The 557542-nt window shown below is 47.8% G+C and overlaps 5 protein-coding genes, 1 long non-coding RNA gene, 4 other non-coding genes and 1 pseudogene across 33 annotated transcripts; 8 read left to right on the plus strand and 3 right to left on the minus strand.

The window, feature by feature from the left end:
* The first annotated feature begins 1346 nt into the window (after positions 1 to 1346).
* Positions 1347 to 1462, plus strand: LOC117200252 (U5 spliceosomal RNA). Its single transcript, XR_004481733.1, has one exon. It is a non-coding gene; the product is annotated as a U5 spliceosomal RNA (small nuclear RNA).
* Positions 1463 to 7652: 6190 nt separating this feature from the next.
* ARMH1 (armadillo like helical domain containing 1) lies at positions 7653 to 89183 on the minus strand. Its single transcript, XM_049697316.1, has 19 exons — positions 89021 to 89183; positions 74506 to 74618; positions 73254 to 73481; positions 65980 to 66048; positions 64736 to 64902; positions 63582 to 63778; positions 60244 to 60328; positions 41965 to 42087; positions 41791 to 41863; positions 41515 to 41644; positions 41345 to 41422; positions 40972 to 41053; positions 31186 to 31308; positions 31012 to 31084; positions 30735 to 30864; positions 18923 to 19000; positions 18550 to 18631; positions 7866 to 7988; positions 7653 to 7764 (listed from the first exon to the last, which is right to left on the minus strand). Exons 3-19 carry the CDS (start codon positions 73457 to 73459, stop codon positions 7688 to 7690), a joined length of 1896 nt encoding a protein of 631 aa, XP_049553273.1. The 5' UTR covers positions 73460 to 73481; positions 74506 to 74618; positions 89021 to 89183; the 3' UTR covers positions 7653 to 7687.
* LOC117199230 (U5 spliceosomal RNA) lies at positions 13124 to 13240 on the plus strand. Its single transcript, XR_004480436.2, has one exon. It is a non-coding gene; the product is annotated as a U5 spliceosomal RNA (small nuclear RNA).
* On the plus strand, positions 24765 to 24881 carry LOC125962831 (U5 spliceosomal RNA). The gene has a single exon (XR_007474627.1). It is a non-coding gene; the product is annotated as a U5 spliceosomal RNA (small nuclear RNA).
* LOC125962830 (U5 spliceosomal RNA) lies at positions 36454 to 36570 on the plus strand. Its single transcript, XR_007474593.1, has one exon. It is a non-coding gene; the product is annotated as a U5 spliceosomal RNA (small nuclear RNA).
* On the plus strand, positions 88579 to 106778 carry TMEM53 (transmembrane protein 53). 3 transcript variants are annotated; one of them, XM_033421868.2, is made up of 4 exons: positions 88584 to 88713; positions 98707 to 98935; positions 100570 to 100691; positions 105218 to 106778. In XM_033421868.2, the coding sequence occupies exon 4, from the start codon at positions 105254 to 105256 to the stop codon at positions 105869 to 105871; it is 618 nt and encodes a 205-aa protein (XP_033277759.1). In that variant the 5' UTR covers positions 88584 to 88713; positions 98707 to 98935; positions 100570 to 100691; positions 105218 to 105253; the 3' UTR covers positions 105872 to 106778. The 3 variants fall into 3 exon arrangements, with proteins under 3 accessions (XP_004266352.1, XP_033277759.1, XP_049553359.1); XM_004266304.4 differs by lacking the exon at positions 98707 to 98935 and having other exon boundaries at positions 88579 to 88713; XM_049697402.1 differs by lacking the exons at positions 98707 to 98935; positions 100570 to 100691 and having other exon boundaries at positions 88595 to 88713.
* A 1538-nt stretch (positions 106779 to 108316) lies between these two features.
* Positions 108317 to 325526, minus strand: RNF220 (ring finger protein 220). Of its 4 annotated transcripts, none has more exons than XM_033421866.2 (14): positions 324788 to 325524; positions 145191 to 145323; positions 136004 to 136049; positions 132382 to 132483; positions 127870 to 127912; positions 124142 to 124185; positions 123571 to 123703; positions 115263 to 115359; positions 114974 to 115060; positions 114780 to 114835; positions 114585 to 114663; positions 110307 to 110415; positions 110085 to 110159; positions 108317 to 109334 (listed from the first exon to the last, which is right to left on the minus strand). In XM_033421866.2, exons 1-14 carry the CDS (start codon positions 325410 to 325412, stop codon positions 109263 to 109265), a joined length of 1701 nt encoding a protein of 566 aa, XP_033277757.1. In that variant the 5' UTR covers positions 325413 to 325524; the 3' UTR covers positions 108317 to 109262. The 4 variants fall into 4 exon arrangements, with proteins under 4 accessions (XP_033277757.1, XP_033277756.1, XP_033277758.1 ...); XM_033421865.2 differs by having other exon boundaries at positions 124064 to 124185; XM_033421867.2 differs by lacking the exons at positions 132382 to 132483; positions 136004 to 136049; positions 145191 to 145323; positions 324788 to 325524 and adding an exon at positions 128045 to 128342 and having other exon boundaries at positions 124064 to 124185.
* LOC117200123 (uncharacterized) lies at positions 128522 to 140269 on the plus strand. The gene is made up of 4 exons (XR_007471467.1): positions 128522 to 128837; positions 132134 to 132531; positions 133740 to 136510; positions 138221 to 140269. It is a non-coding gene; the product is annotated as an uncharacterized LOC117200123 (long non-coding RNA).
* Positions 325527 to 384666: 59140 nt separating the features above from the next.
* On the plus strand, positions 384667 to 514636 carry ERI3 (ERI1 exoribonuclease family member 3). Of its 17 annotated transcripts, XR_007471442.1 has the most exons (11): positions 384817 to 385092; positions 387523 to 387598; positions 399528 to 399805; positions 417950 to 418066; positions 424498 to 424557; positions 425027 to 425116; positions 428836 to 428927; positions 452707 to 452779; positions 488546 to 488645; positions 513326 to 513554; positions 514358 to 514636. XR_007471442.1 is itself a non-coding variant. In XM_049697349.1 (10 exons), the coding sequence occupies exons 3-10, from the start codon at positions 399551 to 399553 to the stop codon at positions 513406 to 513408; spliced, it is 870 nt and encodes a 289-aa protein (XP_049553306.1). In that variant the 5' UTR covers positions 384667 to 384724; positions 387523 to 387598; positions 399528 to 399550; the 3' UTR covers positions 513409 to 513851. The 17 variants fall into 17 exon arrangements, 14 of the variants coding, with proteins under 14 accessions (XP_049553306.1, XP_012387290.1, XP_049553318.1 ...); XM_049697349.1 differs by lacking the exons at positions 384817 to 385092; positions 514358 to 514636 and adding an exon at positions 384667 to 384724 and having other exon boundaries at positions 513326 to 513851; XM_049697377.1 differs by lacking the exon at positions 514358 to 514636 and having other exon boundaries at positions 384731 to 385092; positions 513326 to 513851.
* DMAP1 (DNA methyltransferase 1 associated protein 1) lies at positions 514279 to 522826 on the minus strand. Of its 3 annotated transcripts, none has more exons than XM_012531823.3 (10): positions 522415 to 522826; positions 521776 to 521867; positions 521324 to 521519; positions 516393 to 516551; positions 516098 to 516265; positions 515623 to 515808; positions 515422 to 515493; positions 515065 to 515137; positions 514630 to 514925; positions 514279 to 514391 (listed from the first exon to the last, which is right to left on the minus strand). In XM_012531823.3, the coding sequence occupies exons 1-10, from the start codon at positions 522517 to 522519 to the stop codon at positions 514332 to 514334; spliced, it is 1407 nt and encodes a 468-aa protein (XP_012387277.1). In that variant the 5' UTR covers positions 522520 to 522826; the 3' UTR covers positions 514279 to 514331. The 3 variants fall into 3 exon arrangements, with proteins under 3 accessions (XP_012387277.1, XP_012387278.1, XP_049553291.1); XM_012531824.3 differs by lacking the exon at positions 522415 to 522826 and adding an exon at positions 522090 to 522406; XM_049697334.1 differs by lacking the exon at positions 521776 to 521867.
* Positions 522827 to 528439: 5613 nt separating this feature from the next.
* On the plus strand, positions 528440 to 531545 carry LOC101270512 (transcription initiation factor TFIID subunit 9-like; annotated as a pseudogene).
* The last annotated feature ends 25997 nt before the right edge of the window (positions 531546 to 557542 follow it).

Consider the following 557542-nt stretch of genomic DNA (forward strand, 5'->3'; position numbering starts at 1 on the left):
ATCCTGCACTGCCTTGTAGCAAATCACCCCCTGTAGCATTTGCATTTCAGAAAAAAGGTCGCGCAGGCCAACAGCCCCAGACACACCGACCCAGCTACTGGGCTGCCTGAGGCCAGCAGTGACTGTTTTGAAATAACGCAGGAAGAAGAAGAATGCAAGACCTTCACTATTTTGATCCTTATCATATATGCCAGACTGCGAGCCCCACATATAAAATCTTCTCCAATTCCCGAAGGAGATGGGGGCACAGTTCTTCAGGCGCTAGCCTGCTGTGTCTTCCTTTCTGCCTGGCAGAAAAATAAAGCCATCTCTCTCTTCCTCCAAAATCTGTCTCCGTATTTCTGTTCGGCATTGGTGCACAGGCAAGCTGATATTTCGGCAACACCATCATCCATCTGCTCTTGCTCTTAAGGCCAGTTGAAGATGGTCCCTTGCAGTTTCCCAAGTTAGGTTAGTGATGTGAAATTCTCCTGCCCCTGGCCCTACCTCCTTCCCTGTCCCCAGCCACGCAGAAGGCAGTTTGCTGGTTGTCTTCCCCAATTCTTCTCCAAGTAGGTTATGTTTACTCCCCAAATCCCTGAGCCAGAGGTGGGGGTGCCTACACTCCCAAACCCTGAGTGTCCACCTTCCCCTGCTGTTTGTAGTCTCTTGTGCTGTGCCTGCAGTGGCACCTGGGCGGGGGAGGACACTGCCCTTGTCTAGGTTTTTCTAAATGTCTTACTCAAGTTCCAACCTCCAGCTTGTGAATCAACTGTGTCTCTTTTTTGACTTGTAAGCAAGTATTAAGCTTTGGGGTTGTGGGGAGGCCTGTGATGTGAAACAACTTTTCTTCCCTCCCCCCACAGTGTTGTAAATAACTTTTAACAGCCAAACCCAGATTTGCACTTTTTTTTCCTCTAACTGCTAAAACCATTTTCTTGCCCCTGGTCTTACTGTAACATTTGGAAAAGGAATAAATGTCGTCCCTTAAACAAAACAAAACAAAATAAAACAGACTTTCTGGTTGGACTCGACCACTATATTCCTATCTGGCTTGTGCTCCGCCCCCTGGTGGTGGCTCTAGACCGAGCAGGAAAACTAATAAAGGAAGGCATTTGCCGAAGCACGAGGTTGGTGACTCAGCTTCATTTACATACCCACAATGCATTGCCATCGGGATCTTGCCTACTTTCAAAAGGCTCTAGCCTTCTATTTCTTTTGACTCCCGCCCCCACTCGAAATCAGGATATTTTCACAGAAGTGTGTGAAATAATTGCAGAACTCACTCGTTGTTTGCGGGTAAATAGTTACCGTTGGTGCCTTGGGACTTCCAGTTAGCCGAGGACTGTGTGAGACGCTGTGACGGCATACTCTGGTTTCTCTTCAGAACGCATAAATCTTTCGCCTTTTACTAAAGATTTCCGTGGAGAGAAACAATTCCGAGTTTCTACCCAATTTTTTGAGGCCTTGTTTTAACAAGGTTAATAAATTGGTGCAAAAGAGAGAATGTTTTGGTTTTTGGTGTGTTCTGGTTGGTAGCGTTCCGTACACTGAAAAGAATAATCAACGCTGTTTCACTTAGTTATAGGCCTTTTGAGAGAGCGAGTCAGCGTTCGTTTTTCTTCAGAATTTTGTTTTTCGGTTTGTTGTGTCTCCGCGTGGGTGGTTGCTGTACTGGTGTTCTCGCGGTGAGAAGCGTGAAGTCCGTGTGATTTCGGAGCCCGGGCGACCGCCCGGAGTTAAACTGGTTGGCGGAGCGGTGTAATAACAGTGGCGAGCCGTGTTTGCGGTTTCTGACTGCTGCTCGTAAACAGCTGCGTTTCTCAGTGGGAGCAAGGTGTTGTGTCATGTTTCTGTGAGGTTGTCTTCAGGAGGCGGGTTTAGGTGTGAACGGTGCAGCTGGTGCTCGCGGAGTCCGTGTGGTGTTCTGGCGAGGCGGTATCGATCCTGGCTTGAGAAAGGCGGCACCCAGGAGGGGAAAAAAAGAGGCGCGGGAGAAGTGACCCCCGCTTTCTTCGCGCGAGCGGCCGCACAGTTATAAGGAATTCAAATACTCACAGAGCTGGAGAACGCCCTTTGTTCCTCGCGCTTCGGGTTTATCTTCGCACGTTGGAGACCACCAGGCATAACACAGTTGAACTGCTTCTTGTGCACGGCACGCGGCCTGGCACAGAGCAGTCAGTCGTCCAGTAGACGGTTGCTCGTTGTAGACTATCCGCTTAACCTGGCTTTGGTTAGGTCTTGAATTCAAGTTCAGGCTTGGGCACATCTGTTTGCAAAGGTTTTTTCAAGGCAGTACGTGACACCTCCGGCGAGGCCCACCTCTCTGGGATTGTGGTTTTAACTGCTGCACTTGTGTAACTTGGCTTTTCTAAAAGCTTCCAAAAAATTGAAGTATAGTTGGTTGATTTTTGTATGATACATATTTAAATATAAAATTTCTGATGAGGTAGTTTAGCCTTGAAAGTAGAACTGTTAAGAATAAGAAATCCTAGGAATTCCCTGGCGGTCCAGTGGTTAGGGCTCCACGCTTCCACGGCAGAAGGCGCGGGTTCTATCCCTGGTTGGGGAACTGAAACCCAGCAGGCCGCGCGGCGCGGCCAAAAGAAAAAAAAAAAAAGAAAAAGAAAAGGAAATGCTCAAGATCAGCGGTTGTTTCCAGTTTCTAATGTGGATCAAGACCGCAAGTAATTGCTCTAAATTTTAATTTTAGAAGTAAGCTTAGGGCTTCCCTGGTGGTACAGGTGTTAAGAATCCGTCTCTCACTGCAGGGGACACGGGTTCGAGTCCTGGTCCCGGAAGATCCCCCATGCCGCGGAGCAACTAAGCCCGGGCCCCACAACTACTGAGCCCGAGTGCCACAAGCACTGAAGCCCGGGCACCTGGAGCCCGTGCTCGGCAACAAGAGAAGCCACCGCAGTGAGAAGCCCGCGCACCGCAACGGAGAGCAGCCCCCGCTCCACGCAACTAGAGAAAGTCCGCACGCAGCCACGAAGACCCAACACAGCCCAAAATAAATACAGTACATAAATTAAACAGACAAAGAAAAAGCTTATACTGCATGACAATCCAATGCAATATACAAACCTTAACTGGATCCTGAACAAAACCCAATAACACACCAAGGAAAGGAAGGCAGGAAGAAAGCAGAAGGTACACTTTTGGTGGCTTTGTGGAAATTTTAGTATGTACTCTATTTCACGTGACAGTATTCAATTAATAATTGTATTTTCTTGCTGCTGTAACAAATTATCACACGCTTAGTGACTTAAAACAACTTCTGGACGGCAGGAGTCTAGAATTAAGGTGTTGACAGGGCTGCATTCTTTCTAGAGGCTTCAAGGGAGAATCTGTTCCCTTACCTTTAAGAAAGCTGGCTTCATTCCTTGGCCTGTGACCCCTTCCTTGCAGTCCAAATCTCTTGCTTCTGTCGTGTCATCCCCTAACTCTGGATCCTCCTGCCGTATAAGGAGCCTCGTAATTACCTGGGGCCCACCTAGATAATCCAGGAGAATCTCCCCATCTCAAGATCCTTAATCACACCTGCACAATCCCTTTTACCGTGTGAAGTAACATATCTACAGGTTCCTGGGATTAGGATGTGGATATATTTGGAGGCTATAACTCACACTACCACAATACTGATATAGTAATTCTGTAGGAGAACGGCCTTATTCTTAGTAGACACGTAATGTGAAATATTTAGCAGTGAAATGTCATATCTGAAACTTTCAAAAAGCCCAGTAAACAGAGAGAGAGAGAAAGAAAATGTGTCATAGGTACTCATTCTTTCAACTTGTTGTAGTTCTGAACTTTTGGAAATAACAAGTTGGGGGAGAATAAATGTATAGTAATAAATTTCATGTAACGTATATTTGTTTTGGATATTTGTATTATACTTAAGTTTTCCTTTTTATTTATTTTGAAAAATATTTATTTATTTGGCTGAGCCAGGTCTGAACTGCGGCACGCATGATCTTTAGCTACGGCATGAGAACCCTTAGTTGCAGCATGTGGGATCTAGGTCCCTGACCAGGGATCGAACCTGGGCCCCTCTGCATTAGGAGTGTGGAGTCTTAGCCCCTGGACCACCAGGGAAGTCCCTTAAGATTTCATTTATTAAAGCTCCATTGTTATTAAAGAGTTATCGTCTTAGACCAGTGGTTTCCAGAGTTTTGGATTTTCCAATTATTAAAATTTCCAAAAAAATTTTGCGGTACTAATTTTTAAAATCATGATTCTACAGAAAGGCCATTCCAAGACTAAAAACAATAAGAGTGACTTGACACCAAAGAACAGGACACGTCTTTAAAACAGGATATCCATTTAGCTTTATGGAAAACATACCGATATTTCCTTAACTTTTCTCTCCTCCTTCCGCCCAAATAGAGGAAAACTGAGGCTCAAAATCCCAGTTTGGGGTAAGTTAGGCTGCCTCTGACCAACAAGATCAGGGCCGGTGATGCCCTCTTGTGGCACCCTGGAGAATTACTGCCTTCTGACTTCATGTCCTCTGACTTCATGTCCTCTGACTTTGAGGGACAATGCCCTCACAGTAACTCGGTCGTTCATTCATATGTGCCAGGCATTGTTCTCAGCATTTGGGACATATCAGTAATGAAAACAAATATCCCTGCCCTGCTGGAGCTTACATGCAGGTGGGGAGACACCCAATAAATAAATAACACATAAATAAGTGCTATGGAAAAAACAGCAGTGGTAGGGGTTGGGGGTCAGAATATAGGGGTTGGTAGTGTGGGACGCAACTTAAAATAGGGTAACCCCCCCCGAGAAGATAACTTTGTTTTTTTAAAAAATTATTTTTTTGGTTGCACCGGGTCTTAGTTGTGGCAGGCGGGCTCCTTAGTTGTGGCTCACCAGTGCCTTAGTTGTGGCATGCACATGGGATCTAGTTCCCTGACCAGGGATCGAACCCTGGCCCCCTGTATTGGGAGCACGGAGTCTGATACACTGCACCACCAGGTAAGTCCTGAGAAGATACCTTTTGTGTAAAGAGTTGAAAGGAGGTCATGGAGTTAGCCATGCAGACACCTGGGGTGAGGGTTCTAGGAAGAGGACCTCTCTCAAGTGTTCAGCAGAAAAGTCTGCACAGAAGCCCTAAAGCGGGAGCTTGTTTTGTCAGCTTCAAGAACCACACAGCCAATGTGTCTGGTGCCCAGTGAAGAAGAGAGAGAGAAGTAGGAGAGAGTTCAGAAGTCATGGGAGCCTAGATCACCCTGGAGGCCGTAAGAGTAAGGGCTTGGGCTTTACTGAGTGAAATGGAGAGCCCTGCAAGGTTCTGAGCAGAGTGACAGAATCTGAAGTTTACAAGGACCACTCTGGCTGCTGTGCTGACAAAGAGAATGGGGCAGAAAGCAGAGTCATCTAGAAGAGAGATGATGGTGGCTTGGACCCGAGTATTAGCAATGGAGGTAGTGAGACATAGTTGGATCCTGGATATATTTGGAAGGTAGAGTCAACAGACAGGATGGATCCAGAGGTTAAAGAGAGACATCAAGGAGAACACCACGATTTTGTTCTGAGTGGCAGGAAGGATGAGTTGCCATCAGTTGAGTTGGGGAAGATGGCACAGGACTGGGAGTTCAGCTTTGGACACTGATGAAATACAAATGCATATTCTAAAGCGAGTCAAGGAAAATTTGAACATAAATAATTTTCTCTGCCCTTTGGCCTCCTCTCTTCCCTCTACTGTGCATTGCATATCTGCACCATGCATCGACCAACCTCCCGGTGGGCAGAAATACCTGGTCAACTGTAAAGAGCAACCTTCTCCTAGTATCAACAAGATAACTCCTTAGGAGATAACCTTCCTCCTTGATCTTGTAAGGGGCCCTGATGACCCATGACCCATTACTTGCTTTGTAGGTGTCGATGTGGATTGTGTGAATGTCACTGTGTACGTCATTTAACGTACAAAGACCTGGATAACTGTGCTTTGACCTCTCACAGGCAGAACAGTACTTGGAGCTTTCCGAGAGGCTGTTCCCGGCTTATATACGCCGCAATTTGGCTCGAATAAAATTTTCCATTGCTTTCTTAGATCGACTGATTAAATTTTTCGTCGACAACGCCATGAGGTAGAAATGTTTAGCTGGAAATAGAAACGTGGGAGTCGTTGCACAGAAGTGGTATTTAAAGCAATGGAATCACCAGGGTGTAAAGGTAGGGAAGAGGCTCCAGGTCAGAGTCCTGCCTCGCTCCACCTTGAAGGAAGCTGGGTTGAAGAGGAGGAATCAGCAAAAGAGAATGAAAGGAAGCAACCGGAGAGGCAGGAGAAAAACCAGGTGGGTGTGGTGTCCTGGAGGGGAGAGCGCAGGGGCCAGCAGGGAGCTGAGGTAAGGCCCGCTCCTCAGGCTGTGCCCTTGAATCTTCTACGACGTTGGTGGTCCTTCCCCTCAGACCAGCGTTTTTCCTTGGTGAGCAGAGGCACCCCGACCCGTCATCATAACTCTCACTAGATCTCCCTCTGCCCTCCACACACGGACACCAGATAGATAGCAAGACCGTTTGTTTATTGAACCCTTCCCAGCCAGCTCTCCTTTTCCCCTTCTGGTGGGCAGATCCCCAGCCTCCCACCAAGGGCCAAGAAGAGTCAACCGGAGCTTGGCCCTGGCTCCTTCCTTCTGCCAGCCTTCCCTGCCACACAGCCTGGGCTTCCTGGCTTGCCTTGGAGGCTCTGTTGCTCCTTTTCTCCCACAGCCTCCCTCTGGAGGTGTGTGATGTAGGCCACCTGACCCTGATTACAATGGCCAAAGTAAGAGCTCATGGTGCTGTCGGAGAGGCCACTGAGATGCAGCTCTGGGCACAGGGAGATGAGCCTGAGTGTGGGTGCCGCCGCACCTCTGCTCCAGGCCCCCTCACACCCCACTCACCTTTGGTGACATTGACTTCGTTGGCCGCCAAGATGTCCGCCTGAATGCTATCTATTTTCCTGTATAAGTCCTCGGCGTTGCCCTGAGGACAGGAGCAATGGGAACTGGGCTGGATGCCAGGGCAGCCTGGACTTGGAGTTGGGCGTGGGCACATGGAGGTTGCAGGCTGCGGTCAGGCTCTTAGCCTGACTGGAAGGGAGGGAAGGGGGACGGAAGGATGCCAGGTGGAGAAGCCCAAGCCAGGGCAGTCCCTCCCGCTGCCGGCCCCGAGGCCGATCTGTGTGTGGGGTGTACAGGGGGAGGGGCTGTGCGCTGGGCCGTGCACAGGGGCACTGTTGTGTCCCGCGGGGCGCGGCGGGGCGGGAGCACTTAAACGGAAGAGCTTGTAGAGTTCCTCCCCCATGGACCTGCGCACGTGCTCCTCCACCACTGGGAATAACTGCACAAAGTACTGCGTGGGCGGGCGAGGGGGCGTGACTGCCGTGGCCACGCGCTGTGCCTGCCGCGCTGCCCTGCCGCCCGCCACCCGGCCGCCCAGCACACCTCTAGCGTGGGACTGGCCTGCCGCTGGCCGTTGCTGTGGTCCATGTTGCCCATGGCGGCCATGAGGCTGTGCACCACGCGCAGGTGCAGCATCTCCTCGGCCAGGCTCGTGTTGCCTCGCGCCAGGATCCTGGGCGTGGGTGGCGTGGGGTGCGGGTGGGATTCATGCTGTTGCGGCCCCGTGGGACCCTCCGGCGGCCGGAGCGCTCTTGGGGGCCCGCGGGCAGCGCCGGGGCCTGGCTTGCCGCATCTGCCGACTACCTGCTGCCCGCTTACCCGGTGGCCTTGGCGGCCGCGGCCTGCTGCAAGAACCACGGCCGGTGGGCGGTGAGCTGCAGAACCGAAGAGTCTGGAAAATGGAGGAGTGGCCGTGAGGCTGGAGGAGCCCTCGTCCTCGTCTTCCACCCTGCCCCGTCGAGGTCCACCACCCCGATCGCAGCGGATCCCTACCGCTGACGATCTGGGACTGCTGTTTGCTGGTCTCCTTGAAGGACGGTTTCAGCAGCGCCACGAGGCCCTTGAGCAGCGCCGGGCACACGTCGTAGTTGACCAGGTCCTTGATCAGCTCGATGGCTGGGGAAGGCAGGGGCGCTGGAGAGGCCCGCCGCTCCACTCCCCGCCCTCGCCCTCGCAAGGAAGCAGCACCCCCTCCCCTCCAACTCTTTATCGACCTTTCTTAGCACCTCTTACTGGCCAGCACTGTGCCAGGCGTGGGGGGAGCTGGGCCGGCGACCCCTCAGTCCTGCCCTTCTGGAGCTCTTGGTTAAAGGGGAGAGGGAGGAGGAGGCCGAGGCCCCCTGGGATTCACAGAACCAGCCAGAGCCGGAGGAAGAAGGTGGACGCTTAGAGGCTGAAAAGAGCTGGAGGCCCCACAGAGGTAGGGCCGTTAAAGGGCTTTGAGGAATCTAGAAGGTTTCCTGGAGGAGGGAAGGACGGCGGGTCTTCAAAGGGAGACAGGATGGGGAAAGACAAGGGGTGAGGGGAAGACAGAGCAAGTGGGTGGGGATGTGTAGCAGAAAATGAGAACGGAGGCAAGGTCGACAGCAGTTTAGAGAAACTTTCCTTTCTGACGGACCCTTATTGAGGCCTTGTTTGCCTAGGCTCTGTGCAGAGGGCTCTCCGTTCAGAGTCCCAGTGACGATCCCTGTGACCAAGGAGCTTCATTTTGCAACAGCATGATGACTTATCCCTATTGGACATTTGAGGGAATGAGGCACAGCGAGGTAAAGCACTTGCCATAAGGTACCACAGCTAGGAAGCGGTGGAAGCAAAAGGAGGGAAAGATTCGGTTAGGAAGGAGGAGGGGACTAGAATTTAAGGAGGGCATTTTCTGTGGCTGCTTCGCAGTCATTCATTCCATCCAGCATTGACTCAGCCTTTCGGCCAACCTGCATAGGACGCGTCTTGTGCCCGGCGAACAGTTTGGTGACAAGTGCTATAAAAGGGGTCGGTGGGCTGTGAGAGAGCCTGGGAAGATGGCAGAGGACTGAATATTTTGTAAAGAGAAAAGAACCCCAGACAGGCAGAGCTGGAAGCGGGCAGGTAATGTGGTGTGATAGGACAGCGGGTAAACACAAGTGCTTGCTGCATGGAAGACGGGGCTTAGAAATGAGCTGTCCCCCCAGCTGCAGAGTCAAGTGCCGCTGGCCTCACCACCTACTTCGAGGGCACAGTTGTTTCCCTGACTAGCTCATCTGCATACCAGAATGCAGTGTAGACTACGTGAGAAATATTAACAGTATTATCTGTTTGAAAAACAAAAAATTACTGTTTTATTTTCGTTTTAAAAAAATTAAAAAGAAATCTATTTATTTATTTATGGCAGCGTTGGGTCTTTGTTACTGTGCACGGGCCTTCTCGAGTTGTGGCAAGCAGAGGGGCTACTCTTTGTTGCAGTGCGCGGGCTTCTCCTTGAGGTGGTTTCTCTTGTTGTGGTGCACCGGCTCTAGGCGCGGGGGCTTCAGTAGTTGTGGCCCTCAGGCTCAGTAGTTGTGGCGCACGGGCTTAGTTGCTCGGCGACGTGTGGGATCTTCCCAGACCAGGGCTCGAGCCGGGTCCCCTACGTTGGCAGGTGGATTCTTAACCACTACGCCACCAGGGAAGTCCCACCTTTTATTTTCTTGTCAGGAGCTTTTACCCAGTAAGAACATGTTTAGGGGTCATTCTCTACAATGGAAGACAGGTTTTTGTTGGCAGGTACAAAGGCACCACAAACGTTGGGGGACCAACGAGTATATGGGAGGATGGGCATGCATGGTACACACATACATATTCCTCCCCAGTTTAAGGAAATCTTTTGTGTCTTGGCAAAGACTTTCGTGGAGAGAAACACTTGAGAATTGGTAGTGGAGTCTTTTGAGGTTTTACTTAAATAAGGGTAAGTATGTGGGTTTTCAAAGACAAATGGCTGATGTGTAGAACTATAAAGAGGTTCGTAGTTAAGAGATAGAAGATGCAGCCAACTTGTTGTTTTAGAAAGCCGTTCCAAGTTTAAGTTGTAGGTTGGGAACTGCGTTCTCTGATTCCCTGCCCCCAGTTGTAAGTGAGGCTCTAGAGAAGTTATATAGCAATCTTACTCATGAACACAGATGCAAAAATTCTACACAAAATATTAGCAAATTGAGTCTAGCAGTGTGTAAAAGGAATAATGTGCCATCTAGCAATGCACATATATCATCTTAATAGAAAGAAAGTTTGAGAAAATTGAATCTCAGTGTGGTAAGAGCTATCTACCAAAAACTATAGCAAAGGTCATACCTAATAGATGAAACCTTGGAAACTTCCCGTCTTAGATGAGAAGGCACCCTCCCACACATTCCTCTCCACAAAATCTTTAGTAAAAGGTAAAAGACAAGTGATCTGGGACTCCCCTGGTGGCACAGTGGTTAAGAATCCGCCTGCCAATGCAGGGGACACGGGTTCGAGCCCTGGCCTGGGAAGATCCCACACGCCGCGGAGCAACTAAGCCCGTGCGCCACAACTACTGAGCCTGCGTGCTAGAGCCCGCAAGCCACAACTACTGAGCCCACGTGCCTCAACTACTGAGCCCATGCTCCACAACAAGAGAAGCCACTGCAACTAGAAGCCCACGCACCACAACGAAGACCCAAAGGCAGCCGAAAAAACAAAAAAGGACAAGTGATGTGAAGAGAGGCCAGAGTACACTTAGCTACATTTGCCACTCTCACCTTAACTGATTGTAAGTCTCCAAGACTGGTGTCTATTCCTGTGCTATGGCCGCTCCTCCAGGAAAATCTGTGAAAGGGATTTTTGGAAAAGATGTACTCTCTTTTTCTAATCTCTGGAAGAGTTTAAGACTAGAATTTTTTCTTGAATGTTTGATCGAATTCTCTGAAGCTTCTGATCTTATGGAAAAAATTAATTACTGATTCCTTTTCTTTAATGCTTAGAGGACACTTTGGGTTTTCTACTTCTTGAGTACGTTTTGGTAAATTATATTTTCTCGCTGTTTTCGTCTAAAGTTTCAAACATATTGCAAGAAGTTTTCATTATGTCATTAAAAAAATCATTTTAATGAATGTATCATCTATAATGATGTGTCCTTTTATAGTCTTCATATTGATTATATGGGTTTTCTCTTTTTGAATCAGTTCCCTTTGCCCCCAAGTCCCATGGGAGTAACACAGATGAACGCCTGCTTATGCAATGGATTTTATTACAAAGAGGAACCCTGATTTCAGAGAACCTGAATGTTATATAGCAGTCAGTAAGCATGCCTGCCCTTTGCTCTAAAGTGGAAAGTGTCTTTCTTTTCTTTTGTTTTTAATTTATGGACATTATTATTTATTTATTTACTATGTATGGCTGCATTGGTTTTTCGTTGTTGCGCACGGGGTTTCTCTAGTTGCGGCGAGCGGGGGCTACTCTTCGTTGAAGTGCGTGGGGTTCTCATTGGGTGGCTTCTCTTTTTGCAGAGGACGGCCTCTAGGCATGCGGGCATCAGAAGTTGTGGCATTTGGGCTCAGTTGTTGTGGCACACCGGCTGAGTTGCACCTCGGCATGTGGGAACTTACCGGGCCAGGGTTCGAACCCGTGTCCCCTGCATTGGCAGGTGGATTCTTTTTTTTTTTTTTTTTCTTTTTCTGGTACGCGGGCCTCTCATTGTTGTGGCCTCTCCCGTTGCGGAGCACAGGCTCCGGACGCGCAGGCTCAACGGCCATGGCTCACGGGCCTAGCCGCTCCGCGGTATGTGGAATCTTCCTGGACTGGGGCACGAACCCGTGTCCGCTGCATCTGCAGGCGGACTCTCAACCACTGCGGGACCAGAGAAGCCCGGCAGGTGGATTCTTAACCACTGTGACACCAGGGACATCCCAAACCTATGACTCTTTAACACTATGTGAATTACATCCTGCACTGCCTTGTAGCAAATCACCCCCTGTAGCATTTGCATTTCAGAAAGAAGGTCACGCAGGCCAACAGCCCCGAGACGCACCTACGCAGTTACCGGGCTGCCTGATGCCAGCAGTGACTGTTTTGAAATAACGCAGGAAGAAGAAGAATGCAAGACCTTCACTATTTTGATCCTTATCATATATGCCAGACTGCGAGCCCCACATATAAAATTTTTTCCTATTCCCGAAGGAGATGGGGGCACAGTTCTTCAGGCGCTAGCCTGCTGTGTCTTCCTTTCTGCCTGGTAGAAAAATAAAGCCATCTCTCTCTTCCTCCAAAATCTGTCTCCGTATTTCTGTTCGGCATTGGTGCACAGGCAAGCTGATATTTCGGCAACACCATCATCCATCTGCTCTTGCTCTTAAGGCCAGTTGAAGATGGTCCCTTGCAGTTTCCCAAGTTAGGTTAGTGATGTGAAATTCTCCTGCCCCTGGCCCTGCCTCCTTCCCTTTCCCAGCCGCGCAGAAGGCAGTTTGCTGGTTGTCTTCCCCAATTCTTCTCCAAGTAGGTTGTGTTTACTTCCCAAATCCCTGAGCCAGAAGTGGGGGTGCCTACACTCCCAAACCCTGAGTGTCCACCTTCCCCTGCTGTTTGTAGTCTCTTGTGCTGTGCCTGCAGTGGCACCTGGGCGGGGGAGGACACTGCCCTTGTCTAGGTTTTTCTAAATGTCTTACTCAAGTTCCAACCTCCAGCTTGTGAATCAACTGTCTCTTTTTTGACTTGTAAGCAAGTATTAAGCTTTGGGGTTGTGGGGAGGCCTGTGATGTGAAACAACTTCTTTTCTTCCCTCCCCGCACATTGTTGTAAATGACTTTTAACGGCCAAACCCAGATTTGCACTTTTCTTTTCCCTAACTGCTAAAACCATTTCCTTCCCCCTGGTGTTACTGTAACATTTGGAAAAGGAATAAATGTCGTCTCTTAATAAAAACAAAACAAAATAAAACAGACTTTCTGTTTGGACTCGGCGACTATCTGGTTTCTGCTTCGTCCCCTGGTGGTGGCTCTAGACCGAGCAGGAAAACTAATAAAGGAAGGCATTTGCCGAAGCGCGAGGTTGGTGACTCAGCTTCATTTACATACCCACAATGCATTACCATCGGGATCTTGCCTACTTTCAAAAGGCTCTAGCCTTCTATTTCTTTTGACTCCCGCCCCCACTCGAAATCAGGATATTTTCACAGAAGTGTGTGAAATAATTGCAGAACTCACTCGTTGTTTGCGGGTAAATAGTTACCGTTGGTGCCTTGGGACTTCCAGTTAGCCGAGGACTGTGTGAGCGGCTAGAACGGCATACTCTGGTTTCTCTTCAGAACGCATAAATCTTTCGCCTTTTACTAAAGATTTCCGTGGAGAGAAACAATTCCGAGTTTCTACCCAATTTTTTGAGGCCTTGTTTTATACAAGGCTAATAAATTTGTACAAAGAAAAGAATGTTTTGTATTTCGGTGCATCTGTGCTGGTAGTGTTACACGCTGCGGAAAGTGGCAACACTGTTTTGACTTAGTTGTAGGCCATTTTTGTGATGGTTTGTTAGTGTGACGTACGTGTGATTTCGGAATCCCGGCAAGCGCCTGGAATTAACCTGGTTGGCGGAACGGTATAATACAATGTCGAGCTGTTTTTGCGGTTTTTGACCGTTCCTGTAAACAACTGCAGTTGTCGGTGAGAGCAAGGTGTTGTGTCATGTTTCTCTGAGGTTGTCTTCAGGAGGCGAGCTTCGTGTAGACGGGGCAACTGGTGCTCGTGGAGTGCGTATGGTGTTCTGAGGAGGAGGTATCGTTCCTGGTTTGAGGAAGGCAGCGCCGGGGAAGGAAGAGAAAGAGGCGCAAGAGAAGTGACCCCCCACTTTATAAGCGCGAGCGGCCTCACAAGTTACAAGGAATTCAAATACTCACAGAGCTTAAAAACGCGCTTTGTTCCTAGCGCTTCGGGTTTATCTTCTTGGAGACCACCAGGCATAATAAAGTTGAACTGCTTCTTGTGCACGGCACGCGGCCTGGCACAGAGCAGTCAGTCGTCCAGTAGACGGTTGCTCGCTGTAGATTATCCGCTTAACCTGGCTTTGGTTAGGTCGTGAATTCAAGTTCAGGCTTGGGCACATATGTTTGCAAAGGACTGTTCAAGAGCACCTCCGGGGAGACCCACCTCTCTGGGATTGTGGTTCTAACTGCTGCACTTGTGTAACTTGGCTTTTGTAAAAGCTTCAAAAAAATTGAAGTATAGTTGGTCGATGTTTGTATGATAAATTCAAATATATACTTTCTGATGAGGTAGTTTAGCCTTCAAACTAGAACTGTTAAAAATAAGAAATTCGAGGAATTCCCTGGCAATCCCTGGACCAGTGGTTAGGGCTCCATGCTTCCACGGTAGGGGGCGCGGGTTTGATCCCGGTTGGGGAACTGAAACCCAGCAGGCCACTCGGCGCGGCTGGGAAAAAAAAAAAGAATAAAGAAAAAAAAAAGGAAAGGCAATGCTCAAGATCTGCTGTAGTTTTTCAGTTTCTAATGTGGATCAAGACCGCAAGTAATTGCTCTAAATTTTAATTTTAGAAGTAAGCTTAGGGCTTCCCTGTTGGTACAGGGGTTAAGAATCCGCCTCTCACTGCAGGGGACACGGGTTCGAGTCCTGGTCCCGGAAGATCCCCCATGCCGCGGAGCAACTAAGCCCGGGTCCCACAGCTACTGAGCCCGAGTGCCACAAGCACTGAAGCCCGGGCACCTGGAGCCCGTGCTCGGCAACAAGAGAAGCCACCGCAGTGAGAAGCCCGCGCACCGCAACGGAGAGCAGCCCCCGCTCCACGCAACTAGAGAAAGTCCGCACGCAGCAACGAAGACCCAACACAGCCCAAAATAAATACAGTACATAAATTAAACAGACAAGAAAAAGCTTATACTGCATGACAATCCAATGCAATATACAAACCTTAACTGGATCCTGAACAAAACCCAATAACACACCAAGGAAAGGAAGGCAGGAAGAAAGCAGAAGGTACACTTTTGGTGGCTTTGTGGAAATTTTAGTATGTACTCTATTTCACGTGACAGTATTCAATTAATAATTGTATTTTCTTGCTGCTGTAACAAATTATCACACGCTTAGTGACTTAAAACAACTTCTGGACGGCAGGAGTCTAGAATTAAGGTGTTGACAGGGCTGCATTCTTTCTAGAGGCTTCAAGGGAGAATCTGTTCCCTTACCTTTAAGAAAGCTGGCTTCATTCCTTGGCCTGTGACCCCTTCCTTGCAGTCCAAATCTCTTGCTTCTGTCGTGTCATCCCCTAACTCTGGATCCTCCTGCCGTATAAAGAGCCTCGTAATTACCTGGGGCCCACCTAGATAATCCAGGAGAATCTCCCCATCTCAAGATCCTTAATCACACCTGCACAATCCCTTTTACCGTGTGAAGTAACATATCTACAGGTTCCTGGGATCAGGATGTGGATGTATTTGGAGGCTATAACTCACACTACCACAATAATGATATAGTAATTATGTAGGAGAACGGCCTTATTCTTAGTAGACACGTAATGTGAAATATTTAGCAGTGAAATGTCATGACATCTGAAACTTTCAAAAAGCCCAGTAAACAGAGAGAGAGAAAGAAAATGTGTCATAGGTACTCATTCTTTCAACTTGTTGTAGTTCTGAACTTTTGGAAATAACAAGTTGGGGGAGAATAAATGTATAGTAATAGATTTCATGTAACGTATATTTGTTTTGGATATTTGTATTATACTTAAGATTTCCTTTTTATTTATTTATTTTGAAAAATATTTATTTATTTGGCTGAGCCAGGTCTGAACTGCGGCACGCATGATCTTTAGCTACGGCATGAGAACCCTTAGTTGCAGCATGTGGGATCTAGGTCCCTGACCAGGGATCGAACCTGGGCCCCTCTGCATTGGGAGTATGGAGTCTTAGCCCCTGGACCACCAGGGAAGTCCCTTAAGATTTCATTTTTTAAAGCTCCATTGTTATTAAAGAGTTATCGTCTTAGACCAGTGGTTTCCAGAGTTTTGGATTTTCCAATTATTAAAATTTCCAAAAAATTTCTGGGGTACTAATTTTTAAAATCATGATTCTACAGAAAGGCCATTCCAAGACTAAAAACAATAAGAGTGACTTGACACCAAAGAACAGGACACGTCTTTAAAACAGGATATCCATTTAGCTTTATGGAAAACATACCGATATTTCCTTAACTTTTCTCTCCTCCTTCCGCCCAAATAGAGGAAAGCTGAGGCTCAAAATCCCAGTTTGGGGTAAGTTAGGCTGCCTCTGACCAACAAGATCAGGGCCGGTGATGCCCTCTTGTGGCACCCTGGAGAATTACTGCCTTCTGACTTCATGTCCTCTGACTTTGAGGGACAATGCCCTCACAGTAACTCGGTCGTTCATTCATATGTGCCAGGCATTGTTCTCAGCATTTGGGACATATCAGTAATGAAAACAAATATCCCTGCCCTGCTGGAGCTTACATTCAGGTGGGGAGACACCCAATAAATAAATAACACATAAATAAGTGCTATGGAAAAAACAGCAGTGGTAGGGGTTGGGGGTCAGAGTATAGGGGTTGGTAGTGTGGGACGCGACTTAATAAAAGGTAACCCTCCCTGAGAAGATTACTTTGTTTGTTTAAAAAATTATTGTTTTGGTTGTACCGGGTCTTAGTTGTGGCCGGCGGACTCCTTAGTTGTGGCTCACCAGTTCCTTAGTTGTGGCATGCACATGGGATCTAGTTCGCTGACCAGGGATCGAACCCTGGCCCCCTGTATTGGGAGCACGGAGTCTGATACACTGCACCACCAGGTAAGTCCTGAGAAGATACCTTTTGTGTAAAGAGTTGAAAGGAAGTCATGGAGTTAGCCATGCAGACACCTGGGGTGAGGGTTCTAGGAAGAGGACCTCTCTCAAGTGTTCAGCAGAAAAGTCTGCACAGAAGCCCTAAAGCGGGAGCTTGTTTTGTCAGCTTCAAGAACCACACAGCCAATGTGTCTGGTGCCCAGTGAAGAAGAGAGAGAGAAGTAGGAGAGAGTTCAGAAGTCATGGGAGCCTAGATCACCCTGGAGGCCGTAAGAGTAAGGGCTTGGGCTTTACTCAGTGAAACGGAGAGCCCTGCAAGGTTCTGAGCAGAGTGACAGAATCTGAAGTTTACAAGGACCACTCTGGCTGCTGTGCTGACAAAGAGAACGGGGCAGAAAGCAGAGTCATCTAGAGGAGAGATGATGGTGGCTTGGACCCGAGCATTAGCAATGGAGGTAGTGAGACATAGTTGGATCCTGGATATATTTGGAAGGTAGAGTCAACAGACAGGATGGATCCAGAGGTTAAAGAGAGACATCAAGGAGAACACCACGATTTTGTTCTGAGTGGCAGGAAGGATGAGTTGCCGTCAGGTGAGTTGGGGAAGATGGCACAGGACTGGGAGTTCAGCTTTGGACACTGATGAAATACAAATGCATATTCTAAAGCGAGTCAAGGAAAATTAGAACATAAATAATTTTCTCTGCCCTTTGGCCTCCTCTCTTCCCTCTACTGTGTATTGCGTATCTGCACCATGCATCGACCAACCTCCCGGTGGGCAGAAATACCTGGTCAACTGTAAAGAGCAACCTTCTCCTAGTATCAACAAGATAACTCCTTAGGAGATAACCTTCCTCCTTGATCTTGTAAGGGGCCCTGATGACCCCTGACCCATTACTTGCTTTGTAGGTGTCGATGTGGATTGTGTGAATGTCACTGTGTACGTCATTTAACGAACAAAGCCCTGGATAACTGTGCTTTGACATCTCACAGGCAGAACACTTCTTGAAGCTTTCCGAGAGGCTGTTCCCGGCTCATACGCCACAATTTGGCTCGAATAAAATTTTCCATTGCTTTCTTAGATCGACTGATTAAATTTTTCGTCGACAACGCCATGAGGTAGAAATGTTTAGCTGGAAATAGAAACGTGGGAGTCGTTGCACAGAAGTGGTATTTAAAGCAATGGAATCACCAGGGTGTAAAGGTAGGGAAGAGGCTCCAGGTCAGAGTCCTGCCTCACTCCACCTTGAAGGAAGCTGGGTTGAAGAGGAGGAATCAGCAAAAGAGAATGAAAGGAAGCAACCGGAGAGGCAGGAGAAAAACCAGGTGGGTGTGGTGTCCTGGAGGGGAGAGCGCAGGGGCCAGCAGGGAGCTGAGGTAAGGCCCGCTCCTCAGGCTGTGCCCTTGAACCTTCTACGACGTTGGTGGTCCTTCCCCTCAGACCAGCGTTTTTCCTTGGTGAGCAGAGGCACCCCGACCCGTCATCATAACTCTCACTAGATCTCCCTCTGCCCTCCACACACGGACACCAGATAGATAGCAAGACCGTTTGTTTATTGAACCCTTCCCAGCCAGCTCTCCTTTTCCCCTTCTGGTGGGCAGATCCCCAGCCTCCCACCAAGGGCCAAGAAGAGTCAACCGGAGCTTGGCCCTGGCTCCTTCCTTCTGCCAGCCTTCCCTGCCACACAGCCTGGGCTTCCTGGCTTGCCTTGGAGGCTCTGTTGCTCCTTTTCTCCCACAGCCTCCCTCTGGAAGTGTGTGATGTAGGCCACCTGACCCTGATTACAATGGCCAAAGTAAGAGCTCATGGTGCTGTCGGAGAGGCCACTGAGATGCAGCTCTGGGCACAGGGAGATGAGCCTGAGTGTGGGTGCCGCCGCACCTCTGCTCCAGGCCCCCTCACACCCCACTCACCTTTGGTGACATTGACTTCGTTGGCCGCCAAGATGTCCGCCTGATTGCAATCTATTCTCCTGTACAAGTCCTCGGCGTTGCCCTGAGGACAGGAGCAAGGGGAACTGGCCTGGATGCCAGGGCAGCCTGGACGTGCAGTTGGGCGTGGGCACATGGAGGTTGCAGGCTGCGGTCAGGCTCTTAGCCTGACTGGAAGGGCAGGAAAGGGGACGGAAGGGTGCCAGGTGGAGAAACCCAAGCCAGGGCAGTCCTTCCCGCCGCCGGCCCCGAGGCCGATCTGTGTGTGGGGTGTACAAGGGGAGGGGCTGTGCGCTGGGCTGTGTACAGGGGCACTGTTGTGTCCCGCGGGGCGCGGCGGGGCGGGATTACTTACACGGAAGAGTTTGTAGAGTTCCTCCCCCATGGACCTGCGCACGTGCTCCTCCACCACTGGGAATAACTGCACAAAGTACTGCGTGGGGGGGCAAGGGGGCGTGACTACCGCGCTGCCCTGCCGCCCGCCACACGGCCGCCCAGCGCACCTCTAGCGTGAGGCTGGCCTGCCGCTGGCCGTTGCTGTGGTCCGTGTTGCCCATGGCGGCCATGAGGCTGTGCACCACGCGCAGGTGCAGCATCTCCTCGGCCAGGCTCGTGTTGCCTCGCGCCAGGATCCTGGGCGTGGGTGGCGTCGGGTGGGGGTGGGATTCGTGCTGCGGCGGCCCCGTGGGACCCTCTGGCGGCCGGAGCGCTCTTGGGGGCCCGTGGGCAGCGCCGGGGCCTGGCTTGCCGCATCCGCCCACTACCTGTTGCCCGCTTATCCGGTGGCCCTGGCGGCTGCGGCCTGCTGCAAGAACCACGGCCGGTGGGCGGTGAGCTGCAGAACCGAAGAGTCTGGAAGAGGGAGGAGTGGCCGTGAGGCTGGAGGACCCCTCGCCCTCATCTTCCACCCTGCCCCGTCGGGGTCCACCACCCCGATCGCAGCGGATCCCTACCGCTGACGATCTGGGACTGCTGTTTGCTGGTCTCCTTGAAGGACGGTTTCAGCAGCGCCACGAGGCCCTTGAGCAGCGCCGGGCACACGTCGTAGTTGACCAGGTCCTTGATCAGCTCGATGGCTGGGGAAGGCAGGGGCGCTGGAGAGGCCCGCCGCTCCACTCCCCGCCCTCGCCCTCGCAAGGAAGCAGCACCCCCTCCCCTCCAACTCTTTATCGACCTTTCTTAGCACCTCTTACTGGCCAGCACTGTGCCAGGCGTGGGGGGAGCTGGGCCGGCGACCCCTCAGTCCTGCCCTTCTGGAGCTCTTGGTTAAAGGGGAGAGGGAGGAGGAGGCCGAGGCCCCCTGCGACTCACAGAACCAGCCGGAGCCGGAGGAAGAAGGTTGGAGGCTTAGAGGCTGAAAAGAGCTGGAGGCCCCACAGAGGTAGGGCCGCCAAAGGGCTTTGAGGAATCTAGAAGGTTTCCTGGAGGAGGGAAGGACGGCGGGTCTTCAAAGGGAGACAGGATGGGGAAAGACAAGGGGTGAGGGGGAGACAGAGCAAGTGGGTGGGGATGTGTAGCAGAAAATGAGAACGGAGGCAAGGTCGACAGCAGTTTAGAGAAACTTTCCTTTCTGATGGACCCTTACTGAGGCCTTGTTTGCCTAGGCTCTGTGCAGAGGGCTCTCCGTTCAGAGTCCCAGTGACGATCCCTGTGACCAAGGAGCTTCATTTTGCAACAGCATGATGACTTATCCCTATTGGACATTTGAAGGAATGAGGCACAGAGAGGTAAAGCACTTGCCATAAGGTACCACAGCTAGGAAGTGGTGGAAGCAAAAGGAGGGAATGATTCGGTTAGGAAGGAGGAGGGGACTAGAATTTAAGGAGGGCATTTTCTGTGGCTGCTTCGCAGTCATTCATTCCATCCAGCATTGACTCAGCCTTTCCGTCAACCTGCATAGGACGCGTCTTGTGCCCGGCGAACAGTTTGGTGACAAGTGCTATAAAAGGGGTCGGTGGGCTGTGAGAGACCCTGGGAAGACGGCAGAGGACTGAATATTTTTGTAAAGAGAAAAGAACCCCAGACAGGCAGAGCTGGAAGCGGGCAGTTAATGTGGTGTGATAGGACAGCGGGTAAACACAAGTGCTTGCTACATGGAAGACGGGGCTTAGAAATGAGCTGTCCCCCCAGCTGCAGAGTCAAGTGCCGCTGGCCTCTCCACCTACTTCGAGGGCACAGTTGTTTCCCTGACTAGCTCATCTGCATACCAGAATGCAATGTAGACTACGTGAGAAATATTAACAGTATTCTCTGTTTGAAAAACAAAAAATAATGTTTTATTTTCTTTTTAAAAAAATTTAAAAAATCTATTTATTTAAGGCTGCGTTGGGTCTTTGTTACTGTGCACGGGCCTTCTCGAGTTGCAGTAAGCAGAGGGGCTACTCTTTGTTGCAGTGCGCGGGCTTCTCCTTGAGGTGGCTTCTCTTGTTGTGGGGCACCGGCTCTAGGCGCGGGGCCTACAGTAGTTGTGGCCCTCGTGCTCAGTAGTTGTGGTGCACGGGCTTAGTTGCTCGGCGACATGTGGGATATTCCCGGACCAGGGCTCGAGCCCGTGTCCCCTACGTTGGCAGGTGGATTCTTAACCACTACGCCACCAGGGAAGTCCCACCTTTTATTTTCTTGTCAGGAGCTTTTACCCAGTAAGAACATGTTTAGGGGTCATTCTCTACAATGGAAGACAAGTTTTTGTTGGTAGGTACAAAGGCACCACAAACGTTGGGGGACCAACGAGTATATGGGAGGATGGGCATGCATGGTACACACATACACATTCCTCCCCAGTTTAAGGAAATCTTTTGTGTCTTGGCAAAGACTTTCGTGGAGAGAAACACTTGAGAATTGGTAGTGGAGTCTTTTGAGGTTTTACTTAAATAAGGGTAAGTATGTGGGATTTCAAAGACAAATGGCTGATGTGTAGAACTATAAAGAGGTTCGTAGTTAACTTGTTGTTTTAGAAAGTCGTTCCAAGTTTAAGTTGTAGGTTGGGAACTGCGTTCTCTGATTCCCTGCCCCCAGTTGTAAGTGAGGCTCTAGAGAAGTTATATAGCAATCTTACTCATGAACACAAATGCAAAAATTCTACACAAAATATTAGCAAATTGAGTCTAGCAGTGTGTAAAAGGAATAATGTGCCATCTAGCAATGCACATATATGATCTTAAATAGAAAGAAAGTTTGAGAAAATTGAATCTCAGTGTGGTAAGAGCTATCTACCAAAAACTATAGCAAAGGTCATACCTAATAGATGAAACCTTGGAAACTTTCCGTCTTAGATGAGAAGGCACCCTCCCACACATTCCTCTCCACAAAATCTTTAGTAAAAGGTAAAAGACAAGTGATCTGGGACTTCCCTGGTGGCACAGTGGTTAAGAATCCGCCTGCTAATGCAGGGGACACGGGTTCGAGCCCTGGCCTGGGAAGATCCCACACGCCGCGGAGCAACTAAGCCCGTGCGCCACAACAATTGAGCCTGCGTGCTAGAGCCCGCAAGCCACAACTACTGAGCCCACGTGCCTCAACTACTGAGCCAGCGCTCCACAACAAGAGAAGCCACTACAACGAGAAGCCCACGCACCACAACGAAGACCCAAAGGCAGCCGAAAAAACAAAAAAGGACAAGTGATGTGAAGAGAGGCCAGAGTACACTTAGCTACATTTGCCACTCTCTCCTTAACTGATTGTAAGTCTCCAAGACTGGTGTCTATTCCTGTGCTATGGCCGCTCCTCCAGGAAAATCTGTGAAAGGGATTTTTGGAAAAGATGTACTCTCTTTTTCTAATCTCTGGAAGAGTTTAAGACTAGAATTTTTTCTTGAATGTTTGATCGAATTCTCTGAAGCTTCTGATCTTATGGAAAAAATTAATTACTGATTCCTTTTCTTTAATGCTTAGAGGACACTTTGGGTTTTCTACTTCTCGAGTACGTTTTGGTAAATTATATTTTCTCGCTGTTTTCGTCTAAAGTTTCAAACATATTGCAAGAAGTTTTCATTATGTCATTTAAAAAATCATTTTAATGAATGTACCATCTATAATGATGTCTCCTTTTATAGTCTTCATATTGATTATATGGGTTTTCTCTTTTTGAATCAGTTCCCTTTGCCCCCAAGTCCCATGGGAGAACACAGATGAACGCCCGCTTATGCAATGGATTTTATTACAAAGAGGAACCCTGATTTCAGAGAACCTGAATGTTATATAGCAGTCAGTAAGCATGCCTGCCCTTTGCTCTAAAGTGGAAAGTGTCTTTCTTTTCTTTTCTTTTTTTTGAATTTATGGACATTATTATTTACTTATTTACTATGTATGGCTGCATTGGTTTTTCGTTGCTGCGCGCGGGGTTTCTCTAGTTGCGGCGAGCGGGGGCTCCTCTTCGTTGAAGTGCGCGGGCTTCTCATTGGGTGGCTTCTCTTGTTGCAGAGCACGGCCTCTAGGCACGCGGGCATCAGGAGTTGTGGCATTTGGGCTCAGTTGTTGTGGCACACCGGCTGAGTTGCTCCTCGGCATGTGGGAACTTACCGGGCCAGGGTTCGAACCCGTGTCCCCTGTTTTGGCAGGTGGATTCTTTTTTTTTTTTTTTTTTTGGTGGTACGCGGGGCTCTCACTGTTGTGGCCTCTCCCGTTGCGGAGCACAGGCTCCGGACGCGCAGGCTCAATGGCCATGGCTCACGGGCCTAGCCGCTCCGCGGCATGTGGGATCTTCCCGGACTGGGGCAGGAACCCGTGTCTGCTGCATCTGCAGGCGGACTCTCAACCACTGTGGGACCAGGGAAGCCCGGCAGGTGGATTCTTAACCACTGTGCCACCAGGGACATCCCAAACCTATGACTCGTTAACACTATGTGAATTACATCCTGCACTGCCTTGTAGCAAATCACCCCCTGTAGCATTTGTATTTCAGAAAGAAGGTCACGCAGGCCAACAGCCCCGAGACGCACCGGCCCAGTTACCGGGCTGCCTGATGCCAGCAGTGACTGTTTTGAAATAACGCAGGAAGAAGAAGAATGCAAGACCCTCAGTATTTTGATCCTTATCATATATGCCAGACTGCAAGCCCCACATATAAAATCTTTTCCGATTCCCGAAGGAGATGGGGGCACAGTTCTTCAGGCGCTAGCCTGCTGTGTCTTCCTTTCTGCCTGGCAGAAAAATAAAGCCATCTCTCTCTTCCTCCAAAATCTCTGTCTCCGTATTTCTGTTCGGCATTGGTGCACAGGCAAGCTGATATTTCGGCAACACCATCGTCCATCTGCTCTTGCTCTTAAGGCCAGTTGAAGATGGTCCCTTGCAGTTCCCCAAGTTAGGTTAGTGATGTGAAATTCTGCCCCTGGCCCTACCTCCTTCCCTGTCCCCAGCCGCGCAGAAGGCAGTTTGCTGGTTGTCTTCCCCAATTCTTCTCCAAGTAGGTTGTGTTTACTTCCCAAATCCCTGAGCCAGAAGTGGGGGTGCCTACACTCCCAAACCCTGAGTGTCCACCTTCCCCTGCTGTTTGTAGTCTCTTGTGCTGTGCCTGCAGTGGCACCTGGGCGGGGGAGGACACTGCCCTTGTCTAGGTTTTTCTAAATGTCTTACTCAAGTTTCAACCTCCAGCTTGTGAATCAACTGTCTCTTTTTTGACTTGTAAGCAAGTATTAAGCTTTGGGGTTGTGGGGAGGCCTGTGATGTGAAACAACTTCTTTTCTTCCCTCCCCGCACATTGTTGTAAATGACTTTTAACAGCCAAACCCCAGATTTGCACTTTTTTTTTTCCTAACTGCTAAAACCATTTTCTTCCCCCTGGTGTTACTGTAACATTTGGAAAAGGAATAAATGTCGTCCCTTAATAAAAACAAAACAAAATAAAACAGACTTTCTGGTTGGACTCGGCGACTATATTCCTATCTGGTTTCTGCTTCGCCCCCTGGTGGTGGCTCTAGACCGAGCAGGAAAACTAATAAAGGAAGGCATTTGCCGAAGCGCGAGGTTGGTGACTCAGCTTCATTTACATACCCACAATGCATTGCCATCGGGATCTTGCCTACTTTCAAAAGGCTCTAGCCTTCTATTTCTTTTGACTCCCGCCCCCACTGGAAATCAGGATATTTTCACAGAAGTGTGTGAAATAATTGCAGAACTCACTCGTTGTTTGCGGGTAAATAGTTACCGTTGGTGCCTTGGGACTTCCAGTTAGCCGAGGACTGTGTGAGCTGCTATGATGGCATACTGTGGTTTCTCTTCAGAACGCATAAATCTTTCGCCTTTTACTAAAGATTTCCGTGGAGAGAAACAATTCCGAGTTTCTACCCAATTTTTTGAGGCTTTGTCTTATACAAAGCTAATAAATTTGTGCAAAGAAAAGAATCTCTTGTATTTCGGTGGATGTGTGTTGGTAGTGATACACACTGCAAATAGTGGCAGCACTGATTTGACTTAGTTGTAGGCCGTTTTTGTGGTGGATTGTCAGTGTGACGTATGTGTGATTTCGGAATCCTGACCAGCGCCTGGAATTAACCTGGTTGGCGGAGCGATATAATACAGTGGCGAGTGGTTCTTGCGGTTTTTGACCGTTGCTGGTAAGCAACTGCAGTTGTCGGTGAGAGCAAGGTGTTGTGTCATGTTTCCCTGATGTTGTCTTCAGGAGGCGAGCTTCGTGTGGACGGGGCAACTGGTGCTCGTGGAGTGCGTATGGTGTTCTGAGGAGGAGGTATCGTTCCTGGTTGGAGGAAAGCAGCGCCTGGGAAAGAAGAGAAAGAGGCGCCAAGAGAAGTGACCCCCCACTTTCTAAGCGCGAGCGGCCCCACAAGTTATAAGAAATTCAAATACTCACAGAGCTTAAAAACGCGCTTTGTTCCTAGCGCTTCGGGTTTATCTTCTTGGAGACCACCAGGCATAATAAAGTTGAACTGCTTCTCGTGCACGGCGCGCGGCCTGGCACAGAGCAGTCAGTCGTCCAGTAGGCGGTTGCTCGCTGTAGATTATCCGCTTAACCTGGCTTTGGTTAGGTCGTGAATTCAAGTTCAGGCTTGGGCACATGTGTTTGCAAAGGATTGTTCAAGGCAGTACGTGAGCACCTCCGGGGAGACCCACCTCTCTGGGATTGTGGTTCTAACTGCTGCACTTGTGTAACTTGGCTTTTGTAAAAGCTTCAAAAAAATTGAAGTATAGTTGGTCGATGTTTGTATGATAAATTCAAATATACACTTTCTGATGAGGTAGTTTAGCCTTCAAACTAGAACTGTTAAAAATAAGAAATTCGAGGAATTCCCTAGCAATCCCTGGACCAGTGGTTAGGGCTGCACGCTTCCACGGCAGGGGGCGCGGGTTTGATCCCGGTTGGGGAACTGAAACCCAGCAGGCCACTCGGCGCCGCGGGGAAAAAAAAAAAAAAAAGAAAAAAGAAAAAAAAAAAAAGGAAAGGCAATGCTCAAGATCATCTGTAGTTTTCCAGTTTCTAATGTGGATCAAGACCGCAAGTAATTGCTCTAAATTTTAATTTTAGAAGTAAGCTTAGGGCTTCCCTGTTGGTACAGGGGTTAAGAATCCGCCTCTCACTGCGGCGGACACGGGTTCGAGTCCTGGTCCCGGAAGATCCCCCATGCCGCGGAGCAACTAAGCCCGGGCCCCACAGCTACTGAGCCCGAGTGCCACAAGCACTGAAGCCCGGGCACCTGGAGCCCGTGCTCGGCAACAAGAGAAGCCACCGCAGTGAGAAGCCCGCGCACCGCAACGGAGAGCAGCCCCCGCTCCACGCAACTAGAGAAAGTCCGCACGCAGCCACGAAGACCCAACACAGCCCAAACTAAATACAGTACATAAATTAAACAGACAAGAAAAAGCTTATACTGCATGACAATCCAATGCAATATACAAACCTTAACTGGATCCTGAACAAAACCCAATAACACACCAAGGAAAGGAAGGCAGGAAGAAAGCAGAAGGTACACTTTTGGTGGCTTTGTGGAAATTTTAGTATGTACTCTATTTCACGTGACAGTATTCAATTAATAATTGTGTTTGTTTTCTTGCTGCTGTAACAAATTATCACACGCTTAGTGACTTAAAACAACTTCTGGACGGCAGGAGTCTAGAATTAAGGTGTTGACAGGGCTGCATTCTTTCTAGAGGCTTCAAGGGAGAATATGTTCCCTTGCCTTTAGAAAGCTGGCTTCATTCCTTGGCCTGTGACCCCTTCCTTGCAGTCCAAATCTCTTGCTTCTGTCGTGTCATCCCCTAACTCTGGATCCTCCTGCCGTATAAAGAGCCTCGTAATTACCTGGGGCCCACCTAGATAATCCAGGAGAATCTCCCCATCTCAAGATCCTTAATCACACCTGCACAATCCCTTTTACCGTGTGAAGTAACATATCTACAGGTTCCTGGGATCAGGATGTGGATGTATTTGGAGGCTATAACTCACACTACCCCAATACTGATATAGTAATTATGTAGGAGAACGGCCTTATTCTTAGTAGACACGTAATGTGAAATATTTAGCAGTGAAATGTCATGACATCTGAAACTTTCAAAAAGCCCAGTAAACAGAGAGAGAGAAAGAAAATGTGTCATAGGTACTCATTCTTTCAACTTGTTGTAGTTCTGAACTTTTGGAAATAACAAGTTGGGGGAGAATAAATGTATAGTAATAGATTTCATGTAACGTATATTTGTTTTGGATATTTGTATTATACTTAAGATTTCCTTTTTATTTATTTATTTTGAAAAATATTTATTTATTTGGCTGAGCCAGGTCTGAACTGCGGCACGCATGATCTTTAGCTACGGCATGAGAACCCTTAGTTGCAGCATGTGGGATCTAGGTCCCTGACCAGGGATCGAACCTTGGCCCCTCTGCATTGGAAGCGTGGAGTCTTAGCCCCTGGACCACCAGGGAAGTCCCTTAAGATTTCATTTTTTAAAGCTCCATTGTTATTAAAGAGTTATCGTCTTAGACCAGCGGTTTCCAGAGTTTTGGATTTTCCAATTATTAAAATTTCCAAAAAATTTCTGGGGTACTAATTTTTAAAATCATAATTCTACAAAAAGGCCATTCCAAGACTAAAAACAGTAAGAGTGACTTCACAGGAAAGGACAGGACACGTCTTTAAAACAGGATATCCATTTAGCTTTATGGAAAACATACCGATATTTCCTGAGCTTTTCTCTCCTCCCTCCGCCCAAATAGAGGAAAGCTGAGGCTCAAAATCCCAGTTTGGGGTAAGTTAGGCTGCCTCTGACCAACAAGATCAGGGCCGGTGATGCCCTCTTGTGGCACCCTGGAGAATTACTGCCTTCTGACTTCATGTCCTCTGACTTTGAGGGACAATGCCCTCACAGTAACTCGGTCGTTCATTCATATGTGCCAGGCATTGTTCTCAGCATTTGGGACATATCAGTAATGAAAACAAATATCCCTGCCCTGCTGGAGCTTACATGCAGGTGGGGAGACACCCAATAAATAAATAACACATAAATAAGTGCTATGGAAAAACCAGCAGTGGTAGGGGTTGGGGGTCAGAATATAGGGGTTGGTAGTGTGGGACGCAACTTAAAATAGGGTAACCCCCCCCAAGAAGATAACTTTGTTTTTTTAAAAAATTATTTTTTTGGTTGCACCGGGTCTTAGTTGTGGCAGGCAGGCTCCTTAGTTGTGGCTCACCAGTGCCTTAGTTGTGGCATGCACATGGGATCTAGTTCCCTGACCAGGGATCGAACCCTGGCCCCCTGTATTGGGAGCACGGAGTCTGATACACTGCACCACCAGGTAAGTCCTGAGAAGATACCTTTTGTGTAAAGAGTTGAAAGGAAGTCATGGAGTTAGCCATGCAGACACCTGGGGTGAGGGTTCTAGGAAGAGGACCTCTCTCAAGTGTTCAGCAGAAAAGTCTGCACAGAAGCCCTAAAGCGGGAGCTTGTTTTGTCAGCTTCAAGAACCACACAGCCAATGTGTCTGGTGCCCAGTGAAGAAGAGAGAGAGAAGTAGGAGAGAGTTCAGAAGTCATGGGAGCCTAGATCACCCTGGAGGCCGTAAGAGTAAGGGCTTGGGCTTTACTCAGTGAAACGGAGAGCCCTGCAAGGTTCTGAGCAGAGTGACAGAATCTGAAGTTTACAAGGACCACTCTGGCTGCTGTGCTGACAAAGAGAATGGGGCAGAAAGCAGAGTCATCTAGAGGAGAGATGATGGTGGCTTGGACCCGAGTATTAGCAATGGAGGTAGTGAGACATAGTTGGATCCTGGATATATTTGGAAGGTAGAGTCAACAGACAGGATGGATCCAGAGGTTAAAGAGAGACATCAAGGAGAACACCACGATTTTGTTCTGAGTGGCAGGAAGGATGAGTTGTCATCAGTTGAGTTGGGGAAGATGGCACAGGACTGGGAGTTCAGCTTTGGACACTGATGAAATACAAATGCATATTCTAAAGTGAGTCAAGGAAAATTTGAACATAAATAATTTTCTCTGCCCTTTGGCCTCCTCTCTTCCCTCTACTGTGCATTGCGTATCTGCACCATGCATCGACCAACCTCCCGGTGGGCAGAAATACCTGGTCAACCGTAAAGAGCAACCTTCTCCTAGTATCAACAAGATAACTCCTTAGGAGATAACCTTCCTCCTTGATCTTATAAGGGGCCCTGATGACCCATGACCCATTACTTGCTTTGTAGGTGTCGATGTGGATTGTGTGAATGTCACTGTGTACGTCATTTAACGAACAAAGACCTGGATAACTGTGCTTTGACCTCTCATAGGCAGAACACTTCTTGAAGCTTTCCGAGAGGCTGTTCCCGGCTCATACGCCACAATTTGGCTCAAATAAAATTTACCATTGCTTTCTTAGATCGACTGATTAAATTTTTCGTCGACAACACCATGAGGTAGAAACGTGGGAGTCGTTGCACAGAAGTGGTATTTAAAGCAATGGAATCACCAGGGTGTAAAGGTAGGGAAGAGGCTCCTGGTCAGAGTCCTGCCTCACTCCACCTTGAAGGAAGCTGGGTTGAAGAGGAGGAATCAGCAAAAGAGAATGAAAGGAAGCAACCGGAGAGGCAGGAGAAAAACCAGGTGGGTGTGGTGTCCTGGAGGGGAGAGCGCAGGGGCCAGCAGGGAGCTGAGGTAAGGCCCGCTCCTCAGGCTGTGCCCTTGAACCTTCTGCGACATTGGTGGTCCTTCCCCTCAGACCAGCGTTTTACCTTGGTGAGCAGAGGCACCCTGACCCGTCATCATAACTCTCACTAGATCTCCCTCTGCCCTCCACACACGGACACCAGATAGATAGCAAGACCGTTTGTTTATTGAACCCTTCCCAGCCAGCTCTCCTTTTCCCCTTCTGGTGGGCAGATCCCCAGCCTCCCACCAAGGGCCAAGAAGAGTCAACCAGAGCTTGGCCCTGGCTCCTTCCTTCTGCCAGCCTTCCCTGCCACACAGCCTGGGCTTCCTGGCTTGCCTTGGAGGCTCTGTTGCTCCTTTTCTCCCACAGCCTCCCTCTGGAGGTGTGTGATGTAGGCCACCTGACCCTGATTACAATGGCCAAAGTAAGAGCTCATGGTGCTGTTGGAGAGGCCACTGAGATGCAGCTCTGGGCACAGGGAGATGAGCCTGAGTGTGGGTGCCGCCGCACCTCTGCTCCAGCCCCCTCGCACCCCACTCACCTTTGGTGACATTGACTTCGTTGGCCGCCAAGATGTCCGCCTGATTGCAATCTATTCTCCTGTACAAGTCCTCGGCGTTGCCCTGAGGACAGGAGCAAGGGGAACTGGGCTGGATGCCAGGGCAGCCTGGACTTGGAGTTGGGCGTGGGCACATGGAGGTTGCAGTCTGCGGTCAGGCTCTTAACTGACTGGAAGGGCAGGAAAGGGGACGGAAGGGTGCCAGGTGGAGAAACCCAAGCCAGGGCAGTCCCTCCCGCTGCCGGCCCCGAGGCCTATCTGTGTGTGGGGTGTACAGGGGGAGGGGCCGTGCGCTGGGCCGTGCACAGGGGCACTGTTGTGTCCCGCGGGGCGCGGCGGGGCGGGAGCACTTAAACGGAAGAGCTTGTAGAGTTCCTCCCCCATGGACCTGCGCACGTGCTCCTCCACCACTGGGAATAACTGCACAAAGTACTGCGTGGGCGGGCGAGGGGGCGTGACTGCCGTGCCCACGCGCTGTGCCTGCCGCGCCGCCCTGCCGCCCGCCACCCGGCCGCCCAGCGCACCTCTAGCGTGAGGCTGGCCTGCCGCTGGCCGTTGCTGTGGTCCGTGTTGCCCATGGCGGCCATGAGGCTGTGCACCACGCGCAGGTGCAGCATCTCCTCGGCCAGGCTCGTGTTGCCTCGCGCCAGGATCCTGGGCGGGGGGTGGCGTGGGGTGGGGGTGGGATTCATGCTGCTGCGGCCCCGTGGGACCCTCCGGCGGCCGGAGCGCTCTTGGGGGCCCGCGGGCAGCGCCGGGGCCTGGCTTGCCGCATCTGCCCACTACCTGCTGCCCGCTTACCTGATGGCGTTGGCGGCCGCGGCCTGCTGCAAGAACCACGGCAGCTGGGCGGTGAGCTGCAGAACCGAAGAGTCTGGAAGAGGGAGGAGTGGCCGTGAGGCTGGAGGAGCCCTCGTCCTCATCTTCCACCCTGCCCCGTCAAGGTCCATCACCCCGATCGCAGCGGATCCCTACCGCTGACGATCTGGGACTGCTGTTTGCTGGTCTCCTTGAAGGACGGTTTCAGCAGCGCCACGAGGCCCTTGAGCAGCGCCGGGCACACGTCGTAGTTGACCAGGTCCTTGATCAGCTCGATGGCTGGGGAAGGCAGGGGCGCTGGAGAGGCCCGCCGCTCCACTCCCCGCCCTCGCCCTCGCAAGGAAGCAGCACCCCCTCCCCTCCAACTCTTTATCGACCTTTCTTAGCACCTCTTACTGGCCAGCACTGTGCCAGGCGTGGGGGGAGCTGGGCCGGCGACCCCTCAGTCCTGCCCTTCTGGAGCTCGTAGTTAAAGGGGAGAGGGAGGAGGAGGCCGAGGCCCCCTGGGACTCACAGAACCAGCCAGAGCCGGAGGAAGAAGGTGGACGCTTAGAGGCTGAAAAGAGCTGGAGGCCCCACAGAGGTAGGGCCGCCAAAGGGCTTTGAGGAATCTAGAAGGTTTCCTGGAGGAGGGAAGGACGGCGGGTCTTCAAAGGGAGACAGGATGGGGAAAGACAAGGGGTGAGGGGGAGACAGAGCAAGTGGGTGGGGATGTGTAGCAGAAAATGAGAACGGAGGTGAGGTCGACAGCAGTTTAGAGAAACTTTCCTTTCTGACGGACCCTTATTGAGGCCTTGTTTGCCTAGGCTCTGTGCAGAGGGCTCTCCGTTCAGAGTCCCAGTGACGATCCCTGTGACCAAGGAGCTTCATTTTGCAACAGCATAATGACTTATCCCTATTGGACATTTGAAGGAATGAGGCACAGAGAGGTAAAGCAATTGCCATAAGGTACCACAGCTAGGAAGCGGTGGAAGCAAAAGGAGGGAAAGATTCGGTTAGGAAGGAGGAGGGGACTAGAATTTAAAGAGGGCATTTTCTGTGGCTGCTTCGCAGTCATTCATTCCATCCAGCATTGACTCAGCCTTTCGGCCAACCTGCATAGGATGCGTCTTGTGCCTGGCGAACAGTTTGGTGACAAGTGCTGTAAAAGGGGTCGGTGGGCTGTGGGAGAGCCTGGGAAGATGGCGGAGGACTGAATATTTTTGTAAAGAGAAAAGAACCCCAGACAGGCAGAGCTGGAAATGGGCAGGTAATGTGGTGTGATAGGACAGCGGGTAAACACAAGTGCTTGCTGCATGGAAGACGGGGCTTAGAAATGAGCTGTCCCCCCAGCTGCAGAGTCAAGTGCCGCTGGCCTCACCACCTACTTCGAGGGCACAGTTGTTTCCCTGACTAGCTCATCTGCATACCAGAATACAGTGTAGACTACGTGAGAAATATTAACAGTATTATCTGTTTGAAAAACAAAAAATAATGTTTCATTTTCTTTTTAAAAAAAATTAAAAAATCTATTTATTTAAGGCTGCGTTGGGTCTTTGTTACTGTGCACGGGCCTTCTCGAGTTGTGGTAAGCAGAGGGGCTACTCTTTGTGGCAGTGCACGGGCTTCTCCTTGAGGTGGCTTCTCTTGTTGTGGCGCACTGGCTCTAGGCGCGGGGGCTTCAGTAGTTGTGGCCCTCGGGCTCAGTAGTTGTGGCGCACGGGCTTAGTTGCTCGGCGACATGTGGGATCTTCCCGGACCAGGGCTCGAGCCCGTGTCCCCTACGTTGGCAGGTGGATTCTTAACCACTACGCCACCAGGGAAGTCCCACCTTTTATTTTCTTGTCAGGAGCTTTTACCCAGTAAGAACATGTTTAGGGGTCATTCTCTACAATGGAAGACAGGTTTTTGTTGGCAGGTACAAAGGCACCACAAACGTTGGGGGACCAACGAGTATATGGGAGGATGGGCATGCATGGTACTCACATACACATTCCTCCCCAGTTTAAGGAAATCTTTTGTGTCTTGGCAAAGACTTTCGTGGAGAGAAACACTTGAGAATTGGTAGTGGAATCTTTTGAGGTTTTACTTAAATAAGGGTAAGTATGTGGGTTTTCAAAGACAAATGGCTGATGTGTAGAACTATAAAGAGGTTCATAGTTAAGAGATAGAAGATGCAGCCAACTTGTTGTTTTAGAAAGCCGTTCCAAGTTTAAGTTGTAGGTTGGGAACTGCGTTCTCTGATTCCCTGCCCCCAGTTGTAAGTGAGGCTCTAGAGAAGTTATATAGCAATCTTACTCATGAACACAGATGCAAAAATTCTACACAAAATATTAGCAAATTGAGTCTAGCAGTGTGTAAAAGGAATAATGTGCCATCTAGCAATGCACATATATCATCTTAATAGAAAGAAAGTTTGAGAAAATTGAATCTCAGTGTGGTAAGAGCTATCTACCAAAAACTATAGCAAAGGTCATACCTAATAGATGAAACCTTGGAAACTTTCCGTCTTAGATGAGAAGGCACCCTCCCACACATTCCTCTCCACAAAATCTTTAGTAAAAAGTAAAAGACAAGTGATCTGGGACTTCCCTGGTGGCACAGTGGTTAAGAATTCGCCTGCCAATGCAGGGGACATGGGTTCGAGCCCTGGCCTGGGAAGATCCCACGCGCCGCAGAGCAACTAAGCCCGTGCGCCACAACTACTGAGCCTGCGTGCTAGAGCCCGCAAGCCACAACTACTGAGCCCACGTGCCTCAACTACTGAGCCAGCGCTCCACAACAAGAGAAGCCACTGCAACGAGAAGCCCACGCACCACAACGAAGACCCAAAGGCAGCCGAAAAAACAAAAAAGGACAAGTGATGTGAAGAGAGGCCAGAGTACACTTAGCTACATTTGCCACTCTCTCCTTAACTGATTGTAAGTCTCCAAGACTGGTGTCTATTCCTGTGCTATGGCCGCTCCTCCAGGAAAATCTGTGAAAGGGATTTTTGGAAAAGATGTACTCTCTTTTTCTAATCTCTGGAAGAGTTTAAGACTAGAATTTTTTCTTGAATGTTTGATCGAATTCTCTGAAGCTTCTGATCTTATGGAAAAAATTAATTACTGATTCCTTTTCTTTAATGCTTAGAGGACACTTTGGGTTTTCTACTTCTCGAGTACGTTTTGGTAAATTATATTTTCTCGCTGTTTTCGTCTAAAGTTTCAAACATATTGCAAGAAGTTTTCATTATGTCATTAAAAAAATCATTTTAATGAATGTACCATCTATAATGATGTCTCCTTTTATAGTCTTCATATTGATTATATGGGTTTTCTCTTTTTGAATCAGTTCCCTTTGCCCCCAAGTCCAATGGGAGTAACACAGATAAACGCCTGCTTATGCAATGGATTTTATTACAAAGAGGAACCCTGATTTCAGAGAACCTTAATGTTATATAGCAGTCAGTAAGCATGCCTGCCCTTTGCTCTAAAGTGGAAAGTGTCTTTCTTTTCTTTTCTGTTTTTTTAAATTTATGGACATTATTATTTATTTATTTACTATGTATGGCTGCATTGGTTTTTCGTTGCTGCGCGCGGGGTTTCTCTAGTTGCGGCGAGCGGGGGCTCCTCTTCGTTGAAGTGCGCGGGCTTCTCATTGGGTGGCTTCTCTTGTTGCAGAGCACGGCCTCTAGGCACGCGGGCATCAGGAGTTGTGGCATTTGGGCTCAGTTGTTGTGGCACACCGGCTGAGTTGCTCCTTGGCATGTGGGAACTTACCGGGCCAGGGTTCGAACCCGTGTCCCCTGCATTGGCAGATGGATTCTTTTTTTTTTTTTTTCTTTTTGTGGTACGCGGGCCTCTCACTGTTGTGGCCTCTCCGGTTGCGGAGCACAGGCTCCGGACGCGCAGGCTCAATGGCCATGGCTCACGGGCCTAGCCGCTCCGCGGCATGTGGAGTCTTCCCGGACCGGGGCACGAACCCGTGTCCCCTGCATCTGCAGGCGGACTCTCAACCATTGCGGGACCAGGGAAGCCCGGCAGGTGGATTCTTAACCACTGTGCCACCAGGGACATCCCAAACCTATGACTCGTTAACACTATGTGAATTACATCCTGCACTGCCTTGTAGCAAATCACCCCCTGTAGCATTTGCATTTCAGAAAGAAGGTCACGCAGGCCAACAGCCCCGAGACGCACCTACGCAGTTACCGGGCTGCCTGATGCCAGCAGTGACTGTTTTGAAATAACGCAGGAAGAAGAAGAATGCAAGACCTTCACTATTTTGATCCTTATCATATATGCCAGACTGCGAGCCCCACATATAAAATTTTTTCCTATTCCCGAAGGAGATGGGGGCACAGTTCTTCAGGCGCTAGCCTGCTGTGTCTTCCTTTCTGCCTGGCAGAAAAATAAAGCCATCTCCCTCTTCCTCCAAAATCTCTGTCTCCGTATTTCTGTTCGGCATTGGTGCACAGGCAAGCTGATATTTCGGCAACACCATCGTCCATCTGCTCTTGCTCTTAAGGCCAGTTGAAGATGGTCCCTTGCAGTTTCCCAAGTTAGGTTAGTGATGTGAAATTCTCCTGCCCCTGGCCCTACCTCCTTCCCTGTCCCCAGCCACGCAGAAGGCAGTTTGCTGGTTGTCTTCCCCAATTCTTCTCCAAGTAGGTTATGTTTACTCCCCAAATCCCTGAGCCAGAGGTGGGGGTGCCTACACTCCCAAACCCTGAGTGTCCACCTTCCCCTGCTGTTTGTAGTCTCTTGTGCTGTGCCTGCAGTGGCACCTGGGCGGGGGAGGACGCTGCCCTTGTCTAGGTTTTTCTAAATGTCTTACTCAAGTTTCAACCTCCAGCTTGTGAATCAACTGTCTCTTTTTTGACTTGTAAGCAAGTATTAAGCTTTGGGGTTGTGGGGAGGCCTGTGATGTGAAACAACTTCTTTTCTTCCCTCCCCGCACATTGTTGTAAATGACTTTTAACAGCCAAACCCCAGATTTGCAGTTTTCTTTTCCCTAACTGCTAAAACCATTTTCTTCCCCCTGGTGTTACTGTAACATTTGGAAAAGGAATAAATGTCGTCCCTTAATAAAAACAAAACAAAATAAAACAGACTTTCTGGTTGGACTCGGCGACTATATTCCTATCTGGTTTCTGCTTCGTCCCCTGGTGGTGGCTCTAGACCGAGCAGGAAAACTAATAAAGGAAGGCATTTGCGGAAGCGCGAGGTTGGTGACTCAGCTTCATTTACATACCCACAATGCATTGCCATCGGGATCTTGCCTACTTTCAAAAGGCTCTAGCCTTCTGTTTCTTTTGACTCGCGACCCCACTCGAAATCAGGATATTTTCACAGAAGTGTGTGAAATAATTGCAGAACTCACTCGTTGTTTGCGGGTAAATAGTTACCGTTGGTGCCTTGGGACTTCCAGTTAGCCGAGGACTGTGTGAGAGGCTATGACGACATGCTCTGGTTTCTCTTCAGAACGCATAAATCTTTCGCCTTTTACTAAAGATTTCCGTGGAGAGAAACAATTCCGAGTTTCTACCCAATTTTTTGAGGCCTTGTCTTATACAAGGCTAATAAATTTGTGCAGAAAAAAGAAACGTCTGGTATTTTGGTGGGTCTGTGCTGGTAGCGTTACACGCTGCAAAGAGTGGCAACACTGTTTTGACTTAGTTGTAGGCCGTTTTTGTGATGGTTTGTTAGTGTGACGTATGTGTGATTTCGGAATCCTGGCAAGCGCCTGGAATTAACCTGGTTGGCGGAGCAGTATATAGTGCAGTGGCGAGCTGTTCTTGCGGTTTTTGACCGTTGCTGGTAAGCAACTGCAGTTGTCCGTGAGAGCAAGGTGTTGTGTCATGTTTCTCTGAGGTTGTCTTCAGGAGGCAGGCGGGCTTCTTGTGGAGGCGGCAACTGGTGCTCGTGGAGTGCGCATGGTGTTCTGAGGAGGAGGTATCGTTCCGGGTTTGAGGAAGGCAGCGCCGGGGAAGGAAGAGAAAGAGGCGCAAGAGAAGTGACCCCCCACTTTCTAAGCGCGAGCGGCCTCACAAGTTACAAGGAATTCAAATACTTACAGAGCTTAAAAACGCGCTTTGTTCCTAGCGCTTCGGGTTTATCTTCTTGGAGACCACCAGGCATAATAAAGTTGAACTGCTTCTCGTGCACGGCGCGCGGCCTGGCACAGAGCAGTCAGTCGTCCAGTAGACGGTTGCTCGCTGTAGATTATCCGCTTAACCTGGCTTTGGTTAGGTCGTGAATTCAAGTTCAGGCTTGGGCACATGTGTTTGCAAAGGATTGTTCAAAGCAGTACGTGAGCACCTCCGGGAAGACCCACCTCTCTGGGATTGTGGTTCTAACTGCTGCACTTGTGTAACTTGGCTTTTGTAAAAGCTTCAAAAAAACTGAAGTATAGTTGGTCGATGTTTGTATGATAAATATTCAAATATACACTTTCTGATGAGGTAGTTTAGCCTTAAAACTACAACTGTTAAAAATAAGAAATTCGAGGAATTCCCTAGCAATCCCTGGACCAGTGGTTAGGGCTCCACGCTTCCACGGCAGGGGGCGCGGGTTTGATCCCGGTTGGGGAACTGAAACCCAGCAGGCCACTCGGCGCGGTGGAAAAAAAAAAACAAAAAACAAAGAAAAAAGAAAAAAAAAAACGGAAAGGCAATGCTCAAGATCTGCTGTAGTTTTCCAGTTTCTAATGTGGATGAAGACCGCAAGTAATTGCTCTAAATTTTAATTTTAGAAGTAAGCTTAGGGCTTCCCTGGTGGTACAGGGGTTAAGAATCCGCCTCTCACTGCAGGGGACACGGGTTCGAGCATTGGTCCCGGAAGATCCCCCATGCCGCGGAGCAACTAAGCCCGGGCAGCACAACTACTGAGCCCGAGTGCCACAAGCACTGAAGCCCGGGCACCTGGAGCCCGTGCTCGGCAACAAGAGAAGCCACTGCAGTGAGAAGCCTGCGCACCGCAAGGAAGACCCAACACAGCCCAAAATGAATACAATACATAAGTTAAACAGAGAAGAAAAAGCTTATACTGCATGATAATCAAATGCAATATACAAACCTTAACTGGATCCTGAGCAAAACCCAATAACACACCAAGGAAAGGAAGGCAGGAAGAAAGCAGAAGGTACACTTTTGGTGGCTTTGTGGAAATTTTAGTATGTACTCTATTTCACGTGACAGTATTCAATTAATAATTGTATTTGTTTTCTTGCTGCTGTAACAAATTATCACACGCTTAGTGACTTAAAACAACTTCTGGACGGCAGGAGTCTAGAATTAAGGTGTTGACATGGCTGCATTCTTTCTAGAAGCTTCAAGGGAGAATCTGTTCCCTTGCCTTTAAGAAAGCTGGCTTCATTCCTTGGCCTCTGACCCCCTCCTTGCAGTCCAAATCTCTTACTTCTGTCGTGTCGTCTCCTAACTCTGGATCCTCCTGCCGTATAAAGAGCCTCGTAATTACCTGGGGCCCACCTAGATAATCCAGGAGAATCTCCCCATCTCAAGATCCTTAATCACACCTGCACAATCCCTTTTACCGTGTGAAGTAACATATCTACAGGTTCCTGGGATCAGGATGTGGATGTATTTGGAGGCTACGACTCACACTACCCCAATACTGATATAGTAATTATGTAGGAGAACGGCCTTATTCTTAGTAGACACGTAATGTGAAATATTTAGCAGTGAAATGTCATGACATCTGAAACTTTCAAAAAGCCCAGTAAACAGAGAGAGAGAAAGAAAATGTGTCATAGGTACTCATTCTTTCAACTTGTTGTAGTTCTGAACTTTTGGAAATAACAAGTTGGGGGAGAATAAATGTATAGTAATAGATTTCATGTAACGTATATTTGTTTTGGATATTTGTATTATACTTAAGATTTCCTTTTTATTTATTTATTTTGAAAAATATTTATTTATTTGGCTGAGCCAGGTCTGAACTGCGGCACGCATGATCTTTAGCTACGGCATGAGAACCCTTAGTTGCAGCATGTGGGATCTAGGTCCCGGACCAGGGATCAAACCCTGGCCCCCTGTATTGGGAGCACGGAGTCTTATCCACTGCACCACCAGGTAAGTCCTGAGAAGATACCTTTTGTGTAAAGAGTTGAAAGGAGGTCATGGAGTTAGCCATGCAGACACCTGGGGTGAGGGTTCTAGGAAGAGGACCTCTCTCAAGTGTTCAGCAGAAAAGTCTGCACAGAAGCCCTAAAGCGGGAGCTTGTTTTGTCAACTTCAAGAACCACACAGCCAATGTGTCTGGTGCCCAGTGAAGAAGAGAGAGAGAAGTAGGAGAGAGTTCAGAAGTCATGGGAGCCTAGATCACCCTGGAGGCCGTAAGAGTAAGGGCTTGGGCTTTACTGAGTGAAATGGAGAGCCCTGCAAGGTTCTGAGCAGAGTGACAGAATCTGAAGTTTACAAGGACCACTCTGGCTGCTGTGCTGACAAAGAGAATGGGGCAGAAAGCAGAGTCATCTAGAGGAGAGATGATGGTGGCTTGGACCCGAGTATTAGCAATGGAGGTAGTGAGACATAGTTGGATTCTGGGTATATTTGGAAGGTAGAGTCAACAGACAGGATGGATCCAGAGGTTAAAGAGAGACATCAAGGAGAACACCACGATTTTGTTCTGAGTGGCAGGAAGGATGAGTTGCCATCAGTTGAGTTGGGGAAGATGGCACAGGACTGGGAGTTCAGCTTTGGACACTGATGAAATACAAATGCATATTCTAAAGCGAGTCAAGGAAAATTTGAACATAAATAATTTTCTCTGCCCTTTGGCCTCCTCTCTTCCCTCTACTGTGCATTGCGTATCTGCACCATGCATCGACCAACCTCCCGGTGGGCAGAAATACCTGGTCAACTGTAAAGAGCAACCTTCTCCTAGTATCAACAAGATAACTCCTTAGGAGATAACCTTCCTCCTTGATCTTGTAAGGGGCCCTGATGACCCATGACCCATTACTTGCTTTGTAGGTGTCGATGTGGATTGTGTGAATGTCACTGTGTACGTCATTTAACGAACAAAGCCCTGGATAACTGTGCTTTGACCTCTCACAGGCAGAACAGTACTTGGAGCTTTCTGAGAGGCTGTTCCCGGCTCATACGCCACAATTTGGCTCGAATAAAATTTTTCATTGCTTTCTTAGATCGACTAAGATTAAATTTTTCGTCGACAACACCATGAGGTAGAAACGTGGGAGTCGTTGCACAGAAGTGGTATTTAAAGCAATGGAATCACCAGGGTGTAAAGGTAGGGAAGAGGCTCCAGGTCAGAGTCCTGCCTCACTCCACCTTGAAGGAAGCTGGGTTGAAGAGGAGGAATCAGCAAAAGAGAATGAAAGGAAGCAACCGGAGAGGCAGGAGAAAAACCAGGTGGGTGTGGTGTCCTGGAGGGGAGAGCGCAGGGGCCAGCAGGGAGCTGAGGTAAGGCCCGCTCCTCAGGCTGTGCCCTTGAATCTTCTACGACGTTGGTGGTCCTTCCCCTCAGACCAGCGTTTTTCCTTGGTGAGCAGAGGCACCCCGACCCGTCATCATAACTCTCACTAGATCTCCCTCTGCCCTCCACACACGGACACCAGATAGATAGCAAGACCGTTTGTTTATTGAACCCTTCCCAGCCAGCTCTCCTTTTCCCCTTCTGGTGGGCAGATCCCCAGCCTCCCACCAAGGGCCAAGAAGAGTCAACCGGAGCTTGGCCCTGGCTCCTTCCTCCTGCCAGGCTTCCCTGCCACACAGCCTGGGCTTCCTGGCTTGCCTTGGAGGCTCTGTTGCTCCTTTTCTCCCACAGCCTCCCTCTGGAAGTGTGTGATGTAGGCCACCTGACCCTGATTACAATGGCCAAAGTAAGAGCTCATGGTGCTGTCGGAGAGGCCACTGAGATGCAGCTCTGGGGACAGGGAGATGAGCCTGAGTGTGGGTGCCGCCGCACCTCTGCTCCAGCCCCCTCACACCCCACTCACCTTTGGTGACATTGACTTCGTTGGCCGCCAAGATGTCCGCCTGATTGCTATCTATTCTCCTGTACAAGTCCTCGGCGTTGCCCTGAGGACAGGAGCAAGGGGAACTGGGCTGGATGCCAGGGCAGCCTGGACTTGGAGTTGGGCGTGGGCACATGGAGGTTGCAGGCTGCGGTCAGGCTCTTAACCTGACTGGAAGGGCAGGAAAGGGGACCGAAGGATGCCAGGTGGAGAAGCCCAAGCCAGGGCAGTCCCTCCCGCTGCCGGCCCCGAGGCCGATCTGTGTGTGGGGTGTACAGGGGGAGGGGCTGTGCGCTGGGCTGTGCACAGGGGCACTGTTGTGTCCCGCGGGGCGCGGCGGGGCGGGAGCACTTACACGGAAGAGCTTGTAGAGTTCCTCCCCCATGGACCTGCGCACGTGCTCCTCCACCACTGGGAATAACTGCACAAAGTACTGCGTGGGCGGGCGAGGGGGCGTGACTGCCGTGCCCACGCGCTGTGCCTGCTGCGCCGCCCTGCCGCCCGCCACCCGGCCGCCCAGCGCACCTCTAGCGTGAGGCTGGCCTCCCGCTGGCTGTTGCTGTGATCCATGTTGCCCATGGCGGCCATGAGGCTGTGCACCACGCGCAGGTGCAGCATCTCCTCGGCCAGGCTCGTGTTGCCTCGTGCCAGGATCCTGGGGTGGGATGGCGTGGGGTGGGGGTGGGATTCGTGCTGCGGCGGCCCCGTGGGACCCTCCGGCGGCCGGAGCGCTCTTGGGGGCCCGCGGGCAGCGCCGGAGCCTGGCTTGCCGCATCCGCCCACTACCTGCTGCCCCCTTACCTGATGGCCTTGGCGGCCGCGGCCTGCTGCAAGAACCACGGCAGCTGGGCGGTGAGCTGCAGAACCGAAGAGTCTGGAAGAGGGAGGAGTGGCCGTAAGACTGGAGGACCCCTCGTCCTCGTCTTCCACCCTGCCCCGTCGGGGTCCACCACCCCGTTCTCAGTGGATCCCTACCGCTGACGATCTGGGACTGCTGTTTGCTGGTCTCCTTGAAGGACGGTATCAGCAGCGCCACGAGGCCCTTGAGAAGCGACGGGCACACGTCGTATTTGACCAGGTCCTTGATCAGCTCGATGGCTGGGGAAGGCAGGGGCGCTGGAGAGGCCCGCCGCTCCACTCCCCGCCCTCGCCCTAGCAAGGAAGCAGCACCCCCTCCCCCCCAACTCTTTATCGACCTTTCTTAGCACCTCTTACTGGCCAGCAGTGTGCCAGGCGTGGGGGGAGCTGGGCCGGCGACCCCTCAGTCCTGCCCTTCTGGAGCTCGTGGTTAAAGGGGAGAGGGAGGAGGAGGCCGAGGCCCCCTGGGACTCAGAACCAGCCAGAGCCGGAGGAAGAAGGTGGACGCTTAGAGGCTGAAAAGAGCTGGAGGCCCCACAAAGGTAGGGCCGCCAAAGGGCTTTGAGGAATCTAGAAGGTTTCCTGGAGGAGGGAAGGACGGCGGGTCTTCAAAGGGAGACAGGATGGGGAAAGACAAGGGGTGAGGGGGAGACAGAGCAAGTGGGTGGGGATGTGTAGCAGAAAATGAGAAAGGAGGCGAGGTCGACAGCAGTTTAGAGAAACTTTCTTTTCTGACGGACCCTTATTGAGGCCTTGTTTGCCTAGGCTCTGTGCAGAGGGCTCTCCGTTCAGAGTCCCAGTGACGATCCCTGTGACCAAGGAGCTTCATTTTGCAACAGCATGATGACTTATCCCTATTGGACATTTGAAGGAATGAGGCACAGAGAGGTAAAGCACTTGCCAGAAGGTACCACAGCTAGGAAGTGGTGGAAGCAAAAGGAGGGAAAGATTCGGTTAGGAAGGAGGAGGGGACTAGAATTTAAAGAGGGCATTTTCTGTGGCTGCTTCGCAGTCATTCATTCCATCTAGCATTGACTCAGCCTTTCGGCCAACCTGCATAGGACACGTCTTGTGCCCGGCGAACAGTTTGGTGACAAGTGCTATAAAAGGGGTCGGTGGGCTGTGGGAGAGCCTGGGAAGATGGCAGAGGACTGAATATTTTTGTAAAGAGAAAAGAACCCCAGACAGGCAGAGCTGGTAGCGGGCAGTTAATGTGGTGTGATAGGACAGCGGGTAAACACAAGTGCTTGCTGCATGGAAGACGGGGCTTAGAAATGAGCTGTCCCCCCAGCTGCAGAGTCAAGTGCCGCTGGCCTCTCCACCTACTTCGAGGGCACAGTTGTTTCCCTGACTAGCTCATCTGCATACCAGAATGCAGTGTAGACTACGTGAGAAATATTAACAGTATTATCTGTTTGAAAAAAATAAATTAATGTTTTAGTTTCTTTTTAAAAAATTTTAAAAATCTATTTATTTATTTAAGGCTGCGTTGGGTCTTTGTTACTGTGCACGGGCCTTCTCGAGTTGTGGTAAGCAGAGGGGCTACTCTTTGTTGCAGTGCGCGGGCTTCTCCTTGAGGTGGCTTTTCTTGTTGTGGCGCACCGGCTCTAGGCGCGGGGGCTTCAGTAGTTGTGGCCTTCGGGCTCATTAGTTTTGGCGCACGGGCTTAGTTGCTCGGCGACATGTGGGAATGTCCCGGACCAGAGCTCGAGCCCATGTCCCCTACGTTGGCAGGTGGATTCTTAACCACTACGCCACCAGGGAAGTCCCACCTTTTATTTTCTTGTCAGGAGCTTTTACCCAGTAAGAACATGTTTAGGGGTCATTCTCTACAATGGAAGACAGGTTTTTGTTGGCAGGTACAAAGGCACCACAAACGTTGGGGGACCAACGAGTATATGGGAGGATGGGCATGCATGGTACACACATACACATTCCTCCCCAGTTTAAGGAAATCTTTTGTGTCTTGGCAAAGACTTTCGTGGAGAGAAATACTTGAGAATTGGTAGTGGAATCTTTTGAGGTTTTACTTAAATAAGGGTAAGTATGTGGGTTTTCAAAGACAAATGGCTGATGTGTAGAACTATAAAGAGGTTCGTAGTTAAGAGATAGAAGATGCAGCCAACTTGTTGTTTTAGAAAGCAGTTCCAAGTTTAAGTTGTAGGTTGGGAACTGCGTTCTCTGATTCCCTGCCCCCAGCTGTAAGTGAGGCTCTAGAGAAGTTATATAGCAATCTTACTCATGAACACAGTTGCAAAAATTCTACACAAAATATTAGCAAATTGAGTCTAGCAGTGTGTAAAAGGAATAATGTGCCATCTAGCAATGCACATATGTGACCTTAATAGAAAGAAAGTTTGAGAAAATTGAATCTCAGTGTGGTAAGAGCTATCTACCAAAAACTATAGCAAAGGTCATACCTAATAGAGGAAACCATGGAAACTTTCCGTCTTAGATGAGAAGGCAACCTCCCACACATTCCTCTCCACAAAATCTTTAGTAAAAGGTAAAAGACAAGTGATCTGTTACTTCCCTGGTGGCACAGTGGTTAAGAATTCGCCTGCCAATGCAGGGGACACGGGTTCGAGCCCTGGCCTGGGAAGATCCCACGCGCCGCAGAGCAACTAAGCCCGTGCGCCACAACTACTGAGCCTGCGTGCTAGAGCCCGCAAGCCACAACTACTGAGCCCACGTGCCTCAACTACTGAGCCAGCGCTCCACAACAAGAGAAGCCACTGCAACGAGAAGCCCACGCACCACAACGAAGACCCAAAGGCAGCCGAAAAAACAAAAAAGGACAAGTGATGTGAAGAGAGGCCAGAGTACACTTAGCTACATTTGCCACTCTCTCCTTAACTGATTGTAAGTCTCCAAGACTGGTGTCTATTCCTGTGCTATGGCCGCTCCTCCAGGAAAATCTGTGAAAGGGATTTTTGGAAAAGATGTACTCTCTTTTTCTAATCTCTGGAAGAGTTTAAGACTAGAAATTTTTCTTGAATGTTTGATAGAATTCTCTGAAGCTTCTGGTCTTACGGAAAAAATTAATTATTGATTCATTTTCTTTAATGGTTAGAGGACAGTTTGGGTTTTCTACTTCTCGAGTATGTTTTGGTAAATTATATTTTCTTGCTCTTTTCATCTAAATTTTCAAACATATTGCAAGAAGTTTTCATTATGTCATTAAAAAATCATTTTAATGAATGTACCATCTATAATGATGTCTCCTTTTATAGTCTTCATATTGATTATATGGGTTTTCCCTTTTTGCATCAGTTCCCTTTACCCCCAAGTCCCATGGGAGTAACACAGATGAACGCCTGCTTATGCAATGGATTTTATTACAAAGAGGAACCCTGATTTCAGAGAACCTGAATGTTATATAGCAGTCAGTAAGCATGCCTGCCCTTTGCTCTAAAGGGGAAATTATCTTTCTTTTCTTTTTTTTTTAATTTATGGACTTTATTATTATTTATTTGTCTATCTATCTATTTATTTATTTGTTTATTTATTTATTTATGGCTGCATTGGGTCTTCGTGGCTGCACGCGGGCTTTCTCTAGTTGCGGCAAGCGTGGGCTATTCTTCATTGCAGTGCACGGGCTTCTCATCGTGGTGGCTTCTCTTGTTGCGGAGCATGGGTTCTAGGTGCGCGGGCTTCAGTAGCTGTGTCACGCAGGCTCAACAGTTGTGTCACGCTGGCTCAACAGTTGTGGCACACAGTCTTAGTTGCTCCGTGGCATGTGGGATCTTCTCGAACCAGGGATCAAACCTGTGTCCCGTGCATTGGCAGGCAGATTCTTAACCACTGCGCCACCAGGGAAGTGTCGAAACTATCTTTATTTTCCAACACTCTTTGCTAAACAAACATCCTTGAAAAGATAGTCTGGAACAAAGAACTGTAATTATTTCATTTACAAGGTATGCAGAAACGTGAAAGACCTGTAGAGAATTGTCTCCTAGGATTATTTTTCTTTTGCTAGAAGTAATCCTTTAGCAGACACAGTGGCTCTGTTCCTGAATTTAGGGGGAAAGCATTAGTCTTTCATTATTAAGTATAATGTTAGTTGTAGATTTCTTTTTGTAGATGCTTTTTATCAACCTGAGGAAGTTCTTCTCTCACCCTTTCTTTTTTTCCTTCCTTTTATTTTTTTCCCCGGTGTGCCTCATGGCTTGTGGAATCATAGTTCCCCAACTAGGAATTGAACCTGGGCCCTTGGCAGTGAAAGTGTGGAGTCCTAACCACTGAAGCACCAGGGAATTCCCAGGGAAGCTCTTCTCTAGTCCTATTTTTCTGAGGATTTTAAATTACGAATGAGCTTTGAATTTTGTCACATGCATTTTCTGCAATGATTGATATACAATAATGTGATTTTCCTTCTTTAGTCTGTTAATTTGCTAGATAAAATTGGTTGACTTTAGGGTATTGAACCAGCCTTGCATTCCTGGAGTGAACCCAGTTGGTCTCAGCCTGTTCTTCCCAATCAAAGAATCAAAGAGTTATTCTCCCACGTGGAAGATCCTCAAGGATGTGTAGTGCCACCTCTTCCAGTGCTTGGTACTCTGGGGACAGGCCTCTGGGACAGCCCCTTTCCTCTGTGGGCCAACCTGATTCAGAAACAGCTGGCCACTGCTTCGGCACTTTCTCTTTCATCCAGGCCTCCTGGGATAGCCCTCATAATCCCAACTACACCCTACCCCAACCTCTTATTGCTCAGATATGTTTCTAATCTGGAATCACAGAGCCAGTAACCCTGTGGAGGGAAAGGGTCCAGGACACTGAGCCTCCCTGTCTTCACCCATATGCTCTCCCACCTGGATAAAAATGCAGCCTAGGATGCCTCTGGCCACTTGGCAGCTATAGCCTGGTGCTATAATCTTCCTCACTTGTTCTTTTATTGTTTGGTTGTGAAACCTTTTCTTCCTTTTTCTTGAATTAGTGCTGCTTGGTTTTGGGGTCTGAGTGGTTGGCTCCTCCTCATATCTGACTATAGGGGCCTGGTCAGCTGCAGCACAGCTCTCAGTAGTAGCTGGGCTCTTCCCAGGCACAAGCTGGTGGCACCGTAGTGCCAGGATGCCCTGGAAAAAATGCCAACCTGTGCCTCAGCTTTTCCTGCAGCAAGAAGTGGCTAGGTGAACCTTCAGGGTAAAAATGAATAGATGAGGATATTTTAATGAAATTTCCCTGACCACCAATGGCATTCTCCACCCACATGGGACCAAGCTCTCCAGGAGACAACGACCCTGTTCTGCGTCTTCACTTGGTACTAAATGCTTGAGGCTTCACTGATTATGTATCTGCTCCTTGATTATGAATGGGGATCCTTGGCAAAATGAAGATTTATTCACTGAATCATTGTTGTGTTTTTGGGTTTTTTTGGCTGTGCCACTCAGCTTATGGGATCTTAGTTCCCCGACCAGGGATCAAACCCGGGCCGCGGCAGTGAAAGCACCGAGTCCTAACTGCTGGACCGCTAGGGAATTCCCCAATGAATCACTTTTTTAAAAAAAATAAACTTATTCATTTACTTTTATTTTTGGATGTGTTGGCTCTTTGTTTCTGCGTGTGGGCTTTTCTCTAGTTGTGGTGAGCGGGGCCTACTCTTCGTTGCAGGCTTCTCATTGGGTGGCTTCTCTCGTTGCAGAGCACGGGCTCTAGGCGCGTGGGCTTCAGGAGTTGTGGCCCTCGGGCTCAGTAGTTGTGGCTCACGGGCTCTAGAGCACAGGCTCAGTAGCTGTAGCGCACGGGCTTAGTTGCTCTGTGGCATGTGGGATCTTCCCGGGCCAGAGATTGAACCTGTGTCCCCTTCATTGGCAGGCAGATTCTTAAACACTGTGCCACCAGGGAAGCCCCCACTGAATCACTTTTGATTGAGTTTTAAATTTCACAGGTGACACTTTTACACCCAAAGTGGAAGTGCTAGTCCCTGCCCAGATATCTCCACAAGAACCACAGCCAGTTACAACTCTATACACTGTGCAAATTACTCAGCATAGCTGACTCATTCAGAAAGCAAAGGGAACAGGAGACCGCTGCCATTGGCAGCTTTGCCTGAAGCCTGTGGTGTTGACAACACCCAACTGTCCTAAATTGAAGCACCCACTGATTTATTCATTGGCTGATTCATTCATCTAACAAAATGATTATTGAGCAACTTCTTTGTGCCAGATCCCTGGGCTATAAGGAGGACTAACATACAATCCCTGCCCTCAGGGAGCACACAGTCCATTGGAGGGTACCAGTAAAGAAATTGGCATTTATGATTTGGTGTGAAAAGAGCCATGGGAACACAAAGGAAGCCAGGCTGGTGTGAGGGCCTGTTGAGGTCACGGGGGATAGAGAATCAGGAGAAGACTTCCCTGGAGAAGGTGGCACGTGAACTGGCAAGGCCATGGGGAGGAGAGAAGGACTGGGAGGGAGAATGTGGCGAGTGCCATGTTGGATGGTGTGTGCCACTCTGGTAGCCAGGCAAACAGGGAGGTGTGGCTGGGACGCAGCATGGTGGGTCATGGAGTGAGAGCTAAGGCTGTGTAGGCAGGCCAGCCCCAGCTTCTGGAGGCTTTGCATGTGCCAACTACCCTGTAGAGGAGATGTTTTCTCATCTTTCATTTCAGGGAAGACTAAGACTCAGAAAGATTGACAAGCTTGCCCAAGTTCAAACAGCTAATGAGTAGTGAAATAACTCTGTTGGATTCCAAACCTCATATTCTTCACCGTTAAACTAAGCTCCACTGCAACCTCTCTGGTGGAGGACCAGGAAAATAGACTGTGTGGGTACCATGCTGGAGAGATGGAGATCAGTGTAGATGTGAGAAATACAAAGACCTGAATTATAGCAGTGGAGACAGAATGGAGAAGGCAGAACAGGTCTGAATGATATTAAGGAATTAGAGTTGACTGGTTTTGTTAGAAGTTGGTTTAAGGTGGGAAGCAGGAAGAGATGACAATTACCCACATGTCTAACCTGGGTGATTGGATGCTTTTTGCTGAGATTGGGACCTCGGAGAATGAAAGGTTTGGAGCAGGAATACCAGGAGTCTAATTTTTTTTTTAACACCTTTATTGGAGTATAATTGCTTTACAATGGTGTGTTAGTTTCTGCTGTATAACAAAGTGAATCAGCTGTACCTATACATATGTCCCCATATCCCCTCCCTCTTGTGTCTCCCTCCCACCCTCCCTATCCCACCCCTCTAGGTGGTCACAAAGCACCGAGCTGATCTCCCCGTGCTATGCAGCTGCTTCCCACTAGCTATTTTACATTTGGTAGTGTATATATGTCAATGCCACACTCTCACTTCGTCCCAGCTTACCCTTCCCCCACCCCGTGTCCTCAAGTCCATTATGTACATCTGTGTCTTTATTCCTGTCCTGCCCCTAGGTTCATCAGAACCATTTTTTTTTTAGATTCCATATATATGTGTTAGCATACGGTATTTGTCTTTCTCTTTCTGACTTACTTCACTCTGTGTGACAGCAGGAGTCTAATTCTGAACATGGTCTGTGACATCCAAGGGGAGATGTCCAGAAGGTAAGTGGGTATGAGGGTCAGGCTCTCGGGCTCAGGAGAGAGGTCTGAGCTGCACAGTGGTCACTCAGCCACTCTGCACTTCATCCATAAAATGGGAATAATAGTGATATCTGCCTCATCAGCTTGTTGTGAGGACTAAATGAGTAATGAGCTAGAGCAGTACTCAGTATATAGTCAATACTCTACAAAAGTGAGCTATTATTGTTTCTATCATTCTGGGTGGTAATTAAAACCATGGGAGTGGATGAGGTACCATAGAATCAAAAGGAAGAGAAGAGAAGAAGACCTGGCATTGATTCCTAGGAGAAAAAGAAACCAACACTTAAGGGACTGGTGGAGGAAAAGGGATGTATGAAGGGCTGAGAAATAGTTTCCAGAGAGATAGGAGGAAGACAGGAAAGTGTGGGGTCTGGGAAGGAAGGGATCAGAGTCCTCAGGGAGGAGGGTGGGATCAGGAGGGTTTGTAGTTTGAGAGTTCATGCCCAGTGAGGCTGAGAAGCAGCTCTGCAGGATCTATGCCCATTCATTGGACAAATAACAGATTGGGTATGTGTCAGCTACAGTCAGCACCAGCGCTGACTGAAACTGCAGTAAACAAACAGATGCAAGGAGCATGCCACCGACACTCGATGGAAACTGGAGTGCAAGGGGAAGGATTCCTCCAATCCAAAGAGGAACCACGGAACCCACAGCCTGTCAGCACCAGAAGAAAGCTCTGTGATCACCTGTCTGATAGATGCAGAAACCCAGAACAGAGACTTGCCCAGGGAATTGCAGTGAATGGGAGACAGAGCTGTAGCACCAGCCTTCGTATTCATGTGGCAGACATGCCTCAGAAATGGCATGGCACCTGGGAATTGTGGCTCTGTCAGGCAACCGTTGCCAAGGCACTCAGCACTGATGAGGTTGGTTTTACAATTCTTTGCTGCTAGAGCCTGGGAAAACCAGTGCCCCCGTTCTTTGTCCTCACATCCAGACAAGACTGCCACCTGCTGGCCACACTAAAGAAGTGCACCTCAGTGCCATCCATACACAGCTTTGCTTCCTTTTACAGCAGAGTTGAGGGCATGAATAAGTTGGGCAAATTGCACTGTTGTAAGGAAAAGACCAGCGCCAGGCATCTTCCTGACCAATTACATCCTGCCTTTGATCTCTGTACATTTCTCCACCTCTTTTACCAAATCCTGTTCAAAGCCCAAAGTTGAAACATTAAAAATATATTTTATGCAGTATTTTGTTTTAAAAAGCCAGGCAAGGGACTTCCCTGGTGGCGCAGTGGTTAAGACTCCGCCTGCCAATGCAGGAGACGCGGGTTCGAGCCCTGGTCCGGGAAGATCCCACATGCCGCGGAGCAACAAAGCCCGTGAGCCACAACTACTGAGCCTGTGCTCCAGAGCCAGCCAGTCACAACTACGGAGCCCGTGTGCCACAACTACTGAAGCCCACGCGCGTAGAGCCCATGCTCCACAACAAAAAGAAGCCACCGCAGTGAGAAGCCCGCGCACCGCATCGAAGAGTAGCCCCCGCTCGCCGCAACTAGAGAAAGCGCGGGTGCAGCAACGAAGACCCAACGCAGCCAAAATAAATAAATAAGTAAATAAATAAATTTATTAAAAAGAAAAAAAAGCCAAGCAACAAGGTAATTAGTGTTACGTGCTATGGTGGTATACCTGTTGCTGAATCAATAATTACCAAGGTGTGTCTCCCACTGGTATCTGCCCTTCTGGGCTGGTCTCGCCAAGCCCAACCAGCCTGTGTGCTGGTGCTTAGAAGCATCCCTGTCGAGCGGCACACCCCACACCAGGTGCAGGGTGGGGTGAGGGGAGACAGTATCAGGCCCTGGCGGACACAGTGTTTAGGGCCAGGCCAACTGGGCAATTAGAAACAAGTTTTTCCCAAGGACTTTCTATTTTTAAAAAACTCTGGAAGACGGTATAATAAAACTTATAAATGCTAAGTTAAGTGTCGCAGTTGAAGGGCTCATGTAATTTTGGAGAAATAATGTATCTTTTAAAAACATTCAGTAGGTTTTTATGTGAAACTGTCCTTTAGTGTCAGAGCCTTGTGACCGTTGTTCATTGAAGTTACACAAGACCTGTGCCTCTTACACAGCAGGAAAGGCTGACACTACTCCCCGTGTCAACTCAGAGGAGGAAACAAGGGCACAAGGTTCTACGGGGCAAAAGCTGTAGTTTAAAAAATGAAATCTTTTAGTATTTGCTTGACCTTGTGAAGGGCATGAAGCTGAGACACATAATTTTTAAAACTATGTTTTATTGTAATAATAATGATGTTGTCTATCCTCAGGTTTTGTGTGCTGCTCCAAACTGGTAAAAACAAAGAAGAAAGTCTTGTTCTCGTAACACTGGGGAGACAAGAGAGTGTGGTGGTGAGGAGATGGGTGCAGGAGTCAGACTGTCTGGGTGACCCACAACTTTCCCGCTTAACATCTTTGAGACTTTGGACAGGCTATTTAATTGCTCTGTGCCTCGGTTTCCTCACCTGTAAACCGGGGATGATAATACTACGTACTCCTCAGAATTATCCTGAGTGTCACTGGAGATGATGAAAGAGCTAGAACAGTGCCTGGCACATAGTCATCCTCAGTCACTGGTAGTGATCACCAGTTATTATTACTATGATTATTCCTTCTGTAACAAAGTTCTAGGACAGCAGGAACTTTGTTTCATTTGTCACTATATACACAGTGCCCAGCCCAGTGCCTGCTCTTGTTGAATAAGTAAATGAATGAATGAAAAACTTAAGTTATTTAAAAGTAAACCAACAAAGTACATTATCAAAAAAGTGAAAAGATAACAACAGAATGGAAGAAACCATTCTAGTATCCAGAATACATAAAGAACTCTTACAATTCAACAGCAAAAAGACAACCCAAGTTTTAAAATGGGCATAGGATTTGAATAGATAGTTCTTCAAGGAAGAAACATAAACATCAACAAGCACACGAAAAGACGCTCAACATCTTTAGTCATTAGGTAAATGCAAATCAAAAACTGCAATGAGGTACCACCACTCCACATCCACTAGGATAGCTATATATATATATTTGGACAATAACAAGTGTGGGCAAGGATATGGAGAAATTAGAACACTCAAACATTGCTGGTGGGAATGTAAAATGGTTCAGTTGCTGTGGAAAACAGTTTGACGGTTCCTCAAAAGATTAAATGGAATTACCATATGACCTGGCAAATCCACTCCTAGGTGTATACCCAAAAGAACTACAAACAGGCACTCAAACAAATACATGTGCATGTGTGTTCATAGAAGCTCTATTCACAATAGCCAAAAGGTGGAAACAGCTCAAATGTCCATCAGCAGATGAATGGAGAGACAAATTGTGGTATATCCATACAATGGAATATTATTCAGCCATAATAAAGAACAAAGTACTGGGATTCCCTGGTGGTCCAGTGGTTAGGACTCAGCGCTTTCACTGTGATGGCCTGGGTTCAATCCCTGGTCGGGGAACTAAGATTCTGCAAGCCGCGCAGCGCAACCGAAAAAGAAAAGAAAAGAAAAGAATAAAGTACTGATACATGCTACCACGTAGAAGAACCTCAAAAACAGTATGCTAAGCAAAAGAAGCCTGATACAAAGTTCATATATTGTATGATTCCACTTTTATGAAATATCTGGAATAGGTGGATCCATAGAGACAAGACTGATGGTCTCCAGCAGGTGAGGGGAGGGGTGGTGGTCAGGGTAGGTCCCTGACTAGGAATCAAAGCCCGGCCCCCTGCATTGGGAGTGCGGAGTCTTAGCACTGAAGTCTTAGTGCGGAGACTTCACTGGACCGCCAGGGAAGTCCCAATCACACTTCTTAGTATTAGGAATCTACATAACTTCACAGAACAAAGAACCTCAGGAAAATTAACAATGATGTTCTTGCCCATCGCCAGTCTCTCCAGGTCTCTGGAGGACAGGGGAAGAGATGTCACACATTTGAAGACTCGTCTGTGTCTGTCCTGTTTGGTCACTTAGGGCCACTCTTTCCCTGCACTAACATTTCTAGAGGAGTCCACTGTGTCAGTGAATGCAGTCTGCTTAGGCATGAGTCCTGCTGTTGTACTTTGTGGCTGATAAGCCACACTTCCAGCTTCACTATAGAAAACAGGATCATTTTATGAGCGTGTCAAGTTAATCATAGGTTGTAGGTCAATTAGAAAAAAAAAATTATTCTCCAAATGACCATTTTTCCAAATTCGCAAACATTTCCATTTTACCATAAACTTGTTTCTTATAGCTATCTGTTAAATTTTCAGCAATTTTTATCAGATGGTACAGTGGTTTTAAAACATGTCCACAAAGTTTTTAGTATGTTTCCTTTCAAGAGGTGGCGCCCAATTCTTCTCCCCTTGAGTGTGGGCTCAACTTAGTGACTGGCTTCCAATGAACAGAGTGAAACAGAAGTGACATGTGCAACTTCTGAGATTAGATAATGAAAGATATTGGGGCTTCCTCTTTGCTCTCTCTTGGATCACTCGCTCTGGGAGAAGCCAGCTGACGTGTCAGGACACTCAAGCAGCCCTAGAGCGAGGTCCACATGGTGAAGAACGGAGGCTTCCTGCCAACAACCAGCACTAACTTGCCAGGCGTGTAAGTGAGCCACCCTGGAAGCCTGTCCTCCAGACCAGATCATGCCTTCGGATGACTACAGCCCCAGCTGACCGCCTGACTGCAGTCTCATGACACACCCTGAGCCAGAATCATTCATTTAAGCTGCTCCCAGATTCCGGACCCACAAAAACTGTGGGAGATGATAAATGTTTATTTTTTTTTAGTCACTGGGTTTTAGGGTAATTTGTTATATAGCAATAGGTAATGAATATAGATGGACTGATTTAACAGCTTTTGCGGATTTCTGCAAAGTTTGAATATAATGCCTTTCATGTGGCCTTCATAGCAGCATTTTAAGGAATCTTCATTTGTCTCTGCCCAAGCTCTCTGTAGCTGCAGTGGCAGGGAGTAGGGGCAAGGAGGGGGGACCTGGTGAGGAAACTTGCTGGAGGTCACCATGCTACATGGCCTAGACTGCCCATCCTTGGGAGAAGAGGGGATGGGGAGGGGGTGGGGCAGAGAAAGGGAGGGCAAGGGTCAGAGAAGGGGACCAACCAAGGGCAGAAAGTGGTACTGAGGGGCCGAGAGAGGCTGAGACCCCTGAGAACTCAGAAGTTCCGGCTTCTCCCAGCTCTCCTAGGCCCTACCAATACAACCAAGAGGAACTGCTATGCACTTTAAATATTTTAAACATTTAAAGTAAACATTTTCAGTAAATTGGTAATTTGGTGAATTGGGTACTCAGCAAATTGGTCATCTGGCCAGTTGATTTTTGGGTAAGCATACACTTGGCAAATTAATTTACAATAATTTGTCTGTTTCTAATTAAGTCATACATAGTAATTTTTATGTTCCTAAGGTAATAATTTATTTGTAACAGATACTAATATATGTACACACACATATATTTCAAATTCCCAACAGAATTAATTTCTCCTTCCAAAAAATGTTGTGACTTTGACATTTCTCTTCTCCAGGGAGGGAGACCAGTGAGTGAATACTTCTGTGGCTTTAGACTGCTCGTCATGATTAAGTCCCTGCCTGCCACTAATTCCATTATAAATCGAGATAAATTCCAGGCAGGACCACTTTGGAGAAGTCCTCCCTTAATTTTAATTTTGACTCTTTTAGACTGAATGGAATCATCATTAAAAGAAATTCTGAAGTCTTAATTCCATGAAAAAAAAACCAAAAACAAACAATCCTCAGAAATTAGCAGATGTAAGTGTCAGAACCCTTTCCCTGGTTATTTCTACTTCAGAGTGAAGAACAGACAAGAATGGGCAATCAGAATCTGCTGCAGTGGGGACCAGAAAGCCATTACTTGGTCCCAGGTTTCCTCTTCCACTCTTTTGTAGGAACCTGGAAGGGCAGGGCTTTCCCCACGACCTTCAACGTGGGGCTCCCTGACCCACCCCTCCTCCAGGGGTCCCTGCATGGGTATGGAGGAGATGTAATGTTACAAAACCCAGCTTGGCCAGACAAACATATTTCAGGAAACTGCATGAAAATATGGAGAAAGGGGAGAAAAAGGAAGAAAGAGAAGCTTATCCCACCTAGACAGACACGGAGCCACCACAACATATGTGCCCCACATGGCCCACTGCAGTGGTTTTAAAACTTGGCCACAAAATCATTTGATCCCCCTCCCATCAAGATGTGGGATCTACTTGCTTCCTTTGAATCTGGCCAGGAAGTGATGCTATGTGACTTAAGAAGCTAGGTTGGGCTTCCTTGGTGGCACAGTGGTTAAGAATCTGCCTGACAATGCAGGGGACACAGGTTCGATCCCTGGTCCAGGAAGATCCCACATGCCGCGGACCAACTAAGCCCCTGCACCACAACTACTGAGCCTGTACTCTAGAGCCGCGAGCCACAACTACTGAGCCCGCGTGCCTAGAGCCTGTGCTCCGCAACAAGAGAAGCCACTGCAATGAGAAGCCCGTGCACCGCAACGAAGAGCAGCCCCCGGTCGCTGCAACTAGAGAAAGCCTGCACACAGCAACAAAGACATAACACAGACAAAAATAAAATAAATAAAATAAATAAATTTATTATAAAAAAAAACCTAGGTCAGGAAAGGCTATGCAGCTTCAGTCTGCAATGTCTTGGAAGCTCACTCAGGATTCCTCTTGGAATCTGGCCACCAAGCTGAGAGAAGCCTAAGCTACAGGGAGAGGCCACATGTAGGTGCTGCAGTGCACAGTCCCAGCTCTGAGTCCCACCTTCAAGACCCAGAAGATCCCGGCCTCTTTGTGCTGCTCAAGGCTTGGTCTTGGGTGAGGCAAGTGAAACATTTGCCTCTGATGCAAAATTTAAGGGAGAGATCAAAATCCAGTAATCAAGATAGATACTTTTTAATGCAATTTAAAAAATCAATGCAAAAAAAATGAATGAAGAACGACCTATCAAAATGTTAAATAAAAACAGTAAGAGTGCCATGTGGAGCCATATTGGAGCCCGAGACAAAAGGAAAAATCAGTAAGAGTGATCCTCACTCGGGTTCCTGCTGTGGTCCCAGCTGTCTTCCAGCTGAGGCCCCAGGAATCATGGAGCAGAGGTAATCCATCTCTGCTGTGTCGTGTTCAAATTTCTGACCTACATAACATGTGAGAATAAAATAGTGATAGTTTTACAACACTAAAACTGGGGTGGCTTGTTATAAGAAATAGGTAGCCAGAATACCTCCCCCCGCCCCCCCGCTCGAGAGCCTTATCATCTCCTACCTTCCTTCTCCTTTTCCTCCTCCGAACCTTGCGCCTTGGCCCTAAGAACTCTCAGAAAGTAAAGAGTCACTTAAGATACACAGCTTCCACTTAGCCATCTGGGCTGAAAAAACTAGGTATTTCAAATTTTATTCCCAATATGATGGAAGAAAATGGAAAAATGAGGAGCTAGAGGGGAACTTGGGGTCAAGGAGGTGGCCTGTGACGGGAGTAGGGACACTCTGTTGTAATGGGAAAGAGAGTAGAGGAGGTGGGTGACAGGCCAGGCAGGTTGGTAGGTTTGGAGGGGGGAAGGTCTCAATGGAAAAGGAGGTGAGGTCATCTCCTGGCTCCTCCGTCACAGACGCCCACTGCGAGGGAAAGTGTCACCAGGCCCACCGAACCTCTCCACCTCCTGTTTTCACGGGACTCCCCCTGAGAATCCACTTTCCCTGGAGCCTTCTCAGGGAAGGATGTCGTCCCCCGCCCCATGCAGCACGCAGGGTAGAGAGCACGGCCTCCGTAACTTCCTCCTTCCAAACCATTTCTTTTTCTCCTCAAATACAAAGAAACAAACACAGACAAAACCCTAGTACTTGGCATAGTACTTGGCACACCACAGATGTTCAATTAATACTTGTTTTTAAAAAACAAGCCCTTATAAAGCTTAGTCCCTTCAGCTGTATCACTGGCTCCCCCTGATGTTGCCACCATCCTGGGGGAGCTCCACCTTGGTCTTGCAATTTGGTGTCCTCAAACTCAGAGAAATGCATCTCTGATCCTCTCCGGTCATCAGTGTTAGGCCCCACCTAAGACCTGTCAGACTTTCCCTCCCCTGCCTTTGGAGGAGTCGCCGTGAAAACTGAGAACCATATTCTTGCCCTTAACTTCCACTCCACCAATCGTGTGAAATAGTTCTCCCTGGTGGACGATCAATGCACATGCATGCTCTATATTCCCAGGGACACGAAGACTATTTTACTTCTTTTTTTTTTTTGCGTGCGGAGCACAGGCTCCGGACGCGCAGGCTCAGCGGCCATGGCTCACGGGCCCAGCCGCTCTGCGGCATATGGGATCTTCCCAGACCGGGGCACGAACCCGTGTCCCCTGCATCGGCAGGCGGACTCTCAACCACTGCGCCACCAGGGAAGCCCACGAAGACTATTTTGAAGTGCCCGGTAAAAAAGAATAATTCTTTCATTCAACAGACATTTCTTGTACTCCTGTTACGAGTCTGGCTTATCCGAAATTATTTTGAAGTGCACAGTTTCACACCAGCAGACATCAAACCAAAAAGGCAGTGACAATTCATGCTCCTGCTGCCTCTGCCAGAGTCAGTTGTTACGTAATCAATGCAGCAGGACTCTAGATTGGGCCTGATATGGGAAGAAGCTGGGCCAGTTCAACTCTGGAGGACTTCATCAGCGAAACTGAAGCAAAGCCATTTTTGCATAAATTCATTCAACAAAATTCTACTGCACACCACACTTTATATGCCAGGCCCTGAGCCGGAAAAAGAGATGAATCAGACCCTGTCCCTGCCCTGAAGCTGCTCAGAGGGGAAGGCATTTAGGCAGGTAGTCACTAATACAGTGTGCATATGCAGGACTCCCTCCCTCCCTCACGCACTCAACAAACACCTACCAGGGAGCTAACATACGCTGGGGACTGTGCTGGGGGTATAAGGACAAAAACTATGAGAGCTGCACGGAAACTGTGCACAGTCTATGTAAAGGGAAGTTACCACTCTGGAGATAACTGCTCCAATGGAGGCAGGTGCTGGCGGGGAGGAGGGAGCAAGATGGTAAAAAGGAAGGAGGCTGACATTTGGGCAGGGGTGACGGCAGGTCAGGGAAGCCCTCAGAGAAGAAACGCTTAAGGCGGGAAGTGGCGGAATGGTCACTTTGCCACGTGGAAGTTGGGTGAGGGGAGGGAGGTCACAGCGCCACTCAATCTAGTCTCCTCGGGGCTGTTTGATTAAGCCTCCTGACATGATTCCACCGCCAGCTCACCCCCTTGCTCCAATGCCAGCAACAACTCTCTGCTGCTGGGCCTGACCTTGACTTAGGTGCCTCTACCACTCCACCTGGCAACTCCTCCCCAGCTAGGAGGCTCTGCTCCAGCTGGTAACCGATTCCAACATAGCATTACTTCCCAACACAGGAGTCCATGTACCCTCGCAGGGGTCAAACAAATACAAAGTTGACAGTGCTGCTGAAGGAAAGATAAGGTGGGCATTCAATCTCAACACTGCCTCCAAAAAACAATCTAGGCTGGGAGTGAGCGCCAGGCCTTTGCTGATCCCCAGGGTCTCACTTGTATACCTTAACCCTGGTACCGGCCTCCTCCCTCTGACCCTCCTAGGCTTCCTGGACCTGGGGCTCAGCCTGTCATCCTGGGCACAGAAATCCTGATATGTAGTGCCACCCAGACCCTTCCTGCCTTATGGGTCTCCCTGCCCTGGCCTCCTCGGCTGGGCCCATTCCCCCTTCATGTGCCATCTCACTCTCCACACCCAGGCGCTCCCCAGTCCTGTCCCTCCTCTCTCTTCCTGGGGCCTCTCTATCCTGCTAGATCAGCACATTCCATTTTGTTGTCTGGACAACTCCAGTCTAAAGTCTCCCTGTGGCTCTGGCCTGCTATTCCATCTGGCGTTCAAGGTGCTCCATGATCTGGTCCTGGCCTACCCTCCTAGGTCTTCCTAGACCGAGACCACTACCAAACCTCCACCAAATGATCTCCATGCCACTCCCCAGACACATCTTGTACTTCCCTGTGTCTGGGCCTTCCTTTACACCATTCCCCTTTCCAGAATGCCCTTCTCTGCTTTCTACCTTCCCATTTTTCAAGGCTCAGCTCAAATACCACCTTCCCAGAGAACCCTTCCTTGATCTCTCCTGTTGAAAACAGAATCTCCCTCCTCTGAACCATCGGAAGAGCAGGGAAGGAAATAACATCCTGGAAACACCTGCCATGTGCTGCATGTTAAAAGCACAGGCTTTGGAGTCAGACAGATCTGGTTTGAGTCCGGTCAGCTGTGTAACTTTGGGAAGCATACTTAATCTCTCCGTGCTTCAGTGCTGTAGCTCAAAAAACATAAAAATGCCAACCCCCACCATTCATTCATTTGAACATCTGAATACCTAATATGTACCAGAATCTATACTCTTGTGGTTATTTTGAGAATTAAATGGAGCAATGCATGGAAAGTGGCTGGCACATAGGCATACTCAATAAATGAAAACTTATTAATACTATCATTACCCAATCTGGTTTCTTAGAAGAAGAGTCCTCAGGGTGATTTCTGTTTGGAGGGGAAATGCCACATAAGTCTGGGAACGAGAGCCAGCTCTGGACCCAGGCACACTCTGACAACTGCTAGAGCATGTGGCTGATTCCAGGCCCAGAATGTGACTGTCGTTTTCTGAATAACTTGCCCATCAGCACAGAGCCAGCACTTTCCGTCTGCCGAGGACGCTCACTAAGGCTCTTTGTGAATGGGAGAAAACGTCTCAGAGCAAAGCTGCCTAGTTCTCATGGCCACCTTGTGCCGTCTGCAGCAGACCCGGCCGCCTCCCCTACCTTCATACTGGACTTCCGGGTGCACAGTGCGCAGCACCTTCAGCACGCAGTCCACAATGCTGGGGTGTGTTGTCCCGATGATCGACTGGCAAGAAAGACAGCAGGACAAGGTGGTTACTCTTTCCTTTCCGTCTAGTCCACCTGGGAGAAGTGAAAAGCTGACTTCCAAACAGCCGGGCAGCCTTAGCTGAATGGGGAGAGGGGGCCAGCAGTGAGTCACTGGGCCCTGGCCCCGCACCCGAGAGGTTAGTTTCTTTCTTTTTTTTTTTTTAACATTATAGTCAATTTTTTGCATACTAGTAAGGAGGGAGAGCTCTCTCTCTCTTTTTAAAAATTAATTATTTTGCCAGCGTTGGGTCTTCGTTGCTGTGCGTGGGCCCTCTCTAGTTGCGGCGAGCGGGGGCCACTCCTCGCCGCGGTGTGCAGGCCTCCCACCGTGGTGGCCTCCCCAGCTGCGGAGCACGGGCTCCAGGCGCACAGGCCCAGCAGTTGTGGCACGCGGGATCCTCCAGGACCAGGGATTGAACCCGTGTCCCCTGCATTTGGCAGGCGGATTCCCAACCACTGCGCCAGCAGGGAAGTCCGAAGTTAATTTCTTCTGGAGAGGAGGGGTGGAGACGGGCAGCCAGGAATCTCCAGAGACTCTGCCGAGGTTGCCACTGAACCCTCTGGCTCAGGAGGCACTCGGTGGAGGCTAGCTGGCCACTGCTAGAGGTGCAGGGACAAGTCGGCTATCTTGGCTGCAGGGAAGACAGGCACAGGCTGGAGAGAGTGGAACTCATCCAAAATCCTAAATCTTCTCTCTCTCAGGATCTCACCTAATCAGGCAACCCTCCTGTCTGTATCTTCTACCCGTGCACTGGTTCCTGTCTTTTGGTATTAAACATTCTCAAGATCACCCAGATTGAAAGCAACCGTCCTTCAACTCTGTCTCCTCTTGCTACTGCTCTTTCCCCCTTTACACCTAAGCTTCCCAGGGGAAGCTACTTCTTCATCCTCCATGCATCCTTTGACAGGTGGCTGTAATTTAATTTTTCCTGCCATCAGACAGTCCCCTAATTCACCAAAACTTTTCCTGCTGAGCTCAGCTTTCTGTTCTACCTGCACTGAATCTCTCTGCTGTATTTGAGCCAACTGATCATGTCCTCCTTCTTTGATTTTTTAAAAATTAATTAATTTTTGGCTGTGTTGGGTCTTCGTTGCTGTGCGTGGGCTTTCTCTAGTTGTGGACAGCAGGGCCTACTCATTGCGGTGGCTTCTCTTGTTGGGGAGCACAGGCTCTAGGTGCCAGGGCTTCAGTAGTTGTGGTACAAGGTCTTTGTTGCTCCTCGGCATGTGGGATCTTCCCGGACCAGGGATTGAACCCGTGTTCCCTGTGTTGGCAGGTGGATTCTTAACCACTGTGCCACCAGGGAAGTCCATGTCCTTCTTGAAACTCTTTTCCCTTACTTTTCACAGCCCTGTGTTTTCCTCTTCTCTTTTTATGGCTTATCATTCTTTTTCTTTTTTAATGTTTATTATTTATTTATTTTTTCTTATTAGTCATCCATTTTATACACATCAGTGTATACATGTCAATCCCAATCTCCCAATTCATCCCACCCCCACCCCCACCCCCACCCCCTGCCATCATTCTTTTTCAAGGAGGCAGAGTGGTATATGGAAAGAAGACTCTGGAGTTAGAGTTGGATTTTAATGTTCACTTGGTATATATCTTCTACTTAGTGTGTGGCCTTGAATAAGTCACTGAACACCCTCCTAAGGCTTGTTAGCATCACCTTTAAAATGGGGATGATAATACCTGTCTCCATCAGCCACTGTGAAGACTAAAGGAAACAGTGTAAGCAAGCCCTGAGCACAGTGCCTGGCATGTAGGAGGCACTTAATAAACGGAAACTGGAAACAATAATGATAATCAGATATTTTGCTGATCTTCTTCCTCAGCTCATCTCTTAAATGCTGGCAGTGCTCCTTCTCTTCGTACTTGGCGTATTCTACCTGGGTGATCTTACTGACTTCTACTCTTTCGGATATCACTTCTCTGTTCATGAACTCCAAACTGCCATCTTCATCTCGGATCTCTCTCTGGAGCCTCAGACTTTTATTTTCTACTGTCCTGTGGGCATCTCTACTACACGTCCCGAGCAGTGATTCCTCAACTGAGCTAGGAATCAGAATTGCCTGGGGGAAACTTAAAGGCCACCCGAAAGCTGTCAAATTCTACAGGAGGGGAGCTCAGGGTTCAGTATTTTTTGCACAAGTCATCCATCTACATCTTCTGCAACCAGCTTGGCCTTCTCCTGAGATGGGCACTTGGGAGCCACCAAGGCTCATCAAGTTTATTGGGTCAAAACCTAAATCAGATCCGTGTTTCCTGTTCTCTTGGTGGCACACAACTCACCCCGTGGTCTAAGTCCAAAGCTGGCGTCTTCTTGACTCCTTTTCTTTTTTTGTTTTTGCGGTACGCGGGCCTCTCACTGTTGTGGCCTCTCCTGTTGCCGAGCACAGGCTCCAGACACGCAGGCTCAGCGGCCATGGCTCACGGGCCCAGCCGCTCCGCGGCATGTGGGATCCTCCCGGACCGGGGCACAAACCCGCGTCCCCTGCATCGGCAGGCGGACTCTCAACCACTGCGCCACCAGGGAAGCCCTTGACTCCTTTTCTTTTACTGCCCCAAGTCCCATACACTCTGCCTCCGAAATGTCTGTCCAACCTGGTCACCTCGATTTCTCCTGCCATGGTTCAGGCCGTATCATCCCTTTGGTCTCTTAACTGCCTCCCGGCCTCCAGCCCTTCCTGGAGCTGTACTACTGAGAGCTTTCGATGGTTCATCTCAAAACCTCTCTTGGAGCCTCTATTCCTTCCTTACATGGTGTCTTCGTGTGGTCGCCATGCCCCAAAGCTGACTTTGCTGCATTCTAGGGCACCGAGAGGAAGGCAGAAGACAACGAGAGAAATGGAGGTTTCCCAAGCACCGGAGATCTGGCTTCTTTCTTCACTTACATGCTGCCTACAAATGCACCAGGATTCTTTCCCTACCAAACTGACTCCTTTAATCTTTTCTACGGTCCTTTCATCAACCTTGCTGCTTGTCTCCACCACTTTTAAGTCTGCCAACGTCTTTCTGATCCTTAAGCAAACAGGACAAATCACTCTGCTGGGAGACACGAACTCTCTGCCCTGCCCTGGCCTTCTGGAAGTAACGCTGATGGAGCAGCAGACACGCAGTGGGAGGCTGAGCTCTGTTTCTCATGCTTGCTTGGAGTGCAACTGTGGAAGGTAATTGTCAGATGACTGAGCTGGAATCAGAACCACCGGAGCATGCAGCCTGGGCTCACCTGGGCAGTCCTGAGGGTCTGCAGGGACAGCTGCTGAGCTTTCGGGGACGCACAGGGCAGCAAAGCTATTAGGCCTCTGTACACTTGATTCCGATACTTGGGATTACTGTGGATCAAAGACTCCAGCAGAACCTGCACTTCTTCCTGGGTCTCTTCTGACTTAGACTTTGCCAAGAACTCTGCTATGGATCGTACCCCTGAGCAAAGGAGAGAGGAAATGCTAAACTGGAAGGGGTTTATGAAAATAATCCTTACTCAAGGCTACATAATATGAGGGAATAGGATTAAGATGTATTTAACCAGGCCTGTCCAGTCAAAGCAAAATCGAGGCTCTGTTCTCATGTTGCATCGCTACTGTTTTCACCTCGTGCCTAGGTGGCTGGGGGATTTTGTTTCCACGTAGACATGTTGTCAAAATCTGTTTTAAAATTTAAAATGGCTCTGCAAAATGCACAAATAAAACTTGCACTTTTGATTGCTGTATGATAACTAACACATAGATAGCGCTCAGCACTAAATGTTTTTTGACAAATACTACCTTATTTAGCCCTGGAAACTACACTGAGAGGGAGGTGTTGGTCCCTTTTTAGGATAAATACACCGAGGCTCAGAGAGGCCATGGGGGAGAAATGACGGAAGAGCAGTGAGGGAAGTGCTTTAAAGAGGGATGCGTGGGGGATGGCATCTCCTGTGCACACCTCAAGCAGACCACTTGGTGGGACATACTGAAATTACCGGGTTATTTCCTTTTCTCACGGCACTGTAAGCTCTTTGAGGACAAGGACTGTATTTTATTCATCTTTGTGTTCCCAGCACCTTAGCGTATACCTAGCACACATATTCAACGCTTTTAGTTCAATCTTATTTCTAGAGTTATTCATAAATGGCTCAACAAATCTTTGTTGAATGGATGCACGAAACAGGATATACTTGAAGTATTTCCAAAACCACCATGGAAAGATTTGAGCAAAAGATAAATCGAGACAGTCGTAACTCTGGGTCTTCCGGTGGTGATCCAGACAGGAGCTAAGTGGGTCTACCCTACAGAACGCTTCCTGTGCAACCAGGTCCGTGATGCGTTTTCCTCTAGCAGTGCTGGGGGCAGCCCCCAGGGAGACAGGAGAAGTGACACTCTCGTTCTACGTGGTACCCACCATAGCTTTCACAGATGAGCTCCTTGTACTTTCTGCCAGAGTTTGAGATAACCTGAAGTAGCTTGATGGATTCCTTCTTGTCCTCCTCCTCGATCTCCTTCAGTGCAAGTATTTCCAAGAGTGTTAGGGCCCCACCAACCTCAAGAAATTCTATGAGATATCGATTACTGTCCAGAGGGATAGAAAAGTAGAAATAAGACATTGTCAAGTTCCTTGACACTAACCTTTCTAAGGGATCTCAAGGACCTTTCTTCATATACTCCTACCCAGGAAATGTTTGTGGGTAAAGTGACACAATAGTTTGGAAATTCTTCCTTCCAGAAGGAAATGCGGAAGTTAAATACAATGGCCATTTCCTGTGCTTGGATTTCCAGCATCTGTGTCTCTTCTTCTTGAAGGGCACCTCAACTGTCCCATGGGAGATCACCCTTCCACCACTCACGAGCCATGTGGTTTTGGGAGGGTAAGCAGGTGAAGGTGTGTCATCCTTCTGGCTGCAGTAATTGGTTTGGGGCCAGGCATGTGACCTAAGTTGGTCCAATGAGGCTCAAAACCTGGGACTTCCTTGGGAACGCTTGGGAAATACATGTTCTCTTTTTGGTGTGACTGAGCTAGAAGGATGCATATCTGGAGTACTGAGGACTACAACACATGGAGGCCTATGAAAGTAGAGGAAAACAGAGCTGAGAAATGGAGAAAAAGCGGGACAGACCAAATACTGAGAAATGGAGAAAAGCGGGACAGACCAAATACTGAGAAATGGTGGAAAAGCGGGAGAGACCAAGTACTGAGAAATGGTGGAAAAGCGGGAGAGACCAAGTACTGAGAAATGGTGGAAAAGCGGGACAGACCAAATACTGAGAAATGGTGGAAAAGCGGGAGAGAACAAGTACTGATGACATTTTTTGAGCCCCTGGATATAGTCAGGCCTGAAATATGGATTTCCACTCTCTGGACATTTCAGTTAAGTAGTCTAATAATTTCTACTTTTTCCTGGTCCAGTATGAGTCGGTTTTCTGTAATTCACAACCAAGAGGGTGCTGACTAGCAAAGTATCAATGGAGAACATGGGATGGAGGAGCAACTAGACCAGGACCACAGCTGCCACCACCTCTGGGTCCAACCTGAGGGCTTAGGTACCCACTGATAACTAGAAGCTAAGGTCCCATGTGGTGTGAATGTCAAGGATACCATGAGTCAGGTAGGCAACTGAGACCCCAGAATTTCGCTAGAACAGAACTCACCTGCTTACAGCTGATAAGAAGATGCCAATGGACCTGAGCAGCTTATCTAAACGTGAGCCAGTCATGTAGCTGTACGACAAGTTAAAGAGTGAATTTCAGGGTGGTTTTCCATCCTGTGTCTGATCCCTGATACCACCTATGGCCCAGGATGACCAACAGCTGAATTGTATCCTTTATCTGAGAGGGGCAACTAGGTTGAAGGGGTAGGGGCATGGGTGGTGGTGGCAGGCATGTTCATGGTTCTCCAGAAAGCTCTTCTGGGGTAGTTCAGCCACTTTGTCTCTAACATGCTCTCTAGAGAGTAAGAGGCGCTGATGAATGGAGGGTGCATGAAGAAAGCTGGGGGTCAATTTCTGAAGCTTCTCTGTGCCGTGACCATTGCACCCTTGGGCTCAGCCCAGTTCATTACTTTTTGCCTCATTCTTGGACTTCTCTAAAAATAATCAGCTTCATCATTAATTCTCAATTTTGTACTTGCTCAAAGCTTTATAATGGAGGTCACTATCTTTATGAAGAATTGTGTGTCTTCCTAATAAGAACAACAGGAGATGGTGGAAAAATTAAACTCTGATTTAGAACAACCCCAGTACTTAATGTTATTTTTTAATGCGAGCTTTTGCAAAAAGCTTCGTTGTAATAAAGCACCCAGAGCACGCTTCAGCTCGGATACAAGGTATGAAATCAAGCCACAACAGAAAAGGAACCAGTCAACAATTACTAGGCTCATAACACATCACAGGCTCTTAGAACACTTAAGAAATTAGCTGAAATTATTGCAGCTCATGGAGGATGACTGAAAGCTTCCAAGACTGATAAAGGCTAATGTAATGGGTTGGAGGTAATGGTGCTTTGTTGGGGAGGGAGGGTGCATGAGGCAAATTATCTCGGCTGCACCCTGGTTCCTAGGATGCCAATAGAAGTAGAGACAGATTGGCTCATTAGAAAAGGCTCTTTACTGCAAAAACAGTGTTTGCTCTGGAGCCAGGCTCCCCTGCTGTTGCCGTTTTAGCTGGGGGCCAGGCTATCAGCCCACCACCCAGCTCCTCTGAAACCCCAGCCCCCATTTCTGCCTCCATGCCTTCTCAGTGCCTCTTTTCTTCAGCTAACAGCGAGGCTGACCGACTTTCGTCACCTTCTTTTTCCTCTGTCCCAGGCTAGCCTTATTTTCATAACCACTTCATTATACATATTTCTGGCCCATTATTTCCAGCAATTAGTTCCAGAAGTTTGCCACGATATCAGCAGTAGCTAACAAGTACTAAGCATTTATTGTGTGCCAGGCACTGTGCTAACTGCTTCACTGGCATTGTCTCATTTAACCCTCAGCGCACCCTGCAGTGGGTGCTATCAGTATTTCCACTTCCTTCATGAGGAAACAATCTCAGACAGTTTAAGGACCTGATCATGGTCCCAAGGTTAACTGATGGAACTGGGATTTGAACCTAGGCAGCCTAACTCAGAGTCCTGCTTCTTACTGTCAGCACTTCCTGCCTACAGACAAACAGAGGGAGGGAGTGGGCTATTGACACAGATGGTGTTGGAGGTGGGACCGTGGCAGGGATTCACTGAAGTCGCCTGGATGGTGTATGGGCTTTGGAGCCAGACCACCCATTTTAATCCTTATCTCTGCCACCTGCTAGTAAATTATTCAACCTTTTCAAGGCTCATCTTTCTAATCTATAAAATGGGATGATACTGAATTCCCTGGTGGTCCGGTGGTTGGGACTCCATGCTTCCATTGCAGGGGCCGCAGGTTTGATCCTTGGTTGGGGAGCTAAGATCCCACATGCCTCGCGGTGAGGCCAAAAGAAAAAAAAAAAAATGGTGGTTGGGGGAATGATATCAATACCTATTAGGCCTGGTGTTAGGCTCAAATGAGATATTTGTGCTGTACACAGAGTTCAGTGCCTAGAGCATAAAAAGACTCAATACATGGTAACTAATAATTTTTGTTATTATAATATATAAATCTTTAGTTTTACTGATTGGTTCTAGAAGTTCAAGTTTAAAAAAGGGGTTTGAAGCTAATGTGGGATTAGGTGGCAGTCAATTTTACAAAACATAATGATACTATATCGATTTGTTTTCCTTCAAAATCCACCGTAACTGGAGGGGTGGGGAGGAGAAGTGGGGGTGGTCACTGATTCAAAATGCTATGTCTCTTCAGCCAGTCTCTTTTCTCTCCTGTATGACAAGGTCACAAAAAGTTAGGAAATTATGAATAATTCCAGGTGTAGAAACTGAATATACAACTGTATATTAAAAGTGTGGTTTGGGAGTTCCCTGGTGGCCTAATGGTTAGAATTCTGGGCTTTCACTGCTGTGGTCTGGGTTCAATCTCTGGTCGGGAACTGAGATCCCACGAGCCGCGCAGCGTGGCCAAAAAAAAAAAAAAAGCGTGGCTCATTTAATAAACATTGGCTGAGTGTCCACTAAATGTTGGGTGCTCTGATTAGCACTTAGGACATGGAGAAGAATGGTACGATGCCTCAGTTAACAAGTGCAATGATTGAGTAAGAAAAGAAGAGGGCTTGGGCTTCCCTGGTGGTGCAGCGGTTACGAATCCGCCTGCCAATGCAGGGGACACGGGTTCGAGCCCTGGTCCGGGAAGATCCCACATGCCGCGGAGCAACTAAACCCATGCACCACAACTACTGAGCCCTCGTGCCCTAGAGCCTGTGCTCCGCAACAAGCAAAGCCACCGCAATGAGAAGCCCTCACACTGCAATGAAGAGTAGCCCCAGCTCTCCACAACTAGAGAAAGCCCGCACGCAGCAACGAAGACCCAATGCAGCCAAAAATAAATAAATAAATTAATTAATTTAATTAAATTTAAAAAGAAGAGGGCTGAACACAGAAATCTTAGAAACACTAATATTTAAGGGGTGGTAGGAAAGACCCTGCAACAGTGACTGAGAAACGGTGATGGGAGAAGGGAGAGAAGAGAAGAGCTTTTTTTTTTTTTTACTTTTTATTTTTAAAAATATTTATTTATTTATTTTTTTGGCTGTGCCGGGTCTTAGTTGTGGCACATGGGATCTTCGTTGCGGCATGCGGGATCTTTAGTTGCTGCACGTGGGATCTTTTTAGTTGCAGCGTGTGGACTTCTTGGTTGTGGCAGGCGGACTCTTAGTTGCAGCATGGATACAGGATCTAGTTTCCAGACCAGGGATCAAACCTGGGACCCCTGCATTGGGAGTGTGGAGTCTCAACCAATGGACCACCAGGGAAGTCCAGAGAGGAGAGCTTTAGAAAGGGCAGTGGTCAAGCAGGGCTGGGACCAGGGTGTGAGGCGAGTGATTCACTTGCTTAAGGTATTAACTTTTTTTTTTTTGGCCGCGTGGCTTGTGGGATTTTAGTTCCCTGACCTGGGATTGAACCCGGGTCCTTGGCAGTGAAAGCGAGGAGTCCTAACCACTGGACTGTCAGGGAATGCCCTCAGGTATGAAATTTAAGGGGGCATCAAAATCTCAGTAACTAAATAATATTTCCTGCATTATTAAAAAAAGAAAAAATAATATAAAAATACACAATGAATAAAATATCAAAGTTTTAAATAAAGCTAGGATCTGACACTGCCTCACTCACGTCACCCTTTGGTCGAGTGGAAAATGTTGTCAAGTTAGTGACAACATTTTGGTGAGGTTAGTGTCATGAGTTACAGGGACAAAGCCAGATTGTAGATCCTGATGTTTTTCAAAGCACCACTTGTGGACCACTGGCATCAGAGTCAACCCAGGGCTCTTTTTTTTTTTTTTTTTTTTTTGCAGTACGCGGGCCTCTCACTGTTGTGGCCTCTCCCGTTGCGGAGCACAGGCTCCGGATGTGCAGGCTCAGTGGCCATGGCCCACGGGCCCAGCCGCTCCGCGGCATGTGGGATCTTCCCAGACCGGGGCACGAACCCGTGTCCCCTGCATCGGCAGGCGGACTCTCAACCACTGCGCCACCAGGGAAGCCCCCCAGGGCTCTTTTGAAAACTAAAGAGTCCTGCCATACAGATGGCCAAGAGGCATATGAAAAGATGCTCAACATCACTAATTATTAGAGAAATGCAAATCAAAACTACAATGGGGTATCACCTCACGCTGGTCAGAATGGCCATCATCAAAAATCTACAAACAATAAATGCTGGAGAGGGTGTGGAGAAAAGGGAACCCTTTTGCACTGTTGGTGGGAATCTAAATTGATACAGCCACTATGGAGAACAGTACGGAGGTTCCTTAAAAAACTACAAATAGAACTACCATATGACCCAGCAATCCCACTACTGGGCATATACCCTGAGAAAACCATAATTCAAAAGGACACATGTACTCCAATGTTCATTGCAGCACTATTTACAATAGTCAGGATATGGAAACAATCTAAATGTCCAATGATAGATGAATGGATAAAGAAGATGTGGTACATATATACAATGGAATATTACTCAGCCATAAAAGGAACAAGATTGGGTCATTTGTAGAGATGTGGATGGACCTAGAGTCTGTCATACAGAGTGAAGTAAGTCAGAAAGAGAAAAACAAATACCGTATATTAACGCATATATGTGGAATCTAGAAAAATGGTACAGATGAACCTATTTGTAGGGCAGGAAGAGAGACATAGATATAGAGAACAGATATGAGGACACAGAGCGGGGAGGGGAGGGTGGGATGAATTGGGAGATTAGGTTTGACATAAATACACTACCATGTGTAAAACAGATAGCTGGGCTTCCCTGGTGGCACAATGGTTAAGAATCCGCCTGCCAATGCATGGGACATGGGTTCGAGCCCTGGTCCGGGAAGATCCCACATGCTGCGGAGCAACTAAGCCAGTGTGCCACAATTACTGAGCCTGCGCTCTAGAGCCTACGAGCCACAACTACTGAGCCTGCGTGTCACAACTACTGAGCCCGCACACCTAGAGCCCATGCTCCGCAGCAGAAGCCACCGCAAAGAGAAGTCTGCACACCGCAATGAAGAGTAGCCCTGCTCGCCGCAACTAGAGAAAGCCCGTGCGCAGCAACGAAGACCCAATGCAGCCAAAACAAAACAAACAAAAAACCCAGATACCTAGTGGGAACCTGCTGTACAGCACAGAGAGCTCAGCTCAGTGCTCTGTGATGACCTAGATGGGTGGGATGGGGGGGCTTGGGAGGGAGGTCCAAGAGGGAGGGGATATAGCTATACATATAGCTGATTCATTTCATTGTACAGCAGAAACTAATACAACATTGTAAAGCAATTTTATTCCAATAAAAAAAACAATAAAATAAATAAATTAATTTTAAAAAAGAAAAGAAAAATAAAGAGTCCAGGGACCCACCCTTAATCTACTAAATGAAAACCTGGTGGTGGGGTGGGGAGGCAGACTGGTTACCTGCATTTTAAACCTCTTTTATGCACATTAATGTCTGAGAATATTGGGGTTAATCCAGAGATGTATTCAGTGGATTCCCGTCAGACTGTGTTCAAGGCCTGAGTCTAATTAATAATTTAATCAATGATTAACTATAAGAAGAGAGAGCTGTGTTTACCGAAGCCTTTAGTTGTGCTTAGCTTCAGAGTCTCTGGTTCATTCATTCCGTTGTTCAACAAACATGTATTAAGTACCCATTATGTGCCAGGCACGTGTTAGGTGTTAGAAATACAGAGAGGGGTAGAACAGATGTAATTCCTGTCCTTGTAGAGCTTACAATCCAGTGGGGGAAGAGAGATATTAAGCAGGTAATAACAAGATGTTATGACTATTAAAATAGAGGAAGTGCCCTGAGTATATTTAACAGGGGAACCTAAGCTAGTCTGGGGCTCTGAAAAGGGCTTCCTGAGAAAGTGATGCTTGGATTGAGACCTGAGTAATGGAGTAGAAATTAGTTAAATAAAGAGGAGGTTTAGGGAAGGGGAGAGGGTTCAGGCAACGAGAAAAATACATAAGAAAAGGGTCTGAGATGAATCCATGGACTGCTACGGGCATACGGAGCAGGAATATCCTGAAATCCACCCACGACTCAAATTATCACCATCATGGGGACCAAATCTGTCTTCAGCCTCAAGTCTGCTTCTGGGGCTCCAGAGCACAGGCACCTCAAACACAACATGTCCCAAATCAAACTTATCTACCCCCAGACTCACTCCTTTCCTTGTATTCTCTTCCCACGTAATGATGTCCCATTCGCCTAGTTTCCCAAGCCAGAAACGTGAGAGTCTGTGGGAGACAAGTGGAGGTGGCAGCTGGGTTAACAGGTATGGAGCTCAGATTCCAGAGAAATGTGGGCGGGGTACACATCTGAGAGTCCTCAAACTGGAGTGGTGTTGACATCCTGACAGTGGCCAGATCACTTAGGGAGAAGCTGAGAGCAAGCAGAAAAGAGGGCTGTGGCTGGAGGCCGGCAAACACCAACATTTAAGGCATGGCTGAAGAGAAGGATGGACAGAAAGAAAGGAGAAAACCAAGAGAACTGGTATCAGAAACCATAGGAAGTGTGTGTGAGTGTGTGTGTGTGACTCTGTGTGTGTGTGTGTGTGTGTGGTGATATGGTCTATATGTGCTTCTTTTTGCTTTCCTTCTCTCTCTCTCTCTCTCTTTTTATTGAGGTAAAATTGACATAAACATTACATTAGTTTCAGGGAAGAATGTTTTGAGAAGTGGGAATGGTTGGCTGACAAACACCACTGAGAGGTCCTGTATAAGGTCTGAGGATGTGGTCACTGGGTTTCACAATTAGAAAAGCACTGGTAACCTTGGCAAGACCTGCGTCAGTGGAGTGGAGGGGATGGAAGTCAGGCTGCAGTGGGTGCAGGAGAAAGGGAGGTGGGGAAGGTCAACAGCCTTTTCAACAGGCTGCAGCACGAAGGGCAGAAGCAAGGTGGAATATAGGTTCCAGACAAGGACTGAATTAAAATCTTAAGGTGGAAGAGATTTGAGCATACATAAATGCTGATGAAAAAGCTGGTAATGAGGCAGAAGTGAAGGCTATAGGAGAGAACGAATAAAGTCCTTGGGGAGATGGGAGGGGATTCAAGCAGAACACAGAGTATTAGTCCTAGACAAGGAACACCCACTTCAACTCTGATGGGAGCAAGAGAGGTTAGCAGTGAGAATGAGGATATCTTTATAGACTGGGAAGACAGGACGCTGAGGGAGTTCTTGACTTCAGGGATGGTAATTTGATCACTAGATGTCCTGCTCTAAAATCTGACTGAGAATCAGGAGAAGAGCTCCCTCGACTATCTTTGTTCCTTTTCTCTTTTGAAGATTGCCTGTTTGTTTTCCTGTTCAGCAAAGGATACGTGAGTCTAAGCCAGGTGGTCAAGCGGACCAGGAACAAGCTGGCTCCCTGGGAAAACTCCTGTTCCAGCTCAGGGGCAGTCTTGCCTTTGTTGGTTTCAATGAAATTGTTGAGGATGTGACTCCTTGCGACTTTGCCAGCATTGTCCCAATCCTGTAAAAAACTCAAGAGCCGGCTAATTGCTGCCTGCTCCTTGATAGAAGTCATGATCAGTGAGTCCTCAAGTTGGCTACAGAGGAGGGAAAACAGACAGGTTACCAAAGTATTCAGAACCATGCAAGGCCTGTAGTTACTCTGTGAGTTTTGCTTTTCCATCAATCATCTGGAGGCAGGGTGAGCCTCTGTCACCCTCATGGATGTAGTGACGTTCAAAATACACCTCTAGGACTGGTCACCTGCTACTTGAACAGGGAGGATCCAGCTGTGTTGTCATGGAATTAAGAATATACAATATAAATCTTTAGCTCTTTGGCTTCTCTGCTGGTGCCCGCAACTAAAAGGACCACAGGCTCCAGGTGAAATGCAGATGCTGCCTAAAACCATGGCCTCTCTCAGCCCTCACCCCACACAACATCAGAGACTGGGCCTTAAAGACCCAGGCCCCTCCTTCGCCAGTCAGCCAAAAAGGTAAAATGCTCCTTAATCTTGTACCTGTGGCCTTTAGACTAACTCTCTTAAAAACAACTTTTAAACAAAGTTAGTGGGAAGAAAACGTTCTCATTCCATAGTTAGATTAATGGGCTGTGGTTTGTAGGAATCTGTGTACTTGGGAGAGTGTTTTCAGTGGGGGAGGGAAGGTTTAAAATAAACCCGCTTTCCAAAAATAGTTGTGATTGAAAGTGTTATTATCCATAACAAATGTTAGTGCTGATGGGAGAGAGGCATGTGTGATTCTTCTGTCTAACAGACAAGTGAAAGTCATATTTCACATTATCATGGGGTTTTCTGTGCTTTATAGAATATTTGTGAAACATTACTTGCAGGGCCACGATTGACATGGAGAAAACAGCTTGTGTGTAGGGGAGATGTGTATTTCACGGAGACTATTCAACGTGAAATTTACAGTCCCATGAAGTGCTTCTACATCTTCGCCAGAGATATAGTTAAAAGGACTTTACAGTCTGAAACATCTTAAAACTGATTCTAAGTTAACGTTTCCTCACATGTATTTGAGATATTGATGGGGCCCAACTCTCAGAATTTTATCAGGAAGCAATTGAGGCATGCTAAGACAGACAGACGTACACACCAACCTCCACTGCTCCCCGGAGGACACGGGCTATGTGCTCCCAGGAAGGGCGTCCACGAAGCCTCAGGGATGGAGCCAGCTACAATGTCCTGTCAGCCTTAACAGCCAGGTGAATAACTGAGGATCAACCGAAACACAGAAATGACCAAAACCCCTCATGGGATCAGGCATCAATCATTGTGAATGACATTACAGCCCTAAGTCTGAGAATAACTTACAGAGGCCATGGCCACCTTTAACAGCCAAACTGGACTCAAGAAAATGGGGATGAGTGGCTGTTCTAGACCCCAGGAAGGAGGGGTTGATACACCACCAACAGCAGGAAAGCAGCCTGTGCCCCTCCCCTGCCGTGGATGGACTGTTTCTAGGATCAAAACTCAAAGTGCTATCAGAGATGCACCCAACGATTCTAGAACACCAAGGGTGGGAAACTTTCAGCTGGATGCTCCATATTATGGCCCCTCGAGGTTTCCTTGGATCTGTCTTCCCCATCAGCTTTTTTTTTTTTAAACAGGAAAAGAAAACTGACAAATGGCTGCTTTAAAGTCATAGTGATACAGCTGTAAGTCGTACATACATAGTAAAGCACTGTGCAAGGTGCTGAGGGAGGTGTGAAGAGGCGCACCGCACTGCCCTGGCCTGGAGGAGCTCCAAATCTCGTAGCAGTGGGGAAGAACATGAGATTTAGAGTCAGACTGGGTTCAAGGCCCCACTGCCCACCTGACAAAGTAAAAAAGTAATAGTACCTGCCTCCCCCTTTTCCATCCTCCGTCTCACTCCAGAGGCAACCACTTTCAACTCTTTTGGCTATTTCTTCTGGTGTTACTTCTATTTGTCCAAATAATGAGTTTATACTACTTGCTATGGGCTGAATTCAACAAATCTATATGTTCAAGCCCTAATCCCCAGTGCCTCAGAATGTGACTCTATTTAGAGATAGGGCCTTTAAAGAGGTCATTAAGTTAAAATGAAGTCATCGGGGTGGGCCCTAATCCAACATAACTGGTATCCTTATAAGTGGAGATTAGGACACAGACACATAAAGAGGGAAGGCCATCTGAAGACACCAGAAGGTGGCCATCTGCAAGCAAAGGAGAGAGGCCTCAGAAGAAACCAATCCTGTGACACCTTGATCTTGGACACCTTTATCAGAGGTACAGAACTGTGAGATAATAAATTTCTGTTGTTTAAGCCATCTGGTCTGTGCCACTTTGTCATGGCAGCCCTAGCAAACTAATACATTACTATTATTTGGTTCGTCAATTTTAGGCACTATTTATTTCTAATTCTGAGGAATTAGCTCTCTTGCACCCTCTAACCCCCATTTTTCTCCCCTCATTCTCACAATATAGTTTTCCACAATTTATAGTTAAATCAATAGTTAGTGTTTACATTATTGACCAAGTAAATAAACACTGTTCATTCAAGCTGTAAACTACTATTACGTTTTCCTTCTCTTACAAGTTGGTTTTACCTGGACTTAATAATTGTTTCTTTTTTCAATTGTTTAATTTTCTAAGTACTAGAGCTGTTTTTTTCCAAATATTCCAAACACATAGCAATGATCTTTCTGAATGTTCAACCCCTAACTGATCAGTCCCATCTTCTCCCTGGAGAACTCTGTCCCAAGGACCTCTGTCTTTCTGCTCCAGTTTGGACTGGCTGCTTGCTAAGCTTGGCGTACAAATGTTGTCCTGGGATTTCCTTTTGCCTGTCTTCGCTATTGCCCTATTTCCTGGATCCACCTCGTCCTCTTTGGTTTACTCTCATTTTGTTGAATCACATTCTCCAGTAGCTTCCTAAGAAATGAATTTTTTTCTGTGTCCTTGAAAATCTGAAAGTATTCTGACCTCATGTCAGATTGGTTGGGTGTGTAATTCCACGTTAAAACAAGCTTCCCTTGATTGAGCATCCCAGGGTTGCTTTTGAGAAATCTGACATCATTCTGATTTCTGTGCCTTTGTCTGTGGCTTGTTTTTTCACTCTTGATGCTTTGAAAACCTTTTCTGAAATTGTATGATGATATGCCTTGGTGCAGGTCTTTTTCAGTTATTATACTAAGCCTTCCATCCTGTGCCCTTCAGTTTTTGAAAATTTCTTTAACAGGCAACAACTAGACTTTTCATTGAGAAACTCACAAATGTCAGTCAGTGGAGGGTTTTTTTTTTTTCCTTTTTTCCCCACCTGGGGTTCTCAGGGCCTCTGGAGAAGAGTTTTCTACTTTCCCAGGGAGGATGAGAGGGTAGGGGTGCTAAGCGCCTGGCTGCTGGCATCCTGGGGGTGGGGTGGGGGAGGGACTAGGGCTGCCACCATGTAGTGTGTAAATCTTCCCTCCATCCCTCAGTTTTCCACCCTGTATCTCATCCCTGCCCTTCAAACCCTGCCTGAAGTCCCTGAGTATGGAGGCCTCCAGAGTTCCTCCTTATGCAGCCAGAGAGTTTAGAGTAGTCGTTTGGCTTTTGAGAGCAGAGCTCTGGGGCCGCAGCAAAGTGCTCTGCACACAGACTCCAGCCAAGCCCCCATGTTTATTAGCCCTGTACCTCATTGCTGACCTTCTGGAGTAACTCATGCTTCCAGGACATTAAGCGTCTTGGAGATTAAGCTGGGTTAACTGATTTGCTTCTTGCTGGTAATCTCCCCTGGCTGGCAGCTGGTCTGGAACTTCTTAGGATGTTTCAAGCCAGGTAACACTCCCCCACCTGCCTTCTACTTCCATATATCTGTTGACTTTCATCTGCTGTTGCTTCCTTCTCTGAGCTTTTGTAACTTAATACCTTTTATATTTCTTTAGTGTTAAGTCAGCAAGGTTTTGAGAGGTAGGGGGAAATACAGGGGGCAGCCATGTTTAATCAAGAGACTACAGCCACATATTTATTTTAATCTCAACTTTTCTTCAAAATAAGATTTGATGATGATTGAAAAAAAAAACCCTAAAACCTAATAAGTACAGTTTTAAAAAGAATTAAAGAAAGAAAACTGGGAAAAGGGGGGAAACGTACCACTTTCAAGAGTTCATGTTACAGTCGTAGGCTTTATGACTCCCAAATCCATATTTTCAGCCTGGGCCTCCCTCCCAGGCTGAGAATATGATTAAATGACCACAGACGTCTTCCTTGGTAGGTTTCACACTCTTCAAATCCATAAGTCCCAAACTGAATTCATCAAGCCCTCACCCCTGCTCCTTTCCCTATGTTGGTCCTATTTCAGTGACTGTTACCACTCTCCTAGTCACTCAAGAGCTATGTTGACGTATTCCCCTCCCTTGCCCTCCTCATCCAATCTGCTGCCAGGTTCTGCCAGTTATACCACCTAAATCTCCCTCAGATTAGTCTATTTAGCTTCATCTCCACTGCCACTGTTGTAGTTTACCCCCATCCCTCACGTGGATTGCTGCAGCAGCCTCCTAACTGATCTTCGGGTTTACCCCAACCTAATCTCCACAGTGATGCGACAGTCTTCTTTTTATATCATTAAAATAAAATGCGCTTTATTTTCTATACAATTTTTAAAGGATACACTCCATTTACAGTTATTACAAAATATTGGCTATATTCTCCAGGTAGTGATGTGAGATTCTTTAAAAAATGCAAATTGGGCATATTTCCCTGCTTAAAACTCTCCTGTTGCTCCCCATTACCCCTCTTCATTCAGGCCGAAGAACGTCTTCCATCTAAGTTTTGCTGCACCTTAACTATGAGTCTGTTCCCCCTACCCCGCCCCCGATGTCACTGCTTCCAGTAGGAACTAAGGGGAGGCTGCCAGCTTCCCCATGCTTCACACACCATTCTCTAACGTTCTCATACTGCTGGGACTTCCCTGGTGGCGCAGTGGTTAAGAATCTGCCTGCCAATGCCGGGGACATGGATTCGAGCCCAGGTCCAGGAAGATCCCACATGCCATGGAGCAACTAAGCCCGTGCGCCACAACTACTGAGCCTGCGCTCTAGAGCCCGCGAGCCACAACTACTGAAGCCCGCGCGCCTAGAGCCCGTGCTCCGCAACAAGAGAAGCCACCTCAATGAGAAGCCCGTGCACTGCAATGAAGAGTAGCCCCCGCTCGCCGCAACTAGAGAAAGCCCGCACACAGCAACAAAGGCTCAACACAGCCAAAAATAAATAAATTCATAAAAAAATAATAAAGTCCTCATACTGTTTCTCAATCATTTCTTTTCCTCTGAGGTCAGGCGTCCTGTCCTTCCCCGTCTCCCTTGCCCCAGTGCTGATTTACTTGCCATACCCACTTGCACCCAAGTCCTCCCGTTTACCCATGAGCTGCTAGGCAATTTCAGCATCAACCTGTTCCATCTTCGTAATTCTGGCTAGCATCGTCCCTGACACATCATGGATATTCAACAAGTGTTACTTAAATTGACATCCAACACACTGTGCACATAATGAGCATTTTAATTTCCTTAATCTCACACAGTAATTAATTAAACAGATGTCCTGGGTGCCACTCCTAGCCAAGCACTGGGACTGGCATTGGTCAACATAACAAATATATTTTTTGCCCTCAAGGTGCTTACAACCCTGAGAAAACCATAATTCAAAAAGAGTCATGTACCACAATGTTCATTGCAGCTCTATTTACGATAGCCAGGACATGGAAGCAACCTAAGTGTACATCGACAGACGACAGGATAAAGAAGATGTGGCACATATATACTCAGCTGTAAAAAGAAACGAGTTATTTGTAGTGAGGTGGATGGACCTAGAGACTGTCACACAGAGTGAAGTAAGTCAGAAAGAGAAAAACAAATACTGTATGCTAACACATATATATGTATGTAATCTAAAAAAAAATAGGTTCTGAACAACCTAGGGGCAGGACAGGAATAAAGACGCAGATGTAGAGAATGGACTTGCGGACATGGCGAAGGGGAAGGGTAAGCGGGACGAAGTGAGAGAGTGGCATGGAGTGGCCAAATGTAAAATAGATGGCTAGTGGGAAGCAGCCACATAGAACAGGGAGATCAGCTCAGTGCTTTGTGACTACCTAGAGGGGTGGGATAGGGAGGGTGGGAGGGAGACGCAAGAGGGAGGAGATATGGGGACATATGTATATGTATAGCTGATTCACTTTGTTATAAAGCAGAAACTAACACACCATTGTAAAGCAATTATACTCCAATAAAGATGTTTTTTTAAAAAAAAGGTGTTTACAAACTGGTGGGGTATAGAGAAAGGGAACCAGATGATTTTACTGAAAAGTGTAAAGTGCTCTCATGGGGGTAAACCCCAGGGTCTGCTGGGGCTTGTAGGAGAGGCACAAAATCTGGACTCTGGTGACCTCCATCCAATCCAGCATCCACACTCATGGTCCATAGCCTAAACTTTGTGAATAGCCTGGGAAGTCTACAGTTCTGAGCTCCTTACCCTCCCACCTCTTCCATCTGTTCTCAGGAGATCTACTCTTGGGCTTCACAAAAAAGTTATAGGCCATTAGGCAAAAACGTCCTCACAATCTCTTCATTCTTCCCATGTTATGGTATCCATACCCATCCTTCTCTTTTCCTTCTTTACTCCTTTACCAGAGCTCTACACCCACCCATCCTGCCTCCTTAGAGCCCTCACTCCATCCACTACTCCCTCTTCCCCTGGATCCTCAACTGCTCTCTTTAATTAGGCATTTTTTCTTGTTAACTTACTTAATTCTTGCCTATCCTAAAACAAAAATAAGCAAAAATGAAAACAAAAAACACTTACCTCACCCTCTTGTCCCCCTGCAGTCACCTCTCTGGTTTTTGCCCTTCACAGAAAAGCTTCTTAAAAACAGTCTACACACTCTTTTCTGATCCTCCACGGACCAGTCTCTCCTCAACCCACTGCAATTCTGCTTCTCTGCACTCCCCCGTCACTTGCTTGCACATTCAGCCATGTCTCTGATAACCTCCTAACTGTCCAGGTCAATGAGGACATCTTAGTCCTTTGTTTACTTGTTCTGTTGCTGCAACAACTAAAATCACTGACCATCCCTCCTGCTCAAAAGGCTTTCTTCCCTGATGCCTCTCCACCCTGACATCTTCTCTTTTACAGCCTGTATCCCTGGCTGCTGCCTCCTGCCATCCCATCTTTCAGTTTCCAGTGCCTGTCACATTGTACGTAAATTGTCTCAGACGTGACTAGGAGTCTCTCTGCCCCACTGCCAATCTTACTATCAGCAATTCCATTCAACGTGAAAGTCAACAAATACTGAGAGACAAGTGTGTCCCATCCTTGGGTTAGGCCTCTAGGGATAATTGTGAGAACCAAACAGAGTTCCTTCCCTCAAGGGGTATGCAGTTTGGGGGTGGCATAGAGCCCTGTAAATAAACCATTTTAAGCCCAATAGTGTGGTAAGCGCTAGGATGGGGCAAGCACAGGATACTCTGGGAATGTGAGCGAGGGACACCTAACCCAGCCTTAGCTGGGGTGTGGGCTGCTATGGAAAATTTCCAGAGGAGATGCCATCCAGGCTGAAAGGCATCTGCAGCTAGCCAGGTGAAGAGGTGAGGAAGCTGTACTCCAGGTAGAGGGAATAAAACACGCGGAGGCTCAGAAGCGCGCGAGTGTAAGGTATATTTAAAGAATTGCGAGTGGAAGGCAGTGTGGCGTAGCGGTTAGGAACACAGACACTGGAGCTGGATGATCTTCCACCTCCCGGCTGTGTGACCTTATGCAAATTACTTAACCTCTCCAGGCTTCAGTTCTCTTACCTGAGAAGAGGGGATAATAATACCTTATAAGGTATTATAAGGTGTTATGACCCTCATAAGGGTCAACAAACTGCCTAACATATAGGAAACCCTCAATAAAGCTTAGTTCTTATTTTCATTGCTGAGATTGTTCAGAGTGGCTGGAGTACAGTATGAGGATGGAAGCGGCAAGAGACGAGGCTGGGAAAATGGGTGGAGGCCAGAGAACAAGGGGCCCTTGATGCTCTGCTGCAGGGTCAGCACTTTACCCTGAGGGCAACATGAGGATTTTAGGTCAAGGGCTTTAAGTCAAGAGTGACAAGAAAAGACTTTGTTCTAGGAATAGCATCTTGACTCTAGTGTAGAAAGGTGATCCGAAAGGGGCAAGACTGGAGGCAGGGCACCAGTTAGGAAGCTGTTCCCATAATCTCGGCAAAAGATGCTGATGACACTAGGGTTGGAGAGAAGTAGAAACGCCACACAGGAAGGAGCGACAGGACCTGGTGACTGTCTGACTGTGGAGGATGAAAGGGGGAGGAATCAGGGAGGACGCCCAGATAACCTTGCTTCCTACTTCACAGAGAAAACAGGGCCCATCAGGAGCAACTCCCTTCTCTCCCTCCATTTTTTTGGTGGGGGCTGTGCCACGTGGTTTGCGGGATCTCAGTTCCCCGACCAGGGATTGAACCTGGGCCACGGCAGTGAAAGCCTGGAATCCTAACCACTAGGCCACCAGGGAACTCCTTCTCCCTCTATTCTTTTTTTTTTTTAGCTATGTTGGGTCTTCGTTGCTGTGCGTGGGCTTCTCATTGCTGTGGCTTCTCTTGTTGCGGAGCACTGGCTCTAGGCATGGGGGCTTCAGTAGTTGTGGCATGCAGGCTTCAGCAGTTGTGGCTCACGGGCTCTAGAGCGCAGGCTCAGTAGTTGTGGCGCATGGGCTTTGATGCTCCGCGGCATGTGGGATCTTCCTGGACCAGGGCTTGAACCCGTGTCCCCTGCATTGGCAGGCGTATTCTTAACCACTGCGCCACCAGGGAAGTCCTCTCCCTCTATTCTTAACCTCACCACATGGGCACGCAGCCTTTCTGTGTGCACTAGATTCTGCCCTTCTATCTTCAATCTCTCCATCTCCTCTGACTCCTCTTAAATTTGCTCGATCTCTGTCAACCCCAACAAATACATAAACAAAGCCTTTCCCTCAAGCTTCTACACTTTCTCCCTTATTCACCCCCAAATTTCTCCTTCTGGCCTACAGGATAAAGTCTGAACTCAATGTGGCATACAAGATCCTACAAAACTTGACCCCAGCCTAGCCTCATCTGCAGTGACTTCCACGTTGCAGCAGACACCAACTTCTCAACTCCCCAGGCCCTTCCAGGGCCCACTTGTATCTCAACCCTGCTCTGCCATCAGGAATGGCCAGCCTCCTTTTTGCCCTTTGGCTAATTCCCCAAGACAGCTAGGGGTTCTCAGGTCTGTGGTCCCACTTATGCCACCTCTTCTCCTGCTATGCTGTAAAACTTCACCGTCCCTCCCACTAGAGTGTGAGTTCCTCAAGGGCAGGGGTTGGTCCTCCCTGTCTCTATGTCCCCAGGGCCTGCCTAATGCCTGGCACAAAACAGATGTTTAATAAATGCTCGCTGGTGAATGAGTAAAGAAATCAGCCAGCTCCCGTTTAGATGGTTATATCTGAATGTTCATGATATGTAGGTCCATAAAACTACCAACTTCCCAAAGCTGCCATGTGCAGAGTGGCAGAATTTCCATCCAAGAAGGCCAGTGCATAGTCTATGAGGCATTTTACAGCTGACAGGAAATAGCAATGTCAGCAGCGGTGTCATCTTTGGACACTAAGGACAGGGATTCAGTGCCATGAACGGTCAGTTAAATTGTAATTGGAGTGAACTGTTCCTCTGCAAACCATAATGTTCTTTAGCTGCAGCCAAATGGCATTCAAGAAAATTTTTTGAAATGTCAACGAAATCATTTCCAATTTGGTGCTCACAACCAGAGACTCTAATGATCAGTGGAAATGAGAAGCAAACAAATTAGCACTAATGGATAATGGCTTTTGGAAAAGAGGATTTAATTTATAGTCAACTGATCATGGCATGCAGCACGCAGTAAAAGTCAGTTTCACCAGCTTGATCGTAAGAACCAGAGCACACCCAGAATGCCAGAGAAAAATATACGTATGCCATCATGCTTATTGGAAGCTCTCTGTAAGTGGCAGCCAATTAAAATGGTCATTATTTTACCTTGGAGAGAAAATGGTCTGAAAAAATCAAAGCACATGAAATTAAAATCTGGATTAGGAACCTCGGTCCAAATTGGTTTGTTTGTGGTCTTCTAACCTTGGCAAGGTCTTCTGCAAGGACGACAAACCTACTTTGTCTTCAGCCCAGAGTGGACTCTTTGTTTTTAATTTCCTCTCCATCTTCAGAGGTGATTAATAAATCTGGACTCATCCATAAATCATTTCTATAGCAGCCAAACGGTTCTTGTTCGTGCCAGGAAACGAAAATCACAGAAATCTCAAAACCCTCGGCTCTTGTACTAAGTCAAAGGTCCTTAGCAACAAGTGAGAAGAGGTATTAAAAATCAGGGCTTCCCTGGTGGTGCAGTGGTTGAGAGTCTGCCTGCCAATGCAGGGGACACGGGTTCGTGCCCTGGTCCGGGAAGATCCCACATGCCGCGGAGTGGCTGGGCCCATGAGCCACGGCCGCTGAGCCTGCGCGTCCGGAGCCTGTGCTCCGCAACGGGAGAGGCCACAACAGTGAGAGGCCCGCGTACCGCAAAAAAAAAAAAAAAAAAAAAAAAATCAAAAGGTCACTAGGTTTCACTTCTAAATAAAATTTCTCAGAGGGCTTTTTTCCTCCTAAATCAAAAGACACATTTCTAAAAGCAAGAAGCCTCCAGGGCATGGGCTGCCAGCCTGGCTCCTTGTCCCCACATGGCCTCAGAGATGAGGCAGTCACTGTCTCCTATTCCTGTGGGTTCCACCTGCACAATGGGACAGAGGCCTTCTCCCAACCCAACTCTTTACTTTCAGCTCCTCATTCAGAGAGAGAGGGAGAAGAGATAGAGACAGAGACAGAAACATTCTCCTTTCAACTTCAGGCCCAGCCAAAGAGGGTGTCCTGGCCTTTACTTCCACCTCAGGGCCAAATGCAACACAATTTGTCACTTTCTTCTCATAGATGCCCTTCCTTCTGCTCCCCACTTATACCCTCTTCACAGACTCCATCTGCCCCGTCTCTTCCCCACAGCCAGCCACCATTCCCTCCACCCTGTTTCCATAGACCATTTTCCCCATCTCCTTCCTGCAAAACCTACTGCCGTCACCAGCTTCCCAGACCTACCCTCATTCTCTACCCATGGACCCCCTTTTCCTCTCCCCAGACTCACTTCTGCCCCCAGCTCCACTCCACAGGCCTGGCTTCATGCCCTCCCCACAAAATGTAACTCTCTAGGTCAACCAGAGTCTCTCTGCCCACGTTCTCCGCACCCCTTCATTGCTCTATGCTTCATCTTCCTTGACCTGATTTCCTGTCCTTCCTTCCCTTCCCAACCTTCTTACTCTTCCCTGGAAAACTTTTGTTTCTGATCAGCAAAGTCTCCTCCACACTTAGCGGCTCCACACTCGCTCTGCCCACCTCCAGCCTGCCCTGGAAGCTGGCTCTTCCTCAGGGCGCCACTTCTGCATAGCCGACCCTGGAGGAAGCTGCTTATACTCTTAAACCCAAGGGATCTCAGGACTGGGAGAGGGGCTAGTGTCTCGCCACCAAAGTCCAATTCAGTTCCTATTCTACCTGCTCTTTGTAAAAACCCTTGCTACTTTAGGGTCATGCCATTCAGCTGTATTGACCTTTGCCCCTCCTCTTGCTGTCATCTACAGACTCCAGAACAACCTGCTTTACTGGTACCTGGCTCACAAGCATCCTCTTCCCTTTTCCTTCCTCAGGTCCTGCCATCATCTGGGGGGATTTCAATGGCCATGTCAACATCTTGGCTGTCTTCTGTATTCCACTTTGGCCACCTGCTACCATGGTCATACCCTGGACCCTGTCATCACTTGAAACTACTCAAACTTCATTACTCCACTTTCTCATCATAACTCTCTCATTCAACTGTTTCCAAGATATGGGTTCTCTGACTTCATTGGGACCTCCAGCCCGTAACACTTTTACTCTCCCTTATGCAGTTTAGGTCTAAGATCCACCATCTCAACCACTCTTTTGCCAGGATCCTCAACTTCCTTGTCCTTTGTCCTTCCATTTCATCCACCTGATAAAATTCAAACCTGGATCAACTCAATTCACCTCTCTGCAGCCACCAGTAGATGGCTGAATATTGTTGGGGGAAAAATACATAGCACACAACCATGCAGACTGCTGCTGCTACAAAATAATGGTCACCAACCTCAATAGGGCTCTAACTGCCCGGAAAGCTGTATGCTACCTCGGTCATCTTGCTCCCATTCTCCACTGCAGCTATTTCAATCCTTCTCTGCTGGTCTCAAATCTTGTAAATCATCTCCAATCCCTTTCTCCCTGGCTGATACTATGTCCCTATTCCACAGCAAAAGTAGGAACCACCATACAAGAATTCTCTCAAGTTCCTGCCACCAAATCTACTAATGTACTCATCTCACATGCCTCCTTTCTGTCACAGTGCAAATGTCCCTCTAAGTGAACTTCACTAATGTTTTGGATCCCCTACTCAGGAGTCCCCAACCCCCAGGCCGAGGACCGGTAGCAGTCCGTGGCCTGTTAGGAACCGGGCCGCACAGCAGGAGGTGAGCGGCGGGCAAGGGAGCGAATCTTCATCTGCCGCTCCCATCGCTCCTCACTGCTCGAGTTACCGCCTGAACCATCCCCTCCTCTGCCCCATCCGTGGAAAAATTGTCTTCCACCAAACCGGTCCCTGATGCCACAAAGGCTGGGGGCTGTTGCCCTACCTTATTCTTTTTCCGGGGGCGCCACTCTCTGTCATCTCTTTTTCCCTATAATATTATCTTTTTCTCTTTGCTGGATCCATGCCAACAGCATTTCTCCCATCTGAATAAAAACCTGCCTCTCCTTCCAGCTATCTTCTTCTCTCTTTTTGCCTCTTAAAGAGCCAAACTTCTTAAAAGTGTAGTCGTCACTTCCTCACCTTCCCACCCACTTCTCGACTCACTGTAATTCGACCTCAGCTCCCACCACGCCACTGAAACTGCCTTTACAACCACCTCCTTGTTTCTAAAGCCAGTGGATTTTTTTTAGACCTTATTTTACTTGATTTGTCATCAGCCTTCAACACTTTCCTCCCCTGGTTTCTGGGAAACCATGTTCTACTACTGATTAATTAACCACTGTGGACACTTCATCTCAATTACTTTTGCAGAACCTCAAATGTAGGTGCTTCTCAGGGCTCTGTCCTAGGCCCTCTTCTCTTCTTACTCTACACATACTCCCTGGGCAAGCCCAACAAATCAATCCACTCATGTGGCTGCCATATAAGGCACAACAGACTGCACATTTTAATTTCCAGTTTAGACTTATCTTGCAAACTCCAGTCAGGCATACTCAGCTGCCTCTTGGACACCTCCTCTTGGATGTCCCACTGGCACCTCAAACTCACCATGCCCAGAACTGACCCTCTCCTAAGAACTCTCCTTTCTGTTTGCCCAAAGCAGGAATTTAGAAGTCATTCTTCATTTTTCCTACTCACCCCATGTCCAACCAGTCACCAAGTCCAGTTCTTTTAAACTCCTAAGTGTCTAAGGAATCCACCCCCTTTTCTTCAATCCTGTTACCTCTCCATGTTTCAGGCCACCATAATCCTTCCCCATTACTAAAACAACTTCCAAAACTGGTCTCCCTCCTTCTCCCAGTCCCCAATCCATTCTCTTCATTGATCTTTCTAAAACACATATCTGATTGTTACTCTTCCACTTAAAGCCCTGCAGCCTCCCCATTGTCCTTAGGATAAAATCTAAGCTCTTGTGCTCATTGGTGTAAACTGCATTGGAAATTTTTTCCATCAGTAAGATCTACCCATAAGTTCAGAGCTGAGCGTGGTATCAAAGACCCTCCAGAATCTGGGCCTACCTGTTCCTCCAAGGTTGCTCTCCCATTAGTCTCTCCTGTGGCCAGGAAATGCTCATAATTCCTGGCACCGACCCCTCACTTTCCTCTCCTTTTATAAATTTATTTATTTATTTTTGCCTGCGTTGGGCCTTTGTTGCTGCACGTGGGCTTTCTCTAGCTGTGGCGAGCGGGGGTTACTCTTCGTTGCAGTGAGTGGGCTTCTCATTGGGTGGCTTCTCTTGTTGTGGAGCACAGGCTCTAGGCACGCGGGCTTCAGTAGTTGTGGCTCACAAGCTCTAGAGTGCAGGCTCAGTAGTTGTGGCTCATGGGCTTTGTTGCTCTGCGGCATGTGGCATCTTCCCCGACCAGGGCTCGGACCCGTGTCCCCTGCATTAGCAGGCGGATTCTTAACCACTGCGCCACCAGGGAAGCCCTCACTTTCCTCTCTTTGAGCCCTGTAAGGTCTCAAGTCTCCACAAGTCTTTCAAAACCCAGCTCAAGAGCCATCAGCACTGCCATAAATGCCCCTTCTAATTCTGAGCTCCTAAAATCCTTAGGGCCTACTCTTCTTGTAGTACTTATCCCTTGCACAGTATTGCAGTTGGCTCATGCATGATTTCTTTCCCTCTCCTTTTAAGACTTACGGAAGTCAGAGCCAAAAACTTAATCCTCACTAGAGTCCACCTATGTAACAGGTGGTCAGTAAATATTTTTTAAGCGCGTTGATAAATTTAAGAAAACTGTACCCCCTAGCCCCTTTATGTCCCGCACGAACAGGACATTCTCTAAAGTATTCGCTAGAAAATAGCACCTCCTTTGCATCCTCCCCATCTCACCAGTCAGAATATTCCTCGACCAGCTGGGTGGAGGATGGGCTGGCACGCATTCCTGTGGTCGTTTTGTGCGGTTTTCTACCTCCAGCCCTCGGAGCTGCGGCTGGTAGAGGGTAGTAGAGATAGCTAGGTGATGTAAGTCAAAGGGCACTGCTGTCCACCCGGTACGATAAGACACGGTTTAGGAAGGAAAACCCTCCCCGACCCCAGAACACAGCTACTCTCCCGCAGACCCTCTTACCTACACAGGAGGGTGGGGACTCTTCCTGACCGGCGTCTTGGCTGGCCAATACCTGACCCAGATCAAGCGAGTCAGCCAATGGCTGAGGGCCAGGGATAGAGCGGGGCGGGGCATGGTTGCTAGGGCCGAGCTAGCAGGGTGCTGCGTGAGGCCCCGAGAGAGACTCGCTGGTTGCTAAGGCGGGAGGTCACAGAGCGCGGCTCAGGGATTGGGTAGCGTCGAGGGAGGTGGGTGGTGATTGGGCGGTGCCCAGGAGGCCCCCGGGTGAGGTGCGGGAACGTGAGCGAGAGTTCCGGCCGGAGGCCCGAGCTGAGGGCCGGCGCCTTCATCATGGCCTCGGCCCAGCTGGACTACACCATCGAGATCCCGGATCAGCCCTGCCGGAGCCGGGGTATGGAATGAGGGTTGGGTCCAGTCGTGGGGAGGTGACCTAAGGAGTCTGTGGGTCTCAAGCGCAGCTGTGGCCCCGCCCCTCTTGCGGCCCTGTCCTCTCGCGGCCCACCCCCTCACGGGGGGGTCCCCCTCACCGCAGGTCCTAGACTTAGTCGGGTCCAGAGAGCCCCGCCCCCTAGTAAGCCCCTCCCCCAGAGTGCTCTTGGTGTCCGAGCCCCGCCCCTTCGCGGCGTCTACCCGACCCCTAACCCCGTAGGCTGGAGCCCTTCTTTCTGTCTCTTTAGTCGGAGTTCCCAGGCCCGTACCTTCGCTTCTCTCCTGGTAGCTGAAGGCCCTCCTGATTCTTTTGTTTGGGGTCGGGCTTCCCACTGCTAGCCTTTCTTCGGCAGTTGTGGTTAGGGGTCCCACCCATTATATTTCATCCACTGTTTTCCTCGGGGTCCATGCAAAAGCCCAGGACACAGAGCCTTCATCCCTCCCTCCTCTGCACTCTCCTTGGCAGTGGTTACAGAGCCGTCTCTGCCATGAAATAGAAGTCTGCTCAAATCCTGACTCCTCCCTTTAGTAGCTGGATGACCTTTGGCATGCTTCCAGCTCTGAACTTCGGTTTCCTCATCTGCACAGCTGGGGTACCAATAGTAACCTCCCTCCTAGGGTTGTTGGTTGCACAACTGAGATTATTTGTCTAAAGGACCCAGCATAATGCTTGGCACAGAGTGAGCTTAATGATTAGCTTTGTTTTCCTCTCTACAGTCATATCATTACAGAAGGATGTGTGGGAGGCTCCACAAAATTAGTAGCCTGTAGAACAGGTCTGGGTCCCTGTCAGTGTGAGTCAGATTGGGGGCCCAGAGAATGGAAAGTTTGGCCCTGATTGGGAATCATGGTAGAGGAGCCTTGACATGCACCCCAGCCTAAGCTGCATGTCTTGCCTGCGTTACTCCACATCGTCTTCACACCTCCAGCTGCAGCTCAGCCTCTTCTATTGCTACCACAACCATCTTCCCAGTGCAAAGCTTTGATCTTATCACTGTTCTACATAAAACCCTTCAGTGGCTCCTTATTGCCCTCAGGATAAATCAAATCCAGATTCCTTAGCATGGTATTCAAAGTCCTCCATAATTTAGTAGACCCTGCTTACCTCTTTGATCACTGTGTCCTGCCACTGTTCAACTTGAGTTTTATGTTCTAGCAACCCCAAACTGCTTGTGATTCTCCACACACTTCTTGCTTCTCTGCCTGTGCTCCCTCCATTTCTTCTGTCTGGAATGCCCTTTCCCTCTGCTGCCCCACACTGCCCCCTCGCTTCCCTAGTTCATTATTTAAGGCTTCGCTCAGATGTTACCTCTTTCAGGAGAGCCTTCCCAGACCCCTCCTATTGCATCTTGTGTTCCTTGGGTGGGGTCTAGGAGGGGAGTGCAACCCCTAGGCTCCCCCAGAACAGATGGCTCCAGACCAGCTGTATTTCCCTAGAGCCCTCTGTCGGCCGAGGGCTCTTAGGCTTATAGATGTAAAAATGCTTTTGAAAAGTTTTGGCATCAGTGGGAGATAAAGCCAGTTAGTAATATTGCCCTTGGAGGACCTTCAGCTGCAAAGAGCTGGGGCTGCCTTCTGCATGGCCAGGAGGGCAGAAGTTCTCCTTCATCCCACGTGGGCAACCTGGCGGTCTTGGCTTGCATTTCTCTCTCTCTCTCAGGAGTTCTACCTCCTGCTGTTCTATGGCTTTGGCAAGTTATTGAACCTCTCTGAGCCTCAGATTCCCTGTTGTGAGGGTTAACAAGGTAGTGACTGGATGTGTGTGCCTGGCATGGAGCAGGTGCTCCGTTGGTATATTTCCTCCACTTGTGGCTCCCTTCCCTGCTTCAGGGGGCTGGGTCCTAGAATTGGAGGAAATCTCAGGGGGCCACTTTGTCCTGCATCCTTCTCCTGGCATGAGAGCATGCTGTTGCCACCAGACCCTTCCCTGACAGGATGCTTCCTCCCAAATATCCTGGCCTGTTGGAGGCAACTGGGATTGTTAGAAAGCACTTCCCTTTCTTGAGCCACAATAGGCCTTCCTGTCATTTCTGCTTTCAGTTCAGCATTTGCTGTGTCCTGGCGATGGGTTAGTTGCTGGTGCCTCAGAAGTGACTCACACACAGACTCCTTCAAGGAGCTGTGGTTCTGGGGAGGGCTGAGGGCTTAGAAGCAGGGGGTTTCACAAAGACGTGGTAACCGCAGGGCTAGGAGGTCGTGGTGGGTGCAACACAGAGCAAGGTAGTCTCTCTTCCTCTCTTTTCAAGCTCATCTCTCTTCTCCAAGAGAAATACCTCCAGGGCCTTCAGTTGTTCCTCCTCTGGTGTGGTTCTAATAGCCTCCTCCTTCTGATTGCTCCTCTGCACTGGCTTTGGTTTCTCATTCCTTTCCCTCTCAAAGTGCATAGCCCAGAGCTGACCTCAAGGCGGTATGGCCCTCAGAAGGAAGTGACAGCACTGTGATCCCCTGAATCTGTTTTCTTCCTGTCTGCAGAGAGCTCCCCTCCAGGCTGACAGGGCTTCACAGACAATCTTTGGGGGTCCAGAGATTGTCTCTCTTTTGCAATTACTGTTTAATGGTGGAGAAGTGTGTAGGACAGTCATATTTGGTTTCTGGAATTGCTTTTCCCCCATAATTGAGCATCAGAGCCACAGAGCCCAGCACTGCTGTGAGTTGATAGAGAGGCGAGCAGCTTCTGCTGGCACATCAGTTAGCTGGAAGGCAGCTACAGATCTGGGGTCGTTCAGAGCCCAGGGTCCTTCTGCTGGGATTCCCACCAGCAAGTATCCGTGGCTGTCTGGGCCAAATGAGGGTCGTCTGCCTGGTCCTTTGCTGAAGCTGATCCCTTGACCTAGCATTTCCCGCCATCCCACCCACTCCTCTTTGACCAGTGATCCCCTCACCCTCCTAAGTGAGAGTCGGGTATTCTCATCTCATTTCCTTGGGGAAGGTTCTGTTCTCAGGGCTCCCACAGCAGGGATCCCTGTCGTGTTGCTGGAGGTTTTGCTCAGTGTTGCCAGAGCCTGGCAAGGATGAAGTGCCAAATGAGCTGAAGGGAGTCGTTTAGGCAGCACTTGGGCCCCGCCCAAGTTGCTCTGCCATCCCAGGCCAGGGCTGTGCTGCCCTTCCTCCCAGCCAGAGAATGGTCAGCCAAGCCCTGCCCTGGGGCCCCTCTGCAGCTCACTGGCAGGCCAGCAGGCCTTCTTAAAGGCACCCTGTTGCTTTCATGTTCAGTAAACATTTTTTAGAAATAATTGATTCACAGAATTAATGAGGCTGGGACAAGGGGCTCACTCTTAGAGTACAAAGAAAGCCTTCGGTGGGGGGGGGTCACAGAGAAGGGAAGTGATAGGTTTATTGTAGGCCCAGGCTTAATTGTCAGTCTGCTCTTCTGCTGAGCGCCTTCCGGGGTCAAAGAAATGTAGACCTTGTCTTGACCCCCAGGAAGTTCTCCCTGGCACTGGGGAAACAGTCTGGGGTGGACCACAGTCCAAACAACCATGGTGGGCCCCAGGGGTCAGCTGCCTTCCTGGAGTAGAGTGGCCCAAGCTGGACCTGGAGCTGCGGGAGGGCTGACAGGTAGATGGGGAGCAGCAGGAAGTGCAGAACTAGGGGCACTGGGGGGACTGAGAGTGGCCTGAGAGAGCAGGGCCCTGGCGGCAGGCCGCCGGGTGCTTTCAGGAGCCGGAGAGAAAATCTCAAGAGCTGTCATACCAGAGAGGCCTCAAAGGCCTGGGCGAAGGGTTGGGACTAGACCCTCTTCTTGTCTGTGGGGACCCCGTAGGTGCTTTTCTTTTTTAAACAGTGGAGTTTTGTTTATTTTTTTAATCACGGTATGTTTTCTTTCATACATTAATAAAAACCCTTCCTAATTTGTCTGCTTTATACCAGGCACCGTGCTAGGCTCTGGATCTGAGCTCCAGACGTGAAGGACCCTTTGCTGGCCTCCTTTGCCTGAGGTCTCTGTGGTTTCTGTTGCACTTACATTGTTGACCATGCCTGGCTCACATGCCAGGCCTGCCAGGAACCTCTCTTATGATTTTATTACTTCTCACGACCACCTTGTGAAGTAGGGAGTACTCTTATCCCGTCTTACAGATGAGGAACAGAAGCTCAGGGGAGGTGAAGTATCTTGCCCCAAGTTATCCCAGATTCCAACTTGGGAGCCTCACTCCAAAGCCTGTGCGTGCAGATTTCAGTTGCCATCAGGAAGTACTGCCTACATACAGCTCCATTTCTAGGAAGCAGTTAAGGACATGCAGGAAGAAAGAGGTGTCCATTCAAGTATTTTTATAACAGCAAAAGATTGGAAACAACATCATGTCCAATAATGGGAGCTTGGTCACCATAAATTATGAAATATTCTATAGCTGCTCTGCAGCCACTAAAAAGAATGGGGTAGAGATATATAAACCGACAGGGAGAGATGTTCACAATATATTGCTAAATTGAAGAAAGCAGATTACAAAAGCAGTATGGTTCCAATTTTATGAGATATTCATTTTCTGCTTTTTCTACAGTGAGCATCCATTCCTCATGAAGTAATAATAACTTCAATTCATTGAACTCTTTCTTTGTGCCAGGGTAACATGCTAAGCCCTCAGTAGTCACTGTCTTATTCAGTCCTATGTATTATTATCCCCATTTCACAGGTAAGGAAACTGAAGCTTAGAGAACTAGCTCAAGGTCTGTTTCATAGTTATTGGTGGCAGAACCAGAGACTTGAACCCAGGTATGGTTTTATACAGTATGCACTCCTAGATACCATGCTACTCTCCTATGCTGTTACTCCAAAAAAAAAAAAAAAAACTAAATTTAAAATGAAGTAATTTGGTTTAAATATAGGAACTGTGAGACTCTAGAAAGTATTTCTTGGGAGTAGAGGAAATTGAGGATCCTTTTATTCCTTGTATTTTAAGAAGAAAACATAGGTTCTTTGTATTTTCGTTCCGGCTTGCAGAAGAAAAGCACATATTGTTCCACAGATTCTTATCTTGTCAGCCCTTTCCTTTGTCTTCCCCATATGCCCCTGGGATATACACAATCCAATTTATGCTTTAGTTTTATGACTTGAACTGTTGTACAATATAGTATGTATCTGTAATTCTTGTATTATTGTATTATTGGTGTCAGTGTTGTTTGTTGAGAGAAGTCCAGAGGACAGAGAGCCCGTGGGATTAAATTGTTTTGTGGGGTACTCAAGAAGTGCCAGGGTTGAAAAGAATACTTCTGCCTCGCCGAGGGGCTTCTGGGTATCCGTGATCTCTTTGACTTCTCAAGTGCTGTTGACTCTGCAGGACACCTCCCCCCACCCTTTTTAAAAAAATAATATTTTAACTCTCATTGCAGAAGTGATACATAGGGATTTTAGAAAGTGAGTAGAAAAAAAAAGCATGAAAAAGAAATTGCCTCTGATCCCAGAAATAATTGCTATTAATATTTGATGTATTTTTTCTATACATAAGTATGTGTAAGTATGTGTGTATGTATGTATATAGGTATTCTGTTGTACTCACTTCTTTGCAGCTTGCTTTTTCGCTTAATGTGTTACTGTTAATTCTTAAAATAACATTATTGAGATACAATTCATGTACCATAAAATTCACCCTTTTAAAATGTGCAATTCATTGGTTTTTAGTATATTTACAAAATTGTGCAACTGTCACCACTGTCTAATTTCAGAGCATTTTCATCACCTCCAAAAGAAGCCCTGAACCATTAGCAGTCTCTCCCCATTTCCCCCTCCCTCCAGCTCCTGGCAGCCACTAATCTACTTTCTACTGTGTGGATTTGCCTATTCTGGACATTTCATATAAATGGAATCATGCAATATACGGTCTTTGTGTTTGACTTCCTTAACTTAACATGTTTTCAAGGTTCATCCATGTTGTAGCAGTGCTTCATTCCTTTTTATGACCAAATAATATTCCATTGAATGGATATACCACATTTTATTCATCCATTTACAGGTGATAGGCATTTGGATTGTTTTTACTTTTTGGCTATCGTGAATAATGCTGCAGTGAACATTCGTGTACAGGTTTTTGTGTGGACATATGTTTTCAGTTCTCTTGGGTATATACCTAGGAGTGGAAGTGCTGGGTCATATGGAAACTTAATGTTTAATTTTTTTTGAGGAACTGCCAAACTGCTTTCTAAAGTAGATGCACCTTTTTTGCTTTCTCACCAGCAGTGTATGAGGGTTCTGAATGCTCCATATCCTCATCAACGCTTGGTATTATCTGACTTTTTATTATAGCCATCCTAGTGGGTATAATGTGCTGTCTCATGGTTTTGATTTTCATTTCCCTAATGACTGTGATGTTGAGCACCTTTTCATGTTCTTATTGGCCATTTGTACATCTTATTTGGAGAAATGTCTTCAAATCCTTTGCCCATTTTAAAGTTGGGTTATTTGTCTTTTTATTTTTGAATTGTGAGAGTTTTTTTATGTATCCTGGATACAAACCCCTTATCAGATATATGATTTGCAAAAATTATCTCCCATTCCGTGGGTTTCTTCATTTAAAAAAAAAAATTTATTTATTTATTTTGGCTGCATTGGGTCTTCGTTGCTGCACGTGGGCTTCCTCTAGTTGTGGTGAGCGGAGGCTACTCTTCATTGGGGTGCGCGGGCTTCTCATTGCGGTGGCTTCTCTTGTTGCGGAGCATGGGCTCTAGGTTCGTGGGCTTCAGTAGTTGTGGCACGCGGGCTCTAGAGAGCAGGCTTAGTAATTGTGGCGCGCGGGCTTAGTTGCTCCGCAGCACGTGGGATCTTCCCGTACCAGGGCTCGAACCTGTGTCCCCTGCATTGGCAGGTGGAGTCTTAATCACTGCGCTACCAGGGAAGTCCGGTTTCTTCACTTTTTGATGGTGTCCTTTGATGTTCAAAAGTTTTCAATTCTGATGAAGTCTATTTTTTCTTTTATTCCTTGTACTTTTAGTCATGTCTAAGAAACCATTCCCTAATCCAAGGTCACAAAGATTTACTCTTACATTTTCTTCTAAGAGTTTTATAGTTTTAGGTCTTACATTTATGTCTATGATCTGTTTAATGTATTACAGACTATTTCCATATGATTAAACATTTTTCTTTCATAGAAGTAGAATTACTAAGTCAAAGAGTGCATGTTTTTTGAGGCTTTTAATACATGTTCCAAAATTGTTGTGATTCTCTTCTCCCTATCATTTCCTTCCCCCTTCCTACCTGTCCCCCACTGCTCTGGTTCAGGCATTTGCCAACTCTTGCCTTGCGTGTTACAGTAGTAACACGACCTGTTCTTAACGGGCCCTTTCAGTGCAGTGGATAAGCACAGTGGCATGGTGATGGTGGTGCTGTGACAATACACAGGAGGGGCATCTAACCCAGTCTAGTGATGAAGGAGCTGGGGAGGGCATCAAGGGGGGCTTCTTGGATGTCAACAGTGAGCTGACTCAGCAGGTGGCGTGGGCATTAGCAAAGCATAACATGGAGCATCAGCCTCCAGGGCTGGGGAGTGAGGAGCATGTGCAAGGTCCTGGAGGCGGGGTGGCATGGTGGTCCAGAGATGCATGCTGGCTGTGCCACTTCCTGGCTCTGTGTTTTGGGGGAAAAAGACTTACCCTCTCTGTGTTTTAGTTTTCCTATCTGTAAAACGGGGATAGCAATAGTAGCTAACTCCTAGGGTGGTCAAGGGACCAAATGAGGCAGCGTATGTTGAGGTTCTGACTGCGATGGCCAGTCCCTGAGGAGGAGCAGGTGGAAGAGGTTGGTGTTGGATCTGTTGATATACAGAGGCAGCCATGTGTATGGGTTTGGAGCTGAGTGGAAAGAGATTTGGTTAAGACTTGTTTTTTTTACCCAGGGGGCCCCCTGGGGTAGTGGTGATGAGCTAGTCTCTGGGTCAGACCACCTGGGTTTGGATTCCAGCTTCACTGCTTATTAGTTGTGTAACCTTGAACAATTATATACTATCTCTGTGGCTTAGTTTTTAATCAGTAAAATGAGAATAATAACAGTACCTTGTTCGTACGATTGTTTTGAGGATTAAATGAGTTGATATATAAAGTGCTTCGAATAGTGCCTGACACAATTCTCTTTTTGCTGTCATCGTTATTGTTTTTCTTGGTGATGGCAAAGAGGGGGAGGTAGGAGCTAAAGGAGATGTGGAATTCAGAGACGTTTGTGATGGTTTAGGACCAAGGTGGGTTTGATTGCCTGTGCAGGGCTGTGGTAAGTCCTGGTGTAGAAGTGGGAGACAGAGCCAGTGCCCGAGTCTTCAGTGCCTGAGGGGCAGTGGCCAGAGGCCAGGAGATGTCAGCAGTGGGAGGGGGATAGGGGAATGACCAGTGGAAGGAGCATAAAAGGAGCAGGGGCTTTTACAGAGAATGGAGGAATCACGACCCGGAGGTGGCAATAAATAACAATAGCCATAGCTCTTACTTTATTACTCTGGAAAGGGCAATAGGTAACAAGAAGAATGCCAGCTCTTTCTCCTTGGATCTGTCTTTCAGTTTGCAGCCACGTGTTCATTCATTCAGCATGTTTCTGCTGAGTGCCTAGACAGGCCAGCTACAGTGCTGGGCACCGGGAATCTGGCGCTGAATGCAACAAACCCAGGTCCTGCCTTCACAGAGCCTACTGGCTGAGGGGAGACGGACATTATACGAGTAATTGTGCAAGTCATTAATCAATACACACCGGATCATGCCACTCCCCCAGTTCCAGAATCTTCATTCGTTCTCCACTGCTCCAGATAAAATCCTGACTCCTAAGCATGGCTTGGGGGACTTTCAGGATCGGGCCCCAGTCCCACTCTTGGCAGCTCTCCTGCCCACTTCTGCTCCCTCTTCCAGGCTTCTAGCCTCCTAGGACTGCTTGCCGTGCGCCAGAGCAACCGTAACATCTCCATCGTCCCCTGCCCCTGCTCATGCCCTTTCTGCACCTGGCATGCTCCTACGGTCCGTCAAGGCCAGCACAGCAAGGAGTCTTCCTGTGGGAGGCCTTTCCCGGTCACGATCACTCTCTCAGCCATGTTCCCGGAGCATCTTGGACTTTTCTGGTTTATAGTGCTCCATGTCTAGAATCAGAGTGGGCAGCGTGGCTCCAGTGGGAGGAGGTCATAACAAAGGCTCTGAGTTAGGAATGGGCGTGGAGAGGGGGCCCTGGGAAGAGACTGTGTCGGGGCGTGGGAGATGCCTGTGGGTAGGAAGAGCACCTTGTGGTTCAGGGGGGTGGCCTCAAATGCCTGGCTGGAGTAGAAGGACAAATTCCCTCCTTTTAGGAATGTTATGGAAAGCTTGGGCTCTGGCAAGAGGCAGTGTGTCCAGGGTGTCCGTATTCTGAGTTTCTCCGTGGAGATGTGTGTCTGGTGAAGAGTCATTTCTGCCTGAGTTGGTGAAGCCAAGGGTGCCGGCAAAACCTGCAGTGGAGCAAAGTGGAGTTATAGAGCCCTGCTGTGGGGTGAGGGGCAGCTCAGAGGCCCGGCAGAAGTGTCTGAACCTTCGTGGACTGGGAATGCCCCACCACTGCTGGTAAGGGCGGCCACCAGGGGATGTGACCGCCCCTGGCTGCCTTCTCTCTTTTTGAGATAAACCCCCAAACCCTTTGCTGGTGTCTTGGTGGTGGTACCTGGAGGGGAGCCCCATAGGCTGGGGGATGGGAGCCCATGCTCAGACAGCTGCACAGAGGTTAGGGAGCCTCCCTGGGGCAAGTCTCAGAAATCCAGCTGCTGGACCTCAGTGGGTCAAAGGCAGATCCAAACTGTAGCTGTCGATTACCACGCATGAGGCTGCTGCAGCCTGAGCTTTACGGGTAGTCATTGCCAGCAAGGTTGGGCCAGGGCCCCAGTGAGGCCCAGATAGAGCCTCTCCACCAGAAAGGCCAGTGCAGGCGAAGAGCTGCCCTGGCCAAGGACAGGAGGCCACCAGGCCAAGAAAGGTGGTGAGAATATTTAGAGTGGCCTGGTTAGAGCTGTGGGACCATCTCTCTTTTCAGAGGCTGAGGCCGGTGTCAGGGGAGCCTGGGACGGCTGGCAGGGGTCAGCAAGGGACTGAGGTGCTGGGAGCTCCTGGTCCAGGCTGAGTTGCAACTCAGTCTGGCATCCCCATGGGTGCAGGCAGTCAATCTCCAAAGGCCGGAGCTGCCACTGCTGGAGAGCAGGAACACTGAACTTTTCAATCACATTAATTTCCACAGGAAATTGTTGTCTTCCTTTTGTCCAAAGGTTAGTGATTTATATTTACCATCCTCTTAACTAGCCTTGAAATTTACTGTCGCTAGGTCACCACCAGCATCCGTAAATCTTAGGGTGGCAGCTGAGCATAGCCAAGTGGCTTGATCCTTGGAAGGGTACACCCTGGTCCTTTCAGAAGGGCAGATAACTAGCAACAGACAGTCCGTGCACAGAAGTCGCCCCAAGGAGGGTGGGTACTCACTTGGCAGGGGAAATGAGATGAGGTCTGACCGACAAGCTTGCAGGGAGGCCTTCAGAAGCAGCCATGGAGGAGGCAGGTGGCTTGTGCCTTGGCACATCACCGAAGGAGATGAGCTTCTAGTTGTGGACGGGGCTGGTGGCACAGGAGGTCTCAAGTGACTTAGCTAGGATGGGGAGCAGGGACCAGATTCCCAGCTCTACACTTCCTGTGTGACCTTAGGCAAGTAACTTAACCACTCTGTGCCTCAGTTTCCTCATCTGTAATAATATTATTCGTATTGTTGTTGTGAGGGTTAAACCTCAGTAAATACTGGCTGTTATTCTTCTCTGTCAGGACAGGGTGGGTGGTTTGGTAGTGGCCGCCAGAGTCTGTCTGCTTCACTTCCCTGCTTATACTGCCCTATCTATTTCTCCTTTTTTTTTTTTTTTTAATAATTATTTTATTTATTTATTTTTGGCTGCGCTAGGTCTTTGTTGCTGTGCGCGGGCTTTCTCTGATTGCGGCGAATGGGGGCTACTCTGTTGTGGTGTGCGGGCTTCTCATTGAGGTGGCTTCTCTTGTTGCAGAGCACGGGCTCTATGCATGCGGGCTTCAGTAGTTGTGGCGCACGGGCTTAGTTGCTTCGTGGCATGTGGGATCTTCCCGGATCAGGGCTCGAACCCGTGTCCCCTGCATTGGCAGGCAGATTCTTAACCACTGCGCCACCAGGGAAGTCTCCCATTTCTCCTTTTAAAGACCTCTTCTTCCGTCTGCTCATGGAATTAGGACAGCAACTGGCAAACTTTTTCTGTAAAGGGCGGTATCTTAGGTTTTGTGAACTGCGTGGTCTCTGTTGCAGCTACTCCACTCTGCTGTTTAGCTTGAAAGCAGCCGTAGACATTATGTAAATGAATGAGCTGGGCTGTGTTTCAATAAAACTTTATTTGTGGACACTGAAATTTAAATTTCATATGATTTTCACATCACAAAATCTTTTTGATTTTTAAACAAAAACATTTTAAAATGTAAAAAACATTTTTAGTTTTAGTTCGAAGGTCATATGAAAACAGATCATGGGTCGAATTTGGCCCATGGCTTGTAGTTTGTAGATCCCTGGATTAGAAGGTGAAATTGCATGGTAGAAGTATTTATTCACTTTTCTCACCTGGGCTATGTCTTTGAGTCACTAAAGAAAGGGGCCCTCGGGTGGGTTTTTCCAGTTACCCTGCAGTGCCTCCTGAGAAGCCTAAAAGCCAGTTGAAGTGAGGGACAGAGGAAGGAGCCCCCTGGGAACCTGAGGCACAGGGACCGGCAGGATGCCTGGGCCTGGCACCTGGCGCTCCCCTGCCAGCAGCCCGAGTAGCGCTGGCTCTGGATTGGCCAGTCACCCCCCACCCCGAACCCTAGCTCCAGGGATGACAGTCTCATCCTGCTTGTGTTTCAGAGAACAGCCCCAACCAAGGCGGGAAGGAGGCGGGGACTCGACAGCCTTTGGTGATTCTCTTGGGCTGGGGTGGCTGCACGGACAAGAACCTGGCCAAATACAGCGCCATCTACCACAAAAGGGTGAGTACTGCAGGTGTGCGGACGCCCAGTGCGCTGGGGCCGCTCTGCGGGGCTCTCCCAGCTTTGGCTGCCCTCATCTCCGGGCTGCAGTGGAGGCTGACCACCAGTCAGCCCAGGAAGGCCTGGGAATGGCACAAAGAATAGCCTGTGAGGAAGACGCTGGGCCCATGGGGACTTGGGCAGGATTATCCACCCTTTGCAGCCAGCTCTGTGGCCTGGTCTGTCCCCTTCAGCCCCCTGACCTGCTCCCCCTCCTTCCTCCCCAAGCCCCACAGTGGACAGCCCATTCCAGATGTGCTCCCAGCTGCGGAGTCAGCCCAGACCTCCAGTCTCTGTTGGCTAGTGCTGCCACTCTGGGCAGCAGGAACCTGGGCCGGGTGTGCTGGGCATAGTCTGGACTCCTGGGGCTTTCTCCTTTTCTGACCAGGTGAGTTTCTGTCTTAGGGCTGACCATGGCCCCTCACGTTTCCAGAGTAGAAGGGCCTCTTGGAAGAGAGATTCAGGACTGCGGTTTCCTTGCTTCAGCTCAGGATGCACCAAGAGTTGTATGTAGAGGCTGTGGTTATTGGAGAGAGCCTCTGGGAAGCCCCTTTCACAGCTTTGGCCGCTGGCCTGACCCTGCCCTCCTCAGCCCAGACCTCCCAAAGCAGGGAGGCATCAGTACAGACCCCCAGCCACCAGCTGGAAGCCCTGCACTGAGGAGGAATGGCAGTCACCTGGGAGAAGGGCCAGCTGGGGCCCCCTCCTCTCAGCCTCCCTCCACTGACCCACGTCTGTGCTGTGCCCCAGGTGTGTGGTGGCCCTGGAATGGGAGAGGAGTTGGAGGAAAGATGTAGTTCTGAGCTTGAGGCCTCCCCTCAACCAACAAGCCTGGTCCTCTGGCATTGCCTTATTCCTTAAGTAGTTTCAGCTGCTTCTGAATTCTACTTACTGGGTGAGGCTGGTTTGGCTTCTCCATTAGACTAAGATCCTTGAGGGCAGGCAGAGGACTGGGAATAGGTGAGTGTGGCCAGAACAGAGGACAAAAGAAAGGGCAAGTGTGAAGAGATGAGGCTGGGAGGGTCCTCAGGGGACTAAACAGGGGTGTGATGTTAGACTTGTGCTTCTGAGAGTCCCTCACTGCTGAGTGGGGAAAGGATTGTGGGGGCCAGGACCAGAGGCTGGGAAGTGAGTTTGTTGAGGTGGCCAGGACCTTGGGGCTGGTGGTGCTGGTGGAGGGAAGTTGATGGATCAAGGAGCTTGTTAGGAGGTAGAGTGGTCCTTGGATGAGAGATTGTGTGTGGGCACAGGGATAGGGAGGGGTCTGGGTAATGCCAGGTTTCTGGCTGCAGCAGATCCTGGGTTCTTTGAAACAAGGAGCACTAGAAGAGAAGCCGTGGGCTCTGGGGTGGATGAGATTTCCCCCAGGGAGTGTGTAGAGGTCAAGGAGAAGAGGCCCAGGACAGAACCCAAGCTTAAAGGAGCAGAAGACGAAGAGGGTCCCACGTGGAAAGGAGGAGTGGCTACAGATGGACAAGAAAACTCAGGGAAATGTCATGGAATCCACAGGAAGAGAGTCTTAGGGAAATGGACCACTGTCAAGGGAGAGAGGAAAGATGTTCTTGGGGCAGACGGCATGGGAGGAAGTGATGGAGTGGAGGGAGGAAGTGATCCCAGGGAAGGCAGAGGGGTTGAGATGGCAGCGCTCGTTGGCAGGGGGTTGTCTGGGAAAGGAATGGGTGCCTTTACCCCCTGGTCAGGAGGATAAGATGGGGGTAGAAAAAAAAATTTTCCAACCCCAAACTCCTGATACTTTATTATTTAAAAGAATATAAAAACGTCATAGTCTGTCCCCTAGAGATCACCTCTATTTAGCCTTAGTATATATCCTTTCAGCTTTTTTTCTGTTTGTGCATCTTTTCTTTACCTAAATAAGAGCTCTTTAATACACTATTTTATATCCTGCTTTTTTTCGGACCATGATCTCCACCGTCCCATGTTAATACATTTTAATCTCATCGAGTTTCCAGTCCATATTCAGATTCTCTGATAGTCGCCAAAGTGTCCTTTACAGTTGATTTTCCCGAACCAGGGTCCAATCCAGGATCGCCCATTGCATCTAGTTATTTCGTTCCTTAAGTCTCTCATAAGTCTAGAACAGTCCAGTTTTTCCTGTTTCTGTCTTATTGAAGAGCCAGGGCTATCAGAGAGTGTTCCTAAGCGCTCGTAATCCCAAATGCTGCCGGAAGGAAAGTACGGTGGGGACCGAAAGGTGTCATGGGATTTAGCCATTCGGGAGAACTTGGGCGACCATGGTAAGAGCAGTGCAGCTGTCAGAGTGGAGTCAGTGGGAGAGGACCAGGTGGAGAGGGTGTCAAAGTTTGGGAAGGTGAAGAAAGGGTGGGACAGAGTTAGAGGGGAACATGGTGGGAAGGCAGAGGCTTTAATTTTTTTTTAATGAGATCGGTTTGAGCAGGAATCTGGAACGAGGAAGAGACTGAAAGTACAGGAGAGTGAGGTGAGGGCAGATGGATCAGGCTGGGACCGAGCATGTGTGGAGATGGAGAGATGGTTGGCTTCAGAGGAGAGGGAAGAGACTGGGATCGGACAGCCAGTGAGAGCCCGGCCCTTGGTGCAGGGGGGTTCCAGGAGCATCTGACTCGGGAGGTGGCAGCAGAGATGGAAACCTCAGAGCGAGGCCCAGGGAAGCTTGGTGTATATGCCCTTCCTTCACAGGGGGTGTTGGGCGTTCACAAGGCAAGCTCTGTGCATGCACTCATGGGTGACGTGGAGGTGGAGGGCACATGCGCCCTCAGAGACAGTGAGTTCCCAGAACTTGCTGCTGGGTTTATGCCTGTATCAACAGGTAGTGCTGCATGGGAATGCTTCTGGGGAGAAGCGTGTGTGGGCGTGTGTGCACGCACATGTGTGGGCTCCTGAAGGTAGTACCTACAGTGGTGTGTGCACTGTGGGTGTGCGTTGGTGGCTGTGCTTTTTTGTGCACTTCACAGGTGGTGCAGTGGGTGCCATGGGTGTCTGCATCTGTGGGGTGTGAGGCGGACAAGGCTGTGTTTAGTCCCAAGGGTTGTGTGTGTGTGGTGGTGTGGAGTATGTTTGCGTTCGTGGGCGATGCTGTGTATAAGTTGAGGGTGGGTGGAAAGCACCCTCTGGGGAGTTGGAGCAGAGCTCTTTGTGAAATTTTCCAGATCTGCGGGGCCAGGTAGCATCCGTGACCCCCCCTGCAGAGTCTTGGGAGGGGTGCTTAGGTACGCTAGGGTCTTGGTGAGAGCAGAGCCAGGAGGAGTTGGGGCACATGTGATCACAGTCAGCGGGAGGGGACAAGGTCAGGAGGCTGATGGCAGGGTTACCTCAGCTGACCATCTCTCTCTGGCTCTGGGTCATTCGAGTACTGCGCGCATGTAATTTTCTCCTTGTTATTACTCCTACCACCACTAATGACTGCTGTTCTTAGCTGAGGACTTTGTGCCAAGTGCTGTTTTGGGCACTCAAGGTACGTTTTTTCGTTTCATTTTCACCACAATCCCATGAGATGGATGTTATCCCAACTTACAGCTGGGAATGCAGACTCAGAAAGATGCAGTAAATTGCTGTTCATCCATACTGTTAATAAGTGCTGGTCCCAGGAATTGAGCCCAGAACTGTCTGACCCCAGAGCCTGCCTAACTCAGATTCCCCCGGCAAGGGGCCCTTTGTCTCTGGCACATGTTAGTGAGAGAGGATTAGGACTCAGGGTGGCTTTGGCTGCCTGTTCTAACTGGCCTAGAAGGGGATCTGTGTGGAGACCTTGAGGTGTACTTGACCCAGGCATTGAGGGGCACAGAGGCCTAGAGAGAGTGTAGCTAAGATTTTAGAATTTGAGGAACAACGGAGTTTACTGTATTTGGAATTTCAGGGAGAGTGAGGAGTGATCCCAGGCCTTGGAACCAGACATTTGGGAGTATGGCCTCTGTTCTCAGGGCCCTGCGGGAAGGTGGCAGTGGCCAGAGACTGACGCCATGTGGGCCTGGCTCACGGGTGGCCTCTGGTGGTCAAGGCTGGGCCTGCAGGCTGTCTCGGGTGTTGGGTCTTGTGGGGATACCTGTTTGTCCCTGGGAAGTAGGGACAGGCAAGAGCAGAGTCGCTGTAGCAGGGTGTAGCCAAGCAGTGAGGCCTTAAATGTGCCAGAGTTGAGCAGATGAGGGTGCAGGGTCAGGGGTGGGAGGGAGACAGGGAGCGGACCAGAGTGAGGAGGCTTCCTTCTGGTCAGCCCAGATGTTTCCAAAGTGAGCTCTGGGCTCCAGGCCTCGCATACCATCCCAGGCTGAGGGGGCTTGGCCAGCATGAAGCGCTTATTCCACAAATGGGCCTGGAGTGGACCTTCCTGCGTCTAGGAGAGGTGAGCTGTTGCCCAGACTGCAGCAGGGCCTGGAGCACTGCCAGCTTATGGGCCTGTGGAAATTGGAGCTGCTGGACCCCTCTGACCTTAGCTGTTCCCCACCTCCCCACCCCATCCCCGAGGATGGACAGGGCCTCTCTCCTCTCCTCAGGGCTGCATCGTGATCCGATACACAGCCCCCTGGCACATGGTCTTCTTCTCCGAGTCCCTGGGCATCCCTTCACTTCGTGTCTTGGCCCAGAAGCTGCTTGAGCTGCTCTTTGATTACGAGGTTGAGAAGGAGCCCCTGCTCTTCCACGTCTTCAGCAACGCCGGCGTCATGCTGTACCGATACGTGCTGGAGCTCCTGCAGACCCACCGGCGCTTCTGCCACCTGCGTGTGGTGGGCACCATCTTTGACAGTGGTCCTGGCGATGGCAACCTGCTGGGGGCTCTGAGGGCGCTGGCAGCCATCCTGGAGCCCCGGCCTGCCGCGCTGCGCCTGCTGCTCCTGGTGGCCTTTGCCCTGGTGGCAGTCCTGTTCCACGTCCTGCTGGCGCCACTCACCTCCCTCTTCCACACCCACTTCTATGACAGGCTGCTCAACGCAGCCTCTCGCTGGCCAGAGCTCTACCTCTACTCCAGGGCCGACGAGGTGGTCCTGGCCAGGGACGTGGAGCGCATGGTGGAGGCACGCCTGGCGCACCGGGTCCTGGTGCACTCTGTGGACTTCAAGTCATCTGCACACGTCAGCCATCTCCGTGACTACCCTACTTACTACACGAGCCTCTGTGTCAACTTCATGCGCAGCTGCGTCCGGTGCTGAGGTCCTTGCCCTACCCACCTCACCTCTGCTCCAGAAATAAATGCCTGACACCTCCCCATGACCTACATCCATGGGTGGGGTCCTCTTCTGGTTCAACTCCCTGCAGCCCTCTGGGACTTTATGGTCCTCCAGGTAGAGAATTTCCATGGGCCTCTGTCCTGGGGACTGTGGTGGTCTGCTTATCCCAGGATTCTTGGGGCAGGAGTGCCTGCGCAGGTCTCTGCGGAAGCCTAGCAGTGGTTGTGTTTGGATAAGTGCAACAGGCTGCTGACTCCTGTGGCATTTAGACTGTGAAGGGTTAATAAAGCTGCGGGTGGGGGGTAGGGGTGAGGATGAGCCCCAGCATTGATCTCTGATTCCTTGAATAGAAGGTGAGCTTTGCAGGGAGGCGCCAGAGGGTAGGGGCAGGCTGGGGCAGGGGCTGTGATCTGTGCTCCCAAGTCCCGGAAGGGCAGAGCCCCACAGCATGGAGTGCCGTCCCTGTGGATCCCATTTAGCAGTTCACTCAGGCTTCTCATTGCCAGGGAGTCTAATGTGGAAGCCAGATGGGGAGCTGAGGGTACACAGGTGGGGGGCCTGTCCAGGTGTACCACACTTTGCCAGGAAGCTGCTAGATCCAGGAAAGTTGCAAGATGTGTGTGTAATGGGCAGAGGGAGTGGGGTGCAGGAAGACAGCAGCGCCAGATGGGAGCTGGGACAAGCTGAGTCAGGAGCCCTAAAGACCAGAACCAGAACCACTGGCCTGAAAAAAACTCCTTCATCTCCTTGAGGGGGACCCACTTGGATCCTCTGTAGGTAGAAGTGGTGGCTTCAGCCTTAGAGAGTCCTGTATCATCTATTATTCTACAAGTCACTGCTGCACAATGCTGGCACATAGCTGGCATTCAATAAATTTTTGTTGATTTAATGAGCTTACTGTGGTGATCGAGGGACTTGGGGGGCAGGGATGGACTTTGAAAGTTTGACCTGCAGCGAAGGAGATGGCTGGAAAAGCTCTGGGTGGGAGCTGACCCCTGATAGATAGTCTCAGGGCTGATGGACCCTCTGTCTCCAAGCTCTGTCTCCAAGCTCCAAGCCAAGCTCTCCCTACATCGCCTCAGCCCTCTGGGACTCCCCCACTACTGTGGCAGCCAGTTCCTATGCCTGCATGGCTGCATTCCTAGCCATGGCCAACAGGTGGCAGTGCTGCACGCGACAGTGCTCAGGGATCCCACAGCAGGGCGGGTTTCATGCCCTCACTCTGGGTTAACGTCTCCTGTTAGCATATGGTCCCCAGGGTGGAAGTAACCAGCCATCAAGCACCCACTGACGTGAGTCCAGGGCAGGCAGAGGGGAGAGTAGAGAGCCGAAAGGAGCCAGCCCGGGGGGCTGGGCATTGCCCACTTCTGTTCCAAACCCTCAGCTGTCACTGCGGCTGCTCCGCCTCAACGGGCCACATACATTCCCTAAAATCTTGGGGCCCAGGATCCTTGCTTTCAGAATATTTGGTGTCATCAAGCTGGGCCTGGGCCTGTGAAGGGCCTTCGCTGGACTCCAACCAGGGTGATTTGTCATCTGGGTGCAGAGAGGGACAGGAGCTGCCAACTGGACCTGATTCTATAATATTTACTGTGGGCAGCCCAGAGGAGACAGGTGTGTCAGATTTGGGAAGATGGAGGGTGGGCCTGCTGTGTGAGAATGTGTGAAGGAGAGGAGTCTGGAGTCATAAAGATACTCTGAGGTCTTGAATTTTAGCAGAATCTTGTTTTGTCAAAACAGCTTTCTGTGTGTGGGGGACAAGGACTCATCTGCAGCTCTGAGCCCCTGCCCAAGTACCCAGAATGCTGCTCACTCACTGGCACTGGGCAGCCATGGGGATAACTGTTTGACAAAGCTCCATCTCCAGTGCTGGCTGCCCAGCCTCAGTTCCCTGACTTAAAGGCCCACTTTGGTTAAAGGGGGTTCCTACTGTTTGTTTCATCTGGGCAGTTAACTATACCAGGCTGTTGGTCACTAGGATGGAGAACAGAAGAAGCCACAGGGGACTGAGATGGTGGTTCCATTTTTGGTCCCTGGCTCACTTCAAGGGACTAGAAACGGACAGAGGTTTGGGGCTTACGTTTTCACCCAAGCTTATAGCTGTTCCAGCCCTAGACTGGGGGATAGAGCCTGCAACCCCTCTGTAGCCCCAAGCTCTGACCTCTTCTGTGATTAACGAGCTGACGATTCTGCATCGATAAGGAATTAACCTGGAGCCCCTACCCATCAATAGTCAGGAGTCCAGGTCCCGGCCTCACCCCCACCGACAGTGCTCCAGGGCCCCTGAGCAGACCAACCCCACACTGCTTTACAAACCCGTAGCCAAGTCCTTTCCCGCACTGCGGCCAGGAATTAACCCCTTAACTGCCTCTGTTCATACCACCCCATCATCCACCCCTTCCTATACACATGCACAGAGGCAGCAGCTGTTTATACTGGTTTAATCCATGTCAAATGTAGTTTACAAAGGGAAAGGACAAGTACCTTTGTATAGAATATACAAACACAGCATCACACCATGGGGCCCACAAGAAGGGCAGGGGAGACAAACACTTTTCCCTGGGAACAGCAGTCTAATCCCAGGAAAGGTTCTCTGCAGAAGGCTGGGTAGCCAGGAGCACCCTCATCCAGCCCCAGTCTCAGCCCCTGCTTCAGCTCGGTTCCCATTTCCTGTGCCTCCCCCCTCCCCCAACTCCTTATGAGGAGCCCCAGGAGCTAAGACTAAGGAGAGGATCATGTCCCTTGGGGCACGTGCCCCACGTCTGGGAGAAGAAATATACACCACTGAACACCGAGCACACGGGAGAGGGAAGAGAACCACGGGAGAGGGAGTGGGGAGGGAGAGGCAGGCACCCCAAGAGGTGGATGGGCCGAGCCCCCAGCCAGCCCTGAAAGAGGCACTGCTTCCAGGTGTTCTTAACAAAAGAAGAAAATCATACAACCAAAGGGCAGGGGACGGGATAGAGGGTGAGGAGCTGTCCCATTTATACACAACATTGTAAACATACACGGTCTATATTACATGTGCTTCAGTCTGGTGTTTGCATGTCTGTCTGTCCATCTGTCAGTCGGTGTGGGGGTGGTGCTGGATCTCAGGAGCCTTGCCTGGCTACTCCCCCTACCCCCACCTCCCTGCCCCACCCTGGGAACGGAACCTGGAACAGGTATGGTCCCCAGTCTTGGTGGGAGCCAGCAGGCAGGGCCCGGGCCTCAGCCTCCACTCTGGCTCGAGTCCTGTGTGTGTGCATGTGTGCGTGTTCGTGTGTGCATGTATGTACACGGGGAACCTGTGTGTAAGTATGTACAAGGGGGGGTCACGTCACAGGCGGGGCAGATGGGGCGCTCGAGGCAAGGCCTGCCTGGGGTGGCTAGCTCACAAGTAGATTCTCCGCAGGTCTCCAGGCGCTGTGATGGTGTTGCACTGAGGGCAGAGCTTCTTGGCACCCTGCAGGGAGAACAGGGAGGGCTCTGGTTATACCCTGTGCCGCACATTTGCTCGTGTGAGCCCCTGGGCCTGCAGCTGCATCTCCCCGAACCACTGTGCTGGGGCCTCGGATTGGTCCTGCCCGCCTGCGGTGGGGAGGCATGCGCGGCTTCTGTGAGCAGGCAGGCACGTTCCTGTGTTGGGGAGACGCCAGGATCAAACCGGCTGGCCAGGCCCGCAGCGGGAGCCCCAGTAATGAGAACAAGGCTGGGTCCAGCTGTGGCTGCCGCGGCCCTAACGAGATTACACGCGGCCTTTGATCAGGACACAGAGCCCACGTCCGGGCCTTTTATTGCTGTCTCCGGGCGACATTTTAATGGCTGCTCCCGAGCGAAGAACAGGGGCAGGAGCAGAAGGAGCTTAGTAATGGGAGGGGGAGGGGCTGAGGCCCTGGTCCTGCTTACCCACACCCAGCCTCCTCCTGACCCGGGATCTCACTGCTATGCGTCATACGTGGGCCTGCTGGGGTGGGGGGATGGGGGAAGGGAGCAGGCAAGAGAACCCACCGGTGGGGAGAAGTTAATAAACCTGGGGTCGGGGAGGAGAGAGGGTAGTGAGCTTGGGGGTGAACATCCTGGCTTTGGGCTGTGGTCTATGCTTCTGCTCCCCTGCTCCTCGCTCCTCCTCCCCCGAAGCAGGCTCAAGCACAAGCATGGACATCTGGGCAGTACCCCAAATGGCCACCCACTCCCGACCCCCATGCCACTTCACCAGGGTCCGCAGCCAGCACTCTTCACAGTGCACATGCCAACACTGGATGGACGTTAGGGGCATCGAGTATGAGTCCTAGGGAGAAAATGGGCAGAGAAGGAAGGGGTCACTCTGAGGCTGTCCCACCCTCTGAAGGGCCCAGATCACAGGGCAGAGACCCTCTCCAACCCCCAGGGAGCACTGAAGCCTCAGCAAGGGCGCCCGAGGTTCCCTTCCTCTCACCATGCAGATGAGGCATTTGTAACGGTCCCCACGGGATAGCTGCCGCTCCAGTTCCCTGACCCGAGCCTTCAGGGCCTCAAACGTGGTCACAGCTGAATCTTCGGTGATTCTGCAAAGAGGATGGCATACCTGGGCAGGCAGCAGGCTGGCATCCCTAACCTGAACCTCCAGCCTACAGCTCCCCTGAATTCCAGAATCGCATATATAGCTGTCTGCTAGACGCCCCACCCATATCCTCGATCCGCACACTCCACATTCCAGAACTGCACTCCTCACCCTCTCCTTGCTCCTCTACCTCCGTCCTGGTGAATTTCTAAACCAGACACCTGGGAACCATTCTCAAACCACGTCTTCCCAGTCACTCCTCACATCCAAAATCTGTCATCTAGCTCCTAGTATCTCTGGCATCTCCACTTCTTTCCATAGCTACCACCCCTAGTCCAGGTGCTCATGATTTCCTCTGTGGATTGTGCCATCAACCTGAATGGCCTCTCAGACCCCAGTCCCCTCATTCCATTCTGTTCTCCTGGCACCTACAATTCTGCAAACCTGACCACTTCTACTTCTAACGTTTTAGTGTCTACCTCAGAATAAAGCTCCACCAAACTCTCCACAAGCTCACAAGGGCCTCCTCGGGCCGGTCCCCGCCAGCCGCATCCCTCAAGGGCCCTGCCACGTACTTTATGCTCCATCCATGCCAAACTCCTGAGTTTCCCCACACACCCCACCATTTTTCACTCTACTGGCCTCTCAGCACTTTCTGCTGCTTCTGGATCACCCCAACCTCCTAACTCACTAGTCCCATCTCATCATTCAGGCCCAGTTCCCACCTCCTCCCAGAAGCCTTTTCCAAGCCCCCAGCCAGTACCCCAATGGTGGCTGCCCCTTCTGTGCTCTTCCAGCCCCTGTACTGGACTTCACCACAGCAGTATAACCACAAATGTCCGTCACTGCTAGACTCACTTCCCTGAGGGCAAGCTGCTCACTACACCACTACACTCTGAACATTAGCCCCATACTAGGCACGTGACTATGAATAAACATCTGCTGAAGAAACAGCTGGTCTAACCCCCAGGGAGAGTGAAAAATGCGGGGACTGATGAGGCCCCTGGGCTACAGTCCTAGCCTACCTCAAAGGCTCCTGGTTGCTTCTTCCTAGACATGTCAGATGTCCTGTTGGTCCTCACCCGTAGTCCAAGCCCTGCACAAGGTCCCTACAACTTCCTGAAGACTCTCTGAGCTGCAATACTGAACAGGGAATAGCTAGGACTATTCTAAAGAGTGATCCCTCCCACCTCTCCTAAAACAAGTCAACAGAACCTGGAGAGGCTCAGAGGATGAAGAATGCTTCCTGGAGGAGTAGAAAAGATGGCACTGGAGACAGGCTTTAGGGAATAATAAGGACAATAATACAAATAAAAGAGCCAAAATTTATTAAGCACTTACTAAATGCCAGGGATTGTACTGAGGGATTAAAAGTAATTATCTTATTTACACCTCACAAAACCCCCATGATGAGATCCTAATACTCCTATTTTATATATGAAGAAACTAAGCACAGAAAAAGTAGCCTGTCCAAGGTTCACAGAGTGGGGAAGATGGGATTCAAACCCTGGCAGACTGATTCTGTGATCAACCAGTAACTGTGTAAGTAACCGCTACCCTACACTGGCTACACCCAGGAGGAGACAGGCCTCCAGGCTGAGGGAACAGTGGGAACAAGGCCTAGAGGCCCTAGAGCCCCATCTGGCTGGAAGGCTCACTTCTGAGTAAGCAGAAGGTGCTACACTGGGAAAGGAGACTGTGTCCAAGAAGACCCCAGATGCCGCAATCAGAGAGGAAAGTTTATCTTACTGGCAATTTACAGGAAGTTGTTGAGAATGTTGGAAGAGGGCTGTAAAGGGTAAGAGCTGAGGTTTAAAGGGTGTATTCAATCAGCTGAGGTAGAATCACAAGGGTGGTGTGTGGGCAAGGACCATCTCCTAGGGTGGCCTGTCTTGCCAGCTTAGGGGAGAGAGTTGGCCCAGAAAGCCTGAAAGCTTACAGGTAGTCTGTCCCTGCTGGGTGTAAGTGGTAATGGGGGGGCATGGGTAGGATGATGGGAAACATTTCATGGGCAGCAATGAACTTTGATCTCTGACCTTTCTCTTTTAGGGCACTAGCAGCAACCCAGAATGTGACTTCCTGATGGCTGTGTCCCTATGTCAGGGATGCTCTAGATCCATCACTCCATGGGTCCATGATGCTTTCTGCCTTGCCTCTCTCCAGGGAAGCTGAGAAAGGCTCTGACTACAACTCCTCCTGGCATTGGCGGATTTCCTGGGAGCATCCATTCAACTTTCCAGCTCTGGAAAGCTTTTACCATCCCCTCCTTCCTCACAAGCACTTGCACGGCTGGCTCCTCCCCCAGGCACTTTGCCCAATGCTCTATGTGCCATCCCCACCTGGACTGTTGGTAAGTTCCTGACAAGGAGACAAGGATGGGTAGCTGTGTTCCCTTCCTCTCCAAGGACCAGGCTGATCCTATGAGGTTATTTCAAAGATTGGGAAACCAAGGCCTGGAGCTGGGGGCAGCCTACCCGAGTAGAAAACTAACTGTCAAACCCCAAACCAGAGAATGAGTTAGAGCTGGGAAGGCAAAAAGGATGGGGCCAGGAGAGAATGAAGCCATTTCCCACTTCCATCTCCAAAGGCTCCAAGGCCACATCCAATTCCAGAGCCCACCCTATCTTGGATTTGCTCGGCACATAACTGGCCTCTATTCTTTGCTCTGGTGAACTACCCAGTCCTCCAGGCCCCTGACCCAGGTAGGTTGTGAGCTATTCCTGAGCCCCTCTAGGGTATGGGGTGGAGAATTTCTTGGAAGAAGCCATGTCTTCCTGCCTTTCTCCTCCCCTAGGTTGTGAAAAAGATCTAGGATGGGAACCCATAATGTGTACGGGGAAGAGAGACATCATGGGGACTGAAGGGCCCTAATCTTGGCAAATCCAGACCCAATGGAGATCTCTGCACATGACTAAGCCAGTCCCCAGCTCATCCCGGACAGCCCTGCCCACTGGTGCCTGTGCTCACACAGGTGGGACAGTCCCCAGCTCCCCCAGCCCTCAGCGGGTAGGACCTTCATGGATGGCCACTGGTTCTGGCCCCCACCTCCCCCTGGGCGCCATCCCTGATTAATGATCTTGTCTTTCTGATTTATGAGCAGCCCCTCCAGATGAGGGTAGGTGCCCCTTACGGCCCCGCCCGCCCCGCTCAGCTGGAGTAGGAGAGAATTATTAAATAAACATCCATACGTCATTCCTCCCCCCCACCTCAAGCTGGTTGCGCCGAACCCGTGCGGCCCGCTCCGGCGCTGACATGGAGCAGCTGCGGTGATTCATGGGCAGCTGGGCCCCACGCTGCGGCCCATACATCATGCCAGCAGCACTCACGGCCCTGGCCGAGATAAACTGATCAACCACAACGGGCTGGAATGAATTTATGACAACACAAAATGGAGGGAAACAAATGGGAGGTGACCCTGGGCCACCGACCCGGCCCTGCACCGGCCTGCAATCCACTCTCCTGGCAGAAGGCAAGATGGAACACTGGCCCTGGAATGAAGAGGTTGCCTTTTAACCCTGGGCAACCTAGCCTCGAGAGGAGGGAGGGGCGGGTGTGAGGAGTTAGGCAATGGCCAATGGCAGCAGCTCCAGGCAGCCAGAACTGGACAATGCCACCTCCTGGGGCCAGAACTGGCCTTGCCTGGGCTTCTGGAAAGGCAGTAAGGTACCCTGCTGATTTCAAATCCTGGCGGCTCCTGAGGATCCAGGCCAGGGGTTGCCCAACCCTGGGAGAAGTGCTAACGGATCCCCTTTTCCCCTGCCTGAGAACACCGGCCAAAAATTCCTACCAGAAGTGATGAGACCCAATACTCCTGCCTAAAACCCACTGCAAGCGCCACCGGGACAAGAAAAATGAAACCAATTTAGCTCCCGATTAAGAAACAGAAACTGGAGATGAATCAAGTGTGCTGGCTGGGCTGGGCAGCCATACATCACACTCCCTGGGCGGAGGCCTCTGCAGCGGGCGGGCAGGCAGGCAGGCTGACTGCTCCTCCCTCCACCAAGGCTCCCAGGGCCTGGGCCCAGCGATCAATTCACAGAGGCATGCTCAGCACCAGCTGGGCCCCACCGTCGGCTGTGTGCCCAGGGCACCAGGCCTTCCTGGTAGCAAAGGGCCCCTCGCCCTCCAACTGAGCTGTGGTTCCCCAGGCCTCCCTCCTGGCCAAACACTCACTTCTCGATGTCACTGTTCTTGCAGGTCTTCTGCATGGCCTCCTGCTTGCTGCTCTCACCGTTGCTGGTAGATGGCATCTCTGCTGGGACAGAGAGGCAACTCACACTCTGGCCAGACTGGGCAGCACAGGTGAGGGGTTGGGCTTAAGGCAGTCACTACCACCCCCCATCACTCCTAACCTGCGTCAGGACTTACCGTCACTGGCCCATTTAGAGAACTCAGGTGTGATGCGTGTGCTGGGAGGGCCACCACTAGAGGAAAGGAAGGAGGAAGAACGAAGTGGGCCCTGAAGCAGGCAGGATAACCCTGAGGGCGGGTACTGGGTTGACACCCACCTCAGGGCTTCCCATCCCTCTAACACCCCCACCCAAGCCTGTGCCCACACTTGCTTTAGGACTGCGCCCCGGAGTGCCTCTCTCTCCTTGGCTTCACCGGGCTCCTCGCCTGTGCAGGGGATGACGTCGGCCTCCGTGTATCTGGCACGGTGGTCAAGGACAATGGATCCTAGTTTGCGGTGGGCCATGAGGGTTGAATCCTCAGGAGGGCTCCCCCGGCCCAAGCTGAGACACTGACCCTGGGGGGGGTTGTGGATGAGTGACCGGAGGTGCTCGCTACTTTTCTTATTCCCTTTGGACTGTCCCACCAGCCCCACCTTGTCCCGCAGTGCCCCAAGGATACTGTGGTTTCCCATACTCCAGAGTGTCATCCCCATCCACATCCAAGTCAGCATCACTGTCCGGATTCTCTTTGCCGCTGCACATGACGAAGCCAGAGCCTGTGGGAAGCAGGATATGAGGAGGGCCTGGGGCCAGCAAGACGAGTCCAAGGGTACCCCTTCTGTTTCCCTAGGTACGGCTCAGGTTTTGGGCTAGGCAAGGCCAAACAGAAACGTGGGCTTGGGATATAGAGAGCCAAGAAACTTGGGTGCTCTTGACTCTGACATTTCAGGCCTTTTCACTCTGCATACCTCAGCCTTCTCTGCACTGCCTCCTGCTCCAAGTGGTCTCTGCTTATAAACTAGCCCATTCATACACTAGGTCAGGTCCTCAGGAGACACCTAGTCTAGGCCTGCTGAACACCTGTCTTCCAGGTCTAAGAAGAGCAGGAAGAAGACAGAGACATTCAGGTCTACAAGGCCACCCCCACCCAGGACCTGGGCATCCCGTGTCCCATGGTCCAGCCTGACAAGTCTACCAGAAGGGAGAGTAGGCTGGCAAAGGCCTGTCAGAGCCATACAGCGGGACCCCCAGCCAACGTCCTGGTTTTGGCCATCAGGTCCTTGCCAGCAAAAACACCAGGCAGCTGTTCAAATATTTGGTGTCTCAAGTGCCTGACATTAATTATTCATCCCAACCTCACTCAGCCCAGATTCCTGGACAAGTGCAGTTATAGAGGGATTAAGAAGGGATGGCCGAGGGAGAAAAAGCATGCACACCTGCTTCTCAAAGCAGTCCATGGAGGCAAGCAGGTGGGCGGAGGCAGGGCCAAGGGCCAGGCAGGTAGCTGACCTCACCGAGGAGCATCTGGCACAGCCACAGGCACTCTCGGCCAGGGGCGGCGGTGGTGACGTAAGGCGCTGAGTTGCTTAAGCTACTCCAGGCCCGCTCACCTGCCATGTGGTCTGACTCCCAGGACCACCCTTCCTGGTGGCCCAGGGCCAGTGACCACAAAGCTACTTCTCCCTCCCTGCCCATGTCTTCTCCCAGTGGTCCCCATCTCAGACCACATCTCATGAGCCAGTGGAACAGCCCTGCCGGGGACAAAAGGGGCTGAAAGCAATGGGATCTGGGTTGAGTGGAATCAGAGGTGTGAAGCAGCTCAGGGTTCTGCCCGATGATCTCAGAAATTTCTTGTTCATTCTTCCCACTTCCAGGGTCTTAACACGCTCATCAGGGCAACAGACATGTACCGGGTTGTCATGCCTCTCGCCTGTTCCTTCACCCTGTTCCTTAGAGCTCTGACCCTTCTTTTCCCTGCTCCAGCAGTGTCTGCAGCTCCCCTCTGCACACACGACCAAGTCCCAGCTCCTCAGTTAGACACGCTAAGCTCCGGATGCCCCCACTTCTCCACCTTCCCTCTTTCTCTCACTTCACTCCATAAGCTCCACATATACGGATAGACTACTTACTGCACCTCAAACGTCACCATGTCCTGCTCATGCTCTCCCCTCCATCTGGAATGTTCTCCACCTTTCAAGCCCATTTCGAAAGCACTTTCTTCCTGAACTTTCTTCTCCCTCCTACACCTCTGGTCTCTGGTCTCACAAAGGTTGCACCCAACCCAAAGGGAAGCAGCACCAGGGAAAGAGAGAGGCCAGGCACTGCCCAGGCTCCACCCCTCCCTGCCAGTCCTCATCTGCCCTCCACAATGAGGCACCAACAAACTCGAGGCAGCAGGCAGGTCAGCAGCAGGGCCATTAAGCTGAGAAAACACCAAGTTACAGCTCTGTCTACTGTTCACGGCCAAGTGTCCTGACAAGCAATTCCCGCCTTGTGGGTGAATGGCACCTCTATAAACCCTCTGACAGTTTGGGAGACAAACTCCGCCATCAATCACAATGTAGCCGTCAGGTTCACTTACAGCCTGCGCCTCCCGAGCTCTGCCAACCTCCCTCCCCCAAGTACACGCAGCTCAGCAGTCAGCCTCACATCCTTGGCTTAGCCAGGGCCTGCCCGGCCCTGCCTTTTGGGTGGGCGAGCAGCAAAGCTGAGAATCCTGGCACCACTCCTCAGCCCAGTATGGCTCCCATGGCAAAGCTGAGAAAACTGGGCACCGCCAAACTGCTAGGAAAAGTCCTAGCTTCTCAACACGTAAAGCAGCCCAGTGGCCGAAGTCCTCATCTCTGCAGTCTCATCGCCTACCAGGCCTGGACCAGATCTTGTACTCCAGTGGAACATAGCTATTGTGTGCATGTTTTCTCATGCCCCCCCTGCCTTTGTACTTCCTGTTATCTCTGCCTAGAAACATCTCCCTCTTGGTCTACAGAACAAATTCCTGCTCGCTCTGCGAGTCTGACTCTTCTCAATCATGCCTTCTATTCATAGTGCCTACACATGGTAGTTGCTCTATAAATACTTCCTGAATGAACTCACCTCAACATTCTCTCAACCTTTATTGAACTCACCCTCTGCCTGGTTTGACACTGAAGACAGTGTTTCCAGATCTGATTCCTACCCTCAAGGTGCTGAGTGTGGACGAGATGTCCCCAGACATTTCTACACAGGGGTCCCTTCTGCGGCGTCCATCCAGGCTCCTGTGCAACTCCAAAGTCACATTTATTACCATGTATTGTCACTGTCCCTTACCAGAATGAAGGCCCAAGTCTGTGATCTCAGCGTCATCCAGCACAGAGCTGGCCAGGCCCACAGCGGGTGCCATACAACACACGCAAGCAGTAATGGCTTAATGCCAACAATGCTGTTCTATTAGGTCCTGGGAGCCCTGTGCCGGAAGGAAGGCCAAGGCCTGATTAGCCGGTGGCCTGGAGAAACCTCTCAGGCCACAACCCTCCCTCTCAGACCCCAGCTCTCGGGTGAGCCGCGACCTTCTGCTCCCTTGACCAGCCCGGCAGGATGGAGAGCACAACACATCTTGTTTGCCAAGGAAAAGGCCTGTCTCTGGTCTGAGCAGTTTCCTCTGACCCTGACCCCACCCCCCAGCAAAGACAGATGTTGGGAACCTCTCCCTACCCCCACAGGTGTTCAGAACAGGCTGCCGCCACCAATTTCACTCTTGTGCTGCCCCAGCCAGCTCCAACCTCCTTCCCAGCACATTAAACTTTATTTTCTTAATGAAATGTCACTTGCTGACTTCTGGCAGAATCATAATAAAAAGAAACAGCCATAAAGCCATTTTATGCAGACAGCGCCCCTGCCAGCTTGCGCCCCCCACCCTGCTTCGAGAAGAAGGCTCCACAGTCATTTTATGTTCTCAGCTGCTGGAACATCCCAAGCCAGTACTCAGAGGCAAGATGGTGCAGAGTACTCCTTTCCAAGCCTCTGGCTCCTGTTCTGTGTAGCTCCAGGGATAACAGGCAAGCTGCCACTCCTGATGCTACTATCCAGGGAAGGGACTCTGCCCCTGGGACCTGCAAGATGACCCAGAGTACCCTTTAGTTACCAGGGAGGCCGCCTTGCTGAGGCTCAGCCCCACTGTATTGTGGCACAAAGGGCTGGGCTGCTGCCCACAGGCAGACTAAGCCTGAGAGTCAGTGATGCTCAGCAGTGGGGGCCTGGTCCTGGGAGGACGGGCGGTGCAAAAAACCTCTTCCCTCCAACTGGACACTAGCAATAGAAAGGGAGAGGGTTAAGTGCATATATAATAAGCAAAGCCTAAATTTTATAAAAACGACCCCCCTCGCATAAACTCCTTTTTTCTTAGGTCAAAGAGAGAGAGAGAAAAAAATCAGCATTAATTTGATCAACTGATCAGACAATCGATTGAGAAACTGGAGATGCCCGCTCACTGGGGGCAGTAACGTCGTAGAACATGAAACCACAAAAATGGAGCCATTGATTTCCTCACCTGCTGCTCCCAACAAAACCAGAGCCCAGGGAGAAAGGAGTCCTGGGGCCTCTGGAGGCGTGTGCTCTCCAAAGGTGTGGTTTGGGGGGGGTGGTGCAGAGCAGCAGCTTCCGGAGAGTTTTACACTGGAATTAGTTACAGATGCAGTTACGGTGTCTTGTGTAAACGCCATCGATTGGGGAGCTGACAGTCTGGGGAGCTGCGATGCGGGACAATCAATCGGCCTGCAGTGTCACCTGCCACCTCGCTGAACAGTTGACAATGCAATTATCCAGTGTGGAGGCAGGGAGTTGGCGTGTGTCAAACGCACTTAGCCACTTTCCGGGCCTCCTCGATAACGTGTTTCACTGCCTCACGTCAGGAGAGACGCAGAGAGACAGACGCCGTTTAAAACCACTGATACTTACTCCTTCTGCCTGTACTCCCCCGGTCCCAGCTTAACAATTGTGTTCCAAAAGGCGATTAAATCCTGTCAGTCGCCACAGGGGACAAGAAGGTGCCCTGCTCCTTGCCACCTCTTCTCGCCCCTCCCAGCAGGCAACAGTCATAACTAAAGGTAGTAAGGAGGTAGAAGGTGGCAGCCCTAACGCTCTCCATTCCAACACTGCCTGCAGCAGTCGGCTGTTCCAACACCTGTCACTGACTGCACCTGGCAGCAGGGCTGTGCTGGGGGACATTTTTAGCATCTGGGGCTCCTATCTTTTGGAAACCAACACAGCAAAGGAGGCAGCAGCTACGGCCAGGCCAATTTCTCCATGCCCCTGGGCTAAGAACACCTCTCAACCCCTTGACCCATAATCTGGAGCTGAAGTTTTATCAAGCAACAGCCAGTTAAAAGACCTGTGCCACAGCTGCCCTGCCTGTCCTCTCCATGGCATCTCATCCCAGGCCACATGGAACCAGCTTAAATCTAAGGCAAGAACTCGAGAAAGATGCAGTCCCTAGGCCAGGATTGGGGCAGGGCAGAGGCCCTGGACAGTGGGTTCTCTTAGTATCATCCCTGTCCAACACCTGTTTGATTCAAAGGGGCTCAGTGCTGGATTCCAGGGATGCATTTTCCTCCAGGGCTCAAAGATGGAGTTGCAGCACCTTCCACTTCCTGTGCTGCCTCCTGGGAAATCCCTCCATCTCGCCACTCATGTGCCCACCACATCACTGTGACCTTATCTGAAGCCAACCATTCCATATTCTCTCTCCAGCCTGTCCATTCCAGATATGATGAGCTCCAGGCTCCCCCAATCCAGCTGGGTGAACTTTCACTGGCAACCAAAACAGGAGGGACCAAAGCTCCCACCACTAGTCTCTTCTCCGGGACCCAGGAGCTGGTGACAGGCAATGAGGAGAGCTGGGGCTCATTCATCACGTACCTCCGTTGACTACAGGCAGGAGCGGGTTTGTCCCCAAGGGCTGTATAATTAGGTTTCCGCTGTGGCCCAGCCTAGAGGTCCCTTGCTCTGCCCAGGGCTGGCACAGGGCACCAGAAGAGCGTCTTTCTTCCCTAACTGTTGAGCTCTTTTAGGGGAATGTTGGTGAAATACTAGGGTCCACGTGCTGCCCTTTATGCAATTATTAACTCTGGGTGGGGAGAAACAGCAGTAGCAGGTTAGCAAACCTAAGGTTCAGAGAGGACAATCGACAGCTTAGGCACGCAGCCCAGGGCGTCTCCGAGAACTGAGAAGGCCAGAGCGTTTCCTAGTCACTGAAAGTTTCTTCCAAACTACTCTCTTAAAAACTTTCTCTCGTCCTTCAGATTCTTAAAGATCCACTTCCAGCTGGACCTATCTCAGTGCTTACCTGTTCTGTCTGGTCCTTCGTTTTGTCCTAAAATACCAATTCCAAGTACTCCCAGGCCTAAGCAATCTGGGCCTCACCCTCAGTAACCACAGGCCCATCCCCTCAGCCAAGTGTCCCACCAAAACCTCTTGCTTGTTCACTGGTTCCACGGCAGAATACATTCAAGGAAACCGATTTGCTCCACCAGACCAGCTCCCAGTGGGCCTGGTGGGAAGCTTTGCTGAGGATGATGAAGGGGTCCTGGTCCGGAAGGAGGGATAGGAGGTGATCAGATACAGGAACTTATCTGCAATTCTTTCATATCCAACAAGAACAGCAATCTCTGTTCTGTCAGCATGCACAGCTTGGCTTAAATGGGCCTCACCACTCGCCTGCTCATCCTGCCTCTGCTCCCTCTCTCTGAAGTTGGCTGGGCAGCTTCTTCAGCCAGCGTTATCACTCCCTCTAACCGGTCTTGGCAGGCAATCTAATTCCTCCTGAAAAGGTCACCGCCATTTTAACTGCCTTTCAATCACATTAAGCACGCGCTGCCCGGCTTGCGGCCCAGCCCGCCCGGCGGGCGATCAATGCGCTACACTGACACCAGCCCGCCTGGCGGGGCCACACCCAACCAAACCCCCCAAGAGTTGGGGCCTATCGGTCCTGGCCAAGGAGGGTAGACTGACAGATGGCCAGCTCCTGCAGACAGGGTTTCGGGGGCAGAGGCGGTCAGGATCAGACAGGGCCTCCTTTGATAGCACCCCCCACCGAGGAGCCTCAGCCTCCTCCGCTCCACTGCGCCCTGCTCTCTGCCTCGTGGCCCCTGCTGATCTCGCTGTAAAACAGCCTTTCAAGTCTGCCTGTCTTTTGACTGCACTAAGCTGTTTAAGAGGCGGCAGCAGCTTCTATCAGGAAAGCTGGAGCAATTCTCTGCAGATAAAGGCACCTCCGGCCCCCGTTCCCTCTTCAAGTCTCACTCTCATTCTCGCTCTCCAAATCGCTCAAAGAAAAGCCCCCTTTGAACTCCTCTCAGGAATTCTTGAAAAGAACAACCTCACAGTGTAAACACTCAGGGAAAACTGACACCCCCCCATAGGGCTGAAGAGCCCCTCACACCCGCTCTGCAAGTGCGTCCCAGCACCTGGGAAATACTTGGTTGTAGCAGCAGGCCCCATGCAGCTTCATCCTCCTAAGCCCTGTTTGGTGCCCAGAAGCCACCAGGTCCAGTTCTGTGCCAAGAAACCTGACTAAAAACTTGCCGCAGTAATGGAAGATATGAAAATCTGCAGCCACAACAGAGCGAACCCAGAGCAGAATCCTGGAACTGCCCCTGAACAGACACCTGTGTGTACAAGTCACTGGACCCTGGGCTTTGCTGCTCATCTTCCCTGGGCCTCAGACACTCGGAAACTCCAGGATAGGACCAGAGTGAAACGGCAAACGGACATCCTCCCAGCTCAGCGCTCAAGCTCAGGAAACGGTTTGGCCTGATTAACCTTCCTGATTTACACTTTGGCTTGTCCCCAAACGCTCGGGCAATATGAGAGAAGCCCAGAAGCATAACGCCACACCTGGGCTCGTGGCCCCTTCATGTAGCCAGTCTGCCCTGGATGGCACTGTGGGGACCGATCCTCAGCACCAGCCCGAGAAGCACTGCCCCAGTGAGGCAGAGACCCTCCTCCCAGCTGCTGTGAGATTCCCCAGGGACCAGACACAGCAATACTCCCAAGGGTGTTGCCCAGAGAACTGGAGGCAGATGGGAAGCAGACTGGATCACTTCATGATCACAAGCTGCAGTGCCAGCTGTGCCTGTGCACAGAAAGAGAGAAGAGCTGGAGGCTGACAGCTCCCCCTTTGCCCTGCCCAAGGCAGAAGGCTTTGACAAGAGGATACCGACCCTGGGCACCTACCAGTCTGCTATTTGACCTGGTGGGGGTGGGGGACTTCCACTGGGCCAAGCTATATCTCTCCAAGGAGCCAAGTAGGTAGTGGGGCTGGGCAGGGTCCTGCAGAGTTCTCTGCAGCAGTGGGGGAGAGTCCCAGGGAAGCAGGGAGCAGCTGGGCACAGGCCCCTCTTGCTTCAGGGCAGAGGGTGCCCAGGGAGAAGAGATGGGATCAGAGCTAAAATTAGATTCACCCGTGAAGCTCATGGGAGGTCAAATTTTGCCATAACTCACTCTCTCCTCTGTAACTGATTTCCCTGACATGGGGCTGAGGAGGAGGGGCGGGGGGGGGGGGAGGAGTGGGGGGAGGGGGGCGGGGGGGGAATCCAATGTGTTTGCCTGGAAGCCCTCGGGGCCCCCAGTGCTGGAGGTGTACAGCAGGTTGCTGGATTCTCATTTATCAGCCTTAAGAGGGATGGAGTGATAAATGCATAACCGTCCCTTTAATATTTTATGCAGGTGCTAACGTGGCTTGGCTGTCACCTTCAATGCATCACCCGAGGCTGAGAGACCCCCTCGTCACTCCTAGCCTACAGCCTCACAGTTCCATTTCCCCACCCAAATACATCCATTTTAATATGCACATCACAGGCAGGCAGCACGGTCACAAAGGAGCCCCACCAGCAGCAGCTTGCACGTGGTGGAATGACCAGCCACCAGCCCTGGCCTCTTGGTTCCCAACAGATGGATACCCAGCAGAGGCCTGGCCGCCCGAGTGCCACTGCCTATGTGTCAGCTGCTTGTACCTCGGAAACCACCTTCCAGGAGAGTGGTGGCCCGTATCCGCTTCTGCCCGCACCACTCATACTCCTCGAAGCGGTTGCTGTTCTCATGCTCGATGTCCACGGCATCATCCTCAGCCATGCAGGAGCCTTCCCTCTGTGAAGAGCAGAGCAGGATCATGCGGGTCCCAGGCCGTCCCTACCTGCTCCCCAGGGCCTGCAAGGAAGGCACAGCCCTAGCCCCGAGCTGCAGTGTGCCCCACAGGCCCCCAGCTCTAGGGCTCCTTTGAAGTAAACCAATCTAGAGGTCAAAGACCTGGGCTTTTCCCCAATAGTTTTCCACTGGAGCCCCAGGGGAGGAGTGGGAGAGCGAAAGCAAAGGAAGAGAGCAAAGAACAGAGAGTAAGAAGCTGCTGAGACCACAGAGAGACCCCAACAGCCCATAGATCTGGAGGCAGTGAGCAGCTAGTGTCAGGGGAAGGAGGGGAGGGGAGGGAGGTGGTGATGGCCCCTCTACCTTAGAAAGGCAATGCTCCACATGCCTACTCATCTCCTGCTCCGATCCTGCCAGGGGGCGGCTGCACAGGGGACATACCTGCCCTTCATCTTGCTTCCTCCGTTTCATTTTCCCAATCCGAGCTGCATGGAGAAACCGAAAACAAAGCATAGAACAGGCAGACGGTCACTGTAGTTCCCAAGGTCCCAGTGGAGCTGACACATCCTGACCTCCTGCCAGCCATTAGCCCTTTTGTTCAGTGCCTCATCTGGCCCTCATCATGCAGCACCTTCGGCTCCTTTGGGGACTGGACCTTGCCAAGAGCACCTGGGGAGGAGATTGGTGCTAGGCCAGTGAAGTGTCCACTCTTCGGCCACAGCTGGCTCAAGCTCAACTCTTACCTTCCTACCTGCAGTGCTCAATGAATCCAGTGAGCAAAGATGCTCTCCTTGGCACTTGCTATGTGTCTCCCCAGAAGGCCAAGACCACAGGCTCTTTTAGAGTCAAGAAGCATAACTTTAGAGAACATTTCTTGGTTAGAATCCAAGGTCCCTCCAGGGGCCTGATTTGGCCTGCTGTTAACTTATCAGTTAAAACCCCTTTGTTCCTGGCCAAGAGCCCTGAGGTACAGACCTTAGTGTCCTATGTAGAATTACCCCAGTGAAATTTCTCTCATGTCCACTGGTCCCATTTTACAGAAGAGGAGACTGAGGCCCAGTCATAAAGGTAGAGGATCTGAGTCAGACAGCCCAGATACCTTGAGAGGGTAGCCCTTACTGTGCCTACCCAAACCTGTTCCATCATTTCTAATCAGTGCAGAGGGCTCCCTGCCATGCTGTCCCGCAGGGGGCTCAATTCCAAAGTGCATGCTGCAAGCCCACAGCACTGCTAATTAATGCCGAGAGATACAATCATTTCTAATTAGCTCACTAATCCCTCTCTGCAGCCCTCCTGTCACTGAAGCAGGAAGGGGTCAAAACAAGGGACTCTGTTCCCTCTATCCACTCCTGTGATGCAAGAGGAGTAGAGCTAGCCACTGTGAGACCAGACTGACTGGGGTGGGGGTAGGGGTGGAGCCAGCCAAGGAGGGAAGGGTTCCCCACTGCAAGGCCAGAAAGAACTTCCTGTGGATACTGACCCTGGTGGAAAGCTCATCAATGCAGTTTAGGGAGCGAGACACAGGTGAAAGGTGATGCAGGTGAGAGTCGGTAAGTTACAGTTTAGAGCTTCAGTTGTGTGTAAGGTTCAGAGCCAAATACCTTATACAAGGTAGCTCATTTTATTCTGTATCCAGAAACTAGGTTGTATTATCCATTTTAACAGAAAAAGATAGTCAAGGCAGTTGTCCAGGGAGCTAAAAAGTGGCAAAGGCAGCACAGGAAACCAGGCCTGACTCCATAGCTTAGAAGGCTCTCCTGTCCCAAGAGTGCCCCCAACTGATCAGCATCAACAAAGACTGATCCTGTGAGTGTGCTAGGTCAGCAAGAATATGCACTTGGGGCTCCTGCCTGTTGAGGGTCTGAGGCAGGGAGCTACTCCAACCCTAAAACAGAGTAGCCCTAGAAAGAGCCAAATCAGCAAGAAAGCCACCATCCCACCAGGACTGAGCGTGGAGTTTGAGAAACCGTGGTCTGCAGCCTGGCCCGTCTCAATTTCCTGGGCTCTCACTATAGGAGATGTGACTATGTTCTGGTGCCCCGCTTGATTTTGTGGACAAAGATCTAGACTCCTTCACCTTGACTTCCCTAACCCTTGGACTCTCAGGTTTGGGCCATCTTGACACTCTAGAGCAGGGGTCCCCAACCCCCAGGCCACGGACCAGTACCAGTTCATGGCCTGTTAGGAACCTGGCCACACAGCAGGAGGTGAGCGAGGGAGGCTTCATGTGTATTTACAGCCGCTGCCCATTGGTCGAATTATGGCTTGAGCTCCACCTCCTGTCAGATCAGCGGCAGTACTATATTCTCACAGAAGCGCGAACCCTACTGTGAACTGCGCACGCGAGGGATCTAGGTTGCGCGCTCCTTATGAGAATCTAATGTCTGATGATCTGAGGTGGAGCTGAGGTGGTCCCATCACTCCCAGATGGGTCCATCTAGTTGCAGGAAAACAAGCTCAGAGCTCCCACTGATTCTGCATTATGCTGAGTTGTGTAATTACTTCATTATATGTTACAATGTAATAGTAATAGAAATAAAGTGCACAATAAATGTAATGCGCTTGAATCATCCTGAAACCATCCTTTCCCCCCACCACCGCCCCAGTCTGTGGAAAAATTGTCTTACACAAAACCAGTCCCTGGTGCCAAAAAGGTTGGGGACCACTGCTCTAGACCCAGGGCTAGGATGGAGAAGGGATGCTAGATATCAGAAAGGCATTGAGCAAGGTACCCTGAGACTTCTAGAAGCCTGTATGGAGCAGTGTGCCAGTACAAAGGTTCCTCCCCTACCCGGCCTAAAGCTCAAGGGAGTGCCTCTCTGGTAAGAAGGAGACTATGGCAGACACTGATAATTGAATAAAGGAATGAATCTCATAGGATTGCCAAGGAAGGCATGATACTGGATGCTCTCCTTGCCCAGGCCACCCATGCCAGAAAATTCCTTGTAGTCCCAGGAAAGTCCCTGATGGATTGGGCATCACCTGGAAATTCTCAGATAAACAACTGAGGTTTGATTATTTTACTGCCATTCATCTTCTAAGTCCTGAACTAAGCTTACTAAAACATGATAGGGAAAGTTTGCTCCCTACCTAGAGGCTTCCACTGAGTAGGACAAGTCAAAGTATTGCCAAGGAGGTAGCATGGCATGGTCCAAGAAGCACAGGCTCTGGAGATAAACAAACCAGTTCAAACCATGGCGCAGTTACATCCCAGCTGTGTGGTTTATAAACAAATCACCTTCACCTCTCCCAGCCTCAGTTTCCTCATCTACAAAATGTGTGTTAACACTTCCTCTCAGTTATGATAAAGGTGCTTAACATGGTGCCGGCCCATGATAAATGCTCTCCTTTTCCCAGTCTGGGGCTCAGCCTCCCAGCAGAAACCAAGTGGCAGGAACTGGGGATCTTGAACGTCCATGGCCTCACTCACCAGTTGGCCTAGAGACCCCCAAGCCCCTTACAGACAACCCCCATATATACCACACCCTAGCCAGCACAAAAAACTAGATCATTCAATTGTGTTCAGCAAACAGGAATGTTCCAGAGGCTTGAATCCAAAAGGGGCACGGGGCGGGGGGGCGGGATGGTGGCCTGCCAGGTAGTACATACACGGAGTGCTTTCAGAGAAGGCCTCTAAGAGCTGTCGAGCCCACGCTGATCACCTTTGTGAAATGTGGGCCGACTGATAACTCAAAAAGCCCTGGGATGAGTTAGTTCCTGTTGCCGTGGGAACTCCAGATCTCACTGCATTGTCAAGTCTCAGCAGAGAGGCTGTATTCACACTACTGGGCACTGATTAAAAACTGGAAGAAAAACATTCTCAGCGCCCTGCCGGCTTGTACAGTGAGGTCCCAGCAGTTTGCAAATTCAAAACTGAGCTCCCGCGTGGAATTGTGTGGCTTGTTTCTCATTCTCTGGCACTTACTGACCCCCAGGGTTCTTCAAGGCCTAGAGAGGCTCACGCAAGAGCTGGGGACCATAACCTCCACTAGACAGATGGAGAAACTGAGGGCAGCCGCCTTGGTCAGCATATACTCAGGAGCTGTGACTGTGAAGAAGCCGCCAGTGGGCCCTAATGTCGAAGAGACCCAGGGAAGTCAAGAACTGCAGGCAGTGAGGGAGGGAGGAGGCCGGGGGTGGGGCGGAGGGAGGGGCCGCGCAAGACTCACCATTCAGTCGGGTCTGCCGGTTGGCTCGCACTCGCAAGAAGGTCTGGGAAAAGATCCCGGGCAAATGCAAAAAAGAGAAGACAGCGTCAGCGCGGCCTCGAGTCCCGACCCCTGCCCCAGCCCCAGCCCCCGGTCCACACCTGCCCCGCCCCAAACAGCCCGTAAACAAACCTACTTCCTCCCTCCCGCCGGCCCCCCTGCTCCGCCGGCCGCTCCGGGCCTTCGGCATAGCCGCCGGAGGCTGCTCTAGCGGGACCCCGTGGCCGCCGCGCAGTGCCGCCCCAGCCCCGGCCTCCGGCGCTCCGGGCCCCGCGGCCGCCCGGCCGGCGAGGGCGGCGATGCGGGCGGATTCCCCCCGGCTGCCCGGCGGCGGCGGCACCTCAGCTCCCAACGGCGGCGGCGGCCATGTTGGCCTTGATCACGTGACTCGCCGCCGTCGCGCGCCGGGGGTGAAAGTTCAAGAAGTGGTGGGGGCTGCCGGACCGGGACCAGGAAACAGCGGCTCGCACTCCGGCAGCAACAGGCTGAGGCTGCCCTGGGGTCCCTCCCACCGGCCGCAAAGCCAACCCGCCCGGGTTTTAGTGGCTGCGAGGTCCTCCCACCCTACTCCACGGCCCCTCCCAGCGCGGGGCTCCTTCCGTCCCGGAACCCCGCCTGGCTCCCGCCTCCCGCGCGGCTACCCCTTTGCTGGTGAGATAGCGTAGGACTTCCTGATCGCAGCGGCCCGTCTCACCGCGAGTCTCAACTGTCTCTTCCCCAGTCCCCAGCCTTTCATCAATCCCGATATTAGAGGATTCCCAACGTTTCACCTGTCTTCTGGACAGCCTTTGGAGCTGCCACTGGCGACGCACAGCCACGCGGCCAAAGTGGAACCCAGCATCCCTCAAACAAGTGCCTTCTTCCAGGATTCTCAGTTTCTAACGGGATACCACCATCCACTCTGGTGTGCCCACACCAGATAGTTGAGAGTGAGTCGTCCTTGACCCCACCCTCCTTCAGTTCCTCACACTCAAGCCTTCTTTCATCTCAGAGTCTACCTCTAAAGGTCTCCTACATCTTTTTATCTCCCCTTCTGTGTATCTCCTTCTCGCCCTTCCAGGCCTAACCGAAAAATATCATTTCCTCTCTACTTCCATCTCTACTCTCAGTATGGCTTGTACAAATGGTTGTCGGTGGGCTGACCACTCCAGGTATGGGGCCATGTGTGAGTCCTGGGTGAAGCCAGAGCCCGGCACAGCGCTGGGCACAGGCCAGCCATCCCTGCGTGTTTCTTCAGTGACTATACCTATCTTGGATGTCCTTGCTCTAGTTCTTAATCTTAGGAGCTCTCTAAATTTGCAGCTGTCTCCCATCTGGCCTTCTCATCTCCAGCTTTTCTCCCTGTAACCCATCTTCCACCGTACATGCAGTGTGATCTTTGTATCATGCAAAATTGACCCTCTTTCTTCTCCCCTTTAAATCCTTTAGTGGTTCTCCACTGAGATCTGCACCGTGGCATACAGGTCGTCTCTGACGTGCTCTGCCTATTTCTCCAGACTCTTCTTCTGCCACTCCTGCTCTCTCCTTTTCCCCTCCTGACACCACCTGTAGCTCTTTGAGCACCCCATACTCTGGACTTTGGGCTATATTATTCTCCATGCACCCATATTCCCTGCTTGGATAACTGTTTGTTGTTCATCCTGCAGGACTCTGGGATGACTTCGCTTTTCCCTCAGGGTTGGGTTAGTTGCTTCCTCTGAGTTTTCACAGTCCCTTGGCTTTCCTTTGAACTTGGGTATTTTGACTGTTTACAGACCTGTCCCTTCTACTTGGGAGGTCATCTCTATCCAGTAACAGGGTCTGGCATGCAGGAGAAATCCGTGGGGTGGGGAGGAGGATATTTATGAGGGAAGCCCCTAAGCCCAGTGCAGGGCTGAGAAACAATCTAGGATTCAGGGCCAGACAAACTCAAGTTCAAATCCCGACTTGGTTACTTATAATATAAGTGCTCTTAGTAAAGTCACTTCTTCTCTCTAGGCCTGTTTCCTTAGCTATAAATTGGGGGCAATGAATCCTAGCTTGCACAGTTACTATGAGGGTAAAGTGAGGTAATGGTTAAAGGGTTAGGTAACCCAGCAGGGGCTAAGGAAATGGGAATCCAAACCAGAAACCAGTACCTTCTGATTTCAGGGCCAAGTCTGATGATTTTTCAAAAACAGTCCAACATAATTGAGCAACTACTACATGCCAGGTGTTGTGTAAAGATCAGGGGATTCCAGCTTCACTTTCTACCAGTTCCCCTTGTGTTTTACATTCTAACAAAACTGAACTGCTAGTGGGTCCCCAAATACATCATTCTGTGTTACACCTCTCTGCCTTTTGCACATACATAGTGTTGCCTTGATCTGGAATATCTTTTCTTCCTGGTCCACCAAAGTGAACTCCTACTCATCCTGTTCAGTCATTACCTCCTCTGTGAATCTTACTCTGATTTTCTCTTTCATAGCACTTAAAACACTGGGCTGTAATTATCTATTTGCACATCTAACCCCGTGAAGGCAGGGAGCCTGGGCTGAGCATGAGTGAGTACTAGATAAGTGTTTGAGTAAAGGAAGGGAGTAAAGAAGGGGCCTTGGCGAGCCCGTCAGTCTAGTGCAAGAGTCAGGCTCATCATGATAGATTAAGTATGTTCATAATTCTTTGCAGCTCCTCCTATCAAAGAGCTGCATTTCCTCATCCCTTGATTGTGTTAGCTTTGTGAGTTCCAGAGCCTAGGCCTCAAGAGGCCTTTCAGCTTTGGCCTTCGCCCTCTTGGCATGACACTGCCCTGAGACTGCCAAGTAAGGAAGCCAGTCTAACCTCCTGGAGGATGATAGGCCGTATGGAAGAAAACCAAGGTCCCTAATCTCCCAGACATGTGGTGAGGCCATTTTGGACTTTCTAGGCCAGCTAGTCCTCTAGCTGAATGAGCTTAATGAATGAGGAAAGGCCTACTAAGCTGACAGAATCATGAGAAATCATGAGAGATTATGAGTTGTATTAAGCCACTAAGTTTTGGGATGGATTGTTATATACTAGAAGATAATGGAAACATACTTAAATGGGTGTTGATATAAGATGATCAGGGCAATAACATGGGCATGAAGGGGTCATGAGAAGAGAAAGCTAATCCGGAAAGGCTTCCCGGAGCAGAGGGAAGTTGGGCAGGTTGTTGAGGGATAAATAGAAATTTGATGGGGTGGGGTAAAATAACCCGGTTAAACGCAGCATGTGTAAAAGCAGAGAGGCAAGAAAGGAGTGGCACAGCCAACGAGTGGTTAGCATTAATCTGGTGAGCACACAGGATTCACGGAAGGCAGTATTAGAAATGGAAGCTGGAAAGGTTGACTCTAAATCACAGAGGCCTTGGTGCTATGCCTTTGCACACCTAGCCTATGCCTAGCATGCCATCCTATGCCTGATGGTTACTCTTCCCCTAGTTCAACAAATAGTGGAGCTGAATGCTGGGGCTGAAATAGAGAGGATCCGCCTCTGAAGGCAGGGCTCTGTCTCCCTCTGGGATAGAATTCTCTGGGATGGAGCCTTGTCTCCCTATCCCAGAATCCCCTAGAGTTGGGTCATTTCTCCATCTTGAATCAGGATTGTTTGGGTGAGGACTGACTGCCTTTCTCAAACCAGGGCTCACAAGAGCAGGGATCCCTCCCCAGGGCTGGCACTTTGGGCTCTGCAGTTTGAGTCCCAGACAAGGGCATCCAGCAGAGGAGGTGCTAGTTGAAGCTGGTGTACAGCCCACACTCCGTATTCCACTCACCAAACTCTGCACCCTGACGCCAGGCTGTGTCAGCTAGGAGGAAAAAGTGCCCAGAGAGAAGACCTCGAATTCCAAGAAAGGCTTCCTGTGTACCAGCAGTGGCCCTGGTTCTCTACCCCAGATGACAGGTCCCTGCTGCCTTGTCTCTTTGCATTAGTCAGGGCTGTGTTTCCCTGTTCACATAAGGGCTGCCTGAGAAGCCGTGCTGCCATTTAGATAGCATGTTCCTTGGAGCAAGCCCTGTTTTCTGCCCTCTGACTGGGGCTCCTGAAGGCAGGGCTCTGTCTCTCCTCAGAAGCTTCTGGGGGAAGCTCCTTCTCCTTCCTACCACAAATAAGGTCTGTATAAGCTGGGATATTACCCTTAGGTCCCCCTCCTCTGATGTTTTAGGATTGTATAGTTATGCCCAAGGCACTCACAGGCAATCTCTCTCTCTCTCTCTCTCTCTCTCTCTCTCTCGAAACGGAACCCTAGAGGAGACCTCCAGATGGCTGGGATGCTTCCGAAGAGCCCACCTGAGCCCAGGTGACCTTGGCATCTCTCCCTAAAATCCATCTATTTACGGCACATTCCCTGACACCTGTGCCTTTCGGTTCAGTTAGAAGCACTAGACACAGAGGGAACCAAACACAGTTCAGGCCTTTCCCCTTGTATCCTGAGGATGGGAGGAGTTAGCCCCAGGCCTGCCCTATTAAGGCAGGGCCCATCCCACCCCTCCTCACCTGGTATCTGTCTGAGTGGTGCAGGTCATCGGTGGCAGACGAGTGTGGTGATGCTGTCGGAGACTCTCCTTCCCTCTTGATGGAAGCAGACAACAAGAGGGACTGGAAGAAGAAAAAGGACACGTGGCCTCAGGCTGAATGAGACCTACAGTCAGTTCCCTAGAGTGTCCAGTCCTATGGAGCTTTTGGGATAGAGGCAGAGAAAAGGAGGGCAGAGGGGTAGAAACCGCTTGAGATTCTGAAGGCATGTGGTCAGGGCCCCCAGAGTCTGGTTGTGGGAAAGGATAGCTTGATCCTAGGGATGGGTGGAGACCCCTGGAGAGGGTCCAACCTCTTCCACCCCAGCGAATCTCTGTCCCAGTGGGGCAGGCCTCCCAGTGGGCTGAGACTATATATAGGCTTTGTTCTCCCATAGTGAGCAGAGACTCTGGGACCCCTCTGAAGGGTTGGGGGTAAAGCCACATCCCTGCTGCCCTGCCTGCCCCTAATACAGGCTGGTGGCAGCCCCGCTATGGAGACAGTAAATTAAATAGTGTGTAAGAGTTTCCTTCGTGCAGCTAGGGATGTACACTGGCTCCATTTATCCCTGTACTGTGGCGATGACCCCAGCAAAAATCCCAGCAAAATTAATCCCCCCATGTCAGTCCTGCATGGGCTCTTCTACATATGCCCGCAGTTTAGATTAATAAACTGTCTGCTTTAAATTGTACGCGAGCACCGCAATTCTAAATACCACATGGCACGTTCAGCCTGCTCTTGCTGCCTCTTGCCAAGGCCTGTTCAACTGCAAACTGGGGCCTGGAGGCCTGAAAGCAATCCATACTTCCTCCCCCTCACCTTTTCCAGCCTGCACAGCCCAGAGCCGGAAGCATACAATTCCCTAGGAGGCCTCCCCAGCTTAGAAAACCATGCCAAATCGCCACTGACAGCCCAAAGAAAGCAATTTGGGAAAGATGGAGCAGCCATTTATCCTTCATCTCCGACTGAGCCTTAGGATGTGACCTGCATGCGGTGGCCACGCTGCGCATCCTCAGGCGAGGGCCCTGGGAAGGGGGGCAGCTGCTGGTCTGGCAGGGCTCCCTGACTCGGCCTCATCACAAGAGCAGAGGAGGGCAGAGGCCAGGCAGGGACTGGGATGGGATTCCCTGCAACTTGGAGCCCCTTCCTCACCTACCCAGGCCCAGTGGGAGGCCGAGTGGGTGCCTTGGCCCCCAGCTCGGAAAAGAGGTAGGCTTTCAGGCAATGGCCTTTCCTTCTCTGGTCCCAAGGAGGATGCTGAGGAGGGGAAGCATCGTGGGGCCCCTGCCCCCCCATCATGAGAAAGTTCACGCTTGTGTGCTCTCTTTCATTCTCTCTAGGTTAGAAGCCCTGAGAGGCCTCAGCATTACACCTGGGGCAAGCGGAATAAAAAAAGGTCACTGGCGCTTTTTAAACATGGACCAAAAAGCAGTAAAATGTGTTTTGAAAAAAAAATCCCGACATTAAATCATGACTTTTTGCCTGGCTCTTCGCCTCATTAAAAGTGGCCTTTTGGAAGGTAAAATTATCATTGTAAGTGATAAGATCTTTAAGAAAATAATTCACGGCTTCTTCACCCTTTAATATGATAGCCGCCACCGGCTAATTTTTTTCTTAATGGCAACGAGGCCATCAATCTTGTCTGAGGCCCCCTCGCCCTCTCCTCCTCCTCCCTCCCTCCTCCCTGTCCTCTCAGTCTCTTGCTTGAACCTTCTACCTCGTGCCTCTTCTACCCATGACCTGCTTCCCTAAAGCCCCATTCCAGGCTGAGGACAGACCCTGAGACAGGCAGCTTTGGGGGCGTGAGCCTATATCTAGAAGTGGGTGAGCGGTGGCCCTTGCCTCTAAGTCTGATTATCAATGAGCCCGCGTTGGTGGTTGCAGGAATCTGCACATATTTAAGACTTCCTGTATGAGTATTCTGACGGGGCCAGGTGGGTGTGCATCTGTGTATGTGGGGAACCAGGTGTGGACGTGGATCATGTCTGTGTTTGTGCTTTGAACACAGGCCTCACTGTGGTCCAGTCCCCAGCCTGCCGGCCATGCTCAGGTGTCAGGGGTCAGTGGTTGTGGCTGACCTGGCAGCACGTCCGTGACCTGCCTGCCTTAACCATAGCCACTGGCGACTGCAGCCTGGGCCAAGCTCTGCCGGTGTGGCCCCCCACTTCTCCCCCAACGCCTTTTCTCTTTAGGGCTGGGAGGGCTTTGCTTCCTTGGCAAGGGCCTGCATCAGTCCAGGGCTGGGCTAGGTTCCCTGCCCCTCCTCTGTCCAGCTTGCTGTGTTGAGTGATTTCCTGAATGAAAATGCGGAGTCCACTCCCACCTTTTTGAAGGGCCTGCAGGGGAGACAGGCCAACCCCCTGGAAGTAAGATTGTCACTCTGGCTCCTTTTCCCAAAACTGCTCTCTCAGAGGTCACCAGTGCTTTTAAGACTTCTAAATACAATGGCCTCCTTCTCTAGCCCTTTTCTGCTTGACTGCTGACCAGCCCAGACATTTTGGAGTTTTCTTCTCTTAGGATCCTGGGACACCATGCTCTCCTGTGCCCCTCCTCACTCGTCACTGTTCCTCTTCTGCTCCTTCCCTGGCTCTGGGACCTTCTCTTGACCCCCAGCACAGGAGTCCCAGACTCTCTTCTTGGCTTCTGCTCTGATCTCTCCACACACACTCCCTTACTGATTTCATCCATTCTGGGGAATTCCCTGGTGGTCCAGTGGTTAGGACTCCGCACTTTTACTGCCAAGGGTTCGACCAATCCCTTGTTGGGGAGCTAAGATCCTGCAAGCCATGCGGCGCAGCGAAAAAAAAAAAATGTATCCATTCAGCACTCATTCCTCACTCCCTGTAGAAAGGGCTGAGGATTTCTGCTTTTACAAGTCATTGTGAGAACTTATAAGGCAGGATGCCACCTTACTGAGGGGTGGGGGAGAGGACACTCAGTGAGTGAGTGTTTAGTCCTCCAACCCCAGGTCCCCACTCCCTCAAAACATCATCACCTTTGGGGATGCAGTACCATCTACCTGTGTGGCCACCTATGGGAGTTCTTGGTACAAGTCATGTCATCCTGCTGAGGCCTCTGGCCCTTCCTTTGAGCCACTTGTCCTTAACTCTTCCTTTCTCCATCTGATGCTTTCAAGCTTCCCTTCCATAGTGTCTGTTCAGAGGGTCAGATTGTCTCCCCAAAAGAGCCCAGCATCCTCTCTGGCTCCCTGTTGCCCTCAGGACAAAGCACATGCACACACCCCATGGTCTGGCTTCTAAGGCCCTGCACCACCTGTCTTGACCTGCACTTCTATATTTTTCTTTACCTGCTACAGCTCACCTTCCTCCTTTGAGTCTCCCCAGACTTAGTGTCTGGGTCCCCCACACCCCCAGGTCATTCTTGGCTTTGACCCCATCCTGACTAGAAGAGAAAGTCAGGTGAGCATACTGTTACTCACATGTATACACATGTACTCAAGTGCACAGGGCAGCCCGAGGCCTCAGGCTGACGATCAAACCCTGAAAACAGCTGGGGATCCAAGAAGAGCTCCTTTTTCTCAAGAACCAGTTCTGAGTGGGCTTAGGTTAGGATGGGCTGGAGGAAAACACAATTGTCCACCTACCTTGGGCGTGCCTGGAGCCATGGCATCCTTCAGAAGGGAATTCTTACTGCCAAGAAAGAAGAGAACAGGGTGACCGTTCCACTTGCTGCCCAGGGCATGTAAGAGTAGAATAGGAAGAAGATCCCAAGGAGAGAAGACATAGCCAGCCTAGCCCAGCCCCCCTCAGCCAAGCTCCACCCAGCCCACTCAGCCTCCATCAGGGGCCAGGGGCCAGAGTGGGCTCCTGGGCAGGGGTACTGACACTAGGCATGGTAGGCTGTCTCGTGGATCTGAGGAAAGGGGCTTTACCTGACTGCTCCTATCAGCCCTGAGGATTCTTCCTGTCCTGCCCCCTTCCTTCCAACCCAGTCCTCAGCCTGCTCTTAGCTCCTATGGGATTGGGGTGATAGAACTGACATGGCTCTTGTCAATTCTCCCTCCAACATGCTGCAAACTGCGTTAGGCCAGGAATGATCTCCCCCTGATTCAATTTGTCAGCCCCAGGCCCTCCGGCATCAGGCGCGGCAGGTGGGCGGTAGCTGGGCCCTGAAATACGGTGGGCGGCTCAGAGTGGGGGGAGCAGGGGTGGGAGGTGATGGATGGGCTGTGGGGGAGGCGAGGACTGTGTTTAATAACAAAATTGGTATGCAAGGCCAAATCCTGCGCTAAGCATGAGTGATCCAGAGCCACGAAGTATTACAAATCCCCGCTAAACAGATGCTGACAATGGAACAAGACGTATCAAATCAGATCCACTTCAGAAACATTAATATCCCTGTTCCTGGCCCTCCCTCCCTGCCACCCCGACTGTGCTCACCACATCTGTGCTCACACGTTCACTTACGTGCTATCACGCGCACAGAAATATTACATGCACACAGAGGCGCTGGCTGATACACACAGGAGGCAATACAGCCAATTCACATAGGGTCCCCACACAGATGCACATACAAGGTGTACAGGTAGAGCACACCCAAGAGATCCACACAGCACAAAAGACGCACCCGGGCACACACGGGTGGTGTATACACAGGGAACACACACTGGGTCAGGTATAGACACACCCAACATGTGAACAAAGGCATAGGCAGATTTGGATAAAGTAAGAGTTCTCACCCAGGGCCATTTTGCCCCCCCAGGGGACAATTGGCAACATGTGTAGACTTTTTTTTTTTTTTTTTTGCAGTACGTGGGTCTCTCACTGTTGTGGCCTCTCGCGTTGCGGAGCACAGGCTCCGGACACGCAGGCTCAGCGGCCATGGCTCATGGGCCTAGCCGCTCCATGGCATGTGGGATCTTCCCAGACCGGGGCACGAACCCATGTCCCCTGCATCAGCAGGCGGACTCTCAATCACTGCGCCACCAGGGAAGCCCCGTGTAGAGACATTTTTGATTGTCAGAAGTGGGGGCGGGGAGTTTTCTACTGGCATGGAGTGGGTAGAGGGGATTAACCATCCTGCAGGGTACTGGATAGACCCTCACAACAAAAAATTATCCAGCCCCAAATGTCAGTAGTGCTGAGGTTGAGAAACCCTGGTGTAAAGGCAGATACACACATATCCATTGTCTATAATTCTGTCAACGTGTGGTCACACCTGGAGGCTCAGACATGCACGAAGAGGTGCAGGCACACAGAGTCCTGTTCCCAGAGATGTGTCCTTAAAGACACATTCACAACTGTCACCCAGGCCTGGATGAAGAGCTGTGCCCACATCCACACAAGCATGCACAGACACCCACGTGCGCCAACACACACCTGACACGTGCACCCACAAATGTAGACACACATGGATACACACCCACACAAGCAGACACGTACATCACAGTGCAGGGTCCAGAAGGCTTGGCAGCAGCAGGCTGAGGCTAAGATCTGAGTGTAAAAACAGCTGTCTGGGGACTTCCCTCGTAGTCCAGTGGTTAAGATTCGAGCTTCCACTGCAGGGGGCGCAGGTTCAATCCCTGGTCGGGGAACTAAGGTCCCACACGCCACGGGACATGGCCAAAATGTTGAAAAAACAAACAACAAAAAAACAGCCATCTGCCTGTCTGATCACACAGTGGGGGCGTCACAGGCAGGAGAGGACCGCCAGACTGGGTTCCAGTCAGTGCCATTTTGTTCATAAATGGTCCCCATGGTCCTGCTCGTGATCCAGGCACCAGGGATACAGAGAGGAAACTGAGCTGCTTTTGAGGAACTGCTAGGTGCGAGTTTGTTACTTTTATCTTTCCTTCACTCAGTCAACAAGTGCTGATGTCGCCGTTGTGCCAGCCCCGTTCCTGGACTTAACGGGTGCAGAACTGAGGCATCTACTGTATGACACTGTTCTCGCCAGACCCCTGGACTGAAGTCTGAGTGTTATCCGAGCAAGATCAGGGTGAAACAGAAGAGGAAAGAATGAACAATTATTGTGTACCCACCACACATGACAGGCATGGGCTAGGAACTTTAGATGTGTCATCTCTTTAAATCTTCACAAAAACTTTACAAAGTTGACTAGCAGGCTACGTGACACCTCTCTGCTCACACAGCCCATGCAGGGTTTGGGATTTGAGTTCATGTCTGACGGAGTCCAAAGTGCTGCTTTTCGGTTGGCCACACAGCCTCCTAAAGACACTCAGGGGTTAGGATGGAGGGCTGAGCTCTGAGTTCTTTTTCTCTCTTCATTTTGGGGAGTGTACTTCTGACTCTGGGCTTTAGTTTACTGCGCTGGTGAATAGAAATGGAGACGTTTAGGGCCAGGATGTCCAGCCTCTCCCTTTGCCAGTCCTACGGATCTTTTCCTGGCAATCCTCTTCCCCTTCCCTCGAGTTGGACTGGTACTACGCCTGACTCCTTCCCTCTCCCTGAGCAAGCGCCCCACTGCCCTGCCTTTCCTCCAGCAACCTGCTTACCTCCAAGTGTGGTTGGTTCCCCCAGACACAGGAGTCTGGCGAAGGGCCCTCCTTGGAGAAGAGAGTCCGAGCCCTGAGCTGCTGGCAGCCGGGCTCCCGCCCAGCCCATCCACTCTGCTCTGCCTTCGTCCCTCCCTGTTTCCACAGCCCGCCCCCAACGATTTCCTCCCTTCTTAGTCACTCGCTGCCTAGTGAACCATGGGTTTTAAATTATAACTGGGACCCAGGAAACGCATTCCTAAGTACAATATTCATGGGCTGGGCTGACACTTTTAATTAAGGTGATTTACACTGAATTATCCTTGGAAATAAAGAAATGGTGTGCTGCCCGGGAATAAACCATCATCACCAGCCGCCTTTGTAAGTTACACTTCGTTTTAATCTATTTGGGGAATTGTTTATCTAGTTCATTACCCAACCAAACACCGAGGCCGGCCTTAAATAAGGCTTAAGTGGGGGTGGGGGCACTGCCATCTCCACACCCCGCCTCCCGTCTAGAGTCACCCAGCCTCCTTCTGGCTCCTTCCAGCCGCTTTAAAGCACTGACCAGAGATCCTGCTTCCCAGCCTACAGGCCAGATCTCAAAGTAGGGAAGCCTCCAGGAAAAGGTCTCTGAGCTCAGGCCCCACCAAGCCAAGCCCTCCTTTCAGCTCTGTGCAATCTTTCTGCATCCAAGGCTCTTTCCTCTCTCTGGGTGGAAACTCCTGTTTGAAGGCCACAGAGAAGACTGGGGGCCACTCCCCGACCTACCCTTCAGCCTTCAGCTCCCATCTATTTTCCTGCCTGTCTGTCTGTACACATCGTCTCCACCCCATCACCATCCTAGAGAAAGCATAGCGTGCCCAGAGCTCTGTCCGCTGTCCCCTCCTTCCTTCAGATATCTGCTTCTCTGCCATCATCACTCTTCCCGTGACCCAAGTCAGAAAGCTCTTCCTAGTAAGTACCCCACAAGTAATCAGCTAAGTTCTCTTGCTTCTCCCCCCCACCAGTCTCTCATTATTCCTTCTCTGTTCCCACTGCCACTGCCATTGTCCTAGATCAGCTTCACGACATGTCCCCTGGACCCTGCCTAACCTCCTCACTTGCTTCCCTGCTTCTACCCCCAAATCATGTCCCACACTGGCCTCCAGAGTGATTCTCCTATAGCTCAGCTCTCTGATAGGCTTCTCCAGCTCACTGATGTTCTAATTCCCCCATTACCTCCAAGACCACCCTCCAGCATCGAAGGCTCTCCACTATCTGTCCTCAGTCTAACTTTGCCCTTCTCATTCTAGGTAGCCGAGTCCTGGGGCCTACTGGAGTTCCTATGCAGGACTGAGAGGGGGAATGGTAGAAGATGGGGTGAGGGAGGGTGTGTGGGCACAGCCTCTGATCTCTAATGGAAAAGTGCTTTGAAAAGTGTAAGTGCTTTGCCAATGGGAGTTCTGACTCTTCTTCCTGTGTCTGTGTGCCCTTGTGCCTGTGGGAATGAGCATATGTGGGAAGTGGTTCTTTTAGGGGATAGGTGTGAGCACATCTACGTGTGTTGAAATGGGGCTGTGTGCGTGTGCCTGTATGTTGTGGACATACATTTGCGCCCGTGTCTGTGAAAAACAGCCAGCCCTAGTTTGGGAGCTGGAAGGTCCCTGCTCCTCTGTGTGAGCCCTTGGGTGTGTCTAAAATAGCAGCCTGCTCTGTGCTGTTGGGCAGAAGGGGGCAGAGAGCACACACCAGGCCCACCCGGAAGAGCTCCTCTGGGACCAGCCATGTGGGAGGGTGATGGAGAGGCACCCTGGCAGCAGCATCCACAGACTCAGGAGCTGGCTAGGCTGAGGGAAGGGAAGGAGGGCAAAGGAGGCAAAGGCAGGGTAAGAGAGGGGAGGGGACAATTGGAGAGGAGAGGAAAGGAAAGAAAGGGAGGGGAGCAGAGAGAAGGGAACAGAAAGGGAGAATTGGAGAGCTGGGGAAGAAGCTGCTGGCCACATGCCGTGGATGGGGATGCCCTCATCTGGGCTCTGACCAGAACTCTCTGAGTGATGCACACACAAGCTCTGCCCTCCTGCAGGACTCGGTTTCCCCATCTGTGAAATACCTGCTTAAAGCTTGGCGCTGATGGCGGGAAGAGGAGGGAGGGAGCCCGGGTGCCACATCCTCTTCCCAACCTCCACTTCTCCCCTCCTGCCTCCTAGAGAGCGGGCAGGGGCGGGGCAAGGGCATCCAAGGCTGGGTCCTTCCCCGAGCTACCCAGGCGCCACGGCCCTCAGCCCGGAGGGAGCTGACGCGCTCCTTGGGAATTTATCACGCACGCAATTACAATGTTAATTGGCAAGTTCCTGAAATCAATTAATTCGCAAATATTTTCCAATTAAAAATCCAGATAAATCACAAGGGCGGCGGCGGACCGGTCCAGCCTGCAGTCCGGTGGGTGCAGCGGCTGCAGTGAGGTGGGGGGGGAGAGAAGAGGGGAGGGGGCGGAGGGCGCGGCTGCCCTTGAACGCCTTTGCCGGCCGGTCGGACTGTCAGCGCGCCGGGCGCGCGGGGCCGAGACAGATAAAACCATCGACCCGTCGCCGCCAGCGCTTCGGCTTTATCGATCCGACGGGAATTTCACTTGCTGTGCAGATCCCGCTGTCCGGCTGTCAGACACCGGGTTGAGGAGGGGGGACGTGCCAAGGGTTAGGGGGTGCTGGGCTGGGCCTGGACGAGAGGGGCGCAGAAGTGGGGCACGCAAGACATGGCGGTGAGGGGCGGGGCAGATGTGAAGGCTCCGGGTGAGGAAATGGACGTGGGCCGAAGGGTGTGGACGTAGGGGATGCTCTGAGAGGACGTGAGGGAGGAGTGATTGGTGCAGGGTCACGGGTGGGGGTGGAACACTTCTGTGGGCAGAAGTGGATGCCCTGGGCAGTGCAGGGATGGGGCCACAGGGACTAGGCTGTAGCGTGGCCCCCAAGGAAGAGGCAGAAAGAGAGCTTTGGCCCTCATTCTCCAGACCCTTAGGGGTGCACTGCGATTACAAGGCTCTGCGGGTCCCTCCATCTCTGCCTCTATTCTTAGTTCCTGTTGAGAAGTCCTCTACTGGGAGCAAATTACCCAGAAACACTCCTGGATAGCCAAGGTATGGAACTCAATTGCAGAAGAGTGTTTCTTTCACTCCCTGCCTGTTCTAGGCTGGTCCTGCGTGTGTGTGTGTGTGTGTGTGTGTGTGTGTGTGTGTGTGTGTGTGTATGTGTGTGTGAGGGAGGCGGGAGTGGTTAAAAGCATGGGCTCTAGAGTCAGATTGATTGGGTTTGAATCTTTACCACTTCACAGGCTGTGCAACCTTAGAGAAGTCACTTAACCTCTCTGACCTCAGTTTCCTCATCTGTAAAATGGAGTTAATAATTTTTACCTAGCTCAGTGGTTGTCGTGAAGGTTAAATAAGTTGGCATAATATAAAGTTCTTGGCACACGGTGTTCACCAGGATTATTATTTTCATCATTAGTATAGTCTTCTGTGGTAGTTTTAAGTATTCCCACAAATTCTTTGGTGCTCTCTCCTTCAACAGCTTATAGTGTTTGATTCTCCTCTGTTGAGTGTGGGCTGTACTTGGTGACCTGCTTCTAGTGAGTAGAATAGAATACATTAGAAGCCATAGTGTATGACTTCCCAGACTAGATCATAAAAAGCATTGTGGCTTCCTCTCTAGTCTTTCTCTTGGATCACTTCCTCTGTGGGAAGTCAACTGCCATGTCACAGGGAAACTCAAGCAGCCCTGTGGAGAGACCTGCATGTTGAGGAACTGAGGCCTCCTGCCAACAGCCATGCGAGTGAGCCAACCTGGGAACGGATGCTGCAGCCCCCGTCAAACCTTCAGATGACTGCAGCCTTGGCTGACATCCTGGCTGCAGCCTCATGAGAGACTGAGCCAGAAGCCACAACTACCCCCAACTACCCACAATTACCCAACTAAGCTGTGTCTGAATTGATGACCCACAGAAACCAAAATATTAAGTGTTTGCTGTTTTAAGCCATGGATTTTTGGAGGAATTTGTAACACAGCAACTAGTATTTTGGCCTTCAAAATTCAGCCCAGGCCTCACCTCCCTTAGGAGGCCTTCTCTGCTCCGAGCTGGGTTTGCTGCCTCCTCGATGCTCCCACAGCTCCTGTTCTTCCTGTAGAGCAGTCTCCATCCCTCAGGGTTTCTAGTGCTTGGCTCTCCTTACTCTGCTATTATGAGCTCCTGAGGGTGGGACCATTTCTTTCTTTCTTCTTTTTTTAAATGGAAGTGTAGTTGATTTACAATGCTGTGCCAATCTCCGTTGTACATCAGAGTGACTCAGTTATACACATAGAGACATGTTTTTTTTTTTTTTTTTGCGGTACGCGGGCCTCTCACTGTTGTGGCCTCTCCAGTTGTGGAGCACAGGCTCTGGACGTGCAGGCTCAGCGGCCATGGCTCACGGGCCCAGCCGCTCCACAGCATGTGGGATCTTCCCGGACCAGGGCACGAACCCGTGTCCCCTGCATCAGCAGGCGGACTCTCAACCACTGCGCCACCAGGGAAGCCCGAGACATGTTTTTTTATATTCTTTTCCATTATGGTTTATCCCAGGAGATTGGGTATAGTTCCCTGTGCAGTAGGACCTTGTTGTTTATCCATTCTAAATGTAATAGTATGCATCTACCAACCCCAAACTCCCAGTCCATCCCTCTCCCTCCCCCACTCCCCCCCCACTCCCCCTTGGCAACCAAAAGTCTGATCTCTATGTCTGTGAGTCTGTTTCTGTTTTGTAGATAGGTTCATTTGTGCCATATTTTAGATTCCACATATAAGTGATATCATATGGTATTTGTCTTTCTTTTTCTGACTTCACTTAGTATGATAATCTCTAGGTCCATCCATGTTGCTGCAAACAGCATTATTTCGTTGTTTTTTTATGGCTGAGTAGTATTCCATTGTATATATGTACCACATCTTCTTTATCCATTCATCTGTTGATGGACATTTAGGTTGTTTCCATGTTTTGGCTATTGTGAATAGTTCCACTGTGAACATAGGGGTGCATGTATCTTTTTGAATTACACTTTTGGCTGGGTATATGCCCAGGAGTGGGATTGCTGGATCATATGGTAGCTCTATTTTTAGTTTTCTGAGGAACCTCCATACTGTTTTCCATATTGGCTGCACCAACTTACATGGGACCATTTCTGATTCACCTTTGGTCCCCTACACCCTGCACGGGGGATTAGGTGAGAGGGTAGAGGAAGGAAGATCAGTCAAGTCTGGTGACTTGAACTGAACAAGGGGTGGGATTGGGAGTAGTGGAACAGACTGTATTCCCCTTTCCCCCAAAGATGGCTATGACCATGTCTCCCATCCCACATGCTCTTCTGTAATAGAAGCTTGCCACTTCTCCATCAAAAGGTGGGGTGTATGTCCTTGCCCCTAAAATCTGGGTGGGCTAATACTGCCTCAAACCAAGAGAGGACAGCAGAAGTGATGTTAAGTGATTTCTGAGGCTAAGTTATAAATGGTGGTCCAGCTTCCATCTCGTTGACTGGAACATTTGCTTTCGAGCCCTAAGCTGCCATGCTATGAGGAAGCACAGGCCACAAGGAGAAGCCATGTGTAGGTGCTTTGGTTACGGCCCCAGCTGAAGTCCTAGCTGACAGCCAACATCAACCACCAGATATGTGAATGAAGCAGCCAGGCGATCCCAGCTTCCAGCCACCATGTCTTCCCAGCTGGGGCCCCAGATATCATGAAGCAGACACAAGCCACCCCCTCTGTGCTCTGTCTGAATTCCTGACCCCACAGATTCCACAAGCATCATGAAATGGTTGCTTTAAACTGCTAAGCTTTGGGGTAATTTGCTACACACCTCCTCTGCTGCCTTTAACAACCATAGCTCCTCCACAAGGCCCGGGAGGAGGCTCTGCTCAGTCCTTCAGGCAGGGACAAGGGAGGTGGGGTGGAGCAGGGGGGACACGCCTGAGCACGTTCTCAAAATTGTCACCTTTCAGACCTTGAGATTCATAGAGAAGGTGGATGGCAACCCCAGGCTGCACTTCTGGGGGAGCTGCCAGGCCCGGGCCCTGCTTCCGTAACCCTGCCCTGAGGCTCCTCCCCTTTCCAGCTCCTCTTGTGCCCTTTTGAAGCTGAGGCCCACTCTCCTCACATCTCCAAAACCAGAGCAAGAAGAGAAAGGCAGCACCATTCAGCTGGTGGAGCTGAGGATTGAAAGCAGAGTGGAGAATGGCAGCAGGGCCTTGCTTTGTGCCAAAAGGCTGGGACCTGTTGGCCAGAACCCCGAGTGGAGGCCTCCGGCGGGCAGGCTCCCCGTCAGGTGGCTTACCTGGCAGGCAGCTGCGCCAGCTGTTCCAGTTCTTGTTCCATATGCTCCTGCAGCTCGCTGGGCCTCAGCAGGACCTGGCAGATGGGGCAAATAGGGGCCTGGCTATCAAACAGTGCTGCTGCCTTTTTCTTACCTGGTAAGGGAAGAAGAGACAGACATATAAGCCGGGCTATATGTGGAGGGAAATGCCTTGTCCCAGTCCTCCACCCCAAGCCGGCTGCTACCTCCTAGGGCTTCTTGGCCTAGAGGAAGGGTGAGCCTGAGGGTCTCAGAGCCCATGAACATCACTCAGCTTTGCAGTTCCAGAGGCTGTGGCTGTGCACGGCACCTCCCCAGCCAGCTGCCCCTCTCGGAAATCTATCAGGACGCAATCAATGCTCTGTGCAATCAAACCTTGATCACTTCATTTCACACGTTAGTGAAGCAGGTCTTGTTTAATCACACCATCACCCAGAGTATCCAGGGCCCTCTCTGGCTCTACCTTAGCCTCACTGCTTTCACACTCCCCAAAGCGGGAGAAGGAAGAAAAGAGGGAGAAAGGGGATTCTTTCCTGCAGTCATTCAACAAACATTGATGTCTTCACTGAACCAGGCTTGGTGCAGAGTGGTGGGGACACAGAATATAATCCGATCTAGTCCCTGAAACTGAGGCGCTCACAGTTTAGTGGGAAAGACAGAAAAGGACCTGGGTGACTGCCAGGGTGGCATCCTCTCCCAGTTCTTCACTTTTCCCCATGCTTCTTTCCATGGCCTCTCCTCTCCTCCCTCTGCATTTGGGATGATCTTGTTCATTCGTATGGCCATCGCTCCCACCTGTGCCCTGCCGACTCCAGAATCCATTTCTCTATGCCAGATCCCTCCCGTATTCTTCAGACCCCTATATCCAAATGCCTAATGGACATAAATGCCTGAATGTCCCACAAAAATCTGGAACTCTACAATCCAGAATTGAGTACTTCAGCTTCTTCACTTTCCCCTCCCCGCCCTCTTCAGCAGTGCTCTTCTCAGTGAAAGACACCTGCATTCACCTGGTCACCCAAGCCAGTAACCTTCGCCTCGCCCTCGGCCCCCTCCCTGGCCTTACTCCCCTTCCCACATTCATTTAACCACCAAGTCCTCTCCATTCTGCTTCAATATTCCTGGAATCTACATTCTCCCAGTTCAGGTCTCACTCTCTCTCACTTGGATAACCTCATTGGCCTCTGTGAGTATAACAGATTCTGAGCTCTTCCCCTCCAAAATGCCCTGCAAATTGCGTACCCCCAATACACAACCACACGTGGGTTTAGCACTGGCTATGCTGACTTGGGGGCCCACTGGGAGCCTGAACTCTGTCCCCACCCTGTCCCTGATGGTAACCAGAGCACACAGTGCTAGGAAGGGGCCTGCAGGTTGCCTAGTGCACCCACTGGGATACCTAAACTCCCTCCCTTGCCGCTCTCCCCAGCCAATGCTCCCCTGGCCTCTGCTAACAGGCACAGTGTTGAGGAACCCTATTCATCTAGAAACATCCCTGTGTATCCATATAAACTCTGATTGTAGGAAGGACTTCTTTAGCTTAAGGCCACATCTTTCTCCCTGCTTCTTCTTTCCTCTGGTGCTTAGGGAGGGTCAAACTAGCTTTTAGAGAGATAAAGGGCCATGCCAGTGATGACTAAGATGGTTGCTTCAGTAGGGTTGCCAGATAAAAGACAAGATGCCCAGTTGAATTTCACATAAATAATGAATAATTTTTTCGTATAAATATGTCTCAACTATTACACAGGATATACTTATGTTAAAACTTATTCATCGATTTTCTAGAATTCAAATTTACCGGGACGTCCTGTATTTTTATTTGCTAAGTCTAGTAACCCTATGCCTGAGGGAATTCCCAGTTCAGGCTGAACACAAGAACCCACCTCCTTTTGACACAAGACTGAGGGTGATCACGGCTCTCCTGGATGCCCAGACTAGGTCATCTGAGAGCTCAGAGGAGGGAGTGATTCATTCTGGGTGTGTGTTTTGAGGAGTGGAAAAAGAGAAGGTTTAACCAAAGAAATGAAATTTGAGATGTGCCTTAAAAGAGTTCCAGGCAGAGAATGGAAGCAGAGGAATGAATGAATGAATGATTGAGTTGTGAGTTTCTTGTGGGTGGGGACCATTTCTTAACCATCTTTTAATCTATAGACAATAGAAAAAAGACCTGGCATAGATTAGATGCTCAACGGTGAAATGAGACAGTGGAGAAGAGGAAGGGAAGGAGGGGAGGTAGGAACGAAGAGCTAACTGCCCCAGAAGCAAGATGACCTTTGCAGAGCTGGGATGTCAGCTGGGAAGGCTTTGTGTGTGCCGGGGTCGGGTTGGGATGGCTCTAGTTGGTGTGGCTAGGTCTGTGAGGAAGGGAAGGGACTCTGCTGATCATGTGCCCTGGTGGCTGGGCCTCAGATGCTCAGGGGACAGCTGGAAGGCAGCTCTGAGTAAAAGAAGCAGATGTGGTCCCGGTCTGGGAGTGAGGAGATGAGGAGTCTAAGCTCATTCTAACTTTATTCAGCCAGAAAATTTCAGAGGTGAGTGAGGCCCTAGAAATTCTGCAGGCCATTATCTTTATTTTACAGATGGGGAAACTGAGGCTCAGAACTAGACAGGGGCCTCTGAACTTGGCTCTTGATCTCATTGCTTCATTTATTTATTCATTCAGCAAACACGTATCAAACAATTATTCTACATCAGGTATTATTCTATGAGAAACTGAGATATCTTTATCTCTTGCTCAGAGATAAAGATAACACATTCCTGGCCTCAAGGAGATCACAAACTAGTGGAAAAGCTGAAAAAGAAAATCAGTGATTGCAGTCAGTGCAGCCCTGGTCAGGGCTGAGGGAGGCATGAATGGGTGCTTGTGGGGGTGGGCAGGAAGGGGCCAGAGGATGGTGGTAGGACCCAGCCGGTGGGGATGGGGGGGTGGGCATTGCTTGATGGCAGGCATGAAGGATGAATAAGGGAGAGTTGACAAGGCTGTTATAACCAAGCACTGAGGAAGGATATGGGCATAAGAGGGGAAATGGTAAGAGAGAAGAATGGAGAAAGAGTAGGATCTAGGGCATGGGCTAGGAGCTGAGGTGGAAATATCAGGATTTCAGCCCCTCTCAGCCTGGGATACCAAGTACGGCTCTTAGGGCTTCCTAGAGCCCAGGTTCCTCCCTCCACACCTGGGAGCAGGCACCAGCATTCCCATATACCTGTCCTCAGTTCATCTGCTTTGTTGACAGGGATCTTCTACTTTTCTGAGGTTGGCCTCAGTTTCCCTTTTGGAGAAGGGTCCTCTTCCTGGCTCCCAGCTTCAGGAGTAGCACTCACAGGGATCAGCGGAGGGACCCTGCAGACTATGCCCTCCATCCCACCCCCATTTTCTCAAGGGCTGGAATGGCAGGTGTCAGCATGGCTGTGGGCCCCCTTCTTCCCCTCCCCCGCTGTGTTCCCTATAATTTTATATTGAGACCTGTGGTCATGACGTGGGTTTTACTGCACTAACGACATGGCCTGCCCAGGTTTAATGACAAAATCCATACTCTGGCCCTGGGCCTGCTCCTCGTTTGCATAATTCCCAGAATACAGCTCCCTGAAGCTTTTGACCTGGGCCATTACAGTGGCCATAAAACGGGCCATAAAACCGCTGGGGATGGCCAAAAGGAAGGGGCTGTGGTCTTGCAGGGGTGGGAACAAAGTCTTCAACCCCCTACTCTTCCTAGGCATCCTTTGGCTCTTCCCTTCCACAGTTCCCAGTGTCTGGGAGTCCATCTCAGGCTGGAGAGGCTTCCAGAAATCCTTAGTCCAGCTGCCCATCTAATGCAGGAATCCCTTCTCCAACACCGCTGCCAGCATCGCAGGTAGGCAGACCGAGCCCACCAGGGGCGGGCTGTGAGAAGGCATCTTCTCCTAGAGCATTCCTCACTCCTGACCCCGCCCTCCCACCCCACAGCTGGCCAAGCCCTCGGCCACAGGTGGGTCTAGGTCCGAGGGGCCTAGGTTGAATCCCGTCCCTCTTCAGGAGGCCTAGCTCTCCAGGGAGGTCAGGAGCCAGGCTGAGCAGCATCGTGGGGAGACGTGGGAAGCATGAGGGGATGGGGACAGCGACTGGGACGGGCTGTCACTGCTAAAGATGATGAATGGGGGAGGTGAGGCAGGAGGCCAGTGTTATCGGCAGTGGATGGCGGTGCGGGCGCTCGCCGCTTCTGCTAATCCCCGGGCGCTGCCTCAGCCCTTGCACTGATAACGAGGAAATGGGACTGACAACAATTTTTAGCTGAGAGATTCTTCACCAAAATGCCAGGCGGCCGGAGGTCTGACAGCGCCTGATTGAGTGTGTGAGTGTGTGGGGGGAAGGCGCGCGGCCCCCTCCCCTCCCCTCCCCTCCCATGCAAAGATGGATCGCTCATTCCGCCTCCCGTCCACATTCATTACCGCACCTCCCTCCAGCCGCCCCGCCGCCGGCTCCGCCGCTCCTGCCACCTCCACCTCTCCGGCTGCCGCAGGTATCACCCAAGCAGGAGGAGAGCAGGGAGCAGAGCGGCCTGACCCTACCCTCGGCCTCACACGGGGCACCGCCAGCTCAAAGAGCAGAGAGTCAGGGCTGAGTCAGGCCCTGCCTGGAGGCTCCTTAGTCGTGGGACCTCCAGAGGGTCCCTTCCCCTTTCTGAGCTGCCGGGATACCTCCCCACCAGAAAACAGCCAGGCTCCACCAGGAAGTGACTGCCTGCGGTTGTAAGCAGCGGGGGACAGGCCTGCTGAGGAGGGGCAGTGCAGCCAAGTAGCTTTTCCCTGGCTTGGGCCAGGCTCCAGCTAGTCCGGCCCTCAAGCCTTGGATCAAGGCCTCAGGTACCTGGGGTCCAGGATCAGCCCTCTGTTGTGCCCCTCTGTTGGGAACTGCTGACCACTGGCAGCTCAAGGGCCGGCACAGCTGCTCCTCTGCCATCTTGCATAGTGAGGCCTGGTGCAGAACTGGGCCCTGGAGGATGAGGGTCTCATCCAAAGGGAAAACCCTCCCTTCCTAGATCACTAACCCACATCCCGCCCTGCAACTCCCAAACATGTGATTCCCTCTCCAGCTTGGCCTGTTTGGTTTTGTCTCAGTTCTGCTGCCTGTGGGTTCCATTCTTGCTTCTCTGTTTATTCAAGCAGGAAACCCCAAATTCATTATCTTTCTTCCACGGACCACAAAAGGCAGAGCTTGACTGACTGGTGTCTGACTTAAGAATGGGGAGGGTTAAAATGAGGGGGAGGGTAACTCTAATGACAACTGGCAACGGAGGCTGGGACTTTCAAGAGTATGTACGTGTGTATACATGTGTGTTTATGTGTACATATGTGTGCGCTCCACCCTTTTTCTCCTGCAATCCCGACGGAAGGGCTTCCATTTCCTGGTGACCGAGAGCCTTCAAGCAACGTTCAACAGAGTTGCCTCTTACTAGCTGTGAGACATTAGGCAAATCATTTAACACGTCTGAGCTTTAGTTTCTTCTTGTCTGAAACAGGGATAATAACAACTAACTCTCAGGACTTTTGTGAGGATCTAGTTAAATCAGGGCTGTGTGCTGAGTCACTATTATCTCTAGTAGGACACTAGCACAGTTTGCTGTTTGTGCCTGGATCTACCCCATCCTGACACCAGCCTGGCCTTGCCCTGTATCCAGGCTTCTTCCCTGCTATGATCAAGATTGTGTACCACTCAGTAGGTACCCTGGCCCTTTTGGCTTCCATGGAGTTCCTTCTTCCTATCCATCCATACCCATATAACTATTTACTGGTTTGTTTGTCAATATATCCATCCATCCACTTAAACATTATCTGCCCATTAACAATAATAAGAGTTTATTGAGTGCTATTATATGTTAGGCTGTAGGTTTAATGCTGCACATATGTAATCTCATTTAATCCTTACAACAGTCCAATGAGATAGGTATAATTAATCTGTCTCTATCGCACTGATGAGGAAAACGGAGCTCAGAACAATGAAATGACAGAGCTGGAAGGTTCAGAGCAGAGATTTAAATCCATATCTGTCTGACTCCAAAGCCAGTGCTTTTAACCACTGCATAATACCCAGCTACCTACCTACCTATCCACCCACCTCGGTAATGATTCAATAATCACTGACAAATGTCAACTGAGTACCAAAGATGGGTCTGCTACAGTATGGATGCCATGCAGTAATGAACAGACAGACACACTCTCTGCCCTCAGGGAGCTTAAGAACTAACTGTGGATAGAGACATTCAACAAACATCCCCAGCGTGGTCTTAGAACAAGGGAAGTACGTGGAACTATGGGAGTATATCATCTGGTCTGGGAGGAGAAATAAGTGACATTTAAGCAAAGGCTTGAAGAATGACTGGGAACCAGTCAAGCAATGATGGTGAAGTACTGTTTCTAGATAGAAAACAGCATGTTTGAAGGTACAGAGGGGAGAAAGCCTAAGTGAAGAATTGAAAAGGGTCCAGTATGGCTGGAGCAGAGAGTGAGGGGCAGAGCACTGAGAGCTGACGAAAGAGAGGCCAGATCCTGGAAGACTTTTCAACTATGTTAATGATTTTGGCTTATTATTATTATTTTTTAACATGCAGTGAGAAGCCATTGAAGAATTTTAAGCAGGGAAGTGACATATCAGACTTGCATCTTTTTTAAAAAAAAATTATTTATTTTTGGCTGCGTTGGGTCTTTGTTGCTGCACGCGGGCTTTCTCTAGTTGTGGTGAGTGGGGCCTACTCTTTGTTGCGGTGTGCAGGCTTCTCACTGCCGTGGCTTCTCTTGTTGTGGAGCACAGGCTCTAGGTGCGCGGCTTCAGTAGTTGTGGCGCACGGGCTTAGTTGCTCTGCGGCACATGGGATCTTCCCGGACCAGGGCTCGAACCCATGTCCCCTGCATTGGTAGGCGGATTCTTAACCACTGCGCCATTCGGGAAGTCCCAGACTTGCATCTTAAAAGGATCATTCTAACTGCAAAGCGGAGAATGGTCTAAGGGGACAAGATCAAGTGCAGGAAGGCCATCTAGGAGGTTATCTGACTAACTCAGGTGAGACATGAAGGTGACCTGCTCTAGTGAGATGATGTGGATGATGATGGAGATGAACAGAAGCGGGTGGATTGGACATGGGGGTTCAAGGACAGAGAGGAGTCAAGGATGACTCCAAGCTGCCTGACTTGAGCAACGGCTAGGTGTTAGACCATTTACTGACTTGTGGAACAGGAGGAAGAGCAGTAGGCTTGGTAACGAAGAAAATGAGTTCAGTTTTGGATAAACTTACTTTGAGGAACTGTTAAGGCAACCCTGTGAAAATGCTGAGTAGGCACTATATGTGAGCCAGAGCTAGAATTAGAGAACTGGAGACGCTGACGAGATAAAGACTGACATTCACCACTGCATGTTCTGTGTCTAGAACAATGTCTCGCATATGGTAAATACTTAACAAAAGTTAAGAGTAGGTGAGATCACCTAGGGCCAGAGTGTACAGTAAGAAGAGGCTGGAACAGAACCCTGAGTAACTCCAACAGGTGGAGGAAGTTTAAGTCATTGAAGACTAAGAAGGAACAGCCAAGAAGAGGATGAAAACAAGGTGATGTCATCAAAGCCAAGAAGGGAAGAGTTTCGAGGAGGGGGGAGCATCATCGATAGGGTCGCATGCTGCTGAGAGGTTAAGAACACAAGGCATGAAAAGGGTCCCTTCCACCCATCATGTCCACAGTACACCCATCTACCCCAGCACATCCATCCAAGCCACCACTCTGCCCTCTCACTCATTCCCATCTTCCTTCTCTTCTCTCCAGAAAACTGTGATTGGTGCCTCTGCTGAGCGTGGGACATGAAGAGTTAACATGCTGACAGATGGCATTTTTTACCTTCAGTCAATATGAACAAGGCCCCAAGACTATGATTCCAAACATCTGGATTTCATCAATATGTGATCTGTCATCGTATATTGGCATTCCCCAGTCCCCGCGCCAGAGCAATGCGGCTGGTTTTATTAATACGTCAAATACATTATCCGTGTAATACACTTGTCTGGCTGGGGCCTCCCGCTGGGGCGGGGCGGTGGATTTGAATGTATGATGAATCAGTTTGCATTACATGTTCGTAAGTCATCATTTGTCAGGATTAATAGGCATCCCTGATCGAGGAGGTGGGGGTGGGGCGGGCAGAGGGGAGACGTGTATTTAGCTATGGCCCATCCTTATCCGCCAGTGCCCAGGGGTGCCCTGAAAACAGCTGTGCACCCTCCTGCCCAGACCCCAGGGCAGTGGCTGGTGGTCTGGTGACATTTTTAGCAGTTCCAGAGTCACTTGGAACCAAACAGGCCTATCTGTCTCTGCTTTGGGCTTGCCAAGCAACCAAAAAGGATATGGCAGGGACCATTTGCACAGGCTGGCTAAATCTCACTCATCCTTTAAGACTCTGGATTCTTTCTTCCAGGGAGCCTTTCCCGACTCCTCCAGACTGCACTAGGTGCATCCTCTGCGTTCCCACAGCTTCTTGCGCTACCTCTGGTCACACGGTGTTATAATTGCCTATCATGTGCCTGTTGCTCTCTTTAGACTGTAAATTTCTTGAGGTCCGGGAGTAACTTGTTTACTGCTATAGCCCCAGTGTCTAGCAGAGGGCATAGCCCAAAGTAAGAGGATAGTAGTAGTAAAAGTAGGAACCAAAAGATATTCCTTGAATGAATGAATAAGTGATCACTGACCTTGCTAAACCCCCAGAAGATGCAGATGCTAGCTGGGAGACGTTGAGGGGGTTTTCTCTGGCTCCTTGCCCCTACCTCGCCCCTGGTCTGGTCTGGGCTGGTCTGGTCATCTATCCTACTGTATATGCTCTTCTTCCCTGGCTCCTCTTCCTTGCATAAGGAGGACCCCCTCACACAGCACTGGCTCCCTGACACGTGACATATACACTCAGGTAGAATTCATAGGGGTGACATGTTCACGCCCACATGCCCTTGCCATCTTCCCTTCCCCTTCTACTCTGCTGGCAGAGACTCAGATAGGCATTGCCCATTCCACATGGCCTCCTGCCAGCTCCACGTTCTTGTGAAACAGGAGCCGGGCTGGTGCCCTGACCCCTATTGTGATGGGTGCTGTTTACTGTCTCTAGCCATAGAGGGGGCCTGGATTGAGCCAGACATGGCTCTTGGGTGGCCAATGGCAAACATCTGCAAGACAGCCAGGAGGAGGTCAGCCTGTGGGTAGTCTAGGCTCACGCTTGGGCTCTAGCTGGAACCAAGGGCTCTGGGCCAAGGCATAATCAAGCTCACTGAGTCTTGGGCGTGGACCCTAAATGCTTGGCCCCATGAGCATTTGCTCCAGCCAAGTGCACCAGCCAGACTGTTGAGAGGCTGGTGGGGCTTCAGGGGTCACAGCTATCTCACACCATTGACCTTGGCTGCCCCAAACATAACTGCAGCCTCTTTCCTCTTAGCTAAGTTCCCCTCGTCCCTTAGCTAATGACTTCCAGACAGTGCCCTGTGCTGGGCCAGGCCAGTGGTGGGTAGGGCAGATGGGCTTCCCAGAGTTCCCTGGGATTAGGCTTTATTATGAACTGCAGAAAAGGGCCCAGTTCAGGACAATATCCACATAGAGACATGCACACATATCCTCTCAAATGTCTGGACACACACACACACGTGTGGGCACTGGCACACACACGTGCTCAGACAAGTGTGGGTATTTGTTCCCATCTAGATGAACACATGTGAGCACACGGATATATGCAAGTGTAGACTGAGTACACCCGGACACTCTCCCCACACACTTCATTCTCCCCCAGTGTCTTCCTTGCTGTGGAGCCAAAATGCTAGGACTGGACTGTGTAAAGCAAATCCAAGTGTGCTTTACCCCCTGCTGGCTCTGACTATGGGCTTATAAAAATGAAGGGGGAACCTCCAGCAGCTGTGGGCAGTAAATCCTGAAGCGCCGAGGAGGGCAGCGTTACCTGCCTTCTAAGCTCATGGGGGGGAAGTTGGGGCACTGATTACAAATGCCTGCGGGGCTGGGTGGGCAGTGGGCCAGCTTCTTGGCCTTGGGCACTGCCTGCTAGCCTAGCCCTGGCCAGCTGTCTCCCACAGACCTCTGGGGTCCAGAGACCCAGAGCCCAGGGGGGTTGTGCAAGGACCAGGAGAGGAGGAGAGAGAAGTGGAGGGCTGGGGGTGTGCAAGGGCTGGGGTGGGCAGAGCGAGCAAGACAGCCACGTGCTGCTAAGGCTGAGGGGAGCCCTTGCATCTGGAGATCAATTAGCATCAATTACTGACTTCATTTAATTGTCGTCCAAGACGAACTTGTCATTTTTAGCTGAGAATTAATGGGAGACCTTCACCTCTCCCTGGCACCAGCCGCGGAGTCAACAGCGGTCACCTCAGCCCGCTAGGAGCCCTGAATCCTGCTTGGGGATGGGGCCAGGCAGGGGCAGGCAGCTAGTGGGGCTTCTGCTCTCTGGGCAAGCTCTGGCCTGCCCCAGGCCCAGCCAGCCTGGCCCACTGTAGCCCAGGGCCAAGGTGGGGGCCGTGAGTCCTGCGGAGCAGTTCTTTGTAGCCTCTGGCTTCAGCCAGAAATTAATTTGCTGGGCTGAGCATGTTTACCTTTTCCCAGCAAAGCCGAGACAGTAAACAGCGGACCGGCGGCTGAAATTGAATTGATAACTGCATCAACGTGCCAGATAACGCCTAAAATAATACACCGATAAGGAAATTCGATTTGATTTGCTGCTGCGCATCAGATTGGCCCCATCTGTAGCTGCCTGTAATCATTTTCAATTGCGTTGGGAAGCCTTATTTGTCCTTAAATATTTCTGTCATTTTTCATTGCTGGCGACAGATCCTTGGGCAGGTGGCAGGGGTGCGCTGCCTCTGTGGGCGCGGGGTGGCGGCCCGAGGAGGAGGGGCGGCGGGCACTTGTGGGGAAGGAGGCAGGGAGCAGGCAGCCGGGCGGTGACAGCTGTTCCTCCAATCAATCACGCTGTCGACAGGGAGGGACGACTGGCCGGCAGAAATTGAGTTTGCCTCACAGGGGACGATTGAGCAAATTAATAGCCCATTAGCCAAGCAGTGACCTGAGAAATGAAGGTGCAGGGGTTCTTGCTCACTCAGGCCGGCTGGGGTGGGGCAGGGCAGGAAGAGGGTTTGGGGAGGAGAGAACTGGGGAGGAGGTATGGGAAGAGGAGGGAGGGCCGTGAGGGTGGGATGGGGAACATGCATGTGGGAGGTGGGCTGGGGAGTAGATGGTACAGGAGGAGTGATGTCAAGTGGGGGAGGTGGGCTAGAGATGCAGACAGTCCTAGGAGAGATGCTGGGAAAGGAGGGGGTGGGGGCTCTTGACCATCTTCCCATCACGCCCTCTGGGACTGAATACCATGCCAATAAAATCCTCTTCATCCTCGCTCCCTGGATACTCCCTTTACTTCCTCTCTTCACTTTCCCGGAAACCTGGTATATTCCCCAGAGACACCGCTTCCCGGCAGTCCTCTCCAGTGCTGGCTGTTTTTCTTCCAACTCCAGGTTCCTCAGGCCAGGAGGTGGGGTCAGTGTCTTCCTTAGTGCTCACTGCCGCTTTCAGACCACTGCTTCTCCACTCACTGGGCTCTGAGCGCAAGTACCACGCTGCATCCCTCATCACTGTTATCCCCCTTCTCCACATCTGCCATGGACTTTGACACTCACCTGTCACCCCAAGCCCTGTCACTGCCCTGACCTCCTCAGCTCCTGTTATTTTGTCCTGTATTCCACTTCCCCCTGGAGAACCTTGTCAACAACCTAAATTGCTCTGTGAAAGAACACCCTCTCCCCCGGCCCTCTCATGTCCTTGTACCCATCAAACTTGCTTCTCTCTCTCTACCCTCCTCCCACCTCCTGAGACCACTTACCCATGGATTCTAGCCTGGACCCCAGGGCGCATCACTGCAACACCCTCTTGTCAACATATTCAACCTCTTTACTTCCTTTGCCTTCTCTACAACCCAGCTATTCTCCTTTTTGTCTCAGACACACAGGCGACTCAGCGCAGCTGGGGAAAATCACAAAGCCACGCAGAGATGTGCCAATAAAAATTCATAGTTTCCAATCTCAGCACTACTAAGCAATCCTCTTCCGTGCCCTTGGTCAGCTCTGTCTCCCCTTCCCACAGAGACAATCCAATAATATTTTACTGTCTCGAGTCCCCCTCCCCATCTTCTGTCCCTCTCTCTCTTTCTAGGTGGCGTCACTGCCTACTTCACTCAGAAATTTGAAGTCCTTAGGCACAAATTCCCTCAACTTCCAGACCCAAACTCACTTCCTTGTTTCCTCTTCCAGTTTCAGGGCAAGAGGTTTTCACCGTCCTGTTTTAGCTTAATCCCTTCTCCTGGACTCAGAATCCCATTCCTGCCCACATTCCTCGGGAAGCTGTCCTGTTCTCCCCTCTCTCCTGCGTCCTCCCCTTTCCTTCCTCATGCTTCCCTCCATCAGCATATACATCCTCGAGTCTCCCCCGTTACAACAGTACCAACAATGCATCCCTCTCTTTCTTATGGCATTAGCATCGTAGCTAATGCCCTTTCCTTCTACTTCCCTTTTCACCCAAGATGCTCCAAGGAGTCTTGCTTGCTGTCCAAACTCCTTTATCTCCCAAGCACTTATAAACTCATTGCAGTCTGATTTTCATCCCCCTCACCCTACTCTCAGTCAATCTGCTCTCAGTCAGATCCTTGATGGTCATCATTTGCCAAATATGATGGAACTGCAGCTATATTCATTTATTAATTCGATAAATATGTATTGGGTGTTTTCCACGTGTGAGGCACTACACCAAGGTCTAAAGATACCACGAAATCTATGTCCTTATGGAGCCTGCAAAGCAGTGAGGAAGCATGCAATAAAATAATTTTACAAATAACTGTAACATTGCAGTTGTGTCAAAGAGAGGTGAACAGGGTTATGGGAGCCTATAATATGGAGATCTGCCCTGCTCAGAGGAATCCAGAAAGGCTTCACTGAGGAAGAGACACAAGATGAGATGTGCTGGATAAGTAGGAGTTGAATAGTTGAGGAGGAAAGGAAGTGATAACATTGATCAAATGCTTACCGTGTGCCAGGCATTGTGCCATTCCTCACCACCCCCTTCATTTTATAAATGAGGACACAGAGGCATAAGAAGTTCTGTAACTTGCCACGGTTACCCGGTAAGTGGTGTTGCCGGACTTTCCACCCAGGCAGTGCTATAATGGAACCCATGCTCTCAACCACTCTCCTTCCTCTGATGTCAGCTGTCATCCTCGCCATCATCCACTCCCCTCTCTGCACACTCTCAGCGTGATCTCTACTCTGGTTTCATTTCCTCAACTTGTACCTCCAGTCCTGAATCCTGTGTATCACTGTACACCAGATTCTCTACGTGGATGTCCCACAGGCTCTTCAAGCTCAACGTGCCTGAAACAAGACTTACCTTCCTCTAGACCTGCCCTCCTCCTGCTTTTCAATTTCAGTGGCTGGCACCAGCACCCACAGAATTCCCTAAATCAGCAATCCGGACTCTTACTCTAGACTCAGGCCCCTACATGCAGTAAATCAACATCGTAGCTGTTTTTACCTCCCAAGTACCCCGGAACCATCCTCTTTTCTGCAGTGCCCTCGTTCAGGCATCATCATCTCCAGTCTTTACTCTTAAGTTTCCTAATGCATCTCTCTCCCCTCTAATCCATTTCTATCTCTACAGCTAGAAGGATATTCCAAAAACACAAATCGGATCTTATCATTCAGCTACTTAAGACCCTTCCTTGGCTCCCAAAGCCCACAGCAGAAATCCTGAACTCCTTATCAGACAGTCTCTCTCCAGTCTCATATCCCTTCCAGCAATGCTGTGTGCTATGTATGGCTGGACAAGACCTAGCTGTTCACCTATAATTCTCACTGCCAATAATGCCCATGACATCCATCTCTCCGTGGGCAACTTGTAACTCCTGTTTATTCTTTAAGACCACACTCAGACACTACTTCCTCTCTGAAGCTTTCCCTGATAGGGAATTCCTCTTTTTCATGTCGTATTTCTTACATGTCTACACCTCGATTACTGCACACATCGGATAATATTGCAGTTATTTCTTTATCCATCTGTCTCTCCTGGTAGACTCTGAGCTCCTTGAGGGCAGGGAAATTATCTGACCCATCCTGGTACACCCAGGACCCTGGAGAAGGTCTGGCACAGAGTGGTAGTGACTGTTGAATGATTCAGTGACCCAGTTAATGGGAGGAGGACTTAAAGGGACAGAAGGGGAATGTCCAGAAGGGGAGGGAAAGATGGGGTGGGTGGGGGTGAGAGAGGTGAGAAGAGGGGAAGGAAGGCCATTAAGGTGATGTTGAAAATTCCTTTTGCTTAAATGAAGCCTGGCTTTCAGGGTCAATGAGAGGCAGAGGCCGCAAGGGTTTCAAAAGGCAGAGGCTCTCAAAAGACAGAAGCTCCATAACTGCTGCCCCAGAAAAATACCAAGTGTTCATAGACTTGGTGGGAAGAGAGTGGGCAGTGGCCACCAGACAGTTAAATCCCACGTCTGGAAACACTGACAGACAGACATACCCACCAGGACAGGCAGATACCCACGTGCTCAGGGAGGGTCCCCGGCAGCCTCCCCTGTCGCAGGGCCCTCTGCGGCCTCTGTGCTGGCCTGCCACCCCACCTGGAACCCCTGGTTGCTCTTTCTCAGCAATTTCCCTACCCGGGAAAGCTCTAAGGGTTTCAATTACTGGCGCGTGGGATTTAGTGCCCTGGGCTTCTCTGACTGGAGATTTATTTGAAGGTTTAGTGTCGGGGAGAATTCACGTCTTCGCTCCCAGGAGCCCAGCTTCCGTCCTGAGCCCCTAAATCAGGAACCAAGATGGGCTATTGTCACTTACCGCATTAGCCTCGTTAGCGGACCAGGAGGGGTGATTAATAGCAAGGCACACACAGCCGTCCTGCTCGCTGGCTCTGCCGCTGCGCCTGACCTGGGGAGGGGGTGGGGAGAGGCTGAGCCTGCTCCAGGATAAGTAAGGAGACAGGGCTAGAGCCCCCGCCCCTGCCAGGCAGGGCAGTCCCTGTGGCCCTTCCAGATCTGGGGACAGTTCAAAGATTAGCAAACCTAGCCAGAGACAGCCCAGCTGGAGGCCTCTGGGCCTGACTCGTGGAGGGGGCAAGAGAGTGGGTGTGTGCGGGAAGGCGGGAGGAAAGGGTGGGTGTGTTTATTTCAATTCCCAAGTGCTCTTTGAGTGCTTACTTACTACGGAGGCCAGTGTGCATGGGACACAAGGGCACACGGAGAGAGGGAAGTATGGGGGGAGGGGTGAATGATGGAGGTTTCTATGAGAGAGAGAGAGAGAGAGGGAGAGAGAGAGAGAGGTGTATCTCTGTGATGAGGCAGAGAGGAATACGTGTGGGAGAGGAGTGCATATATAAGGAGAGAGATGGTGGGAGAGAGAAGAGTGGTTGTGTGTTTTCTCTTTTTTCCTTTGTCTCTGCAAATTCTTCCCTCCATAATCCTTTTCCCCCAAACTTTTTGGAGTCAGGCTAACCTGGGTTTGGTTTTCAGTTTTGGGTACTTCATGCATTTATTTATCTGTTCATTTACCAAGTTGTTACTGAGCATCTACTGGCTTTTACCTTTCTGTGCCTCATTCTTCTTACCTGTAACACGGAGATTAATAGGGTGGTTATGATAACTCAGTGATGTAATTTATTAAAAAGTCTTGTGAGCGCACAGAATCAGGAGCCAGATGTGCCCTGGCACCAGGGGGGGCGTCAGGACCAGAGGGGGTGGGTCATGAAATGGTAGTTAAAGAGCTAGGGCTCCCCTGCCAATCCTCTCTCCCTCTCCTCTTTCCATCTCTCTTCTCTCTCTCCATCACCCTCTCTCAATCACAGCTGAGCCATAGTATTAATTATTAGAACCAATTGACTGTTTAGACTCTGATGTTTTAACTAATCACCACTAATGCAGACACTGGTGGGCCATCACAATCACTTGGTTCTCAGGCAAACCCCTCTTCAGAGCTGAGAGCAGACTAGAGGGGCATCCAGCGATAACTGAGATGTGGGGATGATGGGAGGCGGGATGACTGCTGCCCAGAAGGAGGCCCCTCTCTCGATCCTGGTGGCCCTGGCCCAGCAGCCTGGCACCCAGGGGCCCCTCCGGACCAGCCCGGTCCCCTGGGGCGAGTCCCTTGAGCCCTGTCCTTGAGGTGGGCTGGCTTCCTTCCCCATCCTCTTACTCCTCTGCCCTTTGGCCTCAGCCTCCTGCTTTAACTTAGAATTCTGTCGTGGGAGTCTCCTCCAGCAGCCACCACCCTGGACCAGAAATAGTCCAGCAACTCCCCTTCCCTGAGGTGCTTTTCAATTGTTGTAGCTCCTAAAAGCCTGCTTCCAGGAAGAGTTGTTTAGACAAAGGTTCAAGTCCCACTGGGGCATCTGCTGGATGCTGATTGGGAGGGGAAGCTGCACCCTGTCCATTTTGGCTGAGGACCTAAGAGAAGAGTGCAGACATGCATTCTGTGCTGTTGAGTGTGGAGAGAATGCCAGGGCTGGGATGTGACCTGAGTTCCATGTGCCTGAGGACACCTGCTCACCTGTCCTGCCTTCTTCACACGGAGGCCCCAGAGCCTCAGCCTGCACATAGCCCTGCTCCACCCTGAGGCCCTGGCCCATCCTACACCTGCTCCAGCATTGCTGGGGAAGCCAGACCCCCAGAACTCCGGAATGCCAGCTTCAGGGTGGAGGCCAGGCAGAGCAGGACCATAGGGTCCAGATGTCCTGGAGGGGGCAGCCTAGATGACCGTGGCCAGTAGGTGTCGCTGTGGCTCCAGCACTGGGAGGGGTTGTCAGGCAGGGGGCCCTGGAGCAGGCTGAGGTGCTGGGTGTCCTTTGGCCTCTCCCACCCCTACCTCGGGCCTTCCTGCTAGGAAAGCTTCCCCAGTGCTTCTCAGACTGGAAATGTCTGTGGAACACTTGGGAGTTCATGTTAAAATGTAAATTCTCATTCCATAGCTCTGGAGCCCATCCCAGGGTTTTGCATTTCTACAGAGCTCCTGGGCGAAGCTGATGCTGCTGGTCTGTGGACCACCCTCTGAGGACCGAGATCCTAACCTCTGTGGCTCCCTAGTCGGGGGACACTGCCTCTGCTCCCTTCCAAAGCCAACGCTCACCCTCACTCCTATGTCCTCAGTAAAGCTCCCAGAGCAGAGGCCAAGGGTAACTATTAGGGTCCCTTTTTCTGGAGATGGGCTCAGCTGAATTGCATGAAGCAGGCAGTTTCTAGGGAAACCCTGAAGCAAAACCTAACCCCAGCCCTCTGAGTCAACTCAGCCCTACCTCCTAGCTCAAATCCTAAACTTCAATCTAAACTTGAATCAATCCTAACTCCCCCTAATAATCCCAGCTACCACCTTCAGAGCTATATCTCGATGCCAACCTCAGCCCAGTTCTCGTGCCCCCTTAAGTCCAGCTTGCGCTACTCGTTGCTTCAGTTCTATCCCAAGACTGAATGTCCTCTCTGATAACATCCAGGTCCTCTGCTATCCTTTCTTCTAGATACCAGCCTGAGCCAGGACAGGGGGGCAGTAGGACCGGTGGACATATGCCTCCAACTAGCTCATCCAGACCTCAGCAATGTTCAGGCATTTGCCCCCAGGCAGAGAGAAAACGGAATTCCGCAGTCCAGTTGAGAACAGACATCCCACGCTCTTCCTGGAAGGCCCCTTGCTGTTGGGGAAACATGTCTTACCCCATGTTTTCTGCTCTAAGGGCTCCATTTCCTGGATGTGGGGTAGGTGGGGAGGAAGTATGTACACTAGCCCAACCCTGATTGCAGGTGAACAGGGAGGATGTGTGTATGTGTGTGTGAGTGTGTGGGGTGAAGTGAAGAGAACGGTGAGTGCTGGGGTAGGGCAGGCAAAGCACTCACTTTAGAAGAAGGGCTTCTCTTCTAAATTAAGTTTTCTCTAAGGAGACTTCTTCTTTCCCAGCCCCATCTACTCTCCAGCCCTCCTGGGCACAGCAGAGGCTGATTCTTGCAGGGGTGATAGTTATATGACCTGGACTATAAGGATTTACCCCTTCCAAGTCTCACATGCTGTGATTTCTTAAGTAGGAATGCAGTTTTCAATAGGAGCCATCTGGCCTTGCCCTGGTGGGCTACCCACTGTGACCCACTCCCCAAGTCCGGAGTAGAGGAGATGGGTCCAATCAGAGAAGAACCATCTCTCACACTGAGGCGTCGTGTAATAAAAAAAGTACTCCTGCAGGTACCAAAAAAAGCCCCCCCGCCCCGCCAACTTACAAATATCTCTATTTAGGAAAATGGTCTCTGCATTTATAAAGTACTTCTACGTTTACAAAATATCTCTATAGTTTCATAAGTCACTTTCTCATCAATCATTTACATAAAAAAGATCCTTTGAATACCTTGGGAAAGATACTTAACTTCTCTGTACCTTAATTTTCTCATCTGTAAAATGGAAAGACTAAAAGTACTTATTTCACAAGGTTACGCTTAAGTAATTCGAATAGTGCCTGGCACATATAAGCCCTCTTTGTCAAGTGTTTGCTATTATTATTATTAATATCCTGGGATATTAAGCACCTTAGATAGGGACAGTTTCTTTAGATAGGGAAAGGTAAAAGTACTTGTCTGTTGCTAGTAAGCTTAAAAGTGAAACTTTTGGCTCCTAGAGTCCAGTGCTGTGTTCTGTCGACTACACTAAAAACATCTGGCCAAAGTAATCCGTATCAGGAAGCAAAGACTGACTGGGTAGGACTGTAGGTACAACGGTCTCCTGCCCACTGCTAAGTCTAGTGCATGCGAGGGAACAGGCAGGGGGCGGGGTGGGTCTCATCTCCCTTTGTTGAATTGTGGGAATTAATGGGGGTCTGTGTAGGGGGAGGAGACTGGGTAGCCTCTGTTCCTGGATCTGTTCTGTGGGTGCCTACTGGGCTTCCATGACCCAGAGGAGACACTGACCACGGCAGCTCTGGACCCAGTGCCCCCACCAGAAACATCTCCTCTCCCCTCAAGCTTGTGGCCTCCTCATCTCTTTCCACATTGGCATCCCCTCCACCTCCGCTCTCTGCTTTCTGTCCTGGTGGCTCAGTCGTAGGCAGAATCCCGGGGCCAGGGCTGAGCTGAAGGTAGGGAGTGGGAGTTAGGGAAGAGCCTGGGAAGGTGACACATGAGTTCTGGGGTCAGACAGACCTGGTCTTGAAACCCAACTTTGCACTAGTAGCCATGTACCCTTTGGTACCTTGATCTAGCTGAGTCTTCATTTCCTCATCCCTAGAGACTGAGGATGATAATACTGGCACCCAGGTTGTTTTACCAAGTGAATGAGAAGAGTGTGCAGAACCTGAAGCTCAGAGACTTGCACAGAGTAGGTCTTGGCATGTCTTCCTGACCTGCTGGGGAGCATCTGTGGGCCTGGGAGTGCAGGGGGACCAGGAGCCTTGGGAGGCTCTGCCCAGAGGCTCTAGAGCCCCTCCTTCCAGGCGGGCCTAGCCCTCCCCCAGGCATAGCGGTCAGCGGTCATCAGGACAACACAGGCCAGTGTCATGAGGAAGGCAGCTGCGTGGGGGGTTGGGTTGGAGGTTATGTGCAAAGAGGGCCAGAGACAGCGGGGCAGCCGGGAGGCCTGGCCAGGCACAGCCTGGTACCAGCTGCGCCACGGGCCTCTGAGCCCAGCCTCAACCAGCAGGCCCTGGCTGAACGCCACGGCCCCAGGCTCCCATGTCCTAGTTCTCAGTTCTAATTGTGGAGCGGGGCTGAGGGAGGATCTGGGTGAAGACTACCATGGCTCAGGCTGGAATGCTCAAGGGAGACTCTGCCCTCTCTCCTTCTGTCCATTGGTCTGTCCCTTCCTTTCTCTTTCTCTCATTTTTATCATGAGCAGTTCCAAACTTAGTCCCGGAACACCCTCAAAGTTTGGGAGCCGGTGCTCTGGGGGTTGTGGAGAGAAGTGCAGCCCAGGCTCCAAAGCTCTCAGGCTGGGCACAGCAGATGCCACTACGAGGCTGAAGTGAGAAGGGCTAAGGGGGACAGTGAGGTCGCAACGCACAGGAGTGGAGGGCTTCCTGGAGGAGGGGGTGCTGGAAGTCTGGAGTGTAGGATGGAAAGAGAAGGAAGGGTGGAGCCATGACCAAGACAGAGGCTGAGAGATGGCCCAGCAGGGCCAGTGTGTGGCTGGAATAGAAGGAGGATGGAGGGAATACTGGAGTCTGGGAGATAAAGTCTGCTGGGGGCTCCTCTGGTCCTTTGTTCTGTAGGCATCAGGGGCCCAGGGTGCGCTGTGAGGCAGGGATAACACGGCCTTGGCATGTCAGAGCCAGGAGGACTTATAGACCCCCTCCATGTTATTGAGCCCTCTCAGCGTTTAGACAGGGACCTGAGGCTGGTGACTAGAATAGCCCTTTGTGGAAGGGCATGTCTTGACCATGTCTGTAACCACACCCTGAAAGCCGGTCCTGGCCCAGCACAAAGCGGCCTGAGCCTTGTGCTTGGTGAGGGAGCTGGGATTATTACCCCCATTTCACTGAGCGGGGAACCCAGACTCAGAGGAGTCAAGCGAGATACGGGAAGTCCCACCGCCAGCACATCATGGTGCAGGGACCTGAAGGGCCCGGTTCCTCAGCAAGGCCTGCGGGGCGCTCCCGTGGAGACCACTGCGTGCCCGGCCAGCCGCCTGCCTCACCGCTTCTCGCCCTCACACCGATGCTCTCGTCACACAGAGTTCCTTCGGTTTCTCAACCGGGCCATTTCCTCTCACCTTTGGGCTTTACACTTTGTTTCCTCTGCCTGGAACCCCTCCTTTCAGAGCTCAGCTTCAAGGTGAGCTCCTCTAGAAGCGGTACCCTCCGGACCTTTGGGTTCTGTGTCCCCATAGCCTCCCAGCCTCACCGGCCACACTGTCATTACACATTACTTCTCTATTTTCTCAGCAGGCCTGGCGCAGTGGATGATGTCAAACGAGAGAATGAGTGGAGGGGTGCCTAACGTCTGCCCCGACCTTCCTATTCTCTGCCTCTGGTGTCAGCAGTATCCCTCCCCACGGACCCCTGAGCTGGCAGCCCTGGGAGAGCGGCTAGGCTCCAAGGACAGCGATGGTGCTGATACGGTCCTGGGCCTGCTGGGAGCAAGCATTCCGGAGGGGGCTGGCGGAGAAAGCAGAGACTCACTCGAGCTCAAGTTCAATGCAAGACCTATCCTAGAGCAGGTAGTCCTCAGGGCCACGGTGGAAGGCCCCATTGGGTTGGGAAAGCCCCAACCTAAAGACTGGGAAGGGGTCATTGAGAGGAAGGCCCCAAAGGATAGGGAATACCCAGCTTCATGGAGAGCAGAGGACTGTAAGTCTGGGAGCAGGGGGACAAGCGAGCAACGACGGACAGAGGAAGGCATTCAGCCCCCTAGCTAGACTCCTTGTCCAGCAGGGCCTAGGCTGCCCACCCTACCACAGGGATCATGTTGGTGATTGTCCGAGGAGTCTGGCCCTTCTGACATGAAGAGTGGATGAGCTGGGATGTTATAAACCATGCCTGAGAGTGCTAGCACCAGGTGCCTGCTCCCCAGCTTGGGGCTTCCCACAGGAAATGCATTTTCCGAGGACCATGCCCCATTGGAGGGGCCAGCACCCTCACGGTCACAGAGCCACACACATCAGCCCCATTGTGCCTTGTCCATCCTGGTCATACCTCTGTCCTCATATCTGGCTTTGCCTTGGGCCCATGACCTTCACCTGTTTCTCCTCCAGCACTTTGCCTCTTAACTTGTACCAGGGCTCACAGCCTGCACACTTACCCTTGAAGCCTTAACTTAAACCAACTGATTGTGTGCACCCCTTTTCCCTGCACTGTACCACCACCAGACCGGGAGCTCCCTGAGGGCAGTGGTCTGATCTTAGAATCATCTTGTTCTTTCTGGTTCCCAGTGTAGATGTTGTTTTTAATATATATTAAATTTAACTATTGGGAGAGACGGAGAAGTGTAAGACATGGGGATGAGGATTTTGACTTTTTTAAACCTGTTTTGTCACACGGAAAGAGGAGACAGTTATCCTGTCGCCTGTGACTCTTGAAACATAAGTGAGATTAAGGTTGATGTTACTACACGTTTAGGAGGTGGATACTCTTCTTACCTCTGTTTCACAGATAATCACACTGGGGCTCAGAAAAGCTTATGACTTGTCCAAGGTCACACAGCAGTGAAGTGGAGGGGCTGGGATTCAAATGAATGCTCCCCCCACTGTACCACTCTCTCTAGCTTCCTGGGGCATGTGAGGTTCCGTTGGAGGTCGGGATGTGTAAGTCATGTCAGGGAGTCAGGAAAGGCTTCTTTCCTGGGTTTAGAGTTCAACCTGAAGCACCCAGCCCGGCAGAGTGAGTCAGAAAGGAGAAATAGTGGGAAGAGGCATGCCTGAAGCCAGGGGACTCTTCAGGGAGAAGATGTGGCCTTGTCCTCTCCTTATACATTCTGGGAGAGGAGGTGGCCTCGGGCACCAGAAAGGCAGTGTGAGGGCTGGTAGAGAAGTGCATGGTGGTGAGGGAGGCCTGAGGTCACAGGGTCTGAAGGTGGGGGAGCCATGGGAGATGGCTGGCAAAGGTGACTCCGTCCTGCCCCCGTACTCTTCACACCCTGGTCCCCCAGGCAGGGATGGGGATTGGCCACCTGCCACCCTCCTCACACCTGGGCTGGGGCCCAGCCCCTAGGCAGCCCTAGGCTCCAGACACCTCTGCCCCGGCCCAGCAGCAGGCCCAGCTGGCTCACCTTCTCAATCAATACTGCGCTCTTAATGGGCCCAGCCACCAGCACCAACCGGGGGTATTAAATGTTAATTATATCTATTTGGATTTGAAAAATTTTATTACTCCAGTTAATTATGGCTGGAGTCATAAAAAGGTTTCAGAGTGAAAGGGCTGCCTTATTGGGGCCACTTTCCCCAAGACAGATTGGAAAGGAAAAGAAGAAATAAAAGCATCTGGCTCAAAGTGCCGGGCACTCCATATCCACCAGGCTGGGAATCCTGGGCTCAGGACCCGCATCCTCCAACTTCAGGTGAGCCTGAAGTGCGGCTCACCGCCCACAGTGCAAGGGCCCGGAATACTGGAGAGGCCAGTCCTGGGAGGGCAGGGCCGCGGCCCCAGCCTCAGTGTGAGCGGTGCTGTCAGCAGAGAAGGGTACCCTGCCAGTGGAGGCTGCAGGGAAACTGCAACCCTGCTGAGAACAGCCAGGCTCTTTGCAATCTGGGATTGCAGGATATGCCCAGGGCTCCTCTCCAAGTGGTCCTAATGCTGGGAACTCCTCCAGCCCAGCACCCCACCCTGGCCTGGCCCCACCCAGCTCAGTCTGATTGCTTCCTGCTGGGCCGCTTATGATTCACGGGCCTGACCTTGGGCTATAAAGTGTTCACTCCAGTGGGCACAGAGGCGGGATTTACAGCCCTGGGGTCAGCTGTAGGCAATGACACACACAATAGCTGACTCACAAGGGTGCCCCATTCCCGGCCCACACATAACTCTCTCTTGCACACACAGGTATACACACACACACACACACACACACACACACACACATCTTGACAGAGACAGGAATGCCCATGCATGCCTAGGAGCTATCTGCCTCGTGCATCCGGTAATGGGAGTTCCATTTGTGGAACAAGTGCTGTGTATAAGGTGCTTCGCAAGCATTTGTCTAAGCCTTAATGCTGATCCTGTAAGGTGGAAGCTACTGTTACTCATTTTATAGAAAAGGAAGCAAGCTAAGGCTCAGGCAGGTTAAGTGATTTGAGCACATGTGCCCTACAGGAGAACCAGCTCTACAGAGAGCCCCACACCCTAACTGTTAGCCAGGGAAATAGTAATTCCACGGGACAGCTGGGCTGCAGCACCCTGGAGGGGGTCAGAGAGGCCAGACCACCCTCTCTCCCTCTACCCCATCCGAGGAGCTGGAGGCTTGTTCAGAGGGAGAGACAATCTTCCAGAGGCTTACTTGGCCCCCTCTTCACCCTGCACGGTGGTAGAAGGGGGAATAAAAACCAGGAGAGGAATGCCTTAAGCCAGAACTGAGATTGGAATTTCAAATTGCATAAACTTTTAAAAAGCAGAAGTAATTGGGAATTAGCAGGGGAATTTGCCCATACTGTTCAGGTTTCAACTACCATCCAAGAAAGGGTATTTGACGAGGTATAGCTGGTAAAGATTGGAGGGGGTAAAGATTTCAATTTGTACCTCTCAAGTTGAGCTACTCAAGGAACTGTTTTTATAACCACTGTTGTCACTATTACTCTGTTGCTGAGACGACCACGTAAAAGGAGTGCCCCCACTCTTCTCTTCAACTCAAATGCCTTTCCCTCTACTTGGTTCCTTCCATCTACCAGGCCTCAGAATCTCTGCCTTTCCTCCAAAACCAGTGCCTACTGTCCTCTAGAGCCGTTCCCACTGTCCCCAGAGGGGCTTCACCCTCACATCTACTCGTCTCTGACTCTTGGGTCTTGCCCTTAGGTTAGTCCTTTCTCTTTCCCTTTCAAACTTGTGTGTAACTTCTCTCTTAAAATGGCCAGCCCAGGCTTCCCTGGTGGCGCAGTGGTTGAGAGTCCGCCTGCCGCTGCAGGGCACATGGGTTCGTGCCCCGGTCCGGGAAGATCCCACATGCCGCGGAGCGGCTGCGCCTGTGAGCCATGGCTGCTGAGCCTGCGCGCCCGGAGCCTGTGCTCCGCGACGGGAGAGGCCACAACAGTGAGAGGCCCGCGTACCGCAAAAAAAAAAAAAAAAAAGGCCAGCCCTTCCCTTGATCTTGCTGCTCCCTGTCCCTCCCTCCCTTCCTAATCTTCTTCCGGCTTCTCATCTGCCTCCTGGAATAAGGGACCTCATGGCCTCCTTCTCACAGCATCTGTGGCTTTCCCTCAAGCCTCCTGCTCTGCCACCTATCCTCTTCCTGTCCCTCCCTCCTCTTCAGTGCACCTGACTCCCATACTTTGTCGCCCCTTTCCAGTTCCTCCATAACTCTTGTGCTCTCTGCTCTTGGAGAATCTCTCTTCTTACCCTCGAGGACTTCAGCTTCCCGTCCCAAACCTGCCTCTAATTAGATGTCTGTCCAGAACTCCATCTGAATTGTCAACTGCCCGAAGGACATATCCATGATGGAAATAATTATCTTCTCTTCAAAATGGCTCCGTTTCCTCCACTTCTTTTCTATCTGTTAAATAACTGTTGTTGGGCTTCCTGGTGGTGCAGTGGTTAAGAACCCTCCTGCCAATGCAGGGGACACGGGTTCGAGCCCTGGTCGAGGAAGATCCCATGTGCCGCGGAGCAACTAAGCCCGTGCGCCACAACTACCGAGCCTGCGCTCTAGAGTCTGTGAGCCACAACTACTGAGCCCTCGTGCCGCAATTACTGAAGACTGCGCGCCACAACCACTGAAGGCTGCGCACCTAGAGCCTGTGCTCCGCAACAAGAGAAGCCACCGCAATGAGAAGCCTGCGCACCGCAACAAAGAGTAGCCCCTGCTCGCCGCCAACTAGAGAAAGCCCGCGCGCAGCAACAAAGACCCAGTGCAGCCAAAAATAAATAATAAATTAATTAATTAATTAAAAAAAACCCCAAACTATTGTTCTGGTCCCCTAGCCTCCCCAAACACAGAACAAACCGATTAAATGAACACATTGAGCAAAGATTTTCCAGGTAACTACCATGGGCCAAGCCCAAATAGCCCAGGGTGGTGGGAGTGAGGGGGAGGCAGGAAAAATAGGGAGGTAGCTGACGCCACTGAGAGTGAAGGCTCTGGAATCAGGTAGATTTGGGTCCAAAGCCTGGCCCGACCACTTGCCAGCTGTGTGCTGTTAGGTGAATTATGTAACGTGAATGTAGCTAGAGCACTTGCTATGAGCCTCCATAATTCACTTCACCCTTACAACCATCTTCACAACGATACTATGATCATTCCATTTTAGAGGTCAGAGAGCCAGGCTCAGAGAGGTTAAGGAACTTGCCCAGTATGAACCCAGGTGGGCTGGCAGCCTGCGCTTATGCTGAATTTAACCTCTCAGGTTCTCAGCTTTGCTCTTTTTTGCTTACTGTTGTGTCAGCAGCATCTAGGAAGCCATTAAGTATCTGGTGGGTGAAAGAATACAAATAAAGGAGTAAAATACGCTTATTGGGCCTGACAGTGTATTGTATTTGAGTAGTTGCTGAATGTTGGCCAGAGCAGCGCCAGGGAGCAGCAGGGACATGCGTGAAGCTGCAGGGGTTTAAGGAATCAAAGGGAGGGAAAGAGTGGACAAGCCATTCAAGAACCAGAAGGAAGGAGCGAGAGTGGCACAGGGTTGTTTTGCGTAATGACTATTGTGTGTTTCTTTTCAGTGTTTGGAAGACAGTTGGGGCTCCAGAGAGAGGCCTCCAGAGAGGCCTCAGAGGGGACATGAGGAAATGGGACCCCAAGCACCAGGAGAGGGAACAGTTCCTGCCCACGGGGGACATTAATCTGTTGGAGGGAGAGATGGGTTAAACGGACAGAGGCAGCCTTACTACGGAACAGCTGAGCTAGAGGAAGCCTTAGGGGCTGGGGAGCCGGGAGAAGGGAGATGCCTCCGTACGGCCATCTTTGCTGGGAGCCAGGTGGCCTGGAGAGCAGGTAGGTACCTGAGCTTTTTTCTTCTGCTTTTCCCCAGGATGCCTAGAGCCAGCTCTAGAGAGAGGGGCTTGGGTGGCTGGATTAGAAGTGGCTACTTCTGGCTGTGTCAAGACAAGCCTGCAGGGAGATTTACACCTGAGCCCCAAATCCCAGTCGTGCTGGTACCAGCAAACTACTAAGGGACAGTAGCAGTCTCTGCTGGGGGAGCCAACTTCTGTTTCCAGAGTTGGAGCCAGCTAGGCTTTCTCAAGTGAAGCAATAAAAGAGGAAAATCAACATCCCAATGATCTTGTTTATGGTGCTAAGTAAGCTGTACAGCTTAATCCCTTCGAGGTTAATGAATTTACAACTTGCTTTGGAATTTGACAAGGGCCGTAAAAGAGGAATGAAGCTCTGGGCGGCTCCTGCCCTAGCTGCTGCGTAGGGTTAGACTAGCCTGGCCTGGCCGGCCCTGGTGAAGGAGGGGAGAAGATTTCAGTGGTGGGTTCAGGGCCAATTGCCTGGGCTCTGAACTGAATGGGCTAAGGGAGGGACGATCCATGGGCCAAAGGATACTTTCTGTAAGCCTGGGGCAGGCCGGACTGAGCTGGAGCCCACAGGCCCTCAGGACCTCTGCATCTTGGGCAAGTCATTTAACCTCTCTGAGCCTCATCTGTAAGAGAGATTAATACCTTCTACCTCCTAGTTCAGCTGAAAGGATGAAAGGTACTGCATGTAAAGAAATGAGCATTAGTCCTCAGTAAGTGTTAACTATGTAATTATCATTTTACTCTGTCTTCGTAATTTGCTATTTACTTTTCTATGTCTCTCACCATTTATCCATCCATTCAGAAATCCAATAAATCTTCATTGAGAAGTTACACTGGGTGCCAGGCCCTGTGTCAGACACAATTTGGTGTGAGAGGCACACACCTTGAAACACATTAAAAATCAAGGGAGACCAGTGCTGGAGAGGAGGAAGTACACGTTACTCTGAAAGCACAAAGAAGGGAGTGACTAAGCTGCCTCTCTAGTCTAAGCCAGTTTGAATAATGCCTCGTACTGATAGAGTCCTTGGCAGGTCACGGAATACTTTCATGTGATTAATTCTTTTGATTCTCACAACAATCCCATAATGACCACAATTTCTAAATCAAAAATTAGAACCCAGTGTGACCACCTGGTGTGATAATAGGTCGAAACATTTGGAATTGGGGCAGTTTAGAAAATCTAGGACGTGTTGAGTTTCGTAAGCAGAGAGGGCAGGGATTTCTAGTATCTCTATGTGAACAGTTAGGAAAATGAAGCTAAAATTGTCAGTGGGAGAACGGAGACTTCATCTCGTTCATTCACTGATTACTTTGTGAGGCTGCCAAGGTCAAGGTCTGTGCCGCTTACTTCTGGGTACACACGCCGAATACAGAACCTCGCAGAGATTAGGGCCTCGATAAATGTTTCGCAAATGAATCTTTGTATAAATGTATCTATCTGCTGCTAGGAGCAAAACTCCTCAAAAGAGATGTCAATCGTCATCATTTTCTCTTCCTTCCCTCCAATCCTCTCTTGAAAGTGCTCTTGCCAGGATGGCCAAAGATGCCTGGTTTACCAGTTCCGATGGTTAAGTCTCTGTAATCCTCATCGATTCTACTGGCAGCAACTTCACTGTAGATCACTCCCTCCTTCTTAAACACTTACTTCACTTGGCTTCCTTTACAACACACTCTCCTGTTTTCTTCTTGCCTCACTGGACACTCCTTCTTAGCCTCCTTGCAGGAGGCCTCACCTTTTCCCATCCTCTAAACACTGGAGTGCAAGAATAGATTTAGGAGAAGGTGTGCATGAGTGTGTGAGTGGGCTGACACCACAGTTCAGGGTCCAGGGCCCTCTCTGCTTATGCTGGGGTGCTGGTTTCTCAGGCTTCCCCTCAGGGAGTATCTCTTTCCTGTTTCCCTCCTCTTACCTCACCGGGCCCCAGTTTTAGTGTTTTCAAAGTCATCTCTCTTCCTCTGTCTGTCCTCATTCTTCTACTCTGACACTAGACTTCTCTGTGATCTATTGGTAACTCTCAACAGACAACCCGAAAGCCCCAGGATCAGGCTGCTCCCACTTAGCTGGGAAGGGGATCACCTCTCAAGGTGAGTGCCGAGTGTTTTGTGTATCCTCGGCCACACCAGTGCTGACAGATACTGCCCGTTCCCGTAGACCTGGCTAGTGGGCGCAGCTGCTTCATACCCAGAGACGAAATCTAAGAGCATACAGAACACAAGAGTGGAGTAAGAAGACAGGCCTGGGCCCCCACTTTGGCAAAGAGGAATGAATAAAATACTAGGAGACCCCAGGTTCTATTCAGGGTCCCCAAGGAAGGCCCAGGATCCTGCCCAATGTGGCCTCCCAGGCCTCCTTCTTCCCCCACATCCTTCACCTCCTCATAGCATCCACTCTGTACTCTCAGCTCTTTCTCCAGAGCCTCTCAACTCTCATTCCCTCTGCCCAGAGAATGATACTCTTAGAAAAACACTGAGGCTGTGGGTCTGTCTTTCCCCTTCCCATGCACTCCAGACCCCGAAGCCAAGGTTGCCTGGCCAGAGACTTCATTTTCTCTGGATCCCACCCCTCCTTACTCCTCAGGCATGTGTGAGAGGGAGCTTGGCCAAAGCAAGGATTCCCTGGCTAGCACCCTGGGGAGTCCTTTTGCTCTCTAGGGAGGGTCCCTGTGGGCTCCACCTGTCCAGCTGGCCCTGCTACAGGGGACAGGCAGTTGGGACCCCTCCTGCAGGCGTAGAGGCTGAAACAGGCTAATGAATCCTGATGGGAGAAGTGACCTTTTCCAAATGCCACATGTCATTGGATTTTATATCACACAAGGACAATGTGCCATGGGTATTAAAATCGTTTTTCCAATAGTTATATATGTGTGTGAGTGTGGTGCACAGTCTGTATGACGAGAGGAAAATCCTAATGAAGATGTTCTCAAATGAGCCTTCCCTCCTCAGCCCCAGAGAGCCAGTCCTTCAGGGCACTCCCTGCCTCAGCCAGGGTTAGGCCCTAGACCTCAGCTCTTGAGCATAGGTAAGCCTTTCTCCCATGAAGTTCCCCTGGCCCAGACCCTGGCTCTGGACCTGGCCGTGGTTCCACTTCCTGGCCTAGGAAGGTCTACCCAACGTTAGAGGAAAAGCAAGACCTGGAGGAGCCAGTGACCCACCCACTGGTCACCCACCCACATGGTGGTAGCAGACCCACCATGCTGGTCTTCTCCCCTGGGTCTCCTGGAGAAGCTGGAGGATGCTTTGGACAGGAAGGACACACACCAGAGAGATCAGGCCAGGTGGCAAGTGTGGTACTCAGGCTTTCAGAACTCTGAAGGCCAGGAGAGGCTGGACTTGGAGCCAAGAACCCCAGATTACTCTGTTTAAAGCCTCAAAGTTCTCAGGGTCCAGCCCATCTTCACAATACCCCTGACAGGTGGCCCGCCTAAACACCTCCAAGGCCAGGAGACTCCAGGCATCCCCAGGTACCATGTCTGCTCTGGAGAACTTTGGCTGTTTAGAAAGTTCACATAGAGGCTGAACTAAAATCTATTTCTCTGGAAGTTCCACCTACTGGTCTGTATATAACTCCTTGGGCTCAGACACAAAAGGTTTGATCTCTGTTCTACACAATAGCCTTTTGGGAATCTGAAAACATCAATAATGTCCCCTGATGTCTTCTTTTCTCTAGACTGAGCATTTCTAGTCCATGGTCCCCACTAAGACCCAACTTCAAGTATCATAACCTATCGGCACTCCAGTTCTGTTCCACTGAGAATGTTATGTCCATTTTCTATCATCACGGTAGGAAAAGTAAGTCTGTATGATAAAGGGGAAAAAAGTAAGCATCGAGAGTCAGAGCCCAAGGTTCAAAATCTCAGCCTTGTTATTTAACAGTGACACGAATTTGAGGAAGGTACTTCACCTTCTGGAGATTTCATTTCTCTATTCTAACACTAGGTAGAGGAACAACCTCCCCATTGGAACAAGTTCTTCAGGATGTGGTCCAAGGACAGACCAGGATCTTAGTGGAGACCTGCCCAAGCAGAGGAGGTCCACAGAGGTCCTAGGATGAGGAGAGAGGCAGAAATAGCCAACAGTATCCCAAAACAGCTGCTTGTCCCAGACAAGCGCCCAGAGTTAACTGCCCCAAATCCTAGTAAATAGCTTCAAACACGCAGTCTGTCCCCATTCCTGCCCTTCATGCTCAAACGAGCCCACGTGTAAGAGGCTGCTTGTCTCAGTGATGGAGCCCCTCCCCTTCCAGGCCCCACAGCACCAGTACTCAAGTGTGTAGGCTCAGACTGGGGCTTCTCAAGTCTGGGGAGAGATTAAGATCCAGCCTTGACCTTCCTGCTGAAGCAACTAGTGCCGATTCCCAAAAAGCCTCTGTATCTTCGGCTTGCTCAGACTCTCCAGTGGTCTGGCTCTGGATCTTGGTCCAACCACTTGCTAACTGTGTGCTCTTGGTCAAGTCACCTAACCCTCCGCACCTGTTTCTTCATCTGAACTATTTACCTACCTCGCGGTTGTTACAAGGCTTATGTGGTTTACGCGTGTAGAACACTTGGAACAAAAAATATTGGGCACACGGTAAGCATTCAACGATATTAGCTATTATTATTATTCTGCTCCCAGGACAGCTGTGAAGGTCATGGGTACTAAATAATAGGAATTGTGTCATTCTTGGCAGACTGTCAAGTTCTGTGTTCTGGGGGGGCCGTGATTAGAGCTGTTAATCAGTGCCTAGTTTCCCACATTGGATGTAGGCCCCCAAGTTAATCTGACCAATGCAGGGTAAAGCAGAACTATGTGTCCCCTCCGTTGTTCTGGGATCCAGATGATACCAGCTGCTTGTGGGTAGCCATAGTACTTGTTGAATTCTTCTGAATTTACTATCAAAAATCCCCCTGAGCTTCTTTAGCGTTGTCTCCCTTCCCTCTTCAGGTACTCAAATTCAAATATTTTCCTGGTTGCATTTCATCTGGCTGGAAGATTCTACCCCTTGTTCGAGCCAATCAAGATCATTTGATATTCTGATTCAGTCATTGTTCCTCCTAGGATCATGTCTTCTGTAGGTCTCATCAACATGGTTTCAGGTCCTTTGTGATATTCCATAGCTCAGAGCCAGCAGAGAGAAAACACAGCCTCTGCCTGGCAACCAGGTGTCTCAGTCCTCCTTGTTCACCTGGTTAGTTCATTCTCACCCTTCAGGACCTAACTCCAATGTCAACCTTCCTTGAGAAACCCTGGATTAATATTTAGTTTAAAAAACATTTGTCAGAACACTTTATACCTACTCAAAAGGCTATAACCAAAAAGCTAGTAACAAGTGTAGATGAGGATGTAGAGAAACTGGAACCCTCATAATTTGCTGGTGGGATTGTAATTTTCACTTGGTATATAGTCAAGAGAATGGAAAACATACTTCTACACAAAAACATGAATGTGGGGCTTCCCTGGTGGCGCAGTGGTTGAGAGTCCGCCTGCCGATGCAGGGGACAGGGGTTCGTGTCCCGGTCCGGGAAGATCCCACATGCCGCGGAGCGGCTGGGCCCGTGAGCCATGGCCACTGAGCCTGCGCGTCCGGAGCCTGTGCTCCGCAGCGGGAGAGGCCACAACAGTGAGAGGCCCACGTAACGCAAAAAAAAAAAAAAAAAAAAACCCAGACATGAATGTGAATGTCCATAGCAGCATTATGCATCATAGTCAAAAAGTGGAAACAACCCAAATGCCTTTAAACTGATAAATGGATAAATAATAGGATATTATTTGGTCATGAAAAGGAATGAAGTACTGACACATGCTACAGCATGGATAAACCTTGAAAACATGCTCTATGACAGAAGCCAGGCACACACAAAAGAGCACATATTGAAGAATTCTGTTGCTATGAGTAGGCAAACTTATAGAGAGAGCTGTTCAGTGGTTGCTTAGGGCTGTGGAGGGGAAAGAGGGGGACTGACTGCTAATGGGGTTTCTTTTAGGAGGGACAAAATGTTCTAAAATTAGATTGTGGTATTGGTTGCACAGTCCTGTGAATATACCAAAAAAAAGCAAAAAAACAAAAACACTCTACCACACATTACATTGTACACTTTAAATTATATGGTATGTGAATTATATCTCAATAATGCTGTTAAAAATTTTTATCAGGCATCTACTACATGCTAGATATTCATTGCAGCAGGGCTAGGGTGCTTGGAGAGAGATTGGGGAAGGGTGGTAAGGGAGTGTTCCCTGGAGTTAATGATTCATGAGCTCTGTCTTTATGGAGGAGTAGAAATTAGACCAAGAAGTAGAGACAAGGGTACTCTCAGCAGAGAAACAGTAGAGCAAAAAGCATGAGGTTTGTTGTCAGACTGCCAAGATCTGAACCCTAACATTTACTAGCTGTGTGACCTTGGTAAGTTACTTAGCCTCTCTGTGCCTCAGTTTCTTCATCTGTAGAAGGGGGACAGTTGTAGCATAGAATGGATAGTATATTATAGAGTCATATAGTATAGTACAGGTCATGGTGATGATGAAATGAGTTAACTTATATAAAGTGCTTAGAACAGAGACAGATCCATAACAAGGTCTCAATACATACTAGCTATGTTGGCTATTGGGTTCAGCCTGATTTGGTGTGAAAGGATAAGACATAGAATGAAGGGAGATGAGGAAGGAAAGGTAGAGATCAGACCACAGGGAGACTTGTATGCAGGCAGAGGAGCATGATACTGAGCAAGAGGAGGTAGTCCTCTAGGAAAAAGAGATGGAGAGAAGAAAAAGTCTAAGTGCAGTTGAAGAGAGAGGCTCAAAGTTGAGGGATGGCATGTAGGTGTCCTTGTTTTCTAGATAAAATAGGCTGCAAGAGCGATAGAGGGATAGAAGAGGGTCAACACGGAGACGAAGATGACTTGGAAGACATGTCTGCAGAGTTGTATAATTTTGCTCAGTAGCTCTCAGCTCTGGGCATAGAGATAGAGCATGGCAACGATACAGAGTCAGGGCTGTGCTGAGTAGTGTTACAGGGCAGGCTCAGCGGCGAATCTGGGTAAAGAAACAGCAAGCAGGTTTTACACTGGGAGAAAATGTTAGAACTGGGTACTGGAGATCTTGTTGAGGTCAAAGAGGAGGTGTTCAACTGTGAATTAATTTATTCAATTATTCATTCCCTCATGCAAACAATATTTCTTGGAAACCAGTCATGTGCCAGGGATACAGGGGTGAAACCTGACAGATGCTGTCTTTGCCTCTCGGGTGGGAGTACTGGTGTGAAAGAGGGGAAAGCATAGTTTGCTGGAGTGACATTTTCAGAGGTAATGCAGTTTTATCTAAAACCTTTTATCTAAAAACCTTTAAGTAGCTTCCCATTGTATATCCAAACTTTCTTTTTTTTTTTGCAGTACGTGGGCCTCTCACTGTTGTGGCCTCTCCCATTGCAGAGCATAGGCTCAGCGAGCCCGCTCCGCGGCATGTGGGATCTTCCCTGACCGGGGCACGAACCCATGTCCCCTGCATCGGCAGGCAGACTCTCAACCACTGCGCCACCAGGGAAGCCTTATCCAAACTTTTGCCATAGGCTATGAGGCGCACATATTCTGGCTTTTTGTTGCCTCTCTGACTTCTTCTTGTACCACTTTCCCCTTTCTACATCCTAGCTACTCTGGCCTCCTTATCAGGTCCTATTCCACCCAGTTCTTTCCTTTCTTAGGATCCTTCTTTGCATGTCTGACTCCATTTCATCTATCAGTTCTCAACGTGAATGTTACATGTAACGTGGAGTCCTTTCCTGTATCATCCTATATAAAGGAGTCCCTCCCACCACATTATCTTATCCTACTATTTATTTCCTTCATAATAATATGCTCTCTTAATTATCTTGTATTTTTTCATCATCTGTTTCCTGCCTCTAAAGCAAAAGCGCTTTGACAACGGGGTTTTGTTCACCACTCTGGTGCTGAGAACAGAGTAGATGCTCACTACATATGTGTGAAATGAATGAATGACATTAGATCAGGGATGGACAAATAAAGTGGTGGGAAAGGTCGCTGAAGTTAAGGCGATCAAGACCTGAGAATTGAGGTACTGGATGGCTCATCATTTCACGGGCCCTGAGATCCCTAAGATGAGGGAAGGAGACAGGGTACAGCAGACTGATACAGGTATAGATGTCAGGGAACAACAAAGAAGTTGGTAGATTATGAAGATAGCAAGTGATACACGGTCTAGCCAACTGGCAAGAGCTTGAAGGGAAAGGGGATTTTCTTTTTACACGGGGGTAGACTCATGACAGTCTGGAAGTGCTGCAGGAGAGGAGAATGAGGCTGAGATCTTGGGAGAATGAATGGCCTCTATTGAAGAGAGCTGTAGGAGAAGCAGAAGCCTCTGAAGAGAGTTGAATTTCAGTTCAGTTGGGAAGTAGAGGGAATATTAAGAAGCCAAGGTTTGTGGCTTCAGGGGGCAGAGAGGAAAAGCTGGGAGGAGAGGTGGCTGTGGGTAAGGGGAGGGAGTGCACAGTGGTTTGGGGATGAAAATACAGGGGAGAAGCCTGCAGGGGCTTGTACCTGGGCAGTGACCAAGGAAGACTAGGATGTGGAACCCAATAGGAATGACAATCCTAGGCTTCCACGTGGGGCTTTGGGATCAAGATCACTGGAAGGTTGGAGTGAGCTCGCTTTGCAGGGTCAGAGCAGTGCTGTCGGAGACAGTGTTACTCAAGCGGCCCCGACTAGTCACATGTCTGTTAACGTTCTCCCAGCACCTCGCTTACCTCCATGTGCGCACGGAAACTTGGCAAACGCCCAACCCCTTACCCTCTCATCAGCTCCTGGGGCCTGTCCCCACTGGTTTGCAGTCCCCATCTTTGGCGCCTTTCCCAGAAGTGCGCCTCCAGCAGGGAAGGCAGAGTGAGGTTAGGTGAAGAGGCTGACTGTGACTTTAGCCTGGCCCCGGTCAGCCAAACTCGCCTGGCCCAGCCCAACCCAGCCCCGCGGTCAGCACAGCAACTGTCGGCTGAAATAACAAGTCAGAGACGAAAAAACTGGCCAGCCTTTTTGTTTACTCAGCTTTTTTCCCCCCCTTTTTCTTTGGACAATGCCCTGCTGGGCTGGGGCTCTCCTGCTGGGTTGTTGCTGGAGCTCCCCTGCCAAGATGGAGCCCAGCTGCTCAGCTGTTTACAAGGCGAATCCGGTTTACACTGGGGCCCATCCTGTTCTGGCTGGGCCAGGAACTCGAGTCAGAGCCCAGCCAGTGGCCTCTCTCAGCCCAGAGTTCCTCAATCTCTATCTCAGGCTGAGGAGCAGGAAGGCGGAGGGGATCCTACGTGCCTTAGGGCCACGGATGGCAATGTCTCAAGAGAGAGTGAAAAATGGAGTAAGACCTGGCCGCATAGCCACACTTCTGCCCTAAGCAGCCCCCGACAAAGGAGAGCTGCTGGAATCCCATGGCCTCCATCTCTGTTCTTTCAAGTGGTGAACTTATGACAACAAAGATGGCACTCCTCCCCCCCATTCTTCCTGGTCGCTAAGGTCTGGGAACTAATCTCTGCTTCATCTACCACCTCCCTCACAGCTGCTTGAGGATCAAAGGAAATTATGTATATGCAAAGACTTGAAAAGCATTTGTTACTATGATGAAGTGATCTATAGTAATTCATTGAAGTCAAATAGCTGAACTACAGGGATGAGGACCAAGCCCCTAGATTGGCAGCCGTTCAAGGCAGGGCCCTTGGCCTAGTCAACCTGGTGGCCCCAGGGCCCATCATGGAGCATGACACATAGTGGGGGCACAATTATTCTATTTATTAAGCAAATATTTCTCAAGAAGCTCTCAGACGAATGGGAGAGACAGGTACGAAAAACACGGTGAGAGGGACTTCCTTCATGGCGCAGTGGTTAAGAATCTGCCTGCCAGTGCAGGGGACAAGGGTTCGATCCCTGATCTGGGAAGATCCCACATGCCGCGGAGCAACTAAGCCCGTGCGCCACAACTACTGAGCCTGCGCTCTAGAGCCTGCGAGCCACAACTACTGAGCCCGCATGCCACAACTACTGAAGCCCGCGTGCCAAGAGCCTGTGCTCTGCAACAAGAGAAGCCACCGCAATGAGAAGCCTGAGCACTGCAAGGAAGAGTAGCCCCCGCTCACCGCAACTACAGAAAGCCCGCACACAGCAATGAAGACCCGATGCCAAAAATTAAATAAATAAATAAACGTACTTAAAAAAAAAAAAGAAAACAACCCAGTGAGAGCAATGCTATGGCTGGGATGAGTGCAGGGGCCTGAGCAAGTACAGAGGAGGCACCTCCCTGGACCTGGAGGTCAGAAAGGCTTCTCTGAGGCAACAGCATCTAAGATATAGTAAACAAACGTGCTCATTAAATGAAGGAAGAATGAACTTGCAGAATCCCTAATGGCGGTGCAGGGGCAGGCTGACCCGGTGACCTCTCTTATTCTCTTGTCCTCCCAAAATAGTACTGAAGGGTGAGGCCTTAGGCTCTCAGGCACCTGGGGCCAGTGAATGGCTGGATCTGTCTTCCCTAAGTGAATTTATTAAGGAATGATGTGAAGCCTTGGGAAGCTTTTGCCTATGCTACCCAAGCTTCTTAAACTGGAGCATGAAGGGGCTTGAGGTGGTGTACTTATGGACTACAGGAAGCCGATGGCAGAGATCAAAAGCTACTCTTGTTGCAGTGAGTCACAGACACCAAGAGAGCTGAGAAGTGGCTGAGCCAGAGAAGATCAGCCGGGCAAGATGGCTGGCCTTGCTGCTGTGGAGGCCGGCTGCGCAGGAGGAGTAGAAGGACCCGTAAATGGAATGTTGCAATGTCCCAGGGAGAGAGTCAGGCTGTCATTTAGTTGACAAATGTTACTGAGCACTACTTTGGGCTGACGATTTATCTGTGAAAGAGGGACTCATCATTTAGCAAGGAATCAGACGAATACACAGGAATTACAGTATGGTATGATAAATAGGATGAATATACGTTCTCCTGGACTTAGCACCTCGGCCTTCTCAAGGGCAAGCAATTTAAAGCTTGGTTTTGTCTGAAGTAGGAGTAGGGAAAAGTTAGTTTTCCCAGAAAGGAAAGCCCAGGGAATGGCCTGCAGGTGGAACAGCATGGTCCAGCTGGGGAAATCTAAGAATTATAGTATGGCCGGAGGGGAGAGCAACTCTGAGGGGACGCTGAGGGATGATTCCCAAGAGGTAGGCAAGGGTTAACTGATGAAGGGCCTGGTAAGCCCAGTGCTTTGTCCTGAATGGGGATATGGTCCCGCGGAGGCAACTGCCATCTATACTCTGTTGATTCTAATTTTTATGTTTACCCTGTGACTCTCTTGGGAGTATCAGACTCTTACATCCAACTGTCAGTGGATGTAAACTCCTTAAACTCAAACTATGCAAGAGAACTCCTCCTGATATCCTTCCAAACTTCCAGACCCCTAGTTCAGGCTTCTGCCCTGGTTCGTAGTGAAGGTCTACTCTCCATGATGCCCACCTTTAGCTTCCTCCCATGGATTCTGGCCTCTTCTCCTCTCTCTGGCCTGTTGTCCCCATGGACTGATAGCCTAGTAATGATCCCATGGTTTTCCTGATCCTGACATCTCCCCACTTTTTTTTATTGAAGCATAGTTGATTTACAATGTTGTGTTAATACTACTGTACAGCAAAGAGATTCAGTTATATGCATACATTCTTTTTCATATTCTTTTCCATTATGGTTTATCACAGGATATTGAATATAATTCCCTGTGCTATACAGTAGGACCTTGTTGGTTATCTGTTCTATATATACCATTTTGCATCTGCTAATCCCAAACTCCCAATCCATCCCTCTCCCACCCCCTGCCCCTTGGCAACCACCAGTCTATTCTCTCTGACATCTTCTCTTTTTGCATGCAACATTCCATGTGCAAGCTCTGGACAAATATGACCAAGCAATTCTCCTTCTTCAAGCCCTGAATGGATCCCCATGCCCTCAAGATAAACGAGATGAAGTTCAAACTTCTTAGCACCTAACTCACAGAGTTCTAGTGAAGGGCAAATAAGATAATGCATGTAAAGCACTTGGCACACCACCTGACACATTTTAGGCATTCAATTAATAACAGCTATTATTACTATTAAATACTATTAAATAATTTAATAATTATATAATTTCTATTATAGTGTATTATAATTGTAGTATAAGCTCCCCCACCCCGCAACCTGTGTTCTGCTGCCTCTCTTTCTCTTCAGTCTTCTTTCATGCTATTCTCCCACATGCTTTCCCCCATGAGGTCCAAGAAAACTCCTCTTTCAATCCTCCCTGTACTTGTCCATTTCATCCAGTGTGATTTCCACCTGGAGGACCCTTCCCTTTATTGTTTACTTGGTGAACTCCCCATCATCCTTCCTCAGGAGCATCTCTCCACAAGCAGAGCAACAGGACAAAATTCTATGGACAGACGTTTCTCTTAGACGGCATGGGTACTTGATATTGTAGAGAAGAGGGGTGAGAAGGATCCTCCGTGGTGGTAGCCGATGGCAGAGATCAAAAGCTACTCTTGTTGCAGTGAGTCACAGACACCAAGAGAGCTGAGAAGTGGCTGAGCCAGAGAAGATCAGCCGGGCAAGATGGCTGGCCTTGCTGCTGTGGAGGCCGGCTGCGCAGGAGGAGTAGAAGGACCCGTAAATGGAATGTTGCAATGTCCCAGGGAGAGAGTCAGGCTGTCATTTAGTTGACAAATGTTACTGAGCACTACTTTGGGCTGACGATTTATCTGTGAAAGAGGGACTCATCATTTAGCAAGGAATCAGACGAATACACAGGAATTACAGTATGGTATGATAAATATTATAATAGCAGTTGTGGGGTGCCATTGAGGCATGAATGTCAAAAGAGTTCCTTCTCTAATGAATTTCAGGGTGACAGTCACATGCAATAAACATTCACGAGCATCTGCTCTGTGCCAGGCACTGTGCTGGGTGCTGAGGACACAGAGGATACAAAGGTAAATGAGACGATCTCTGCCACCTAGTGGGAGGAGACAGTCAAGGTAAAAAATGCCACAAAGCAGGGCTTCCCTGGTGGCGCAGTGGTTAAGAATCCACCTGCCAATGCAGGGGACAGGGGTTCGAGCCCTGGTCCGGGAAGATCCCATATGCCATGGAGCAACTAAGCCCTGTGCGCCGCAACTACTGAGCCTGCACTCTACAGCCCACAAGCCACAACTACTGAGCCCATGTGCCACAACTACTGAAGCCTGCGCGCCTAGAGCCCGAGCTCTACAACAAGAGAAGCCACTGCAATGAGAAGCCCGCGCACCGCAACGAAGAGTAGCCCCTACTTACTGCAATTAGAGAAAGATCATGCGCAGCAACGAAGACCCAACACAGCCAAAAATAAATAAAATAAAATAAATTTATTTAAAAAAAATGCCACAAAGGCAGTCAAATGTCACATGTCCCCAAACTGCCTTCTCTTCCATTTAATGTGATAGGAGTCATTATCATCTAATTCCTCAAGCTAGAAGCCTGGACATTATCTCTGACTCAAAGATTTATGTTTTAGATAAAACATAAAACATCCTGTAGAGGATGGATTAGAGGAAAAGAAGACTGGAGGCAGGGAGACCAGCTGGAGGCTGATGCAGTAATTCTGCAGAGAGATGATGGCTCTGGCCTGGATTAGGCTAGGAGCCTTGGAGATGGAGGGAGGTGGATAGATCTGAGAGCTATTTAAGAGTCGGATAAACAGAATTTGGAGATTGGATGTATGAGTGAGAACGGAAGAGTCAAAAATGATCCCAGGTTTCTGGTTTGGACATCTAAGATTATGGTGCCATTTCATGAAATGGGAACTAAAAGAGGAGGAAAATGAGACGTTCAATTCTGCAAGGACAGTTGTCCTTGGTATCCACGGGGGATTGGTTCCAGACCCCCCACGGATACCAAAATCCACGGATGCTCAAGTCTATTATGTAAAATGGCGAAGTGCAGTCGGTCCTCAGTATCCACAGATTCTGCGGTTGGTTAAATCTGTGGATACGGGACCCACGGATGTGGAGGGCCGGCTGTACTGTGCTTTAGACATCTTTATGGGGAGATGTCCAGTAGGTGGTTGGAAAGTGAGTTGGACCCTCAGGAGACTGATTTGGATTGAAGTTAAGATTTGGAAGCCATTGACATATTGGAGTAGCCCTTCCATGGGTGTGTTGAGATCACCCAGAGTAAGTGCAGAGAAAAGTGGGGCAAAAATTCATTCATTCATTTAATAAATGTATTGAGCACTTACCATGTCCCAGGTACAGTTCCAGGTGCTGGAAATATAACAGTGAACGTGGAACTTACCTTGTACTGGTGGAGGTAGACAATCAACAAGTAAAAATACAATAGGAGGTCAGAAAGGGACAAATGCAATGAACAAAAATTAAACAGGGAAAGGAGGTGCCCAGCATGATAGTAGGCGGTCAGGGAAAGGCTCTCTGAAGAGGTGACATTTGAGCACATGTCTGAATGAAGTGAGCAACAGGACCATGAGAATCTGTGGGAAGAGTGTTTTAGGCAGAGGAGCCAAGTTCAAAGGCCCTGATGGGGAGTGTACTTGGTGTCTAAAGGAGCAGCCAGGCTATGTGGCTAGAGCGAAGGGAGCATGTAGGTGAGTGGCAGGAACTGGGGGTGGAGAGAGAGCCAGGGGCCAGACCATGGGTCCTCCGGGCCTGGATAAGGACACTGGATTCTACTCTGTCTGTGATAGGAAGACCTGGAAAAGTTTGGAGCAAGGGATTAATCTAATCTGATTTATGTTTTAAAGGATTACTCTGGCTGCTGTATAGGGAACAGATTGTAGGAGAGCGAGAAAGGAAGCAGGGAGACTATTGCAGGGGTACAAGGAAGGCTGATGGTGGCCTGCGTTCCCATCCAAGCAATGAAGGTGGTGAGACGTGGTCTGACACCTTCCGGTTGGCTGATATAGCAGGTTAGTAAGATTAAAAGAGGTGCCAAGAATCGTAAGTGAATTAGAAAGGAGGAGCCTTCAGTTTTAGTCTCTGCTCAGACAGAACTATGTGGTCTCAGCTACATTTTCTGACTATTCTATACTTCACATCTGTCAGCCCAACAAACACGTATAGAGTGCCTACTGTATGCAGGCCCTGTTCTACGTGCTGGGTGTTCAACATTGAATGGCACTGACAGAGAACTTAAATTCCAGCAGGGGAGAAAACAAGCCATTTCAAGAAGTGATAAGTGTTACCCCCCAAATCAATCATAGAGAGTGACAAGGAAAGGGATGAGTAAGAAAAGCCCCCATGGAGGCGCCATTTGAGCTGAGTCGGGAGTGGGAACTACATCCCTCTCTGGGTCTCCTTCCCAGCATTGCTGGGGGCTCACTGAGGCAATGGATGGAAGAGCACATCAACTAAAGCAGTTACAAATAATGGTCTTAACTTGGTTCAGCTCTCCTCCCCATTACCCAAAATATACACCCATCATTTCCGTTAAGACCTGAACACAACCCCCGTCCCACCGCCCACTTCCTTCCTTTGTGCTAGGATGGCCCTCGGTCTTCCGGGAGCTCTTGGTACCTAGGACCACCGCCAAGAGCCATCCCACAGACCATCATGGGTCTGAGCTCCCCCTGGGGCCCAGGGCAATGAAGGCATAAGGCATGTAAGTCAATGACTATGGAAAGAAAGGTCTAGAAAGGAATGCCCTTTCTGTCTCCTTTTCTCCTCTCCGCTCACCTCCCCATGGTCTTCTTTCTCCTTTCTCTCTGTTCCCTCTCAGCAGCCCCCACGCCTTCCTGCTGGTCCTGGGTAGCTGCTGCCTTTGGAGGTGATGCAAAGATCCTGGGCATGGCCAGGGTGCGGCTTAGGCTAGCAAAGCCATGGCCCTGATTCCTCTGTCTCCACGTTTAAGAACATCTCTAACTGCTCCTTGGATAGCTCAATTAGTAAAGTGAATATATTATATAAAGTCTAAAAGATTAAACTATCATCGTCAGCCCATAATTTCATGAAGTCAGGGGACCGTATCCCTCTTATTAACTCTATAACAAATGTGATGAAAATGTTCAAATAGAATGTTAATGCAATGTTACGTGTAATTTTCCCAGGCGATTTTCTGCTGAAATATTTCTTTATTAATAGTAATTGAGGGTATAAATTATGAATGAGGCGATTTTCTCCTTTCAGTAGGAAAGACGTACTAATGGCAATAATTCTTTATAATAATTTTTTGGGAGAGTGAGGCGGGGAGAGAGGCTAGTCTAAAAACAGAAAAGAGCTCCTTTTCAGAGTCTCCCTTGGGGGGACAATGCCTTTGCTGCAGTCACCTCTCTTTAGCTCCACACCCAGACTGCCCGCAACTGAAGTCTTTGGTCTTCATCAATTTTCCAAAAACCTCAAGGTCTGTTTGGAGGGTAGAAAGGAAGTTTTTGCCTCTAGTCCTGAAACGGATTAAGTTCTGAGGCCAACTTTTCTGCCTAGAAACTGTTCTGCCAACAAGACCAAAAATCCAGGCTCCTCTGCTGAGCTTCCAGACCCAGTCAGTCTGCACCCAAACAGCTTGTGTAGCATCCTAGAATATTCAAGAAAGAATGGCCTTCAGAAATCTTTCCATCTAATCCCCCCATCCCATTCCATAAATGAAAAGAAAAAAGAACAGAGAGGGGAGATGAGTTATTCCAAGTCACACAGTGTGTCTGTGGGAGAGATGCAACTCAGCCCAAATGACCTTCCACACGCCTCTCCTCTCCTGCCTCTATAACTCCATCCTCACCGGTCCCCAGCCTGGGCATCCTCCTCATCCGTTAAGACCAAGCTCAGTTGCTGGGGCCCCCCTGAGTCATGGGCACATTGCTCATCAGTCAATCACATGGCCTTGAGTTCTCTCTGTCTCTGATTGTCATAGGTCTGGACAGAGCTCCAGCAGTGCAAGGGCTGTAGAAAAACACCTTCCAAGTTCTGCAGAGTGATTAGACTAGTGCACTTCTCCAGGGTCTTTCTTCATCCAGGGATACTCCATTCGGTATTTGCCCGTTCATTTACTCAGCAGATATTACACAAGCATCTACCATGTGCCAGGCACTGGGGTTACAGTGGTGAATTTATCCAACAAGAGTTAAGATGAATTCAGTGTTCTCAAGATCACAGGGAGGAAAGTCAAGAACACGTACACAAATGTCTATGTGAAATAACACGTGTAAATAACACATACTTATGTCATCGCAAGTGTTTATTAATATTATTAAATGAGGAACAGCCAGGCAGCCGGTGTGGCTGGAGCAGAGTGAGGGCGGGAGAGGCAGCTCCTACAGGACCTTGTGGCCACAGTAAAGGTTTACCCTAAGAGGAATAGGAGGATTGGAGGATTCTCAGCAGAGGAGCGGCATGGTGTTAACTACATTGGGAAAAGGGGACACTTGACAAATCACTAGTTGGATGTGGACATTGAAGGTCAGGAGGGAATCGAGGATGAGCTGAACTTTTGGCTGGTGGCTGAGTCCTGGTTCACTATGGCACCATTCACTGAGTTAGGGACACTGAAGGGGGAACAGACTTGGGGACAGACGGCAAGTTCAATTTTGGGTGAGTTGAATCTGAGAAGCATGAGGGTCAAACAAGTAGGGATGGCCAGGAGTCTAGGTGGAGTCTGCAACTGCAGGGCGAGGCTGGGCTTTCCAGGCTGCTTTTATCAGGGACCTCCGGGCTCACAGGCTGGGTTTCATCATCTGTTTACAAGTCTGTTTCTCCCTGCTAGACTCGAGCTCCTTGTGGCAAGAGTTGGGCCTGGTTAACCTCGCACCTTCAGTCACCAGCGCAAGGCAGGTTACACAGTGCACTGAATGAGCAAGTGAATAAATGAATAAATGAATGAATGAAAGGAAGGAGGGAGGGATGTAGAGCTATGCTTATGCTCTGGAAGGCTCCCCTGGGGTCCTGGGGGCCACCTCTGAATCTCTCTGGATTGCTCCTAGACAAAGGTTACACACCTCCCTACCACCCCCCAACCTAGAAAGAGTAGGCTCTCTCCAAGTCTCCTGAAAGATCTCGTGAGAAGTGCTATTGATATTAATAACCGCCATGATATGGGCATTCTTGATGTTATCCCTAGGGCTCAGTCTGTTACTGCTGTGACTATTTGTCCCTTCCCTGGAGCAGGAGATAAAGTCTCCTTCAGGTCCAAGACTCTGGCTAGGGGCTATGTGGCCAACTTCTGTCCCTGCCCCAGGATCCTGCCCAGCTGGGAGTCTTGCCACATGTCCTTCCCTTCACCTTCTGCTGTGTCCTCATCCCACACAGCTGGTCAGAAATGGGGTCACTGTAATATGCAAATCTTGTCTTGTTCCAAATAACACTCTTCCAAGCCTTCTGTTTGGACTCTTCCTGGTTCCCTAACCAGAATCCATAGCAGGAACATCCCACCTCCTGCACCCTGGTATGGAATCCTGGCCCACCCACTTGATCCCATTCTAGAGAACCCAGACTTCAGGAGAGAAGCCTGACAGGTGCCTCCTGGACACACTGCAGGATAATTCTCTGCTAGTTCTCTGCCCTTCACCATCTCTGGCTTTGTCTCCTCTTTTGACCCAAGAACCTTAGGAATATTCTAGGAGTCCTTGGCAGGGGCAAGGGCCTGGGCCTGTATAACCAGGCAGGCTCAGCTTTCTGCCCTCTGAAAACAATAGGAGGATGGGATGGGAACTAGAGCTATGTTAGTGATGTTCTCTGAGCAGCCATCATGACCTCTTGACCAGAGGCCACTGGGGTGACCTCCAAGGGCATCTCTATGTCTCCCCAGGCAGGGCCCTGGGGCCAGGAGGCCAGGCAGAGCTCTAGAGGTCCTCCTCCCTCCCTCAGGGAAATCTATCCATTAGCAGTTGCCCTCCAAATTAAGGTAATGTATGTGCTCCCCAGACCCCCTACTGTGTAACAGCCAGCCCTGAGTCTTCCCCAGCTTCTATCTCAGATCCATACCACTTATCTGGAGAGACCCCATCCCCTCTTCAATAGAGGTCATTTCTAGACCAGAAAAGCTCAAGGCTAGCCCAAAGCAGCCTTGATGGGCAGGGGGAGATGGATCTAACAGGATGGAGACCCCCAACTCCTAAGCCTATCTGCTGGTCCCTTTCATGCCCCACAGGCCCGGGCCTTGGAAACAGGCAGGCTTAGCCAGAGAGGGACAGGGACTTCATCTCCCCAACCCCCCCCCCACCCCCACTTAGTCTTGGCTCCCCAGGGCACTCTCCTCCCACCTCGGCCCCCTTCCTTGTTGAGCCAACAGCTCGATCTTGATCTCTTGAACGGGAAGGTCGACTCCGGAGGGGCCTTCTCTGAAAGCCAATGCTAATCCGGTTAAGGGCCAGGCTGGGCGCTGCACTCTCTCTGTAGGACCAAGTGCAAGTGAAAAAATGTCAATTACCAGATGACAAAAAGGGTCCCTGCCCCTGGGGAAGGGCAAGCTGGGGGGGAGGGACGGGAGGGGCACAGTAACTGAACACCTTGCCGGAAATAGCTCCTATCAGTCCACTTAGGGAGCCATCAGCCCCGGCAGATTTATGGGCAGCGTATGCCCCTCTGATAGATCGGACTATTTAAAGGCAGCCGAAGCCTCCATTTATATCAATGTGGAGCAGAGAGGGAGGGTGAGAGGCTGAGAGGTGGGGAGTGAGGAGCAGCGACAGGGGGCCCAGCCCTGAGGTGGCATATCGTCTTCAGAGAAGAGGGGAGGCCACGGACCGGCAGGGTTGGGTCACACAGTGGGATGGGAGTCTCGGATCAAGTCCCACTGGCACCGGGGCAGGGGGGTGGGTGGAATGGAGGGTTTCACAGATCTCCCATCAGCATCTCTGTCCGGGTCCTAACCCAGGCTCTGCCAGCCCCTCCAGCTAAAATGGGTAACTCGGGCTAATACTGAAGTGGAACTCCTGATTGGATTTCTCCAGCCATGGCCCCCACCCTCCCCAGCTGCGGGGCATGCTTGCCCTCCGTGCAACCTCCCCCTTGCCTGGGCCGAGGGAGAAGGAAGGGGTAATCGCGTTAGGCTGGGGGCATTAGCCGCTGAGGAATGGCCTGCTGCCTCCTGCCTGCTTGTCCCCAGCCTGCACTTCCTGGGGGCAGATTAAGCAGCTTCCATCGCTCTCTGGCTCTGCCGGGGCCTTCCTCCCTAACTCCATTACTCCTGGGCTGAGGTGCTTGCCCGACTCATGGTGGTCCCTCTGATAATTCACCTCTCAGGAAACTCTGCCTTTCTGACCTCTCACTGCCTCCTTCCTCCCTCTCACCCTCCCCGGGGTCTGCTTTCTCCCCAGCCTTCCAGATCTGTACCTAACTGGCCTTATCCTCTTGGCTCAGTGGTGAATTGCTGTCGCTCCCCAACGTATTCCTAGTAACAGAACCGACTGCTATCTGTCAGTTTGTTGGTTACCGATTCATTAGTTCATTCACTGAATGCTAACTGGGTGCTCTCCACTGAGGGCCCCACGCCAGGGACTGTGATACAGAGCTGATTCAGGTATAGTCCCTGTGCTGGAGGAACCGAAAATCGAAGGGCAAGGAAGAAAGGGAACAGCACGACCAAACTTGTAAAGATCACCCTGACCACACACGGGACGGACAACAGGTTAGAGGGGATGAGAACAGAGGCAGGAAGACAGGAGAGTGGTTCTCGTCCTTGGCTGCACAACAGAATTAACGGGGGAGCTTTAAAAATGCGGATGCCCAGGCCACATCGAGATCAATGAAATCCAAATCTCTGGGGAGAGATCCAGCCATCAGATTTTTAAAATATCTCCATCATGGGATTCAGACATCTAGCCAAGGTTGAAAACCACTGAGTTAGAAGGCTACTGCAACAGTCCAGGCGGGAGATGACAGAGATCTAAACAGGGGTAGCAATAACAAGGGTGGGAGGAAGAGGAAATTTGAGACCTGTTCTTTTACAGCTATTTTTAACCGTTAACATTCTCTGGTCTCCCATTCCTCCCCCTCCCACCCCTCTTAGCATATGACCTCAATTACAACTTCACGAAGAAACTGAGGCCACTGGATAAAACTGTGGGATTATAAATCCTGGAGGGCAGGCACCAGCTCTGAATCCACAGGAGCCAGTAGAGTTCTCCCAGGATAGGCATCTAATAACTGATGAACTAGCTGAATCTAATGGGTGCCTAGACCTGTGGGTCTCCAACTCAGGAGAGAAATACGAGGACATATGGATTGAGGAGCCATCAGCCCTGGGGAACCCCAAGGGTCTTGTGGAAGAAAAGGAGCACAGAACAAGACTGAAGGGCACTCGGAGAGGCGGGAAAGGGGGTGGTGCTGGGCAAACAAGCCGTCAGCTTTCCGGTGCCCAACAGTTATCATTGCGTTTGAACTTCACAAAAACCCTTTGAAGTAGGTGCTCTATCTCTCTTTCACAGGTGGAGGTTCAGAGAGTGTAACTTGCCTCGGGTGTTATTAGGCGATTCAAATTCAGGAGCTAAGATTTGAAACCAGGTCTGTCCAATCTCAGGCATCAGTGCACTAGGTCATACTACAGGAAAGAGTGGGGTCACAGAACCCCGTGATAAAGAATTTCTAGGATAAGGGAGGAGCCAAAGTGTCAAGTGCAGCAGCTTCCGCTCTTCCTGTTCACCTGGCCCCACTTCCCTGGAGGGCCTTGGAAGAGGCACCATCAGGGCCAGGAGGAAAGCACTGCATCCCTCAAGCCCTCAGCCGTTGTGCACGGAGCCCGTTGCTCCACAACCGCTGTGCTGCTTCGGTCACCCCTGCAGCAGGGGGCCCATGGCCCGGCGGCCTAGCTCAGCCTCCACTCAGCCCAGTTAGAGCTTGCTCAGAGCGAACGAGCCCAGCCTGGCCTTGCCCCTGCAGACTGAGGACCTTGCCAGGGAAGAAGAGGCTGCCTCTCTCTGCTCCAGCTCACAAAATCCTTCTTATTCGGTGAGGCCCAGGCCCCCAGGCCCATCATCCCCTTCCTGGTGAAATACTCCCCATCTTCTCCTCATTCCCCTGGCCTTGTCAAGTGCACCATTTTCTGGGTTCCCACCATAGCGTTTTATTCTTGCCTAAGAGAACTTCGATCACGTGTATTTGGATTACTTGATAGGTGTCTGCCATTTCCAGCCCCAATCAGGTCACCAGCAGCCCAAGGGCAGGGAGCAAGTATGGCTCTTGACGGGATCCCTGGCTTCCTTCTGTGGTGGCGTTGGATGAATACATATTGATTGAATGAATCAAGAAAGTGAAACTCTAGGACAAGGCTGGAAGGGGCCGCGTGGGGTGGAGGAAAGGAAGGTAAGAGAAATGAGGGCCCTTTGGATTTGTAACGGCTCCAGCAGGGAAAATGGCCCCAGGCTTTCCAGCGACAATTTCCAGTCCATAGGAAGAAAGCTTTGGGGCGTAAAGGGAGCTAGCACCTGCCTTTTCTGGGCTTCTTTGAGCTAACTGTGTTCCAGTCTCCTTCAGACATCCCCACTTAGCCCCTGCAGCTGTCTGGGACCTGCTCAGGCTGAGGTGGAGACTGAAACAGCAGCTCGGAGAGGCCGAAGGCGCCCCTATATCTTTGCTCAGGAAATGGCCTCATAAAAGTGACAGGGAGACACACCTATGGATGCTTGTTAAAGTTTTATTACTAATCACCTCCAAAGTCAGCGAGGCAGAGGGCGGGAGTGGGAAATGGAGTCTTCAAGGCCTGGGAGCAGGTGTCAGCTGCCTCAGCATCAGAGGCGGGGACTGCCTGCGGGTTGAAACAGCCACAGCTCCCTGCAGTGCCTTCAACCCCCCACATGGCTCTGGGTCCACCTGGATGGGGCACTGCCCCTGAACTCTCCCCCGCTGTGAAACGGAGATGGCCTCCTCCAGTCCCTGTATCCAGCAGGTCTCTTAGTCAACCGATCCCAGTGCCACTGCCCTGGTCTGACGCACTCAGCCCATTGGGAGACGGCCCCAAATGGGCTCTGCATTTGCTCAGCCCCTCTAGACAACCTCTTTCACTGCTGCCAAGGACTTTTCCTCTTCGGTGACCCCCAGTGCCTGTAGAATGGTTCCAACTCCAGGGCCTAGCATGGCAATTCCTTCTGGATTTGGGCTTCCCTCTTTAACACCATTTCCACTACTTCCCTCATGGCTGAATGGTTTAAATTCCCCCCTAAATCCATGTTCTGTGTGCCTAGAAATTCCTCTCCCTGAATGCCTGGTAAACATATGCTCTTTTTTTTTTTTTTTTTTTTTTTGTGGTATGCAGGCCCCTCACTGTTGTGGCCTCTCCCGTTGCGGAGCACAGGCTCTGGACGTGCAGGCTCAGCGGCCATGGCTCACGGGCCCAGCCGCTCCACAGCATGTGGGATCCTCCCGGACCGGGGCACGAACCCGTGTCCCCTGCATCGGCAGGCGGACTCTCAACCACTGCGCCACCAGGGAAGCCCACATATGCTCTTTTTTAAGACTTAGCTCAAAAGTCTTCAGGAGGGCTTCCCTAACCTCTCAGTGCATTTATTGCACTGTTTGATAATTGTCTGTTTCCTTGTCCATGTGCTTCATAGACTATAAACTTCTCTAGGGCAGGATTCATGTCTGATTCATTTCTCCATCCCCAGGAGTCTGGCCTGGCATCATTGTTTGCTAAATGAAGGAATCCATGCAGAACTGTCATCAAGTTTGCTCTGCAGAAGGCCATATGCTACACAGGGGGAGGGACAGCTTGGGTTTTGCTCACACAGGTAGCTCCAGTGCTTGGGCAGTGTCTGACAGGGACAAGGAGTTCAACAAGTATTTGTTGAACAAGTGAATGAGGATTAAACGAGATAATGTGTGTGAAGACTCTCTGAAATGCTACAGATACTATTTTTATCCTTCTATTCCCACACGTTTCCTGCCAGTGTCCTTTTTCTTATTATGGTCACCACCACCTCTATTCTCCAGGAGCCAAACTAATGAAGGCAAGGAAGGAATTTGAAGATATTGGAAGATCTTGGGGCTGATTTTCCTGTTTGAAAACAGTGCCTGGTCCTCGAATCACATCATGATTCTTCTACTATCTGGAAGGGTGGGACAGGGGTGCAGAATTTTCACTCGCTCAATCAGCCACCAACTCAACCTTCCATGGCAGAAGCCCTCTTTGGAGCCAGGCTCTGCGCTAGTTCTGGGGGCACAGAACCACCCAACAAGCACCTGCTCACCACGAGTTCTCCCCACGTGTCAGGAGGGGATCCTGAGTAGCCAGTGACTACAGCCTTTTTAAAGGCCACCCTACTCAGAGCTCTGAGCTCTGCTGGGGCTACCTGGATGACAGGAGCTGGGAGCCTGGAGGCTGTGAAGGAGCCATGACTCTGCCTGGTCCGAGGGGCCCAGCAAGCCTCAGCTCCCAGCCCAGGAACAGCCCTTCCTAGAGGGAGTTCAGGGCTGGTGGAGCTGTAGGCAGGGGGCTGGGGGACTCTGCCCGACGAGGCTCCCTCACTGGGGGCAGTGATGGGGCAGCTTCGCAATGCTTCTCTGTACGGGCCCACTCTTCCTGACAAAGCACAGTCACCCTCTTGCCTTCACAGTACACAAATGAACAGGGCCGGAGCTCTTCAGAAATTATGTGCCTGGGCAGAGAGTGACATTTGATGCAGAGAAGCGGGTATTCCCGAAAGTGGGCTGGAGATGCCTCGACCCCCTAGGGGCCAAGTCCTCTCCATCCACCTCCTCACAGAGGTGGCAGCTTCAGCTGGCAAATCTTCCTCACGACGCCGGGAGAGCCCCGTCGCTTCAGCTCTCCTTTGCAGTGAGTCAGAGCTGTGGCCCCTCTTCCTCACCGGTGTCACCCACCTGCTCCTTCAGGGCCGGCCCGAGGTCTCCCCTGAGATGCCCCCGGCCTCGCCTGCTGTGCCTGGTTGGCCTCATCCTGCGGTGCTGCCCGCCCTCCCTTCCTCATTCCCATCTCCATCTATCTGTCTAATGAACATTTCAATAAGCCGAGCACAGCTTTTTCCACTTAATAAGCAGAGTGCTGACTTCATTGCGGGTTTGCTCTTCACGTATCTGTTCGGGGCCTTAAATCATTCCTAAGGAAAAAGCTTAGCAAAGGGAAACCTGGCATCCTGGCTACTGGCTGCTCCTGTCAGCACCCTGCCCTGCTGGAGTTGAGGGGCTGCCGTGCTTCCAGAGAATGGCACGAAAGTACAAACAAAACTCCCAGTAGCCAAGAGATGGGAAGGCTGAGGACTGAGGTGATGGGATGCTGGAGTGTCACCACTGAAGGAAGTTCTAGAAGCAAGGTGGAGGTGGCAGAGGAGGGCTGGACTGGGGTGTTCTGCTCCCAGCTGGGGAGGAGGGAGGGCTGGAAATCCAGTGAAGCTCCCTGAGAAAGAACGTTTAATGAACATCTACTATGTGCCAGGCACTGTGCTCGGTGCTAGGGACAGAAGGGTGAACAAACTTGTCATAGGTCCTGCCCTCTGGACTTGCTTTCCAGTAGGAAAGGAAAACATGAAACAAACAGTTGCTTAAATATGGCTGCAAGCCACTATGGAGAACAGTATGGAGGTTCCTTAAAAAGCTACAAATAGAACTACCATATGACCCAGCAATCCCACTACTGGGCATATATCCTGAGAAAACCATAATTCAAAAAGAGTCATGTACCAAAATGTTCATTGCAGCTCTATTTACAATAGCCAGGAGATGGAAGCAACCTAAGTGTCCATCATCAGATGAATGGATAAAGAAGATGTGGCACATATATACAATGGAATATTACTCAGCCATAAAAAGAAACGAAATTGAGCTATTTGTAATGAGGTGGATGGACCTAGAGTCTGTCATACAGAGTGAAGTAAGTCAGAAAGAGAAAGACAAATACCGTATGTTAACACATATATATGGAATTTAAGGAAAAAAAATGTCATGAAGAACCTAGGGGTAAGACAGGAATAAAGACACAGACCTACTAGAGAATGGACTTGAGGATATGGGGAGGGGGAAGGGTAAGCTGTGACAAAGTGAGAGAGTGGCATGGACATATATACACTACCAAACGTAAAATAGCTAGCTAGTGGAAAGCAGCTGCACAGCACAGGGAGATCAGCTCGGTGCTTTGTGACCACCTAGAGGGGTGGGATAGGGAGGGTGGGAGGGAGGGAGACGCAAGAGGGAAGAGATATGGGAACATACGTATATGTATAACTGATTCACTTTGTTATAAAGCAGAAACTAACACACCATTGTAAAGCAATTATACTCCAATAAAGATGTAAAAAAAAACCACACCGAAAAAAAACCAAAAAAAAAATGTGGCTGCAAGAGGCAAAGGCAGGTGTTATTGGCGTGAATAATGGGGGCTGGGGAAAGCTTCCCTCAGGAAATGGGGTTTAAGCTCAGGTACGAAAAGATTAGCTTGAGACAGGTGCCAGGTAACCGGGGAGAGACCAGAAGAGTCCAACACTGACCACTTTCACCAGGGCTCTGACATGTCAGGTAGCTGTTATGTGTTGAGACCGTGTAATGTAGTGACAAAGGACACAGACTTGGGAATAAGACACACCTGGGAAAAAATTCTAACTGTGAACTTACTAGCTGTGTGAACTTGGGGCAGTTATTTAACCTCTTTGTGCTTTGGTGGCTTCATCTGTAAAATGGGGTTAAAATACCTACCCTGTGGGGCTGTTGTAAGGATTCAACCTGATTCCTCAATATAAAGAATGTCTGTAAAGTACCTGGCAATAAACTCAATAAGCCGTAAATGCTGCTGCTAATAATACTATCGTATGTGTCTATTTCCCCACCCCCATCCCAAGCCTACTACGGGGTCTCTGAGGGTGTAGACAAAGGCTTATATGTTTCGTGTCTGACTAGACAGCGAGAAATGGAAGAGACTGCTATCTTACATGGTGCAAGGACTCTCCCAGAAGACAGCCCCAGGCATCCAGCCAAAGTTATGACCCTTGGAGTGTGTATGTATATATGGTTGGGGGACAGGCCATGGGATGCTGTTTTCCAGAATCCTCCTGGACCTAGTTGGCAGGAAGACTTCAGGGCAAAAGGGTACAGACTCAATTAAATGTGGGCAAGTGCAAGGCACTGCCTTTTGTGATAAACACATCAAACCCCCCTCTCCAGTGCTCGACTCTGCATGGTCAGCCACAGTTCTGGCAAAGGACCTGGAAATCCTTCTTCATTTAGACAGTTCCCCGAGGCTGTTGGCCAAAAGACTAAGAGAATCGTGAACAAGGATCTTAAAGAAGGAGCACACACTCCTCGAGGTGTCCAGCTGGGGCAGTCCTACCTGCAGGGCTCCGCTGTGTCATTCTGTCCCGTCCTGGAGGAGACCCAGGGGCTGCAAAATCTCCTTGGCAGGAAAGGCTAAACGACTCACGCTCCAGTCTGCAAATGTGAGGGCTGCTGGGGGACGTGCAGGAAATCACAAATGGTGTAGGGAAGGTGGCTGGAGACTTACTCATGAAATCCTGAAACCCTAGGCAAAATGGGTTTACCTTGAAACTTGAGCACATTTCGGGTGAACACAGGTGATGGCTGTTGTTCACAGGGGCCAGTAAACTTAAGAAATTCATTATCCCAAGTTGTGGGTCTATCAGAAACCATAAATGAATTAAAAAGTCTCTGGACAAATTTATGAAAGACGGAGTCGTCGATGTCCCTTAATCAGGGTTTGTTCAGTGAATGAAGGAATGAATATGGATGGTCCTGAATCTCAAGGCATTTCAGTCCAACGCAATAAATATTCATGGAGCACCTACGATGACAAAGCATTGTGCAGGACGTAAACCTGAACAGTTTCTATCCAGAAGCTTACATTTTTATAAGAGGATTAGAGAGAACACTGTCAACACGGGGTGGACACAGTGAGGGCTGTAAGAAAAGTGCAGGAGAGGATGGCACTCAAAGAAGGGAGAGATGCTGTGGGGTTTGGAATAGGGATCAAAAAAGATTTTATGGAGAAGGTGATATTTGAAATGGGCCTTGAATAACAAGCTGGTGTTTAACAAGTGGAAAAGGACATAAAGGTATCCCAGAAAAGAGGGAATGACAAGTCCCAAGATCTGGGGGTGGAGAATAAAGATTCAGACAATGGAACAGTGAAGGGGGTGGGGAGGACAGAGAGAGGGAGAGAGAGAAGAGTTATTTGGAAGAGAACAGGGTAGTGACAGATGAACAACAAAGGAAAATCTGGGCTCCCCTATGGAGAGTAAAGGCAGGGTCAGAATTCCCAAGGCAAGACCCTCAAGATCCTATGACAATCAGGCCTTAGACGGAAAGGGGCAGACAGGGATTCTAGTGGATCTCGAATTTGAGACTTGAAATACCTGGTAAGTTTTAGAGCTAAGCAGAAAGAAGCTCCTTCAGCTCAGCCCCTAGAGAGATGCAGAGTGAGGCCCCATGGTTCACCATTAGTTCTGGGATTGTCTTGGCCATTTCCAGTCTCCTGGGGTTCTCAGTGGGCAAGGACAGCTCAGTTATGCTCTGAGCTCCCTGGGTACTCCCTGCCTGTCAGGCAACATTTATAGACGGGAGCTTTGGTTAAAAATGAACATTAGGAACAGCCAGGAAGAGACACGAGAGGCAAGGAGATATCAATTGGCCCAGCCGGTCTGGAAGAGTTGTAGTAAAAAGAGGGCAGGTTTAGCAGAGGACAACAGGCAAGTCTCAAGACAGAGAAAGGAGTCATTTGTTCATTCAGGTTGTCATGAACTGGCTCCTTATGGATCGTGTTTTATGTGCCAGGCACTGTGCTAGATTGAAGGGAACCTGTTTTTAAGAAGCTCATGGTTTGAAGGGGGAGAAAAACATGTGAACAGATCTTAGAAAATGGTATAGTGATAGAAACATGTTCTGGGTAGAGGCACAAGGGAGGGAATGATCAGCAATATCAAGGAAGGCTTTCAGGAGGATGTGTCACTCTAGCTGGGTCTTGGAAAATGAGTAGGAGTTCAACACGTAGATGAAGGGACATAGGGCATTTTAGGCAGAGGAAATGAATGGTATGTGGAGACACGGAGGTAAAAATAAATTAGTATTTGCAAAGGAAGTACTTCAGTATAGCTGGAATTTAGGGTATGCAGAGAGGAGCCGTAGCAGCTGAGACTAGGGAGGTAGGTGGGGTCAGATCATAAAGGGCTTTGAACACTATACTCAGGAGTCTGGACCTGGTCCTACAGGCCAAAAAGAGCCACTGAAGGAATCAAGAAAGGGGTGAGAAATGGTTGGATTTGCAATTTAGAAGTATCACTCTCAAAAAAGTATGGAGGAAGAATTAGGGATTCAGAATTGTTAAGACTAGCTAGGAAGCTATTACAGAAATCTAGGAGGTAAGTCAGACAGAGAAAGACAAATATAATATCACATATGTGGAATCTAAAAAAATAATGCAAATGAACTTATCTATAAAACAGAAACAGACTCACAGACTTTGAACACAAACTTATGGTTACCAAAGGGGAAATATGGCAGGGGGAGGGATAAATTAGGAGCTTGGGATTAACATATACACATTACTATATATAAAATAGATAATAAACAAGGACCTACTGTATAGCACAGGGAACTCTACTCAATATTCTGTAATAACCTATATGGGAAAAGAATCTGAAAAAGAATGAATATATATATATATATATATCCATTCCGTTTTATATATATATATATATATATATATAACTGAATCACTTTGCTGTAAACCTGAAACTAACACAACATTGTAAATCAACTATGTTCCAATATAAAATAAAAATTAAATTAAAAATTTTAAAAAGGGAATTCCCTGGCGGTCCAGTAGTCAGGACTCCATGCTTCCATTGTAGGGGGCGTGGGTTCGATCCCTGGGCAGGGAACTAAGATCCTGCAAGCTGTGTGGCGTGGCCAAAAATAAATAAATAAATAGAAATCTAGGAGGAAGTATGAGGACAGGTCTGAGCTAGAACAATGGAAGCAACGGAGATAAAGAGGAAGAGACCAAAACAGAGAGAAGAAGGGGTGGGGAAGGTTAGCCGGGAAGGCCATTGCCTTCTACCTACTTGCTATGAAATTCCAGCGGGGACCTAGGCTGGCTCCCCACATGGCTGCCGGCAAGGAACTGCTCTGTTATGGGGCCCCCCGCTGTGCCTCGCGTGATTTCTAGGGAAAAGGTAGATCTTTCTGTCTCTCCATTCTTCTCTCAGCTGATTCCAAGCCCCCTCCTTCTTGGGGCTAACATTGGAGCCCTTCACTCTACACACACTGAGGAAGCTCTTGGCAGGTCCTCAGCTCTCCAGAACAGGGAGCTTTGCTGAGTGTGACTAGATCAAGAAACGTAATTTGAAATAGCTGGCAGGGGTCCTACTCAGGGTAAGTTTGGGAACTGGCACTATGCCAGGGGAGTGGAATAACAGAGGAGTGAGGGCAGGTGAGAAACGTACTCCCTGCACAGTGATAAGAGTTCCTAGATTTTTGGCCCAAGTCCGTCTTCAGTGCCCACTGGGCTGCCAGAGCCCCACATTCTGGGCTTTGCCTCTTCAGAGGCTCTTGCTCTTTGTGCTGGGTGCAGCCTGAGTGGACGAGGAGAGCCAGCTCTGCTCATCTCCATCCTGCCTCCCTTCTCTACTTGCCCTTCCCGCTCTAGACACCGTCTTTCTCCATCCTGTCCTGTCCTCCAGAAGCCAACTTCCGTGCACTGCCTCAAGCACGCTTCCTTGCCTCCAGGATTCCTATTGGGTTCGACGCATGGAGGACATTGGAGGACAGGAGGAGAGAAGCAGTTGGGATAAATAATGTCCTGGCTCCTTCCTCCTTTTCTGAAGGTCACAGCTCCTAAGCACAGCTGCAGTCACAGCCACAGCTCTTTCTGGGATCTGGCTGATGCTCGGGCCAACGGGTGGTAACAGCTCCCCTGCTGGGCTTCACGTTCTCTTTGTAAATAGTCCCTTCATTAAACTTTCCTGTTACTCCATTTGTGGATCTCTGTTCCTTGCTAGAACCTTGACTAGTACAAGAGGCATCTTCAGAGATATGACACTAGCTGGACATATATTTGTTCCAGCAAGTTCTCTTCGATCCCATCCTAGTTTGTCTACCATGGGCCTTTCAGTATTATATTAATAAGAAGCTGCCTCTCCCTGCTGGGTTGATGGGCAGACTGTAGAGAAACCAAACAGAAATTTAATCCCATGTCCTTGGCCTGGGCAGCTTCTCATTGCTCTACTTAGATGTTCACTCCTACAGCTTTGCAGAGGGTACGATGGCTAAAAAGAAATTTAATTGAGACACAGAGAATGTCACGACTGGGGAGCTGTATGGCTTGGTGTAGTCATTCATTCTTATATCCAGCAAATATCTGTGGAACACTTATCACGTTCTAGATACTATGCTAGGCCCCGTGGATAAAACAAACAGTAAACAAAATATAATCCCGGTCCCACTGAGTACACAGTTTTGTTGGAGAGACAGATGAGTAATCAGGCAATTATAATAAGATAACCTTATCAGAGGGGTGAACATGGCTTGATGTGGAAATACATAGAAGTGGCACCTATCCTAATCTCAGGGGGTAGGGCAGAGAAGGCTTCCTGGAGGAATTGAGTTTAAGCTAAAATCTGGGGAAATCTTGGAGTTGACAGGAGTGGAGGGTAGGGGAGAAGGGGAGGGAGGAGGGAACAGCATGTGCAAAAACAAGGAGTTGGAACCTGGTGCCTTGGAAAGCTGAAAGTAACTCAGTATGGCTGGAGTTTGTAGAAGGGGAGGGTGGCGAGAGATTAGGCTGGAAAGGAGGTAGAGACCAGACCCTGCCTGGCCTTCTAGAGTGTCTTAAAGAGTCTGGACTTGGTTCTCAGAGCAATGGGGGAGGCCATTAGTGGTTTTTAAGTAGGGAAGGGATAAGATCAGATTTGTACTGAAGTAACTGGCTGCAGTGTGGCAAGTGGACTGGCAGAGGCAAGATGGGAGCAGAGGCTGATCCAGTAGCCCAGACAGGGACAGGGACAGGTACAGGGACAGTGAGACTTGATAAAACCTGGACTGGTGCTGGGAAGAGTGAGGAGAACAGAAGAGGCAGGGACTGCTCCCATTTCTGGCATAGGTGACTGGGTAGATGGGAAGAAAAGGAAGAGAAGGGGGAGCAGGTCTGGTAGGAGGTGGAAGATGAGTTTTATTTCCGTTCATGAGGAGATGTTGAGATGGATATGTCTGGGGACAGCCTGAAGGAAGCCGGTTACAGGAATCTGCAGTTTCCACAATCACAAGTTCTGAGTTTGCTACTGAGCTTCTTTCTCTGAGCACCCTGAGATCGTCTTGGGTGAGGTCTATCAGAGCTGCCAAGCAGCCTCCATCCTTCCTGTTTCAATAGCCTGCAGCCTGTCCTTTGACGGCTCTCCCAGGCACTAGAGGGCAACGGCTCCCACTGGCACACATCAAACCAGTTCCAGCTCTGGGTCAGGCCCTTGGAGGGTGGTGAAATGGAGGCGCATGGCAGGAGGAGACAAAAATAAGACTTGGCTTGTAGAATGTCAGCCTGAGGAGCTCTAGCTTATGCAGCAGGCAAGTCAGGGAGACGGACTGAGACTTCTCAGCAGGGAAGGAACATGGTGAAATTGTGAGCTTAGGATGCATGAACTGATGGTGTTGTGCAAGGTGAACAGGAGGTAGGAAGACCAATTGACCAATGGGGAGGTTGCTACAATAATGCAGAGATTATTAACAAAGATTTAACAATTGATAATATGGATAATGGTTTAAGAAAATGGGTATAATCATTGGCTGCTGTGAGACTGTGAATTGGTATAACCTTTTTAGAATGCTGTCTATCAATATGTATACAACAACTTTTTAAAAATTCATAAGTTTGATCCAATAGTTTCAAAGGTAATTATCAGAAATTCTCAAAAATATGTATGTTCAAAAATGTTCATTAGTGAAAAGAAAGAAGGCGTCACCTAAGTACTCATCAAAGGGAAAATAGTTAAATATATTAAAATACACTAAACAATGAAATGTTTTTTGAGTGAATTTTATGGCACGTGAAAGCTGTTTTTTAATTTATTTTTAAGTTTTAGTTTATTTTTTATTGAGGTAACAGTTTATAACATAAGGTTCATGTGAACAACATTCTATTTCTATTTCTATATGTCCTACAGCATCCTCACTACAAAAAATTTAATTTCCATCCATCACCGTACCATTGATCCCCTTTACCCATTTTGCCCCTCACCCCCTTCCCCTCTGGTAACCATTACTCTGTTCTCTGTATATACGTGTTTGTTTTTAAACAATGAAGTATTTAAACATCATTGGAAAAAGCGTCTTGGAAGCATACTTAATGGAATTAGAAAATGCTCACAACATTATGATAAGTGGAAAAACCATGATACAAAATGGAATGTAGTATCCTGAATTGAATCCTAGAACAGAAAAAGGGCATCAGTGGAAAAATTGGGGAGATACAAATCCAGTCTGTAGTTTAGTTAATTTCTTAGTTTTGATAAATGTACTATGGTGATTGAAGATGGTAGCATTAGGGGAAGCTGAGTGAGGGGCATACAGGAACTCTCTATACTATGTTTGTAATTTTTCTGTAAATCTGTGGCTAATATTTCTTGAGCCTTACTACATGTCAGGCATTGTGTGAAGTACCTTCCTTACATTTCATTTAATCCTATCTTATGAAGTAGATACTATTATAGCTCCTTTTACAGATGACAAAACGGAGGCTCCAAGTCACACAGTTAAGTGGTAGAGCCAGGATTCAAATTCAGATACTCCTGATCCTAAGGTCTGTGTTTTTGCAATTCCGCATTGAAAAAAGAAATGCAGTATCAGATGGTTACTAGTGGTTACCTCTGGGAGGTGGGAACATGTTTTTCCATGCCTTTGGGGGTGTGGGTAGGGAAAGGATAGGGGAAAGAATGAATAGGACTTGCTGTCTGATTAGGGATAGGTAGGTGATAAATAAAGTCAGGAATTGAAGATGGCAGTAAACTTTGGTGCTACTTCCGGAAGCATGGAAGATAGGAGAGGGGACCAATTTTGGTGGGGGCTAGGGGAAGACTTGACTTCAGCCTCCACTCTGTGCAGAGGGCGGTGCTAGAGGATATTGACTGTTCCATGAACAGCCTGAGTGATGGGCCTGCCTCAGAACCCTCGCAGCTCTGGGAACTATGGCTCAGGTTTGCCATGTGACACTAGGAGAACACACACATTCAGGGATGGAGAGTGGGGATGAGACGAATAGGGGGCCAACCTGACCAGGGGAAGGAAGCCTCACAAGGAGGCCCAAGAAGTCCCTGAGCTTCACTGAGTTGCTGCTGAAGCCACCCACAGGCTCGGGGCTAGAAGGGGTGGCCGGAACCATCATTCACAGCCTAGCTATGTGATACTTGGGTACAGCTCCTATGGCCGAACCTCGGGGCTGCGACAGGTGGAGCACGAATCTGGGGCAAGTTCTGGGCAGGCACGACTTTGCTCTCTGGAGAGGTTCCTATTCCTACGGGTAGAAAAGTAACCTTTCTGGGGCTTCCCTGGTGGTGCAGTGGTTAAGAATCCACCTGCCAATGCAGGGGACATGGGTTCGAGCCCTGGTCTGGGAAGATCCCACATGCCGCAGAGCAACTAAGCCTGTGCACCACAACTACTGAGCCTGCGCTCTAGAGCCTGCGAGCCACAACTACTGAGCCTGTGCGCCACAACTACTGAGCCTGTGCACCACAACTACTGAAGCCCACCCACCTAGAGCCTGTGCTCCGCAACAAAAGAAGCCCATGCTTCTCACATGGGCCAAACCCAACACAGCCAAAAATAAAATTAAAAAATTTATTTAAAAAAAAAAAGAAAAGTAACCTTTCTGCATCTTTGCAGAATCTCTGGCTCTCCCGATTTCCCCATGCCTGATTCTTCCCATCAGCTCATCATTGATGACAAGCCCTTAGATCTTCCCTATGCACCCAGAGGAGGAGCTTTGCCCTGAGGATGCTGTGAAATCAAGGGCAGCCACGAGCACTCGATGGCCTTTCCAGCTCATGCACCTGACACTGGCACCTGGGAGGCTCCCTGGGGGAATGTCTCCCTAACCCCAGAGATCTCCACCTGCCTCCTCATCAAACCCGCCTCACTTGGCTGCAGTAGGAGAGGCCAGACCTGGGTCCTCTGGGCTTCTGGAGTAGCTTTGGGTCACTCACCCCTCTAAGCCCCCTTGGCCTCCTGGCCTTGACAAAGGGACCGTGGAGGGACACCAGCTAGCAGTCAGGAGGGCTCAGGCCTGCTCTTGTGCGCTCTTCTTGATCAATCTGCTCTCTTTCTGTCCCTCTGGGCCCTAGGGCCTAAGGTTGTCCCAGGCTTTGGCCCTGCAGGGGACAAACTCTAAACTTCCCAGCTGGCTCTGGGTCCCTGCCGAGCTGCGGGCTGAGGACAGGGCTCCTGTGGTAGCTTGGAGCCCTTGCTGCTTCTCTCCGTGGAATTTGGACAGATGGAGCCCAGGCACAAGATAAATAAACCAATTAAATCTGAGAAAACACCTTCCTGCTATTTCTCTCCAGAGCCACTGCCCACCCCGGCTCAGAGTGTGGGTAGAACTGTCTGCGAGCTGAGAGGCTGGTGTGGGGACTCTCCCTGCTCCTGCCTGGAGACCCCCTCCGTCAGGCCGGCCCCTGCAGCTTGGCGTGTTTTCCTAACGTGGTGAACACATGCTCTCTCTGGAGGAGCACTGTTTTCCCTCCAAGGCCCTTCAGTCACGCTGGAGGGGAGAAGTAGGAAAGGCCAGGGGTCCCCCAGCTAAGAGGAAGAGAGAGAAAGGGGAAGGGGTTGCTAGACTGGGGAGGCCGAACTGGGAAGGATGGCAGATGAGGCTGGTCAAGGCTGGGGGGAGACAGGGAGTTCCAAGACTTCAGAATCTCGTGGCTGGTGAACCCCTCCTACCACCGGACACACCAGGGATCAGTCTAGCAACAATGCGAGGCAAGAAAGAGACGGTCACTCTTGGAATCCACTCCTTTTGAGAACCAGAGAAAAGGTGGAGAGAGAAAAATCCCACTGTAGAGGAAGCTTCCTTGGGTATGCTGTGCCTCCTTTACTTAAATTTGACCTGTGTTTAGCAACCATTGGGAGAGAGCCTCCCTGATGGAAGGCCTCATGCCAGGTGCTGGGGCTTGTGGAACAGAGGAGACACTGCCTGGCTGGGGAAGATGGCCATGTATACTGAGCATTACAAGCTACGTCACATCTGTCCTGAGAGAATATGACGGCACGAACAAAGTGCTTAGTGGAAAGAAGGGCTCCTTTATGTCTGGAGGGGTTGGCGAAGACTTCACAAAGGAAAGGACCTCTGAGCTGGGTCTTAAAGAATGATCCGGAGTGTACTGAATAGATGTTGAATGAAGGCATCAGGGTGGGGAGCTTGGGTGGACGAGAGCAGGCCAGGTAAAGGGAATAGTGTGTGCAAACGCTTGGAGGCGTTAGAGAGCTGGGATGTTACCCTGGGAACAATGAGGAGCCCTTGGAGGGTTGCAGGCAGGTATTGGAGTGGCATTTTAGCAAGATCATGCTAGCAGCGGGGTGGAGGTTGCGTGATAGAAAGATTGGATGGTGAATACCAATTGGGAGGATTTTTAGATAATATAAGTGAGACATACTGGGACCTGAACTAAGTCAGTAGCAGGGGCTCGGGATAAGGGGACATAGAAAAGGGATGATAAGGAATCTATAGGATTTAATGACTGATGGGACATGGGGGATGTGAGGCCAAGAAAGAGGAGAAAAAGGATGCCTAGGTTTCTGGCTTAGGTGCCTGGAAGGAGAGTGGTGCTCTTCATGCTGAGAAATAAAGGAAAGAGAACAAGTTGTGTGTGTGTGTGTTAAGGCATGATAATGGCTGTTATAAGGCAGGTTTGCTCTAGGTGGAGATACACATGATGTAGTGGGTTTATGAGTCTAGAGCATCTATGGCAAAGATCGCTTCAAGATTTCATGACTGGGTAATTGAAAGGATGATCATGCCATCAACAGAAATAAGGACTGCTGAAGGTGAATTATGAGGCGGTGGGGGCTAGATGATGGATTCAATTTCACGATGTCTGTGGGACAGAGCACTGAAGATATTCACCAGGCAGTTGGAAAAATGGGATCAGAGCAGCGAGAGGTCAGATTTGGAGGTTCATATTCAGGAGTCCTCTAAATAAAGATGAAAGCTGCAGCTGCAGGGACGGATGAGATCATCAGATTAAAGCACACACGGAGAGAAGAGGGTCAGAGACAGAACGCTGGAAAATACCTGCTTTTATTTCGGGTGGGAGGAGGGCAAGGGCCAAAGAAGGAGCTGTCTGCAAGGAGAACCAGGAGTGTGGTGCCAGAGAGAGAGGAGGGCTTCCGAAAGGTGGCCAGCAGGTTAGCTGAAGAGATGCTGGGAAGGGCGAGGACTGAGACAGACTTGGGGATTCAGATTAATGACCTGTAAGAGATCAGATTCAATAGAGAAGTAGGGATGATGGCAGCAAAGAGCCAGTGGTGGGAAGTGAGGTGGTTAAGTATAAATAAACCTTTGAGCAGTGAGACGGTGAAGGGGACAGAAGCGCAAGAAGTGATGAGGGTCTACAGGATTTTTAAATGGGGAAAACTTGGTCCAGGTGCATTTCTGTGATACACACAAGGACGCATCTCCATATTAGCCATCTCACGGGGCTGTTGGCCACGCCCCGCCCCTGTCCTGGGGTCTCGAGTGTTCACAGATCCCCCAGGGCCAGTGTGCCGGTGACCCTGGGGGAAGGGTGCCCCCTTCAGCCTGTGGCACTCACCAACACCTTGATTCTTTCCTCCCTTCTTTCTGCCCTGACTCCTCTTCATTTCCAAAACAAACATTGATGGAACACCTATTACATGCCATCTGCATTGGGTGATACAATACTGTACAGGGATTAGCTCAGGCAAGAAAGAACGGCAGGGGGAGACTGGTGAGGCGACCATAACGATGCAGTAGTTTGAACTAGGCAGTAGCAGGTGGGATGGAGGACAGGAGGGTGGATTTGAGGGGTATGTTGGAGACGGAGACTCCGGGGCTTTGAGATCGACTGGAAGAGGGCCGAGGGGAAAGAAGAGGCTGAGGCTGCCTTAGAAGTTTCAGCTCTGGGATGCCAGTGAGGGGTCAGGAGTGATCCCTGAGGCCTCTCTTGCCTGCTTCTAGCCAGAGCTGGGTGCGTCACCGATTGTGAAGCAAGCACTCCATCTCGGGGTAACATGATCCTGTAACGCAGGGCTCCTCTGATGTGGGCTGCTTGCCTTTTACAGCATTAGGGGAGCAACATTTCATGGAAAATTCAATAAATCCCCCTGTACAGCCAGACGTCTGTAAACAATGGCTTCCAAATTCAATCAGGCTGGGGACCCGCAGCAGCATTTATGAGCTCTAACGTGGAATATTATATAGGGGAGTGAGTAGCAGGGGGCTGGGGGAAGGGACTTCCTGGAAGATGAAAGATCCTGTGTGGTTCCTGCTTTCAGAGGCTTACAGTGGAGTGATTCTCCAGGTAGAAGTCCTGGCCCTGGGAACTCTTGGGCCGGGCCTGGGGCCCCTGAGCCGAGGCTCTGGGCTTGGGGAGGAGGACAAGGGACTGAGACTTTGGTACTGGCTGTGATGAGGCTGAATGGTCACAACCACCAGGGCTGAGAGTCAGCTCCCCAGTTCCTCCCCCAGTCTGCAGGAGACGCCCATCTGAGCTGCCTGGGAGGTGCCCGTGGTGTGCTTACTGCCTTTGTCATGCGTGAAGGCCCCACGGCTTCAAACCTCCTGTTTATAAACCTTCCACCCCTTTGGTCCTCTGGCCTGGCAGTGATCTTCAGAGAACTATTCCCTCTCTATCAGGCTCAGATTGACCTTCACCTAGTGCAGAAGGAGGCAGGGGCAAGGACAGCAGCTACAACTCTGAGAGCTCTTCTGCAGTATGCTCTCTCAGGGAGGCTCCAAGGTCTCCTCCACTCTCTAGGCCCCCTAGATTTCTCCTGCCCTTTGCCCTTCGAACACCTCCACCCTCTGGCCGGCTCTCCCAGCCTCTTCCTCCTCTACAGCTGTTGCCTTCAAACCATCTGGCAGGCCTTCTCCAGCAAACCAGTGTGGGGCTCTATGGGGCAGAGGAAACAACAAAGGCTCTGGGTTCAAATCCATCCTTGTCATTTACCAGCTATGGATCTTGGATAAGTCACTTCCTCCTCTGAATCTCAGTGTCCTTATCTGTCCAGGGGAATAATATTGACTGCCTTGCAGAGTGCCCATGAGGATGAAATTGGACAATGAAGGTCAAGTGCCTGGTGTTCTGGTATGAAGTAAGCATGCAAAACATGCTAGCTTCCTTCTCCACGTTTCTCCTCCTCCTCTCAAATCTCCCTTTAATAAAGCTTCAGTTAATCACCGGAAGCTGCCCTCCCTCCAACCAAAGGTACCAGTTGTTCCACTGGCTCTTTGCTGGTGTCCTGCACATCTCACAGGCCCCCTTTGTGATTCCTGTGCAGGCCTGATTGGAATCCAACAGGAAGAGCATCAAAGATCACAAAAAGCCCCGGTCACACTGAGAGGCTCAGGTAAGGGGCGGAGGCACCTCTGGGGAGCCCCGACACTGCGGGGCCTTTCTTAGATACCTGGAACGTAAGCTTCAGGAGGACAGGGGTTTCCACCTGCTTTGTTTATGACTCTATTCCCAGTGTCTAGAGCTGGGCTCGACACTTGGTAAGTGTTCACTAAGTTCTTCTTGAATGAATTAATTACTTCAGCTTCTCTCACCATTTTCCTGTGGTTTTTCTCTGGTCCCAGAGGGAGAACAGAGAGTCTGCCTTCCAGAAGAACAAGCCACAAACCCTCCGGAAAGTCAGGAATCCTCTCTTCCCTCTAAATGTCCTTGGAATGCTGGCCAGGCTTCCCCCCAAGGAGCAAGTAGGGAGCAGAATCACTATCAGCAAGGATTCTCCTTGCCACCCGCTGCTAGAAGCACGAGTTTGGGGAGGATGAAGGGAAGGGCGTGATTTTGCAGGCGAGGTTTTATGGAGGCTCCAGCCTGGTCTGTATTCAGCCTTTGGAGATACCGGATATACAAGTTCTGTGAATGTGAACTGGATGTACACTCCCCTCCCTTTTCAGAGGACAGTTCCATAGAGCTCCACCGCAGTCAATTTAAAACACAGGGCAAAAGGAAGGGAGAGGCTGGCTAGCCCCAGAGCAATCTTAAGTAGCATTTTAAAGGATTTATCACGCGCCAGCCTCTGCGCTCAGCACTTCAGGCATCAACTCATTTAAACCTCCCATCAGCCTAGTATTATCCCCATTTTATCTATAAGGAAATCGAGGCTTAGAGAGGTTAGATAACGTGCCGAGATCACAGAGCCGAACAGAGGAGGAACAGGATGGGATCCCAGGTCTGAGCGATGAACCATGACCTGCTGCTGCTTCAGAAAAAGATGATGGAGAGCAGACCTGGGCTTGAATGGTTCTGGGGCCCCGGCAGAGACCAAGCATTCTCCATCTGCTCCCGCTTCGTCCTTCACCCCCACCTCCGCCAATTCATAGTGGGCAACTGAGATCGTTTGGGAGAGGTTATCTCCTCTGGGCCCCCAGACCCTGCTGGGCCTTCCCTGGGGAAGAGAAAGAAGGTGGGATGGGGTCCAGGGAGACCTGCTGCTCCCTGACCCCCGCTACAGATGCAAGTGGGATGCTCTGCTGCTCAGCTGGGACCAGTTTCAGCCAACTGGGCATACTTGCGAGAGGCCGCTGCTTGCTCCACCGCTTCCAACTGCCCAGTAATCCCACCCATCTGGAGGGAGGAGATCCTTTAGGATCCGTGCCAATGTTGACCTTTTGGTTTTCCATTTGGCCGGAGCGGGGGAGGGGGTCCAAGGAGACAGATCCCCGGGGTGAGATCTCTCCCCAGGGCCAGATATCCAGCTTCCGGAGCTCTGGGATTTATGCCTGAGGCAGTCACGCAAAATGCCCGTTTCCCCCCCAGATATCCAACATACGATATCATGTCCCCTGCACACCCCAGAGACGTACCCATGGACATGCACACGCGGCTTCAACGTTGACTTCGGTGACTAGATGGGTCTGTTCTCCTGCTCTCTCTCCCCCCCTCTCTCCCTCTCAACTCCCCCCCACCCCCCCCCCCCCCCGCCCTCTCTCTCTAATTCTCCCTGCGAGCTGCTGTAAGGATCAGTCCCCAAAGAAAAATGCCCAATTTGTCATGTCATGTCCAGCTGTTAACCTCCCGTCGGTAAGCCATGGGGAAGACTTACTTTCTCCTATTTATTTATTTGCCACTTGGACAATAGAAGGCCCCAGGCCTGCTGAGTTCTCCATAATAAAGCCACCAACGATCTCCCCCTTCACCCCTCCCCTCCCCCCACCCCCATGTCAACAACACTAGCCAACCTGCAGGTGTCACTGGGCATTAACCCCGGGCTTAACTCTGGCTCTGGTGAACCAGAGGGAAGGGGGAGGGGGGAGCGAGCGAAGGTGGGGGGTCTGACGGGGAGGTCTCCGCACAAAGAGGAAGGCCTGGGGATGGGCCGGCTCATAACCATCCCTCCGGAAAGCTCACTGTGCTGAGGCTGGGGGAGGGAGGGAGGGAGGGATCAACCATATAATGCGGCTCCTTCTTCCCAGCCTCCCCAGTGGTCTGCGGGCGGAGCCTGGGCCGGCGGGTGGCAGGCACCCGGGCTCACCGCACCTAGCAACACTGCCGAGAGACGGGGCCCTGCAGGAATGAGGCCCAGAGAGACGGGGCCCTGCAGGAATGAGGCCCAGTGCGGCTGGCCTAGAGCAGGCCCGGGAGGGGCTGGGGCAGGGCGGGAAGCTCAGACCCTCCAGACTCACACTCCCTCGCTCCTCTCTCCAGGCTCCTTTGGCCCAGCCTGATTTGCTCAGGTGGAAGGGCTAGCGATGCCCCCAGGCTGGGCTCCCCGTTCTCCTGGGCTGAAGAAGAGGTGGGGAGGGGGAGGGGGAGGGGCTACTCTTTAGTCTGCTGCCCTTCCTTCTGTTCAGATGTCAGAGTGAGTTATGGATAGCACTGAAGTGCAGCCCCCGTGGCCTTTCATCTGGGCCTCCCCGCCCAATGTCGTCAATAACACCATCCTCTCTTCCCCGGGACCCTAGTTTCCCTCCCGGACCAGCTGTGGAGCAGAGAGCACAGATTAGGATTAGCCAGAGTTGGGCTCCCAAACTGTCCCTGCAGTGGTTCCCTACACTTTGGTGACCACTCCTCCACTGCCAGCATCTTCCCCATCCCGGGACAGACGAAGATGTTAACTTTGTTAACCGCCTGCTCCACAGTGGGAGCTCACTGTTCTCTGAATCAGAATGGAAATAACTAAGAAAAGGAAAAATCATGGTTACTGCAAAGTTGCCTCCAGGGTCGGAGGGGGTCTGCACTGGTTCCCACTCTGTTCTTGGCCTAGTGCTACCTTCATTTGTACCGAGAAGCAGCTGGAGAGACTCTAGGGCCTGGAGGACCAGCGTACAGAGACAGAGGTCAAAGGCCATGGAGACCAGGCAGAAACAAGGTTAGGCAGGTTAGGCGAGTCAGTTAGTTAGTTACGTTACTTAGGTCAAGCCCACACTCTCCTGTAGCAGCAGTCCTGGTTGCCACAGTGCTGGAAGCAAGGACCACACTCCACCCGGGGATGTCAAAGGCTAAAATTTTTCTCAAGAGGGATTTCTCAAGATTTAATTTTATAAAATTACCCATATCCAGGAGATGCATGCTAAGAGGGCTGCTAACAGCTATAATTTTCCAGAGTGAGGCGACCAGAATGAGAAGGCATCTGACCAGACTGGAGATGCTCCATCACTGTTCAGTGTGAGAAGCATGTGGGACCCTCTGGAGCTGGTCCACAGTGCCCCAGAATGCCCTGGAAAACAGCAGCTTCCAGCAGGGGCATGGTTATGACCTGTCCAGCGCAGGAAAAGGGGAGCTTCTGTGGTGGGCAGGAGATGGGGCTATGAAATAGTTCTCTGAGGAGTCTTCCAATCAGTGCTCAGAAGCTATGATTCTAAAGATGTCAGGATTCAGTCTAGGAGACAATGGGTACAGAGGAAGAAAATCCAGACAACCATGTGAGACAAACCTGGATTTGAATCCCGGTTCAGTTGATTACTAGCTGTGTGACTTTGGGTAAGTTACTTGACTTCTCTGAAGTTCAAGTTCCTCTTCCATAAAAGGAAGCACATAAACCTAACTAACTTCTAGTTGTTAGGAGGATTAAGTGAAATAATCTAAGGGAAAACACCTAGAATTATGCCTGGTATATAGCAAACACTGCAATAAATGTTAATGACTGTCTCCTTTCCTTGTCTGAAACTTACCTGGTTCAGCCTTGGCCTCAACAAGGAAACCTGATTCATTGTACCCAGCAGCCACCACAAAAGGAGGATGTATTAGTGCCCCTGTTCATGGCGCTTGGCTTGTCCACTCAGAGTTGGGTCTTTCTCCCTCCTCACTTCCATCACCCAGAACGCTTCGTTCTGGACAGAGACGCTGCAGTGGCTGGTTTATGGGGGAGGCATATACACATTTCTTATCTGGCCTGAATAGCAGGCATTAAAATGCATTTTGGTTCGCCTTTGCCCAGGACAATAAAGAAAAAAAAGGAAGCTTTAAGTCACTAATAAAAATCAAATGTAGGCAGTTTGCAGGAGTGATCAGCTCAGAGCTTTGCTGTTCTCTTGTTAAGGGTCTGAAGCCATAAATAACTTCCCCATAAGAAGGCAGAGGCGAGGGGGAGTGAGTGAGAGGGAACGCAACAACACCAAATTTTTCATTTTTCTCCATAAATCATTTCAGCATGCGATAATATTTGTTTTTTCTAATGAGTCTCTTGTGATCCATTCCAGGAGCTAACATCAGGGCCTGTCATGGGGTGATGTGTGGTACAGTTCAACGCTTTACAAAAACTGCCTGCTACACAGATTTTTTTCCTTTCTTCCTTATGCTAAGTATTCATGAAGCCCATTATTCTGTGCTCATGCTTTACAGATCCTTCCTTTCTGATCTTTCTCCTTTGGGTAGCTACTCTCTTGCTCTCTCCTGTCTGCTTATACTGAGGGGCTTTGCTGTTGCCTGGGAAGGAGATGTGGGCAGCGGGAGAGGAAGGGGGATCGGAGGTATCCTTGGGAAGCCATCAGGTGTAGACTTTGAGCTCGGGTGGGAAGGGGGAGCATTCTTCAAAATTCAACTGAAGCCAGTGTGGGAGGATGTCTTTTATAGGCTGGATTTCTCATGGCCAACTCCTGCCCACCCTAGCACAGTGGGCAGGACCACCTGCCAACCAAAAGCCCCCTTCCCCCCAAGAGAGCTGGCAGGTTAAACAGAGACCAGATTCACAGGAAAGACTGTGCATACTGTGCAGAAGAGTCTGGAGCTTAGCCTATAGCAAAGGAAGTCAACGAAGGATTTTACGAAGAATCAAATTTGCATTTTAGACTCTTCTGCTTGATGGGTGTGGACAGCAGATTGGGTAGGGGTGTAGCAGCAAGGAGTGAGATGGAAATCAGAAAATTTTGGAAATGGTATAGTGATACAGATGAAAAATGATAGAATAGGATTCAGAAATGAGGGATTATTAGGAGAGCTTAGTAAAGCCCCACTCATCCTTTAAGACTGATTTTAGCATTACCTTTTCTGTGAAATCATTTCTACCCTCTCCAGGTTGGCTCACTAATTTCTCTTGGCTCCTATAATGCCTTTTTTGTATCTTCCTTCAAGCACTCATCACATTGAATTAGGACTCTTAGCCCGAGCTCCCTGAAGCTAGAGTCCGTGCTACCTTGATCCTTGTATCTTACCTTCTAATATGGTGCATGGCACATAAAATTGCTCAGTGGTACTTATTTTGAATAAGCACACAAACTAATGGACAAATAAAAAGAAGAGGAAAAACAGAACTATAGGTAGAAAGCTTAGGGTTTGGGGGCAGGTGAAAGAACAGGAGCCACCCAAGAACAAGAGGGAAATGCTCAGAGTTAGGGAAGATCTAGGAGTGTCATGTCATGGGCTCATGGTGAGGCATAGGAATAGAGCTTTTGAAAAGAAGGCAATGATTTTTGATGCCAAATGTGAAAGTGAAATTAAGGAAGACAAAGACAGAAGAGTGTCCACAGGATTTGGCAATTCAGAGGTTGTTACTGAGTTTGTGGAAACAGTTTAATTAGAGTTATGAGGGCAGAGGCCGGACCAGCCAGGTCACCTCTGAATGGGAAGTGAGAAAGTGTAGACTAGTCTTTCAAGAAATGCAGCTACAAGGAGAATGAGAAAACTAGGGGTAGCTACAGGAGATATACAGGATCAAGGGTAGTTGTTTTTAGGAAGGAGAGGGAGTTTAAAAAACACTTATAGGGACTTTCCTGGCGGCGCAGGGGTTAAGAATCTTCCTGCCAGTGCAGGGGACATGGGTTCCAGCCCTGGTCTGGGAAGATCCCACATGCCGCGGAGCAACTAAGCCTGTGCACCACAACTACTGAGCCTGCGCTCTAGAGCCCATAAGCCACAACTACTGAGCGCACGTGCCACAACTACTGAAGCCTGTGCGCCTAGAGCCTGTGCTCCACAACAAGAGAAGCCACAGCAATAAGAAGCCCGCGCACCGCAACAAAGAGTAGCCCCTGATCACTGCAACTAGAGAAAGACCGTGCTCAGCAATGAAGATCCAATGCAGCCATAAGTAAAAATAAATAGATAAATAAATAAAAAAGAACATTTATAGGGTAAACCAGACAGAAAAGAAAGGGTGATAGAGGAGACACAGGAGAGAGACAGGTAGATCCAGAGCTGGCTGGATAACTGTTCCCAAAGAATACTGGTCAGTGTTTGAAAAAGAAGTCTTCAGTGACATAGGACAGGATTTTTATCCTTTGCCCTGTTTAGCACTTTGATCAACACCTTGAAACCATAAACAATATGGCTAACAAATTTATAGTGAGACAAGTTAGGGACAAGTCAACAAGATGGAATACAGAATCAGGATTCAAAAGTTACCTCCACAAGTTGGAAATTTAACAGAAAAAGGTAAGCGTTCTACATGTAGGCTAAAAATAAATTCTGCAAGTTTTGAAGAGTTATGCCTTCAGAAGAATTCATGGGAAGAAGACCTGGGAGTTTGGGGTGAATGTACATCTGCCAAAAGACTTCTGAAGGTCTTGGCCACATTAGCAGAGATACAGCGAACAGAATAAAGGAGGCCACTCACATCACAAGCGCAGTGGAAATATTCTGCTCTGATTTGGGCTTCATGTTGTTTGGGGGACATTGGTGACTAGGGCAGATTTGGTCAAGATGGAAAGATGTCTTGAAATCACGACTTGTAATCATTGGTTGGAGAAGCTGAGGAAAGAATCATTGAGAAATGCGATAGGAATTCTTAAGTATTTGCCAGTTCATCATAGAGTAAAAAAAAAAATACATTTTCTCTGAAGAGACTCAAAGGGGGCTTCCCTGGTGGCGCAGTGGTTGAGAGTCCGCCTGCCGATGCAGGGGACACGGGTTCGAGCCCTGGTCTGGGAAGATCCCACATGCCTCGGAGCAACTGGGCCCGTGAGCCACAAGTACTGAGCCTGCACATCTGGAGCCTGTGCTCTGCAACAGGAGAAGCTGCGACAGTGAGAGGCCCGTGCACCGCGATGAAGAGTGGCCCCCGCTTGCTGCAACTAGAGAAAGCCCTCACACAGAAACGAAGACCCAACGCAACCAAATAAATAAATAAATTAAAAAAAAAAAAAAAAAAAGACTCAAAGGACAGAACTTTAACTCCAGGATGAGAATTAAATAAAGGCACATTTTGGCTCAATATGAGGTAAAAAGTCAATGGATCCTCCTCTTTGCATGGGTTTTAGGATTCCTAAAACTGAATATAAATGTTGTGTATACGTGAATACGTATGGGGTCCATGAGTTTCCAGAAATTCTTAAAGGGGTCTGTGACACACACACAGGCACATACACAACCACAGAAAAAGGGAGACTTTTCTTTCAAGTATGGCAATTGGAATGGAACCATGCTTCCAGAAGGAGCAGGCTTCCCGTTACCACATATGTTCAATAGAGGTAGAAAGAGCTAGTTAAGCCTCTATCAAGTTTGGAGGTCTGATTCAGGAAGAGGTTGGTTGTAGACCATGCAAAGGAAGGTGTGTGTGTGTGTGTGTGTGTGTGTGTGTGTGTGTGTGTGTGTGTGTCTGTGCAGAGGGTTAGAAAGAGATAAAGAAGGCGGCAAGACAGAGGTAGTGAGATAAACACTGTCATGGGCTGTTTCCATCATGTACTCACAAGAGCATAATAAAGCCCTTGTAATATACTAGAACTTGTGTGGTCCCGGGGCCTAATTTGCATACTAATTACTGAGTGCAAATGGGACCAAGGGGTAGGGAGGGAGGGTGGGGGAGGCATGCAGGGAGCGAGGGGCCTGGACTGTTTGCTCTGCCATTTCATATCATGCTAACAAGCTAATCCGGCGTGCAGTTAGCTCCTGATATATAACTGCTCATTAGTATTATAATAAAGTACATGAAACAACCATAAAACGTTATATACTGCACAAGTGTTGTTTTCTTGCCAATTATCTGCAGGCGGATTTATCACCACAGTTGTTTCGAATTCCCCTTGGTGAGGTTTGGGCGGAATAAAGAAAGGTGTTGGTGGCGGCAGCAGCAGAGGGGGGCCTTTTCGAGGGGCAGACCATGTGTTTTCTTAAGTAGCACTTACTGATGCGCCATTTCATGAGAGTGAAGCAACAAGATCCCATCCTTCCCCATCTCAGCAGCTCAGGAGGAGAGCGAGGAGGAGAGAGCTGAGGAAGGCTGCAGGCCTGCAGTGCTGGGCCCCAGAGATACAGGGCCTATAGTCCTTTGGACAGCCCAGAACCTCCAACCACAGAAGCCTGTAACAGTCCCATGGCTGTTTTATGAGATCTTGTAAATCTGTACCACTTGCTCTCCAACCTTCCAGAGTGACCCAGTTCAAAGTAACACTTGCCTTATCCCCAAAGTGCCTACTCAGTGAGTTCTAGGGAAGGCAGCCTTATTCTGGGAAGATGTTCTGGAGATCAGCAGTTCTGGCAGAGTTCCCTTCTGTCTCTGTGCCCTCAAGATACTCTGGAAACCCAGCCTCCACTCAGCGCTCTGGGAGAAGCTAAGAGTAAGTGAGGGAAGTCCCAGCTTTCCCAGCCAGTCTATTGGGTCCTGGCCACACCTCTTAAGGTCACTACTCCATCATCACCAGCAAACACAGGAAAGGCCATAACAGTGCTGTGATCAGGAAACAGAGAAGGCCCCCTTCTCAGGTTTTAGATTTTAGGAGTCCCCTTATTTAGTAAGGAAGCAGGAAGAGGCTTCAGTGCCCTGTCACCCTTCTTCAGCCCTTCTCACTCCTCCCCAGGCTGAAGGAGGATTTCCAGAGTTCTCACTCTATCCTCCTAGCAAGGTCTCTTTTGAATTGCCTACACCCACAGCACATGGCCAGCTCCCAACAGCCGCACTGTCAGGAATGGGACAGAGGGTCAAAGAAGCCGATTCTTAAAACGGAACTCTCTGACTAGAAGCCTTAACTAGGCCCCATTCATCATCCCAGACCTGTAAGGGGACGTCACTTTAGTAGTTCCCTTTGAGCCATGGCAGAAGGACAGCAAGTCGATTCCACCTTGCTCTGTGCTGTCTCGGTGGACCAAAGAATGCACGTGGGTATCGGGAAATGGGTGTTGACTTCAGAGGCTGGAGATGGACCCCAAACAGCTATACTCCTTTTATTGATTCACAGTGGATCTGCTAATTCACGAATGAAATTCAAACTTTGAACACAACTGTCCTGGACTCTGGGCTCCTTCCGAAGAACCCTAATGGTAGACGAAGCAAGGCAATACCAGTAGGAGTTCCACAAGTTTCTGAGAAGCAGAGGCCTCCTGAAGGGAGGGTATATCAGAAGCCCCTCCCTACAGGGAAGGAAGGAAATATGTGAAGCGTTCCCTCTGAACTACCTCCCCAACCCCCATGAAGCCAGAAAGCTTCACACCTCCTAACAAGAGGAGACGCTAGAACTCTCATATGTAATCTGGACAACTCAGTCCCCCTTGGAATAACATTTCCACTTGAAGAGCTTAAAAATATGTCATAACCTTCTGTTCTAGATGGGTTCTTTGTTGTCTTAATTCTCTACACCCTTTAAATGTCTGAGTCAGATCACAAATGGACAGAGAAGGACCACTTGCCCATTTTCTAATGTCAGAAACATGCTTTGATGTACCACCGACTTTAGGCTGATGCAATAGAGGGTCACAATTCTTCCCTCTATGCAATTCCAAGTGTTATTTTGTTATTCTGATGACAACGATGATGATGATGATGATGGCAGTATGATAAGGGAATGACCACCTCATTTGGATTCCCAGATTGAAGGTGAGAACGGTGGGCCAAAGGGTCATTCATGTCTCTAAACTAGACTAAATACCGTTGCTCCGGCAGAGTCCAACAGCAAACAAATTGTACTTGGGATTTAGGTGCAACTATTATGTGAAGCGACTAAAGAATTTAAGTTCAAGCTCTTGAGCAGAGGCCACAAGAGCTTCCATGAACTGGTGTCCATCTCCCTCTTCAGCCTCATCTTCTGCGCCCTGTCCCTCACCCAAATGCCTCTGCAATGCTGAACTGGGTCTAGTTTCCCCGAACAAAGGATGCCTTTTTTAAATTTTTTTTTTTAGGCTCCGGACGCGCAGGCTCAGCGGCCATGGCCCACGGGCCCAGCAGCTCCGCAACATGTGGGATCCTCCCGGACCGGGGCACGAACCCGTGTCTCCTGCATCGGCAGGCGGACTCTTAACCACTGCGCCACCAGGGAAGCCCCAAAGGATGCTTTCTTGTACCTCTGCTTGTGCTCATTCTGATCCCTCTGCCTGGAATGGCCATCCACTTTTTTTCCACTGCCAACTTCTTATAACTTGGGTCTGGCATTATCTCCTGAGGAAGCCTCTTCTGGCACTCTAACTGAGTCTGATCTAGGTGGCCCTTTACATGCCTGTACTTAACCCCTGCCTTAGTCGGTAGCTTTCGAACTGCTTCAGAGCAGGTGTCTTACTCTTTGAGTCCTAGCACCTGGTACAGAGCCTGGCCCAGACCAAGCACTTAATACATGATTTTATTTATTGCACGGTTTGAGAGAACCAACTTGGACTGAAGCTTTCAGCTTACACAAATACCCCAGACCAGAGCCCTCTGGGGACTTGTTTACCATCGTTCCAGACAACAGCCACTAATTCAGCATGCGTTAGGCCCTCAAAGCCAGGGAGTCCCCTCCGAAACCAGAGAGAAGGGGCAAACGCCCATCTCTGTGATACTGAAAGCCCTCTACCTTCTTGTCATCCTCTTTCTCCTTCCTTTGAGACTAGTCCTTACAGGTCCAGGGACAGCTTCACCATGGCTCAGTCCTACTGAGCCTGGCAGGCCGCCTCTCCCATTCCTCCAGGATGCTGGAGCTCTACTCTTCCTCCCACGCCTTGGTCAGTGGGTCTTCAGGGGCTTTTCAGCAGAAAGCCCCAGTCATCCCCTCTGCTTTGGGCTGTTCCCATTTGTAGGAAACTTAGGTGGACAGCAGGTGGGCTCGGGATGCCTTTCATGGGATTGTTGGGGGGATTAACTGAGATTGTTGATGCAAGGCTTCTAACACTGTGTCAATCACACAATGAGCACTCAAGTCATACTGTCCTATTCCTTCTTCCCCATTGAAAGGCACACTTATAATTAAAAAAAAAAAAAAGAACATGGGCTTTGAAGTCAACAAAATTCTGCCTCTTAAAAGCTACTCAACCTTGGGAAATTTGCTTACCTATCTTAGCTTCAGTTTTCCTACCTGTAAAATGGAAATAATTATGCCTACCCTAGCTTTAATAAGGAACACAAATATTTGATAAAAGACATCAATATATGCATATAGCTGAAGTGTCTACCCTCGGTATATAGTAGGGACTCAGTAGATAGTAGAAGATAATAATAATAATAACAATAAGTGGGAAGGTCTGAATTTGGATCTAAAAACATAACAGCATAGGAAAAGGGTGAAAGAGACATGACTCAGCAGTGAAAAAAGAGTTTGGGGTTTTAGTTGATAAAAAGCTCAGTGTGAGTTAGCAGCCAATATGATATTCACCTGCATTCACAAAGCAGTGACAGTCTCTTCCTGCTCTCCCTGGTTCGCTCACCACAGGCAGGTCAGGTCTGAGCACCATCCTTCGAGAGCCCCAAATAACAATGTATGTGAAGACCTATTGTAAACCATAGCACTTTCACACCTGTAAACTGTTCTGAATCAGTAGCAGCATCATAATAATAACAGAGAGAGAGATAATCTGTACTGACTTCAGATGTGAGGAGACAGGACTGCAAGACAGGGTGGGAAACTCAGCACCATAGAAAGAAAGGGGGAATCATCAGTTTGTAAAAAGGAGGCTGATAAAGGAAGAGGGAGCTGATTCCTGTGTGTCCTCCATGGGGAAAACCAAGAAAAGTGTTAGCTAACTAAGTTAGCTTTAACTTAGACTGGTCATAAGATTTGGGCTCATTTTCAGAAAAGTATTTTCTAACAATCAGAGATATCCAAATAAGGACTGCTTTGAAAAGTAATGAGCTCCCCCTCATAAGAGGTATTCAAGCAGAGATTGGATGATGATAATTGGTCCTAATAGAGGGAATTCAAACATGGAGGTTGGGATCAGAGCTTTTCTGACCCTGTAATGTCATGGCTAGAGGGGCTCTCTACCTCCTGTTCCCTGTCATCAAAGGGGCAGGGAAGAGTCGGAAATCTTCAGACTAATCACTCATCTGATATTCACTGAATATCTACCACATGCCAGGTCTTGTGCTAGGTGCTGAGAAAATAAGCGAAAATAAGGAAAAGATTTTGGCCTCTGAGCTCTTAGAGTCTAGTGGGGTTAACTGCTATGATAGAAGTCTGGCAAAGTGCTTTGGGTGCACAACAGAGAGAATAACTAGGTGCTTGGGACAGGGAGGGTGCTTGAGCCGAGTTTGGAAGAAGTACTCTTATACGGAAAAGGGAAGTAAGAGTACAACAGGCAGAAGGCACAAGATGTGCAAAGCCATGGAATCGTGCAAAAGCAGGGTATGTTTAGGGAAAGCTGAGGTGTATGGGAAATGGGACTGAGAAAACATGTTGGGGTTGGATTGTGAAGCACTTAGGGCAACTTACTGAGGACCTTAAATTTACCTTGGGGGTTCCAGGAGGCACGGGTGGAATCTAAGAAGAGTGACACTTGTATTTTTAAAAGATCGCTGGCAGCGGTTGTAAGAGGACTGAAATATTAGGAGGCCATAGGCAGTGGAAGCACAAGCATTGAAGGATGACTGGTGACTATATGATCAGAATTTAAAAATGTATTTTTTTTCTGATTGTAAAAGTTATATATACTGATAGTAGATCATTTAGAAAATCAAGAGAACTCTAAAGAAGGAAACGAAGTGACATAATCCCACCACGCACTATGATATGTTGGTGTAATTCCTTCCACTTTTTTCTATGCATAGTTTTTACTTGACATTGTTTTAGAATCTCTGCTGAAATATTCTTCAAAAACAGATTTTTTTAAAGGGCCGCACAATATCTCATCATATGATTGTATTATAATTTATGTAATGATTTCCTTGTTGTCAAACATTTAACATGTTTTCAGATTTTCCCTGCTATAAATAATACTGCAGTGATTATCCTTTGACCACATTTCCAATTATTTTCTTAGAATAGATTCCAAAAAGGGAATTACAAAAAAAAGGACATGAATATTTTAAGGCTTTTGCTACACATTACAAAACTGCTTCCAGAAAGATTATACAAATATATAATTTTACTAATAGTATATAAGAATCTCTGTCTAATGCCAACCTTATTAAATAAGCATTGAGTTTTATAATTTTAAAAGTTGCCAGTTTATATAGGCCAAATGTTATGTCATTTATTTAATTTATATTAACTTTATCATTTTAAAGATTTTTATATTTCTTTTGTGAATTGCTTGTTCGTGCCTTAGTTCATTTTATATTGAGCTATTAGTGCTTTTTATTGATTTGTAAGAGCTCTTTACATATTAAGGACATCATATGTTCTGCTAGGTTTACTGCAAATCTTTGTTTCTCAGGTGGCATTTTGGCATTTGCCTTTTATTTTTGTTATGATGGGGCTTTTATTGTGGTTGTATCGCAATTTAAAAATTTTGGTGACTTTTTCCATTGTGTTTATGCTAAGAAGGTCCTTCCTTCACCAGATACATATCTGATGCAGATCTAGTTATGGCTCTATCCTTTGCATTTAACTTTTAAATTCATCTGGAATTAATTTTGATATGAGGTACAAGGCAAGGGACTTACTTCTCCCCCCACCCCCAAAGATTTCTTTTTTTTTTAGGTAAAAGAGAACTGATAAAAGGAAGGGAAGAGGGGAGAATTCTCCCCTCTATGTCGAACCAGGTGTGTTTGTTTGGATGGTGCTTAAGGATCATTTAAGTTGCAGGCTTGAAAAAAATATAATAATGTCAGTTTTGAATATGTTGAGTCCAAGGTGCTCTGGGTTCACGGGGAGATAGTGAGTTCGCAGTTGGAATATGGGCATGACATTCAGGAGAGAGGTTGAGGCTGAGGCTGTAGACGTGGGCATCATCAGTGTTCAGATGGCAAGTGACACCACAGGCTTGGAGGAGCTCAGCCAGGGCAGATGTGTAAGGTAAGAAGAGAAGTGAAGCAGCATACTCTGGGGAGCAACCCTGTTGATGGTGGAGAAGCTAGGGAAAGAGAATGAGAAGGAGTAGAGAAAAGCCAAAGAAAGGAGAAGCTAAGGAAAAATAATCTGAGAAGAAAGAGGTGATCACAATATCAGTAGAGACAGAACACGGTCTACAATGGGAAGGGTGAATTGGAAATGGGGAAGTAGAGGGGATAAGAGTAAGACTGACTTTGAACAGGTTTATTAGCAAAAAGAAAGAGGAAGATGGGGCAGTAACTTGGAAGTGCTTGGAAGATAACATGAAAAGAAGGTTTAAAGGGGAGATTTGAGGGTGCTCGAAGGGAGGGAAAGGCACTGGTAGGAAGAGGGACATTTAAAATACAAAGGAAGAGAAGGTGCAAGGTCTCAAGGGGCAGGAGTGCTGGGCACAAGAGGTGGGGGGATTAGCGCTGAGTGAAGATATAAAGCAGGGAAGGTGACTGCCAGTGCCAAGGGGAGGGTTAGGGGGAGAAATTTGAGCCTGTTGGCCGAGATTCTCTCTGTAAAGCAGGAAGTGAAGTCATCTATGGAAAATGAGGTAAACAGAGGCAAGGAAGGACATTTTTTGAGAGAGGGAAAGGCTTAAGACAACTGCTGTGGGAAATGGAAAAGAGAATCGATTATGGGACAAGCCAAAGGGCTGGTGACATGCATCCAGGGCCTGGATAAAGTTCATACCAGGTGGATTGGTTATGTGATCTTCTTAGTCGAGCATCGCAGGCCAGAAGTCGAGGAGAAAGCAAGTGCGGATATGGATTTGGACCTGAAATGGGCAGACAGGTGGGGGCAGAAAGGCGGAGGGGTAAGGAAATTGAATGAAGAAATTCTTTAGAGAGATTGATCAAAGGGTCAAGTTTGGGTAAGAAAGGAAGTGAAGCTAGGAGAGGAATGATGGGCTTGTTAAATTAGGAATGGTCCAAGGATGGAAGATCTAAATGAGGTCAAAAAGCAGATTCCGTGGGAGTGAGGAAGTGGAACAGATGTAATGATAAAGGTTCTGGTTAGAAGGTGGAATTTCTGAGTTCATGATTTCTGGGGTGAAGAAATTCTAGGAGATGGTCAGATGGAGGGGGGCGGGGCATGCTCCGGTGGACTTCTGCTGGAGGAGTGAAGGAGAATGGAGTCGAGAATCCCAGGATCTGGATGACCTGTGCGGGCGTGGAAATTCCCAGGGTGAAGACAGGAACAGGGGTGAGCAGGGAGATATTGAGACGGGTGCCAAAGTTCCCACGTAGAGGGGAGATGTCATCAGCAGATGACAGAGACTGGAAGGCAGAGAGGCTCCCACAGCCTCGGAGAGCAGGGATGGCCGTGGGAGTCTGAAAGAACACGTGTGGCCACACAGGTGTCACTGCTTACCATCCTAGGGGCTCACAGGTACAGGGCACACTTATTAGGCCGGCCAAAGTGGGGCAGCAGCTTCAAGGCTCCGTTGATTTGGTGTGTTGGTTGGTTCAGTCATCCATTCATTCAAAAAGGATTTGATGAGATGTGTCTGCTGAGCCCTGAGCACTGCACTCGGCGTTGTGCTGAGGCTGCCTCTTCCACAAGAAGGCACTAGAGCCAGAAGCCTTTCCCCTTCTCGCTAAAGGCGGCCCCACTCTCTCAGCAAGCTCCCGCACCAAAGTCCTGCCGCCAAAGCCAGGCGGGCCCTGACGCGGCTGATGGTCGGTAGGGGATCTTCTTGTTACAGCTTTTTCCCCAGAGATAAATAGGCCACAGTAAAAAAGATTGCTACATCCTTTCAATAAAGATTTTTTTTTTTCTTTTCCAGACAGCTTGAGAAATGTTTTAAAAGCTTCTCACATTTCCAGTGAAACCCACAGAGAAGAATTTTGCTTGTTATCAGCCCTGGAAGCCTCTGATAGACGGGTGACATTTTTTTTCTTTTTCTCTTTTCCTTTTTTTCACCAGCTGAAGAGAGAGTCACAGTGTGTTTTATAACTGGCTCTCTGCATTTCAAAAGCTCAACGAGAGCTCTCTGCTAACCCCGATAAGCCTTGGGCTCTTAGCGTCTTAAATACCTCTGACAAGCTATACATTACAGCGCTAATAATTCGCCAAATTTGCGCCCATAATATGATATCTGTAAAACGTCAAGGGCAGTAATGCGATTAGCGGTCTCAAATGAAATATCGAACATTCAGCGTTTAGGTCCTGAATAGGGGGAGAAAGGAAAGGAAATCAATTTCAAAAGCAGGAGGGAAAAAGGCGATAAGCGTGTAATAAAAATAGAGAGAGACAGAGGAGAGATGCAGGGGAAGAGAGACAGGCAGAGCAAGACTCGGGAAGAGATATACCCGTCTCATATTCATTTTTCAGGCAGGTAAGAGATGTAAAAAACTTTTACAAATTAGTTGGAATGGGGAGCTGGGAAATAACATTTGGTCACCACGGCAACGGGATTTGGGTGGAAGGAGGGAGATGGGGGCTGGGCGCTGAGCAAGGGGTTGGCCAAGCCTAGGGAGGAGGGCCTTTCGCTCTCTGCCCCCAACAGCCTCCTTCCATAAAACACAGGAAGTTGAATTACTAGGAGTCTGAGGGTGGGCTCTCACCCTGCCCCCACCCACCCAAGGTGGGAGAGTCGTAATGGACTAATTATCTGGCCAGCAGAGGCGGTGGCGGCAGTCGCAGGAGAGAGGGTCCGGGCTGTCACATACCAGGCTCTAGACTAAATAACAACATCGCACACCTGCAGCTTTACGAGCCCTCGCTGAGAGGAGCAAGCCCTCCCCTCTCCTCTGCCCCTCCAGCTTCTCCCCATGCACTTGTGGTCCCCCACTCCAGGCTGCCTCGGGGGCGGGGGTCTCACCCTTGCTGAAGCCACGGCCCGTTACTCCACCCTTGTAGCCTGCAGGTAGCTACACACAATGCTCCTTCTCTCGGGCCCTCCAGGTAACTGTCCAGAGCTGTCAGCAAGGTGAGGGGACCAGGCCATTAAAACACGCCATTCCAGAGTTCACTGGTGAGCAGGTTTATCTGCACCTGCAGTTACCTGTCTCAGGCTGAGGGACTGGCTCTAGGATGGGGCTGCACTGGAGCGTTAGGGCAGAAATTACTAGTGGGTCCTTCTAGGCTTGAGGGGACAGCCGAGGCAGGAACCCTGGGCACAGCTCTCTGCTTTGCTCCTTTCACATCTCTTCCTAATACCCTGCTTCACAGGGAGGAGCAGTTCTTTCTAAATGTGCTGTGCCTGCCCTTTCTGCACCACTTGGTCTTAGAAGTGACCCCATAACCCTGAACCTCCCTCTTTGGCAAAGAGATGAGACAGAGCTGCATCAGAGGAAGAGAGAAAACCATGATGGACGCCGGAGCCAGTGCCTGATCAAGGGGATGGCAGTCAGAAGAGTCGGACCACATCCTTCCCCTCTCTAAATGCTGAGTCCTCTAGTCCCACGGCCGCCCCACAGCCAGTCCGAGGCTCCCAACCAGGATGCAGGCCAGCTCACCTGGGCAAAGAGGGGCCGAAAGGTGGTAGATGGCTGGGGTGGGAGAAACACCAACAGGCTGCCTGGGGCGGGCCCCAGACCCTTCCCAGGGCAGCCTGGAACGGCCATTACAGGGCCACCTCTTGCGGCACCACGAGCCATTAAAACAGGAGTGCTCAGGGAGCCATCAGCCCAGCACAGATGACTTCCCCAGATGTGGCAGTGGGCAGGATGTGGAAGCCCCCGACCTCAACCAACAGACAAAACATTCCCGCGCTAACCATCCTCGGAAACCCCGCAGCCCAGAGCCCCTCTTACAGATGCTTTCTACACCATTTAGCAGGAGGCAGTGTTTATTTTTGAACATGTGTTCTTTCCCATCTCTCGCCTCCCTTCTCCCTTACTAGTTCTTCCATCCCCAAAGCTACCCTCTGGATGGGCTGCCGGTGCTTGTTACTGCCAGGCTCCAAGGCCGGGGTGGGTAGCATGCTTTGTTCTGGCTTTGCTGTGTGTTTCAGTGTGTGCACATGGCGCACGCTCACAACCACACTCTCACACACACACCAGTACTTGCTCAAACCTCCATTAGTGGAGTGTGTGTACTACGCAAGCTCAAAGAGTGCAGGCTCTCAGAGGCTGCCTGTTTGTGAGCAAATCCTGAACGAGGCTGTAGGTTCCCTCCTTTCCAAAAGAGATACCCTAGTCAGAGATGGTTCCAGGGCATTACCTTCCTGTTGGGAAGGTGAGATCAGGGATGGAAGTGGGGAAACTCTTGGCCTGGAGCTGGGGACTGGGCTCTACTTGGTTCTCTGTCCACGTGCAGAGCCCAGCACAGTGCTATGCTCCATTACCCTTTCCCCACCTTCCTAACTAGGGCCTCTCTCTTTTCTTCAATAAAATAGAATCCCCCAGTTCTTAAGTGACCAGCTCAAAATTTGCCTCCTTCAAGAAGCCTTCCTGAACTCAAATAGCCCAGAGTTCTTTTTCTTTTAGTAGACGGGGGGGCTGGCATTTACTGGGGACCTACTGTGTGCCAGGTACCATGTTAGGCATCTTCCATGTTATACTATTTAGCTTTCAGAACGTGCAAAGACAGGAACACAGGCTCTGAGAACTTAAGTGATCCATCCGATTCAGCCAGCAAGTGGTAGAGCTGGAATTCAAACTCAGGTCTGAGTCAGAAATCCCATGCTCTTTCCATCATGGGATGGAGCTTCCCACATGGAAATGTTCTGCAAATATTTGTCACAATCCTTTCTAAAGTGTGGTCCCCAGGAAAGAAAACCACACCCAATGGACAGTCTCGAGTAAAGAGTAGGCAGAGAAGAGAGACAATTTTTCTTAACAAAGCCCAAGTTTGCAGCCATCTCACTCTGTTGTTACATGTGTAGCTGGTGCTCGGCTTTTCTCAGACAGTCATTCTTCTTCTCACTCTGTTCCCAGGCATATTGGTCTGTGGTGCTTGTTCCCTCTGCCTGGAATGCCCACTTTCTCATTCATTCACTCACTCATTCGTTCATTTATTCTTTCCTTCATTCAGATAAACAGTTGAGAGCCTACTCTCCTGGGAATACACTGGTGGGCAAAGAAAGACTCTTCACTGTGCATAGTGTAGTGGGGTGATGGGCGTTAATCAAGTGACGACAGAAATAAACGTGACTCTGAAACAGCGAAGTTCTGCAAGAACGATCCATGTAGCTACAGACCAGGCTGGATCCTCATTGCACTCTGTGGTCTTCTCTATGGCATCTCACTTGTGTTTAGCTACTCATCTAAAATCTGCCATCCCAGTAGCCTGTAAACTCCATGAGGGCAAAGAACGTATCTCTGCGGTTTCCTGCCGTATGTCCAGTGTCAAGCACACTTGCTATTCAACGGCTGTTTGCTGAATGAATAATCTTGCTCTCCCTTCCTGTACTGGTGCAGAAGGTTTGGATCCAAGTGCAGGAATTTACATGTATTACATTTCACATTATGAGATCATCCCAGTTTATTAGGACAGCTCTTCCTCAACCTACCATGTGGTTACATCTTGATAAACCCATCCTACGTTGATAATATCCTAAGTCAAAAACGCATTTAATACAGCTACCCTACTGAACATCATTGCTTAGCCCAGCCTACCTTAAGTGTGCTCAGAACACTCACATTAGCCTACAGTTGGGCAAAATCATCTCACACAAAGCCTATTTTATAATGAAGTATTGAATATCTCATGTAATTTACTGAATACTGGACTGAAAGTGAAAAACAGAATGGTTACCTGGGTACAAAATAGCTGTCAGTGTACTGGTTATTTACCCTTGTGATCGTGTGGCTGACTGGGAGCTGTATCTCGCTGCTACTGCCCAGCATCAGAAAGAGTGTTGTACCACATATCACTAACCCGGAAAAAGATCAAAATTCAAAATTCGAAGTATGGATTCTACTGAATGTGTATCACTTTCCCACCATCATCAAGTCAAACAAGCATGTCTTATAATTGTAAGTTGGGGATTGCCTGTATCCCAATACATTCCAATCCATCTAATATTTATTGAGCACCTACTGTTTACCGTGAACCATACCTGATGTTGAGGATACAAAGAAATTTGCACAGTCAGCCCTTGAGGAGCATACAGTCTTGTTTGGGAGAGAGCTGAGAAAAACAGTAATTCTAAACAAGTTGTTATGGCCAGAGTGATGCGGTAGCCCAGAGAACAGAATTGTTAAATTTGTCTCTGGGGGAGAGGTGTAGGGAAGACTTGAACTGAGACTTAAAGTTTTAGTTTAAGATGGACAAGAGGCAGGGGGGAACTTTCAAGAAGAGGATGCAAATGGCAAGTAGGTCAGTGGACTCATGAAGGTCAGAATTGAGACTCACATAGATAGCTTCTTACACACACACACACACACACACACACACACACACACACTATCTTGGACTTTGGTATTTTCTTACCATTTTATTTTTCAATCTGAAGAATGTCTTCTTCACAGAAAATATGGTAGCTTCTGTTCATGTTTCCATTAATCCATTTTTCATACTAGCCATGAGTTACTTCTAATATATGTATCTGATCATGTCACCACCACCACCATCACCCTTCCCAATTAAAAACTTTCGATGGTTGCCAATTGTCCCTAGAAGTCATACTCTTTATTATGGCAACTGAAACTCTTCCTAGTTGGTTAGGATTCCAGCCCCATTGTCTCTCTGCCCACTTTCCCTTCACACACGTGGCCGTGAGCAGTGACTTACATCTGCGTGTGACTTTCAGCTCTCTCTGTCCTCTCTCAATGGAGAGACAGAAAGGGGGCATGCGGAGGAGGTCCACAACTTGGGTATCTCACTACTTTTCACAGAGCACCCAACACCATGGCTCCCACCTACTGAGCTATGTACTGTCCTCCGAATGCTTTTCTTTGCTTTTTAATCACTGGGCTTTTGCACATGCTACTTCCGCCGCCTGGAACGCTCTCCCTGGCTTTTAGTCAGGCTAGCTCCTCCAGCCTCCAGGAGGTGATAGATGGAGGCTTTACTTTCTCCAGGAGGTCTTTCTGCTTCCACTTCGCAGGTCCCACTGCCCCAAGTGCTTACTTTTACAATGGCACTAACCACTTTGCGTTTGAATATCTGTCTTCTTACCCATTTCCCTCACTTGACTTTATCTGATTTATTGTCGCATCTTCAGCACCTAACATAGTGCTTGATATATACTAAGCTCTTAATAGACATTTGTTGGTTGAGTGATTAAGTGAATAAATGACTGAATGAATAAACTTCTCATTGTTCCTGAAACACACGCCTATTGGCGACTGTGCCTTTCTCTATATGTCATTCTAAAACTAAACTCTTCATTCCTCCCCACCTGCCAATAACTCTGCTCCTCCTCTCCCTTCTCCACCTCAGTAAATGGTACCTCTGCCCATTTGCTCATATTAAAACCTGAGAGATTCTCATGGCACATTGGTTGGTTCATTCATCATTTACTGAGTAGCTACCCTGTGCCGGGCACATTACTAAACAGTGAAGAAATGGCCCCTAGCTTCACAGAGCTCACTGTCCAGTCAGGATTAAGTTTCCGAAGGATCCTCTCCATCTCATCTCTGAAACAAACTCTAGGAAGACCGCTGCCTGACTGCCCAGGCTGGATCTCATCCCCATGAAGGCAGTATGATGGAGAAGAAAGTGCATGGGCTTTGTTGTCAGGAAGAGATGGGTTTAAATCCAAGCTCTTCTTTATTCTGAACCAGTTTCACTTAATACTCCTTTTTAACAAAAAACATATCATATTTTTTGGGGGGCGGTACACGGGCCTCTCACTGTTGTGGCCTCTCGCGTTGCAGGGCACAGGCTCTGGACACGCAGGCTCAGTGGCCATGGCTCACGGGCCCAGCTGCTCCGTGGCACGTGGGATCTTCCCGGACCGGGGCACGAACTCGTGTCCCCTGCATCAGCAGGCGGACTCTCAACCACTGCGCCACCAGGGAAGGCCAAACGTATCATATTTTAAAATATAACATACTGAATGCCTGCTCTGTGCTTGGTACTATGCAAGGTGTTGATGATTCAGTGGTGAACGAAGAGAGAGAGGGATACCCTCCTAGAGCTTGTGCTTAGCGGAGGAGACATTAAACAGACACACAAATAAATATATCACTACAATTTTTCAAAAAGATAAGAAATAGAAAAATAGGGGGAAATCTGTTTTAGAGTTTTTAGAACTCTCTGGGAAGAATTCTCTGAGAAAATGACATTTAAGGGGAGATCTAAAAGATGAGAAGCACCCAGCCATGTGAAGGGGTCGGGTAGGGTGAGCTGGGTGGGATGCAAAGACCCCAAAAGGAGAGAGTCAAGGTAGACAGGGAGCAAATCTTGCTGGGGAAGGACTAAGGGCCATGTATCTTAAAAGGATTCCTGGGTTGCCAGGTGGATTGCAAGTGGCAAGAATGGAAGAGAGAAATCAAACAAGAAGACTATTCAAGAGTGATGATGGCCCGATTTTTAGGTGGTACCAGAGAAGCTGGGCAGAAGTGGATGCATTTGAGATACATTTTAGAGGTAGAGTGGTCGGGACTCAGTGATGCATCAGACGTGGGGCTGAGGAAGAGGGGAAGGTCAAAGAGTGATTTCGGGTTTCCAGCTTGAGCAAGTGGATGGGGAGGTGGCATGGGAGGGGTTGAGAAGGAGCATTTTGGATGGAGTGTCTGCTAGAGATCCAAGTGGTGGTGGTTAAGTGCAGCAGGGAGCTTCAAAGAGAGGTAGAGTTACAGTGGGAATGGAGGACAGGAGGGGACTGAAAAGTGAAGAGAGGGTGAAGGAATTCATTCATCTCTCTGAACCACATCTTAATTTAGAAAATGGCGTCCATAACATGAAATGAGATCATATAAAACCACCTGGCACATAATAGCCACTCAATAAACGCTGGTTTCCTTTTCCCTCTCTTCCTCTCTCTCTCTATTTTATTCCCATCTTCCTTTCTTTTAGTGACTCTTCAAGCCCTTTCCCTTTCTCACTCTTCCTGTACATGGCACACAATTGTCACAAAAATGAGGAAAGTGAACTTAGGAACTGCTAAGCATATTAAGGAACCGAGAGCCAGGATGAGTTGACTTAAAATTGATGTCTTCAACAAGCATGCTGTGTCTTTTGCTTGGAACACTCTGCCCTTTGCTTTTCCTCTGCTAGCAGACTTCTCTTCCTCCCTAAAGAATCATTTCAAGCTTTGCCAACTCTGTGGAGCCTTCCTTGAGGTCTAGCTGATTAAGGCGCTTGCCTCTTATCGGTGGTGCTGCACCTTGCTTATTCATCTAACTTAGCACTTACAGTATATTGAAACAATCTCTTTGGATGGGCTGTCTCCTAGTGAACTATGAATTCCTTTAAGCAGACACTGTTTTTAAACCTCTGTATCTCCAGCATTTAACTTAGACTAGGCAGTGTATTGAAAAAACTGTTGCCTGAGTGCCAAGAAGGCTCTGAGATTCCATAATTTTAAGCAGAAAGTTGAGATGAGTGAAAAAGCAAATACCACCCACATTGCTATCCTTTTAGGAGGTTATGGTGTAACAGCTAACATCATGTCCAAGCGGGTCAGACGAGAAGGGTTTAGCATCTCATCTTCAGATCAACACGCTGCACTGACTGGCAAGCCAAGTGGTACCCAGAGGCACCTGCATCCAAGTCGTTATTCCAGATCCCAGTGAAAGGACTGTATTTTAGGAAAATGCATGTAATTTATGATTTTAATATTCCTAAGCAGAGGTAATATAGGAGCACAAGGTTACCATCTCTGTGCCAAATGCCAGAGGAGGAAAATTCTGTGAGCTGCAGCTGTTACCCTAGACTCTTGGATTGTCTACAGAGCTTGGAGAGCTCCAAGGTTGTAAGAGAAACTTTTCACATTTTGTGATTTTCTTGGATGGAATGCCAGCCATTTTTTTTCTTTTTTTACAATCTCAATTCAGCATATAAAGGGAAAATAAAAGGGAAGTGACTCAAATTAAATAGTAGGTCTGAGGGGCTTTCACCAAATACGAAATGCCTGGAATAGAGTAGTCATTCCATAAATGCTGGAACAAATAAATGGTTTCAAAACCCTGAATGCCTCAGTTTTTCTTTAACAACCTCTATTCTGACCATAAGTAACCAATTCATCTTCCCTACTCCTAGAGCACGTCAATCCTATGAATCATGTCCAACATTACTTGCTATTACCTAACTCAGTGCTGAGCACATGGGCCACACCCTGTATCATTCAAGAACCATCCACTGAATTGTACTGACTCAACATCATCTCAGTGACTACCACAGCTCTAGAAGCATTGTTTCCATTTGATTCCAGACACTGATGCCCTTCTCCCACCCCCAGCAATGCTCACCCAGTGTTCCGGATTCCCCTGGTGGTCTTGGAACCTCCTGGGTTGCCTGGGTTGAAATTTTCTTCAAACACTGAGGTAAAATGGGGAGGTCATAGAATGCTGCCTGGTCCTGTTGCTGCTACCTATACATCCCCATTCTACACCAACCTCCTGGACTCTCCTTTCAGAAAGGATTCCCACCTCCACAGCAACTCCCCGGCACAGCCCTTGCTGGGTCTCCCCTATCTAACTCTGTTTGTTCCTCATGACTGACCGTTTCCCCAGGGCTGGCTTCTGCTCAGTCCAGCTCCTAGCCCTTGCATTTCTTGAATCTAAGCTCTACCTCTAATCTAAGCTGAACACACCAATCTTCACAACTGGAGTTTGAGAGGTTATTGTGGAGATTGTGCATGCAACTAGTGAAGGGTGTACTTCAGAACCTCTAAAGCCACTCCCCAACCTGAGATTCTGTGATGCTGGTATTTACCTTGAGCTCATGTGAATAAAACATTCAATTTAGTTTCATTCGTGTGTCTCGTTATTACGTTAGTCACATGGGATTTTTTTTTAGAAAGCTCAAAAGTAGACTGATAGCTGACCAGTTCTCGTCTTAGCCCCTACACTTTGCCTAAATCCAAGTAAAACAGGGAGTTGCAGGCTTTGAGTGGACCAGCCTACCCTGGGAATGGTCATTAGCATCAAAGAGTTGATTGGAGTTTGACTGTAGAGATTCTAGTACTGCTCACAATGAAGAAAGTCTTAAGCATTCTCAACAAGGGATGAACACCTAATAGTCTCGTTGCCCTGCCACCTCTGATGTCTTCCCGTCAGGCCACATTTCTAACAAGCAATGAAAAATCAATTTTCTGAGTATCCAGTACCTGAAACAAAAGTCTGATTTGTCAGCATTTTATCCTCAGGAAGGCATGGTCTTCCAACCCAGCTCCTGTCTCAAAAGAATTCGGTTATCCTGGGCCACCCATACTGGAAGCCCGCTATGTGCTGGGCGCTGTGCTGGGTGCTGGGCACTGTGCTGGGTGCTGGGATTATGGCCCTGAACGAGATAAACAGAGACCTGCACTCAAAGGGCTCACATTCTGGAGTGGGAATTAGACACTAAACAAATATGATTACCCAATCTATTACTTGGTCTTATTTAGGACTACGAGCTACAAGGATAAATACTAGATGCCAGCTGACTGTATTGAGACTGAACAAGCACTGTTATGGCCAAATTACGCAGGGTGGCCTCTTATATTACTGGAATCGTTCTCTTCATTCTCTTAGGCTCTTTCTACTTCAGAAAGAGAAACTTCCAAAGCTGAGCAATGCCTCCATTTGAGTAAGGGAGAAAACGGAAGGCACTGACAATGCAGAGATAAAACGCACATATACCTGCGGGCCAGCTGCATGTCCGTGTGTGCATACACACACGTACACGCACGCATACACACGCTGGCAGAGGAAGGCCTGTGAAACATGCCCTGGGGGGAAGAAGAGGAAGAAAAAAAATGAAATCCAAACAGTCTTTTTCACCCCGAAAACATATAATTTTGTGTAAATTTTTACTTTAAACATCTCTCTTTTCCTGAGCTGTGATATGGGCCCTGTCAAAGCCAGGGCCAATTACTGCCATTAGGTTCCCATCATGTCACTATTTCTCCCCCCGTCAGGAAGGCCCTCGCCTCACAGGCCTATAATCTGCACTCACTTTCACTCCATCACTTTCAGAAGGAACAAAATTGTTTTGTATGTTTTTTAAAAAAGGGCTTTATTTGGCCCCTGTCAACTCTGAAAAGAAGAGAGAGAAAGAGAGAGAGGGGGAGAGAGAAAAGAGGAGGAAGAAAGATTGTTTAAGTGTTTAACTGTGAGATTGCCAACAGGAAGCAGGATGAGAAGCATCCCAGTTCCCCCAAGGGTCCAGGCTTGGGGGCCCCTGGGACAGTGGACCATGGGCCTCACCATTGACCCCCCTTTGGGGGGAAGTTCTTTCTGCTCCTAGAAGGTTCTGATCTCACAGGCTTAGAAGACTATCCATAGACATCATCAAAGAACAGCCTGGGGCTTCCCTGGTGGAGCAGTGGTTGACAGTCCACCTGCTGATGCAGGGGACACGGGTTCGTGCCCCGGTCCGGGAAGATCCCACATGCCGCGGAGTGGCTGGGCCCGTGAGCCATGGCCGCTGAGCCTGCGCGTCCGGAGCCTGTGCTCCGCAATGGGAGAGGCCACAACAGTGAGAGGCCCGTGTACCGCAAAAAAAAAAAAAAAAAAAAAAAAAAGAACAGCCTGGCTGTGAATTGCCAAACCAGCTACTAAGAACATCCGCCACAGGCTCCAAAGTGGGGTAAGCTTTTTGGACTCCAAACCCCCTAAGGCACTGACTGCAGTGGGGAGAGCTGTAGGCCAGAGAAGGCCCTCGGGAACGCAGAAAATGGTGTCAGCAGAGGGCAAAGTGGAGGCTGGGGGTTGGGACAGGTGGGTCGGCTCAGTCCTTCCCTTCGCTCAGCCGGGATGTCCAGACCCTTGCCTTCTTCTCCGCAGGCCGACCTACTGCACCATGAGCGGCTGAGCTCACAATGGGTTTCCTCCCACCGATGGAGGCTGAGGCCCCTCGCACCACCCGAGACAGCCGCTCTTCCTACACTGGAGCTACACACACCTTTCTGAAATCTGCAGACGGTTATCACACCGCTTGCTCGGCCGGGCAGGCCCAGCATGCCTCTCCACTCCCGCCGCCTCGGTCGTCACTTAGCCAAGCTAAACAGATTTCGTTCCTTTAATCTTTCCTCATTAGCTGGCAATCTGGAAAGGAAACAAATGCTCGCCCCATACAGGTTCAAGCTGCTGCTTTAACCTTGTAAAAGCGCGCAGGCGCTGGGGCTGCGGAGTCCGCAGGGTCATTACCATGAGAAGCCGCTCCCTCTCAGCCTGACCCCTCAGGGGCCTTCCCCTCTTTTTTGGAAACCACTTCAGGGTGTCAGCGTCACCTCCCTTCCAGGCCCAAGAGCTCCACACCCAAACTGTGCACGCAGCTCCCAGAGCAAGGCAGCTTCTGGGGCCTTCCTTTGGCCTCTTGGAAGAGCAGGGGGAGTTCCCCCTCAGACACATTGATTTGTTCCAACCTGGCCCCATCGCACACATCCCCGGGCGCTCACACTGGTGACTTCTCCAGGTCCCCGTGCTGTTCCTCAGCCACACCCACCTATCAGCTTCTTCAGCTGCATGCGGTTTTCTCCCAGCCCCAAATGAGACCTCATTAAAGAGGCTCAGAATCCTCTGCTCACCGGGAGGGTGTCCCTCTCCCAGAATGGATTCCCTGCCATCGATTTTTCTTCTCTGTGCAGTTTTCATTTGCATACCTACACCGCTGGCGAGAACCCGAACCTGTTTTAACAACTACCACTTGTGGCGCACCCATTACAACACATCTGTTTTTCTGTTTCCAATCTGATCACTTAGTGTTATTGTTTGGTGTGGTTTGGCCCTTAGGTGTGTGTGCGCGCGCGCGCGCGCACACACACACACACCCCCCACACCCCCACCCCCACACACACCCCCACTGAGCTCGATTCTAGTTTTCTCCCCAAGATGACAGATATCCCACCCCCCGTTCTTTGTATCTATCTCCAGACTGACTGGGTGAACAATTGTAGGACTGTCGCACCATGTTCTAGAAGACAGGAGTCACGTCGTTTCACTTCCCCAGGCTCCTGATGGCTCCTTTTGCTTTCTATGATTTTCCAGACGTAATTATAAGTGGTTCCATCAGCTCCCCACTCAGCACATCCCCAGAACACCAGCCTTAATACCCCATGATGGATGTCACCCAGGCTTGCTGATTTGTGAAACCTTTACATTTTCTGAGGACTCTCCTGCCTGCTTTCCATCAGCACCGATTTTTGCAGTCTGCATTTACTTCCTAATTATCCAAACTCCTTTGTGTCATTTTTCTTCTTAAAGATGGATCTAAAAAATGAGCCGAGTATCTCTGCCCTGTAGGAGGTAAGATGGATCTCCCACTTCTCTTCATTTATTAGCGGTCTATATGCTCGCTGGTCTTTCCCCCACCTTTCCCTTCCCCTGAACCTCAATATACTGCTAAACATGTGTATTCCCTTTAACCCTTCACTAGTTCAAGCTTCTCTCCATTTCCTCTGGTTCACCCTCTTGCTCACAGTCCCAGGATCTATCCTCTGCTGCTTCCTGAAGACAATCCCTTTATTTTGCAGAAAACTAGGGCGACGGCCTCACCCAAAGCGATTCTAGCAGGCAAAGCCTCTTTTTTTCTCTTACACTTCATCACACCTGGCTACAGTTCTTAACGTTCTTCTTCTCCACCTCAGGGCTCCAAAAATGAACTGACATCTTTGAAATACAGGGGAGAAACTGAAGTCGGCTGCCTGCTTTCCTTGCCTCACCTAAAAGCCCTCAACCATCAGTGATGTTCTCTCCTACCTGCTACCCCATAAATGTTCTCTGCACCATTCATGCCTCCTGACTGCCATTATGGGATTCGAAAGTAATTTTCTAGATGTCAAAGCGAGATTCTCATCTGTACTTCTGGGAGAACTTGGTTTTCATTTTGCTCATTTTTTTCTGTGAGTTGCTACCTTTCCCCATCCATTCATTCATTCTTTCAACGTCTGTTAAGTCCCTGAGTGCCTACCACAAGCACTGGGGATAGGGTAGTGAACAAAGTGGCAGGATACCTGCTCTCACAGTGCTTAAGGTCTAGTGGAGGAGAGATATTAAACAGCCCCAACTCCATGTATGACTCCAAACCATGATCTGTTATATCACGGAAGTACAAAGTGCTATGAGAAAGTATAATCCGAGGACAGGATTTGCTTTCGGAGGACAGGAAAAGCTTCTTTGAGCAGTAAAATTCACAGAGACAGGAAAGGCAGGTGAGAGTTGAATGAAGTAGATGCTAAGATGCTGAAAAGGAAAGCTTGTACATTTGATGAACCAAAGGAAAAGCAGTTTGAGTGAACACAGTCAGTGAAGGAGAGAGGGCCCCGAGCTGAAGCCTGAGTGTAGCGTCCTTAACTGAGCATGACTTACGAGACAAAGAGAGGGCTTGGGAGGGAGGATGATGCCCCACTGTGCCCTAGGAGGGTTGCAACAACTCGTTTCCATATTTGTTTCCCAACATCATCCTCCCCTGTCGCTTTGATGAAAGCCAGGGCTGGTGGAAAAGCAACTGAAACCATTTGGGTTTATTCCCTCTTTTGCCTCAGCTAATTTGAGTGGCCTTCCTCATTTTCTCTCCTGTCAATGGGACTCCGTACTTGGCTAACAGAAAATGCACAAGATGTAATTTCATGAATCAATTCTATTCTGAAGTCATGATAGGGGGAGGAGGGGTGAGAGTTTTGGGACTTCTGGGTAGGGATGGGCAATTTGAAAGAGGCCCCCAGGTGATTTGATGTGTCATCCAAAGGATGCCCTATTTTTCAAAATTAACCTCTCTGGAGTCTCAGTTTCCTCGTCGTAAAAAAGGGATTAATCCCATCCATCTATCCCACACACAAAGAGAAGACACACGAATCCTCTGAAAACTACAGACTGTTCTTCTCATTATGGCAAGAGAAGTCTTCACCACTGGGCACCCAGGAAGAGGTGAGGCCCTGAGTGACGAAGAGACCCGTGGAGCCTAAGGAAGATCTGCTCCCAGATCCCAGGGAAGGCGGAGAAGGCCGCGGGATGCAGCACTGGGGATGCAAGAAGTGTACAACCTGAACTCTTGGGCTCTGATTTCTGGCCGTGTTATATTCTGGTTATATTCCACACTGCCAACCGGACAGGGCTGGAGAGCCCTTTGAGCACATCTGGGTCAGATGTCTGAAGTGACTCCTTCCACAAGTGCTCTTCCGTGTTCTGGGGCACCCATCCCAAGAGGTGAAATGAAAAAAGCAGCCCTTTTGAGGAAAAGAAGAGAAGATGTGTAGAGAAACAGGGACGGCCATTAAGGGGGTAATTAAGGGGGAAACAAGGTTCTTAGCGATCAGCACTGTCTTCCCTCCACCTGTTGACACTGTGCGGCTCTCCCCATCTCTGCTTGGGGTGTGCCATCTGGGGATACACGCACAAACCCACTTTATGCAGGTGGGACCTCCGCTGAGGACACCAAGAGCTTCTGGGGATATTCACCAGAGGACAGGGTCCCCTGCTTGGCCTGAGGAAACAATCTCACCGCTCCCCACCCCCGCCCACCCCTGCCTCGGGAAGAAAGGTCATTCCCTCCTCCTCGCCTCCACAGTAGCTTTTCAAAGGTTAAATTCAACCAGCCTGCTCCACCGACCCCCCCTCAGCCCACCGCCAAACAAGGGAGGAAAAGTTAATTGAAAATGCTGTTTAATTTTTCAGCTCCAGTGGATCCTACCCCAGCACAGATGGCTCCCCCAGGACTGTCTGTCCAGAGCCCATCTCCACCATCCATCGCTCCCCCCAAGCATGGGGGCAGAGGCACAGCCAGCAGTGGCTCAAAGGGAGAAAAAAGAAGGGGGAGTGTGTGTGTGGGGAGCACCTCCACACAAAAGAGCATTCTGAGCCCTTGGTTCCCTGGCCCGGAGAACAATGCTTCGGACTTGATCCTTTCATAAAGAGAGTTTCTGGTGTCAGGAGACAGCCGCCCAGCGCCCAAGCTGCCCGCACCGGCCACTTCACTGCCCGGCACCAACCGCTGTGCTGGTGGGGCTTCATTCCGCGCCCCCCTCTGCGTCCAGCTGGAAGTGAGCGCGGTACCCACCCCCACCCGACTCGGGGCCTGCCCGCTACTTGTTGCCCCCTAAAGGCTCTGACAGGGCCCCAGAGAGGCCAGCCAGCTGAGATGAAAGCCTGGGACTCTAACTGGATTACCCCAACCAGCCCCGGGACTAAAGAGGCCAAGAAGCCCTAATTAAAGCCATCCCCCTGCCCCTTTCCCCCCACCCCAATCACCGCCGCCTTTCTCCTTTCATCCCAGGTTCTCCACTTTGTTCAAATTTCCGCTACTGATGAGTTACTAGGCTCTGGAGAGGTGGGGCAAGTGGAGAGAAGTACAAACGCCCTCAGCCTCCTACAGCTTAAAGCCAGTGGCTGGCAACGCACTTGGGCTCTGTTGTCTCCTCCGTTGGAGAAACCCTAGAGGGGGAAGAAAGGGACAGAGGTGAGCGAGCCAAAGAAGGGGAAGGGATTGGGGCTGGAGGGTGAGAGGAGACCCCAGGTGCTGGTTGAATGGTGTCCCACCAAGTCGGAGCACAGCTGAGTTACCCGTCGGGTGGAGAAAGAGCAACAGTGATTTCCGTCTCCGTGGAGAGCTATGGGGGCCGAGGGGTCTCTGCTACCCTCTTCCCCCCTCTCTGTACCCCCCCAGCTCTCCCCCACTTCCACCTCCTCTCCCTTACGCAGAAGTAGCCGCTTGCCTTTGGCTAGAGAGCACGTGGGGCTGGGCGAGCCTCCCTGATAAACCTGCACATTTGTTCTGGGGCTTGTATTAATCCATTATCTCCTTTTTGATCATCATGATCATCTCACAAGGTGGGCATTTTTGCCTTCGCTTTACAGACAGAACTGAGATGGAAGGATTCCAAGGAACTTCCCTTTCCACAAGTTTACTAGCACCCGCCAAGTTGGTGGAAAGTAAGAGCACAGACCTCCTGACTCCTGCTTCAGTGTTCTCCCCTCTGCCAAACGCCCTGAGGTCTAGAGTAAGCCAGAGGGCCCTCTCTGGTGACTCTGGGCCTGATTTCGGGACAGGGGGCAGAGGTTTTACTTTTCTTGGACCATCCCAGCCTATGGGGCATTGCCAGAGGCTGAGAGATGACCCTCGGGGCAATGATGAAGGCCAGCAGTGCCCACCTCTGGGAAAGCAAAAGGCTGAGCCTGCGGGCCCCATGGCACCTGCCCTCTGCTCCGTTCCACGACCTGGAATGACAGCCTTCCTCTGTAGGACACACGGCAGGCGGGGCCAGAGGTCTTCCTGCCTGGGTGTGATGGTACCAAGAGAAGAGGAAGAGAGAGTCCCAGTGGCCACTGGAGGTCGTTTCCCTGTCCCACTGTCAGGAAGTTGCTGGCAGACCCAGTCCTCCTACACACCTACCCCCTACTCCTCCCCACGCCATGGACCACTGCAGCCCTGGTGGGACTATCAAGTTGGTGAGGTGGGCCCTAAAAAGAAGATTAGTGTCCTGGCTCATGCCAGGACCTAGCTTCCTTGCGTGAAACGAAGGACACCCACCTCTGAGCTGAGATGCCCGGGCATTGCTTGGTGTTGGGTCCAGGCAAAAGAAGCCTCCTTGTTTCTGTTTATTCTCTTGTTTTGTCTTGCTTGCTGCCCAGAGAAGAGGTAAGAAATAGGAGTGCTTTTTTAACCTAATTTTCAAAATAAGGGGGTAAGACGGGATACCTTCCTGAGGTGTCAAGGGTGGGGAGAATGAGTCTACCAACCAGAGTGGGGCGGAGACTGCGCAGGGCATGGGGGGAGGGGAGGGGAGAGGATTGGAGGGAGGTCAAGGGAGAAACGAAGAAAGAGGAAAAAAGAAAAACCCAGCAGTGCGCCATGTCGCATTGTTCATGCTCAGCCCTTCAATTTGCTCTCTGCATTCTCCTGCCGTGGGGAGAATGTTACGCTGGCTTAAGGGACAAATCAGACACAAAATAAAGACCAACACTCAGCAGTAAAGCAATTATCGCAACATTTTATGCCAGGACTGTTCCTTTTGAAGGCAGCCTGGTGCTACCCGCATGTACCTTAACCCGTTCCTAATAACCATAAAGTTACCATTATTTACGGTACAAGACATTAAATAAATAATGCAAACTCAGGCAGGCGAGCAGTCGGTGCAGAGCTCGGCAAGAGGGCTTCCCCGCTGTGGGCCAGCCGCAGGGGTTAACACTGGATGGAAGGGACGCGCATGGCACCCTGTCCAGACTTTACCCTGCCCTCTCCCCCAGGTGCCAGGCGGGGCCAGGAGGGCGCGGGGTCCAGCTGGCCAGGAGAGGGGAAGGGCAGAAATTAGACGAGGCCTGACCCTGAGGCTCACCAAGAGGGAATCCAGCCAGGACAGACACAGCCCGTGGACTGGGCCAGAGTTCTGTTTCCTTGATGTCGGAAGGACTCTCAAGGAGAGTCCCTCCTCCTGGGAGGGAGCCAGGACGTGGAGGAACTCTCCTGAGAAGGTGTGGTAAAGAGGAACGAACAGATCTGGGTTCAAATCCTGCTGCTACTTCAAGACCTAGGCAACCCCACACAGCAACAGACTTCCCACACCCCAGTATCTTCATGGATCAAAGGGGAAATAATGAGTTTACGGGGTGGCTATTAATTAATTAATTGGCTGCATTGGGTCTTTGTTGCTGCACGTGGGTGAGCGGGGGCTACTTCGTTGTGGTGCGGGGACTCATCATTGTGGTGGCTTCTCTTGTTGCGGAGCACAGGCTCTAGGTGCACAGGCTTCAGTAGTTGCAGCACGCGGGCTCAGTAGTTGTGGCTCGCGGGCTCTAGAGCGCAGGCTCAGTAGTCGTGGTGCAGGGGCTTAGTTGCTCCGCGGCATGTGGGATCTTCCCGGACCAGAGCTCGAACCCGTGTCCCCTGCATTGGCAGGCAGATTCTTAACCACCACGCCACCAGGGAATTCCTGTAAATTGGTTCTTAAAGCTACTGTGTGTGAGCCATTCAAGTCCATACCCTTGGGCAGAGGGGCCCAAAAACTAACCAAAAGACAGGTGCAGGGCTAGATTGGTCCACTGGCTTGACTTCCACCCAGAGCAAGTTATTTTTGAGGAGCATCAGGACTATCTAACCAAGAGTAGCAATGTTGCTCAGCATCGCTAAAACTTTTAGGGAGCGCCAGAAACATCTGGAGAGCTTGTTAAAACACAAATGGCTAGGCCTCACACATGGAGTTTCTGGGGTGGGGCCTGAGGATTTGCGTTTCTAAATTCCCAGGTGATAATGACGCTAGTGGTCCAGGGCCCAGGCTTTGAGAACACTGGCCTAGAAATCTTCCTTTGGTTGACATCCCAGTGCCCTCTCTTCACCTCAGATCTAGCCCTAAAAGATGAACTGAGGACCTCCTGGTGGAGGTGGTGGTGGGGTTGGAAGTGGGGAGTCTGGGATTACTTTTTGGCTGCAAAACAGGTGAAGACTAAAATCAGAAAAATACTTTCAGTGGGGCATTGGATGAAGGGCAGCACAGCTATGGACATTTTCTAGCACATTCATTTGTGTGCACCCAAAAATGGACACATTCCTCTTTCTTCCGTAGCCTGGGTTTGGGATCCAAGCCTTTTCTTGCTTGGTGGGGCAAGGTTTCACGTCTGCAATGCTTCCTTTGTAAACACTCCAAATGCACCAAAAAATTGAGACAAAAATGTGAATGTAGTCTTAAAATTTGGTTCACACATTTTTCTGTAGAATTCTCTTGTCAAATGAAGTTAGATGTAATTTATGTTACAGTATATTATGTGACATGGGGATATTATTATTATCTCATTGGATTATACTTCTTTCTGTACTGTTTGTTTTTCTATTCTAGACAGTGAGCTCTTTGAGGGCAGGGATAGTTCTTCTTCCCTCTGTGTCTCCGAGGGCCTGGCACAATGTCAAACTCAAGGAATGCTTAACAAATATTTAATGAACGAACATTTGCTCCCTGAGGATGAGGCCTAACACTGTGTGCAGATGTAAAAGAATGATCCCATTCCCCAATTTTCTTCCTTTTTTTTTTTTTTTTTTTGCGGTACGCGGGCCTCTCACTGTTGTGGCCTCTCCCGTTGCCGAGCACAGGCTCCGGACGTGCAGGCTCAGCGGCCATGGCTCGTGGGCCCAGCGGCTCCGCGGCATGTGGGATCCTCCTGGACCGGGGCACGAACCCGTGTCCCCTGCATCGGCAGGCGGACTCTCAACCACTGCGCCACCAGGGAAGCCCTCTTCCTCTTTTTAATGAGAACCTTTTCTTTTCATGTATTTCCAGGCTGGAGTTCAGGGATTGGTCTGGGCGGGGTGTCATGGCTGGTCTATAATCCATGGGGCCAAGAACACATAATGGTTCCTTTTGGAGAACTGACCACCCACAGGAGATTTCTCCAGAAGGATTCCCCAAACACAGAACCACGCCTCCAGCCTTAGCCAGGAGACTTACAAAAATGTGTGTGTGTGTGTTTGCGTGTGTGTGAAGTTCAGAGAGGAGACAGATCCGAGGACTCTGTGTTATTTGTGGCATCGGTGGTACTGCGTCGGGCAATGCCAGGCCCCCACAGCCTGACTGGGAATTGCAGATCTTTAGCCTGTTTCATGGCTATGGCTTCTGCATCCCTTCTTTTTCTCCTGTTCCAAAGACTGCAATAGCTCCACATTTTTCTGTTATATTTTTGGAGGGGTTAGGGTGCAGAGGAGGGTCAGCAGAGGACAAAGGCAGTGAAAACAGCTGACTCCCACCCTTGCCTCCCCTCTCTGCCAAACCTAAGCCTGCGCTTGTCACAAAGTCAGTCCGGGCAAATGCATTGCTGCTGTGATGGGGTGGGGTGGGAAGGAGGGGAGAGAGGGAGGAAACTTCGTTCTTTGCTGGCTTAAAAAGTCAAAGGCTCTGTAAGGCTTGCAGAAGGAAGAAAGAAGTTGCCCTGCTCTGCCCCACGGTGCTTCCCTTCCCGCATTCGTAGTAACCCTGATGCTTCTCTGAGTGGCAGGCACTCCTCAGTCTGGTCCCGCGAAGGGAGATGGGACCCTGCTCCTTCTCCGCTCTCCCATCCCAGCCTTTCTGCCAGCCGGGGTGTCCCACAGCTGACTGGCCTGCAAGCAGGACTCTATCTTCAAAACCCACCCCCTCCCCCTCAACTTTAGCATTAACCTTTCTCTCTCTTTCAACAAAAGCCAAACTCTTTCAAAGCCAATCTGATTGAAATTCAAAAACTTTCTAGGGCCTCTGCACCACTCTCTACTCCTCCCCATATTGACAGCCGCTTACCAGCTCCTCCCCAACCTTCCAACCCCTCCCCCCCAGCAATGTAGAAAATAGCGGGACAAAGGGCTCTCCCACCCGCTTCCCCCCTGCACAAGACTCTCCCTTTGTATCATTGTATCACTTCAGGCTGGTGGAAGAGAAGAGCTGGCTCTGGGCTCTCCATTGTCTCTCACCATCCCCACCCCCACTGCCTTCTGCATCTTGGGGGCCTAAAGCTGGGCTCAGCTTAGTTGGCCAAACCAAGAGAAGTTGGGGCCTCTGTGGGGAGCTCAAGGCCCACCCTCTGACAGGGGAAGAAAAGAGCCAAGAGCAAGTCTGGGCCCAAAGGGCACCAGGCCCCAAGGCTCCCTGGCCTCACTTCGTGGACTCCCGGTGGACCTAGCACAGCAGACCCTGGCTTGCTCCCTTATTTTCCTGGACACCAGATGGAGCTCCTCCCTCCCTCCTCCCTCTTTAGCTACTAACTCCCTCCTTCTGCAGCAGAAGCAATTAGAATAGTCTCGAAGGCCCTGGGGAAGGGAGGGGGCCCAGGTGGTGGCCAGGAGGCTATTAGAGAATAGAGAAAGGCAGCCTGGAAACACCTCCCCAGACAGGGCTGCAGCCACTGGGGAGGAGAGACCTGAACCATTTTCAATTAATTAATTAATTCAACAAGTATTTATTGAGCACCTACCATATGCTCATTGGGGAAACGGCCACGAACAAAATAAAGTCCCTCCTCACAGAGCTTACATTTTAGTGGGCAAGGCAGATGATCAACAAATCGAATCATAATATTTCAAGTATAAGTCTATATAGAGAAACAGAGCAAGAAAGGGGGCAAAAAAAAAAAAAGAAAAAAAGAAAAGGGGCAAAGAGTGCCAGGAGGGGGTTAGGTTATGGGGGGAGGGGTGGTGGGCGTACCGTGAAGGCCTCTGGATACCAGAATTTAGACAGAGACCTACGGTGGGGGGGGGCGGTGGGGGGGGTGGGGGTGTCTGGGAAAGGAGAATCCAGCCTGAGGGAACAGCAAGAACAAAGGCTCTAAATTGTTGATTTAAGAACAGAAAGACTGAAGCAGAGAGATCAAAGGGCGGACCCAACAGCATGAGAGAGGAGCAGGGAGGCCAGATAACGTGGGGTCTTTGAAGCCTTGATAAGGGGTTTGGATTTTACTCAGAATGAGTAAGAAGTCAGAGGAGTCAGAGGATTTGATTTATGTTTTAAAAGGTCCTGGGGCAAGGGGAGAAAGTGGGAGACCTTAGGGGACTGTTGCAAGGATCTGGGTGAGAAAGAATGGTGGCTTGCACCAGGTTACTATGGTAGAGATGGAGAGCAGTGGTCAGATTTGGGATATATCCTGATGGTAGAGCCATCAGGATTTGCTGACAGGTTGTATGCAAGGTGTGAGAGAAAGGAGTCAAGAATGACTTCAAGGTTTGGGGCCTGATTCAAATGGAAGACTGAAGTCGCCATTTACGGATATGGCAGAAAGAAAGGGGTTCATAATGAGCCTGTGCAGTTAGAAGAATCAGGAGTTCAGTTCTGGGCTTATACATTTGAACTGCCTATTAGATATGCAACCAGAGATGTCCAGTAAGCAACTGGGTACATGAGTGTGAAGTCAGGGGAAAGGTCTGGGCTAGAGATATACATCTGGGAGTCACCAGCATTTAGCTGGTATAAAAGCCACAAGACTGGATGAGATTATGTAGGATGGGAGTGTAGACAGAAAAGAGAAGAAATCTGTGGACCAAATCCAAGGGTACAGCAAAGTTTAGAGGTCAGAAACAGCAAAAGAGGAGCAAGCAGTGAGGCAAGAGAACCAAGAGAGAGAGGTGTCCTGGAAGCCAAGTGAAGCTCTACAAGGAGGGAATTGCTCGGGCACGATGTGCACGGAGGATGGGCCATCGGATCCGGCAATACGGGAAGTCAGTAGTGACCTCGACAAGAGCCATTTCAGAGGAAGGATGGGGGAAAATCTGACTAGCGAGGGTTCAAACGAGAATGAAAGGAGAAGAGGTTGACAAGTGTAGGCACAGGGGGGAACGGAGAAGTGGAGAAGTAGCTGTAGGGGGAAAGGGGACCAATGGAAGGTTTTTAAAAAGACGGTAAATATCATTGCATGTTTGTATGTGGACAGGAATGATCCGGTAGACAGAGAAAATATGATGATGAGATGTAAGTAGGGGAGACAATCGCTGGAACTGTGTCCTTAAGGAAGTGAGAGGGACTGGAATCCAGAGCACAAGTGGTTCTCCTCTTGGAGGAGAAGCATGACCAGTCACCCATAGCAACAGGAGAGAAAGCTGAAGAATGGTACAGATGCAAATGTATTGGTACATGAGGTGGTGGGAGCAGGTCGAAGTTATCTTCTGATGGCTCCATTTTCTCAATTAAATGAGAAGCAAGAATTAAGCGGAGAGAAGGCAAGAGGCGGACTTAACTAGGGTTGGAGTTTTGCTAGGAGAGTATAATGAAAGAAAGAAGAGTGAGGGAATTGAGGGTATATGCAAGGGAATAAACATAAAAGCGGGCCATGGGATCTAAGCTGGGTTAGGGGGGAAGTTAGGGCATGATGGGGGTAAGGGACAGTGAGAAGCTGGTAGGATCAGTGGAGTAAAGTCCCACTGGGGTTGAAATTGGGGCACAACAAAGAGCAAGTTGGTGGCTGGAGGGCAGGAGGCATAAAATGGACATTATGAAGGGGTACAGTCATTGGTAATGACAAGGTTTGGGGGATGAACATTGGACTCCATGACTGAGGTAGGGCAGAGGATTAGATCACTGGAGGAGAGAAGGTCAAGGAAGCAAGAGAGCAGGATATTGGAGATGATTCTCAAAGTGGGGTCCTTGATCAGCGGCACTGGCAACCCTTGGGAACTTGTTAGAAATGCACATCTTTGGGCTGCACTCCAGACCTACTAAATCAGAACTCAGGAGGTAGGGCCCAGTAAGCTGTGTTTTCACAAGCCCTCCTGGATGATTCGATGATGTTAACATTTGAGAATTACTGGTGTAGGGGATTTTGATGGATTGCGGAGTGGGGAGGGGTGAGAGAAGGGTCAAATTTGGTCAGTGGTTCTCAACCATGGCTGCCAAACATTCGAATCACCCTTAAAAATCCCAGCATCGAGGCTGCACTCCAGAATCAGTGAAATCATAACCTGGCAGGGAGGGGGACCTTAAGGATATCAGTATTTTAAAAGTTTGTCAGGGGCTTCCCTGGTGGCGCAGTGGTTGAGAGTCCGCCTGCCGATGCAGGGGACACGGGTTCGTGCCCCGGTCCAGGAAGATCCCACGTGTCGCGAAGCGGCTGGGCCCGTGAGCCATGGCCGCTGAGCCTGCGCGTCCGGAGCCTGTGCTCCGCAACGGGAGAGGCCACAACAGTGAGAGGCCCGCGTACAGCAAAAAAAAAAAAGTTTGTCAGGCGATTCCCATATGTAGGCAAGGTTGAGAACCACTAGATTATGGGATATTCAGAGCCCTAAGGGGATGACAGTTCAGGTGATGAAGGCTTTCTGGGAGTCAGGGAGCTTCTGTGGTGAGTGAAATAAACAGAGAACAGGATGACACTGGTCCTGGTAGCCTCTGGGGCAGAATTTGGTGGTGAGGCTGGTTGTGCTACAGCTGAAGGTGTGAGAGTATTACCAGGGGCATGTGGACCTCTAGGGTTTCCACTTCACACCTGCCAATGTGTCCTTCTCTTCTGGGAATCCGGAAGAAGTGTAGTTTGGAAGGATAGACAAATCCATGAATGAAAAAAATAGGGATGTGTATCGCTCACCAAATACACTCCATAATAAATACTGGCTTCCTTCTGGCATGCCTGGGTTTAGGGAGAAGCAACCGCCAAGGCCAAGTTAGGGCCGGTTGCTGCTAATCCACTGCTTCCAGCCAGCAAGCTCCTTGGCCAGGCCAAGCTCTTCCCCAGCTGGCTTCTGTTTCTGTAGAAGCACAAGGAGCTTTTCATGTATCAGGCATCTTGGCCTCCAGGTCCAGTCCAGATGCCTTGGGAGTTCAGATGAGAAAAGGAACATCATTAGCTTTGGAGAAAGGTGTATCCCAAGAATTTAGGGGGCAACTTCTAGCAGAAAGAAGGGCATCATGGGAGCAGTAACACTATGTGCTCCATAAAGGTAGATAGTAAATGAACCCACGAGTGAGGGGAACTGTTGGACTTGGGGGCATGGGGAGATTATCAATGTTCTGGGGAAGGGAAGTAAGGATGATCATATATTCACAAGGTTTGGCCTTTATGTGGAGGACTTGATTAGGGGAGATGATCTCATTCAGTAAAACAACACTGAGGCCAAAGAGAAGGATTATCACATGGTGGTGATGGGGCAATAGAGCTATCACACACCGGTGGATGAGAGACACTGCCATACGCTGGAGTCTGATCGTACGCTCGTGAGACCTGGTGTTTACTCAAGATTCCAGGGGATTATCCCACACAGGTGGCTAAAGGTCCAAGGGCATAAAGGGCAGGTGACTTTATATAGAAAGGGTTTGGTCTCTAAGCATAGGGTAGAACACTGGCTGGGGGGAGGTGGGGGAGAGGAATTATCACGGGCCCAGAACCAATAAGAACCTTAAGAAACTATCTGGATTGTGGGTAAGGGGGGCACAATCAGAAAGAAAGACAGAAAAATGAAATATGTCTGTTATAACAGCAGTGTTTTAAAGGAACCTCCAGAGATGCTCCAGGTATTCTGGGCTCTAAGACCCAGAATCTATTTGAAAGGTGACACTAGTTTAACTCTTCTCTGCATCCAGGGAAAGGGCAGACTGGCCAGAGGAAAAATTGTCCTGGCGCTCCTCCCCCATCTCCAGGCCAGTGTCACAGAGGAGACGTTACTGGCCAGGATTCTTCACCTTTGAAGCAATAGGCAGGTGGGCAGGAGGCAGGCACCAGAGCCTTTCTGGCCAGCAGGAGTTTGGAGGGACCACAAGAAACTGGAGGCACCTCATGCAGCTCTCACACTATAATTAATTGTCTGCCCCAGCAGTTCCCTGTTCTCAGCCTCCCCAAGTAAACATGCTTGATTGTTTTAGTTTTAGCAACTTGCTAGGTGAACAGGGGAGGCTGTTTCACTGTTGGGGGGAAGGGACAAGCTAGAATAAGAACTGGGCTCTGGACCATCGCCCACATCACACAAATCCATTATACATGGCAGTACCACACTAGACTAGAAAGCCCGATTACCGGTGAGGTGGCAAAGGGCAAGGGTGATGTGGCAAGTCTCCCTTGCCTCCTTCTGGGCACACAGCTTTCTTCCCTTACATCCACACCTGCAGCGTGGGGTTGGGAGGGAGCACTGGTTCATAATTTAAGCCTTCCTTCTTTCCACAGCACTCCTCATCCTGCAGGATTTTAGCCAAAGCTAATCAGAGCAGGTTGTGCATTTCATTCATTCATTCACTCATTCATTCACCCATTCATTCTCTGCCTATAGGTCCCTCTTCCAGGGATAGCTCCTTTACTTCCACAGTTTTAGTTACTATGTAAATGTTACCGACCCTATCACCAGCCCAGACCCCTCTTCCGGGTTCCACCTGGTAAAACTGCTGTATCCCCAAGTTCACCAGGATTTCCCACAAGCACCGAAAATTCAGTATGTCAAAAGCTGAACTCTCTCCCTCTTCCCTTTACATTCATCCTTCCACCTCGGTGGATGGTCCCTTTGTTCACCCTGTCACCCAATCTTTCCCAGAGCTCCTTTTTATTCTCCACCCTACAGCCATACTGCTCCTTCTAAAACACAAATCTGTCATATTTCGGCCCCACTTACAACTCTTCAATTGGCTTCCCATTGTCTTTAGGATTCAGTCCAAGCTCCTTAACAAGGATTATAAAAGCCCCACATGACCAGCCCTCGCCTACTTCTCCAGCATCATCTCTTGCCACTGTCCTCTTTATTCATTGCATCATCTCTTACCACTGTCCCATTTATTAATTCATTCAGTGAACACGTATGGAGCATATATTATGTGCCAGACACTATTCTAAATACTGGGATACAGCAGTGAACAAAACGGATCTCTGCCATCCCAGAGCTCCAGCCCATCTGACTTACTTTCTTTTCCCCTCTCACCTCTGGACCGATCAGTACACAGTTTATTCAGCTTAGAAAGCTCATTGTCTTCCTTCTACCAAAATGTCTCCCTACTCCAATTCCCTCTTGCCTAGTGAGCTCGTCATTTAGGTCTCTCTTGCTCTCCAGACTAGGTTAGGTTCCCCTAACTTCGTGCTGCCAAAGCAAATTGTACCAGCCCCATCAAAACACTCGCCACATTTTATTGTAACTACTTTTCAAGTTGTCTGTATTCCCATTAGACTATATATTCTTGGAAGGCAATCTTTGACATCATCTTGTTGTATTCTTAGTGCCTAGCACTATTGAATTAAATAGATATTTAATTATCATCACCTGCTCTGTGCCAAGTACCGTGAAAGCCGGAAAATATTTATCTTGCCACCTAAACTTAGTCTTTTTCTTTTTTTAAATTTCCTGTTCCTGTTAATGGTGTTACCCATTACTTTCAGCCACCTAACTTAGAAATTTTATCATGAATTTATCATGAATCTCACTTGTCCATAAATCAAAATTTTAGTTAAGTCCAATAGATTTTCCAGTTCTGTAATCTATCTTTAGTTTATCCCCTCTTTTCTATCCTCACTATTACTGTTTCAGTTCAAGTCTTCATGATATGTTTTTTTTTAGACAACTTTATTGAGATATAATTTATATACCATACAATAGATCCATTAAAAGTATAAAATTCAATGTTCTGGGTATACTCAGATGGTTGTGCAGTCATCGCCACAATGAATTTTAGAACATTTTCATCAACCCCCCCCCCAATTCATACCTTTAAGCTATTACCCCCAATCCTCCTATTCCCCCAGTCCTAGGCAACTACTAATATACTATCTCTTTCTATAGATTTGCCTGTTCTGGACATTTCACATAGATGGAATCAAACAATACATGGCCTTTTGTGTCTGGTTTCTTTCACTTAGCATGATGTATGCAAGGTTCATCAATGTTACAGCATGTATCAGTACTTCATTCCTGTTTTTCCCCACCTTTATTGAGATATAATTGACATATAACATTGTACAAGTTTAAGTTGTACAGTGTGTTGATGTGATACACATATTGCAAAATGATTACCACAGTAGTGTTAGTTTATACTTCCATCACCTCACATAATTACCATTTCTTTTTTGTGGTGACAATATTTAAGATTTATTCCCTTAGCAACTCTCAAATATATAATACAGTATTATAAGACATAATCACCATACTGTACATTAGCTCCCCAGAACTTATGCATCTTATAACTGGCAGTCTGTACCCTTTGACCAATATTTCTCCATTTCCCCCACCCACCAACTTCTGGCAACCACCATTCTATTCGCTGTTTCTATGAGTTTGGCTTGTTTAGATTCCACATATAAGTGATATCATACTTTGTCTTTCTCTGTCTGACTTATGTCACTTAGCATAATTCTCTCAAGGTCCATCCATATTGTCGCAAATGGCAGAATTTCCTTCATTTTTAATGGCTGAATACTATTACTTTATGTATGTATATACCACATTTTCTTTATCCATTCATCCGTTGATGGACACTTAGGTTGTTTCCATGTCTTGGCTATTGTGAATAGTGCTGCAATGAACATGGGAGTGCAGATATGGCTTCAAGATCCTGATTTCATTTCCTTTGGATACATACCCAGAGGTGGGATTGCTGGATGGTATACTAATTCTATTCTTAATGTTTTGAGGAACCTTCATACTGTTTTCCATAGTACCTGCACCAATTTACATTCCCACCAACAGGGCACAAAGGTTTCTTTTTCTCCACATCGTCACCAACACTTATCTCTTGTCTTCTTGATGATAGCCATCATAAAATGTGTTAGGCGGTATCTCACTGTGGTTTAGATTTGCATTTACCGATGATTAGTGATACTGAGCACCTTTTCATGTACTTATTGGCCATTCATATGTCTTCTCTGGAAAAATGTCTATTCAGATCCTCTGCTCATTTTATTTTATTTTTTTGGCCATGCTGTATGGCTTGTGGGATCTTAGTTCCCTGACCAGGGAGTGAACCTGGGCCCTCAGCAGTGAAAGTGCAGAGTCCCAACCACTGGACTTCTGGGGAGTTCCCCTCTGCTCAATTTTTAATCATATTTTTTTCTATTGAGTTGTATAAGTTCCTTATACATTTTGAATATTAACCCCTTATCCAATATATGATTTGCAAATATTTTCTCCCACTCCATGGGTTGCCTTTTCAATTTGTTGACTGTTTCTTTTGCTGTGCAGAAACTTTTTAGTTTGATATAGTCCCACTTATTTATTTTTGCTTTTGTTGCTTGTGCTTTTGTTATATCCAAAAAGTCATTGTCAAGACCACTGTCAAGGAGTTTTTCTCTTTGTTTTCTCCTGGAAGTTTTATGGTTTCAGATCTTACGATTAAGTCTTTAATCAATTTACAAGTAATTTTTGTGAGTCGTGTAAGATAGGGGTCCAGTTTCATTCTTCTGCATGTAATCATCTAGTTTTCCCAGCACCATTTATTGAAGAGACTATCCTTTCTGCAGTGAGTATTCTGGGATCCTTTGTATGAGGGTTTATTTCTGGGCTCTCAGTGCTATTCCATCACTCTACATGTCTATTTTTATGCCAGTACCATGCTGTTTTGATTACTATAGCTTTGTAGTATAGTTTGAAATCAGAACATGTGGTGCCTCCAGCTTTGTTCTTTTTTCTCAGGATTACTTTGGCTATTCAGGGCCTTTTGGGGTTCCATGCAAATTTTAGGACTGTTTGTTCTATTTCTGTGAAAAATGCCATTGGAATTTTGCGAGTGATTACACTAAATCTATAGATGGCTTTGGATAGTATGGACGTTTTGACAATATTAATTCTTCTGATCCATGAACATGGTATATCTTTCTACTTCTTTGTGTCTTCTTCAATTTCTTTCATCAAAGTCTTATAGTTTTCAGTGTACAGATCTTTCATTTCCTTGGTTAAGGTTATTCTGAAGTAGTTTATTGTTATTGATGCTACTGTGAATGGCAATGTTTTCTTTCTTTATTTTTCAGATATTTAATTGTTAGTGTATACAACTGATTTCTGTATGTTGATTTTGTATCCTGCCACTTTACTGAATGTGTTGATTAGTTTTAGCAGTTTCTTTTTTGGCAGAGTTTTTAGGATTTTCTACATATAAAATCATATCACCAGTAAACAGAGACAATTTTACTTCTTCCTTTCTAATTTTGACACCTTCCCCCCCCCTTTTTATTGCCTGATTGCTATGGCTAGGACTTCCAATACTATGTTGAATAGGAATGTGAGAATGGGCATCCTTTTCTTATTCCTGAAACAGGAAAAGGTTTCACCCTTTTAGTGTTGAGTATGATGTTATTTGTGGGCTTGTCATATATGGCCTTTATTATGTTGTGGAGTGTTCCTTCTATAAGCAAGTTTTCAAGAGTTTTTATCATGAAAGGATGTTGTGTTTTGTCAAATGCTTTTTCTGCATCTATTGAGATGGTCATATGATTTTTATTTTTTATTCTATTAATATAGTGTACCACATTTATTGATTTGCCTATGTTGAACCATACTTGCATCCCAAGGATAAATTCCACTTGATCACGGTGTATGATCCTTTCAATGTGCTGTTGAATTCAGTTTGCTAATTTTTTTTTTTTGAGAATTTTTAGGTCTATGGTCATGAGGGATAGTGGCCTATAGTTTTCTTTTCTTGCTCTGTCCTTATTTGGCTTTGGTATCAGGGTAGTGCTGGCCTCATAAAATGAGTTTGGGAGTGTTCCCTCCTCTTCAGTTTTTGGGAAGAGTTTGAGAAGGATTGGTGTTAACTCTTCTTTAAATGTTTAGTATTTATTGCTTTTTATGGCTGAATACTATTCATTGTATAGATAAATCATATTTTGTTTATCCATTCATTAGTTGATGGATATTTAGATTGTTTCCCTGTTTTGGCTATTATGAATAATGCTTCTCTGAACATCAGTGTACAAGTTTTTGTGTGGACATATGGTTTCAGTTCTCTTGATTAAATATCTAGGAGTAGAACAGCTGGGTCAAATGGTAACTCTATGTTTAACTTTTGGGGGAGCTGCCAGACGTTTTGCAACGTGGTTGCAACATTTTATATCCCCAAAAGGAGTTTACTAGTGTTCCAATTTCTCCACATCCTCACCAATACTTGTTATTGCCTGACTTTTTGATTATAACCATCCTAGTGGGTGTGAAATAGAATCTCACTGTGGTTTCGTGTTGCATTTCCCTGATAACTAATGATATTGAGCAACTTTTCATGTGTTTAGTGAGCATTCATGTATCTTCTTTAGAGAAATACCTATTCAAATCCTTTGCCCATTTTAACATTGGGTTATTCTTTTTATTATTCAGTTTACTCCTTTCTTTCCTATCTGGATGGCTTTTATTTCATTTTCTTGCCTAATTGCTCTGTATAGAACCTCAATATTGAAAAGTGATGAGAGTGTACATCTTGCCTTGTTCCTGATCTCAGGAGGAAAGCATCCAGTGTTTCACCATTGAGGAAGTTCCCTTCTGTTCGTAGTTTGTTGAGTGTTTTTTTTTTTTATCATGAAGCGCTGCTGAATTTTGTCATTTTTTGGTATCTATTGAGATCATCATGTGGTTTTTGCCCTCTATTCTATTAGTATGGTGTACTGCATTGATTTATTCATATGTTAAACCAACTTTGCATTCCTGTGGTAAATCCCATTTGGTCATGGTGCATAATCCTTTTTAGGTGTTGCTGGATTTGGTTTGCTATAAGTTTACTGAGGATTTTTGCACATATATTCATAAGGGATCCGTAGTTTTATTTTCTTGTGATGTATTTGCCTGGTTTTGGTATCAGAGTAATACTGGCCTCACAGAATGATTTGGGAAGGGTTCCCTCTCTTCTATGTTTTGTAAGGGTTTGTCAAAGATTGGTATTAATTGTTCTTTAAAGGTTTGGTTGAATTCACCTGTGAAACCATCTGGGCTTGGGGTTTTCTTTGTGGGAAGTTTCAAAAGTACTAATTCACTTTCTTTACCTGTTATAGGTCTATACAGTTTTTATTTCTTTTTGAATCACTGTTGGTAGTTTGCATTTTTTTCTAGAAATTTGTCCATTTAATCTAAGTTATCTAACTTTTTGGCATATAGTTGTTTATAGCATTCCCTTATAATGCTTTTTTATTTCTGTAAGATTGGTAGTAACGTCTCCTCTTCCATTCCTAATTTTGGTAATTTCATTCTTCTCTCTCTCTCTCTCTCTCTCTCTCTCTCTCTCTCTCTGTTTAGTCTAACTAAAGTTTCCTCCATTTGTTGGTCTTTCTAAAGAGACAACTTTTGGTTTTGTTGATTTTCTCTTTTGTTTTTCTTTTCTATATTTCACTTATTTATTCTCTAGTCTTTATTATTTCCTTCCTTCTGCTTACTTTGGGTTTTCAGACTTACTTCGTTTGCTCTTCTTTTTCTAGTTTCTTAAGTTGAAAGTTTGGGTTATTCAATTGAGCTATTTCTTCTTATTTATTTATTAAATTTATTTATTTTTGGCTGCATTGGGTCTTTGTTGCTGCATGCGGGCTTTCTCTAGTTGCAGTGAGAGGAGGCTACTCTTCATTGCAGTGCACGGGCTTCTCAGTAGTGGCTTCTCTTGTCGCGGAGCATGGGCTCTAGGCGTGCAGGCTTCAGTAATTGTGGCTCGCGGGCTCTAGAGTGCAGGCTCAGTAGTTGTGGCACACGGGCTTAGTTGCTCCGCGGCATGTGGGATCTTCCTAGACCAGGGCTTGACCCCTGTCCCCTGGATTGGCAGGCGGATTCTTAACCACTGCGCCACAAGGGAAGCCCTCTTCTTTTTAAAATATAGATGTTTATAGCTTTAAATTTCCCTCTGAGCACTGCTTTAGCTGCAGCACATAAGTTTTGATACTTTGTGTTATCATTTTCATTCATCTCAATTTTTCTTTTTTTTTTTTTTGCGGTACGCGGGCCTCTCACTGTTGTGGCCTCTCCCGTTGCGGAGCACAGGCTCCGGACGCGCAGGCTCAGTGGCCATGGCTCACGGGCCCAGCCGCTCCGCGGCATATGGGATCTCCCTGGACCGGTGCATGAACCTGTGTCCCCTGCATTGGCAGGCAGACTCTCAACCACTGCACCACCAGGGAAGCCCCTCATCTCAATTTTTAATTTCCCTTTTGATTTCTTCTTTGATCCTTCATTATTTGTCTTTAACTATCCCTAAGAAAGATATCCAGTATTTCCCTTTCTAGTTGATGTTACATTTTGCTACCCAACTAGTCTTATGAAAAACAGTTTAGTTTAATAACCATTTGTTAAGTACCTACTACGTTCAAGCTGAGGGTTGGAAATACAAAAATATTTAAGATAGTTCCTGCACTGAAGTAATTCACAGTACAGTGGGAGAGATGACCCTGAAACAGACAATTGTAATATAAGTTGATAAATCCCGTGACAGACTTATATTTAAAGTACAAAAGAATATAGAAAAGAAAGTGATTAGCTCTGTCTAGCAGAGTAGATTTCACAATGGTGATAATTACTGAGCAGGGTTTCTAAGGACAAATAGTAACTCTTTAGTTAGGCAAAATAATGAAAGACCATTTCCCAGGCAGTGGAAATAGTATGGGTGAAGACTTAGAGTTGTGAAACAAAGTAGGGTATTTAAGACCACCCTTTCCCCCATCTTTAGTCTATGAGATTCTGATGAAGCAGATTTCACCCCTCACTCCCGGCTGATGGATCTGACCCAGACATAAGAGCATTGGTTCAGAAATGAGCACAAGTCAAAGTCAAAAGGATACACTGGGACTTTAACTGTGGTTTTGAGAAAAAGACTTTTCCTTTTTCATGCTGGAAAATACCTAATAGGCAGCTGAAAATCCAAGTCATCCTCATGTGGTTGAAACCAGGGAGATGGAGGAGAGCCAAGGGAGAGTGCCTGTCACATAGTGGGAACTCAATAAATCTTCATTGAATGAATGAATACAGGAACAATGTGGAGAACAGAATCCTGAGGAAAACAAGGAACTCCTGAAAGCCATCTCACCTTCCTCTGAACTCCCACAACTTCTCAGAATTCTTCTTATGGTGTTTTATAGTTATCTCTAAGTCATGATCTCTTCTCTTAGGATCTAATGCTTTTCTGACCATACTTACTTGTTTCATATATAAGATTTTATATTATCTGGCCCTACCTCTTCAACTTCAACTTCATTCTAGCAGTATTTTAAAACTTGCTGCACCCTGAACATGCCACACACACTTGTCTTTGTTCTTCCCATATTCTAGCCCCTCCTCCAGAATACTTCACCTATTGAGAACTAACCAAATACCTGTCACTTGCAAAGTGAGATCTATTAGTGGAGGGTGATATCAACTTAAGAGTGTATTTTAATGAAATACAATAGAATAGAGTAAGGTAGAAAATGGCAGAGTGCATTGCATAAGGTATGGATAAGTATTACGTTTGTGAAACTTTTGTTTCAGTTGGTGGGTATGTAATAAGTCACACTGTAAGACATATTTCTTACTGTAAATCACAGTGTAAAAAGTTTAAAGGCCTAAGACACCGCTATTACCAAGGTGACCAGGTCTTTGGTTTAGAACTCAAACAACTAAGAATGCCCAGAAACTTCCCTTCCTGTGTCTCTAACTGAAACTTTGAAACTTTGTCCCTAAGTCCAAACTCTGAAGAAGGGTCACAAGTCAGGTTAGAGTCTTTACTTCTGTGTTAGCAACAACATTTTTTAAAACTATCTTTTCCAATCTATCACACAGATTTAGATCTAACACACTTGCTCATAGCAGTTTGCTGCTGTTAACTGTGCTACTTAGAATAATAGCACTTACTGAGCACTTGCTGTTTTCCAGGCATTGTTCTTCTTTTCATGCACTATTTATTTATACCTTATGACAACCCTAGAGGTAGGTAATATTATTGCCAATTTCATTTTATAGAGTGGAGAGATTGAGGTACGGAGATATTGACTCAACTTTCCCAAGGCCACACAGCTAGGAGGTGGTAGAGCTAAGATTTGAACCCTGCCGTCTAGCTTCCTAGCCCATGCTCTTAACCACTAAGCTCTCCGGCCTCCCAAGTAGCTTTCTTGTTGAACAGACACATGTATGTCTCATGCAACAGCTCTTCTGAAATGGCCCTGAGTAGCTATTACCTGAAGAATGTTCTCTCTGCCGTGGCTCCTAGCTTTTCTAACCATCCATTTTGATCAAGAACAGCCTAATTTATTTGGCCCTGGGTCTGTAGTTCAATGTTAATCTGCAGGTTGATTTAAACTCTCACTAGTTCCCTTGGAGAGAGAGAAAAGAAGGAGGAAAATGAGGCCAAAATTCATCCCAATTTTTAAAGTTATTTTTAAAAAGCAAGATGATGGGGGAAGACAGCATACGTCTGTCTCTTAAAAGGAAGGAGCCTCTGTCTCCTGCCCGTGATTGTCTCTGACTTTGAAGCTCTGCTCCCCGCTGGAGGCTCTGAGCTCTGTCTGCTCTGTCCGCTCTCTTAGCCCGTGGATTCCTGTGGAAGGTGATGAGGACAAAATTGGGACAGGTCACCCAAAAGACCCCCCCTTCCTTTTCTCTGAGTGAATGCTCTCTCTTTCTGAAAATTCTCAGCTTTATCTAAGAAAGGGAAAGGGCAGACCCTATTTCATAAGAAGGGAAGAGGGTCTGGGAGACTGTTCCTTCCCCAAGTATTCAGTGAGATACTGAATAACAGGGAGAAAAGAGTCAGAGAAAGGACAAAAAAATAAAAAATAAAATAAATAAAATGACACAGCACAGCTCTGAGCCCCTCTCCTATCAGGTTTTACAGAGGGGCAATAGATTTTCTTCATTGCCAGCCCTGACTTATCGCAGGCTTGTTTTTAATGAGGTATAATAAGGGGAACATTTTGTAACAACACGGTTCCCCTATTTTATCCCGCAAACAGCTGTGTCATGCTTGTGGCTGGAAGAATGAATCATATCTCTGCCTGCATATGCTAACTCCCATGTAATTACCCCAGCATCTTAAATAAAGCAGGCCCTAAACCTGTCGCTCACATTACAAGCAAACGGTGCAGACCTTGTGAGGGGGGCCTCTATCATTACAATTAATTTATCACAGAAGCAACTGAGATTAGAGGCTAGAATTAAAACCCAGAGCATGGAGAGTCACCGTAGTGACACTGACAAACAGGCTCTTGAAAGGCGGCTGGCTCCAGCGGCTGCCTGACTAATGTTTTTCCTGGGGAAAAGGAGCCTTAGTTGGATTTGGTTTTCTTTACATTTTTCCCACTCAAAGGTTTTACTAAAGTGATTTCACTGTCTCTCTTGATTCAAAACGATGTTGGAAAAATTCTGCCCGGTATTTAACCAGAACTCTGAACAGGAGTCACCATTTTCTCATTCTTAAATGACCACGTTCTCTCCATGCGAACGATCCCTCCGAGACCTCCCATTTGTTTTTGTTATTAGAAAGGAATTTCTTCTGACATCACTTTGCTTCCTTTCAGGGGGGCAGGGGATTGAGGGGAGGGGGAAAGAGCCCAGAGAATTTGCTTCCAATAGAAAAATACTGTTTGCATCTTCTCAGGTAGTGTTTCTCACCAAGGTTCCTCAGCTGAACCAGACAGACAGAAAGATTACTTGAGTAACTGTTTCTTAGTTCTCCCAAGGGTGGTACCACTAGTACATCTAGATGGTACATCCTAGATGCATAGGAGAGAGGCCGATTCATTACATTCAAGGGGGGCCTTAGCACGTTCATACTCATCCTGATTGAAAAGGGCTGCAGAGAGACCATTAGACTGACTCTGTTACAGCATTGTTCAGAGAGCCCAGCAGAGAACCCCCTCCCAGTCCAGAGTCACCTCCCGTCCCAGTCAGAGCAGTTCTCACTCACCCCCCACCCCCATGCATGGGCTCTCATTAATGGGTGGATAGTGCCCTTCCCAGACATCCTAACCTAAAAGCTGAATTAGAATATGCTAGGCCTCCAGACGTTGGCAGATCCCGTTATTGTCATCGCCGTCGTCGTTACCAGAGCTCAATAGTCTACTCTGTCTGTCAGCTCCACACTGTGTGCCCACCGAGGCCCAGCTCCTCTCCTTCCCGGGCACACAGCGGCACCGCCCACCCCAGCTTCCCTTGCCCTGAGATGTGACGGAACTCTGCTTGTTGGATTGCAGGTGGAGGGGATGTACGCCACTTCCCCTGGGCCAGTAAAGATCTCCCACTTGCTCTTCCATGTTCTCCTTCTTTCTCAAATGCCAGCTAGAACATCCAGCAGAGGGTTCTGAACCCTAGGGGCTGATGAACCTGAATTCCAAAATCACCACCATGAGGCTGCCTTCTGAACAGGCTTTGTTTGACGTAGTAATTACCCTACCCTGGCTAATAAAGCCTGCACATGAGATGACTCCACCCCTTCCTCAGAGGCTCTACAGCTTATGAAGAGCCGAGAAGGAAGGAGAACCTGGAGCGTAAGGCTGGGACAGCAGATTTCGGAGACATTTCAGCACTTGGATAGGATAAGGGGCTTAGGCCAGTTGAGGCCGGCTGCGGGCCCAGACGCTGGACCTGGGAAAGGCTGCTCACCGTTCCTTTGTCCCTCACACACCTGGCAAGTTTCATTCTGATAGCGTCTGGAAGGCTCAAGGGAGGTAAGGTAATGAGGGGGAAGTATATGAAAATCTGACTCAAATAGAATAATAAACCTGTATGTGAAAGTAAACTCTAGATCATAATCTCAAATCAGATCAAGTCGCACCACTGCTTACACTCTTTGGTCCTCCTTGATCTGGTTCCTTGTCTACCCTGGCACTGCTTGTTCTCACAGCTCCCTGGACACATCTTCATCAGACACCTTTTCGGGATAATCTGCTTGCCCGCTGGCTTGGGAATTCTTCAAGGTCAGGAGAAGAGCCTCATTTGTCTCTGTACCCGCTCAGCCGGCTCAGGGCCTGGAGCTCAGTCCTGGCTCAATATCTGCTAAATGAACAGGCACCAGGCATTGCATGTGTTAATATGACGAGTCTATTTTCTGATACGGGCGTGGCTCTCCTCCTCTCCTTACTCTATAGTGGTGCTGTGAAACTGGAGATAGTCCTCCACAGACTTCCTTTCAGTTTTCTTTCTGATCAAGAGCAGGTATTTGAAAGCTGGGCTTCTGGCATTGAGCACAGTAGAGCAGAATTAACTGGCTTACAAGGAGTTGGGAATCACCCCTGGAAAGGTGTATATTAACACCACGCTTGAAATAGCCATCAGCTGTGCCAAGGCTGCACTGTGAAATAGGAAAAATCCCACTTCCAATCCCCTAGAACTCAAGTACCTCATGACTACCAGAACACAGCTCCTTTTCTTCCTACTGATAGACTTTTAGCTCCATTTAAGCCATGCATCACTCACTGAGAGAAGGAACGCAAAAATACTTTGAAAAATATGCAGTATATGCAGGGGAACAGATTGGTATTAGTGTCAGTCTGATCTCCCTCCTTCCCTTGAACGTCTTCACTGCAGCACACTCTCCCCACTCCTCCCGCCCACTCAAGAAGGGAGGCTACAGAGGTCTAGACTGGACAGTGCTGGTCTGGCTTGGTTTAATATCATTTAAAAAAATACTATTCCACTATGGAAAAATGTATTGAATCAGCCTGGAACAGAAGTTAAGAGTGTGGGTTCAAGGCTGGACTGACTGTGTTCAAGTCCTAGCTCTGCTACTTATAAGGTAATAAGTCTCAGGAAAAACACTTAACCTCTTTAAGACTCTTGTTTTTAATCTGTAAAATGGGGATAAAAAAACCCAAGTTCACAGGACTGAAGTATTGCATGCAAACGTTTGGCACAATGTCTGACAAATAAAAGGCACCCAAAAATGTTAGCTGTTATTGTTTGGCTTCCTATCTCTGAATTAACACCCACGTTCTCCTTGTGCCCCCTTGTTACAACTGAGACAATGACCCTCTTCCTATTAAAGTCTAGCCCTGGGACTTCTCTGGTGGCGCAGTGGTTAAGAATCTGCCTGCCAGTGCAGGGGACACGGGTTTGACCCCTGGTCTGGGAAGGTCCCACATGCCACAGAGCAACAAAGCCCATGTGCCACAACTACGGAGCCCGTGAGCCACAACTACTGAAGCCCACACACCTAGAGCCTGTGCTCCACAACAAGAGAAGTTACCGCAATGAGAAGCCCCCACAATGAGAAGCCCGTGCACCACAACGAAGAGTAGCCGCCTCTCATCACAACTAGAGAAAGCCCACGCACAGCAATGAAGACCCAACGCAGCCAAAAATAAGTAAATAAATAAATAAATTTATGTAAAAAAAAGAAACAAATAGAAATTTGAAATAAATAAATAAAAAATAAAGTCTAGTCTTCCCCATGTACTCTGGATCCCAACCCTCCTTGCCTTTTAAAAACTGCTTCATTAATCATCATCTCTCTTTTTGGCACTACCAGCCTTTTTCTTTTCTGGATCATTTCAATCAGCATACACACGTGCACTTGTATCTTCTATCAAAAAAAAAAGAATCCTTCACTTAAACCCACATCCTCTCCACCTGCCATCATATTTTTATGCTCTTCTTTATAGCCAATCATTTCCAAGATATTGTCTACATCTGCTGTATACCTTTTCTCACCTCCCCTTAACTCTTCAATTCATGTCAATTTGAATTTGCCCTGTCACTCCACTAAAATGGCTCTCAAGGTTACCCACCCTCCATATTGCCAAATCCTGAAGACATGTCTCTTTCTCTGACCTCTCAGTAGCATTTGATAAAGTCTACCATTTGTTCTTTTTAAAAACACTCCCCCTCCTGCTCCTTGGCTTTACCATCTCTCTGTCCACTCCTTCTCAGACTACTTTCTTCTTTTCTTCTACTAAATATTTAAATGTTAGAGTTCTCCAGGGGTTGGATCATTGATCCAATCAATCCAAACTGATTCTTAAAAAAATAATAATAATAAGGTGTTGTTATAACAAAAACAACAGAACATCTGAAATATATGACACCAGCTTTGGAGCTAGATAGTGGGCAGCAAGGAAGCTGGTATAAAAGTCAGGAATAATAGCAACTTGTATTATGTAGTGGTAAAGCATTTGGCTAAATGATAATAATCTGAAGGCAGAAAATGTATCTAATGAACCAGTAGAGTTGGAGGAGGAGAGTTTATGGCAAAATACGGAAAGCATGAGCTGGTTGCTTTTAGCTACATTTGTTGAGGCACTAACAAGAAAGAGATAAACTCAAAGAGAACTGGTTAGTTTGCAAGCAGAGTTCAGCAGGAATATTGAGAACCCAGAACTTATTGGGTTGAAAAACAAAACTTTCTCATCTCCAGCCTCTCTAGGAAAAGATCTTCAAATTAAGATCCATCCTGGGGCTAAAGATCAAATCCATGGTGCTGCCAGAAGATAAAGTTTCAAGGTGAATTCAAAATTGAGGGTCTTCATTAAGCTCTGAAAAAAACAAGGCGGCATTTAACAGGCTCTTTCAGTTGGAAAAGAGGCTTCTAGAAAGCTTATGAGCATGGTTCTACAGCAGCCTGACATACCCAGAGTGCCAGTAATTAAGTCTGGTTAGATCATGCCTTGTATGAACTGTAGGTATGGCTTGTGGCACATAGAACTGACTAGTATTGGATACATGGGAAACCCACAAAGTTTGTGAGAGGGTTGTATTAGCAAATACACTGCCAGTTCCAGCTAAAAGGGACTGAGACTGTTCAAGATGTAAAAAGATCTCTGAGTCCCCAAATTTCTACAGCCAGGCAGTACACTGAAAAAGCTGCTCAGCCACCAAAAAAGGCATATTATTCAATGTCCTCTTCAGAATTATCCAAGGATGATGGAAAAGGTAGGACTTTCTGAGTCATGGAAAACAATGGATTGGAGACCCACTCCCAGGAAGCAGAACCAGGGCCTAATCAGGGAACATTCCCAACTCCCAGCATGGTAGGACCTGTCAACATTTGCCCAGTAGAATTTCAGAACTGCTATGGACTGGTGATTTCTATGTACAATTAGTTCTTCCCTTTTTTAATGAAATAATTTATTGCTGTTATCATGTACTTTTCCACCACTCTATGTTGAAGTGGGGGCAGGGGATGGTTGATTTTTTTTTTTTTTTTTTTTTAGTTCTTAGGTTTTCAGATCAAGGGAAACCATATTTAGACCTGACATGGATATAACATGATCCTTTAAGCCAGGAACAATGATTCAGATAAAATTTGGGCAAGTCTTGGGATTGTGAGTGAGTGTATTTCACAGGTGAGAGGATTGTGAATATTCGTGAATGAGAGGTAGACCGCGATTGATTAGATTATTGTTCCAGACTCCACGGAGGAGTTTACTTTCCTGCTCCTTGATTTTTGGCTCAATGATGTGATTATTTTGGCCAGTGGTATATGGAGTCAAAAATGACCCAAACATGGGCTTGAAATATGCTTGTGTGGTTGGCCCTCCCGAGGAGAAGAGTTCTCCCCAGGTAGCTGCCACCTCTTGAGCCGAAGCTGCAGAATGAACATTCATGGATCAAACTAGAGCTCAACCTCCTGCAAGGAACAGAGATGCCTGGCCAAGTGGAACCTAGGTCAGCCAACCTACAGATGCATGAGAAATAAGTGCTACTGCTGTATTCAGCTGAGATTTTTGTAGTTGTTTGTTATGTAGCAATAGCTAACTGGTTCTTTCTTATTCTTCAAAACACTGGTGCCACTGGTTCCTTCTCATCCTTCAAATGCAACAAGCACTTTTCTGCCTCAGGACTGTTAAAATAACCTGTTCCTTCTTTTTGAACATGGCTTTGCTCATTGCAGGTCTTAACTTCAGATCTTTATTTAAAAGCATTTCTTCAGAGACCACCCTTAGTAGATCATCCAATTATTCTATATCTTTGTGCCATTTGTTTCATAGTGCTCATCCTCATTTGTACAATAAATATTTATGTTTCCTTATTTGTTTCCCACTGGACTATAAGCCTTGTAAAGGAGAGGACCATATCCATTTATTCACTAATGCATTCTCAAAGTCTAGGATTAAGACTGGTGCATAGTAGGTTATCAATAGATATGTTGGGGAACACTTGGCATACTCTTTGGACCACTCAGAAAGCAGCTTTAAAAATGTAATTTAATTTATTTCCATTTTTCTTACTTTTAATAATAACTCTTTTGTTCCCTTCCTAATGAGCTGTGTTTCCCAAGGAACTAGGTTGCCTCTTTGGTAACCAAACCAACCAATCTAACTGATGGGCTCCTTCTCCATCACTGTGTTTCATTGCTTCTGGACAAATATGATGATGGGGTCAAAGATGGTTGCAGATGAGGCCATCTGCTGTTTCTGCCAAGGTCAGGGCAAATTTTTTCACAAACTTTGGTTGGTGTATTCTATCTGCTCCAAAAACATAAACTTCCCCACAAAAACACACACAGAGCTATGGTGGAAACCTGAGGCCCAAGGGTATCATCAGCCCGATGGCTCTAAGCCCACACACTGGTGACTCCAACATATATCTTCTCCAAGCCACCTCCAGCTTCCTCCCTGTAGCATCTGTTGCCCCTGCTGCAAGGTCCCAATGTCAGTCTCTGAAATATTTCTGAAGCCACAGACCACACACTGGGGTCTCTTGTAAGCCTGGAGGTCCTCTTGTAAGGGAGGGGAGGAAAGAAAACCCAAAACCTGGATCCTGGTACAAGCTACCATGCTAAGTGAATTGTTTCTGGAGGTCTGGCTTTCTGGCTTCCTAACCCTAAGCTTCTCTAAGTCAAGATCTTTGACTTCAATTTCTATACTTTCTTTTCCTTCTTTGAGGCTTAAAATTGTATTAAATGTTATATCTGAGTTATATGATACACAGATATCATATATGATATGAAGCAAAATAATAAATGAACATTTGTGGACCACCATCCAACTTAAGACATAGAACATGACCACTAATAGTTATGCACTCTTGGGCTTCCCTGGTGGCGCAGTGGTTGAGAGTCCGCCTGCCGATGCAGGGGACATGGGTTCGTGCTCCAGTCCGGGAGGATCCCACATGCCGCAGAGCGGCTGGGCCCGTGAGCCATGGCCGCTGAGCCTGCGTGTCCGGAGCATGTGCTCCGCAACGGGAGAGGCCACAACGGTGAGAGGCCCATGTACCGCAAAAAAAAAAAAAAAAAAAAGTTATGCGCTCTTTCTGGATACCATCTTCCTATGTCTTCCATCCCACTCATGTAACCACCATCCTGGATTTTTTTTGTCCTCAGATCCTTATTTTTCTCTATAGTTTACCAAAAATGTATGTTTTTAAGCAATATATGGCTTGCTTTGGAACTTTATGAGTGTATCACACCATATGTATTCCTCTGCAACTGGCTTTTCTTACTCAACATTATATTTCTAAGAGTTCTCTGTGTTGATTCATATGGTTGTAATGCTTTCATTTGCACAACTCTATAGTATTCAATTACATGAATATACAACAATCTGTTCATCCGTTCTCCAGTTAATGGACATTTGGGTTATTTACAGGCTTTGTTTTGTTGCCATTATGAACAATTCTGCTGTGAACATCTTGTGAGCAAAAGTTTCTCTAGGGGATATGCCTAGGGATGGAACTGCTAAGCACTCAGCTCTACAGGAATGTCAGCTGCAATGCATGAGGTCAGGATTTCTGTCTGTTTTGTTCATTGTCTTATGCCCAGAATCTAGAACAGTGCTTGGCACAGAGTGGGTGTCTCAATAGATACTGATTGAATAAATGTAGATAATGCTATGTTTTTCCAAAGTGATGATAACAATTTCTATTCCCAGCAGTCTATCAGGTTCTACTTATTATTAGTTTTTAGATCAAACACAAATACCTCTTCCACTGTTCTGTTTACTCATGTACTCCACGTTAGCCTTTGTGTCTTCTTCCTCTTGGTTCTACAGCTAACAGACCTGGGATGGTCACTGTCTCTGAGTGAACTAGGACAAGTTTAACCACTCTAAGCCTCAGTTTCTTCACTTGTGAAATGGGGACAGCAATGCCTTCCTCTGTAACGATTTAACACACTCAATAATGGCACCAATAAATGATAAATCCTATTACAAAGAAACCTTCTTGTCCAACACACTGGTTGATTATCCAGAAAGTCCTGTATAGCAGAACATCACTTACAAAAGATATACACTTACCTGAACATTTTATTTTAACTTAAAATATATAAATGTATATTCATTCTCCAGTTTTTTGATATAAGGCCAGGGCATGCGCTGCTGACTGGCTTTCCAGACCTTTCCTGCATAAATCACACTCATAATACATTGTCTGCAATTCTTGGTTTTGGTTTTTTATAGTGGAACAAGAACTTAAAGAAATTAGAGTGCAGATTCTTAGATTGTTGTGATGTTTTTCCTCAATCTATCTAACCCACACCTCTTTCAAGAGCAATTATTTCAGAAACTCACCTTAATTTTCAACTTGACTTTCATAAAACAACAACAAACAACACCTCTTTACAATTTTATATTGTTCGGTTTACAAAATATTTAATGAAATGAGGCAATTACAATAACTGCTACCAGTGGCATAAAGAGGTTTAGGAACAAGTACAGCTGAGTCTTGATAAGCACACAAGTTAGCTGGTGGGAGAAGCTGTGAGTGGCCATACTGTCTAACAGCAAAATTGACAGTAACTGTCAGGCGAGAGTACACTGTAGGCATTAGTTAGTGTGTTTCACAGAGTATAGAGTGTTGGTTATCTTGGCAAGTCAGTTAGGTGGAAGCTGGTGAAGACAGCTACCATATTATTATTCTCTTTGTTTCTACCGTTGACCTAGTTACTGGGCCCACCTGGCTTCTCAGCTGATCCCCCTGAAGGCAATCATCTCAGTTAGGCTTGGTTCACTGCCTAGATTTGCTCCTGGGCCAGTAAAGGGAAGACATGGACTCCCCAAGGAATGAAGCCTGATAGGTTAGGAGATTTTGAAATATTCAGTAATTGAATGGTTATTCTTTATTTCTAAGAGTTCTGTGTCCCTGATAAGCTGAGGTAAGGAACAGAGTGGGGAGAAAAGTTCCACCTTCCTACATTGTCCTCCGATGAGGCACAGCATTGTGGCGAGGAAGGGGGCCTGACTTTAATTAGTCAGACCATCACCCTACTAAACTCCACCGAAACCAAAACAAACCAGGCAGTCCCATATGTCATAAGAAGTAAAGGCATGGTTCCCACTTCCTAACGATGCTTTTACAGAAACCGTTCCACTGTAAAACTTTATGATTTGAATCTTTATAGCCGCCAGCAGAGCACATGTTCACTGCCTTAAATTATAACATAATCACAGTAGAAGCTGACTTTCCAGCCCTTTGCAGCCACAAGAGAGGGCTGCAGAAAACAACGCGTCCTCTTCCTCTGCCCACCTGCCTCCTCCTGGTTGTACAGTCCCAAGAAAGTGGAGGGACAGGAGGAAGCACACACCTGACAGCCCAGGAAGACCTAAAAGCTAGAACGTTCCAGAAAGGTCTAGAGACGTGAATCTAGTCCCGTCTAGGACTTATATGGCTTGGTTAAGGCAAAGTGAGTGCTGCAAGAAGGATAAGAATGAGAAAGGAAAAACCAGCAGAGATTTGCAGGTATCCTAATCCCACCTTATCATTCCACTGGCCAGATGACTCTTCCTAACTTTGGTTGAAAATCCTCTATTGTTGGAGACTGGGTTGACAAAAAAAGAGACAAAAGTTAAATCCCCCCCAACCTCTCCTCAGTTCAATATGGCTAAAAAGTAAAGAGTGAGGAGGAGAGTGTTAGAAGAGGTGGAACAGAAGGGGCCTCGTGTACTACATTAAGAAATTTTATTTGATTATTTCAGCAATAAGGAGGGGTTAAAATTTTTGAAGTACAATGATGGGATTGCTTTTTTCCTTGTGTTTTGCATTTCACCATAGTTTGTAGAGATTACTTTTTTTTTTTTTTTTTTTTTTTGCGGTACGCGGGCCTCTCACTGTTGTGGCCTCTCTCGTTGTGGAGCACAGGCTCCGGACGCACAGGCTCAGTGGCCATGGCTCACGGGCCCAGCCGCTCCGTAGCATGTGGGATCTTCCCAGACCGGGGCACAAACCTATGTCCCCTGCATCGGCAGGCAGACTCTCAACCACTGCGCCACCAGGGAAGCCCCCGAGATTACTTTTTAAAAAGACTTTACATCCAAAGAAGATATACAGACAGCTAAAAAATGAAAAGATGCTCAACATCAATAGTCATTAGAGAAATGCAAATCAAAACCACAATGAGATATCACTTCACACCCACTAGGATGGCTAATAAAACAAACAAAAAAGAAAATACCAAGTGTTGTTCAGGATGTAGAGAAATTGGAATCATCATACTCTGCTGATGGGAATGGCAGCTTTTTAAAAAAAAATTTTTTTTATTTATTTAGGCCGCTCCAGGTCTTAGTTGCGGCACACAGGATCTTTGTTGTGGCATGCGGGATCTTTAGTTGCGGCATGTGGGCTCTTTTAGTTGCGGTATGCGAACTCAGTTGCGGCATGTATGAGGGATCTAGTTCCCCGACCAGGGATAGAACCCCAGCCCCCTGCGTTGGGAGCATGGAGTCTTACCCACTGGACCACCAGGGAAGTCCCAGGAATGGCAGCTTTCAATGGTGCAGCCACTATGGAAAATTATTTGGCAGTTCCACAAAATATTAAACACAGAGTTACCATATAATCCAGCACTTCTACTCCTAGGTATATACCAAAGAGAACTGAAAACATATATCCACAAAAAACCTTGTACACTAGTATTCACAACAGCATTATTCATAATAGTCAAAGAGTGAAAATAACCCAAATGCCTATCAAGTGATGAATGGATAAACAAAATGTGACATAGCCACATGATGGAATATTATTCAGCCATAAAAAGGAATGAGGCACTGATATACGTCACAATGTGGACGAAGCTCAGAAGCATTATGCTAAGGGAAAGAAGCCAGACACAAAAGGCCACCTTATACGGTTCCACTTATGTGTGATGTCCAGAACAGACAAATCCATAAAGACAGAAAGTAGATTTGTGGTTGTCAAGAGATGGAGGAAGGGGGAGAGTTGGGAAATATAGGCTTTCTTTTTGGAGTGATGGAAATGTTCTGGAATTTGATAGTGGTGATGGCTGTACAACGTTGTGAATATACTAAAACCCACTGAGTTGTACACTTCAAGATGATTAAAATGGCTAATTTTATGTTATGTAAATTTTTTTTTTTTTTTTTTTGTGGTACGCGGGCCTCTCACTGTTGCGGCCTCTCCCGTTGCGGAGCACAGGCTCCGGACACGCAGGCTCAGCGGCCATGGCTCACGGGCCCAGCTGCTCCACGTCATGTGGGATCTTCCCGGACCGGGGCAGGAACCCGTGTCCCCTGCATCGGCAGGCAGACTCTCAACCACTGCGCCACCAGGGAAGCCCTATGTTATGTAAATTTTTATCTCATTAAAAAAAAAAAAAAAAAAGACTGGAGGGGAGCAAGATAAAGGCCAGAGACTAATTTTAAACCTACTGGAATAATCTAGGTGAGCTATGGTTAAGAGTGAGAAAGGAAAAGCCAGCAGGGATCTGATGAGGGCCAGAAGTAGGATAGTAGTAGGGGGGACAGAGAGGAGGAGACAGATTCAAACACATTTAGGGGTGAAAATAATCAGATCTCCTTACATCAGTAAGGAGTCTGGTAACTAGATGGGTGATGCTACCATTAATCAGAATAAGAAACATAAAAAGAGCAGGAGTGGGTTGCAAGGAAAAGATGATTTCTTTTTTGGACACAATAACTGTGAGGTGCTTATGGAATTTTCATTCATTCATTTAACAAATATTTAATGAATGCCTACTGGGTGCCTGGTGAGAATATCCAGTAGGCAGTTGGAGACACATTCTTTGAGTTCTAAGCTGGACATAGATATTTCAGGATTAACAACAGAGAGAATGGATGTGATTGTTTAGGGAAAATGTGTAAAGGAGAAACGAAGAAGGTTGAAGACAATCCTTGAGGGTTAAGATCCCTCAAAAGATATGAAGAAAAAGTGATCAGAAAAGCAGAAAATGCAGAACTTAAGGAAACAGTGTTTTAAAAGGAAGGCAGCAACGTTCTGATAAAACAAAGCTGAAAAGTATCCATTGGGTTTGGTAAGTAGGAAGCCTTACTGGTCTAAAAGTGGAGTGATGGAGGTCAACACCGAACCGTGACGGGTTGGGGGATGAATGGGAGATAAGGAAGTAGACATTTATTCTCTCAACAAATACTTATTACACGTCTGCTATGTGTCAGGCCGTAATAGGGAGGAAGTCCTTTTAAAAGCCTTGGAAATAATGGAAGGAAAAAAATGGGACAGCAAAGGGAGGAAGACATGGACGTGGAGGAAAAATGGGAGAGCTGGAAGGTATAGGAGGGTATAGTTTGAAAGTGAAAGAAGTTCAAGGTCGATGAGTTCTGACTGATAAGGTTCATGGTGTGGCCATGGGACTACGTAGTGGAGTGGTCTTTAGAAATTAATAGGCCAAGAAACCATAAATGTGAGGTATTGGATCATTCCATCCAACAAATGAAGAGTCGAGAGAGTCAGACAAATGACAGAAGTAGGAAGGAACAGACAATATAATAGTGGAACAGCAAGGGCCTCAGAAAAAGGGGAATTGTGTTTATCCTTTTTTCTCTTTTTCACAAATAAACAATCAATCTGTATATTCCACTGCCAGCTGCACAGTACACACTCCATAAATAAATGCTGCCAACGGAATGATGTGTCTTCTCAAGAGTATCTCGTATTTGGCACGTTCTAAACTGAATTCTGAGACTTCCTCCTAAACAGTTGTCTTCCATTGTTTTCCGTCTGAGTGAATGGTACCACCATCTATCCAATTAGGAAATATTATTGTTCCTTCCTCTCTGTCAGTCTTCAGATCTAGTCTATCACCAAGTCTGGTCAATTTTACTTCCTAAACTTCTTTCACATTTGCCCAGATCGCTCCACCGCCAGCACTCTCATCTAAGTGACCGTTCTCTCTCGTCTATTGCATCTCCTTCCTAACTCACCTGTGCCCACCTGCTCTTGCTTCCCTCCAATCCATTCTCCACTAGGTAGCCAGATTAACAGTTTCAAAATGTGAATTTGATCAAGGCACTTGTCCCCTTTTCCTGCTTCCCTAAACCCTCTGCGGGCTCTCCATGACTGGCTCCTTAAGGCCAGACTACTGGCTCCTCAGCCTCGCCTCATACCACAGGCTCATCACCATTTTCAGTCTTTTCCGTCACAGGCCTTGTCGTGAGTTCTCCTGATAGGGCCTTTGCGCGTGCCGTTGGCTCTGCCTAGGTGTGTTTTCCCTCTCCCTGGTGCATGGTTAAACTCCTATTCAGCCTAATCAGCTCAACTTTCCTAAAATCCCTGTCTGGGTCATATCACGCCCTTAGGCTTTCATAGCCTGCCACTGTTGCAGTTTTACATTTGTTTGAATAGATATTTGATTAATGTCTGTCTCCATGAGGACAGGGGCTGTGCCTGACACGTTGAAGGAACTCAGTAAATATTTATTGAACGAATGAATGATTTGGTAATAAGCTTGCTCAATGTTATTAAGTGGCAAATCTGGAACTGTGCCCCAAGAGACAATGTATTAGGTGCGATGTTTGAAAGATGAGCTCTAAGATCCCTTCCATTTCTGAGATTTTTGGGCTTTTAGGTGAACTTCCATTATTTTCCTTTCCCTTCTTTCCCTAGGCTTGTTTGCTTGGCCTTGTCAACACCCCTCCATTGGGTACCATAAGGAATTAAAGACCCTAATGATTGGAAAGAATTAGTTCCTTTGGACGCTAGAAAACTTTCCTTTATCAGATGCTTGAAAGAAACCCGTCAACAAACAACTTTAATAATTGGTCACTTAGTCTCTCCTTAAACACATCTAATAACAGAGCTCAGTTCTTCTCTGAAGCATTCCTTCTGATTTTTCCTTTATTTTCCTTAATAATGTATGAGTTAAGCATCTTTTTCATATAACTATTGGCCATTTGTATTTCTTTCTAAAGCTAGTTCTTATATCCCTTCCCTTCTTCTCCCTCTGTCTTAATTTAACTGATTTATAAACTCTTTGTAGATTAAGGAAATTGGCCCTTTGCCATATTATATTACAAATATGTTTTCCAGTTTGTTGATCTTCTGATAGCGTTTCTGTCACCTAAACAATTCTATTCTATATGGAACAAAACTTAAAAGATACAAAAGAATATACAGTGGAAAAGAAATCTTTCTCTCAGCCTTGTTCTCCAGCTCAATTCACCTCCTCAAAAGGGAGTATTATTAACAGTTTCTTATATATCTTTCCAGAGCTTGTCTAAGCAATAACTGCATATACGTATATCTGATTTTCTTCCTTCCACGCACACAAAAAGTAACTCTGCTCCGTGTTCTGCATCTTGCCTTCGCACTTACAACACAGGGTCTATTGGAGACTCTTCCATATCAGTACATAAAGAGCTGATAGATATTGCCAAATTGCCCTCTGTAGAGGTTGAACCTATTTGCACTCCCATCAGCAATTTATTATCTCTTTCCACACCCTTCACCAGTACAGCGTTACAAACTTTTTTGATCTCTGCCAACCTGATAGGTAAAAAATGGCATATGCATTTCTCTCAGAGTGAAGTTGAGCATCTTTTCACATAGTTGAAGTGCTTATGGCCATTTAAAAATTTTTGTGGCTTCTAGACCTTTCCATCTTTGAAGAATTAGGATGAGGAAGGATTATTGCTATTACAGGAGAAACAATCTTTAGTTAATCTAGATCAAGTAGCCTGCTTTTCCACCACTGTAGGAGTGAGAGGGTTTGAGCTTTATCCTTGTTTTTATCAGCAACACATCTGTGACTAAGGCTAAATTATGGTAGAGTAGAAAGATTTTAAGCTTTAAGGTCATATAGACTTAAATTGGAATCCCATCTTTCTTCTTTGCTTCCTTCTTTCCGTATTCGTTTATTGAAGTTTTACATGCGTCAGGCCCAGTGCAGGATGCTGGAGGTTCAAAGATAAATAAAACCCAGTTCTTGCCATCCAGAAGCTCTCAGTGTAATGAAGGAGCCAGGCACATAAACCAGTAAGTGTAATGCAAAGTAGATACAATAATGCTGATGCTGTTGCCGATGCTGATGAGATACTGATAATAGCTGGCAGCTCTGTGCATGATAAATTGGGAAAGGAGAAGACCAGAGACAAGGCGAGCAGTTAGCAGGCTACAGCAGCAATGCAGGCAAGCAATTCAGTGAGAATGAAGAAGAATCAGATTCTATGTATAATGAGGCAAAATAAGTAAGACAGTGATTTTGGTAAAAGCAGGGAATGAGGATAGACTCTGGTGAGTTGAGGACTGAGAGGTGAGGAAATCTGCTCTTTCTTTTATATATTACATAATGGTTCACCAAGTGTTCACCCCCTCCATTCCCCCACCTCCATCTTCCCTGCCCCACTGATGTTGCCTTGCCCATATGACTTGCTTTGCCCTCAAAGCAGGGTGCAATGATTTTCCTACCCTTGAATTTGGGCTTGGCCGTTAATGTGCTTCATCCAATGGAATGTTAGCAGACATAGTGCAAGCAGAGGCTAGAAATGTGCTTGCACAGTTGGCATTGGTCTCTTGGGATCCTGTCTTTCACTATGAGAAGAGCACGCCTCTGGTGGCTGATGGTTCAAGGGGGATAAAGGACACATAGAGCAGACATGGACCTAACCCACAGCCTGAAGCCAAGCCCGGCTAGGCCCAGCTGAGATCAGCTGACGCTCAGTGATCCACATACCTGTGCATTCAAGAAACAAACACCCACCACGTGATGGCACTGAGTTTTGAGTAGACATGTTATACAATGTTGTGACAAAACTCAAACCCGTGATACAGGTTTCCAACAGAGACATTGCTTCTCCAGGCTAAATATCCCCACTAACTGCAAGCGGTCATCGTATGTCTTCTCCTTTCTCATTTCTGCCAAATTTCCTACAAGATGTACCAACTGGGGCCAATTAGGAGGCACTGCCCCCAAAGAGACATCAAATTGAATTAGAATGCATGTGATGCTCTTCCCCCTTCTTCCCTTCAACTCTGCCTCCATTCTAGAGCCAGCCAAATGGCAAAGGAAGAAGGAATCTGTCCCTGGGGCCTGGGCTCAGAGAGACTCTAGAATTAAGAAGCTGGGTAAGATTAAAACTCAAGCTCCATGAGTGTATCAGAAGGGAGTGGTCCTCAGCTCCTGGTTAATTCTAGAAACTCAATTTATTCTATAAACCAAAAAAGGAGGTCAGGCATCGTCTAAAATGTCTCCATGGCAACTAGTCATACACCAATTATCTACAGTTGCGACTCTAAAGTCTGTGTTGCTTCACATCCAAAATCACCTAAAGCCAGGAAGAGAGAGGGAGGATACAGGAGCAGATCCATGTTTTTTTTTTTTTTGGCCGTACGCGGGCCTCTCACTGTTGTGGCCTCTCCCGTTGCGGAGCATAGGCTCCGGACGCGCAGGTTCAGCGGCCATGGCTCACGGGCCCAGTCGCTCCGCGGCATGTGGGATCTTCCCGGACCGGGGCACGAACCCGTGTCCCCTGCATCGGCAGGCGGACTCTCAACCACTGTGCCACCAGGGAAGCCCCAGATCCATGTTTTGAAGCTTAGCATGTACAACTTTGAGAGCTCTCTTTAAAAAATTACAAATATAAATCAGGTTCAAAAGTGAGTATTCAGGATGACAAACGATAGCACAACAAATTACAAAATTTTAAAAGTTGAGGAAAATCATAAGCATCACAAAATTTTTTAACAGACTGCATACTCTGATTAACTCTTCATATGAACAACAATTTTTAACTGTAATTTTCTGTAAAGAAAAGGGAAATATAATTCAGTCTTTTATCTACCATTATTAATCAAACTTTGTTTATTATTGAAAATATAGGGAATTTCTTTCAGCTTCAAAACTCCCTATTAGTATTGTTATTTTTAAAGGATTATTGTGAAATTTGGGAAAACATCTATCAAGTTTCTTTCATATAGGCATTCAGGGCATTTCAGATTTTCCTGAATACTTTTGGACTTTATTGACATTCTTTTACCAGTTTATTATTGATGCCCTAGTTATAGTGCACATTAAGAGTTTTATGTTATCTTCGGTGATGTCAATATTTTGGGGATGTGTAAAACATAACTTCACATAAGAATGCACTTATTATTAGTAGCATTGCTACAGGTTTATGTCCTATAAACACAGGAATTTTAATAAACTCTATCTCATGTGATTCCCATCAAAAAAAGAAAAAATATATAATACATTTATCATTGTATATACTGCATTAAGAAATATATTCCTGGGGCTTCCCTGGTGGCGCAGTGGTTGAGAGTCCACCTGCCGATGCAGGGGACACGGGTTCGTGCCCCGGTCCGGGAAGATCCCACATGCCGCGGAGCGGCTGGGCCCGTGAGCCATGACCGCTGAGCCTGCGCATCCGGAGCCTGTGCTCCACAACGGGAGAGGCCACAACAGCGAGAGGCCCACGTACCGCAAAAAATATATATATATATATATATTCCTAATAGGTGAGAGGTTCTCTTTTGACCAGGCATCAGTAAAAACTAAAATTTCCACTTACAATTTTACATATGTGATGACTAGTTTCTGGATCCATACATTTTTAGTCTTGTTTCTCTTCCATAGCAGGGTACCCTAGGGCACATTCATGCCCATAGAAGCTCTGGCCATGCACCTTTGCGTCCTGGTCCCCAGTGAGTTAGCATAGTGGGCAGTAGCAGGTCTCCTGAGAGCCACTTCTACACCAGGACAGCCAGTAGTAAGTTAACTCTGCACAGAAGAGACTGTGAACCGCATAAATAGATCCCATTAAATCCAAGTAAACAAACTATATTCCCAACTCAACTTCCCTTTAACCAGGTCCCCAAAACACCCACAGCTACTTCAAAGCCATTCCACAGGAGGAGAAGTACGACGTTAGAGTGGAAACAGTGGTCATCTTCAGCTTTGATTAAGGTATTTTTTTGCAAATTTAAAAAATGTGACCATGAAGGCCTCTCCTAGGAGCTCATGCAAATAAGGGGCCCTTAAGTTTAAATTTCATTAGCTTCATAGAAAATCCATTTCTGGGGGGGGTAAAAATCTCAGCTTCTTATTGGTCTAGGCACCATCAATAGACAGCATTACTTGTTTTTTCTTCCCCATTAAGCAAATATTGATTGAATAATGAAGGGATACGATAGTACTAAAATGAACACAGTCCCTGCCCTCATGAGCTTATGCTTTAGCTGAGATAGACAGCAATCAAATAAAGAGCCGTACTTTAGATGAACGTCACAAGAATGTTTCTTCTGTGGTTTTGCCTGTTATGCTTCAACCCAACCTATTGTTGCGATTTGCTGACATGAGAGAGGAAGGCCAGGCACGCGAGGAGCCACTCAGTGGAAAAGCCCACAGGCCTCTCCTCGGACCCTGTGGTTCTCCGTGGGCTCAGAATCTGGCCACTGGGCTCCACTCCTGTCCCCATCTGCTCAGCACCCACAGTCAGTCTACCCCCCTGGCTCTTCAGGCTTAGCATCTCTGGAAACTTGAGGCTGGAAAAGACTAGCTCAGCAGGGCTTCTTCAGTGGGGGAACTCAGGTCCCAAAACCCAGCAGAAAAAACACTGGATGCTGATCTAAGGAAGCTGAAGAAGGACCCTGAAGTGGGAAGCAGTTAAAGAAGCTCGCTACTTCTCACACTGAGAAGGGGAAAATGAGAATTTCCTCAATGACCATCACCAGGAGGTTCTGATCTCCCATTATATTCTGCCCTTCTTTTCTGCCCTCCATTGAGTCAGCCTACTGACGTATCTTTTATCTTCTCCTTTCAGCCAAGCATCTTGAAATAGTTATCTACAGTTATCACCTCCAGGTCTCACCTCCAACTTACTACCAGGCCATAGAATTCTAGCTTCTGTCCCTACAGATTCCAAGGTGCTGTTGCCACCCTGTCCATATCCCTGCCCTTACTACTTGAGGGCACACCCGACTTCCAGCTGCCAGCACCTGCATTCATTTGCTTCTTCGTGCAACCAGGGTCTGCTTTGCTGCCCAAGTATCAGGCTGGAAATGTCAGTAAGTTAATGCCCCTAAGAGCAGCCCTCAACACATGACCTGCAGGAGTCCGTATATAATACCCCAGCTCCCTCAACTCCTGAGAGGGGTAACTGTGAGCTGAGTGTTCTGCACTGACTTCCAGAGCTTTCCCAGCGGGATTAATGCTAATTGCCCACAGTGGTTGCTGGCTTGATAACTCAACCTTTATTGGCTGCTCCTGGGCCCCATTTCACTCTCTCCCACCTCCCAGTGTTCCCTCACCTTTCAAATAAACTAATCCTTGTCTCAAGGTCTGCTTCTCTGGAAACTCAAACCTAGCACCAAGATCACCAATGACATCCTAACGATTTCAGTCCTAATGTATTATTTAGTGAAGAAGTATGCACTGGAGTACCTAGCAGGTACCAGGCCCTGTCTAACCTTACCTCACTTCTTTGTTATTTCTGACACTGGTAACCATCGCTTCCTCAAGCCCTCCTGCCTTGGTTGGATTCAGGCTTTGTTGCGTGTCAAGATTCCCTCTGTCATCGGCAGCTCCTGCTTCCCCTGCCCCTTACACAGTGATGTTCCTCAGAGCTCTTAACTCAGCCATTGTTCTTCCCACTCAACATGCCCTTTTATGGTGATGTAACCTACATACATGGGGTCAAATTCCACTTATGTGTTGCAGATTTTTAAATCCCGTTATCTACTTTTACTCTGCTGGGTTCCAGACTTTTATGTTTGACTGTCTATTGAGCATTTCTACTTGGGAGTGAAAAGTCACCTCAAATTCAATAAATCCAACGTTTGGGGGGCTATTGGATGGGTTCTGTGTAAGGACAAGTATGTGAGGAAATGGGGTAGAAGATTTTGGCAAGAAAGCAGTTAAAAGTGATGGATCTTGGGATCGAGGGTTGATAGGGAGGAAAGTGATTCTAGGCAGAAGCTGAGAGATTGGGGAAAAATGCAAGAGTCAAAGGCAGTGCTGGATTACCCAATAGATAAACATATTCTCAAGGCACCAGCAAAGCAAAGGGAACCCCTGCCACAATTCTGGGGAGAGAATCTGAAAATTTTTTTAAAAGCACCGAAATAATCACCATGGGAAAAGTCAGACTTTACTGGACTTCCTTATGCTTATTTTATAAGTTAGTATTGTTTTTATTTTAAATCCCATAGGGGAGTACTGATGAACCTAGTGGCAGGGTAGGAATAAAGGTGCTGACTTGAGGACATGGCGGGTGGGGGGGAAGGAAGGGGAAGCTGGGATGAAGGGAGAGAGTAGCATTGACATATATACACTACCAAATGTATAATGGATGGCTAGTGGGAAGCTGCTGCATAGCACAGGGAGATCAGCTCGGTGCTTTGTGACCACCTAGAGGGGTAGGGAGGGTGGGAGGGAGGCTCAAGAGGGAGGGGATATATGTATACATACGGCTGATTCACTTTGTTGTACAGCAGAAACTAACACAACATTGTAAAGCAATTATACTCCAATAAAGATGTAAAAAAAAAAAAAAATTCCACAGGGGAGCTGTCTCTTTTTTGATGCTTAGGAAGATTACAGGTCTGGCCTGGGCCTAGGGAATTGATGAAATTAAAGTGTAGCTATAAGAGCAAAGGAGAGAGGCTGCAAGAAGGACAGAGGTTGTCACCTAAGAGTAGATGCTCTCTTAACTGATCTCTTCTTTACTGACCTATTGGGCTCACTAAAACTTCCCCTTCCCACTGTAACACACCCTGGTTAATGGCCACAGCACCCTGCCTGGTCCTGGCTAGTAGGCCACCCTCTCGCACGTCCACATCTACTTCCACAAGTAGAGTGTAAGTTTTTGTGATTGTTCCAAAATTTATTTATGCCAATAGTAGTAGTTACTGTACTTACATAATTTAATTAAATATTGTGTAAGCCAGTGATGCAAAAAGAAAGAGAACTGTTGTTTCTAAGAACACTAAACTAAATGCTTTGGAAAGTCCCAATAAAGGAAAGTCTCTTTAAAATGCTATTGAGTTGGGTGTGGGTGAGACAACTGGAAAATAGTTAACATCCACTGAATGTTGACTCTGTGCCAGGCACTACATTAAGCCTTTATATAAAATATTGATTTGATCCTCACAATAATTCTCTGAAGTGAGTATCGAGGAAACTGAGGCACAAAGAAGCCAACAACTTGCTCGAGGTAGGAAGTGGTGCAGCCAGGATTTGAAGCCAGGCAGTCTGGCTTGGGAGATTGTGCCTTTTTTTTTTTTTTTGCAGTTTGCAGGCCTCTCACTGTTGTGGCCTCTCCCGTTGCGGAGCACAGGCTCCGGATGCGCAGGCTCAGCGGCCACGGCTCACGGGCCCAGCCGCTCCGCGGCATGTGGGATCTTCCCGGGCCAGGGCACGAACCCGTGTCCCCTGCATCGGCAGGCGGACTCTCAACCACTGCGCCACCAGGGAAGCCTGGGAGATTGTGCTCTTAACCATTATGCTATCATGTAAAAGAACCTGAAAAAAAAAATCATAATCATGGAGTCTGTGGCAAGGTTATTTTATAAGAAATATTTAAGTTACTTGTTTGCTGAAATGAATTAGACGATTCAATATGGGTGCGGTCATTCAAGAATCAAAGACTCCACACTTACGGGAATGCCTTGGCCCTCTACCTGAAGATTAGCAAGTGCATTTGTATATTCTAAATTAGAGTAAGATGTTGAAAACATATACGGAGTACTTTTGATGATTTCCCACTTTAACTGATTTTGATTAATCATCCTATTAGCCATGCTGAATGAATAGGACTTCTCTGTTTTAGAATTTAAAATTGGGGGGATGGAATAGCAGTAGATGAAGAATCAGTTCTCTCTCTATCCCTCTTTGAATATAACACTCTCTTGCTTAAAAACCTTTGATTTCCACCACCTTCTCCCACTCCCAACAGGGAAAAAAGCCAAAGTTACAAACAGGATCCTCCTCACCTTTACAATCTTAACTCCAGCCAATCCACTTAGTCATATTTCTAGTGATTTGCCAATTACTTCATGCCCATTCATGCTTCTGTATCTTTGCACGTGTGGTTTTCCTTGCCTGGAATTCTCTTTACTACCTCCTCTGATGAGAGAAATCTTACTCATAATTATTCTTCATTCATTTATTCAACACGATTCTGGACATCTATTTGTATGAATAATGAACTAATATATATAATAATATAATTATATGTCTTTATTGAAATGTTATAAGCTGTACTTTTCCTTCAAAGCATTTATTGCAATTTACCATTTTCTATTTCTCTTTGTGTTCATTTGTTTAACGTTTGAGGGAAGGAGGAGAGGAGAAAGTAAGAGGGGATAGGAAAGTAGACACAGGCTGTTAAGAAAGTTTCAGGAAAAGGCAAACGCTGGGAAAACTCTGAGGAGTGAACTTTGGAGCGGATCTGAAGGGTAGTGGGATTAACTGGGCAGAGTGGGCTGGAGGCAAGGGTGGGTAGGGGCAAAGACGTGGGTGGGAGAACACGTGTTCTGGATCAAGGGAACAGCAGGTGCCAAGACCCAGAGGCAGAAACAGGAGGGGAGATATGTTTGAGATACTGAAAGAAGGCTGGGGTGGCAGGACTGCAGAGCGTAAGGGAGACTGTGGGCGACGGGCGTGAAGCCAGATCCCTCAGGGCGCTACCCGGTCATGCTAATGCAACTTGGGTCTTTCTCAGAAGAGCACAGAGAAGCCATTGGTGAAACAGAGCAAGGGAATAAATAACATTTTCAGTTTTGTGATTCAAAAAAATCTTTCTGGTTGTGTGTAGAGAACAGATAGGGAGGGCGACAAGTGTCACTCTTCTCTTAGGCTTTCCCTGGTCTCAGGTGAGGTTAATACTTTCTCCCACGGGCTCCCACCAAAATTCAGAAGCTTCTTGAGGGCAGGGCCTCAGTGTGTTTTGTTCACTACGGTGTTTCTAGTGCCTAAAACAGCATCCAGCACTTAGTAGGTTCCTAACAGATGTTACATAAATAATGCAACGTTATGATGTCATTTTTCACACTACACTATTTTCTTACATAGGACTCAACTCCATAGGCTTTTCGGTGCTCTGAGAAGTAAATGGCCTTTCTTGTAAAGGGGGAACTGAATTCTTCCTTAATGTGCCATTGAAGCTATGAACAAAAATCATGTAACCTGAAGGGAGAAGACATCTGTCCTGCCGCCTGATTTTTTCCTTTTCCTACAACATGTAGTAACCATACCTCATTATAGGAGCACTAGACAAAAAATTCCACAAATTCTGCAGTGGAAAGAGCTGCATTCTCTCCTAAATGAAACACCTCCAGAGATTAATGGTAATTGTCCTGGCTTGGGTGACCCCATAGCCTTTACTTAGTCTTTTCCTCTGAAGGTCTTAGGGCCTTTCTCCAAATCAAGAGAGTCCTTATTCTTATTCTGGGAATATGACACTTGAGCAATATTTTCACTAGAATCACTAGCAATATTTCACTAGCAGTATCCTCACAAGATCCCAAGGCTAGAAAGGTTCTTGAGGGTCATTTAATTTGCCCTCACCACCCCCCCAAAGCTGAGACCCCCTCAGGAGCACTCCTTCTCATCACTTGGCTCTCTGGCTTCAGGGTGTCCCTAGACGAGCTCTGGTCAATCAGGGACAGATGGCAGGTGCTGGAGCCAGAGAACTCAGAGTCATCCTTGATCTTCACTAGGTTTCCATGTTTATTCCAAAGAGTCTGTGCTATAGTCATAGCTTTCTGACTAGTTGATTCTCTGTCTCTGTTGCCAACTCCTTCCCTTACCCCAGACTGTTAAATTCATTTTTCAGGATTCTTTTCCCCTTTCAACCTACTCATTTTTCCATATTGTTTTCAATGTTTTCACCATCTCCAGTTCATTCATTTGCAGTTCTAACAAATCTCTATTTTTTGCAACCAACTTAAAATATCAAACTCCTTAATTAATTAATTAAACAAGTATTGATTGGATGCCTACCACATTTTCCAGCCCACAAATTTCTTTCCCTTTATAGTACCAGGAGCCCCCCCCAAGACTCCTACAGCAGCTTCACTGCTGGCCCCACCTCCAGCCTCTTTCCTTTTCCCCAACCCCAGTCCCATCACAACAATCACTGGGATCAGATCATTCCCCTTTTCCAAAGCCCATAATGGCTTATCTTTACTCAGATTGAACTTTGGAACCACAGGCTTTCAGGACCTGCATTAAGGGTTCCTGGCCCACCTTCCCTACCCTATTGTCCTCAAGGTCAGTGCTCTCTGTAGGCTCCCATGACATCATCATGTTACATTAAGGTATTATAGGGCAGCATGCATCACTCTCCTTTCGGGCACCATTTTGTTTCCTTTTCTTTTCTTCCTATTCTTTTTTTTTTTTTAAATTTATTTTTATTTTTGGCTGTGTTGGGTCTTCATTGCTGTGTGCGGGCTCCTCTCTAGTTGTGGCAAGCAGGGGCTACTCTGTAGCAGTGTGCACGCTTCTCATTGTGGTGGCTTCTCTCGTTGCAGAGCACGGGCTCTAGGCACGCGGGCTTCAGTAGTTGTGGCACGTGGGTTCTAGAGTGCAGGCTCAGTAGTTGTGGTGCACAGGCTTAGTTGCTTTGCAGCATGTGGGATCTTCCTGAACCAGGGCTCAAACCTGTGTCCCCTGCCTTGGCAGGCGGATTCTCAACCACTGCGCCACCAGGGAAGCTCCACTTCCTCTTCTTTTGCTCTCTTTTTCTTTCTATCCCATTTTCCTTCCCTCCCTCCTATGACCCCCATGGGTGTTTCAATTGAGAAAACATAATATCATCTTGCTCAACCACCTCCCAAGTCTTGTCACTGAGGTGTCTTCCCTGGCATCTTATGTTTGAGGCATGCCCTTGCTACCTGAATCAGTGTGAGGAGACCAAACACATTCTAAAAAGAGATTTGACAGAAGCAAAGGAAAGAACAAAACAAACAGAAATCCAGTAAACGGAGAATGACAGGAAAATCATTTAGCAATTTCTTATAAAGTCAAACAGATACTTACCATATGACCTAGAAATCCCACTCCTAGTATTTACCCAAGAAAAATAAAAACTTATGTTCACACAAAACCCTATCTGAAAATGTTTATAGTGGCTTTATTCATAATCGCCCCAAACTGGAAACAACCCAAATATCCTTCAACTGGTGAACAGATAACTTCAATATAAGCATATAATGGAATACTACTCAGAAATAAAAAGGAATAAACAACTAAAACAGGGAATATGATGCCAGAAACTGGGGATGAAAAGAAAGGTCGACTACAAAGAGGAATGAGGGAATTTCTGAGGATGGCAGAATTCTTCTGCATCCTGATTGTACCGGTTGTTACATGGTTGTATTGATTTGGCAGAACTCATAGAACTGTACACTATAAAATAGGGTGAATTTTACTAAATGTAAACTATACCTCAATAAATCTGACTTTAAAACAGATAAACCTCTAGCAACAGAAGGATAAAAAAGAAAACACAGGGCTTCTCTGGTGGCGCAGCGGTTGAGAGTCCACCTGCCGATGCAGGGGACAAGGGTTCGTGCCCCGGTCTGGGAAGATCCCACATGCTGCGGAGCGGCTGGGCCCATGAGCCATGGCCGCTGAGCCTGCGCATCCGGAGCCTGTGCTCCGCAAGGGGAGAGGCCACAACAGTGAGAGGCCCGCGTACCGCAAAAAAAACCCCCCCAAAAAACCCAAAAAAACACATACGGGCAAACAATAACGAAAATAAAAGAGGGGGTTTAATATTTGACATAAAGAGAATCTAAAAACTGTAATTTAAGCATAACTTTATACTTAAAAAATAAAAATCCACCTGAAATTCCATGACTTTCTAGGTAAATATAAACGTACAAATTGAGTCAAGAAGAGATATAAAACATGAGGAGGACAGTAACCATAGAGGAAACTGAAATGGTAGGCAAAGTTATATCATGCCAAAAACCATCAGTTCCAAATAATTTACAGATTAGTTCTACCTTCAAGACATAAATAACTTCTACATTATTTATATTAGTACACAGGAAATATGGAAAAATTATAACTCATTCTGCTAGATTGGCAGTTCTCAAAGTATGGTCTAGGGATCCCTGAAGCCCTTTCTGGGAGCCCATAAGGCAAAACTATTTTGATAACAATACTAAGATGTTTTTGCTTTTTCACTCTCATTCTCTCATACACGTGTACAGTGAAGTTTTCTAGAGACTGATGGAATGCCATGTGATGATGTCATTGCTCTGGCAATTAAGAAAACGTATGCTTGTACATTCTTGTGTTTTAAATTTTTCTCCATTTAAATTCTAATAGTGACAGGAAACTCACATAAACAAAAGTTCTTTGAGGATCATCAATTATTTTTAAGAGTACAAATGGGTCCTGAGACCAGAAAGTTTGAGAACCATTGTACTAAACTAATATTACTCCAGCAGGAAACAGATGAAGGAGAAAACTACCAGTTTACTTAAGAACATCAATGCAAATATCTTAAACTTAATTGTTCTTAAAAGAAGATAAAAATAAATGAAGAATACATCATGTTCTTGGATGAGACTCAAATTAAACTATAAATTTAATGAAATTCCAATCAAAACACTTATAGGATATTTTATGGAACTGGGCAAATTTATTCTAAAGTTCACCTGGGAGAGGAAATGTACAAAAGCAGTCAAGAAAATTATGAGAAAGAAAAACAATGTGACAAAGAAAAAATGGTAGTATATGTAGTTTTGGGCCCCATAAGGTATAAAAACATTCTATAGTGCTACAATAATGGAAACAGTGTGGTGTTGGTACAAAAATGGACCCAAAAAGTCCCGGGAGCAGGATAGAATCCAGAAGCAGACCCATGTACAACCTGACAATTCAAATCAGTTGGAAAAACGTAGACTCATTAATTGTGTCAAGACAATTAAAATTTTCTTAGGAAAAAAATAAAGTTAAAATCCTAATTCACACTATTGACGAAAATTAATTTTAATTGTATTAAGGATCTAACTTGGACAATAAAACTATGAAAGTATTGAGAGGAAAAAGATTATATGTATAAAATCTTCTGGGAGAGAAACACAAACCCCAGAAGCAATAATAGAAAAGGCTGATGAATTTTACTACATATGAAAACCTTTTGTATTATGTAAGACACTGTAAATAAAGACAAGCAATAGACTAAAATATATATGTATATATTTGTAACATATGTAACAGAGAAAGAATATCACAATGAAATGATGCAAGCCTTCAAATCAATAAGAAAAAGATAACAATCTAATAGAGAAACAGGCAAATAACATAGAAAGGCAATTCACAGAAGATATACAAATGATCAATAAATATATTAAAGCATGCTCAAATTCACTAGTAACCACAGAAATGCAAATCTACAAAATATAAGTATAGCTTTTTAATTCATTAGAGTTGCAAAAATTGAAGGAATGATAATATCCAGTATTGATGAGATGTGGGGAAATGAGCATTCTCATTCACTGTTGGATGGCAGTCTTTTCGGAGGGTAACTGAGCACACTCTAACAAAAATTTAAATTCTCACATCTTTTAACCCAGCACTTCTACTACTAGAAACTTACTTGCAGAAATAATTGCATATTTCTGCAAAAAGTTTGCTGTAGCAGTGCTTGTAAGAGTAAAAAACTGGAAGCAACTGAAAAGCTTTCAACAGGGAAATAACTAAATAAATCATGGTAGTTACAAAATATGGAAGAGCATTTGGGGGTTAAAAGAACAAGGTAATTCTATTATGTATTGACATGGAGAAAAAAAATTTTTTTAACATCTTTATTGAAGTATAATTGCTTTACAAAGGTGTGTTAGTTTCTGCTGCATAACAAAGTAAATCAGCTATACATATACATACATCCCCATATCTCCTCTCTCTTGCGTCTCCCTCCCACCCTCACTATCCCACTCCTCTAGGTGGACACAGAGCACCGAGCTGATCTCCCTGTGCTATGTGGTTGCTTCCCATTAGCTATCTATTTTACATTTCATAGTGTATATATGTCTATGCCACTCTCTCACTTCATCCCAGCTTGCCCTTCCCCCTCCGCATGTCCTCAAGTCCATTCTCTGTGTCTGTGTCTTTATTCCTGTCCTGCCCCTAGGTTCTTCAGAACCACTTTTTTTTTTTTTTTTTTTTTTAGATTCCATATATATGTGTTAGCATACAGTATTTGTTTTTCTCTTTCTGACTTAATTCACACTGTATGACAGTCTCTAGGTCCATCCACCTTGCTACAAATAACTCAGTTTGTTTCTTTTTATGGCTGAGTAATATTCCATTGGATATATGTGCCACATCTTTATCTATTCATCTGTCGATAGACACTTAGGTTGCTTCCATGTCCTGGCTATTGTAAATAGAGCTGCAATGAACATTGTGGTACATGACTCTTTTTGAATTATGGTTTTCTCAGGGTATACACCCAGTAGTGGGATTGCTGGGTCGTATGGTAGTTCTATTTTTAGGTTTTTAAGGAATCTCCATACTGTTCTCCATAGTGGCTGTATCAATTTACATTCCCACCAACAGTGCGGAGGGTTCCCTTTTCTCCACACCCTCTCCAGCATTTATTGTTTGTAGATTTTTGATGATGGCCATTCTGACCGGTGTGAGGTGATATCTCATTGTGGTTTTGATTTGCATTTCTCTAATGATTAGTGATGTTGAGCATCCTTTCTTGTGTTTGTTGGCAATCTGTATATCTTCTCTGGAGAAATGTCTATGTAGGTCTTCTGCCCAGTTTTGGATTGTGTTGTTTGTTTTTTTGATATTGAGTTGCATGAGCTGCTTGTATATTTTGGAGATTAGTCCTTTGTCAGTTGCTTCGTTTGCAAATATTTTCTCATTCTGAGGGTTGTCTTTTCGTCTTGCTTATGGTTTCCTTTGTTGTGCAAAAGCTTTTAAGTTTAATTAGGTCCCATTTGTTTATTTTTGTTTTTATTTCGACATGGAAAAAATTTAAAGATATATCATTAAGTGGAAAAAGCAAGAGGTATGTTTATGGTATGATTCCATTTGTGTAAAAAACTATATTTTAATCTACCATAAAATATATAAATGTACACATGTATAAACAAGAAAAGGTCTGGAAGGGTACATACTAATCTGTAGACAGTACTTACCTTTATGGAGGAGAGTCAATTAAAGAAGTAGAGTAAAAGAGACTTTTACTTTGTAATTAGTGTTCTATAATTTATTATAGCAAGTATTTCTGTTTTACCTGTAAATTTTCAAAATCAATCAAAAGAAGAAGGAAAAAAAACCTCCTGCAGTATCTACAGTAAGAGGTGATGCAGGCTTAAGCGAGAGCATTGGGTTTGAAAGGTGGAAGAGGTATCTCTTCCAGGCTCTTTTTAACACACTTTGTGCGTTTCCATTATGCGGATCATCTGAAGGCTGCAACTATGTATGTATCTGCCTCTGCAAACACAGAAACTGGTAGATATTCATCTCTGTGTCTTTTGTGCCTGGCAATGTGTTTGGCATTCAGCAGATGTTGAGTAAGTATATGTTGAATGAATCATAAAGATAGTAAAAAGGTAGAACATACAGTTTTTGGTAACTAATTAGATGCGAGGCGTGAAGGAGAGGGTTGGAGTGGATAATGATATCATTACCAAATAAGGAAAATAGGAAGTTCGGGGGAAATTATGACAATAGCTAACATTTAATGATTACTATGTGCAGGTACTATGTCAAATGCTCTGTATCCATTATCTCATTGAATCTGAAGAAAAACCTTATATTTCCCTCACACGAGGAAAGAAGAGCTAAGAGACTTTCCCAAGGTCACTTAGCCATAAGTACAGCCAATATCCCAGACTCTGTGCTCTTATTCCCAAGGTTATACTGCTTCTCCAAAGCGGGAAAGTTAATAAAATCAGTTTTGATATGTTGTGCTTGAGGTGCTCATGGGCTATTCACTGAGGTGAACCAGTCCAGTGGAGAGTTGGATATCTCAAGTCTGCAGCTTGTTAGAGACGTCAGGGCTAGAGGTATGGATTAGAAGTTGTCTACGAGAGTGGCATCTAGAAGGTCAACATTCAACAATCATTCAACAAATATTTATTGAGCCCCCACATAAGCTCCAGGCACATGTTACATCAAACACTCACTTCAAACCCATTTGATTCACAGAATGCTTATCATGTGAAAGTACTCATTTCTTTTTTCACGTCTAATGATCCCCATTACACTGTAAGTATGTTAAACTACTAAATTTCTTTGTATTCCCCCTTGTTATAGGGCTCTAAACATGTTTGTTGATTGAATGCTTGAGAAAACATTAAGAAATGAGCAGCCATTCACAAAGACTAGCCTAAGTCTCAAGAAACCAAGTGCAGAGAGTGTCTGCGTCTCTTTTACCAGCTAAAATTCTATAAAAGCAGTCAAGTCTCGACGCAAATATAAGATTTTTCATCAATGTCATCAAGGTTAATTGTAGGCATCAGAAAATTGTAACTTGAAGCAGCAGGCTGGCTGCCAGAAGACCCATACCAGGTGGTATTTCCCTTGGCAAATTTATCAAAGTCCAGAGTCTGGCCCTCAGTCTTACTGGTCTAGACACTCAATCCTGTGAGAGTTGAGAGAACCCAGGGAGCTTTATGCATGTTCACTAAGTCATAAAAAAACTGAAGTATAAAACTAGAGTGTCAGTTATTAATACATGACCAGATATCTGCCTCCATCATCATCTCCGTGTAGCCAATTGATGTGCAAAGCCAGATTCCTAGGAGACCATGTGGTAAGCCCAGAATCAGCACACAGGGAGTTAGTCACAGGATTAGGAGGTTTAACAACACCAGGCTCTGAGCCTGATGCAGAGGCAGCGTGAAACAGGAATGAAGCACATACTTTGAAACCAGAGAAACCTGGACAAACACAGTGCCCCTTACTTCCTAGCAGAGTGGCTGTGGGCAAGTCATTCAATCTCTGCAACCTCTAGCTCTTTAAAGGTGAATGACGATACCTACTTCACAGGCTTATGGTGAGGATTCAATGAGATAATGCATAAAATGCTAGACCAGCTCCTTTCATGTGATAGGCGCTCAGTAAATGGTAGCTACATATCCGTCTCCATATGTTAGGGGTTAAGGGTTCAAGTCAGCCTTACCGAATGTCCTTTGCTCTGAATAAAACAGGGCAAGAAAGGACGGGGGCAAAAGACCAGTAAGAACAATGCTGCAGTAATGCAGAACACAGATGCTAGTGGCTTAAAACTGGGATGCAGCCTTGGAGATGTGGGGAGCTGGGAGAGATACATACATACAGATTTGAAAGATATTTGGGAGGCAGGCACTATGCTGAGTGTTTTACATAATTATTTATAGTCCTGACAGCAACTTATAAAGTAGCCCATTTTTCAGATAAAAGTCAGAGATATTAAGCAACTAGCTAAGGATCACACGGCAGTGACTGAACTGCAATATGAATTATAGTTGGTGTGATTCCAAAATCTCTCTTCTTCCTACAAATATACCTCCGTACATATCTTGGTTCTCAACCAAGATGTCAATTGTGAGGAATATAGTAATTTCTTACCACTAACAAAGTATTGAAGTTTAGAGAAATGATTGAGGTTTTAGAAAATATAACTTGGAACAGATCAAGGTTATCACTATAATAAATAATGTCACTACTGCTCACTTCCATTATGATATGCTTTCTTGGGGGCAGGAGAGAAGGAGGTGGAAGCAGAGCTCGTGGATCAGAAATTCTACATCATTCATTGTAGGTTTGCTATGACAGAGTACCACGCATGTGAACTTCATCCATTGTTTCATCTTGGAAACAGTTTCAGAATGGTTACTCCGAGGAACAGGCACTCTTGTTGAGCAAAGAAAGTCTTAGCTGGGCCATGTACAAGCTTTCACTGTAACAGTGACAAGCTCTTCAGACAGCAGACATAGGTGTTAACCAACGGATAATCTCCTGACACTGTGTTCCTTAGATTTTCATCTTTCCAGTCACATGCAGATTATAATCCACTGCAGAAACTTAACTGTTTTAGATGGAGGACAATATCATCTAACAAATTTGAACTCCTTTTCCACAGGAACCAACAAGTTAAGTTTTTCCTACTTTTACGGCTTAATATTTTAACACAGGTGCTGCCGCCATTTCTTCTACCTTCAGTCTCTGCGCCTTTCTCAGAGCTCCCAACAGCGCTATGTTGGGACAGAGCATCGGAGAGGTTCACAACCTCTATGATCTGTAAGAGCCACTATGAGGAAGGTCCAGGGAATAATTTACCATTTTCAGTGGAAAACAAGTGGTGGTTATTAGCTATGATGACTTTGTACTTTGGGTCTGGATTTGCTGCACCTTTCTTTATAGTAAGACAACAACTGCTTAAAAAATAATCCATGAGGGACTTCCCTGGTGGTCCAGTGGCTAAGACTCCACACTCCCAATGCAGGGGACCCGGGTTCGATCCCTGGTCTGGGAACTAGATCCCACATCCCACAACTAAGAGCTCGTATGCCGCAACTAAAAGATCCTGCGTGCCACAACTAAAAAAAAAGATCCCGCATGCCGCAACAAAGATCCCGCGTGCCGCAACTAAGACCCAATGCAGCCAAATAAATATTTAAAAAAATAATAATCCATGAGACAGATATGAAGAGGAGCATTTTAAGAGGTGCAATCTCTTTGAAAAAAGGATTGAACTCAACATCCTAGATATGTTTGTAAATAAACTTATGGCATAAATCCTTAAAAAAATTTTAACCCAAGCATAACATTTTACATTTCTTATTATAAAATTTTGCTTTGAATTAGTTTGAGCCTAAAATTTCATCCTCATGAGATGGATGTAAATCAGTTTTGTTTCTCTGCAAATTTAATACTCATGACTTCTATATTTCTACTCCAAATATTGCTTGAGGTTGTTTTCAGAAGTTTTTATAGTTATTCATTCATTAGACAAATGTCACTGCATGCCACCCAAGTACCAGGGCCCTCAAGGAATTCATAATCTAATAAGGAAAACAGATAGACAAGTACTCCTAATGATAGTTACAACATTAATAACAATTTGTGCTATTTACCACCACCTGCTCTGTACCAGACACTGTGCTAGGCCTTAGGAATGAAAAGAGGAATAAGAAACTTCCCTACATTCAGGGGCTTCCCATGCCTTCAGAAGGTTTATGTACAGTCTGATGGGGGAGGCAGGTATATGGACCAATACATGAAATAGAGTAAACAAACGCCCTGCTAGAAATAACAATAGTGTGCTTAGCAGAAGGAAAAGAGATGGAGAGGTTAATGAGAGGTGAGAAGGCAAGCTGCAAAGGCTTCATAGAGGCAGTGACCTTTGAATTGAGTTTTAAAAAGATAAGTATTTTCCAAATTAAGGGCAAAAGGAAGAAAAAGGATAACTGGCAAAGACAGGTGTAAAACAATTTCATGTGTTCAGGGGACTGCAAGCAGTTTGGTAGAGATGGAGGTTACAGTAAAAAAGGAGGGAGGAGCAGTTGGGAGGATCCAGTAAGAGCTGAGGCTTGTTGGGCAGAGGGCAGATGATGGAGGGCCTTCCACGCTGTGTTGTCTGTGAGGCCATGGGGGTCACCAAAGGGTTCCAGGCATGGGAGTTACAAGAACAGGGCTTGTCTTAGAAACAGAACTCTGGTAGTTATGAAGAGGATGGAGTTTAGAGATAAGGAGAGCAGTTCGAAAATACAGAATATATGTGTAGGATGGTAATTCCCTGGTGGTCCAGTGGTTAGGATTCTAGGCTTTCACTGCCGTGGCCTGGGTTCAATCCCTGGCTGGGGAGCTGAGATCCCACAAGCTATGCGGCACAGCCAAAAAAAAAAAAAGAATATATATGTAGGAGATACTCAGAGGGAGAATAGGTTGACTAGAAGGAGAAATACTATGTCTACATGAAGAAATCAGGTTAGAGACAACCCAACAGAAAAATCAGCAAAACTCTGAAGAGGTACTTCACAAAAAAAGAAAAATCATGGCTAATAAACACATGAAAATGCACTCTACCCAGTACCAGGGAAATTTAAGTAAGAACCACACTGAGAAATTGTTATATATCCACAAGGCTGGCAAAAATGAAAAGGTCTCACAATACCAAGTATTGGTAAGAATGTGGAACAACAAAAATTCTATGTGCTGGTAATAGAACAAACTGGCAGAACCTCTTTGGAAACGGTTTGATGTTAGCTAGTAAAGTTGAAGAAGCACTTATCTCAGGACCCAGCAATTCTAGTTCCAGGTCTCTACCCTAATGAAACTTGTGTCCTGTACACCAGGACACTTATAAAAAATGTTTATGGTAGCATTTTCCATAAGAAAAAAATTGGAAATAACCTAAATATGAATCATCATTGGAATGGATACATGAATCAGGGTGTATTCATACAATGGACTATAACACAGCAATAAAAATGAATAAACTCCAAGTACATGCAATAATATGGATGAATCCTAAACTCTTAATGATGAACAAAAGAAACAAGACCCAAACAGTACAAAAACATGATTTTACCCATATAAAGATCCAAAAATGCTACATTAAACTATATTGTTTAGGGATACAGACATAGGTAATAAAATTATAAAGAAAAGCTGGAAAGTAATCATCATAAAAGTCAAGGGAGTGATTATCCAAGTAAGGGAGAGAGGGGTTGTGACCAAGGAGAAGTATACAAAGGACTACTAGGATGCTGGAAATGTTCTGTTTCCTGGGCTGGCTGTGGTTTCATGAGGGTTCAATTATTTGTTTAATTGTACACATATAGTTTGTGCATCTTTCTCCAGGTTTGCTATATTTCACAATATAAAAAAATTAATGTACTTAGGAAAAAAACAAAAAGTAACATTAACAACTATGTACTGCTAGATGTGTTTATAAGTGAAAAGCTGCTTTGTTGAAAATTAAAAAGAAATCAGAAAAGGCTTCACATAGGAGATACATACATGTGAATTGAAACATAAAGGATCCCCTGCTTTCCAATCTGGGTCCCACAAAAAAAGGTGGCAAGAAGAAGGACTGTTCTGAAATCAATGAGGTAGTGACCAGAGAATACACCATCAACATTTATATGAACATCCATGGAGTAGAGTTCAAGAAGTATATGCCCCTCGGGCACTCAAAGAGATCTGGAAATTTGCCATGAAAAAAATGGGAACTCCAGCTGAGTGCACTGACACCAGGCTCAACAAAGCTGTCTGGGCCAAAGGAATAAGGAATGCCCCATACTGTATCCGTCCAGGTGTGGTTGTCCAGAAAATGTACTGAGGATGAAGGTCCACGAAACAAGCTCTATACGCTGTATACCTATGTATCTGTCACTGATTTCAAAAACCTGGATGAGAACTTACAGCTGATGGTCAAATAAAGTTATAAAACTGAAAAAAAAAAATTCCTTGACCTAATTCTAGGTTGGGTACCAGTCCTGTGAACTATACCATGAACTTATCTGTCTTAAAATACTTGCTGCAATGTGATGTATTTGGCTGTTTACATATCTGTGTTCTCTACCACTGTAAGCCGCTTGAAGGAAAGCTGGGTCTTGTTTACACTGGATTCTTATGACCTAATAGTTTACAATATATAGTAGGTACTCAATAAATTTGTGGAATGAATGAATGAATGAAGAAATGCTGCTTACTCTTCTTATAATCATGTCTTGAGTAATCTATGCACTACATTCAATGGAGATCACAAACCTCCATGCGTTAAGTGTTCAGCTGCTACTCTGTCTTTTCCTCCACAGTTCTCCACTTCCTACTTTAAAGGTAGAGTCCACTAGAATCTTTCTCCCCATCAATTAAAATTCTTCTCTTCTTTCACTCCTCTTAGAATAACTGCTCGTCTCCAAGGCTAATCCTTTTATCTATCACCTTGACCGTATCTCTTGTATTTCTTCCCCAGATTTGCATCCTTCATTATTCCTGTTCTGAATGATTCTACATTTCATCTTCCCCTCATTCATTCATACCAGCTCAGGGAATGTGAAGGTACCATGTTCACCCTAGAAAATAATAGATACTGTACTTAGGGAAACAGACTAATCTAGAATTCACAACCTGATGGTAATTCTCTTTAATATCCTGCCATGCATGACTTTCACAGGCTCAGAAAATGCCTGGAGTTGTGACCGCAAGCTAAAAGCCTCGGTCCCCATGGTTGCTTAGGGCTGGGGCAAGCACGGCCTGACACTTCTCTCAACTGCTGGATGAGATGGGATTGTGGGATTGTACTAGGGCAAGGAATTCCCCTTTAATGGGGGACGGGCACTCTTTCTTTCCAAAGATAGTATCTTGGAAGTGGCCACCACAACAGGTTCTAGGTCAGGGAATGAATCAAGGGACACATTCTGATACTCAGGAGTACCGCTGCCAGGTTTCAGATGGGTTGCTTCAAGCTGGCTGCTCTCCTTGACAATGCAGTCCTGGTTCTGAGGGCCAGGACCTGAGAGGAGCTCCTGCTTGAATTTGGCTAATATCAAGGTGTGTAAGATACCTGAAGGAGCTTCTCTTTGAGACTCAGGGAACAGAAGGCCTAAGGCTCCAAAGAAAGTTCTGCCTCTAAGCTCTCACTTGTACCTCCAGGCGGGGTCCCAAGCTCACCCATGATTAACATTCCCCCAACAGAAGAAGGACCAAGTTGAGAAGGAGTCTGTTCTAAGTCAGAATCCCTTCTATCCTGATTGAAGAGATCATGTGGTAGAGATTTCTGCCATCTATTGCAGTGATACAGGGAAAGAGCACAAGTTTTTGGCATCAGACAGGTCTGGCTTTGAATCCCAGCTCTGCCACTAACTAGCTGTGTGCTGGTCAATGTCTTAAATCTTCTGAAACTATAAAATGGAGATGATATCTACCTGAAGGGTTGTTGTATAATAAATCTTAAACTTATTTCCCGGTTTCCCTTTTACTTCCTCTATAACAGGCTGGGAACATCAGCCCCAATCCCAGGGTCAGCTTTGACTAAGTCCCTCCATTCTTTGCTATGTCCTCTTCATCTTTCGCCCCTCCCCTCCCTTGCACAATATGTATCTGCTGGAGTAAACTCTTGTCAGTTCCCTGAATACATCAAGCTCTTTCTCCATAGAAACTGTCCAATAGAAGTTTCTGCAATGATGAAAAAGTTCCATATTATAGCTGTCCACTGTAACAGCCACTAGCCACATGGTAGGTAGTCAGCACTTGAATTGTAGCTAGTGGGACCAAGGAGATAAAATTTTAATCTTCTTTAATTTTAATTAATTTAAATTTAAATAGCCCCACAAGGCTACTGGCTACCATAACTTACAGTTCTAGACTGTAAGTCTTTGCATTTGCCATTTCCTTGCATGGAAATGTATTTCCCCACTCTTCTACTCAGTCTTAAAATCTCAGCTTGAATATCTATTCTTCCAGGATGCATATCCTGAGACCTTGGACTCAGTTAGGTTTCTTCTTTGTTACCTTCCATAGCATCCTCTACCCTTCTCCTATAATATCACTCATCACATTTTTTTTTAATTACTGTTTTGTATTTTCCATTAGGGTGTAAACTTCATTGGTGTTCTTGAGGCCCTATAGACTTCCTCTCTCAGGTAGGGATACTCCTTTTCTTCCCTTTGAGTGGACATCCACGGGACCTTAGGATTTAGGCTTTTTCCAAGTTGGGGACTGTTATCTTTGAGGTAACTTCTGCACATTGGAAGCTTTAGGGATTCATTAGGAGTGGGCTTATACCTTTCTAAGGATAAGCTAAAAGTCAGAAACTAAAAAGGAAAGGAATAATAAAATGCCTCATTAAATTAAAAACTTCTATATGCAAAATAAACAACAACAGGAACTTCCCTGGTGGTCCAGAGGTTAAGAATCCGCCTTTCAATGCAGGGGATGTGGGTGCGATCCCTGGTTGGGAAACTGAGATCCCACTTGCTAAGGGGCAACTAAGCCCTCACGCCACAACTAGAGAGAAGCCTGCTGCAACAAAGAGCTGCAACAAAGACCCAGTGCAGCCAAAAAAACAAAAAACCAACAACAATAACACCCCACCAATACATCAAGACAAATGATAAACTGGAAAAAAATATACAACATAAATTATAGATTAAAAAGGATTAATAAAAAGAATACTTAAAATCAGTAAGAGAAAGGTGGACACCACGTGGATAAAAGAAATGAACAGGCAGTTCAAAAAAGAAGATAAACTAATCTCAAAAAATACTAAAAACTGTTTAACTTCACTAGTAACTAAATAAATGCAGATTAAATGAACATAATACCATTTTTGCTTATTAAATTGGCAAAGATTAAAAAGTTTCATCCTAATGTGTTGATAAGAGCATGAAGAAATAAGTAATCTGGCACTAAGCATAAAAATTGAAACAGGCACACTTTTAATCCAGCGAGTCTACTCTTAGGAATATATCCTAAGAAAATGATCAGACACTTGACAAAGGTGAATTTATAAAGATGTTCTCTGTAAGTGTTGTTTATAATACTGAAAAGCTGGAAACGATCTAATTAGACAACCAGAGGTTGGCTAAATAAAATATGATACATCCCTGCAATGGAATACTAAGTAGCTATTAAAAGTGGTGCTACGGATCTATATTTACTGACCCAGAGCACTATCTATAATAAATGAAAAAGTGAAAAACAAAGTCACAAGCTAGCATGTTAACATAATCCTACTTTTACAAAATTTTTGTCAACTTACCTATCTACTCATAAAAACAATCTCGAAGGATATATGCCAAAATATTGATAGTTCTCTCTGGGTAGATGTTTCACTGTCTTTCCCTGCTTAAAATTATGGCAACTAGCCAGTCCTCCCCAGGATTCTCTGGCGTAGGGTTTGATGTCCCCTCAAATGGGTCACAGAGGATCTCAGAGATAGCCAGTACTAGGTTTCCTGATTGATGCAGTCGTAGACTCACTAGTAGTCCAGACTTTACCTATTTTATTCACTGCTGTGTCTTTTGTGTCTATAACTGCCTGGCACACAGAAGGCATTCAATAAATATGTGTTGAATTAATGTATCATATCAGAGCACCAATTCTACTAATGATAAAGCATATTTAAACATTGTTTTGATAAATTAAACCCAGAATGCAAAATTCACAAAAAGTTTAGATAATGCAAGATTCCTAAATACGTTATACTCTCTATTCACCATTACAATGCTGGGGCCAGAAGTTTATTTTCTTCTATCATTTGTGTCCTTTCCCAGAAGAGTCTGAGAAGCAGTGAATATCTTTGTGCAAGGCCTTTTCCACCCCCTTCTGAGGCTAGGTATTACAATCTCTAACTCACAGACGAGAAAAGGAAGGTTTGGCATTGCTCAAGGTCACACAGCTAAAAAGCAGGGGAATCGGGACCCAAATCCAGGCCCATTTGTCTCCAAAACTCATCTGTGGCTTTGAGAGGTACAAAGTAAGACAATGAAAAGGACACTGCAGGTCTGTGACAGCTAATGTCTGTGCTTCCTAACAAGTCACCACCACTTAGCCCTGAGCTCCCATGTCTAAGAGGTGCTTTTTCTTAACCCTTGGAGAATCCAGAGGATGATTTGTCACCAGGGTTATTAGCATTTCTCCCTGGATATCGACAGCTTGTCTTTCCTCCCTCCAGCCAGTGACTGATTTCTTCAAATGCTCGCCAAATACGGCCCAAGTCACCATGGTAAACGTATTGACAGAATCATATTAAAAGCTACTGAGCATTTACAGGGTTGTAAGTTATGCAAGGGAGGAACAAGATAAGAAACACAGGGAAAGAAAACAGGTTCAATCAGCAGTGACAATTATTTATTTAGAAGCTGCTGGTTGGAAGAGTTTTTTAGATATACTTTAATTGCTAATTATGGTTTCTTCAGGAGAGTTGCTTCACCTTAAAGCTAATCATTAATATTTTAGCTGCTCAGCATAGAGACTGTGTACAGGCCGTAGACCTACCCAGAGCCGTGTCTATGCAGTTAGCATCCGCTGCTGGCTCTGAAAACAGAGTCTACTGCGTTGGTTGGTTTCCTACCCCAAACTCAAAGTCGGCTAGTCCACTTACAAGAGAGCAGATATTTAAGTCCTTATTTCTCTAAAGATTGAGGCTGGTTCAATAAGCAAAATTCTGCTCTAAGCCACCTAGACAACTGACAATTTTTCAAAGGAATGACCTATCTTTTCTAAGTTAATTTACACCTTTTATTGGGGGACATAAGTGTTGCCTTAGGCAAGGTAGAGAATACAGAAGAGTTTGTTTTCAGCTTCTAATTCCCTGGGTACTCCGATGTGAACCTTATAACAAATAAGGTCAGCTTCCAGGCCCAGGAGGTACTGAGGGTAAACAGGCGGGAGGGTGCCGGGGTCCGCGTGGGAGTATATTTGGTGTAGCCCCGTCTCCCGTGTTTCCAACTTCACATGCTTCTTAAGGAGAATCTAATCCTCACAGGAGAGTTGAATCTGTTCATTTGCACGCATCTCATCAGCACCCTGCTTTGTGGAGGGCTGTTTGATGTCCCAAGGAAAAGACTTCGAAGCCTTTTAAAGCCTTTTTGATGTGAACCAGAAAATCACGTTTTGTCGAGAGTGCACTCAACTTGAACCTCAAAAGGTTCAAGACTCAGAAACCACACGGTTCAAGTGGGATTTAAACTGGGCAAAATCACTTCCTTGTCTTCCCCGGCAAGTCCCACCCCTGGCCTTTGTGCTAACAGTTTCTCTACACTGTTGGGCCTTTTCCCTCTCTCTCTTTCTCTTTCTCTTTCTCTTTCTCTCTCTTTCTCTCTCTTTCTCTCTCTCTCTCTCTCTCTCTCTCTCTCTCTCTCTCACACACACACACACACACACACACACACATCTTGGCAAGAAAACCTTAAGAGAAAGAAAAAATATATCACCCCCAAAGAGGTGGCTCTCTCCTCTCTGAGGATAAATGCTGTCTCCAGCTCCACCCTGTCCTCAAAGATTCTGAATGGTCATTGCTGCAGTCCCAGAGACCTGGAATGCTCTAGGTGAGGGTGAAATGATTTACAGAACCAAACAGCTATGATTGCATCCTTAAGTGAGGCATTTAACTAGGTACAAGACTTGCAGAGAAAACTGGAAACTTGCTTTGGGGAGCAGCTACTTTGCGTGGAAGGAAGCACATACCTTAGGACTTCACTGTTCCACTTGGAAATGAAGGGACAGGAGATATGACTCCTCCTAAAATCAAAGGGAAGAACTGAGCTGAGAGAATAATCTAACCCTAACTTTCTCTTTCCAGAGTTCTCTTATTTTTCCTCATTAGACTTGAAAATCCAGTTACTCAAGAGCCAGTGAAAGTTTAGATTCACGAGACAGAATCTCAATTGTGAAAAGATCCAAAGTGTTCCTCACACCCTAAGGAGTCTCAGAGGCCCTGTCCCCATGGCTGGAACCACATCAAAGCTCCAGTGACCGCTGTCTCATGTCCTGCTAACCATAATAGTTACTATTTATTGAGTGGCTACCGCAGATCAGGCACCATGCTATAAATACATTATCCTATTTAATTTGTTCAATAAAACAAAAAGGTGAGTCAGCTCACTCCCATTTTGCAGACACGAAAACTGAGGCTCAAAAAAGTCTAAATGACCTGCCCCAAAGCAGCTCAGCTAATAAGTGCTTGAGCTGTGACTAAAATCCAATCTGTTGAGCATCAAAGTCAGTGGTTCTTAGCTTAACACCATGTTACTCAGCATCTGTTCTGTTGCAGTTCTGGTTTGGTTTTGTTTTGTTTTAAGACACTTAGTGCTTTATAAATTTATTTATTTAGTATTTATTAAGTACCTGCTATGGGAAAGGCATTGTGGATATTTCAAGAAGTGTAAGACAGACATGCTTTCTTCCCCTCTCTCACTGTGACACTGCAATGGCCTTTTTACAGTGAGTGGTCCTCTAACGGACACTTACCCTCCTTCAGTCGGTTATTCACATAGCAGCCCGAGTAATCTTTTGAAATGATAAATGACAACACAGTACATCTCCCCGTTTAAATACTCTGCGGCCTCCTGTTGCATCTAGAATAAAATCCAAACTCTCTGTGACCCTAAAGATTCGCGGAGGTCTAGCCCCTCTCCGTCTCATCTCTTGCTGCATCCCCCCAAGTTCACCCCATCCAAGCCCTCAGACCTTCTCTCTGTTCTTTAAATGTGCCAACACACCCTTCTTCCAAACGCTTATGTGGTTGTCACCTGCTCATCAGTCATATTTCCATTCAGACATCACCTCCAGAGGTATTCCAGGCATATTTGACACAGCATATCATTTTTTACATTTTTTATGATATAATCAGTCATAAAGCTATTTTCTTGATGAATTCTTTAGTTTTAACATAAGTGATTAACCATATTAAAGGAATGTTTTATTTTTAGAGATATTCTAGTTTAGTAAACTATTTACTAGGTGAACTAAAATTTGCACAGACCAAACAAAAATGTCCCACCCCTCAGTTCACAGCTTGTATCACTGTTCCAAAATTTAAACATAAATAAGAACTCCAAGTGGTCACAAAGAATGGCAGAATTGAAATAACTCAATTTATGCTTCCTCCTCTTTATAATTAATGTGCTCTCATTGTTCACTTTGAATCTACTGTTCATATGCAGGAATATGCAGTATCACATGACTTGGATACTGTATATTCCTGCATACGAATACGGATAGAAACTGTGTCCTAAGTGAGCTCAGATGCTTCCGAGCTGTTAGGCACTTACACTTGAAGCGAGTCTGCAGATGTAGTGGCCCACAGTGTAACTGGAAGTTCTCCCAATTCTTCCTTACAGAATGCAATGTTTATTAAAGAATAAATAATAAAAAAGATGCAAATTTGAAACTTACCTATGTATTATTAAAACTCAATAACCACAGCAATTTTTCAGAACTTAGACCAACAAAAGATATTTTCGGGGAGAAATATTTTATAATCAACATTGTTTAAAACTGTCAGCATGTCATGGTATTTAAAAGCAAGCAAACTTTTAGCTGATTGTTGTTCTAAAATTCCTCTACAGAGTAACATAGCACCCTACTCCCCTCACCTGCACACTTCACTCTCTATCATGATAAAAAAAAAATAAGTGCTGCAATAAGGGGAAACACCAGGTATTATGGGAACAAAAACACGGTTGAAGAAGTAGAAAAAGAACCAAGGGAGTATCATGTCCCAGAAGCCAAGGGAGGGGAATTCCAAGAAGGATGAAGTCATCAGTTGTATCCAGTACTACAGAGGATCCCTCCTCTGAACTGGGTGCCAAGGCCAACTGGGCGTAGGGCCTAGAGATCTCCTTCCACTACATGGAAAGGTAAAACCAAGTCCTCCTTCCTCTGGCTGGCGTGTAAACTAATTCAGAGGGAACATTTCTTATACGTGGTCTTAACCATTTCTTACCATCAGCAGCAGAAAGACAGATGTGGACATATATTGAGCCAATGGCAGGTCTGTGTTTTCTAGACCCTAATGCTGCAAAGAACTGCCAATGGCCACCACTAGCCCTCATGGTACATGGAGGAAAGGGACCCCACTTAGAGGATGGCGAGGGATGGAGTCTTCTGGACTGCTTCTACTTGGCTGCAGTGCCGACGTGAGGGGCAGATCTCATAGAAATGGCCATAGACAGAGCAGGTAAGTGGGAGTCCACATACCCTTCACATCCGTTCTCTGTCCACCCCACCCTACTCATCTGCAGAAAGCAGCAGGCATCTGACCACCTTTAAGTCCCTTCATTTTTGAAACTCCTTCACCATACAGCTCCTGGACCAGTCTGTACTTTTTGGACGTTGAAACTGAAACAACCATCAGTTAAACTTTTTTACAAACTGATTCAGAAAAGAAAATAAATTTAATAAACAACAACAAGAAATCAGACACTTGTCCAGCAATTGTGACTGTACATCTCATCCCACTTGGCCGTTTCAAAGAAATGGAACCAAGTAGTAATTAGTTCTAGAACCAGACGAATCATTCAATTTTATCAATTCATCTCTCTTATATTCAGTCTTTAGATGCTAGGCTATGGACCTTTCCCATAAAATAGTCTTCCAAATTGTCTTTTTTAAAATAAATCTTTTAGAATAGTTTTTAGATTTACAGAAAAGTTGCAAAGACAGTACAGAAAGTTCCTATATTCCTCACACTCAGTTTCCCCTATTATTAACATCTTATTTTAGTATGGTACTTTGTCATAACTAACAAGCCAATATTGATACACTATTATTAACCAAAGTCCATACTTTTTATTTGGATTTCTGTAGTTTTTACCTAGCGTCCTTTTTCTACTCCAGTACTTCCACATTATCTGTTTTAAATTATAAACCAGATTTTTAAATTATAAAAATAGTACATGTACATGTTAACTATTCAAATACCATAGAAGAGCATAAAATATAAAGTACTACTCCTACTTTCCATCTCAGTCATACTCCCCAAAGGAAGCTATTGTCAACAATTACTTTTGCACCCTTTCAAAAGTTCTGCATGCAAATATCAAATAAAGATATATACATATCTTCTTCTCTATACAAAGGGGTCATATACTTCTCTGTACCTTGTGTTACATACAAGCACATATGGCTCTAACTCATTTTTAAAAACCACTACCTAATATTCTATTATACAGAGGTATCATAATTTATTTTATCAATTCCCTGTCAATCTACATTTAGGTTGCTTCTTTTTTTTTCAAATTACAAACAATACTATAAAGTACATACATCTTTAGGTACTCGACCAAATATATGTAGGATCATTTCTTATTGCTGAATCTCATCAAAGGATATTTGCATTTAAAACTTCCACAGGCAAATAGTACTAACCTGCCCTCCAAAGAGACTGTAGCACTTTACACTCCCACCAATGATGTGTACAGGACCCTGTCTCCCCATACCTTCACCAACAATGGCTGTGTTATCAAACAAAATATGTGTAATTCCTTGAAATGCTTCAAAATTTCCATCGTCTTCCTGCCTCCATCTTCAAGTTTTCTTTCCTTCATTTTTAGCTTTCTGATCATTTTTGGTTTTCTTCCTGCCTCCTCTGTGAAGTCTGTCCTGTACTTTTTCTACTCTTACACTCGGGATTCCCTTCCCTCAATTCTCCAACAGCCCCATTTTTCCTGCTCATAAAGTTCCCTTAAAGTTTCTCTGCAGCTGACTGTGATTCAGTAAAAAGCAGACACTCTTCTGCTCTCCAACCTGCTGGCCCTCCTGAAGCAAGAAAGCATGTTAATAGGGAAACCCGAAAATCTTTAATCTGGGTCCAAATATCAGAAGGAAGAAATTCATCTTGGCATAACTCTGAGGAAAAACATCAAGAAGAATTCTGCATTGTTTCCTTGTTAGAACTGAATCTGTTATTTTTTCCTACATTCCACACCTGGATTTCCTGCCTTTGAATCAATAGTTCTTAATTTGTATTCATTACTCTTTTTGTGTGTGTGTGGCTATAATGGGAGTGGAGGCAAAAGTTAAGGTGGAAGGAAAGAAAGGAAAAAAATCCCAAAGTGGTTGATTGAAGAGCAGGAACAAATGGGCAGGAAGGATAGTGGGGAGAGTGCAAAGCACAGCTCAGGAAAAAAAGCCAACTTCTTAAGTCCTCTAAGAAATGTTCTTTACTTTAGCTCCATTACCACTCCCTTCATTCCTGAGCTCTGAAAACAGAATCACGGGGCAGGAATGGCTTGGAGGGAGGGGCATAGTGGAAGGGGGACTGAGAGCATCCTATGCCTCTAACTGCACTCCACCCCCACTGCCCCCAACTTCTTATCCAGCGAAGCTCTATGCACCATCAAGAATCAGCTTAATAGAATAAACCACTTAGGGCTGAGGCTCAGAGAAAGTCAAAGAGCCCACAATCTCCTTGCCTATTAAGCTTCTTAGAAGTTAGAACGCTGCTAAAGAAAGTGATATTGTGGCCATGCTACTTAGAAAGAACACAAGGATGCTAAGTTGGGAAGAGGGAGGCCAGTTTGGCGGTTTATGAGCATCAATCGATCGTTAACTACCGATGATGGGGCAGGGGGTGGATACTGGAGTGGGAGCAAAAGTGGCCAGCCTTCGGCTTCGCTGGTGGCGCAGTGGTTGAGAGTCCGCCTGCCGATGCAGGGGACACGGGTTCGTGCCCCGGTCCGGGAAGATCCCACGTACCGCGGAGTGGCTGGGCCTGTGAGCCATGGCCGCTGAGCCTGCGTGTCCGGAGCCTGTGCTCCGCAACGCGAGAGGCCACAACAGTGAGAGGCCCGCGTACCGCAAAAAAAAAAAAAGTGGCCAGCCGTGAGAATAGGTGTTCTAGGAAGTCTTCAAGTTGAGATTGAGAAGGGTTTTTGTAGAATGTACGAATGGGATGAGAATCTAGATAGTGATAAAGGATTGTTTTTCCCCTTAGGATAAAGGGGAAAACACAGTCTTAAGCTTCAGGTAAGTAATTAAATAATAAGAAAAATAAAGCAACCTGCAATAGCTCCTTCCTAGCTCAAATTTCCCAAGGATTCTAGGCATTCTGCCACTCCCCTATCCTCTCCCGAATATAGCTGGCCCACAGACTTTGCTATTTGAGTGGCTGGCAGGGCAGAGGCCAACAAGAAGTCTAGCCAAGCCCTTTATCCCAAAAGAAAGTCCTGATGGTTCACTGTCCTTTCCAGGGTAAGAGTTCTAGTTATTTCCATCCTATGCCTTTGAGGGCAGTTAAAAAGGGGGGTCACCAGGTGACTTCTAGTCCTTCTTGCCCCAGCCCCATTTAACTGGAGCCAAGAAGGAAGGACAACATTGTGGGTACCAGCTCCTTAATATTAATCGGGAATTCTTTTGGCTATAGAAAGACCTGTCACAAACTGTACAAACCCATAAGAGATCAAGGCTCACCAGAGTTCACTGTCCCTGTAATGTTATCAAGAGTAGAGGTTGGGGGTCAGGGGAAGAGCCTGGTTCAAGAGACTTCAGATCTGTGCCCAAGCCCCTGTAATAGTGCTTCTAGCTAACTCGTATTAAAGGCTTACTTTGTGCCAGGGCCTGTTCTTAGGACTTCATTTGCATTTTATATGAACACATTTAATCCTTGTAACAACTTAGGGGATTGGTACTAGTGCTAATTCCACTTTATCCTGAGGAAACTGAGGCACAGAAAGATGAGATGAAGCTGTCCTGTCTCAGAGTTAGGTCTTCTGAATGGTGGTATCTGTAAAGTGCAAAGTATCCCAAAGGCAGGCACTGCACCGTGAGAAGCACTAGGACTTAGCAGACGCTAAAGCATCTTCCCCCTTCCATCAAGGGGTACATTTGACAAACTGTTTTTTGTTTCATTTCATTTCGTTTTGTTTTGTTTTAGATCATAACTAGTATGTTCCAGGCAGCACTCTAGGTACTGAGAACAGAGATGAATAAGACACAGTCCCCACCTCATAGAACTCACAGTGGAGACAGGGTGACAAAGGCTTGTGAGCGGCCAACAGATTGTGCCTAACAGCTGCTCACTGCAGAAAACTTCGCATAAGGACGCAGCCTGACATACATATGTGTGGTACTGAGAACTGTGTCCAGCACAGATGAGCAGATACAAGGATTATTCTTATTCTTATTTCCTCATGAATCTGACCCACAGGCCTCCCTCTCCTGGGGTTTTCCTCCTTCCCATTGACTCTGGAGCCAGACTGCCTGGATTTGAATCTCATCTCTGCTATTTCCTGCTGTTGTGACAATGAGTACAGTGTGTTGCTAAAACGCTCTGGGCCTCAGTTTCCTCATCTGTAAAATGGAAATGGCAATACCTATCTCACAGGAATGTTATGAGGATTAAATAAATGATTGCCTGTAAAGCACTGAGAATTGGGCCTGACACCTAGGAAGCGCTCCAAAGGTGTTACTGTTCTGATCAGGAGCGGCCTCTGTGCCTGTCTTTGCCCACAGTCATTTCACTCGCAATAAAAAGACTGAATTTAAATGCATCTGGTGTGGTTAGTTTAAGGAAGATAGGAAGTCTCTGGGACTAAATAGGAGGAGAACAGTTCCCTTGGGAAGTTGGAGGAATAACCCTGGAACTTGTTAATTAAGATCTTGTTAATGAATCTGCTTGTTAATGGTCTATTAAACAATCACACAGTGAAGTTTACCGCACAAGTAAAGCCCTTTTCAAATGCTTGCTCTTTCCAATCCTCCTGGCCCAGCTCTGACTTCTAAAGCTCTCCCCTAAGGGAAGGCCCTTCCAAATCCTTCCATATCTGACAAGGGCCTCTTCATCTTGTCCTACTCGCCTGTAGAGCATGGCTATTCTCGCAGCCTAGGAAAGGTCTCCAGGGCAGAAAGCCCTCTTCACCTTGATTCTGCCTATCATTCCTTAGGCCGAAGCATTATGCCCCTGAGCCAAAACATTTCCCTCCTCGAAGTAGGATTAGAGTCACTGGCCCTGGAAACCGAAAAATAAAGATGCTCTGAACTTTGCTGAGAAGAAAGGCAGAGGGTACATTCCTTTCAGTGGGAATCTGGCAAGATAAAATGTCAGCAGAGATGTCACAGATCTGTTATAGAGAGGGGCCTGCCAACCTACGTTCACAAAAAGTCTACACAACTTTTGTCCCAAACTGCCTAGGAAAATAAACAGCTGCACCAGTGTCAGGGAATGCAGCCTCTCTTACGGAGGCAACTTCAAGGATGAAACAGCATGTAAGAGGGCTCCCTCTAGGTTGAACACTCAGGTACTTCATAAACTGCTTTAGTCTCCTAAGACCATTTTACTCTTTAGACAGATGTTCTTGGAAGGGTATATATATATATATATATATATATATATATATATATATATATAGTGTGTCCTTTATATGGTTACTTTTAGATAACCAAAACACATCTGTATTATCTTTTCTGATTCAAGAACCCTATAAGGCAGGGCAAAGATTATCTGCCACCTCCCGTTTTATACATGAGGAGCTGGGGCTCAGAGAAACAAAGCAACTTACCCAAAGTTACACAACTAGCAAATAACAAGTCAGAGCTTCTCGCTCTAGGCTCCTGCCCCATCGCTGAGCTATACCCAACGCCTCTATTCCTTGTCATCACTTCCCACTGGTAAATGTGCCACGAGGTGCCCGGCCCTTGGTGGATCCTGTGTGGTCCTTCAGACTAGGTCAAAGTGGGTAGAGCCAGCTGGCAACACTCAGCATAACCTGGCCCAGGAAACAGTGATCCTCGGTTCCCTTACGCTCCCAACAAATGTTTATTGAGCCAGGTGCTACACGAGGAGAAATACTGCACAGAGTCACACAGGGGACAGACATGGGCCCTTGGAGGTGGGACAATTAAGCAAATAATTACAATACAAAGTGATGAGTGCTTAAGAAGGGGCAAGTACGCTGGGAAAAGAACACCACCCCAAGTCCATTAGCAAGGTTGACAAGAGCAACCACTAGAGTACAGGTGTCTGCAGCCACCCGAACCTTGAACCAGGCCCCTATTCGCGGCTCATTTAACCTCCTGCCCACTGGCAGCTGCCCCCAGAAGGGTTAAAGCTTGAAGCAGAGAGCCAGCCTGCAGGTGCTGGTGACCGATTCTGACACCGTGAGATTCCTCTAACCTTTCTTTCCAAATGAGCATTCCAGCAACAGAAGCTTCAGGGGGCAGAGGAGAGAGGAGGCTGGCAAAAAATACTCTCCAGCCCCTTCTCGGCAGTGTAACAGCAGTGAGAAGACAAGCTGGCTGGAGCCCCAGGAGCCCAAGCGCTCACCGGCCTCCCTCACATCTGGCCAAGCACCATGAACCCCTGCGCTGGGCCAATTACGACGCTGCACCAAGAAAGGGGAGGTCTGCCCAATACAGTCAGCTGATCGGCAACAAGGGAGGGAGAGGGGAACAACACGAGGAGGAGTGAAGGCAACGTGGGGAAGGAGAGGCAGCTGGCCAGATCCCACCCACGACAGGAGACTGGAGAAGGTACTGCCGTGGGCAAGCCCTGAGCCTTCACCCTTACCAGCCCCGGGCTCCTCAGTGGAATCCCAGCCTCTCCCTCTCCACTGTCTGGTCCTGACTCCCCTTCCTCCAAAGCCATACTCCTCTGCCAGAGCTTCCCTCTGAGACTCTCACCCTGGAGGAGGGGGTCATAAACTTTAAGGAGCGTAAACTTTAAGGAGAGCCACCTGCTTGCTCAATATGCAGATTTCCAGGCCACATTCCCTGTGATTCTGATTAGGAGGCCTGGTGTGGCCCTGGGAATATGCATTATAAGTAACATTCTCCCCATCCCCAACCCACCCCCTCCGCCACCACAAGCACAAGTGATCAGGACGCTGGTGGTCCTTAGATCACATTTTGAGAAACTAGCCTTGGGGATTACTCCCTCTCCTGAAATCCCAGAGCCCTATCTGTCTGTTATCTTACATTATCGTTTCTTTTTCACATGTACATCCTAACTACTCACCTTAACCATAAGGCCCTCAAGAAGAGGAAGTATCATCTCCTAACTCTTGGACTCCCCCACCAACAGCGCAGAGCCCAGGGCTCTACACACAGGAGCTCAGGAAATGCTGTGCATGTAGAGTGACGACAATGGCGATAAGAGGCCGGGGGAAGGAAAACCACAGCAGAGACAGCGGAGTCCCAAGGCCCCGGCTGGAAGGAACTGTTTTTAGGACGCCTACATGAGCCAGGCTGGGACAACAGTTGGCTTCGCCTTCTTTTTTTCCTTCTTTGGTAGTCTTCGCACTACACTCCTAACCTCCCTCGTGCAAGTCAAGTCTGTGCAATGCACCTCCCATAGGAAACTTTGCCAAGAAATCCTGCCAAGAATCCTGGGTGCGATGTGGCTTAGTTTAATGGCCAGGAAGTACTCTAGATCCTGAGATCCATCAGGTCTCGATGCAGGGCAAAGCACCTAGCTGAGCATGACCTTTAGTATAAAGCTTAGGGCACTTAATCTATCCCACTAAACATCGGGAGGGTCATGGTCCTCCTGCATTCAGCAAATACTTCCTGAGTGTCTACTCCATCCCAAGCATGGTTCTGAGTGCTCATGGGTCTTAAGATATCATATGTCATCAGAAAGTATTTTACAGTGACTGATCTTTAGAAAGTTACTTTAAAAGCAAGACCCTACATGATACTGGGCCTCAGAACCATATAAGCACCAAATGGACATTCTCAAGAATGCCTGGCTATAGGATGAAATATAATAGAGACCCAAGGTCAGGTCTGAGGCCCTGGTAGAGAGAAATTCTATTCTTACTCACCATCATGAGCAATCCTTGGAAGCTCCGCAGTTCTTTTTTCCACATTCAGATGCCATACTTGGTCCAGAAAAGCATACTGCCACACCTAGCCTCTTTGAATACGTAACTCCTTGATTTTCAGATATCAGCTTAAAGGTCACTCCCTCCATAAAGCTATCCCTGACTCACAGACAAGATAGGTGCTCCTGCTTCTAACCCCATGGTGTTTTATATTTCCCCTATTAGAGTACTTTTCACAACATCCTGCAACTGCTTGTTAAGCTTTCAGCTCCAGTAAGGCAGCAACTCTAATCTGTCTTGCTCATCATAGTATCCCCAGCACCCAGCACAGTGTCTGGAAGGACACAAGTACTTAGGAAATACTGGTTGAATGATTAAATGAATTGATGAGTGTATCATACTTTCTATCAGGTTGGAAACTGAACCATGCCTCCTGTACTCTGCTGTTTTACCCACGACGCCACCAAAAAACACCCAAGATGAAGCAGCACCCTTCCTTCTGCAGTATCGGTATTTTATAGATGTAGATCGGGGGCTCACAGGATCACCCCAGTACAGATTCCAGGAGGCATTTCCCATGATCTGAGATGGACACGACACTCCAAAGTCGATGTAATGTCACCAAGAGCCTGAGAGTTATACCAGCCGAAGCCACAATGCCAGCCATCACAGACTGGATGGTAAGATCTCTTTCAAGTCATTCAACTTCCAGAGACCCAGCTTTTTCATGAAGAAGATATTAGGTCCTTCAGCAGCAGGTACTCTCTTTGAATAAAGAAACAACAACAATAAAAAGCTACCCACGCCATGATGGGAAACTGGAAGAGGAGGGCAGCATTTGCAAGGAGGCACCTCAGCAGTTAGGAAAGGGTTAAGAGCACATGTCTGTCTGGGACCTCTTACCCGTAAATCAGCCTTGACTGCTGCTCAGGCTGAATGAAGCCCCACCAGGTTGGCCTGTCAGGAAGGAAGCCCATGCGTCCAGACTTTTGTTGTTCTAAGGATTTTTTTTTTTTTTTTAATTTTACTGCTCAGGAAGGAAGCTGAAGCCTAGGCCCTAACTGCAGTCCTGCTGATTACTTACCCTCGCATGCGCTGCTGCCTTTACCTCCCTATCTACCTCTCAGACCCAACTCTTTCCTTTCCTAGAGTTCCTTCCTATGACTGTGGCATTTGGGCCTAAATCCCAGACTTTCCACCCTTCTTTAAAAACTCAAAATTAAGAATGTTCATTGTTTCCCTTCCTACGTCCCATACGTTTCTGTGTCTGTGTGGAAAGGACGGGGGACTGGGAGAGAGGAGTAGGTGCTCTATGATCTACAGAGACATTTTGCCCCCCAGGGTGACTTGAACCCCTTCTCTTAAATGGAGCCGTGAAGGAACGGATGGGGACTGAGGTGTCAGACAACTGGCCTCCAATGGCTATTTCTGCTATGTATATAGGTGAAACTATATTTAAATAACAGACTCAAATCCAAGGTCCTCAGGCAGAGGGTCAGTGTTTCCCACTCCCATCCTCCTACTCCCCACCTCTCCTACTGATGCACAGTCATTCTCTGGTGTTCCCAAGCCCCCTGGGGCTTTCTTTCTACAAAGAGAAAAACACTGAGTTTATTTGTGCGCTCAGGGTAATGGACAGCCCTCTTTTACTCCTAGGAGAATGCACACAGACACTATGGAAAAGGCCTATCCCCGCCCAACCCTGCCCTCCCCTTCCCCTGCTAATCTCTCCCCAGCAGTCCCCTGCCCCCCCGGGCTCAGACCTGCTGCTGTATTTCTCTCCTGACCTACAAGCCCTCTTCAAGCCCCTTCCTAAGCCTCCCCCAAGCAGAGACAATCCATCATGCTGTGGGACTGTGACACACACAGATGGGGGAAGGTTCACAGATTTCTCTCACATAGGCAAGAGGGGAAAAGTGCCTGTATAACTTAAAATCTGAGGACATACTAGAAACTCTGGGACTCTGAATTCTAATACTAGTCAAATACCATTAAAGCAAATCCTATTTTATATGGCCCAAATTTCTAGCACACACAAATTCTAATGGCCCATTTATTTCTAATAATAGCTGATAATACAAAATTCCAGAATAAGAAAATATGATGAGATTCAGATTCTCTAACCTGGGCCGCTGCCTAGATATCTAATCCTAGTCAAGTCCCTTCCTGACTCAGAGACTCAGTTTCTTTAACTATAATATTACCTTGCTTCTTAACAAAATGAAGGAAGAGAGAGGTCAGAGGGCCACCAGGGCTAATCCTGGTGGATGGATAATAATGCAGGGAGGTGAAGCAGCTGCTATCACAGAAAAGGGCTCTGAGCCTTTCTCCCTGCCTCTTCCACATCACCATAAGGCATGAGTGCATGAAAGGATCCTACATACATGCTAGTCAGTAATGACCCTGTGTCTGTCTACATCAGTGCTTCTAACAAGGAAGATTATACCACCAGATTGTCCTTGAAAATAATAATAGTCATTATGTATTGCACACTTAGTACGTGTGAGGAACTGTTCTAACCATTAGCAGTGTGCTTAATCTCATTCAGCCCTTCACAACAACGCTTTTAGGTTGTGTAATTCCCACTTTACAGATGAGAGTACTGAGGCCCAGAGAGGTTAAGCAATTTGCCCAAGGTCACAGAGCAAGTAAGCTAAAGGACCATGATTTTACTCCAGAGGCTGAACTCATAGCCACTATGTTATATTGCCTCCCCACCTTTGACGTGAAACACCTTCAAGTTGAGGCTCAAAGGGGCAAATACATTATTTATCCCTCTAACAGGTATTTATTATGCTAGGCCATTCTGACTCAGTGTGCATCAAACTCTGAAAAGCAAGGTCAGGTGAGAGCAATATAGGATCAGCTAGCACCTAAATGGAAATCATATACCTGAAAATAAAGCAAAGGTCTCTCCAGGGCTGGCCCTTGCCCCCCCCCCTACAGCTTTCTGACTCTCTGCTGCTCTAAGATGGATGCAAAGCCATAAGTCTCAGCCTGCAAATGAATTTCAGTGGAAAAAGACAACCCTCATCTGGTGAGTCACACTAAGGCTTACCGGGCTTGATTTCTCATGAGACTGTACCAAGAGGTTCCTTCTTCACCCATGCAGCTCTAGACTTTCCTAAAGCTCCGTGTCTGCTGAACAGAATGTACTGGATACAGCACCATGTCTCCCCCCAGAAACACAACTCTCGTTTCCTCTAGGTCATCTTCACTCAGAACACATTCCACAGAGAAAATTGCCAGTCAAATGTCTGAATTGCCAGATGCTTGTATGTGTCTACAAAACTCCCACATCACTTGTCTGGTTCCAGCTGCAACCAGGATCTAGGTAGAAACTTTTTTCCTAAAATACACACCCAAAGAAGATCTATTTTTGTAGACTCCATGATAGGTGATGTAATGCTGTGGGAAAACATTTGGGTAGGGGATAGACTCCAATCTTAGGTTTCTAGAGAGTTAGGAGAGAAAAGCAAATTTTAAATTATTTTTTAAGTTATGAAAGTTTTTTTAACCAAAATAACACAATAAATCTGTATTTGAGAAAGGTAATTGCACATCTCTTAAGAAACTCCCTCCCTACCTCCTCATCAAAACTCAAGGTATATAAATTATTCCTTTCTTTCCTCAAACCACTACACCTTTCCGATAGCACAGTTTTATGGATACTATCCAGTGCAAGGCTGAAGAGTGGCAAATTGATGAAAACTTAAAGTAAAAATTAGATTATAATCACTACCATCAATTTATTCAATACTCAACTAACACTTACTGAACACTTTGCTGTGATTGGTACTGATTTAGTGCTAAAAAATTTTTTAACACTAAAACTAAAATGTGATTGAGATAATAGAAAAGTCTGATCCATTGGGTAAGGCTGGAAGGGCATGAATTACTCCTGTTTGCTTAGCATCTACCAGGTTCACTGATTCATACTACAGCCTCTCATTTCTCCAGGCCTAAACCCATAGCCCCAACTCAGAATCTCTTCCTGGAAAAGGCACAACAGAGTGACTAAGTAGGTGAAAGTTCTTTTGCAGAAAATTCTCCTCCTTGCCCCAAAGAGATATTTAGAAATTTCCACTCTGTAGCACACACTTTGAGGTTCCAAAGGATAAAAACACACTCTTTTCAACCACAAATGCCACGACTTAAATGGCATTTAAAAAAAATTTTAAGGCATTTTAGCTGCTATGTAGCAGTACGTCATCCTTAGGTCTGCAGCTCATCTCTCTTTAGGAGGGGTAAAATGGCACTGGGAAATGTTACCAAACTGTGTGAAGAGAGTATTTAAATGCAAAAATTATTGTTATTTTGGTGTTAAAATCGTGTGGGTTTTACAATAAAATGTAACATCACTCCGAATCTCAAGTATTTATAAAGAGTACATTCCAGCATGTGTTCTGATATTTTTTGACCAGAGGGATGTGGTTAAAAAGAGTTAAAAATATGAAAATCCATCATAGAAATATAACTCTATTAAGTGTATTGTCACTCCAAATCCCGAGTATTTACAAAGACCCTATTTCAAAGTGTGCCAATATTTATTAACCAGATGGATGTAGTTAATAAGGGTTAAAAATAAGAAAAACCAATATAAAAATATAATTCTATTTTTTAGTTTCCTCTTCCCTGCCTAATGAGGAAAAGGGGTGGGGAGGGAAAGCAACTTTTGTTATTTGGATACAATGTGTGTTTTTTGTTTTCAAACAAAAAAGGGCCACCAAATAATCAACCTGGGGCCACTGACCGGAAGGCAGCCCCGGAAAACTTCCCGTGGGAAGAGTTCCAGAAATTGCCCGGACATTAACGAGCCCCGCTGTGCTGGCTGCGAGCCTCAGACGGTCAGAGGTGACCGCGACTCGCCTCGCCCGAATACCAGCCATCCTGCCGATTCACGAACCCCGGGACTTGGGAAACATTCCCCGGACTTGAAAAGCAAGACGGACGGGGAAAACATTTCGAACCTACGTGAGAAACCTCAAAGTCCTCGGATGCCGGTGGCGACGCCAGATCCAGATGCGCGCGTGCACACGTCCATGCCCCCGGCTCGACGCGCCCCGGCGCCCTCCGCGCTCCCTCCTCCCACTCCCGCCTCCCCACAGCCTCGCCCCCCAAGCCCCCTCCCCGCTCAGTGTCCCCTAGCCTCTTCACTCCGCTACCCGCCCATCTGCACCTCCCGCCGGATCCCCCGATCGCCCCGACCTCCGCGTGGGCGCGCCCCCTCCTCGGCCACAACCCCTCCCACCCCCTCACCCCGACCCCATCTCTCTGCGGCTCGGACGACCTACAGGAAACCGGCCCAGGGCTCGGTTCTCAGTGCGACCTGGGGACGCTGGGCGTGGAGGGCGGGGCGGGGGTGGGGGACCAGGCAGCCCTCGGGTCCCGGCCGCGGGCGGCGGCGGCGGCGGCGCGGTGCTCGCCCGGCCCCGGGGTAGCGCCCGGCGTTCTCCCGCAGCCTCCGAGTCCGGCCGAGCGACGGCGAGGTCACCAACATTTCTGAAACCATTTGAACGCCATCTCCGTGGCGGAGGCTGGGGGTCCTTTTCGAGTGAGCCAACGGGGCCCACGCTGTGGTCCTTCCTCCCCCCTCGCCGGCCTCGCGCCTCTCCGCGCCCCCTCCCCCAGACGATCAATTACTAGCCACCCTTCTGCCGGGAGCGGCTAGGGGCTGGCTGGCGGCCGCGAGGAAACGGCAGCCCGGATCACTTCTGCATGACAATTGATGGGAGGGAGGGCGCGAGGCAAGGAGGGAGGACGGCTGCGGTGTCCGTTTTCTCACCATGGTGATTAGGCATTCCGGCCGTGCGAGGAGGCAGCCGCCGACCAGAGCGGCGCGGCGTGGAGCGAAGGCAGGGGAAGAGCGGGAGCGGGAGCGGGAGCGAGCCCAGCCGCCGGGCGGGCCAGCGGCGCGCCGAGCCAAGCCAAGCCAGGCCAGATGGCTCTGCAGCCATCAGGGACTGCTCCCGTCCAGCCCGGCCCCACTTTAGCTGTGCAAACATTTCTTTATCCCAACAAGACAATTAAACCCAGCAGCATGAAAAGGAGTCTCCATGACTGTGTTGGGAGTGAACAACCAGAAACAACCACACACATCACAGGAGTTCTCGCCCCCTCCTCCCCGACCCACCCCAGATGGGGAGGGAAAAGGGACTCTGCGAGAACCCCGGGAGCAGCTGAGCCGACAACCGGGCTAGGTCTGGGCAATCAGTACAGAGGGCACCATCTGACCCATCTTTCTGGTCATTTCTGCACCCTTTCAGAGTGGTCATCTGCTCCAGCTACAATCCAGAAGTTGAGCCTGGTGACCTGAGAACCGCCCCAAACATTCTTCCCAGCAAGAGCAATTCTCCTAAAAGCCCAGATCAAGGTCCCTACCCAGAGGTAGTCCTGGGTAGTCCCAGAGCCCTTGGGAAGTAGCTCCCCTAACACCACCCCATGATGTGGCCAGCCCTGCACATTCCAGGCTGCCCTGGGCCTATGTGGGCTCAGCTGATTTTGATTCCTAGGACATAGGGTCTTCAAGGATACGTGCCATTGTAAAGACACGTCTCAGAGTCAAAATACCATCTCTCCTACTCAGGGCTTTTCAAATTTGAATGACTTCGAATATATCAAAGATGAGAGCAAAGCAGAACATCTGGGAACTGCTGTGAGTCACAGGGCTCCCTGCCTACCTGTGAATCTGCCTGACCACAGGGAAGGGCAAAGAAAGAGGGCCACTTGGGGTCAGCGTCCAGTGCCCATCTCTGAGGTGAGCCAGAAGGCAGGGCCCGTCATCACTTCCCAAGGGCAGCTCTGATTCCTCTCAGCCCTCGGGGCGAGCATGCATCCTAGCCAACTCCAATTGCTGTATCACCCAGACAGAAATTGGGCACAGGAGTGGTCTACAGAGAACAATCAGGAAATGCACATGATAAGAGCCAGAGTGCTAAGGGGGTAATAAATGTATAGATTCTAGCACAAGGCAGCAGAGAATACTTATTTTCCCTTTTGTTGTAAAGTTTCCTTAATGAGGAAATGTTTATTTTAAAAGCCCTGGGAAACATATCTGTAGACACTTCATATGTAAGACACACGTGGACTATTCATAATTGGTCCATAAATTTTCACCTCATTTCCCTGGACAAGGAGACTTGGAGACGGGTTCAGGGCATGACAATAAACAGGAGTTACCTCAGTCCCCTTCCTGGGGAATCATGCATCCTCCACGAATGGCTTCTCACAAAATACTTCTCCCTTTTTCCAGGGCACATAAGTCAGTCCTGTTGAGTAAAGGCTTCTTTTTTCCATAGAGCCCAACACCTACCTCAGGAATCACCTGTGATGCCAGGTAGATGAACAGGCAAGTAAACTGGAATCATCTACTAGGAGAGACAATACTTTACCCAAATAGCTACAATTTCTTTCTACAAATATGCATATTTAATCACAAAAGAAATCCTGCCTATCAGTACCCAGATTTAAGGAAAGAACACGTGTGCATTACACCATGTCTGCAGGCCCCTCTTTCAAGTGCTCTCAGATGTGGACATATCTGCATATGGATGCAGTGTGTGAGCAGGGGGAGGCTGCGAGAGTAAAAACTGCCAGTGTTTCCACCGTAAAACTGATATTTTTCATTGACATAAAACTCAGTCATAAAACTTCTACTCTAAGTAAGGGACACACACACCCACACTCATCCCACCCCCCAGCAAACCCCTAAAGCTACACGCTTATTTAGGAGTTTTACTGTTGTATTTAATTAAAACTTTTTTAAAAATTTTATGAAAAACATTTTATTTATATGAAGAGAACTGAAAAATCAGTCAACCGTATCAAAGATTAACTCTAAATTTTAAGAATTACAAAACATAAAATATACATGGTTAATTTCTGGCAATCTGGGCAAAAGCCACTGTATCCTATTACTTTGCTCTTTTGAACACTTTCTATCCTCTCTCTTCTTGCCTCCCCACCTCCTCACTGCCCCATCTGCCCCTCAAGCTCTCCCCTTGGAAGCAGTCCTGTATACTGTCACTCGATTATCTGAGAAATATTACTTATTTCTAAACGGTTCTGTAGGGAGGACCTGAAAGGCATCTAGTGGGAATAATCAGGCCTTCTAACGGCCCTTAAATATGTATTTACATAAAACAGACCATAAATATTCCGACACACGTCGGCATATGACAGGAGCCAAGAAAGCTGCAGCAGACTTTGTCATGGTGCCTCTTCGACCCTTCCTTACAGAAAAATGTTTCCCCAGCCTTCCAAATACTCAAAATCAAAAGCACAAATGCTCCCCAGTACAGCCCTGTGAAGGCTGCTACCCCACCCAAGGCAAGGAAAGGAGAAAGAAGCACAAATCCAGGGTTATCACAGGGTAACAGTCTCCTATTCACTTTGTACCTTTATTTCTCATTTAAGATCAGTCACAAATGCAACTCTAGATAATAATGTGAGTGGACAGTCTACACTCACAGACACGCCTACAGGTCTAACGTTTGTGTAAGAGAAAAAGGAGAACACAAAATACTCATTAAAGAAAGGATATTTTAAACAAACAGAAGGGGAAAGGGCTCCAATTTATACAACACTACAGTTTGAAGTAAAGAAGTTTCCCCACCCTTCTGATCAGAATCTCATTAATTTCAAGGTCAGAATTCCATTTCACTTTGGGAGACAGACTCATTTAATTTTTCTCCACCCAGGCGTATTCCTGTGTGAGGGATCCATCTCCATGGGGGACGGCACCCCTACACAATGCAAACCAGGCAAACGGAAGAGTTATGGCTTTGACACTCAGAGGGGAATGGATATCCACATCTATGAGTGCTGACCTGACTAACAAGCTTCCTCCTGCTCTGGGGGTCTGAGACAGGTTTGGGCTAAAAAATGGAAAAATGGAGACAAGCTGGATTTGTTAGGAGAGAAGAAAGGAATCTTGACCTCCAGGTGTTACTCTGTGGCATGTTAGTTTTAAGAGGATTTCATATTCAACTTGTGTTTGGAGAAAAAAGGAGCAGAATCTGTCACACCCGAACCCAGGACAGTTTTGGCCAGAGGTCAGGTTAGAGCTCGCCTTTATCACTTGCACTTCGACAAATGAAAACTAAACTACACTAAACTAAAACAGACCGATACAACGCCAATCCGTGTTCAGCAAGTATATTCCCAAAGCAGGGTCAGCACGCACACACACACACACACACACCACACACACACACTCACACATCAGCTGTACAGAAAGGGAAAAGGTGGAATAGGAGCTAAAGCAAAAGAGAGAGAGAACATGGGCAGTTGTGCTGTCAGATAGCAGCCTTCTCCCTTAAGTGGAGAGGTCTTGGGCTTACAGACGCTGACATAAAAGACACACTCGCAACATATTTCAAAACCAAAGAGCGATGGATTTACAAGGCAGGTTGATTTTATGATGACTTTTATTGAAAAGGTACGCTGGGTTTAGGCAGATGCCTTTTAGCGCAGGAAAGTTAACACAATGCCTAATTCAAGGAGACAGCCTGAGGAAGCAGTGCCGACAGGGGAGAGAGCTGCAATGTCTCTATTACTCTCCTCGGCATCATAAAGAGAAGAGAAAAAAATGACATTCGTGGTGGTGGTTATAGAGAGGACGGGAGCACAAAAAATAGAGAAGAGGGGAAAGCAAACCACAGATGTAGTTTTCTTAAGAAAATAAAATGAAGCAAATCTTAGAACAAAGGATCGGGTGGAAAAACACCCTCAGTTCATAAATTCTCACCAGGCTTGAAGAAAACTGCTCTGTGGGGTCTACCCATAGTCCAAAAGCTTCAAAACACAATTATTTTCTGATTATATTAGAGGCGAAGATGGCAGGGTTCAACACTCCTACTCTACAAGTAAAGGTTTAGCCCCAACTATTAGTGAGTGTAGCTGGAGCCCAGCAAGGCACTTGGAGAACATGACAGAGCTGTTCCCTAAGCAGAAATTAATAATAGTTGTGAGCATCAAATATGGAGCGGCCACACAGGCCAGCTGTGTCTACTCCTAAAAGGGAGCCCCAGGATAAGCACCCGAAAACCTGTTAAATCCCAAGAGAAGTCGACTTTCTAGCCTTGCGATTGCAAGGAAAACACAGCTGTTTGAAATGCTTTATGGTGATTGACGACACCTTTGTCCTTCTCTGAAAAATAGCCTGATTTGGAGTAGGGCTGAGAGTTGTGAAAAATACAATCACGTGGAGTCTGCTGGATGTGATACAATGGAAAAACTAAAAAAATAATACCGAGATCAGAGAAACATAATGAGGATAGCAAAGAGAGGAGGGATGGACGGTTTCTTCGAGCCCCCCAAATTCCCTAGGAACCTACACTTACTAATGAAATGACATTCACTCCGGTCCATATACAGCACCCCCTCCATGCCAGAGTCCCCAGAGAATAAGCCAATCATGCCCCGGAGGGAAGGGCAGTGCAGGCCAATGTGCCTCTGGCTACCTTCAGAAAAACATTTCCTACAAGAACTATCAATGCTCATTGACAAGAGACAAGTAGATGTCAGCACTCCACAGCTATTGAATGGGAGGGAGTCGGCCCTTCCCATTACTAGGAGCATGAAAAATGCCACCGACCTGTTGAATCCTATTGTAAGGCAGGGCTTACTGGGGTTAGGGGAGGGCTGCACCAGAGTACTTACATCTGTCATTCCGATCCTCTGGGCTAGATGAGGCTTCCCGATCCGAAATGAGGCCAGAGACAGCAAAAATCTTCTTCCCAGTGTCGTCAACCTTAAGTGAACCGGGGGAGCTAGATGGCAGCTGTGTCCCAAAGTCATATTCCTTGCCATCTGCATCTGAGAAGCGCAAGTGGGGAGACTCTGTGTCATGGCAGTTTTTAAGTCGCTTGGCCGGCGTAAAGGCTGACTGATAACTCTCCCGGTCCTCAGTGGAAGCAAAGGGACGGAAGGCCCCCACTCCACTATGATTCAGCATACTGATTGGGGTGCAATCTAGATTTGGGGGGGCGAACTGAGGGTGGAGATGTAGTAAAGAAGGGGGAAAATCACGATTGGCAAAAGTGCCCGGCACCCCACCTTGCCGATGGTACATAGAGGCAAAGGTGTAGGAGCCATTGGTGAATGGAATGTGCACGTCCTTGTCTACCGAGACAGGTACACCGAAGGGTCGTGGCTGCTGACAAGGGATGGAAGCATCACGGCTAGCCTCAGCCGTGGACGCCAGGACCATCAGTGCCGGGGATGCCAGCGGGTTGGGGAGGTAGGATGAGTTCTCCATCTTGAAGGCTGCCCGGTGTAAGTCCATCGGAGTCTCTTTCTATGGCCGACGTCACACAAGAAGCAGTCTTCCCTGGGAGGGAGTGGCACCTGGGATCAGGGCAGGGAATATTACTGGGGAATCATCACCTTCTAAGACCTGTGGAAACAGCAAAGAGAAAGAAAGAGGGGGGAGGAAGGTCAGGGGGAGGAAAGAAAAGGGAAACCCCAAGTGATCGAAACACCATCCTTCTGGCTTACAGATGCTCAGGCAAGAGACACCACAGGCTTTAGGAGCCAGTGGGCAGCAGCATCAGACCATTTTCATTCAGGAAAATCAATAGACAACTTACTGTGATGTACGCGTAGCTGACTTTGGTCCCTACACGTTCCGGGTGAAATGCGCCTGAGCCCAGCAAAGGAGAAAAAAATCATAAAACCTCCAAATACAATATTCCCTGAGCAAATGAGCTTTGGAAGGCCAAGTCACCCAGTAGATTAGGTGGGGGTCTATATTTTAAAGGGCTTGCACCTGCATACACTGCTCATGGCTGGCCTGGTGTTCAGAGACCAGGTTCTACTCATATGACCCCCCGCATCCGCATCCTCTCTTCGTCTTCTCTAACAATGCCCTGAGACTGAAAAAATCCTAAGTCAAGCACATCTAGATCATGAACACCTCCACGTGTTAGTTGGTACAAATCGTACATGTGGATAAATCACACATACTGGCACATACATAAACACACATCTTCATGTATCATCTAAGACTGTTTCCAGAAAGAAGTACTATGTGAAGGAACAACAGCAGCATTATTTTTGATCCACACCCCTCCCTAATCATATAGGCTTTCTCTTTTCTGAGAAGGAAGAAAACCTTCATCAATAAAGTGCCTGGCGTCTCTGGCAATATTTAAAAACATAACGGGTGCCTTTGGCATATGTTCTCTGGAAGCGTCTGTCTTCCAGGGGCAGCAAAGAACTGATCGGTAATTTTAGTTACTAATGCACTCACTCTTAAGTAGATTTGTAAACTGCCTTGAATTTGCCATTGCCATTTAGAGCAAAATGTTAACAAAATTTCTGACTTACTTTCCTGTGCTTACTGGCCCAGTCAGAGTTGATGTCCACTAAAGACCCCTGGAACAAATTGTAGTTCAGAAAGACTTCTTTCAATTTCCCTTTTAAATTTAGGTTGTACACTTTCATAGCCACTGATTCTGTTTCAAAATTTCTTTTGAGTAGGGGGTGGGAGAAGGGCTGTGTATGAAAGTCAGGATAACATAAGATGAATACTACGACTTATTAGCTTCAAGAATGTACACTAAATAAAAACTTAATGAAACTTAAAGTGTAACCAGAAAGCACCATCTGCTACAAATCATAACCTCTAAATTGAGAGTCATGTCTCAAATAAAATGTACCCCCTCCCTTAAAAAAAAAAAAAACACCTAGATAAAGGAGTATCTCTGATATTCCCTCAAACAGAGTGACCTCAGTTAAGCAGTAGATGAATCCTCCCAGCTTAATGCGGTGCATAGAGAGTATTTCCTTCTCCCATCCTGTAGCAGACATGTCAATGACTGTTATAAATTGGGAAGATGAGTGCACACCATCAGACTGCTTCCTCATTTGGCATCTTTCCTTATAGACATCATTGCTAAATTACCAGATTATGTATCTCACATTAACGGATTTTTCTCTCTCCCAAATTTTAAATAACTTTCCTGTCAAGTTATAGCAGTGCAGGGAATGATCTGCCAAGGACAGCCAGTTAGGCTGACGAGTCTGGGAATCCTGTTCTTGGCTGTTTTCAAGTCAGATTAATGGTCATACAACACGGATGCTCCGAAAGTGGGTCCAGGGCTGTTCCAAGGGTTCCAAGCAGCTCCTCACAACAGAAATAACAAACTACTTGTCAAACAAGCAATACTATATGAGGCAAGCTAGAGAAAAGGGCAAACATAATACACTAGGGGTGAGGGGAAGGATGTTTTCCCCCCCAAAATAACCATCACCCAGAGGATTCGCTTTTTATTTTTACTTCCTGGATCACCTCATTATCTTAAATGAGTTTAATAAATTAGTAATCTGGCAACAGCACTGGACACTCCAACAGAACACAGTGAATCACTCAAACCTGGTTATTCATTTGAAACTTCATTATACTGAAAAGAAATCAACAATATTTTCCCAGGCCACATCTCTTTTACTCCACTGTGTGGGCGTTGGTCTCTGTGGGGGAAGGGGGAGTGCTTTTTTTCTTTTCCCTTTTCTTTCTTACCCCCTCCTCACATTAACAACTTGTATAGATGAGGCTTCAGCAGACCACAGTCATTATGAAAATCTATAGTTAATACACTCCCAATGTCAAAATGTCATGGGTTTAAACACAGAACCCCAAATAAGAAAACTGACCCTCTTAATTAAAAAAATATGGATTGTAAGATAATCAGCTTGATGGAGCATTTGGGTGACTGTAAAGAACTGGCCAAAGGGAAAGTAAGTAACTGTTACTTTTCTGCCTCTATGCTGATTTTTTTTAATTTAGCACTTCGTGCAAATCCAGATTAAAATAACTCCAGCTATTGATCTGAGCAGTGGAATTGACATTAATTTTAGTTCACTTCTCACTTTGCAAAGGGATCAATAGGAAGTAATAACAGCTGACATCCCCGCTGAAAGGAGGAGAAAGAAGGGCTGAAGACAGAAATCGAAAAGCAACCAAATAAATCATCAGCTACTTTTCCACGGCATCAGACAAACTCCAAACAGATTGCAAAAAGTCTTTGTTGAATTAACTAAACAAGGAGGAGGGATCAATCCACGAAGCTAAATAAATTGTCTGGCAGGCAGTGAGGTTGGACGGAGGGACCAACAAATATTGAGTTTTTAAAATTTCAAATCCTTGACGTGATGGGTTTGGTTCAGGGCTGTATGTGTGGCAGTTTGCTAAATCACACACCCGACCCTGGTTTAAAGTGATTACAAAACGCCAGCTAACTGAATAATTAGTGAGATCACTAATTGCGTGGTTAAACATGCCAGAACCAAGACAAATGAAACGAAGAAGCTGGCGTTTGGAACGTGAACATGTCTGAAACTGGGCTGATGCGCAGCGCTCCCCGCTCTCCGGCGCGAACTAGCCACTTTCCCATTGAAAAACCGAAAGCCAGAGAGAAAGTCTCAGAGAGCGGGCAATCTCCCACCCCAGCCTCTGACCATCCCTGTCCAGGGTCTTTCCTGACCCGCGCCGGGGATCGGTGTAAAAGGAAGAGGAGCTGCGGCTGCTTCTGCTGCCCTGAGCCAAACCCACTTGCAAATGACTGCCACAAAGAAAGCTGCAAAAGCCTCTTTCCCGGAGCCCGAGCTCTGAACGCCCACCAAACTACGACTCTGCTGGTAATTAAAACGCACACACAGCCCCCCTCTGCTTATTACAACAGGTGATATTTTTGTGGTCTCTGAACCGTTTCCAAAAGCCAAGAATTAAAATAATAGAACAAATTAAACGATATTTTTCCTTTGCATAAATAAACTTAAAAAAATTAACAGGCATCTTAAAAAGCAAAGGACAGTGGGAAATGGGGCCAGGGTGGTGGAGGGTTGTGAAGAACTCAGGGAAGATTTTTTTTTTTTTTTAAGTTCACAGACTTCTCCGCTTGAAGAGAATTCCCGAACGCCAAATGCCCGGGGGGTATTTGGAAACACCACTCTAACAGAAATATTTTACCACCATATGCACGAGCTCAGGAAGCAGAAGGCTAACACGGTTCCATGGCTGGGGCCAACGCCTGCGATTCACACTTGGCCTGGTATCTGTCCCAAGTTTGGGCCCCGACTCAGGCCCGGCTTGGCCAGCGGGTGGGAAGCCAAGACCACCCGGCCTGTCCGAGAGTGCGGGGCCGCGGGGCTGCCGCTCAGCGAGCGGGTGCACAGTTCAGCCTCTAAGTCTTCAAACCGGGAAAACCCAACTCTTTTAGGGAAAACGGAGGAAGAAGAGGGGAAGGCGAAACCTGCATAAACTTAGGGCCAACGCAGAGCCGAGCCCACCACTCCTCGGCCTGACCTCTCCCTCCAGCTCTCGGTTGCCTTTGCACAAACAATACTTTAGGTCCCAACAACCTCCGCACGAAACATCTGTTTGTAACTTTGGGGAACCGGGGCTCCAGCCAGGCAAGAACCGCTAAGTGCGACGGACCCTCGTCCGCGGCCGGGTATGACCTGCGGGGCAGGAGCTCGGAGGAGGCTGCCTTCGATCAAAGTCCAAGGACCTCGTGCCCCTGCACAGCCCCGCCCCGCAGGTCACCCGGGTCCTGTCGCCGCGCGCCACTGCTTCAGCGGGCAGCCACCAGGCTCCTGGATTGCGGGGCTCCTGCACGGGCGGGCCGGCGCGGGGGAGCCGGGCCCTCCCGGTTCTCGGACAGCGGGCCTGGAGTGCGGGAGGGAGGGCTCTGCCTCTCGCGCCGCGGCCGCTCCGCCGGCGCACACGACGCGACTCGCAGAACAGGTGTGTGGTCCCCTCTCGCTCGGCGCCCGGCCCCGTCTGTCACCGGCGGCGCCCCTGTCCTCGGCCTTCCCCCACTCGTCCCGGAGTACGGCGAGAGAATTGACGCCACTTTCGCCGGGTTTCCGCGAGCCGGTAGGGATCGGCACGGAAGACGCCCTCATAGCTTTTCCTCGACGCTTTTTCTGCCTTTCCCACCTCGGCTCATTTTCCATCTGCGGGAAGAACCCCCGAGACGGGCAGAGGAGGAGGCCGGCACCCCTGACCGCTGTGTTCCCTCCTGCCTGACTCGCCGCTTCCTCCCGGCCGGCCCTTTTTTTATCTTTATTTTTCCTTTCTTTCCCCTTTGCCCCTCAAGCCGAGTCTGGTGCGGAGGTGAGAGGCGAGACGTGGCTGGTGGGCATCGTGGGCAGAGAGTGCCCGAGTCTTCCCTCTGAGCTGCTCCAGGGCGGGAGGCGGCGCGGGCCAGAGACCCCAGACTGCCGGCCCGGCCCGGCCTGGCAGGACTGAGCTCCATACCGAGAGCCCCCGCCCCATACACCCGCCCGGTGCGACGCGCGCCCGGCTCGGGGCCCGGGCTCTGGCCCTCCGCTGGAGCCGCTGCCGGGCTCGAGAGAGCGCGTTCTGATCGGGAAGCGAGAGCTCTCCCCCTGCCTTCGGGTAGCCCGAGTCCCCGCTACTTCTGGGCTCCCGCGCGCCGGGCCGGCCGGGGTCCACCCGGACCTCGAGCTCTTGGAGGGGCTCCTGGAGCGGAGGACAGACCGGGCATCCCCTCGGATGGCCTCACCACCGTGGGCGGCCTCGCCCAGGGGGCCACACGGAAGCTCTCCGCCCAAGTTTGTTGTGCCCTGGAAGAAAAGGCTTTCCCTTACAAAGCACAAAGGCGAAACGCCCAGGCGGAGCCCTGAAAATCCCGGGGTTGGGGAGAGGGGCGACCAGAGGCTCGGGAGCGAGGTGGCGGGCCTGGCTCCGGGCGGAGAAGGTCGCTCCGCCCGGGCTGACGAGCGCGGCTGCGGTGGCCGCAGGACTGCAGCGCCCGGCGTGCTCGCTGAAAAGTTTTGTTCTCAAGTCGAAAGAAGAGAAATTGTTACTCAGTTTAAGGCAGGTCTAAGATAAAAATAAAACTACAAAAAGAGCCCCGCGCCGCTGTCTGTACGGCGGTCCTCCCGACCCGCTCAGTGGAACCGCTGGGAGAGAGAGTCCCGGCCCCGAAAATCCCGGGAGACCTCTCACGGGTCGGGCTGCTCTGAGACCAGGCCCGCGGGCCGAGCGGAGCGGGGAGTTTACTCGCTGCATTTCGAGCGGTCCACCTCTGGGCCAGCACCTGCCTCCTTCCTGCCCGCGGGGGCTTCCCCCACCCCCACCTCCACCTCCTCCACGCCCTTCACCCCCGCCCCCTCCAGGAAAGTAAGCCGAGCCCCCAGAGGCCCCAGGTTTCCAGCCTCTCCCCGGGTACCCCACCGGGCAGGCCGTGTGTTGTGTGGGGGCGGTCGAGGTCCTTTCTCATTCGGATCGCCCCTTCCCCATCCCGCCAGCAGCCTCGGGCTCCCCGCTGAGTACCACCCGGCCCGGGCCCAGCCGGAAATCACCGCGGGATCCACTGGGGAGCCGGGCAAGAGGGCATTCTGGCTTTCGACCCAAACAAAGTGGGAATGTGGCTTATTAAAAGATGGAGAAAAGGAGTCCCGCTCCCTTCCCTCGCCGCCCCTGCCCCCTCACCCTTCCTACTTGTGCAATTCCCGCGTGTGGTCCCTCCCCCTCGCACCCCCCAAATAAAACACATTAAGGAAAACTCAAGAAGGAAAGTTTGACTGAAGCAGCGCATGGAGTGCGCAGGGCACCGATGCCGGGAGGCACCGTCGCGAAGATCTGAGACGCGCCAGTCCAGATCCCAGCCCCTTCCCCTGTCGGGAGGGGGGGGCGGGGAGCTGCCCGAATCCCTAGGAAACGAACCCGGAAAGTTAGCCAGGTTCCTGAGCCAGCCGGCTGCCTTCGCACCCACCCCTCTTATGTACGCACACGCATCCACACCCCTTTCTGGTCTCCATACTTGCCGTGGAAATTCCTTGGGAGAAAGGTCGCACTTTTCAGGACACGGAGGGAAGGAGGCGGTGAGTGTGGTGCATGAAAAGTCCCGGGTGCGCAGAGCCGGCGGAGGCAGCGGCGGCGGCGGCGGCGGCAGCGGCAGCAGCAGCAGCAGTAGCAGCAGTAGGCGGCTGGCCCCGGGTTTGTGTTCGCGAGCTGCCTGGGATTGCATGTACAGATCAAGAGACTCGGTTGGTGTAAGAGAAGGAGCAGTGCTGCCTCTCAGCGCTGGCTCTAATCAGTGAATGAGCCTCCACTCTCCCAGGGACTCGGAGACACACACGCGCGCACACACACACGCACATTCACACTCACACACATACAGGCACTCTGAGCACTGAATACATTAGGGCACTAAGGGACTCTGGGAAATGGAGTCCAGAGCCAGGACACTCCTGGAGCACAGACCTGCTGGCCTTGGCGAAAGAGCTCGAAAGTCTTGGGGTTTCGAGACGTTGTGGAAACTGAAGAGAGCTCCTGGTTTTGTTCACATTTACGCCCCTTGAAAGATCTCAGTAGGTGGTTTGCTGTCCTTCCTCTCTTGAACCAAAAGCTACCAAGAGTAAATGGGTATCTTTAATACTGAAATCCACTGCAGCCGAATGACTCCCAAATCCTGGCTCCCTCATAAACTCTGCCTTTTTCCCAGAAAAATCTTACCTATCACTTTGCTCCTGGAATGCTTCTCTGGGTCTTTGCCTATAATAATAAGATAATAAATGAATATAAATAAAACTGTTACTTGCAGAGGGGATGGAGAGGGCCTAGTTCAGCATGCATTTTTGAGATAAAAATTGTTATTGGTGTTTATATTTACAGTTATTTCCTTTCAAATAATTTTATATCATCCTTTAATTCACCACGTACAGAAAGATAAATAAGGGAAATGGATGGAGAACTAACATTCCCTGAGTGACTTCTAGAACCTGGGTTATGGGACTAAATGCCTTTACATAATCCCATTTATCATTAGATCAATTCTGGAGATAATATTAGCACTACTTTATATATAGAAGAGGAAACTGAGGTTGAAAGGGTTTTGTAACTTGCCCATGGGAACACGGTTAACTGTTCTAGGGTAGCAGGTATTCCAAACTCTGGAAGGGAAACCCAACCAAAATCTAATCCTGGTTTAAGAAATCCCTCCTTTCTGTGGCTCAATTTCTAAAACCACAGATTTCTCATCTCAAAAGAAAAAGGGGGGTGGGGTGGGGTGGGGAGTACATACTGATAATCCTCCCTCCAAAGAACCACGTGGGATTACAAATTGTCTATCTAGAAACATAGAGCCCTCACAGTCTCATTCTTGCTATTATTTCATGGTCCCTTTTCTCTTACGTTTAACATTAAGGTAGCATCTAAATATTATGTATGTTTAGGTGTACATGTGTTGTATGCATTGTTTGTATTTAAAATTTTTAGTTAGCAACTCTAAGTAAATAGTTAATTTGATCAACCTAGAGGTCTATGCTTATGACTATTTCTGTCTCTGAAATTCACGAGATCAGGGTTGTTAAGGAACCTCTAAGTCTTTATCTCCACGTTGAGTCATTCATTCACACAGTGGCATTTAATGTATTAGGCACTATTCTTCCTGCTAGATTATTCTTTCCTGCTGGATTGTAAGCTTCATGAAGGCAAGAACCATGTTTGCTTTATTCAGCATTATACCTCAGCATCTAACAGTGTCAATCTCTTAGTTGAATGAACAAATGAGGATATAAAAGTAAAATGAACAAAATTTCTGCCCCCAAAGGGCTCATTATCTAGTAGGTGAGACTAGAGTTAGAAAACAATTTGATGACTGCTAAAATTAGGGTAACCATGTAATTTTTTTGGCCTGAGACAAGTTTGATAGTGAAAAGAAGCACTATTAATAATTATGCTGGGGTGGAAGGGGTAAACAGGGACCATTCTGAACCAAGCATATTGAATGGTCACTCTAACTACATAAGGTGTTTCATTCATTCAGTTAACAAGCATTTATTGGGAACTGTCTTGTTTGGTGTGTTGGAGAAACTACAAGCCGCTTGATTTCCCTAGAAATTGAAGTATGAGCATTGAGTAGCAAGAGAAAATCAGGGGAAGTGGGACAAATCATAAAAAAGTTACGTATACTAATTTAAGGAAAGTGGATGTTATTCTACAGGTGATGAGAAACCCCTAGAGGGTTTTTCAGGGGTGTGACATGAGAGAATTTCTGTGTTAAAAAGAGCACTAGGGACTTCCCTGGTGGTTCAGTGGTTAAGAATCTGCCTGCTAATGCAGGGGACACAGGTTCGAGCCCTGGTCCGGGAAGATCCCACATGCCACGGAGCAACTAAGCCTGTGTGCCACAACTACTGAGCTTGCGCTCTAGAGCCTGCGAGCCACAACTACTGAGCCCACGTGCCACAACTGCTGAAGCCCGTGCACGTAGAGCCTGTGCTCCACAACAAGAGAAGCCTCCACAATGAGAAACCCGCGCACCACAACGAAGAGTAGCACCCGCTCGCCACAACTAGAGAAAGCCTGCATGCACAGCAACGAAGACCCAATGCAGCCAAAATAAATTTTAAAAAAATAATAATAAAATAAAATGCCAATTCTAAGAGCAAAAGTACAAAAAAAAGAGCACTAGTTACTGGGTGAGCAGTGTGGAGTTTTGACTGGAGGTAGGGAGACCAATTAAGGAGTCTATTACAGGTAATTCAGTTGGGATATAATAGGGTCTGAACCAAGGTACTAGGGCAGCGGGAATGGAGAAGAGGGGACACATTACAGTGAAAACTAAAAGGTGGAATTAACAGGATTTAGCCACTTACTATAGTAGATGAAGGCGGAAAACTCTATATAAATCCTAAGAAGGATTTTATTATTTATAGGACAAGATGCTGTCAGTACTTTAATGTTCATTGGTAGTAAAAGACTTCCTCAGATGAGCTTATAGAGTTCCCATAAATCCAGTGCACAGTCTCACAGGTAGGTGATATAGATAAGAAGCCCCATGTCAATCACCAAGCCAAACATTCTAATTGCTACCATATGCAATGGTCTGCACTATGATGCAAGTACTTAGGTTTAGAAGAAATAATCACTGTCTACAAAGACAGTCTACATTTAAAAATTAAATGCACAACCCTCACAAAACCATAGCATAATCATATAATGCAAAATCGAATATGTAATACCTCACTAATTCACAGGTCATATATCCAGCAACCTCAGCTATCCAAAACACAATGAACTAGGAAATAAGCAAAAGGGGTCCCAGAGTAGCCAAGATAAACATTACAAAGACTATGCACTAAAGTTAACACATTTCACTCCTAGGAGGATTCCTCAAGCCTTCACTCAGAGCCGATTCACTCTTTCTTAGGTACAATTCTAATAAGCTTGATTATTTGGCTTTCCCATTCACGGCTGATTAAGATTGTCAAATTAAAAGGGGGCAGCCATTAAAAAGAATGAGATAGACTTGGATGTACTGCCATGCAAAATACCTATTGTATATTGTCAAGTGGGAAGAAAAGCCAGTCATAGAACAGTGTGCAGAATATGATTTGACATTTGTAGATACACAAGTATACACACACGTTAAAAGAAAATGGCCTGTGGGGATGTACATTACACTGCTAACAGTGCTTATGCCTAGAGAGTGGGAGTGTGAATGTGGGGGGGGATGGTGGGGGGCCAGGAACAAGGAAGGACTTGGACTTTTAAGTGTTTCTGTTTGTGTGTCAATGAACATATATTAGTTTTGGGATTTTAATATCCATTAAAAGACAGACAACAAGAGCAAAAGGCAGTGCTGTTAGAGCGAGCACACTGACACCAAGAAGTGGTGACCAAAACACAAGAAGTGAGCACAAGAGCTCTCAAACCAGAAGAGAATGGAGTTATTTGGTGTGGAGACAAAAAGTCCTATCCCATCAGTGTCCCCAGAGGATGTCATGAATTCCAAGCCAGCATAAAGCTGGTGCTTTCGGGGATAAGTCATCAGGAACACATTATGCTTAGTATATTTTACTTAAGAGAGGAAGCATGTAAAAACTTTAAAAAAAAAGTAAATTCCCACCAAAAACAGATTTTGATACTTTAGTAAGTAAATTTCACTTGTCTGGAAAATAGGCTTTTGTGGAACACATCACTCCCTGAAGATGAGAAGGAAAGGAGATATTACTTAATGTAAGAGCAGAAGGGATGCAGAGTAAGGGATGGTCCATAAACTCAACATTCAGCAAACATTGACTGAGGGGCTACCGAGTGCCAGTCACTAAGGACACAAAAATAAAGTTAAAAATAGTCCCTGCCCTAGAGAAGCTTACAGTTCAGCAGCAGCAATGGATAAGGAAACAGACAGTAAGCTTCACTGTACAGTGTGAGCAGTGCTGTAATGGAAACTCTGGGTAAAGGGTGGTGGGAACACAAAAGAAGGTGGTCCTAACTCTGCCTGGCGCTATTAGGAAAGGAGGCAGAGATGTAAGTGGGTGTCCAAAAAATTTAACTGTGCTAAATTAACTGTCCCCTCTTATGGGATGACACTTAAGTTATCTTTGAAGGATAAGTAGAATTTACCTAGGGAGAAAGTAGGAACAGCACTCCAGATGAGGGAATAGCATATGCTAAGGCACAGAGACCTGAAAGTTCCTGGTGCATTCAGATAGTGCATTTCAAACTTTTCCACAAGAAAGGGGTGGCGGTTGATGGTGGTGTCTAAGCCACAAATGACTTGTCATTAGCTTGGAATTTATGTATCCTGTTTTATCTTGAAAAAAAAATCAATGCAAATTTTGCCTTCAAGTCCACAAATATATTGTGCTTTAATATAGAACAATGTTTTATATTATTTATCATCTGGTAAAGCTGATGCTTAAGAAAGATGCACCACATTTATCCAGTACTTTCTCATACCCCATGTGTAACACTAAATGATCCAGGGGTCCTTGTTCCTAATTTAAAAAACAAAGATATAGAAGACATAAAGTTGCGCTGGCAAAGTAGAGCAACGGATCGTGAAGGGTCTTGTCTGTCACGTTAAGGAACTGGATGCTTCAGCGTCTAGCATACTTCAAGACTCGGCTTAGGCATGATCTCTTCCAAAAGCTTTGCTGCCTACCAGTCCTCTCTCCTCTTCAACCCCTGTTATCCTAGCATCCTATGCATTTATCTATCCACGGACCACATTGTGCAGGAATTATCAATTAAGTTCTCAGGCTCCTCCACTAGACTTTGATCTGCTTAAAAGCAGTTGTTTTGCATAGTACTTAGCACAATAGATACTGGTATCTGTTGGATTGTATTGATTTAAATCTGAGGACAAGATTCAGGAAGCACAAGACGGGACAAGGCGTGCCTCTGTATACACCCACAGAATCGTCTACTTGCCCTGTCAGAGCTAGTATGAAACTGTACTGAAACTGTCTGCTTACTTGTCTGTCTCTCGGTCTAGACTATAGGTTTCTTTTTTATTTTATTTAATTAATTAATTAATTTATTTTTGGCTGTGTTGGGTCTTCGTTGCTTCACAATGGCTTTCTCTAGTTGCGACAAGGGGGGCTACTCTTTGTTGTGGTATGCGGGCTTCTCATAGCAGTGCCTTCTCTTGTTGCAGAGCATGGCCTCTAGGTATACGGGCTTCAGTAGTTGCAGCGCACAGGCTCAGTAGTTGTGGCACACGGGCTTAGTTGCTCCATGGTGTGTGGGATCTTCCAGGACCAGGGCTCGAACCCGTGTCCCCTGCATTGGCAGGCAGATTCTTAACCTCTGCGCCACCAGGGAAATCCTAGACTATAGGCTTCTTGAAGGGAGGAATTGTTTGCTCACCATTGCATCCCAAACAGTTGGTGTTTGCCTGACACAGCACAGTAGGTGATGGATGAATATGCAGAATGAATGAGTAGCCATTAAAAATTCTCAAGACAGGAAGGACAGGATCAGATCAGGGTTTAGAAAAATAACACTGGAGGCAATTTTATTTTATATTTTTTAATAAATTTATTTATTTATTTTATTTTTGGCTGTGTTGGGTCTTCATTGCTGTGCGCAGGCTTTTCTCTAGTTGCTGCGAGCTGTGGCTACTCTTCGTTGTGGTGCGCGGGCTTCTCACTGCGGTGGCTTTTCTTGTTGCGGAGCATGGGCTCTAGGTGCGCGGGCTTCAGTAGCTGTGGCACGTGGGCTCAGTAGTTGTGGCTCACGGGTTCTACAGCGCAGGCTCAGTAGTTGTGGGGCACGGGCTTAGTTGCTCCGCGACGTGTGGGCTCTTCCTGGACCAGGGCTCGAATCCGTGTCCCCTGCATTGGTAGGTGGATTCTTAACCACTGTGCCACCAGGGAAGTCCTGGCAATTTTAAATGTAGACTAGAAACAAAGAAATCAGGGGAAAATTGCAAAAGAAACAACGGACATACTGGTAAAAGACTGTCTTACTAAATGTCTTTCTAATTGGCTAACTTGATTAGATGTTTATATTTATTTTACGAGGCTGATCTTTTCATTCTCTTAGGATTCCCCAAAGGAGGATATTCAGTTACCTCGTTCAGGAAGCCTTCCCTGACCCCAACCCCCAGCAAGCTGGTGTCTTCGTGTACATCTGGAGGTCACTGAGGGCAGCGACTACATCTTATTCATCTTAGTATCTCCAATGCCTAGGACATGCCTGCTCAATAAATGTTTGCTGAATGAATGAACACATAAATTGATCTATTAGTATACTGTACTCAAGTTCTGACCAAGACACAGAGGACCTAATGATCCCCCGCGTGCAGGTTTCTGGATCCAGGAAAAAGAACAAATAAAGCAAGACTGGATACGGAGGTACACCTATTCCACAGGTAACACAGGGTAAATTTCTCTCTCTGACCCCTCCATCCTCATTCTGAAGAATAACTCTCATTGAGTGAAAATCAATAAAAGTCATTTTAAGGGAAGTAGGTTTAGATAAAGGTTCTGCAAGAGGAGAAAGGAGGAGGGGAACTTCAAGTTCGACCAATTTGGACTTTTTCTTATGAGAACTTGTAAGCTTCAAAAAACCTTTACAAAATAAAAGGTCTGCTTTTTTTCCACAATCCCTTTCAAAAGGACCGCCCCCCCACACACATACAAACCAACAGTCTTTTTGAGATTCCCAGTTTTATAACCAAAAAGGAAAAAATAAATCCACAGCAGAAATAAGAACTCCTCCATTTCTCAGAATGATATCAACAGGAAACATTCTGAAGTGGTTGCAGACAGTTCTCAGAGATATTCAACTAGTATCAATGATGAGATTGACCCAGCAATCAATCAACAAATATTTATTGACTACATACTATGGATAAGGCATTAGGATGAAGTTTTAAAAGATGTCCAAAAAAAACCACCCACAAAACAACAAAAAAATACGATACACTTCCTATCCTCTGAGAAGCTTATGGATTTGTGATGTTAAGTCATAATCAAAGAAAAGTGAAATAATATCCAACTCAATTGTAATGCAGATAAAATTTATCAAATGAGTAACACTGGCAGGTTGTCGCAGGATTTTAAAAGCCAGAGAGACTATCAGGATTTGAGGTGTCCTGAAGTGTTTGGGGAGAAGGTGGGATTTAAGTAGGGCATTAAAGAGGTAGGATTTGAATATTGAATAATGGAAAATATCACAAAAATAATGCCCATGGTCACCCCAATGTTCATTGCAGCACTATTTACAATAGCCAGGTCATGGAAGCAACCTAAATGCCCATTGACAGACGAATGGATAAAGAAGTTGTGGTACATATATACAATGGAATATTACTCGGCCATAAAAAGGAATGAAATTGAGTCACTTGTTGAGACGTGGATGGATCTAGAGACTGTCATACAGAATGAAGTAAGTCAGAAAGAGAAAAACAAATATCATATATTAACGCATGTATGTGGAACCTAGAAAAATGGTACAGATGAGCTGGTTTGCAGGGCAGAAGTTGAGACACAGATTTAGAGAACAGACGTATGGACACCCAGGGAGGAAAACTGCAGTGTGGTGGGGATGGTGGTGTGCTGAATTGGGCGATTGGGATTGACATGTATACACTGATGTGTATAAAATTGATGACTAATAAGAACCTGCAGTATAAAAAACAAACAAACAAAACAACTAATACTAAACTTTCATTGGGTTATTTGTATGGAAATATGTTAATATAAATGTTTCAGACATTACATGAAATTTCTAAAAAAATAAAAAAATAATGCCCCTGGCATAATTTGTCAAGAAACAATTTACTCATGATTGCACCACAAAGTGTGTTTGCAATGGTAAGAGTTATTAAAATTTGACATGGAAGTAGAGCACCGTGGTTAAGAATGAGTGAAGACAGATCTGAATTTGAACCCTGTTTCTATCACTTATTGATTACTCTCCAGTGTGGAAAGTTACTCTCCGCCATTCTTTAATGGTTCTTTTCTATTCAGTATTTAAATGTACTCAAGAAGCTCTCATAGGAAATGAAAGGAAAGGAAAGATCCCCCTCAGTCCTTCGTCCACATCTTTCTTCAGCTCTCACTGCTTTCTCCCCTCTCTCCTTCCCAAACTTACGGCAAGTGTTACCTACCTATTCTGCCTCTATTTTCTCACCTCCCACTTAGTCCTAAACCCACTAATCTGGATTTCGTGCCTGCCATTTCTCAAAACCTGTTCTCAATAAGATCATCCATTTTTATTTCTCATTTTACACGACCATTCCCTCTTTGAAATGCTTTCTTCCTTTGACTTCTGTGACATCACATGTTTCTGATTTTCTTCTTTCTTCTCTAGCTGCTTCCTCTTAGCCGTCTTTGACAGATCTTCTTTTATACAACCATTAAATGTTTTGCACATTCTGTTCTAATGTCTCTTCCCACTTGGAATTTTTCCTGAGGTAAATGCATTCACTCCCTTGGCTTTATTACTATTGATATACCTAAAACGGTCAAATCTATAGCTCCAGACAAACATATGCAACTGCCTACATAAGCTCTCCACCTGAATATTTCACTCAGCATATCAAAACCTGGACCTGTTATCTTCATTCCCAAACCTGATCCTTCTCTGAATGTTCCGTAATTCAGTAAATAACAGAACCAGCTGTTTGGGGAGCCATCCTTGACCATTCCTTCTTTACCATTCATTACAAATCAGTTACCAAATTTGTCATTATATTTTCTAGATATTTCTAAAAATCATCTTTTTCTCCATTTCTACCACCATCATCTCTTGCCTAAGCTACTGCAACAGCCTCCTTCTAGAAAGAGCAAATCAGTTTACATTGCTTTCAATGCTTAAATTATGGCTGCCCATTGACCTGAGGTAAAGTCCACTGTTCTTAATGTGGTCTACAAGGTCTTATAATTTCTGACCCCTGCCTACATTTCCAGCTTCATGCCATGTCCCTTTCTCCACTCCTCTTTCCTCTTCAGCCATATTGGTCTCTTCTCAGTGTTTTAATACCTCATACTCTCTCCACCTCAAGATCTTGCTCTCTTTCCCTCTCCTATCAATCTCTGCCCTTCAACTAACAACTCCTATTCATCTTTTCACATTTCAACTTAACTGTTACAGACTTGGTTGCAGAGTTGGTTAGTTCTCCCTTTATGTATTCACATGATGCCCCCTCTTTTTTTCTAATACTTCTCACATTTATACTGTCTGCCTTCCCTAATAGCCTATAAGCTTCAAGAGGACAAGGGTCATACCTGTCATGTTTATCAGTGTATTCCCTGTGCATAGCATAGTGTCTAGTAAATTGTAGTTAATAAAATATTAATTAATTCATATACTAAGCCACAGGTCAACTTCATCTTTATTTCTGCAAATCCTTCTTTGAACCACCCAAGCAGAGTTGATAACTTCCATGTCGACATCACCACTTTACCAAAACCACTACCTCTGTGTTTGCACCTCACACACTAAATTGCAATTATTTAGTTGCATGTTTATTATTTAATGTGAGCCTTCTTGTATATCAGGATTGTATCTTATTCTTTTATCCCTAGCACTTCACTTAGTCTCTGGAACAAAGTAAATGCTCAATAAGTGTTTATAGAATTGAAGTTGACAATCTCTGCCAATTGGCTGGATATGAAGGAATATGGAAAGTCAAAGATAAACTCTGAAGTGTGGTCTAGCCTTCAACAGAAATGGAGAAGTTGGTAAAGGAGGGTGGTTTAGAAAATAAACATATGCACTTCTGAACATAGGTACTGATAGCAGTGGTGACAGAGGGAAGAATTTATACTGAGTAAGGAAGTCAGTGAAGCAACTGAGTCTTGAAAGGACAACATAAAGATACTTCCCAGGGTAGGAAGCAGTCTGCTGTAGCCAGGAGAGGACTAAAGAGTAGGATACCTTCGAATTTGCCTAGGACACTCCCAGTTGACACTGGTTGTCATAGCATAATAATTGATGGTTCCTGTCCCCTTACACTCTCAAAAGTGTCCAAATATATTACATAGTCAGCCTACTAGAAGACCACATGAATTTGGAAAAGCTGAAGTAGTTAAGGGCAGGAACATTTAGGACAAGAACATGGCAAGGGATTAGAGTGATTTCAAGTCGCAAATAGTGAAGGAAAGTACTGACCTGAGTAACTTTTTTTTTTTTTTAAGGAATTTTGCCTTTTTTAAAAAAACTTTTATTTATTTATTTAGTTATTTATGGCTGTGTTGGCTCTTCGTTTCTGTGCCAGGGCTTTCTCTCGTTGTGGCTAGTGGGGGGTCATTCCTCATTGCGGTGCGCGCGCCTCTCACCATCGCGGCCTCTCTTGTTGCGGAGCACAGGCTCCAGACGCGCAGGCTCAGTAATTGTGGCTCACGGGGCTAGTTGCTCTGTGGCATGTGGGATCTTCCCAGACCAGGGCTCGACCCCGTGTCCCCTGCATTGGCAGATTCTCAACCACTGTGCCACCAGGGAAGCCCCCTGAGTAACATTTTTGATGAGGTAACTATGAGATTAAACAGCTAGCAACTCTTAAATAAGCGTTGTCACTTAACTCTTTCAAAACCCCTGGTAGGTAGGCATTTTCATCTACATTTTATGGTTAAAATAATTGATGCTCAGATTAAGTAATCTGTTCAGAAAGTTAGCTAAAACATAGCTAAAAAGTACAACATAGCTATAAAGTAAACCTAACTAACTAAATATAAGCAAATAATTGAAAAAACAAGTCAAAGGGGGAATATCTGGAAGTCACTGGAGGTCCCCTCTCTGATAACTTGCAAGCAATTTGGGTAGAAAGGGAGAAATAAGGCATCAATATGATACTTTCCCCATAATGCAGGGCAACCACTACTCTCAAGATCCTTCATTCTAACCTGTAAAATCAGTGCCCATTATTTTCTGGAGTAGTGATCTTCATTGCAAGGCACCCTGCTTTTCCCAGGAGAGAAGTAATTCCAAGAAGTAATTTCAGTGAAATTGGAAAATAGACCCTTCCACATTGGGACACATCTGGCTTCAAAACAAGCTTGTAGGTAGAGAAAAATCAAATATTCGGGAGCAAATGGAAGTTAATCTTTTTTTTCACCATGACCAAGTGGAATTTATTCCAGGTATTCAAGACTAGTTCAACATTTTAAAAACAATCAATGTAAACCACCTATCAACAAGCTAAAGAATAAAAATTACATGATCAGATTAACTGATGCAGAAAAATCCATTTGACAAAATTTAGTACCCATTTATGATAAAAATAGGAATAGAGAGGAATTGTCTCAACTTTCTAAGAGCATCTGCAAAAAACCCACAGGTAACATTACTATTATTTTTTATACTGCAGGTTCTTATTCGTCATCAATTTTATACACATCACTGTATACATGTCAATCCCAATTGCCCAATTCATCACACCACCCCCCCCAACCCCCTGCCGCTTTCCCCCCTTGGTGTCCATATGTTTGTTCTCTACATCTGTGTCTCAATCTCTGCCCTGCAAACCGGTTCATCTGTACCATTTTTCTAGGTTACACATATATGTGTTAACATATGATATTTGTTTTTCTCTTTCTGACAACTTCACTCTGTATGACAGTCTCTAGATCCATCCATGTCTCAGCAAATGACCCAATTTTGTTTCTTTTTATGGCTGAGTAATATTCCATTGTATATATGTACCACATCTTCTTTATCCATTCGTCTGTCAATGGGCATTTAGGTTGCTTCCATGACCTGGCTATTGTAAATAGAGCTGCAGTGAACATTGGGGTGCATGTGTCTTTGTGAATTAAGGTTTTCTTTGGGTATATGCCCAGTAGTGGGATTGCTGGATCATATGGTAATTCTATTTTTAGTTTTTTAAGGAACCTCCATACTGTTCTCCATAGTGGCTGTATCAATTTACATTCCCACCAACAGTGCAAGAGAGTTTCGTTTTCTCCACACCCTCCCCGGCATTTGTTGTTTGTAGATTTCCTGATGATGCCCATTCTAACTGGTGTGAGGTGATACCTCATTGTAGTTTTGATTTGCATTTCTCTAATAATTAGTGATGTTGAGCAGCTTTTCATGTGCTTCTTGGCCATCTTTAGGTCTTCTTTGGAGAAATGTCTATTTAGGTCTTCTGCCTATTTTTGATTGGGTTGTTTGTTTTTTAATATTGAGCTGCATGAGCTGTTTATATATTTTGGAGATTAATCCTTTGTCCGTTGATTCATTTGCAAATACTTTCTCCCATACTGAGGGTTGTCTTTGCATCTTGTTTACTGTTTCCTTTGCTGTGCAAAAGTTTTGAAGTTTCATTAGGTCCCATTTGTTTATTTTTATTTCCTTTACTCTAGGAGGTGGATCAAAAAAGATCTTGCTGTGATTTATGTCAGAGAGTGTTCTTCCTATGTTTTCCTCTAAGAGTTTTATAGTGTCCAGTCTTACATTTAGGTATCTAATCCATTTTGAGTTTATTTTTGTGTATGGTGTTAGGGAGTGTTCTAATTTCATTCTTTTACATGTAGCTGTCCAGTTTTCCCAGCACCATTTATTGAAGAGACTGTCTTTTCTCCATTGTATATCCTTGCCTCCTTTGTCATAGATTAGTTGAGCATAGGTGTGTGGGTTTATCTCTGGGTTTTCTATCCTGTTCCATTGATCTATATTTCTGTTTTTGTGCCAGTACCATAGTGTCTTGATTACTGTAGATTTGTAGTATAGTCTGAAGGCAGGGAGTCTGATTCCTCCAACTCCGCTTTTTTCCCTCAAGACTGCTTTGGATACTCGGGGTCTTTTGGGTCTCCATACAAATGTTAAGACATTTTTGTTCTAGTTCTGTAAAAAATGCCATTGGTAATTTGATAGGGATTGCACTGAATCTGTAGATTGCTTTGGGTAGTATGGTCATTTTCACAATATTGATTATTCCTATCTAAGAACATGGTATATCTCTCCATCTGTTGGTATCATCTTTAATTTCTTTCACCAGTGTCTTATAGTTTTCTGCATACAGGTGTTTTGTCTCCCTAGGTAGGTTTATTCCTAGATATTTTATTCTTTTTGTTGCAATGGTAAATGGGAGTGTTTCCTTAATTTCTCTTTCAGATTTTTCACCATTAGTATATAGGAATGCAAGAGATTTCTGTGCATTAATTTTGTATCCTGCAACTTTACCAAATTCATTGATTAGCTCTAGTAGTTTTCTGGTGGCATCTCTAGGATTATCTATGTATAGTATCATGGCATCTGCAAACAGTGACAGTTTTACTTCTTCTTTTCCAATTTGTATTCCTTTTATTTCTTTTTCTTCTCTGATTGCCGTGGCTAGGACTTCCAAAACTATGTTGAATAAGAGTGGTGAGAGTGGACATCCTTGTCTTGTTCCTGATCTTAGAGGAAATGCTTTCAGTTTTTCACCATTGAGAATGATGTTTGCTGTGGGTTTGTCGTATATGACCTTTATTATGTTGAGGTAGGTTCCCTCTATGCCCACTTTCTGGAGAGTTTTTATCATAAATGGGTGTTGAATTTTGTCAAAAGCTTTTTCTGCGTCTATTGAGATGATCATTTGGTTCTTCTTCTTCAATTTGTTAATATGGTTTATGCATTGATTGATTTGCATATATTAAAGAATCCTTGCATCCCTGGGATAAATCCCACTTAATCGTGGTGTGTGATCCTTTTAATTTGTTGTTGGATTCTGTTTGCTAGTATTTTGTTGAGGATATTTGCATCTATATTCATCAGTGATATTGGTCTGTAATTTTCCTTTTTTGTAGTATTTTTGTCTGGTTTGGGTATCAGGGTGATGGTGGCCTCCTAGAATGAGTTTAGGTGTGCTCCTTCCTCTGTAATTTTTTGGAAGAGTTTGAGAAGGATGGGTGTTAGCTCTTCTCTAAATGTTTGATAGAATTCACCTGTGAAGCCATCTGGTCCTGGACTTTTGTTTGTTGGAAGATTTTTAATCACAGTTTCAATTTCATTACTTGTGATTGGTCTGTTCATATTTTCTATTTCTTCCTGGTTCAGTCTTGGAAGGTTATACCTTTCTAAGAATTTGTCCATGTCTTCCAGGTTGTCCATTTTATTGGCATAGAGTTGCTTGTAGTAGCCTCTTAGGATGCTTTGTATTTCTGTGGTGTCTGTTGTAACTTCTCCTTTTTCATTTCTAATTTTATTGATTTGAGTCCTCTCCCTCTTTTTCGTGATGAGTCTGGCTAATGGTTTATCAATTTTATTTATCGTCTCAAAGAACCAGCTTTTAGTTTTATTGACCTTTGCTATTGTTTTCTTTGTTTCTATTTCATTTATTTCTGCTCTGATCTTTATGATTTCTTTCCTTCTGCTAACTTTGGGTTTTGTTTGTTGTTCTTCTTTCTCTAGTTCCTTTAGGTGTAAGGTTAGATTGTTTATTTGAGATTTTTCTTGTTTCTTGAGGTAGGCTTGTATAGCTATAAACTTCCCTCTTAGAACTGCTTTTGCTGCATCCCATAGGTTTTGGATCATCGTGTTTTCATTGTCATTTGTCTCTAGGTATTTTTTGATTTCTTCTTTGATTTCTTCAGTGATCTCTTGGTTATTTAGTAACATATTGTTTAGCCTCCATGTGTTTGTGTTTTTTACATTTTTTTCCCTGTAATTCATTTCGAATCTTATAGCATTGTGGTCAGAAAAGATGCTTTATATGATTTCAATTTTCTTAAATTTACTGAGGCTTGATTTGCTTTCTGGACTTGGGTGGCTATTTCCTTTCCCATGTTAGGGAAGTTTTCGACCATAATCTCTTCAAATATATTCTCGGGTCCTTTCTCTCTCTCTTCTCCTTCTGGGACCCCTATAATGAGAATGTTGTTGCATTTAATGTTGTCCCAGGGGTCTCTTAGGCTGTCTTCATTTCTTTTCACTCTTTTTTCTTTATTCTGTTCCGCAGCAGTGAATTCCACCATTCTGTCTTCCAGGTCACTTATCTGTTCTTCTGCCTCATTCTGCTATTGATTCCTTCTAGTATATTTTTCATTTCAGTTATTGTATTGTTCATCTCTGTTTGTTTGTTCTTTAATTCTTCTAAGTCTTTGTTAAACATTTCTTGCATCTTCTTGATCTTTGCTTCCATTCTTTATCCGAGGTCCTGGATCACCTTTGCTATCATTATTCTGAATTCTTTTTCTGCAAGGTTGCCTATCTCCACTTCATTTAGTTGTTTTTCTGGGGTTTTATCTTGTTCCTTCATATGGTACATAGCCCTCTGCCTTTTCATCTTTTCTATCTTTCTGTGGATGTGGTTTTTGTTCCACAGGTTGCAGGACTGCAGTTCTTCTTGCTTCTGCTACTGCCCAAATGGAAGTTAATCTTGGATAAAATGGATGTCAGATAAGACATCATTGCCATGAACACAAGAGCAGGAAAGGGATGACCTAAGGAGAGCCTGGAAATGTGTGTGTATAAGTGAAAGCTATTCCAAAAGTGGAATAGAAGCTAAGCAGTGGAGTGACACGATGGAGGACTGTGCAGAAGAGCCACGCAAGACAAAAGAATATAAACATTTCATGAGGGACTTCCCTGGTGGTGCAGTGGTTAAGAATCCACCTGCCAATACAGGGGACACAGGTTCGAGCCCTGGTCCAGGAAGACCCCACATGCCTCGGAGCAGCTAAGCCCGTGTGCCACCACTACTGAGCCTGAGCTCTAGAGCCTGCGTGCCACAACTACTGAGCCCGAGTGCCACAACTACTGAAGTGAAGCCTGTGCTCTGCAACAAGAGAAGCCACAGCAATGAGAAGCCCATGCACCACAATGAAGAGTAGTGCCTGCTCGCTGCAACTAGAGAAAGCCCACGCACAGCAACAAAGACCCAATGCTGCCAAAAATAAATAAATTAATACATACATAAATAAATAAATTTATTTAAAAAAATTTCATGAGAATGACTTAAAGGTTCTAAGTTGGAAAATGAATTGACACTTGTGATGATTCCTTCAAAGTGAGCGAAAATTGCATTTTAGTAGTAAATATCCTTCAATCTTTCCCAAGAACTAAATAAGGTGCTCTTTACTAGGCAATAATAATAGTTTCGCTTCTTACTGCCTCCCTCATTGAATGATGCCTAATAAGCAATTATGCTTTAGGTCTGCAGTATCTTTTCCCACCCTTTCTTTTGAAGACTAGAAGGAGATGAAGGCTACAGCACATGTGTAGTCTGAATTTCACTTCACGGCAATCAATTTTAAGACGACCTTTGCAAAAATGGGTTGCATTTAAGAATGCTTTTGTTCCATTTGCCTTTCCATGGGACAATACAGCCCAGTGAAAAGAACAAGTACTGTGAGCCAGGAAAGCAAGACTGACTAGCTGTGGAACTTGGGCAAATCATATACTTTCTCTTTTATTCGTTTAGTCTTTTTTTTTCTACCTGTATTGCAGAGGGGTTTTGGTGACAAATTCTACACGAAAGTAAAGTAGGTATTACGACGGAACACCTTGTAAGTATTAAATCCATTTAAAAGTCATTGTAAAAGCAGTAACTAATGACATTTTCCTCATTTCTTTCTTCTGTTTTTTGTAACAATCTTTTTATTGAATAAAGACTTGGGGACCTTAAGAGTTTGAAGAAATGCCAGAGGTCAAGTTAAAATTTGTATTTAAGAAGTAATTCAAATTAAATGGTCTCTTCAATTACGTATTAGTCAAACAATAAACAGACATTTGCTCAGTGCTTACTGTGTGTCAGGAATTAGGTTATATTGGAGAGTGCTACAAAGTGCTATATCTCATCTAATCAAAGATAGTTTGGATTATAAGAAGCATCCCAATGTCAGAGCTGTTAAAATGTGGAAACATATGTGTCTTAGAAGTGATTATATGTAGGTGGAAAACAAAGAGCTTCCACAGTGAGAAAATAATGGAATATACCTATAAAAAGCTCCGAGTGTTAGAGACAAAATGATCTCAGAAGTTCAGTGGAGCAAGAAGTCGCAAGGAGCCTCACTGTGTATAATTCTGGCCTGGTTCTGCTAATGTATTTCCTGTTGATTCTATAAGGCACTGGAAAGAGAAGAATAAACTAAAAATTAAGCTTTATACTTTCCCTCCTAAAATGTGACAACTTAAAATTTTTAATTAATTAATTAATTAATTAATTTAGGGCTGCGTTGGGTCTTCGTTGCTGCGTGCGGGCTTTCTCTAGTTGTGGTGAGCGGGGGCTACTCTTTGTTGTGGTGCGCGGGCTTCTCATTGTTGTGGCTTCTCTTGTTTCGGAGCACAGGCTATAGATATGCAGGCTTCAGTAGTTGTGGCACATGGGCTCTAGAGCACAGGCTCAGTAGTTGTGGCGCACAGGTTTAGTTGCTCTGTGGCCTGTGGGATCTTCCCAGAGCAGAGCTCGAACCCGTGTCCCCTGCATTGGCAGGTGGATTCTTAACCACTGCACCACCAGGGAAGTCCCTAAATGTGACAATTTTAAGTTTTGTTAAGACTTCTGAACCCCATCATTACACCAACTGGAAACCATGATTTCTCTTATGTTGGAAAATTTAACTTAACCCCCTAAATTTTGTAAATTAAAAATTAAGCAAATACATAATATACTAAAATAAGAATGAAATTTGGGGGAAATGGCCCAAATCATTTAAAATTTGAACTTGCAAGAGCAAGTGTAAATATTTTGAAAAAATAATTTAGGTATCATTTCTGTATGTGGAGAATGAAAATAAAAATTGTGCTCTAATGGAAGTTCTAAATCTATATCTGCATCTGGAGATCTAGGCTCAATTCCTGGGCCACTACTAAGTCCCTCCTTCCACACACCCAATCCCAAGCTACAAGCACCAAGACCTCCAACCCCTTATTATACAGGACACCAGTGGATACTGAACTTAAGAATTTAATCTTCTTAGGACAACTGTTCACCCCTCCCCTTAAAGAACCTTGAACTTCAAGCTTCTTTGCTCCTACTGTCCTGTGCTTCATCTGCTGTGACTAATCATACCTCTGCATCAAAACATATACTTGCAGAACCTTCCGGACCACAGTTGACTTTTATTAAGCCCTTGTGTCCACTGTTTTCCATGGGTCAGTTGTGACTGAACCTGCCAAGCTTCATTCCTATTGTCATAGGTCAGAGCCCCAAATATAAGTATCTGCTCCCCTCCTAAATTTGTCCTCTATGGAACTGTCATTCCTAAAATGCTCTATACTTCCCTAAGCCTAATCAAATCGCTTTCTTTTCCCTGCCAAAACTTTCCATTAGCCCTCTGGAAATTCCAACTCCTCTATGCCTTCAATCACTTCTCTGAATGTTCCTTCTGCTTCTTACCTTATCTAAACATGGCTCTCTTTTTGCTACTTTCCCTGCAACTCCCTCCAGTAAAGTCTGCTCATATTCTTATACCTATGTAGTGTTGGGTGAGGAGGATACTCCTCAGTGGTACTCAGAGTCCACTGCTTCTCCACCCTTTGGTAAAAACCCCTGCTACCTTCACCTTGATTGGTCATTGTAGTCTACTTCAGATAGTGACAAATACTTTGAAGACATAAAACTAGGTGCTTCGATGGAGTAACTAGAGCATGGATACCCTTAGAAAGGGTAATCAGAGGAAACCTCTCTGAGGAGGTGACACTGGAATCGGGATTTGTTTTTGCCTAAGAGCTACAGTTTGAGGGTGGACTAGGGTAGTCTATCTACATAACGGTAGCCTGAGAACATACAGTGAGGGTGAGGGATGCTTAGCTGCTATGACTGATGAGTATTTTCTTTTCTCTTTTAGAAATTATTATTTTTTATTGAGGTATAGGTGATGTACAATATTATATAAGTTTCAAGTATACAATGTAGTGATTTACAATTTTTAAAGGTTATATTCCATTTATAGTTATTATAAAATATTGTCTATTAACCTCAGTATTTTATAAAACACTCTTATGGTAATTCTAAACCAAAGCAATTAAATATAAAAAAGAAACAAGAGGCATCCATTTACCAATTGTCTTAGAATTCTGATTGGCCTTGTTTGTGTATGGGCCCACTCCTTGTACTAAATAATGTTGGATAGGTCTCATGAAGGAATTCCTCCACAACATCACCATGATAAATGTGTAGTTATAGCATGGCAAATAGAAAAGAAAAAGAGACAAAGAAAGAAAGGAACATGGCATGCAAAAAATAAAGAATGCACGGTTGAGGAAAATATAACCAGGGGAAAAGAAAATTGTCCGTGAATGGTTCATGCTACAGAAGAAATTTCTAAAAGCATGGATTAAGTAAAAGAACCAAAAGACAACATGATAAAACAATAGAATGAGATGAAAAGAGATATTATAGAGCTGAGAAAATGAATTAGAGACTCAATGAACACTTGCATAACTTATAAATAAAGTAAAACAACAAGGAACAAAATGATTCTTAATATTAGTGAATCAGAGAAAAAAGCCAATTTTCTAAAAAATTTGAGAGAAGATTTAAAAAAATATGGAAGACACATAAAGATGATACAACCTAAGGAAAATTGATGTTCTCAGAGAATGCAACAAATTTAAAAAAAAAAAAGCTGTTTTAATGTATAACAGAAGAAATTTTTCCTGTTATGAACTATGGAGAACTGAATTTACTCATTAAAAGGACATACTGTGTTCCAAAGAAACCCGATTGTGAACAACTGAAACCAAGATATATCTTGATAAAGTCCTTCAGTTTTCAGGAGGAAGAAGGAATTACTCAGTCATTTAGGCAGAAAAAGCAGGTCACTTAAAAGAGGGAAGAATCAGGCTGGTCTCAGACTTCTCCACCAGATTCAGTGGCTGCAAAGTGCCTAGGGAAATAAAGTGAGCCCAAGAATATTACATCTGGTCAACTTGTCATTTAAGTAAACAAGCTGAAGACAGACATTTGCAAACAAACAATAACTTAGGGAATAAAGAATATATGATGCTTCCTGAAAAGGAAAACAAAAACAAAACAAAAACTTAAGATGAAATCAGACCAATCAAGAGATGAATGAAAATGCTGGGGTAAAAGAGCTAAAGCAACTCGCAACATCAGAAAAACAATAGAGCCACGACTTTAGGTTCTGGGGGGAAAAACTGCAAACAATTCTTAGCCAAGTTGTCTTTCAAGTATAATAACGAGTCACATTTTAATACATACTTCCAAATGATCCTCCAAAAGAAGCTCTACCAAGGGATATCCCATGAACAGTATTTTGAGAATATCTGTTTCCGCACACCCTCATCAACTGTATTAAAGACACTATCAAGTATTCAATTAAATAGCAGTGATACACCCCTCTAATGTATCTTTTAAAAATTATACAATAAGCTGTATGGGAAAAGAATCTAAAAAAAGAGTAGACATATGTATATGTACAACTGATTCAACTATACTCTGATAGAAATTAAAGGGGCTTCCCTGGTGGCGCAGTGGATGAGAATCCACCAGCTGATGCAGGGGACACCGGTTTGAGCCCTGGCCCGGGAAGATCCCACATGCCGCGGAGCAACTAAGCCCGTGCGCCACAACTACTGAGCCTGCGTGCCACAGCTACTGAAACCCCCATGCGTAGAGCCTGTGCTATGCAACAAGAGGAGCCATCGCAATGAGAAGCCCGCGCACTGCAACGAAGAGAAACTCCCCTTGCCGCAACGAGAGAAAGCCTGTGTGCAGCAATGAAGACCCAACGCAGCCAAAAATAAATAAATTAAATAACTAAAAATTTTTTAAATCTTTAAGAATTAAAAAAAAAGATTATGTAACTACTTGTGGCAATGGGTGTTAACTAGACTTATTGTGGTGATCATTTTACAATATATACAAATATCAAATTATTATATTGCACATCTGAGGCTGTTATATGTCAATTATACCTCAATTTAAAAAAATAGACTAAATAAATATGTTCACATATTATTAAAAAATTATATCAATCTTATGGAAGGGGAATATCACTGCTTTTTAAATTTCATTTCCTTAGTTAAAAGTGAGCTTGAACCATTTTCAACTATGTGCGAAACATATTGATATTGGACATATTTTCTGTGGTTTTCCTAATTCATACCCTTTGCCCATTTTTTTATTGGGTTATCTTTTCCTTATTCATTATTAGTTTCTCTTCATATTTTGTGGGTATTCATCCTTTATTTCTTGTATATGTTGCAAATATGTAATCCCAGTCTATAATGTCTTTCAAATTATAGTTTTTCTTTGTATAGAAGTTTGAATTTTTTTCCTTAGTTAAATTTTTTCCTTTATAGCTTCTAGATGTTACGTCGTACTTAAAAGGGACATTTCAACCACACAATTTAAAAAATGTTCTGCTCTATTTTCTCCTGGTCTGTAAGTTTCATCTTTTTCACTTAGATATTTACCTAATTATCAGCTTCACATAAACTAAGATTACCAAACGTTGATTATCAGACTCACGTAAACAATGGAGATATAATTTTCCATTGACCAGAATGCTTGAACCCCTAACAGAGGCCTCCATCTCCATCTGGATGTACTTGGGAAGCAGAATTAGTAAACCAGTGCCCTGATTGTATTCCCAGAACTAGTACAGTTGACCCTTGAACAACATGGGTTTGAACTGCACGGGTCCACTTACATGCAGATTTTTTTCAATAGTAAATACTATACGATCCACGGTTGGTTAAATCTGCGGAACCTTGGATATGGAAGAACCATGTAGTTGGAGGGCCAGCTATGTTATACTACTTCACAGCAGATGAAGGTTTTCAACTGCATGAAGGGTCGGTACTCCTGACCCCTGTGTTGTTCAAGGGTCAACTGTAATTAAAAGAGGGGAATATTTCATCCAGGAGGTCAAAGATGAGAAGAATGCTGGGTATATTACCTGGGGAAGTAGAACGTACAATGGAGCAGGACCTCTCCTGGTGGAGGAAGTAACAGCCCTGAAGACTAATGATTGAAGTACTCAGGTTCCCCTGGGTCCAGTAACTTTCTTCCATGGACTTTGCTGGATGCATTCAGCTAAAGTTTGATAAACTCTGGCTTTCCTCTGTTTCCTCTATTGCAGACCATACTGATGCTTTCTTTCCTTAGATGTGTTAATACCACTGATTAGTTGTCTAGTAACTGTTCCCAAGGGTCTAGGAGACCTTGGGTTCCTTTCATCACCTGCTGATTAAGTTAAATTCTCTCAAGGGCAACCTGATTTTCCTTATTTGTAAGTTCTAAGTACTAACTACAACAGTTTTATCTGGAAGAGAAGTCTAACAAAGAAAAATTATTGAACAATATGAGACAGTATATAACAGACAGAGAATTGTCTAGGACAAGAGAATTATGGAAGGTGTGTAAGCACCGAAATGAGTGATGAAAGTGATGAGGAGGACTGGTTTGTTGGTCACATGAAAAGGGAAGCTGGAGCCAGGGAACAGTGGGGGACAATGAAGTCAGGGAGATTAGACAGAGAGCTGTTGCAGGGATCCAGACAAGGTCAGCTCCAAATTCTGGACCACAGGATCTATGCCAAATTAGACAAATACCATATGAGATCACTTATATATGGAATCTAAAATATGACCCAAATGAACTTATCTACGAAACAGAAATAGACTCACAGACATAGAGAACAGACTTGTGGTTGCCAAGGGGGAGGCAGGTGAGGGAGGGATGGATTGGGAGTTGGGAATAGCAGATGCACACTATTATACATGGAATGGATAAACAACAAGGTCCTACTGTATAGCACAGGGAACTATATTCAATATCCTGTAATAAACCATAATGGAAAAGAATATGAAAAAGAACACATATATGTATAGTTGAATCACTTTCCTGTAGAGCAGAAATCAACACAGCATTGTAAATCAACTATATTTCTATGAAATAAATTAAAAAAAAATGTTGGCCAAAATATTGTTTCTCCTATTAATTTGTTAATCCTCTTAATTTGGTTTAGCAATATCTCTCTTTGTAATAATGTCAACCATTTATCAAGGGCCCACAATGTGACAGACATTTAAACATTTTTATATAATCCCTAAAACAACCCTATAATGATTTACAGGTAATCAAAGCAAAGGTCAGAGAGTTGTTTTTTTTTTTTTTTTTTTTTTTTTTTTTTTTTTTTTTGCGGTACGCGGGCCTCTCACTGTCGTGGCCTCTCCCGTTGTGGAGCACAGGCTCCGGACGCGCAGGCTCAGCGGCCATGGCTCACGGGTCCAGCCGCTCTGCGGCATGTGGGATCTTCCCGGACCGGGGCACGAACCCGTGTCCCCTGCATCGGCAGGCAGACTCTCAACCACTGCGCCACCAGGGAAGCCCGGTCAGAGAGTTTTGAGACACTTGTATGAGGTTTCATAGATAGAAAATGACTGTCCAGACACTAAATAACATATCACAAATTAAGAGAAATGAAGTTTTATCTTACCACTGTTCTGAAAAACAATAATTATTTTTGACAAAACCTGAGCCGCAGACAAGCTAAAATAGTGATCTCCAAATTTTTTAACCATGCATACTTAGGAAAAAGCACACACACCCTCAATATATGTATGTTTATATATTTCTAAATTACTACTCTTGCCTAATATCTCAAGGTACAATAGGGCAGAATTTGTTATAATTACGTAAACCCATATTTCACATACTCTTCTAAATAATTTTTAAAAGTTTTTGCTGCTTTCTTGTCAGACCTGATAAGCTTGTAATTGTTTTTGTCTGATAATCTGACTAAGAACTCCTACTAGGAATAGAAGTGATTGCTTGGGCCTGCATTTTTTTGGTATTATCTAAAAGTCATGTTTTCTTTTAAAACCATCTGTCCATTCTATGAAGATGTTTAACTAAAGCTAACTAATACAATCAGTAAATCCCTTAGGTGGACACGTGTTAACTGCAATATGTCATGAGCACCCCGTCAACCCCATATTGTTGAATTCCCCGTCTCCCCTCAGGATACGTCATGTCCCCTACATGACAGGTGACCAAGTGACTCACCAAGTGAGGGTGCCTGTGTCAATGTGTATGTCAAATATCAGCAAACTCCAAATTTCTTTCTTCTTTACATAAAAAATACATATAAACTGTAGTTCAATTATTTTCTTCCTGACCTTTGAAGACCCATAGAACAGAAGGTTGCCTCAGGTAACAAGGTCAGAAGTTTTCTAGTCGCCTTTCTGATTCTCAATCCAGAGTCTGCCTGAAAATGAGGTTCCAAGGAAGAAACATGTGCATCTGGGACTCTTCGTTCACCTCACGGTGGATTAGCTTACTCTGCCTAGAGCATGGGGAGGAGGGGAACTGGGCCTGGTCATCTTAATTTTAAGGTTCCAGAGCCCAGAAGAGTGGTAGAAAAACCCTCGAACTGAGCTCTGCTCCATCATTTTCCTGGTGGCCACCACAAGAAGACATGGAATTTCAAATGGGCCTTTTGATGGAGGAGGCTTTTAAGGGAAACTTGTCAGACCCCCTTGTTTCATTGAAGAGGGAGATGTGGGACGAAGTGCCCAATGTCCCCCAATCCTGGGGGCCTGGGGCTTTGTGTGACCCAAAGGGGACAAGTCTCCTTGCCTGCCGGGCTTATCTTATCTCCATCATGTTACCACTTTGGGTCAGGGCCTGGAACCTGGGGATTAGCCCATGGGCAGCACAGGGCAGAGGCAGGCCAGGGGTGCAGGGCCACCTGCCCACCACACAGACATCCCGCCTCTACCTGCCACCTCCACTGCATACCCTGTGCTCCAAAAGGCAAGAGAATACCACATTCTCCCTACTACTCGTAGGTGAAACATCTAGACCAGTTAACGGGGGTGTCAGGCAGCCCCCACCACTTAATGCCCAACAAAAGGTTGAGGCCCTCTCATCACTTGGAGCCCAGCCCTTCCCTCCCATGACCCTTTGGAGGTGGAATCCTCTGGACTTTACCGGGTGTCTCCTCAGCACCCCAGCGCACATACCACTCCTAGCCTAAATCTCAACTCCCTCTCTTCCCCTCCCCTTCACTTCGAATGACTTAGGAATTTACTTCCCGATACCCGCTTTGGGTCCTACAGGCATCCTAGGCCCTCCCAATTCTCTTGCCAATAAGTAATAGCTAACCCTTAATGAACACTTACTATATGCTAGATGCTTCAAATGGATTAACTGCTTTAATCCTCACAGCAAGTCCCAGAGGTAGATACTATAGTTACCCACGTTTTATAGATGAGGAGACAAGCACAGAGAAGCTAAAGCAGTGTCTGAGTTCACCTAACTGGTTAATGACGAAGCTAGAATTTGAGCTCAAGCAATCCAGCTCCAGAGTTCTGTTCTTAACCACTGTGCTGTGCATTAAGATACACTTTATATAGAAAACGGATGTCTTCTCCACTTGTGTAAAGTATGACTCAAAGCACATTAAGAAATAGCGTTGCTCTGTATTATACAAGCTATACAAATGCAGCTTCAAGGTAAGTCCCCCCAGCTGCCTTCCAGCCAAACGGCCACTGCCCCAGAAACCTTCCTAGGTAGAAATTCTGAAACTGCTGCTGCAGTGCCCTTCATTCTGCTCCTTCTTGAGACCCTTGTTATCCCTGTGGACACCTTCATTGGTGGTCCTGTCTGCTCTCAATGATATTCCTTTCCACTCCTCGAGGGAACACCTGCAGTGCTCACCAGCTGAATGTTTACTCCTCCTTCTGGGAGGAAGATGAAAGTGAGCAAGGAGAGCTGGGTACACAGCCATCCATCAAGGGGCCTTTTGATCTCTCTGCCCGGGAAGCAGATTTCACACCCAGGCCAACCGCAACAAGTTTTCCTAGTGAAGTGTCCTGTGATATCCCATCCAGTGTGGAATTGAATTGGCACAGAGGTGAGTCCCCTCATGCCATGCCCCCCGGAGGGCCCTGCTGTGGGGTGAGTGCAGGGGACATTCTGCAAACAACAGGACATGCTGTCGACTCCTGTACAGGTTGGGGGGCCATCAGGCCTCACACTCCAAGTTCCTGCTATGTGTCAAGCCCATCATGTGTCCATACTTGCAGTCACAGCCAGCCCTGGAGAGAGACATGCCAGACACCGACCCCAGCCCTGCCCACGGCAGCCGCCCTTGAGCCCTTTCATTCTGCTGCAGGATCAGGTGACTTGGCTCAAGGGAAAAAACTGTCTCTCTGAAGTAAAAGGGATTCGATGAACAGATGAGGGGGCTGCCAGGAGGAGATGCCAGGTAGCAGATGGAGAAGAAGAAAAGCAGTCAGTGAAGGCAAGAAGGACAGGGGGCCAGCTGTGGCAGAGGCCAGACAGCTGGCTGGCCAGAAGAAACCCTTTAGGAGGCTGTTCAGGGCCTGAAATGCACCCTCAACAGGGTAAGTTATTGCAACGCCCTTGCAAATATAAAGTGCTGTACAAACACTAAATCTAGAATGGCTAATAATTTTGTTATGTTAAAGCATTCATGTCAGGTAATTAATGTACTCATTGTGATCATTTAATTTTATGGCAGGTAGAGTAGGGCTGGACAGAAATAAGGCTCTTTGGCCCAGTCCTCTCATTTCTCGTTAGATAAGCCAGCACAGTTTCCCTGATTTCCTGCGCCAAGGTCCTGCCGGAGGGGGCTGCAGGGGCCCAGCAATTGCACCTGGGGCCTCCATGCTTCGGGGATTTCCTTTTCCTTGGCCCTTGGTGCCTAGGGGCCCTAGTGCCCCCTGGTGGTGCCTCAGGCACCACCAAGTCCTCAAAGGAAATTCAGAGATGAATGAGTGGGGCAAAGAGAAAACTGGTCTCCTAACAGAAACTTCTCCCTTGACAAGTGTACCTCAAAGCCACCAGATGCTGTGCACAGTAAGAGGGAGTCGGCGTTGCTGTGTGGGGCTCCTTGCGGGGTGGGGGGGCGGCGCTGGCAGAGCAGAAGGCTTTGTAGCAGTTGGAGCACCTGGAGGGAACCGAGAAGCGCAGCCGTATTGCCCCAGAAAGTCCTAAAGGGAGGCTGGGGCCGGCAGACTCCTGCCCACAGCACAGGCCACGGCGGTGCTCCATGGAGAAAGGGGCTCTCCTTGGTCCTTGTGTGGTCTTCTGAGGACTCAGATTGCAGCAGCGACTCAGCCTCCCTCTCTGGCTCTATTCCTTCTCCCTGCCCATTACCTGTGTGCCTCCTCAACATATCCTGAGCCAAGGTGACTACTCGTATTCTTTTCCCCAAACCTTCTTGCAATCTATTCCATGAGGAGCCCTTCCTGGTTAAGTAGGTCCCAGAGAAGAACCTCACCTTCCATCAGCTCTCAGTCCCAAGCCATGTGCCAGCCTGGAGCAGGGCTCAAGAGGGTGTAAGGCTAGGCTTTTCTCTGCCCTGAATGAGCTTCCAATCTCAAATGTGTCTGCATGCACGTAAATGCACAGACAGCTATCTCCGTCTTGATCTTCTTATTGATCCCTGTGTTTCCAGAGGTGGTGACCAGAAGGCTTCTCCAGGCCAGATGGGCTTGGATAGATACTGAGTTATAGCTTCCAGAATCCTTGACTCTGGTCAATATGCTCTTGCTCTCTCTCTTTTTCCCTCCTCTCTCTTCCCTTTCCCATTCTCTGCTGGACACCCCTCATGTCAGGAGATTAAGGGTATAGCAGCCTGCTTGTCCAGTGAATAATATATTTATTACTGACTCAGAAAGGTTTTGGGGGTACATCCTTCAGAGTCGTTTTCTTTGCTAAAGTCAGCAACAGCTGCCTGGATGACCCATGAAATTGTAACCTGGTGGATGCGGGCAGAGGGAAGACTGTGGGTCCAGCCAGTTGACCTGGCCCTGCCATCAGTGTGCTCTCTGCATGGTAGGACCCTGCCTTATTCCGTTGAAAGTGGGACATGACTGCTGCCTTCCAAACCAGGATTTAGCCTACAGATCTGTGCTCATTAGCACGAGTCTCACAAAGGAAAATAACACCATTTTCTATTAAGGCATCACCACCTGCCAGGGACTGTTGTAGAAAAGTACTTTATTATATTGTTCATTTAATGTACCGAACACTTTTATGATATCAGAGCCATCTGTGGCAAGAACTAAGTCTCAGAGAGGTTATGTATCTTGCTTGTGGTCATGTGGTTGCTGGGTGGCAGAGTTGGGATCTGACCTCAGTCTAGGGCAAGAATCCACATGCAAAACCACTACTTTTATACTTTTTCCTTCTGTACAATGCTGTTTGGATACACTGGCCTTCCATTTCAAAATAACTATTGTCTATCTTGTGCCAGCCATTGTGCTAGCCCTTGGGAGGGGTAGACTTTATACAAGATTGATTGATTGATCTTCCCTATTTGCCAGTCATTGTGCTGTAATGGAGAGGAGTCTGTACTGGAGAGTGAATAACAGTCACATCTATTGCCCCTTGTGAGGAGAAGGAGCTCTGGGTGCTTTCATATGCATAGATGACCATGCTTTGTATCAAGCAATCTTATTACTCTGACCACAGCTAACTGGATCAGGGATGGACACTTGACCCAAAGGCAACCAATCTATTGGCTGGCCAGGAGTCCATGAAGTGGTCCAGCAAGAACGCTCTGCTCGACAGAGTTATTGACTGGGTGTGGCCAGACCAATTAGATCCTTTTTCTTGGAAAATATAAACTCATGTTGGCTGGAAGTGTTAGGTGCAAGGACAGAGTAGTAAGTGACTATAATGGTGAGCTATAAGAGCGGAGCTCAATGAATGCCTATTCAGAGGCAGCAATGAAAACACCTACTTTCTAGAACTGTGCTATATCCTGAATAACCTCCAGTTCTCAAAGTTTTTATAGTCTCTGTGAAGTCTCACTGTGTGGCTATATGTCTTGACTTCCTTATTTCCATCTATATCCTCACAATGATCCCCTTTGACCAATGCAATCTCAGTGTGTCCTCATAAAGCTCACGATTAAAGTGGGTAACACAGGCAATGAGGCAGTTACAATAGAATGTGATAAATGCAGCCATGGCAGAAACCTAGGAGGCTGTGAGAGCACAGAGGAGGCACCAGAGAGAGTGCATCTAGCCAGAGGGAGTCAGGGAAGGCTTCCTGGAGGAACATGAATAAGACATAGTCCTCATTTTACTCAAAGTAAAAGCCATCATCTTTAAAATGGCCCCACATAATCTGACCCTCTAGCCCCACATTACCTCTCCAATTTCTATTTCTGTCATTGTATTCCCCTTTTGCTCACCCTAATCTACCCTCACTGGCCTCCTGGGTGCTCCTGAAACACACTGGCTCCTGACTTAGGGTGTTTGTTCTTGCTATTCTCTTTCATTGGGATGTCTCCAGATATCCACTTACTCAACTCTCTCAACTCGTTTAAGTTTTGCTCAAATCTCATCTCTCACTAAGGCCTACTTTGACACCTGATTTAATACTGCATCCTATCTGCCAACTCCTACACCCTGGCACCACTGATCTCCTTACTCTGCTCTACTTTTCCTTTATGTCTTAGAACTTATCATACTTAACATCTTCCAATATACTTAATGATTTACTTATTTATTATGTTTATTGTTTTTTGCTTGCTTCCCCCACTAGAATGTAAGCTCAACATGGATAGAGATCTTATATCTTTTTAATATTTATTTATTTATCTGGCTGCGACGGGTCTTAGTTGCAGCACGTGGGATCTTTGTTGCCGTGTGCAGGATCTTTAGTTGTGGCATGCAAACTCTTAGTTGCAGCATGTGGGATCTAGTTCCCCGACCAGGGATCAAACCCGCCTCCCCTTCATTGGGAGCGCAGAGTCTTAGCCACTGGACCACCAGGGAAGTCCCGAGGGATCTGATTTTGTTTTTTTGACTGTCATAAGTTGTGTTCCCCAGAAAGCACATTCTGAGACAAAGATTAGCATGCAGGAGGTTTATTACAGTGCTCAGCTAGGCTGGCAGCTTCTAGGTGCTGGAGTATGTGATACAACTAACGGATCCTATGTGATGGGTTCACTCTTGCACCTCCTATGCTGTGAAGTGGGTCCCTTGGTCTCACGTGGTGGATTTTATATGGGATTCTATGCTGGGGATCAAACACTCTGTAAACCTTCACTTGGTGGTGCTTGTTAAAGCCCTTTAGACAGAAAAGGCAAACTCATAACTGGAATGTGGGACTATTCCTGTCAAAGTGAATTTCTGCTCCTTCTAGAATGGAAAGGGCCCAAAATAGTCAACTTACCACCAGTTGGCCGACTGATCTCCTCAATGAATTGTGCCATACTTGGATTTAACATGGGTTTCTGTTACTCGTAGGTTGGACATTCTGCAGTGGCAGTAGCTAGATTAGCCTTGGTAAGTAGCAACCCATGCTTTTGGGCCTGTGCATAACTTCCCTCCATCCCTGCCATCATAGCTACTTCATCCATGCGTTCACTGTGTTGATGTTGGGGTAGCAGATGACAGAGGCTGGCTGGTAGCAACAAGCAGAGTCATTTTGTTTACTGGATGGTTTAGCGCTCCTTCCATGGTAGGTACTCTCTGGTGGATATTAACATGGGATACAAAAATCGTCACACATTGTGCCCATTCTTTTTGTTTGTTTGTTTGTTTGTTTTTGTTTTAAATTTAATTTAGTTTAGTTTTCTATACAGCAGGTTCTTATTAGTTATCCATTTTATACATATTAGTGTATATATGTCAATCCCAATCTCCCAGTTCATCACACCACCACCACTCCCCCCCACTTTCCCCCCTTGGGGTCCATACGTTTGTTCTCTACATCTGTGTCTCAATTTCTGCCCTGCAAACCAGTTCATCTGTACCATTTTTCTAGGTTCCACACATATGCTTTAATATACGATATTTGTTTTTTCCTTTCTGACTTACTTCACTCTGTATGACAGTCTCTAGATCCATCCACGTCTCTACAAAATGACCCAATTTTGTTCCTTTTTATGGCTGAGTAATATTCCATTGTATATATATACCACATCTTCCTTATCCATTTGTCTGTCAATGGGCATTTAGGTTGCTACCATGACCTGGCTATTGTAAGTAGTGCTGCAGTGAATATTGGGGTGCATGTGTCTTTTTGAATTATGGTTTTCTCTGGGTATAGGCCCAGTAGTGGGATTGCTGGGTCATATGGTAATTCTATTTTTAGTTTTTTGAGGAACCTCCACACTGTTCTCCATAGTGGCTGTAACAATTTACATTCCCACCAACAGTGCAAGAGGGTTCCCTTTTCTCCACACCCTCTCTAGCATTTGTTGTTTGTACATTTTCTGATGATGCCCATTCTAACTGGTGTGAGGTGATGCCTCACTGTAGTTTTGATTTGCATTTCTCTAATAATTAGTGATGTTCAGCAGCTTTTTATGTGCTTCTTGGCCATCTTTAGGTCTTCTTTGGAGAAATGTCTATTTAGGTCTTCCGCCTATTTTTTGATTGGGTTGTTTGTTTTTTTAATATTGAGCTGCATGAGCTGTTTATATATTTTGGAGATTAATCCTTTGTCTGTTGATTCATTTGCAAATATTTTCTCCCAGTCTGAGGGTTGTCTTTTCGTCTTGTTTATGGTTTCCTTTGCTGTGCAAAAGCTTTTAAGTTTCATTAGGTCCCATTTGTTTATTTTTATTTCCATTACTCTAGGAGGTGGATCAAAAAAGATCTTTCTGTGATTTATGTCAGAGAGTGTTCTTCCTATGTTTTCCTCTAAGGGTTTTATAGTGTCCAGTCTTACATTTAAGTCTCTAATCCATTTTGAGTTTATTTTTGTGTATGGTGTTAGGGAGTGTCCTAATTTCATTCTTCTACATGTAGTTGTCCAGTTTTCCCAGCACCACTTATTGAAGAGACAGTCTTTTCTCCATTGTATATCCTTGCCTCCCTTGTCATAGATTAGTTGAGCATAGGTGTGTGGGTTTATCTCTGGGTTTTCTATCCTGTTCCATTGATCTATATTTCTGTTTTTGTGCCAGTACCATACTGTCTTGATTACTGTAGATTTGTAGTATAGTCTGAAGGCAGGGAGTCTGATTCCTCCAGCTCCGCTTTTTTCCCTCAAGACTGCTTTGGCTATTCGGGGTCTTTTGGGTTTCCATACAAATTTTAAGGTTTTTTTTTTCTCTAGTTCTGTGAACAATGACTTTGGTAATTTGATAGGGATTGCATTGAATCTGTAGATTGCTTTGGGTGGTATAGTCATTTTCACAATATTGATTCTTCCAATCCAAGAACATGGTATATCTCTCCATCTGTTGGTATCATCTTTAATTTCTTTCATCAGTGTCTTATAGTTTTCTGCATACAGGTCTTTTGTCTCCCTAGGTAGGTTTATTCCTAGATATTTTATTCTTTTTGTTGCAATGGTAAATGGGAGTGTTTCCTTAATTTCTCTTTCAGATTTTTCATCATTAGTGTATAGGAACGCAAGAGATTTCTGTGCATTAATTTTGTATCCTGCAACTTTACCAAATTCATTGATTAGCTCTAGTCGTTTTCTGGTGGCATCTCTAGGATTATCTATGTATAGTATCATGGCATCTGCAAACAGTGACAGTTTTACTTCTTTTCCAATTTGTATTCCTTTTATTTCTTTTTTTTCTCTGATTGCTGTGGCTAGGACTTCCAAAACTATGTTGAATAAGAGTGGTGAGAGTGGACATCCTTGTCTTGTTCCTGATCTTAGAGGAAATGCTTTCAGTTTTTCACCATTGAGAATGATGTTTGCTGTGGGTTTGTCGTATATGGTCTTTATTATGTTGAGGTAGGTTCCCTCTATGCCCACTTTCTGGAGTGTTTTTATCATATATAGGTGTTGAATTTTGTCAAAGGCTTTTTCTGCATCTATTGAGATGATTATTTGGTTCTTCTTCTTCAATTTGTTAATATGGTTTACGCATTGATTGATTTGCGTATATTGAAGAATCCTTGCATCCGTGGGATAAATCCCACTTGATTGTGGTGTATGGTCCTTTTAATGTGTTGTTGGATTCTGTTTGCTAGTATTTTGTTGAGGATTTTTGCATCTATATTCATCAGTGATATTGGTCTGTAATTTTCTTTTTTTATAGTATTTTTGTCTGGTTTGGGTATCAGGGTGATGGTGGCCTCCTAGAATGAGCTTAGGAGTGTTCCTTCCTCTGCAATTTTTTGGAAGAGTTTGGGAAGGATGGGTGTTAGCTCTTCTCTAAATGTTTGCTGGAATTCACCTGTGAAGCCATCTGGTCCTGGACTTCTGTTTGTTGGAAGATTTTTTTTTTTTTTTTGCGTTACACGGGCCTCTCACTGTTGTGGCCTCTCCCGTTGCGGAGCACAGGCTCCAGACGCGCAGGCTCAGTGGCCATGGCTCACGGGCCTAGCCGCTCCGTGGAATGTGGGATCTTCCCGGACCAGGGCACAAACACGTGTCCCCTGCATCAGCAGGCGGACTCTCAACCACTGCGCCACCAGGGAAGCCCTGTTGGAAGATTTTTAATCACAGTTTCAATTTCGTTACTTGTGATTGGTCTGTTCATATTTTCTATTTCTTCCTGGTTCAGTCTTGGAAGGTTATACCTTTCTAAGAATTTGTCCATCTCTTCCAGGTTGTCCACTTTATTGGCATAGAGTTGCTTGTAGTAGTCTCTTAGGATGCGTTGTACTTCTGTGGTGTCTGTTGTAACTTCTTTTTAATTTTATTGATTTGAGTCCTCTCCCTCTTTTTCGTGATGAGTCTGGCTAATGGTTTATCAATTTTGTTTATCGTCTCAAAGAACCAGCTTTTAGTTTTATTTTTTAAACAAAGAAACGTTTTTAATTAATTAATTTATTTATTTATTTTTGGCTGTGTTGGGTTTTCGTTTCTGTGCGAGGGCTTTCTCCAGTTGCGGCGAGCGGTGGCCACTCTTCATCACGGTGTGCAGGCCTCTCACTGTTGTGGCCTCTCCTGTTGCAGAGCACAGGCTCCAGACGCGCAGGCTCAGTAGTTGTGGCTCACGGGCCTAGTTGCTCTGCAGCATGTGGGATCTTCCCAGACCAGGGCTCGAACCCATGTCCCCTGCATTGGCAGGCAGATTCCCAACCATTGCGCCACCAGTGAAGCCCCCAGCTTTTAGTTTTATTGATCTTTGCTATTGTTTTCTTTGTTTCTATTTCATTTATTTCTGCTCTGATCTTTATGATTTCTTTCCTTCTGCTAACTTTGGGTTTTGTTTGTTGTTCTTCTTTCTCTAGTTCCTTTAGGTGTAAGGTTAGATTGTTTATTTGAGATTTTTCTTGTTTCTTGAGGTAGGCTTGTATAACTATAAACTTCCCTCTTAGAACTGCTTTTGCTGCATCCCATAGATTTTGGATCATCGTGTTTTCATTGTCATTTGTCTCTAGGTATTTTTTGATTTCTTCTTTGATTTCTTCAGTGATCTCTTGGTTATTTAGTAATGTATTGTTTAGCCTCCATGTGTTTGTGTTTTTTACACTTTTTTCCCTGTAATTCATTTCTAATCTCATAGCGTCGTGGTCAGAAAAGATGCTTGATATAATTTCAATTTTCTTAAATTTACTGAGGATTGATTTGTGACCCAAGATGCGATCTCTCCTGGAGAATGTTCCGTGCACACTTGAAAAGAAAGTGTAATCTGCTGTTTTTGGATGGAATGTCCTGTAAATATCAATTAAATCTATCTGGTGTACTGTGTCATTTAAAGCTTGTGTTTCCGTATTAATTTTCTGCTTGGATGATCTGTCCATTGGTGTAAGTGAGGTGTTAAAATCCTCCACTATTATTGTGTTACTGTCGATTTCCTCTTTTAGAGCTGTTAGCAGTTGCCTTATGTATTGAGGTGCTCCTATTGGGTGCATGCATATTTATAATTGTTATATCTTCTTCTTGGATTGATCCCTGATCATTATGTAGTGTCCTTCCTTGTCTCTTGTAACATTCTTTATTTTAAAGTCTATTTTATCTGATATGTGTATTGCTACTCCAGCTTTCTTTTGATTTTCATTTGCATGGAATATCTTTTTCCATCCCCTCACTTTCAGTCTCTATGTGTCCCTAGGTCTGAAGTGGGTCTCTTGTAGACAGCATATTGATGGGTCTTGTTTTTGTACCCATTCAGCGAGCCTGTGTCTTTTGGTTGGAGCATTTAAACCATTCATGTTTAAGGTAATTATCGATATGTATGTTTCTATTACCATTTTCTTAACTGTTACGGGTTTGTTTTTGTAGGTCCTTTTCTTCTCTTGTGTTTCCCAATTAGAGAAGTTCCTTTAGCATTTGTTGTAGAGCTGGTTTGGTGGTGCTGAATTCTCTTAGCTTTTGCTTGTCTGTAAAGCTTTCGATTTCTCCATCGAATCTGAATGGGATCCTTGCCAGGTAGAGTAATCTTTGTTGTAGGTTCTTCCCTTTCATCACTTTAAATATGTCATGCTACTCCCTTCTGGCTTGTAGAGTTTCTGCTGAGAAATCAGCTGTTAACCTTATGGGAGTTCCCTTGTATGTTATTTGTCATTTTCCCTTTGCTGCTTTCAATAATTTTTCTTTGTGTTTAATTGTTGTCAATTTGATTACTATGTGTCTCGGCATGTTTCTCCTTGGGTTTATCCTGCCTGGGACTCTCTGCGCTTCCTGGACTTGGGTGGCTATTTTCCTTTCCCATGTTAGGGAAGTTTTCGACCACAATCTCTTCAAATATTTTCTCGGGTCCTTTCTCTCTCTCTTCTCCTTTTCCTTCTGTGAATGTTGTTGCATTTAATGTTGTCCCAGAGGTCTCTTAGGCTGCCTTCATTTCTTTTCATTTTTTTTTTCTTTATTCTGTTCCGCAGCAGTGAATTCCACCATTCTGTCGTCCAGGTCACTTATCCATTCTTCTGCTTCAATTATTCTGCTATTGATTCCTTCTAGTTATTTTTCATTTCAGTTATTGTATTGTTCATCTCTGTGTTTTTGTTCTTTAATTCTTCTAGGTGTATGTTCTTTAATTCTCTAGGTCTTTGTTAAACATTTCTTGCATCTTCTCGATCTTTGCCTCCATTCTTTTTCCGAGGTCCTGGATCATCTTTACTATCATTATTCTGAATTCTTTTTCTGGAAGGTTGTCTATCTGCACTTCATTTAGTTGTTTCTCTAGGGTTTTATTTTGTTCCTTCATCTGGTACATAGCCCTCTGCCTTTTCATCTTGTCTATCTTTCTGTGAATGTGGTTTTTGTTCCACAGGGTGCAGGACTGTAGTTCTTCTTGCTTCTGCTGTCTGCCCTCTGGTGGATGAGGCTATCTAAGAGGCTTGTGCAAGCTTCCTGATGGGAGGGACTGGTGGTGGGTAGAGCTGAGTGTTGCTCTGGTGGGCAGAGCTCAGTAAAACTTTAATCCGCTTGTCTGCTGATGGGTGGGGCTGGGTTCCCTCACTGTTGGTTGTTTGGCCTGAGGTGACCCAACACTGGAGCCTACTCGGGCTCTTTGGTAGGGTTAATGGCATACTCTGTGAGGGCTCACACCAAGGAGTACTTCCCAGAACTTCTGCTGCCAGTGTCCTTGTCCTCACAGTGAGACACAACCAACACCCACCTCTGCAGGAGACCCTCCAACGCTAGCTGGTAGGTCTGGTTCAGTCTCCTATGGGGTCACTGCTCCTTCCCCTGGGTCCCAATGCACACACTACTTTCTGTGTGCCCTCCAAGAGTGGAGTCTCTGTTTCCCCCAGTCCTGTTGAAGTTCTGCAGTCAAATCCCACTAGCCTTCAAGGTCTGATTCTCTGGGAATTCCTCCTCCTGTTGCCAGACCCGCAGGTTGGGAAGCCTGATGTGGGGCTCAGAACCTTCACTCCAGTGGGTGGACTTCTGTGCTCCAGTTTGTGAGTCACCCACCCAGCAGTTATGGGATTTGATTGTATTGTGATTGCACCCCTCCTACCATCTCATTGTGGCTTCTCCTTTGTCTTTGGATGTGGGGTATCTTTTTTGGTGAGTTCCAGTGTCTTCCTGTTGATGTTTGTTCAGCAGTTAGTTGTGATTCTGGTGTTCTTACAAGAGGGAGTGAGAGCACGTCCTTCTACTCTGCCATCTTGAACCAATCTCCCTGTGTCCATTCTCATAGGTCCAGTCACTGGCCACTATCCAGACTTTCTTGTCTGTGATCTTCTAACCTTGCTCCTTCCAGGCCTCTGACCAGTCAGCCCAGTCATTAACCACTGTCCATGAGTCCAGATATATTCTATCCCCGAGTCACTTTTCTTTCCACACAAAGTGGATGACCAGTGTTCTGCCCATTGGGAACACTTTCCCTCATCACTGTCTTTCAGTGCAGCCACTGTCCATTTTCAGCTTGTCCCCCTGTATTGAGTCAATCCAACCAAGAACCAAGGTAGGGCTTTTTCCTCCTACTCCCTGGTCATTCCTCCATACAAATAGGTGTGAGCAGAGGAAACGCACTGGTGCACCAGTCGTGGACGATCGGGGAGTCTGGGTTACCTGCTCGGCAGTTTGCTTGTGCCCTCCAGTCCTGCTTATGCTCAGTCTCACATCTGTCTCTTCCATCTGAGGACGGATTGTTACTGGGCCTACACAACCTTATGACTTCATGGGTCTAAAAGCCCAGTTTTTACTAAACAATAAAGTTATAGGACCTGACTAAAAAATACCCATATAGCAACAGGGAAAGAACAGCCCCCTAGAGAAATTTTGAAGGGATAAAAGGTGGAGGTGAAGGGAGAATTAGGATGTTTTCTATACTACTGTTTCAATTTTCTCTACTGTTATGATTTTATTGAATCCAACCCCATCTAGAGTCAATCTCTGTGTGCCAGGCACACTGTACTATTTATACGAACTATTATGAATTATTAATTTAATCCAAAAAACCTATGAAGTAGGTATTATTATTATTATAACCATTTTACAGTGGAGGAAACTGAAACTTAAGGGCGTCTGTAACATCCTAAGCAGCATGGAGTTGGTGAGTAGTAGAGCAAAGTCTGAATCTCAGGGCTGTCTGACTCCAAGGCCTTTTCCTTATTTTATTTTCTATCTAATTTTAAAAACTGAATTATAGTTAACATACAATATTATATTAGTTTCAGATGTACAACAGTGATTCAGTTTTTTAATACATTATGAAATGATCACTACTATAAGTAGTCTAATTAACCATCTGTCAACATACAAAGTTGTTACAATATTATTGACTATATTCCTTATGCTGTACACTACATTTCCATGACATTTATTTTATAGCTGGAAGTTTGTACCTCTTAATCCCCTTCACCTATTTCATTTCTCCCCGACCCTGCTCCTATTGCCAACCAGCAGTTTGCTCTCTGTATTTATGAGTCTGTTTTGTTTATTTTGTTTTTTCAGATTCCATGTATAACGGAAACCACACAATATTTGTTTTTCTCTGACTTATTTCACTTAGCATAATACCCTCCAGGTCTATCCATGTTGCCACAAATGGCAAGATTCTTTCTTTTTTTTTAATGGCTCAGTAATATTCCATTGCATATATGTACCACATCTTCTTTGTCCATTCGTCTATCGATAGATACTTAGGTTGCTTGCGTATCTCTGCTATTGTAAATAATGCTGCAATGAGCATAGGAGTACATATAACTTTTTGAATTAGTGTTTTCATTTTCTTTGGATAAATACCCAGGAGTGGAATTGCTGGATCGTATCAAGGCCTTTTCTTTAACTAGCCACACCATTAGCCATTCTCTTCATGCCAGTTTCCATGAGATGGAATGAGGAAAGAGGTGTGGAGAGGGGGTTGGGGGAGGCTTTTCTAGTATGATTATGATGTGCTATGCAGAAGAGCTTCAAAATTTTTACATATTGAGTTGGTCCTTCATCCAACAAACAATCACTGAATACCTAGTTAATACAGAATAAAAAGGAGTGAAACATATGTCTTGCCACTATACCCTTGCTACTTCCCTATGGGAAGTTTCTTTTACAGGGAGAGGGTTACTGTTCAGGACAAGAGTAGAGAAGGGAGGGCCTCTGTAGGAAGGGCTGCACTCATCTTCCCAGGACTGATCTGAGGGCTAGAGGAAGGAACAGACAGCTTAGCCTTCAGACGCAAACTGCTCTCCTTCTCTGCTTCCAGGAGTTGCCCCTGTCGGGCCTGAGAAGAGGTGTTGACAGCCTGGTCCTCAACATTCCTTTCGATAGCCTAGTGTCAGTCTTCCCGCTTCTCAGGGATCTCTGGGCCCTGATGTCTCACCAGCATCCTGTCCCACTTCATCACTAGAGCGACGAATTACTTTCTGTCTCATGGGCCCAAGTTTCTACTTACTAAGTAGCCACTTTTCTGCTGGCTCCCTGGTTGCATTTTGGAGCTGCAGCCATACCCTTGGCCCAGGTTTTTAGCTTCAGCCTGGAAATATTAACAACCAAAATAATAATAACTTACATTTAGTAAGCACTTACTGTGTGCCAGGCCTTGTGCCAAAAGCTCTATGGATGCTTTGATTTCATCCTTGTGTCAACCCCATGATGGAGGTCCTGGTCTCCTGTTAGAGGTAGAGCGTGCAGCTGGCACGCAGAAGCAGCTCTTTTGGCCCGGATCCTGCTGCCCACGGGCCTGCCCTGCACATGCAGACCACCACAGGACCTGGGCTGGCTGCTCCGGTCTCACACAACACCCGGTGCCCCCAGCTGAGCCCAGTGGTGGGTGGAGCACACAGGGCTGTTGGCTGGTCTCCCCTGGCCCATTTCCTTCCCTGAACAGGCATCTCTGCTGGGCCAGCTCGCTTTCCCTCCGCTTCCCTTGCGCTTTTCCTGGCAGCGGCTCGTGCTGTTCCTTCTGCCTAGCATCCGTCTGTTCCCTTTTCTGCCTGGTAAAATCCTTATTTTCAAGGCTTGCTTTAATGTCATCCTGACCTCCCTGCCCTCCCCTGTCAGAATTAATTGCTCCCTCCTTTGTGTTGCTCAACAGCACTTATCACGGCAGCGAACTGTAGTTACTTGTTTCACCACTCAGCCTGGGGGAAGAGATGGCAGAGGCCCCGTCTGGCCCACCCACCTGCTCATCTCCGTCTCCGGGGCTCAGGGGATGCCCAGTAAGTGTTTGCTGAAGCCCTTTGGGATTGGGGCCGGGGGGATGTGGAGCTTGTCCCTGCAGACCTCCCTGGGACGGGACCTGGCTTCTCCCTTCCTCCCTGCTGTCTGTCTAACCTCTTTCTCCCTGGCTGGACAAAACCGGATTTCAGGGACTATGTGACAGGATTCCCCTCAGCTGGGCTACGTCTATCTTCTCTCCCCTCCACATGAGTCTCCTTCTTCAGGGGCCAGCCTGCCTGCTTGCCTCCCTCCTGTATCCCCTCTAGCCATTCAGCTCTCCCCATTTAGCAGCATCTGCAGATTTCATTAACTTGCTACTTAACCCCTCTCACTCAGATCAGCTCTGAAGATGATAAATCAGGCCCCGGGCTCATCCCTGCAGTGGCCATCCTCTCCACACCCCCTCTAACGAGGTTCTGGCTGCCCCTATTCATCACCGACTGCCCTCCTTTTCTCCTGCAGTGTCACTGTCTATACCCCCCATGCCCCACATGGACGATGTCAGTGTTGTTACAGTCCAGCCACTTTGGATTGAATCCTGGAACCAGATTTCAGGACGGACCCTGGACCACCTCTGTCCCCGGGGGGAAGCTCTGGGCCTTGGCTTCCCTGGGCAGTGCAGGTTAGCCCAAAGGCAGCACCCAGGGACTGCAGGGGAGGGTGGAGCATGGCCTAGGAAAGGATGGATAGGGGTGAGGATGCACTGGCTCCCTTCCTAGCCATAGGACCATGTTCAATTGCGCATAAGAGGGGGCGTGGGTGGGGGCAGAGTGGACCTGCATGCTCCCTCCCTTACTTTCTTCCTCAAGCCCCACCCCTCCCTCCCTGCCTAGATCTTCCCAAGAGCCCACCTTTATTTATTTATTTATTATAAATTTATTTATTTTATTTATTTATTTTTGGCTACACTGGGTCTTTGTTGCTGTGCACGGGCTTTCTCTAGTTGCGGCAGGCGGGGGCTACTCTTCGTTGCGGTGCGCGGGCTTCTCATTGCGGTGGCTTCTGTTGTTGCAGAGCTCGGGCTCTAGGCATGCGGGCTTCAGTAGTTGTGGCACGTGGGCTCAGTAGTTGTGGCTCGCGGGCTCTAGAGCACAGGCTCAGTAGTTGTGGTGCACGGGTTTAGTTGCTCCACGGCATGTGGGATCTTCCCGGACCAGGGCTTGAACCCGTGTCCCCTGCATTGGCAGGCGGATTCTTAACCACTGCGCCACCAGGGAAGCCCAAGAGCCCACCTTTAAGTCTCCTCCTCTGTGACCCTGCTCCTCTCTCAGACACCCTTCCGGTCCCCAGCTGCTCAGGGAGAGTGGGTGGGATGAGTACTGCTGTACCAGTGACCTGGTGGTGGGTGGTGGGTGGTGGGGTGTGCAGAGCAGCAACCAGACTCTACCCCTGTAGCTCGCCCTACAAGGTCACGCCTTCTCTGGGACTTCTTTCTCACCCTCATCTTTCTAGCTCATCCTTCTCTTATTTCTTGAAGCTCCTTCACTTACACTCAACCTGCGACGCCATCTGTCACTGAGGCTGCCATGCTGCTCAGTGGGTGGGTCACCTGGGCCGCGGTGGAGCGCTGGAGCTGGCGAGCAGTGTGCTTTTTCCAGATCTGAGCAGAAGGGCCCCGCACCCCACCCCTCCACGCTCCTTCCCTAAGCCCCACCCAAATACCACCTCTCACTTTCCTTCCTCCATGTAAGCACTTTGCGCCCTCTCCTTTAGGCTCCAGGTTTCTCCTTCTGACACAATTCTCCTTCCCTCCCACGCCTCCTCGGCTGTTCCCTTCTGCTATTTACAGGCATACGGTCCAAAGCGGCCACCCCATATACGTCAGGGGCCCAGACTTTTTGTGGTTCTAATCAGGGTCCTGCTTTTTCCTTGCCCTTAGAGATGCCCCATCTCTGGGCACCCTTCAATCACCTCATGTGCCCTCATTCTGGCTCCCCTTTTATCTGCCCCCCTCGCCCCCATTCTCACCTTCATTCCAGCCTTCACAGGAGACAATGTTGGAGAAGGTGTGCCTGGCTCACGATAGGTTCTTAAAAAACATCAATTAAGCCCAAATCGGAGTTTCCCCATTCTGGTTCCTTCCCTACTCCTTCCCAGGCCCTGTAATGATCCTGTTCTCCCCTGCGTTGTTAGCCTTCTTCTGGGGTCGGGGTAGGGGCAGGGTCAAGGCCATTAGATGTTCACTCAGTGCCTCCCCCCCCCACCCCGCCACCAACGTGTGCTTTTTGTCAGGTGCTATTTTTACAATGTCTTCATTACCTCCTAATTGGCCAAATCTCTTTTCTTTATTTTTCTTGTTAAAGACAGATTTAAAGAACGAGTTCAGTAGCTCAGCCATTTTCAGACCATCATTAATTTCCCGCCTTCTTATTTATTAATGGGGCAGCTTCCTTGCTGGTATTTCTTGTTCCCTGGATATCTCTGTAAAAGCCTGCCTGGCTCATGCAGCCCCTGGGACCAGTGCTAAGTCACTCTGACTTTGTGCTGCCCTCAGTGGCTCTGGCATTCCCTCCACAGCCCGCCTGCTCTCTCTCGGCCCTCCTTGGCCAAGGCCTCTCACCCACAGCCTGCAGGGAGGAGAGTAGGGGACGCCCTTGCGTTCTTCCTGTGATGAAGAGCACTGAGACCCCCGGTTCCTTCCTCCATCCCTCTCTCCTCCACTGTGTTCCAGGTCCAACTCTAAGCTGAACACAGACTGCCTCGGTGACCCCTCAAGACCTTTAGGAACAAAAGAGGGAACTGACCCTCAGGGAGCAGCAGTGACTTGCCCAGCGTTGCTTGGCTTGAAGCGGGTAGAGCCAGGATGGGAACCCAGTTTTACCACGTGTCTCCAGAGCTTGAGCTTTTCTTCTATGCCAGCCTGCCTCAGGGAAGCCTGTGTGAGAAGGTCACGTTCAGGATAAGTCTTGAAATAGAGGGAGAAACCAGGGCCATTGAGAAGGCAGCAGCGCAGTGGGAAACAGAGGTCAGTGGCCCGGGGCTTAGCATGGCTGTGGTCAGCAAACTGGGTTGGGTGACCCGTCTCTTCCTTCTGAACCTTGACCTCTTCACGCTCCATGTTCTCATCCTCCCAGGTCGGTTAGCTAAGGGCTCGTGTTGTCAGGGTGATGTTACTAAAATGTGGGAACGGTTATCTGGGGACTCTTTCCATGCCTCTGAAGGGTGGGTCTGGGCACATGGCTCCCTTTGAGGCCCTCTTGTGTGTTCTGGGTTGAGGCTTTTTGATTCTGGTTCTCCCGGAGCCTCTGCCCTTCTGTCCAGGTCAGGGGGTTGGCTCTGTTGCCGCCCACAGACCGCTGCCCTCGCATGGGCATGGGTAAGAGTCAGTAAGCCATGGGCTCTATGGGCCAACAGCTACTGCCCTAGAGCCCAGGCCTGGGTCTGAGCATATGCTGACTCCACGATGGCTCCGAAAGCTTCTCTGAGTAATGGGAACTTGTGGAATGGTCCTGTTAGGATCCTCCTTAACCTTTCCATAATCAGGAATACTGTTATCGCCTAGGCTCTGAGCCCAGACTCCAGGTCCGGCCCCATCGTGCCCCCCACCCCACGCCCCCGGGCCCAGTGGCTAAGGCTGTCGCTGCCTGCACATGGCGGGTGAGTGATGAGGTGATGAGGACAGTGATCCCAAGTTAGGGCTCAAGCCTAACACAGCCTTGAGGACCCCGTGGCTGCCACCAAATGCCAAGTCATGCCCTTCCCTTTGGACATGAACGCTCTGGGCAGGCCCTTAGAACTGTCCAAAGAAGCAGGGAGAGAGACAAATCAGGGCAGAATCATCTTGCCTGACCTGGACCTCCAGAAGCGGTAGCTGGGAGCGGCAGCAGTGCCGGGGAGGAGTCCCCTGGGGCCAAGCCCAGGGAGCCGTGTTTTTACACTAAAAGACCTTGTTTCTTGTCTCATCCTGGTCATAACCCTGCTTAATAAAGACATTAAGATGAATGATTGAAGCTGCCTCTCTTCCTGCAGCCGGAAGGAGGGGCAGCCTGGGTGACCCGGGCAGAGGGGACACTGTGGGGATGCGTGGAGGTAGGAGGGAATCCACGAAGCATCCCCCTCCAACACGGAGCCTCAGCTTTGGGAGGCTGAAGCCTCCTGTCCTGTAAGTGCTCTCCAAAGGCTGCCTTATCCAGCGGGGCACCTCTGCACTGCCGGCCTCGGGCTGTGTTCTGTTTCCCCAGCATTAGGGAGGGGTTGGTACAAGCAGAAAAAGCCATCCTGGGTGGAGAGGGGATGACAGGGATTTTCGCTTATACAGGCTTTCAACAGGGCTTTGGTAAGCTCCTGTACAGTAGGTTTTCGTATTTATAAAAACAATAGCTAACAGTTATGGGGTACTCTCTGCTTGTTTCAGGGGCTGTGCTTTATAGGCATTGCCACATCTGAGTCTCAAAACAGCCCGTGACACAGGAAGAATTATTACCCCCAATTTACAGATGAGAAGACTGAGGCTTAGAGAACTCAAGCCACTTGCCCAAGGTCACCCAGCTAATAAGTAATGGAGTTGGGCCATGAACTGAGGCAGCCTGACTTCAGAGCCTGCGCTTATAACGCCTGTCATCACACGTGCCTCCGATTTTACAAACTGACATAGCCTGGACTGGGGAGGAGGACTGGGGAGGACCGGGGTTTTTGTATCAGACAGGGAATTGATTTAGAGGTCACAGACGACCGTCAGGGATAAACAGGATCATCTCTGGATGGGGCTGCCGAGGAGGTGGGGCCCCAGGGAGCTCTACTGAGACATGCCTCATTTACCATTTTTATGACAAGTCTGGCAGAGGGCAGCTCAGGGAAAACTGCCCCTTCACAGATGACGCTGAAAGCTTTGGGGCAGGGAAATGTCTTGCTTATTGTCTTCCCCCAGCCCTGCGCCCTCTGCACCTGATCCTTGCTGGGCGTGGAGCAAATTATCAATTAACAACTTCTAAAATATAGATGCTAAATAAAAGTGAAGAACCACAGCAGCCTTGAACCGTCTTCAGTGAAAAGAAGAATGCTCTGCGAGTGGACGCATTGGGGAAGGTGGGAAGTAGGGCCAGCGAGATCGCACTAAGACCTGCCTACTCCTCGTGGGGTCTGAGGACCAGCAGCATCAGTGTCACCAGGGAACTCTGAGAAATGCAGAATCTGAGGCCTTTCCCAGGTCCACAGAATGACAATTTGCATTTTAACAAGATCTCCAGGCGCTTGGAATGCAAGCACATTAAAGTTTGAGCAGTACCACCCTAACACTGAACTGACCTAGTCACTGCCCTGCTTTAAACCCTTGGGTGGCTCTCTATTGCCTTCAAGATCAAGTCCAAACACCTTAAGAAGGCTTGCTTATAAGACTACACATGAATTTAACTCTTGCCTACTTCTTCAAACTCTTCTTTCACCACTCGCTTTGCCACACTTTCTGCTCCAGTAGTACTGGCTTTCTTCCCATCCACACGTGGGCCATTTCTTTGCCTTGAGCCTTTGTCACGTCATTCCCTTTGCCTGTATTGCCCTCTTCATTCTTTTCTCCCCCACCTCCTGGGCCTGGGAAAGTCCTGCTCAACCTTTAAGACTTGACTTAAATGTCACCTGCTCTGAGAAACCTTTCCAGCTGTGATTGACCCCTCATCCTAAAACCTTCATGGCAACTGGTCTCTATGATCACAGTTATCACTCTGAGTGACACTTGGTTCCTTACCCATGTGTCTCCTTCAGTAGAGTGTAAGTTCTATGAGGGCAAGAACTGTGTCTGTGGCTCATGTTCCTGTCCTGAGTTTTCAAGGAGCCTAGCACAAACTAGATATTCAAAGAATGTTTGTTGCATCTTGAAAAAGTATACACACAAGCTCTTAGTTCAGCTGGGGTTGCTGGAGGAGATCCCCTGAAGGCCTTGGATGCCCTCTTAAAAGCCCTACAGCAGCATTCTCAGGTCCTGGGGGCTGTGGTCGGGCAGTGCCTAGAGATCAAGAATGCTGAGCAAGCCTCTGGCCTGTGCATTACCACCTACCATGCAGGGTGTGACAGGCAGATAGGGTTTGGGGACTCAGGAGAGGGGAAGGAATAGCCCCTTGGGGATCAGGAAATACTTCCTGGAGCAGGGCACGCTTCTCCCGGGGTTCAGTTGAGAGATGGGAATGGGGAAGGCACTCCCCTTTGAGAGAACCACCAGCAAAGTCTTGGAGGCAGAGAAATACAAAGCTCCTTGATGAGTAATAATCAGTCCCTTTGGCCTGGAAGAGAAGGGGAGTTAAAGAACTACTAGGAAATAAGGCTGGAAGCATAGGTTGAAGCCTGAGTGTAGAGGACTTGAACACCAAGTCAAGACCAGGAAGGAGGAGCTATGAAACCACAAGGAGTCTAGTGTAAGGACAAGGCCCCACTAGTCTGGGAAGGTAACAGAAGGTGGTAGGCAGTAAAAGGAATTGATTCACTAAATCCTGGGGGGGGCGGATATTTAGTGTAATGGTGGTCCTATGGGATTTGGAGCTGATACTTGGCTACATCCAGTGTGGGGAGCCAGGCAACATCCCCTGACCCAAATATCTATTTGAATCCACTGTTTTACATGGGGCTGAAAATCCTCTCAGAGGAAAACAATTTTGAACCAAGCCCATAACTGGATCAGGTATACACCAGCATGACTGGATAACCCAATGGACACCATATTGCTGGAAGGGCCAGCAGAGCTCCAGAGAGAAACCTAATGATACAGGAGAGGGAGTTGTGGCAGAGCAGCCAGTCTCCACAATAGGACTAAGGGTTGAAGAGGGATCGTGGGTCTGGTTCAGTATAATGGCTCTTATTAAACTCACCCTATTTTCGCTCCTCTGGTGGTAGTAGATGTACAAAATGGGAAGTGGTAGTAGATGTACAAAATGGGAAGAAAAAGGACTGGCTAAATAAGTGGAAAGACCTGCCTCTGAAACACTTAAGAGCTCAAACCTCCCTGCTGTGGGGCTTCACATCCCCCTAGCTGCATGTAATATGGAGGGAGTCATCTTCTTACTTTGAGAGTGTCATGCTCTCACACTGTCATGGTACCACGAGAATTGAGCACATCAGGCAGAGGCATTCAAGGCCAGCATCCATGGTGCACTTAATGACAGAATTAGTGGATCATAGTAGCTTGTATTGCCCCATGGGCACAATTGAGGCTTTTTTTAAGGAACACTGCAGGGGACCAGTATTTCTACAGGAGCGGGCGGGGGCCTAGAATCAGCGACATTGGTGTGCTAACATTAATGTAAATTTATTGGTATCACCAGCTGGTATAGATGGCAGGGAGCATCTGCACTGCTATAGATGAGCTGCAAGGTAGTCCAGGGAATAGAGCCACCAGGAGACATCAGTTTGTGAGTAGATTTGGAGAAATGGAGGGAGCCTGGTCTAGAGGAGAGGAGAAGTTGGCGTCACTTTAAAGGGGCCAGGGTGAATGCTGTCATTTGAACTGTGGTGGAAGGGCTCCAGCAAGACAACAGGAGAGAAGAGCTGAACTTGAAGCCGAGATGGGAACAGGCAAAAAGTGGGAGTGCTGGTGGCTGATGACCAACTTCAAGGGAAAAATGATGAAGGAAACCACTCACTGAGCACCTACCTCATGTTGGTTCGGCACTGTGGTAGGTGCTTTCTTGTTTATGTAGGTATTGTCTCCATTTTATAGTAGAGGAACTTTACTTATTCATCAAATAGACGTATTTGGAATATAAAGACCATTAAAACACAGTCTTCTTCCTCGAGGATCTCAGAGTATTGTAGGTAAGCAATACAGACAAGTCGTTTCATTATAGAGTGGTCCTTAGAAAAGAGTAGATGCAAGCACAAGATGCAATGAAACCACAGAGAGGTTCCCCAAGTCCCAGAGGCAGCAAGCGTCAGAGCCAAGGTTCAACTCCTGGACTCTCTGGATCCAAACCCTTGCACCTGCCACCACTCTAGCTGCACAGCTACAGCCGTCAGGACCTTTAGTCATAGTCTGAGTTCTGAGGAAGAGCAGTAGCCCTTGTTGCTGGCAGGGAATGTTTAAGAGCAAGGAGAAGCCCTTGGGAATTGGGATGCGGCATGTACAAGTGACCCAGCAGCACCTCAGGCCCAGAAGAGGAGATGATGACCGGGAGAGGAGCGGTTACCAGATCATGAAGCCTCTCCCCTGGGACAGGATTGATTCCAGAGCCTCGAGGTGGCAGTGAGTGGTTCTACCTATAAGAGCCACTGGGGCAAGCAAGAAAGCAGGTTGCACTTAGAGAGGCAGATTGGTACCAGAAAATGGAGGGTCTGAAAAATCAAGCTGGGATTGAGAGGAGGGGCCTTATTGGGAATGGCAGTGGGGATGTGAGAATGAAATCAGACAATTCTTGAGCTGGAAGGAAAATCCGCCCAATCTCTAGGGTCATCATCTCCTTTTTGCTTCTGTTGAGTTCAGTAGCTCCTGACAGGACTGTCTGCCCTTTGGAAAACAACTCTTTTGCTTTAAAAACTTTGTTTTTTCCTCCCTTCTGAGCACCAGATCTGGAAGAGGCCCCCATCTTTTCTAGGGATTCTTTGTTTCTGACTAGTGGCTGGATAGCCTAAGCCAACCTTCCACAGTTGGGACGGGGCATTGGGCCATACCTCTGGGGCATGTGAATCACAACTCTCTCTGGAACAATGGGTGAGGCCGGGAGAAGTCAGAGGATTAGAGGTGGGGAGGCCAGGACTGGAGAAGGAACAGTGGAGCAGCTTGGGGAAGAGAGCCTCTCTGGGCAGGTGGCTCCATTTGATTTCCGATTTAAAGGGGAGGCTTAGATAGCCAAGAAGAAAAAGGCTAATAAGAAAAATATTAAACGGCAGTGTGTACGTCCCCAGGGACTTCCTGTTGCCATGACTGACCTCCTGGAGAGCGCCATTCGTTCCCGAGCATGGCAGCTTTATAGGCACTTGTAGGCCAGCAAAGAACACCAATTTGCTGCCGCAGTTTGTTTTGATAACTGAAACTTTCAATAAATCTATATTAAAATCAAAGGGAAAATTAACTAGGCCCCAGTGAGGGGCACAGAGATAAGGGAGCACATTACCACCCTGGCCTCAGCCACACCACATCCATCTCTTAGTTCAGATTCAGGTCACCAGGGAGATGAATGGCTCGGGCTCATAGGGAACAGCCCTGGGGAAAGCAGGGTGAAGAAGGCATGGTCAGGTCTAGGCTCCACTGCTCTTGGAGCAGAGAAGATTGGGGCTGGGCATGGGGGAGCAAGGAGGTGGTATGGTGGTGGTCACGGTGGGAAGAGGAGTTGGAAGGGGTGGGGGAGGGGCAAGAATAATAGTAACAGCCAATATTTACTGCACTCTTTATGCAGGATACTGTGCTAAGCATGTTTAATTCTAATAACAAGTAGGTACTAGTATTATCTACACTATAGAGATGAAGAAACTGAGCCTCAGAGAATATGTGACTTGCCTAAGGTCACAGATAGAGCCAGGATGCACACCTGAGCAGGCTCTCTCCACGCTCACTCTCCCTATAACTGCACTATGCTATCTTACATAGCTTACAGGACTGAGAATGGCAGAAGCAGTTTCTCCACTTATCAGATAAAATGGTTTCGGATCCAGTCTGGGTTCTCTCAGCTGTGCCAAGTTTGGGGGCTGCCATGCACTGTCCTTGGGTCCTGGGTTCTCTGCCCTTCAGTTGCTAAGGTCCCAACTTTGATGGCTATCTTGCGGATTTTCCTGGTGGTTTGACAGGGCTGCAGAAGAACCCATGTGGTCCTCTTTGGTTCTCGCTCTCAGTGTTCACTTTAGTTCAGTCACTGAATCCAGCAGCCAGGCAGTCTACCCAGGGTGTATATGTGCCTGTACTGGACTCAGTTTATCTGTCTCCGATAATTCACTCGCCCCATCTGCTTGCCCCACCCTAGACCTTGGCCACCTGTTTTATGGACAACCCAGCTGCCACTACTATCACGTCATTTACTAACACACCTGGTTGTCTTAGCGCCCTCTGGGAGGAGGGTTAGGTTCTGAAAGAGCTTCCAATGTGCGTATTGTGATGGGACTGCAGTGGCCTATTTTGACCAAGCCAGAGGCTCCTCTCATCCTTTCTAGTCTCAGATGAACCACTGTGCTTTAGGGTGTGGGATCTGGCGCCCCCTGTGGCTACGGGAGTGGTGGGGTAACGCAACCCTCCCTTTCTTCCTGTCTGAGAAGTGATGGTTCTACATGGTCTGTAGGACAGAGCAACTAGCTGTGCTTTCTGTTAAGCTTTGGTCATAACAATACTACTTTATATTTTCATTCCCTCCTTCCCTGCCTCACTTCTCTTTTCCCCCTCACTCTTGCTGTCCAGGGATTACATTTCCCAATGAAATCTTACTTCATAAGCTTTGCCTCAGGCTTTGTTTTCTAGGGAACCAGAACACAGCCAAAGGCTTGAGGGAGCCAAATGCTGGGTTAGGCAGCAGTGTAAGGTACCAAGTGTACTTAAACTGTCCTATTATTTGAGTGCATTTTGCCTGGTCTTTGTCCAAAAAGAGCTTACAATGTGGTGAGGCCCTGGAAGTTGTTCAGATGAGCTCTAGAGCACCAAGGAGGAAAGAACACATTTTGGGGAAGTCAAGCGTTCCATGGAGGATACTGGGGCTGGGCCTTAAGGAAAGCCTCCAATTCTCATAGTGTGTGTTTACTTCATTCTTACAGCCAAGAAGGCTGGCTATGCCATATTCTCAGGCCAGATTCAGGATATAACAACGCCAGAGACAAGAGAGGCCATACTAAGGCCTCTTATTAGTCTAATTTTTTTTTAAACATCTTTATTGGAGTATAATTGCTTTACAATGGTGTGTTAATTTCTGCTTTATAAAAAAGTGAATCAGCTATACATATACATATATCCCCATATCTCCTGCCTCTTGCGTCTCCCTCCCTCCCTCCCTATCCCACCCCTCTAGGTGGTCACAAGCACGAGCTGATCTTGTGCTATGCGGCTGCTTCCCACCAGCTATCTATTTTATACTGGTCTAATTTTATTTATCTATTTACTTACTTGTTTATTGTCTGTTCTTCCTCTCCCCTCCTCCTCCTCAATGTAAAAGCTCCTTGAGGACACAGATTCTGTGTGTCTTATTCACCAGTGAATCCTCAGCAACAGAAACAGTGCCTGACACTTAGCAGAGGCACTATAAAATATGTTGACTGATACGATCAACTGGGATTAACATCTAGATAACATTAATGGAAAGAGGAAGACCCAATTCCAGCTCCAAGAATCAGGCGACAGGCAGATGTGCCTCCACTTCACTGACCCTTGGTTAAGTGACACCTGTCCCTGCTGGTGTTTATTCCCTCATTTGTTCACAAACATTTATTGTGTGTCTGCTTTATGCCTGGTACTGTGCTGGATATTACTTTACAGCATGAACAATATAGAAATAATGCCTACCTTACAGGAGTTTACAGCCCTGAGGGAGAGACAACAAAGAAACGGACAATTATAAAACAATGCAATAAATTCCGTAGGTGCAGAGTAGTATCACCTAACCCATCGTGTGGGATTAAGGAAGGCATTCCTTAAAGGGGGGATTACCAGGCTTTCCCAGCTCAGGTGGGAACCATTCATTATGTTAAGGTCAGATTTCACGGAGGTGGTAGGGCCCAGACCTGACGACATTTTCTTAAGTGAAAATGTGTAGATGTCAGACAGAGGGCTTGGTGACCGAAGCTGGTCACAGATGGTTCCTGGCTGACCGGGAGGCTGTCAAAACCATCACTGGCTTGGCCAAGGTTGGGGTTTCCCAGCTCAGAACCTAGTGCCCATGACTTACCAGAGAGGCACAACCAAGATGAAGAAATACATCTCTGGCTTTGGCCAGAGTTCTCTCCAGTTGACTGAAGAGACTGACTGTGGAAACTCCCCACAGCTGAGGCCAGAATCCTTTTTAACTCTGAAGTTCCCTGTGGAGCTGATCTTAACAACTTAGCTCCCTCTTCCTTGGGAAGGCCCTTCAGAAATCTAAGCATTTTTTTCTTCGCCTAAAATCCCCCTCCTCTCAGGTCTTTCCCCAGGCCGACCTCAGAGAGTAAATGATAGTAGTGGCTTGCTGAATGAACTAATCATGAGAAGGTGACATCTAAATACAACATGTCACCTTATGAGCCTATATTCACCTCATGAGTATATTGGAAGGTGGGAAAACGGAAGTGGGGGACCTGGGTTTCTCTAGGCCTTAGAAAGTTTCCTTTTGTAGAAAATTTCTTTCACAGCTCAGAAGTGAGGCCCCCCCTTCACTTTCTTCTAAATACGTGCAACCTCGACACTACAAGTCCCATAAGGCCTGCGGTGGGGAGTCACCATCTTGGCGCACCTTCGCGCGCATGTCGGCGGGAGAGCGAGCCTTTGGGGAGAAGAAGCCCCGCCCCCGTGCAGCCCATTGGTCGCAGGAGCCGGCGGCGGGCTCAGCGGTTGGCCATCGCGCCCGCCCGTCCGCCGCGTCGGCCGGGGTCAGAGTGCGCGGAGGTGAGTCGGTGTGTTGTGGACTCGTGGTGCTGGCTGCCGCTGTTGAGGCGGCCGGGAACGGGCGGTGGGGAGCGGGCGGAGCTGGCCCTGCCTCTGCCTGGCCGGCGCCGCAGTCGGCGCGGGCCGCGCCCGCCGCCGTAAACTGCCCTGAGCGCCTGCTCAGGCCGAGGGAGAAGTCGGGGCCTGCACCTGGAGGGAGCCTGCCGCGCTGGCCCCGAGGAGGGGGCGTTGCCATGGCGACAGCCTCTCCCGCTGCTGACGGGGGGCGGGGGCGGCCCTGGGAAGGAGGGCTGGTCTCCTGGCCCCCTGCTCCTCCCCTTACAATTCCCTGGACTTGGATGGGCCCGAGTTGGGGGCAACACCCCGGGGTGGGTGATGCGGCGAGGCCCCCCCAGATTGGGCCCTGGTAATGCATGCGGGGTGAGGGTCGCGGCGCGCAGTTTGTGCAGCCTGGGGTGCTGGCCCATGTGCTCACCCTGGATGCATGGTCTACTGAGAAACGTTTAGGCGGAGAAGGAGAGGGGCAGGGCTTTGAAAGACAGGCTGGGTGAGGTGATTAAGCATGCTGACTTCCTACCTGGGATTGCTTAGGAGGAGGAAGAGAGCTTTGACCAAAGAGGATAGAAAGCTAGCAAGGAGATGGTAGAGAGAACATTCCCTTTACCCTCTCCCCAACACACACACACACAGACACACAAGCTTAGCAGTTTACTTCTTTTTGTAAATCTGTTGCGGTGGTCGTAGTTACGGTGGAAGGATTGAATAAGGGGCCTAACTTGGCTAGCTTTCTGTTTGCTTTTCCTGCAAATGCTCCAGCAACAGGTGTTTTCTTAAAACAAAAAGGCATGAACTTGGATTGGGGCTTGATTGCGAGTTCTTGCAAAATATAACTGCTCCTTGTTGACTTGGAAGATGCTGAACGTGGCTTCTCATTGGGGGTTTGGATTCTGTCCTTAGGGCTGGATTTTGTAAACTGATGGTACCCATCATTCCCTCTGCTGTAGGTCTCTGGCCACTTCTCTGGTATTAGTTCTTGTCAGACATTTTATCAGTCTCCCAGGCGAAGGGCAAAAAACCAGGAATCCCATTGGCTAAAGACCGTACACTATTTGAACGATAGTAGGTTGTGATTGGCTGAATGATTTTTGATTGTAGAGTTTCTACCAGAAATTGGCTTCATCAAATTCTGCTTTATTCTGACTTTATCATACACAGCATGCCTTGTTTTGGTGGGTTCATGCCTGGAGCTTAAGTATATTATACCTGAATCCCCTAGCATTTGAAAGCCAATTTATAAACAGGGACTTGGAGTGTGACTTCACTAATGTGTGTGTCTGTGATCTTGGTTAGAAACCCACTTGGCTGCCTTTCGTGGGGGGAGTTGGGGGAGGTAGCTGCCGGGAAGTGATTGATAAGGTTTCCTTTATGGATTCTGTGGTGCTTCACTGGAGCTCAGAGCACTTTGGCAACTTAAGCACTCCAAATTAAAAGCTCATTAACAATTCCTGCCCAAAGATCCTGTAAATAATCGGCTAGCTAGGTCATAGAGCTTGGCTGAGAGCTCTCCTGGCAACTTGAAATTTCCAAATAAAAGTGCTTTTATTCCCTTTCATTTTGAAAAGTGTTTTCTTTGCGGTGGGGTAGGTTGGCGAGTGGCATTTTTCCAGGGGATCTGAGTAGAATAAAGTGTTAAATGTGTAGAGTGGTAGAAGGAATAGATTGGTTCCAAACCTAGGTGTTTCTTTGTGCAAGGGCGTTGCTAGCTTACAAGGGCACTTCTGCAACTTCTAATCCTTTTGAAGATCTGATGAGTAAAAGGTGCAAGATTTAAGTGATCTGAAGAGAAACCGGAGTATGGAAAATCTGAATTAAGTGATAAATATGATAGGTGTCCATTGATGATTTGATTTGGGGTTTGATTACCTTGACTTTTTTAGAACTTGAGGCAGACCTAGATATATCCTGCAAGTGTTTCCTGGTCTGTGTGGCCATTTGCAGTATGGCCTGTGGCTTTGTGGCAACCAGTGTTTCCCCCAATCCCTGCTTCAGTGCCTGAGTTCTGAATATTGTCAGCCTTTACTAGTATCCCCTCCTTGGCTAGACTAGGATTCGGGATTATCCAGAGAGCCACGACTTCATGGCCATCTCTCTCAGTCCAAGCTCAGATATTGTAAATATTTAGTATTTCTAGGAGATAAACCTCCTTAGGAAGAAAAGTATGCCACTAGAGAAGATGAAATTCATCATTGCAAAAATATGTTGACCATTGAAAAAACGCAGAGGTTAGGGTAACCGACTCCCCACACAGTTGAAAATCTGCTTATAACTTTTGACTCCCCCAAAACGTAACTACTAATAGCATTGACCAGAAGCCTTACTGATGACATAAGCAGTTGATTAACACATATTTTGTATGTTATGTGTATATCTACTTATATTTAATGCATTCATGACATCCTAACTTTTTCTTAATTCTTTTGGTATTTCTAGGCTATGTGGTTTATCTGCGGGCTTTTTCAAATTGTCACAAATCTCCAAAAAAAATCTCCCAATATATTTATTTATTGAGAAACATCTGCACATAAGAAGTGGACCTGCGCAGTTCAAATCTTTGCTGTTCAAAGGTCACCTGTAGTACTAGTAGCTTCTGAAAGCCCTGTCCTGGCACTGTGCTTTCACATAGATAACTGTTATCCCAAAGTAGTTTGAGTTTAGGAGTTTGAAGTATAGTGTGATCTTTAAGTTGTTTCAAACAGTATTGAAATAGAGTTGTTGCAGAGATCTGTATTTATCCACAGCATTGGGGCTTTCCAGCTCTCACAGAACCTTCAGCATCCCCAGCGGCCAGTCTTGGCATCTTCGAAGTAAGGAGAGGTGAGAATCCTGTTGCATGGTCAAGGTTTGGCTTGACTTCTTCCTTATGAGTATTTGGGCTTGGAGGGTGGGGAGTGGGGACTGGTGCAGACTGTACTTTTCTGTAGCTTTTCCTGACAAGATACCATATGCTAAAAAACTACTGAAACTTACCCAAAGTCTATAAAGTGGTGAGAGTTGAAGGTGGGATATCCATACTTTCAAGTTCTGCCATGATTTCTCAGTGGGCATTACATGAGCACCTACTTGAAGTTCAGGAAGGTTGAATAGAACCGGAATAATCCTTTATCCTGAGAAATACACATCTTAAGACAATAGGAAGGATCACATTTATTTGGCTTCTGATAAATGCATTTGACCAAGGCCTTTGGGATCTTGGTCACATGCATTTATCAAATTTGGGTTGTGGGTCACCTTTGGGTGGATGGTTAATCCCAGTCTGTCTCCGTTTTACGAGGATCGGGGCTGGCTAAAAAGGTAGACTCTGATGATTGATATCCAGGATGTCAGAGGCTGTTTGTTGAATAACTGAGTTCCAGGCATTTTGCTTGGTGGTGGGATTGTGGTGGTGAACAAGACAGCTGCTGTCCCTGACACCAAAGAGCTTACAAGTTCATGGGCGAGACAGATAGTATTGAACCAGTCACAAGACCTCTGAGAGTGCTGTAACGAGGTAAGTATATGTGCTTGAGAGTACTTAGAAGGATCTCCAGCCCAGACTGGTGGGTTCAGGGAAGGCTTTTCAGAGGAAGTAACCTACTCAGCTAGAATTAGACGAAGATGTGAAGAAACAAGTGTGAAGGTCAGAGCTTTGTTGAGTTTGAGAAACTGAAGTTCAGTGTGATTGAAACATACAGTACTCAGTGGGCAGGAGACAGGAGAATACAGTGAGAAATTAAGGAGGAAAGGTAAGCAGAAGCCAGGGCCTTATAAGCTCTTAGGATTAAATGGTGGGTAGAAAAAAAGATTAGACTAGGTCAGCAAACTTTTACTGTAAAGGGTCAGATAGTAAATATTTAGTCTTTATGGGTTTGTGTCACAACTGTTTACTCTGCTGCTATAGCACAAAAGCAGCCATAGTAGGAAAATGAGTGAGCCTGGCTGTGTTCCAGTAAACTTTATAAAAACAGGTGGCAGCTGGATTTGGCCTGTGGACCAACCACTGGATCAGACCATCATAAAAGCCGTGAGAAGCCATTGAAAGGTTTTAAGAAGTGGACTGATACTAGATGTGTGTTTTAGAAAGTTTGCTTTAATTTTAATGTTCAGTGTTAAGAATGGATTGAAGGGGATAGTACCTGAGGCAGAGAGACCAGTAAGGAGGCTGTGGCAGTTACATGGGTAACATTTTCACCTTTGAGGCAGTGTTTTGACAGTTGAAAATTGAGTATACCTGAATCTTTGCATCTTTGTGTATACTGGTTCTCTTTGCTAATTTCCTGGCCATCTACTTGAGCTTAAAGGATGTCTACCAGAGAAATTGTTGACGATACCAGCTCCTATTTCACAGATTAGAAAAGATGTGGGAAGGACAGGTTGGTGTGGAATGAATGAGAAGTTTGGGGGAACGCATTTCTGTTGAAAGTAGTAGTGAATAAATGTAGCCGGGGAGAGATTTTGGTCTTTGGTCTCATAGCTTAATGTTAGTTGCTTTGAATTTCTTGAACTGTACACATGGAGGGGGACCCATTTTCCTAAGCTTCCCAGGGAATTGCCTCATTCTCTATATGTCCTACTTAGTCTTCTTCTTTTCTTGCTTCTAAGAAACTGATGATCTTTTTCTGGTTTTGAGAGTGTCTCCTAGTTGAGTATGATGGTATGTGTCAGGTACAGGGATCAAATAAACTATTTGTTGAGTGTCTGATGAATTGTCTTCCTCTACCTGCAAGCTCCGGTGTGCATTGCTAGAGGTTTCTGATAACAGTGCTTATGTGACCTTGGGCAAATGACTTACCTCTCTGAGTTTAGCTTTTCTATCTGTAAAATGGAACTTAATATGTTGGTTAAAGGATTTAATGAGATGTAAAACTCTTAGCAAGGTGTCCTTAACTTTTGTTATTAACAATATTTTACACAATTTTTTAAAAAGCAGGTAGCAGTTGGGTGACTTGGCCTTTGACTTAGTACATTTGGGGTGCTCCCAGTTGTCATTGTGGCCATGTAATAGAAACCTAGCCCCTGGCAGAGGCAGCCAGCAAACAGGAGGAAATTATAACTAAAGCAAGATGCTGCTCTTCATAATGGAAAATCTTCAGCCAGCAGGAGTCCCATTCGGAATTCCAGAACTTTCTTCAGGGTGGACCTTAGCCCCAGCACCATCAGTGAAGTGAACTGAGTGAGCAGCTACCCGAAAGAAATTCACTGAAGTGTGGCCAGTCATTTTCCTGGTCTGTTGGGGTCGTTTATTAATGTTGCCACCCTTGTAGCTTTGTAAAGTGCCTCTTGAATGCTTTTTATTACTTTTCATCACCACTCTGGGAAGCGGGTCAGGTGGTCAGCATTATTGTCCCTGCTACGCATGTGAGGAAACTGAGGCCCAGGAAGGTTAAGTGTGTTGTCCGAGGTCATGCTGCGAGGTACTGTTAGAGCTGGTGCAGAGTTGCCCCCAGATGAAATTGTGTGAGTTTATTGCTGTGATCTCTCTTCTTTGAGTGAGAGATATATAGTCATTGCAGAACTGCAATCTAATGCATGTCTTATCCATATCTCCTAGTGTTGATCTGGGTCCCTTTATCCACCTGGTCCTGTTGGGTTTTAATTGATGACTGCTAGGAACAGGCCTGCTGGGAAGCAGATTCCCTTTGGGTCATTGTTTTTAGTCCATCCTCCTTTGGGTCCATTCTTGGGGGAGCCTTGGGTGACGAGAGATTGCTTTGATATGTTCAAAATTGTGCCTTGTGCCCCACAGCTACAGGTAAAATCAAAAGGCGGATAATTTATGGGAGTGTCAGAGCTGGCCGCTGGCACCTCAGGAAGCCATTAGTATGCCTGTTCAGACCCTCTGTGTCCTTGCAATTGATTCCTCTTTGCATGAGCCTGATTTGGGAAGCTGTAGATCTGTGGGTAGTGATTGGATGTGACAGTCCAAACACCGGTCCCTAAATTAATCCTTTTAATAGTATTCTGGCACCAAGGCAATGCTCGCTCACTCTCTGTCTCTAACTGGGGAGGACAGAATGGGGGGGAGGGGGCTAGGAAGAAGGAGAGAGAGAGAAAGAAAAGAAGCTTTTCCTGATTCTTAGGCCCTGCTCTGTTCTGCCATGTTCTGATTCCAGAGCAGTTGACATCATAATCCATTCAGCAGACATTGCCTCACACTCACTTTGTGCCTGGCCCTGTGCTGGGGATACAGAAATGAATAAAATGTGGTCCTTGCCCTTAAGGATCTATGTTTAGCTCAGTGTTCCTCAGACTTTTTAAACTCATATACTCCTTAGATGGGAAAAGCTAATCTTATACTTTTCTTTAATGCTGCTTGAAATTTTAAACTGGATTCAAGGGTCTGACAAAAAACAAGTGCAAGAAATGATCTCTTCAGGGACTTCCCTGGCGGTCCAGTGGTTGAGGCTCCCTGTGTCCACTGCAGAGGGCATGGGTTTGATCCCTGGTTGGGGAACTAAGGTCCCGCATGCTGCACGGCCAAAGAAAAAAAGAAATGATCTCTTCAAATATGCCTTTTTACACACACATACACCCCTACACCTGCTATCTTCCATCCTTCTCACCTGACTTGCTGAAAATTACTGCTAAGAGGAGAAACAGATAACTAAAATTTTACAATATAGTGAGATAAAAGTTAAACTGTGCTACTGGATCACTTAAGCAATTAACTTTCTGATGAGGTGTCAGAGAAAGCTACTAAAAGGGGAAGATTTGAGCTGGATTTTGAAGAAGGAACAATAGTTTGCCTGGTGAAAATGGAAGTACATTTCAAAACAGAGGGAGCAGCATTTGCCAAGGCACAGATTTGTAAAAGGAAACATCACATTTAGGGGCCTGAGCAAGAGCTGGTTGTCACCCTGCTTCCTGCCAGTTTCTCTGCTTTGTGAGACGGGAAGATTTGCTTCCCTGGAACTGGGTTTGGGAAGAGGCTTTGAGTTCCTTGTGCTGCAGTTGCTTTAATCCAAGACACCGCTTCCTGTTTCCGCTTTTTTTAAAAAATATTTGTTTATTTATTTGGTTGTGCCGGGTCTTAGTTGTGGCTCGCAGGCTCCTTAGTTGTGGCTCGCCGGCTTCTTAGTTGTGGCATATGGGCTCCTTAGTTGCTGCATGCAGGCTCCTTAGTTGTGGCATGCGAACTCTTAGTTGCAGCATGCATGTGGGATCTAGTTCCCTGACCAGGGATGGACCTTGGGCCCCCTGCATTGGGAGTGCAGAGTCTTAACCACTGCGCCACCAGGGAAGTACCCCTGTTTCCACTTTTGTACCCAGGCTGCAATTTGTTTTTCTTATTAGAAACAAATTTGAGTGATTTGGACAGACTTAATTATTGCTATGGTTGAGTTCCTTTTAGTTAAAGTCATACCTTAGCTCAAAAGAAAAACTAAAGTTGATATGCATTGTTAGCCCTATGGCTGATGGGAGAATCAGCCAAGTGGAGAAAGTGGGCCCTTAAATGTGGGAGAGGAGAACAGGGCCCTGAAGAGCTGAGTGCCTCTGAGCCTTAGTGTTCTCATGTGTAAAATGGGAATACTGTTACCTATTTTGCTTGATGGTTGGGAGGCTTAAATGAGATGAAATATGTAAGTCACGACTACAGTGCCTGGCTTGTAGTAGATTTTCACAAAATAGTGTTTCACTTTCCTCTTTCTCATGTATTAGCAAAAGCTCCCTTTTGCTGAGAACTTACTATTGTGCAAAGCACTTTGTACATATTGTATGGTCTAACCGAACCCCTAAGAGATAGGTATTTTTGTTACAGCTATTATTACAAAGAGGCAGGTGGTGGAGGCAGGATTTGAACCTGTGCTTGTCTAATACGGCATTTTAACAACTAGCTGTATGACTCCTTGTTTCTGCTCCAGTTCTCCATTTTGGAAGCAGGGATATAGCAGGTTCTGCGTACCTCCCCTCTGGGGTCAGATGCTGTCTACAAGTGTGGGAGGAGCTTACAGGGATGAGAGTACCATTACCATACACTGCCCTTCCTCCATTTCTATCCTATTTACTATGTGTTGGGAAACTAGCCTTTGCTCCCTCTCATGTGTGGGGTCACAACTGACGTGCAGGTCTTTGCAAAGAGATGTTTCCCATCCTTGGCCCCTTGAAGGAGTTTGCCCAAGCTACTGAATGTGGCTGATGGGTTAGTAAACAGCAGGCAAATCACAAACAGGTACTTCTTTTTCTGTGCTGCCTTGAGTTGCTGAGACAGGCTAATTGAAGGGGAGAGCGAGGCTCCTATAGCCTGTGATGTTGCCATCAGAATTTGGTATCCTGTAGGTCTTTAGTGACTTTAGTTCTTCTGATAGTTTGGGATTAGCAACTGCTTCTGATGTTGGACAAGTTCCCCCTAGCCCTGTCTTGGAGCAGAAGCAGCTGAAGCTACAGGTCTAGGGGTTGATGGGTTGTAGAGAGGAGGAGAGTGTTTTGTTGAGGTGAGGACCCAGCTTTAGAGTACTTGCTTGCATTCCACTTTGGGGCCATCAGGAAGTCGTGTAGAGGTTCTAAGCTTTTGTAGGGGTGTCAAGCTTTGTTCTGCCTTAGGCTGAGCCCTCAGGCCCCTGGCCTCCACTTGTGAGGCTACAGAAAAGCTGGGGGGACAAATGCTGGTGTCTGCTCCTTGTGTCAGGGCAGTGGCTGGAGGCTCTGAACTGGGGGTCAGGAGCCGTGGGTTCTCTTCTTACCCTTACTTGCTCTGTGAACCTTGGACTGTCCTTTTCTCTTCCTAGGGCTCATTTTCCCTGGCTTGCTGGACTGTGTCTTCCCTTAGGCTTTCTTTCACCTTTGACAGTCTATGATTTTCACAGAAAGTGCTCTGGCAGTTAAGAATGCATTCATTAGATTGAAAATTATGACTTTTGAAGGCATGCAGTTTATTTATATTTTTCCCAGGTTATTTTTAGCCACCTGAGACAGGGCCTGTGACTGAACGAGTTGCAGACAGGTGTTACCGTGTTCTCTGTGGATGCCTCTGTGGCTTAGGTGTCTGAGCACTTGTGCTACTGCAGGTCAGATTGGAACAGGAACTTCCCCAAGACTGGGAACTGGGTACTCTGTGGCTGTCCCATGTGCTTCTAGTCTGGACCCAGAACCTGCCTCAGTGCCTTGAAGTTTCTCTGGAATGCAACCCTGCCTCCCAGTCTGGCTTTTTTTGGTTTGTTTTTTGGTTTTTTTTTGGCCGCACAACGAGGCTTGCAGGATCTTAGTTCCCTGACCAGGGATTGAACCCAGGCCCGCGGCAGTGAAAGCACCGAGTCCGAACCACTGGACCTCCAGGGAACTCCCCAGTCTGGCTTTTTATGGAGTGGATTGAACCCAGGGATGGTATAAACCCATACCCTTCCCAGAGATCCCAAGTATATGTGGATGGGGAGATGGGGTGGGAGAGGACCCCATATTTCATGATGGGCTTCTCTTCTTTTCTCTCCCCCAGGCTCCCCTGGCCTGTATGTGGATATTAAAGGATGGCCCCCTCCCTTCGCCCTTCCTTCCCCCCTCCAGTAATGGAAGGCTATAAAATGTCTATTTACCCAAGACGCCAGAATGACTCCTCTGTGGTTCCACTAATCTGGTGATTTGGTGCTTCCCTGGTCTCTCAGGTAAATAGAAATTGAGGCTTTTTATAAAGGCATATTATTTCCCTCATTAAATGTGTGTTTTGGCACATGCGTTATTTACCTGACCGACAGTAATGGCTGCAGAGGAGCCATTGTGTCTGTTGTGTAAATACTCTGCACATCCTCCAGGGGCTGTGGTGCAGGCCTGCTCCTCCAAATCGCGCTGGCCCTGTGGCAATCCCTGTTTTCCCCTCCCCTGCCTCACTGGGGGACTGGTCCCTTTATTTTGAGGAGAGAATCATTCGTTTTGCTCTTTGCCATAGGCTACTTACTACCTTTAATTTGCTAGGAGAAGGAAATGGGTGTCAGAATAAATGTGTGTAAATCTTCGTCTCTGGTGAAAGCTGGTGAGGAGATAGATATACACAGAATCATAAACTGTTCCTTTTGAGTTCTGCCCCTCAACTAGATTCTCAAAGTCCTGGCTGATGATATAACGTGTAGACTTATATTCTGCAAACTTGTGACTAAAATATAAAGACATCAATAGAAAGGGGCAATCTCTAAGATGTCAGAGGGTAGACAGGCAAGTGGAGCGCCTCTGCAAGGAGTGCAGGGATATTTCCCGAGCAGGCTCTAGAGGTGGCAGGGATGCCCAGTGAGGGGGCACTGGGCAGGGGCACTTAGGATGGAGACTCCGTGCTTTGAGGGCTGCCAGAGGAGAGTGTGCAGCCTACCCTCTGTGGCAGTATGGGGAGATGGCTCCCTCACATACTGTTCTCTGTTTCTTTTTTTTTTAAACAACATTGCATGTGGTTAAAAAAAAAAATTTTTTTTTTAAGTTTGAAATAGGCCAAATTTACATAAAAGTTGGAAGTAGGGTACAAAGAATTTTTTTCCTGAACCATTTGTGAGTTAAGTTGCCGACCTAACACCCCATCACCCTAAATACTTTGCGTGCATTTCCTATGTGCAAGGACATTTTCCTACCTAACCATAACACGACCATCAAAATTAACATTCATATGTTACCTCCATCTAATCCTCAAACCCCATTCAAGTTTTGCCAGTTGTCCCAGTAATGTTCTTTGCAGCAAAATGATCCAGTTCAGAATCGTGCATTGCATTTAGTTACCAAGTCTCTCATCTCCTATAGACTTTTCTCACTAAACGTTCCTTGAGATTCATGATCTTGATACTTTTGAAGATTACAGGCTGGTTATTGTGTAGACTGTCCCTCATTCAGGGTTTGTCTGATATTTTCTCATGATTAGATTCAGGTTATGCATCTTCAACAGGAGTATCACAGAAATGATGCTTTGTTTTTCTCCTTGCATCCTATCATGTGATGTAAGATTTTGATTAATCCCATTATTGATGATGTTCATTTTGCTCACTTGATTAAGATGATGTCTGCCAGGCTTCTCCATTGTAAACTTATTCCCTGTTATAATTAATAAGCAATCTGTGGGGAGATACTTTGAAACTATGTGAAATCCCTTACCAAACTTTAGTTTTTAAAATTTATTTACTTATTTATGTATTTATTTTTATCTTTATGGCCTCATGGTTTCCTTTTTTATTCAGTGCATTATAATCCATTAATATCATTATTTACTTGCCAGTGGGAGCCCCTTCAAGCTGGTTTCTGCATTCTTTTGAGCATTTCCTTGCTTTCTGGCACAACAGGATGTTCTAGGCTCATCTTGTACTTTCTCTGCCACAGCCCTGGAATCAGCCAGTTCTCCAAAGAGCTCTAGTTCTTTCAGTGGAGAATGTTGTTTAGAAGGCGGCTAGGTGCTAGATGTGCACACTGCTATCAGAGTGTTGCTGCTCCCTGGCCCTTCAGTAAACAGAGCTAGAAAATATATATACTTGTGTCTATATATTTGTGTATTGATATATACTCATCTTCATATGTACATCTAGCTTTATTTATTAAAATATATTTATTTTTGGCTGCATTGGGTCTTTCTTGCTGAATGCAGGCTTTCTCTAGTTGTGGCGAGCAGGGGCTACTCTTCATTGCGGTGCACAGGCTTCTCATTACAGTGGCTTCTCTTGTGGAGCACGAGATCTAGGCACACAGGCCTCAGCACTTGTGGCATGCGGGCTCAGTAGTTGTGGCTCGCAGGCTCTAGAGCGCAGGCTCAGTAGTTGTGGCTCACAGGCTCTGGAGTGCAGGCTCAGTAGTTTGTGACGCACGGGCTTAGTTGCTCCGTGTCATGTGGGAATCTTCCCGGATCAGGGCTCAAACCCATGTCCCCAGGCAGGTGGATTCTTAACCACTGCGCCACCAGGGAAGCCCTAGCTTTATTTTTATATATTATATATATATCAGAAACCATGAGTTCACACTCCAATTCCAATTTGACACCACAGATGTTTTTCCCTTTCCATGTTTTAATTCCATCCTCTAACAGTGAGAAACCTGGTCCCATTACCCTTAACATATGCCCTTTTTTGGTCAATCCCTCTGTATGTAACTAATCTCCCGTTGTTGCCACTGCCCTTTCCCCCTCTTGGGTACTCTTTTACCCTGCCTGGGAGTCCCCACATCAGGCTGCGGCTCCTTCTCCGCCAACAGATGCCCTTCATACCCCACTAGGGCTGTGGCATGCTGCATCATACCTTCCTGCCTCTGTATGGATGCCTCCTCACCCAGCTTGGGCTCTGATACTCCCTCCTAGACCCTTCTGCTCCTCCCACTTCAACTGATGTAGACCCTACTTTCCTCTGCCACAACTAATGGCTCTAAAGCCATTAGATTGAATTTTTCAGGAAGGGGAGAAGAGCTGCCCTCTGTTTCTTGACTTGAGTTGAACTTTTTTTTTTTTAAATATAAGGGAAGTATGGAACCCAGTGACTGCTGATATGTGGAAGCCTGGTCTCCTAATGTCTGCTCTCAAGACTTTTTACAAGAGAGAAGCTTTTTTATGTGGGTGAAATCAGATGAGAAAGCAAGGCCTGCAGGCATGAGGACCTCTGGCCATCAGTGTGTTGTCCATGGGAGGGAATAGGGCATATATAGTATGTAGTATGGGGGGGTCTAGAGCAATCTGGGGGTGCAGGAGACACCTGTTACTCTCTGAGGTTGCCTTATGCATTGGATTTATAGGCCCAAAGTATGGGGGTCCAGGCTTGGCCAGGTGGGTATAGCCCAATAGGATAGTAGTAGTAATAATAGTCAGCTTATATTTATTGAGCCCTATGTACCAGACCCTGCTCTTACAGCTTCACATATGTCCTCTCATTTCACTCTCGCTTAAGGAGCAGGAGCTGCTATTGTCATTTTACAGGTGAGGAATTGAAGAACAGAGCTTGCCCAAGGTGCCATGGTAAATAAGTGGTAAAACCAGGATTCAAACCCAGAAGCCCTCCTTAATCATGACGATTAATTGCCTGTAGTATTTGGCAGATGGAGTCTGATTGACTCAAAACACTTTATACACTATATATACACATTGGAAAACATTAAGACTTTCAAAAGTCCTTATGCATGACCTGACTTTGAGAGGTTAGAGAAGAGTTCTAAGGCCCTGAGGGACTTTGGATTCAAACTACAACGTGTAATCTGAGCAGACTGGTGTCTCCCATCTCAGCAAGGCTTCCAGTACCGTTCAGGAGTAGGTGACATGAAGAGTTATTTTGCATTCCGGCTTTCAGAAGGATGTTGGCCCGTTTGCCTTTCCAAGGAATTCCATAATGAAACTCAAGCCAACCTTTGTCTATCCCAGGCTGCGGAGTTTGGCTGCGTTTTTGGAGAGGCTGTAGGCCACGGTGAAAACAAGCACTACGCTTGTGCTAGAATCATGAAGAACTTAAAATACTTCTTGGTCTTTGTTCCATATGGAACTTCACTCTAGGAATAGGGAAATTGAGGACCCACACCAGCACGTATCCTAATAAATATGCAGGCAAGTTACTGTAGGTCATTCCTTGAGTCCCGGGAGAGCCGGGGTGAGAAGTGATACTTGGCATGGTCCATGTCCGCTCGGGTGGTAGTGACCTTGTTGCCACTGGTGTGCTCTGGACTTCCCAGGCTGCCAGCCTCCTCCACGCTGCAGGAGGGAGGGAGTGCCCATTGCAGTCTCTCAGAGGCAAGCTTTTGGCTCCGTCTGACTGGGGCTTCAGAAAGCTTAAACTGTGGCCATTTCCGTATTGAGCAGCATGATTTCTTGTTTGACTTCGAGGATTAAAGTTGAGGGAATTTGAGTGTTGGGTATGAAATGGGAAAAACACAAAATTTCTGCTTTATTCCTGCTTCTTTTTTTTTTTAAAGGAAGCTTGAGTTATTCGTGAGTAAAACTTAGGCTTTGATTTTTATATTTCGTTAGTCCTCTAAGGAGCAGACATTCTGCATATTTAAAGGGAAAACTTGAAAAGTGATTTGGATTTTTTTTTTTTTTGCACATGTACACTCAGAAAACTTTACTAGACTTTTAGCAATGCTTCCATTACCACCACATCTGGGTTTTCTCTTTTTCTTCCCTATTTAAAAAAAGTCCTGCAGTCATTCAAGGCCTCTAGTAGAGAGTTAGTCTAAAGGCAGCGGAGGAAGGCCCGAGGCTGTTGGCAGCTGTGCTCTGCAGGCTTCGTTCATTCCCCCAGGTGCCACTTACTGGCTGGGGGCTGGGGAATCACCAGAGTATGGTGAGCAAGTTCCCTGTGATGGGCTCTGCTCCTTTCCCATTGGGAGAAGGGAGGAGGGCATGTGGAGACATCAAGATACAGACAAGAAAGCCAGGGACAATGGCTGGGAATGGAGCTGAGGAGAGAGTCCTGGGCATTTCCTGCTGTTTGTCTGAGTCTACTTAGCTCCCAGGACTGATTGTGCAACCGGGGCACCCCGGGTTACTTTGGGAAACTTAGCTTTAATGTTAACTGTTGCCACCTGAGAAGTGACCACAGAATTTTTCTCTCTCTTTTGAACGTTAGAGCTCCACTTAAAGATCAAGGCCAGTGCTGCATCTTGTTTTGAGAATGTCATAATGCTGTGGGGGCCAGTATTAAGGGTCTTGAACTTCAGTAACGAATACTGGGATTTAGAAAAGGGGCACAGAAACAATGGGGAGTGGTTCATGTTCTGTGAATATTCCTGAAGACTAGGTGGAACAGGGCCACGGTGGGAGGGAGTAACCCAGACTCTGTTCTTTTTTTTTTTTCTTTTTCTTTCTTTCTTTTTTTTTTCTTTTAAACTTTCCTCCCCTAAGTTTTAGATGCTTCTGGATGTTCAATGCTAGCACCTTTACAGACTGGAGCAGCTCGATTTTCTTCATATTTACTTTCAAGAGCAAGAAAAGTGCTGGGCTCCCACTTATTTTCTCCCTGTGGTGTTCCGGAGTTCTGCTCCATATCCACCAGAAAGCTGGCGGCCCACAGCTTTGGCGCATCCATGGCGGCAATGATGTCCTTCCCTCCCCAGAGGTATCACTACTTTTTAGTGCTGGACTTTGAGGCCACGTGTGACAAGCCGCAGATTCATCCTCAGGTAACTGTTGCATCATTGCTTCAGCAAAGATGGGGTGGGCAAGGAGGGAGGGAGGATAGACTTGCTTTCTGGGACCCAGAGGAAGTTTCTCATGTCTTCTTGGCTTTTAGCTACTCATCTGGAGTTCCTGCCTAAGAAGCAGGACTTGACTCAGGCATCCTAGGGTAAGGTAGACCTGAGAGGTCTTTGTAGAGAACTGGGCACACTGTTTCTCTCTGGTCTCAGCCTTTGGGAATCAAAATGTTTCCTTCTGTCCCATCCTTCCTCTCTCCTTTCCCTTCCCTCCTTCCTTCTCCTGCTACTGCTGCATGTTCTTTTAAGGAATACTGTGTTAGCCTCCAAAATGGCCCCCAACGATCCTTACGTCCTGATATTCCCACCTTTGGTAGTTCCCCCCTCCTACAATGAGTGAGAACTAGCCCTGCATAACCAACAGAGTATAGTGGAAGAGACATTGCGTGACTTCTGAGGCTAAGTCATAAAAAGCATCACAGTGCACCTTGCTCTTTTGGATCAGTTGCTATGGAAGATGCCAGCCACCATGCTTTGAGGATATTCAAGCAGCCCTGGCGAGAGGCACATGTGTACCGGAACTGAGGCTCTTAGCTAAAAGCCAGTACCAACTTGCTGGTCATGTTCCTTGGCACTGTCTTGGAAGTGACTCTGCTACCCCCAGTCAAGCCTTCAGATAACTACAGCCCCAGTGGACATCAGACGTCAACCTCAGGAGAGACCCTGAGCTAGACTGACCAGCCGAGCCACTCCTGAATTCCTGGCTCATCAGAGCTGTGGGAGATAATAAATGATTATTGATGTTTTAAGCCACTAAGTTTTGGGATGATTTGTTATACAGCATTAGATAACCTGAACAACCATTGCTGGTCTGTTGGAAAGGAAAATTTCTTTGCTTGCATTTTTTTCTTAGTTACCAACTGTGTTCAGAGATCTTTTACCTTTTGAGGCAGTGCTGCTAAGAAGCTTGGATTAGCAGCAGAGAGACACGTGTGCTAGGTGATATTGGATTGCTTGGTGTTTGCTTTGGGGGCCTGATTGGGGGCCGATGTGGCAGTGCCTTGTAGTGTGGGGGCCTTGGGTATGCCTGACTCTAGGACTGGAACTCTTCCCTGTAGGGCTGGATTATCAGGTGGGTAATTTGGGGGTGTGTAGACAAGTGGGTCTGGGAGTAGCTTTCGGTAGTAAGAGGAGGAGAAGAGGATTGTAGCAGCAGGCACTTGGGAGACAGGGAGGTCCATTCAGAGGTAAACTGGGTTCATTTCTCATGGTTGGTTTTTTTTTCCAGGGAGGGGTTCTATCTTTAGGTTAGTAGATTATTTTCCATAAAGCAGATACCACAACCCTTTTACCTTTCCCTTTCTCCTTTCCTGTTTGTTTCCTATTCTCAAAGTAGTGGTCTGCCTTTGGGGGAGGATTGGAATCAGGCCTGCTGAGGCTTGGGAAGACAGGCGCTGGATGAGGAGAGCTTCCTAGGGGAAGGAACTTCGCATGAAAGGGAAGACGGCTTGGGGGCAGCCTGAGCCACACTTTCTTTCTCAGCCTCTTGCTCCTACCTGTGCTGTAGGGTCGTCTTCTCCACCTCCCCAAACTACTGGAGATTCTGTGGTGGGTGTACCTGGGTGGTGGGTGGGAGTTTTGGTTATGTAGATTCTCTTGGGTTGAGAATCAGGGAGCCATACCCCAGTATGCCATATTATTTCCCTTGCTGATGATTTCAGTTGCTGAGCAAGCCTTAGTAGGACCTGAGTCTAAAACCTAACACGTTGCTACTGCATAGGATTCATCCCTCTTCTGAAGCCTCATGATTGCCTGGCACCTTCTTGATGACATTTCCTGCTTTCTGCTTCCTGGCACATGCCTATGTATATTTGTTTCTGAACTTTTCAGTTAGATTATAAGCTGAGATAATTATGTGGCTCTGTTCTCTTGTCCTACAGAGGGTCCTGCCAATGTTACTGAAGGTGAAACTTGATTCATGTCTCAGTTTGATCTGTTAGTATCACCTTTCATCTCTCTGTCAAGGGCACTGTGCTTTTAATTTTTTGTTTTTTTAATTTATTTATTGCAATGCTGAAGATATAATGCAGTACAGATTTAAATCACTTGTATCACCAACTTCCTTCCTAGACTTAGGCACCAGGGCCTTTTAGACCTAGCCTGAGGTTGGGCTTCCTGCTTTTTACCAGGGTCTGAGCCTGATTAAAGTTTATCTCCAGAATCAATGAACCCTGATGATGTGATTCCAAGGGCACTTAAGGAATTGGCTGTCCTGGTTCATTATTAGCAAAGCATTAGCTGTTACTTTAGAGAACTCAGGAAGAAGCATTTGCTGTCTTGCTTATCTTTAAAAGGCAAATACGAATGATCTTGGAAATTATAGACCCGTTAGTTTACTGTGATTCCAAAGAAGATACTTGACCTGATCGTCAGATAATCAATCAGCAAACAGCTAGAAGAGCATAGGGTACTGAGTAATAACTTATATGGGTTTGTGAAGAAGAGCAAATCCTGTCAGATCAATCTAACTCCTTGCTGTGACATAGTGATGGATTTGAGTGGATCTAGGGCAAGTGGTAAATGTAATGCATCTCTACTTCATTAAGCCTCTACAATGCTGTGATCAACAGGTAAGAAGGTGAGTTTGGGGCCAGACAGCTCTGTTGTTGAACTACCCACTGGACCACTCTCAGGAAAGGGATGGGCAGCTTAGAAGTGACTTGAGACTTATTGTTATTGGCAGCTTAAAGCTCCCCCCGCCAACCCCACTTTCTTTTAAAAAAAACCCTTCCCTAAAGTTTGCATGTAGCAGGGTCCTGAAAGGATTCAGAGAAAGGTTGGAGGATGGATTGGAGAAGTTGTCAGTCCCAGATAGGATAGTGTCCTTCCACTGAGGTCCTCATAGGTCAGGTTCTCATTATAGCCTCTATTGTTTAGATCTTTTGGTCAACAAGGGCAGTGGAGAAATTGGAAAAGCTCAGGATAAGAGGAACAAAAATTAGGGAGCTCAGCTTGGTGCTCTGTGATGACCTAGATGGGGGGGAAGGGGGGAAGGGAGGTCCAAGAGGGAGGGGATATAGGTATACATATAGCTGATTCACTTCATTGTACAGCAGAAACTAACACAACATTGTAAAGCAATTTTACTCCAATAAAAAATAAAAAAAGAGGAACAAAAATTATTAGAGGCACAAAAATAAGACTTAGAAAGAAGAGAAACTGAATATGGTTTTAGTGACTGATTTCTTGTCCAGACTTGGAAGGAGTTGTTCCAAGGAGTATGATAATAACTTGCTCTTCATTTTAATAAGGACAAAAAAAGAATATAAGTGGAAGCAGGAAAGATTGAGATTTGAGATGAGAATGAACTTCTAGAAGAGACAGTAAAAGGACTAGAATATGGTGTGCAGGTTAGATCAGCCCTACCTAGCTCTCTCAGAACCTCTTGATGGCTGTCCATTTGACAGAGATACTTTGTGGACAAGATCTGTGTGCCTCCTGGGGGTGTGCTTGGACTGTGAATCAGAACCACCCCGGCTCCCCTGCTGCCTGGCTCCCAAGAGTTCAATACTTGAACACAGTGCACTTCTGATTCTTTTGGGAGTGTGTCATACTCCTCAGTTGCATAGGAGGCAGGAACAAGTTTTGGGCCAGGGCCTCTCTGGAGGCTCGGCATGGGGTTCATTTCTCTCATCTGTGTCTGCTATTCAGAAATCCCTGAGTCAGCTTGTTGGGACTATCCAAAAGGAATGCCACCATGCAAACTGACAGGTGCAAGCTCTGTTGTACTTGAGTAACAATATTGGTTGTAAACATGGTAAAACATCTGGTATTTCCCATTTGTCGTAATTTTTGCTGTTTATTTTTGTACTCTGTTCAGCTCACTGAAACTGGAGTGGTTGGTTTGCCAGTAACAGGCTTTCACCTTTCTGGTATTTGCACTCATTTTGTTTTACACATTTTGATTCAGATTAACATGACAGGTATTGGTTGAACATGAGACCGTTTTTCGTTTGAAAATATTTTTTCACTTAAATGTTAACTTAGGTGGATTAAAATGTTTTCGAGACTCAAAATTTGAGGAATACAGTTCCTTTCTTGCTTTAGGAATTGTTTCCTGATATGGAAGTAGGTTTTTATCTGGTTCGGAGAATCGTGGCTGCTTTGTCCTCGGCAGCAGGAGTTCACATTGCTCATTTTGGTGTGGGTGTGCATCGAATGCTGGTGGCTGTGACCCCGAAGCCCAGGGAGCAGCCTGAAAGCTTTGGTGGGAACTTTAATTGTGCAGCTTTAACCTGGGGGCAAGTTCTCTCACCACCTCAGTGTTCAGAAAAGACCAAAGCAAATGTAAGTGAGGAAAATGAGGTGTAGGCCACAGCATGCGGGGAGGAGGAAGTAACCTCAGCTGTCCAGATGGCCAGGGAGGGGCGGCCCGGCGCTCCTGTCTGGGAGCACATGTCCTGGCTGCCGCCTCCCCTCCCTCCCTGAGTTCGTCCATCAGACTCCATCAGGCTCCGAGGTACAGCCTTTTTCTCACTGCTCTGCAGCAGCCCCGGTGACTGTTTTCCTTCTCATCTGTATTTAAGTGCCCACAACTTTGGAGAAAAATGACCTTTGGGGTTGAGGTTTTCTAGTGTTTGGTCTTTGTCCACAGGGGCTTTTTTTTTTTTTTAAGGAAACCTTGAAGAATCTCCATCTGCATTTTGAGTTAGAACTATGAGTAAAGGCGTTTCTTTTTTATAGAAAATTGTCCAGATGCCGGGTTATTTTGGGAGGGCAGGGTGGGGGGAGGGTTGGTGGTGACAGGAGAAGGGATAAAATAGAAGAGAGGCATTTGGAGGATTTCAGTATGACTTGAAGCTGGCTCCTCATCATTAGTCTTTTGTGAGAGAGACATTTTGGAAAACTTCACAGGAAATTGGTTAAGATCCCCACAAATCACACTATATTGATTCCCTTCTCCCTTCAAGGCTGAGAGGCAGGAGCCCCCTACCCCCTACTCTCCCCCCACCTGATACACACACATTGCTCTTTGCTCCATATTCGGCTTCTTCCCCTCTCCTCTTGGTTCCTGTACTTTGCAAGTGGATGGAAAGGCCATTCCCTAGAGAAAGAGCTCACCCTTCCCTCCCCATTCACTTGTCCCGGTCTAGGTTCCTCCAAGGGGTCGGGGTCGGTCTAGGTTCCTCCAAGGGGTCGGGGTCGGGTCAAGCTTTTTTTTTGTGTGTGTGTGTGTGTGTGGTACGCTGGCCTCTTACCGCTGTGGCCTCTCCCGTTGCGCAGCACAGGCTCCAGACGCGTAGGCCCAGCGGCCATGGCTCACGGGCCCAGCTGCTCCGCGGCATCCCCCCGGACCGGGGCACGATCCCGCGTCCCCTGCATCGGCAGGCGGACTCTCAACCACTGCGCCACCAGGGAAGGCCCCGGGTCAGGCTTTTTAGCGGAGGACCCAGTTGTTGGGTGGTGGTCCGTCTGCTTGTGGTCAGTCAGCCCCGCCCCTTCTGTACAGACAGGCCAAGGCGCTGACGCTATTCTTCTAAACTGGGAAATGAAATGCAAAACCGACGTTAATGTAACATTATGGTTGAGATTAAATGCACCAAAATCAGGAAATTCAAAGTTATGCTTCCCACAGCAACTATAACTCAGCCTCATCTGGTGTGTGTAGTATTTTGTGTTAGTGTGGATGGTGTTATATGTTAAGACATTAAAGTTAACACCATAAGCAGAGCACAAAATGCTTGAGGGGGCTGAGTTATGATGACTGTGTGAGCCGTAAGTGTTCTTGCATAGGCTCTCGACTCCTGGAATAATTTTTCCCCTGCCCATCAGACCAATTATTGCCTTTCTTATCTCTGCTTTAACACATCTCTTCTTTCAGGGTCATTGTAAGTGAATTCCTCTATCGGTGGCCAGTAATGGGTGGGCATGGGGCAGCCCACTAGGCCCTTTTGTCCTTTTTGTTGCTGCTTCCATAAATGTGGTACCTCCCCCACCCCTTCCTGAGCCCCCCTCCACAGGCTGCTGTTTCCTGGTGGTCCCTCGTAGGGATGGGCCTCCCCTGGCTCTCACTGTGGCTCCTCACTAGTGCTCCCTGAGTGGGACAAGCATTTGCCCCATTTGCCGTGTCCGGAACTTGACCCTGTTGTAACTTCATGTGAAAGCCGAACGGCCCTTCTTTATTTGGAGCAGACACAGCAATGTAAAAGTAAAATACACATGTCGGGGAGTGGAGCACTGGTGCATGGTGGTGCTGCCACGTGTGTTTGGCATAGCAGGGGTACGATCGAAGTGGGTTTATTTGCTATATTCAGTCTGCTTCTCTCCCTTCCCCAGGGTTTACACCTTTAAGCTGCCATAGTGTGTAGTTAGGCTATGGAGTTGCCTTGGGGTGGGACCAAGGAACTTTCCTTGGGGAGCGCTGGGTCACCGTAACAAAGTCACCACGTAATTTAGTACAAATCAGAAGACATTTCCCCCAGCCTCCTATTATCCGGTGGCCTCTCCAGGGCTGAGACAGCAGTTGGAATGCAGATTTTGTTAGACATGGAGCTAAGGTTGATGGTGGGGAAGAACTCTAAAGAATAGGGCCATTGATAAATGGTGAATGAAATTAGGGACTGTTAAACAGTGACACTGAGCTGCCTTTTAAGGTTTTTGTTGGACATGACAAAACCAACCAGGTCAGTAAAGGAATGGGGAGGACTTCATGGTAGCCACCTTAGAGGCAACAAAAAGGCCTCCTTTTACTCTTTGGATGACAACTTCAAGCTCTATGTTAGATGCTGGGGCATAAAGACAAGAAATGATCCCTGCCCTCAAGGAGCTCGTAGTCGAGGAGGGTAGACAGCCGCGTAACTGCTGTGAAGCAGCGTGATAAGTACCGTGGCCTGGGTGAGCACTCAGTACAGTGGGCGCATAGAGGAGGGGACTGGTCAGCCCTGCTCACGGGTGGGGGAGGGGTTGCACAGCTTCCTGTTAAGGGAAAGTCAGGAGGCCGAGAGGGCCAAGTGGGCTGGAGGACTCTCAGAATTGCTGCAGCAGGAATGAAAGAAGGCACTCACAGAGTAAGCCAGGACCAACTGAATGAAGTCTGAAAAACCTGACCTGCATTGCAAGCTTGTTTGTGCACGAACGTTGAAAATGAGGAAGAGGGAGAATGAAGATTTTGAACCCGGCAGTTTTTTTTTTTTGCCATGCCGTCTTGCAGGATCTTAGTTCCCGGACCAGGGCTCGAACCTGGGCCCACAGCAGTGAAAGCGCCAAATCCTAACCCCTGGACCACTAGGGAATTCTCAGAACCCGGCAAATTATTTCACTGTTTGGCTAGTAGGATGGTCTATATCGGTGATATGGTATTTCTCACGTTCAAGCAGAACATCTTATTGGGATGCCGCAAGTGAGAGTACAGAGGCTACAAGAGGTTTAAGAGAATTTTAGCTAGTAACGTGTGGGCCAAAAGGGTGAGGATCAAGATAGAAATATGTGAGCTGAGGCCCTGAGGCGTTGTCAGGGAGCTGCCCCTGAAGGTAGCACTGGGCTGGGCTGCAAGGTCTCCAGGGAGAGAGGCAAGGGCTAGGGAATGACCTGACAGCCGCTCCGCCCGCCAAGTACTGGCAGTTTGCGTCTGGATCTGCTGGGCATCCCTTGGGAAGACCTCCTTCCGTAGATCAGGGAGGTTTATACCCTTCAAACAGATAAACGGCCTGCTGACTAACATTGAGAAACAGAAGGAAGGAGGGAAGGATTAATGAAGAGGCAGGAGAGCCTGGATGAGAAGAGATTTGCTACAGTGGAGGTGACTGGAGGGGGTGGGAGGTGGGGATGAGCTCTCCCTCAGAGCAGGAGCAACAGGTAACACAGCCACAGAAAGAAAACCAGTTAGGTCGGGAAGGGAGGAGGGGGAGTGCAATCCAGAGGAGCGTTTAGGGTTGGTCCATGGGCTTCACTTCTGCCCCCATACTGTTTTGTTTTTCCTCTCCCCTCTGTTGATTACATTTCTTACTTTGTAGACTGAAATCAGTTGTCTGACATGAGGAAACTGATATTAGGAGATGCTTCCTCCATCTCTGTGTCTTGTTGGGAAAAAGGGTCCTGCATCATTTTGATTAAGATGCCATTGGAATGATTATTTTTTATTCCCTTATCCTGGGTGTTCACAATACTTAAAAAGCCCCCACAGTCATGCATTTATGTGATGAGGTTTGAGCTCTAGCTGTGAAAACTGAGTCATTACCTAAAAGCCTGAAACAAGAGTGTTCCCAGATTGACACTAGCCCCCCAGGCTGGCAGGTCTGCAGCAGAAGGGTGAGCAGGTTAGGACAGGCAGAGAAGGTTTGCATGTGTTGAGTGCTACCACAGGCAAAGCCCGATTAGGTGCTGGGAGAATCAGAAAGGAGGGAGGTAGACTCTGGAGGGGGCCTCAAACATCAGGGAAGCCCCTAAGCTGAAGTGAAGGTGCCTTGGAACGGGCTGCTGTTTAGGCCCTGCACCTGCCTGTAGCTGGCCAGTGGGAGACCTTGGTCTGTGTTAGCAAACGTCTGTTGTATGGGCTCCACTTGTGTTCCAGTGCTATGGTCTCGTCCTGGGGAGGCCCTTCCAGCCATGGGCTCATCTGAAGGCTAAATGCTGGCAGAGGCTCTCACTGGAAGATGCCGATGTTGCTGAAAGGAGAAGAAGTGCAGAGTCCACAGTAAGGTTGGGGGCAAAATTGGTGACCCAGAAAAGGAAGTGTGAATGTATTGTTGAGTGGAAGAGAGGAAACAGAAATAGATATCATAAGCCAGAGTTCATGGGAATGGAGGGAAAAGTGTTCAAGGGGTTAAACATGGGCAGAGGGAAACTGGTTAGGAGGCATTACTTGAAAGTGGGTTAGGGGGTTGGACTAAGGTGGTGATGGTGGGAATGGAGAGGAGTTATGTGTTGTAGCCCTTAGATGTGCTGGGAAAGAAACAAGCTTGAGAACTGTGCTCTTAAGTAGCTCATAGCTTTTTTGGGTACTTGTGGGCTCTGGTAGTCAGTGGTGCTAAGAGATTTGGTAAGGAGTGGAGAGCGAAACCTATGGTTGTTGTAAGTGGAGTGCTCTGCGCTGAAGGTCCATGTCAGGTACACCTTACATAGGTCAGCTTCTTAGTGGTGATGTAGGCCGTTACTCCTCTAGGGTCTGTTTGATGAACTGTTTGGCCATTGGCCTTTGGGAGGTAGGTAGTGATGGTTGGGTAGATAGGACGATAACTGGCTGAAAAGCTTGGAATCTTGCTCTCCACAAGTGTGATACAAACTGAGGGCCATGGTTTGAGATTGCGATGTCTGAAATGGAGTTCAGGGACTCTGTATTGTTCACTGTCCACCCCTACCCCACCCCCAGCACTTGCAGATTTGAATGAAGGCCAACTGCTCAGCTGAAAGGGATTGGTAGTTAGTTGGGGATGGAGGAGGCTGGGACTGATGAGTGGGAGGAAACATGCCATTTTGATAAGGTCTGCTTTCACTAGAGAGGTAACATGACTAGAGGGACAGTGCTAGGGGAAGGCCTTAAAGGAAGTTCATGGCGATGGTGTGGAGTGTGGTGAGGCATCTCCAGCTTGGGGTCTCAGGATATCGTAGGAATTGCTGTGATCCCGCTTTACATCCATGGCCAGTGTTAGGCCTTTCTCAGGACCAGGGGCAGAAAAATAGCTCCTGGCTTATGTCTGTAATGAGAGGTCTTCCTTGGAGACCTAGGTATCCAGTCCTGCTTTTTGGTTCATTTGTACAGAAGGAAGGTGTTTTTTTGGAGAGAATAGTATGATGAGTGCTCTGTTGGGTAGCTGATGCCCTGGGTCTTGACGGCATTCTTAAAGGGAGCAGGCATTGCTGTGGCAGGAAAACCTCTTGCTGGCTTTCTAAGAGATGTGTCAACTTGCTCTACAAAGTTCTGGGATGTGAGATGCCAGCTTTTCCTCCCCTTGGCGGCCAGGAGAATTAAATGTCTGATGGCAGGAGCCGGGAGTGGTTGGCAGATCTAAAGGGCTCACTCAAGGGGCTTGAAAGTGGGCCAAGCAAGGGTTTGTTCTGAGAGAAGAGCTGAGAACCTTGCGCTCTGATTCTCACTCGTCAGTATCTCTGTGATAAGGAGTTAGTCACACAGATGTTCTAGATTACACCTTTGCTATTCAAAGTGTGGTCCGAGAACCAACAGCATCCCCTGGGATGCATCCCTGGGAGCTTGTTAGAAATGCAGAATATCAGGCCCTACTCCAGCGCTAAATAGAATCTGTAGTTTGACAAGATCTTCAGGTAATGTAAAGTCTGAGAAGCACTGCTCTACTCTAGACCAGTGGTTCTCAAACTTCAGCAAGTATCAGTATCAGCTGGAAGCCTTTTAAAACACACTGCTGTGCCCACCCTCAGGGTTTCTGATTCAGAAAGTCTGGGGTGGAGGCCAGGAATCTGCATTTCTCATAAGTTCCCAGGAGATGGGATGCTGCCTGTAAGGGACCTTGCTTTAAACCACTGACCACCTTAGCTTTCTCGTCTATAAAATCAGGCAGTGATACCTGCCTCCCTTACAGAGATGTGGGCTCCGATGAGCCAGTGTGTGAGAGAAGTGTTCAGGCAGTGTGGGCAAGATGTCAGTCTTTGTTGCTCACTTACTGGTCAGTGATTTTGAAAATCTGCCGTCATGGTAGCACATTTGTTTCCCTGTCCTGGCTTCTAGCCGTCAGGTACACACAGAGAGCAGGGAATCTATGAAGCACCCCAGGGGGATTCAGTCTTCTGTGAAGAGGCCAGCAGCCCCTGGGGCTGTGGATGGGGACTACTGAGCAAGGCTTCCTGAAGCCCAGCCAGCCTCTCTGGGCTCCTCTCCAGGTTGCCTGACCAGAACCCGCTGTCTGCCTGAGTGGGCCTGGTCTGTCTTGATCACCTGTTATTCACCCCCGGCTAGTGGATCTTCAATGCGGTATTTGCACTGATTGGAAAGATGGTCTTTGTCAAACCAAGCCTCTGATTCATCTTGTGATCCTGAGCATGTTACATAACTTTCCCCACCCTATTGGGTGATTAACTGAACAGGCTTTGGCTGCATGTGCCCTGGTCCCTGAATGTGGACTCTCAACCTCCAAAGTGAGAGGGAGCTCAGGTAGAGGCTGTTCTAATGAGAAGCGATATAGCAGAGTGGTTAGGAGCATGGTCTCCTAACCACTGGACTGGACCCTCTGGAGTCTCTGCCACCTACTAGCAGTATGACTCGCCTTGAGCAAGTTACTTGTACTCTTTATGCCTCAGTTGCCTTATTGGCAAAATGGGATTAATAATAGTATCAATCTTATAGGACTATTGGGAGGATAAAATGTAAGAGCTTAGAACAGTGCCTGGCATGTAATAGCTATATGTATCAGCTCTTGTTAGTAGAATTACTACTAGTATTATTTTGACTCATGGCCTCATGGTGAGCTTTTGGGATACAGCAGGTGGCTGGGAGGCAGGCCCTGCTTCTCTGGGGAGCATAAAGGGAGCCTGCAGGCCCTCTATCAGCATGTAGATGGGAATGCAGCACTATCCAAAGAGATTTTTTCCTTCCACTGGGATGGTAAGTTGGACTTCGCACCCTTCAACTTCCCTGCCCTCCTATAGTGCTGCCTCTGGGGCACCTCTCCTGCACAGAACCTGAGATTTGTTTAAATAAATTCCATGACAAATGTATGTAAACATATAGCTACAAAGAAATCATTTGGTTGTTTGCTGCCCTGAAGGGTCAACTTCACAGAGGCCACTAATATCGAAAGTTATTTACAGTTGAGTATCTAGAAGTATTTGAACTGAGGCTGATTCAGAGTCAGGTGCGTGTAGAGGTAGACGCAGGCTCGTACACCCCTGGGTGAGGATGCAGTTTCTAAGACTTTTGGTCTCCTTCATTTATTGGTATTATATATTTTTTAAAAATTCAGATTTCAGTAAAAGTAAATTATAATTCACTCTGCACCACCCCCCCACCCCCCCACCCCCCGCCATAAGGAACAGCGGTGTCTATTTTCAGCCTCTTTTCTACATTTTAATTGCTCTGGGGTCTATGGGAATGGGTGAAGACGGACATGTAGGTGAAAAATCAGCCTTTTAAAGCTCCAATTTTTTACCCTTCCTTGTCCTGAAACTTCGAGCATCAGCTCTCATCTGTCAAAGTGTAAATCAGCAATTAAAACCCAAACAGCCAAATGCCAAAGATGACCCGAAGCACAAAGCAACTGACAAACAAGTCCGGACAAATCGACGGGTAATTTATAAGCTTTGCCCTAAAATCTAATTATTTGGCAATTCGAATTTGCAGCCAGCCAGGGCTCGGCAATAAATTTAACCCGCCATAAATTATTTAGGAGCAGACTGTGGTGTAAATCAAAACCACGAGTGTTTGTTTAAGAAATAAGCTCCTTGTGCATAAAATGTCTTTTTTTTTTTTTTTTCCAAAGGAGAAACTGTTAAGCAAACCATGTTCCCTCCGTTGCCCAGTGCAGCCCTCACTTCTCCCTCTCAACTTCCCCTCTTCCCTGTGGCCAAGAGCCTCTTTGATCCCTTGGAGAAAGGGCCTGCCTTTGCATGGAACTTTTATTGAAAAATCATTGTCTGGATAAAACCCATGTTTTCACCAGGTACTGCTTTTTCTGCCTTGCTATGTGATGATGTTGCTTTTGGATTTTATCAAACCTTTCTCTGCAGGGGTGCACAGTTTTTGGACTAAAGAGTCAGTGGATGTAGAGAAGGGATAGATTAGTTGTTACCATCTCTAAATTGAGGGAATGCCAGTTCCTAGGTTGAGAGGGGGGAGCCATGAAGAATGATCTGCCCATTTTAGACAGGATCGTAGAAACATCGGCTCAGGCAAAGAAGAATCTGTGCTTTGGAGAAAAGGTCTGTAAGAATGCTACACTGTTAAACCCTCTGGCCCGTTGTCAAGAAATGCCTAACCCAAGTCCCTTCTGCTTAAAATCCTTTTGTTGTTGTTGTTGTATCTTTGAATATAATCTTATCACTGCAGACACTTTAGCTTAAGGGAGTCTGAATACACCGAAAGCGACCTACACATTTATTTCTTGTAGTCTACTGATCGTGCGTGTGAAATTTCATTTGAAATGCTGTTGCAGTTTTGTCCTCAGTTTATCAAGAGAATCACTGGGATTCCTACTTAAGCAATTTTAGAAAGTAGCTGCATTTGAAATCTCTGCTCCACTTAAAAAGGTAAAAGAGTATTTGCTTGGTGCTTCCTTTTAATCTCTCTGGCTTCCCTTCCCTTTAAAAAAAAATTTGCAGCTAGCATTTTATTGATTGAGACAGCAGATACAATAGGTTTAGAACCATGGATACTTTGAAAAATCCAAGTTCCAAGGCTTTTGTGCTTAGTTATCAAGTCGTGGCCACTTCCCATCAACCATCAGCAGACCAGCTTTTTGTGGTTACGGTGCTCTACACTTGGACAACCTAGTAGTGCAGGTAGCGGTGGATGGTGTAGGGTGACAAAACTATCCCAATTTTAGCAAATTCCTGCTCCAGGAAACTGTGGTCCCAGGCAAACAGAAAACTGGGATGTTGGTGGTTTGTAGCAGTTGAGGGAGGATGGGAGACCACTTAGAGATGAGAGGTAGAAAGTAGAAAGTATCAATACTTTGGAGCGATGTATATCTGCATTTGAATCCTGGCTCTACCACCACCAACCATCACTTCACCTCTCTGGTCCTGTGGAGAACTCTGGGAAAACAGAGAATTTTCTGTTATAGCCATGCGCTTGGCTTCTGTCTTGCTATTTATCAGCCCCTTCATGTGTTTACTCACCAAAAGCAGAGAATGAGGTCTGTGTGCTGGAACAGACCTGGGTGCTAGAGATGCAAACTGAAGGCTCACAGTTCTGCCGTCTCCGAGCCCAGAGCTCAGCGCCATCTGTGTCCCTGCAGCCATAGTGGAGTCTTTTCAGTAGCAATCCTGCAGGACTTTCTGCCTGGATGGTCCACATTCATCGCTCTTGTAACGCAAGAACAGCCTTTCTTCCTGGGAGATAGGAGTCTGAGCTCCTTAAAGACAGCCTTTCAGACTAAAAGAATCAGATCTTTCTTGACCCTTCAGATTTTGAAACCTGTTAGTCCTACTCTCTTTAAGTCTCATTTTCCCTATTTGGAGTCCCAACTCTGTCCCTTACTAGCAGTGTAACCTTGAGCAAGTGACAACTGCTTTTCGGGCCTTAATTGTTCTGTAAAATAGGGATAATAGTGATTCCCATCTCATGAGTTGTTAGGTAGATTCAATGCGGTCATTCCTATTGAGCATTTAGCAGAGTGTCTGCCACATAACAATTAACACATTAACAATAAATGGAAAGAATGAAATGATTCCATTTTGTGTGTGTCTCCGAGGGTCTTGGGGCCAGCTCCTCTCTACCCCTCGCCCAGACGCCGAGCACCTCAGACAGAGGAGCCACATCTCATTGTATTTGCCTCCATGTCCACACCCAGCCCCTGCCTGGTAGATAGTAGGTGCTTAATAGTATTGGTTTATGACCTGATGGTGATGACGATATGACTTATATTCCAGGGTTAAAAAGGGTAAGATAAGAAAATACATTTGAAAGCACACTGTAATAAAAAGCATAACACTGGGTATGTCGTTCCACTAAGATGTTTATCGTAGTGCATTGTTCATCACTTGCTCATGTATCTTTTCTGCCCTCTAGTTCGAGTACTTCTCCAATGCAGACTACATCTTATCTCTGAATCCCACTCCAACTCTTGTCCAGTGTCCTACACAGAGTAGATGCTCAGGTAGTTTAATTGAATGCAAATGTCATACAAAAGTAAGGAATTGGGAAATTATTATTAGGGTTGGGAAAGAGGGCTGGTAAATACAGACCAGTTCTTCTTTCCTTCATGGTGCTACCTTTACACAAGCAGACACTCAAATGTTCCTTTAAAAAAACATGTTCCCAGGGGAATGAGGAAATAGAAGGAGGGCAAAGGAGGAAGGGCAGAAATAACAGTTTCATGATCCGAGCACCTGCCCCTAGAAGCTGGCACTTAGGGCACATCTGCACAAGCTCTTGGGTGGAATTAATGTGATCAGCTTAGAGTTTGGGGGTTCCCGCCCTGACTCATTATCAGCTGAAAACTGTTGAAGTGTTTGGCATACCCAAGGTGTATTAGCTGCGGAGTTTTGTCGTCTGGTACAGATTGGGGCTCCTCTCCTATGAATGGGCTGTTGGGGCCAGTGTTTTGAGGCTCTGGGCTTGTCTGGGCAATATGGGAAGGTTAGAAGTATCTAAGTGAGGTAGGTCCTTACTCTTCTGACTCCCCAAAGGGTCATCTATCAAAAGTTCCTCTTTTGCATCCTCAGTGGCTCAAAAGAATATGCCAGTGTGTAAGGTCATTGTTACAACAGCTGATGGTGGTGCTGAGGAAGGGCCCCTGCAAAGTCATGTTCTGAGATTGGCCCTGTTCTTGGTCTTGGAGGGAAGTCTTGGCTGATGGGCATGCAACATTGGAGAGGTGTTCAGGACAGGTCCAATTTGCTGTGTTCTGGCCCCCAGGCATTTCAGGGGTCACTCCTCTTCACATGGAGCCGAGGCTGGCTTGTTGCCCCTCTCTGGGAGGGTCATACTTAGTGTGAGCACTTAGGTTGGCTCCATTTCCCCAGGGGTGAGGAAGCCAGCAGCAGGAAAGATTGAGCTGCAGCAGGGAAACCCAAAGGCCAAGTTTTAAGAGTATCTGTTGGGGATGCTGACTCGGTGCTGGTCAGAGTGGGAGCTGAAGCGCTTACTATTTTACAATAAATACTAATAAAATTCTAGATCTATAATAACATTTCAGATCTCTAAAACAAACCATGTGCTTGTAAAAAAGTGGAAAGAGATCAACTTTAAGCCATAAATTCTTGGTAATAGAGGGGTTTTTTTCTATTTATGTTTGATAGATATTTTTGTTTCCAGAGGAATGTCAACTCCTAATTTCATAATGTATCATGGGCTTAAGAAAATTGAATTTAATAAAAGCCAGAGATGAATGGCATCCTTAAAGGTCCCAACACTTGTCTTTATTAGCAGGACAAACTGCAGGTCTCCAAACACTGCTTCTCTCCAAATGAAAGTTTAAATGAAAAGTACAGTTGTGTCACAGGTTAAATTTCATTGTGGGCCCAGCTAACATTGTTAGTGAGGAGCTGGCTGTATTTGTTTCCTTAGACACCAGGGCAGCCAAACTCACCAGGCTACGGAGGTCTTTCTGTTGGGGAAGTGTTTCTCCTATTTAGCGGCAGAGGAAGGATATATCAGAAATGGGCCTGACTCAGATGAGCCCCACCTCAGGGTTAGCACTTGGAAATCTTGGGTATCTGATTTCAAAATACACATTGGGGACCCAGTGTGTATTTTCTGTGTGTGTGCCTCAGTTCTGTTTTTCAGAGCCAAACTCTCCTCTCTGGCCTACTTCCTAGTGCGGTGGGAGGAGAGGCATTACCTAGTTTAAGCAGCAGCCTGGGCTTCCTCTCTGTTCCCTTCTGCCTCAGTCTTACAGTCTTTCCGCCCTTCCTATCTCTGGGGGCTCCTGTCAGCTTCCCCATCTTTGGGGGCACTCCGGGGAGACCAGTCAACCAGACCCTTTGAATTTCTCAGTCATGAAATCTGGCTGCCTTGATTTGTTCTTCAGTCCTGCTGTGATGTGTTGGATAAAGATGCTTTAAAAATGAGGCCAACAGAGCAGGTATGTTTGGTGGGGAGATGCCAGGCTGCCGTGGAATATCAGGGAGATGGGCTGTTTCTCCTTCTGTCTCCTGGCTCATCCATTTCCTTAGTGCAGTCGGGTGTCAACGGCTTCTGTGTTGTCTCTTCAGGCTGTCCCTGGAGAGAGCCAGTTTGCCTTGATTTTAGTGATACTGGAAAGGTCCGCACCAGAACGGGGGACCTGGGATAGGGATGCCACTGGGGCTGACTGTGGTGGCCACTGAGTGGGCAAAGCCCCCCTCCTCTCTCTGCAGTGGAGGCCTTTTTCACATGCTAATTTTACTGGGAGGATTTTGTTTTTTTTTTTAATTTATTTTTATTATTTCCTATTTGTCTCTTCCAGATGTTTTCAGGGCAGTTTTTTTGTGTTGTAAACTAATTCCATTCATGTTTTAAAAATTTATGAAAGCGCTAATAAAAATGTCAAAGTGGTAAAAATGTTAGCTTTTCCTCTGCTTTGATTAAATTTTGCGAACTGTTTTTGAATATTAAAAAGCACTCATTTTTTTTATTCTCTCTCCTGGCTTTCCCTCTTCTCTCCAGCATGTGCGTGCTCTCTCCGGCCCTCTCCCCACTCTGGCGTGTTCCTCCCTTCCCAGGAGCGATGTATGAGGCGGGCTGCACAGCCGGCGTGCTGCAAGCCTGTTTGCACACCAGGACCTTGGTGCTGTGCATCTCTATTAAATAATGGAGACAAATTAATCTTAGAGACACCAAACAAATTGTCACTCCTCCTTCTCTTCCATTACGTTCCAGTGGACTGGGAAGGGCTGGCTAAGTGATTGGGTTGGTGGGGGCAGGGGGAGAAGCTGAGGGGTGGGCGTACTGCCTGAAAGAAAGGTGGGAGGGCACTAACTCTTATTACTCTTATTCAGTTTTCCTCTTCAGTATCCCCTTTGGCCCCTTTGGCTTTATTTATTATTTATCTTTTTTATTTCCTTTTGTAAAAACTAATGAAACTCATCGGCTCTGTTTAAACTTCATATATGGAAGTCTGTGCATTAGTCTGATGGCTGGTTATTTATGTGACTGGAGACCCAGGCCCATTCCAGGGCAGGGACCTGGGCAAGAGGAAGGGGGTCCTACTTTTAGGGGCTCGAGTGAGCAGGCCTCTGCTAGAGAACCAGTTGGGGAAATCAGGGCAGATGTTCCCACTGTCTTCCCTCCCCTTTCCAGAGACAGTGGGAATGGTATATGTGTCGAGTCCCTGGAACCTGTGAGGATGTTAACAGCGGGAGGGTTAGGATTATAACTGAGCTGGCACCATCTCACTCAATCTTGGGTTTGGCCTGGCAGGAGCTAATGAGTCCAAAACACTCCCCCATTCTTGACTCTGAGTTATTTGAAATGGTTAGTTAAGAAAAACTCATTCCTCCTTTTCTGTGCCTCTGCTGTTCCAGGAAATCATCGAGTTCCCCATCCTGAAGCTAAATGGCCGGACCATGGAGATTGAGTCTACCTTTCACATGTATGTCCAGCCCGTAGTCCATCCACAGCTTACTCCTTTCTGTACAGAGGTAAGGGCCCTGGCTGGGCAGCAGGGGTTGCTGGGACGGGAGCTTGGGGATCACTGGTGCTCTATACGCGCTGCTTAGGTCTTTTCAGTGGTTAAGGCAGGTGTGCATTGGACCCAGTCAGCTTTTTACAAAGCCTGCCACTCCCCTTGGACCAGTGTGGTCATTGGGGGACCCAGGGAGAGCAGTGGCACAATCTGTCCCAGCTTCCCCAACATTTTCCCTTCCTTGTCATCCCTCCCCTTCTTGGTGACCAGGTACTTGGAATTTAGGAGCAGAGTGGTGCCTCTGGGGTTCAGCTTCTTTTCAGTTCCATTTCCCTTAGGGCCCTTGGCAAGAGGTGAAGATTTCAGCTTCTTGGAAGCAGAGGTTATGTTCAGGCTTTCTTAGCTTTCTGGTGATGTTTTTCTGTGCTTGAGCAAAGTGGTCCTGTGTGAAGCATTGGCTGAATTTGTGGGAAGCACAGCGCTATCACTGAGGAAAGACAAGAGCAGTCCAAGTGGGGTATGAGGGCAGCCTGGCTGAGGCTGAAATGTCCTTATCCTTATCCTAGGCTGGTTCTGTACTCGGCCACCTTGCCAACAGGTTAGTATGGCCCCACTTCACAGATTGTGAAACCGGGACTAACTGAGATCTTGATGCTTGCTGGAGGCTCAAAGAGCCATCGGCAGAGAGGCGGTGCCCCTGAAGAGTCTGGCTCCCAGGACTGTGTGGAGAGGCCTTCTATGGCTGCTTTTCCCTGCGGTGCATTGTGTTATTTACTCTGTGGTAGCCACAAGCTGTGTGTGGTGGAATCACCAGTCAAGTGTGTGTGGTAGAGGTGATGGGAAAACATGAGCGTTTTTGGAATCTTAAGCATTTGGGGTGAGAATACATTAGAGACTTTGTGCCTTCATTTAGAGACCTACTTTCTTCATATGAATGAAACAGGAGGAAAGAAGTTCTTGAGTAATCCCGAAACAATCCCTTTGGTGTGGAAGGGGCTGGGGAAGGGCCTGCCTGCACTGCTGGGGGTGCTCAGTGGGCTCTGAGACTGACTTAGCCAAAATATGAGTCTTAAGGGTCTCTCCAGGGCTGGATGCCAGTGACCCAGGTGGGCCTTTTGTTGTAGGCATCCATCTGCCAAGGTGTCTAGTCTCTCAAGCCTTTTGTTGTTCCAACCAATGATGTTGAGGCTCTTGCTTCCTCTGGGGTCAAGAGGTACATACCTTCCCTCTTTCCCCTGGGAATTATCTATACCACTAGGGGGTGCTAATCTGTCCTGTTTGCCCCTTTTGAAAAAAATCATCATTTTAATGATGATGAAAATCCCCTTCCTTATGGGAAGGGAAGGGAAGACTTTCCTTAAACCAGCCAGATACCTGAGCCCTCCACTGGCCTGAAAGTGTAATGTCCTCTTATCCTTTTCTTCCTCTTCCGTATGTGTGACCTCCCCCTTGGGGGCTCCAGTTCCAGCTTGCTGCCTGGCATAGACAGGCAGGCCTAAATTTGGGGAAGTTGCTACTTGTTTAGGAATGGAGCAGAGCGCTGCCGGAACTCAGCCCTGGGCAGGAATGGATGATTGAGAATATTGGGAAAAGGGTTTCTTTTCAGAGCAGGGCTGCTGCTGCTTCTCTTTTGGGGAAGGGGAGGAAGGATTGTGAGCCTTTTTCTTTTTTTTCTTTTTTTAATTAATTTATTTATTTAATTTTGGCTGCATTGGGTCTTTGTTGCTGTGTGCGGGCTTTCTTTAGTTGCAGCAAGCAGGGGCTACTCTTCGTTGCGGTGGCTTCTCTTGTTGCAGAGCACGGGCTCTAGGCGCACGGGCTTCAGTAGTTGTGGCTCGCGGGCTCTAGAGCGCAGGCTCAGTAGTTGTGGTGCACAGGCTTAGTTGCTCCGCGGCACGTGGGATATTCCCGGACCAGGGCTCAAACCTGTGTCTCCTGCATTGGCAGGCCGATTCTTAACCACTGCGCTACCAGGGAAGTCCCGATTGTGAGACTTTGATGAAAGATGTTTCTTTTTTGTAGAAAGTTTCACCCAAGGACACACATACATAATTTGGAGGGTAGTAGGCTTGGTGGTGGGATCCTTATTACGAAGCCTGCTCTGCAGTGAGGCTGTGGCTGTGCTGTAGGTATGGATTCTGCCATTTTGTCTCGGGCTTCCAGAGCTCAGAACTCTCCCTGGCCTGGTCCCTGCCTTTGCATCCAGCCTCAGATCTCCCTGCTTCGTCTCCCCCTCACTTCCCTCAGTCTGTCTCTGCACGTGATGGTCTTTCTGCCTCTGTGTTGCGCCCACCCTCCTACTTGTCCTCCAGCACCCTGCTCAGGGTCACCTTCTCTGGGAAGCCTTCCTTGAGCCCAGGCTGGGCTGTGCTCACCCCAGCGTAGCACCAGGCAGATACATTATACTGCAGTCATTTATCCTCTCTCCACTAGATTGTGAGTTCCTTGAGGGCAGAAATTAGATCTGATCCATCTCGGTCCCATCCTTAGGGCCTGGCACCAAGTAAAACTACGTGTCCCTTGAGTGAATATTGTCAAGGAGTTTTTCAACCACACCTTGCCTCCCCTCAGAGTAGCTGTACTGCTGAGTTGCTCTTTTGAGTAAGTAAAGTCTTCTTTGTAAAACCTCAGATCATCTAAATATTGCCCCATCTTCATACTAGATGGATTGTAATGCAAAGAGAGGCATGGACACGGGACGGGGCTGTCGTTCTGAGACCTCATCTAATCTGGCGGTAGTTGCCTTTGCGGGTCGGGAGGGAGGTCATTATGGCCAGAAGGAATCTTTCATTAGTAAGTGTGAGGAACAAAAACCTCCAGATTTTCCTAAGCAGCTCCTCTGGTAGGATTTTCTCTCTTGCACAAGAAGTGTTTTAAGAACCCTGACTGTGTGTGTACATGCACAAGCACATGCTTGTGTTGGGAGAGAGACAGGCTCAGTGCTGGGCAGTAGGAAGAGGGATTCTGCCTTGAGTGAGTCTGCAGCCCACATGTAGACACTCTTACTTGCTCTGTGTAATGAACATGTTGTTAGCCTTCTTGAGGTCCTTTCTTAGTTCCAGTTGATAGTTGGTCTGGAGACATGGTTCTGACAGAGATAGGATGGGATGTGTTTCTTTCCTTTCCCTACCACCTCTAGAATCTGCTCCAACTCATCAGATCTCTGTCTCTAGCAGCTGGGCTGACCATGTGCAGTCTTTTTTGTTGTTGTTGTCATTGTGAGAAAAAAAAACCAGGAAAAATACCCATTTTGCTAACTGCCAGTAAAGGGCTTTGTCTTGCACCTGTACTTATAAAGGGTGAGATTTATTGGTCTCTTTGTCTGAGGAGAAAGAGTGGGTCTGATTATCAGATTGCACACCAGAGACAAGTGCTTATGTAATCAACAAACTGTCTTGGTGTCAGAATACGATTGTGCTGGAGATAAACTGTGAAGGGAGAAAGCACTGGATGCTGACATGCTATTGGCACCGAGTGTCCTGGGCTGCTTCGTGTAGTTGCCAGTGTTTATGAGGAAGCCAGCTCGTTCCTGGACAAAGCCCTTGTGCGGGAGGGGATCTCAGTAACCAGCCATGTTATCAGTCAGGGTCAAAAGCTCCTCGCCTTGTGGTTTCTGAGTCTGGAGAAGCGGGAGTTAATCTGTAATCCCTCAGTGAAAGGAGCCACAGAGCACACATTAATTCTTCCTCTCACCTCTCCTGCTTTAAGTGGTTAAGGTCTCTGAGCTCTGTTTAGCCTGTGAGCCCTGGTTCTCAGCTTAATAAATACTTGGCTTTGCTCTAGTACCTTTCATTGTGAGGCTGTGAAAGCTTTTTACAAACATATATTAACCCAAGTGGGAATGGGCTTAAAGAGCAGCATGAAAGATTTAGGTTAGGCATAAGGTATAACTTCCCAGTATTTATTTTATTATATTGTCTCTCTTCCTCACAGTTTGTGGTACAAGTCTTATAGGTTGTCAGTATCAGGTACAGGGACTGACTTTTAAGATTTCATTCCCTTTTCATCCAGTGCCTTGGCAGAGCTGATAAGATGTGGTCCATTGTTGGAGGCATTAATGCAGGGGAGTGAGGCCTGCCCCTGAAAGGATCTCCAGCCCCTGTGTCTCTGGGGGTTGAGTTCAAGTCCTTCAGCTGTAAGCCGTAAGTCATGTCCTGCTGGACATGGTGGTCTGGGAAGCATGGAGAGGGAGGGAGCTGAGCTCACTAGGCTCCTCCCAGGCTGAATGATTCTGGGATTGCTGAGCCCTGGAGAGGAGTGTGAGAGAGCCCCAGGATCCGGGAGGCTCCCACCCTCACCACACCCCAGGGTGGGAAGAGGTGGGCCTAGTCTGTGGTGAGAGACCCTGCAGAGCAGCGCTCCGGTTTTTCTTTTCTGTGTAGTGCATTTCCTGGGGCCCAGGGAAGGTGCTTGTGGACCTTGTACACAAGTGCTGACCTAAGTCCCATCTCCACGGAGGGAGGGTTTTTGGCAAGGGTGCCATTGGTTTCCTGTGTAAGCGAGACTTTCTGGAAGCCCTTCAGTGTTCATCTGAGTGACGCTTGGTGGGAGCCAAGAGGAGTAGACCTAACCTTGCCCCAGGAAACTCAGACTGGACATGAGACTGTACACAGACCCTGGGGCTTTCCGAGAAGAATGGCTGTGGGCCCTCTTTTCCAGGATAGTCCTGACCCAAAGCCCCAGCTCCAGGCTTGGGGATGTGACTTGGCCCCGGGAGAACTGAGCAGGAGAGAAGCTGGGCGAGAAAGGGCAGTGGTAGGTGCATGGGTGCCAGCCAGTCATCTGGCTATTGGACCTGGAGTTGGCAACAGGCCTACTCTGGACTCCGGCCCCTGCTTGAGACAAAACGCAGGGCCCTTCCTGCTCAGTGTGTGGGTCGGGAAGGCCAACAGGCTCTGGGTGCTGGCTGGACTGGGCCAGGACGGGGCTGCCAAGAAGAACGCAGATTCCACAAGGGCAGGGTTTCCACGCTTTTCTTCACTGCTGGATCCCCGCTTCCTAGAATGGGGCCAAGCCTCTCCAGGAGTAGATGTTGACTAAATAAAAGGAGGAGTCTTAGCACTCCAAGATGAAAGCTACAGACCCTGGGCTCTTCCCCATCCCCACCCCCAGCCCTCAGGGGACCGACCACCTTTTCTTCTCTTTGGCTCAGGCCCTCCCTCTGCTGGGCAGTTCTTTGGTCTCCCAAGCAAGGAAAGGGTGTGGAGGTGCCAGCCGGGTGGGCATGCTGTGGGTTAAAGCCTCGCAAAACAACAGTGTAGTTAATCTTTCTAATTTATTTTCCTTTTAGACCATGGGAAGTCTGTAGGCAGCAGCTGTTACCCAATTAAAATACAGATTAATATAAAAACAGTTTCTGGAATATAAAATAGAGTGGCTGTGTCCTTACACTTCCTTAAAATACCACCTAATAATGACTTGATGAACTACAGAAACCCACCTAGAGGAACTCAGCGTTCTTAAAATGAAAATTTCTTCCCTAAAAGGTGTGTATTACCATTCCATGTAAGTCGCTATGAGAAAATAACCTTCCCTCTTAGAGCCAGCGGTTTCTGTGAGTTGGGTATTTGGTATTCATTAAATGTAATTATAGTTTAATTGGAGTTTAATCCCCACCCCCCCACACACACTTAAAAAAAAAAAGTTTCCAAGCAGGCCTGAGATGCTACTCTGTCTGGAAGTGGCTGGGGACATGTTGGCCACCATGATTTCCAGCTGGGCCCACGTCTGTGCAGGGGGCCTCCTGCCGCAAGCCTTCCAGGCAGCCTATCTAGTCTGCGCTTGAGGGGTATTTTCCACTTCAAAACAAAACAAAGCAGCAAGCTGGTTTGAACCTAGGCCTGACCTGGGGGGAGCGGAAGCCCTTGAGTCAGAAATTCTCTAGACTAGGTTCGTAGGCTTTTTTGTCTGCTAAAGGTGCCTGTTTCCTGCTTGGCTAGCCGGTATTGAGGGCCCAGGTATGCGGGGTGAAGGGTGGATGCCTGGGGGGCTCCCCCGGCCCATTGCTGGTTTCAGAGGGGGAAGTGCTGGACACTGGCGCTCAGAGAAGGGGTGGACTTGGAACCAAGTGTGCTGGTCCCATGTGAGCATTCCCCGAGTTCTGCAGGAACTTCTGAGAAGCTTGGAGGTGAATTCACTGTAATTCGGGGGGAGTTATTGAGCCTATTGAATTCAGAAGACACATAAAACCAAATTTTCTGCAAAATGAAAGCTGAAACAGGTCTGAGACCCACCCCGTGGTCGGTATGTGGATGTGTACCCCCATCTTGGGGCAGGAAGTTGTGGGGAAACTTGATTCCCAAGGCTTCTGTCAGGTTCGGAGCCTACAGCTGTGCAGGTCAGAGTCTTTACGGTAGAAGGAGAAAAACAGAAAGGAAAGGATCCAGTCCAGCTTGGAGTCCCTGCGCCCTGGTTTTCCACCCATCGGCTCTTTCTCTTTTCTTTCAGCTCACCGGGATTATTCAAGCCATGGTGGATGGTCAGCCAAGCCTGCAGCAAGTGCTGGAGGTAGGTTGAGTGACCTTTAATTCCTGACCTCTGACCCCTTCCTGCTGCCTTCCTCACCTTCCTCTCCCTCCCCTCTTGAGAACGTAGCCCTGTAATTTGACTATGATTATGGCTTGATTAGAATAACATTTGCTGTCACATCAGTGACATGCTGTTGAGAGTATTGAACCATTGATCTGTCATCTCCAGCTGTTCCCATCAGGGTTACTGACGGAGATGTCCGAGTGCCACCGGGGGTTGGTGGAGGCCCCTCCAGCTCCCGGCCTGTGGCTGTGCTGTCTGGCGGCTCCGGCGGCTCGGGCAGCCCGCGCTGGGCGGCTGGGAGTAGGGGAGCCAAGCTGCAGCACTGCGGGCTGGCCCCGGGGACTGGAGGTGTTTTTGTTTAGCTTTAGTGTTGGCTTCCTGTGGCATGTGAGCACTTCATTAACTCACGCAGAACTCCCCATCGATGGCTTTTGTTTGCTGTCAGCTCCTCCAGGAGGTGCGGCCAGCCCGCCTGCCCCACTGCAGCTTGCCGCTGGATGCATCGTGCCTGTCAGGGGTGCAGAGGCTGCGCTGGGTAATGATTCCTAATCAGAATAATTACAACAATTGCCTATGTGAGGAAAATCAAATTAAAGGCTTTAGAACCCTTGGCAGAGACCACACTTCTGGGATGTTCTCCTCCGGGAGCTGGAAAAGGTTAAGACGCTGCTGCTTGTGCTCCAGCCTGAGGGAGTCAGGAAGCGGTGCTTGGCCTCAGCTCATCTCCCACCCCCGCGGGCCTGGGGTTTTCAGAGAGGGAGAAAGGTCCCCCTCCCACTCCCTTCTCTAGTGGGAGAAGAGAAGAGAAAAAGCCTGTGGATCTCCTTAGGTGCTTTATTTATCTTTAAGAGCAATAAACCCAAAGCTCAGCCCCTATATCACAGGAGAGAGCAGAGTGTCTGGGAGGATAGCAGAGCACATCTGCCTCGGAGGTAGTCCACCTGGAGGGAGCAGGGTGCTGGAGAGGGAGGAAGAGCTCTTTCTTGAGCCTAGAGGCCTGTCCCATGGGAGAGAGAAATGCAGACTGAATTTCCTGGGGCTCCTCAGGATGGAACTAGGGCCAGAGAGAGAGGTCTAGGCTCACCCAGTGGCCAAGTGCATTCCCTGTCCCAGGGAGTGTGCAGGCCCAGGCTCTGTGGCTGGTCAGGTTCTTGTGGGGTTGGGAGAAGATGGGCTCTGAGGTGTCTCCCAGCCCCACTGACCCTCTTTTTTGGGTGGGGAGATTCACCCTATGACTAAGGGGGGTCCTCAGCCTGGACTGCTCCCTCTGGGCCCAGACTCAAGGAGAAAGAAGGGACCCTTCCTTCCCTATCTCCCAGCCAGCATCCCAGAGCGAGGCTAAGGGGGCAGGCAGCTTTTCCCTGGAGTGTCTCTGGCTGGGATCCCCGGAGGAAGATGCTTATTCTGGGCCAGCACCAAACCAGCGCTGTCGAGGTTATGGAGTTTTCTCCACAGTGGCGCTGGTTGAGGGGGAGATTGTTCTTCAGAAGGCTTCCTCCTGCTGACCCCAGGCCAGCTCTGGAGCAGGATGCTCAGAGGATTCTGAGTCTCACCCAGGAAGCTACTTTCTGCTATTTCAGCATACTTTGGGGGTGAAGAGGGGGAGATTCCTGGCATTGGCCTAGATAGGAAGTCTCCAGGAGGACAAGGAGACCAGACTGGGCTCTACTCTTTCCCATTAGCCTTGAGTTGGTTATAGAGCTGAAGAGTTAGTTCTTGTCCTAAGCAAGGCCCTGAGCAGATGGCCAGTTAGATGTTTGCCTGACACATTTGTTCTAAGCAGGGCTCAGTCTGCATTCCTCTAGACCTTCAATAGCCAGGAGGGCTGGCTGACTGGGGCTTGTCTTGGTGGTCCCTCCAACCCTTTATCCATTCAAACAGGAAGGGAAGGAAAAGGACAGTCCTGATTACAAAAGTATCACTTTCCTGGACAGGCTCGTAGCAGAAGCTGCTCACTAAATATCTGCTGCATGAGTGAATGGCCTCGGCCCTAAGCTTCGAAGGAGCAGTAAGTGCTTCTCATGGTGAAGCCCTGGTCTTGCTGGGCATTTCCTCCTGACAGTCCTGTCCTGTCCTGTCCTGTCCTGCTCTCTTTTCCAGGACCACTTGCAGGAATTGGGGCGTTGGGGAGCCCCCTAGCAGGTGGGGCACTTACCTTGGGGATTTAAGGCCAGTGAACTGGAGCGAGATTAGCTGACTTAGGGACCTTCAGGTTTGCCTTACCTCTTTTCTTATGTAAAGTCTGCCTTATTTTCTTTAGGTGACCCTGGGGAAAGGATGCATGTGTGCGTGCATGTATGTGTGTGTCGTGCAAGGGTTTGGGCCAGAGTGACTGGGGAGACAAACCATTCAGCAGTGGAAGGTCCAGAATTTAGCTGTTGGGGAGACCCTCGGGCTGAGGAGGATTCTCTGGTGTGAAGAGGGTCTGCAGAGTCCGGTACTGAGGAGTGGCCCCGATGTCCCAGGAGATAGGGCTGCTGTGGTCGTGGACCTAGATGGGATCCTTGGCCCTGTTCCAGGACTGCTTCGGCATGGGTCAGGCCTCCCGAATCTCTGCGGTTCCAAGGAGCCCAGGATTACCATGGGCTCTCCATTACCTGCTGGGCACACAAGGCCCTTCACAATCTGGCCTAACCTAGTCCCCCAGCCTCAGTTCCTGCCCTACCTTTCAATCACAGCGGACTCCAGTCACATTATTTCTTACTCACATTTTAATCAAGAAGACACTGTGCTGGGTTAGGGATTAAGACGGTGAATAAGACAGCTAAGAGTCCCTGCCTTTGTGATGCTGATAGTATGGTGGGGAAGGCAGACATTAAACAGACAGTTGCTAATCAGATACAAAATGTCTGTGCCTAAGCCTTTGCCTCTGCCTGGAGTGTCCTTTCCTGTGTTCCGTGCTGTCAAGCAAACTCTTAGTTTTGTCATCAAGCCCTTAGTTCAGTCATCTTTATGAAGCCTTTCTGACTCCTTTCCCTGTAAAAGGTGAGGCTAGCCTCTGCCTCTTCTTGGTCTGATGGCATCCTGGGTACTTCTCCATTGCTGCCTCTATTATATTGTATTAAGATGATCTGTCTTTCTCCCCTTCCCAGCCTACTGTCTATTTTTAGGTAGGCACTTAATACATTATCACATATAATTCTCAAAACAACCCTGTAAGGTTAGTCATCCTACCTCGTTTTATAGATGACGGAAACTGAAGTTCAGAGGGGTTATATGACTTTTAAATGATTTCCCATCAGTGACACAGCCAGGATATGGAAGAGCCAAGGTTAGAACCCAGATGTGTCTGACTTTCAATCCCACGTTTCTAACGACTACGCAATATAGCCTTTAAAAATAATTCTCCTGTGTGAGTGGAACGGCAGTGTGATCTGCCGCACTCTTGCCCCATGCCTAGGATCTTCTGAAAAATAGGCAATGCTTCATGAATTCTTTATGATAATTTTCTCGGTATATACTGATTTTAGTATTTGTACTTCCAGTGTGAGGCAAATAATAAAATGAATCAAAGGGATGAAGGGGAAGAAAGACTTAAAGTGTGTTTAGGATTAGTTTCTTTCCCTGTCTAGGAATTGAGCTCAGCCTTCAGAAGATTCCGCTGAATTTGAATCCCCAACCAGGAGAGGAGAAATACAAAGTCTGGGGCCAGTTTATGAGCTTCTAGCGACTGGAGCAGGCAGTTCTATCCCAGTTGTCAAGATGGGCCTATAGCCCGGCAGAGGAGCCTCTTCTGCTAGACTCATGGTGAAAATTAACTTCACCTTCATTTGGGGAATAACCAAATTAATAAATTTGGTTAGTAGACATTTGGTGGGAGGGTGGAATGAATAAATGAGCGAATGAACCTGTGGATTGGAGTTCCCTGCATGGGGCCTCCTCCCAGCCTGTTCTCGTGGCCCCAGGACAGCCTGTGAGTGTGCTAGGCTGTGCCTTTGTTTGAGGACCAAAGGTATGTGGACTGACCTACTGGGATCTGTCCTTATCCTGTCCAGGGTGGGCTGCCAGGCACTGGGGGAGTGGAGGGGCCCCTGCCCCCCACCACTTGGGCTTGTGGGATCTGCCTGCAGGGATTGTCCTGCAAGGGCCTCCAAAGTTCTGAGTCAAGACTGAGACCCCAGAGTGGAGGGATAAGATTACAATTTTCTCCTGCTCTGATTACAAGCAGCTTATCTGCGTTTCACTGTGTGGCTCTTCACAGACTCAGGGAAAAAAAAAGGAAAATCTCATCTGTTCTTGTTGTGTACTTTTCAGAGGGTCGATGAGTGGATGGCGAAGGAAGGCCTCTTAGATCCAAACGTCAAGTCAATTTTTGTCACCTGTGGAGACTGGGACTTAAAAGTCATGTGAGTATGAGCAGGACTCCTTTGCTGGCAGGGCTTGGAATCTGCGGGACCAGGTTTTGCCTTTCTCAGGCTCAGATGTCCAAGCCTCAGGGCACCTGGGTCGGGGAGTCCCTGGATTTTGGGGTCAGCAGGGCAAGACAAGGGCTGAGAGCCCTGCCTTCTGCCTCTAGAACCAGGAGTGGACAGGCCAAGTACCCTGCTAGTACTGCTAGTACTGCTAGTACTGCTAGTACTGCTGTTGCCTTCTTGCTTTTGCCAGGGCAGCCCATCCTGTTGTGGAGCTACATGTTATTGCCCTGAAAAGAAGGAGGTAAAAGAGGGTCTTAAATTTTCTTCTAAACCAAATACATAGTATTTACTGTTCTAAATGCTTTGGAAATAGTAAGTCATTTACTAACCCTAGGGATTCTTGTTATTCTTATTTTATAGATGAAGACCTTAAGGCACAGAGAAGTTAAGTAACTTGCCCAAGAACACGCAGAGCCAGAATTCAAACGCAGGCAACCTGGCTCCAGGGTCCATTCTCTTAACCATTATACTAGGCTAGGCTCTTATCTGGGATACGAGGCCCTGACGGTCCCACGGAGAGCCCATTGTGAGGATGAGACAGGGATGCTTCTAGGAAGCTGCCCAGGTCACCAGCCTCCTCTTTCCTCCTTTGTCGCCACTGCTTTTTCTCCTTTGTCTCCTGATCCTGCCCCAGTTATGGAAGACAGAACTGGTTCCTCTGCTGGGTTGACACTTCTGCCTCTTGGCTGTCCTCCTGGACACCTGGCTTCAGAGAGCCCCCAAGGAACTAAAGCGGGGTGGAGGTAGTGGGGCACTGTTTGCTGAGGATTGATAGAATCGATACCTCTGTGTTCTTTGTGACTGAAGGTGGCAGCAAGCACTGTGTGTGTGTGTGTGTGTGTGTGTGTGTGTGTGTGTGTGTGTGTGAGTGTGTGAGCTTTTGAACATAGGGTAGGGTATTGGCCGGGGTGGGGAGTCGTGGCTCTAGAGTGACATTTCCTACAAATTCAGGCATTACTTTCTCACCAAGATCCTTTTTATGCCTTTTGGATGCTGGGCATTGAGGTGAAGTTCTGCACCCAGGTGGCTGTCAGCCTGCTATTGGACCCAACCCTCTAGGTGAGGCGGGAGGAAGGGCAGGCCTGGATCACATAAGCGCCTGTGCACCTGTCTCCCTCAGCCCTTAGGTCGTGTGCGTGCTGACTGCACACCACAGGCTCCGGAGCTCCCGTTGACGCTCGTTGTCAGGGAAATTACAGTGGCTGGGCCTGGAGGCAGAGCTGAGTTGGGGGAGGGTTCCGCGGAGAAGGTGAGGAGGAGGAAGGCTGTTGTTGCTCTGTTACGGCATCCTGGGCAGCTTTGAGCGCTCGAAGTGGGAAGGGGCTTACGAGGAGCTCCAGCACAGGAGAAGCTGTCTGGGGTGGGGCGGGGCTCAGGCCGACACCCAGAGTTCTGGGGCTCATGTGGCCCAGACCAGAGGCCCAGTTTCTCCAGGTAGCCTTCTGAGACTCCCACTCTCCCAGTGGCTTTCTCTCTTTGATGTGTTCGTGTCCCAAACACCCAGTTTCAGCACCTTCTGTGATGCCTGTGAGTGGTGTGTACTTATATGTGTATATGAAAGCGTTCCTGTGTGTGATGTTGGGGACCGTCTGGTTGGTTTCTGCATGAGAAGGAGAGGAGATGCCATCTTCCTTGGGTCTGGCCTGTGCTGGCCTACAGCACCGGTTCAGGCCTTGGCACAGTAGGCACTGGACAGATTTTGGTGACTCGGGAGGCTGCTTTGCATCTTCATGAGAACTGGTGTAATCAAGAAGAGGGATAGGGTTGGGGAATCAAATCACACATAAAAGGAAATCAGATGTTAATGAGCACATACTATATTTCACTCAGTCCTCCTAACTGCCTTCTCGGGTAGGAGGTGGTGTCTTCCTTTTATAGATGAAAAAAACAAAGCACAATTAAAAACTGAGGCTCAAATTGGCAGACTCAGAGGTAGGCAGAATTGAATTCTTGAGGCCACATAGCTTCCAAAAGAGATGATTCTGGCGGACTTTGGTGGCTGGTTTGGGTCTGGCTCGGGAAGGCCAGTGAAGCTCTGAAAGCCAGTGAGCAGGGAGGTGGCAGGTGGCAGGTGGCTGGGGGAGGAGACCTCTGTGCCTGCCTTTTAGAAGCAGGACCCCACATAACTGCTGGGAAGCCTCTTAATTAAATGTGTAACAAAATAAAAACAGCCAGAGAGGAAATCTAAGTAGTGCTGCGTGACGGTGCACAGCTTTTCCATGTTCCTGGAGCCTCTCGTCAGATGGCTGTCGTCAGAACAGCCACTTTCTCACATGCCTGGTAAAGCCTGCTGATGAGCCTGACAAGGGTGGTGTTAAACTGACACCCACAACTTGTTAGTATGTGGCTCACTTCTTATTTTGACATCCATTTTCAGATTTAACTAAGTCTAAGGAACTCGGCAAATATTTTCATTTCCCACTCTAGTCTCTCAGAGCCATGGTTCCCTCTCGTTGCTGTCCTTCCCCTCTCTCCCAGCCCCCCTCTCCCTCCAACCAGCTTCACATCACTTTTTTTTTTCCACATCAGTTTTGTTGGAGAGGGCCTGATTAGTGAGGCACTGAGAAATGGGGACTGAAGTGGCAGCGGAAATCCCACTGGACAAAAGAAATCTGCTCCCATCCTGACAAAATTGTTTTGTGTCCATCTTTGGTCAGTCTGAATGGGTTGACACTCTGGTTTACATGGGCTTTGATGCTATCATCATAGATCCTGCTACAGTGGGTTTTAATTTAGGGGGTGCAGATTTAATTTTCCTTCTAAACCTGTTGAAGAAACGACACTCGTGGTTTTGGCTCTTGGTCAGCTTGCCTTTCCTACCTGACCTACCTTTCCTTTGCCTTACCTGGTGTTTCGTGAAGCTCCTTGTAGAGTTTAGCGTTCTTTCACCAATTTTCTCTCTTTCCACCTACCCAGGCTCTCTGTATTGTCTCTGTGAAGGGCTTCCACCTTCGGCATGGTGGGAGGATAGGGCGGATGCAGAGTGAGGAGTGACACCGGCACAGGTGCTGCCCTTGAGGAACTCAGCTTTTCACCTGTAGCTTGGAGACCTGTGTTTACCAGCTGAATAGCACAGGTAGCTGAGAAGCTAGACCAAAGGCTTTTCCAGTGGCCTGTGGGTCTGAGATCAGGAGGACTGGGGTGTGGGCTGGGAGTGGGGGACAAGGAAGAGCTGATATGAGGGTGGACCTGGTCCTCGGTGCCGTCTGGGAGGGGGCCCTCTGGAGGAGAGGGGCAGGATCAGCAGACACCGCTGTGGGGAGGCAGGGCCCAGGGGTCTGCTCAAGGTCTGCTGAGAGGGTCCTCCTCCCCCTCCCCCTCAGCTTTGGAATAGCGAGTTTTCCTACCATTGGAGGTCGACTGTGTGAATGCGGACCTGGCATTTGACTTGAGTTGTTTTCCTTGCTTTCCTTGTGAGGTGTGCATACTACACCCCTCTGTTGGTGAAAGTCTGGAGATCAAGAGATACTTGCTCAGCATTTAACATTATTTTGTGTGAGACCATCTGAACTAATTTTGCAACAAAAAACTCAGCCACCTGGGTAGAAAGCTTTCTGAAAAAAGAATAATTTATTAGAGTGCCAATTGGGGGAGAGCACTTAATACTATGCTGTCCAGCCAAAGGAAATGAGATCTATTCCAATTACTTCAATACTCTGACATGAAGTTTTTTGTGTTATTTTGTTCTTTATTCGTCATGAAGAAGACCAATCAGGAGGCAGGTGGAAGCATCTGTGTGAAAGTCACACCTGAATTCACACTCTTTTTTTTTTTCAGATGACTGAACCCTTTCTAGACTGCATAGGTTTCCTTTCTTGTTGTTTCAAGTACAAACAAACATGATGTCTCTGATTGAAAAAAAAAAAGACAGTTGCTCATGTTACCCTACTCACTGCTTGATTTGGGGGCATGCACTCAATGGGGACTACTTAGGGTCATGCAGCCAAGACTATGGAAGAGCAGAGACTGCTGTCACCTGGAGTGAAGTCCCATGGCGGTGGAAGCACCCGCCTGGGGAGCACTGTGGGGCAGGGACTGTCTCGTGGGGTGTGTAGATGAAGGCTGAAATGCTGAGCCGGTGACATGCTTGATGGGGGTCAGTCTGGGCCCTCTTGGCATCATTCAGCAAAGCTGACCACTTCATCCTTCTTGAAGCACTCTTCATTTCTACTTATGTCTCCTGTTTCTCTGACTTTTCCTTCACAGTCCTTTTGGCAGATTCTTCTTTCCTTTTTTCTTAAATTTGGTGTTTCTTAAATATTGGTATTTCTTTGACCTCTCTCCTAGCTGTCTTTTCTTTTTATTTGACACACTCACACTTATCAGGGTGATCTAATCTATCCCCCAGCTTCAGTTATCCTCTGTATGCTGTCTTCTCATTTTTCCTCCATCTGAGAATTGGTAACTGACATGGCAGCAGTGATCCCACTGGAGAAAAGGAATCGGTTCCATCTGCCATCTGAACTCCAAGCCTTCATATCCAGCCCCCGTTCTCTCTCTTACCTAGATATACACCGACCCCTTAAAGCTCAGGTGTTACTTTTCTCCCAACACCTTGTCCTCCACCATTCTCTTAAATAATGATTGACTGGTACCATCTACTCAGTAGTTATGTCAGAAACCTGCGAATCGCCCTTGGTTCCTCCCTTTAGCCATAACAAATTATTGCCAAATCCTATTGATCCTTTGTCCCAGAGGTTTCTCAGAGTCTTTGCCTTCTTTCCAAACCCACTACCACTGCCCTAGTTCAGGTCACCGTATTCTTCTTGGATTCCTACAAAAGTCTTCTTTCTCACTGGTCTCTCTGACTGTCTTGCTTCTTCTGTTCCTTTCTCCTAATTGTAGCAGATTACATCACACCCGCTTAGCAGCAGCCTTCAAGGCTTCCCCTTGCCCTCCAGGCAAAGTCACACTGTTTATTGGAGCTTTCAAGGCTCTTGTTTATTTCTCTTGCCTCATCTCTTGATGCTCTCTATGTATTCAGTCCCCACCCCAGCCAGGTGCTCTAACTGGCCGATTCCTAAGGATCCCTCCTAACAGCTTTCTCCAGGTGCCTTCCTGTGTGTTCTTGGAGCACATGTGCTTATTGATACATGAAAGTGTGCTGTAGCTGCCTCAACTTGTCTGTCTCTTTCCCTAGATTGTGGGCACCATTACAACCCTAGGACAATGCTTGACATGTAGTAGTTGTTCAATAAATGTGTGTTGAATAAATGACAACTAAGTTATGGAGTGGGCCTGTGGAATACCCTGCTCAGGAAGAATGGCAGAGGGTCATAGTGGGTAGGTTCAGGGAGAATGGAATGGAAGAGGAAACCTCGGGCCCTCCTGCACCGGCCTGAGTGTGAGGGGTTAGAGGACCATTCTGCTAGTGCCAAGAAGCTCCTGGGTTGCCCTTGCCAGCACTGGGTGTTGGGCCCTCCACAGTGGGTACTGGGTGAGATGGCGTAGGGGGGCCTGGGCGAGGGAGGAGGAGTTTGGTCCTAGGTGCAGTGTGAAGGGCTTTCTCTGAGACATTTGTGCCGCCAGGACTGAGGGCTGGGACTGCTCTGGGAAAGTTACATCAGGTAATAAAGATGGCCAGCCCTTACTGAGCACTTACCACATCCCAGGAGTCCTGCTGTGCTGTTTATACATTAATCTCATTTAAACCTTACTACAATCCAATGAAAAAAATTATTTTTGTAACTTTTTATTTTAACAAATGAGGAAACTGGGGCCCAGAGAGGTAAGTAATTTGTCGAGGGCACACAACCAATTTGTGGCAGGGATTTGAACTCTAGAAGCCACGCGTTTGACCGCTCTGCCATCTGACCGTCTGCTTCTGTCTTCCTTCATGGCCCATGGCTTTGTGGTTGGTGGGAACGCCCTTCCTCCTCTCCTTTGTTCGCAACTGAGTGGCAGAGCCTCGGGATGTTCTCTGACACCCTCGGCTTCTGGTACCTGGTCTGGTGTTGGCGGAGGTCTGGACTGTTACGATCATTTTGCTTTCGGGACGTGGTTGGCCAGGAGGTGTGGTGGGGAATGACTTGGGGCTGTTTGAGAGCCTCTTTGCTGAGCTACAGATGAATGAATCCTCAGATCTGTTTTAAGGAAACCACTGCCAATATCACTTTGGACACCTCTGTCCTGTAGTATGTTTGGAAGCACGTGGGGGCATCTCGTCATGTCTTTAAGCTCATGAAAACGCGTCTCTTGTCCATGGGTTTGCCAGTTGGTCTCAGCACTGAGCTGTATCACTGTTGATTAGCAGCCTGCTGGGGGAAGGGGCTTGAGTAAGAACTCCCTGGCAGTCCTGACTTGTCTCATTTCCTGATACTTTTATCTGTCATTGCAAGCGCTTGGGCTCCCCTCCTGAACTAATTAAGTTTGCATGTGTTTAGACACATTGCCAAATAGGGCTTAGCAAAGCAGAACTGAGCTACATCTCTTTCTGAGTAGGGAAGGAAGGGTACATGAATGCTCCACCATGAGGACCGGGAGAAGTGTGGGTGACATGGAGCCAGTGTGTACAGATGGTAAGCATTCTGCCCTGGCCTCCTCGGGACACAGCAGGCCTTCAAAGCAACCTTCTGACTAGCTGGCAGCAGCAGGTGAGGGCCCACTCTCCAGCTCTCTTAGTGAATTGGCGTTCTAAGAGGGCTGAGGATGGAAAGAGGGCAGGCTCTGAGTAGGATTCTTCTCCCAAGCACAAGCAAAACTGAACATCAAATTTAGTGGGATTTGCAGGGGGAGTTTGTAGGCCTGTGTGCTCTTTGCTGCCAGCCTGAACCTACCCAGCTCTGTGGCCTAAAACCACTTGTGTGGCTAGCGGAGTTCAGGGTGGCCTTCTTTCCAGGTCTGTGAGAAGTACGTTGGAAACGTGGACCACTGAAGGCTGCACTTTCCTTTTTGCCCTGAAGACCCCAGACCACCCTGCACGGTCTGATGAACCCTGTGAAGTGGCGCCAGGGGGAGGGAAGGAGAGTCATATTGCACAGGATCTCCCCACCCTGGACGTAGGGTTCAGCCTAATGGATCACCACAGTGAGGTGATGGCTGCCAGCATGTTTCCATGTCAGACTGATGCCTGCGTTTTACCTAGCGCTGGGTAGCCTGAGGTCTGAGATGTCCCGTGGCATCCTGCGCACACAGCAGCAGGCACGGGGCCTTACCATGTTGTGGAGTCCTCCTCTGAGGTAGGGAGTGAGGGTATTTCCTACAGAAAGCAGGAGAAACAGCTGTCTGCCATGGTCAGGGCCTCGGTCCCATAGCTGTGAGGCCAGTGGGTCAGCTTCCTGGCCATGAAGAGGCTCTCAGTGGGCGAGATGAGCTCAGAGTCAGGGCAGGCTCCCAGTGCACACAGTGTGTGCGGGCGGGGTGGGGAGAGGGTTCTGGAGGTTGTATAGGAATTCTGGGCCTTTGAGCTGCAGCCTAAGCCCAGAGAGAACGAGAACCAGACCTTCTGCCCTCCCTTCAGCTTCCCTAGAGCCCTCTCGTCAGCAGAGGTACATGGGGTTAGCCCCAAGAAGGCAGCTTGCGTTGATGGGGTCATGTTTCAGCTGCAGCTAATCCAAGTCACTCGATATAAATCTCTCCCTGCTGCCTCCCCCCTCCCTCCCATCCCCAACCCACAGACAGGGAAATGAGTCCTGGCCCTCGCCCTGAATACATCATGGCAGGCCTGCCTCTAATGAGAGAGGGCCATTCATTGTGGGGTGAAGCTCCCTGCAGAGCCTGGGATGCCATTAATTAAAGGAGAGCCACCTGAAGCCAGTGGTGCTGCGCAGCCTGCCACGCTCAGATGGAGCGGTGGTGGGGTAGCCTCGTTAGCCTGACAGCTCCTTGGGCCCCGAGTTCCTGGGCGCAGAGGAGCGAGGGGTGCCCCGCCTCCACCTGAGAGCTCACGGCCTCTGGGGCCAGCCTCCTCGCAGATGCAGGAGGGCCCCCTCCTGCACCTGTCCTGGGGCCTGGACCTGGCAGGAAAGGGGCGCCTGATGGCAGGCCTGGCTGGGGATTGTCCATTTCCTTTGGGCAGGCCTCAGGGCAAGAGCAGGCTTCTTTGGAGCCCGAGCAGGCTCCTGGCTCCCGGCTCCCGGTCTGCGCTCCCTTCCTGCTCTTCTCCATGCGGTCCTGGAGCTGCAGGTCAGTGGGTGGTGCAGCCTGAGGCCTTCCTTCAAAGCCTGAGTCCGGGGAAGCTGGTGTGCCCTGGGACGACCTTGGGCCTGCAGGGGCACTCGGGGAGAGAGAAGTCCTGTCGTCGGGTCTGCGAGCACGGGCCGTCACAGGCAGACAGAGCCTCTGGTGTTCCACTTTCTGGACGTTTCTAGGCTGAAGGGTGGGGCCCCAGTGGCAGCCTCATCTCCTCACCCCCTGGAAGGTGTCAGAGGGTCTAAAGCACTTTAGCGATTATAGGAATCCCTGGGATGGAAGTTTTGCTCAGTTAAAACCCTGATAAAAGATGGAGATGTTTGTGTAGTGACTGACCAGGCATTGAGATGTTTATGGTGATGGGAGCCTCCTGCTTCAGCCAGCTGCGGAGCTGCTCACTAGATGGCTCTTTACTGCTTAATTGGTCCTGAGGTGAGTGTTGCCGCCTGGTTTCTGGTCCCCGGTCTGATAGGTGGAGTGCCCCTTGACCATCCATGAGGCTCTTACTGCCTCTTCCTTGCTGGCAGGAGGGGCTGTAGGCAATCGGACCTTGACCATCGCCCAGAGTTGGGGTAGTTCAGCCAGTCTCCACCTGGCTTGTCAGGAAGACAAATTGGGTTTATGTTTGTGGCTCTTCTGGGCAGTGTCTGGGAGTCTGGTTCTACGCTGCATGGGAGAATCTGACAGGCTGCTTCAGAGAGCCTCAGAACCAGCAGGGCATGGCTTGCCCAGGGGCGCCAGCTCTGCTTCCCTGGAGCTCACGTGGTCTGGAGTAGAGGCTGCATGCGGCCTCCCGCCAGGTCATGATGTCCTCCACCTAAGACTCGGGCTGCACTGCTTTGTGTTTTGAACATTTTTGGACCTTCCCAGGCCTTGGCCATTTGTTTGGGCTTCTCTTTCCTCTGGCAAATAGAGAGTGAAGGCTGGAGGGTTTGTGTCCTGAACTCCAGGGAGAAAGAGCCACTGTTGATGCTGGAAACTATTTTCCTTTGGGTGAGATATTTTTGTGTTTCTTTTGAGCATTCTTTGTGTGACTCTTGAGACCCAGCTTTTTCAACAAATTTATCTTTTTCGAAATGGAGGTATGAAATAGGTGCAGTAGGGTGCATACAGTATACAAACGAGAAATGGACAGCTCAGTATATTGTTATACAAGGATACACCTGTGTGATCACCACCCAGATCAAGACGAAGAACCTCTTCCGTCATCCCAGAAAGTTCTCTTGTGCCTTTCCCAGTCAGTAATGCCCTCCTTCTGCCAGGTAACCACTACTCTGACTTCTGTTACTTTTGGATCATTCGCCTCTTACTAACTTTCGTATAAATGGAATCAAACAAGATGTACTCTTTTGAGTCGGACTTCCTTTGCTCAACATAGCATATGAGAGACTCATCCGTGTTGTTGTATGTATCGGTAGTTCAGCCTTTTTATTGCTGGGTAGGATTCCACTGTATTACTGTACTGCAGTTTATGTGTTCCGTTTCTGTTGGACTACATACCTTCTTTAGTCTTTCAGTTTATGTTTGTCGAATAAGTATGTGAATGTTCAATCTGATACGAGCATCTCCGTAGACCTATCAGCTTGTCCTAATTTCCCTCATCCTTTAAACCCTAATTCCAGTCCTTCAGACATATGGTCTTCCCTGTCTCTTGTGGAATCTGCACTGGCCTCCCTCTTTTCTAAACCCCTGTGATAGAGGGAGGCTGACCCCAGGCCTGTGGAAGTGGCCTTTGAGCCCTAGTGACCCATTTTATTTATTCTTTCAGCAGATGTTTATTGAATGCCCGTTATATGTTTTACACTGTCCCAGGTATTGAGAATTGAGCAGTGAACAAAGAGATAAAACTTCCAAAATATCCTGTCTTCATGGGGTTTACATTTCAGTGCATGCGGCCAGCCCTGCCCTCTGTCTTTTGGACCCTGATACCAGAAGAATCTTAGTCTTGCCTGGGCTCCTCTGTCTCCTGGGATTTTGTAGGAGCTTGGTAGCAGTGGCTCTTGCCACCTTGACAGGGCCTCTCCAGGGCTTTTGTGGGCTTTCGTCTCCCTTCTCTGCTGCTGCTGCTTGGCAGTGAAAGGGTTTTTCAAGATTGGTCCCTCCTTCCACTATCCAGGAGTCTGATTCCCTCCGTGAGAGGAGAGAATTAATCTCCAACTTTCCATGCCTGTAAGGTGAGTGACCTCTGTTTTGTCAGCGCTTGCCAGTCTGTCCTCTAATTCCCAGCCAGGGTAATGGAGACATGACTTTGTGCTAAAGCAAACCACCAGCTCTCCTAGTGCGGATTCTGTCCCGATCCAGGCAGCTCAGAGAGGATCTCCTCACAGGTGCTCAGGCACCTGGGGGCTACAGAGGTGTTGGTACCTGAGCAGCTTTGGTCTTGAACGGTGATTGGCAGATTCAAGGAGGGAAGATGCCCTGCCATCGTATACTCCCTAACCACCATCCATACCAGTGGGGCGGCTGCTTCTGAAATAGGTTTCTATCCTCAGGCTCCTAAGAGCACATGAGAGGCTGTGAACACCCCAGTGAGGAGGAAGGGTCAGGAAACAGGGGTCTTAGAAGGTGAAGGCTAGGGAACTCAAGGCTGCAGCTGGCATAGTGGCCCGTGCCTGAATGATCTGTGGACTCTGGGGGCTTAGTTCTGTCGCCCTTTGGGAAGGGCGCCTGTGAGCGGGTGGGATAAATTCTCAGTGTCCCTGGCTAATGGGTGACACGCCTCAGACTTGATAGTTCTGTAAAACTGTTTCTTCCAAAGCCTGCAAGGATGTTGGTTTGGGGAAGAAAGCCAGCCAGCCCAGAGAATCCCGGGAGCCTGACAGGCCTTTTTCTCTGCGATTCTTTCTTGCAGGCAGCCCGAGGCAGCCTGTCTCTTTGTTAACAGAGTGACAGCAATGTGACACCATGGAAATAATTACTAACAAATCACGGTGCTGACTGCAAACAGCTCTCTGTCTTCAGAGGCATGTCAGGGTGCATTAGAGCAGGACTGGAGGAGCGGCACGAGGGGGCTGAGAAGCAGCCTGTGCTCAGACGCTCTCCTCTTCTTCCCCCACCCTGACCCCTTGCTGCTCTGTCTGACTTTCCTGCTCGTGGCCTTACCCCACTAGGTCAGCTAAGGGACCCGCTGGATAAGTGGCATGTGGCTATTCCCGCTTCCTCTGGGCAGGTAGCTAGGACTCCCGTCTTTGCTAAGGAACACCTGGGTAGTGGTAAGATCCAGGAGTTTTTCCGTTACCGGGCCCCCAAAAGGTGGAAGGGTGCTCCATTTTTTATTTACTCGCTGCCAGTTGGGACCAGCTTCGCCTTCTGGTGGTTTTGGGGTGATAGTATTTGTGCCAGCTGGACCCAGAATCTGGGGGGAGCCTTGCGTTTCAGTGTTGGCTCAGCTCCCTTCCCCGACAGCCCTGGATTTTTCCTCGATTGCCACCGTCAGTTTTGGGTGAGTCGACTCTGTCCATTCCCTCTTGGTTAGCAGAGTGAGTGCTCTGACTGTCAGGGCTGTAAATAAGGTTCTTGGTGTGTGTGTCTGGAGGCAGCCGGGTTGGGTGGGGAAAGGAGTGGAAGGACAGGCAGCGCTCCGATGGCTCCCTCGCTTGCCCCCCTCCCCTCTCATACAATATTTATCCAGGGATGGGAGTCAGATGCAGCGACCTCAGGGTCACCCAGTTAAATAGCTTCTGAACCTCCCTGCATTCTAATTGCTGCAGTTGTCCTTTGCTCTGGAGGCTTCTCCTCCCCATTGTCTGCTGAGGCACACACTAATGGCTCTCCTCCCTGGCCCTGCTGGGAGGCATCTGTGGGGTGGGGGTGTGTGTGGAGGGAGGGAGAGGGCTCATTGCTACCTCCCTTTCCCCGGGGATAAGGGAATCTAGGGCCTATTAACAAGCGGCTTTAGCTAGGAGGAGCACAGCCCCCTGCGCCCCTGCTGCCACCTCCCCAAAGCTGGCTGGAGAAGGAGGCCCAGGCGGCGGGTCTGGTTGACGGGCCAAGGGGCTTCCCCCATCTGCAGTCGGCTGAGCAGAGCTGTGGGACTCGTGGCTCCTCTGCAAGGGGACGGACCCTTGAGTACGTGGCTGAGGAGCACCATCCTGTGTTCCCACGTCCCACATTCATGGTTTAGAGACGTCCAGTGAGTGGTATTTCCTGCTGGAATAGACTGCATTTTGCTCAGAGATTGGCCAGATGCAAAAGTCTTCTTGGTCCCCCGGAGGTTGATTTAGATGATGGATGATGGTAGCAGGTGTGCTGCATTTGGTGATTTAAGAGTGGCACGTGCCACACGTCTTCACCAGGACCTCCCTGTAAATGTCAGTTACCACCCACTTCAGCTCTTCTCTTCTGAGAAATACCATTGGAAACTGCCATCGAAGGCACTAAGCACTGTGTATCCTGGAAGAATATTCCAGCAGGAGCCTAAAGTTAGCCCCTGTTGAGAGTTGCTCGGGGCCCAGTAAGTACTGTGCTGGGGACTGTGGGGACTGCCAGGTGATCAGGGCAGAAGGAGCAGCACGTGCAAAACTAATTGCAGGCTAAGTAATAAGTACGGTAGAGCATGAGAACACTACCAAGAAGGTTCAAAATGAATGCCATGAGAACCCAGAGCAGCATAGTAGAGAGACTGAATGGGTAGTATTTTTAGCAGGAAACTTAAAAAAAATAAAACGTTAGAGAAAGCCCAATATTACAAAACATAAAAGTTGAGCTCTTCTGGTTGAAGCTGGGGCACGGCCCTGCCCATTCTTCCTCCTCCTCCTCCCCCAGTCCACAGAGTAGCCCGATGTCCCTCCTAGAACCCTAGAGCTCCATGGAGCATGGTTTAAAATGCCCACCAGAAGTGTGACTGTGTAGGCTAGGTGTTACACATCCTGAAGGGGTCAGGGGAGCTGGGATCAGGGCAGAGGAGATCAGCCAGGGGTAAGGGGAACAGCTGTGTCCTGGAAGCAGAGGTCAGACTGCATCCCAGATCCTGAATGCTTGCAGGATGCTCTCCTCAGAGCCTCCAGAGGGCATTGTAGGCCACACAAAGGCAGCCCAGGCAAAGGGTCAAGATGGCCATAGGCCAGGGGGAGCCTCTGGTGGGGGATGAATGAGGTATCTTGAAGACCACTCAGACTGCTACGGAGTGCCTGAGCCAAAAAGAGAATAGCTCACCAGCCAAGACACTGACCAGAGTACCCTGGAAACCTCCTGTCACCTGCTGACTCTCCTCCCCGGACCCTACTCCCTGCTGCCTGCTGGGGCCTCTGCCATTCCACCTGGGAAAGAGGGCTGGCCGGCCCTGGTGGCCGCTCCAGCACTTTTCGCAGCCGCGACAGGTGGGGTACTGTGCCCTTTCCCTGGAAGAATTGCAGCGGGAGGGACTCCAAAGAGGCACTTGTCTTACTGTTTCACCAGAGGGGCTGGCGAGATACACAGAATTTGGTTTTGTGGCACTGGGGAGGTGCATGTTAGGCTGTTCCCCAGGGTGTTTGTGGCTCTTGTGTGCTTTGTGTGGTTATTTCTGTGGGCTCCGTGTGGGAGAAATGGGAGTAGAGACAGGTGGCAGGTGGGCCACAAAGCAGTGGAGCAGGGAGGTGCTCTGTACATATACGGTGCCATTTGGAGGCTTCAAGCATCTGCTTGCCAATGGGGATTTGAGGTTGGTTTTCTCTGGGAGTACGGGCAGCTTGGCCTACGGGGCGTCCCTCTGCAGAACGCAGAAACCGCCTGCGTTCTGGTTTCTGTTTGGGAACTCTCCAGTGCAGCATGTCTGGGAACACTTCCAGCTGTGCTGCCAGACCCAGACGCAGGTGACGGCCTTTCGTCTGTACCATAGGGAAACCAAGAGGAAATTAAATGTCATTTGCCCCCCGCACAGCAGGTCGCTGCCAGATCAGACAGTGCTGATCAGAGCTGTGCGGAGAGCACCCGAGGGAAGGCTTGTGCCTGCAGCCGTGCCCTCTGGGCTGTGGAGACTCCCAGGTGACGGCCTGGCTCAGGCCCAGGGCTTTCTCTGCCAGGCTGGGTTCACCCTGGCTGAGGCCCAGCCCTGTGCTACATGGCAGCTGTGGCCCATGCCAGGCCAGAGGTGCATGTGTACCAGTGGGGGGGGGGGAGGGGCAGGGCAGGGCAGGGCCTGGCAATAGAGGACACACAGGAGCCAGTGAGGTGATCAGCCCCTGCTCAGAGAAGCTGTGTGGTATTGTGGAAAGAACAGGACCTTTAGGATTGAAAGAGACCTGGGTTTGAGTCCTGGCTCCATTACCTACTAGTTGTAGGACCTTGGGAAAGTCACATTACCACTCTCAACCTCCATTTCCTCATCTATGAAAGGGAGCGTATAACACGCTCTGGCTTCTGACATCTGTTGGGGAAGTAGCTTCTTGTTGGGACTGGTGCCTGAGTTTCCTCACCCCACCTCCCCTAGATCTGGAAAGATGGCCTGGAGCCCCTTGTACCTCCTGGGGCCTCAAGTGTAGTGAGTTGGCTGAAGTTGATGGGAAGTGGGCCGGGGAGTGAGTCTGGCTGGGGCCGCACCGCTGGTACTCTCTCCCAGCGCGAGGCCTTTCCTTCTTGTCCTCCTAGTCCTCTCAACCAAGCATCCCAAGGCCTTTATGAGATGAGCACGGGTGATAGTGGTCACCCTCTTAATTGGGGGGCTCAGCTGGCTCCCTCCAGCCTCATACTTGCACTCCCCTTCCTGTTTGGGAGGACCTCAGGGCTCGTCCCAGCCCCTCCCTTGCCTTGAGTCCTAGTGGTGGGGCGTAGTTCTTGGCTCTGCAGTGACATTTATTAACAGGGCTTTGGGAAGAGATGTTTTAATACTGTGAGTGTTCTCCCTAGAAAACTCCCCACCCCCACCTCACCCCCATCTGAGGCATGGCTGCTGGTAGTGAAATTCATTAGTGTTCCCTGACAGGCAGTGGCGACAGAGGCGCTCGCTGTCTGCTTCCCGCTCCCTCGCTCTCGTGCTCCTGCCTCACGCACACTGATATTTAAAGCTGATGGGCTGCATATAGACTTCTTGTACCATGACAAGTTTGGGAAGGGGGATGGGGGAGGAAGAGACAGACAAGGAGCCAGCTGTCACGCTGGTATTTCAAACAGTACTCTCTCCTGACCCTTTGCAGGCTCCAGCAAGTGTATCATCTTTCTGAAGCTGGTGGTTGGAATTGTAACCTGCAGCCGTCCCAGAGGATAGGGGCAAGTGTGGGGGCAAAGTGGGCTGAGAAGTCGGCAGTGCGTTCTCCCAAGGCTGTGGGCAGGAGGAGAGTACAGGGACAGAGAGAGTGAGTGAGTGAGAGAGAGAGAGAGAGAGAGAGCGAGAGAGAGAGAGAGAGAGAGAGAGAGAGAGAGAGTGTGTGTGTGTGTGTGTGTGTGTGTGTGTGTGTGTGTGTGTGTGTGTGTGTGTGTGTGTGTGTGGGATAGCAAAGGGGATTGAAGCTCAGTCTCTGTAAGTGCTCCTCAGCATTGCCCTCCCATCCCCAGGAATGAAGTGACCCTTTTGCTGTAGTCTCTCCTGGAGTGATCATTATAGTTGATGCTGTGGTTATCTTCTAGGTGGTCCTGAAAGCTCCCTGAGTATAGGAATCAGGTTTGATTGGCCTCTACTCCTTGAGCGTCCTGGGTCTCAGTGATACCCATAAATATGTGGTATCAATTCAGGCAGAAAGTTCTGCCACTTTGTGTCTCAGACTGGGGCCTTGGCTTTTGTTCCCTCCTATTTGTGTGCTGATTTTTTGGATTTGGAGAATGAGTACCAAGGTGCTTCTCTATCCACAGCTCCTCCCCTCACCCCCAAGCTTCTTGGAATTCATTTTGGCAACTGTTGAATGGTTCTGGGACCTCCCTACTCTGTCATCCCCAGAAAACTTCTCTAGAATCCTTTTCCGGACCGAGGCACTGTCTTCTCAATGCAGGTGGCCTGGAAGCATCTCCAAAGGCAGGTTTGGCCTCAGCTAACCTCCTTACGGCCAGAATCCCTTCTATAAGTGCTTATTTATAAAGTATGTTTCCCTTGGCCGGCTCGTTTAACCTTCACAGAGCAGGGCATGGAGGTGATGTAGCTTGCCCAAGGACACATGTTCACTTGACCAAGTTGTCTCTTAGTGCAGCAGAGCCGTGTGCCTGGTGGGGCTTCTACTGTGCTCTCCTTCCCCCCCCCGCCCCCATCAGGGGCTCTTCTAGCTCCAGGGCCTGCATGGGGGAAGTGATTTGGGAACAGACCTGACTCCTCCACTCCCTGCTCTTTTAGCCTTGTCAGTGCTGTCAGTGCTCCCATTGGCTTCTTCCATTTCAGCACAGCTGTGTCTATGTGTGTGTGTCTGTGGGACAGAGAGGGGTTACTGGCCATCTCCTGGTGGAGGGTGGAGCCAGAATCCTTTTCTCTCTGTAGACTGAAGTGTATTCTTGAACTGTCCAGGATCATCTTTGATGTGCTCACCTCCTGTAACCCCCATTGCCCTCATCCTTCCCCCACACCCTACACACTATCCTGTAGGCTTCTAGCAGGGGTTGCTGGTGCAGGGCAGCGCCTTTCTCTCCCTTCGTGTCCTTGCCAGTCCTGCCCTGGTGGAAAGCACTGAGCATTCGGCCCGCGGAGGGCAGCCAGGCTGTATCTTCTGCCATGGTGCGTCTTGCAGGTGAGATGGAAACTGACTGGCTTTGATAAGTACGAGACTTGAGCATTAATTTTTTATACATCAGCAGTGGCCAAGTGAGTGAATTCAATTATGAGTCTGCCTCTCTCCACCCTCCTCCCCCCAGTGTGGTGGTTCAGAGCAGAGACTAAGGAACCTGTTGAAATGAGAAACCCCTATTTCCTTGTTTGACCCCCTCACTAATTCGGGTTAAATTGCTACGCGATTGCAATGGTGACACATGGTGCCTGCCTGTGTTTGTATAAGAGGATGCAGTGGGGGTGGAAGGACCAATTTGTGCAGAGATAAAAGGTGTCACAGGCAGATAACTAACGTCCCAGCCCCGTGCCTGCTCTCATTGTAGCTCAGTTGGCTCCGTGGAGAAGCCCAGCCGTCCCCTCTTCCTTCCTTCCCTCCCCTTGCTCGTATTTTACCTCGACGCCACGGCGTAATGATGCCCTGCGTAGTGGGGGAGGAGATAGGCACCTCTGGCTGACAGCCGTTCCTGATAACCAAATTCCAGCCCATCCATCACCAGCTACTCTCCTCAACTTGAGGAAAAGTGATCGTGAAAGGCGGGCCGTTTATCACCCAGGGTCTGTTTATCTCCTCTGGGTAGGGGAACGGAAATAGGAGAGACAAAGAGCTGCGTCCCCAGCTAAGTGCTGCCTCGGCTGGGGTAGCCTGCCGGAGCTGGATGCAGAATCACATCATGCTGACTGGGGAGGCTCTGACTAGTAGGACTCCCAGACTGGGACCCAGGGGAAGGGGACCTTTCCTGAGGTTCAGCCCTGGGAGTTGGAGACAAGCCTAGGAGGTGTGGTGGTTCTGAGATGCAGGACAGCCAGTGACAGCATTCTTTGGGAAGGTTTGTATCAGAATGAGCAAGTGTGGAGCCCCTCGTGGAAACCAGTCCAACCCCCCTCATAGGTGACCCCTCGGCAGGAGCTCCCATCTGACTGGTCAGCTGGGTCTGCTGCTTCCGCCTTCCCCAGGCTGGGCCTTCCATGCCTCCGTGCTCCAAGGTGACTTTGAAGAAGACAGGGCCTCTCTCCCTGCTCTTGGCCTCTGCACCTCAACACTCCCCTTTTTTTGCATATCAGGTGGCACAAAATAGTTTGCCCTCTGAAGGCGAGCAGTATGTGCGTTTGAGTACCAGGACTGAAAGCCTACATCACTCCGAGATCTGGGTCCCACAGCTTTTCCAGAGAGGCAGAGAGGGATCAAATATGGCCTCCAGTTCAGCTGACTTCCTCCTCTTCAAGGGCTTGAGAGTGACCTGCATCTCCCCAGTTTAGAGTTGTCCCTAAGACTTGCAGAGAGAGAAGCACAGAAGGAAGAGTGTCCGTGACCTCTGCCAGAACTGGTGCCTGCTCTCCTGCTGGTCCTGGCTCTTGGTGTCTGCCAGTCTGTTTGTCAGACCTCCATGGATGCTGCTGGCCCCATCGACTCAAGCCTAGTAGTTCTAGCAGAGCCCCCCAGCTCTACTTCACCCAGTCTTCAAACCTGAGCTCTTGCTAACAGTGGCTTCATCCCGCCCATACCCATTAGCAAGGGTGAAGTTCCCTTAATGAGCTAGTCCCCTGCCTTGGCTGGCGCTGAGCTGGTCACACCTGTTTGCCATCAGGGCTGTCTGGACCTAGCCCAAGTGCTGGGCTGCAGGTGGGAGGGCTGGATGAGGGGCTCCTTTTGCTCTGTGCTGTATGGGCGGGGGGCTGTTTCTGACACCTCTATTCCTCCCATACTGTTCTTTCTACGTAGGAGAGGGCTTTCTTTGCTTTTTTTGTTATTTAGCGGGAGTAATAAAGGAACTTGAGGAGTACCATATCTTTTCTAATGCCCCCCTGGATGGAGCAGCAGGGAGTCAGTCAAGCATCAGCAAGAGGGTTTCACAGTGGGTTCTGATGACCCTAAGGGGCCAGTGTGGTAAGAGCAGGGCCACGTGGTAAACGCCAAAGGCAGAGCCCCTCTCTGGCCTTAGGCCCCATAGTATTTGGAAAGCAATCACATCCCTTGGTTTAGAGCCCACAGGCAGGACTGGGGTTGGTGGTGGGGGTTGGCTTCCTTAAAGAGGGCCCTTTGCATTCGCGAAGCTGGAGGAAGTTTTGATTTGGTTGAAAAAAAATCCCATTCCTTCTTATGGCCTGGACATAATTGGCTCTTTTCTATTGGCCATCAGTGATGTCATTCCGACCCTCATAAAGAAGGGGAAATCACACCTGTGGACTTGGTGCATAAAATTTCATTGGGCAGCAGTAATAAGCATGGCCAGATGATGTTTGGGCAGTTGAGGAGCTCTGTGCCCACTGATCCCAGCTGCCTGGAGACCTGGGCACCATAAACCTGCCTGCACGTTCATGCCCGTAGGCTAGTCCAGGGCCCACTGCCAGTGGCTCTTTTCCTGGGATCAGTATCTGGTAGGAACTCACAGCATTCAGGCCCTTTGTGCCAGGGTGACTTTTGCCTTTTTCTTTTCCAAATTGGTGGAACCATGTACCCACTGGTACCCACTGACCCTACCTAGCCTTAGGCTCCTAAGAACCGTGGACCCAGGTGTGACCTTGAGCACTGACCACCATGCTGCCTGACCCTCTAAAGTCCCAGGCCTTGCCTTCCCAGGGACTGCAAAGACTGCATCTATATGATTGATGCCTTGTGTAGTCAGAAGACTTAGATCCCATTTCTAGTTCTGCCCTTGGCTTGTTGCCTGATTAAGCAAATCCTTTTTCTTCTCTGGGCATCAGTTTCCTCTTTTATGAGGGGGTGACAACTTCTCTAACCTACCTTCCTCCTGGAAGAGAAAACCTTCCAGGGTTTCTCTTGGTGCTCTCTAAGCTGGGCTAGGGTTCTGTCATAGAAATGTGTAGCTGTCTTCCCACGAGGCACCTGGGAGTTCAAGTTCTGGCATACGGCTCTGTGTCTCTTGTGAAGATAGGCCTGGGTCCTGCTATAACTGTACTGCTTGTATCTTGAAGTCCCATAGCTAGGACCTCCCGTTAGCTGGAGGACTCAACAACCTGAATGCCTGTGAGTCTGCAAACAACATGTGTACCTGCAAGTGACCAGGGCCCCGAGTGAGAATGATGGTCCCGCCTCCCTCTGCTTCAGTCAGCCAGGGGGCCCAGGCAGCACTCTGGATGCGGCTGAGCCATATCTGAAGCTGAGTCTCCAGCCTGACAATCTGTCTAGTCTGTCCTCAGTGTGGCCACTCTGGTATAGGTCCTCCACCAAGAGAAACAGGCAGGATCCTACTGAGCTAGACCCTTCCTACCTGGGTAGAGAAGCCTACAGCTGATATCTGCCTTTGAAATCCTGCTGAAGAGGGAGCCCTTCCCTCTCCCAGGACCAGCCAGCCAAAAGCACTCCTGGCCTGTGTCAACTAAAAGAATCAGAGGGTGCTGGGCTTGGCTAAGGGAGAGTATGATAGGTGACCCAGGACCCTTGCCTTTTGCTGGCCAGTCCCCTAACCTGCTCCTTTGCAGATTCTGGTGCTTCTGGTGGCCCCCTTCACTCACAGGTCTTAATATGATTCTTCAAAAATAGCTGAGGGGCTTCCCTGGTGACGCAGTGGTTGAGAGTCCGCCTGCCGATGCAGGGGACACGGGTTCGTGCCCCGGTCCGGGAAGATCCCACATGCCGCGGAGCGGCTGGGCCCGTGAGCCATGGCCGCTGAGCCTGCGTGTCCGGAGCCTGTGCTCCGCAATGGGAGAGGCCACAACAGTGAGAGGCCCGCGTACCGCAAAAAAAATAACCGACCTGAGCAAGCATTTCACAAATACCAAGGATAAGGAACATGAAAGAAAAATTGAAGGGAATAAGAAAATTATCCAGACATTACAGTTCTGCTTCTTAGGCAACCACATTCCAGTTCCTAAAGCTACCTTTCATCTTTCAAAATCTTGCCTCATTTCCTTACAGTCTTGGTCCTTGGTTCCCCCATGGGGACATCCTACATGGATACCCATTCATCATCTTGGCCTCAGCCAGAATCTCCCTCCCAGGAAGTTGACTGGTTGTAGTTCATGTCACTGTGCCACCTGGGTGTTGAGAGGAACCTTCCCTTGGAAAGGTCTCAGGTCTTAGAAAAGTAAATCCTTAACTCTACCACCTGAAACATGGGCACTGACTTCCAACTAGTGTCTGTCACATAACTGAAGCGTAGTGGATGGAAGGCTGACTGCCCTAACGCTTTCTAGGGTAGAAACAAGTCATTTCGACTGGCTTCTTTTTGCCAGGCCTCCTGAAAAAGGAGTTTGTGCTTGTGATCTCCACTTTCTTATCTCTTCTCACTCTTCAGCACGTCGCCTGCTGCCTTCTGTCCCCACCAGCCCACCGATGCCAAATTCATTGGGTTTTTCTCAGCTCTATCTTGCTTGACCACTCTGGCATTTGACACTAATGACCTGCTTTTTAAGCTCAAAAATCAGTTATAAATATTCCAGAAAGGGTAAGCCTGCTTTCATCATCATTTAGGTTGACCACAGGTGATGTGAAGTGGGGTCCAAAGAGCATGTGTGACCTTGGCTATCTGATACCCTGAAAAAGGTCCAGGAGCCTTGCCCTCTGGACACGGAGGTGGGTTGGGTGAGTCCCGACTCATGGTACATTATCTCCTACAGAATTCTCGAAGGAGCTGAGGCTGTGCGACCTGGAGAAGGGAACTCTGAGGAAGCTCCCTAGGCTCAGATCTTGGGAGGGTTCTGCAAGGAAGAGATAGAAGTCTCATTCTCTGTAGTTTCTAAAGACATTTCTCAGACTCATGGGTAGAAGTTACAAGAGACAGATTTTAGTTTAGTATTAAGGAAGGCTGTTCTGAGAATTGAAGGAATCCAAAATTAGAGCCGACTGCTGTGTGTAGTAGTGAGCTCCTTGGCTGTGTTGATGGTCTGGTAGGGGTGGCCTGGTTTCATTTTAGCTCAACAAAACTTATGAGACATCAGCCTGGGCTCTCTGCTCATCTCATTCCACACTCTTCCCAGGTGATCTCGTCTACTCTCATGGCTTTAATTTTACTTAAATTACATTAATGACTTAGCAATTTATATCTCCAGTCCCGACCTGTCTTTAAAACTGGATATCCATCTGCCTCTTAGACATTGTCCCCACTGCCAAATGTCTCCTAGGCACCTTAGACTCAATAGATGTTGAGTGCTTAGCACACGTCAGGTGTATATCTAAAACTGCATTCCCAAACTCATGCCTTCATCCGGTGGGGTGGTAGGGGCGAGGCAGTGGGAGCAGTGCACCCTGGTTTAGGGAGACACTGTATGAAGAAAATTTTAAAACAATAATGAAATTGACTAAATGCTGGTCTGCTTCATCCATTAGATATGCTCTCTGCGCCCCTAACTTTGTCTTTGTATCTGTCTCAGTGAGTAGCGTGAAGCAAGCCAAGCCACACACCTCTGAACTGGGTTCTACTGCTTTCTCTCATTGGGCCCCATGTCCCATTTGGTCACCAAGGCTTCCTTTATATCTTTTCCTGTTGCTGGCTCGCTGTCTCTATGGCTACTGTCTAGTCTCCTGGCTACTACTCAGCTTTTTTAATGTATTGTTTTTGTTGCCCTCAGAACAATCTTTGTAAATCACAACTCTTCTGAGTCTCTCTATTGCCTGTGGCCAAGCTACTCTTAGCAAGAAAACTCCGTGATCTTCCCCAGCTGATATTTCTAGTATCCTCCACCATCCTTCCATGTACCCCAGTGCTGCAACTTAAGGCTTTTTTGTAAAGTTTATTTATTTTTGGCTGCCTTGGGTCTTCGTTGCTGCGCGTGGGCTTTCTCTAGTTGTGGGGAGCAGGGGCTACTCTTCGTTGTGGCGAGCGGGGGCTACTCTTCGTTGCAGTGAGTGGGGGCTACTCTTCGTTGCGGTGCGCGGGCTTCTCACTGTGATGGCTTCTCTTGTTGAGGAGCACGGGCTCAAGGCGTGCAGGCTTCAGTAGTTGTGGCTTGTGGGCTCTAGAGCGCAGACTCAGTAGTTGTGGCGCGTGGGCTTAGCTGCTCCGTGGCATGTGGGATCTTCCCGAACCAGGGCTCGAACCCGTGTCCCCTGCATTGTCAGGCGGATTCTTAACCACTGCGCCACCAGAGAAGTGCCAACTTAAGGCTTTTTATCAATTTCTTTTATTATCCATTCCATTGAACAAACTGTGAGCCCCTTATGTGCAGGAGTTCAGTCTTACTTTTTGAGGCCTAAGTGACTGTTATTGTAAAACATCAGTGTTTGGCTGAATGGATTTGTGTCGGCAAAACGGCATCATCAGCTGGAAGGGGAGATAATTTATAAATTATGATTTAAAGAAAAAACAAGAACAGGTTCTTGGTTTAGATTCTGACTTCTTTTTAGCCCTCTGTATGGTCTCTTCTCTATCACAGAAAGCCTATTGCTTGAGACTTAGGTGTGAGCCGAAGCCCCTGCCCAACTATCTCTAAATCACATGCTCTTCCTCTCTCTCCTCCTATCTTACACCTCTGCCTCTCTGTGTAACAAGATGGCGACAATATCCTGGTGCATTGGAAAGAACATAGGCTTTGGAGCGAGACAGACCCGGGTTCAGTTCTTGGCACTATCATGTTTTAGCTGTGGACTCTTAGGTAACCCCTCTGAATCTTTGCCTCATCTATAATATATACAGATCTACCCACCTCATGGCATCTCTCTGAATTAACGTGAGAATGTAAGTAAGACACTTAGCATGTTGTAGGCCATCAGAGAGCAGTGCGGCTGATGTCATTTTGAATAGAGTCTCCAGGTTCTCACAGTTGGATCTGAGGGCTGCATCTGGAGCCCAGTGTCCAGAGTGCTGGAGGTGGGGTGCCTTTCTTGGGTGGGGTAGGACCCACGGCTAGTGGGTTAGCCTTTGAGGTCACTTTGGCTTATAGACTTTATTGGATTTCCTGTTTTAAGACTCCGTACCTGGTACATGGGTGCTCAACTTGTTCTCTCCTCCCTTTCTTCAGGCTCCCGGGCCAGTGCCAGTACTTGGGCTTGCCAGTGGCAGATTACTTCAAGCAGTGGATTAATCTGAAAAAGGTACTGTGTCTGAGTCCCGCTCCATCCTTCCTCTGGTTCTCCTTTGCCTCAGACCACCCCCCTCTCTTGCTTTTCTCATTGCTGTTTTCATCTTGTTGTTCTCATCTCTTTTCTTTTCTTCTCTTTTCTCAATACCCTTCCCTAGCTAATGTGTGCTGGAAGGTTGTGGTTATTTCTGGGAGTGGGGAGCTGCTTGGGGGACCATGCTGCTGGGTGGAGTTTGACACTGCCCTCCTTGGTGTTAACCCAGATGTGCAGAGAAGTCCCGATTAAGGGTAGTTTCCAGGTTCTTGCTTGGAGCTCTACCTCTGGGCTGAGCTGCATTGCCTCTGGGAGGGAGGTGGTCCTAGCTCAGCCTCTGGGAAAGTATCATGAGTGATCATGAGTGTGGCCTCTGAGCCTCCTGACTGGCCCTGGTATCTCCTTCGGGTTGGGAGGTAGAGTTGGTTCAGGCGGGCTTTGGTCCTGTCTAGCCCCAGCCGAGCTTGCTCACGTGAGAAGGGCTGTGGACACTAGAGCCCACTTCCCTTTGAGCATGGGGGAAGAGACTGGCACTCATGTAGCACTAAGCACCTGGGGAGTGGGCGCTGAGGCTGTGGGCTGGGAGGGACCCTGTGTAGCTAGGAAAGTGGGCCTGGCAGAGAATGAATCACCCAGAAAACTGTACTCTCCTAGTGTGTGCTGTCCTTCCTAGGTAAGCACAAGAAGGGAGGTGTAGGAACAGACGCTGCAGACCCCTGCTCTGATAGGATCCTGGCTCTAGGAGGCCCAGGCCACTAGGGAGACTGACTCCCATTAATCCCTGTGATGTAAGGGCAACAGACCTGGGGCAGCCCCAGGAACCCCATGCCGTTCAGTGCCTCCCAGGAAGCTGAGCAAAGGGAGAACACACCAGAGGTCAGAGTAGTGGCTCCCGGGGGGCCCAGAGAAGGGAGAGGTCGTTGGAGGCTCTGGCTGGTATCGTGGGGATTTGGGTCTTGAACTGGGCATTCAAGGGAGGTGGGATTTGGATCTGAGGAGGAGAGGGGGCTTCGAGGCAGGGGGAGCAGCCTGCCTTTGGTGTGTGTGAGGGCTGGAGCTAAGTGAGCATTTGGAGGAGCACTGGAAGACAGTGACCTTGGACTTTGTTCCGTACGTCTCAGGGCAGCCACTCTCTGTGGCAGTGTTTGTGAACTCCTTTGCTTTTCCCTGGTGTACGGGTCCTTTGCCCTCTGGCTTGTCTGTGCTTCGACCCCTCCCCACCTCTCCCGATGATCTCCCTTGCAGCTGAACAACAGCTGCTTACTACCTCCCAGCTTTGGCTGAGGAGGCCAGGCTCTGTCCTGCCTTCAGGCCTTGGCCTATAGCCTTCCCTCTGAAGTGCCCCCAGTCATCTTCATCGGCCTTATTCCCTCTCCCTGACGGTTCAGCTCAGGTCTCACCTCCACTGAGAAGCTTTGCAGTCGAACTCTTGCCGTGAGGCTCCTTGCCACTCTGGATATCAGTGATCTTCGAGGGTTGAAACTGAGTCTGTGTGTTTCCTTGCAGACGTGTCCATCCGAAGTACAAAGACTGAGTCTGGTTCCTCTCTGTGTCCCCGGTGGCCAGATCAAGGCTAGGTGCAGAGTGTGTGCTCAGTGAACAATTGCTGGCTGGCTGACTGATCTCTGAGAGCTGGCTCCAGAGAGGCCCTCTCACGCGGGCCTTGGCAGGGCTACGCGTGCGGGTGTGGCCAGGCCTGTGCTCCTGGAAGACGGCGTGCCAGCTGTCAGAGTGCATCTGAGGCTGCTTGCTGGCCTCGGCAAATGCAATGTGAAGGCCCCACCAAGCGAGGCAGGCGCTGACCATGAACAATTGCTCTGTGAAGTTCACTAGACTTTTTGGTGTATGGATAACTCCCTGCCTCTGGCTTCTTTGGCAGAGAGGCAGGAAAGCAGCCGACCCGTGTGATAACATTGCCACTTGGGACCTCCTCGGTGCTGCTGGCAGTGGAGGCGGCTGTGCTGGGCCTGCTCAGCTTGCTTGTCTGCCAGACTGTGGAGCCATGGAGCGGGGAGTGGGTACCAGGGGAAACTGAGGACTCTGTGATCGCCTCTTGGGAGGTAGACTGAGCAGGTCTAAGAAAAACCAGAGGTCTCACCCCTTCCTCTCTGCCCTGCAGCCACATGGTGTTCCAGCTGTGCTTAAGGGCCCAGCAGGAAAGATGACTGAACTCCAGTCCTTGCCAGCAGCCATGCAAGACAGGGAGGCTGCAGGGCCCCAGAGGTCCAGGCACATGGCAATCTTTCTGACCTTAATACTGCGTGACTTAGTGCAGGTTGCACAAAGATTCCTGCACCCTTTAAAAGAGCAATGATAAAAGCTAAGCCAGAGAGGCCATTTCCAGGGTTGTGGGAGTACCATGTAAAAGCCTCATTCCTGCCTTCTGTCCCCACGTGGGACCAGGCCCTGGCTGTCTACAGGCTCCTCTCCCATCCTTGATCTTACTTTGTCCTACCCCCTTCCCTTCCTGTCCTCTCCTCTCAACCCCCCAGCAGGGCTTTGCCCCATGAAAAGAATGGGGAGGGTCCTGGTCTGCTTGGCCACCTAGACGTGCTGAGTGAGTACCTGGGACTGAGGTAACAACGGTCTGCACTGACTGACTAAGGCCTCCAGCCTGAGAAGAGGCAGAATGTTATCTTTCAGCTGCCCTTTCCTGTCCAGAGGCGGTGTGGGCTGCGTCAGGGAAGGACAACTTTTCTAGGGCCAGGTTTCCACATCTCCCGTCTCCACCTACTTTCCTTGTAGCAGAGAGGCGCAAGCCAGTGTTTGCTGACATTTGGAATGTCATTGAATGATCTATACTCTCATTGAACTGTCAGCTTAGAGAGGACTTGGGGCCCTGCTTCCAGCGGCTTCCAGGAGGTCAGAGCTGTCACTGAGGGGCCAGAAGAGTACACACACACACACACACACACACACACACACACACACACACACACACACACACACACATATATACACGTGTACCCATGTGAATGAATACACTCAAGCGAGCATACCCAAAATTGTATGTATGTGTCCATACTTGGATACATGTGTATACACATATTCACCTGCAGAAATATCTGAAAATATACACAGACACGAATGTGTTTATATATACATATTCATAAAATGTAAGGGCACATGCACATATATAAACATACACATCTGCATCAATAAGCAAAATATTTTTGAGCGCCTTCCATGTTCCAGGTACTGTGCTGGGCCCTGGGGATATAACAGAAGAGATGGATGTTAAACAAACAATTTCAATTGTGTTATAACACTAAAAAGTTCAGACTCATGGAATCACATCACAAGGGGACCTGACTTAGTGGGGTGGAGGGAGGAAGGGAGTCTAAGCTGAGACCTGAGGGATGAGCAGGAATTGGCTAAGCAGAGAACCACACGTGGCAAGGCCCTGGGGTGAAGAGAAGCCTGGCAGCTTCATGAAAGTAGAATGTAAGTTCTCTGGGGGCCAAAGAACTTGTCTCTTCTGTTTACTCTTCTGTCTTCATCACTTTGCATAGTTCCTGGCACACAGTAGATGTTTAATCATTATTTGTTGAATGAGTGACTACCTGAAGCACAGTGAAAGTGGGGAAGAGAGAAGGCTGACATAAGATGAAACTGGAGGGGAGTCTGTAGACCAGACTTTAGATTTTGATCTTTATCCTTAGGGCGAGGGGAAGCAATTAAAGGGTCCTGAACATAGGAGAGGCATCATCTGATTTGCATTTTGAGAAAAGTCTCTCTGGCTGCAGTGTAGAGAGAGCTAGGAGTAGATATAGGGGACCAGTACTGGTTTTTCTTAATGGGGCTATAGTTGGCGTGTTGGGATGGGGCACATCATCATGTGGGCAACATTGCTGAACTTGCAGCATCCCCAGTCCCTGTTCATTGAAACCAGTAGTGCACCTCTCCAAGTCACTGTGACAACTAAAAATGCCACCTCCCCCTCGTCAGACACATACTTTTCCGGTGGCCTGGATGTTGTGGGAGTGGAGGTACCGTCCCTGGTTGAGAACCAGAGAATTGGACCATTCCAAGTGAAAGATTATAGCTACTGGGATTAAATTGTTAGCAGTGGAAATGCAGAGAAATGGACTGAATCTGGAGTGTTAAATGGTGTAGTCAGTTCTGCTGTGATGCAACATATACCTGCCCCCAAATCACCATGCTGTGGAAAGTTGTGCAATAAAAATGGGGTTAGGTGCACAGTACTCACAAACTTCATCAGCGACACATGAAAAAAGATGGGAATCTAATAAAATAAAAATTATGGGTAGCATGATTTTACACGTATTAAATGGTTAAGAAATACATAAATACTATGATAAATATGGCATTTTACCTTGAAAAAAACTTGAAGTTTGCTTGTGGAAGTGGGCATGAGAAGGGTTGTAGCTTGTGAGTTATTGTGAAGTGGCGGAAAGAGAATTCTCTGAAATCGGAGATTGTAATCAGACGGTTGTGGCTTGTAGCACATGTGGTGATCCAGGTAGCTGGTATATGTTTGAGGTGTACGCATGTGTCATTTTGTTTATTCTTACACAGCTCTGTTCAGCTGGGTGTAACTTCCTGTGTTTATCTTGTATTGCTTAAGGACAAAGTCTCACACGAATGCACAATGTGCGTTATGCTAAATCGTTCCCTAATACTTCAGTTGCCCTGGAACAAATTTGCTCTTTCAAAACGAGTGTTACAGCTGAAATGACTGTACAATAGATAGGAAATGGTGACTGACTGGCTGTGAGGGTTGAGGATGAAGGAGAAGACCATCATGACTCCCAAGGTTTATGATGTAAGCAACTGGGAGAGTTGGAATGCGTTTACTGAGATAATGGAAGGAGGAGAAGTTTGGGGATTGGAAGAGAAGGTGAATTCAGTGTGGGACATGTTGAGTTTAGATGGCTTTGAGACATTCTTGTGAAGCTGTTGAGAAAGTATTTAAATATATAGGTCTGGGGCTCAGGGATAGGGTCAGGGTAAGAGATAACAGATTTGGGGGCATTATTGGTATGTGAATGATAATTGAAGCCATGGGAATGGCATGAATAAGATGAGAAGAAAAGAGAGCCTAGGACAGAACACTGGGAAATACCAATGTTTGATACATAGAGGAGGAAGAGTCAGAACTAGAGAAGGAGGAGGAGTGGTCACTAGTAGTAATAGTAATATTTCTTATTTAATGATTGCATTTCATGCGCTAGATCTGTTGTGTCCAGTATAGTTGCCATTAGCCACCTGTAGCAATAGAGCACTTGAAATGTAGCTGATATGACTGATGAACAAATTCTAAATTTTATTTAATTTTAATTAATTTAAATGAAAGTTAAAAACTTTCAGGAAGAACTTTTCAGTATATTTAGAACACACTGGATTGGTAAACCTGTATTTTCAACTGTTAATTGTTTAAAGTCTCAATACAGATCAGGTATCTCTGATGAAGATTTAGCATCTCAGTTGAGGTGTGTCATAAGTGTAAATTACACACTTAAGTATGAAAAAATACAAAATACCTCATTAATTTTTTTATACTGAGTCCCTGTTGAGATGGTAATCTTTGGATATACCAAATTAAATAAAACATATTCTTAAAATTAATTTCATCTGTTTCTTATTACTTGAGCTGGGCATTCAATTCATAAATTGCTTATGTGGCTCACGGTATGTTTGCATTGGACAGTGCTGTGCCAGGCACTGCACTCATTATCTAACCCATTATCTAAGCTTCACAGCCCTGCACAGTAGTTACTATTATTTTTTGCATTTTAAGGTTGAGAAAACTGAGGCACAGAGTGATGATGAAATTTGCTCAGTGTCTTACTTTGGTACATGGCAGAGCTAGAACTTAAATTTAGTTTTGCCTGGCTCTGTGCTCAAGAGAGTAAACAGTAAAAAAGAGAGGGTAAAAGAATGATAGAAGAAGAGGTAGACCAGGAGAGTGTGATGCCGTAGACACCAAGAGTGTCTTCCAAAGAACAGGACCGGTCTGCTCAGAGCGAGCCACATAACGTAAAGACTGAAATATGAGTGCCAGACCTGGGCTCAGGGACCTTGGTGACTCTGGTGAAACCTCTGGATGGCATGATAGGGATAGGAGCCAAGTTGGAGTGAACTGGGGAGTAAATGAGGGGACAGAAATTTTAACTTTTTCAGAAATGTGGTTTTGAAGGAGAGAGAAAGGGTAAGGGCTGTGGTGGGGCAGCTGTGGAGTTGAGGCAGGTTTTGTGTTTTAAGGTGAAAGACATACGTGCTCGTTTGTATATTAGAGAAGGAAGGGTCGAAATATAGGAGTGAGAGAGGTCTCTGAGAAGGTGACAGGAGATGGTATGGAAAACCCAGGTTCTTGACACTGGCTGTCTTCAGGAGGACAGTCCCCTCTTCCGTCATTATGGGGTAAGGAGAGGTAGATGGGTGCAGACAGATGCAGGTAGGCTTGTGCATTTGGTGATGACAAGTAGTAGTTCCCATCCGAGGCTTTTGTTTTTCTCTGTGAAGTAGATCAGTCATTTGCTGATAACTAATAGAGGAGGGCTGGGAAGGTCTGCAGAAAGTGGAAAAGGATTGCTGTAGTTTTAGTAAAGAATAGCAATATGATCTTACTTGAGAAGTACAGTCGGATTTCTAGGCAGTGGTGCGGGTCCAGTTGACGTTGGTGACATTAATTCACAGTGGAACCTCTCTGTTCAGTTGTGTGGCTTTCCTTTAGCAAAGCTCAGCTGCCTGGCTGTGGGCATGCAGAAAGCAGACATTTAGATTCATACATAGTAGAGATTTTCCCAAGGGGTGTGATGAAAGGAACAAAGGAGTTGAAGATATTGTCAAGACAGTGGTTGCCAAGATGGAATGTGGGATTTAAGCTGGATGTTGAGGGAAATGAAGACAGCAGGGGGCCTGACGGATATGGAAAAAGTAGAGAGGTCCCAGTAAGATGGGGAACAGGTATACCGGCTATAGTTGAGCATGCCAGATGAAAGGATAAGAGATTATGGTTGGAAAGTAGCATGTCTGAATTAGTGATTTCAGAGATGGGGCAGTTCTAAGGGTTGGCAGGCTCCAAGATGTGCCCATGGGGGTGGGTAGCTAAGATTAGGTGGAGGAGAATGTTAGCGTAAATAAGAGGTCAAGAAATGGGTAGGTCCAAAAGGATGTGAGTATGTGGATATACACATGCACACATAGTACGTATATATTCACTTCATACGCAGGACACATAGGTATAAATGTATGTATAAATGCATGCCTCCACATACACGATTCACGGACAGTCAGACCAAGCCACGCAAGTACGTGCACATACACTCACAAATGGTCTGGAATTCCCTCTGGTGCCTGGGCCTGTTTGGATGGGCTTTTGGGGAAGCAGGCAGGCAGCAGCCTTCGGAGGATTCTGAGTCAGTCCTGGCAGACAGGGCTCAGCCAGCCATGCTCGGAAGTTGTAGGGTTGGAGGTCACCTAGGATTTGACAGACCCAGATGAACCAGGGTGTGAAGATTGCTGCTCCACTTTTCCTCTGCCATCTGTGCTATACGCCCTGCTACAATATCTGCGTGCCCTGAAGGGGATGATGGGGTTGGGACCAGCTGTGAAAGGAGAGGAGACCTTCTTGGGTCTCTCCAAGAAGAATTTCTGTCTCCCCCTCCCCTGGGAGCCGACAGCAGGAGAAACTGCTGAAGGGAGGGTTGGTGTCTACGACTGAGTACGACTTTTCCTGACCTTGGAGTGTTCAGAGTCCCAATCAGCGCAGTAATAAATTAAGGGCTTATGGAAGAATAAATTCTCAGCCTTAATGAAGTTCTTTGCTGGGGGCCATAGGCAGGTCAGCAGGTCGGGGTGGTGCAGAGTGGAGGCTCCAGCGAGTGGGCTGAGCTAGCTGGGAAGCCGTCTGGACTGAAAGTGTCTGGAACTCTGCTGGTCAGGTCACTATTTTGGAGCTGTGGGGATAGAGCTGCTCAAGTGATAGGCAGCCTGACAGAGGCTGGGACTCTTCATACAGTGGTGGCTGCATGGTGCCTGCCGCAGAGCCCCTTGATTGGGGCTATTTGGAGAAAACAAGAACAAAACAAAAATGAAAACCAGGAGAGGTTTGAAGATGTAGGGGCCCTGCCAGGTGTTTGTTTTGTGTTTATTTTGGATGGAGGAGGGCTTGCACTGAGACATGCTTCTGGACCACTCAGTGGTCAGGATGAGACTGGGGCTGTGGCGCAGGTCTTTGGCATCAGCCAAAGTACAGAGCGTTGTCCGTGGGGCATTGGGCACGTGGGCTGCCATCTTGAGGGGAGCCAGCTCTGAGGCCAGGTAGATGAGGGCCTCTAACTGTCTTTGGGAAGAAATATGTGCAAAGAGAACAGGACACAAAAGCACCAGGTATAAATGTGGGAGAGGCAGGGGCACAGGCACGGGACAAGGAGAGGCCGAGTGGGAGAGCAGCCCTGAGGGTTTGCCACTGGATTTGATGCTGAAACCCTGGGAGGGGCCCGCTTGGGGGCTGGAGGCTTTGGATTGAAGAGCTGAAACTAGAACCTGGGCCTCAAGACTCCACATCCTGAGCTCTTTCTCCTTTCATCCCATCCTCTGTAACATCTGCCCTTGGGAATGAGCTCTTGGGACGTAGTCCAGAGGTAGCAGAGGGACCAGTGCTATATTTGGAGTCGGGGCAGCTGGAGCTAGAGAGACTGTCTTCTTTCTTCTCATCTCCCTGCCCCCATGGTGTAAGTGCCCTGCCTGGGCTTTTCCTTTAAATATGTCTTACAGCTGTCTGAACTCTGAAATTTCTTTCACTCCTTCCCTCGCCTTGTTAACATGTGTTGCCTTTGGGGTAATCAGGGAAAAAATATTATGTCCTTTTACAATTACCGGGTTTTGGAATATTAAAATGTCTCGCTGCATCGGCACTGTTATTTTGATTGGTATTCTAACCTTTGACTAGCCCATAAAGCGTGCCGCTCCTGAAGCCAATATTGCAGGACTGAAATTTAATTCCGAAATGATTCCAGATAATAGGGAGACAGATAATATATGCATGAAGGATATTATGTTTGGACTAACTGCAGCAGGGCCAGGGCTGGGGAGCTGAATAATAGCCCAGAGTGAGTTATAATCTGTGGGACAGAAATGCCTTACTGTCAGGGCCAGGAGAAGAACTCTTAAATCAAAGGCACGGGAAAGGGTGTGATTCAGTGTGCTTGTTTTGACAGGAACAGCACCGGAGCCAAGAGGGTAGGTGTGGGAGGCTGTGGCCCATCCTTCCTCTTGAGCACGGTACCCAAGGCCTGGAGGATCTAGCTCATTGCAGCATCCCTATCTTCATATCTCCTGTCTCTCTAACATTCCAGCCATATCAAACTTCTCACTGCTCTTCAAATAGACAGAGCACTTTCACTTCCCTTTGCTCATTCTGTTCCCGTTGCTTACCTCGCCTTTCCCCTTTTAATGTGTTGGAAAAACTCCTGTTCATCCTTCAAAACCCTCTTCTGTGAAGCCTTCTCTGGTGTTCTCCCACTTCTGGTAGACATAGTTAATCACTTCCTTAGTATGGCTTCAGTACTTTGTAATGAGTATATCATGTGGTCTTGTAATCATCTGCTTACATGTTTGTGCTTCCTGCTAGGCTGTGAGCTCCTTGAGGCCTGCTTACCACCCATCTCTGTTATGTCCCGTGCTCAGCACTGGGCCTGGCACACACCGGGTATCAACAAGCATTCACTGAACCCATGCTGAGTATAAGGCTGGACTAATGAGCTCCAGAGTCCAGATGCCTATTCCCCTACCAGATTTCCCAGACAAATAGACTTAGAGAAGGCAAGTAATCTATCTAAGGGCACATAGCCAGGAGGAGGTAAAGCTAGGATTCGAACCCACATAGGTGTTGTTCTTTTCCCCAGACTATGTATCCTAGGCAGGTGGACAGGGAAGGAGTTGGAGGCCAGGATAGGAAAGAGAAACTCACTTCCCTGACCCCTTCCTTCCTTCCTTCCTTCCTTCCTTCCTTCCTTCCTTCCTTCCTTCCACAGCTCAGGACTTGGGTCCTCTTTGCTGGAGACGGCATTACTTCTTAACATTCATGGGACTCAAGACCTGGAAAGGATTGTGCCTCCTGTTCCTGCTAATGACCTTTAGACAGTTATTCCACACAGAAGGCACTTCTCTATTGTGAGTTTGTGACTAAGGATCAGGAAGGTACCTTGAGAAAGGTACTAAGTGTGGTTTTGGAGAGCTCTTAGGGAGGTAGGCAGACAGAGCACACGGGGCTCTTAGTAATATCAGAAAACTTATCAGACATTCCCTTCCCCCTTGAGCACTTGGTGGACCTTATATTTTGGGTGTATAGTGATAAAAGTACATAATAAAAAAAAGCTACAATGAATTTGATTGGCTTTTAAATGAACTTGTATTTTCTTAATTACAATACTAGCTGCATAATCCTAGACAAATGGTATGGCTGTATGTGACACTTCCCCTTCACTTAGTCTTCAGATGATGCTTGATGTGATGTGGTCCTGGGGATGTGGCTCACAGGCTAGAGACCGTTGGTGCAAGAGAAAGAGTTTTGGAGCCAGATGAGTCTGGCTCAAACGTATGACACTGCTACCAACTAGCTATGTGATCTGGGGCAAGTTCCTTAACCTCTCTGAACCTATAAAAGGTGCCAATATCTGACACATAGACTCTGAAGTCCAGTAGGCTTGATTTAGAATCTTGATTCTGCACTTACTAGCTGTGAGGTTTTAGGAAATTCACTTAACTTCTTTCAGCCTCAGTATCAACCTCTGTAAAACAGGAGAAAGAATACCCACTCCGAGAGTTGTCCTGGGCATGAAGTGACAGCACTGTGCCTCTGCTGCTCCCTTGTCCTCATGCTGACCACTGGAGACAAGACGACTAGGCTACAAGGGGAAAGGAGACAGGAGCTCAAGATAGACATATAAGCCTTTGTGGGCAGGAGCTAGGAAAAGGGGGTTCCTCCGGCAGAATGCAAGTGAGCACCAGGGAGGAGGAGCCAGATGCCACCCTGGACTAGCTTACCCTCAGCTGACACTGAGGAACAGAGCCCATCATCTCACGTCCTAGACTGCAGCCACCATCAGCGTGCCTGGCTGTCCAATAGAGTATGGAGTCACACTCACCTTCGGGCAATTCCTGGCTCTGCCATCTTGCTGCGTTATGACCTCGGAGAAGCCACTTACCTTCTCAGAACCTCAGTTTCCCCGTTTGTAAAGTAGAGATAATTAATAATAATAAACAGGTGCTGCTCTAAATGCCTTTTTATAAATTAGCTCAATCCTAAACAACTCTGAGATAAGTACTATTATTAGCCAACTTACAGATGAGGAAACTGAGGTACAGAGGTTAAGTACCTTCCACAAGGTTCAAGAGCTAGTGAGTGATGGAGTTACGCACCTGAATCTAGGGACCATGCCTGTAACTGATTTGCCCTGTTGCCTCCAGGGCAAAGGAGGGAGGAGTCATTTCACCTGGGGTGTGGGAGAGGCAGTCAACGAAGTTTCACTGAGGAAACTGTTGAGGTGAGCCTTGAAAGGTGAGTGAGTTTTTAGGAGTCAAATGGAAAGGGCATTCCAGGCAGAGGGAGCCGTGTGAACAAAGGCCTGGAGGGGAAGGAGCTTCCTGCATTGGGAGACTACAAACAGTAGTTTTCAGGTTTTGTAAGCTACTCATGTGGTCCAGCCGTGTGTATGGCTTTTAGCGGAGGAAAAGCAGAGAAGGCAAAAGCAAGTGAGCGCAGTAAGGAGCCATTTCCTGATGTCTAGAGTGGAGCCAACCTAAGCTGCCTTCTAAGAATGGGGCAGTGGCTCCAGAAAACTGCCATGTTTACGTCCAGGGGAGGGAAGGAAGAGCCTGTGGGCCTGGTGGATAGCAGGGAGGGAAAGAGGCCACCATGACCTGTAGCATTATTGTCTGTGGACAGTCTGAGAATACTTGGCCAGAAGACCTCAGTATCCTTACAGTAAGTAACATGTAGGAAATGACAGAGTGAAGAATCAGTTAGGTCCTGGTTGCCGCGCCTGTAGAAGAGTGCTGGTACTTGGTGTGTGTGTGGGGGGGGCGGTGGCCTGGCGCAGCCTCAGCCGGGAGAGATGCTGCCTTGCTCTGTGTCCCTGGTGAGTGTGGCCACAAGGGGGAGGGGAGCGGGTGAGGAATCAGCTCCAGGCAGCTGGGATTCTTTCTTCCTCAGTGAGGTTCCCTGCAGCTGCTACAAAATCGACCTCTATCCTGGCGTTGCCTGCAGTGCCCTCCGTGGCAGGTCTTTACAACGAGGCCCACCCTGGGTCTGTGTGCCCCTCGCTGGCTGCTGCTCAGTCTATGTCCTGTCAAATGACACAACCTCTTCGTCCTGGTCCCACCATGAGCCGCCTCTGTCTCTCTCTTGTGTCCTTGAGGAAGTGAATTCTGAGCTCGCTCTGGAGCAGGAGAGAGTGCTTCTTCTGTCCTGGGTGTGTTTGGAGCCTGGATTTAAACCTCAGCATCCAGGCTGCAGAGCCCATACTCTCACCCTCGGGCCAGGGGCTAGGGCCCAGTGGCCCACGGTCCGTGCCTTTTGGTTATTTTGTGGCCTGGTCTCTCCCTGTGCAGGACCATAAGCCACTTGAGGCAAGGGACCAGATTTGCTGCTTCTCTGAATCCACAGAACGAGACAAGCAGAGGGGACCTCAAGAGGCTCTTAGAGGCATAGATACTATAGAAGGGCTGAGGGCCGTGTAGGGAAGAGGTGGACTTAGCAGCGTTCAATGTGAAGTCTGAGAGAGCCAAGGGAACCCTTAGTTACTCTGCCTTCTCCCAGGTTCTGTTGTGTTTTGTTTTTTTCTTTCTTCCTTTTTTTTCCTTTAAATTGTTGTTGTTGCTACTCTGGACCCTGGAAACTGGGAGGAGTTACAGAAAAGGATAGAAAAGGGCAAAGAGACTTCCTTGAAGGGAGGCGGTACAGCCCTGCCTCCCATCTCCCACATTCCATGCAGACCACTCTGGAAAGGCAGGTTTGACCATGTCTGTAGGTATCAGCAAAACAGTACCAACATATTGAGCCCCAGCTGGAGTCAACTTCTATGCTAGGTGCTTTCCGCAGCTACTCAGAGGCAAGGGCTATTGTCCCTATTTTATGGGTGCTGAAATAGAGACTCAGAGGCATTAAGAAGCTTGCCCAAGGCCACATGACCAGGATGTAAATCCAGGTTCTCGCCTTCCATAGCTTCCTTCTTGTCACTTGTCCCATAGCAGATACTACCTGAAGGCAGTTCCTCTGGTCTGGCCTGGGCTGGAGGCCCGGGCAAACACACACCGGCCATTACTAGTCGTATGGCCAGTGAGGCAGTGGCTGGGGAAGGACAGGGATTGGCCTCATGCTCCAGTTCTCTTGGGAATGACATCTATTTAATGGGAATCTGTCTGTGTGTAAGAGAGTGCGCCCATGTGAACATGCATGTCTATATGTGTTTAAAGATGTGTATCTCGTATCTCTCCCTGCGGGGAGGCTTGTGTCTGTGCATACTCAGGTGTGGGCATGTGCCCACACATGGGAATATGGGGAGGGTGTAGGTGTGGGCTCTGTGGTCTGACTCCACCTGGAGGTGTGCAGGTGCAGGCCTTGTCTCTAGAGGACAGCATGGTGCAATACAAAGAACCCTGGACTGAACTCGAAGCTGGAAGATAAAGGCATGGACTCTGGTGTTGGGTCACTTGCCCTTTCTAAGGCCTCGGTTTCCTCATCTAACAAATAAGGAAGCTGAGTGAGGTGATCTTTCTTGTGGTCTCTTCTGCCTTTGCCATTCTGAGATCATTCATTGTACCTGAGGTTTCCTCTTTCTGCTCCCAGCAAAAAATGTGATGGATGCAAGGAAGGAAAGATAAGTCCCTCTTTGACCCTTACTTATTTTGATCTCTAACCTTGGGGCTACTCCTTTACCCCATTGGGAAATGTTGTGGGTCCAGGGAAGGCAAGGCATTGCCTGGCATCAAGTCAGGAGAGCTGGGGGCTCAGGTGTTGGGGAGGAGTTTGGACAGATGGCATCTGTCACAGTTTGGGGTGACCTGGACTGGAGCTGAATGCCGTTGAGGCTTTGGGCTTTTCCATAAGAATATGGGGTGAGGAGAAGCTTGTCTCCCTGCTTCTACAGGGGGTGAAGGGGGGGCCTCTCAGTACCCTAAAGGTGGGGTGCAGCCCAGGCCCTTCCTCTGGCCTTTGACCCCTTTGTTGATTGTCTTGGCAGACGTGGAGTGACGGCCAGATAGAGACCAGGAGAAGTAGCTGGATGTGTGTTCACATTCATATGGGACTGTGCTGGGTCAATCAAGGTCTTTCTGTGAGCTCCCCTGGCCTGCTGTCAGCTCTCTTGAGGGAAGAGGGTTTAGGGTTGAGTGCTTTAATTTTCCCTGGCTGACTCCTCAGAGCTGATCTGGTGGCTCCTAGAGATGGGATCTTTTGTCTCAGTCTTCAGGTGGAATTGGAGCAGGGTTTTGTCTATTCTGTTCCATTAATTAGCCATCAGTTCCCTGAAATTTTGAATTTGGCTGGGTCACTAGAGGAGGAATGGGTATTGTGTGGACTCACAGTGCAGCTGCCTCAGCGCTGGTGAGGGCTTCTGTCTCTGTTGGTTGGGCTTAGGTCAGCCTGGACCTAGGCCCCAGGTAGCAAGTGACCTGTGCTCTGCCTGGGCCAGCACATCTCAGTTAACATCTCACTTAATACCATTCCTCTCCTCAGCGAAGCCCTGTGTATCAGGGCATGTAGACTTGGAGATGAATCAGGTCTGGTCTCCACCTGTACAGAGCTCCCCATCTAGCAAGGGAGATGGGTGGGTCAAGGTAAATGGGGAAAAATACAGTAGAGGTAATAAGTGTGGTGATAGGAATATGTGTACGGTATGTGTGGGTGTATTTTTAAAAAATAATTTATTTCGAATTCGCCTCTGTACTGAGTTGGAATTTACAAGAGAAAGAGTCAGTGTAATCATGACCATATGCTCATGTGTCTCCTTGCCTGTGCAACTCGGTAAGCTCAGGGCTACCTGGATGAGTGAGCCCCTGCTGCAGCCAGGCCTGTGACCTCTTCAAGGGCATTAAAGCAGGGCCCTTGAGAGACCCTCGGCTACCCTACTTGGAAAAGAGGAGTGGCCTTCCTGGGGGGATGAGGTCCAGGCTAGCTGCTCAGGAAGTGCTTGTGTGTGGGCGTGGGCAGGTGTGCTTGTGAGCGTGCACAGGCATGAGCCCAAATGTGCATATGGCAGCAGCCAGTGGTCTGTCCTCAGCCCCACAACCAGGTCTTAACTGTGCTAGGCTTGGGCTTGGCCCCTACTTGGCTGCAAGCAGGAGGGCAGGCTGCAGGCAGATCCCAGGGCAGCCCTGAGGCCTCCCCAGTGGTGTGTTTGCCGTGCCTAATTACCCGGCAGTTGTTTAACTATGCAAGCTGCATGCCTGCCTTTATTGCGCTGTGATTGCCGAGCTGCCTATGGGGAGTGTCATAAAAAGATACAAAATGCCCATTATCTGTCTGACGCCCTCCTCCTGGACTGTGGGTGTTTGTGTTTTATTTTATATTTATGGCTCCAGGGAAGCTCTGCAGGAAGGAAAGGGAGGGGAGGGTAGGCCTACAGGAATTGGGGGCTGGGAGACTGAGGAGCCCCCTTCTTACTGTGGTCAGCCATGAGCTGAAGGGCCCTCCCGACCAGAGGGGAGATGTGGAAATGGCAGCTGTCCAGGGCCAAGACAGGGTGCTCAGGAGATAAGGCCCAGATCTTCCCCTCCTCCTCCACCTGCAAGTCCTAAGTTTCTGTTTCCACCCTACCGGTGCTAGGTTCCCTGCGTGGAGGCCTGGTCCAGGGCAGTCTGCAGAGGGTTCTGAGAATGCGCTGTGGGAACAGTCTCATCCCTGCTCAGTTCTTTACTGGCTTTGACGACTCGGATTGCCTCCTGGCGCACCATGGCTGGCTTTGGGACAAACACCGTGGGCACCACCCCCTGCTCCTGAAGCCTTCCACCCCTACAGCTTCGGCTTCCCTTTTCTCGCCAGCCACAGTGAAGTGTTCAGGCTGCTTCTCTCCAAGATTCACTGGCTCTTAGGGAAACCTCCTAGACCAGGAGAGGGAAGGGAATTAATATTGATTTCAGCACCTGCCCTGTGCCAAACAGAACCTGTGTAAGGCGCTGAGGCAGAGATCAGAGATCAGACAGGGGCCCTACCGTTGAAGAGCTCACACTATGTAACCAGAGTGCCAGCTTCACAGTAGGTGTTCAATAAACATTTGTCAAATGGGATTGCATTCAGCATTCGTTCATTCATTTTATTTTCATTCAGTAAATGGCTATTGAGCACCTACTGGGCCAGGCACTCTGCCAAGCAATGGGGATAAAATAGTGAGCAAAATAGCGAAATCCCAGCCCTTGCTGGTTATTTGAGTTTATTGGAAGAGGAATTTAAGGATTTTAAATCCTGGATCTCTGACTCCAAAACCATGTCCTTGCAACTGTGACGTGTTATTTCCCATACCTGAACCATCAAACCCCAAACTATCCTGTACTGATCATCTAACTTCTCTACTTGAAAAATCTTGATGTCACTGAATGAAGTACAAGCTCTCTGGCCTGTTCTTTGAGACCCCCAAAGTACCTCTCCAACTATACCAAGATAGCCTGTGTGTCCACTTCCAGACCTTATTCACATTGGTTCCATCTGCATGAATGTCCTTTGCTTTATTCCTGCCCAGTGAGCTCCTGCTTATCCTTCAAGACCTAACTCCTTTATGTCCCCTGTGAAGACTTTCCCCCTTTCCCATTGGGAACTTCCCCTCTCTTCAGACACCTGTATCAAGTGCCTGCAGAGCATGTGGGCACCGTGCTAGAGCTCTCCCTGGCTCTGTTCACCGCTGGTGAGCCTGCACTTCTTCTGTCATACTGCAGGTGTAAAAAAAGCTTTATTGAGATATAATTCACATACCATACAATTCACCCATTTAAAGTGTTTCAATTCATTGTTTCTTGGTATCTTCACAGGGTTGTGCAACCATCTTCACCATCTAAGTTTAGAACATTTTTGTCACCCCTAAAATACAGCAGTCACTTCCCATTTCCCTTCAAACACCCAAGCCCTAAACAACCACTAGTCTACTTTCATCTCTCTAAATTTGCCTATTCTTGCAGTTCTGGGAATTTCTTATATGTGGCCTTCTGTGTCTGGCTTCTTTCACTTAGCATAATTTTCAGGGTTCATCCATGTTGTACCATGAATCAGCACTTCATTTCTCGTTATTGTGAATAATAATATTCCATTGTATGGATATACCACATTTTTTTAAATTTTATTTTTATTTATTTTTGGCTGCGTTGGGTCTTCGTTGCTGTGCGCGGGCTTTCTCTAGTTGCGGTGAGCGGGGGCTACTCTTTGTTGCAGTTTGCAGGCTTCTCATTGCGGTGGCTTCTCTTGGTGCGGAGCACGGGCTCTAGGCTCATGGGCTTCAGTAGTTGTGTGCGGGCTCAGTAGTTGTGGCTCGTGGGCTCTAGAGCACAGGCTCAGTAGCTGTGGCTCGTGGGCTTAGTTGCTCTGCGGCATGTGGGATCTTCCCAGACCAGGGCTCAAACCCGTGTCCCCTGCATTGGCAGGTGGGTTCTTAACCCCTGCGCCACCAGGCAAGTCCCCACATTTTATTTATGTGCTCATCAGTTGATGGACATTTAAGCTGTTTCCACTTTATGGCTATTAAATAATGCTGCTATGAACATTCGTGTTACAAGTTTGTTTTATTGTTTTTGTTTTGTAGACAGAAAGCTGCTTGTCTGTCTCCTAGTAGATTGTGAGCTCCTGGGAGTAAGGGTCATTTCTATACTGTTCCCTGCTGTATCCCCAACACTTAGCCTATGGTTAGCACCCAGTAAATGTCAGTAAGTGAATACATCCATGCTTTCTAATTCTCTTTCCCCCTCAGGATATAATAGCAAATTGTGGGGATCTGTTTTAATCCCATAACCCACTCTGTTTGGGTATAACTGTATACACATATCTGCCACCCATGCTGAAGCATAAGTTGATGCGTCAGTGTCCTGGACCATGTCCTTTTCATTCCACTGTTGGCCTTTCTCGTGTAAGTCCTTCACCCAACAGCAGGTGATCTGAGACACTGAGTTGCCCCCATGACGGCAGATACCTCTGACTAACTTGACGCTGAGGCAGAGACCAAATCCACCCTCCCCTCTTCTCCTGAGGAGGGGCCCTGCCATGTTTTATGCACAGAGGGCTGAATCTGTGGGAGGACCCTGGAGGGAGTGTGGGGCTGGGTGGCCTCCTGGCTCTAGGCCAGGCTGGCTTTGTGAAAGCTCCAGATGCCTGGACCTCTGAGGAGGAGGAGAGGCTGCCCCTGCCCTTCCAGTCAGTAGCTCATATGAACCAAGTCTTTGGAAGAAAAGGAATTTCTAGAACCAACAGCCCCTAAGAGATGAGTAAAACCAATATTTCTCTTTTCTTTGTACTTGGTGATCACCCTAATAGTTCGAGCCCATAATTAGAATTGGGCTTTATTAGGCTAGTTAGGAGGTGGGAATGATGGCAGGAGGGCATGTGGAGATGCATCAGCATGGTGGGCAGTAAATTTAGGGTTTTAAGAGGTTTCTTCCGTAATCAGGTGGTCTGGAAGGCTGCAGGGTGGCTGGGCCCCTCCCCTCCCTCCCTTCTACTCTCATCACTCCTTGAAGTGGCCTTCACACTTTGCCGTCCTTGTCCTCGATGCTGCCAGTGGCACGGGGATATGGGGGCTCCGGAGGGAGGGAGGAGACCCCACCCGGAGCTTCATTGCCTATGCACGCGCCGTCCAGCCTGGCGGCATGATTACCTTGCTGAGAAATCCGTCCAGGCGCTGGGCTGCTGATAGCAATCATTGATTAAGAGGGTAATTGTCCTGAAAATTCAGATTGATCAGAAGGCAGAAATGATAACTTGTGTAACTGTGTTTAAAGCCACGTCCTGTCAATAGAAGAGACTGAGATGTATCGCGCCAAGAGGGGAGGGCAGAACGGATGGGTGTGTGCAGGCGGCCGGGCGCTGCCATCCTTCTCTCAGGGCTGAGCAGGATGTTTCTTGTCAGTAACCTGGACTATTGGAGATTCAATCACTTTTATCTCCCCCTCTCTCTCAATCCAAATGCCTTTTCATATTAGGAAATTAGAATCGGCCCTGCTCATGCAAGATTTATTAGCTCTGCTGAGCAGTCGCACTGAAGAGTAAATGATTTTGCTTTGCTGGGGCTTTTTACACATTAGGACCCAACTTCTTCCCTGCTCTGTGCCACCGGCTGCCTCGAAGAGTGGGCTCTGGAACCAGGCACTCAGAGAGTGAGCTTGTAAAGTCTGGTTTGGGGGGAGAGCATCACTCGGGTCTGGCTTCTCGACCTGCCAGAGATCCTGTTGTGTCTGGCTGACTTTCTTCTATCTGACCTCCGACAGGTCCCTTACTGAGGTCTAGGTTGACTCTCCGCCGCAGGCGCCAAGCCTCCTGAGGGGATGAGGTTCACCCCTGAGTTGGATGGCCTGGTGGAGGCATACCTTGGGGGAGGCCCTGAGACTGTGTATTGGGTAAAGGCAGAGGATAGAGGGGCCGCCGTGACTTCTCTTCCTAGGGCCTGGGACTGTCCCACTGTCAGGGGTAGGGCATCTTTCTGAGCCCCTGGGGAAGCTGATTAGAGCAAGTTTAGGGGTGTCTGGGCCTGCTGGCTGCCTGTGTCTAGAAGGCTGCAGGCCTGACTGGCTGAGGCTCTCTGATCTGCCAGCAGTGTGGGCTCTTAGGAAGGAAGGGCCTCTGGGCTCCGTGCTTCTGGAGCTCTGCTGTGGCCTTGGCCTCGGAGGAAGTGTGGGCCTGTGTGCCAGCTGGACCTAGCCTGTCCTAGAGCCCAGGGTACCGGTGGGCTAGGCTGATTGTAGGGAGGACCATTCTCCTTCAGTGAGGCTGTATCATTCTCTCTCCTTCTTGCCCTCGCTCTTCAGCCCCCCACCTCCTTGGGTCACTTGGACCCGTGGACAAATGTCAGTCACTGTCACTATTTCAGCCTTCCCTATTGTAGGTGTCTGATCCTGGAGGCCTGGTAGAGCAGGTGACATTGTGGACAGTCCTGATATGGGGCTGAGGGAAGGTTAACAGAACTTCGGGATTTTGGGTGGCTGGGATATGATCCCTACTTTGCTCTTTGACTTGGCCCTATGAAGCCTCCTTTTCTCTGGACTTTCCCCAGGCAGAGGTATAACTGGGCAAACCTGAGAGTTGGGGCTGGAAGTGATGGGGCCCCCAGGAGTGAATGGTGGGAGTAGGTAGCAGCCATTTTGATCCAAAAGGAGGGCTGTGTTTTGGGACAGAGGGTAGAGGGAGGCTTTTTGGAGGAAAGTATCTGGCAGGTGTCTGCAAGATATTCCCTAGGAGGGATCTGCCTCTCAACAGATCACAAGGCCACCAGCTTTCTACTGAGGGTCTGCTTTGGGTCTTTCCTGTCCACTACCAGACTCCGTCCTTGGAGAAGCCTTGACTTTCTTGGAAGGCTCTTCCTACTAGGCTAGATTGGGCAGGGCAGGCGTTCCTTCTGCGTACGTGCACCCCACCTCCCGCCATGAGGGTCTGCTGAAGAAGAGAGTGGTCCAGGGAGCTTGGTGCAGCCCCGCCTCCCTCCACTCTGATGGACTGTGAAGGGAGTGGGTGCACGGGGCCGAGAGCTTCCCCATGCGGAGTGCTTCTGCCTCTGCCTCTGAGCTAGGCTTGCCAGTTGCCTAGGAATACTTTGCAGTCCAGAGGGAGGGTCGAGCCTTGTTTGGCTTAGTCTTCTGCTAGGGCTAGTTCGGGCAAAGTCGAGAAAGAATGGAAGTGTCGTGGGCAGCTTGGACCTGGGACTAGAGAACTCAGAAGACAGACTCCCGGTGGAGTGAGGGAGACAGATAGTCGCTGCAGGGTAATGTGAATGCTGTTGCCTTTCAGAGCCCCGAAGAGGGAGCGCCTGAATCCTCCTGGAAGAGCTCAGCCGGGCATCCAGAGGGGGCCCCTTGAACTGAGTCTGAGAGGAGGATGGGAAGTATGCTGTGGAGACAAGTCTGGGCAAAGCATGTGGGCAGGGAGAACAAGAAGCATCACAGGTCAGTTGTGTTAGGCCTAGGGCTGGGGCCCGTGGGGTTTATTGTCCCTGGCACACTTCTCCATCAGAATTTGGAGGTATGGGCCACACCTTGGTTTTAGCAAGCTTGAGAGGTGCCTACTTTCACCATCTAGCTGAGCTGCTAGCAGCTGGGGGCCTCGGATTGGACCAGCTGGAGCCTTAGGTTGGAACGATTTGCAGGACAGGCCCCAAGCCCCCTCTCTGCTCTGTTCCCTCTCCTCTTCTGCCTAAAGAGCAGGGAAGGGACAGGGGTTTGTGCTAAGGGAACAGTTCTGGCAAAGCTTTAGGCCAGCTCGCTCCGCCCCTTTCTAAGCCCCTGCCCAGCCCTGTCTCGTGCCCAGACCCAGCCCTGCCACCAGGGGCCCGATTGGTTCCCTGGGCCTGGTAGGGAGGCTGGGAGGAGACCGGGAAGCCAGGAGACTCATTTTCACTGGAATTTGACCTAAAGCAGGATTGGAAGGGAAGAAAAGAATTTGAACAAAAGTGCAGGCAGGAAGGAGCTGTTAACGAGCCTTTCTTTCTCTTGGGGACGGAGCACAGTGCATAGCGGGGCGCAGCCGCCGCTCTCCTCGTGGCTCTCTGAGACCGCTGCAGTCTCTGGCCGCTGCCTGCTCTCGCTCGCTCTCCTTTTTTCCCTCTCCTCTTTCTCGGCTCTCTCTATTATGGGGACTTGCTCCAGCTCTTTCTCTCTCTTCTGTCTCTCCTTTTGTTCTCTCTTTGTCTATTTATCACACTGTGAAGGTTGAAAGAGATGTTATTAATCTGGGAGAATGAAGGCAGGATTAGTGGTATGAATCGGATTTTGAGAGGTGTAATGATAGAAAGACTCGCTCGGCTGGCGGCCTGCGTGAGCTTGATAAATGGGGAGCACTCCAGACTGACTCGCGCCTTCCTCCGCGCTGTGCGCCCTGCCCGCTGGGGCGTGCCGCGCTCTCAGATCTGCCAGCCAGCCCACCCCGCTCCTACCTGAACCAGAGCAAAAAGCCAAGGGTAAAGCAGACACAAATATCTCCCATCGCACTTGGAGACATCATTGCTTTCAGCACCCTTTTCAAGTGGAGGCCTGTTGAGTTCTCAAAGGACTGTGGGCAGAGGGAGTGGGGACCCAGACTTCTGTCTGCTTCTAGGACCTGTGCGGGTGGAGCTTCCCTCCTGCCCCTGAAATGGATGTCAGAGGTTGGAAGTGATGAGACAGTCCCTAGACTAGTCAAGTACGAGCACCAGACCGTATGTAATAGGTTATTAAGCAAAGTGCTGTTGGGAGAACTGTGGTATTAACTGTGGAGGTCAGGGTGGGACGTGGAGGAAGGAGGAAGAAAAATCAGGAAGGACTTCCTGAAGGTGGTGTCCTGGCAGACAGGATTTGGAGAGGGTAGAGGAAGGCTAGTGTTCCAGATGGGAAAATAGCATAAGCAAAGACTGGGGGACAGCAATAAGCCTGACCCTTATGGGAGGCTGAGGAGCCTCAGAACTGGTGAATTTCAGACCAGGAAGGGACCTAAGAAATCAAGTCATTAAGCAACCCCCTCGCTTTAAGTTTTTAAAGTATAGTTGATTTACAGTGTTGTGTTTGTTTCAGGTGTTCAGCAAGGTGATTCAGTTATACATATATATATATATATATATATATATGTATGTATGTATTCTTTTTCAGATTCTTTTCCTTTATAGGTTATTACAAGATAGTGAATATAGTTCCCTGTGCTAAACAGTAGGTCCTTGTTGTTTATCTATTTTATATACAGTAGTGTGTATCTGTTAATCCCAAACTCCTAATTTATCCCTCTCCCCCACCCCCCAGTCCCGTGTTTTCCAAAGAGGAAACAGGCCTGGAGACTGGAGTTGCCATTTCCTGAAATGATTTTCTATTCCAGTCCTGTTCCGTGTTCTAAAGGAGCCCCTTCCCTTATCCTTGGACGATACGGTGAACCTTTCCCTCTTCTCTCCTTAGTGGCTTTAGTCACAGCCTTTCAACCTTCATCTTTGCAACCGGAAGATCCTGGCTTAGGTTCACTGCTGCTCAGGGTCCTCCTCACACTCCTGCCCCCCCGCCCAACCTGCAGTCTATGTGGGAAGTGCTGTCTGCCCCAGCCTGCTGTGGATTGTGCGCTGAGGAGAGGACCAGGGGCAGCACTCCCCATGCTGGGCTCCAGATGCCTCGGGCCTGAGCACTGTCCTCCTTTCTGTCTCTACTGCAGTCCTCTCTAATCACTCTCTATCGCAGTGATCAGGCACTTACTGACATCTGCTTCCTTGGAAAGGACTGTGAGTTCCATGAGGACAGGGTCTATGTGTGATTCACTTGAGTTTCCAGGGTCGGGCAGGCCTTCAGTAAATGTGTGAATCTTACAATGAATCAATGAGGTCAGTTGCTCTCTTGCAGTTTCTTTCTCTCCTTCTAGATAAAAAAAAAATGGTCCCCAGTTGCCAGGCCTGTCTACCCTTGGGAATAGGGATGGGTAGGTGTGCAAAGGAACTAACTTTTGATGCTGGTGGAGCACCCAAGATCGCATAGCACGGCAGTGGTAGATACTTGGATGGCTTCCCATTGCCTTAGGAAACAGTACAAAACCCTCATCATGTCCTATGAGGCCCTGGATTTTCCTGCCTTCCTCATTAGCCTCATCTCTTGCTGGCTTTCTGTGCTCCAGGGACACTAGCATTGACTTGATTCCTTCCAAGTGCTGTTTGCCTAAAGGCCTTAGCACGTGTCATTCCCCTGTTGCCTTCCTGTCAGTCAGTTTCTGCTGACCTGTCCTCAGAGTTCCCCAGCTAGGTCAGATTCCCCTCTTCCATCCTATAAACAGCTCACCTTTCTTCTTTGAGCCCTTATGATAACTTAATGATTATTTATGTGCTATTTATTTAACATGGGCTTTCTCTAATAGACTGGAAGCTCTCTGAGGACAGTACTGTGTCTGTATTGCTACAAGTACACATATGGCCTGGCATATAATAGGCTCATAGTAATGTTTGTTGTGACTAAGTTGGTGTGAGCCTGAAGTCCACACTGTTTCATCGTGTCACATCCGGGTAAAGTGAAGGTGGAGATGACAATGGGAGGGACAGAGGCCAGGATGTTGGGTGTGCCCAGAGAGAAGTCTCTTTGGGCCTTAGCTCTGGAAGCTCTAGTGTTCAGCCGTCCCGTCTCTCAGCCTTCCTTGTTTCCATCCAAACATCAGAGAAGAGAAGGGCCTCGTTGACCCCAAAGGTTTATTCTCTTCCTGGGTGAGCTTATCCACTCCTGCAGTTTCCTGCGCCACCCATGTGCTTTCCTAGGACTTTCTTGTCTCAGCTCAGACCCCTGGAACTGAGCTCCTGGCCTGCATATCCACCTTTCGCAGCCACCCCACCTTGGATGTTCCATTGAAAGCCATCTTGGTCCTTCTCAGTTATTCCCCCTCTAAGGCTGGTTTCTCCCTTGGGGCTCTTGTAGGATCTCAGTCCCCCACCATGCGTGAGTTGACATGTATCTCCTTCTAGTTTGGAAGCTCCTTTTTTCTTTTTTTTAACTCTTTATTGGACTTGTTACAATATTGCTTCTGTTTTATATTTTGGTGTTTTGGCCGCAAGGCATGTGGGATCTTAGCTCCCCAGCCAGGGATCGGACCTGCACCTCCTGCATTGGAAGGCGAAGGCTTCAGCACTGGACCGCCAGGGACGTCCCTAGCTTGGAAGGCAGCAAGCTGCCTAGTGTGCTTTATCCCCAGCACCGGGCACAGAGCTTGGCACATGGATTTGCTCATTAAGTGTGTGTTACATGAGCAAGCCAACATAGAGGGAGGGAGGTCTGGGATGAAGGTTTGAGCACCCTTTCCATTTTCCTAGGGAGAAAGAAGTGAAGGTGTGTGTGCTGGGTGCCAGCACGTACCTCCCTTCGTTTCTGAGGGCTGGGTGGCCGTGATGGTGGTGTCACATGCTCAGTAAAGGCTTATATTTTAATTTGGAAAGGACTTTAGAAACTTAAAGTGCTTTGCCTAAGTGCTGACTGCTATTAGTGTCTCCTTTTTATTAGGAAAAAGGACATGATTTTTCTCTTTCATCTTCAGGCCTGTCCAACTTCTGAGAGTCAAACTTAGCAAAATGCCTGCCCCTCACTGAGGACTAGTTACATGCCAAGTTCAAAGCTTTGGACTTGAAACACAAAATTCTGCTTTGCAGACTGGTTTCTGACACCCCTGAGGGGATTAGTCCTGACAGCTCAGTATCAGGAAGGGGGTGGGAGAGACAGGGTCATTTGACATAGTTCAGGCTGCAGTCCCAAGCCCCTCCCTTCTCCATATAGGCCTGGGTGGGAGGACATAAGAACTTGGACCATCTGGGGGGATGGGAGAACGGCTCCAGTGGTTATCAGAAATCCACTTGTCACGCGGTAGTCAGGGCCAAACTTCAGAGGGAGAGTTGGGGAGGAATGGCCCCAAGAAGAATTGGATCTATTCAGCTCAGGGATGATAGGATTGAGAGGCAGAGACATCACAGCTGCTGGACTTGGTGATGTTAAGAGCTGCCAACACAAAGGGCTAGGTCAAGGGAGGGAGTATGTGTAGCAATAGTAGGAGGAATTCTGGTCTAGGAGGCCATGAGGCAGGAACTTGCCTTGTGCCCTACAAGCACCTTTGAGGGCCTTGCTGGTTTGAAGGAAAGGTAACAAACACCCATCCCCATGGAGAAGATTTGGCGCTGCAATGGCAGGAGGTCTGGCAGGCCCAGCTGCCTTGTTGTTGGCCCTCTCTGTGTGGCCTCTGCCCCAGGCTCTTTCCTGAGCAGCCACAAGACAGACAGCACCCTGGTCTCAGTCTGGCCTATGTCTGCCAGCCCCAGATCCTGAAGGCTGTGCCCATGGCTGAGGTACTGGGAGGTGGGAGCGTTGGCCCATCTTGCTAGTGCCCTGCAGTTCCCATCTCCTAATCGGGCCCTAATCTGGGGGAGCTAGGGCGGGGGTGGGGTGGGGGGAGTACCTTGAGCCTTCTGCCTTAACTGAATTTCCATACCTCCTGTTGTTAATTATAGAGATGTAATAATGCGATTAGTGCACGATTAAAAAAAATCCCTGATATGATTACCATGGATTTAATATCACATGATATATCATTATATCGTTATGCAGTGACAGATGTAATTGAAATACACTTATTGGAGCCGGGGGTGGTGTTTCATTCAATCCCCAGCACCCCGGGGAGGAAAGGGCTGGCTCAAAAGAAGCAATGGGAGAAGAAATTGTAATGAAAACAAAGAAAACCCACAATGTAGCCCTCACTCTGGGCAGCTGGCTCAGACTGACCTGCTGCCTTGTCTCTGTGGCGGTGCACGTGGAGCCCCAGCCAGGCCAGCCTCCTCTGTGGAGGCTCAGGCGGCACGGCTCAGGATCCTGCTCCTTATCTGGTTCTCTCCCCAGAAACCTCAGTGTCCCCAAGTCCACTGTGACTCAGCAGTGAAGCAAGGGCTCTGGGAACATGATGAAGATTGCTCTACCCAAAAATTGACTCAGGACCCAAGGGACCAAACTGCGCTGGCAGCTGTCTTCCAAATGTTGTGGGTCCTGGACCTGTGGCACAGCCCCTGCCTTTGCTGTGGTGATGGTCCCACGCACTAGAGGCAGCTGTCCTGTTGTAGGCAGTGAGCAAGAAGGTTAAGTACACAGAGAAAATAATGATTCCACTCAAGTGCTGTTGATGGACAGAGGCGGCAGCAGCTCTGGTGCCCCTGAAGTATGTTGGAAGCCAGGGAACACTGTGAACATGGAGAACTACCAGCTGGAGGTAGAAAGGATGGGTTTGTGTCACCTGATGGGAGTGTCCGTCCTTTTGCTGCTGTAGCCGTGCTGGCCAGGTCTCCGCTGGCCCGAGGAATGGAGTCAAGACCACCCATAAGACCAAAGAGCTCAGAAAAGGAGAAGGGAGACAGGGACAGTCTCCCCTTCTTTCCTAACCCAGGCAGCTGAGCCCCCAGTTCCAAGGATGGCTGGGCGTCGGGTGGGATTGCTGTTCCGCTGGGCAGGATCAACAGTGGTTCCTGAAGGAGACTGAACAGGACTGGCAGGAGCAGCAACTCTGAAAACCAGGCCTTTCTGCCTGGCGGGATTATATCCAGAGAGGTGCTTTCTTGCCCTTGCCTCAAAGGAGGCCGTTCAGAGAGAGCAGATACAGCCCCACCCAGAATCATGGGGCTGTAAACAAATCTAATAATACAGATGCTATTCAGAGTCTGGGTGGGTTTAAGGAAGGGACAAGTCAGGATAGGCCTGGTGATGGAAGATACTTTTGAATTGAGTGTTGAAAGAAGAGTATGTGTTCATTAGGGGAAAAAAGTGGGAGAAGGCAGAGGGCATCCTGGGTAGGCCGAAGGAATTGCTCGAGTAGAGTCTTGGGGGCATGAAACAGCAATCTCAGGACTTGGTGAGAGGTAAGGAAGAAGAAGGAAGCAAGGCTGGCCCCCACATTTCTGGTAGACCAGGTAGATGGTAAGGGTTTTCACTGGGATTTGGGAGCCCAGGAGAAGGAGCACTTTGGAGAGGAGATGTTGAAATTGGTTTTAAACCTACTGAGAATGAAGTGCCTGGGTGGAATCCAGGTGGAAGTGCCAGGTAGGCAATAGAATATATGTTTGACACTCAAGTAGTGGCAAAAAATGTCAATTTGCAAGTTGGAGAGGTCGAAGACCAGGGAGTTGAAGAAATCACCCAGGGAGAGTGGTAGAGCACAGACCGAAACAGGAAGGGAACATGCATAAGCCCACACATGACCAGATGAATGAGACTCTACAGGAGACTGTGAGGAAGACGTCAGAGAGAGGGGAAAACGCAAAGAGTAGGGTGTTGAGAAAAATCAAAGGAGAAGGATTTCAAAGATGTGAAGCAGGCTGCAGGGTGGCAAAGGCAGCAAGAGCCTGAAACTGTCCGTAGACGTGGGCAGCATGGTGAGAACTGTTGACCTTCGCCGGAGCTAAGTGACATGATAAGGCTGACAACCAGACTGCAGGGGTTAAGGGGTGTTGGGGAGGTGAGTGGAGACAGCCTTGAGAAGTTTGGTTGTTAACAGGAGAACAGGCAGTAGCTGGATCAGGATGTGGAATGAATGGAAGACTTTAAAAATAATTATCTAATACTTATATAAATTTCAAAGAGCCAGGCATCATTTTAAGCACTGTGCATGCAATAACTCATTCACATCAACTCTATGGGGTAGGAACTGTTTTTACCCCCATTTTACAAAAAGGGAACTAAGACACAAAAAGTTATGTAAAGATGATAGAGATTCAAGCATATGCTTGAATGCTAATGGAAAGGAGCCAGCAGAAATGGGGAGGTTCAGAATTTAGAAAGAAAGGGGATACTAGATGAAACAGGGCCTGAGGAGGTGGTAAAAGAGTGAGATGTACAGCACAAGTGTGGGCTTGCCCTTAGACTGGACGTGAGGTGTCTCTTCCATTAGAACAGCATTGGTGCACGAGCAGGTGGGGAAGGATACAGATGCATTTGTATATGAAGGGCATGCAGTTGGAAGAGTTCTGCCTAGCAGCTTTTATTTTCTTTGTGAAAGTAGGAGGGGAGTAGGGTGGGGGGATACCATTGAGGGTTGCTAAGATAGTGATCTTGGATCTATAGTGGCCACTTTCTATACAGAACAGTGACTTCTTTCCAGGATCACTGAGCTCAAGTGCAAGTGTGGTGAAACAGAGCCATGTTGGGGTTTCTTAGGGAAGTTCAAGATTGGGCTGGTTGGGGCTTCCCTGGTGGCGCAGTGGTTGAGAGTCCGCCTGCCGATGCAGGGGACGCGGGTTCGTGTCCCGGTCTGGGAGGATCCCACATGCCGCGGAGCGGCTTGGCCCGTGAGCCATGGCTGCTGGGCCTGCGCGTCCGGAGCCTGTGCTCCGCAACGGGAGAGGCCACAGCAGTGAGAGGCCCGCGTACCGCAAAAAAAAAAACCCAAAAAACAAACAAACAAAAAGATTGGGCTGGTTGAAGTCATAGATTCAAGAAGTCCAGGTTTGGTAGAAAAGGGCTAGAAGGGGATTGACAGATGAGGAAAAAAAGCAAGAGTAGAGGGAGAGAGGGTTCAAAAGCTGGAAGGACAGAGGCTGAGATCAGAGTGGAATCTGTCATTGTATGATTCCAGAAGGAGAGCAGTGCTGGGTAATAAGGCCCCGGGTGTGGCCCCAGGGAGAGATGGCTGAAATTGGTAGAGGAGAAGGTCATTAGAGCACAGGGAGCTGAGAAATCAAGAGGCTAGATTCATGAGTGGGTTTATCCTGTAGATACTGAAGTTACCCAGAGTGATGATGATTTAGAATGAGGTCCCAGAGGGAGAGGAAGAATTGTCTAGAAGCAGCCAGAAAGAGGAAGTTGAAAGTATTGACACAATGTATCCAGAAGTGAGTAGGCATTAGTTTTCCAGAACTGCTGCAGAACTTATCACCCAAAACTTAGTGACTTAAAACGACGACGGCTGTTTTATTATCTCTCATGGTTTCTATGAGTCAGGAATTCAGGAAAGGCTCAGTTAGGTAGTTCTGGCCCAGGTTCTCTCATGTATTTGTGGTCAGTGACTGGAGCTGGCACAGTGTGTGGGTGGAGCAGCTGGGGGCTGGCTGGGCATCTCTCTTTCTTCACCTAGTCTCATGGCTTCTCCATGTGGTCTCTCCTTGTGGGCTAGTTTGGGCTTCCTCCCAGCATGGCTGCCTTGGAGCAGTCTTACCACTTACAAGCAGCTCAGGGCTCCAGGGAAAATGTTCCAGCGAGTGAGGAGGAAGCTTCCTCAGCATTTCTGAAATACCCTTGAAATCACATAGCATTACTTCTGCATTACTATTTTGGTTGAAATAGTAAAAAAAAAAAAAAAAGCCCACCCCATTTCAAAGGGAGAGGTATAGTCTCCCCCCTTTCTTTTTATGATTTTTTAAAATTAATTAATGAATTTATTATTTATTTTTGGTTGCATTGGGTCTTCGTTGCGGTGCGCGGGCTTCTCATTGCAGTGGCTTCTCTTGTTGTGGAGCACGGGCTCTAGGTGCACGGGCTTCAGTAGTTGTGGCACATGGACTCAGTAGTTGTGGCTCGTGGGCTCTAGAGCGCAGGCTCAGTAGTTGTGGTGCACGGGCTTAGTTGCTCCACAGCATGTGGGATCTTCCCAGACCAGGGCTCGAACCCGTGTCCCCTGCATTGGCAGGCGGATTCTTAACCACTGCGCCACTAGGGAAGCCCTAGACTCAGTCCCTCTTGATGGCAGGTTTATCAGAGTCATATTGCAGGAAGAGCATATGTGAGATGGAAGATAATGTTATGACAGTCACTGGAAAATACAGTCTGCCATGATCGGTGTTAAACTGAACCTGGAAAAGGGAGAGGGACCAGCATCTCAAAGGCAATCTGCATTTTGGGTGATGGCACCAAGAATATTTGGAGGTGGCAGGTGGCAGTGGGAGTGGGTGTTCCTGAGTGACCTCAGGTACACCGGGGAGAAAGAACTATTATCCCATCTTACAGTACAGGAAGTTGAGGCTCAGAGAGGTTTAATAACTCATCCAAAGTTATGGTGCTAATAATTGGCAGAATTGGGAACCAGCGCCTGAGCCTGAACACACTGCCTTTCCATGAGGCCTGGGCTGCTGGGAACACCATCCTCATGTATATTTGTTGCCTTGGTACTTGGTTCACCAACTGTAAATGTGTTGGCCAGTTAAAGAAAAGGTTAGGTAGTAGTTATGTCTGTCAGACTCTCTCTCCCCCCATCCTCCAGAGTATCACCTCTGTATCTTTGCCTGTTGGGTGTTTATGGGAAAGCAAGGTGATTTGATTTGGTTCCGCCTCTTGGGAAATGGCCCTTCAGCCTTAGGCCCACAGGGTGACCTCGTGGGGAGGATGGATGGGTCAGATGTGCTGCTGCCAGCTTGCAGGCTCTGGGTTTTCTGGAAGTTGCAGAGCAGTTTGTGCTTCTCTTTGCAGTCTGAGCTGGGTTCTAGACCCAGCCACTGCCCCTGCCCACTCTGTGTCAACCCAACTCTCAGGGCCCTGGTAAGATAGCAAATGGGTGGGCAGAGACACCCTAGCAGCTGTCGATGCCTCTTCTTTCCTCTTTGAAGGATCTGATGCTGCTGCCGATGAGGGCTACTTCATCTATTAAACCCAATACACTTGTCGCAGCTGCTAAGCCCCCGTAAGCCGCCGGGCGCAGTGTTTGTGATGGGACTGACAGTGCATGGAGGAGGCTGATTATACACGATTCCATTTCGCGGGCCCAGCAATGTAATTTCACAGGGCGATCAGCGTTTGCATGTAATAGCAGGCTGTGCTGAGGTGTCAGAATATTAAAGGCGCTAATGGCAAAGCTCCCTGTTACACAGGGGGCCACCCGCCGCGCCTACAGCAGGGCTGCGCGGCAGGCCCGTCGCAGATGGCTGGCCACTAAGCTAATGGGGCAGCAGCCAAGGCGGGCAGAGCCGCGAGAGGGGAGAGCCAGCCGGGAACAGCTCGGCACCTGCTTCCCTGCGCATGGAAATTACAGCAGCCCAGGGGAAGGAAAGTGTGCGTGCCTGCCTGGCACAGGGCTGGGGTGGGTGGTTTGGGAGGCCCAGCATCTTTCACCCCGCCTCTACCTGCCCTGGATAGGACTCCTCCGTCATCCTTCCACCTGCCCCACCCTCTGGCCGGGAAGCCACAGATGGGCAGGTTGGGCCCTGGTAGCTGGGAAAGGTGCAGCTAGAGAAGTGGCACCCAGAGAATTTGGAACCAGCATGGGAAAGGGGCCCAGGCACTGGCTTTAGCTCTTAACTTTCTGCCCAACACTGAGCAGGGTCAAAAAGCTTTTGAGTGCCTTACCCCACACCCCAAAGGCTGGCAGAAGAGAGGGAGGGAGTGGGGATAGGAAGTAGGTGGGAGAAAGGGGGTAGACAATATTAGGGCCCCTTGACTGATGACAGTGGCCAGTGTTGCACAGAGCTGGGAGGCAGCCCTCAAGATATTTTCTCCTTCCACCCATGTTGGCTGCCCCAGCCACACCCCAGCCTTTGCCTGTTCTCATCAAGCTTGCTCCTGTCATTCTCCTTTGTCCTTGCTGTGTCTTCTTCCTGGTGCCTCCAGTACCACTTCCTCCAGGAAGCTCTGCTAGCCATCTCCAACCCCTCATGGGCCTGTCTTTCTCCATTGTGCTTGTGGGCAACCCACAGGGGACAGCCTCCCCAGTCCTCCTGCTCTGATGGCTCATCCCCATCTGCAGAAGTCCCAGCCTTGACTTCCCAGCCAGAATCTCTGAGATATAGCCCACATCACCTTGCCCTGAGCTGGACTCCTGGGAAGGCTCTGCTAAGATTCACAGATGGATGTAATCTCTTAGGGAGGATGCCTGAAGGGAGTAGGGAATAGAAGGATGGGCTGAGTCATCTGAGGGAGAGTTTGGTGGGTGTGTGTACTCGTGCTCGATGGTGTATATATCTGGGGTGGGGGGGAGTAGGGGAAGGACTTTAGAAGTGAGTGCTGGGTGTGGTGGGCATGTGGATACAGGCTCACAGGGGCAGCAGGTGCAAGATCCAGACCACACATTGATAGGAGCACAGATTGTGAAAGGACCCTGTGTTCTCTGGGCGGCTCTCTGCTGGCTGTGCCTGAGGGGTACCTGGGATAGCAGGAGTTGAGGGGAGCTTGTGGGGCTGTGCCCTGGTACTGTGCCTAGGGGGGGGTTCCACGAGGCAGGTGGTCACTTCTGAAGGTTCAGCTCTGCAGAGGTGCATGGCAGTACCTGGAGGAGATATGCCAGGGTTCTCAGCAGGGGCAGCAGTGGGGGAGCCCAGGCTGAAGGAGAGCAGTTTTAATTAACCGTTTTTAATATCATTTTGGACTTTGGCTGGTATGTGAAGGCCCCGCTGGAAGCAGCATTTGTAAAAATTAAACCCCTCTTATTAGGAGCTTGGCAGACCCATGTGCACGTGCCTTCCCCTCCCCCCGCCTGTGCCCCCCTGAGGAAGTGCTGGATGAGGCCATGTCACGGCAGCCATTGGTTATCACGCCTTATCTGGGAATACGAAACTGTGCGGCATGACACCCGCGGCCGCGGTGGAGACGCCAATTCATCTCGCCCCGGCTCTGACAAGCTAGACTGCCCTTCCTGAAAGGCATTCGTCAGGCGGGACTGGGCTACCGCCTTGCCTGGTACCCCTGTTTTCCCCCCATGGGTCTTGGCTTGCCCTGGACCAGCCAGGCCCAGTCTGGCCCTCCTGGGCTCTGCTGCCCTCCACCCCGCTTCCGCACATCCCCATCTGCAGAAGATCTTGGGGGGTCATAATTATAATAATAATCTAATCATGGTGACGCGTCGCGGCAAGCGCCTAATGTTATCTGAAGTGGTCTTCCCGCTTAGCTGCGATAAGACTCAGGATGACGTGCAGATAACGCTGAGCTGCCCTGTCCCCGAGCCGCAAGCGGAGCAGAGGGGCCTCCGCAGCCCTGCCACCCGCCCGCCGCTTTAAGCCGGGAAGCGGCAGCACCTGCTAATGCAAGTGTTTAATATTTGATGGGCTGGGATAAAGCAGGATCACCTTCGAATTGAATTGAGTGTCAGCCGAGAATCTATTACTGAAATTCGGGTGTGATTTGACAGCAAAGTAGACGATGTTATTCTTCACTAGTTACTGCAATCTTCTCCCCGACATCACTTAAATATTTTTTTCTTTGCTTGAGTAAACACACATTATCCTTCTTTTTTTCCCCCTTCCTTCCCTTTTTTCCTTTTTAGAGGGGAAAAAAAACCCATCCAGCTCGCCTTCTCCAGGCTGATAGAGTAGATTGTTATTTCTTTATTTGTCCTATTAAATGGAATTTTTGATCGTTTAATCCGCCCTTTGTAAGTGATTTTAAAGTACTTGAAAGCCAGCCCGCCACTGCTCTCTGGCCCACTGCGCTCCAGCCGCGGCCCTGACCACGCTCAGCAGCTCCTCCAGCTGTGCACCGCCCACTGGCTGTTCTCCTTGCTGCCTGTGTCCCAGCTCTGCCCTGGCTCCAAGCCAGCGTCCTCTCCCCTGTCCTTGAGCCTCACGCTCAGCCCCCGATTTGTGGGTACAGCTGTGGCCTGGGGAAGGGTGGGAGGGTTGGCTGGGAAGTTGGGCTGTGGCTGGTACCTCTGTGGTCAAGGAAAGTGGCTTTGGAGGGGGCTGAGGTTGAAGTACACTGGCTCCTAGCCTCCCAGTGCCCAAGGGGCTGAGGCTTGGTTCCTGCAGCTGGGAAGGAAGGGTACTAGACCTCTGCCCAGCCCCTTGGTCCTGGCACAGCCTGTGTGTCCAGCCTCCTGTCTTCTGTTTTTGACCCTGTGCTGGATACTTTTCCACTGGGAGGCAGTCTATAGTGGGATGGAGACCTCCTGGGCCCAGTGGTGGGCGGGGGCTCTGCAGTGCCTGCCTGACCATGGCTAGCAGTCACCTTAGTTCCACCAGTGGACTCACCATCCAACTTCTGGAAACTCACCCAAGCTTCATTCCCACTGACCACTGTCCCACACACTGTCACCTTCCTGCCACTGGGAGGACAGCCTGGTGTTTGGGGACTTCTAAGCTGAGGAGATGGGCAATGTTTGAAGAGTCAGCTAGCCTCGCAAGCCCACTGGTAGAAGCCTGGGACTTGCTAGTAGGCAGAACAGGAATTAAATCCCTGTTGGGCCACTTAATAGCATTCTAACCCTTATAAGTCTCTTCTTGGCCTCAGTTTCCTCATCTGTGACATCTGGTCATCGAGCCTGTAAGGGATGTAAGAGAAGGTGCTGTCCCTGGCCTGACGTGTGCCCTGCCCCCCCCCACCATGGAGGTGGGTGGCGGCCAGGGGACAGAGGGGGACAATGGAGTGCCGGGGGCCTGAGCAGATCGATACCCCCAGCACTTCCTTCCCCAACCCCAGGAAAACAATTAAGTACAGATCGATGGGTGGCTGCTTTGAATATGCATAAGTGAGCACTTGACCTTCAGCAAGATCTGCTCCCCACCACACACACACACACACACACACACACACACACATGCACACACACACTCTTCACGTGGTCCCCTCACAGCTGCCTGAGTCGGCCAGGTGACCTTACCCCTCCTCAGCTGAGCCCCCATGTGGCACTCAGCTCCGCAGTCTGGCCTGCCTCCAGGTCAAAAGCAACTTGACCGCAGGCAGGTAGTTGGCCCCCTCGTCTCTGGCTTCAGTTTTCCTGTCTGTGGAGTGAAGTCTGGATATATTGGTCTCCAAGTCCCTTCCAACAGCAGTCTCTGTGACCAGTAATGCTGTGGGGAAGGGGCCCAGCAGAGGGCCAGAGACTCTGGAAAGGGGGGGCATGGGTTGAAGGGGATGCCCTATGAGAGGAGGGGTCCTGATCAGGAGAATCTTAGTAAATGGGAGCTCCAGAAAGGAGCCTGGTGAGGGGCACCCCGTGGGAGCCGGGGGCCTCTGATGGGGAGACGCCCAGGAGAAAGGGACCTGTGGAGAAGGAAGGGGTTTTCTGGAGGGGGCCCTGGTGGAAAGGGGACCCAGCAAGGGGACTCCCATGAAGTGGCATGATGAGAGTAAGCCCTTGCTGGGAAGACATGGGGGGCTGGGGGTGTTGGTGAGTGATGGGATTGGGTCAGGGGTCAGGACCTCTGGTAACCACTCTTGCCTCCTGTCTTCCAGGCTTACAGCTTCGCCATGGGCTGCTGGCCCAAGAATGGACTTCTAGACATGAACAAGGGCCTCAGCCTGCAACACATAGGCCGGCCCCACAGCGGCATTGGTCAGTCCCTCCACATATCCCCCTGGCAACTCGGTCCGTCCCCTGCCCACACGCCCCAGTTCCCTGGCACACAGAGGGGTTCCGTGGCTCATTCAGTGCTCCAGCAGGGTGCTCTCCATAGCTGGGGGGAGCAGGGAAGGGGGGTGGAGTGAGGGGAGAGTGGAATCTGACCATTGGAAAGGATCTCTCAAAACAACGTTCAAGAGGAGGCTGGGGTCTGGGCTTTGGGTGAGTCACAGGTGGCCTTGGATTCAGGCCAAGGGATCCTGCCCTTGGCCGCATCTCTGGTGGGTGATGTCCTCAGAGGGGTGGGCACATGTCAGCTTACCCACCCCCCGTGGAGCTAGAGAAGGCTGTTTAATATTGTTTCAAGTCTGTGGCCACTAAACTGGGCGATCAATGGGAGTTAAGGAGATGAATTATTTAAACCTCACCAGCTTTTAATTAGTCAGGGTCCTTCTGACCGATGGCTCTGTCCACAGGGTATTGAACTCCCCCGTAGGAGCAGCAGCCTCCATTGAGCGGTGCCTGGGTTGGGAGGAGCCACTTGGGGTATCAGATGGGGGTGCACCCTCAGGGGGGATTCCTGCATGGGAGGGGGCTGGTTCTAGGCATTGGAGGCTCTGCTAGCTTCTTACATATGTCATTGTGGATATGTGTCTGTGTGTGTGAATGGCACCTTCAGCTGCATGTCTCTGTGTGTTTGTCTAGGGGTTTATATGTGTCCATGTACGTGTATCTTTTTGAGGGATACGTGTATGTGTGTATGTGTCACAGTGTATCTATATACATTTTCCTGGGGGCATCTGTCTGTGTATGGAAGCAACCATCAGCCTGTATGTGTATCCATCAGAAAGTGTGTCTGTTCATTTCTGTGTATCTTATTTTGTGTGTGCATCTGCACACATGTGCATACAAATGCTTTCAAGCAGGGTACTTGACAGGCATAGGCTTTGTTCCAAGTGGGGAGGAGCAGGGGTGTCCCTGGGTGGTGCTACGACATTATCATAACCTGTGTACCTTTGGGAGGTATGAGGGGGAGGGGACTGGCAAGATAACACCGAAAGGGTCCAGTCACCTGCTACAGACTGGCCCCTAATCCTGTCCGCAGACATCACAGGTGCCTAGTGGGGCTGGGCATGCTGAGTGGATGTTCCTGTCCTCGGGGAGCTCACATCCTGGGAGGAGACAGAGACTGAACTGGGCAGTTGCCACCCAGGGTACTCAGGGTCGTGACAGAAACATCTGGGCTGCCCCAAGGGAGGTTTCCCCTGTCCTCAGTTGCCAAGTGGCTTCTACTTCTTCATTTACATTTCACTGACTTCAGGGACACCCCATATCATTCTTATTGGCCCCCAAGGCTCTCCTGGGGTCCAGGGGGAAAGAGAAAGTGGTCAACGGGCCTGGGGAATTGGGAGTACCCCACAACCACTGCTGTTCCCTCCCACAGGAGTTATTTCGTACAGCCTAGAGGAGACCCCAAACCTAGCAAGCTGATAGGCCTTGGAGGTCAGCAGGAAGTTTCCTAGAGAAGATGAGACTTGGGTCAGGGGATGCCTGAAGGATGAATAGGAGTTTGCTAGGTAGGCAGATGGGGGAAGGGTTTTCCACTTTGGGGAAACTGTGTACAAAAGCCCAAAGGCAGGAGGAAGCCTGACATGCTGAGAGGATAATTTTGGATGTCTGCAAGTAGTTTGCCATGACTGGAGTGGAACATTTGGGTTAGGAAGCAGCTAGAAATTAAACGGGGAACAAGCCAGCCTTGAATGCCAGGTTAGAGGGTGTGGCCTTTTGTGAGGTTTTGAGGAGACAGGAAGTTCATGAGTGAGATAAGGACAGGATCAGAGCTCAGATCCAGAATCAGTGAGGCAGTTGGTGCTGTACACACTAGTTCTAAGTAGGTGCTCAACAAATGCTATGGTAGATGAATGGACAGTTAGTGAGTGAGTGGATGAATCAGTGCAAGCGTGACGGGAAAGGGAGGGACCGGAGAACCAAGGCCACTGAGAAGACTTGCATTGGCCCAGGGAAGGAGGAGCTGCCAGAAACTGAGTCTGCCTGGTGGGAGGGGCTGGCAGGACTGAGTTAATGCACCCCACGCAGCCTTGAGTTGGGTGCCCTGCTTCTGTGTATCTGTCCTGGGGGTGTTTGTGAGAGGAAGGGGTTCCTTGTTCCCACTTTCTGCTCTCTCCTGGGACTCATTGATGTTGTTCTTGTTGGTTCACCCATGTTGACTTTGGGTTGGACCCCTGAAGTATTCCCTCTTTCTTCAGAGAAGAAGGTTTTTCCATCTGGGTGGGCCCCAGGGGACAGCCCAAGGCTATGGGTGACAATAAAGTCAGGGCTTTGGAGCCAGAAGCAGTTCAGGCCCTGTGACCTTAGACAAGGGCCAATGCTACCTGCCTCTCGGGGCTGTTGGGAAAGCTCAGCAAGGTCCCCTGTGTGAAGGGCCTGTGCAGTCTGCACACAGTGGCTGCTCAAGGAGCTGCCTCCTCTGTCGCTCTGCCCATGCCAGGGTCTCCCCAGGGCACTGGGGGCTCCTGGCACTTGGTCCTTGTATCTGTGAATGAAGAGGGCTGCCCTGCCAGCTCCTGGCTGGCTCTGAGGTGTGGGTGAGGGTGCTTGGAAGGGGGGGAGGATGCAGGGCATTAATTGGGTTGGGAGAGGCGGGGAGGGGAGGTGCGGGTTTTGAGCGGTGAGGTTAATGGCCCTCGCGCCAAAGAGACAGCTTTAATGAGCTTCAGCTGACGGTGCCCTGAGTTACTGTGCGTGCTAAAAGGGTCGCGCTGTAAGAGTTTGATGTGGACTGTTTCCCAGCCCTGGGGTCAGGGGTCAGCTCCTGTCACTGGCCATTCAGGCTGGTCCTCAGTGACATGGTGCTAATTAACTGTGTGAGGAGCTGCCAGCCCGAAGTGGGGAGTGGTATGTATCTTGCTGGGAGGTGAGGCAGCACTAGTGATGCTGGGTAAGGGCTCTGCAGATCCCACAGCCTGGCCCTCTCCAGGAGCTGCTGGCTTCTCCCACAATGCTGTGGGGGGCAGTGGCGGGGTGTGCAGATCACCGATGACCCTGGGCCCTGGAGGGATCTTCTGAGTCTCCTTCTAAGGTATGTGTGGCAGGGGAAGCCTGTGGGACCTACCTGGCGGGGACTCCTGCTGAGCATTGGGGTGGAGGAGGTGCTGACAGAGTAAGGGGGCAGGCGTGCTGGAGGCGTGGGCTGACGGGCAGGGCAGGGGCCTAGGCTGTGGAAGGGAGGGGCCCACTGGGATCGGTGCGCCCGGCTGAGCTGTTTGAGGGGGAGCCGTAGGGTGTTTGGATAGAGGAGTGATCTGGTCAGAGTTGGGTTCCAGTCAGCACCATCTGAGAGTATGTATAGGGAGGACTAGTGAGGAGAAATCGCAGAAGGGGAGGCCACGGGCGTCGGGGTGGGGGTGTTTGTAATAAGGCATGCGGGAGGTGGTGGTTAGTTCAGGGCCGGCAGTGGCCATGGGGAGGGAGGTGGTGGACGTCTGCCTTGCACCTACTGTGTGTCAGGAGCTGTGGTAGGTGCTGAACGTGCATTGGGAGATGACGGCCACAGGCCCCTGCCCCCACCCAGCTCACAGGTACAGTCGCCAGGATGGGGTGAGGGCTTGGCCCTGGGGACTGAGGAAGAGGTAGGGTTCCAGGATGGAGCTCCAGGCAGAGAGGGGGCTCGGAGGCTGTCCAAGTGGGCTCGTGGTCGGGGAGGGACGCCTCCTCCTGGGGGGTGGATTTGCCCTTGGGAGCCTGGTGAGCAGGGTGGCATGGAGCAGGTTGTAGGTGAGGGGACTGCACATTTGTAGGACTGCTGACTGGCTGGGTCGGCGGGCTCCGTCGGCGCTCTTGGCTCGGGCAGCTTCCGAGGCAGGGCGGCCTCCAGAGGGCACTGCTGAGTGGGCCTTCTTTCATTTCAGCAAGCGGTCAGCACGGCACTCACATTATCTGGGGCGCTAATTTAATTTTCACACTCTCATGAAGGCAGGCATTATCGTTCCCATTTTACAGATTGGGAGGCTCAGGCTTAGTTAAGTGACTTGCTTGAGGTCACACAGGCAGTTGAAGGGAGGAGCCAGGGTTCAAACCCAGGTCCACCTGAGCACAAAGCCTGTGTTCTCACCACCGTGCTGAGCCAGGAGCACCTCTTTGGTCTTGGGCTTTGTGCTGCCAACAGAGATGGTGAGGAAGAAAACAAGCTCACGTTCTCCCTTTCCCTCAGTGTCGTGTAAAACACACAGGTCTTGACAGTCTTCGGTAGCAGCAGCTGAGGAAGAAAGGGGCGGGGGCATCTCCACCCTTCACCCTGCTACAGTCGCCCTTGGAGCCGGGGCCCTAACGCTTGGCTTCCGGCCTCCTCCTGACCCCGACAGTTAGTTCTGCACTGTGATTTCTGTTGGCGCTCCACCTTGTGGCCCAGGAAAATCCTGCCCGTATTCCAGGGGCCCCCTCCTCTGGGGATCTTGCCTGGCCCTCCCACTGTGAGCACGCAGAATACATCCCGGGACCCCAGTTATAGGTGATGATCAGGCCCTACGGACTTGACCTCTCTAAGAGCGGGGCCTGGGCCTCCTTCCCTTCTTTCTTTTTGGAAGTCTGCACGGGAAATGTCAGATTTCCCCTGTTGTTGGGACACAGAGGCCCCACAGACTGCTGGTGTCACAGGCGGGGAGAACAGTCGGAACCTTCCCTGGTGCCCAGCTGGGTGGTCTTGCCCTGGCCGCTTACCCTCTCTGCTCAGGGACTGGGGGTCCCAAAGGCTCCAGGTGAGACGGGATGGCCCGACACCAGGTGGGCTCTCTCAGAAGCTTGCTGCCCAGCACAGTTTGGCAAGAGAGCGGGCCGGCAGGTGGCAGGTGGGGCCTGGCCCTGGGGGGCAGTGCTGGCCTGTGGGCTCCCCTGAAGGAGTGGGGTGTCTATCAGAGTCCAGTCAGAGCACATTAGCTCTGTGACACGGATCTCATTAGCGCCCGTGAGAGGTGTCACTGCAGGAGAATCGTCGGTTCAGGGAGATGCTTGTACCAAAAGGAAGAAAGGACAGTGACAGCCTTTTCTCTGCCGCCTCCGCTGCCGCGCTCCCTGGGCTGCCCGCCCTCCTCCTCGTGGGGGGGTGGGGTGCTGGCTAATGAGCTCGTCTGCAGTACAGCTCTGCCTTTCCCTCCTTGAAGTTCCCCGGTCCCTCTGAAGACCTCGGCCCGGGATTAGCACACACCAAACGCCAGCCCCCCTCTTGCCCAGCAGGGAGTTCCTTCTGATCACCTGCTCCTGCTGCTGTGGGCGAGGGAAAGAGGTGGGGTGAAGACAGAGCCACTGGGGGGCACCCTTGGAAGGCTCAAGCCCCTCTGCCTCCCTTGACAGAGTGACCATGCCCACCTCTCTGCAGTGGGCTCTTCCTTCCCAGAATTCCCATCTTCTCCTCCCCTCCCCTCCCCCATGACATCTCCTGCCCAGGCAGCGTCCCCATCCCTGTGGTGAACCCTCCTCCCAAGGGGAGAATGTGGGGACTCTGGCCAGGGGTCCAGCAGGTAGGATGTGGACCCGATCTGACCTTGGGCTTCCTGGCTGAGCTAGGGGTCTTCAGAATCAGCCAGAGCCCAGGCTGGGCTTTGGATGACCTGAGGGTGGTGAAGAGTTGATATGAGGCTTCTGCAGCCGTGATAACCCTGTCCCGGAGAGGCAGACGGGTGCCTCACCCCCTCCCCTCTGCTTTGGCCATATTCAGGGCTGGGAGGGGAGGAGTCAGCACAGCTGCCTTATGAGGAGGCGTCAGAGACAGCTGGAGTGTGCTTGTTTCCCCAGCACTACCACTCCCCTACACCACCTCCCGCCTCTCCGCCCCGTCCAGTTCTTTCTAGTGTGTCCCAGAGAAAGTGAGGAGCCAGGGGATGGCCAGCCACAAGGAGGGTTAAGTCTCCAGGCATTGACAGGGCCTCCACTGGCCTGCTGCAATAGTGCTCAGGGCTGCTCACGCCTTCCCCCCTGAGCTGGCACCCTTGGAGTCCAGGGACATCTGAGGAACTGGTCCTTGCCAGATACCAGGCTCTAGTCTTCAGGAGCAACTACAGATGGAAAAATGGATGGACGGATGGATGAGTGTAGTGACAGATAGATGGAGGAGGTTCTGGTGTATGTCTGTGTGTGTTCTGTGTGTGTGAGATGCGCTGGGAAGTACAATCTTTGTTTCCCTACCTTCCTAGCCCCAGGCCTGGCTTGGCCTCCCCTTGTCTCTCTCTGTATCTCCTGTCAAACCATCGCAGACGTAAATGACAAAGAAATCAGAAAGACAGATCAATGCTGGCCAAATTAGCACTTGCAGATAGACTGTGCGGGGATGTCAGCGCCCTGACCCCTGGTGATCTTGCAGCCTCCGCTGCTGATATTATGCAAATTGCATCCATCTGGCAGGACCTGCGTGCTGGCTGCTCCTACTCAGAGGAGTAATGGGCTGGGGGTGGGCAGGAGTGTTGGAGCAAGAGTTGGAGTGAGTGTGTGCGTGTGTGTGCATGTGTGAGCATGTGCTTGAGTGTGTGCGAGGGCGTGCGGTGCCCACCAAGCACTGGGCGGTGATGGAGTGATTGACAGGGCAGATAAGGGGCTGCATTGGATTCCTTTGGGCTGGGGGATTAGGAGCAGCCACAGATGGGAGATAACCGGACTTCATTTCAGTTTATTTTCCTCCTTATCCCCTCTCCCCACCTTCGCTCCCCGAAAAGCACAGTCTCTGTAGTTTGTGTTTTCATCAATATTTGCAAGTCATTACCACTGGTTTAAGGTGAGAGACAATGTCAGGGCCCAGACCAGGCCAGCCCTTCCCCCAATTCTGTACAGGTCTGGTACCTTGAGAATTAATACCTAGAGCAGTCCAGTCAGCCTTCACTCCACTGGTGTTCACAGCATCCCCTCCTTCCAAGCCCACTGTACTCAAGGGACGATCCATACCTCATGGACCAGCCCTACTAACTTACCTTATCTGACCTCAAGCCACCTGACAGTCCTTAAGCTGGGCCCCTGCCCCTCCCACCTGAAACTGCTGTGTGACATTCCTGCCCCCAAGCTTTGGTTCCAGCATTGGTGCTTCTGCCCCTGGTATCAGCTGGGTCCCCTGGGAGCTGCTCTTTTTTTCTGCAGGGCTCTGGACCCTTCTTCACAGCTCCTTCTGTCCCTGACACTATTGACCCAGCTGGACGAAGCGAGGCCTGTGGCCTGTGGAGAAGGGAATTTGTTTGGTCTGGTCTGAATCCGCCATCCACACCTGTATCCTTCCACAAGATTTGCTGAGTGCCAGATGTAGTACAGAGGACTTTATGTCTGTAATCTCATTGAATTCCCAAACCCTGTGAGATTGGGGCTGTCACCTCTCCTGTATATAAGGAAACTGAGGCTCAGGAAGGTTGTCATGCACCCAAGGCAGCAGGGCAAGGAAGCGGGAGAGCTAGAATTTAAACACACATCTCTCTAGGGTCAGAGCTCTTAACCACCAAGCTCTCCTGCCACACTGCCATGCCACCAGCCGCAGACACTCACACATCGCCACGCCTGGATCTGTTTAAGGGAACCGCCCTTGCACAGTAGGCAGACAAGTTCCTTCAGCTCCTAGCCTCTGAACACAGACCCTGACCCAGACCAGAACCCCTGCCGGGCTGAAACAGCTGAACCAGCCCGAAGCGGGCAGGATTCAAATGCATCTTGCCCTCAGGAACTGTGTGTCTGAGACAGTTGGGCTGTATCAAGAAGGACACACAGAGGACAGAATGCACCCAGCGGCTGAGCCAGCCCAGGGATATGTCACAGCACGTGGCATCCAGGACCCTGCAGCTCAGGGAGAGGTGCTGAGCCGCTCAGGCCAGCCAGCTGTGGCTGAGGGAATAGCTGTCCCAGGAGCCCCGCCAAAACTGGGTCCCCGCTGTACCCTCCCACCAGGCAAGGTTGGGAGCTGGGAGTGCTGGGGACATGTCCGGGGACATGTGTGCAAGGGGAGCTTGTCCTAATGAGGAGAACATGGCTGCTAGTTAGGCGAGGGGCGGGCGGGGAGCCGCAGAGCTGATTGAAGGCAGGGGCAGGGGTCAGACAATTAGGCCCAGATCCGGCTGTTTGATGTGAGTTCTGAGGCCTCAAAGCCTCCCTTCAGCCCGCTCCCTCCACTCCCTCCTCTCCCTCCTCTTTCCTTTCTTCTTCTGCCCAAAGGCAGGAGGGATGGAAACGCTTACTCTCACTGTTACTATTATTAAACTCTGCAGCAGGCCAGCCAGACCCCAGGACTCCTGCCCACAGGGGGCACCCCAGGCCCCCAGGAGGCTCCTTGGGCCCCAGGGGGGCATCTGGCCGGAAGCCAAGGCCAGCCCGAGGACAGGACGAGATGAGCCCTAGGGCAGGGTAACCCTGCTTGCTTCTCTTGCTTCTGAGGGAGTGAATAAGGTCGCCCAGTGGGGATTTGGTCCTGGAGCTGCCGGGGCCACATCCCAGGCCCGCTTAGACCATCACCTCCAGCAGCTGCCTGGTTCTTTCATATTCTGCCCTGGGGGTTTGGGGGTTAGGGCATGGATCATTCACACTCACAACCCGTCACACAAATCTTTGTCTGCAGCAGTCACAGCAAAACCTTGCCCCGCAAGATAAAGATACATAGGGCCACATGGCTCCACAGTGCTGTCACAGTCGTACACCAGAGCAGGTCCCCACCCCCCATATGAGGGCCACACGTACCATCACAGGGTCCTTTCACCCACAGGGTCTTGCACAAAAGCCCTGACTGTCTCTGGTGGCAGGGCTCTGGGAGCTAAGCCCCTCCCCTGGGGTAGCTGGGAACCGCAGCCCAACCTGGTATCTAGGGTGGGTGGGTACCCTTCCAGTCCCCCATCCTAGGTAATAAGCCTTGAGAGCTGGTACTGACCAGAGAGTGGGAGGAAGCCAGATTGGGGCAGGGGTGGGGGGGCAGTGGGTAGAGGGAGGGTGGGAGCAGAGATAAATGTTAGCTCATTTCTTCCGTAATTAGTTACTCCCTCATCCCCGCGTTGTAATTGTGAACAAGCTGTAATGTTTAATTAGTCTGTAAATGAAACCCCAATTTCATAATGGCCTGGCTGACAGGGCTAAGTGAGCAGGGGGGGAAGCAGAGGGGAGGTAATCGGGAGGGCCTGCGGGGGGGGGGGGTGGGCAGCAGGCTCATGGGCTCACCTCCTCTCCTCTTCAGCCCCAGCCTGGCCTCTGTCAGGGGAGGCTCTGTGACTGATCCAGTCCTTGCCCTCCTGCCTTTAACATCCTCTCCACTGGCCCTTCTTACCAGAGAAAGGAGAGGGAAGGGAAGGGTCCTGGCATCCTCCTTCCTCCCTCCCTCCCTCCCCTTCAATTCTCTGGTTGGGATACCACAGTCACAGCCCAAACTAGATGCTTCTGGTTGGAGAAGCTGACTCTGGGGGGCCCAGGCCCTGTGACCCCAGCAAGGATGATCCTTCCTCCCTAGGTCCAACCTTCCCCCTCCCCAAGTCATCCTACTAAGAGGCCCTTGCTTGCTTGCCCCTGGACTTCAGGATCTGGCCCTACACCTCAAGGAGCCAGTGATTGGCACAGGACTGGCTCCTCCCTCTGCAGTCCGACTGCTAAACGTAATCAGCATCCGCGCGCTAGGCCGGCACCCCAGGCCAGACGTTACTCTCGGTAGTTATCTCCGCAGACTGCGATGAACCGGAGCTGCCGCAGGGGGGAGCCCCCGGCCCCATCGCGGCCTCATCGGCCTCTGCCTGTCTCCGCGACAGCATCCTCGCCGTCTGCACGCGCCCCCGCCCCGCCTGCTGCAGCCATAAATCTCAATTTACGAGGGCGGCTCTGGTGGGGGAGGGAGGCAGCGCCGCTAATGACGGCTCCTCAGCCGGATTTTTCATGTTGCACAGTCATAAATTTTTAAGAACAGCATGGGCAGCACGTTAGCGAGTTATCGAGGCTGCCTCCACGCTGGCTGCCTAGTTCCAAGAGAACAGAGACCCGGTAGGGCAGAGGAGGCATTTAGGGCAGGGGTGGGGCCCGGCAGTCAGGCTAGCCTGAAAGCAGGGGTAAGGCTGGGCCAAGCAGGCAGGCTAGCCCGAGCCTTCTCACAGGGCGGGGCAGTGCTGCCAGAGCAGCTCCCAGCCAAGGACAGGCGCACGGGCGGGATCAGGCATGCGGGCACACAGACCATGGCGTTGGGAGGCGCTGAAGGATGCCTCTGCTCCAGGACTTGACACCATGATGGACGGAGAGCCTGGAGACACATGGATTTTCAAAGTGGCCACTTTGAATAGAATTACACACCCCGATCATGTGCACAATGAGGTCTCTGCCGTGGCAGAGCTACACTTGGTTCATAAACAAGGTGCCTTTTAGGATTGTCCTGAAGAACTAGGGTCCCTGGAGTCACCAAGGGAGATCCTTGGGGAAGAGACCCCACAGAGGGGTTAGATCTATGGATATGCGGGAGCCTGGAGCCAGGCTGACCTCATCCTGGTTACGGCCCATCACTTCAAGTTGTGTGGTCCTGGGTGAGTCATTCACCATCCAGGGCCTCTGTTTCTTCCTCTTTAAAATGGGGCTGATGATGGCTCCTACCTCTCAGGCTTACTGTGAGGCTTACCATGAAAGTACTGTAACACCCTGCGAACAGGTTAGCTCGTTCTAACCTCATCTATTTAGATCTCTGGGGAAGGATCTCCCCAGAGAGAGATTCGCTCTTGTGCGGTCATTCATTCAGCAGGTGTTTGCTGGCATCTTGTGGGTGCCCCGTCCAGTGCTGGGTTTTCAGAGGTGAGGCAGGTTCCTTCCTGGGGGGTGATGTGAGCATTGTGGCCGAGGCCGTTCAGTGTCCCCAGCCCTGGCCTGTCACGGGCACACCTAAGCCTCAGGGTGCTAAGGCCCACACTGGCCCCCTCAGAAGCCTCCAGGCCAGATGCTCGCCTGAGTTTCCTGATCTGTGCAGTTGAAGGTTCATAATCTTGACTGCCACTCCGGTGTCACAGGCGCAAGGTCAGGCAATTGTATGTCACTCAGGTCGGCAGAGGTGGTGTGAGTGTGTGCTTGTGTCCGGGTGTTCAGGAGGACTCTGTGCTAATCCGCCGGGACAGATGCTGGTCATTCAGGGAGAAGAGTGCTCCTTTCTCAAGCCTCTCTCCTCGTGCCCCGTGCGCGGCAGCACAATGCCCTCCCTCATTTTCTGGAACCTGCCATGCCTTCGCTCACCTCAGGGCCTTCCCACGTGGCTTTATTTTCCTTGGGAGCCCCCATTCCCACGCTTGGCCTAATCAAGTCCCGCTCCTCCTGCAGAGCACAGCTCAGTTTGCTTTTCAAAGAAGCTTCCCCGACTCGTAGCCTTGGTCAGCGCCCCTCCTCTGTGCACTCCCCCTTTGGAGCGTCCCGTCACAGTCCTCATTAAGAAGTTGTTTAATGCCTCTCTCCCCCACTAGATTGTAAGTTCCCTGAGGGCAGGAATTTATGTCTGTTTCGTTCAGCTTGTATCCCCAAAGCATATCATAGTGTCTGACTCTTGGGGATAGATAGTGAGTAAAATGTGTTGATTTGAATTGAGTTAAATTGAGCTGAGGTGGCCCGGCCCACCCCTGGGTGCCAGGGCAGGGGGAGGGGGCTAAGGAAGTGCCTGGAGCTGAGGTGGTTCCCATTAGTCCTCATGATTAATTCACAGCCACACTGTGATGGAGTGGGCTTGTCCCCAGTCAGCGCCTCCGCTGGGGCCCACCTGTTAGCGACAAACAAACAAAGGGGATAAATAATGCATTGGGAGCTGAGCCAGGCAAGGCAGCGGTATTGAAATTAATAGGGATTAGCTGAGCAGCTTGAGGATGAAATATTTACCAGGTGGGACTGGCCTTAGGGAGGGCAGCCCCCCTCCCAGAGTCCCCAGGCATCGCCAGGCCCTTTTCCAGGGCATCATTGGCGGGGTGTACGGAGCCCCAGCACCACAGCTTCCGCCCCCAGATGTCTTGGTTCAGGACAGGCTGGCCAGGTCACTTGAGAGCTCAGGTCCCAGCCAGTCTCCTGGCACAGCAGGTCCTGAGGAAATGAAGGTACTAGGAAGGAGTGGAGGTGGGGAAGGGGCCGAAGCCACTGGCACGTTGGAATCTAAGGAAGGACCGTGACTGATTTTCAGGGCCTGGGCCTGTCTGGGCTTCAGGTGGCAAATGTCAGGGCTGGAGTAGGCTCACCTGTGATCTTGTCCCTCCACCCTTCCCTCTTTCTTTTCCTCCAGTCCTTCCTCCCCTACACTTAATACATATTTACTGAGGGCCTCTGTTGAGGTAACCTTAGTGCCCCCAAAGGGTTTGTGGTCCAACAGGGAGTGACAGAGGCAGTCACATGGAGGAACATGGGTGCTGTGGGAACACACAGAAGGGGTTCCTAACGCCTACATGGGGGCGCAGGTAAGGCACCTCAGGAAACCACAGCAAGCCTCCATCCCTCAGGATAGACGAGGGGGCACTCCAGCTAAGAAGTGGGGGAGGAGCTTCCCAGGCAGAAGGAAGAGCACGTGAAAAAACCCACGAGGGAGAAGAGGCAGAACTCCGCGGTCCAACAGGAGAGTGGGAAAGATGAGGCCCGAGGGGGACACCTGGGCAGATCCCCAGGACTTAATGTAGAAGTTTGGATGCTATCCTGAGAGCAGTGAGGCACCGTTGGAAGTGGTGGTGATGGTTGTTGTTTTAATTATTAACTCTTAAACTTTTTACTTGGAACTCATTTTACATTTGCAGAAGGCTTTCTTACCCATCTTTACCTAGTGTTAACATCTTACCCAATCATAGTACAACTATCAGCACCAGGCCACTAACATTGGTATTACTTTACTGTTAACTAAACGAAAGGCCTCACTTCAGTTTCACCAGCATTTCTACTGATGTCCTTTTTCAGTTCCAGGATCATTGAAGGGGTTTAAGACAGGCAGTGAAATGACCAGATTTGTGGCTTAGAAGGACGCTATAGAGGAGATTGGCTGGGGCACTGATGTCACCTGGATGAGGGAGGGTGGTGCCCTGGACCAGGATGGTGGTAGTAGGAATACAGGTTTAGAAACTATGGGAAAATATATGGTAATTAAAGCTTAGGGGTGGATAAGTTTGCCCAGGGAGAGTGCAGACAGTAAAAAGGGAAGAATTCCAACGACCACTCTTAGCAACACCCACCTCTTAGGGGTAGTCAGGAGAAAAGGCAGGCGCGGACGGGGGAGCTGGAGGAGGGTAGTGGAGAAAAGGTGGTGTCACTGAAACCGAGGGAAGAGTTTCAAGGCATGAGTCGGTCCACTGGGTTGATCTAAACCTGAAAAGCTTCCATTGGACTTCAGCCCCATGAGGCCATAAGGATTGTTAGAGAAAGCAGTTTGGTAAGGCGCTGCTGGGGGAAATCAGATCACAGGGTGGGAGAGGAGGAAATGAGACCTTTGGCTACGAAAGGGAGGAAAGATGGGGTCTTAGCCACATGGGAAGAGGGAAAAGGAATTAAAGGGAGCTTGTTTTTAAAGATGGGAGAGATTTAATATATTTACATGTTTACATGAAGGAACCAGTGCAGAAGAAGCAACTGAAGCTATATCAGAGAGAAAGGGGGTTACTCACAAAGTAAGACCCTTGAAAAGGCAGTCGGGTCAGACTCCAGAAACCAGGTGGAGTGGGGGGATGGGCTTCAGAAGTGACATCAGGACAGTTCCTCTCTTGTATCAGGATGAAAGGCGAGGACTGGCACAGGTGCAGGGGTGTGGCTTCTGTGTTTCCTGTGAAGTAGAAGATGAGGTGGTGTGGGTGAGAGGGTCAGGGCGATGTTGGGGGTAGGGAGTTTGAGAGTTGTGGAAAGTAGAGAAAGTTGGAAATTGAACTAGCAAGAAAGGGAGAGAGAGCATGCACACTGATCAGGCACATAGGAAATGGGGCAGTTTTATACACCCAGCTGAGGTTGATGACTATGATTTTATGAGTTGCGTGAATCTGTAAGGTTTCAGTTTTCTCTTATCACACTCAGCCCAGATGTAAGCATAGAGAAGGCAGTGTTTGGGTTTTTCCAGGCAAGGGTGATGGGAGAAAAGGGGAGCAAGAGAGTTGAGACGATTGGCAAGAAAGGACTAAGATGATGGACCATGGAATCCAAGCTCCAGAGCGAGGTGTATCAGTTATGTTGCTAGGACAGAAACTGCTTGGTATGTACCCAATAGCCATTGACCTTCTTCCTCACTAAACAGAGACCCTGGATAATTAGGGGCAGCAGGGGGTACCCAGTTAAAAGACTACTTTTCTTTTTTAGTTTCTCATACAGCTGGATATGGTTATGTCTCTGAGTTCTGGCTAGTGAGATAAAAGGAAAAGTGTGTGGGTCCTCCAGGAACAATACTGAAAGGGAAATGACTTAGCTGGAAAGTACATTATTCTTGCTTTTTCCTTCTTCCTCTTTCCTAAAATGTGGACGTGATGGTTGGAGCTTCAGCAGCCATTTTGGACCATAAGATAACCTGGAAATTGGAAACGACATGCTAAGAAGGGCAGGGGAGAAAGAAGCCTTGAGTCTCATGATTTTGTGTTGCCGTGGGACTTTGAAAAAGTCAACTTAAATTGCAAGTCAGAGACATAAAAATCCTTTCTCTGTAAAGTTGTATTTTCTTCCCTCTGTTTTCACCTGGGTTCCCACCTAAACTTGACTCTTTTAGCCTTTATGGTAACATGGCCTGTGTCCTGAGATACAGCAGGAGACAATTTGAGAAAATTTTTGTTTGTTTGTTTTATAAATTTGTTTATTTTTGGCTGCGTTGGGTCTTTGTTGCTGCGTGCAGGCTTTCTCTAGTTGCGGCGAGCGGGGGCTACTCTTCATTGAGGTGCACAGGCTTCTCATTGTGGTGGCTTCTCTTTTTGTGGTGCACGGGCTCTAGGCACGCAGGCTTCAGTAGTTGTGGCATGCGGGCTCAGTAGTTGTGGTGCATGGGCTTAGTTGCTCCACGGCATGTGGGATCTTCCGGACCAGGGCTCGAACCCGTGTCCCCTGTGTTGGCAGGCGGATTCTTAACCACTGCACCACCAGGGAAGCCCTGAGCAAATGTTTTAAGAGAGCATACCAAGGGTTACCAGCTTCCTAGCCTGAAATAGCGTCCTCATTGCCCTTTGCCTCCCTTCATTTGTTTTGTCATTCTCTTTCCTGCCTTTACCTTCTGTATGTTAGTAAGCTTTTGGCTACAAGAAAAAGAAAACCCAATTTAAATCTTAAATAATAAGAGGGTTTATTCCCTCACCAAAGAGCTAAGGTGATCCTAGGGTTGGTTAATTCAGCATCTCAGCAATGTCATCAAGGACCCAGATTTTTTTCCATTGTTCTGTTCTTTTATCTTCAGCATGTTCTTCACAGGCTAAGTCCCCTCACGGTTGGAATATGGCTTCTGCAGTCCCAGACATTATGTGCAGACAAAACATCCAGCAGAATATACAGGACTATTTTCCCCTCATGGTTCTCTTCGTGAGAGTGAAGAAATTTTCCTTGAAGGTCTTTCAGCAAACTTACTGTCATATCCCAGTAGCCAGAACACTTGGCCACTCCTAAACCCATGGCTGGCAAGGGGGTAGGGTCCCCACAAATGGCTCAGACCACGGAGGTTTCCCTTGGTCAGGGAGGGAGGAGTGGGCTCTGCCAGCTTCGCAGAAGGGGAGTGGCTGTTGGGTAAGCAGTCAAAAGTGGACGGGGAAAAAGGTGAACACAGGAGAGGGATGTATCTGGAGATATTAGGGATGTAAACAGTTTCGAGGTTCCAGTGAGATGAAAGAAAAAGCATATTATCACCAGTAACTGGGAATATTTGAATTTAACATTTCAAAGGGAGAACAGTGGAGGATGTTAGCAAGGTGGAGTGTGTGACTGTGGAAATGGGTGAAAATAAGGTATAATGGAAATGGTTGTTAGTGCTGAGGTCGAAGAACAAGAGGCTGGCGGCAAGTTTCTCAAATGACAGGATGTAGAGGCTGTGACAGGCAGGGCTCTCGGGAAGGAGGTGACCGTGGTCTGGATTGATAGCACATGCTCACAGGAAAGGCCTCAGATATGCTGCTGGCACATGGGTCTGGGGCCAGGTCACAGGTGCCTGGGGCATACACACAAGTAGCCTAACCTCTCCCTATCCCTGTGTCTCCATTTTGGAAAGAATCTGCCCTGATTGGTCAGGCCAGTCTGGAAGGGTGTGAAGCCCTGTCACCTTCCTGTTGGAGCCACTCAAGGACCCCCAGAAGACAGTCCCACAGGAGACCCCTAGGGACAGGGTCAGGTGGGAGCTCGGTTGGGGCAGAAGTGGCTGCCAGGGACGGCAGAGGCGCTCAGCTGTTCTCAGTAGCCACCTCTTCCCCTGTCCCCTCCCAGGCCAGGTCCCCTTCACTTTGCCTTAGGTTATCAGGCACTTTTATCTGTGGCGTCCAGAGCCAAGAGGAGGGCGAGGCTTCTTGGCCCCTCTACCTGGATGGGGCCTTGGCTGGGGATGAGTGAGGGGAGGCGGGCACCCGTTGTAATGGCCAGAGCAGCCGCCCTGTTACTACGGCGTATTTCACTTTTAATTCTGACATATAATGTAATGATCTTTTTTAAGGCCCGATGATATTATCTGCCTGACTAGATTATTGAGTCTTCATCATCTCCAGATAAATTTATGGCCAGGACGAGGCTCAGGATTTATCATCAGTCAATAGAGCTCGATACTCTAACAAGGCGTGTAATAAGATATACATATTTAATGATCCAAGGGGAGGAGCGCTAATGGGAACCCAGAGTGAGTGGTCCACGGGCCGGGGCTCTGCCCTAGGGCTGCCATAGCTGGAGGGGCATGGATGTGGTCTTTGCCCCGTGGTCCCCAACTCTGGTCGTTCTCAGGACTGCCTCGGTCTCCTCCTCCTCAAGCCCCTGAGGAAGAAGCACTAGGGACAGTGTCAGAGCTGGAGCCCAGAGGGCATACACACGCCCCACTGGGAACTCCTCTCCCTGCTCCCGGGCCTTGGAGGGGTTGGGGTGTCCTTAGACCTGTACGTCCAGGCCCCTGAGCATGAGGGTGGGCCCACAAAGGGAGGGAGTGCCGGGGCTATGTGCCCAGCCCGCGCTGATGGTGACGGATGGTTTTTCATTACAGCCTCTCAGGTCCTGCCCGCGCCCTGTGTGGAAATTCTATTTATTCCCTAATTTGTAAAAATTCCCTCTTTATCTGATCCCAATCAGGGCGGGGTAATTGGCTCTCTGGGGCAGCGGCTGGGGTCCTTGATGAAGAGCTATGTGGATGTACCCAGCCCGGCCCCCGCCCAGCCCGCCACCAGGGCCCACAATTAATAATGATTTGCAAATGGCAGACAAGCAATAACACAGAAAGATGTGGCATCCACGCTGCCTCTTCATTTCCTCCCCTCGCAGATATAAATGGCCACAGAACAAAAACCCAGCACTATAAATTCTGGAATTAGTTATTCACTGGGATAAATGGGGCCTGGAGCCACCAGCCCCTCTCCCGCCACCCTTCTTGCCTACTTTCCCCAGTCCGAGTCTGTCCCCAGGTGTGTTCCTGAGCCTGGCCCCTGGCTCTTCTGCGTCTTTGGCTCCCAGCTCAGTTCCCCAGCTTCCTCTTAGACCCTTCTCCACCACTCTAGCTGCCCCTTCCTGTGTGGCCCAGAATTGGGAGTAGACACGGGTCTGTAGCTTCCTCAGCCTCCGCCTCTTCTCATTGACCTCTCTGGCTGCCCAGTCTGGCTCCTGTCCCCACTCTGCACTGGGGTTTAAATGAAGTTGATATGTCCTGCCAGGCCTGGGAGTCTGGACCTGGGTTAGTCTTGGGTGTATGGGACCTGTCCAGTCATTTGCCTGGCCAGGTTTGAGTTGGGCTCCTGGTGGCCAGATGTCCTGTTAAGTGATGCTGTGCTTACTGGTCAGGCTGTTGTGGGCTGTTGGCACAGGCGTTTCTGGGCACTGTGCCCTCTCGGCCAGGCGCATCCTCTCCCCGCCCCCCAAGTGGCTGTGAGCTGGCGGGTAATGGGCGTGTAATGGCCTCATTTCCATGCCCGGCCTCCAGAAGCGGCGGTAAGTGTTTGATTGCCTTAATTTCTAAACACATCATTATCCCAGCTTTACCAGCGCTTAATAAACACTTTATGAGGATTTTTTTAAAAACATCTTCGGTCCGCATACTTCTCCGAAGTGATAAACTCTAATTAAGTCTAATATTTAAAAATATGGTAATGGTGAGTTGTTTGAATAAGTGGACTGCATTTCTGTAATTTCATTATTACGTAAAACACGCTAATTATTTGGAGCGCGCTTATTACGGAGAGAGAAATCGCCTGCTAATCAAGATGAAATTGCCTTTTCCCCTTATTGTGGAACCACCGTCATCCTTCACCATCAGCCCTGTGGCACCTCCAGGCACCTCGGTGGGGTGGAGGGGGGATGCGGGGAGGGGCTGGAAGAAGGGGTCACTTTGGAGTTGAGGCTATAACGACCTGTCTGGGGGGAGGGGGAGGGAGCCGTGGGAGCCGTGTCAGTGGGGAGAAGGGAATCTATGTCTGGAGGGTGTGTCGGGTGGGCCAAGGTCACCCTGTCTGGAGGCCCAGGGGACTCTGTGGGCCACATCTGGGACAAGGAGCAGGGGTTGGGGGATATCAGGGTATTTCTGTTAGAATAACAATATTATTATTGGATATTATTGGAATAACGACACCAATACTACTACTAATAACTAACCCAGCCACTGTTTTAAGCACTTCACAAATAAAAACTCATTTCATCTTTTTAACAACCCTTTGAGAGAAGTAGTTGCTATAATTATCATTATTATTCCCATTTTAAAGGAGAAGAATCCAAAAACAGAGGTTAAATAAAGTACAGCAATTTGCTCAAGTTCACACAGTTACTAAGTGATGGAGGTTGGATTCGAACCCAGAATCTAAGGATATATAGGGGCCCTCTGCTGGTTTAGTCCTAAATTCCCTGCCTTGGCTTCCTTTCTTCTGAGTTCCTATTTGCTGTTGTGCCCTGAATTGCACCCAGCCATGGCCTGAGATGCTGGCCCCCAGCACCGAGTTGCCGATTTAGCAATAAAAATATAGGAACATCAGTTAAATTAGAATTTAAACAGATAAACAGCAAATAATTTTTTTAGCATAAGTGTGTCCCATGTGGGGCTGGGGACATATTTGATCCGGCAGTCCCACTGACACTTGGCGCTCAGGCACGCTGCTGCCAAGGTGTCCTGACAGACAGAAAGAGGTGGAAACAAGATGAGGTTCTAGAATGTTGACACGCGCCAGGTTCTTGCTCTCTTTTCCTTGTCATGGTTCCTGCTCCTTGTGCTGTTCTCTCCACCCATCTTTGCTCCGTGGGCTCCGGCCCCGTTCCTCACCAGCACCTGGAGATCACTCATAAGGTGTGTTGCCAAGCTGAGCTTTTTAGGCAGGAGGCCTCAGGTTGTGTCTAAGGCTTCCTTTAGGGCACACTGCCTCACAGCCCTGTAAGGTCAGCGGCTTGTCACCCTGCTGCTCCAGGTGTCCTCTCAATCTGGTTTGCCTCTTTGATCACTTCACGTTCATTCTCTTTCCTGGCTCCCACAGATCCATGTGTGGGGATGGTATATAAGACAGAGGCATCGTTTCAAAAGCATGGGGCAGGTGTGGACAGTTTGATCAATGGCGACAGGACAACTGGCTACCCACTAGGGGAAAAATAAAGTTAGATCTTCTACTTCTCACCACATACAAAAGTAAATTCCAGACAGATTAAAAAATTAAATACAAAAAGTATTCAAAGAAAATACATGCTAGTTTTCTAATAACACTGGGATAGAGAAGTCCTGTTTAAGCAAGATACAAAGCCCAGAAGCCATAAAAGAAATGCCTGATAAGTTTAGCTGTCTCATAGACGTCTCAAGACTTAATACATCTGAAGGTACGTTCATCACTGCCCCAAACCTGCACCTTCTCTGGTTTGCCTCATCTTGGTGAGTGGCACTCAGATCCTAGACGCATCCCTCCTCCAGCCCTCCCAGTCCCCTCACTAAGTCTTGCTCATTCTATTTCCTAAAAATCTCTTGCCTCCATCTGCTTCTCCACATCACCAGTATATCTCCACCTCCATTTCCACCGCCACTGGCCTAGTTCTGGGCTACCATTTCTGGCCTGGACCAGAAATACATAGTAGAGTCTGCTAGTTGCTGTCTCTGCCTTCCGCGTTAACACCTGTAATCCTTGAAAGATAATTCTGAAACACAAATCGGGTCCTGTCATGCTCCTCCTCAAACACATAAGTCTCCCCATCATTCCCAGAACAGTGAAATTATAAGCTCCTTAGTCTGGCATTCGGGGCTCTGCAGAGTTTCTTCTAGATGGCCACTGCTGACCTCGCCACCTTCATCTCGCCGCTCCCCTGCCTCTTATTCTTCATCATCCCCCACCTGCTCAACTTAAATTTGTGGGGCACACTCCACATTTCCCCTCCAGAAATGTGCCTGTGCTGTTCCGTATGCTGAGAACACCTCCCCACGTCAACCCCAACTTGCTGGCCGGCCCTCTCTGCATGTTTAACTTCGTCCTCCCAGGAACCCTTTCCTGAACCTTGGACTGAACAAAGTGCCCTTTTTTGTGCCTCCTTCTCTCATAGCACTGCTCACACTGCACCACTTATAGATGCAGTCTCTGAGCTCTTCGAGGGCAGGGAGCTGCAGAGTCTGCAGCCCTGTGGCCCAGCATGGCCCTGCGCAGCCGGCACACAGAAGGTGTCAGTGTGTATTTGCTGAATGAATGAGTGCGTGAATAGATGGCCTTCCAAGAGCTTCCTTGGGTCCCTTCCCTCCTGAGGGTGGCCCTGGCCCAGGCTCTGCATCCTGTCCTCTACCGTTCAACTCCCAGACAAGTGCAGCCAACTGGAGCGTGTCAGCCTCAGGTGGTTGCCCTGTGTGTGTTCTTGCCAGCTGTCCTAAGCGATCTGAGCCACCCTTCCACTAGCAGCTGTTTTGCCAAGCAGATATTTGACTACCCTTGGAGCCAGCCAGCAAGCTCATCCTTTGTTAGGTGCTGGCCCCCACTCACCTCTCTGAGGGGTGTATGCAGCCGACCCCTGCATTACAGCCTTGGCAATATAAAAACATGAAAAATTAATTCCAACATTAAAAATATTAATGCCCCCCAAAAGAAGAAGGCAATCTTGTCACGAGTTGATGTTCCTGCAGGAACATAAAAACAGGTTAGTCTTCTAGAATTTGGAGGTGAGGAAGACCTACTCTTGGAGGCCTCCATTGTGGGCACGAGGCTTCCTGCCCCCGACCTCAGAACAGCCTCAGGCTGGCCTCAGTAGCTCAATGACGTGCCACAAGGTGGGGCTGCTGACCCAGATGGCCCCAGAGCTTCGAGCAGAGGACTTTCTGGGAGGCTCACCCGGTGCTCTCTCTGAACTTACGGTCTATTAAAAGCTCAGATTTGTCTCTGTGCTGATCAGTGGGTTGCACTGACTCTTAGGTCGGCTTTCAGGGCTGTCTTCCCCAGTCTGGGTCTCTCTTCATTGTGGTGGGCCAGTTGCAACAAGTTAAGACTCCAGAATCCCCAGTGGACAGGGTCAGTAGTCAGTTTGTGGCGCGAGTGACAAGTGGTTTCACCAAGTGTGCTGCTGGCCCCTGTGTAATCTGTGCCACAGATTGTACAGTATACACCTTCTCACCATTGGGTCATCCAGAAAACTAGCATCCTTGCCTTCCCTTCAAGAAGAGAGGAGGTATTCCACACACAGCATGTGCAGACATGTGGGTGTATCACCCGTTCAGTCCTCCCAGTAACACTGAGGTAGTATCTGTTGTCACCCCTAATGAACCTGAAGTTTGGAGAAACTCGGCACTTGCCGCAGGGCACACAGCCAGTGGGCGAAGTTAAAACTACAAACAGGTCTGACTCCAAAACCCACTTTGTCATTTTCAGAAAACATAAGTGGTTCCTTGAGGTTGGAATCCGGGCGTTGGGAGTAGAGAGTGACGGGGGTGAGACCAGAGATAGCAGGGATCTGTTTTTGCAGGGCCTTTAACTTGAAGTCATAATAAGGAATGTGTAGACTTGAAAGTAAGGGCAGGGGAGCCACTGAAGGGATTTAAAGAGAAAAGAACGTGATCAGATTTGTGTGAGAAAGATCACTTTGGCTGTAAGAGAATGGATTAAAGGGAAAAGAAAGAGGACCAGCTGCTGTTGTAAGAGCAGGAGATGATGGGGTCTGGACTGGGAAGTGGTGCCAGAATGAAGGGAAGTAGATGATGAGACAGAGAAGAAGATACAGCCTGCAGTTCACGCTTGATTGGATTTGGGGGGAAGGCAGGATGTCAAGCTTGAATCAGGTTTCTTCTGGGACATTTGGGAGTGCCATTCACTGGGATGGAGAACATAGGGGAGAGGAGCTTGGGGGAGAAAATTAGTTCACTGCTGGACGTTTTGAGTTTGTATAGATACTTAGGAAGAGAGGTTCCAGAGGTGTTTGGATCTGTGGTCTGGAGCTCAGGAGAGAGGCCCAGACGAGACAGCAATTTTCAGAAGCTCAGGATGTGGATGAAGCCATCTGGCCTGTAGAGTGGGGAGAGGTCAGGGGCAAGACTGGGGCACATGGACCTTTGCCCAGCTCCAGACAAGGCACAGGTGGGAAGTCAGTGCTCCCCCACTGGATGGCTGGTGGCCTGGGGGGAGGAGCTGGGCACATTCACTTGGGCCAGGGGAGGTAGATTGAGCAATTTGTCCAGCAATGAGGGAGGAGCCAGATGAAGTCAATAGAAAACTAATTTTCTTTTCTGCTGGAAGAAATGAGGTGTGTGGCCGCTGGGTAATTGCAGATAACGAGGGGACTTATTCTTAATATGCACAGCGGCCACGGTCCCCAGAGTGCCGGAGACAGCAAGGATCGGAGGGGCCCTGACAAGGCCAGATTTATTTGGGAAGAAAATCACCTATCGTGGCCCTTTCAACGGTGCCGTGACAGCCCCTGGACCCTGTCATAAACCCTCCCCACTCCTGAGGCCCGCCCCTCCTGCACAGCCATTCCTGCCCCATTCCCCTTCCTGTCGACTACCTAGCTCCTCCCATCACAGCCCCCTCCCTCCACCCTCTACCCCCACAGCACAGGCGTGCACACTAAGGGAGACAAATGACGGGGCCTCAGCTGAGCGGGGCGCGTGTCCGGCCCATAAACCATGGGGATGGGTCACGTCTGGAGTTGCCATGGCCGCCACTACCCACCCATCTGTCTTCTCACTGTTCCGCCTCACACCAGCCTTCATGGCTTCCCGAGCACCTAGAGGAACAAGGTGTCCCTGTGCCTGGGTCACCTGTCCATGCCCACATCCACTGTAGCTACGTTCATACTGAGCTCTGAGAGACAGGACCCCGTGTGACTTGTCTGGCCTGACCTAGAGAGCTGTCTGCTGAGCGCCAGGTCTGCAGAGCTGGTGTCTGGCTGATGATACAGGACCTGGCCTGACCAGACTCCTCCCACTCCCACAGTCTTTTTCTAGCTCTGGTGGATCCCCTTTCCTGCTAAGGTCCTGGCAAGGGCAGGCTGGGAGCTCAGTGCAAGGGGTTGGTCCTTGACAGACGCAGGGGCCTCGTGACCCCACCTTGACCTTACCACCCCCACACCTGATTATGACATCGACGTACTTCTGCCACCACAGCATCGACCCCACGAGGGCGGTGGCAGCTGAGGTCCTGGTTATGGCACAGGAGCAGAGCACCTATGGGAGGTGGGAGGGGCATGGAAGAAGAGGCAGGTGAGGGAGTCGGGGCCCATGACCATGATACTGAGGCTCCAGAAGTACCTGTTCCTGTGGCCACCGGGGTCTAGGACAGTTTTCACCATGGAGTTTCTTACGGCAGTCAATACCGAGGAAACTGCTGTGACAGGGTCTGGCAGGCGCAGATGTCTTTAATCTGAGATATGGCCAGAGACAGGGCTGAAGCCTGCCAGGGTGGGAGAGGCAGGGCTTGGGCTGAGCTACACAGGCGTGTCTGGTAGAAGGCTGCCGGCCAGGGTGTTAGGAGGACCACAGACCCGGCCCCTCTCCACTGGCCTGGGCTGCACAGGAGCAGGCGCCCAGGCGGTAGCTGCTGGAGCACGTGAGCCTGGGACCCCGGCCCGGAAGTGCCGAGACTTGTGCCTTGTCACCAGTGATCATGGCCTGGGCCACATCTCCCACACACATGCAAGTGCCGGCAAAGTCACCCTGGCCGTGAGCGTGATGAATGGCTGCACAGTAATGAAATGGAGACATCAAGACGGGTGGCGGGAAGACGGAGTGTGGCAGACGGGCCGTCCCCACGCGGCGGCAACAAGAAGGATCGCCCAGCGGCCGGGGGCCGTCAAGGGAGAAATTACACATTTACTCTGCCTTTTTCTTACTGCGACGGTGCCCATACATCACCGCTGGGGCCAGGGAGGGACACGCCGGCCAATTTCCAGCATGAGTTATGGGACTCAGAAGCATTGAGACCAGGCTTCTTGCTGGCCCAGCATCACCCGGCCTAACCTGAAGCTGGAGTTGCTGCCACCTGGGGGGAGGACCCACTGGTTTAGAGCCTATGGCTCCTGAATCTGAACCTGCCTCCCACCCCCACCCGTGTACCTCTGGGCCCACAGGGGAAGGCTCTGGGGCCCATCTAAATGTCTTCTCTTCCTCTTTTCAGATGACTGCAAGAACATCGCCAACATCATGAAGACACTCGCATACCGAGGCTTCATCTTCAAGCAGACATCAAAGCCGTTCTGACTGGCCGAGGATGGGATGGGGCAGGACAGGGTAGCTGCTTGGCCCAGCCCAAAACCCTCCTCTCCCTCACCAGAGGGGCAAAGGGAGAGTGGCACAGCTCTACGTCCAGAGTGTCCCCCAGCCCGCCCTGTGGGCTTGTGTCCTGGGTAAGGCTTGGCCACTTGGCCCCTCTGGAACAGACACTTTGTGCCCCCTACCCCCTCCCCTCAACCTCAGCCCAGCATCAGGCCCTCCCATTGTGGGCCTGGGCTGGGGGACCTCCTCCTCACTGTCTCCTCCCAGTACAGGCTTCTTGCTGGGGCCACCGAGCCCCCCTGTGCCCCCTCCCATCTGTAGTGCATGGTGTGTGGTGCCCCCAGGGCTCCAGGACAGATCAGGCCCCACCTTGTGTCTACCCCCATCCCCGCTGTGAACGTGCCACTGAATAAAGTCGGGGAAACGAGGCCCTGGGTGTGTGTGGTGGACCAGGCAGTGCCGTGCCTGACACTGTCTGGATGTGCAGGGGTTACAGCATATGCCAGGCTGCCCTGTGCTCAAGGCCACCAGTAAAGCTGGCAGTCTCTGGAGCACCTAGGGGACCCACACCGAATATGCACAGGGCCCTGGGGACTGTCTGAGCACAAGGCTGTGTTCAAAGCAGCCGGTATCTACGGTCACTGCTGTGTGTGAACCAACCTGAATGCAGAACCACGGGTGTTCCTGGATACAGGTGTTTGGGCAAAGCTGGTCAGTGGTTAAAGGGCTGCTAAGGGCCTCAGTGCAGGCAAGCCCCAGCGCCATCCCCATGGAGTGGGTACGGTGATCCCCCTCCTGCCCACCCTCCCAGCCAGGGGCATGAGAAGTGGTGGGAAGGAAAAGGAAGCAGCCCAGTCCAACTCAGCAGCTCTATTTACACAGCACCATCCCACACCCCGTGTGGCCCCTCACGGCTTCTTGGCTTTCTTCACAGAAGAGGAGCTGGAGGCCGATTCCCGTCGCTTCCTCTGAGGAGACACAGAAGGTGCTGAGGTCAATGGCCCCCCGGGTCAGATTCAGGCTGGGTGCACGTGTTTCACTCTCTGAGTCAGGAAGGTGATGCCCACTGACCGACCACCCACTCCCTCATTCTCAGAACCCCTCAGAGTGACGACTCCTGTTGCAGGTACTAGAGGGGGTGGGGCCTGCGTACGCACGTGCGTGTGCTCACTAGCAGGGCCAGTTTGCGCTCTCCCGGCCTCTTACCGAATTGGGTGTGAGGGGTGCGCCCACCACATCAATGATGGCGTCCTTGCTGGGGTCCGGGCCGAGACCAGGTTCAGGCACCGCCGGCTCCGCTGGGGCCGGGGCCGGGCCTGATGCCGGTGTGGCGGGGCCCCCCAGCACACCGGCCCGGGCCAGCGCCTCGTGCCGGTGCCGCAGCATCTGCAGCTCGTACTCGCAGTTGGCGCATGCCTGCTTGAGCTCGTAGAGCAGCACCAGGTCACTCCGCAGCTCATTGAACATGTGCACCAGCTCCTCCGTGGGCGTCGGGCTCAGTTCTGTGGGCAGGTGGGTGGAAGGCACAGGGACAGAGCTGGGGTTCTGTGGGGAGGCCAGCAGCCGGAACTGCCCCCCCATGCCCGGCCTTCATCCGCAGCCTCGGTGGGGACGTCCTGAGGGGCTGGCCCCCGCACTCACCCACACCCAGCTCCAGCAGCATCTGTTCCAAGGCCTTGATCTTCTTCTGTCCCACAGAGCTTGGCAGCTTCATCTGCAATGACCCAGGCAACTAAGCCCTCTCCCCGCCACAAGCGGTTTAGAATGAAGGAGACTAAAGGAAGTGGGGGGAGTGGAAGAGAAGTTAACCCCTAGAGGCAGCTCTGGGTCACAGAAGAAAACAGCCAGTAAGTGGAATAGAGTGAAAGCTGTGAGCTCGGCCTGGCATCCCCCTGAGATCCCAGTACGTCCGCCTCCACCTGCACCGGCCCCATGGCCTGCAGCATTCAGGCCGCAGAGCCCAGGGCCCAGACACAGTGAAGGAGGTGACTCACGTACCCGCTGGCTCCGCAGCGTGACGCCTGCGGACTTGAAGTCTGGGAACTTGATGCCTGCTGTCTCAGGAACGGCCTGGGGGAGAAGGAGTTACGGAGACCAGGGTGTCACGGGGAGAGGGCCCAGCGTTAGTCCCAGCCCCCTGCCGGCTCCGCGTGCTCTCAGAGCCCTCCACCCTGAGCTGGGCTGACTTGGTCTCCACACCGGCTTCTCAGCCTCCTTTTTCTGGGGGAGCTTCTTCTTGGGGGCCTTGCGTTCCGTGCGCCGCTGCTCGGCAGTGGTGTCCGCCGCTGTTATCAGCTTCTGCAGGTCCTGGCTGCGCTTCTCCCGCTCCTTCTTCCGGGCCTCGATCTTGCGCAGCTCCTGCAGCAGGTACTCCTCCTCCGCCACCTGGGAAAGAGACGCTGAGACGCCCGTGAGGGTCATGGGGCGGTGAGAGGAGATGGGGAGACGGAGGGGTGCCGGGGCTGTCTGTGAGGGAACCTGAGCAGCAGGGGATTGTGAGGGAGGTGAGGGCTACAGAGAGCAGGGAGGATGGCTGGCGAGAGGCAGGACTGGATGGGGGCGGGAAGAGGGGGAAGAAGGGGAGCTGGGGTGAGGGAGTTGAGGGTATGGAGGAGGGAGGCAACAGTCAAGGGGTTTCACGGCACGGAGCAGAGTCTGTGGGACTTGGGCTGACCTGCTCTGGGGTCCGGTTATAGAGACGCTCCAGCTGTTCCTTCCGCCGTCGCTCGTGCCCAGCATCAAACACTGGTATCTTGAGGTCTGTGCCTGGCACGGCCCGCACGTTGGCAAGCTTGGCACAGATGTGGTAGTAGCGCTCCTTCAAGTCCTCCACAGAACGCTTCTGAGGATAAAGATATAGAGAGAGGAAGGATGAATACTCAGAGGCATGTGGAAAGGAGAACATGAAGGCAGTGGGCCTGCCACGCCCGGGGGTTGGGCCCACATGCAAATGCACGATACCAGCTCACCTTGAACTGCTGGTGGTCATACCGGTCGTGGATAACAACAAAACGTAGGTCAAAGCGGCGGCTAAGGTCAAAGAGGTGGTCGGTTTCTGCCTTTGTCCAAGCGTCGTCATGAAGATAGAGCTGGTACTCCTGCTCTGAATACACGGGCACCTGCACCGTCTGCAGGCATGGAGGGACAGGGGGCACGCCCACGTCACGGCACGTCCCGCAGGCTCCAGCAGCCTGACCACAGCCCCTCCTGTTTATTGTCAATCCCTGGGCTGGACAAAAGCAAATCCTCTGCCTGGAACCCTGCACAGGGCACCTGGAGATGATGTTTCCAGAGCAAGAAAAGAAACTCTCTGCTTGACCAAACGCCCTGGCAGCCTCTAGAACTGCTGCCTGCCTCTGAATCCACTCCAGGACCAACTTCATCATGCCTTGGGCTCCAGAGCCTCGGTAACAGGACACATGCTCCTGACCCAATGGTTAAGGTGAGGGGACCACGTGTAAGTGCTTCTGGGGAGTCCAAAGGTCAACTTTGGAGTAAGGAAGATGGCTAAATTCTGGAGAAAGGCCCAGGAGCCCTAGTCATGGCACACTTGTCTGAAGCACTCCTGCCACCCAGTGGTGACAGTGAGACTTGCAGCTCCCCCAGAGCTGGCCAAGGTCACATCTCTAAGGAAAAGGCACCTGAATCCTACTCGCAACATACACCCCCCCACCCCAACACCCATGTCCTGTCCCCCAGACCTCCCTCAGGGACAAACAGCACCACCACCAGCTGCGTCTATCAGTCAGAGACCCCAGGAAAGAGACAATGCTAGGCTGGACCATGGAAGTTTCTCCATCAAAGACCACATTGGCTCTGAACCTGCTCTCAAAACCCTTATGTCCAGCTGCCTCTTGGACATCTCCTACTGGAGATCCTATATACATCTCAAACTGAATATGTTCAGGTGATACATGTTAACTAGGTTTACTGGGGTGGTCATTTCACAATATATACAAATACTGGATCATTATGTTGTAACCTGAAGCTAATATATGTATGATATATAATAATTATACCTCAATTAAAAAAAAAATCCTAATATGTTCAGTACTGAGCTCATCGCCCTCCCTCAAACTCCTATCTCCCCCAGTCCGGATCTCAGTCAGTGTCACCATCACCCAAGCAGAAACCTAGCAGGCATATTTAAATCCTACCTTTGCCCTTGACCCATCCCCTTTCCCACATCTGTGGATTTTACCTCCCAATTCTGTATCTCCTCTGCCACAGCCCTGTCCAGACCACCACTACCCCTTGCCTGGATAGAGAAACAGCCTCCCCACTGGCGTCTCTGCCTCCATTTAATCCTCTTCCAAACAATTCTCCATCTGCAGCCAAGATGTGACCTCTCTGAACACGGCTACTTAAACTAAAGAGAAGCTCACCATCAAGCAAGGGAGATGGCCATTCATTCAACAAATATTTATCATGGGCCTGCTAGCCCTATGCTGGGGACACAATGCTGGATAAGACAGACAGGGGCCTTGCCTTCTCAGAGCTCACAGTCCAGCTGAAAATTTAGTAAAGTGCAGCGAATTTGATGACAAAGGTATGCCTAGGGTATAATGAGTGACACCTGATGCAGCCTGGGACAAGGGTTGTCAGGGAAGAGGTAAATGGAGCCTGGTTCAGTCTTAAGGTTAAGTAGAACTGAACCAGGGAGGGAAGGCGCTGGAGAGACTCCTAAGCAGGGGGGCCACATAAACAGCGATGAGAGAGAAATGGCCTGATGTGTGCGGGCTTGGCAGTCAGGGACACTAAGGGAAACAAGAAAAGGGTGAGACAGGGAGAGGCCTGAAGAGAGCCTGGAGAGTTGACAGAGGGAAGCTGCTGTGAGCCCTGTGTGACTGCTAAGGAGTCTGGAATTCAGCCTGTGGCTGACGGGAGTCAGTAAGGTTAGTTTTAAAGAGAGGAGTGAGATGGTCATGATTCTCTTTTACAAAGACCACCCTGGCAACAGTGAAGACAGGGTGAAACATGAGCCTGGGAGACCAGCTGGCAGGTTTAAGAAATAATCCAGGTGGGAAGTGAAGAGGCCTGAAATAAAGCAGCACCAGTGGAAGGTAGAGAAAAGGGCATGGACTTGAGAGGCTTTAGATTAAACATCATAGGATGTGACAACTGGCTGTGAGGGGTGAGAGAAGACGCTGTCATAGGTAACTCCTATGTTTCTGGCTTGAGCAGGAAAGCGGCTGGGGAGCCACAGACTGAAAGCGGGACCCCAGGAGAGAGCAGTATTGGAGGGAAGATTGTTAGTTCCCTTTACTTCGACTTTACTCTCCACCCAGTCACCACGATCTTTCTAAAATTCAAATCTGATCCCGACACCTCTCTACTTAAAATTTGCCAGTGGCTCCCTAAAGACATCAGAGCAAAGCCCAAATTCCTGAGCCTGGCTGCCAAGCCCTGCCTGACGTGGCCCTGCTGCCCTCTCAGGTCTCATCTCCCACCATATCCTACCTTGGACTTCAGGCTCCATCAACAGGGAAATGCCCACAGCATCCCACACATATGACTGATTTTTCATTTATGCCTTTGCTCATGATGTCCCCTCTGCCTGAACAAGTCACTGCACTCCTTTTCTACTATTACCTGATAACATCCTTCGAGACTCAAATCAATACCATATGACCCAGCAATCCCACTCCTGGGCATATATCCGGAGAAAACTCTAATTTGCAAAAATACATGCACCCCTATGTTTATAGCAGCACTATTCACAGTAGCCAAGACACGGAAGCAACCTAAATGCCCATCGACAGATGAATGGATAAAGAAGATGTGGTATATATATATACAATGGAATATTACTCAGCCATAAAAAAATAATGAAATAATGCCATTTGCAGCAACATGGATGGACCCAGAGATTATCATACTAAGTGAAGTAAGTCAGACAGAGAAAGACAAATATCATACGATATCACTTATATGAGGAATCAAAAATATAATACAAATGAACTTATTTACAAAACAGAAACAGACTCACAGACATAGAAAACAAACGGTTACCAAAGGGGAAGGGGAAGAGGGATAAATTAGGAGTTTGGGATTAGCAGATACAAACTATAATATATAAAACAAATAAACAAGGTCCTACTGTATAGCACAGGGAACTCTATTCAATATCTTGTATTAACCTATAATGGAAAAGAGTAAGAAAAAGAATACACACACACACACACACACACACACACACACACACAACTAAATCACTTTGCTGTACACCAGTAACACAACATTGTAAATCAACTATACTCAATTAAAAAAAAACTCAACTCAAGTTCTAACTTCTCCAGGAAGTTTCCATGACCTTCAGTTCCTCCCAATATGGCATGTATCCCACCAAACTGTAATTGCCTGTGCCTCCCCCCAGCGCCCCAACAACATGCAGAGTTTCTAGAGGGCAGATACTGTGTCTGATTCATGTTTGTGCCCTCACTGCCTCGGGCTTGACTCGGCATGGAGTAGTATTTACTAAATACAAAATGAACACTCTTTTGTCTTTACCTCAAATTGTCTCATCCAACCTTCCCACCCCCACCTCAAATCTCTTACCTCTTGCTTATCCCTTCTCAGTCTTACATCTCCAGCCTCTCCCTCCACTGGACCTGAGGGGCCTAAGGATGGTGGTGAGGGGCCTAAGGAGGAAAACCAGTTTGGGGGCATGGGGGAGAATGAGGGGTCACACCTGGACGTACTGAGTCTGAGAGGCCTGTGAGCCATCCAGGGGGAGGTGTCCAGGTGCAGGTGGGTATACTGGCTGAGGGGAAGGAAGTCAGGACTTGGGAGTCCTGGGTTCAAGCCCCCAGTGCTTGCAGGCTCGAAGTCTAGGCTGCTCCAAGCTGCAGAGACTGTGGGGCTATATCGTGAGTGGCTTAAACAACAGCCTAGGGAATCCGAGCCCAGCCCAGCTCTGCTTCTCCCTGGCTGGGTGAGTCTGTACAAGGCCCTGCTCCATCTGAGCCACAGTAATCTAGACCAGAGATAATTCAGCTTGGATTAGGGTACAGAGAATGAAGAACACAGGCAGATGGGATTTATTATAGAAACAGAGTCAGCAGGACTCAATGACTAGATGTATCACTGAAGTCTAACTCAAATGCCAGCTTCTCAGAGAGGCCCTCCCTGACCACCCTATCTATTAGGCCTCCCCTACACCTACAAGTTCACTCTTTATCTCATTTCATATCCTGGTTTTATTTTATTGACGGCTCTTATCTGAAAGAATCCAATTCATTTGCTTACATGTTTGTTATCTGTCTTCCCCTACCTTCTTTGTCCCATTGTTGATTGAAATAATATGAGAGCTAAGGGAGAAGCTAAGTCAAGGATGATGCCCAAATTTCTGGTTTGGGCAATTGGGTGGATAGTGGTGTCATTCATTCACTTATGTGAGGAACAGGTTTGGGGGTGGGGAACTGAGAGAAGATTATGAGTTCTGCTCAAGGGTATCCACTTGATCTGAGGTACCCGTGGGGCCTTCAGGGAGAGAGGTAAGCAAATGACTGGATATATGTGGACTGCTGCTCTGGACTGGAGATACTGAATTGGGGTTAATGGCATACAGAGGGCAACTGAGGTCACAGGGTAAATGAGACAAACTAGGGAGAAAGTAGAGAGTGAGAAGAGTAGAGCACCTAGGACACAGCTCTGAAGAATAGCGAGAAATAAAAGGCTAAGGCAACAAACCAAAACTCAGAGCAGGTCTAGGAGAGGACAGGATCCCATGGGCAGTGAAGACCCACAGAGGTATTTGCACCAATGACTGAGTGGGTAACCACTGTTAATGACCTGGCCTGAGGGGGCCTCTGGAGCCAACTAGGAGACTGGAGTGCTCAGGCAAGTGGCTCAGAGTAGGTGGGCAACCTTGGCCTACGTCCCAATGGTGGTGGCTCACCTTATTGAACCTGGCGAAGGGGTAGTCCTTGCCCTCCTCTGCTGCCCGTCGCCAGTGGAAGAACATGGCTCCATCCTTGCGGGCTGGGTTGGTGAATGGCATCCACTTCCACGGCCGCACCTTCTTGGAGCCCAACTTGGCCTTCACTGTGCGGTAGCCTTGACCAGTGTCACTGGGTAGCAGTGGGGGTGCATCCCTGGAAGCAGGGTTTAAGGAGGTGAGAGATTACAGTCAGAAGGTGTGTAGAGAGCCTTTGGACCCAGGCTGCTGATCTACCATAGAGCAAGGAAGTCACGTCCTGGAGTGAGACATCCGAGCTCCCACAACCTAAGCAAGCGGAAGCCCTGTGTGGAGAGGGGACGGGGGAGAAAATGGCTGGGAAAATTAGGAGTTAGGTACATGCAGGTTGGTCAGGGACCAAAGCCTGGGGGATCTGGGATTCTAATACTTGCTTCTTGTCAGAGTAGAGCAGTGCATAGACCTCCCGGTGCATGCCCTCGGGCCTCTTGAAGGTCAGTGTCTCAGATGACTTCTTGGACTTTTTCTGGGGAGGGAAACCACAGGAGAGGAATCACAGGCTAGACTCCCTTCCCTGAAAATTCTTTAGCCCAGCTCAATCCCTGAACAAACCAGCATCTACAGGTACAATGACACACATACACACTGTGACACATAATGACACACTATGAAGGTACAGAAACCCACTCAAGGGGCACCTGGGTCTGAGCAGGTCATTCCCCTCCACACCCGTACCTCAGAGCCCTACCTGTCAGAGCAGAAGATACTTTTCCAGCATCTCTCAGCATGTCACACCGAGTTGATGTCCCCCCAATATCCCACAAGTGTCACACTCTCTAGGTCCTGTCTTACAAATGTCACACCCTCTTGGTCCCCACCATTTTCCACGGGGTCCCACCTCCTCCATCCCATCTCACCAAGGTGACACATATTCTCTATCCCGTTATTTCACATCTTTTACCGCCCATCTCACAAGAAGTGTGGCACCTCATCTCTCCCCGAGCCGTCTTCCGTTGTCACTCCTACCCACCACTTCACTAACGCTACCCAGCGCTCTCAGGCATCACTGCTACCTTGTCCGGATTGATAATGTCCTTCTTGCTGATGGTCCCGGAGGCTGCATCCCCCTCTGGACCCCCGAGTTCTAGAATGTCCCGCACATCCGCGCCCGTAGCCATCGCGCCCGAGAGATGGGGGAGCGCCCCGAGGTCAATAGTCAGTGCCTGAGGAGCTACCAGGCTCAGATCGGGGGGCAGAGCCAGTTCAGCCCCAAGTGGGGGCGGGGTGAAGAGGCGGGCCGCGAGGACGAGAGTGGCTCAGGGTCAGGTCGGGGCCCCGCCACTGTCCCGCCGCCTGGGTCTCCCTAACGGCCCCAGCTGTCTCCTAAGCCCCAGGACCTCCGCACCTAGACGTCCGGGCTGCGGCCCAGCGACTCCCCTATCCCCGCAAAGCCGCAAACAGAAACTTCCGGTCGTGCGCGTTAGAAATGTGGCCGTCAGGAACACTTCCGGTCTGTGCTTAGCGGAAACCGAGCCGGCTGGTAACCCAGTGTGAAAACTACTGACCGCGCAGGGACTGCTGCACTCCTTGCCTCCCAGGAGCCCGCGCGTTTCCTGGGCTGCCTGCTTTCTGGCATTTTCCCTCTGTGTTGCTCCGTCGCGCAATGAGGAGAGAGTGCACAGCTTTGTGACCTTGGAAGTCGCTTAATTTCTCTGAACTCGTTTCTTCACTTTAAAATGGAAATTGTCATGGTACCTGCGTAAGTGGAGTGCCAATAATCCATGTAAAACATTTGCACGGTGCCTTTTTTCATTACATAAATTAGTGGTATTAATTGCCCCTGTTCATTAAGTGCTAAGTACGTACCAGATACTGCTACGCGTTCGAGATGAAGAGATCAACTGGACAAGGCAGAGTTTTCCAGGGTGGCTGCCAAGATGGAGTGAGGTCTGGACCCTCACTTGCACCTCCTCTGATGGGGGGGGGGTGTGGGTCGGGGCCTCATGGGGCTTTCCTGGAGCCCAGCTTCATGGGAATTCACTAGTCTGGGAGCTAACTGCACTAGTGTGGGTTCCAAAGAAGTCCAAGAACACAGCCCCAAACAGGTAGCAGCTGGAAGAAGTATCCCTCAAAGGAAGAAACTTGCTGATCTCCCTGGAGAGAGAGAAACTTCTAGAACAGGAGGTCCTGAGGAAGCACAGAAGGGACAGGAGAAGCAGCTCCCAACTTCAGCCTCTGCAAACTAGCCTGTAGACATGGAGGACACTGGGCATTGAGCATGGGGGTTGGAGTGGAGCTTGTAAGGTATTAAGGAGACCAGGCCCCAAGCCAGGGGCATGTCAAAAATCCAAGCGGGGCCTGGAGAAGCAGACAGCCCACACAAGTGAGCTATCAATGTCGTAAGTTATTCTGGCTTGGGGGCATATGGGGACGTAGCTGCTGCAGCCCACAAGCCTAGCTAGACCCTGAAAGTTTGAAGAACTGGGCCTAGAGGTACAAACCTTGCCCTGTTCCTGAGGCCTGATTCCTGGGTGAATCCTCTGAGCTCTAAACAGTTTCCAGGGGAAGCCAGAGTCTTGCAGCAGAAATTGCCCACAGGGTAAGGGAATGATCCTTGGAGCGAGAAGTGGGAGAGGGTCCTGCACCTCTGCCTCAAAACCCTTGACTCTGCCTGTAGTTACTGTGTTGCATAATTATTTGTTTAAGATATGTTTCTCTTGATAGAATCATTTCTGTGAGGGCAAGGATCATGGTACATAAATGTGTGTATGTGTAAGGCATTATTCTAGGCTCTGGGGATGCAGTGGGTCAATGAGATACAAATATTTCCCAGTGGGGCTTGTAACTAGCATATGAACAATAAAATAGATAGTGTAAGTTTGATGGTGACAAGTGCTGTGAAAAAAATAAAATAGGGTAATAGGATGGGGGACTATGTGGAACCTCAGGGAAGTTTTCTCCAGGGAGCTGAAATCAGAGCTGAGGTTTAAGTGATGGAAATAGCCACAGAATACCTGGGGAAGGAGAGTTTCAGACATGAGGAATAACACGTGCAAAGTCTCTAAAATGGAAGGAACTATGTGTTGAAAGGACATAAAGAAAAAAGGCCAGTGTGGTGGCTGTTGGGTGAGGAGGGGGAGAATAGGAAGACTTAAGATCAGAGGTAGGCATTGGGGGCCATGATAAGGGGTTTACCCTAAGGTTAATCATTTGTCATTCTGTCTTGGCCATGGCCTGGTTCTGTCGCCATCCTGGAGTGCCACCTTAGCTGCTGCCATTAAGAAATCCCCCAGAATGACGGGTCCAGAGCTGCTCATTCCTTCGGGAAACTGAGTCCAGGGGTTGGGGAAAAGAGGACGAGAGAGGGATGCCTCTCTCTTGACCCTTCTGGGGAGCCACTGCTACACTTTCTCTACCAGACTGCAGGTGACAACGGGTCTCCCTGCCAGCCCCGAGAGGAGCTTATTCTGCGGTGCCCACCCAGCTGACCCTCTTCAGGAACCCAGCATCACTTCTGAAGAGACTCTTGCATTGCAGTGTCCTATTGAGGGGCCTGGGAGAGGGACTTCAGGCTGGGGTGCTCTGGGGCTGCAAAGTTGACTTTAACAGAGTTTTTATTCAATCCTGAGAGCAATGTGAAGCCATTGAAGGGTGTGTGGAGGTGGCATGGGGAGGAGAGTTAGGAAGAAGGCTGAAAAGAGTCAGATTCATCTTTTAGAAAGATAACTGGTGGCTTGCCAGTGGGGAGGATGAAGCTGGAGGCAGGAGAACCTGGTGAGAGGCAGCGGTAGAGACAGCTGGAACTGGGGGCTGGTTGGCTGTGGCAGTAGGATGCAGAATAAAAAAGAGTCGCAGAAGCCCCTCCCTCCTCAGCCTCTCTGTTCACAGCTGCGCCCAGAAAGAGTGGACTGGAGCTCCTGAGTGCCTGGCCTGGCTCTCTCCTTCCTTTCCCCCTCTCCCCTCCTCCCCTCTCCTACCAAGACTATTCACTCCTTAAGCGTGGCACTGGGTCTCCTCATCCTCTGGTCTCTCCCAGCATGTGCCCTATTTGCAGGGGCTCCTTAGAAACTGTGGGAAAGGGAAGGTGGTCTGTGTGTGGTGTGATCAAGATCCAGAACCGCTCAGTCTGACCTGGTCTTGCTCAGGTTAATTATGAAGAACATTTTCCAACTAATAGGACAAATTTCCCACTTTTTGAAATGCGCAAAGAACATGATTAGGAAAGTCACAGAAGAAGTGCAACAGCCAGTAACCATACAGATAAGCATTCCACCTCACTGGGATTGAAAGAGCTGAAAAATTGAAAGCTATAATGAGAAATCATTTTATGCCTGTCAGATAGGTAAAACTTGAACATAACTGTGATACCTATTTTTGACAAGGATATGGACGACATAGGCACCAGCCTACTGTTGGTGGGAATGTACATTGATTCGATTTTGTTCATTAGTTCATTCAACAAATAATTGTTTAGTACTTACTGTAAGCCACTTAGATATGCCACTACATGCCAGGCCCTGTGCCATAGAGGCCTCAGCAGTCCAGAAGGAAAAGTGATCACTGCTTTCAGCTGGTACATTAAGAACTGTGCACTTGATCGTGTGAAAGTTGTACCTCAATAAAAAGAAAAACAGGTAGATGGGAACTGGAGCTGCCAATGAGGCCTGATCAAGATGACAACCTCTCCAAAGCATCCTGCGCCCCTGGGGGGAAAGCCAGTGGGGCGCGCGAGATTGGCAAAGTCGAGGGCAAGGAGCTGGAGTTTGGTGGCATCGACAAGGCCTGTGTGGTCCCCGGCCAGTTCTGGGGGCCAAAGAAAGATGAAGACCTCCTCTGAGAATGGCTGGAAGACACGTGTGGCACCAACAGGGAGCAGTCCCCAGACAGTGCCAGGTGCCTTCCGGAGGGGAGCGCCTCCCTTGGTGCTCTCGGGAGCCCCGCCCCCGTCCCCAGCCCCAGCGCTGAGTCTCCAGAGTTTGCGGCTGAGTGGAGACTCCACCTCCATCCTCCGCAAAGGAAAAGATTGCTGTTGTCAAACTCACCGCCCATGTATTCCAGGGTTTGTGGGAGTTCTCTCCCCGCACCATTTCAGCTGTTTTGGAATTCGTGCTCTTGCAGGCATCTCCTTTCTCTTTCCCGTGCCAGTTCCACGTCGACAACTACCAGCTTTCCTGAATGGACTCCTGGCCCCTTCCCTCACCCTCGCTCCCCTCACCTGTGGTCTATTTTATGCCATTTGGCTTTTTTTTTTTTTTTTTTTTTTTTTAGTTCAGTCTTTCCAGCAGCCAGAACTCTGAGAAATAAGTTTCTACTGTTTAAGTCACTCAGGCTATATAGTATTTGTTAGAGCAGCTCAAACTAAGACAACTTTTTTTCTTCTTTTATATACATGTTGTATTTTTCTTTGAGCCAGTCCTTCCAAAATCTTGGAGTATCTTACAAACTTCTTTGCAAGTCAGTTCTTTAGCTTTCCTAAACTAAATAAATAAATAAAAATTAAAGTAAGAAACAAGATGCCCCAGCTTATACCACTCACCTCAAAGAAAGAGTTAAAAGCTTGGTGGCCCTCTTCGGGTTTGGAGGCGACGTGTACTATTTTTGGGCATGCTGCTCTGACTCACTTACCAGTAATCTGTAAGTTTAGAGAGGAACCTGGCTTCAAAGGGGGTTCTCCAAAAGGTAGATCCAGGTTACAATGCGAGCTGTGTTCCCAGTCGGGCCTGATTATCCAATAGACCCAGTGGTTTTGGAAGTATTTTGTGACAAAAAACTTACATATACCTTCTGGCAACCCCAATTGGAGAATTACAGCATGGGCTCCTAGGATTCTGAAGTAAGGCTCTGATCCCACCCGCAAACCTCTGGCTACTACTTGAAAAGCAGTCTTTGGCTTACAGTGACCCTGGTAGAAACTGAACATTTGTCCACGAGACGCTGTGAAACCACCCAATGTGAACTGAGAATTATCTAATCTGCTGGACCATAAAGTTGGGGATGCAAGTCAGCATTCCACGATAAAATGTAAGGAGTATTTAGACCTTTCTTATTTTCAATTACAAATACTTAGAGCTATAATTCTCACCCTAATGACTGCTTTAGCTGCATCCTACTAATCATTTTACATTTTCATTATCATTCTAATTTCCCTTGCGATTGCTTCTTTGATCCATGGATTGTTTAGAACTATGTTGCTTAATTTTCAAATATTTGGGAGTTTTCTAGGTATCATGATTATTGATATCGAATTTAATTTTATTGTGGTCATAGAACATATTCTATATGATTTCAATCCTTTCAAATTCTTTTTTTAATTTAATTTTATTTTTTTATACAGCAGGTTCTTATTAGTTATCTATTTTATACATATTAGTGTATATATGTCAATCCCAATCTCCCAATTCATCCCACCACCACTCCCCACCCCCGCTCTCCCCCCTTGGTGTCCTTACGTTTGTTCTCTGCATCTGTGTCTCTATTTCTGCCTTGCAAACCAGTTCATCTGTACCATTTTTCTAGTCAATCCTTTCAAATGTATTGAGGTTTGTTTTATGGCCCAGCATGTGGTCCATTGGTGAACATATCGTGTGTATTTGAAAAGAATGTTTATCCTGCAGTCCTGGTACAGAGTTTTATAAATTTCAGTTAGGGCAAGATGATTGATGGTATTGTTCACATAATCTATGTCTTTATTGATTTTTTATGTCTCTATTGCTGAAGATTTTTTTTTTCATCTCCAGCTATGATTGTGGAATTGTGTATTTCTTCTTTTAATTCTGTCAATTTTTGCTCCACATATTTTGAAGCTCTGTTATTACACATTTTTAATTATTATTTCTTCCTGGTGAATTGATCATTTTATCGTTATGAAATATCTATCTTTATCTCTAGTAATAGTCTTGGTCTTGAAGTATACTTTATCTGATATTATAGCCACTCCAGCCTTCACAAGCTTACTGTTTGCATGGTATGTCTTTTTCCTTCCGTTTTCTTTCATCTTTTAGAGTACATCTCTTATATACAGCAGATATTTGGGTTTTGCTTTTCTTTATCCATTCAAACAGTCTCTGCCTGTTGAGACCAATAAGTATTCATTGAGCGATGGGTGGTAAAGGAAAACATGCTTAAGCCTGGTCTCATTTGTATCCTTTCTACCTGATGCTGAATGCTTTTGGACACTACAGACTTCAGAGTGGATCAAATAGTTTGCAGGTTATATTGGGCAGTTCAGTTTGCAAGGTCACTTGTCCTGGTTGTCCCATGGACAAGCATTCAGTTTCCGTCAGGAACCAGTAGTAAGATAAAGCTGTTTCTCAAAGGAGATCCGTTACTTATCAGACAGGGCATGGCTTTCTTCTGCACTGCTGCTCCTGGGCTCGTTATAGACTCCCTCAGCAAGATGCCTGAAACATGATTGGGATCTGGTGGGTCATGGAGACCAAGTGGCCTATCTACTTACATTGCAGCCTAGACCACCTGGACAATTTCCTTTGCTCTGGACTCCTCTCAAAGTTGACAGTCTTTCAGGTCACTCAGTAAATGAGTGGGTTGCAAGACACCCAGATGTGATGTATGCTCCCTCAAAAATCCAAGAAAACCACCAAGTACCCAAATTCAACTACTCGAAGACACCATCAACTGAAACGTGCACCTTTATTTATATTCCACTGTGAAGAATTTTATAAAACACTATCAGTTAAGCCATAGCATACCATTGATGGTAAGATGAATTCCATTTCAGAGATGTTAGAATGTTGGAATTGTGAATGTACTAAATGCCACTGAATTGTTCATTTTAAAATGATTAATTTTATGTTGTGTGAATTTTACCTTAATAAATTATTTTCTTAAATGTGAATCAGTAAAATATGGCATTCTGTCTCTTTCATATGGTAGGAGGTTGTAAGGCAAAGCAACTTGTACGTAGGACGGACATTGTGACGCTCCCGAGTACACTGGCTCTCCAGAAACATCACTCAGATGTATTTTCATGGAGTTTACCTTATTTACCTTGATTTGCCACAAGGGATCAACAGAAGGCTGTCACAGAACTATGTCACTATGTCCTCCTGCTGACAAGGGTTGTCAGAAGTCACCCATTAGCCTTGAGGAGCCACTTCCGCTGGCCAGGTAGGCTCAAGGGGGTAGGACTTTGGATGCTCTGAGTCATCTGACTGCTTTCTTTTCTGGTCAACGCTCTGGCTTTCAAATATGAGACCTGGCAAGGCTATGAGCTTTTTGTTTTGTTTTCATATTTATCTATTTATTTGGCTGCCAGGTCTCAGCTGTGGCACGCTGGATCTTCATTCCCGCGTGCGGGATCTTCACTGCAGCATTCAGGGTCTTTCGTTGCGGCATGCAGGATCTACTTCCCTGACCAGGGATCGAACCCAGGCCCCCTGCATTGGGAGCACTGAGTCTTAACCACTGGACCACCAGGGAAGTCCCAAGGCTGTGAATTTTACTGATATTGCACTACAGTAATTCTCAATATAACACTTTGGATTTGATTTTCAGTTACTATCAGCCCCGCGACTGCAAAAGATAAAGTATTTTTATCATAGACATAGAAAGCCAATGGTTTGGGGACTTGTCTTGAGCCAAACTTTTAGAGTATTAAGCTTCACATTCTTTTTCTTCTTTCTGTCCAGAAAGAAACCCCTCTTTACAGCAGTTCACAGATCCCATCTGCCCTCCACACTGTTCTGTGGCAGAGACCACTTGGTTCCCCAACACTTTGCCTTCAACGCATCTTTCATTCAGGTGATACTTGATTGCAGATGATAATCTATGGGCAGCAGGCCAAAGGCTACCTTTGATATTAGCTGGATTTTCACTGCCCAAAAATAAATACCAAATTCATGCCTGTTCTGATACCAATTTCTTTATCAGTTAAAGCTCATAGTTCTGAGTTATGTTTTCCAGTAAAAAAAAAAAAAAAGTAGCCAAAATTGTTCCAAAAAGAATTAGAAAACCAAATGGAGCAATAACCATAGAAAAAATAAAAATATCGTCATTGAGCTACAATGTTAAAAAGTAACAGGCTGAGAGTTATAAATAGGTGGTTCTAGTCGAACTTCAAGGAACAGATTATTCCTCATTTAAATAAGTTGACTTCAGAGCATATAAGAAGATGAAATTTTTCTCAGCTCATGAAAGTAGCACAATATCAGAGCCTAATAAAGAGAGAAACACATTTGAAGGATACGTAATTTTCACCTTATATAATCTATTTAAGAAAATAAGAAAAGGCCCAACATACTGTTCACCAGTCAGGGTGTATGGCAGGGTGGAGCTGGAGGGCGGAGCAGGCAAGGTAAACCAGGGATTGGAAAAACCACACTAGGCGAAGGACTTGCATCAAAACCAGGACTGAACTACGTTCATGTGGGTGATTTAGCTCAAGGAGTCTGATCACTAGATATCACGGATTCTGGCAAGATGCCTTCCCCCAAGAGCATGCCAAAAGATGCACAGATGATGACACAAATCCTGAAGGACATGGAGATTAGACCATGAGGCAAGAGTTATAAATCAGATGTTGGAGTTCGCCTTTCAATTTGTGACCACAATTTTAGATGATGTGGAAATTTATTCAAGCCACGCTAAGAAAGCTACTGTTGATGCAGATGATGTGCGATTGGCAATGCAGTGTTGCACTAACCAATCTTTTACCTCTCCTCCCCAAGAGATTTTTTATTAGACGTTGAAGGCAAAGAAATCAAACTCTTTTGCCATTGGTCAAGCCATATTCAGCCCCTAAATTGCCACTTGATAGATATTGCTTGACAGTCCAAACTATAAACTTAAATCTTTACCAAAAAAAGGCATCTGCTCTGCAGGAAGAGTAACGGTTCCACAGTTAAGTGTTGGTTCAGTTAGTAGCAGACCAAGAACTCCCACTCCAGGCACACCAACCCCCAAAATCATGTCTGTTTCAACTAAGGAAAGAACTCCAATGTCCCTCACAGAGCAAAGGTTTATAGTACAGATGCTCACTTCATAGTCCTAGCTGTAAAAGCATCAGTTCCTGCAACAGCAGCAGTTCAGAATGTCGGATTAATCCATCATTAATAGGGTCCCAAAACATTCTTATTAACACTAACACGGTGCCATCACAAAATACTGCCCATGAATCATCAAACACATTAAAAGCAAATGTGAAGGTGATGACGATGATGATGGTGATGACGGTGAACATTTGTAATCCAGCCGTAATACATGTAACAGGTATACTTGATCTTGAATCCATTGTCCTGAAATTAAACACACACATGATGTTTTCAAGTTGTTTTAGAAAACTTCAGTAGTAGTTAATGAGTAAATACAGTCACCATACTTTTCAGTTAAGATGTTGGATTTTTTTAAATAGGACTAGTAATTGTTTTTCAGCAGCCTTTCAGTGTAAAAAGTTGTCATTCATGAAAGAAAGAAAGAAGAATGGTTCAGCATTAGATTATATATCAATTTAACCTATTATATTAATAAATAAAAACATTTTAAATGAATGTCTTGATAAATTCAATGCCCATTAATGATATAAAAGAAAAAAATGTCCTAGCATCTAGGAAAAGAACAGCCTTAATTTGATACACTGTTTGGTGTTTTGGGTTTTTTTTTAAATTTATTTATTGATTTATTTATTTATGGCTGCATTGGGTCTTCATTGTTGCGTGGGCTTTCTCTAGTTGTGGCGAGCGAGGGCTACTCTTCGTTGTGGTGCACGGGCTTCTCATCGCGGTGGCTTCTCATGTTGTGGAACACTAGGCGTGCTGGCTCAGTAGTTGTGGCTCACGGGCTCTAGAGCACTGGCTCAGTAGTTGTGGTGCACGGGCTTAGTTGCTCCGCAGCATGTGGGCTCTTCCCAGACCAGGGCTCAAACCCGCATCCCCTGCATTGGCAGGCGGATTCTTAACCACTGCGCCACCAGGGAAGTCCCACATTGTTTGTTTTTAATAAAACAATGATAAAAACCTACAGCAAATGCCATACTTAATGGTGAAGCAATAGACACATTCCAATTGAAGTCAGAAACAAGACAAGAATGACCTTTATCACCACTACTATTAAAATGGTATCACTTATTTTCTCTAATTCAAAATGAGAAGGAAAACGCTATGAGGTATAAACATTAGAAAAGGAGAGGCAAATTGTGATTATTTGCAAATGACACTATTGCTTACATATAAAAACCTAAGAAAATCAATTGATAAACTATTAGAATTAATAAGAGAATTCAGCAAGGTGACCACATACAAGAGCAACCTAAAAAAAATCAATAGCTTTCCTATATACCAGCAATAACCAATTAGAAAATGTAATAGAAAATAAGATTCCATTCACAATAGCAAGAAAAACTATTAACCACCTAAGAGTAAACCTAAAAATAGAATTTATCTCATGCCCTTACAGATAGTTCAAAATTAGGAAATCCATCAACCTAATTAATCACATTGATAAAATCAAGTTGAAAACTGTACAATTATACAGCAGCTAAGAATATTCAAGAACAGTTTCTGGTAAAAAACACTAAGTAAAACAAGAGATAAAAGATATTTCCTAACTATGATAAAGAGTTGTTTATTTTCTTTTTCTGAGAAACAAAGAGCAAACATCATATTAAATGGCTAAACATTAAATGCACTGTCATTAAAGTCAGGAACAAGGCAGGGACCGTTGCTATCACTCAAAATTGTTTTGTGTAAAAATGAAAGAGAGGACTAGAAAAAGGGAGTAATGACTTCATACAGCAGACCCCATTCCAGAGTCTGAGAATGCCCCCTGCCATAAACAAGAGGACATGCTTTGATTTTATATTACACAATAGAATGGAAATTGAAATCTTACACAAAGACAGAAACTGATCAAAAGAGGTTATTTTCTTCTTTCCCTATCAAAGCCATTGCCAAGTACTATCCAGATATTACTCATACTCTTCCTGTCCTCTGCTTGAAGGAAAGATTTTTAAATTGTCCGAACAGTCCTGAGACCTGTCAAAATTTGAATGAGGGACTTCTCTGGTGGCACAGTGGTTAAGACTCTGTTCTCCCAATGCAGGGGGTCCGGGTTTGATCCCTGGTCAGGGAACTAGATCTCACATGCCACAACTAAGAGTTCACATGCCACAACTAAAAGTTCACATGCCACAACTAAGAGTTCACATGTCACAACTAAGGAGCCCACGTGCCACAACTAAGAAGCCTGTGAGCCGCAACTAAGACCTGGCACAACCAAATTAATTAATTAATTAATTAATTTAAAAACTGAAAGCTTTGATGGGTAGAGTATTCTTGGTTGTAAGTTTTTGCCTTTTGTCACTTTAAACATATCATGCCACTCCCTTCTGGCCTGCAGAGTTTCTGCTGAAAAATCAGCTGATAACCTTATGGGGAGTCCCTTATATGTTACTTGTTGCTTTTCCCTTGTTGCTTTTAATATTTTCTCTTTATCTTTAATTTTGGTCAGTTTGATTACTATGGGTCTCAGTGTGTTCCTCCTTGGATTAATCCTGTATGGCACTCTCTGCACTTCCTGGACTTGAGTGACTGTTTCCTTTCCCATGTTAAGGAAGTTTTCAGCTATCATCTCTTCAAATATTTTCTCAGGCACTTTCTCTCTCTCTTCTCCTTCTGGGACTGATATAATGCGAATGTTGGTGCGTTTGACATTGTCCCAGAAGTCTTAAACTGTCCTCATTTCTTTTTTTTTTTTCTTTTTAAATTTTTGGCCATAGTACATGGCATGTGGGATCTTAGTTCCCTGACCAGGGATCGAACCCTCACCCCCTGCATTGGAAGGAGGAGTCTTCACAACTGGACTGCTGGGGAAGTCCCTGTCCTCACTTCTTTTCTTTTCTTTCTTTTTTTTTTTTTTTAATAAATTTACTTATTTTATTTATTTTATTTTTGGCTGTGTTGGGCCTTCGTTGCTGCATGTGGGTTTTCTCTAGTTGCGGCAAGCGGGGGCTATTCTTCATTGTGGTGCACGGGCTTCTCATTGCGGTCGCTTCTCTTATTGAAGATCATGGGCTCTAGGTGCGTGGGCTTCAGTAGTTGTGGTGTGTGGGCTTCAGTAGTTGTGGCTCATGGGCTCTAGAGCACAGGCTCAGTAGTTGTGGCACATGGACTTATTTACTCTGTGGCATGTGGGATCTTCCCCAACTAGGGCTTGAACCCGTGTCCCCTGCATTGGCAGGCGGATTCTTAACCACTGCACCACCAGGGAAGCCCTGTCCTCATTTCTTTTCATTCTTTTTGTTTGGTTTTTGTTCTGTTCCATGGCAGTGATTTCCACCACTCTGTCTTCCAGCTCACTTATCTGTTCTTCTGCTTCATTTATTCTGTACTGATTCCTTCTAGTGTATTTTTCATTTCAGTTATTGTATTCTTCAACTCTGTTTGGTTGTTCTTTACATTTTCTAACTCTTTGTTAAAAACTTCTTGTAACTTCTAACTCTGTGCCTCTATTCTTTTCCCATGTCCTTTGATTATTTTTACAGTCACTACCCCTGAACTCTTTCTTGGGTAGATTTCCTATCCCCATGTCACTTAGCTGTCCTGGGGTTTTATCTTGTTCCTTTGTCTGGAACATATTTCTCTGCCATCTCATTTCGTCTAAATTTCTATTTGTATTTTTATGTATGTGGAAGGTTAGTTATGTTTCTCAACCTTGGAGAAGTGGCCCTCTGTAGGGAATGTCCTATGTGTCTCTGCTTGTCACGCAAGGGCCAGGGACCAGCTGGCCCCAGGATAGGTTCTGACCTGCATTTGCAGACTGAGTTGCACAGGCTGCAGGATCATAGTTTCCTTGCTTCTGGTGTCTTCCCTCTGGTGGGTGAGGTGGTCTAGAGACTTGTGCAGGCTCCCTTGTGGGAGGGGCCAGTGTCTGCCCACTGGTGGGTGGAGCTGGGTCTTGGCCCTCTGGTTGGCAGAGCCATGCCAAGGGATGTGTCTAGAGGGGACTGTGGGCTCAGGAAGTCTTTAGGCAGCCTGTCTGCTGATGGGTGGGGTTGTGTTCCCACCCTGTTGGTGGTTTGGTCTGAGGCACTGGAGCCTACAGGCTGTCGGGTGGGGCCAGGTCTTGGTACTAATGACCCAAGCAAGATGTCTGCCTCCAACAAGAGTTCAAGTAGATGAACACTCCCTGATATTTCTGCCACCAGCTTTTATGACCCCAGGGAGAGCAATAGCCATCCTCTGCCTCCCCAGGACACACCCCCCAAGACCAGCAGATAGGTCTGGCCCAGGTCAGAAGTCACTGCTTTTGCCCTGGGTCTCGGTGTGTGCGACATCTTGTGTGCACCTCCAAAAGCGGAGTCTCTGTTTCCCCCAGTCCTGTGGCGCTCCTGTACTCAAGCCCCTCTGGCCTTCAAAGACAAATGCTCTGGGGGGGGGTCCTCCTCCCAATGCCAGACCCCCAGGCTGGGGAGCCTAAGGGCTCAGAACTCTCACTCCTGTGGGAGAACTTCTGCAATATAATTATTCTCCAGTTTGTAGGCTGCCCACCCAGGAAGTATGGGATTTGAGTGTATGGTGAGTACATCCCTCCTACCATCTTGTTGGGCGTCTTCTTTATGTCTTTGGATGTATAATGGCTTTTCTTTTGGTAGGTTCCAGTCTTTTTTATCAATGGTTGTTCTGCAGTTAGTTGTGATTTTGGTGTGCTTGTGAGAGAAGGTGAGCTCAGGGTCCTTCTACTCTGCCATCTTGTCTCCTCTCCAAATCAAGAGAAATATTTTTTAAAAGAGGAGAGATAGAGAGACAGAGAAAGAGAGACAGACAGACAGAGAAAGAGAGAGAGAGAGATGACGATATGGTAAAATATTTTAAAATTGAAAAAAATGGTTTTTATCAATAATATAAATAAGGCTTACTCACATATTAAATGAAAAGATTTTCAAATTGTCAGACGAAGCAAAGTCTAACCCTATGTTACCTATAAACACACCTAAAAGAAAGAGATTAGAAAGCGTAAAAATAAAAGAATGGGGGTTCCCCTGGTGGCGCAGTGGTTAAGAATCCGCCTGCCTATGCAGGGGACACGGTTTCCAGCCCTGGTCTGGGAGGATCTCACATGCTGCGGAGCAATTAAGCCCGTGCGCCACAGCCACTGAGCCTGCACTCTAGAGCCCACGAGCCACAACTACTGAAGCCCGCGTGCCACAACTACTGAGGCCCACGCGCCTAGAGCCTGTGCTCTCAACCAAGAGAAGCCACCGCAACGAGTAGCCCGTGCACAGCAACGAAGAGTAGCCCCCGCTCATCGCAACTAGAGAAAGCCCATGTGCGGTATCGAAGACCTAACGCAGCCAAAAATAAATAAATCAAATAAATAAATTTATTTTTTAAAAAGTCTTAAAAAAAATAAAAGAATGGATAAATATATACCAAGTAAGATGTAAAACACAAAAACAGCAAGGGTCATGATGTTGGTATCTGTCAAGGTAGAATTCTGACCAAAAAGCTTTAAAAAGAAAAAGGAGGACTTTTTAAAATGTTAATGGTTTTAACAATGGAGATATATACTCAATAACACAGCAGTCAGCTTCCACAAAGTAAAAACTACAGCAGATGCAGACAAAATAGAAACACATTAACAAGAGAAAAGTTTGATACATTACTTTCATTCCAAGACAAAGCAAGTAGATGAAATATGAATAAGGATTTAGGAAACCTAACCCAGTGCTACTGAAAATGTGGTTACAGACTGGTGCAAGTTCATGAGCTGTGGTTACCAGATGCAGTGAGATAAGAAGCTTGCTCCAAAATATAAATCGATGAACCACTTCCTTCATCTGGAAAGTCTTGTTACCAAAAAAAAAAAAAAAATCAGCTGAACTATTTTGTGCTTAGTGATATAGTAGACTGGCTACTTTGAGTAGCACTGACCTAAAGAACATAATCGGTATGGTAACTCTTACAAATATATGTCAAACTCTGAATATCAATATTAGAGAATACACTTCCTTTTGAAGTGCACATGGAATGTTCCTAAAAATGGATACCTTAGGACACAAAGAAAACTAGCAATAAACATCAATCATTATTAGAGAAATGAAAATCAAAACAACTGTGAGATATCACCTCATACCTGTCATCAAAAAGTCTACAAATAATAAATATCAGAGAGGATGTGGAGAAAAAAGAACACTTGCGTACTGTTAGTGGGAATGTAAATTGGTGCAGCCACTATGGAAAACAGTATGGAGGTTCCTCAAAAAACTAAAAATAGAGCTACTGTATGATACAGCAATTCCACTCTTGGGTATATATCTGGAAAAAACAAAAACACTAATTCGAAAATATACATGCACCCCAATGTTCATAGCAGCACTATTTACAATAGCCAAGATATGGAAGCAACCCAGTACCCATCAACAGACAAATGGATAAAGAAGATGTGGTATATATGTACAATGGACTATTACTCAGCCATAAAAAAGAATGAAATTCTGCCATTTGCAGCAACATGGATGGACCTAGAGAATATTATGTTTAATGGAATAAGACAGACACAGAAAGATAAATACTGTATGATATGTGGAATCTAAAAAAAAAATAAAACAAATGAATGTATATAGCAACAGAAACAGACTCATGGATATAGAAAACAAACTACCAGTGGCTACCACTGTGGGGAGAGGAAGGAGGAGGGGCAAGATAGGGGTATGAGATTAAGAGATACAAACTACTATGTATAAAGTAGGTAAGGGGCTTCCCTGGTGGCGCAGTGGTTGAGAGTCCGCCTGCCGATGCAGGGGACACGGGTTCATGCCCCGGTCCGGGAAGATCCCACACGCCGCGGAGTGGCTGGGCCCGTGAGCCATGGCTGGTGGGCCTGCGCGTCCGCAACGGGAGAGGCCACAACAGTGAGAAGCCCACGTAGCGCAAAAAAAAAAAAAAAAAAAAAAAAAAAAAAAAGATAAGCAACAAGGATATATTATACAGTACAGGAAATTATAGCCATTATCTTGTAATACCTTTTAATGGAGTATAATCTATAAAAATACTGAATCACTATGCCATACACCTGAAACTAATATAATATTGTAAATCAACTGTACTTCAATTAAAAAATAAAATAATGTAAAAAACTTTTAAATGCAAATAATAGACAGCACTCTCTGATTACAATGCTAGATATTAGTGATAATAATAAAGTTTCTGCCACTTGGAAAAAATTTTAATGTACATACTTTTATTTTTATTTATTTTTTATTTTTTATTTTTTTGCGATACGCGGGCCTCTCACCGCTGCGGCCTCTCCCGTTGCGGAGCACAGGCTCCGGACGCGCAGGCTCAGCGGCCATGGCTCACGGGCCCAGCCGCTCCGCGGCATGTGGGATCTTCCCGGACCGGGGCACGAACCCGTGTCCCCTGCATCGGCAGGCAGACTCGCAACCACTGCGCCACCAGGGAAGCCCTAATGTACATACTTTTAAATAATTCCTGCAATGAAGGAAAAATAAAAAATTCAGAACTCTTGCTAATAGTAAAAATATTACATCTGAATAAATGACCTACAGCAACAAAAGTTATCAGAGGAAAATTCATACACTAAATACTTATATCAATGAATATGAAAGTAAATAAATGAAACATTGATTTCACAAAGATAGAAAAAGATCAAAGAAAACCAAAGGAAAGCATAAGGAAGGAATTTTTTAATTAATGAATTAAAAAAATAGAGACAGAATAAAAGTAATACAGAAATCAAAAGGATAAAAGTAATACAGAAATCAAAAGGCTTATTTGAAAACACTAACAATGTGCACAAACTATTAAATAACTTAATTTTTTTTTTTTTTTTTTTTTGCGGTACGCAGGCCCCTCACTGTTGTGGCCTCTCCCGTTGCGGAGCACAGGCTCCGGACGCATAGGCCCAGCGGCCATTGTTCACGGGCCCAGCCGCTCCGCGGCATGTGGGATCTTCCCGGACCGGGGCACGAACCCGCATCCCCTGAATTGGCAGGCGGACTCTCAACCACTGCGCCACCATGGAAGCCCTAACTTAATTTTTTAAATAAAGTATAAACATACAAACTAAATGACAAGCCAGACATGGCCATCAAAACAGAGCCTGTTAATTTGTACAATTTTATGCAAATAAATATGAAAACTTGATGAAATAGATAATTTTCTAGAAAATTATAATTTATCAAAATTGACCCTCATAGAGATATAAAATCTAAACAGACAGAATTCTGTAGAAATACAAATTTGTAAAACAGAAACCCAACAAAAAATGCATCAGGCCCAAATGGCTTCAAGGGTGATTTACACTAAATCTTTAAAGAAAAAACCTGAATGTTAATTAAACAATTCTAGAGCATAGAAGATGAAGAAACACTTCTAATTTCTTTTTGTGGAGCAAGTATAATCAAGTAAATGAATAAAAAAGGTAAAATATTAGTAAACATACCTTAATAGCACATTAAATAAATATATATAACCAAGTGGGGTTTATTTCAGGAATATAAAGATCATTTAACACTAGGATATCTGTTCACATAATGTATCAAATTTATACACCTAAGGAGAAAATGACCTGATAATCTCCATAGATGCTGAAAAGGCATTTGACAAAATTCAAAGCCCATTCATATTAAAGACTCAATAAAAAGAAATTGAGGGATACTTCCCTTACATAGCTTGACCCCCAAATTCAGCATCTTAATTAATTAGTGGGCAAACACTAGAGGCTTTCTTGCTGGTGATATAATTTAAAAAAAAAAAAATTTTTTTTTTCTCCCAGATTCCTGGCACAGACCTTCAAAAACCCTTGGAATTTCCTGAGTGATGAAAGTGTCTTGTTAGTTATCACAAGCCCCTTGATACTTGAGTTTATAAAATCAACTCTTGAGTTGATATATTTAATACTTTATAAATTCAAGTTTATGCTAATAAGGAGTTTCATGGTGATGATTCATGGGGGGAGGGGTTTGGTAGCTTCAGGATGGGGGCTGGGGCCAAAGGAACCAAACCAGTGATTAGAGCATTGGGACTCAGCCCCACCCTCAACCTCGGGGAAGGGGATAGGGACTGGAGATTGAGTTCAGTCACCAACCAAGCCAATGGTTTAAAAACCCTCGGCCAGGAGGCTAAGGGAGCTTCCCCAGCTGGTGAACACCTTAATAGGCTTAGGGGATAGTATCTCTTCATCTGGCTGTTCATTAGTATCCTTTGTAATAAAATGGTAATTGTAAATACAGCACTTTCCTGAGTTCTGAGGGTGGTTCTAGTGAATTTCCCACCTGAGGATGTTGTGAGAAGCCCCAAATTTGTATCCAGCCAGGCAGAAGTGTGGGTGGCTTGGGGACACCCAGGACCTGATGTGGAGGCAGCCTTGTGGGACTGAAAACCTTAACCTGTGGGATCTTCACTAACTGCAGGTAGTTGGTGTCAGAATTGAATTGAATTGTAGGACACGCGGCTGGTAACAGACAATTAGTGTTGGAACTCATTGCAAAATCAGAAAGAAGACAAAGATGTCCACTTTTTTAAATACAAGAGAAAACAATTAGAGTCATAAGAATTGAAAAAGAAGACATAAAGTTACATCCATGTGCAAATAATATAGTTCTAGGAAACTTATAATAAATGGAAAACCTCCTATGAAGAGGAAATGTATTTTGTCAAGTAGCAGGATATAAAATTAACATACAGAAATAAAGAGCTTTGTAACTGAAACAGGAGGGAAGGGGGCAGGGCACAACCTTTGAAAGAATGACATAGCCCGAGGACATGACTGATTAGAACCAAATGGGTCCAAGATGGCAGACAAGTCGACTTCCTCTAGACCTTGAGCCTCAGTATAACACATCACTGTAACACATCAGCAAGCTAAATGACACACCCACAGGTGCCATGACAGTTCCAAGGCCGACCATAAGGATCAAAAAGTGGGCGGTGGCCCAATTCCTGGAAATCCCTGCCCCTTCCCGAAATAGCTGGAATACTCCTCCCATGATTAACATATGAAATTACCCACCCCTATAAAAACTGACCACCCCATACCCTGGGACTGCTCTCGCCTTCTGAGATGGCCCACACTCTGTCTGTGGAGTGTGTTCTCTCTAAATAAGTCCTAATAAATGGGTAAGATAAGTTCTTACCTATCACTTTGTCTCTCACTGAATTATTTCTGCAATGAGACCTCAAGAACCTGAGCTTCATTAAGTCCTGAAACAAGGTGTGTGATCTCGGTTGGAAGACCATGGGTTTTGCCTGGTTTCGAGTCCTAGCACGTGGGTTCGAGTCCCAATCTGAGGTGCATGGTATCATAACCACTTGGAAGAAATAAAGGAAGAGGAGAGCCCTGATTCCATTTACAATAGCAAAAGCAAAACAAAACAAAATGCAGGCACAAATTTAGAATTGTGTAAAACTTACATGAGGAAAACTATAAAACATTCTTACAGGACAAAAAGTAGGTTTGAACAAATGGGAAAACATACCATGTTATTGATCAGAAGAATCAATATCAGAAAGATATCAATACTTGCCAAGTTAAAAGTTTGTAAACTTAATGTGATCCCAGTAAAAATATCCTCAGGTTATTATTATTTTTTTCTGGAGCCAGACAAGTTGATTATAAGGTTATTTTGGAAAATAAATACAAGACTAGCCAGAAATCTCCTTAAAAAGTAGAGAGGGGCTTCCCTGGTGGCGCAGTGGTTGAGAGTCCGCCTGCTGATGCAGGGGACACGGGTTCGTGTCCCGGTCCGGGAAGATTCCACATGCCGTGGAGCCGCTAGGCCCGTGAGCCATGGCTGCTGAGCCTGCGCGTCCGGAGCCTGTGCTCCGCAACAAGAGAGGCCACAACAGTGAGAGGCCCGCGTACCGAAAAAAAAAAAAAAAGTAGAGAAATGGTGGACTAGCCTTACCTCACATTGAAACAGTTATAAAAACTCTCCTATTGAATGAAATAATGCCATTTGCAGCAACCTGGATGGATCTAGAGATTATCATACTAAGTGAAGTAAGTCAGAAAGAGAAAGACAAATACTGTATGATATCACTTACATGTGGAATCTAAAATATGACACAAATGAACTTATTTATGAAACAGAAACAGACTCACAGACATAGAAAACAAACTTAGGGTGACCAAAGGGGAAAGGAGGTGGGGAAGGGTTAAATTAGGAGTTTGGGATTAGCAGATACAAACTACTATATATAAAATAGGTAAACAACAAGGTCCCACTGTATAGCACAGGGAACTATATTCAAAATCCTGTAATAAACCATAATAAACCATTCAGATATATCTGAATCACTTTGCTGTACACCAGAAACTAACACAACATTGTAAATCAACTATACTTCAATTAAAAACAACTCTCTTATTAAAACATTATGGTATTGGTGCATAAACAGACATGTGGCTAATCGAACAGGATATAAAATTCAAAGATAGACTCCAAAGGCATATGGAAATTTAGTGTTTGATAAACAAATGGTGTTGGAACAACTGATAGCCAAGTGGATAAAGATAAAATTGGATCCTGGGACTTCCCTGGTGGTGCAGTGGTTAAGACTCTGTGCTCCCAATGCAGGGGGCATGGGTTCGATCCCTGGTCAGGGAACTTGGTCCCACATGCATACTACAACTATGATTTTGCATGCCACAACTAAGGAGCCCACCTGCCACAACTACGACCTGGCACAACCAAAAAAAAAAAAAAAAAAAGATAAAATTGGATCCATTCCTCACACCTTGCACTTGGATAAATTCCAAGTGGGTCACATATCTAATGTAAAAATATAGTCATACAAATACTAGAAGAAAACAAGTTTTTCACAACTTGGGAATGAAGAGGACTTTCCTAACTATGATACCATATCTGGATTTAATAAAGGAAAGATGGGTAAATTTATCTACCTAAAATTTTTAAAAATTTAAAAATTGCATGGCTGAAATACCATGAGCAATGTAAAAGTTAAATAAAAACCAAGACAAAATTGTAACTAATATCATAAAAGCTCAATATCCCTAATATATAAAATTTTTCTAAATATTGAAAAGAAATTCAAATCCTAGTCTAACCCAGTAGTAAATGAGAAAGTTATAGAAAAAAAAATGCAAATAGCTCTTAAGTATATGAAAAGAAGCTTAAGTTTGATATACTACTTGTATAATAAGAAAAATGCATATTAAAACTAAAATGAGATACCATTACTTATTTATCAGATTTGCAAAAATCTCAAACTTGACAACACACTGAGTTGGTGAGACTGTGGAGAAATAGGTACTTTCATGTATTGCTGATGGAGGTGAAAAATGGTACAACCATGGAGGGGGATTTGACAAGAGCTAGCAAAACTGTGTGTGCATTTATTCTTTGCCCGAGCAACCTACCTTCTAGGTATATGTAGCTAAGATTAAACGGTAAAAACTTGAAGTGATGAATACTCAAGGCTATTTATTGCAGCACATTTTGTAATAATAAAAGACTGTAAACAGCCCACATGTCTATCTGTACAGGACAGGTGAATAAACAATGGCACATACATGCACTGGAATATTAGTCAAATGTAAAAAGAAGAATCTCTCTATATATTGCTAAAGAGTGATCTCCAGGATAGAAGTGAAAAAAGCAACATGCAGAAGAGTATGTATAGTATTATACTTTCTGTGTAAGAATGGAAAAAACTATATATATGTATGTATATATATATATTTCTATTTTCAAAATTTTAAAGTACATAAACCAAAACCTAATAAATAAAAATGATTACCTATAAGGAAAAGGATAGGGATGTAGCTCTCTCAATGGACCTTGTTTTATAGTTTTGATATCATAAAATATACACACAGTTAAAACACAAACTTAACTACAAAAGAAAAAAGCAACAATTCCTCACTACAACCATCACCCTCACAGTTGTCATGCTTTGTACCCAAGCTTTTGCCTTAGAGTCCTATGACTGTTGCAGTAATCTCTTACGCTAAGAATGTGAGGGCAAAAGCAAAATGCCGTTAATAGGTATAAGGAAGACCCTAAAGCAAGGGGGAATGTCTATGCCATTATTTTAAAGTTAGGAAGCTCATATTTTAGCTTGGCAATGCACTTTATATGATATCAAGATGAATGCAAAATGAAGGAAAAAATACCTTGTGTTATATATATATTTTTTTAAAATGACCTTAATCTTAGTAGATTTTTGCCTTTGGTTCATATATTTCTGACCAAAAGGTACAATTCTGTTCTGAATGTGCACTCTTAATCTATTCAAGTTCATTTACTCAATTTATTAGTTTTCTTAGACCAGTCTGAATAGCTAATATGTGGCTCTTTGGCTAAGGCTTTTTCCTTCTGTTTAGAAACCTGATGTCTATTTTGGGAACTAGAAAAAACATAAATTGCTTCAATAGAAAAGACTGTATTTAACTTAAAAAAGAGAGAGAGAGAGAGAAAGAGACAAGACCTACCAACCAAATGCAATATGTAGCTCTTGTTTAGATCCTGATTTAAATAAAGCAACTATAACAAGGCATTTTGAGACAATTGGGGAAAACTGAACATGGACTGATTATTAGATGATATTAAGGAATTAATAATTAATTTTGTTGGGTGTGATAATGAAATAGTGGTTATGTTATGGTTATAAAATTAGTCTGTTTATGTTAGAGATTTTTACTGAAGAATTTACAAAGTGAAATGATGTCTTGGATTGTTTTAACATACTGCAGCAAAAGAAAAAAAAAGTAGTGGTGGGTAGGATAGAGCATAAATAACAGGAATAGAATATTGATAATTGTTGAAGCTGGATGATAGGTGCTCGGAGGCTTCTTATACCATTCTTTCTACTTTATGTATGTTTGAAATTTTCCATAATAAAAAGGTATGAATTCTCTCACTCATATGTCTCCCCAGGTGAAGTCATTGAACTCAAAAGAGCAAGATCAAGTGTTAGATCAAATAAAAGTTTTATAACATAAATTACCTTCTTTAAGTTGCTTTCTTTGGTCTTGAAAACCTTTTAACGGATAGAAGTTAAAATATTATGGAAGAATAAAAGACCATTGTCACAGTCTGTTAATCCCATATGCTTCCCATGAGAAGGATAAATAGTTATATGGCAGTTCTATGGGATCCAGGATCCAATATAGAAAATTTTCCCAAAGGGCTCTCTAACACTCCATCCTTCCTTTTCTTCTTCTTGTTTTTTTATTTTTTTAATCAGCGGGGGCAGATGGGGAAAAAAATGGAGGCATGAAGTAATCTCCTATTTGACTAGTTAGAGCAAAGTAAAGATGGGGGCTGGTGGCCTTTGGTTTGAGATATTTTGATGTGATAGAAACAAAAGTACATTAAGTCTAAAAGGACTATCATTTGAAATCACCAGGTGAAGCTAACTTTACCCTAATAAATAGAGCACATTTAGAAAGCATGTTATCTTCAGCAAATGGCTCTTTTGCGAACTAGCACCTGGCTTGCTCCTGGACTCCAGGAGAGTATAAAGACACTTAGCCATGAAATACTTGGTGACTGTACAACCCCAACGGATCCCAAACCATAAAACAGAGGGCACGTCATCCATCAAGTGGAAGTGGTCTTATAAGGCCAGGCCTAAGTCTGAATATACATGTGAGTTGCATGAGCTGACTGCTTACATTCCTAGTATGTCTGCTCTCATCACTTGCCTCGGCCAATGCCAATGACCTCACAGAGAGTTTCCTATGATCAATGAGCCAAGAGAAAAAACATTTAGCCTTTTTACAGAATACTCAGCACAGGACACTGGCTGTGGCCAGAAGTATACTACTGTGTCCTGTATTCCGTTCGGAGTGTCCCTGATGGACTGCAGAGAAGGGAATCCTTCTAGTGGGTAGAACTTAAGTAGCACATCTTCTTGTCCACTTTCCTTGTTAGGGAAGATGGTCTGAGGTAAGGCCTCACAGGGACACGTAAAAAAGTGGCAAGTTGTTAACTGTATGGTCAAGGACTTGGAAGGAGCAAAATAAGAAAATTGATGACAAGAAAGATTGGAGAAGAGGTATGTAGATGGATTTAAGACGCTCTTAAAATGGGTCTAGACTATGAGAGTATTTATTCATCTTCAGAATGGAGGAGACTCCCCATAACCTGGTAAACAAGATGACCTTTTCTGTGGGTGTCAGTCAGCCTCCCTCCCTAGTCACTCCCTACTTGCTCAATGGATTCATAAATTAAATGGGTTCAATGACATGGACTTCCCCTTACTTTGACATGTTTATTGCCATTACTGAGGCTCAATTTACCAGCAAGAGTCACTAACCCTTAGCCCCCTGCATGTGGGGGCAGCCAAGTACCTGGAGGCAGATTGATTACATCACAACATAGTAGTGATTTGACGCCCATTGGAATAGACATTTATTCTGATTTGGATTTGTTTCCCCTGCTCACCATGTCTCTAGCAGCACTACTGCCCAAGGCTTGTTAAGTGCCTTATGTTGTTATGGTATCTCATACGTATGAATCACGTTCATTTAAATGCAAAAAAAAGACACCCGACACATTTTGAATATGGAATCCCATTAGCCTAGGTTTATCTTATTCTTATGCATGAAAGGAAAAGAGAAAACTTCCAATCATGCCCAATAAAGAGTACATCTGTGAAACTCCAGTATGTCTGGAGTCCTTGAAAATAGCTTTTTCTCAGTTGTTGGAAAGATGCTGTTCCCCTGCAGAGACATTATGTTCTAGGTAGTGGACCCAGAGTACCATAACTGCAACATTTTTCACAAAAGTATAGTGGCTTTTTTAGGCCACACAGGACAGATGCTTGCTCTGTTTGAAGGCATCTACTGATGGACAGAATAGCAATAGATCATCACTATGTCAAATGAGACTAAACAACCAGGAAACATAATACTTTTTTTCTTTTTTCTTTTTCTGTCTGTGCTGCGTGGCTTGTGGGGTTTTAGTTCCCAGACCAGGGATCAAGCCCGGGCTTCCCGCTGTGGAAGCAAGGAGTCCCAACCACTGGACGGCCAGGGTAGTCCCAGGAAACAAAATATTATTTAAACCCTTCTAAAACATTTAGAAAAATGGATAGGCCTTGGAATGTTTTCTTTGTAGATGGGAACAGAGAAAAAGGTAGAACCCAAGGCTGTGAGTGTGAAATATTTAGCAGACAGTGTTGTGGCCGGATTAGGGGCAATTGGAAACAAAGGCAGTATACTTCATTAATGGAGCGGAGATCTTGAATTAAAACATAGGTATTTTTACTAATTTTATGGCCTCCCTACAGGTATCCAGGTACAGAAAAACTCTTGTTTGAAAAATAGTTTGTTTTAAAAGTGATATAATTACAGGAAGGAGACCTGCTTCCAGATGCAGAAGATACTATACTAGCTTGCTTGGGCTGATGTAACAAAATACTACAGACCGAGTGGGTTATAAAACAGAAATTTATTTTCTCACAGTTCTGGAGGCTAGAAGTCCGAGATCAAGATGTTGACAGGGTTAGTTTCTTCTGAGACTGCTGTCCTTGGCCTATAGATGGCTGTCTACTCCTTGTGTCTTCACGAGGTCTTCCCTCTGCATGTCTGTGTCAAAATTTCCTCTTCTTATAAAGATACCACTCATATTAGTAACTAATACCCAGATTAGGACCCACCTTAATCACCCCTTTCTAACTTACTTGCCTCTTTAAAGATCCTATCTCCAAACAGAGTCACATTCTGAAGTAACTGGGGATTAGGAATTCAATATATTAATTTAAAGGGGACACAATTCAGCTCATAGCAAGTACTTTTGTAACTGAAAGTGGGGTCCGGCTGCTTACCGCTGAAAAGCCCATAAAGAGGCAAGGTTGGTGGAAAGGAAAATTTGCTTTCTTTTGGATGCCGGCAACAGGTGGGGAGGGCAGACGCCTGTCCAAAGGCCGACTCCCCCCACTCACAATCGGGGGCGAGAGCTCTTATAGGCTGAGGGAGGGGGCTACATGCAGAAACAGCACAGGCAACTCTGACAGTCATCTTGAAATTGGTCATCAAGACCAATGGTCTGATCAGCGTCATCCTGATTAAGTACAGTTAGTCTTCAGTTCCAGGGTCGGTTTGTTCCCAGTTCCCTGAGGCCAGTTCTCAGAATTGTGGCAGCTTATGTCATGGCTACAGTCTGGTCTTCATGTAGTTAACTTCTTCCACCTGGTGTGGGTTTCAGCATCTATAAGACAGCTCACAGCATACAGCTCAGAAGATTATCTCTAGCCCTTGACGAGGAACTAAAGGTCCTTGACTTTGCTTAATGACTAGATTATTATTATTTGGTCTCCTTTGACTCTTTTCCTTTGTTTCTGCATTTTCTCATTTCTCTGATTAAACGTATTCTTTGGCTAAAGTTTTTCCACAGACAAAAACAGGCAGAGGACGTGGGAGGCGTAGACCATAGGGTCCTGCTCCATTTCACTTTGAGAATAGATTTATGTACAAGAAGTGATCACTGCAGGGCCCTACCCAGATGCTCTCAGTTCCCCTTTATCTGCTCTGTGCATCCTTCCCCAAGCTTCTGCATGCTTTGCTGCTCAAAGCTTACACTTGCAGCAAAGCATGAATTGCCCTTGGGCATTGGACCCTATAATTTGGCCTCACCACACAGAGGACTGGAAGTGCCTGGGAGTCTTACAGGTCCACCTGACTCCCTGCTCCTTTCCTGGGGGAGTGGGATGTCCTCCAGAAACTCTCTCCATCGGGTCTACATCAGGCTGACAGGAAAGGAAGGATTTAATTAAAAAGGCAGAATGGCCCTAAGGTAACATTTGCAGGGAGAGAGGTAGAAGAAGTCACACTTTGATTAGAAATCCCCACAGCATTAAACATTTTTGAAGAGAGAGGAATATGCCACAACTTATCCTAACTGAACGTGGGGACAAGCCCTTGACTTGGGTGACACCTAGTGTGTGGAAGACACAAAGTCCCGTGTGACCCAGGGGTTCTGCCACGTGGAAATGACCTTCTAATTCTTAGGGTCCCATAAGAGGAGTACAGATTCGGGGATGCAACTTGATTCTGAGCCCACTGAGGAGGTGGGCCCAAGGAATTACTTCCGTTCGGAAGTCAGTATAGGTACTTATTTTTTCCAGAGATCTCTTTGCCTACAGAAATGAAAACTTCTCCACTCAGTACCTTTGTTAAAAGCTCTTCCTCCCCTTTCCTTTGTAACTCCTCTGTCCCCTTCCAGCATTTCGGTTTTTTTCAATTTGTAAAGCTATGATTCTATTCTTTTGCTCTAAAAATTATGGGCAGCTTTCTGCTACTCTCAGAAGCACTATCAGAAGAGATTGACTTGAATCTATATTCAACCATTGGCAGTAAGGAGTAATAAAGGCTACTGCTAGCTCTGTCCCTCCGTGTAAAACAAGCCCAAGATCTGGCGGGCAGGGTCACATGTTTGGCAGTATGGCCAACACAGCAAGGCAGGAGCTGAAGATCTGATTGGTGCGGCTGGCATCGTCTGTGGGGTTGAAGCCAAGGAGTAAGGCAGTGCAGTAGGCATGGTTGTCAGGACCAGGACCAAGGAATTGGCTGGTTCAGCCAGAGTAGCCAGAGGTCAGTGGGATCAGGGCTGAGCAGGCTACCAGTGTGGCCAGAAGATTTCTTACATATAGGCAAGTAAGTAAATACACTGAGAATATTGGGAACCAGGTTTCTCAGTATTGAGAGAGATACAAATATGGAAAAAGGATAGTCTAGAATAATTCTGTAGGATTGTATTGGAATTGGAGGTATCAGTGAGAACTCATGATTTTTAGTAGATAGATACAAAAAGCAAATATAGATGTATTTGTGAGTGTGTATGTATATGTCCTAGCTCTGCCCATTGAGAAGGTCTAGTAGCAATGGTATCCCATGGCAACGAGGATACCTAGCATCCAAATCTAAATAGTATTTTTCCATAAAAGGAAACAGGGCTTCTTACAGAAATGGCTGATTCCAGGACTGGATAAGGAAAAAAAAATAAGAGCCTAGGACATCTTATAGTGTCAGAAAATAAGGAGATGGTCAAAGAACTATGGGAAAATGTCAAAAGGAACTTGAGAAAAGGATACAGGTACTACCACTGGTCAAATTAGGGACAATTTGAGCATCAGAGTATATAATGGTAATAATGGATTTTGACTCACCAAATAAAATAGAGATCCATGAGCCCATACTCATATAAATAAATAAATGAGGGAGAATTGAAAACTCTTTCTTACAGTAGAATGCCAACTAATAAATGCAGAAGGAAGGGTAGAAGTAGAAAATTATCATTTATCCATCATCATAACAATAACTGATTTATGCAAAAATCATTAATGATAAAACTAATAGGGGAAAGTTTGATGGGGAAACAGGTATTTACATAATCTCAAATTGTGTCCTCACAAAATATTTATTAATTACTTATTAAATGTATAAGTACAAGATACTTGTCAGTTAAATTAATAAGGAAAACATACCTGTTAATTACTTTTACAGTGGACAAATCTGGAAGACACCATCTTAACCAAGTGATTAAAAGTTTACATCAACAATAATGGGACAAATCAACATCACGTGCCTCCTGATATGAGAAGAACAAAGCACCACTTCTCAGGTATTTCTGCCCAAAGTATATGATCTGAATCTAATCATTTAAAACATCATACACACCCAAATCGAGGTACGTTCTACAAAGTAACTGTTCTGCACTCTTTAACAAATGCCAAGATGATGAAAAGCAAAAAAGACCAAAGAGCTGTTGCATACTGAAGGAGAATAAAGAGATGTAACAACTAAATGCATGATTTTGGATTGGATCTTGGACCTATAAAAGACATCAGGACAATAGGCAAAATGTGAGTGGAGCAAATAGATTACACAGTCAAATTGCTCCAATGTTTATTTTCTGATCTGTTGGTTGGTTATAGTGTGGTTATGTAAGCGAGTACCCTTGCATTGAGGAAGTCAACATTGAAGTATTAAGGGATGGTGTGGATGTATTAATGAAGCACTGTGTGCAACTTACTTTTAAATGGTTCAGGAAAAAACAAATATCAATATATCTATATCTATACATACAGAGAGAGAGAGAATAACAATAAGGATTATAAGGCAGATGTGGCAAAATGTCAACAACTGGGGAATCTGGATGGATATATGAGTCCTTTGTACTATTCCTGCAACTTTTCTGTAAGTTTGAAATGATTTCAAAATAAAACTTTTTTTTTCAAAAAGTGATATTCAGTTTTGGGGTTCCAGAATCCTCCTAAAATCTCCACTCTCCATCTCTCAACCAATTCATACTTTCTTCCAGGAAGAAAATAAAAGATCTCATGCACTCAAGGAGTTGAAGATTTCATTAAATTCTCAGGCAGTCTAGAGAGTTTGAGAAGACCTTCTTCTTAGACAATAGGCCCCCTTTCCCCAGAGCCAAGCTCTGGTGAGTATCCCAGTCAAGGTATAGAGTTTTTAAGCCAGGAAGCTCCCATGTAAGGACTTTATTATTGGAGAATATTTCTTCCTATTTTATTACATATGCTGCTTCCATTGTCCAACTGGGTTAAGAGATTAGCTTAAGCTTAGCACAGTATCTAATATCCACGGATAAAATGCCTTTTTTCTGTCACGTAAGTTTTTGTCCACTTCCTTATTTGGCTTCTGTAATAGATTGGATCAATGCTTCCGGTTCTTCACTCTCTTCCTGTACAAAAGTTATACGTGCATGAGGTCTGTCATGTATTTTGCAGTACCTCCCACTAAAGGAGGCAGAGTCATAACTGTCTTCCTCACTGATGTTGGGCTTGGCCACGTGGTTTGCTTTGGCCAGTGACATACGAGCAAAAGTAACTGCAGTTTTTAGCTGAGAATTTGAGAAACAGTGCGTTTTTTTAAAAAACTGGGGTATAGTTGTTTTATAATGTTGTATTAGTTTCTACTGTACAGCGAAGTGGAGTTCCCTGTGCTATACAGCAGGTTCTCACTAGTTATCTATTTTATACATATTAGTGTATATATGTCAATCCCAATCTCCCAGAGAAACAGTGCATGTTTTCCCACTCTCCACTCTTACACTCTTATGATCCAACATAAGAAGAGAATGTCCAGGTAGACACTGCCTCTTCAAGGTGGGCCCCAGAAAGAAAACATGAGGAGCAGACCTGAGCCAAGGTCATGGCCTACAGACAAGCCCAGCCAATCCAAAGTGAAGCAGATGCCCCAGCTGACCTGAAGATTTATAAACAAGAAAAAGAAATGTACAGGCATACCTCAGAGATGCTTTGGGCTCGATTCCAGACCACCACAATAAAGCGAATATTGTAATAAAGCAAGTCACACAAATTTTTTTTGTTTCCAAGTGCATATAAAAGTTATATTTACATTATACTGGAGTCTATTAAGTGTGCAATAGCATTATGTCTAAAAAAGCAATGTACTTTGTTTAATTAAAAAATATTTTGGCTAAAAAATGCTAACCATCCTCTGAGCCATCCATGAGAAGTAATCTTTTTGTAACAGTAACATCAAAAATCACTGATCACAGATCATCATAACTAATATAATAATAATGAAAATGTTTGAAATATTGCAAGGATTACCAAAATGTGACACGAGACACAAAGTGAGCAAATACTGTTGGGAAAATGGCACTGATAGGTTTGTTCAACACAGAGTTGCCACAAACCTTCAGTTTGTAAAAAGCACAATATCTGTGAAGTACAATAATGAAACAAAGGTAAGCCTGTATGTTGTTGTGAGCCACTGAAATTTTGGGGGTTGTTTATAATGAGCTATTATTAAAATAATAGCTGACTAATATAAATCATTTGATATTTTTATAAGATTTCCACATTTCTTCTAAAGAAAATGAAGAAAAGAGAGATTCAAACATTTGGAACAAGCGTCACATAATCAGACCCAATTCACCCGCAATTTTAAAAGATACACTCAGAATAGAAATATAATCATATATCCCAGCCTGAACTTTTAAAAAAACTGATATATTTGTACATGTGATTCTCCTCCAGAATAGGTAGTTTCCTATTGATGAGGAAAAGCAATGTATTTCTTGCCAACAGGTTTCCCTCTAACATAGATCAAAGGTCCATGGTGGTTTGTCTGAAGTCTGGAAAAGCCCTCTGACATGGCATCTTAATTTCAGTTCTCACAAGGGAAGAATACTCTGAAGCCATAATCTGTAGAATCTTTTTTTTTTTTTTTTTTTTTGCAATACGCGGGCCTCTCACTGTTGTGGCCTCTCCCATTGCGGAGCACAGGCTCCGGACGTGCAGGCTCAGCGGCCGTGGCTCACGTGGCCCAGCTGCTACGTGGCATGTGGGATCCTCCCGGAGCAGGGCACGAACCCGTGTCCCCTGCATCGGCAGGCGGACTCTCAACCACTGTGTCACCAGGGAAGCCCTGTAGAATCTTATAGTATGATAGTGGATGTTGCCTAGATCTGATACCTCCCACACCTCCTCCTAAAAATCAAGCAGACAATTGAGAATAAATAAAAATACCCAGAACTTATCCTCCTAGTGTAACTCTGAGACAGAAGAGACTACACATTCCAATTTAATAGAAAGTGAGGGAGAGAAACACCAGGGACTAGCAGAATTTGTGCTTGAGCCCACGTAGGTGTGGGAGGGCAGAAGGAGTTGCATGCAAGAGTGAGACTGTGGATGGGTCCTAGCAGTGGCAGAACAAGGGTTCATCCTCAGACAGAGAGGAACCCGTCCTGAAGGGAACTACTGACAGCAGGTCAGAGACTGATGTGTCAAAGCACTAACAATAGAAGATTCAAAAGGAAGTGGCTCAAAAGTGCCTGTGACCAAAATTGTAAAGTGTTTGAAAGGTACCAATTCTAAGGGAGAAAAGAGAGTCACCCTAGAAGACAGCAGTGTCTAGAATAGGCCTCAGTAGCTGTGAAGAGAAGGAAAGAAGTAGCTTATAATAAAGATTCTACTTAAATAGATAAGATCTAAGGATCAGAGAAAACGTCACCAGAAATAAAGGTACTATGTACTAAAGAAAAAGCTCTACATTTTGGCAACAGAAAGGGAGCCCTTGAACTGAAAATTGGTAGAAATGCCTACACCTTCATTCCTTGCCCTCCAGAAATTCCTTCTTCAAATATATGGTCCAGAAAAACCCAATACATTCTAAACATGAACAAGAAAAATTAAAATAAAGCATACATGCAAAGATAAAATGATTGTTAAGAATAAGAATCAGGGACTTCCCTGGTGGCACAGTGGTTAAGAATCCGCCTGCCAATGCAGGGGACACGGGTTTTAGCCCTGGTCCAGGAAGGTCCCACATGCCACGGAGCAACTAAGCCTGTGTGCCACAACTACCAAGCCTACACTCTAGAGCCCACGAACCACAACCACTGAGCCCATGTGCCACAGCTACTGAAGCCCATGTGCCTAGAGCCCGTGCTCTGCAACAAGAGAAGCCACCGCAATGAGAAACCCGCACACTGCAACAAAGAGTAGCCCCCACTCGCTGCAACTAGAGAAAGTCCACACGCAGCAACAAAGACCCAATGCAGCCAAATAAATAAATAAATAAATTTTTTTAAAAAAATAAAGTCACCTCAAAAAAAAAAAAAAAGAAGAATGAGAATCAACTATTTTTATCACATGAAAACACACTGAAAACTTCCTGTCATTTAGCAGAGGAAAATTACAAAACAAGAATCCAAGCAGAATTTCAAATACTTAAACAATTGTAAATATGGGGAGAAGGGGATCACAAGAAACAAAGATGCAAAAATACAGAAATGGACCAAACCAGAGGATCATGTAAACTGTAGCTTACTTATTAACTCAGGAAAGAGATTGAAAAAGACAAAATTTTCTCAGAAAGGAAGACTAAATTACAGAGTGTCCAAGAGAAAATAAATAAACTGAAAAGACAATAAAGGATATAGAGAAAATAAATGAAAAGTACCAAGAACGTGTTTCAAAAATAGAGAAAGAGATTTTTTAAAAATCAGGAAGAAAGTGATAGATACAGAAAACAGACAAGGAAGAGTCAACCAATGTATAATTGGAGTCTCTGAGAAAGAAAATCCGAACAGGGGAAAGCAACTAATTTTTAAAATTCTAATTCAAGAAAATATTTTGAAGTTAAATAGGATCCATCTGTATATATTTAAAAGATACCATATTTACCTAGAGAAATTGACTCAGTACAATCAACTCTGAGATATATCCTCATAGAATTATTAGACTTTAAAAATAAAAAATTCTTAGGGACTGCAAGCAGAAAGACCAAGTTATTTCACAAAGGAAAAAATCAGTTTGGCATTATGTTCGTGACATAAACATTCAATACAAGAAAACAGTAATATAGCAACTATGCAGGGAAAGAAATTGTGGAACAGTTTACTTGTAATATTGAGGCAGCAGGAAAGCAATTTTAAACATGCCAGAATGCAGGGAATATTGTTCCCATTATCCCTTCCTGAAAGTGGGTGGGGATGGAGATTCAGAGGAGCAAAGTTTTTGTATGTTTTTGAAGTTAAGCTGGTATAATTTCAAATTAGGGTGTTAAAACTTTAAGATGTTAGACATAGTCCCCATGGTAGGCACAAGTAAATGGCTATACAATATATGCAAAAGGAAACAAAAAAGAAACTAAAACATGTAAAAAGCAACTAAATGCAAAAGAAGATAGTAATATAGGAAGTGAGGGACAAATAAAGCTATGAGGCATATAGAAGAAAACAGCAAAACAGTAGAGGTGAATCCCTCCTTGCCAGGGATTAAACTCTCCAAAACAGAAATTAGTACAGTGAAGTAAAAAACATGATCTAACTAGATGCTGTCTATAAGAGACTCAGTTTAGATCCAAGGACACAAATAGGTTGAAAGTGAAAAAATGGAAAAGATAGTCCATGCAAATAGTAGCCAAAAGAGAGTAGGAGTTGCTAAGCTGTAACAGATAAAACAGACTTTAAATCAAAACAGGTTACAAGAGACAAAGAACAATATTATATATTAATAAAAGTTTCAATACAGCAAGAAGATAATACAATTACAAATGTTTACAGACATAATAACAAGCCACCAAAGTATATAAAGCAAAAACTGAAGAAAGTGAAGGAAGAAACAGTCCTACAATAATACTTGGAGATGTCAACACCCCACTCTCCATAATGGATAGAACCAGATAGAAGATAAGTAAGAGAACTTGAACAAACAAAAAACCAAATGGTTTTAACAAGAGAACGTTCTGCCCAACAACAGAATAGACATTCTTCTCACCTGCAAATGAGACATTCTCTAATACAGATAATATATTATACCACAATTCAATTCTCAATAGATTTTTTAAAAGATATATAAGGATAACAAGTATTTTCTCTGATTACAATAAAATGAAGCTAAAATCAATAACAAAAGGAAAACTGGAAAATTCACAAAATGTGTGAATTAAACAATACACTTTTAACCAACCAATGGGTCAAGTAAGAAATCATAATAGAAATAAGAAAATATTTAGAAATAAATGGGAATGAAAAAACACTGCTTTCATTTGTATAATAATGAAAATATGAAACTTGAGGGTCGCAGTGAAAACAATGCTAAGGGGGAAATTTAAACACTCACCTAAAAGAAAAAGAAAAATCTCAAATCAACAACCTAAATTTACACCTTAAGAAATTAGAAAAAAAGAGCAAACTAAACCCAAAGCTAGCAGGAGGAAGAAATAATAAAGATTAGAGCAGAGATAAATGAAATAGAAAATAGGAAAAGAATACAGGAAAGCAATGAAACCAAAAGTTGGTTCTTCTAAAAGTTTAAGAAAATGGACAAACTTTTAGCAATATTGACTAAGAAAACTATATTTGAATTTTGACAGTTTTTCCACTACTGTCCTGTTTTGTTTGTCTGTTTAGAATCCAGTCCAGGATCCCACATTGCATTAATTCACATGTTTCTTTGATCTCCTCCAATCTCTGGTAGTTTCTCTATTTCCTTGTGTTTCCCCACCTGGACATTTTTGAAGAGTACTTGTCAGATATTTTATAGAATGTTCCTCAATTAAGGAACTTCTGAAGTTTTAGGGTTCTTCTGAAGTTTTCTCATGATTAGATTGGAGTTATGCACTTTGGGGAAGAATACCACAGAAGTGAAGTGTCCCGTTAGGGTACATGACATGAACATGACTTACTACTTCTGGAAAGAAACAATCTAATGGCAGCCCTGAAGTTTTTCTCTTTGTCTTGACAGTTTTTTTCAT

Source organism: Orcinus orca, chromosome 1 (genome assembly GCF_937001465.1).
Source record: "Orcinus orca chromosome 1, mOrcOrc1.1, whole genome shotgun sequence".
In the NCBI taxonomy this organism is placed as follows: Eukaryota; Metazoa; Chordata; class Mammalia; order Artiodactyla; family Delphinidae; genus Orcinus; species Orcinus orca.

Bases quoted from the DNA above. Each gene is read 5' to 3' on its own strand.
- ARMH1 (XM_049697316.1), bottom strand. From the start codon at position 73,459: ATGACTTCTATCAAGGAGCAGGCAGCAATTAGCCGGCTCTTGAGTTTT. The intron at 66,049-73,253 runs GTATCCTTTGCT...CTTGTCGTACAG, and splicing joins ACCACCTGGCTTAGACTCAC to CTACATGACTGGCTCACGTT. The intron at 19,001-30,734 runs GTGCGCTGGGCG...CCCCCCACGCAG, and splicing joins AGGCCAGCCTCACGCTAGAG to TACTTTGTGCAGTTATTCCC.
- TMEM53 (XM_004266304.4), top strand. From the start codon at position 88,653: ATGGCCTCGGCCCAGCTGGACTACACCATCGAGATCCCGGATCAGCCC. The intron at 88,714-100,569 runs GTATGGAATGAG...CTTGTGTTTCAG, and splicing joins TCAGCCCTGCCGGAGCCGGG to AGAACAGCCCCAACCAAGGC. The intron at 100,692-105,217 runs GTGAGTACTGCA...TCCTCTCCTCAG, and splicing joins GCGCCATCTACCACAAAAGG to GGCTGCATCGTGATCCGATA.
- RNF220 (XM_033421865.2), bottom strand. From the start codon at position 325,412: ATGGACTTACACCGGGCAGCCTTCAAGATGGAGAACTCATCCTACCTC. The intron at 132,484-136,003 runs GTAGGTGGACAA...TTCTTCTTCCAG, and splicing joins TGGCTCCAGGCACGCCCAAG to TCCCTCTTGTTGTCTGCTTC. The intron at 115,360-123,570 runs GTACAAGCAGCT...TGCTTCCCACAG, and splicing joins CCTGGAAGGTGGTTTCCGAG to GCTCTGGCTTCGTCATGTGC.
- ERI3 (XM_049697377.1), top strand. From the start codon at position 384,958: ATGGCGACAGCCTCTCCCGCTGCTGACGGGGGGCGGGGGCGGCCCTGG. The intron at 424,558-425,026 runs GTAGGTTGAGTG...GTTTGCTGTCAG, and splicing joins GCCTGCAGCAAGTGCTGGAG to CTCCTCCAGGAGGTGCGGCC. The intron at 428,928-452,706 runs GTGAGTATGAGC...CCCTTTCTTCAG, and splicing joins GACTGGGACTTAAAAGTCAT to GCTCCCGGGCCAGTGCCAGT.
- DMAP1 (XM_012531823.3), bottom strand. From the start codon at position 522,519: ATGGCTACGGGCGCGGATGTGCGGGACATTCTAGAACTCGGGGGTCCA. The intron at 516,552-521,323 runs GTGAGCCACCAC...CCATGCCTGCAG, and splicing joins CCTTCGCCAGGTTCAATAAG to ACGGTGCAGGTGCCCGTGTA. The intron at 515,138-515,421 runs GTACGTGAGTCA...GGGTCATTGCAG, and splicing joins TCACGCTGCGGAGCCAGCGG to ATGAAGCTGCCAAGCTCTGT.